This window comes from Lagenorhynchus albirostris, chromosome 1 (genome assembly GCF_949774975.1).
Source record: "Lagenorhynchus albirostris chromosome 1, mLagAlb1.1, whole genome shotgun sequence".
Taxonomy (NCBI): Eukaryota; Metazoa; Chordata; class Mammalia; order Artiodactyla; family Delphinidae; genus Lagenorhynchus; species Lagenorhynchus albirostris.
Window position 1 is genome coordinate 37,306,456 of NC_083095.1, and position 539,668 is coordinate 37,846,123.

At 39.5% G+C, this 539,668-nt stretch overlaps 4 protein-coding genes across 6 annotated transcripts; 2 read left to right on the forward strand and 2 right to left on the reverse strand.

The window, feature by feature from the left end:
* Positions 1-43,571: 43,571 nt before the first annotated feature.
* ESR2 (estrogen receptor 2) lies at positions 43,572-239,640 on the forward strand. Of its 2 annotated transcripts, XM_060141624.1 has the most exons (12): positions 43,572-43,592; positions 43,919-44,062; positions 56,439-56,882; positions 58,733-58,905; positions 67,892-68,008; positions 75,242-75,541; positions 78,231-78,369; positions 80,877-80,951; positions 84,215-84,348; positions 101,365-101,545; positions 103,289-104,139; positions 106,577-106,596. In XM_060141624.1, exons 3-11 carry the CDS (start codon positions 56,512-56,514, stop codon positions 103,473-103,475), a joined length of 1,677 nt encoding a protein of 558 aa, XP_059997607.1. In that variant the 5' UTR covers positions 43,572-43,592; positions 43,919-44,062; positions 56,439-56,511; the 3' UTR covers positions 103,476-104,139; positions 106,577-106,596. The 2 variants fall into 2 exon arrangements, 1 of the variants encoding a protein (XP_059997607.1); XR_009539117.1 differs by lacking the exons at positions 43,572-43,592; positions 43,919-44,062; positions 56,439-56,882; ... (7 more) ...; positions 103,289-104,139; positions 106,577-106,596 and adding exons at positions 211,647-212,058; positions 237,628-237,859; positions 239,299-239,640.
* SYNE2 (spectrin repeat containing nuclear envelope protein 2) lies at positions 112,595-442,142 on the reverse strand. Of its 2 annotated transcripts, XM_060141612.1 has the most exons (117): positions 442,037-442,142; positions 400,508-400,731; positions 383,459-383,588; positions 358,656-358,717; positions 357,596-357,691; positions 357,429-357,506; positions 357,247-357,339; positions 352,674-352,855; positions 347,776-347,972; positions 341,803-341,903; positions 339,978-340,079; positions 337,759-337,896; positions 326,793-326,957; positions 326,071-326,183; positions 325,057-325,219; positions 323,492-323,570; positions 323,034-323,221; positions 321,178-321,342; positions 320,173-320,322; positions 318,483-318,656; positions 315,899-316,057; positions 315,425-315,598; positions 312,460-312,594; positions 310,615-310,773; positions 308,585-308,796; positions 308,348-308,438; positions 307,399-307,517; positions 306,768-306,894; positions 305,134-305,291; positions 304,161-304,308; positions 302,876-303,486; positions 299,698-299,877; positions 297,664-297,814; positions 289,675-289,833; positions 288,422-288,583; positions 286,824-286,925; positions 285,669-285,869; positions 285,151-285,322; positions 284,505-284,617; positions 283,083-283,285; positions 282,506-282,625; positions 282,116-282,407; positions 280,878-281,029; positions 279,639-279,948; positions 278,310-278,474; positions 275,286-275,627; positions 265,882-266,037; positions 264,789-265,054; positions 261,453-263,550; positions 259,240-259,562; positions 257,148-257,292; positions 256,067-256,285; positions 250,912-251,177; positions 249,277-249,445; positions 246,463-246,618; positions 243,939-244,079; positions 241,704-241,886; positions 240,813-240,950; positions 234,190-234,375; positions 232,411-232,533; positions 230,994-231,176; positions 228,551-228,682; positions 224,297-224,494; positions 223,612-223,686; positions 222,252-222,362; positions 215,768-215,884; positions 211,535-211,765; positions 207,946-208,128; positions 206,783-206,911; positions 206,092-206,213; positions 205,798-205,939; positions 203,862-203,993; positions 202,781-202,933; positions 202,447-202,656; positions 200,593-200,694; positions 199,113-199,232; positions 198,721-198,921; positions 197,191-197,364; positions 195,197-195,328; positions 192,339-192,535; positions 190,643-190,775; positions 189,033-189,215; positions 188,470-188,616; positions 186,617-186,793; positions 184,790-184,945; positions 183,167-183,319; positions 180,823-180,993; positions 180,213-180,343; positions 177,226-177,430; positions 175,846-176,025; positions 175,043-175,171; positions 172,773-172,927; positions 172,516-172,660; positions 171,486-171,580; positions 169,761-169,995; positions 165,946-166,140; positions 163,412-163,537; positions 157,772-157,927; positions 155,478-155,636; positions 154,604-154,770; positions 134,096-134,258; positions 128,322-128,509; positions 127,663-127,813; positions 127,133-127,315; positions 125,571-125,708; positions 124,370-124,564; positions 123,564-123,846; positions 122,991-123,059; positions 121,953-122,092; positions 120,007-120,121; positions 118,860-119,062; positions 117,682-117,882; positions 116,595-116,723; positions 115,229-115,420; positions 114,380-114,463; positions 113,829-113,875; positions 112,595-113,545 (listed from the first exon to the last, which is right to left on the reverse strand). In XM_060141612.1, the coding sequence occupies exons 3-117, from the start codon at positions 383,535-383,537 to the stop codon at positions 113,323-113,325; spliced, it is 20,757 nt and encodes a 6,918-aa protein (XP_059997595.1). In that variant the 5' UTR covers positions 383,538-383,588; positions 400,508-400,731; positions 442,037-442,142; the 3' UTR covers positions 112,595-113,322. The 2 variants fall into 2 exon arrangements, with proteins under 2 accessions (XP_059997595.1, XP_059997586.1); XM_060141603.1 differs by lacking the exons at positions 154,604-154,770; positions 155,478-155,636; positions 157,772-157,927; ... (95 more) ...; positions 400,508-400,731; positions 442,037-442,142 and having other exon boundaries at positions 113,829-113,878; positions 134,096-134,266.
* On the forward strand, positions 140,213-141,213 carry LOC132515298 (small ribosomal subunit protein uS2-like). Its single transcript, XM_060141641.1, is given in 2 exon segments — positions 140,213-140,466; positions 140,469-141,213. Coding segments are annotated over 2 exon segments (885 nt in total). The 5' UTR covers positions 140,213-140,261; the 3' UTR covers positions 141,149-141,213.
* On the reverse strand, positions 406,927-413,758 carry LOC132527790 (ADP-ribosylation factor-like protein 2-binding protein). Its single transcript, XM_060163834.1, has 3 exons — positions 413,657-413,758; positions 407,418-407,643; positions 406,927-407,251 (listed from the first exon to the last, which is right to left on the reverse strand). The coding sequence occupies exons 1-3, from the start codon at positions 413,756-413,758 to the stop codon at positions 406,959-406,961; spliced, it is 621 nt and encodes a 206-aa protein (XP_060019817.1). The 3' UTR covers positions 406,927-406,958.
* Positions 442,143-539,668: the final 97,526 nt, after the last annotated feature.

The following is a 539,668-nucleotide window of genomic DNA, read 5'->3' on the forward strand; positions in this document are numbered from 1 at the left end:
TCCTTAGAAAACCACATGTCTTACCCAAACCTATGTTATACTGTTTTGACAATTGCTATGCAGTGTCATTTCACATTCACTCACTAATTTGCTGTCTATATTATCTATTAGTACATAACAGATGACCCTAAAACTCAGCAGCTTAGAATAAGAAACCTTTATGATTTCATGCAGTTTCTAAGGTTGGGAATTCAGGAGTAGCTTAGTTGGGCTGGATGGTTCTGGCTGAGGATTTCTTGTGAGGTTGCAGTTAATAAGTTGGCTGGGGAGGCAATCATCTCGATGCCTGACTGGGCTTCCCCTAGACCTCTCCATAGGGCTGTTCACACCATGGCAGCTAGCTTTCTTTAGATCAAGCAACCATACTCGTTTGTTTTGCTCCTCACTGGCCGATTTATTCATTCATTTGATATTTATTGAGTCACCAGTTTTTAAACATTTACAGCACTTTCCTTGTGAAAGACAAGGATGTCCACTTTTGCCACTTCTATTCAACATAGTACTGGAAGTTCTAGCCAGAGCAGTTAGGCAAGGAAAAGAAATTTTAAGAAGAAATAAAAAGCATCCAAATCTGAAAGGAAGAAGTAAAATCATCTTTGTTTACATATGGCATGATCTTTTTTGTAGAAAGCCCTTAAGATTTCTCCCCCAAACCTGTTAGAACCAATGAATGAATTCACTTAAGTAGTAGGCTACAAAGTTAGCGTGAAAAAATTAGTTGCCTTCCTGTACACTAACTGTACAGTCTGAAAGGAAACAATTACATGAAATTATGAAAACAATTACATTTACAATAGCATTAAAAAAATAAAGTACTGGGACTTCCCTGCTGGTATAGTGGTTAAGAATCCGCCTGCTAATGTAGGGGACACAGGTTCGAGCCCTGGGCCAGGAAGATCTCACATGCCGCGCAGGAACTAAGCCCGTGCGCCACAACTACTGAGCCTGCGCTCTAGAGCTCACGAGCGACAGCTACTGAGCTTGCGAGCCACAACTACTGAAGCCCGCATGCCTAGGCCTGTGCTCCGCAACAAGAGAAGGCACCGCAATGAGAATCCCCCACACTGCAATGAAGAGTAGCTCCCGCTCGCCTCAACTAGGGAAAGCCCGCATGCAGCAACAAAGACCCAACACAGCCAAAAATAAATAAATTTATTAAAAAAATAAAAATTAAAAAATACTTAGGAGTTAACCAAAGATTAACTTATACAATTATAAGTTATATAATTAATTTATACAATGAAAACCACAAAACATTGCTGAAAGAAATTAGAGAAGACACAAATAAATGGAAATACAAACCAAGTTCATGGATTGGAAGACTTAATATTGTTAAGATATCAATACGTCCCAAAGTGACCCACAGATTAAATATAATCCCTATGAAAATCCAAATGCCATTTTTTGGCAGAAAGAGAAAAACAGTTCCTAAAATTCATATGGAATCTCAAGGGCCTCTGAATAGCTAAAGCAATCTTGAAAAATAACAGAGCTGAAGGACTCACACTTGTTGATTTCAAAACTTAGCAAAGCTACAGTAATCAGAACAGTGTGGTACTGACATAAAGGCAGACATAGACCCATTAAGCCAAATAGAGAACCCAGAAGTAAACCCTCACATGTATGGTCAAATGATTTTTGACAAGAGTGACAAGACCATTCCATGGGGAAAGAACCATCTTCTCAAGAAATGGTGCTGGGAAAACTGGATATCTGCATGTAAAAGAATGAAGTTGGACCCTTACCTAACACTGTGTACAAAAATTAACTGAAAATGGATCAAAGACGTAAATATATGACCTAAAACTATAAAATTCTTGGTGCAGAAGTTTGAATTAAACTCCTTAGTTCGTGTCTCATCATTTGAGCCTCAAAAGGTATATCTCTTGTTTCATTTGTTTACTCTTTTTTGCTTTATTCCCTGCACCCATAATCAGTTGAAAGTATTTAATGACTAACCTTTTATTTATGTGTTCTTTTAAAACAGCTCCATTCAGTTTTAATTTACATGTCATAATATTCACTCATTTGAAAATATATAATTCAATGATTTTTAGCAAATTTATGGAGCTGTGCAAACACCACCACAATCTAGTTTTAGAACATTTCCATCACCCCCAAAGGATCCCTTTTGCCCATATGCAGTCAGTGCCCCTCCTATTACTAGTGCCAGGCAATCACTAATCTGCTTTCTGTCTATAGATTTGCCTTTTCTGGACATTTTATAGAAATAAATGACTGCAATACGTAGACCTTTGCATTTGGTTTCTTTTATTCAGGGTTATGTTTCTGAAGTTCACCCATGTTGTAGCATGTATCAATATTTTGGGCTTTTTGGGGCTTCCCTGGTGGTGCAGTGGTTGAGAGTCCACCTGCCGATGCAGGGGACATGGGTTTGTGCCCCAGTCCGGGAAGATCCCACATGGCGTGGAGCGGCTGGGCCCGTGAGCCATGGCCCCTGGGCCTGCACTTTCGGAGCCTGTGCTCCACAACGGGAGAGGCCACAACAGTGAGAGGCCCGCATACCGCAAAAAAAAAAAAAAAAAAAAAAATATTTTGGGCTTTAAAAAATTACTTTATAGTAGCCCATTGTATGGATATACCACACTTTAAAAAATTAATAGACTATTTTTTTGAGCAGTTTTAGGTTTACAGAGAAAATTAGAGTTCCTATATACTCCCACCATACACACACCAGTTCATTCTATTATTAACGTCTTGTTTTAGTGTGGTATATTTGTTACAATTGATGAGTCAATTTTGATACATTGTTACTAACTAAAGTTCTTTTTGTTGTTGTTGTTGTTGTTGTTGTTTTTGTGGTACGCCAGACCTCTCACTGTTGTGGCCTCTCCCATTGCGGAGCACAGGCTCCGGATGCACAGGCTTAGCGGCCATGGCTCACGGGCCTAGCCGCTCCGTGGCATGTGGGATCTTCCCGGGCCGGGGCACGAACCCGTGTCCCCTGCATTGGCAGGCGGACTCTCAACCACTGCGCCACCAGGGAAGACCCTTTGTATTGTTCTGTCAGATATATAATGATATGTAGCCACCATTCCAGTATCATGCAGAATAGTCTTGCTGCCCTAAAAAAGTTCTGTGTTCCATCTATTAATTCCTCCCTTGCCCCCAAACCTCTGGCAACCAGTGATCTTTTTACCATCTCCATGATATTGCCTTTTCCAGAATGTCGTATATTTGTTTTTGTTTTTGTGTTTTGCCACACTGTGCAGCATGTGAGATCTTAGTTCCCCCACCAGGGATTGAACTCGCACCCCCTGCAGTGGGAGTACAGAGTCTTAACTGCTGGACCGCCAAGGAAGTCCCAGAATGTCATATATTTGTTATCATATAGCATGCATCCTTTTCAGACTGTCTTCCTTCACTTAACAATATGCATTTAAGGTTACTCCATGTCTTTTTGTGGCTTGATGGCTCATTGCTTTTTTATCACTGAATAATATTCTATTGAATGGATATACCAATTTGGTTATTCATTCACCCATTGGTGAATCTTGGTTGCTTCCAATTTTTGGCAATTATGAATAAGCTACTATAAACATTTGTGTGCAGGTTTTTGTGTGAACATAAATTTTCAAAGTATTTGGGTAAATGCCAAGGAGTGCTATTGCTCAATTATATAGTAAGAGTATTTTCAGTTTTCTAATAAACTGTCAAAATGTTTTCCAAATGCGAATGTACCATTTTGCATTCCCACTGGCAATGAATGAGAGCTCCTATTTCTCCACGTCCTCACCAGCATTTGGTGTTCTCAGTGTTTCAGATTTCAGTCATTCTAATACTTGTGTAGTGGTATTTCATTATTTTAATTGCAATCCCCTAAGGCTATATGATGTTTAGCATATTTGCATATGATGCTTTGCCATCTGTATATCTTCTTTGGTGAGGTTCTGTTCAGAACCTTTGCCCATTTTTAAATTGGGTTGTTTGTTTTCTTATTGTTGAGTTTTAAGATTTCTTTGTATATTTTGGATACCAATCTTTTACGAGATATGTATTTTGCAAAGATTATCTCCCAATTTGTGGCTTATCTTTTCATTTTCTCCCCAGTGTCTCTCACAGAGCAGAAGTTTGTTTAATTAATACTTTACTTTTTTAGAAGAGTTTAAGGTTCACAGCAAAACTCAGGGGAAGATAAAGAGATTTCCTACATATCACCTGCCCCACACATGCATAGCTTCTTCCATTATCAACATTCCCTATCAGATTGGTACATTTATTACAATTGATGGATCTACATTGACACATCATAATCATCCACAGTCCATAGTTTACATTATGGTTCACTCTTGTGTTTTACACAGAGCAGAAGTTTCTAATTTTAATGAAATACAACTTATCAAGAAAAATTTTTTTTAATCTTTTGGCTGCACTGCATGGCATGTGGGATCCTACTTCCCTGACCAGGGATTGAACCCACGCCCGCCCACATTAGAAGCACGGAATCTCAACCACTGGACCACCTGGGAAGTCCCCAACTTATCAATTTTTTCTTTCATGAATTATACTTTTGGTGTTGTATCTAAAAAATCTCCAAGCCTAAGATAACCTGGATTTTCTCCCATATTATCTTCTAGGAGTTTTAGAGTTAGTGTTTTATGTTTAGGTCTGTGACCCATTTTGATTTAATTTTTGTGAAAAGTGTAAGGTCTGTGTCTAGATTTATCTACTTATTTTTGCATGTGGATATCCAGTTGCTCCAGCACTGTTTGTTGAAAAGACTATCCTTTCTCCATTGAATTGCCTTTGTTCTTTTGTCAAAAATCAGTTGACTATATTTGCATGGGTCTGTTTTAGGCTCTCTAGTGTGTCCATTTTTTTTCACCCCTACCACACTGTCTTGATTACTGTAGCTTTATAGTAAATCTTGAGATTGGTTAGTATCAGTCCTTCAACTTTTTTCTTCTCCAGTATTGTGCTGGGTCTTTTGCCTTTCAATATAAACTTCAGAATCAGTTTGCTGATCCCACAAAAGTAACTTGCTGGGATTTTGATTGGGATTGTGTTGAATCTACAGATTAAGTTGGAAAAAACTGACATTTAATAATATTGAATGAGTCTTCCTATGCACGAACACTGAATATCTCTCCATTTATTTAGATCTTTGATTTCTTTTCATACAAAGATTTTAGTTTTGCTCAGAATGATCTTGTACATATTTTGATAGATTTATACCTAAGTATTTTACTTTGATTAGTGCTAATTTAAATGGTATTGAGCTTTTAATTTTGATTTCTGGTTGTTTATTACTGCCATATAGGAAAGCAATTGATTTTTGTAATGTTAACCTTGTATCCTGTGACCTTGCTATAACTGCTTATTAATTCCAGGAGGTTTTTTGTTGTTGCTGTTGATTCATTGAGATGCTCATATAGACAATTATATCACCTATCAACAAAAACAGTTTTATTACTTTCTTTCCAATCTGTATTCATTTTATTTCATTTTCTTGCCTTATGGCACTGGCTACATCTTCCAGCACTGGCTAGATCTTAACAACTAGATGTGTTGAATAAGAATGATGAGCACAGACATCCTATTCCCAATCTTAGAGGGAAATAATTCAGTTTTTCACCATTAAATATAATATTAGATTTATATTTTGGTAGATAATTTTTTATCAAGTTGAGGAAGTTCCCTTGTATTTCTATTTTTCAAGTTTTTATCATGAGTGAGTGTTGAATTTTGTCAAATATGTTTTCTGTGTGTGTCTATTGATATGATCACATGATTTTTCTTCCCTAGCCTGTTAATATAGTAGGTTACACTGATATTTGAATGTTGAACCAGTCTCTCTTCCTTGGAATTAACCCCACTTGGTCATGGTATATAATTCTTTATATATTGCTAAATTTGATTTACTGATATTTTGCTAAGAATTCTTGTGTTTATTCATACTGCATATTGGTCTGTAGTTTTCTTTTTTTGTATTATCTGTGTCTTGTTTTGGTATCAGGGTAATACTAGCTTCATAAAATGAATTAGGTCAAAAAAATCATTGTTTTTTTTTCTTTTTTTTTTTTACATCTTTATTGCAGTATAATTGCTTTACAATGCTGTGTTAGTTTCTGCTTTATAAAAAAGTGAATCACTTATACATATATTCCCATATCTCTTCCCTCTTGCATCTCCCTCCCTCCTACCCTCCCTATCCCACCCCTCCAGGCGGTCACAAAGCACCGAGCTGATCTCCCTGTGCTGTGCGGCTGCTTCCCACTATCTATCTATTTTACGTTTGGTAGTGTATATATGTCCATGCCACTCTCTCGCTTTGTCACAGCTTACCCTTCCCCCTCCCCATATCCTCAAGTCCATTCTGTAGTAGGTCTGTGTCTTTATTCCTGTCTTACCCCTAAGTTCTTCATGACATTTTTTCCCCTTAAATTCCATATATATGTGTTAGCATACGGTATTTGACTTCCTCTTTCTGACTTACTTCAGTCTGTGTGACAGACTCGAGGTCCATCCACCTCATTACAAATAGCTCGATTTCATTTCTTTTTATGGCTGAGTAATATTCCATTTATATATGTGCCACATCTTCTTTATCCATTCATCCGATGATGGACACTTAGGTTGTTTCCATCTCTGGGCTATTGTAAATAGAGCTGCAATGAACATTTTGGTACATGACTCTTTTTGAATTATGGTTTTTCTCAGGGTGTATGCCCAGTAGTAGGATTGCTGGGTCATATGGTAGTTCTATTTGTAGTTTTTTAAGGAATCTCCATACTGTTCTCCATAGTGGCTGTACCAATTCACATTCCCACCAGCAGTGCAAGAGTGTTCCCTTTTCTCCACACCCTCTCCAGCATTTATCATTTCTAGATTTTTGGATGATGGCCATTCTGACTGGTGTGAGATGATATCTCATTGTAGTTTTGATTTGCATTTCTCTAATGATTAATGATTTGAGCATTCTTTCATGTGTTTGTTGGCAGTCTGTATATCTTTTTTGGAGAAATGTCTATTTAGGTCTTCTGCCCATATTTAGATTGGGTTGTTTGTTTTTTTGTTATTGAGCTGCCTGAGCTGCTTGTAAATTTTGGAGATTAATCCTTTGTCAGTTGCTTCATTTGCAAATATTTTCTCCCATTCTGAGGGTTGTCTTTTGGTTTTGTTTATGGTTTCCTTTGCTGTGCAAAAGCTTTGAAGTTTCATTAGGTCCCATTTGTTTATTTTTGTTTTTATTTCCATTTCTCTGGGAGGTGGGTCAAAAAGGATCTTGCTGTGATTTATGTCATAGAGTATTCTGCTTATGTTTTCCTCTAAGAGTTTGATAGTTTCTGGCCTTACATTTAGGTCTTTAATCCATTTTGCGCTTATTTTTGTGTATGGTGTTAGGGAGTGTTCTAATTTCATACTTTTACATGTAGCTGTCCAGTTTTCCCAGCACCATTTATTGAAGAGGCTGTCCTTTCTCCACTGTACATTCCTGCCTCCTTTATCAAAGATAAGGTGACCATATGTGCGTGGCTTTATCTCTGGGCTTTCTATCCTGTTCCATTGATCTATCTTTCTGTTTTTGTGCCAGTACCATACTGTCTTGATTACTGTAGCTTTGTAGTATAGTCTGAAGTCAGGGAGCCTGATTCCTCCAGCTCTGTTTTTCATTCTCAAGATTGCTTTGGCTATTCGGGGTCTTTTGTGTTTCCATACAGATTGTGAAATTTTTTGTTCTAGTTCTGTGAAAAATGCCAGTGGTAGTTTGATAGGGATTGCATTGAATCTGTAGATTGCTTTGGGTAGTAGAGTCATTTTCACAATGTTGATTCTTCCAATCCAAGAACATGGTATATCTCTCCATCTATTTGTATCATCTTTAATTTTTTCATCAGTGTCTTATAATTTTCTGCATACAGGTCTTTTGTCTCCTTAGGTAGGTTTATTCCTAGATATTTTATTCTTTTTGTTGCAGTGGTAAGTGGGAGTGTTTTCTTGATTTCACTTTCAGATTTTTCATCATTAGTGTATAAGAATGCCAGAGATTTCTGTGCATTAATTTTGCATCCTGCTACTTTACCAAATTCATTGATTAGCTCTAGTAGTTTTCTGGTAGCATCTTTAGGATTCTCTATGTATAGTATTGTGTGATCTACAAACAGTGACAGCTTTACTTCTTCTTTTCTGTTTTGGATTCCTTTTATTTCCTTTTCTTCTCTGATTGCTGTGGCAAAAACTTCCAAAACTATGCTGAATAAGATTGGTGAGAGTGGGCAACCTTGTCTTGTTCCTGATCTTAGTGGAAATGCTTTCAGTTTTTCACCATTGAGGACGATGTTGGCTGTGGGTTTGTCATATATGGCCTTTATTTTGTTGAGGAAAGTTCCCTCTATGTCTGCTTTCTGCAGGGTTTTTATCTTAAATGGGTGTTGAATTTAGTTGAAAGCTTTCTCTGCATGTATTGAGATGATCATATGGTTTTTCTCTTTCAATTTGTTAATATGGTGTATCACGTTGATTGATATGCGTATATTGAAGAGTCCTTGCATTCCTGGAATAAACCCCACTTGATCATGGTGTATGATCCTTTTAATGTGCTGTTGGATTCTGTTTGCTAGTATTTTGTTGAGTATTTTTGCATCTGTGTTCATCAGTGATATTGGCCTGTAGTTTTCTTTCTTTGTGACATCCTTGTCTGTTTTTGGTATCAGGGTGATGGTGGCCTTGTAGAATGAGTTTGGGAGTGTTCCTCCCTCTGCTATATTTTGGAAGAGTTTGAGAAGGATAGGTGTTAGCTCTTCTCTAAATGTTTGATAGAATTCGCCTGTGAAGCCATCTGGTCCTGGGCTTTTGTTTGTTGGAAGATTTTTAATCACAGTTTCAATTTCAGTGCTTGTTATTGGTCTGTTCATATTTTCTATTTCTTCCTGATTCAGTCTTGGCAGGTTGTGCTTTTCTAAGAATTTGTCCATTTCTTCCAGGTTGTCCATTTTATTGGCATAGAGTTGCTTGTAGCAATCTCTCATGATCTTTTGTATTTCTGAAGTGTCAGTTGTTACTTCTCCTTTTTCATTTCTAATTCTATTGATTTGAGTCTTCTCCCTTTTTTTCTTGATGAGTCTGGCTAATGGTTTGTCAATTTTGTTTATCTTCTCAAAGAACCAGCTTTTAGTTTTATTGATCTTTGCTATCGTTTCCTTCATTTCTTTTTTATTTATTTCTGATCTGATTTTTATGATTTCTTTCCTTCTGCTAACTTTGGGGTTTTTTGGTTCTTCTTTCTCTAATTGCTTTAGGTGCAAGGTTAGGTTGTTTATTTGAGATGTTTCCTGTTTCTTAAGGTAGGATTATATTGCTATAAACTTCCCTCTTAGAACTGCTTTTGCTGCAGTTCTAAGGTTTTGGGTCCCATGGGTTTTGGGTCGTCGTGTCTTCATTGTCATTTGTTTCTAGGTATTTTTTTATTTCCTCTTTGATTTCTTCAGTGATAACTTGGTTATTAAGTAGTGTATTGTTTAGCCTCCATGTGTTTGTATTTTTTACAGATCTTTTCCTGTAATTGATATCTAGTCTCATAGCGTTGTGGTTGAAAAGATACTTGATACAGTTTCAATTTTCTTACATTTACCAAGGCTTGATTTGTAACCCAAGATATGATCTATCCTGGAGGATGTTCCATGAGCACTTGAGAAAAAATGTGTATTCTGTTGTTTTGGATGGAATGTCCTATAAATATCAAGTAAGTCCATCTTGTTTAATGTATCATTTAAAGCTTGTATTTCCTTATTTATTTTCATTTTTGATGATCTGTCCATTGGTGAATGTGGGGTGTTAAAGTCTCCTATTATGAATGTGTTACTGTCAATTCCCTGTTTTATGGCTGTTAGTATTTTCTGTATGTATTGAGGTGCTCCTATGTTGGGTGCGTAAATATTTACAATTGTTATATCTTCTTCTTGGATTGATCCCTTGATCATTATGTAGTGTCCTTCTTTGTTTCTTATAATAGTCTTTATTTTAAAGTCTATTTTGTCTGATATGAGAATTGCTACTCCAGCTTTCTTTTGGTTTCTATTTGCATGGAATATCTTTTTCCATCCCCTCACTTTCAGTCTGTATGTGTCTCTAGGTCTGAAGTGGGTCTCTTGTAGACAGCATATATATATGGGTCTTGTTTTTGTGTCCATTTAGCCAGTCTGTGTCTTTTGGTGGGAGCATTTAATCCATTCACATTTAAGGTAATTATCGATATGTATGTTCCTTTCCCCATTTTAACTGTTTTGGGTTTGTTATTGTAGGTCTTTTCCTTCTCTTGTGTTTCTTGACTAGAGAAGGTCCTTTAGCATGTGTTGTAAAGCTGGTTTGGTGATGCTGAACTCTCTCAGCTTTTGCTTGTCTGTAAAGGTTTTAATTTCTCCATCAAATCTGAATGAGATCCTTGCTGGGTAGAGTAATCTTGGTTGTAGGTTTTTCTCCTTCATCACTTTAAATATGTCCTGCCAGTCCCTTCTGGCTTGCAGAGTTTCTGATGAAAGATCAGCTCTTAACCTTATGGGGATTCCCTTGTGGTTATTTGTTGTTTTTCCCTTGCTGCTTTTAATATGTTTTCTTTGTATTTAACTTTTGACAGTTTGATTAATATGTGCCTTGGCATATTTCTTCTTGGATTTGTCCTGTATGGGACTCTCTGTGCTTCCTGGACTTGATTAACTATTTCCTTTCCCATATTAGGGAAGTTTTCAACTATAATCTCTTCAAATATTTTCTCAGTCCTTTTCTTTTTCTCTTCTTCTTCTCGGACCCCTGTGATTCGAATGTTGGTGCATTTAATGTTGTCCCAGAGGTCTCTGAGACTGTCTTCAGTTCTTTTCATTCTTTTTTCTTTATTCTGCTCTGCAGTAGTTATTGCAACTATTTTATCGTCCAGGTCAGTTATCCGTTCTTCTGCCTCAGTTATTCTGCTATTGATCCCATCTAGAGTATTTTTAATTTCATTTATTGTGTTGTTTGTCGTTGCTTGTTTCCTCTTTAGTTCTTCTAGGTCCTTGTTAAATGTTTCTTGCATTTTCTGTATTCTATATCCAAGATTTTGGATCATCTTTACTATCATTATTCTGAATTCTTTTTCAGGTAGATTGCCTTTTTCCTCTTTGTTAGATCTGGCGGGTTTTTATCTTGCTCCTTCATCTGCTCTGTGATTTTCTGTCTTCTCATTTTGCTTAACTTACTGTGTTTGGGGTCTCTTTTTCACAGGCTGCAGGTTCGTAGTTCCCGTTGTTTTTGGTGTCTGTCCCCAATGGCTAAAGTTGTTTCAGTGGGTTGTGTAGGCTTCCTGGTGGAGGGGACTAGTGTCTGTGTTCTGGTGGATGGGGCTGGATCTTGTCTTTCTGGTGGGCAGGTCCACATCTGGTGGTGTGTTTTGGGGTGTCTGTGGCCTTATTATGATTTTAGGCAGCCTCTCTGCTAATGGGTGGGGTTGTGTTCCTGTCTTGCTAGTTGTTTGGCATGGGGTGTCCAGCACTAGCTTGCTGGTCGTTGAGTGAAGCTGGGCATTGGTGTTGAGATGGAGATCTCGGGGAGATTTTCGCCATTTGATATTATGTGGAGCTGGGAGGTCTCTTGTGGACCAGTGTCCTGAAGTTGGCTCTCCCACCTCAGAGGCACAGCACTGACTCCTGGCTGCAGCACCAAGAGCCTTTCATCCACATGGCTCAGAATAAAATGGAGAAAAAGTAGAAGGAATGAAGGAAGGAAGGAAGGAAGGAAGAAAGAAAGGAAAGAAATGAAAGAAGGAGAGTGGAAAGAGGATAAAATAAACAGTAAGATAAAATAAAGTTATTAAAATAAAAAATAATTATTTAGAAAAAAATTTTTTTAAAAAGAAAAGAAAAACAGACGGATAGAACCCTAAGACAAATGGTGACAGCAAAGCTATACAGACAAAACCTCACACAGAAGCATACACATACACACTCACAAAAAGAGGAAAACGGGAAAAAATAATAAATCTTGTTCTCAAAGTCCACCTCGTCATTTTGGGGTGATTCGTTGTCTATTCAGGTATTCCACAGATGCAGGGTACATCAAGTTCATTGTGGAGCTTTAATCCGCTGCTTCTGAGGCTGCTGGGAGAGATTTCCCTTTCTCTTCTTTGTTCGCACAGCTCCCGGGGCTCTCAGCTTTGGATTTGGCCCCGCCTCTGCATGTAGGTCGCCGGAGGGCGTCTGTTCTTCGCTCAGACAAGACGGGGTTAAAGGAGCAGCTGCTTCGGGGATTCTGGCTCACTCAGGCCGCGGGGAGGGAGGGGTGCGGATGCGGGGCAAGCCTGCGGCGGCAGAGGCCAGCAAGACGTTGCACCAACCTGAGGCACGCCCTGCGTTCTCCCTGGGAAGTTGTCCCTGGACCTGGGGACCCTGGCAGTGGCGGGCTGCACAGGCTCCCCGGAAGGGAGGTGTGGAGAGTGACCTGTGCTCGCACAGACTTCTTGGTGGCGGCAGCAGCAGCCTTAGCGTCTCATGCGCGTCTCTGGGGTCCGCGCTGTTAGCCGCGGCTCGCGCCCATCTCTGGAGCTCCTTTAAGCAGCGCTCTTAATCCCCTCTCCTGGCGCACCAGGAAACAAAGAGGGAAGAAAAAGTCTCTTGCCTCTTCGGCAGGTCCAGACTTTTCCCCGGACTCCCTCCCGGCTAGCCGTGGCGCACTAACCCCCTGCAGGCTGTACTCACGCCGCCAAACCTAGTCCTCTCCCTGTGATCCAACCGAAGCCCGAGCCTCAGCTCCCAGCCCCGCCCGCCCCGGCGGGTGAGGAGACAAGCCTCTCGGGCTGGTGAGTGTCGATCCGCACCGATCCTCTGTGCGGGAATCTCTCCGCTTTGCCCTCTGCACCCCGGTGGCTGCGCTCTCCTCCGCAGCTCCAAAGCATCCTCCCTCCACCACCCGCAGTCTCTGCCGGCGAAGGGGCTTCCTAGTGTGTGGAAACTTTTCCTCCTTCACAGCTCCCTCCCACTGGTGCAGGTCCGTCCCTATGGTTTTGTCTCTGTTTTTTCTTCTGCCCTACCCAGGTACGTGGGGAGTTTCTTGCCTTTTGGGAGGTCTGAGGTCTTCTGCCAGCGTCCAGTAGGTGTTCTGTAGGAGTTGTTCCGCGTGTAGATGTATTTCTGTTGTATCTGTGGGGAGGAAGGTGATCTCCGCGTCTTACTCTTTCGCCATCTTCCCGATTTGCCCCAATCATTGTTTTATACCTAAAACAATGGCATGTGAAAATGTCATCTGAAAATTTTTTAAAAAGATTGAAATATACTTTAAAAATGAATTGGGAAGTATTCTTTTTTATTTTTTGGAAGGTATTTTGTAGAATTGATGTTAACTCTCTTTAAATGTTTGGCAGAATTCTCCAGTTAAGTCATCTGGACCTGGAGGTTTTTTGGGGAAGGAGGGTTTAAATTATAAATTCAATTTCCTTAATATTTATAGGGCAGTTAATATTTTATATTTAATATTAGATGAGTTGTGGTGGTTTCTGTGTTCAAAGAATTGGTTCATTTAACCTAAGTTTTCAAGTTTATATGTGTGGAGTTGTTTATAATTGTTTATGATATGAATGTTTGCATCCCCCACAAAGTCATATGTTGAAGCCCTAATGCCCAATGTGACGGGGCCTTTGGAAGGTGATTGGCTTATGAGGGAAGAGCCCTCATGAGTTGGATCAGTGCCCTTATAAAAGAGACTCCAGCAAGATAACTCATCTCCTTCCACTGTGTAAGGACACAGCTTGGACTTCCTAGTCTCCAGAACTGTGGGAAATAAAATTATGTTGCTACCCAGACTGTGGTATTTTCTTATAGCAACCCAAGTGAACTAAGAGAATAATATTCCTTTGTTATTTTTTAGATGTGGGCATTTCTGGGCAACTGAGTTCTTCTCTTCCAATTCTGGGGTATATGAAATATAAAAGAAAACCCAGGCAACTAACCATGTTGTTCCTAGGTCCCTAGCTGGTCTGTTTTCTTCTTTCCACCTTTCCGAGTCTTCTTATGTTTATGTTATGTTCTTATGTACAATGTCCAGAGTTTCAGTTGTACTTAAGTAGCAGGAAGAATAGGGAAAAGTATATCTACCCTATGTTCCCAGAGTGCAAGTCTCCATCTTAAGTTTTTGATATTACTCTGTGGTTTATGTATTGCTAAGGTATTGTAGCCAAATCATTTTTGACAAGATAAAGTGTCACTATTACTGTGAAACCATTGTTGTCCATTTGGCAAATCTTAATTACATTCAGTGGCCTGAGGTGCTTGGTGAATATGACTTTTGAACATGTGGAAATGTTTTAAGTATTGACTTAGAGCAGACTATTTCTATAATAGCAAAAGATTTGCCCTAATTTCATTTGTGAGTAGATATTTGTACATAAAAGTTTATTTCACAAATAAAATATGGTCATTTAATTATTCAAAGGCAGTTTACAGACAGATCTGCTTTTGGATAATTACAGATGTCTCAACCACTTATTTGATTTCACAGGCAAATGAATAAGTAGAAGAGAAACATTGCAAGCAATTGAGTGTAAATGTGCATTCAAATAACAACTTTAATAATTAAATTTATGTCTTCAGTGTTTCCTGACAAGAATGTCATACCTATTTCTCATAGTTACATTTATTGGTCCAGTAACCTGAAATAAATGGTCTGAGATTGTTAGTTTGTATTTTAAAATCCTTTCAATTTAGTCAGAGGGAGTAACCATATCAAACACACTTCTTCTATGGAATAAATGTGGCTATTCTGCATATGAAAAAGTCCATGTTCTATTTTTTCCTAATAATTTCCCCCTCTGTGTTCACATAGCTTTTATGTCAGTGTTTTCATAAAAAATGCATTGTCATACACCTAGAATTGGTATATATGTTTCACGGCACAGGTGTGAGACTTCTTGAAGCCTCCAACGTTAATCATTACTAATTGTATCATTGTGCAATGGTTAGTAGAGAATATAGAGGCTAGGAAAAAATGCAGGCTTTAAAAATATAAGCAAAAGTGTTCTACTAGTTGGGAATGTCAAGAGGCCCAAATATGAATTTAAGTTAGAATTGTATGAAGTAATATAAGTTCTCCTCTTAATGCCTTTTAATATAATTTTCTTTAATATCCCTTAACACCCTCTTAGCCAGTAATGCTCCATAATTATTTTAAAGTCAATGTCCTTTCTCTGTAATTTTAGCAGCCTCCAGTCTCCTAAGCATAGCTGCAAGTTGAAATGATTTTGGAGAACTGTGAGCAAAACTCTAATACCAAAAGAAAAAAAAAAAGCTTCATTTTGCAGAGAAGGGTGTACTAGGTAATTGACAGAGAATGACCAGGAACATGGACGTAGGAGTAGGTCAGACAGATTGAATTAAGTATTTTGAATGCACTGTAAATGAGATTTTGAAATCAATATGCCATTTTTGTTGTATCTGATACAGACTTCTAAAGGACAGAGGCAGGATGGAAAGATGTAATACTGCTTTGTTTAGCCCTGCTAACACAAAGGGAAGTGCTGTGTGTAAAAGTTCCCCAGAATCTCTTGAAAAAGGCAAGCTGTACTCATATGATTTTGCCTTTAGAACCAGATGTTTATAATTGTATATGAAATAATTATATGTTATATACTATTGCAATATACATGATGCCAATTTTCATCTTGTAACATCTACTGTCATTTTATTATTATTGTTTTGGGGTTTTCCTTAACAGCTCTTGGCTGGACACAAACTTACTGAGGTTACTCCATCCTTTATTATGCTGCATTCAAATGCAGGGATTCTAAGCAGCCCTGACTAGATCTCAAGGAATTGGTATTCCAACTGTAGCAGATACTTTTGGTTCCACACCCAATAGCCATTTCCTTTTTGTTTGCTTCTAGAGCCCCATATATGTTAGGGTTCCACCCTTTTTTTGCAGTCCTGTGCTCAGAGAAGGGATGAATCCTAGCAGGTATAAGCTAGTCAAAATGGCCCTTTCCCTTAGCCAGTGATTGGTTTAGAGTTGTGAGTATGAACCAGTTTGGTCAAGGAATCATGAGAGATATGCTAGAGAAACTCAACTTTTCCTTGCTCTCAAAAAAAGACAGAGGGAGGAGATAATCCTTTTTTCTACTGAATGTCATGCCTTAATGTGACCCTTGAGCTGCTGCTGCTGTCTAGAATTGTGGATGGGTTGACCTGAGGACAAAGTGGGGCGCACCAAGGATGGCAGAGCAGAAATTGGAAAGAACAGACCCAATGACGATGTTGAGTCTCTGATTTAGAATGAAACTTAGAGCTGCCCTACACCTAGGCTTGTTAAGTGATGTTACATGTCCCTCTGTTGAGTCATTCAGTCAAGATTCTCTATTACTTGAAACTGAAAAGGGCCTGTGAAGATAATGTTATGCCACCCTTGGCTTATGTAACATCTTCCACTTAGAAAACATACTTTTTAAAGCAGTAATGGATATCAGTCATGGGGTCTATCCTTGTGTTCTTTAGGGAGTCTAGACATGCTAAATAATTCCACTTTTACACCACTGTGGGGAAAGAAAGAACTTGGCAATAATAGTTACTTATTTACTGAATCCTGTACATTGAGCACTGTGCCAGATACTTTAAATTCTCACAAAATGCTTAGGTATTATTTCCACCATTTTTTCCCCCCACAAATAAGGAAATTGAAGCTCAGAAAGTTTAAACCACTTGCCCAATGTAAAAAGCTAGTAAGAGGTAGTAAAGAGCTGAGCAGAAGTCCCTTTTTAATAAAACTTGTACTCCTAATTTTGCTGATTCCATTTTATTGAGCATGATATACTGGTTATTAAGGATAAAAAGAGATAAAGTCAAAGTTGTTTTATAGCTTTAAAAAATCCTCAGGACTTTCACCCAAAAGAAAAAAGTTCATGCCAAAGGACTATAGAAAGCAGGCCTTTAAGGATGTGGTTGCAATTGTTTCCGGATTACATGTGATGGTGCAGAGGAGAGGTAACTGTGATGGGAGAAGTCACACAGGTTGATGGTTAAAGAGCCCGAGCTCTGGGCCAGCCTGCTTGAGTGAGCATCATTAAGCACTGTTACAGTGTATGGGCCATCAGGTTGGAGAACAAGGATAAATGGCTATTGTAACTAGTGCTGCTAAGAACATTGTGGTACATGTATCTTTCTGAATTAGAGTTTTCTCCGGATATATGCCCAGAAGTGGGGATGCAGGATCATATGGTAACTCTATTTTTAGTTTTTTAAGGAACTTTCATATTGTTCTTCATAGTGGCTGCACCAATTTACATTCCCATCAACAGTGTAAGAAGGTTCCTTTTTGTCCACACCTTTTCCAGCATTTATTATTTGTAGACTTTTTGATGATGGCCATTCTGATCAGAGTGAGGTAATACTTCATTGTAGTTTTGATTTGCATTTCTCTAATAATTAGCAATGTTGAGCATCCTTTTTTTTTTGTGTGGTATGCGGGCCTCTCACTGTTGTGGCCTCTCCCGTTGTGGAGCACAGGCTCCGGACGCACAGGCTCAGTGGCCATGGCTCACGGACCTAGCCGCTCCGTGGCATGTGGGATCTTCCTGGAACGGGGCACGAACCCGTGTCCCCTGCATCGGCAGGCGGACTCTCAACCACTGCGCCACCAGGGAAGCCCTGAGCATCTTTTGTTAAAAAATAAATTTATTTATTTATTTACTTAGGGTTGTGTTGGGTGTTCTTTGCTGCACGTGGGCTGCTTTCTCTAGTTGCAGCGAGCGGGGGCTACTCTTCGTGGTGGTGTGTGGGCTTCTCATTGCAGTGGCTTCTCTTGTTGCGGAGCACGGGCTCTAGGCGCACAGGCTTCAGTAGTTGTGGCAGGCGGGCTCAGTAGTTGTGGCTCATGGGCTTAGTTGCTCCGTGGCATGTGGAATCTTCCTGGACCAGGGCTTGAACCCGTGTCCCCTTCATTGGCAGGCAGATTCATAACCACTGCACCACCAGGGAAGTCCCTGTTGAGCATCTTTTCATGTGCCTGTTGGCCATCTGTATGTCTACTTGGGAAAAATGTCTATTTAGATCTTCTGCCCATTTTTTGATTGGGGTACTTATTTATTTTGATATTGAGCTATATTAGCTGTTTGTATATTTTGGAAATTAATCCCTTGTAGGTCACATCATTTGCAAACATTTTCTCCCATTCTGTAGGTCTTTTCGTTTTGTTTATGGTTTCCTTTGCTGTGCAGAAGCTTTGAAGTTTAATTAGGTTTCATTTGTTTATTTTTGCTTTTATTTCCTTTGTTTTAGGAGACAGATCCAAAAAACTATTTCTGCAATTTATGTCAAGGAGTGTTCTGCCTGTGCTTTCCTCTAGGGGTTTTATAGTATCCAGTCTTACATTTAGGTCTTTAATCCATTTTGAGTTTATTTTTGTGTATGGTGTTAGAGGATGTTCTAATTTCATTCTTTTACATGTAGCTGTCCAATTTTCCCTGCACTGCTTATTGAAGAGACTGTCTTTTCTCCATTGTATATTCTTGCCTCCTTTGTCTTAGATTAATTGACCATAAATGTGTGGATTTATTTCTGGGCTTTCTACCCTGTTCCATTGGTCTGTATGTCTGTTCTTGTGTCAGTGCCATACTGTCTTGATTACTACTGTAGCTTTGTGGTATAGTCTGAAGTCAGGGAGCCTGATACTGTTACCGAGTTCAAGCTCATATGCTCACCATATGACAGGCAAATAAATGGAGAGATGAGTAGTTGGGGCAAGGAATAGCGACTTTATTCGGAAAGCCCGCAAACTGAGAAGATGGTGAACTAGTGTCCCAAAGAACCATCTTTCTTGAGTTAGGATTCAGGCTTCTTTTATACTAAAAGGGAAAGGGGTAAAGTCAAACATTTCCTGGTTCCAGTCAGACTTCAGAGGGGATGTGTTCGTTTCTTCCTTCCTGTAGCCATTCACAGGTGGACCTGATCAGGATGTTTTCTGTGAGCTAAACAAAGGTATTTTAGCTTAACACTCACTACATGGGAGTCAGGGTTCCCAGAGATGGACCATTTTGTATAATTTAAGCTTATAGGCAGCATACCTTTAGTGATTAACTTGTAGCAAAAGCAATAGAATACAAATGTTAAAGTAAAAGAAACAGATCCAATATGGAGTCAGATTTGTTCTTCCCTATTACAATACCTCCAGCTTTGTTATTTTTTCTTAACACATTATTGACCAGAGATGTATTAATATGTCTTTTGTTACCCAAACGTTATTGACCGGAGACATTTCAGTATTCATTTACATAACAAATCGCCAGCCACAGGTGTTAGTTTCTGCAAAAATCCCCTGGTCAATAATCAGTTAAGGTTACTTTGGCTGTTTGGAGTGTTCTATGGTTCTAAATAGGAATTTTAGGATCATTTGTTTAGTTCTATGACAAATGACATGGGTATTTTGATAGGGATTACATTAAATCTGTAGATTGCTTTGGGTAGTACAGACTTTTTTTTTTTTCTCTTGCGGTACATGGGCCTCTCACTGTTGTGGCCTCTCCCGTTGCGGAGCACAGGCTCCAGACGTGCAGTCCCAGCAGCCATGGCTCACAGGCCGAGCCGCTCCACGGCATGTGGGATCTTCCCAGACCGCGGAACGAACCCGCGTCCCCTGCATCGGCAGGCGGACTCAACCACTGCACCACCAGGGAAGCCCGGTAGTACAGACATTTTAACAATACTAATTTTTCCAATCCATGAACATGGGGTATCTTTCCATTTCTTTGTATCATCTTCAACTTCCTTCATCAGTGTTTTATAGTTTTCAGAGTATAGGTCTTTCACCTCCTTGGTTAAGTTTATTTCTAGGTATTTTATTTTTTTATGTGATTTTAAATGGGATTGTTTTCTTGCTTTCTCTTTATCTCAGTTCATTATTAGTGTATAGAAAAGCAACAGAATTCTTTACATTAATCTCATACCTGCAACTTTACTGAATTAATTTATCAGTTATAATAGCTTTCTGATAGAAATTTTAGGGTTTTCCATATATAGTATCACATCATCTGCAAATAGTGACAGTTTTACTTCTTTTCTTCGAATTTGGATGCCTTTTATATCTTTTTCTTGTCTGATTGCTGTGGCTAAGACTTCCAATACTATGTTGAATAAAAGTGGTGAGAGTGGGCATCCTTGTCACGTTCCTGATTTTAGAAGAAAAGTGTTCAGCTTTTCATCATTGAGTATGATGTTAGCTGTGCGTTTGTCATCTGTGGTCTTTATTATGTTGAGATATGTTCCCTCTATACCAATTTGGGTTTTTTTTTTTTGCATTTTTTAAAACATCTTTATTGGAGTATAATTGCTTTACAATGGTGTGTTAGTTTCTGCTGTATAGCTAAGTGAATCAGCTATACATATACATATATCCCCATATCTCCTCCCTCTTGTGTCTCCCTCCCACCCTCCCTATTCCACCCCTCTAGGTGGACACACAGCACCGAGCTGATCTCCCTGTGCTATGTGGCTGCTTCCCACTAGCTCTCTATTTTACATTTGGTAGTGTATATATGTCCATGCCACTCTCTCACTTCATCCCAGCTTACCCTCCCCCCTCCCCGTGTCCTCAAGTCCATTCTCTACGTCTGCGTCTTTATTCCTGTCCTGCCCCTAGGTTCTTCATAACCATTTTTTTTTGATCACATATATATGTATTAGCATACGGTATTTGTTTTTCTCTTTCTGGCTTACTTCACTCTGTATGACAGTCTCTAGGTCCATCCACCTAACTACAAATAACTCAATTTCGTTTCTTTTTATGGCTGAGTAATATTCCATTGTATATATGTGCCAATCTTTATCTATTCATCTGTTGATGGACACTTAGGTTGCTTCCATGTTCTGGCTATTGTAAATAGAGCTGCAATGAACATTGTGGTACATGACTGTTTTTGAATTATGGTTTTCTCAGGGTATATGCCCAGTAGTGGGATTGCTGGGTCATACAGTAATTCTATTTTTAGTTTTTTAAGGAACCTCCATACTGTTCTCCATAGTGGCTGTATCAATTTACATTCCCACCAACAGTGCAAGAGGGTTCCCTTTTCTCCACACCCTCTCCAGCATTTATTGTTTGTGGATTTGTTGATGATGGCCATTCTGACTGGTGTGAGGTGATACCTCATTGTAGTTTTGATTTGCATTTCTCTAATGATTAGTGATGTTGAGCATTCTTTCATGTGTTTGTTGGCATTCTGTATATCTTCTTTGGATAAATGTCTATTTAGATATTCTGCCCATTTTTGGACTGGGCTGTTTGTTTTTTTGATATTGAGCTGCATGAGCTGCCTGTATATTTTGGAGATTAATCCTTTGTCAATTATCAATTAATCCTTTGATAATTGCCTTTGTTTGCAAATATTTTCTCCCATTCTAAGGGCTGTCTTTTCGTCTTGTTTATGGTTTCCTTTGCTTTGCAAAAGTTTTTAAGTTTCATTAGGTCCCATTTGTTTATTTTTGTTTTTATTTCCATTTCTCTAGGAGATGGGTCAAAAAGGATCTTGCTGTGATGTATGTCCTAGAATGTTCTGCCTGTGTTTTCCTCTAAGAGTTTTATAGTGTCTGGCCTTACATTTAGGTGTTTAATCCATTTTTGAGTTTACTTTTGTATATGGTGTTAGGGAGTGTTCTACTTTCATTCTTTTATATGTAGCTGTCCAGTTTTCTTAGCACCACTTATTGAAGAGGCTGTCTTTTTTCCATTGTATATACTTGCCTCCTTTATCAAAAATAAGGTGACCATATGTGTGTGGGTTTATCTCTGGGCTTTCTATCCTGTTCCATTGATCTATATTTCTGTTTTTGCCAGTACCATACTGTCTTGATTACTGTAGCTTTGTAGTACAGTCTGAAGTCCGGGAGCCTGATTTCTTCAGCCCCATTTTTCTTTCTCAAGATTACTTTGGGTATTCGGAGTGTTTTGTGTTTCCATAAAAATTATGCAATTTTTTGTTCTAGTTCTGTGAAAAATGCCATTGGTAGTTTGATAAGGATTGCACTGAATCTGTAGATTGCTTTGGGTAGTACAGTCATTTTCACAATGTTGATTCTTCCAATCTGAGAACATGGTATATCTCTCCATCTGTTTGTATCTTTAATTTCTTTTATCAGTGTCTTATAGTTTTCTGCATAGAGGTTTTTTGTCTCCTTAGGTAGGTTTATTCCTAGGTATGTTATTCTTTTTGTTTCAGTGGTAAATGGGAGTGTTTCCTTAATTTCTCTTTCAGATTTTTCATCATTAGTGTATAGGAATGCAAGAGCTTTCTGTGCATTAATTTTATATCCTGCTACTTTACCAAATTCATTGATTCACTCTAGTAGTTTTCTGGTAGCATCTTTGGGATTCTCTATGCTCTATACCAGTTTGGATAAGAGTTTTTTTTTATCATGAATGGATGTTGAATTTTGTCAAATAATTTTTCTGTGTCTATTGAGATGATCATTGATTTGATAATGTGGTCTATCACATTGATTAATTTGCAGGTATTGAACTATCCTTGCATCCCTGGAATAAATCCCACTTGATCATGGTGTATGATTCTTTCTATATGTTGTTGAATTCAGTTTGCTAACATTTTCTTGAGGATTTTTACATCTATATTCATCAGAGATATTGGACTGTAATTTTCTTTTTTAGTCATATCTTTGGTTTTGGTATCAGGGTACTGGTGGCCTCATTGAATGAATTTGAGAGTGTTTCCTTCTCTTCAATTTTTTGGAATAGTTTGAGAAGGATAGGTATTAGCTCTTCTTTATATGTTTGGTAGAATTCCTCTGTGAAGCCATCCAGTCACGAACTTTTGTTTACTGGCAGTTTTTTGATTACTAATTCATTTTTTTAAAAATTGAGTTCTATAACTAATTTAATTCTATTATTAATTGAATTACTAATTCAAGTAATCCCTTGAATTATTGATTGGTCTATTCAGATTGTCTATCTGTTTCTGATTCAGTTTGGAAGATTGTATATTTCCTGGAAATTATCCATTTCTTCTAGGTTTTCCAAGTTTTTCATAGTATTCTATTATTTTTTGTGTCTCTGTGATATCAGTTATAACTTCTCTTCTTTCATTTCTTATTTTGTTTGTGTTCTCTCTCTTTTTTTCTTAATGAGCCTGGCTAAAGGCTTATCAATTTTGTATATCTTTTCAAAAAACAGCTCTTAATTTCCTTTATCTTTTCTATCATTTTTTTGTCCATTTTATTTCCTCTTTGATTTATATTATTTTCTTCCCTCTGCTGACTTTGGACCTTGTTTGTTCTCCTTCTTCTCATTCCTTTAGATGATAGGTTAGGTTATTTATTTGAGATTTTTCTTCTTTCTTGAGGTAGGCCTGTATCGCTGTGAGCTTTTCTCTTAAAACTGTTTTTATTGCACCCCGTAGATTTTGAAAAGCTGCGTTTTAATTTTCATTTGGCTTGAGGTGTTTTCTGATTTCCTCTTTTATTTCTCTGGACAGCTCCCAATCCACTACCTCTGTGAGTGCCAGTAATGGCCACCCTCACCCCCTTCACATGCAGTACCAGGTCCAAGCCTGCTCTGGCTGCCACAAATGAGCACTCTCCTTGGCACTGGCAGCCTTCAGCCTTCACCCTAATGGGGAGCTGCACTGGAACAAGAGGTGTCAGGGTGGGCGCTCAACATGAGCTGGGACATGCACTGGGGCAGTCATGGGAAACTGGCCAGAGCCCTGGGCAGTTTCAACCTGCCTCCTCTGCCTTGTCACTGGGAGTAAGCAGGCATATGTCCATTCGTCACAAGCTGAATCTAGGTTTCTTACAGCCCTCCTGTTAGTCCCACTGTTTTTCAAACCAGCTAAGGGGACTCCTCTTCCTGGTGCCTGATCCCAGGGCTACAGTGCCCAATATGTGGTCAAATTGCTCATGCCCCAGGGAGAATCTTTAAGCCCGTCTAATCCCCCTCCTCTTCTGTGTCCCCTCCTAGGGGCACAGGTCCCTCCCCGATCTCTTTTCCCTTCCTACCTGCCTCTGTGTGGATGTTTCTATACAGCCTTGGTTGTATAATAGTCTTTCTTCCAGTCTCCAGTTTGTTTTCAGTGAGGATTGCTCCACATGTAGATGTACTCTTGATGTGTTTGTGGAGGGAGGTGAGCTCAGCATCCTCCTGCTCTGCCATCTGGAGCTTCTCCCCAAATTAACTTTTAAATTTGTATATAGGTAGGTCTAGACATAACATGCATGCTTCTTTACTGCATCAGCCAGATAGACATTGAGTTATGATGTTTTATTTTTATAAAATATGTCATATGATGTAATTAATTTTAAATTAAGTTTAAATAATTTTAATTTAAAATCTTGATATTTTTAAATTGCCTTGTATTTTGCCTGTTAATTTTCATAAGCAGTTTTTAAAAGTAATTTAGAAGAAAATAGCTCTTTTGAAAGCATTTAAAAACAATTTTAACTTTTCTATTTTAATTTACTTTTTTGGGTAAATATATATCCATATTTTGTTCCATTTGAAGTTACAATTTAAAAAATAATTATACTATATTTTTTATTTTTTAGATAAATAAAAAAATTAAAATAGATAAATAAAAATAATAAATAAATAATTATTTTTAGATAAATTATTTTTTAGATAAATAAATAAAAATAGATAAATAAAAACACAAAAAAATAAAACACAAATTATATAAAAATTCAATTATAGAAAAATAGTTGGTGGATTTCTGAAACAAAGGCAAGAAATATAACTGCTATGGTCTCAATGTTTGTGTCCCCCCCCACACCAAATTCATGTTGAAACCTAATGCCCAAGGTGATGGTATTAGGAAGTGGGGCCCTTGGGAGGTAATTGATCTTGAGAGTAGAGCCCTCATGAGTGTGATTAGCACCCTTATAAAAAAAGACCCCAGAGAGCTCTCTCCCCTCTTCCACCTTGTGAGGACACAGTGAGAAGTCAGCAGTCTGCAGGCCAGAGGAGGGCTGTCACCAAAACCTGACCATGCTGCACCGTGATCTTGGATTTCCAGCCTCCAGGATGTGAGAATAAATTTCCGTTGTTTATAAGCTACCCAGTCTGTGGTATTTTGTTATAGTAGCCCAAAAGGACTAAAATCACAACTTTTAGGAAATAATTGTGAATTATGTATGTTTTCACGTTATTACTAATTCAAGAGTTTTCATTCATCCAATCATTGTTACCCTGTCAACAGAACCTAAACATGCATGATAATAATTAAATTTAGTCATGTTTGATATTTTGCCAACCTTCAGTCCTAGCAAACCTTACCTTTACACATAATTTTCAGTTTTGTTATTTCAAAGGTATATTTGCAAAATATATTTATTCAATAAAATACATTTTATTTAACAATTTATTAGCTTATTTATGTTTAAAAATTTAAACTGTGGCATGTGAGCTTTCATTTGTATGCTTGTCTGAGGTCCTGAAGATGTTAGGGACAGCCTGAAGAAGGGACTTTTTCAGGTCTTGAAGCTGCTTCTGTGGTCGCTGTGGAAACACCTGATCTGAGCCAACCTTGGCTAGTCTCCTTCCTTTTCTCCCTCTTGTTTTTGTTGTTGAAAACTGGGCAAGGAGGAGAAAGAATCTCCTGGAGATCAGTCTGTATGCTTTCTCTCTCCAAGAAAGACTCACAGGGGGTGAGGAGCCTCTGGAGTGGCAAAAGAGGCACTCGGGAAGACCTTCCTGTATGCATCGAACTGCAAGGGAACTGGCTGACTTCCTAGTCCCCATCTAGTTCTCCTCAGTGCTTCAGGATGCGTAAAATTCTGCTCCTAGAACTTTATCTTCAGTTTCAATTATTCTCTATCTTTTAGCATTTTGGTTCTTCCTACGAACAAGTTTGATTTTGGAAAAGAAGCAGAGAGGATCTGTGTTTCCAGGGCAAAAGGGAAGAAGAACCACACAGTATAGTGGAGCTGAGATAGAGAATGAGGGGAGATGTGATGGAGATAGTGGAATTGGAAGGAGGTGAGAGGAGGTGGATGGAGATGAGGGGAGCGGGGGTAGAGTTGGGAAAGGAGATGAGAAGGAGAAAGTCCAACTGCCCTTTCAGCTATTTCACCTAGGACTGAAAGGAAGGGGAGTATTTTGGAAGTCAGGTTTTGGCAGTGAGAGGGAGCTAGGCATTCTGTTGAACAGCTAAGAGGGGACCTTGTGTATGCTGATACTTGAAAACATGGACTTCTGAGTCAGACAGATGGGCTCAAATCCATCTGACAGTTTTTAGCTATCTGACCTTGGGCAAGTTGATTAACCTACTTGTGTCCCAGTCTTCTCATCTGTAAAATTTAGCAGAATAATTAGGACCTATTTCATAGGATTATTGTGAGGACTAATGAGGTGTCATTTGAGAAGTATTTGCTAGTGTGCCTAGCACAATCTAAGTAAATTACAGTTATTGGATAATTTACTCTCTTCTCCAGACCAAGTCATCTGACTAAAGATTCCACAAATCATCTTTAACCTGGGCTCAACCAAGCCTATTTCTGTTGTTACCCCGAGGCATTCTGACCCTAGAAAACAGGTCTTTGAAGCAGGAAAATTACCAAAAGGGGTCAGACTCTACCTTGCTCTAGTACAGACTTCCTTGAATCTTCCCCTCAACATTGCCACTAGAATGATCCTTTAAAATGTGAATCTACTTGTTACTTTACTGCTAAAGTCTTTGAATGGCTTGTTGCCTCCAGAACAGAGTGAAAACTCTTTAGCTTGGCATAGAAGGTCCTCCTTGACCTGGCCTCTGATGACCTTTCCTCTGTTGTATGTGTATGTGAATTTCCTCCCAAGTAACTGAACACAGGACTTGCCTCATTCATTTCTGTCTTACTAATTTTCAGTGTTTGTTTGATTAGGACATATCTTTACATGGTTCACAATTTTAAATATATGAAAGGAATACAGTGAAAACTCTTTCTTGCCTTTATTTTCTAGATACAGTGTTACCTTTCTAGGAGGGAAACAAGTAATGTTAATAGTTTTAAATATATATTTTGGGAGATATTTCACGTGAGAGAGTGTGTGTGTGCATGGATTCTTTCTTCTCCCTTTATAAACAAATGGTAGCATATTATTCATACCATCCTGTACTCTGAATTTTTCCCCTTAATATATCTTGGCAATCTTTCTATCTCAGTATACAGTGAGTATTCTCAACCTTTTTTGCCACTGCATGGTGTTATTCATATCTTTATACCTTAACATCTGGCACATAATTAAATAAATGATAAGTATTGAGTGAATGAAAACAAAAGGACACTTTTGTGCTGCTTTTAGACATTAGCTGAATAAGCTACTATATGTTGTTCCAACACGTTACACATATCACACATGACATAGACAACTCATACAAAGTCTGATCTAACAACAAATAGAAATCTGACTTGTCTTATTCTTTCCTATCCATTAGAGGGAGACATGAACCTGTTGTGTAAAGCCAACAATTAGATCCTCTAACTAGAAAATCTGAACCAACTCTACAGCACATGGTCCTTTGTAGAATTTGAGCCCTTAATAAAGCTATCCAGAGCTGCAGGATCTGGGATGATAAAGGAAATTAATTGCAGGAGGAGAAGGTGGAAGACTAGGAGTGAGGACACAGTTGAACTCTGCTCAGTTCCTAATAGCAAGACAAATTCATCACCTTTGCTTGGTGCTGTGCTAGTAAACCAGCTCTCAAAAAAAAATCCTGCTTGCTTGTCACTGTGCTGCAAATCTTTATAGCCTTTACAATACGGACTTCTGGGTATGTTATACTGATTCTACTCTCTGCTTTTATCCTTTGGAGACTAGGAGACTCCCCAAAAAGGTAAATGCTATCAAGAGTAGAACTTTGTAGCTGTAGATTAGTTATGTTTAAAACACCTACTTGCAAGTCTTGCTTCTTTGGGATATCAAAATGTATTTTGTGATGTACTAAGGATACTGGTCCTGAAGTCTACCAAATATTATAGTGCATTTTAGCCTAATTCATTATCTGTATGAAGTTATAATAGTAGCTGTAGATGACTAGGAATTATGTCATTTGTATTAAACCCAGATCTGTTTCTGAGTATGTGGTTCATGCTGTTGTGAAAAATGTTTTACCTTTTACCTTTGTCAGTTTGTAATGAGAGGATTTCCTTTACCCTTTGTAGCTCAGAGAGCACCTGATGTATCATCTCAAACACAATAAACATGCTCCTGTAAAAACCAAAAAAATCCTGCTTGTTTGTAGTGTTTACAGATTACCTAGAGAAAAAGATAATACTCAAAGTGAGCCATAAGCCAAAAACCAGAGAACAGTCAAGAAGTGTTCATCAGTCAAGTACTGTGTTGTTCTGAAGGAAACAGACCTAAGCACCCCTAAGCTCCTCTCTGACCAAGGGACATAGTGTAACTACTCACCGGGCTGATTTCAAGCTGTGTTTGGCTTAACAACTGAATTGCAAATTCCTTGGGTAATTAACAATCAGTTCCCCTGAGTGTGAACAGGCTCCAGCATACTGCTGTGCCTTCTTGGGCTGTAGTTACCTTACCTGTAAAATAGGGACAATAAATCACCCATTATGCAGATTCCATTATACAGTGGACACTTTAGCACTTTGAACACTTTAAAACAATATTCCCCAAACATCCGAATTATAAAATTACCCAGTGGCTTGTGGAAAATGCGCATTTCCAGGATCTGTCCCAGAGCTCCTGGTTCAGAGCCTGCTGGGGAGGAGGGACCTGTGAATCTGTATTTTATTTTTAATTTATTTTAATTTTTAATTGAGTTATAATTAACATACAATATTGTATTAGTTTCAGGTATATAACATAGTGATTCGATATTTATATACATTATGAAATTATCACCACAATAAGTCTAGTTACCATTTGTCACCATACAGAGTTGCCACAATGTTATTGACTATTCACTATGTGTACATTACATCTGCATGACATTTATTTTATACTGGGAACTTTGTACCTTTTAATCCCGTTCACCGATTTCATCTGTCCCCCAAAACCCCATCCCTATGGCAACCACCAGTTTGTTCTCTGTATCTATGAGTCTATTTCTGTTTTGTTTGTTCATTTATTTTATTTTTTAGATTCCACGTATAAGTGAGGTCATACAATATTTGTTTTTCTCTAACTTACTTCACTTAGTATGATATCCTCCAGGACAATCCATGTTGCTGTACATGGCAAGATTTCATTCTTTTTTATGGCTAATATTCTATTGTTTATCCACATCTTCTTTATCCACTCATCTATCAATGGACATTTCAGTTGCTTCCATATCTTGGCTATTGTAAATAGTGCTGCAGTGAACATAGGGGTACATGTAACTTTTTGAATCAGTGTTTTCATTTTCTTTGGATAAATACTCAAAAGTGGAATTGCTGAATCATTTGGTACTTCTATTTTCAGTTTTCTGAGGAACCTCTATACTGTTTTTCATAGTGGCTGCACCAGTTTGCCTTCCCACCAGCAGTACATGAGGGTTCCCTTTTCTCTACATCCTTGTCAACACTTGTTGCTTTTTGTCTTATTGATAATAGTCATTTTGACAGGTGTGAGGTGGTTTTTCATTGTGTTTTCTTTTTTCTTAGGCTGTGCCACATGGCCTGCGGGATCTTAGTTCCCCAACCAGGGACTGAACCCATGCCGTCTGTGGTGGAAGTGCAGAGTCTTAACCATTGGACTGCCAGGGAAGTCCCTCTTATTGTGGTTTTAATTTGTATTTCCCTGATGATTAGTGATGTTGAGCACCTTTTCATGTGGCTGTTGGCCATCTGTATGTCTTCTTTGGAAAAAAAGTCTATTCAGGTGCTCTGCCCATTTTTTAAATGAGTTGTTTGTTTTTCTGATATTGAGTTGTATGAGATCTTTATATATTTTGGATATTGACTCCTTATTGGATATATCATTTGCAAATATCTTCTCCCATTCAGTAGGCTGCCTTGTTGTTTTGTTGGAAGTTTCCTTCACTGTGCAAAATCTTTTTAGTTTGATGCAGTCCCATATGTTTACTTTTGTTGCCCTTGCCTGAGAAGACATATCCAAAGAAAATATTGCTAAGATGGCTGTCAAAGAGGTTACTGCCTACTTTTTCTTCTAGGAGTTTTATGGTTTCAGGTCTTCAATCCATTTTTAGTTTATTTTTGTATTTTGGTATAAGAAAGTGGTCCAGTTTCATTCTTTTGCATGTAGCTGTCTAGTTTTCCTGACACCATTTATTGAAGAGATTGTCTTTTCCCCATTGTATTTTCTTGCCTTTTTTGTCATAGATTAATTGACCATATGAGTATTGGTTTATTTCTGGGCTCTCAATTCTGTTCCAGTACCACACAGTCTTGATTACTATAGCTTTGTAGTATAGTTTCAAGCCTGGGAGGGTGATATATCCACTTTATTCTTCTTTCTCAATATTGCTTTGGCAATCAGGGTCTTCCGTGGTTCCATACAAATTTTAGGATTATTTGTTCTAGTTTTTAAAAAAATGCCATGGATATTTTGATAGGGGTTGCACTGAATCAATAGATTGCTTTGGGTAGTATGGACATTTAAATGGTATTGATTCTTCTAATCCATGAGCACAGTATATCTTTCCATTTATTTGTATTGTCTTCAATTTCTTTCCTCAATATCTTATAGTTTTCAGAGTACAGGGCTTTCACCTTCTTGGTTAAATTTATTCTTAGGTATTTTATTGTTTTTGATGCAGTTGTAAATGGGATTGTTTTCTTTACTTCTCTTTCTGATAGTTTGTTATTAGTGTATAGAAATGCAAGAGATTCCTGTGTATTAATTTTGTATCCTGCAATTTTACTGAATTCACTTATTAGTTTGAATTGGTTTTTTTTTGGTGGAATCTGGCGTTTTCTCTATATATTGCGGTATCATATCATCTACAAATATAAATAGTAACAGTTTTACTTCGTCTTTTCCAATTTGGATAAATTTTATTTGCTTCTATTGCCTAAGTGCTGTGGCTAGGACTTCCAATACTATGTTGAATAAAAGTGGTGAGAATAGGCATCCTTGTCTTGTTTCTGATTTTAGAGGAAATGATTACAATTTTTCACCATTGAGCATAATGTTAGCTGTGGGTTTGTCATACATGGCCTTTATTATGTTGAGGTATGTTCCCTCTATACCCACTTTGTTGAGAATTTTTATCATAAGTGGATGTTGAATTTTGTCCCGTGCTTTTTCTGCATGTATTGAGGTAATCATAAGATTTTTACCCTGCATTTTCTTAATGTGATGTATCACGTTGATTGATTATGGATTTTAAACTATCCTTACGTCCCTGGAATGAATCCCACTTGATCATGTGTATGATTCTTTTAATGTATTATTGAATTCAGTTTGTTAATCTTTTGTTGATTATTTTTTCATCTATGTTTATCAGTGATATTGGCCTGTAATTTTCATTTTTGTGTATGGTGTCTTTGTCTGGTTTTGGTATCAGGGTAATGTCAGCCTTGTAAAATGTGTTTGGAAGTGTTCTTTCTTGTTCAATTTTTTGGACTAATTTGAGAAAAATAGATATTAACTCTTCTTTAAATGTTTGGTAGAATTCACCTGTGAAGCCATCTGGACCCAGACTTCTGGGGGAATTTTTTAAATTACTGATTCCATTTCATTACTATTAATTGGTCTATTCAGATTTTCTATTTCTTCATCATTCAGTCTTGGAAGATTATATGTGCTGATGCATTTAGCCATTTCTTATAGGTTTTCTAATTTGTTGGCATATAATTGTTCATAATATTTGCTTATGATCGTTTGTATTTCTGTGGTATTGGTTGTAATTTTTCCCCTTTCATTTCCAATTTTATTTATTTGGGCCCTCTCTTTTTCTTGATGAGTCTGGCTAAAGGTTTGTCAATTTTGTGTATTTTTCAATTTTCAAAGAACCAACTCGTAGTTTCACTGATCTTCTATTGTTTTATTTTAGTCTCTATTTCATTTATTCCTATGCTGCTCTTTATGATTTCCTTCCTTCTACCAACTTTGGGCTTTGTTTGTTCTTTTTCTAGTTTCTTTAAATGTGAATTTAGACTGTTTATTTGAGATTTTTTCTGTTTATTGAGGTAGGCCCCTATCAGTGTGAACTTCCTTCTCAGAACTGTTTTTTTTTGCTGTGTCCCATAGATTTTGGAAAGTTGTGTTTCCACTTTCATTTGTCTCCAGGTATTTTTTCATTTCCTCTTTGATTTCTTCAGTGGCCCACTGATTGTTTAATAGCATGTTGTTTAGTCTCCACATGTTTGTGTTTTTTCCAGTCTTCTTCTTATAATTGATTTATAATTTCATACTGTTATGGTCATAAAAGATGCTGGATATGATTTCAATCTTCTTAAAATTATTGAAATTTGTTTTGTGACCTAATATGTGATCTATCCATGCACATTTAAAAAGATTGTGTATTCTGCTGCTTTTGGGTGGAATGTTCTGTGTATATCTATTAAGTTCATCTGATTTAATGTGTCATTTAAGGCCAGTGTTTTCTTTTCTTAACCATTTTTAAGAATTGAAGTCTAATTAATTTACCATGTTAGATTAGTTTTAGGTGTACAGCAGATTCGGTTATACATATACATATATATTCTTTTTCAGATTCTTTTCCATGATAGGTTATTATAAGATATTGAATATAGTTCCCTATGCTATATAGTAGGACCTTGTTGTTTATCTATTTTATATATAGTGTGTATATGTTAATCCCAAACTCCTAACTTATCTCCCCCCAACCCACTATCACCTTTGGTAACCATAAGTTTGTTTTGGAATTCTGTGAGTCTCTTTCTGTTCTGTAAATAAGTTCATTTGTATCATTTTTTTAGATTCCACATATAAGTGATATCATATGATATTTGTCTTTTTCTGACTTACTTCACTTAGTATGGTAATCTCTAGGTCCAACCATCTTGCTGCAAATGGCATTATTTCATTCTTTTTATGGTTGAGTAATATTCCATTGTGTATATATACCACATCTTCTTTATCCATTCCTCTGTCAATGGATATTTAGGTTGCTTCCAGTCTTAGCTATTGTAAATAGTGCTGCAATAAACATTAGGGTGCATGTATCTTTTCAAATTAGAGTTTTCTCCAGATACATGCCTACAAATGGGGTTTCAGGATCATATGATAACTCTACTTTTCGTTTTTTAAAGAAGCTCTATACTGTTTTCCATAATGGCTGTACCAGCTTACATTCTCACCAACGGTGGAAGAGGGTTCCTTTTTTCTCCACACCATCTCCAGCATTTATTATTTTTCAACTTTTTATGATAGCCATTCTGACTGATGCGAGGTGATACCTCATTGCAGTTTTGATTTGCATTTCTCTAATAATTAGGAATGATGAGCATCTTTTCCTGTGCCTATTGCAATCTGTATTTCTTCTTTGGAGAAATGTCTATTTAGGTATTCTGCACATTTTTTGTTTGGAGTGTTTATTTGTTTGATATTAAGCTGTATGATCTGTTTGTATGTTTTGGAAATGAATTCCTTGTCGGTAGCATTGTTTGCAAATACTTTCTCCCAGTTTGTAGATTGTCTTTTCATTTTGTTTATGGTTTCCTTTGCTATGCAAAAGTTTTAAAGTTTAATTAGGTCCCACTTGTTTATTTTTGTTTTTATTTCCACTCCTCTAGGAGATAGATCCAATAAAAGATTGCTGTGATTTATGTCAAAGAGTGTTCTGCCTATGTTTTCCTCTAGGAGTTTTATGGTTTCCAGTCTTATATTTAGGTCTTTAATCCACTTTGAGTTTATTTTTGTATATGGTGTTAGAGAATGTTCTAATTTCATTCTTTTACATGTAGCTGTCCAGTTTTCCCAGCACCACTTACTGAGGAGACTGTCTTTCCTCCATTGTACATTCTTTTTTTTTTTTTTTTTACGGTACGCGGGCCTCTCACTGCTGTGGCCTCCCCCGTTGTGGAGCACAGGCTCCAGACGCGCAGGGTCAGTGGCCATGGCTCATGGGCCTAGCCGCTCCGCGGCATGTGGGATCTTCCTGGACTGGGGCATGAACCTGTGTCCCCTGCATCGGCAGGCAGACTCTCAACCACTGTGCCACCAGGGAAGCCCCTGTATATTCTTAAGGCCAGTGTTTTCTTATTGATTTTCTGTCTGAATGATCTGTCCATTGATAAATGGGGTATTATAGTCCCCTACTATTATTGTATTGCTGTCTATTTCTTCATTTATTTCTGTTAATATTTGCTTTATATATTGATGTGCTTCTATGTTGGGTGCATAAATGTTTACAAATGTTATATTCTCTTGTTGGATTGATCTCTTTATCATTATGTAATGCCCTTCTTTGTCTTATTTTACAATCTTTGTTTTAAAGTCCATTTTGTCCGATATGAGTATTGCTACCCACTCCCCATCTTACTTTTTAATTCCATTTGCATGGAATATATTTTTCTATCACTTCACTTTTGGTTTATGTGTGTCTTGAGCTCTGAGGTGAGTCTCTTGTAGGCAGCATATACATAGGTCTTTAAAAAAAATCCATTTAGGGCTTCCCTGGTGGCGCAGTGGTTGGGAGTCTGCCTGCTGATGCAGGGGACATGGGTTCGTGCCCTGGTCTGGGAAGATCCCACGTGCTGTGAAGCGGCTGGGCCCGTGAGCCATGGCCGCTGGGCCTGCGCATCCGGAGCCTGTGCTCTGCAACAGGAGAGGCCACAGCAGTGAGAGGCCCGCTACCGCAAAAAAAAAAAAAAAAAAAAAAAAAATCCATTCAGCTACCCTATGTCTTTTGATTGGAACATTTAGTCTGTTTACATTTAAAGTAAGTATTGATAGGTTTATCCTTATTGCCCTTTTGTTAATTGTTTTCTAGTTGTTTTGTAGTTCTTCTGTGTTCCTGTCTTCTATTGATTTCTTCTTTTGATGAATTCCTTTAGTGTTAGGTTGGATTCCTTACTCTTTATTTTTTGTGTATTCATTGTAGGTTTTTGTTTTGTGGTTACCATGAGGTTCATATATATTGACTAGTATGTATAGCTGTCTATTTTAGGCTGATAGTAGCTTAAGTTTGAAGGCATTCTAAAAGCACTACATTTTTTATGCCCCTCATCACGTTTTATGTTTTTGATGCCATATTTTATATCTTTTCATCTTATCTATCCCTTATTGTAGTTATAGTTGATTGTACTACTTTTGTCTTTTAACCTTCAAACTAGCTTTTAATTGGATGATCCACTCCCTTTACTATATGTTTGCCTTTACCAGTGAAATTTTTTCTTTCATTTATTTTCTTATTTCTAGTTGTGACCTTTTCTTTTACATTTAAAGTAGACCCTTTAACATTTCTCATAAGGACAGTTTAGTGGTGATGAACTCCTTTAGTTTTTGCTTGTCAAGGAAATTCTTTTTCTCTCCTTTATTTATGAATGATAACCTTGCCAGATACAGTATTCTAGGTTGTAAGTTTTTTTCCTTTCAGCACTTTAAATATATCCTGCCACTCCTTTCTGGACTGTAAAGTTTATGTTGAAAAAGCAGCTAATAGTCTTATGGGTTTCCCTTGTATGTGATTGGTTGTTTTTCTCTTGCTTCCTTTAAGATTCTCTCTTTATCTTTAACTTTTGCCATTTTAATTATAATATGTCTTGGTGTGGATCTCTTTGGGGGATCCACACCATTTTGTTAGGGACTCCTGCTTGGGACTTTCTGTGCTTCCTAGACCTGAATATCTGTTTCCTTCCCCAGGTTACGGAACTTTTCAGGCATTATTTCTTCAAATAAAATTTCTGTCCCTTTCTCTTTCTCTTCTTCTGGGACCCCTATAATGTGAATTTAGTATGCTTGATGTTGTTCCAGAGGTCCTTTAAATTCTTGTCATTTAATTTTTTTTCTTTTTGCTGTTCTGATTGAGTGATTTCTACTATTCTGTCTTCCATTTTGCCTGTCTGTTCTTCTGAATTATCTAATCTGCTGTTGATTCCCTCCAGTGTATTTTTAATTTCGGTTATTGTATTCTTCAGCTCTGATTGGTTCTTTCCTATTTTCTATGTCGAAGTTTTTACTGGGTTTCTCCATTCTTCTCCCAAGTTTGGTGAGCATCTTTATGACTATTTCTTCTAACTCTTAACAGGTAAGCTACTTATCTCCATTTCATTAGGGCTTCCTGCCCCGCCCCCTGCCCCCGGCTGGGGTTTTATTTTGTACTTCCATTTGGAACATATTCCTCTATCTCTTCCTTTTGTTTGACTTTTTTTGTTTCTATGAGTTAAGTGAAACAGCCACCTCTCCCGGTCTTGAAGGAGTGGCCTTGTGTAGGAGCTTCCCCTGTATAGACTGCTTGTATCTGGTGGCTTTAGCAGACCAGCTGGAGCTACAGTGGATGCAGCCCAGGGAATTCCCTGGGGAGCACTGCACTGAGGCCAGCTTAGGGAGACATCTGGAGCTGGAGTGAGTGCAGACCTGGGGCTGTCCTGGGGTGCACTGCACCCAAGGCTGCCTTAGTAGGACATCTGGAGCTGGAACAGGCATGAGGGGGTCCTGGGGGAACTTAAACAGTGGCACTTGCCAGCACCTCTGACCCCAGAGAGGGCTCCAGCAGTTCCCTGCCTGTTTAGCAGAAGCTCTAGGGTTAGTAAATGAATTTCCTTCCAATATCATCTAGGTACCCTTTAAATTGCTGTGTCACAGGGTTGGCAAGCTTGCACTTAGGCCCCTCAGCAGTATCCCTCCTTACTGCAGGTTTCCATGTGAGAGGGGTGTTCCCATGGAGAAGGTGTCTCCATCTTTTCTACAGGTTACTGTGAGGTTCTATGTGCAACAGATGTTCAACCAGCCCTCAGGTCTTCTTCAGGAGGAATTACTCTGTATGTAGGTGTAGATTTTGCATGTCCCCGGGAGGAGATGAGCTCAGGGTCTTCCTAGCTGATATCTCAGACCTCTGCTGGGGATCTGTATTTTCAACAAGTGACCCAGGTAACTCTTATGATCTAGGAATGTGGGGAAACACTGCTCTAAATTAGTCTTACAATTTGGTCATCTGTCAGTAGGTCTTTCTCTGACTTACTTTACAACTGGGTTTGCCTGAAGAGATGTATTCAGAGTTCTAGGACTAACTCCAGGCAGGGCATATAATTTCTCTACTACCCCTCCACCCTCCAATCCCAAACATCTCATATTAGAAAACTGGCTTCTTGCCCTTTCCTAGGCCAAGTCTTCCTTATATCTGTGAAGCCCTTTGTTCCAAGGACTGCTGTGTTGTTTTATTTTTTTTTCTTAAATTTTTTTCAAAAAAATTTATTTAGGTGTTAGTTGGGTCTCAGTTGTGGCACACGGGATCTTTGTTGCAGCATGTGGGCTCTTTTAGTTGTGGCACACGGGCTTCTTAGTTGCGGCATGCGAATTCTTAGTTGCTGCATGTATGTGGGATCTAGTTCCCCGACCAAGGATCGAACCCAGGCCCTCTGCATTGGGAGCTCGGAGTCTTACTCACTGGACCACCAGGGAAGTCTCTGTGTTTCTTAAAGTTATCATTTATTGAGAATGTACCAGGTGTCAGGCATGTTACAATTCATCCTTTCTTTTCATCCTTACAACAAACCTCTGAAGTAGATTCTTATATTCTTCCCATTTTACAGAGGAAGATCAAAGAGGCCAGAAAAGTGTTCAAAGGCAAACAACTGGTAAGTGGTCGGGCTGAAAACCCAACCCAGGACTCACTGACCCCCAAGCCTGGGCTCCATCCTGCTGTGGGCTCTTGTGGCCTGCCTGTACTGGTGCCTTTGTGCTTACTGTCCTATCTGTGGAAGCCCTGTGCTCTGAATGCAGATTCCAGAGGCAAGAGTGGAATAATGAGGGATTCTGAGGGAACAGTGCAAAGCTGGGCCTGGGCACCTGTAGAATTCGGAGGAGCCCCCAGGGGAGATCAGCGCTCTCTCTGTGTCTGAAATTCAGCCAGCTCAGGTAGTGAGCTCTGGGGTGGGGTTGGGGGGTTAATGTAAATCTCTCTCTAAGAGGAACTCAGACACACAGGACAGTGACTTCTTGTCCTCCGAATGCCCGCAAAACTCCCGGTCTCCACCATTTATTTGTCCCTTATCATTTTTAACAGGTCTTGTAGGTCATTTCTTAGGCATTTGTCTTCTCTTTTTACCTAAAGTGTAAAGCCTCAGGGAGATCAACAGTTCAGAGAGAATGGGCATTAGACTGAAACAGATCTGGTTTGACCCCTCTGCCCATACTTTACTAGCTATGCGATATTGGGCAAGTTACTTAAACTTTCTGAGCCTTAGTCTTCTCATTTGTTAAATGGAAACTTAAATTGTACGTACCTTGTGAGACTGTTTTGAGGTTTAAATGAATTAGTGCAGATAGAGGGTTTACAAGCAATTGCTGAATGAATGGCAGTCATAGACTCTTCCATCTCCTCCATCCTCCTCTTCATCATCTGTGAGTAGACATCTTCATATGCTTTTGTGTTTCAGGTGGGCACTTAAAGCATTATTGTTTTTGAGCGTTACTGGGGCATTTTCACAAAGATGTAAATGCATAACATCAAGAAGCATTCTCAGAAAAAGAGTGTTTTATGAAAGAATAAATGTAATGTCGAGTGTCAGAATAATTTTAAGGTGAAAAAACACTAAAGAAGCTGTCAATAATGTTCTCCCTTGAATGGTATTTTAGACTGACATAGGGTGGGAAGGGTAGAGGGAAGGGATGGGGTCAGGCTGACATAAGCCTAGGGATACCAGCAGTAGCATTATGAAGGACATTCAGAGACCCCAGTGCTTGGAATGCAGGAAACGAATCTGTCGAGGGGAGGCATGTATGGATCTACATGACGTGTCAGATGACCTGGGTTCCTGTAATTGTAAGCCTGGAGAATTCACTTAAGTTTCTTTATCTGCAAAATGGGGATAAAATCATTGTCACAGAGTTGGTGTGAAAATGAAGCATTACATGGCCACGTAAGTGATCTGTTAACTGTAAAAGTCAATGTTCACCTAGGGTGGCAGTTCTTAGTAAGCTGTGGCTGGTGGGTGGGAGCAAGCTGAGGAAGCCTGTGGCCTGGACATGGGCAGGACCATGAAGGAGAGATTAGTGAGCAAAACTGCCTGGATGGATAGGAAAAAAATGTAGATCTGTAAAAAGAAGGGGAAAATGCAGGAGTACTAGTACGTTAGAAAACATTGGCAATACCTCAGAGGCTATATGAACTATCTGGAGAAGTTTATTTCCTGGCTGTAATTCCCAGCAAAGGAGGGGATTGAATACTGCAGAAGACCATTTATTTCTCCAGCTAGGCTCATCAGCTCAAGCAGTAACATATGTGAAAGAAGCGCCTTCTCTCTGTACACAAAAGACAGGGTCTATATTTTTTATAAAAGCCACTAATGCACTTTGTTATACAGCAGAAACTAACACATCACTGTAAAGCAATTATATTCCAATAACGATGTTAATAAAAAAGCCACTAATGCAATGTGCGTCCCTGGAATGTTAGTTGATGTGGGTCTAAAGGACAATGTGAGACATTTCTAGTAACTTTCCACGATATGAACAAGGAACTTGAAAATGTCAAATACATTTACAAGTAAAAAAAAAATTAGTTTTTTTTGGATTCTAAACTCTTTGGAATCAGACAGTCTTATTAGAATCTGTGGTCCCTTAAGCCATGTATGTCTATCCCCTATCTCCTTTTTGACCTTATTTCTGGGAATATTACACTGTCTGACCTGTTATTAATATTATATTATTCTGTGCCAGAAGAGGTAAGGAAGCTGCATTTCTAGAATAGCATTTGAGTCATCTGTGAAATTGCATATTACAATTTCCCACCATTTCTAACAGTTCTTTAACATTTTCTTTCTCAACTGGGTATTCAAATTCACGTCAGTGACCTCTAGGGGCTAGTTGCTTTTCTAGCTCAAGAGAGAATTTCTTAAATCAGAGTTGGGGCTGAGGACAGGAACGTATATTCTTCACACCGTTCAGTTTCAGTGGGTAGAAAATTAGAAACTCGAGGTATGTGAGAGATCTGTGTGGAATTTAAGTACCTTCAAGGAGCAGTAGAAGGACAAAAAGTTATTTTACCTGTATGTTTGCAAATGTCAAAGACCAAGACTGAAAAAAATAAGGATGACTTATAAGGAGTTGGCTGCACTTGCTGGCTGCCCAGGTGGTTCATTTCAACTGAGGGTCAGAATAACCTTGTCCTGTGGTCTGTGTGCCCCGGTATCAGGTTAGGTCTACCTTGCTGCTTATGTCCTTGGTCACCTTACTAGAGGCTCCAGTCAAACACATGTCAGTAAAGAATAAAGTTATGTAAATATGCACACAGGTGGTCAGACCTAGACAAGAACTTGGCAAAAATTCATTCAGCAATAACCAGGCTCTACAGGACAAATATGCCTCAGTTTACATAACAAATAAGAAAAACATCACAGGATAACAGCAGAGAAAGCAAAGGATTAGCAGGTAGACAGATAACACTGGGTTGGAACTTTCACTCTGCCACATGCACATGGGTGATATCACCGAAAAAGGCATCTCTCTGTGCCTCATTTTCCCAATCTATAAAGCAGAGATGGCCACAGGGTTGTTATGAGGATTAAATGAATAAAATGAACCCATCTGTGCAGGCCTGCCTATTGTGGTACTGGGGCCAGAAAGATTGCATAAATATTAGGTTCATTTTTATTTCTATAAAAGACATGATCCTGAAGAGCTCTACCCAAATTCAACTTTCAAATATCAAATTCTATTTTACGAACCCTGATTCATGAGCAGCTGAGATAACCTCTAATACATTGCATTAGTAATACCACCTTCCCAATTCATCAACATCAAATAAATGTGCTATTGCAGGTGCAATGAATCTTTCCCTTCTCTTTTATTATTCCATAACCTTAGGGTTTTATCTCCCAGATCTCTTAAAACAGCAATTTATACCCACATAATATGAAGAAGGATCCTGATCTTGTTATTCTTTGGAGCAGGTAGGAGCATCCCAGGACCTAAATCCTCCCACTTGGCCTCAGCCTGAGAAGAGGAAGAGTGATAGTCCCAAGCCATCCTATACCATGACACTCTTCTAGTCATTGTAAGACTCCTTCACCTATACACTTTTGCACATCAGCTTTTGCTTTCTTGTCTTCAACAGGATTTTATTTATTTAGCCTCTTGCTAGTTTCTTTGCTACAGAAAATCCTTCCCCTTTCCCTCTGATCTTTCCAAGTTGAAGCCTTCAGCAGGTACTTGTTGAATGCCTGAGTTGTATTAGGTGGGTGCTATGGGCACCATGCTACCATGGGGGTACTAGAGACACAAGACGTGCACGGTGCAATCACAGTGCAGGCGGTGTTGACAGGCAGGCTGACCACTGTGGGGGGAGGCAGTGTACACGTTCTGCTGGGCTGTCATGGTCTTGACTTTACTTAGGCTCTTGGCTTCTCAAGACAGAAAAGGGGTGGGATGAAAAGATGAGGAAGGTACACCCCAATGGAGATGCTTTCCTTTCTCCTACAGCAAAACGTGCCTTCCTTACTCTGACTTCCTTTGATTTCCCAGGTGACATTTAGCTCATCTTGCAAGCTCATCTCATGAGTGTAATTATAAATGCTAGTAAATTAATATTACCCATCATATATAACATAACTGAATTTTAACAATCCAATGCTGTAACTCCAAAGGACGACTGAATGGTGAGGACTTCAGTCCTTGTTGTAGGATATTTGGGGGAGAGGAAAGCCTTTCAATGTCATACCATGTGGGTGCTTCCTTAGGCAGGTCGTGAGTGAGGTGGAAGTGAGGCTGGGACCCTGCTGAACAGAGGCACATCCTCAACACTAGATTTCAGGTGCTTTTTGGCCTAGCTAATGGTACTTAACTGTTTCAAGAATCCCTTCTTAGTTTTCGTCTTGGTTTGGGGGAGTTGGAGTAGTCACCCTCTCCACTCTCTGCGTTCAACCTGGCAAAGGTTCCATCCCTAAGGTGCCATTATCTTTCTCCATCCACAGGGTGAGTCAGAAGGAAATGTACTCACTCCCATTCATTCTCTTTGCTTAATATTTCCTGCAATGGGGTTTCCTTGTGTAACAAACAGCTTCTGTGGGTGTTTGAGGGTCTTTAAAAAGAGAACATGCTGTTCCTGTGAGTGGAATGACTTCTGAAGGAAGCACTACAGCAAACAGGGAGCTCTAGTTCCAGGGTTGAGCAGAAGCTTTTCTCACAGGTGGCAGGAGGCTTTAAGGTGGGGCTTGTCTGCAGGAGATATAATGTCCTGACATTCAAGCCATCTTCATTTCCAATTGATTGCAGCTGTGGTATGGAAGAAAACAGTCTTGGGCTCTGGCCTAGGTTCAAGTTCTTCTCAGTCACTGACTGGCCATTTTCTCAATCATAAAATGGGGTTAATTAGTAGCAGAATTGACTCAGAGGCTTGTTGTGTATAAACTGAGATAATATGTAGAAAGTGGAGCATGGCTAAATGCCCAATAAGTGGTAGCTGTTTATGAAAGCATTGTTGCTACTGGGTTCTTTCCTCACTATGCATGGCTTCAGGTAACTGATATAAGCTCTGTGAGCCTCAGTTTCCTCATCTGAGAAGTGGGGTCAATGAGGATTAAATGAGATGCTGTGCAAGCACTTAGCACACTCTCTGGCATGATGCAGATACTTAATAGATGTCAGTTTTCTTAACCCTCACATCATCTTTGTCTGCTTGTTGGCTCATGACTGAAATTCCTTCATAATAATTTCCATTGCAGAGGTATCTTGTTGACAAGTACTACCAAATGGAACTGATTTTTAAAAACCATCCTTTAAAATTTTCTCCTTAAGGTGGAAAGAAGGAAAAAGAATACGGGTATTTGGGCACCTGGAGAAAAACCCAGGAAAGGGAACAGGGGAGCAGAGATTGGCAAAGATAAGCATCTTGTCTTCTACCATCCTCCACAGGGATCTTGTCAGCTCTACACCCTCCCGTCCAAAGTTCTCAGCCTCAAGAATCAGGAAACTGTGCCCCACAACTTGTAAGAATCCAGGAGTCCAAGCTTTAATGAACCTTGGAGGTGGGGAGGGTACAAATTTTTGATAACCATTGTTTATAAGGTAGGTGGCTCTCCACATTTGGAGACTGTCTCCGCTACCTGTGGACCTGTGGACTTCACTCTTACAAACCCAGAGCACACTAGCGTCCCTCTAGGCTATTTTGGTTAAACCCCAACACTTAACGCTGTAAAAGTTTCCCTCCGTATGCCCCTTTGGTCTTCCTGCATCAGAGATCTGGAGTCACAACCGCATCAAGAACCGTAGTTTGATGATTAATTAGGCACAAATGTGGCACTAGGGTCTCACAATGCCCTGTGGGACATCTGCTACGTTCTTTTCGATTTTTGCCATCAAGATGCAAGTTGCTTCTTAGTGACTATCAAATAGTCTTATTAGTCCTCACTCTGGGCACCACTGCCGGGTGGTGGTGGGTGAGGAGAGCTTAGGTACCGTGCAGACCTGGGGAACAGAAGCTGCCACCAGGGGGCGCTCGCCTGCGGAGAGAGTTTGACGGAGGCGGAGCCAGGGAAGAGGGGCGTCTCCGCAGAGAAGCACTGAACCACCTCCCCTCCCTCGTCCTTCACCCACGCGCTTCCTTGCAGTAGGTGAGTTTGAGGAGGTTCCTGGGATCTTTGCTCTAGGGCGAAAGGCCTTCCCCGGCAGCCCTTGAAAGATGAGAACCCACACCTTCCACCTCCCGACCATGCCGCGTGGCTTTGCCTCTCCCGGGGCTCGAGGCTGCCCTTGCCGCTGGGAATCGATTGGGCAAATAGTTTCACCTCTAGATGCTTAGTCAGACTTCTGTATTTAATGACGCCAAAGCATCCAGCTCCTCTCAGACTCACGTGGCTCAGGGTCTGGGGAGCCGACCCTCAAAGCGTGGCCCCCAACCCGGCAGCATCATTTTCAGCATCACCCCGGACCTGGTTAGGAATGCACATTCTCAGGCCCCGCCCCAGACCTCCCAAATCCAAGACCGGGGGAGGGGCGCCGTCTGTGCTTTGCTGCTCCTGCGGGTGACTGGGAGGCGCTCGACGGTGACAGCCCCTACCCTGGGGCTTCCTACGTCGCTCAGGTGAGTATGGATCGCGAGGCGGGTAGTCCGGCTCCTCCAGAGATCTCCCGGCCACTGGCTAGGTGGTCACGTGGGCTCTGGGCTTCTTTCCCCCCTCCCCCTCCCGCCCCTCGCGTCTTTAAAAGGAAGGAGAGGCTCCTCGTTAGTGATCTTTGCAGTGTCTCCGGCTACTGGACCTTCTGACACCCACTCCCTCGCCCCTGCTGCTAGGCCGCCGGGAGAGCGGAGGCTGCGACAGACGCCTCTGGAAACTTGCAGGGCAGAGAAGAGGCGGCGGGAGCCGGACCAGAGCGGGACCGTCCAGGGCTGCGACTGGCATCCGGTGCTGCGTTTGGGATCTGGGCTGCGCGAGGTGCGCTCACTCTCCGCAGCGGGTGCCGCAGCCGGGTGCGGGGAACAGAACTAGTCCGGGAAAAGCACGTGCCGCGTTTCAGTGATTGCTAGGCGGGTGTGTACAAGTAGGGTAAGTGCCCCTTAGGTCAAGGTGCGATTTGTCTGATTTAATGTTTGAAATCCAGCGATGGGAAAATAGTAATATTGAGAACAATAAAAGACACCCCCCAACCCCCCCGCCAAATCCACCAGTCTGGAAAACTACTGGAAACAGAAATTTCATGTTTTGACTAAATATTTTCACTCAAGACGCTGGCAAGTTAACTAATTGGTTTGTGCCTGTAAGCTCCGGGTTGACTGTGCTAATATACATGTTTTTTAAAAGGCAAAATTCCTGTATTTTCTACGGATTTCCCAACCGTGGATGAAACGGTGACGGTAGGAAAGTTGACCAGGGCACTTCATGCTTGAGTTTTGTGGGCCTGGGAAGATGTACATGTATCAGGCAGGTGACTAGTATTTTTAAATGTATTAACTGGCAAACCTTAATCATATCAGAAAGCGGAGTTACTTCTTTCCTGGGCGGATTGAGTAAGATTGAGATCATCTGGGCTTGTTTTATTTGCTGACGAGGAACCCCAGCCGCTGTTCTCTTAACCTGTTGTTTTCCCGTTCCTGCCTAATTAATACTGGATATAGAATTAAGTCGAGGGAATCTGTATATATATATATATATATTGTGTGTGTGTGTGTGTGTGTGTGTGTGTGTGTGAAACGCAAAACTTTGGATTCGGGTGAATTTCTATTTAGGAAAATAAGATTGACTCAATTTTACTAGCTTTTTAAAAAGCAACTTTGTGCTTTGGTGTGGTACACAACACTTTTGAGGAAGGATTTTGTTTAGTTAGATTTCTAGTATTTACATGGGCATTCCATTAGGAATTTTTATTTTTGTTCTAAGTTTCTAAACTCACAGTGGCTGTTTTTCTTTGTGTGTGGAGAAGGATGTTTGTTATTTAAAAAGTGAACATGTGGAAAGAAAGATTTGTGCTGTGAGTATTGTAAAAAGTAAATGTACTGTGACTATGAAAAGAACGTTGCACACTTATTCTTTGGCTCTTTTTTTTCCTGCAGAAAATCTGTTTTTGCATACATTCTAGAAGAGGGGGAAATGTTAGGATCTGTTTATCAGCAGGTGTTAAAGCATAAACCTTAGGATTCCATTTTATGTTCAAGCATTTTTTTTCAGTTGAATTACTGAAACATTATTTCAGAAGTCACCAGTCTCCTGTAACATTTAAGTCCTATAAGTCTCTGAAGTCAATTAAAAACACATTTAGGACATCTTTCGTAGTGGTTCTGAGGGATGTGAATGAATCTAATCATCATTTACATTTCTCAGTTTATTTATTATATGGAATAGGTAAGATTTAGTAGTAAATTCAACCCTTAAAAATATAATTAGCAAAAAAAAATATAATTAGCATTTAATAGATATTGATATGTCCATTTAAAAAAATATTACATGTAGTTTTCTATATATGTGATCCAACAGGTAATGATTCAAAATACATCTTGTAATAATGTTAATTCATGTTTTGAATCATTTTATAATATCTATAAATAATAAAATAATATAGAATGCTGAAGGCTGAACTTGAACCATTTACTGGTAAGTTTTTTGATAATTATGTCTAGAGCCCTTGAGAAATGTATACTTGAATTTAGGCTTCATCATTCAGTGCCTAGCACACTGTTTTAGACATAATAACATTTTTGAAAAGTCAAGCTTATTGCAGTGTAATTTACATAGGGTAAAATCTAGCCTCTTTAGGTGTATCGCTCTGTGAATTCTGACAGTTGCACACAGCGGTATACTCAGTCACCTCCATGATCAAGACATGGAACAGTTCCATCACCCCCAGAAGTCCCCTTTGTAGTCAGCCCTCTCCACTCAACCCCAACCCCTGGAAATCACTGTCTGTTTGTTGATTATATAGTTTTGCTCTTCAGTATATTCTTACTTAGAAATAATTGTCTTCCTTCCCTTTTCTCAAAAGAAAACCTCAGTTCCCTTCCTTTTTTGGGATGAGCCAGGTTCTGGTATTTTTGTTTTAATCCTATACACTTTGGGGTAAATTGAAGAAAAGACAAAACTATTTTGTATATGGGAAACCAGAGGCCTGGAATACGTGTTAGATTCATATTGGGCTAATAGGTTTAATTTTTAGCAAATTTGGGTCCCATTGTGGTATAAGCCTTTGGTTACAGTTTGCATCATTAGTTATCCCAAACTGAAATACAAGGGCATTAAAAAAATATTTGTTATTTATGTAATATTAGTAGAATATGTGGTTCCTTTATAATCTTTGCATTTAAGAGATACTTTTATTATATGTGAGATTAAGAAAGCTACCTGAGGGCTTCCCAGATGGCGCAGTGGTTGGGAGTCCACCTGCCGATGCAGGGGACGCGGGCTCATGCCCCAGTCCGGGAGGATCCCACGTGCTGCGGGGCGGCTGGGCTCGTGAGCCATGGCCGCTGAGCCTGCGCATCCGGAGCCTGTACTCCGCAACGGGAGGGGCCCACAGCAGTGAGAGGCCCGCGTACCGGGGAAAAAAAAAAAAGAAAAAAAAGAAAGCTACTTGAAATTACATATTATCAAATAGTGAGAAGCCTAGGAACGATTAAAAATGACAACTTGTAGACATTTAAAATGAAATACAGAGTGATTGTGGCTACTTAAGTTAAAATACTCTCTTTAATAGGAGCTAAAGTCTGTGCCCAATTTATTTGTAGATGTCAGTTTTTTCATTCCTGTGCCCATGTTTTGAAATCTAGGTTTTCCTGTAGGACATAGATGTAAACTCTTTTATAAACCAGTATTTTTTTTTACTGTTTAATACATTATTCAATTCAGTAAACACTTAGGTGCCTGTTATTGCTAGGCACTCCTAATGTGTCAGACTGATGTCGTTTGCCGTTTTCCTTTGTGCTATGAAAAACAAGAGCCTGTCTTTTAAATACATACACAACGTACTTTTCAGAGAACTGCAGTGGCAGTAACTAGGATATGCAGAGTGGCAAGTTTATGAGGCACCAGCAAACTGGATAGTTGGCATTTCCAACAGGAACGGTTACAGCTCTTGATAATAATTAAGGGCTTTACGAAGGGAATCTTTGTGCAGGTGTACTTGAGAGAGGAGAGAAGAATGAAGGTCACCTGGAAAGACAAATTACTGGACTCCTATATATTTCCTCAAAGCAGGACTGCAAAGTTTTGTTAGTGAATGTTTTGTGTTCACTGTCAAACCCCAGACTGGCAGGCAAGTTGAATGTATTCCGGTTAACTTCTGCATCGGTCATGTCCTTTTGAATCTCTTCACCCACAACTCTCCCTCACCCTCTCCCTCACCCTGCCCCAAATGAATATTTGAATATGCTTCTGTTTCCTAAAAGTGGAGTATTGTCACTGACTTGGTATTAGGAAGGAGCAGAGACCTGCTGATGAAAGAGAAGATTGATGGGCTTTCCCTCCACACTGCTGCCTTAGAGTGTGATAACCCTGGGGCTGAGGCTTTATCCTCTTCCCATATTCAAGCCCTCAAAATTCAATTTCCTAACCAGCTCAGTAGGCTATTAGGGGAGTTAGTTTTCTCATTTTGGAAACTACGTGTACATGTTCTTAAGAGTTGTATGTGAGTCAGTTATTACCGATCAGTTCCATGATGATTTTGGAGTGTTTTTTCTTTATTTCTAATTAATATTAAACTGATTGAGACTCTTAATATTTTTCTTAATATTTAAGGCTAGTGATTGGCAAATAGCCACTTATACACATCAAGGACGCTTGACACCTAAGACATATTTTTTATCTTTTCCATGAAATTCCTTCTATTGTCTGCTTTGTGAATGTGAATTTATGGCTTCTGAGGGGCACACAGGTGTGGGGTGTTCAAACTGAATGCTTGGGGAAGTGTGATGGGCAGGCTTGAGAATACAGCATAGGAGAATGTGGCATTTTGTGTTCCACACAGGCTACTAGCAGCTCAGCTTTTTGGACAGTGGTGGTGGATTGTCAAGAAGAAGTTAAGAGAGTAAAATTAGGAGGCAGAAATCTTCAGGGTGGCCATAAAGGTGTCTTAACCTAAATTGTCTGGAAATCCTGCCTAACACTCTAAGCATATTCAGTGGCGTGCCTATAGACTGACTTCACCCTCTTGCATATGTAATGATACCTTTGCAGAATGCTTTCATGTACATCATTTCACTTCATCCTTAAACACTGTGAGAAAGGGGAACCCATATTAGGTCCCCGTTTCTCCTGAAGGAGATATAGGAACTCAGGGAGTTTACCTGAGTAAACTAAGATCACCTGGCCTTCAGGCAGAGTTGGGCCTGGGACCTGGAGTCCTACTCTGTCCACTGGGCAAGAATATACATAAAAACAGGCCTGGTGGTGACTGCCTTCTGATTTTTTTAAACTAGATTTGATTGGCACTTTGATAAAATCAGTCTACTCTTTCTAGAATGTCTTTCTGCCATTTCTAGGGCATGCCTTTTTCTTCTTCAAGGAAACACTGTCAATATTTGGAATTTTAAAAACTTTTTTTTTTTTTTTTTTTTTTTAGTTTAAGAGCCGTAACGTATTTCCCAGCCAGTACATTAAAACACTACATATAATCCCATGTGTACAAAAAGCTTTCCCACTGGACATAGATGTGACCCAAGAGGGCCCCACACAGGTGTGTGTGCTGGGGGAGTGTGAGAGAGACATCTTTGGGCAGAAGACAAGGGCTGTTCATCATGAAGGATACAGGCCAACTATTTTAGGCTGTGATGAGTAATTAAAGAAAATTGGCACACAAAGAAATGATTAATTCTTAGAATCAGGATGTCCGGGTACATGTTCTTTTGTTGGCCAGGTGAAATTCCATGCCTTCCAGGCCCAACAATTAAATTGTTTAGAGACTCTTTTTCCCTGTTATACCAGAGATTGTGGTCATAGAGGCAATGCTTGGGTGTTCAAACGAATGTGTGGGAAAATCTGTAGTACAGTGCTGGAGAAATATATTCTTCTTGGAATTCTTTCCTTCGATCAGTTTATATCACTGTTTTAGAGCAGAACTACTTAAATGACCACAGGTTGTTTATTCACTTTTCTAGACCTCCAGTGGAGCAGACTTTCCTTTTGTTACTTATTCTCTTGTCTCCCAGGTCTACTGCAGTGATTTAAGTTCATTACTCCTTGTTGTGTCTTTGCTTAAGAAGGAAAAACCCTTTGCATTGGCTACCAAGTTATTAGTTACCCAAGACTGCACTGACAAATAGTTGTCATGTGAATCTGGATAATTTAAAAGATACCCAACCAAAAAACAGTATATCCTCTTAATCACTGTCCAGCAACCAGTTCTCTCACATTAATTATCATGGTACTGGGGATGTGTGGAAATTCTAGAGAAGTTGGTATATATGTGTGAAATGCATATTTTCTAAGCAAAGTCACTGTGGTACCTGATTTATTGCCTGGATGAATCCTGGCATTTGCCATTTGGCGGTATATGTCTGACAGGTCATTTCAGCATTTCTAGGCCGAGAATGAACATTTCAGTTGTAGGTGAAAATGAGTGATGGGATTGATTCTCTGCTCCTGAGAGAGAGATGATCTTCATTTTAAATGGTGTTTTCCCTGTCCAGCTAGATAATGGGGAGTGCTATTTCAAGTTCATGAATTTCCATGCTACTATTCATTACTTTGTGTCCGTAGAAGCTTTACGTTTTTAAGAGGCCTAATGAAAGGAAAAGATAGTGGTGGTTTTCTGATAGTTTGGTGTATTGGCTTTTCTACTGATACTTAAGCCGAAATGCCAAATACATTTCTTTTGGGCAATGTAAAGTTGAGACAACATGAAATTCAGTAAAACCTTGATTGGTCAAAATGTTCAGAGAATGATTTTTTGTTTAAATAATTCAATTGATTTTTAAAAATTGATTATTAAGTTGAAGTCTCTTGTTCAAATTCTAAAATCCACTGCTTTCCTGCTTCTTAATTTCTTGAATATAATTTAATCTTCATTTGATGATTGAGAATGTAGAGTTTATCCTTATGTAAGTTTACCTTGAGCAGTGCTCTGTATAAGAACGTTGGGATACTCACCATGGTGATTACACTAACATTTGGATATGCTTTTTATTTATTAAATTGGGTAAGACATCTTGTTTTCTTTTTTATAAGTTCAAAAAAAATTTAATACTATAAATCAACTATACTTCAATTAAAAAAAGAAATATAAAATTTATTACCTCCAGGTTACATTATGCATAAATACAATTTGTTATGCATGTTACCTTAAATATTTTGTTCTCAGTTGTTACATACTGTTTAAGTTGTGCTGTTAAAGTACTTTAAATGTCTTTTGATTAAATATTTGGCTGCATAAGATATGCTCAGATCATTTAGCAAAAATAATGCACTAAAATCCAATCACCAAGGTACAAGATTGAAAACATAAGCACAGTGAACAGGTGTATGTGTAGGTGGATTGAAATAGGAGAGGTGTTTTCAAGACAGATTGAGGGACAAAAGCCTCCTAATAATTCTGCCAGTTCTCGAGCTGACATCTAAAGGTTACTCATGACCTAATTGCCAACTCCTGTATTCAACCACTTGCTCTAACTTCGATCATTTCCATGGTTCTGTAAATGTTTTCAAGCGTCTGTATTTAAAACCCTTCCTTGATAGACAAAATGTGGTGTATACATACAATGGAATATTATTTAGCCTTGAAAAGGAAAGAAATTCTGATACATGCAACAACATGGATAAGCCTTGAGGACATTATGCTAGATGAAATAAGCCAGTCACAAAAGAACAAATACTGTATGATTCTACTTATATGAGGTACTCAATAGTCAAGTCTGTAGAGACAGAAGTAGAATGGTGGTTGCCAGGAGCTGGGGGAGGGAGGAATGGGGGAGCTGTTTTTAACAGGTGTAGAATCTTAGTTTTGCAAGATGAAAAGAGTTCTGGAGATTGGTTGCACTACAGTGAAAATGTATTTAACACTACTGAACTGTACATGGTTAATATGGTAAACTTTATTATGTGTATTTTACTACAACTTTTTAAAAAAGTTTGGAAATTGCTAGTTAGCATTATGTGCTTTATCCTGCATATTTTCTATTAGGAATCAGGGATTGTATATATTGATTGGGAATAAGTAGTTGAAATATGGAATCCTGTCCTCATGATTAATAAATGCATATATTTTTTAAACTTCCTTGATCTTATATTCGTTTCCAGCTACCATTCTCTCTCCTGTCCCTTGTGGACAACCAATGTTGATTGGAAGTGGTAGCACCTTTGTATTCATTCCTTGTTATTTTACCTGGTCTGCCTGCCTCTTTTACTGGGCATAGTGGCTCCCTGAAGGCAGAGTGCCTGTCTTGAAACTCCTTTAGATCCCCTGTCTCAGCTCAGTACCATGGCTACTGCAAGTGCTCCATCTTTGATTCATACTCTATACTGGATGAAATCATATATTTTCAACACATTTCTTCATATTCTTTTCTTACAACAAATATTTATTGCGTTGTAGTGGAAGGTGAATAAAATACAGTGTGTGCCTTCAGGAGCTTAAAATCTAACTGTACTTACTTCTTACTCTCCCACCCCACCTTTACCATTTCCAAAAAGGATTTGGTGTAGTTCTCTTCTAATAAGGAGGGTTAAATTTCTATGTAAGTTACTATAGGGGTGCTAGAGTGAAAAAAGTGATAAGGCATGAAACGCCAACCGCTTCACAATGCACTTTGCATATTTCTTATGAACATGGCAGGTTTTCTGTAGGAAAATATCAGGAGATTAGAGTGGAATGATGAGTTGGGACAACATAGTGGAATGCCTTGAATGTTAAAAGAGCATGACTTATTAAGAGGCTGGTGGGAAGCAGGGGGCTGCTCAGAGCTAGGTTTTTAAGAATGTTAATCTGGCTGCTCTGTGGCCCTGGAGAAAGAGCTAACTGAAGGCAAGGAGCAGTAAGGAGACTATTTAAGGTGCACAGATAAGAAGTAACAAGAGCTTGCTCCAAGGTTGGCGAAAGACATGACCATGGGGAAAGGCACCATGGAGAGAAAAACCCAATGTGCCTTGGTGATGAAAGGTAGCTGGATGAAGGGGAGAAGTCAGAGATAACTGTAATAGCCTTCGTCATTAACACAAATAGAAAATGAGTGGTTTGGGGGAGGAAAATGATGAATTTTGCCTTGGATATTATATTAATTATCTAGTGCTCTGTAACAAATTGTCATAGAATTTAGCAGCTTAAGACAACAAACATTATCTCACACAGTTTCTGAGAGGAATCCAGAAGCAGCTTAGCTTAGATGTTGGCCAGGGCTACAGTCATATGAAAACTCAACTGGGCCTGGAGGATCTGCTTCCAAAATCTCTCTTTCACTGTAGTTCCTTGCTGGCTGCTGGCAGGAGGCCACCGTAGGGCTACTTGAGTGTCCTCACAATATGGCAGCTGGCTTTCCCCAGAGTGAGTGATCTAAGAGAGCAAGCCAGGAAGAGGCTGCAATGCCTTTTATAACCTAGTCATAGAAGTACATGCCATCCTTCTGCCATAATTTATTCATTAGAAGGGAGTCACTATATCTAGCCCATATTCAAGGGGGAGGTTAGGCACCACCTTTTGAAGGGAAGAGTATTGAAGAATTTATGGACATTTTTAAAAAACATCATAGATATATTGTGTTTTGAGGACAAATGGAATGAGCATTCCAAGGAAAATGTCAGGAGAAAGGAATTGGGAGCTTTAGAGAGCCAAGTTGCTTACGTATGGAAGTATGTGACAGCTGGAGCAGAAAATATTGAAGATGGAGAACTTCTCCAGGTTAGATTCTTAATGATCTCTCTCAAACAGTCTCATTATTAATGGTCATTGTTCCCTTCCCCAAATTATATTATTCCATATATTTTAACTTTTTTAAAACAGATTTCCATTTTTAATTTCTTATTTTGTTTGTTTTCCTTCAAAGCTTCTTATCAGGAAAAATTTCAAAGTTATAGAAAAGTTGAAAGACTAATGTCCGTATGTTTACCATCTAGATTCAGTAATTGCTGACAATTTGACTTATTTGCTCTACCTATGTATCTATGTATGTATCTACCTATCTGTCTATCCATCTGAATATTCTTCTGGACTATTTATTAAGTGTCATTCTTTGGTAAAGAAGGGTTTTCCCTCTACGTTGGGATAAACTACAGGTTCTCTTCAAAAGGCAGAGTACAGGTTTAATTCTTTCCCCCTAATTGCTAATTTTCAGAGTGAGGAACTGATACAGTGGTAGCAGATGATTCTCTTTTTCTTTTCCTCTTTTTTTGAACATCACTATGGACTCATAGTCCAAAGGGTAAAAAGCATATGTAATTTTGCTATTTATTGCCAAATACCCATGGAAGTTGTGCCATTTTGCACTCTCACCAGCAATGTAGGAGCAAGTCCATGTTTTTTCCATAACCTTTCCAAGAGAGTCTGTTATCAAACATTTGAATTTTTTGGGCTTCCCTGGTGGCACAGTGGTTGAGAGTCCACCTGCAGATGCAGGGGACATGGGTTCGTGCCCTGGTTCGGGAAGATCCCACATGCTGCAGAGCGGCTGGGCCCGTGAGCCATGGCCGCTGAGCTTGCGCGTCCGGAGCTTCTCCACAACGGGAGAGGCCACAACAGTGAGAGGCCGCATACCGCAAAAAAAAAAAAAAAAAAAAAAAAAAAAAAATTGAATTTTTGGCAAACATAAGTGAGAAATGGTATCTTGGTGCAGTTTAATTTGTATCTCTTTATTGAACAAGGTTGAACATATTTTTATGTGTTTTAAGAGCCATTTGCCTTCCTTTTCCTGTGTTCTGTTTGTGCTTTTTGCCTATTTTTCTAATGAATATTTGGGGTTTTTTTTCCATCTTAATTTAAGAGTTCTCGCTATATACCAGAGAAATTAGCCCTTTGTTTCTAATATAAGTTGGGAGTATTTTTTTTCAAATTTGTCATTACTCTTTTGACTTATGGTGTTTTTATGATATGCAGATGTTTACTTTCATGTACATTTTAAAATTGCATCTGGATTTTGAGTCATAGTTAAGAAGATTGTCCCCACACCCATGTTATAATGGGATTTATCTACATTTGCTTCTAGTACCTGTGCAGCCCCTGTTCCTCCCCCATTCCTGTCTTACCCCTTCTCCTCTCCTCCTCCCTCTCCTTCCTCTTTCCAGTTCTCTCAACATTCGGGTCTTTAACATTTGGAGTTTACTCTGGCATACATTCTTTTTCCAATGATAATTCTGTTGTCCAATGTTTTCCTAGAGATTTGAGATACCACCTTTATCCTATGACAAATTTCCAAAAACTTTTGACTTTTTTTTATATTTATTATTATTTTTGCTCTGTCAGGTCTTAGTTGCGGCACAAGGGATCTTTCATTGTGGTGCATGGGCTTCTGTCTAGTTGTGGCGAGTGGGCTCCAGAGCGCACGGTCTCAGTAGTTGTGGCGCATGGGCTTTGTTGCCCCGCAGCATGTGGGATCTTACTTCCCCGACTAGCGATTGAACCTGTGTTCCCTTCATTGGAAGGCAGATTCTTAACCACTGGACCACCAGAGAAATCCCTTGAGTTTTGAATTTGCTGTTTTAGGATTTTCTGTTCTATTGCATAGCAATCTGGGTCCAATCAGGAGATAGAAACTACACAGTAGGTTCAACAGGGGAAGTCTAATGTAAGAATTACCAACTATGATGAGAGATTAAGTATAAGATATAAGAAACTTTACATGGAGCTGAGGTAGACTACCCAAAGATGGACAAACTTGGGGGATTCAGACCTCCTTGGAAAAAAATGGTTTGGCCACTAATTAGCAGAAATGTTAACTGTGTAGCTGGACGAAAGTGGTCTGGAGTTGCAGGTGGGGAGCGGGTGATCAGCAGCTGGTGGTGTGGGCCCTGGGAGTCCAGGTGCCCGTGGGGGCAGAAGACCTTCAGAGTGTGCATGTGCTGGTGATGAAACTTGTACAAGGAACAACTTCTGTGTAACTCCTCAGGCCATAGTCTGAACAGGTGATTGCAGAAAGGTTCTCGCCGTGCCAGGGCTACAAGTTTGCAGTGGGACCTCATTCTGGACTTATGGCTGGCATAGGCTCCACTGGATGTTCTCACACCCACACTGCCAGCCTCTGCCCCTGCCAGAAATCACTGTGGCCTCTTCCTTCTGCAGTGTCCCTGCAGTGCCTCAACTGCGAAAGCTTAGCACTGGGCTCAGTTTAAATGCTTAAGGAATTCCATTGCTATAGAACATATACTGAAGGGTGTATTAGGTGAAAGGCAATAAATTGATCATTGATACAGGTACATTGGCCTGTCTATTCCTTTTTTATTATTGGCTATTCATAGTGTGTTTGAAGATCTGTTATTGCTAGTCCTGCTCATTGATCTGCTCTTTCAGGGTTTTCCTGCTTATTTTTCTGTAAGAATTTAAAAAGGAACTTATCTAGTTCAAAAAAAAAAGAAAAAAAGAAAACTGGTTGGCATGGCATTTTGATTTAATCCTGTGTTTTTTATTTTTAATTTTTATTTATTTATTTTTTGCCATGCCATGTGGCTTGTGGGATCTCAGTTCCTAGGGATTGAACCCAGGCCACAGCAGTGAATGTCCAGAATTCTAACCACTGGGCAACCATGGAACTCCCTGTGTTTTTTAAGTTTTAAAAGCACTTTATATTAAATTCTCATGGTAAAAAAATTATCATGGTTAACAACAAAAGCATTATGGAAGTGAATGAAGTAGAAAATGAGTTCCATGCCTTACCTTCCTACCCCTCTGAGGTTAATATTTTTGTGTATATTTTTCAGGATGTATTTCTAGGCCCATACAAGTGTGTGTGTGTGTGTGTGTGTGTGTGTGTGTGTGTGTTTAATAATAATATGTCAACCTTTTTAATAGTATGCTTGTATCTGTAACTTAGAAATGTCTTTTTTTTTTCTTCACAGCCATACCTGTCTATGATTCTTTGAGAACATTATAATGTCCCTTTGTGCCTCTTCTCACAAGGAGTTTTCCTAGATGTTACCTATTCAAGACATGGATATCAAAAACTCACCATCTAGCCTTAACTCTCCTGTCTCCTACAACTGCAGTCAATCCATCCTACCCCTGGAGCCAGGCCCTATATATATACCTTCCTCCTATGTAGAGAGCCACCATGAATATTCAGCCATGACATTCTATAGCCCTGCCGTGATGAATTACAGTATTCCCAATAACTCGGAAGGTGGGCCTGGTCGACAGACCACAAGCCCAAATGTATTGTGGCCAACTCCTGGGCACCTCTCTCCTTTAGCCATCCACTGCCAGTCGTCACTTCTGTATGCAGAACCTCAAAAGAGTCCTTGGTGTGAAACGAGATCATTAGAACACACCTTACCTGGGAACAGGTAAATCCAGTCTTCATTCTGAATTGTAGTTCATGGCCATTATTCAGATTGCTTTATGATTTAGTGAAAAGAAAGATATGTGTTATACAAGGTCTTCATTATTACATAGATCAAATAGAGCACCTAAAACATCTGATATTCTGAATTCTAGAATATCTAATCTGATATTCTAGTTCTTACTAAAAAGTTGAGCTTACAGATCTGTGTTTTGGGGGGAGAATTCACTATCATGACTACTGTCTTTAGAAACTAAAGAATTTAACTTAAATCACTTTCTTCTTGATGAAGTGATTTGGGTTTGAAAAAGAAATTTTTACTTTCAAGTTAGATCCTTCTTATCTTGCAGTGAAATCACAATTTAGTGTTCATGACAAATTGTGTCCAAGATAAAAGTAACTGTCGGTATTACAACTTAATGAAATACTAGACAGGTGAAGCCTGAAAAGACAAACATAGGTACAAGCTTTTAAACAATGAACTAAAATAATTTTTTTTTTTTTTTTTTTTTTTTTTTTGCGGTACGTGGGCCTCTCACTGTTGTGGCCTCTCCCGTTGCGGAGCACAAGCTCCGGACGCGCAGGCTTAGCGGCCAAGGCTCACGGGCCCAGCTGCTCTGCAGCATGTGGGATCTTCCTGGACCGGGGCACGAACCCGTGTCCCCTGCATCGGCAGGCGGACTCTCAACCACTGCGCCACCAGGGAAGCCCAATAATAACATTTTATAAAGATTGATGGGAAACTATTTAAATGTGGAACTTTTTAGTTGAACTTTCTTAAACTCTAAGGGCAAGGTAATATAATGGTTTATTTCCATTCAATTTGTAATGTTTTTTTTTTTGGCTTCTCTGCGCGGCTTGTGGGATCTTAGTTCCCTGACCAGGGATCAAACCCAGATCTTTTTAATGATAATTATGGCTACAGAGAGCAGAGGTAGTATGGGGAGAAGCATGAAGGGGAGATAAATTTCCAAAACAACCAAAGTACTAAGTTACAGCATATTTGATATTGAAATGTATTACTTTCAAATATCATAAAACTTTGAGAAAGCCGTATTACACAGTAATTTTATTTTTCTTCTTTAAAAAAATACTTCTTGTTTGTTGGTAAAAGAGAATATGAAAATTATAGATAACTTTTTAAAAATAATGTTTTCTCATTCAGTGTTTAAGGGAAGAAATATTTTGTTTCTGAACACAAGTTCTAATCAGAGTTCTGCTAATATTTGGGTAAATTAAACCATAGTATAATTACCTTAATTTATAAATAATCGTACTTCTACTATTTCCTTTCCAAAAGAAACATGCCATAGCAAAATTAGGAACTAACCAGGTGTTTTTGGTGCCTGTTGGTGCTCCCTTGTGGGCTTTCCCTTCCTCTGTGGAAGCCCTGGCCCTCACTCTACCCGGCATTGAACACCTTCCTCCAAAGCCTTCTCAAAGGACAGGTACATGTTCACGCTCTCCCCTTCTCTTCTCTCTTCTTCCTCTCTTCCCTTTTCTTCTCCCCACCATTTCCACCCAGACTGGATCTGGTCACTTATTACACTCAAAGTTGTACACCCTGATGGCTACAGCTGGCCATCCATGGTTACTGGTGCTCATCAGCACTGCATGGATGGGCATAAACTTGCTTAACCACTTTCGGGCATCAGTTATCCCAACAGGGTGACTCTTCATAGATCTGATATCAGTAACAAAGGTTTTGCTTGATCAGATTTCTTGGAATATATTTATCACGAACCCTTGAGGGCAAAGAGATAAATTAGGCAATGTTCATGCTGTTCGTTTTTCTAGAAAGGCCCTGTTTTATCTTTAATGCTCTTTTACAATGAATGTTTTCTTTGCCCCTAGAGAGACATTGAAAAGGAAGGCTAGTGGAAGCAGTTGTGCCAGCCCTGTTACTAGTCCAAGTTCAAAGAGGGATGCCCACTTCTGTGCGGTCTGCAGCGATTATGCATCGGGATATCACTATGGAGTCTGGTCGTGTGAAGGATGTAAGGCCTTTTTTAAAAGAAGCATTCAAGGTACAAGAGTATTGTTAGCTGCTTCTTTAGTTTTCCACTTTTGCTTTTAAACAAGTTTTCAGATGACCTGGCAGAAATTTCACCTTTGGCCTGCTTTGTACACAGAGTACTTGATGAGCAGTTCAGAGGATCATGTGTGTTTGCGGGTGGGGTGGATTGTTTCAAGTGTAGAGTACTTTATCTTTCATCGCAGATCTCTACCCCAGAACCCAAATAGGTCTCACCCCATCATCACCCATCGCCATCTTCTTGGGAGAAGACGTCTACCTACAACCCTTGTGAAGATAAAGCTTGCCAAAAAAATGTGTGCTCATTAGGAACTGCAAAGATTGTTTCTTCCTTTGTCTTATGTTTAATATCTGGCATAAGTAACAGTCACAATGGTGGGCTGACTCCCGAGGAAGAGAGAATAAACATGTTTTACGGAAATGATCAGAAGTCAGTAGTTCAACTCCAGTGGTCTCTGAGAATTTATCTAGAGGCATGTCTTGCCCTGAACTAGTGGAACCTCCTTCCCAATCCCGTTTCCTGGTCTGAGTTTAGACTATTTCCCTACCCTTCTCCAAATTTCTGCTGGGCTGGGTTTTTGTTTGTTTGTTTGTTTTAGTGGCCTTTTTAATCAGTCTCAAGCTGTGCACACCTGGTTTCAAGGCCAGTCAGCCCCTTACCACACATGTCCTTGCTGGCCCTAATTTGCTGAAGGCACTTTCCTGCGTACTCGTGCTCTTGGCTGTCTCTCTGCCCCTTAACCCCTCCCTTGCCAGCTACTCCCAGACAATGTCCTATGTTCCCATCTCAGAGCTCCCTTCCCTTTTCTGCCAAGGCCTCAGTGCCTTTTTCTTATCCGGTTAAGGAAAGCAACCTTAAAGCAATTCATAGTGTGCAAGTGGCAAACGGTAATTTACTGAGTTAATTCACCCAATGATAACTCTACATTAAGAGAGCATTTTACCTCGAGCAGAGAAGCTGATGTAATCCAGAGGGAGGTGAGGGGTAGAATGTTGGTAGATAAGGAATCACCTTCCTCTGAGTCCCCTGAAATTCACCCTTCATAGATGACCACCTGTTTATTCTGGACTCTCCACTTAGTAGCTCTGTGGCTTTACTTCCCAGCCTGTTTGCTCGTCTGTGTAATGGAGATGCAGAGTTGTTCTAAAAAGGAAATGAGGTTGCTTATGTGAAAATATTTGGTCAGTTGTAAACAACCTGCAAATTCAAGTCATTCTAGTTTCTCTTTTAACTCTTCTGTTTTCAGTTTAGATATCAACGTCTTTTCTTTCTTCCTTGTATTTCTCTTCTAATCCTAATCTCATTTAAACCCTCCTCCTCCAAAATCTTCATAGTTAGGTGGATGAGGGCCCTCTGCCATTTCCAAACTTTTCTTACCGAAAGGAAAAACAGCACAGACAAAGGAAGCTGATGTCTTCAAATATTATCAAAACATAAATCACGGTTGCTTATTTTTGCTTTTGCATACACAGAGCTTTTCGTTCTATGTTTAACATATTCAGTGCTTAAAATTTTTTGTTTATGATCATTGTACTAGTAGATTATAAGGCCAGGTCCAGTTTCCTGCGATATATGATAAGAACGATTCAGATTTTCTGAAATTCAGAACCAAACTCTTGATATGATGACAATTCTCTATCTTGTTGAGGTTCTAGAATTTTATCTCCTAAGGAAATTTTGACCCAAAACAGCTAACTACATCCTTAAAAAAGAGAATTCTTATTTGCTGTTTGGGAAAAATCTCTGCATGGAATATCTTTCATGATACTTCATGAACCCTGAGACTGTAGCTGAAAACAATAAAACGTAAGTTTCCTGTGCTTTCCCCATGTCATTCTTTCCTACTGCATCCGCAGAGGAACTACTGGGAAAGGGAAAAGGAGTGTCATATCCTAAAAATGCAAATGGGAAAGAGTTAGTGCTCTTACAATTGCTTCATGCCTAAATGATTATTTCTTTGGACTCTTCATATTTTTGGTGCCCTCTGGTATAAATGCATTGCAATAACTGAAAGTGGCTACTCAATTTTTTTGGTATGTTGAATGAAATAAGAATCAAATATATTTTCATAAATTGTCAATTTTATCCACATTGTTTTATTGAATAAATCCATTTTCATTGTTTTTTTTAATATAGGAGCTTAATTTTTTGTTTGAGATATAATTTACATACAGTAAAATTCCCCTATTCTATTTTTATAGTTTTATGAATTTTGAAAATACATGTAGTCATGTAACCACCACCATAATTAAGATATGGAGCATTACTATAACTGCAAAATATTCCTTCATGCCCATTGTAGCCAATTTCACCCCAACCTTCCAGGCTCTGGTGACTCTTGATCTATTTTCTGTCCCTATAGTTTTGCCTTTTCTAGAATGTCATATAATTGAATCTTAAAGTATGTAACCATTTATGTATGGTTTCTTGCACTTATCATGTTGCTTTTAAGATATATCTGTGTTGTTGGATGCATTAGTAGTTCATTCCTTTTTGTTACTAATATTCCAGTAGGTGTGCCCCATTTTGTTTATTTGTTCATTTGAGTTGTTTCTAGTTTTGTGCTATTTTAAGTAAAAGTGCTATGAACATTTATGCATATCTCTCAGTGTAGACATCTTTTTGTTTCTTTTGGGTAAATATCTATGAGTAAAATGGCTGGTTGTATGATAAGCCAATGTATGTTTAGCTTTATAAGAAACTAACAAACTGTTTTCCAAAGTGGTTGAACCATTTTGTATTCTCAACAGCAATGTATGAGAGTTCTGGTTGATCCATGTCCTTATCAAAACTTGATATTGTCAGTCTTTTAAAGTTTAGCCATTCCATTTATATTGGTATGTAGTTCTATCTCACTGTGGTTTTATTTTGCATTTTCTGATTACTGACGATTTTGAGCACCTTTTCTTGTGTTCATTAATTTTTTTCTATGTATATGGTATATATTAAGTTCTATATATACTAGTGTTTAGTCTGACTGTTCTGTTGATCTATCTCTTCATTCTTGTATAAGTATCACATTATTTTAAGTATTATAGTTTTATAATGAATTTTAATACATGCCAGTATAAATTCCTCCTATATTAAAAATGTCTTGGCTATTTTCTCATGTTTATTTGTCCACAGGAACATTAAAATAATTTTATTAAGTGACCTCCCATCCTTAATGTTAAGAAAAGTGGGTATTTTATTAAACCTAAGAATTATTTTGAAAGGAAGCTCTGTAATAGTCTTCACATCAGGAAACACGTTGACTCCATTTATTTAGGTCTTTTACATCTCTTATAAAATTTGGGGGTTTTTTGATATGTATTTGGCCCATTTCTTCATGTTATTTCCATAAAGTTCATCCTTCTGGCTATTTATTTTATATCCACATATAATAGTAATGATACTACTATACTATCCACTTTCATTTTGGTATTTATAATAACCTTTTATCATTGTCATTTGAAAGTTAAAATCCATTTGACTGCTGCTCATGAATCTTCAACTCTTTATTTCTTAAGGCATCATAGGCTAAGCTTTAAATGGGAAGCTGTAGCAGCCCATAGGTTGTGTAAAAGATTCTTACCTTCAAGGCATATATTCCATTACTTGGGACTTATTTGGTCTTGAACTCAAGAAGGGTATCCTGAGGGAAGAAACAACAAGGTAGATGCTTGCTATTGAAGTATAAGAATGCCAGGGAGGGTATGGGTAATAATTGCTCTGCTTTTTTCTTTTTTTTTTAAGAGCTACATTATTTTATTTTATTTTAAAAAAAATGTATTTATTTATTGGCTGCATTGGGTCTTTGTTGCTGTGTGCGGGCTTTCTCTAGTTGTGACAAGTGGGGGCTGCTCTTTGTTGTGGTGCGTGGGCTTCTCATTGCTGTGGCTTCTCTCTGTTGCGGATCACGGGGCTCTAGGCACACGGGCTTCAGCAGTTGCGGCACGCGGGCTCAGTAGTTGTGGTGCACGGGCTTAGTAGCTCCGCGGCATGTGAGATCTTCCTGGATCGGGCCTCGAACCTGTGTTCCCTGCATTGGCAGGCAGATTCTAAACTGCTGCGCCACTAGGGAAGTCCCTAATTGCTCTGTTTTTAAAATAAGAAAACCGGGAGGCTGAGCTGATATTAAAGTCAGGTCTTCTGATTTCAGGTCCAGTGCTGTCTCTTCCCTCCATGCAGTTGGGTATGAATGATAATACATATTCAGACAGTCTCAATAATTTTGCAGAGAACAAAGATAACCTTTTATGTTTTGTATTATAAAAAGCATATTTTCCTGTAAAGTTTTATATGTTAACTAAAAGAATTAGCTTCGTATTTTGCCTTTAATTTTGCTTTGAACTTTTCTCTGAGTTCTGTTAGTGTGGAGTAGCAGACTGTTGCATGGAACAAGAAAGCTATTTTAATACATGGGGTGTTTGGTGCAGTTCAAAGAGGACTTTTTTCTTTTTGCCAGAAATGAAGTGAATTACCATGACCTTCTTGCATAAGACATTTTCTAGGCTATTTTATTGAGCATGTTCATATTATTGTGCTTTCGGATCCTTTTTTAAAAGTAAAATGATCTTTTACAGTAAACTCTGAGAGAAAAATAAAAGCCGACCTCTACTTGTCCCTTAAATGCTTATTGTTATGAACCTCCTTTTAAAACCAATAAGGATGACATCATATATAGTTCTTAGAGGTTTTAGAAGATACTTAAAAGATTGCTTCTGCTATGGAAAGTGCTGTGGGATTACATTTATCTTCTAAGTATAAAGCATTATATTCTAAAGTACAATAGAAAGTTTCTGATTAGAAATATATTTTGGCTTTTAAAATTTATTTTTGTATATTATAAGTGAGGATAAAAGCAATAACAAGATAATTATCTGTTCCTTTAAATCTTTTTTATAGCACGCCTTATATTACCACCTATTCTTGAGTGTGTATGGAACCTGTAAATATGAAGACAGAGTCGCTCCCTTGGTTAGGTTACATTTTATGGCAAATGGTGTTGGGATAGTCTCTTGTGATTAGTTTTTTGAGATTATGCTGTGATTATATAAGACTCCATCATAGCAGACTGTGGAGAGACTGGAAGTCAGAAAGATGTGCTTCTCCTGGCCTGGAAGGAAGCAAACATGTTGTGAGCTGCTTCTGGGCAAGGAACTGCAGGTGCCTCTAGGAGCTGAGAGCAGTGTCCAGCCTATAACTAGCAAGAAAATGGGAATCTCGGTCCTACAACTGCAAGGAATTGATTCTGTCAACAACTTAAATGAGCTTGAAAGAGGACCCTGAGCTTCAGATGAGACCACAGCCCAGTCAATACGTTGGTTGCAGCCTTGTTGGGACCCTGAGTAGAGTAAGCTGCGTCTGCACTCTTTATTTGCAGAAACTATGAGATAATAAATTTGTTTGATTTTAAGCTTTTAAGTTTGTAGAAATTTACTATGTGGCATGGAAAACTAAAACAATAACTTTAAGGAGGTTATTGAACAGAGCTTAAGTGTTTTCATTTGTAAAATGGGGATTATAACTCTTTATAAGGGAAGTTATAGGACTAAATGAAATGCTGATGAAAACTACCCGGAAATCAGTAGGACATCAGGAATGTTGGTGTGTCAGGCTAGGAAGACGCTGCTTCCTGTACATGGCCAGGATGGAGGGTCACTTGAGAGAGTGGTTTTTGCATCTCTAGGGCACCTTTGCTGGTACCCAGGCCGATGCAGAGTGTGATGGTAGAGTCACAAACAACTGAATTTCAATTTGTGTTTTGTTGAACAGATGTTACTGGAATCTATCTAAAAGGGGAGAGGATTATAAAATTTAATTATGGTTCAATCATGGAACCATAGCTTTTTGAAGTGTTCTTTAAAATCTGGTGAGTTGGAAAAAGGAAAGTTAATTTCACAGCTTAAAACATTAACATTTGAAATATAGATAAATTTCAATTTATCTGTATTTGCATATTTATTTGTATGTGTCTGTGTGAATTCGTTTATTGTTTGAGTAGCTAACAGAGCATTTTTAAAATGAGTCTCCAACTTACAGAAAATGTGCATATGCAATATAAAGAACGTTTTTTCCTGAAATCATGAGTTGCCAACATTTTTCCTGAAATCATGAGTTGCCAACATTATGCTCCGTCACCTCCGAACACTTAACATGTATTCCGGTAGAGCCACAAGGGTCAAATTGGGAAATTAGCATTGATACGTTATTACCATCTAATGTTTAGACTTGTTCCAGTTTTCCCAGTTGTCCTAACAGTGCCCTCTACAGCAAAAGGATCCAGTTTAGAATCACACTTTGCATTTAGTTGTTAGGTCTTTAGCCTTTCTCTCTCTGTCCAGAACAGTTCCTCAGTTGTTCCTTGGTTTTCATGATCTTGACAATTTGGAATCTTATAGGCCAGTTATTTTGCAGAATGCTCCTCACTGTGGGTTTGTGTGATGGTTCCTCATCATTAGATTCAGCGTACACATTATTGGCCTATTGGAATGTCACAGAAATGATGCTATATTCTTCTGACTGGCTCCTTTCATGTAGTGCCTGATTTCAATTTGTCCCAATACTAGTGATGTACACTTTGAATATTTGGTTAAGGTGATGTCTGTGAGGCTAGTGATGTCCCTGCTTCCATGCTCTCTCGGGGGATAGAGTTAGGGAATATATTTATTCCAGTATATATAATTATTTATTTGGGTGTCCAAATTATCCCAGATTTGGCCAGTAGTGTTCCCTTAAACTGGCTTCTGTATCTTTTTTGACATGTGCCCCTAACTCTTTAGACACTTCTTTACTTCCTGGCACAACAAGATGTTTCAGGCTTATCTTGTACTTTCCGTGCCCCAGTGGGATAAGCTGGAATAAACTGTTTCTCCAAGGTTCCCAGTTTCCTATGAGTGGAGAATGATATTCATAAACCAAGATCTGGGTGTTAGTTTACTCATTGCTGTTGGGATGTCTCTGCTTCCAGTCTGTCTTAGAGGATAGAGTATTTGTTCTAGTATATATAAATATTATATATATATATATATATATATATACACACACAGACACACACACATAAAAGATATATAATGTATAAAATATATAAAATTTCATATTTATATTCAGTTTAGAAAAGAAGTAAAGAGCAACCTCCTGTGTGACTAGTGCCCAGGCCATGAAATAGGATATCTCCAGAAACAAACCCTCTGGGTGGTCTTTTTAGTTACAGCACCTTCTCCCCCTACAGAGGTGAGACAGTTCTAACTTCTGCCTTCCTTGCCATGTTTTTATCGCCTATGCATGTAACCCTAAACAATATAGTTTTTTCTATTTTTGAACTTTATATAAATGGAATCCTCTCCTTTATGTTCTTTTGTGACTTCTTTTATGACTTGCTCGTTTAGTTTATCATTGAGATTCATCCATTTTCCACATTGAAATTATGGGCCATTATAGGTTTTATCGTAAGAAGTTCAGGCCCTATTGAAAGACTCAATTAAGAAATAAAGGCACCATAATACCCTGTTCACTTCTACTTTTTATATATTTTATTATAATTTCTGTTCCTTAAATCTCTCAGGTCTCTGTATTTATCTTCATCCTCCCTACTATTACCAATCCAGGCAGGCAGCCTCCTTTGTGGTTTGCACAGCAACAGTGGGTTCTTGCTTGGTCTCCTGGCCTTCATCAATCTTGCTGCCTCTAATCTATTTTCCATACAGCATCTGAAGTAATACTTTTGGTGTTTTTATTTTTTGTTTTTCTTTGGCTGCGTTGGGTCTTCATTGCTGAACATGGGCTTTCTTTAGTTGTGGCCAGCAGGGGCTGCACTTCGTTGCAGTGCGCGGGCTTCCCATTGCGGCTGCTTCTCTTGTTGCGGAGCACGGGCTCTAGGCACATGGGCTTCAGTAGTTGCGGCGCATGGGCTCAGTAGTGTGGCGTGTGGGCTTAGTTGCCCTGCAGCATGTGGGATCTTCCCAGACTAGGGATCAAACCTGTGTCCCCTGCATTGGCAGGCAGATTCTTAACCACTGCTCCACCAGGGAAGTCCCAGTGCTGCTTTTTGAAATGGAAATTTTCTTGTTTCTTCTTTACATAAAAGAAGCACCATTGTCTTAATCAGATATTGCTATACAACTCTATTTAGGCTGTAGATTACTACAGTGAGCATTATTTTTTTATTTATGGGTCTGTGAGTTGTTTAGGGTGGCTCTACTTCATAAGGCTTGGCTCTGGGCTTTGGGTTGAGTTCTGGTCTGCACCACACGTCTCCACATTCTCCTTGGACCAGTGGCTACCCTAGGCATTTTCTTCTCATGGGCACTCAAGAGGCCAAGCCATACCATTGGCAAGTCCCACGGCCAAGCCCGACGTGAGTTGGTGAGGAGGTGTACTCTGCCTGCTGTAATACACTGTAATGTCACAGGCTGAGGGAGGGAATGAAGAATTAAAAACGATAATTTAACCCACCACAACCATTATCAAGTGGCAGTTCTTTCTGTCCTTGTTTTGTTTGATGATTTCTATATTCTCTTATTGACCAGTGTAGTCCTCTTATTTAGCTATGAATTCCTATTAAAATATCATGTTAAATACCACGGAGGAATGTATGTAAAAGAGTACAAGCAGTTGAATTTGGTGACCTGATACAAGTGTTACTCTCAAGGAGTCCTGTGACTTGGAGCAAATCAATTTCAGGTGACTGTCTCACTTTCCATGTCTAGAGGAGACTATTTCTAAATGTATCTCTTGAGAATTCTAAGAACATGCAGAGAATAACCTATTCAAAAGGGTAGGATATTGAAATATTCTTAGGTTTCCTTTACTCACGAACAAGGCACTGATGAGGCTGAACTTGGTTTTTATACCTGTACCTGTGGTTAAGAAGATGTCTCCTATCTCTCAGCTGGGTAGCGTTAGTTGTGTTGTTGACCAGGAGGAGATTTAGCCAAAATATTATAACAATAAACTTCCTTTTTTTTTGTTTTTGTTTGTTTTTGCTCTGCTGTAGGACATAATGATTATATTTGTCCAGCTACAAATCAGTGTACAATAGACAAGAACCGGCGTAAAAGCTGCCAGGCCTGCCGACTTCGGAAGTGCTATGAAGTCGGAATGGTGAAGTGTGGTGAGTGTTCCCTTCCCCTTCTGTGATATGTGGGACATGCTGAGAGCCATGTCAAACTGGGGACAGTTTGAGGACCTGGAGACATGTAGCCTGGATGAAAGGAGATTTAGAACATGGTAATTATCTTCAGGTGTGTGTATGCTGTCCCATTGCAGGGGTGTTGACTTATTCTCTAAAGCTGCAGAGGACAGAGCTGGGGTGAACAGGAGCAAGCTGTTAGAGGCAGATTTTGGCCCAATGTAGGGAAGAACTTTCTACAGTTCAAGTGGTCTGACCACAGAATAGGCTGCTGCATGAATTAGAGAACTCTAGCCACTGAGGTGCTCAAATGGGCTGGATGACCATCTGCCTGAGGCCTTGAAAAATCTAAGGATGAGGTTCAGGTAAATGTTCATGGTTAAAGCTCTGACAAGAAAGTTGACTATCTTGTGGGCTACTTGGGATGACTCGTGCCTATCCCTCCATTTAACTTTCTAGAAGTGGAAAAAATATGCATAGGAGTCAGAAACATGATAGACCTATGGAAAGCACATAGAGTATGGATTTTGTTCTAAGACAGTATGTGTGCATATATATGTGAACACACACATATATATACATGAAAAAACAAAGAGAAATGAGAACATTAGTATAACAACTGACGACGATGCTTACACTGCACTCTCTCCACCTGGCTAACTTGATTCACTTGTTGTACATACTTGCTTGTTTATATACAGTCATATCAGCTCTGCCTGTAATTTTCTTATTCTTCTGCCAGCCAGTATTTTAGCAGTGGTTTGTTGTTATTTCTCTCTTTGTAACTATTTGAAAAATTAAAAAAAAAAATCCTCTCTCTTTTCTCCCTGACAGTCTCTTAGTAGCTCTGCCCCTTGAACATTCTCTGTTCCCTCCCCTAGTTCAGAATTAGAGCAGAAGTTCTCTTAATTTAATCACAGTTCTCTGGCTTCCTAAAATCACTTGTGTTCTCCATTTCCTCTGTAAAATATCCTGCCAATGCCCATGACCTCCCAGTGGGTATTGGTTACTTTCATAAACGCCACTTCAGTTATATCCTTATCAGTAACTAATGGGCTTCTTCCCAACCTGTTTCTACTCATTGTAACTGTTAAATCATATAATTTAATTAAACTTTATGCAAACATATGAAATATGAATAGGAAAAGATAGTTGTTCCTGTGAAAGCTTTGAATAAAACTGTAAAGGACTAATAGCTATTGGGTTAGGTATGGGTGAGATTGGGGCAAAACCATTTATACACCTATAAAGAGTCTGCATTCAGATTGCTTTAGGAGTGCCTAAGTTCTTGCTCTGTTTTAAAGAAGCTGAAACTGAAAATCCAGAGACAAGGTAACTTGTGATTAAATTGGCAGAGGTGCTTAAAGAGAAATCCTTGGCCCTCTGACCAAAGACTGCAAACAAATATATCATGTTTTAAGTAAAACGATATTTTAAATTGTATACTTAAAAAAAAAAGATTTCCAATTTAGCCTTAGGTTAGAAACGCTTTTAATGTACTAGAGTCTGTTAGTGGCTGTGGTTCTCCTGGTTTGGGACCAGGGCAGTAGCACATACACTCCAGCTGTAGGGGACAGTGTATGCGGTGAGAAGAACAGCAGGACTGGACCGCCCCCACACACAGATGGAATCTCATTTTTTTTGTCTCATTACTTCTTGCTAGCGGTGACTATGCTTAAACGACCTAACCTTCCTGACCCTCGATTTCCTTATCTCTGAAACAGAGGTATCTGCTTCATTGAGTTTTGTGAGGAATAAAGACCTAACACAGTGCCTGGCGTTAAATTTTGCTTTTCCTTCCTTTCTCCCTTGTTGAAAGGCTCATATAAATTAGGAGTTTTGATACAATACAGTTTCAGAAAGCAGAGTTCAGAGATGTTCCTGAATTTTTCCTGGAAAAGGTCATTGAATTTGACCAAAAAGTCGCTGTATAGGGCTAAGAAAAAATGTTTCATTATCTTAGATTACAGAAGGAATGAGATGGATTGATGTGCAAACAGATGGATATTTTAACCCTTTACTGACCACGGGAAAAGAGGATTAGGAGTGAATTTTCTTAACTGTGCCTCCCTCCTTTCCCAGCCCTCTTCTCGTCTGCCCTCCTGAGAAAACCCTTGATCTAGATCCTTCCTTCTATCCAGTCTTAGAGGATTAGGGATTCTCCCTGCATTCTGGATCCTCCTGCATAATTCCACTTCCCCGTTTTATTCAGAAATCCTGTCCCGTTTGTCATCACCTTTTTCTTCTGCATTTCCAATCCTTTCTGCTGAGGTATTAATATCGTTGTTTCATTGGTAGGAGGGTACCCACCCAGACTAGCTTCAGGGACAAGGCTTCATTATAAGAATACACTGAAATGCAAATAGGCAGGAAACCAACCTGAATAACTGTATACCTGATCTAGAGCCCTGTGTTGGGACAATAGCTCGGCATCTTTCAGATGCCATCTCTTTATTCACCCGCTGTATAGACACTTGAAAGTAATTTGATAGGGAGGTGATATAAAATTGGTGTTACAAGCACCAGCTCTGCATTCAGAACACTGATTGGTTTTAGATCCTGCTTCTGCTATTTTCTAGCTTTTCTACCTTGGGCAAGTTACTTGAGCTCTCTTGTGCCTGGATCCTCCCCTGTATGTTGGAGATAGTAATAGCACCTTTTCTCTAGGGTGGTTGTCAGGATGGGATAATCTATATACAATAATACACAATGTCTGGCATACAGAAGGCATTCCAGTAGATATTAGCTGTCATGATCATCATTTACCATGGTTGTTGTTGTCATCATCTTTTCGCTGGGGCACTTTCTAATATGGAGCACTCCTATTTGGTACTTTCTCATTAAGCTCACTCAGAGGCACACTGAGTGACTGCTTGGATTACGGTGTCAAAGCCATAACATTAGGAATGTCCTTGGTAGAAAAATGTGAGTTCTTTGTCAGTGACTTTATTTTTTGACCTTCTCAATTTCATTTTATTCCAGTGTATACAATACAACTTGATTTACCAGTTAAAACTAGGAACTCTATCAATAGATTCTAGGGGCTTTATTTTATTGATCCCAACTTAGAATAGGGTCTAGTACATAGAACTTTGTTGGGGAAATTTGGTCAAATAAATTTGAATGTGTGGAATCAAAACCTTTTACTTTGTATGGAAATCTGTTTTGTAAACTCCTTATCCTCATATACTCCACAAAAGAGAAAAGTGTGATCAGAAAGATACTTTCTTAACCATACATTTTGTCCCATTTTACCCTGGAGGTATAATCGACCTTTAATAATATAATTATAATATTATATATAATGTAAATAATAATAGCACTTTATCTGATTACTAATAAAATGAATTATATTTTAGGCTTTTAATTCTTTTCATGAAAATTTTGATTCCGTTATCCCTAGATGAATAGAGCCCTTTCTTCTACTGCAGTTAGCCAAGGATAAGAGAAATTCAGATAAATTTTCTTGGAAGTAAATAATTTAAATTTGCTCATACCTCCTAACTAATATTTCTTTGTATAAATGTGGACAATTGAATTTCGTGAACAAACACAATGGTGGGAGTATAGAAACTAGGCATTCTGATTTTAACTTTTAGATTTTTTTTAGGGAAGATTCATATAAATGTTGTGCCCATGCTAACAACATCTTGACTTATGTCTTTTTTTTTTTTGTGGTACGCGGGCCTCTCACTGTTGTGGCCTCTCCTGTGTTGCAGAGCACAGGCGCCGGACGCGCAGGCTCAGCAGTCATGGCTCATGGGCCTAGCCGCTCCGCGGCATGTGGGATCTTCCCGGACCGGGGCACGAACCCGTGTCCCCTGCATCGGCAGGCGGACTCTCAACCACTGCGCCACCTGGGAAGCCCGACTTATGTCTTTTTTAATTCCATCTTACATTTTTGTCTTTAACCAATGAATATTTAGAAATATTTTGTGCTCATAGGACTTTGGAAGTTATATTTTTGTTACTGATTTCTATTTTTATTGTGGTCAGAGAATATGATCTATATGATATCAGTTTTAGTTAAAGTTTTATTAATGACTTGTTATGTGATCATTTTTGCAAATTCCATGAGCTTTTATAGCTCAAGCTTCTTAATTGTGCAGTTCAAATGTTCTATATTCTTTTTCCCCATCTATTTTGTTAGTTTCTGAGAGAGATACAGTAAAACATCCCATTATATTGATATTAGTGTATTTGTCAATTTCTCTTTTTCTTTCAGTCACTTTTTGGCATTTTGTTTGTAGGCTGTGTTTTCTTGTTGTTTTGATGTATATGAGCTTAGAATTATTTACCTTCCTTTTATAATCTACTTATGAGACCTTAATAATGATTTTTGCCTTTAAGTTTATTTTGTCTGATATTGATAGTGACTCCAATTTATTTGGTTAATTTTTGCCGTTGTATCTTCTTCTACCCCTTTACTCTCAGTTTTTCTGCATGTTAGATGTATTCCTTATAACCAGTCTATGGCTAGATTGAAAAATATGTCTGATCTCAGAGTTGCTCTTAATTGATTAATTTAGTCTGTTTATGTTTATTGTGATCGTTAGTATTTGGGTTCATTTCTATCATCTTATTTTGTGCTTTTTAAAAAAATCACATATTTTCTACTTTTTTTCCTTTTTGGAGTTGATCATATTTTCCTGGTTTCTTTTTTCTCTTCTGCCAGTTTGGAAATCATACATTCTGTTTTAATTCTTTTAGTGACACTATTTCTATTTTTAGCATGCATTCCTGATTAATTTTAGAATCAAGCCACTCTAATAGATATCTCTCTTCCTAAATAAAAATTTTTCGAATGTTCTAGTCAAAATTATTCCTCTCTCATCTTACATGTTATTGTCTGGTATTTTGGTTCTACCTTGTTTCTGTACCTTGAAAAATTATTATTATTTTATTCAGTGTTTTTCAGATTTACTCACATATTTACCAGTTTAGTTTCTTACCACTGCTTCTTGACTTTCTTCGCTTCCTTCAGGTTCATTTTTCTCCATCCCAAAGAACATAGTATTTATTTCAAAGGGGCTGTGAGTGATATATGTTCCCAATCTTTTTAAACTGAAAATACCTTTAATTTATCCTCACTCTTGAATGATAGGTTAGCTGGGAATATAATTCTGAATTGAGAGCTTCTTTCTTTTTTTTTTTAAATTTATTTATTTTAAGTAATTTATTTTTGGCTAGTTGGGTCTTTGTTGCTGTGTGCGGGCTTTCTCTAGTTGTGGCGAGTGGGGGCTACTCTTCGTTGTGGTGCCCAGGCTTCTCATTGTGGTGGCTTCTCTTGTTGTGGAGCATGGGCTCTAGGCACATGGGCTTCAGTAGTTGTGGCTAACGGGGTCAGTAGTTGTGGCTCACAGGCATCGGTAGTTGTGGCTCATGGGCTCTAGAGCGCAGGCCCAGTAGTTGTGGCACACGGGCTTAGTTGCTCTGCGGCACGTGGGATCTTCCTGGACTAGGGCTTGAACCCATGTCCCCTGCATTGGCAGGTGGATTCTTAACCACTGAGCCACCAGGGAAGCCTGAAAGCTTCTTTCTTAAAGACATTATCCCATTGTGTTCTGCTATATAAACTTACAGTAACTGAAACGTTTTGGTACCAGCACAGGAATAGAAAAATAGATCTATGAAAGTGTAGAAAATCTGGAAGAAGATACTTTTATACACAATTATTTATTAAATGACAAGGCATTTTATAAAAATCAATGGGAAAAGCTTATTTAATAAATGGTATGTGGAAAGTTGTACATCCATTTGGAAAAACATAACATGAAATATCAATATGACATAATAGAAGCATACATAAAATTTCAAATAGGTTTGAACCACAAAAGTGTTTAAAAAAGATATAGGAGAATATTTGTGTAATCTTTATGTGAAACAAAAAGGCAGATGTGACTATGTACTAAATCTTCTTATGACAGAAGACACCATGAGCAGAGTTAAAATATATATTAACAGCTAAGACAGATATTGAATACAACAAAAGTTATCATTCCTATATAAAGAGCCTTTGTAGGTGATTAAGGAGATAAAGAGCAAAAGAAGCAAATACGAAATATACAAGTAAGAGAAAATGAAGGGCAAACATTTTAGTCAACCTTGCTAGTAATTGAAAAAATACAAAGTAAAATGAGACTGTTTAGTCACTTGCCAGATTAGCAAAGATTAAAAATGATTTTTAATGTCCAATGGTGTTATAAGAAAATAGGTAGCCCTTAAAGTATTATTTAGATTATAAATTTTAAAATAGTTTTGAAGGGCAATCTATCAATATGTATCAAAATTTTAAATTTTAATTTAAACGAGCAACTTGGTTCAGCAACTTGACTTCTTTCTGTTTATTATAAGGGAGTAATTGGATACAGGTACAAAGATGCATTTTCATTGTAATGTGTAATATAGTAGCAAAGAAATTGGAACCAACCTAGAGTTCCATCAACAGGGGACACTTTAAATAAGTGGTGCTATACTCATAGAGCAGAATGCTATACAGATTTTTTAATTGTTATAAAACGATACATTTTTAATAAAGAAAAGGGAGTTTATACAATTATATATATACACACATATATACATACACTATGTATGTCCTAAAGTTGTATACAAAATATGGAAAAGTATAAAAGCATTAAAAGAAAACTGACTTTAAGCCAAAATTTGTGATCGTCTATATTTTCCAGATTTTTTCAATTACTTTATTGTTTGAAATAAACTTATTTGTGTTAAGTATGTAAAAAGAATACACAGACACACACACACGCAAAAGAATTTAAGGATGTATTATTAAAAGTGCATTATTTATAATCAGTTCCTAACTTTTCCTTATCTTCTTCCTGAAGAAGATTTCTAATTTCATGGTTTGGAAACTGAGATATACCAGCACTCTTTAAAAGAGAAATGGATTTAGATTTAGAAATGGAATAGATGACCTTGAAGTGGAAACCTAAAGATCATTTGGGCTATTGTCCCTAAAAAGTCATTACTGATTTTGCCAGTACAGTCAGTTACAAATATAATAATCTTTAGTACGTGCCCCACAGGCTCCAGAAATAAAAGTCAGGCTCCTGTTCTAAGGCACATTCTGTGAATAGACTCAGGTCTTCCAGTGATATCACTGCTTCATTTTTACTCTGGCGACTGGGGGAACTTGACTGCTGGGTTGGAGAAGAGACGGGAAAGCAGTGTGTTATCATCTGCTCTCTGCTTTAGGCTCCCGGAGAGAAAGGTGTGGGTACCGCGTAGTTCGAAGGCAGAGAAATTCTGATGAGCAGCTGCACTGCCTGAGCAAAGCCAAGAAAAATGGTGGGCACGTGACCCGCGTGAAGGAGCTGCTGCTGAGTGCCCTGAGCCCAGAGCAGCTGGTGCTCACACTCCTCGAGGCCGAGCCGCCCCACGTGCTCGTGAGCCGCCCCAGCACGCCCTTCACCGAGGCCTCCATGATGATGTCCCTGACCAAGCTGGCTGACAAGGAACTGGTACACATGATCGGCTGGGCCAAGAAAATTCCGGGTAGGGCTTTCTGGGTCTTAGCTTTAAATTTATTTGTGGAAAGGGCCGCCTCTAACATTTATGGGGCAAGAATACAAAATGGGGGTCCACATTGTGTCTTGGGTATTTAGCAGTTTGAGAGCTTGATTTATAACCTTTAAAAGAAATATGTTCTTTCTTCCTATTTTGACATGTATGCCTTTAACACGTCCTGGAAGACCAGGTTCCAGTTCAGAATTCTTGAATTCCTCTGAGTTCTGTACCAGACATGGCAGTGCAGAAAGAGTTGTATATGGTGGACCCCTTCTCTTCCTGACTCCTTGCCTTCTTCTCCCACTCCTGGATCCATCCCACACCACCTTGCACACACTCCATTCTACCTGTCCACATCTCCTACAGACACTAGCCTGTTGGCCACGTCTCATGCCTAGATCTGGTCTGGGACGAAGGACCCAGGGAAGAGACCCACCCAGGCTCTGGAACTGGATATGAGGCCATTTAGGCAGGAAATTCTAGGGTCCTGGGACCTGGAACATGGTCTAAAAGGAAGGGATCTGGGCTCCACCTTAACCCATCTCTTGGCTGTGGAATTCTCACCTTGGGAGGAGGGGTGGAGCTCAGTATGACCAGTATGAAAGTGAAACGTTTCTCAGATGCTAAATAGGAACTGTAAAATTTTGTTCCAATAGAGAAAGAATCAGTATATATGTGGATAAATAGAGTAAATCAGCTGTAGAAGTAACATGAATCATCAATAAACCTGGAATGCTTTTTAACTTGATAGACTTAAAAATGGGTTTGGTTATTCGTAAATTGTCATTTAGAACATTCATTTTCCATCCTATAATGTGTCTACTTTCCAAGACCAGTTTGTAACATATACTGCACTGTCACCATCTAATTATTATTTGAATTGGTGTTTCTGTGAAAGAATGAATCAAGGATTCTAACATAGAATGACGGCAACCCACCATTCCCCTGGAAGGGCTTCTCCATGTACGTCTATACATTTGTCTAAGAAATGAGGTCTCTCTCCAAGTTCTAAGCCACTAGGGACAATTTCCATGGCCTGGAGGTCAGCAACTGCATTAAGCACATTTTAAAGATTGAGAAGGGGGCATGAAGCTGGGTGACAGAGCAGCTGGGTGTAAGAGCCTCAGGTAATAGTATCCATAGGGGTCATTTGTTTGCTTCTGAGCTTTCTGAGAATTTCCGGGTTTTCCACTTTGGTTTTGATAGTCTAGCATCTTCACCTTTGCCAGAATGCCGTTTTATTCTCAGCTCTTTCCCATAGGAGACAATACTGACGCAATTTCCTCTAGCTTTTGCTCTACGTGTACTCCAAGCCTAGTTTTCAAGATCCCACGTGGAGAGTAGTGGTGAAATTAATTACTCCTGAGAGCTGTGCAGCTTCTTTAAAACCAAACTCTTAAGCTGCATTAGTCCCTCTTCAAGCCTGGTATTTTGGAAAATTTTCAGAAAGCTTAGGCATAGTCTGAAGCTGTGGGATTTTTTTTCCCCCTTTCTCAGCTAATATAGTCATTGTCTAAACCAAAAAAAATTGGAATATCACCTAGCCTTGGTTTTGCTGAATATCTACAAGTATGAAAAGCTTGATCTCCTTTGGGTAGGCTTATTGTCTATAACTGTGGGTGAGATTGAAACGTGTACACATATCAGGAACTGGAACTGAGTGTAGAATGTGGCTTTGGAAAGAATTTATCCATCTTTCCATTCATTACTCTATTAAATTCTCCTTTGTGCAGATTTGTGTTATAATCGTTCAAAGATTTGAACCATGTGTGTTCTCTGTGCCATAGTTTCCTCATCTGTGAAATGAGGATGATGAGAGATCCTAGCTGTCGGAAATTCTCAGAGATAGGCCTTGTTGCCCCCATTTTTCCTGTAAGGAAACAAAGACTTCATAGGAGATTAAGTAACTAGCTGGGATGAGGCCGAGCAGGGTTCTAAGCAGAATGCATTGCACTCCAAGGCCATTTGTTTATATTTACTATACTTATATTATACTGCCTCCTCCTCTTACGGTGGCTTACGGAGGAAGCACCGGTGATCTCTGCTTCTGAAGTGCTTACCTCCCTTAGGGACCTGTTTCAGTTGTTACCTATCCTCTTCAGCGTACAGTAGCTTAGAGACAGCACACCTACTCAGAAGAATGATTCTAACGCTAGATGGGAAATGTTAAGCAATTGAAGAAACTCTTTCAGCTGGAGCTCTGACTTTCTGCAGGGGTTGGCCCTGCTCTCTCTGCAAGCCTTCCATCTGCACCCCCACTCTCCCATCCCCCCACTCCTTCTGGCCCCAGTCATGGGCTGGGCCATATTGGCAGCCCCTCTGACTGGCAGCTGAGCTCTGTCTTTCTCAGTAGTGCAGAGGGATTATTAGGATATAACCAACAAAGGTCAGGGCCAGCTTTCTGTTCTTCCCTAGCATCTGGGGAGCTGTATAAGCCCAGGTGACAGTCCTTTAGAAATTCTGAATGAAGTACATTTCTCTCTAGAAGGGGTTTGAGACTAGAAAATAGTGAGTACTCACTTTGAGTTCAAGATTTTCTCACTTGTCAGCATTTAGCAATGTCTTTAAAATATTGACTTCCCCCCCCCCCGCCCTGTATGATTGCTCTTCTGTTTTTATGGAACGGGGGAGCTGAGGAGGAGGGTGGGGTGTGCTCATGGCCTCTTGCTTTCCCCAGGCTTCGTGGAGCTCAGCCTGTACGACCAAGTGCGGCTCTTGGAGAGCTGCTGGTTGGAGGTGCTCATGGTGGGGCTGATGTGGCGCTCCATCGACCACCCCGGCAAGCTCATCTTTGCTCCAGACCTCGTTCTGGACAGGTGAGAAAAAATACTTTGTGTTTCTTCTCTTGACTGGTTTGAGTGAGGCGCTGAGTGAAGTGGAAACAAAGTCCTGGGTTCTGCAATTAAAACCTTACTCCTGAGAGGGCAGGTAAGAGGAGGATAATGTCATGAGTTCCTTCACTGGGTCAAGAACCCAAGAAGGAGAGCATGGGCACAATGATTAAGTGTCCTATGACTCATTCTTACCTTTTCTTAGAATGAAAAGAGCATGGGCACAATGATTAAGTGTCTCGTGACTCATTCTTACCTATTCTTTCAGTGTGGCAGCATTCACTGGCCAGACCACAACAGGGGCCTGTGTCCTGCAGGGTATATGGCCACTAAGTGTACACGTCAACTTAGATTTTTCTGCCCAAAAAACTCCATTTTCAGGTTATAATTTTAAGCTGTCCTGCTGTTTTTTCCACTGGTAGGGACCCTGTACATCTCCAGCTATTTGGACAGGTGATGAAATTCTTACAAATCTACCAAGTTTATTTTAACATGCTTTAACTCACTCTAACTACGTGTACTATATAGCATTTTTGGCAATAGCCGTGGAACGAATGGTTATTAAAACCAGATGAAAGTTAACGGAAACTGGGGAACGATAGTGTTAATGTGATAACTTGGTTGCATTTAGTTTTCTTTTAAAGATGGTGCAGAAAAGGAACCAATTTTTAATTGACTTAGGTGAACTGTTCGTGGAGGGAAAGCTGGAATGTACAACACTCAGGCTTTTTAGGAGAAAAGTAGAATGCTTTCTTGGGGTAAATTTGAACAGTTTGAAAATCTCCATGGAAATTGATTTCCACATTCCTTATATTGAAAAAAGTGCTAGTGTTGAATATTCAGTCACATTTGACTCTGTGCACAAAGAAGGATGCCTAGTGTTATGAATGGAAAGGATCTGCCCCTTGGCATTGCCTCTTTAAATCATCAGAAGATCCCCATGCACATCTTACTCAGATGAAAAGTAATAGCCCAGGGAATTAGCACCCATTCTGTCTGTTGTCATGGATGACAGCATTGACAACACTGTTCTAAGTAACAGAGGTGTGTTGGTGGAGAACAGGGCCGTTGGGAAGAGCTGGAGCGTGGACTGTGGCTCCACTAGGAGCAAGCCCAGAGGGAGGTTCTGGAAGCCCAGACCCTTCAGTAGCAATCAAAATAGCTAACTTATTGGCTTCCAGGCACCATCTTAAGCACTGATATGTGTTAAGTCATTTCATCTTCACAACAGCCCTTTATGGGTAAGCACCATTATTATCCCTGTCCTTCAGATATAGAAACAGGAGGTAGGTAACTTACCTGCAGTTAGCAAGTGATGCAGCTGGGCACAGGGGCTGGCTGTGAAGTTCACACTCTTACCTACAACAGTACATGCCTCCCAGCGGGATAGAGAACTGGAAGAGGAAAGAGGAGGAGGCCAAAAGGCAAAGTAACTTTCTACTTTATTCTTTTATCTCAGAACAACTCTGTTTCACTCTCTGTGCACCTCAGAAGCCTGCTCCTCCTCATCTCAGGGTACCATGTTGCGAGGCAGGCTGCAAGGCCAAGCACCCAGCCAAGCCATCAGTCTCATTCATTCATTCATTCACTCATTATATTCCACTTGGCATTTAAAGGCACGCACACACACAAATATACACACAAAATTCCCTAGAAGTTAGTGCTAGGAAGAAGTTCTATCCTTTGGTGAACCAATAAATTTGCAGACTTTGGGACTGTGTTATTTTATTTTTTGCCTTGATTTCTAAAATTGATGCCACATTTAGTGTTTATTTTCAGTGACTATTTCATTCCTGGTTTTTAGTACAACTAACTTACCTCTTTGTGCGGGTTCTTTAACTCCCATGTGTATATAAATTACTGTAAATTGACACCAATCCCAGATAAATTTTAGGCTTACCTGTTGGTTAAGTAACAGAAGAAAAAAAAAAGTAATTTTTCTTATATGTTATTTTAATAGACTCACATTACTTTATAAATATTTGGATGTGTTATTTTTTACAACATAGAAATTGAGTATATTTGAGGATGAAAGAGGAGTTCTTAGGAATTGTAAATGCATTCACATTGAACAGGCATTTTTTTGGAGTGCCTACTAGTGGTTATTTTTTGTTGCAGTCCCTACTTGATTTGAGCACTCTGTAAAGTATAGAATTTCAATTCCGAGACTCTTAGTGCATCTGTTATACAGATAAATACATTTTAATGTAATGGTTATGTTTCTGGAGGAGCTGCTTATTCAAAAATGTTCAAAATGTGACTTATTCCAAAAGTCAGGGATCATGCACCATAAAAGTGTTCTATTGTGAATCTTTTTTGCAACGTGAATAAATAATTTTCACACTACATGAAAATAATTGTCTTTTGGTAGATTGTCCTGTCAGAGTTCCTTTAAGTGGTGGTATGACCATGTAAGCAGTGAATACAATTAAATTAGCCTATTTATTTGTGGAGACTGAGACTATAATTTGTTTCCCTTTATTCTTGTTGAGGCTTCTGCAGCGAGAAAACTTGAACCTACTGAGGATGAGAGGAAAATCCGGGTATCTCAGCTTATTTCTAACAAGGTAGTTCTTTTAGTAATCACTAGAATCCCAATTCATGTGAAGATCTACCACAGAATCTGAACTTCTACTTGCTCAGAACATCATATATGCTAAGACATTATGTGTCCTTAGCATCAATAGGAAACTGCCAAATGTTATTAAAAAGTCAGAGGAAGTGGATGTTTATGGAGTTCTGTGGACTCACAAGTGTAAATGTACTGAGTTTGCATTCACCTCAGGTATTTGTATATTGAACTTTCTTCAAGAGACTGACAGAATTTTCACTTCTGAATTTGTATTTCCCTTTTGTACTCAGATCATTTCACCTGAGTTCAATATTTAAGTCCTTCCCATGTGCTAAGCTCTCCCAACCCTATTGCCACCCACACAAAGACAGACAAACTGTGGTCTATTAGCCACATGTGTGCTGCCAGCGGATATATATATGCCAGTACAAAACAGTGAACCCCAAAGGGAAGCCCACTCTTTCAACACGTTGTCCTTGGTATCAAACAGAATATTTTTCTTTTATAAAGGGAGTGGTTATCAAATATAAGATAGTCCACATGGAACTACTACTTTTATTTTTATTTAGCACTGGTTTTTGGGGAAATGGAGTGTAAAAGTAAATTTCCATGAGTAGTTTGGTTTGATTGATATATTGTTTCAGTATTTTAACATCCAAATCATATACCCACTAGGTTGAATTCAGATCTTTTAAACCTGTCTTAATTTCTTACTCGTAATTCAGTGTCAATCATAGTTACTTACAGAATAAATGAAATAGGTCTCATTGATTGTAAAGTCCTTCCTCACTCTGTTCTGTATAACTCATTTTAAAGTAGAACTCTATTAGGGTGTCCTTTATAAGATATTGTACCTTATTGCCCCTATATTTCTCATTTATTTTCTAGAAATGTATTTGTTTTCTACATCCTGTGAAGTGAATAAAAATATTGTAACCTTGCCACCCCTTGAATGAGATGGTTGGCTCTCACACCTGCTGGAGAAAGCAATCAGACCTTGCTCTTTACAACTGGTTGAGAAATTCACTTTTTCCATGCGGTACATATGTTCTGATTACTTTGAGCTGCAGCATTTATCAAGGCCTAAGATACCCTGAAATATAAACTCTACCTCCATTAAAAAAAAAAAATTTAGTTATTTATTTTGGCTGCACCGGGTCTTAGTTGCGGCATGCAGACTCTTAGTTGTGGCACGTGAGATCTAGTTCCCCTGACCAGGGATGGAATCCGGGCCCCCTGTCTTACCCACTGGACCACCAGGGAAGTCCCTCTACCTCCATTTTTGAAATATGAATTTACATTTTAAATGGTATGTATTTCGATGAGGAAATGGTGCTAACTTCAGTATTTAGAGATGTGTTTTTAGGCACTTCTGGCAGCTTCTGCAAAATAGGATTGATTTCAAATGAGTCCCCTTATCGTACTACTTGGGGAGGTGTGTGTGTGTGTGCATGCACACATGTGCCCGTGACCCCACCTCTGAGTCTCACAAAAGAGTAAAGAGCCAAACTATTAAATTGTCAATGCAGGACTTGTTGGATTTTTTGTTTTTGCCCCCAGAGATATTTTAAAACTAGCTTTTCTCAGTATCAGATGTCCTTAAACCCACCAATTACAGTTTCCAATAATTAATTGTCCTAGGCTGAGTGATTTGATGATTGGCTTGAGGGACATTCAAGTGAATAAGTGAATAAGTATTTCTTGTGCCTCTGCTATGTGCAGGGCATGCATGTCCTTACTGGACATTAGCAGCAGGCTGCCTGGGAAAGCCCAGAGCAGGGGAGGTGGGCGGATGGCATATGGAGGGCTGGGCCTTTCCTATAGATTTTGGCACCCTTTGCCCAGGGCTCTGATTCTCCAAAGTGGCCTTTCCCTTAGGAGTGACTTCTAGGGGGCACTGACATTTTATCACTTAACCTGTGCGCTTTCAGGAAGTCTAAACTGGTTTCCAAAGTTACCGCGCTTGTTTGCCAGTGTGCGCAGTTTGCATACTTGTAACTTTGTGTAGTGAGCTTGCGGGGGTGTGAACGCTGTGGACTTCAGGATCCTGGTAAGCGGGCATCCAAGCATAGCACCAAATAGGAAAGGCTTTAGCAGGATTGGTAGTACCCACCAGTGCCAGTTCATTTGAACTCTACAGAGGCCCTTTCTCCAGCTACTACCATCACTGGAAATGTCCTGGCTTGGGGTTGGGAGAAGGAGGAGGGACCAGCCAGTGTTCTTTGAAGATCTCAGGTCCCCTTCAGGGGCTGCTACAGAGACTGAAAATGAAACTTGCAGAAACTCATGGCCACCATAGCTGCCCTTTGCTGTGTACTGCAGGCTTTTAGAAGCAAATGAATGTTTCGTGGCGAAATCATTTAACTGCTTGCTTGTCAAGGACTTCCAGTAGCTCTATGACTGATGATAATGGAAGTTGTTTTGGGAGCAGTGAGGTGGAATAATGTGTGTCTGGCTGGAGTGAATTGAAGCTGATATTTTCTAGGTACAGTTAAAGTAATTTACTTCAAAAGTATGCTTAAACATTCATTTCCGTAAGGAGTGCTCAAAAGAATCTCGATTACATAGTCCAAAGTTTGTCTAAAACTTTTGCTTAAAAATAATCTTTGGCACATCAAAATTACCATGTCTCCATTTCTACCTTCCTTTCCTGATTCTAGTCCATCTTCTGTAATTGTGATTTCTTTGTATGTCATATTAGCTTTTCTTCAAACTGCATTTAAATGTCTCTTAGTTTCCCCACCAGTTTCTAGTTGACCACCAGGATGTGAGAGTTAAGCCCTAGATATAAAGTAATATTTCTTCTTGGGATATTTGCTTCTGTAATGTTCAGTCTTTCCTCATTAATACTTCAGAGTTTTTTGATGAGAACATGGACTGTATCATTTTAGTAATATGTGTCATATTGAGGGCTGGTTGGCTGACATAGTTTAGATAAAAAATAATGAACAGAAATGGTATTCCTTTAAGAAAACATTTGGTGAATAGGTAGGAGGAAAATGTACTTCCAGTGCACACTGTTGCCTAAAGAGTATATATTCAAATGTTTGCTTTATGGACTTCTAGGAAATGCCCTGTCTTCCTTATATAAAAATAATTCTAGTAATTTCACATTTCTGGGTGTGGTCTCATTACTATCTTGTTATAGTTAAAGGGTGTACAAGATGAAACTTGAGATTAAAAAGAAAATACTCCTTATTGCTTTCGATGGTTACCGGAAGCTGTATGTTCCTTACATTTCTAAATGGACTTTTGTAGGGATGAAGGGAAATGTGTAGAAGGAATTCTGGAAATCTTTGACATGCTCCTGGCAACGACTTCAAGGTTTCGCGAGTTAAAACTCCAACACAAAGAATATCTCTGTGTCAAGGCCATGATCCTCCTCAACTCCAGTAAGTAACCACACAGCTGGTCCATGTTTTATGGGGGAGAGATGCTGTTTCTAGAGCTGGCATGGTGTTGAGGAGTACTGAATTTCTTTCTTTTTTTTTTTTTTTTCTGAATTTCGTATTTTATTTAAAAAGGGGAAAATGGCTTTCTTTCGGACTTTTCTGTTTCATTTTATAGGCATTTAAACTGTAGTTAACTTTTGGTAATTTGAATATAAATTATTCGTTGGGTGAATTACTGGTAGTAATTTAAAAAGTAGCTAAAACCACTCTACTGGAAAAGGAAAAAACGAACTTCAAAATGTTTACCTCTCATCCTTTTTTCTTTTTTTGACATTTTAATTTATTTCATTGTGATGTAATTGACATATAACACTGTATTAGTTTCAGGTATACAACATAAATGATTTGAATTTTTTTATAAATTTATTTTTCTTTCTTTCTTTCTTTATTTTTGGTTGCATTGGGTCTTCGTTGCTGCATGAGAGCTTTCTCTAGTTGCAGCGAGCGAGGGCTACTCTTTGTTTTGGTGCGCGGCTTCTCATTGTGGTGGCTTCCCTTGCTGCGGAGCACGGGCTCTAGGCGCGCAGGCTTCAGTAGTTGTGGCACACGGGCTCCAGTAGTTGTGGCTCACGGGTTCTATAGCGCAGGCTCAGTCGTTGTGGCTCACGGGCCTAGTTGCTCTGTGGCATGTGGGATCTTTGCAGACCAGGGCTCGAACCCGTGTCCCCTGCGTTGGCAGGTGGACTCTTAACCACTGCTCCACCAGGGAAGTCCCAGATGATTTGAATTTTGTGTATATTGAGAAATGATCACAATAAGTCAACACCCATCACCATACATAGTTAACAAAACTTTTTTCTTGTGATGAGAACTTTTAAGATCTGCTTTCTTAGCAACTTTCAAATATGCAATACAGCATTATTAACTATTGTCACCATGCTGTACATTATATCCCCATGACTGATGTATTTTATAACTGGACTTTCAGCCCCTTTTCAGTGTTTATACGGACCTTTTACATGGTTAACATGCATTTATATTTACTATTTTGGGTTCTGCTTTTACAAGTTCATTTATTCATTCATTTCATTCATTCATTCACTAAAGATGTTGAGGATATATGTATTCCTGCCCTCCCATGGCTCATAGAGAGAGAGAGAAAACAAATTCGCTAAAAAGAATGATCTCAGTGCTATCACAAAGTGTGTACAGAGCACTGAGTACTCTGGGAAGACAGGAGGAGAAGTGCTGAAGTGGTTGCAGAAGGGAACGATGTTTGGGTGTTGAATGAGTTGATGGGCAGGTGGGAGGGGGAGGCAGGGAAGAATGAAAGGACGGGGGTAAGCCAGGAGCTGCAAGTCATGCTGTGGAAGAGCAGGGGGAGGTGGACAAGGTTGTAAAATGCAGTGTTGAAGATTACTGAGTGTAACTCCTGTTGAGAATTGTTGCCTGGGGCATTGAGCAGCCCTAGAAGAGGGTCAGGCAGGGAAGTATCATGGACAGATAGGCATTCTTTTTTTTTTTTTGGTGGTACGCGGGCCTCTCACTGTTGTGGCCTCTCCTGTTGCGGAGCACAGGCTCTGGACGCGCAGGCTCAGCGGCCATGGCTCACGGGCCCAGCCGCTCCGCGGCATGTGGGATCTTCCCGGACTGGGGCACGAACCCGTGTCCCCTGCATTGGCAGGCAGACTCTCAACCACTGCACCACCAGGGAAGTCCCAGATAGGCATTCTTGAAAGGTCACTCTGGCTTCCATGCGGAGGACTGACGGGAGAGGGGAGAGACTGAGGCAAGGGGCCTAACAGGGGTTATTAGGAACAATGAGAGCCAGAACTAAGTTGGTGTGGAGGGGCCTGGGAGGAAGGGACCTGACTTGAGGGAAATATATGGGTTAGAGGTGGGAAATGAGGAAAGCATCTAAGATGTATGTATGTTGTAGCTTTGCTGTTTTTTTCTTATTATGTAAATAATACCTGGTTATTGTAAACATTCAAACAAAAGAAAAACATACAAAGAAGAAAATAAAAATCACTAGGAATCCCCCCTCTCCGCCCTAGATAACCACCATATCTTCGGTGACTGTTCTTTAACAGCTCTTGATAGAGAGATAGAGACAGATATGTACACATGTGCTCATATATAAAATTTTACATAAACAGCATAGCATCTTGTATTAAAAGTTATGGAAACTTTGAAGGAGGCTTGCTTTGATCCCATTTTTTCTTGATCCTTCCACCCAGACACCAAGTAGCTAATCTTAACAACCAGAGGGTAGCCTTGATACCTTCTTCCATCCTCTAATAATCATTTAAAATAATACCTCACCTCCAGTATATACACAGACCTTTTTTCCCCCATTTAAAAAACTTGGGACACTACATACAAATACTTCTTTGCATCTTGCTTTTTTCCTTTTCAGAATGCTGTGAAATCCCTTCAGGACAGTGAGGAGAGATCTAACTCAGTCTTTGAAGCAAGGGCATTGTCTACATCGTTCAGCCTTTTCTCTATTGATGGGCCTTTGTTTAATATACGTTTTCTATTTTTTTTTACCATTATAAACATTGCTACAATTAATAGAGACATATTATTTTGCACACATTTCTAAGTTTCTGTGTAGTTTTCATCCTGTTCAGTTTGCTGTCTACCTGATGGTATTCAATCCAGCTGCTGTACCAGGTATTGATTGCTTTGCTTAGCTGTTTACTCTTGTTGGGCCTTTAGGTTATTGTTTTTTGTTTTTTCTTTCTTTCTTTCTCAAATAATATGTATGTCCAGGTTTTAATTCTCAAGTGATGACTTACAGACTTCATTTGGGCAATGTATGGGGCTTTATTGCCTAGATTTTATCCAATTTTAGAGCATAGTGTTTGAAACAGCAGAAATCTGTGAGGTGGTATTATGCTACTTTAGTTTAAATCAGACTAAGCAGCAGTTCCTGAAGCCAAAACGCAATGCAGAACCTGTGGCCACATGGGTCGCAGGCTGTCTCCTGATGTGGGAGCAGCTGACCTCTCCCCCTCCAGCCTATATTCATTTCCTCTCTAATAGGTGCTCTTGGGCATTGGCACTGGTTTTGATGAAAGGGAAACACATAGAGCAGTGCTTCTCAAACTCTCTATGGTGAAGCACCAGGTTTCTTTTTCTTTTATAATTTCCAAATTGTTATAGTTAGTTTATTTTTATTTTTATTAGAGTATAGTTGATTTACAGTGTTGTGTTAGTTTCTGCTGTACAGCAAAGTGAATCAGTTATACATATATCCACTCTTTTTTATCTTTTTAACATTTAAATATTTATTTATTTATTTGTCTGCACTGGGTCTTAGTTGCGGCATGGGGGATCTTCGTTGCTGCTTGTGGGATCTTTGTTGCGGCATGCGGGATCTAGTTCCCTGACCAGGGATCGAACCTGGGCCCCCTGCATTGGGAGCACGGAGTCTTAACCCCTGGATCACCAGGGAAGTCCCTATTCACTCTTTTTTAAGATTCTTTTCCCATATAGGTCATTACAGAGTATTGAGTAGAGTTCCCTGTGCTATACAGTAGGTCCTTATTATTTATCTGTTTTATATATAGTAGTGTGTATATGTCAATCCCAATCTCCTAATTTATCCCTCCTCCCCTCCTCCCTGGTAACCATAAGTTTGTTTCTACATCTGTGACTCTATTTCTGTTTTGTAAATAAGTTCATTTGTATCATTTTTTTAGATTCCTCATGTAAGCGATATCATATGATATTTGTCTTTCTCCATCTGACTTACTTCACTTAGCATGATAATCTCTGGGTCCATCCATGTTGCTGCAAATGGCATTTTTCACTCTTTTATGGCTGAGTAATATTCCATTGTATATATATACCACATCTTTATCCATTCATCTGTAGATGGACATTTAGGTTGCTTCCATGTCTTGGCTTTTGTAAATAGAGCTGCTATGAACATTGGGGTGCATGTATCTTTTCAAATTATGGTTTTCTCCAGATATATGCCCAAGAGTGGTGGATCATATGGTAGTTCTATTTTTAGTTTTTTAAGGAACCTCCATACTGTTCTCCATAATGTTGTACCAATTTACATTCACACCAACAGTGTAGGAGGGTTTCCTTTTCTCCACACCCTCTCCAATATTTATTGTTTGTAGACTTTTCGATGATGGCCATTCTGACCGGTGTGAGATGATACCTCATTGTAATTTTGATTTGCATTTTTCTAATAATTAGTGATGTTGAGCATCTTTTCATGTGCTTTTTGGCCATCTGTATGTCTTCTTTGGAGAAATATCTATTTAGATCTTCTGCCCATTTTTGGATTGGGTTGTTGGTTTTTTTGACATAGAGCTGCATGAGCTGTTTGTATATTTTGGAGATTAATCCCTAGTCAGTTGCTTGCACATATTTTCTCCCATTCTGAGGGTTGTCTTTTTGTTTGTTTATGGTTTCCTTTGCTGTGTGGAAGCTTTTAAGTTTAATTAGGTCCATATGTTTATTTTTGTTTCTATTTTCATTACTCTAGGAGGTGGATCAAAAAAGATATTGCTGTGATTTATGTCATAGAGTGTTCTGCTTATGTTTTCCTCTAAGAGTTTCATAGTGTTGGCCTTACATTTAGGTCTTTGATCCATTTCGAGTTTACTTTTGTGTATGGTGTTAGGGAGTGTTCTAATTTCATTTTTTTACATGTAGCTGTCCAGTTTTCCCAGCACCACTTATTGAAGAGGCTGTCTTTTCTCCATTGTATATTCTTGCCTCCTTTGTCATAGATTAGTTGACCACAGGTGTGTGAATTTATTTCTGGGCTTTCTGTCCTGTTCCATAGATCTATATTTCTATTTTTGTACCAGTACCATACTGTTTCGATTACTGTAGCTTTGTAGTATAGTCTGAAGTCAGGGAGTCTGATTTCCTCCAGCTCCAATTTTCTTTCTCAGGATTGCTTTGTCTATTTGGGGTCTTTTGTGTTTCCGTTTAAACTTTAGAATTTTTTTTCTAGTTCTGTGAAAAATGCCATTGGTAATTTGATAGGGATTGCATTGAATCTATAGATTGCCTTGGGTAGTATAGTCATTTGGGCAATATTGATTCTTCTAATACAAGAACATGGTATATCCTTTCATGTAGATAGTTACTTTTGTAAAATAAAAATAAAATACTAGAAAAAGAAAAGTGCAAAATACAAGCCCTAGTATTTTGTTGTTACATTCAACTGATTTAAAATTACCCTATCAATTACTGTAAAAGTTTCCAAATGCTTACCCTCAATATCTTCTTCTCTCTTTGTGAACTGGTAACAGATGATACTTTGAGTAACCCTGGTATAGAGCATGGAGAGCTGTCCGGGAGATAGCTGGATCAGGAGGTGGGCGTGGGGGGAGGAAGTTAGGTCTTAAAGGAGAGGAGAGAGGGAATGAAGAAGGAATTTGAAGGTCATGTGAGACTCAGAGACCCTGAAGACAACCTTTGGGTACTTCCTGGTTGGATCTCAATCTGGCCTTACTTGCCTGACAGGACATTTCCCCCACACCCAGTACACTCCCTACCGCAGTTCTAGAAAGCAGACATTTGTGAGTAGAAATGGTAAGTTGTTGGACAAATGAAAATTGTAGGGAAAGCCAAGAAGACTCTTAAATGCTTTGGAGCTTCTGGCACCTTCTTGACATTTATTGTTACCATTCCCCTTCTATAAAATAATATGAGGGCCCAGCTTACATCAGTGATTAAGTTGATGTGCATATTGGAAATGTCCAGGTGGGACATATGAAACTGTGGAAGAAAATCAACTTTTTCTGACCTTCTCTTTGAATTTACCTACAGACGTTACCTCAGATTTTTGTTGTCATTTGTCTTTGTTAAAGGAAGGATTTCCCTGGAAAGTTCATTCCCACCGTGGTACAGGAGGATCATCAAATGCCAGATTATGGGGCTTCTCTTACTTGCAGAAATAATTTACAACTCTTTTCTGTGCAGCAACGTGCTCCTTGGAAAGCAGCTTGCTTCTTGTTACACCACTTTGCAGTGTAAAGCCTTATGTTTGGCAAGGCTCCTCACAGTCATTTTAGCCTCTGGACATCATATTGTGTTGTTGGGAAACTAGAAACATCTGTGCAAATGGGAAAGCCTAAGGCTACGGCATTCCTCCTGCAGCATCTGACAGAACTGCCACGTAGAGAGAATTACAGAGGGTGAGGTAGGCATGTGACGTAATTACCACTTGGGACAGTAAGTGAGTAGGATTTGTTTACAGTAAATCCCAATTTAAGAAATCTTTTCTTAAGAAATTTTTTTGGCTTGGTAGTCATAACGGCATTCAGAATGAAGTTATTCTGTTCTGCGTTGCTGTTAGGAAAATGGGGTTCTGTTTCTGTTGGAAAATTTCCACTGTCAGGAGAGGTGAGTCTTTTCCATGCTAGATTTTAAGCATCTCAAGTTACAGGCTTTTTTCTTTTTGATTATTTATAGCATTAACTTGAAAACAAACACAGGGACAGAATCCACTTAGCCACCTGGAATTTAAACAACCCTACAGAATATGTAAAACAGACATTGGACATTGGACAGTGACTCCCAAGAGAATAGACACAAGGTGATCCATTTGACCAGTTTACTGCCTGGAACCAGTTTCCAGGTTGCAATACAGGGAGAAGTAACCCAGGTAGACACCAGGGGTCTCCCTGAAATGAGGGAGCAGAGTTGTGAATTTGGGAAGGCTAGGATTTTCAGGGGAGAGAACTGGAGAGGAACGAGCCGGACAGAGAGGCTTTAGAGACCTGCAGAGGATCCCCTTCAGGTCTTCAGCTGAGCATTAATTTCATGCTTATGATTCTAACCGAGGGCAGGGAAAGAACCACCAGAAAGGAGCAGGCAGAACAACACTTGGAAGTTCACACAGGGCCAGGAATAGTTCACGTTCTCACCAGCCACAGGGAAAAAACCTTCTACTCTACTGGATGTTGGTTGTAGTACTCAGAAAGGTATTGCCTCAGTAGTGAGGTAACATAAGCCCTAGACTAAAGGCTGCCCTGCTCCTACCAAATGAAACTTAAAAAACAAGTCTGAAGGATCAAACTATTGCCAAGTAACTTAACTGCATCTTAACTGCATAAAGCTCAAGACTATTTAAAGGAATGGAAGAATATCCAGCACTTAACAGGGTAAACCAATCACATGTTAGCAAGCATGGAAAGAAGCAGAAAATATGACCTGTTATGAGGAAAATGACAATAATTGGAAAAGACACCAGGTGATGCAGATGATAGACTTAGTAGACAAGGGCATTAAAACAGTTACTGTAACTATATTCCATATGTCCAAGGAGTAGAGGAAAGCATGAACAGGTTAAGGAGAGACATGGAAAATATGAAACTCACACAAATTAAATTTCTAAATGTGAAAACTATGTTTTGATGGATTTACGTCTGATTAGGCATAGCAGAAGAAACAATAGTGCCTGTTAAGCAAGAGCAATAGAAACTATCAGAAAAGAATAGAAAGAAAAAAGGTTTAAAAAATGAACAGAGCATTAAGCTGGAGTGGCTACATTAATATCAGAAAAAGTAAATTTTAGAGCAAAGAATATATCTAGGAATAAAGAAGGTAATTTCATAATGATAAATGAGTCAATTTGTCAAGAAGACATAACAATCCTAAACATTTATGCACCAAATAAGAGAACCTCAAACCTTATGAAGTAAAATCTGATAAAACTGCAGGGAGAAATGGACAAATCCCTTATTATAGTGGGATATTTTAATACCCCTCTCTCAATAATTGATAGAATAAGTAGACAGAAAATCAGTAAATATAGAGAAGACTTGAATAACACTGCCAGCCAACTTTACCTAATTGGCATATTAAAAACCCTCAACCCCAAAAAAGCAGAAGACACATTCTTTTCAAGTATTCATTGAATATTTACCAGGATAGACTATATCCTGGACCATGAAACAAGTCTGAATACATTTAAAAGAATTTAATTCGTACAAAGTATTTTCTTTGACACAATGGAACTAAATTAGAAACCAATATTAGAAAGATCTTGGAGAATTTCCAAACGTTTGGAAACCAAATAACATATATCTAAATAATCCATGGATCCCAGAAAAATAATCAAAATTAAAATTAGAAAACATTTTGAACTAACTGAAAATGAAAGTAGAACACAGCAAAATGTTGGGGTTGCAGCTAAAGCAGTAGCTTGAGGGAGGGCTTGCCTGGTGGTGCAGTGGTTGGGAATCCACCTGCCAGTGCAGGGGACTTGGGTTCAAGCCCTGGGCCGGGAGGATCCCACATGCCGCGGAGCAGCTAAGCCTGTGCGCCACAACTACTGAGCCTGCACTCTAGAGCCGGCAAGCCACAACTACTGTAGCCTGTGTGCCTAGAGCCCGTGCTCCGCAACAAGAGAGGCCACTGCAATGAGAAGCCCGCGCACCGCAACAAAGAGTGGCCCCAGCTCGCCGCAACTAGAGAAAGCCCATGCACAGCAACGAAGACCCAACACAGCCAAAGATAAATAAATAAATTAATTAAAAAAATAGTTTGAGGGAAATTTATAGCATTCAAGGCCCATATTCCAATAAAAGGAATATCTCAAGATTTTTCTTGAGGTAGGCTTGTATTGCTACAAACTTCCCTCTTAGAACTGCTTTTGCTGCATCCCATAGATTTCAGATCATGTGTTTCCATTTTCATTTGTCTCCAGGTATATGTTTATTTCCTCTTTGATTTCTTCAGTGACCCACTGATTTTTTTTTGTAGTATGCTTTGTGTTTGTGTTTTTCGCAGTTTTTTTCTTCTAGTTGATTTCTAGTCTCACACTGTTGTAGTCAGAAAAGATGCTTGATGTGATTTTAACCTTCTTAAATTTATTAAGACTTGTTTTGTAGCTTAGCATGTGATCTATCCTGGAGAATGTTCCATGTGCACTTGAAAAGAATGTGTATTCTGGTTTACATGTACACCAATGTTCACTGCAGCATTATTTACAATAGCCAAGATATGGAAGCAACCTAAGTGTCAATAGATGAGTGAATAAAGAAGATGTGGGATGTGTGTGTGTGTGTATGTATGTATGCACACATACAATGGAATATTACTCAGCTATTAAAAAAAGTGAAATCCTGCCATTTACAACAACATGGAAGGATCTAAAGAGTATTATGTGAAGTGAGTCAGAGAAAGGCAAATACTGTATGATCTTTCTTATTTGTGGAATTTAAAAAACAAAACAGACAAAACAAAAATAGACTAATGAATACAGAGAACAAACTACAGAGAACAAACAGATGGTTGCTGGAGGGGAGAGAGAGCGCATGAAGTAACTGAAGGGAATTAAGAGATACAAACTCCAGGGCTTCCCTGGTGGCGCAGTGGTTAAGAGTCTGCCTGCCAATGCAGGGGACACGGGTTCAAGCCCTGGTCTGGGAAGATCCCACATGCCACGGAGTAACTAAGCCTGTGCACCACAACTACTGAGCCTGCGCTCTAGAGCCCGTGAGCCACAACTACTGAGCCCACATGCCACAACTACTGAAGCCCACGCTCCTAGAGCCCGTGCTCCGCAACAAGAGAAGCCACTGCAATGAGAAGCCCGTGCGTCACAACTACTGAGCCTGTGCTCTGGAGCCCATGAGCCACAACTACTGAGCCTGCATGCCACAACTACTGAAACCCATGCTCCTAGAGCCTGTGCTCCGCAACAAGAGAAGCCACCGCAATGAGAAGCCCGCGCACCACAACTAGAGAAAAGCCCTCACGCAATGATGAAGACCCAATGCAGCCAAAAATAAATAAATAAAAATTAAAAAAAAAAAAGAGATACACACTCCAGTTATAAAATAAGCCATGGAGATGTAATATATAACGTTAGGAATATGGTCAAAAATATTGTAATACCTTTGTGTGGAGACAGATGGTTACTCGACTTATTGTGGTGATCATTTCATAATGTATGCAAATGTCAAATCACTATGTAGTACACCCGAAACTGACTTAGAATTGTATGCCAAGTATATTTCAATTAAAAAAGCCAGGTCTGAAATTAAGGACCTCAGCTTTCAACCTTAAGGAAACTTAGGAAAAGAAGAGAAAATGAAACCCCAAATAAGCAGAGGAAAAGAAAGAATAAAGGATAGAGTGGAAAACAATGGAACAGAAAAAAAGAAAATAGTAGATGAAAAGCAAGAAAGTCAAAAGCTGATTATTTGAGATCAATGAAATTGATGAGCCTCTGGCCAGACTGATCAGAAAAAAGGAAAGAAGATACAGGTTACCAGTATCAGTAGTGGGATAGGTGACTTTATTTTTCTGCAGATATTAAAAAGAATAATAAGGTAATATTATAAATAACTTTATGCCAATTCACTTGAATATTAGATGAAATGGACAGATTCTTTGAAAGATACAAATTACTGAAACTCAATCAAAAAGAAACTTAAAAATTCTGAACAGCTATATATCTATCAAAGACATTGAATTTGTAGTTACAAACTTTCCCACAAAGAAAACTTCAGGCCCAGATGGCTTTTCTGCAAGAATTCTACCAAACATTTAAGGAATAAGTAATACCAAGCTTATACATATTATTGCAGAAAACTGAGGAGTTGGCAATACTTTCCAACTCATTACTCTGATAGGAAACCCAGACCAACATATTGGAAGAAAAGAAGACAGCAGACCAGTATCTCTCATGTATACAGATGCAAAAATTCTCAAATTTGTTTTTTAGAAATAGAATCCAATAATATATTGTGAACAAGTGTGATTTTCCCAGGAATACAAGGTTCTTTAACTTTTGAAAATCAATCAACAGGGACTTCCCTGGTGGGCCAGTGGTAAAGAATCTGCCTTCCAGTGCAGCGGACGCGGGTTCGATCCCTGGTCGGTGAACTAAGATCCCACATGCCACAGGGCAACTAAGCCCAAGCGCTACAACTACTGGGCTTGCACACCTCAACTAGCCGGTGCGCCACAAACTACAGAGCCCCTGTGCTCTGGAGCCTGTGCGCCACAACTAGAGAGAAGCCTGCGTGCCGCAATGAAAGATTCCACGTGCTGCAACTAAGACCCGATGCAATATTTATTCAATATATTTTTTTAATTCAATAAATAAATGAGAAAAATAAAACCATGTCATATTCATTAAAAAAAGAAAATCAACATAATTTACCATATTAACAGAATAATAATGAAAAACCATATGATTATTCCAATATGTGCAGAAAAAGCATTTGACAAAATCGAATGCCCATTCCTTCTAGAATCTCTCAACAAACTAGTAACGGAAGGAAACTTCCTTAACCTAGTCAGGGGCATTAATGAATAATCTACAGCTAATGGTATACTTGCTTGTTATCAGGAATAAGACAAGTATGTCCACTCATGAATTTTATTCAATGTTTTACTGGAAGTTTTAGTGTCATAAGTCAAGAAAAGAGAATAAAAGACATCCATCCAGATTATAAAGGTAGAAGTAAAACTTTTTATTTGAAAAATGTGATAATCTGTGTAGAAAACTCAGAGTCTACAAAAAAGTGAGTTTACCCAGATTGTGGGATATAAGGGAAATATATAAAAAATAATTTTATTTCTATGTGGTAGGAATGAATAATTGGTAATTGAAATAAAAAATCAATACTATTTACAATAGCATCAAAAATTGTGAAACCTTGGGCTTCCCTGGTGGCGCAGTGGTTGAGAGTCTGCCTGCCGATGCAGGGGACGCGGGTTGGTGCCCCGGTCCGGGAAGATCCCACATGCCGCGGAGCGGCTGGGCCCATGAGGCATGGCCGCTGAGCCTGCGCGTCCGGAGCCTGTGCTCCGCAATGGGAGAGGCCACAGCAGTGAGAGGCCCGCATACAGCAAAAAAAAAAAAAAAATTGTGAAACCTTAGGTTAAATTTGACAAAACATGTGAGACCACACACTGAAAACTGCAAAACATTGCTGACAGAAATAAGAAATCTTAAATAAATGGAGAGAGATGTTAATGGGTTAAAAGATTCAGTATGTTAAGATGTCAATCTTCCCCACAGATAGTCTGTAAATTCAACTTGATCCTAATAAAAATCTTAGCAGTAATGAACTAGATACAATGCTTTTGGTCCAGAATAGGGATATACACTCTTATAGTTAATGAGGGCTCTGATCCTTACCAGGCCTAGAAGAGCATGTTCCTCTCTGTTGGGGAGAGATGGGGTGAGGGCAGCACCATCCGAACTCCCCTCTCAGCAAATCCTCTTCCGCGGTGCATAGGTAAGATGTGAGGGTGCCTGGTATTACTCTATTATATATACCCAGTCTTTGATATGGCTCCTGAAACTCAGAGACAACAGAAAATGTTGCATTTAACACAACCTATTACAATATTTGTTAAAGTGTTTTAGAAACTCTAGGGTGTTATGTGAGTGTTATACTTAATGTAACAGCGTATCCAAATTAAGAGTCCTGAGACCAGCCATCTTGTCACCCAGAAACCTGGAGACTAGGGAAGTCCTCCCTTGGATAGAATTAGAGGCTACTGAATCTAGGCAACAGAGTGGAATCAATCTGCAAATAATTAGTCTTTTAAAATATTTAAAATTAGGAATAAGATCTATGCATCCAAATAATTTTAGGGCTTTGCAAACTTTTGTGACTTTTCATTACAAAGTTTTCATATGGATGAAACTTTTCATTAAATGAAAGAAATAGTTAGAACCAGGTAAGCCTATTTTACATGAAGAAAATTATTAAGAGATATCAACTCAAGCCCTGGTTCACTCTGAGTTTATGGGGAGGGTTCCCATGACGTGGGTGGGTGGAGAAGGCCAAGATACAAAAGGACACACAGAAGGATGCTGAAGAGGCCAGATGGGTGCTTTCCTGTTGATGGAGAACATGGGGGCAAAGCATTGCAGGCATCAGCCTCCTGGGTCCATGTCACCAACACCTTTCCAACATCAGTCTGTTCTTATGGTGCTGGGTTAGGAGGTGGTGATAAAGGGGATGGTCATAGCTAGAGGTTCTTTCCTCAAAGCAAACAGGCAAACGAAACCCCACATACACCTCCCAAAAGCCAGAACATTTTCCCTTTGGTTAGTATTCTGGAATTTTTATTAAACACTTTATCTCTTCTGATTTATTTGCTTTCAGTTGAGACGAGCTTATATCTTCATCCTTTGAACCCTTAGGACGTGGCAGATGTTGGGGGGTTGCCCATCTCTCCCCATGTGCTGCTCAGAATGTCATCAGGTGGGCTGGTGAAAGGAGGACACAGCTGTTCCCAGGCGATAAAGAGGAAAGGAAATTGTGTCCTTGATTTTATTTTACTTTCTTTGGTATGTGTGTGATGGTGTGCCAAGATCTTGACATTTTTACTGTATTTCTTTAGTTTTGGGAAAAGTCATTTAATTTGGTTCTAAAAGAAAATCTGATGTTCTTAACTCTTGGGGGCTGGAAGGAGTTAATCCTTACCGTTTCCTGTGTGTCTGGGCAGTGAGCATCCTGGGGGCTTTGTGTCTTGTATCTTGCCCCTCCTGGGGCCTGCCACTTAGCGATTACCCTGTACCTACGTGTCTGATGAGCAAGAGGGTATGTGAATGCCCAAAGTGCAGGCACAGCACTGCTGACTTAAAAGAGAGGCAGGCAGCCAAATGGGCATTCTACAGCCCAGTTCCTTCCCCGGATGATTCTATATAGGTTAATCTTTTTGTACGTAAAATCTTTCCCCATATGTAAAATTGATACAGCACGTGCCTTTACAGAATCACAGTGACCCCTATCCCCAAACCCCTCATCAGTGGTGGACCCTGAGCCCTGTATGGAGCTGTGCTGACCCCACAGCCTGTAGAAGATCCAGGGCTCACCCTTGGCAGTGACCGCTCGTTTATGAAGAAGGTGACCCAATAGCCAACACAGGTTATCTGAGGGGAGCCTTGGTCAGACGTAAGGAGGTACTGAGGAGCTTTTGTGTTACTGCAATTTTGGTTCTGAAGATTCACTTTATTACTTTTTAAAATTACAGCTTTATTGTGATATTCATATGCCATTCAGTTCACCCATTTAAAGTGTACAATTCAGTGGTTTTTAGTATATCCATACACTTGTGCAGCCATCATCAAAACCAATTTTAGGACATTTTTCATCACCCTAAAAGAAATCCTGTACTCCCCAGTCTAGCTGTCACTCTCCAATCTCTGTCCCACCTATAGTCCTGGGCAACCACTAATCTGCTTTCTGTCTGTATCGATTTGCCCATTTTGGACAGCTCATAAATGGAATCATAAAAATGTAGACCTTTGTGGCTGGCTTCTTTCACTTAGCATGATGTTTCATCCAAGTTGTAGCATGTATCAGTACTTCATTCCTTTTTTTTTTGGCATTCTGCGCTTTTTTTAAAATTTTTATTGGGGTATATTTGTTTTACAATGTTGTGTTAGTTTCTACTGTACAGCGAAGTGGAGTTCCCTGTGCTATGTAGCAGGTTCTCATTAGTTATCTATTTTATACATATTAGTGTATATATGTCAATCCCAATCTCCCAGTTCATCCCCCCCACCTTTCCCTCCTTGGTGTCCATACGTTTGTTCTCTACATCTGTGTCTCTATTTCTGCCTTGCTTCATTCCTTTTTATGGCTCAGTAATCTTCCATTGTATGGATATACATTTTGTTTATCCATTCATCAGTTGGTGGACATTTAGGTTGTTTCCACTTTTGGGCTATTATGAGTAATATTGCTGTGAACATTTGTATACTAGCCAAATATTTTTATATTTTCACTTTTTGTCACTTTAGACTGACATATGTACAGGTACGTAATTTTGACTCCTTTTAGAATCCAAAAATGTAAGATTTCTTTATGGCAGTAGAAATACATGGAGCACATTTCATGTAGCAGAATAGACTAAAGGGTAGTTAAAGAAAGTACTTGTTAATGCAGCCAGGGTCAATTTTAAGGGAAAATAAGCTTCAAATAATTTTCTCTAAGCTTTCATTTGATTTATAATTTTCTATGTATGTACCTAAAATATGCATCAACATGCATATTTATCATTTCAATTTATAATGGTGTGCTTGGCTAAAAATTTGAACCTATGTAAATTCAGTCTAATTCTTCCATTTATGCGTGCTTACCCCATGCCAGTCATTGTAATAGGTGACGGGTGTATAAAGGCAAACAAATAGGGTCTGTGCCTGCACAGTACTTAGGTCCAGTCTCACTGAGGGTCAGAGCGTGTGTATGAGGACATCCAGCGTGTAGGACAACGTGCTGCCCTCTGCTGGGGAAGCACAGGGCACCTTTGGAGCTTCAGAGGAGAGCCCAAACCAGAGGGAAGTCAGGGAAGCTTCCACAAGGAAGTTCATAACCAGGCTGGAATCTAAAGGAGGAATGGATGTAGATAAGCAAGAGGAGGGGATGTGGAGAAGAGGAGGAGATGGGGTGGAGGAGGGGAGGGAAGGAAGAGCATTCCTAAGCAGAAAGCTCAGTATGCTCAGGGCATCACCTGTTAAAGGAATTGAAAGCAGTGTTCAGGGTGAGGTGTGCGGGGAACTGAGGATGCAGAGAGCAGAGAGAGCCCTGGTACACTGTTAACTGCACCAAGTGGTTTGGACTCTACCCCAGGAGCTGGGAATTCATTTAAGGGCAGCACATGATCTGCATTTTTCATTTTGGACACTCAAGGGCATGTTGAGTGGAAGGTGGGGGCAGTGAGAGGGCAGGTCATTTGCCATGGGGGTCAATGGGAGGCTTGACCCCAGCACGCCAGGGAGCCTGGAAGAGTCCCTGTGAGGAACAGGTGAGCAGATGGGTTAGAGCAGCAGCTTCTGGGCCAAAGACGAATATTTTAAATCTGCATCATCAGACATCATGGAGGGCCATGCCCCTAGGGATGTGGCGAAGCGCTGCACTGGCTTGGTTGTGGTTCAGTATGTCCCTTGCCTTAACTGAGTTGAACTGAGTTGCATTAATTGAACTGGAAATGCCAATAAAAGTAGAGAACAGAAACTGCCAAAACCAATTCTGTGGATGATAGAGTGCCAGCCATCCTTTGTTCTCATTACAGTCAAAAGTTGGCAGCTCCCCCGTTGACTTCACGTATTTGCTATTTATTCTTTGAAATCGAAAGCCTGGAAGGGAAGCTAATTAATTCCCTGCTGCCAGGAATCAAGGAGTCGGGGTTGGTAGGCGAGGGGGTAGTAGGGCAAGATTTACCTGAGCGGTTGTTCTGCAACCTTTGGGAGGCCAAGTATCTCAGTCCTGAGAGTCAGAGGGGAATTAGACACTGGGCCAGGCAGGAAGGGGGAAGCGACCTACCTCGTGGGGAGGTAGACATGTGCCTGTAAGCTTTGCTCAGTGAGGAGCTGAGGCTGGAGGAGCTGCGTGACTGGCCAGGGGTCAGAGAGCGAGAGATGGAGGATATAGAGTAGGTCTGTCTGATTCCAAATTGGTGGTCTTCCTGCTCCAGCAAGGCATCACCTGAAGTGAGATGCTGAGGGCCTGGACAGAGGTGGCAGTGGCCCTGCCGTGGCCGTCTGCGCGTGGCACACGGGTGGGGGGAGGCGGCATAGCGGTGGTGATTAGTTTATGTTTATTAAACTCCCCGTAGATGAGGGGCCCTCTTAGGGACTAGGAGTTGCGTTAATCTCACTTTCTGATCATCTCCATGTGGGTATTTGTTGCTGCAGCTGAGACACACCATGTCATGGTTTGAGGCAACTAGATACATTTCCTGCTTGGCAAGGCCACACTTTGGGGCCAGGGGGCCCTCTGAGAGGCCGTTGAGTCTGCCTGCATTCATCCGGCATTCAGCTGGAAGGCTTTCCCTTCCAGCTCAGTGACAGGGCTGGCTCTTGGGGGACAAGGACACCATGCACAGGTGAAGCCATGCTTTTAAGGTTTCACCAGACATGCAGATGTCAGAGCAACCCAGATCACTTTGGCCTCCTTTCTGGAGAACATATGCATGCCTAATGGCTGAGCACACGACTTCCGTTTTCTCCTCTCAGGGCAGTGACTCGCGGCTTTTTTATGCTTTGTCCAGGTGTGTACCCTTCAGCTGAGGCACCCCAGGAGGCTGACAGCAGCCGGAAACTGGCTCATCTACTGAACGCTGTGACCGATGCTCTGGTCTGGGTGATCGCCAAGAGCGGCATCCCCTCCCAGCAGCAGTCCGTCCGCCTGGCTAACCTGCTGATGCTCCTTTCTCACGTCAGGCACGCCAGGTACAATCCCTGCGGGGGCCGCTCCACGGGGTGCGTGGTGGGAGGGGGCTGTGCACATGCCCAGAGGAGGGTGAGGAGCTTTGGAAAAAGGGTTTTGCAACTTTGAGATGGATAAGGCAGAATTGCCACCTTTAAGGGAAAATGAACCCCTGAAAGGGAAGGGGGTGCATCATCAGTGCACACACCTGTAACCAAAGACCGGCCACAGCGAGCACTGACTGTGGCATGGTCCTCATAGGAGCTTTTTATGGTGTCCTGTGTGGCTCATCTGTTTTTCAGTTGGTGGGGCTCTTAGCTTGTTTATGGAGCTCTGAGAGGGACAGTTAGTTCCTCTCCTAGAGTGAACTGCCACCTCTTTCTGCACTGCCCAGGGCTGGGGTCCTGAGGTCTTTTCCTGAAGAGGTTAAACCCAGCTCCTCTAGATCAGCTCTGAGGCTGGTGATTTGGGGAGGTACACAAAGGCTTCCCTAAGAGCTGTTCTTTTCTTACGATAGCATCAGGTTGTTAAGAGTGAGACCTAAGAGAACTAGTGAGCCCAGTAGGTTTGGGACAGCAGGGCGTGGGTAGAGTGTATTCAGGATATGGAAATTGTGTGCACTCGTGGAGGGGGATGGTGTGTGATGATGGTTTCATGCTGGTACCATGCGGCTCAGTGCTTGCTGTCACCCAGGAGGAGGGTAGCCCTGCCATGGGGCTGGAAGAGGGGACATGAGGATGGAAGGTAGGTGCTCCCTCGACGAGGAGGGAAGTCTAGGGGTGGTGAGAAAGGACAACACACACCTCAAGAATTTTACCGAGGGGGAGGAAATGGAAATGACCTTCGCCTCTGTTTCCTCTTTAATGATTACTCAGTACATGACCATTTGCAGAGCAGAAACAGTCCATCCTCATTAATCACAGATTTCCTATTTGTGAATTTGCCTGCTTGCTAAAATTTATTTGTAACCCCCAAATCAATACTCATGGCACTTTTGAGGTCATTCGAGGACACGTGCAGCATGGCAAAAAGTTTGTTACCCATACTTACGTTACCAGCAGGGGTCACACGAAGTGCTGCTCTGCCTTCTCGTTTCTGCTCTCATACTGTAAACAAGGGTCCATTACGTGGTCTATGTAGTGCCTCATTTTGCCATTCTTGTACTTTGTTGGGGATTCACTGTCTAAAAATGACCCCAAGCATAGTGCTGAAGTGCTCTCTAGTGTTCCTAAGTGCAAGAAACCTGTGATGTCCCTACAGAAAAAATATACGTGTTAGATACACTTTGTTCAGGCATGAATTTTAGTGCTGTAGGCCGTGAGTTAAATGTTAGTGAATGGACTGTATGTGTTAAATAAAGTGTCTTTATAACAATAACTCAGAAGAAACAAGGTTATGTATTAATGGCTGGTGAAAATGTTGGGACCAGGACCTCTCAGAACCTAACCCTGTATTTCTCCCAGTAGCAATGGTTCAGTGTTTGCGAAGACTGTGTAGACATAACTATGGTGAACAGCGAGACCGCATTGCACTATGTGCCGGTGCTATCAGGCCATTGTGGGTGGGTGGTGGGACACCAAGGCCCATAGGACATTGTACTTGTCCTTACGTGTAGATCATTGGAGGAGACAGATGCAAGAACCATAGCTAGCAAAGGGCTGGAAGAAGCGCAGGGGTTGGGGTGGAGGACCGGCTCTGTCGGGGAAGATGTCAGACTTCCCTTGGCTGCTTCAGGAAGGAATCTCAGCACCTTTTTGTCCCCCTAGTAACAAGGGCATGGAACACCTGCTCAACATGAAGTGCAAAAATGTGGTCCCCGTCTACGACCTGCTGCTGGAGATGCTGAATGCCCACACACTTCGCGGCAGCCAGTCCTCGGTCACAGGGTCCGAGTGCAGCCTGGTGGAGGAAAGTGAGAGCAAAGAGGGCTCCCAGAACCCCCAGGCTCAGTGATGCCAAGCCCTGAGGTGTGGTCAGGCTGCAGAGGTCAGAGGCCGAAGCGTGAACTCCAGCACAAATCGTGAGCCCCATCAGGAGGGGGCGGGCTTCATCGGCTTTCTGCTGTGTGATCCCTCATATGGCCCCTCAGTACTATCCTTCCCCGACCTCCCTACTTCCCGGGAGTCAGGGTGAGAAAGCCAGTGCTCCTTGTCACCAGGGGGCACGTTTGAGTGCAGCGTTTATGTCTTGCTTGGCCTCATGGGATCTCATTGTGGTCCCTCTCACTTCCCACCTCCCTCCCACCCTTTGGAAAACATCTTCTTACAGCTTTTGGAATGACTGGTGGAAATCTGACTTGGAAGCGTTGTCAAGTAGAAAGGGGAGAGAACGTGGCACATGCACAGGAAGGGGACTAACCCTTATTGTGCCACTTAACCTGCCCACAGAATTAGTCCTTTGTATGCTGCCTCTGGACCACTTGATTGTAGGATTGAAAACCACGACGGCAGTCAACTAACTGGTTCCACACACCTATCTCACAGGCCTGTGAGGACAGGTGTCACGTATTGCTGTGACTCTATCCAAGGCCAGAGGGAATGTGACCTAGGGAACCAGTGGTCAAGCTGAGATGCAAGCCACGTTCATCCCCCAAGACCTTGCTGCCGCCTTCATGCAGGTTCACCCCCTCTTGGTTTGCATTCAGAAAGCCTACAAATTACTTGGGGTGTGTGTGTGTGTGTGTGTGTGTGTGTGTGTGTGTGTGTGTGTGTGTGTGTGTGTGTGTGTGTGTGTGTGTGTGTGTGTGTGTGTGTGTGTGTGTGTGTGTGTGTGTGTGTGTGTGTGTGTGTGTGTGTGATCACCTTCATGGAGGAGTGTGGAGATTTAAATACCCCTACCCCTGGAATTGCCCTTTGTTAAAACTCTCTTGTCCCAAGGGGCCCAGTGTGTGTGCTAGAGAAAGGACCAGTGTTTGCAGGAATGGGGTTTCTCCTGTGGGTGTGGGTCACAGCCACAGTGCTCCCCGGGGGCAGCCACAACTGCCACCTCAGCCACCCAGGGGAGACAGGGACACTTCAGGCTGTGTGTGTGAGGCATGCTGTTGCACGGAAGGATGAACAGCTACACACACGTCAGCGTGTCATGTTCAGGGCCAAACCGTATAGACGGGGTGAGCGTACCACTTGAACAAGATTGTGAACTCTTTAAAAAAGAGAAATATTTAGGGTAAGTATTTATAGCAAGAAAATTCTTTTATACCCTAGGGCTCTTCTAGAATATTTTCTTATCAGAACATTTATATGGTGGGCTGGGTGAAATAAAAAGTTAGTAAAATATTAGTTCTTATTCCAAGTGGAACATAAATAGGACATGGTGACAAAGCACCTCTGAAATTACAATTTTAACTCACTTTTTAAAAACTGAAATTTTCATACAAATTTTCAGGAACATAGTGAATGCATAAAACGAGTTACATCTATACTTTGGAAGAGAGTAGTTAAATAATCATGTGCGATTTTTGCAATGTTTTTAAAAATTACCTTGTGATAGGAGATTAAACACACTTTCTTTTTGAAAATAGTAAATACAGAAATGTGCTAGCCACAGTAAACCAAAGTCATTAGGAAGATTACATTCAATAACACAAGGTTGGTTTCTGCCAGTGTGATCTTGAATAATTCTTAATTTTGATATCAGTGCAGTTTTACTAAAAACGTTGAGCAAAGCTGTATCAGAAACTCTTGGCCATGTACCTAGAGAACACACCGTTGTCTGTATTCTGAGGTGATTTGAAATTATTCTTAGTGACTTGTTGCAGCCTCAGCAAGATTGAGTACAGCAAATATATTTGATTTTGTAGGAACGAGGGAACCAGTATTTTTCAGCAGGTCAATTTTCTTTCTTTCCAGCCAGTTTAGGAGCCCCCATGACAAACAAGGGGGTGGAGGCTAGAGAGTGGGAAGCGGGAGGCAAAGGAAGGCAGCCGTGAACAGTTATTTGCCAATGAAATTCTCTTAATTGTATTTATGAAAGAGACTACCAGGTTGAAAAAGCAAAAATAAAAAAACAAAAACAAAACAGAATGAGGTCTAAGCTGCAACCCCATTACTAGGTAGTGAAGTTTTGCAGGTTGGATTTTGACGCCAAGGTAGGCAACCGATTTGTCTCAGGTGTCCTAGCACCTGTCTGTGCTGCACCCTGTGTGTCACCCGCACGGTGCACGCTCTTATGAAAACTCCTCCAGTGCCCACTGCCCATTTTCCACAGACACTCCTGCATGCTTCTTGGGGCTGCTTGTTTCACTGCATTTGGATTTAGCCCATGAGGAGCATGTAACACTTTTGGTCATTTCTTCTTGGCTGTGGTCTCACCTAGGTGTGCTGAGGAAACCGGTCAGTCAGTCCAACCTGAGAGGCCGCCCTGGTGCAAGGCTGTCTCTTAGATTGGGGTCTGGGCCAAGTAGGCAGCTGAGATAATAAGGTCTATAGTTTAAAGGTGTTCTTTGTTTTGAGTATTCTAGGGCCCTTTCCCCCTTTCAGATGAAGTGTGTGATCTCTGTTCCCAGCTGCTCCAAACGTGTCCTCTAAGGATGACAAAGTGCAAAGTCAGGCTGCTATTTTTCTGGGTTTTGAGTAAACCCTCCGTGTCCATTTTAAAGATTAGCCATTTCTCTTTAATAGTGCTTTCTTAAAAAAAAAACAACAAAACACAGTGCTTTCTTTTAAACGTCTTCTTTTGGACCCAAATGGTCCATGGGCAACTTAAATTTCTCCCATAGCTAAGCACAGTGTTTTCAAATTCAGTTTTTAAAAGGAATTAATTAGAGAGGATAGGACCTGACAACTGTAAACAAGAATTAAATTGAGTATTGGGAAAAAAATAACCCACCCAACTACATTTTATGTATCATGGAAAAGGAATGCTCAGCTTTGCCTTAGACTCGTATGGTGAGATTCCTTTCCTACATTTTGGTTTGTAAGTGATCATTTAATACGACAAACTTAGTTGTGGGGGATGAGTGAGATTTGAGCTAAATCCCAAAAACATGAGTGTCTAATATGGGAATCATACAGACAAATTTTAATGATAATTAACATGGAATATTCTTAATACAGAAACCACTAGCGCAGTGTTCACGCAGGTTCCTGGGAAAGCTGGCAGCTGCTGAAAAGGACCCACATGGGCCACCCCAGGAGAGCCGCACAGTGAGTTGTCCACGTTCCAACTGTATCTCCCTCCGTCCCCACCACATCCTCTCCTTGTGGCCTCAGGCCTGTCACATGCTCAGGGTCCACCAGGACTAACTACAAAGGATTCAACCCTAAAATAATTTTTGAAGAGATTTATCTTCAAAAATTGTGGTGGGAGCAGCAGATTAAGTTGTCAGCTCAAGATCATTTCTGGAGGGTCTTAACTATTAAAAACAAAATAATACAAAATCAACAAAAGCTCTTCAGTGAGACAGTCTTTATCTGGATTACTTCCTCTGCTAACTCAGCTGGAAGACCAATTATTTTCAGTTTCATTAAAAAAATATCAGTTCCCAATTCTTGGCAGAGCTACGTTATATATTCATATCTATAGGCTATGTTGAAGCAATTCTAGAATGTTCTAGCATGTGAAAACCGAGTTTGGTTGTTACTTAAATCTGCTAAGAAACTTGCATATATTGATACCTTTTCAAATTCCAAGGTGAACCTTCAGTTTCTAGTCTATTTTGAAATGAAACATTTTTATTTAAGATTTGACACATTTCTTTAAACTGCTAAAAAATCTTAAAAAGACATAATAAAGGTTATATGAAGGAAATGATAAAAATACATTGTTTAGTACCCAAAAATAGTATTTGCAGAACATTGACTGTGTGCCAGGCACAGTGCTCAGTGCAATACATTCATATTTAATCCTCATACTAACTGCTGTTATCCCAGTTTTCCGGGTCTGGAACCTACAGCCTAAGCAAACTTGCTCAAGGTCACACAAGGGAGTAAGTGACAGAGCTGAAAGTAATCATGCGGTTTAAAAAAACTAAAGGAAGAATACTCTTAGACTGCAGAATCCATTCGTCAAATGCAGTCTGACATGCGCGGCTACTCTGGTTTAAATGGCTCCATTTCCAGAACACCCAGTAGAAGAGAGTTCAGTCCCATCTTTTGTACACGTGTAAATTAAAGCCTGGAGGGGTAAATGGACCTGCTGAAGGTCATAAAACTACTTAACGGCAAAACTGGGACCAGAATTCAGGTCTTCTGCCTGCCTGGCCAGCACTGCTCCTGCTACAGACTTGCTTCCGTAGGAGTCTGCTGCTTGAGCTGAGTCTCGGTGCATAGAGGAGAGACGGTTACGTTATGGTTGCCTTCTACTGTACCCTCTGCCTTCTCAGCTTAGATGGGGTCTGCGTGAACCTTTACAGAATAGCAGCCATGACAGGTGGGAAAAAATAAGATGAATTATATCATTCCTACCCTCCCATCCTGGGCTCATAAGCTCGTGGGTGGCACTGCCGTCACCTCCTCCTGTCATCATTTTCCCCAGATGTGTTGCCGTGAAGTAGATTCGCTGGAAACTTACCCGTGTAAAATTCTCACACCTTTTAGGCACTGATGCTTCCCCGTGGAGTCTAGTCTACTGCAGTGCAAAACACATGCATTTATTCTTTACAGCTCTCCAAGTTGCTGGAACTTTGGCTCAAAGTGGTAGCTCAAAGATGTGCATTCTCTGCAGTGTTATTCTTATAACCCTTTTTGTTGCGTTGGAGTCAAGGATCCTTTTTCTTTTCTTTTTTTTTTGAATGCCGAGGGTCCTATTCACTTGTGGGGCCAGTCAGTGTTATGTGATGGTGGGCTTCCTTTAAGGGAAGGACAAAGCTCTGACGATATGCTAACCCAGACCAGTTCCTGTAACTCTACAATCTGTGCTGCTGTGTTTCTCTTTCTGTGCTGGGTGTCTAAGTGCCATGACTGTAGGTCCTGTAACGTTGTTATTCAGTGGTCCTGTGTACCTCAGAGCCCACTGGCTGGCTATAACTTGTCATTTTTTTCAGATGAATGCTCTGTACCATTAAGCAGGCTTTTAAATTTGGGCCTTTTGACAAATGAATGTCTGCTGTTGTGTGAAAGCAGATTTTGAAACCTGCTTTCCATTCCTCCAGGTACTACTTTTTCTTTGCTGTGTGCCTTTAATGTCTATGGAACTGTTGCAGAAAGAAGTTTAATGTGACATAAGCTAAATAAAGTGTTTTTTCATAATTTTGGTTTTAAAAATGTATTTGTTGGGAGTATAAGAACTTTCAGTAATTAGGCTAAGTAGTCAGTGTTCCCATTCTATTCTGAATTTTATTCTGTTTTAGGTTTGCAGAGCCCTTTAAGAATTTGATGAAAAGCACAGACACTCTTCCTGGACAAAGGTACATAAACAAAATGCTTACATACAATTTCAAGAGTTAAGAATCTCTGACTTAAACTGCTGAAGACTTTTTAAACAGCAGCAATTTAATCTTTAGTCAGCTAATCTCACACCTGTAATTTATGACCAAAGGCATTGTATGCTCAAGTAAAATGCAACTCACAAATATGAAAATTCTGATATGCAATGCATCAGTTCGGGGAGTAATTTTCTGTAATTACCTCATTTGAGTCAATTAGTATTATACCCCACGAGGGATGGAGAGAAAAGTAATTCCTTCATACTGACGCTAACTTAATGTCAAGGGTCATTTGAAAATTTCTCTCGCACGTGGGGAATGGAAGATGTAAAATCTCTTGAAGGTGTAAAACACAGATTATTTCATAACAAGAGCTGGGGAACACACTGAGCTGTGGGTGAAGGAAGGCTTCCCTGGGGTAGAAGCCTGGAGTACAGACTCAAGACTCAAAGGCCTCTATCCTGAGAGTTGGTGTGCATCATTAGACTTGAAAATGCAAATGACACTCTCCTTTCTCCGCAGCTTGGACTTGCCCCAGAGTCCCTCCTTACAGGCAGAAAAGGTCTCTAGAGTAGTCACCTCCTTTGGGCTGGAAGAAGGGAAGGAGGTAGAGATATTCTGCCTTTTGCCTCTGGAGAACCTGGAGCAAGGACCTTCTAACCAACTCAATGGCTTAAAGAAAAAGTTTGGGTAATATTTTCATTTAAATTTCCCTCTACGGTTATTGTAATCCATGAAAAGAGATGGATTATTTTAGAGTTAAAAGAGACTTTGAGGTTGCATGGTAAAGCAGTACCTTTGTGTCCATATCACTTCCAACAATTTGGTAAAGACAGTTCTCTTCAGCTGGTCCCTTTACATAAAGCTACTGGTGAATTGCACACGTTCTGGGGTGTCTGACCCACAGAAGGGCCACCAGTGCTGAAATCTGGCCTTCATCTACTGACGAGCTTCCTTGGCTTCCCCAAGGTTTGCACTTTGCAGAGAAGGAGAGAGGGACCGAGATTGCTTCGAGTCCATGGTGTCTCCCGAGTGTCAAGAGATGCAGGTTAAGAGCAGGTAACTGAGGAACTTGGTCAGTAACAACTTTCTTTTTTCATATTCTTTTCCATTATGTTTTTTTTCTGGCTTTATTTTTAATTTTATTTTAAATTTATTTTATTTATTTATTTTTGGCTGTGTTGGGTCTTCATTGCTGCGCGTGGGCTTTCTCTAGTTGCAGCGAGTAGGGGCTACTCTTCGTTGCAGTGCGTGGGCTTCTTATTTTGGTGGCTTGTCTTATTGCAGAGCACAGGCTCCAGGCGCACGGGCTTCAGTAGTTGTGGCACGTGGGCTCAGTAGTTGTGGCTCTTGGGCTCTAGAGTGCAGGCTCAGTAGGTGTGGCACACGGGCTTAGTTGCTCCACGGCATGTGGGATCTTCCCAGACCAGGGCTCGAACCCGTGTCCCCTGCATTGGCAGGCGGATTCTTAACCACTGCGCCACCAGGGAAGCCCCTCCATTATGGTTTATCACAGGATATTGAATATAGTTCCCTGTGCTATACAGTAGGACGTTGTTGTTTATCCATTCTCTGTATAAAAACTTACACGTGTGAACTCGTCTCCCACTCCATCCCTCCTCCACTCCCTCCCCCTTGGCAACCACATCTGTTCTCTACATCCGTGATTCTGTTTCTGTTTCATAGATAGGTTCATTTGTGTCATATTTTATTTTTCAAAAAATATTTATTTGGCTGCGCTGGGTCTTAGTTGTGGCACACAAGATCTTTAGTTGAGGCATGCAGGATTTTTAGTTGTGGCATGTGGGATCTTTTAGTGGTGGCATGTGGGATCTTTAGTTACGGCATGCGGGCTCTTAGTTGCGGCATGTGGGAGCTAGTTCCCTGATCAGGGATTGAACCCGGGCCCCCTGCATTAGGAGCACATAGTCTTAACCACTGGACCACTAGGGAAGTCCCTGTGTCATATTTTAGATTCTACATATAAGCGATATATGGTATTCGTCTTTCTCTTTCTGACTTACTACTTCATTTATTGTGATAATCTCTAGTTGCACCCATGTTGCTGCAAATGGCATATTTCATTCTTTTTTATGGCTGAGTAGTATTCCATTGTATATATGTACCACATCTTCTTTATCCATTCATCTGTCAATGGACATTTAGGTTGTTTCCATGTCTTGGTTGTTGTGAAGAGTGCTGCTATGAACATAGGGGTGCATGTATCTTTTTGAATTATAGTCTTCTCTGGATATATGCCCAGGAGTGGGATTGCGGGGTCATATGGCAACGCTATTTTTAGTTTTCTGAGGAACCTCCATACTGTTTTACACAGTGGCTGCACCAACTTATATTCCCACCAACAGTGTAGGAGGGTCTGCTTTTCTCCACACCCTCTCCAACATTTGTTATTTGTAGACTTTTTAATGATGGCCATTCCGACTAGGGTGAGGTGGTAGCTCACTGTCGTTCTGATTTGCATTTCTCTAATAATTAGCGACGTTGAGCATCTTTTTATGTTGGCCATCTGTATTTCTTGGCCATCTGTATTTCTTCTTTGGAGAAATGTCTATTTAGGTCTTCTGCCCATTTTTTGATTGGGTTGTTTGTTTTTTGCTGTTGAGCTGTATGAGCTGTTGTATATTTGGAAATTAAGCCCTTGTCGGTCTCATCGTTTGCAAATATTTTCTCCCATTCTGTAGGTTGTCTTCTCGTTTTGTTTATGGTTCCCTTTGCTGTGCAAAAGCCTGTAAGTTTGACTAGGTCCCATTTGTTTTTACCTCTATTGCCTTGGGAGACTGACGTAAGAAAACACTGGTAAGATTTATGTCAGAGACTGTTTTGCCTATGATCGCTTCTAGGAGTTTTATGGTGTCCTGTCTTATGTTTAAGTCTTTAAGCCATTTTGAGTTTATTTTTGTGCATGGTGAGAAGGTGTGTTCTAACTTCATTGATTTACATGTGGCTGTCTAGCTTTCCCAGCACCACTCGCTGAAGAGGAGACTGTCTTTTTCCCATTACATATTCTTGCCTCCTTTGTTGAAGATTAATTGACCGTAGGTGTGTGGGTTTATTTCTGGGCTCTCAATTCTGTTCCATTTGGATCAGTAACTTCTAATCACACTCTTTGGGTGGGAAATAGACAGTGGTGCTGGAAATGGAAAGCAGATGGCTTTGTCTGTAATGTTTGTTAAACACTATGTGTTAATTCACCCTGGAGGGAGCTGGGAATACAAAAATCTGGGTGAAACGATCCTTTCACGTCCACCTTCCACACTGTGCTGCCCTCATCGCCCCCTACAGCATTGGAGGCTCACTGCATGGGGTAATCACCTCCTATACAGGTGTGGGTTTCTAGATCTCATAAGTTATTCTGTACAAAGATAAATAAGTAGAATATAAAGCTTAGCTCAAAATCTGTAAAACCCGTAAATCCCCTCAGATATTTAAAAAATAATTTTTGGTCCATGGAAGATTACACATAACGTTTAACTGCTTTGTAATATAATCTAGTAAGACAAAAGTATGGCTTTTTTGTTTTCTTTTAATGAGAAACATCTGAGTTGTACATACCACAGACAGCTTCAAGTCTCTGGACCAACCCCCCCACCCACCTGTGGCCAAACAGTTAAACAAAACCTGAAGCACCACTTTAAATGTGAAAAGTCTTATAAAATTAACTTACAAAAATGTCCCTATCAAGTCTGTAGTTTGTTTGGCATTTACTGTACATTAGTCAAAAAGCTCAAGCTAAAATCTGATTTTTTTTTAAAAAAATCAAAGTTTACATTATCCATACAGATTCTGCATTGTTAAAAAATATGCACAAATAACCACATCCATGCAATATAATTTCTTTAAAAATTTAAAGCAATATAAAAGAGCAGACCTAAGTACTGAGCAGAACATTTTGGTTTTATAACCTGTAGCTCCAAGGTTGCTGCTGATTGAAGTAAAATTAATGCTAAATATTTTAAATATGATTGTTTCAATCAATCAGCCAAGGGTGCGTGTGAGTTTCTGAACCATTTCTGAGGCGGAATCTGCTTGCTTGTTTCTGTAATATGTATTATGTGATGAACACTACTGTTCACTGACCATATTGACTACATTTTAATAATGTGGTTTGACAAATCAGAATTCACAAAGTGCTTGGCTCTTCAGGAAACTGCGGTTTCCAGAGATCCCGAAACCAGTCAACTAAGTTTTGCCAAACTGCCCGGGGTGATGGCCGCCCAGGTTCCCTGCCCTGGGGGAAGATCATTTGAAAGCTGCCCTGGGTCCTGAGAGAGCTCTCTCCGGTCACGCCCAGAGGGAGGTGTCCGCAGCAGGTGGTCCCTGGACCAATGCTCAGAGTCCCCCACGGATTGGTCTGGGGCTGTGAGTCCGGCACTGCGCAAAGAGGCTGGTGGGTGTGGTGCCGCAGCCCGCCGGCCTCTAGGTGGGGGGTGGCCCATTGGTGTACCTCAGCATGGGGTAAAAGGACCTGGCAAAGTTGTTGGCCTGAGTGCAGCTGTAGTCCTCTTCGGAGGAGGGCAGCAGGCAGGCCAGGAGCAGCAGCAGCAGCAGCAGCAGCTGGAGGGGCAGCGCCGCCCTGATCACCCGCCAGAGGAAGGAGCGCTGAGGCCGCGAGCTTTCAGGGCCAGCCGGGCTGGGCACCCTGGCAACAGAGGAGGTCGAGAGCTGATCGGGAGGTTCCGGAGGCACCCCCCACTCCCGTGACCTGACCCCCCCTACTTGCGTAAAGACAATCATCAGGACCTGAGATTAAAATGGGGCCCACGGCTGGGATTCAGCTTTGGAAGGGAAGCCCAGCCCCTTCCAAATGGAAGAAAACAAGAAAACCAATTTTTCCAAAGACCTTAAGAGTGGCATTGGCAAGCCTGCTGAGGGGAGAGGAGTGTGGGACAGGGAACCCATTGCTGGTGTTGTAATGCTGTTACCTGCTGGCTGTCTTGTTCTTGTCTTTTGTAGTTATCTCTGCTCTGAACTGCTAGATAAAAATAATCCAATTAGTAAACTGAAGATAGTTTAGTCCTGTCAACGATAAAACGTTCCTCCTTCTTAAATTATACATCTTTCTTAGGTTGTCTTCCTGCCAAGCTTTTGAGCCTAGAGTAATACATTTGAGATTACACTCTCTGAAGTAAGAGATAATTCAGTTAAACTAGGGAGAGTTTCACGTTCCAGCCTTGGAGAGATCAGGAAGCCCCTTCAGCAATGCCAGGAGGGCTCCCAGCTTCCACAGCCAGCACAATCCCACCAGGGAAGAGTACTGAGCACAAGACAGCCTTTCCATTAGGTCTTTAAAAGTTTTTTTTTTTTTTTTTTTTTTAAAATCTTGGGAGTAAGCCACTCTACTGACCAGCAGGTTGAAGCAGAAATCTGTGCTATCATGAAATACTGGATGGGGCCTTGGAGGCCCAAGTCCCTGTCATCTCAATAACTTTCAAGAATAACCAGTGTCGTTCGCCTGGCAGAAGGGGGCTCTCACCTTGGCTTGGGGAGCTGGCACAGGTGCTGCTAGAGGCTCTCCGGGGTCTGCTTCATCCAAGCTGGGCAGAGGTGAGTCTGGGTTCTGAAATCCACACCCCAAGAGTTCAGTTCGGGGAAACAGAAGGCTCTGAATAGTCTCAAGAGCACAAAAACATGGTTCCTGCAGGTTCTTCGTTGCACCGCTCATCCCTTCCCCACTGTGAACCTGCTAAAAGGAGGGGCTCTTCTGGTGCGCTCACTCCCCCCTCTAACAGGGCCTTACTCAGATGACAGGGGATGGAAACAAGGTGAGGCCAGCCACTTGCATTAAAAACCCAGAGCACACATGAGGAGGGGGACAGAAACAGCTGGACAGTGAGCTCGCGGCGGGTGATGTAATCACATGGCCACATAGTCTGGGCTGCACGGAAGGGAAGATACATACTCTGGGATGGAGGGGAGGGGCTGCCCTACGTCTGGCGAGTCCATTTGTTCTGAGCTGGATCACATTTTAAGAGAAGAAGGTACACAAATGAGAGAGTGGTCAGAGGAGAGTGACCAGGACAGGGAGAGGACCAGAAACCATCACGTGAGAACAGTGAAGGCATGAAGGCAGAAACGACGGAGGGACCCGGCTTGTTTTCCGTACCCCCAGCCACAGTGATGGGTTCTGTTGCTGCCTCCCTCTTACAAATGACAAAGCGGCTTTGAAGAGCTTTGGTAACTTGTTAGGACCACACAGCACAAAGGGGCACGACTCCTCTGTGACCGCTGCCACGTGCTTGTGACCTCCCTCCCCAAGCAGGGCTGCCACACTGCTTTCCCATTTGCATACATTTTTATATTTAGAAGCTACAAGGGGACTCACCTGGCTTTGCTGCAAGGACACTAAGTCTTGGGACACTTGCTCAAGCAACTGTTTGAGTTTCTTCTCAATAACATGGACTTTCTCTTCAGCCTCAATGTAGTCTTCTCTGTGCCCCTTGATAAGCAGGCTGCTGGAAATCTCTTGTAAGGAGTTCACTTGAGGTTGACGCTCCACTAGCTCCTTTTCCAGTTGCTAAAAATAAAAACGTGTGTCAAACAGTTGCTTACCGAAAGGGAAACTAGTGTGGCCGGAAGAAGCTTTCTCCGTGCCAGGGAAGTTCCAGGATGAGTGGTGGCTGGTACCCAACTCAGAACCACCTTCTTCTACCTGCCTGCCTGTCCTCAAGCCTGGCATCACTTAGATAGCAAGTTGGTTACACTCTACCCCTATTTTAAATTTTATTTTATTCCTTCTCATTCTAAAGACAATAGCGATGCCGGAGAAGTTAGAGGAAAGGAGTGAGGGGGGTGGTGTGGGAAGACTAGGCCCTCATCCGCGACGGCAGGAAGTTGAGGGAAAGTCTAAAGTGGACAAGTTGAGAAAGCGCAGCTTACGCGAACCACTGAGAAGTGTAAGGAATCAAGTGAACCTGCTTGTGCGTCTTGCTGGATGGCTAACGTGGTAGCGCTGGACAACGTGTGGCTACTGAACGTGGTTAAAAGCTCAGTTTTAGTCACAGCAGCCGCATGTCCAGTGCTTGGGTGCTGCCATGGCTGGGAGCTGTCACACTGGACGGTGCAGCTGTGGAACATTTCCATCATGCAGAAAGCTCTATTAGAGCTGCTCTGGACACGGGGGCTTTACGAAGATTTTAGACCCAAAACATTTTTTAAGCAATGACCAGTGTTCTGATTAAATTTAAAATGTTTAAAACTAAACCACATACAAATATATGGATAAAAATGTCACCTTGAGTGCAAGTGAGAATATATGGGTCTCACCTTGGCTTGCTGGTGAAATAAATATATGAAAACACAGCTACCCTCCCAGAAGAAAGACTGTGTATGTGGCTATGGAAAACTCATACAGCTCATCATGACGGCCAGGTGACTGAACACCGTGTTTCCTCCCAAATGAGCTGTGTTCACAAGGGCAAAATACTTCAAAGGGCCTTCAGTTTCTCAGGATCCTGCCAACCGCCTCCATCACCAGTTCCTGAGAGTCTTGACGACTTCCTGCTCTGGGCCACGACTTTTCGTCCCTGCACTCACCCCGCTTCGGAACAGCGCAGGGGTGCTCAGTAGACACCAACCAGAACACGAGGGCAGAACACCATGTGGGCGTTGTTTCCAGAAACGCCAGGCGAGGCCACCTAAGCACTGACCTCCTGAAGAGGCCAGTGGTAGTGCAGGGCCCCTAGACTTACCAGGAGCTCCTCCCGACATGCCAGGAGGGGCCGGGGGTCTGCCTCTGGGTCAGTGACACGAGCCTCCTGCCTCCGGCTCTCGGCGCTCGCTAACCACAGCAGCAGGCTTTGACTCAGCTGGTGAAAGTCCTAAAAAACAGCAGATGTCAGAGCATGTCCCTTTCGTAGACTGTGAAGGCAGGTAATCCATCATCATGCTAATCCACCATCGTCATTTGCTCTGCTGGTCCTTCTCCAGTGAATACAAGGGCCAGATTTAAACTAAACGCCAGGGCCCCCAAATGAGGGGAAGCAGGGCAGGAGAGCACTCGGCCCTGTCCCAGGAGGCACACTGAATTCTGCCACGCTAAAAGTGCTGGCAGAAAGGTGGGGCTTCGGAACACCCCACCTGATATTACTAGGAAGAGCACACAAATTATTCAACACATCTGCTGGATTCACTGGTCAAGGGAGACACCCCAGCAGGACAGACTATGGCCCAAAGACAGTGCTGCATGTGGTTGCTGGTGGGCTCCTGTTTCCTAGGATGGGGTCAGAGCTCACCTGTTGGGCATTTATTGTGTGGGCGGTGCTGGGTCAAGGTTATATGCATCTAGTCCTAAAGAGAACCCTGTGAGGTAGGCCCTGGAATTGTTCCCATTTTCCAGATGAGAAAACTGAGGTCTAGAAGGTGCAGTGTTTTCCCCACAGTCACACGGCTACTAAAACTACAGAGCTGGGTTAAACTGCGCCTTGTTCTAGGGCCAGGTCTCTTAACACTCTGCTATCCAGTGTTCCTGGCAAAAGGACAGACACAGGGCAATGTTGGTGTGACACTTCCAACCTACTGGAACGCTTGCTGGAACCCTTACAGTACGGGTGGGTCTGGGCAACACAGTGGGAAATGCGGGGCAAGCGTCGGGTCTCTGAGGCAGCAGGTGGGCCGCTTTGGAAACAAATGGTAAAGCGCATGCTTCTTAACACAAACCATATTTGGCTGTGCGAAAGCAGCCTGAAGATGATAAACATATCTCTTCTCCCACCCACGTGGGCCTGGCTGTGCTCGGGACTGGACCTCGGGCGCCGGCTGGGCGCTGAGTCGCCGTACCTGGCACTGCATGAGTGACAGCCGTAAGCCCTCTCTCCAGCTCTCCACCGCACCCTGGGCCGCGTCCCAGCGCAGCCGCAGCTGGCCGACTCTATCTTGGAGCTCTTCGGAGTCGGTGCTCTCAGTCTGCAGAAATTCCTTGCTGCTCACGTTGACAGAAACCACTAAGGCCTTGTAGGTGTCAAAGGCTTTTAGTATGTCCTACCGCAGAGGGAAAAGACTGGGTCAGGCACTCTAAACAGTGATGTGGGGTTCATTTTGAACTTCAGTGGGGAACGGATCTTCCAAACACTTCTCTAAGCCGTGGCCCGGCATACAAGAGCAACGTCGCCTGTCACTGGCTGGGAAGCCTCAGGTAAGGGAGCTGCCTTACGAGGTCACGACTTGGCTGGCCAGATGACTGGGCTGAGAGACGAGGCCCGTCTCCCAGTGGACCAACTACACCGCAGGCATGAATAGACCCTGCTGGCCTCTGTCTGGCTTAATAACATTTCTGGGTCAGATTAAAAGTCTTCTACATAAAGCACACATAGTTATCCTGCATTCGCCCCGGAGTATCGCACAAGTGTTATTCCTTAGGATGAGTGGTAACCCCTGATATATCGGTGCACAAAGTAAAACAATAGTGCAAGTGTGAAGACTGCCTGGATACCCCAAAGCTCCTATCCTGGGTCTTCCTGGGAGCCCAGGCTCATGTTCAGAGCACCCCCAAAGTGCAGGGCTCAAACTGCCCCTCCCCTGCTCCCTGGCTGTGTGGGTGACAGCTCCCAACCACGTAGCAGAGTAACCGCTCAGGCCACAGAGTCGGTCGGTAGGTGCACTGTCCTCCTCCTCACCCTCAGCACGCCACCCCCCCGTCGTGCCTGCGTACAGTTTGGAAGGGTGTTTTTAGGCTGCCTGTCCATGGCCACGGGGGTGGTCCCACAAGAGTCCAGGGATCCCTCCGCAGTCAGATGGGAGCCACAACTCCCCAGCACTGCTCTGGGCTTTGGGATCATCTGGAGACGCTCCTCTGAATGAAAATACAAATCTTCACCCGTGTGCTTGCTAGTTACAGAAATGAAGTGCGAGAGGCTACTAACCACACAGCGTGTGCGAGCCGCCCCTGACGCGGCAGGCAGAGGATCTGATGTGCACACGCGTTCTGAGGTCCTCTTCCCCTCCACGCCCTCACTCACCTTCAGCCTCTTCACTCGGAGTTCCATTTCCTGCATACCAGAGGGAGGCTTTGCCAGCTTTAATGTTTCCAGCTCTGCTTCAGTTTTTTCCAGCCACGTGGTGATGTCGCTGATATCAGAGTTCAGCTGCTGCAAGTTTTGTTTTATTCTGAGTTTACTGTGAAGTTCTTGCGCTTGGATCAACTCCCATCTATCAAAGGCACCTGGAATAAAAAGCCGCCAATAAAAAGAAGCAATAATGCAAACAGATTTCTCTGCTTCCAACTAATTCAGCGTCACAGTGATAAAACCTGCAGGGGATGCTCCTTGCAGGAGCCTTGGGGTTTGGGGGTTATCACTTCCCCCAAGTGTGGAACAGCACATTTCCCTCGCTCTGGTTCAAGGCCTGTGCTGCTGCACTCCCACACAGGCCAGGATGAAGTAGGGAGCTGCTAGGAGGCCCAACATGTTGCCAAGATCACTGTGGTCCCAGGTTCAGCACTCCAGTTCATGCTGTATTTAAGGCACTCTCGGTCTTCCCTGGTGGCGCAGTGGTTGGGAGTCCACCTGCCGATGCAGGGGACACGGGTTCGTGCCCCGGTCCGGGAAGATCCCACATGCCGCGGAGCGGCTGGGCCCGTGAGCCATGGCCGCTGAGCCTGCGCATCCAGAGCCTGTGCTCTGCAACGGGAGAGGCCACAACAGCGAGAGGCCCGCGTACCGCAAAAAAAAAAAAAAAAAGCACTCTCCCCACTCTCCCCTCTGTCCATGAATGATCAGGTCGATGCTATGAACTTGACTTTAGGCTCAGTTGAGTCACGACTTTTCTGGTCTCTCGAGGAGACACCTGACACAACTCTTTGATCATCATCTTCATGTCTGATCGTCACATACAAGCGAAGTCATGCAGGTAAAAACAGACCCTTTATCATGAGGCTCATTTTGTCAATATTTAGAGAATAAATAACAAACAGGAACTTGTTCATAAATACAAGTCAGCTGATTCTAAAATAACATTGGCTGCTATAGGCCAAGTTCAGCAGTTTTGGTGAATTATGTAGTTGGTCAATTCCTAATCAATGTTCTGTTGAGCAGTGCCTTAAAGTAAATGTCCAACTAACTCAAAACACAGTCTCTGCCTCATAACAACGGCCCAATTTAACTGTACCTGACTGCTGCCCGGTGAGAGCAGCCAGGCCCTCGTCTTCCTGCTGTGGGCCGCCAGTCAGGACTCTGGGATCTTCTTTGCCACCTTCAGTCCCTGGAGACAACAGCAGCTTTACCTAGAATGAGACAATTTTTATGTTACCATCTATACATTTTAAAGGCGTCTGAAGAATGTCTTGGTTCATATTAACAGGTAAGAAATGAAGATATAGGAACCCTTTCCTTTGAAGGGTAACTTGCTTGTAATACAGAGGCACTTTAGTGTATGGGTAGCATTTATAAGCAGCAGAGCTGATGGCAGAAATAAAGCTTCAGCAAAGGCGCAGGGGGAGGGGTAAGCAGGTAAGATGTCAATCTTGGGAATAAAATGGCCTGATTTAATTTGAGGCTTCCTAACACTCCTCAATCCAACCATGCAAAAAGGCTTAAAAACAATCGCTGAGCTTACCAGACTGTCATTGTGTTAGCACTTTTACATTTGCACAGTATTTTACAAAATTTTAGTTATCCCTCCCAGTCACTCTGTAGAGCTGGTTGGCATTATTATCACCGGGAATCGGAAACAGCACAAACCTGCCTCCTAGGGTCATTCATTACCAAGCATTTATCTCTCACTGTACATATTGACTCTTATGTTATCACAGAGCTGCCTGGGCTGTTATCTGAGGACTTTCCAAAAATAAATGTATCTTTTTTTTAGAAAACTCGTGTTTTTTGAATTGTGTCCATATGGCCTATTTGTGTGGAATGAAAAGAAAAAACCAAAAATCCTTCAGATTGGAGGTTGCAGACACACAGACACAAAGGGTGAGCTTTTGAAGGTGGCCAGGCAAGGAACACAAGCATAGTTACCGGAAGAGGCCAAACCACATGGTCCTGGATGCAAAGCAAAGGTGAGGTGCTGGGGGCTCTCTCTCCGGGGCTGTCAGGTCTTACTCGGCACCACAGAGGGACAGATTAAAAATGATAGCTGCTTGCTAAGAGGAAGAGTTTCCGAGTTGGGCACGGGCAACACATTATCAAATGATTGGGGTCTGACCGTGTTTAGGCAGAACCTTCTCCAACTATCTAGCAACATCCACTCCTCCACACAGAGGGCACTCTGACAACTGATCTAGTGACGTTCACATCACTTCTGGTTTCTCTAAGAGGTGACACTAAAAATGTGCGAGATGTCTTAATTTCAACTTGCTCGTCACGAATTCTCTGTACTGAGAATGATTTGGGGCCAACGTTAAATCCTCCGCAGGCTGGCCCGCAACAGCCGCGTAGCCAGAGCGTGGCAAGGGCTCATGTTGCTTGAGGAAAGTGCAACTAAGAGGGAACAGTCACTGGTTTAACAACAACGACAAACCATATACAGTAGTGACGACAACAATAACAATAATGGTGACCACTTCGAAGGCCTTCTTTATACCTTCATACATATTAATCCTAACAACAATTATGCAAGGTAGGTTTATCCTCAGGTGAGGAAGGCTTACAGAGGCAAGGTAAAGTGTTCATGGTCCTAGAGCCATTTACTGGTAGGGCAGGGAATCAAACCCAGGTCTACCACTGCACACTGTCAAACCTTTCTGAACAGGAATTCACAATTTTCTGAATAGGATGTGTAGGCAAGGTAAACATATCAAAGGTCTGGGAGCGCAGGAGCAGCGCAGGAAGGCCAGCACTTTGTTTCTCTGCTGTTTGCACAATGACTGACTCAACAGTGATAATCCCTGTCATAGCGCATCAACACTCCAAGATGGTGTCTGGCCGGACAGCTATCTCTAAGTCTAGTCAGTTATGCCAGAGTTCTCATGAAGTATGTCACCACGGGAAAACCAACCCAAAATATGCCTGGGGAGTGAGCACACACAGCATACACCCAAAGCTCTCTCCCTTTAAATATTTTAACTATTACTCATGCACTTGGGTTGTGCTCTCAGTGGGGTCAAGACTTACGTAGGCTGGTTTATAAGGGGTGCTGGAATCGGAGGGGATGGGCTGGACACTCCTGTCACCTCCCACTTGCTTGTAGCGACGCTTGCGGCAGGGAGGGCTGTCGGGAACGTGCCACGAGTGGCCTTCAGAAATGGATTTACCTGAAACAGAAAAAGAGCAAGTCCATTCCCTCCAACCGAAGCATTCACATTTAGTTACACAGAAAACATGGCATCAGGTTACAGTATAACATGAGTTCTGCAGCTTTCCTTGCAAAGCATGCATGTTTGCAAAATGTCAGTATGTCCCAGAAGGGAATGAAATGAGACTCATGCAACTGGGCGGCACTGGGCCTGCACTAGATGGGTTCACGATGGAGCACAACAAACACGTGATCTGCTGCAGGATGAGTGGCCTTTTGGAGCCGGGGGCTCTAGCGGTGGGGGGCACTGGTGGCAAGGCTGGGTTTGGGGGCCAAGAGGACTGAAGGCCTCTTAGGAGTGAGGGAAGAGTGAACATCAGGATGGACTAGGGGACCGAAGGGCCGCTCGTGGCTCTCCCCAACCACCGCAGGTGGGGATGGGGCAGGGAATGAAGATCAGAGCTGCAAGTCAAGGAGAGGGAGGTGTCTTCTCCTGCGGCAAAGGCAACAGTACCCTCACCCCCTCCACCTTCCCACCCTCTCCCCAGGAAATCACCGTAAGCAGGGTAGTAGTTCTAAACCAAGCCACCATGAAGAAAGCTTGGCCCATGCCAAAGGGCTTGAGTGAGATGGAGAGAAAAATAAAAATTTTAAAAGGCACCTGAAAAATTCCCTTCTGCACAGGCCTGAAGGGGAGGAGAGGGATGGCGTGGAGACTGCTCTGGCCTGGGAGGGTTTTGTATGGAGCACGAAGCTATGTGTGAGTACGGCAGTGCAAATACACCATGACACAAGGACCAAGGCGCATGGTGTCCACAGAAGGCAGAGGTCAGACATGACACGGGAGCGAGGTTTAGGATGCAGTGTGCACCACAGGACGCTGCCATGTTGGGACGCATGCACGGGCAGGGGCCTACCAGAAGACGCTTTCAAAGTTTTTGTGGTCATTTTAAGATATGCCTCAGGATTTTCAGGGATTTCTACATCTGAAAAAGAACAATGTCATTTTCCTCACTGCAGGCGTCTGTAGATGAATGCCCAAGTATTAAGTTAAAACAGTAGAAACATTGTCACCTGGGAGGAGAAAAGTGACTACCCTTTATCTGTTTTATTAAAAAGCTTTAAAGAACCAGAAGGAACTTTTCAGTTAACTCCTGACTGTCCGAAACAGCGGCGCGGGAGGGGAACTGCGTAGAGAGGACAGAGACGCTCAATCTACTGATATTCTGAAAAACTCAATTGAAAGGCCACTGATGAGCCTCCCGTCTAAGAGCCATCAGCAAACAGCCTTCCTGTCCCAATGTGGACTTTGTTTATCCTTCCCTTTCATTCCACCAGGAATAGGAAGGAGCCAGCCCTCAGGGAGGTCAAAGGCGGGCAGGACAGACACGGGAAGCCACAGGAAGTCTGGGTCAGCCGCAGCCTGGACTCTGACCACTGAGAGCTGGCCGTGTTGCTCAGGTGCTAAGACTAGCCGTGCGGGGCCATACCTGACAGCGCGCTGTAGTACGGGCCCTCCTCGTCTTCTTCGTGAGAGGACGAGCCCCCCACGTCCCCTGTGTGATCCCACTCCAGCGGGATGGAATCCACGCTGACAGGGGTCTCACAGCCGGAGCGCTCGGGCCCTGGCGCCGGGGGCACCAGGTGACAAAGGGACTGAGGGGACGAGGGCTCCTCGCTCTCTCTTCTTTTACGCCAAGAGTCGTCCTGGATCTCTCTGGGGTCTTCCACGTCCGTTTCATTCTCAGAGGCTTCCTTTTCATCTTCCAAGCCCTAGAACGGGGGTATCCAGTTTTCAGAATTAACCACTGGGAACTGGCGGCTTCTGAGTAAGTACTGGCTCTATATTAGTAAGTGTGGAAAGAGCACTTTTCAACTCAGCTTTTTAAAGCAGACTCACAGGTACAGAGAACAAACCAGAGGTTACTAGTGGGGAGAGGGAACTGGGGAGGGGGCAATATAGAGGTGGGGGACTAAGAGGTACAAACTATTCGGGATAGAACAAGCTACAAGGATATATGGTACAACACAGGGAATACAGCCAGTATTTTATAATAACTATAAATGGAGTATAATCTTCAAATATTGTGGATCACTATACTGTACACCTGTGACTTATATAATATTGTACAGCATCTATCTATACTTCAGCAAAACAAAAACATAGTTTTTTTTTTTTTTTTAAACCATAGAATAAATCATTGTTAACCACGCACAGTTTCCCAATTCTTTAAAAGTGGAGTCAAACAGCCACTTGGGGTGGCCCAGCAGCCCCGCGTGAGGCGCAGCCCCTTACCGACGTGTGGGAGGTGAGCCTCCGGTGGAATCGGGAGACCCTGCCAAACACTTCCTGGCAATAGCGGTGCAGCTCCTCCAACTCATCCTCAATCAGCACGGCGTCCAGGGGCTCACTCTTCTGAATGAGCTGCTCCCCAAAAACGATGAGCTGATCGATCTTGTTGGTATTTAATGTAATTTCCTGCTGGAAACCCTATTTAGAATATGAGAAAGAAAGGATTTCAAACTCAAGCTTCATCAGTTTTCAACTAAGTGACTCCAAAGATTTAAGAATTTAAAATGATCACACGTATGTATTTTTTCCTTCCCCCTTCTGGGCACTGACTTTTCCAGTTACAATGATTCTAAAGGTCTGACGTGGATGAACCTTTACTGTTACTGGGTGTGAGGGACAGACCTTGTCTTATTGACACTTGGTAGAATCAGAAAATTTCCCATAGTAAGTCTCCACTGGGCATTTCTGCTGACACAGTAATAGTGCTCATTGGTGCCGTTATACCATGGAAGGCAAATCAAATTTCCATTTCTCAACCTCTTATAAAATTTAGCCAAGGAGGGAATTGTAGTGCGATTAAAGTGTAGTACAGACATTTGTGACAGTGGGAGAGAAGATACCTGTTCCTGGTCCCACTCTTTTCTTTTCTCTTGTTTTTAAATGAGAGGTCTTTTATTTTTTTAATTTATTTCTAAAATATTTATTTATTCATTTGGCGGCACCGGGTGTTAGTTGGCGGCATGTGAACTCTTACTTGCGGCATATGGGATCTAGTTCCCTGACCAGGGATCGAACCCGGGCCCCCTGCATTGGGAGCGTGGAGTCTTACCCACTGGACCACGAGGGAAGTGCCCTGACCCCACTCTTGAGAGAGAGTTTCCTGCTGCTACAGCCCACAGGTTGCACTCAGACTCAAGTGCTGGAGAAACAGCACCTTATGAAGTTCTGTCTGGAACCGCAAGAGCGTTCTCCCCTTGGATGATTACATACGACAAAGAGAATGAAGGGCCTCGTTCCAATACCCCTCGACCGTAAGGAACAGTATCCTTGCTTGTGATAACCTGGCAGTACACAGGTGGGTGCAGTCTGGCTGCTCTGACACTTCTGGAACCTGCTCTCAGGGTATCAGGTGAAGTCTGTACTTGGCCAGCTCTCCCCTGCCTAGGTGCACCCTTTGGGGAGGAGCTAAGGAAGCAGGCCTTACGTTCAGCTGGCGCATCTTGTCGTCGGCATCGCTCTCCGAGAAGTGCTCCACGTTGGTCAGCTGCAGGTCCATCTCCGTGAGCCACACCAGAATGCTCTCCCTGGTCCCCTCGAATTCTTCCCTTTGGTTGGTGAAATGCTGCGAAAGGGTGAAAAAATCACGTTTGTGTTGATGGCATAACAGGAGTTCAGGCAGACAGCAAAGTCACTCTCAGAAGAGGGGAAAGGGAGCCCAGGGTACCCCCGGAGGCCCACACGGCCAGGAGCCTGGGGTCTGGTCCTGGCTGTGGGATACCAACGAGCCCCCTAAACTTCCCTGAGTCTCAGTATCTGCTGGTAAACGAGGTGTGGGAACGTTGACCGTGATCTCTAAGGTTCTTGCAGCATTTGAAATGCTATAATTCTCTGGTCTAAGTCAGTGATTTTCCCAGTCTGTCCTCTGAGGAACACGCCCCTCTCAAAGTCCAGGCGAGGCACTTGCCTATTTTCAACTGTCAGCCTCCTGTGGGAGCTTCTGCTTGACAGAAGGATTTAGTAGCTTCGGGATGGAAAAGTATTGATCTCGGGGTTGAGCCTGGACTAGTGCCCCATTTGCCTTCACTGATATAATTCCGAATGTATTTCTTCAAAAACAGAAAACCCAGATTTATCACTTCCAGTTAACGAGGCCTCTTGGGTTACCACCTCATAGATGGGCAGCTGATTCTCAAACAAACATAGGGCCCAGTGAAGGCTTAGGCTGGTCACAGTCAAATCCAGTCAGCAGGAGATAAAGAAATTCATGCAAGGGGGTTGCAGAAAAGCTAGCCCATTTCTTCCTGAGAGGGTTAAACAAAAAACCCAGATTTTCCTCTTCTTAGAATGGTTTCAAGAGTGCTCTGCCTTAAGAACGGAAGCAAGGATTAAAATTACTTCCTGTAGCCACAACCCACACCGGTCCTGTCACTTTACACCTGGACTCACAAAGGTTGACCTATGATGTCTTCTGAATCACAGAAATCTAAGGTGACGGTTCACACCCCAGAATCAAACCCATCATTTGAGGTCAGACAGCTGCTGTGAGGTTGGGAGAACTGTCACTGTCCCCAGCCCCTAATACAGAGCAGGGGGCTCTGTCTGTTCCCTCACAGTGCAAGAACCAACGGGACACACAAAAGCGGGCAGATGGGCAAAGGGGGCCTCGTCCCAGACTAAGAGGTATCTTCGCCCGACCTGGTGACGGCAGCGCCCCAGACTCTGGGCAGTGTGTGGGCTGACGTGACACCCTCAGGGGTGACAGGAGTCGAAAAAAAGCGATGTGTTGGTAACACAATCCCTTGAATAAGCTCTGCCTGAGAAGCCTATTCCAAGGCAAATAACTTCACTTTAAAAAAAAAAAAAAAGGAACGCTTTTTGGCAGCTTTGGGCTTAAACAAAAGGGAAGGCTGTACTGGAAGAATGTCAAGACAGCTTAGGCCTCAAATGAAATCTACCCGCTGCTTTGTTACAAGCCTGACATCACGTATCCGACCCCCTCCACCTCCCCAATATCTACAAATGACCCGGGGACGTAGAGGAGGTTACTCGGAGTCGCCGCAGGATGGCTGTGACCCGCTTCTGGAGGTTGTCCCAGCGCTGGTTGCCCTCGTGCACCATCTGCTTCAGTTTGCTGGCCGTGTCGGTGCGGTTCTCGCGGGCCAGCCGCCGGTACTGCTTGTTGATGAGCTCCAGCTGCGTGAGCCTCTCGTGAATCTGCCGCTGGAAGGCCTGTGGCACGGGGGGGCCCTGTCAGTGCCATAGCTGCAGGGCCCCGGGACACCCCTTCCAGGCCCCAGACCACCTGCCTCAAATGTCCATCCAACGGAATGGCCACAGAGGGCTGGCTTCACCCGTTCTTCTGACACTACTGCAGAACACTTTCAAGTTCACGGTCTGCGGTTGGCATAAATCGGTAATGCCCCACAAAGCCGCTGGAGCAGCTGATGGTGGGCTGGGGACCGGGCGGCCGCAGCCAGAGGTGGGGAAGCCTGCCACTTATGTGAAGTCATTTAAGCCAGCCCCGAGCCCGCCGCATCCTTGGTTATCAGGACCACTGGGCTGGGGAGGGCCTTTACCTCAAACCTCTTCAGCTCTTCCTTGGCAACGGTGTACAGCACCTCGGAGGAATTCGGGCAGGCCGCTGTCCTCTCGGCGGACTTGAGCCAGTCCTCGAAGCGGGAGTAATCATCTAAAAACTTCTGCCAAAGCCGCCACGTCTCCTCAATTCTAACAGGAGGAAAGCAGCTCAGTACAAGCCATCCACGTCAAGCCGAGCTTTTACGTGGCTTTTTCTCCCGACTGGTCCCAGTCCCAGCCCGCCTTGCACTGGCACTAAATATTTAGGGGGAGAGACCCTGCTACCCCTTCCAGGAAATAACCAGAGACATCACTTTGTGGTCAGGACACTCCCCTTCTGGGAGCGCCAGGCCCCTCAGAGCTTCTGCTTCACAGAGGTCACCCAACAGGAGACAGGCGTCCTCCACTACTTAGAGCTGGGACACATCAGCACAGTGGCCACCTGCCGTTACACCCCAAGACACAGGAGGGCTGGGGAGAGACATGACCCTGCCTGTATTCTCCTTGAATGATCCCCTTAATAAGGACTGGCCACACCTACTGAGCCTTCCCCGCCAATACTTGGCACGCCCCTCGGTGAAGCTAACAGAACACAGTCACTGTTACGTAGGTCAGTCGGGAACACGCAGTCGGCATCCAGGGGCAGCTTGGTCCTTACTTCATCCGCCGCTCCATGGACATGGCGCAAATGTTCCTCCAGCGCCTGTCCAGGCTCCTGGTGGTCTGCTGGACGGAGTCGCACTCAGTCTCGTTGGCACAGGCATCGGAGTCGTGCAGGAGGACGTCGCAGATGTTAAACACAGACTCCACCCCTGCACTGTGCTGTTCTATGTCTCGCTGCAGGTCCTGCAACGATGGGAGAGTAGGAAGCACGTTGAGGTGCTGGTGGCGGTAGTGGGAAGGTTCCCCCCGACCCTTCTTCCAGCCCGGGGGGCACGGTCCTGCGTGCATTTCTACCTGGAACTTGGCAACACGGGCTGAGTCTCTCTCACCTTTGGGCAACCCCTGTGCGACAGTATCTGACACAAGGCCTAACCGCGGGCAACAATGGGATCGATCTGTTGAACTGACTATGGGAGGGGGCAGGAGAAGTGGGGATTCCCTCCCCTGAGAGCCCAGCCCCCCCAGACTCTGGGGAGGCATGTGATCTACTCCATACCACCTGATCCCAAGGGCCTCCAATATAGACTTGGCTTTGGGGAGGTCTTCCTTGGAAAACTGACTTATCTTCAACAGGACCTAAAACTTCAGCAACAGAAACTCTTAACCTTTTATGGGTCACAGAATTCTTAAATCTCCTAAGACCTCTGTACTATCTTCATACACCTCCACCCCCCAAACTGTACTCGCAGCTGCACGGTCTCCACAGCCTCCCCAGGAGCCTATCCTGGCTCCACGGGCCCAAGGGGTAGAGACGCTGCCCTCCAGCTGATGGAGTCCGGTCACGGCTGTAGCTCGGGGAGGGGGCGGGGTCTCTGGAGTCTTGTCCCATGATGGGGAGAGTGCTACTGATTCAGGAAAACGAAGGGTCACCAAGAAAAACATGCACGGTCATAGGAAAAAGTGGAAAACTTGTTTAAGTATAAACATGGCATTTTCAGTTATCACCCAGGGAGTGTTCCTTCTACCCACAAGGGCAGGGCTGGGGGAAGGGCGAGGTAAGGTGCCTGTTTGTTTTGTCATTCTGGATGAGCCAGGCCTCTCCTGATATCCAAATTCTGTGATGAGTGACATGAGACCACACCACTCGTCTTAGTACCCAAATTACATTGTGAAATAGACAAAGTTAAATAAGCCGCTATTAACTATACAAGTTCCCTGGATTCAGCATAGTCCATTTTACAGGAGGGATTATTTTATAAACAGTGGCTGCCACTGTCTACAGAAAAGCAGCATGAAGTTCATTCCAGGTCACCTCAATATTTAACAATTTTGGAGATTACGACTGGATTACTAGATAGGACTAATGTTTTCTTACTTTTCTTCTGATAAATGCACATTTGGATAATTCTGTGTCCAGGTGGAAATGAAAGAATAAAATGCTAACACTCAAATCAAGTTTTAAATCAAGCAGTTCTCAACACAGATCCTAACTGATGAAAAATGAGCACCTCAAAGTTATAGTCAGAAGAAAATGTGCTTTTCAGTTTGTCACCCTGTGTGTCCTATGAAGAGAGATGTGCAGGTGATTTTTTTTTTTAAGCTTTACAGTCAGTCTAAGACAAATGTCTGAAATGCTGCAATGGGGGCAGTCATCTTGGGGTCAGTGGACTAGCTTTATAATTAATAGGTTTGAATAGAATTCCAGGTTTAAGAATTCTTACCCATTCACAGAATTGCCACAGGCTTTCCTAAAATTTACAGATATTGATAAACAACCTTTTAAACTTTTTTTTTGCCAAAATAATAAATAAGGAATCCTAACGCTGGTGCTAAATAAGTAATAGTGACAATTATCATTGAAAAATGGTACCTGCCCCTGACCTCACCTGGTAGGGTTGGGTAGGATCTGGTTGAAAAGCACTGAGAAAGTCTAGTCTATGGATACACACGAATGCCATGTATTTTAATAGCCTCTTTGCAGTTACTCTGCATTTTTTACTCAGCTTTTATTGAATGAAACAGCTAAAGAAAACTGATTAATATAAAGGGTAAACAATGGCAAGAAATGAGCTCTCTGATAATTTACAAAAGACCATGAACACCTTGGCTAAAAAAGGAGTCCAGAGTTTTTCAAAATTTCCAAAACAAACTTCTAATACACCACAAAATGTCCTGCTGATACTGTAGTATGAACTAGTTAGTTGTCTTGTAAAATATAAAATAAAGTAGTGGACCATATTTTAAAACACAAACCACTGAAGTACTGGACAAGTGACATTTTGCAAACTGAAATGATCCCACCACTAGTACCCATTGAGGCCCGAGTTTGCACAATGACTGGATTTCAAAAGTGTTCAGACGCAGAGACGAATCCGACTTAAGAAACAACGTAAAACAATGTGAAAGATTTTTGCCAACGGTTCTGGAAACATGAGTGCCTGTTTACTTTGTTTTTCTGCTCCTGAGTACGTGACACAGAGCACTGAAGCTGGGAAAGGGCTGAGGGAAGTTGAGGATCAGTGAGAGGACATGGGGAGAAACAGGAAACCAGAGCAGAGAATGCAGCCAGGAAGAATAACACAAAAGGAACTAGAAAAAATGAGATACAGGGGGGAAAAAGGAAAACCAGGCTGAGAAGGCAGAAAACCATGGCGTGTGTTGTGGGAACCCAGGTGGTGGCGCGAGTGTCTCTGCAGGAGGGGCTGGGGGTGTCAAGCAAGTCCAGCAGGGTGGTCCTGGGCGGTGGATGGGCTTTGGCATGAAGCTGACTTGGCCACTGGGGAGGGGACTACTGGTAACTATAGGGTGTGGGGGTAACGAACCCCCCAAGCCACCATCAGGCACCCCTGGGATGCCTGGGAACCAGGCAACCAAAGAAAACTGGGGAGAGATACTGAAGACTCAATGAAAGTGGTCCATGGTTTAAACGTGTCACAAGGTGGCCACCACTTCCTTTGCATTTTGAAGATGATCTATTCTACAGGAATAACAATACAACACTTATTACCTAAGGAGTTTCACATAAAGAAGAGAAGCAAAAAAGACTTTTATAAGGTCTGACCCCTTCTGCACCAGGCCCCCAAGGACGTTATAATGAGGGTCCAGGGACATCATGGCGCTTTATCACTTCTGGGCCTGAGGGCTTTTGCAGAAGGCGCTACTAGATGATCCCAAGAGTTTGGGTCTTATTTCTGGAAGCAGTCAAGCAATTTATTATATTTAAATCAGTGACAGAAACACAGGAAAGGTTTTTAAAAAATGGCCCATAAATAATTATTTTGTGTGACACATTTTCTGTTTTTGGTGGAGCATTTAAGGTCTAGGTTTAGTTATAATTTTGTTTTTTTTAATAAAAATACTACAGGTTTCCTCAGGACATCTGTGGTAGGCAGAATATTGGCATCCCCAGAACCATGTCCTTATCCCCAGAACCTGTGACTAGACTAGGTTACGTGGCAAAGGAGAATTAAGCATGCCAATCAGCTGACCTTAAGATAGGGAGGTTATCCTGGATTATGTGGGTGGGCCTAATGGAACCCCAAGGGTCCTTAAAAGTACAAGAAGAGTCAAGCAGAGGGAGAAAGGCTCAGAGAGATGCACCGTTGCTGGCTTTGAAGATGGCGGAAGGGGGCCATGGGCCAGGAAAGGCAGGCAGCCTCTAGGACTTCAAGGCAAAGAAATGGATTCTCCCCTAGAGCCTCCAGAAAGGAAAGCAGCCCTGCTGACACCAGATTTCTGACCTCCAGAACTATAAGATGATAAATTTGTGTTCAGCTGCTAAATCTGTGGTCATCTGCGACAGTGGCAATAGAAAATTAATACATCCAACTTCTTCACAGCAAAGTGGTCCTGAATACTAACTCCGTAATTTTTTTTAATAAGAATTCCATGATGGTGATTCTACGTTCTATAAATTGGAAACCTTCAAATCAACCAGACTGAAACTATATACCATTTCAGTACAGGAACACACATGGCCAAGAGAATGGCAGCTGCTCCAAATTGTACACTCTTGGGAATAAATTCCCTGCAATTTAATGATGTTTTGTCATACATCAGATTTATAAAATGTTAACACATGTTATTAGCCCCTGCCAAATTCAGCCACGGGCTAAAGGGAAAAATGTTGTCAGCTTTCGTTCTATTTACCTGAAAAGACTCACCAGTCAGGGTAAATGGTTATTTGCAAGGCCTGTCTATGAAGAGACTATTCAAGAAATTCAACCTAATGGATCAATCTTGTAAATACAGCTGATAATGTTCAGTAGCCCTTTACTGATAAGGGCATTAAAATCTCTGCAGTGTCCATTAACATGGTAGTTATATCAATATTCATTTCTCCACAAAGCAAAGACAGAATATAGATGACCTCAGTGAAAAAGACATACTTAAATTTCTGAGGCTAAGTGGAAAAACCAGTATTTTTACATTGTAGCATTGCTAAATCATACTAGTTTGAAAATCAGAGAATAGGCATTATTCAAACAGTAATTGTAATAGGATTAAATAAAGATCTAAGTCTAGAGTATTATCAAATACTTAGCTCTATTTCGTGGTAGCATGAGATGTTGCTTATTATCATGAGAAGGACTGACCTGACCTCAAGAGAATTTATAATCAAGGGGTGGCCTTCTGGCTTTGATAATCTGATGAAAAAGTTTCAGCCCCCCAATTCTGTCTCCAAGCAGCTGGGATATGTGAGTGAATCGGTGTATTGACAGACAACAAACACCAAGCCTTTGAAGGAAACATGAAGAAAACAGATACAAGGCTGTGAACTTGGTAGCGACCATATTGCTCATATGGTTAAAACAGAATCTGCTCACAGGGCTGCGAAAAACAAGTGAAGGAAAGCTACTAAAAGAATAATATAAGCTTAGCTATTTTAAAAATAAAGAGGGGGCTTCCCTGGTGGCGCAGTGGTTGAGAGTCTGCCTGCCGATGCAGGGGACACGGGTTCGTGCCCCGGTCCGGGAGGATCCCATATGCCGCGGAGTGGCTGGGCCCGTGAGCCATGGCCGCTGAGCCTGCGCATCCGGAGCCTGTGCTCCGCAACGGGAGAGGCCACAACAGTGGGAGGCCCACGTACCGCAAAAAAAAAAAAAAAAAAAAAAAAAAAAAATATATATATATATATATATATATATATATATATATATAAAGAGAAGCTCAGGCACTGCATATGAGAATGAGCATGTAAACGTGAGCCTATGGAGGGTAGGAGAGTGGATTTGACAAGTCAGTGAGACCAAAAAGCACCTGCCAGGTTAGGGGCAGGATTCGGTGGTGTTTAAATTGTGGAATTTCCAGGGTTGGCTAAGAGGGGATATAACTGATGACAGAAATGCACAGAACATTGCAGGAGAGGCTTCCTAAGCTATTGGTCCAAACATGCTCCTTCTTCTACACCCCCCCTCCCCGAGCACTCCCCTTTTCTTGAAGCTCTATCAGACCCATCATGTGTTGTCCCATGAAAACCTTCTTTGGATGGAAAAATTATTTTTCTTTCAATTCATTGCCAAAACTATAGTAACAAAAACAGAGATTAAAAAAACCTTATTTACCACTAAGATTAAGGTCTGCATCTTCAACATTATTCAAAGTATTTCACAAAGACCTACATGAATGGTGGTGGTGGGGTGGGCACTCAAGAGATGGATGCCTCACACCGCCAAGAGCATGGACAGGCGGTCAGCTTTCTCTGGAGAAAACATACCAGTATTACGAAATATGAACCCACTAAAATGCACAGCCAGTGCGGGGATGGTTTGCATTAGCAGACGCTGTGAACACCTAGGCTCTGACAAAAGCCCATTCTCACTTCCCCACCTGCTGTTCAGCGAGCCTCTTCTGGATCTCTTGATCATCACAGACATCATAAACCACAGGCTTAGAGAGCTCAGACTCGATCCGAGCCAACCAGGTGCGAAGGTTGCTCATGTTTTTGTCTAACTGCTGAATAAAAGCGAAGGTCTCCTTCAGCTTCTTCACCCTAAACATATTTGCAGCAAATAAGAGGTGGAAAACAAAAGCACAATGTTTAGTGGTGAGAAGAATGCACCCATAAGCCTGCTGGAGGTTAAAAAGTAATCATCACTGGTTACTGATTTTATAGCAGGGACTAATGCTCACGTCGCCAGAGTTTTTACACAATATGGGACAATTTACAGAATTGCTGTTCCGGCTGATTTTCAAATGGACTAAGAGATAATCTACCCATGCAAGTATGAAGTCCTATCATTCTCAGGGTGGGATCCCCTGAGACCCAGAACATCTTTCTGGGGCTCCAGAGGAGATAGGAGATGCCATTTCTTTCTTTCCAGGTTAAGATCACCACATGTGACTTGTCCAGTTTCTGTTTTGGGTATCACCGAGATCACAGCAGCCAGGGACCTTTCCTGATGGGTAAAGACGTTACACACCTGGCTCATTGGTGGTACCTGGCCTGCGATGCTTCTCATGGGACCCTCTTCTTGAGCAAGTACAGAGCATGTGCCAAACCCCACCACGTCCAGCCTGAGGGGCTGGGGGTGACGTACACATGGAACCAGTCCATCCTAGGGCAGCTGTCTCAGCCAAAAAGGGAGGGATGGACACATCATCTACAAGCACAGTTGCAGCTCCATCTACATGACCAATCTGCCTGGCTCAGCGTGGAGTGGATCTGAACTAAGACACATGGCGTCAGTATACACGGAGAGCTCCCGGGCATGCCAAAGTGCTGCCACGGGGAAATGATGCAGGGGCTGAGGAAAAATGATCTCCATATAGATCCTGAAAGAAAATGTTAAAATCCTCAAGCAGAGGGAGTGAAGGCTTGTTCTGGTGATCTGTGGGCTTTTTAGTTAATCCCAGAGACTTGAAGTAATGGCTACAATGGAAAATTCCCGCTTACTGATACTCATGTTGCAAAGTGCTATCAGAACTGCATCCCAGGGACTGGAAAGAGAAACTGGGGCACTGACTCCTAACTCACAGGAAGTGCCCCACCTTCCCTGACAGCAGCATCTCTTCCTTGGCTGCCTGTGAACAGCTTCCTGCTGCCCCCTCACCCTTCTCCCAGCTTCTGGTTCTGCAGCCGAAGTGTACAGCAAGTCTGATTCTCGCTCCAACTCTTCCACGGTCCTCGCCTACCCCAACATAGCAGTTTAACGCCCTGACCTTTCTAGTTCCTCAAGCGGTCAGTGGCCTCTCTGTCTCCAGCCCTGCACTCTGCGAAGTGGCTCCCCTCCCTTCTCCTGCAGCTTCTACCACTGTTCTCTCCGAGATCAGCTGAGGGCCCCTCGACCACGTGCTCCTGCAGCCCTGTGTCTGCACCCCTCGTTGACCGTGCCCATCTGGACAGAGCCCACACCAGCCAGGCTGCAAGGGGCTACCTCTGTGTGCACAGTACCTCCAAGACCGCCTGGTGGCCGGGAGGCATTGACAAGCATTTGCTGAATGAATAAATGTGTGTAATAATCCACTCCATGTGATTATTTAATAAAACCACAGGGTTGTGAGTGTTTATTATTTAAGTAAACCAGAGAGATTTGAGAAGATGGCGGAAGAGTAAGACGTGGAGATCACCTTCCTCCCCACAGATACATCAGAAATACATCTACACGTGGAACTGCTTCTATAGAACACCCACTGAATGCTGGCAGAAGGCCTCAGACCTTCCAAAAGCCATGTGGAGGACAGGCTCTTGGTGCTCCAGCCAGGCATCAGGGCTATGCCACTGAGGTGGGAGAGCCAACTTAAGGACACTGGTCCACAAGAGACCTCCCAGCTCCACATAATATCAAAGGGCAAAAATCTCCCAAGATCTGCATCTCAACACCAACACTCAGCTTCACTCAACGACCAGCAAGCTACAGTGCTGGACATCCTATGCCAAACAACTAGCAAGACAGGAACACAGCCCCATCCATTAGCAGAGAGGCTGCCTAAAATCATAATAAGGCTACAGACACCCCAAAACACACCACCAGACGTGGACCTGCCCAGCAGAAAGACAAGATCCAGCCTCATCCACCAGAACACAGGCACTAGTCCCCTCCACCAGCAAGCCTACACAACCCACCGAACCAACCTAAGCCACTGGGGACAGACACCAAAAACAACGAGAACTATGAACCTGCAGCCTGCAAAAAGGAGACCCCAAACACAGTAAGATAAGCAAAATGAGAAGACAGAAAAACACACCACGGATGAAGGAGCAAGATAAAAACCCACCAGACCTGACAAATGAAGAGGAAATAGGCAGTCTACCCGAAAAAGAATTCAGAATAATGATAGTAAACATGATCCAAAATCTTGGAAACTGAATATAGAAAATGCAAGAAACATTTAACAAGGACCTAGAAGAACTAAAGAGGAAACAAGCAATGATGAACAACACAATAAATGAAATTAAAAATACTCTAGAAGGGATCAATAGCAGAATAACTGAGGCAGAAGAACAGATAAGTGACCTGGAAGACAAAATAGTGGAAATAACTACTGCAGAGCAGAATAAAGAAAAAAGAATGAAAAGAACTGAGGACAGTCTCAGAGACCTCTAGGACAACATTAAATGCACCAACATTCAAATCATAGGGGTCTGAGAAGAAGAGAAAAAGAAAGGGACTGAGAAAATATTTGAAGAGATTATAGTTGAAAACTTCCCTAATATGGGAAAGGAAATAGTTAATCAAGTCCAGGAAGCACAAAGAGTCCCATACACGATAAATCCAAGGAGATACATGCCAAGACGCATATTAATCAAACTGTCAAAAATTAAATACAAAGAAAACATATTAAAAGCAGCGGGGAAAAACAACAAATAACATACAAGGGAATCCCCATAAGGTTAACAGCTGATCTTTCAGCAGAAACACTGCAAGCCAGAAGGGAGTGGCAGGACATATTTAAAGGAGAAAAACCTACAACCAAGACTACTCTACCCAGCAAGGTTCTCATTCAGATTTGATGGAGAAATTAAAACCTTTACAGACAAGCAAAAGCTGAGAGGGTTCAGCACCACCAAACCAGCTTTACAACAAATACTAACAGAACTTCTCTAGGCAAGAAACACAAGAGAAGGAAAAGACCTACAATAACAAACCCAAAACAATTAAGAAAATGGGAATAGGAACATACATATCGATAATTACCTTAAATGTAAATGGATTAAATGCTCCCACCAAAAGACACAGACTGGCTGAATGGATACAAAAAAACAAGACCCATATATATGCTGTCTACAAGAGACCCACTTTAGACCTAGGGACACATACAGACTGAAAGTGAGGGGATGGAAAAAGATATTCCATGCAAATGAAAATCAGAAGAAAGCTGGAGTAGCAATTCTCATATCAGACAAAATAGACTTTAAAATAAAGACTATTACAAGAGACAAAGAAGGACACTACATAATGATCAAGGGATTGATCCAAGAAGAAGATATAACAATTGTAAATATTTATGCACCCAACACAGGAGCACCTCAATACATAAGGCAAATACTAACAGCCATAAAAGAGGAAATCGACAGAAACACAATCATAGTAGGGGACTTTAACACCCCACTTTCACCAATGGACAGATCATCCAAAATGAAAATAAATAAGGAAACACAAGCTTTATAATACATTAAACAAGACGGACTTACTTGATATTTATAGGACATTCCATCCAAAACCAACAGAATACACATTTTTCTCAAGTGCTCATAGAACATTCTCCAGGATAGATCATATCTTGGGTCACAAATCTAGCCTTGGTAAATTTAAGAAAATTGAAATCGTATCAAGTATCTTTTCCGACCACAATGCTATGAGACTAGATATCAATTACAGGAAAAGATTTATAAAAAATACAAACACGGGCTTCCCTGGTGGCGCAGTGGTTAAGAGTCCGCCTGCCGACTCAGGGCACACGGGTTTGTGCCCCGGTCCAGGAAGATCCCACATGCCGCGGAGCAGCTGGGCCCGTGAGCCATGGCCGCTGGGCCTGCGCGTCCGGAGCCTGTGCTCCACAACGGGAGAGGCCACAACAGTGAGAGGGTTGTGTACCGCAAAAAACAAAACAAAACAACAAACACATGGAGGCTAAATAATACACTACTTAATAACAAAGTGATCACTGAAGAAAACAAAGAGGAAATCAAAAAATACCTAGAAACAAATGACAATGGAGACACGATGACCCAAAACCTATGGGATGCAGCAAAAGCAGTTCTAAGTGGGAAGTTTATAGCAATACAATCCTACCTTAAGAAACAGGAAACATCTCAAATAAACAACCTAACCTTGCACCTAAGGCAATTAGAGAAAGAACAAAAAACCCCCAAAGTTAGCAGAAGGAAAGAAATCATAAAGATCAGATCAGAAATAAATGAAAAAGAAATGAAGGAAACAATAACAAAGATCAATAAAACTAAAAGCTGGTTCTTTGAGAAGATAAACAAAATTGATAAGCCATTAGCCAGACCCATCAAGAAAAAAAGGGAGAAGACTCAAATCAATAGAATTAGAAATGAAAAAGGAGAAGTAACAACTGATACTGCAGAAATACAAAGGATCATGAGAGATTACTACAAGCAACTCTATGCTAATAAAATGGACAACCTGGAAGAAATGGACAAATTCTTAGAAATGCACAACCTGCCGAGACTGAACCAGGAAGAAATAGAAAATATGAACAGACCAGTCACAAGCACTGAAATTGAAACTGTGATTAAAAATCTTCCAACAGGGCTTCCCTGGTGGCGCCGTGGTTGAGAATCTGCCTGCCAGTGCAGGGGACACAGGTTCGAGCCCTGGTCTGGGAAGATCCCACATGCCGCGGAGCAACTAGGCCCATGAGCCACAATTACTGAGCCTGCGCATCTGGAGGCTGTGCTCCGCAACAAGAGAGGCCGCGATAGTGAGAGGCCCGTGCACTGCGATGAGGAGTGGCCCCCACTTGCCGCAACTAGAGAAAGCCCTTGCACAGAAACGAAGAGCCAACACAGCCATAAATAAATAAATAAATAAATTTTTAAAAGGGCAAAATTCCCAAAAAAAAAAAAAAAAATCTTCCAACAAACAAAAGCCCAGGACCAGATGGCTTCACAGGCAAATTCTATCAAACATTTAGAGAAGAGCTAACACCTATCCTTCTCAAACTCTTCCAAAATATAGCAGAGGGAAGAACACTCCCAAACTCATTCTACAAGGCCACCATCACCCTGATACCAAACCAGACAAAGATGTCACAAAGAAAGAAAACTACAGGCCAATATCACTGATGAACACAGAGGCAAAAATCCTCAACAAAATACTAGCAAACAGAATCCAACAGCACATTAAAAGGATCATACACCATGATCAAGTGGGGTTTATTCCAGAAATGCAAGGATTCTTCAATATATGCAAATCAATCAACGTGATACACCATATTAACAAACTGAAGGAAAAAAACCACATGATCATCTCAATAGATGCAGAGAAAGCTTTCAACTGAATTCAACACCGATTCGTGATAAAAACCCTGCAGAAAGTAGACATAGAGGAAACTTTCCTCAACATAATAAAGGCCATATATGACAAACCCACAGCAAACATTGTCCTCAATGGTGAAAAACTGAAACCATTTCCACTAAGATCAGGAACAAGACAAGGTTGCCCACTCTCACCACTCTTATTCAACATAGTTTTGGAAGTTTTAGCCACAGCAATCAGAGAAGAAAAAGAAATAAAAGGAATCTAAACCGGAAAAGAAGAAGTAAAGCTGTCACTGTTTGCAGATGACATGGTACTATACATAGAGAATCCTAAAGATGCTACCAGAAAACTACTAGAGCTTATCAATGAATTTGATAAAGTAGCAGGATACAAAATTAATGCACAGAAATCTCTGGCATTCTTATACACTAATGATGAAAAATCTGAAAGTGAAATTAAGAAAACCCTCCCACTTTTCATGCCAGATAAGGGTCCATACGGCTTTGTTCTGGATTCCTGTCGTAACTTAAAGGGAAACATTAACAATGTCCGGAGCCCTTGATGTCCTGCAAATGAAGGAGGAGGATGTCCTCAAATTCCTTGCAGCAGGAACCCACTTAGGTGGCACCAACCTTGACTTCCAAATGGAACAGTACATCTACAAAAGGAAAAGTGATGGCATCTACATCATAAATCTGAAGAGAACCTGGGAGAAGCTTCTGTTGGCAGCTTGTGTCATTGTTGCCATTGAAAACCAGCTGATGTCAGTGTCACATCTTCCAGGAATACTGGCCAGCGAGCTGGGCTGAAGTTTGCTGCTGCCACTGGAGCCACTCCTATTGCTGGCCGCTTCACTCCTGGAATCTTCACTAACCAGATCCAGGCAGCCTTCTGGGAGCCAAGACTTCTGGTGGTTACTGATCCCAGGGCTGACCACCAGCCTCTCACAGAGGCCTCTTACGTTAACCTGCCTACCATTGCTCTGTGTAACACAGACTCTCCTCTGTGGTATGTGGACATTGCCATCCCATGCAACAAAAAGGGAGCTCACTCAGTGGGTCTGATGTGGTGGATGCTTGCCCGGGAATTTCTGCGCATGCGTGGCACCATCTCCCGTGAACAACCATGGGAGGTCATGCCTGATCTCTACTTCTACAGAGATCCTGAAGAGATTGAAAAGGAAGAGCAGGCAGCAGCTGAGAAGGCTGTGACCAAGGAGGAATTTCAGGGTGAATGGACCGCTCCAGCTCCTGAGTTCACTGCTGCTCAGCCTGAGGTGGCGGACTCGTCCAAAGGTGTGCAGGTGCCCTCTGTGTCTATTCAGCAGTTCCCCACTGAAGACTGGAGTGCTCAACCTGCCACTGAAGACTGGTCTGCAGCTTCCACTGCTCAGGCCACCGAGTGGGTAGGAACAACCACTGAGTGGTCTTAAACTGTTCTTCCACAAACTCTTAAAATGGAAATAGGTTGATAGAAAATAAACAGTTTCTTAAAAAAAGAAAAGAAAAAAAAACACTCCCATTTACCATTGAAACAAAAAGAATAAAATATCTAGGAATAAACCTACCTAAGGAGACAAAAGACCTGTATGCAGAAAATTATAAGACACTGATGAAAGAAATTAAAGATGATACAAATAGATGGAGAGGTATACCATGTTCTTGGATTGGAAGAATCAACATTGTGAAAATGACTCTACTATCCAAAGCAATCTACAGATTCAATGCAATCCCTATCAAACTACCACTGGCATTTTTCACAGAACTAGAACAAAAAATTTCACAATCTGTATGGAAACACAAAAGACCCCGTATAGTCAAAGCAATCTTGAGAATGAAAAACGGAGCTGGAGGAATCAGGCTCCCTGACTTCAGACTATACTACAAAGCTACAGTAATCAAGAGAGTATGGTACTGGCACAAAAACAGAAAGATAGATCAATGGAACAGGACAGAAAGCCCAGAGATAAACCCACGCACATATGGTCACCTTATCTTTGATAAAGGAGGCAAGAATATACAGTGGAGAAAAGACAGCCTCTTCAATAAGTGATGCTGGGAAAACTGGACAGGTACAAGTAAAAAGTATGAAATTAGAACACTCCCTAACACCATACATAAAAATAAACTCAAAATGGATTAAAGAACTAAACGTAAGGCCAGACACTATCAAACTCTTAGAGGAAAACATAGGCAGAACACTCCATGACATAAATCACAGCAAGATCCTTTTTGACCCACCTCCTACCGAAATGGAAATAAAAACAAAAATAAACAAATGGGACCTAATGAAACTTCAAAGCTTTTGCACAGCAAAGGAAACCATAAACAAGACGAAAAGATAGCCCTCAGAATGGGAGAAAATATTTGCAAATGAAGCAACTGACAAAGAATTAATCTCCAAAATTTACAAGCAGCTCATGCAGCTCAATAACAAAAAAACAAACAACCCAATCCAAAAACGGGCAGAAGACCTAAACAGACATTTCTCCAAAGAAGATATACAGATTGCCAACAAACACATGAAAGAATGCTCAACATCATTAATCATTAGAGAAATGCAAATCAAAACTATAATGAGGTATCATTTCACACCAGTCAGAATGGCCATCATCAAAAAATCTAGAAACAATAAATGCTGGAGAGGGTGTAGAGAAAAGGGAACACTCTTGCACTGTTGGTGGGAATGTAAATTGATACAGCCACTGTGGAGAACAGTATGGAGGTTCCTTAAAAAATACAAACAGAACTACCATATGACTCAGCAATCCCACTACTGGGCATACACCCTGAGAAAACCATAATTCAAAAAGAGTCAGGTACAAAAATGTTCATTGCGGCTCTATTTACAATAGCCAGGACATGGAAGCAACCTAAGTGTCCATCAACAGATGAATGGATAAAGAAGATGTGGCACATATATACAATGGAATATTACTCAGCCATAAAAAGAAACAAAATTGAGTTATTTGTAGTGAGGTGGATGGACCTAGAGTCTGTCATACAGAGTGAAGTAAGTAGGAAAGAGAAAAACAAATACTGAACACTAACACATATATATGGAATCTAAGAAAAAAAAAAAGGTCATGAAGAACCTAGGGGTAAGACAGGAATAAGGACACAGACCTACTAGAGCATGGACTTGAGGATATGGGGAGGGGGAAGGGTAAGCTGTGACAAAGTGAGAGAGTGGCATGGACATATATACAATACCAAACGTAAAATAGATAGCTAGTGGGAAGCAGCCACATAGCATAGGGAGATCATAGGTGGTTTGTGACCACCTAGAGGGGTGGGATAGGGAGGGTGGGAGGGAGGGAGATGCAAGAGGGAAGAGATATGGGGACATATGTATATGTATAACTGATTCACTTTGTTATAAAGCAGAAACTAACACACCATTGTAAAGCAATTATACTCCAATAAAGATGTTAAAAAAAAAAGTAAGCCAGAGAGTTGTGTGTATTTTTAATTTTTACTACTATCCTTTTGCACCCTACTATCAACCAGATCAACCTTGGGGAATGACTTCTAGCTCCAGCTCTATTTCCAATTAGCTTTATAATTTAGAGAAAATCCTTCTACCTCAGCCCCTCATGTCTAGCAGGCCTCTCAGGTCCCTCCAGCTTCAGGGAGGTGATAGCATCTGGGCGACATTCAGGCCAGAGCTCTGGAGGTGAGCAGACCCAGATCTAAGCCCCATTGTACCATCTATAAGCTGTGTACCCGGCAAGGTACCTAATGTTCCTGATTCCCAGTTTCCTTGTTAATCTTCAAATTATCCACCTTGTAGGGGGTTCTGAGACAGAAACCAGAGGATGCATGTAAAGCCTTTGGCATAAAGTGAGCACTCACTGTAATACGAGTTCTTATTACTGCTGGCTGGGATCACACGCTGCTACAATAATGCCTGATTTACACGGTATTGGCCCTCACATAGTCCTTTTATAAATATTTTATCCTCAACAGTGCCATGAGGTAGGCAAGCTTGGAACGAGGCCATGGAGCCTGGTGATGAAGAGCACACTCTTTGTGGTCAGGGTCTGGGTATGAATCCTGGCTCTATTTAATCTCATCTGTCAAACGGCATCAACAGTGGTACCTTCCTTCGCTGGGTGGCTGAGAGCAGGATGAGATATACATGCATGAAAGGAATTTGGCACAGGGTCTGACAGAGATAAGTGTCCAGAAATTGTGGCTGTAATGATTTTAAGATGGTATATTTTCCAAATTACATTCTTACTGCAAATATCAGAAGAAGTTTCCTTCAAAGCCACAAGATGATTTATTAAAAAGGAAGTAACAGAATCCAGGGCCAGGCCTGGATGCAGCTGTAACCTAGATACTTCCTTTGTTCCCCTGGCTTTCAAGTTATACCCTCCTCACCCCAATGTCTTGTCACCCTGACTGCCCAGGGAACAGAAGGAACACTCCACACAATGCCAGAGCAGCTGGGAACCCCAGGCCCCATGGGACCAAGTCTTGCATGCAGTTTGCAAGGGGCTACCCTCCTGGGAGGCTCTGGCTGGAGAAGCTCCGCCCTGAGAGCTCCCTGTAGGTGGGGAGAGGCACTCAGGCCAGCAGCCTCTGCACAGCCCTCCTGCTTCCTGCTTCCCCATCCTTCCTCCTCTCTCCTCCCAGAATGGCAGCCCCCACTGCTTCATCCAGTGCCCGACCCTAGTCCATCATAAGGCTCTCAGCCTCTTTATTTTGAAAGAAGAGGGCTAGAACACAACTTTTTAAATGAAGTGAGCTAACAAGTAATAAAATAACCTGGGTGCAAAAATACTGAGATGCAGTGATCCTGAATCCTGTTAATCCCGAGGGGTGAGGTGTGCAATAAGCAGAGGGGGGAGTATGGAGAAGGTGGATGAATAATTAGCTTGGCTTCCCCAGAACTATGGTACTCCAGGCCAGTGGCGTCCCAAATGTGGGGCTCAAGCCCATTGGTGTCCAAACCAATGGGGTGTGGGAAGAAAATATTAGACTTTCTATTGTTATCCCATTCTTTTAAAATTTCTACACTGGGTATGCTTTAAAATTCACAAACTTTAATTCTAAAATGGAACGTCTACAGAACATGCCGACATCTTTATGTGCCAGGCCTACTGTGCTTTATATATAAGTTAGCAACTCATCTAATCCTTACAACGATGCTGTGAGATCAGTCTAATAACATCCCCATTTGACAGATGAGGTAACTGAGGCAATGAGATTAAATAATTTACCATAGTAACATGACCAGTCAATGGCAGAGGAAGGATTCCAACCCGGGCAGTCTGGCCGGAGCTACTGTTCTTAAACACTTTTCTTGTGGTATCCTATATAAACCTGCACATGATAATGGGCACATATGGTGGGGTGGGTACAGGATGGTTTCCAGCGCTGTCCGGGAATATGATCAGGAGTCTAGACTCACAGCTCTAGGACACACTGGCGGGTAGAAGCCGATTCAACAAGTGTGGCATTTTGGGTGCCCACTTTGCCCCTCCATGATTTCCTTTCAATAAACATTTAACCACTCACTTTGCCTTGGGTCCTGTGCAGATCCTGAGGATTTGAAGATAACTTATTCCCAGAGGTCATGATCTAATTTCGATCTAATTTAGACATTATAATATTATAGGAGGTGCTCAATAAACACGTTCTGAATTAACAAGTGACATTCACAGATGCCCTCAAATTTGTCTTTTTCATAAAAGAGGTGGTCATGTTACATTTTAAAACAAGCATATGCATCGCACGCACACTTAGGGCAAAAAAAGAGGAAGGGTGGGAGGGAAAGAAAAGAAGCTACAAAACATTCATCCAGTCAGGACTTAACGTGCTTCTATGTCCCAACCTCCGACTGAAGGTGAAATATCCCCAAATGCACAGTGGCATAAATAAATGTTGTTCCTCAGATAATCATGTTACGACTTACTCTGGGAACCATCAGAGGTACTGCTGAGTCTATATCGACTGTGCAGACACTAATCTAATTACCTAATCAACACCTTTCCCAGGTCAGGAAGTACACGTCATTTGCCAACCCAGGCAACCGACCTCCTAGTTAGGCCTTGTTATTAATATTGCTCTTGGAAAATTTTAAATCTCGAGTTAATATTGGGAACAAGGAAATCCATTCAGAAACCAGACTGTTGTTACAGGGAAGCAAGCACAATTCTGCATTACATCAACCACCCAGGCAGCTTAAGTAGCTCACCATCTCTGTACTGGCCCATGCTTCATCCAGGTGTGCTTGACTAATACTAATCACACATATATTTCAACAAATCCATATTTCTCCAGAAAAAATAAGCATGATTCCCTGAGCTGAATTCCAGTTCTGAGGCCTGGAAAACCAAGATATTTAGGCGCAAAGAGGAAGTTTTTCACCTGTATGGACTATTGAAAGACCCGAATAAAACGAAAACATTTTTATATGATACCAAACAAAATAAGGAGTTTGACAAAGAGCATACAAATAAGAAGTTCTTTTGTGGGGCTTGCGGGTAGAAATACAGAAAATAATCAAGGTGAATAAAGTTTTTCCTTTATCTTCATCTAGCGATGGATGGGAATTTAATACTTATGAACCCTCTTCCCTCTCCAAAACAAAAATCAGGCCAGGTTAATATCACTTCATGATTCAGGCCTAAGTCTTACAGTGTGTGAGGGAGGCTTTAAATATCAAATTCATGTATATGGAAGAGTTTACATTTCATTCCTATTCTCTCCATGCTAAAGGGCCTACAGTTAAATTATTAAGGCCCTGGACCAGCGTAAGTTAAAAAAATTCCCAGGCCCATGTGGACAGCATAACTTAAAAAGGAAAACTGAGATGGTTGAGTATCTGCATTTGTATTGAAACAAACAGATACTCAGACCTGTGGGCAGCTGTCAGTTGCTAAAAACACTGTGCAAATTCTGCACAATTGCATCTTTGTAAATGACTAAACATCTTTGTAGTAAGATAATCAATTACTCCACGATCTTGAAGCCCTGATTTGAGGGCACGGACATTACAATACATTTGAGCTAATCGCCTCTTTGAAGCATTTATGTCGCCAGAGGACTTCCATTTTCCACACAGCATAATCACTTCTCTCCCCTGCTTGTCAAAGGCTGGCTGCAGACACCACACGCATGCTGACACTGGGAAAGAACCCATCCCCCGATGGCCGAGCACACACACTCCGCAGCCACCATCTCATCGGTAATTTCTATTGTAACCAACATGAGAGCGCGAGAAAACGAGACACACAGGGACAGCAGCCGCTGCTCCCAGATGTAGGACTGATCACCAAAATAGCACTTACTGTTGATGAGAAACAAATCATTCCTTAGGTTGAGCGAAACCTCCAAGTTCCCGGCTGCACCTCCACCTCCCAGGGACGAGGCGGCCCCTCCCCCGCCCGGCGGCCTCTCCATTCACTGGTTCAGCATCTTGCACAGGCCGCCCTCCCGCAGGCTCCCGCGGGCACGGCTCGCTCGCCGCTACGGAGCAGTGAGGGTAGGCAGGGAAGAGACCTGCTTCTCCGCTAACTGCAATTTTTAATCTCAGTTTTCTTCCTTCCAATAAACAAATATCTCTAGCCCTTGCCTCTCTTACACACACACAGTCTTTGTTCTGACGCTGCAGGATTGCAAGGCTGGGGGAAGAAAGTCCCAGTGTTATCTTAGCTATGGGTTATTTATGAAGTGCTATAAACGCAGGGAAGAAACACTTAAGATTTGGGGCACAGAAACGAGGATTTCTGTTCTCATCAAATTAAATGTCTCTGTTTCAGGTTTAAAAGCAATGGTGAAATCTGAAGCCCCGAGTCCAACAGGAATGGCTTCCTCCTAAAGAAGAAATTTCCCCAGGAGGTTTTCTGCCCTGCCTTTTCAGTCCTGTGCATCCTGGCTTGGGAGGGGCAGAGAGTTTATTTAGTCCATTTCTTTGCTTTTTTGCAATAGTAATAATAATAATAAGAATTCTATCTTGTAGTACAAATGGAGTTCAACACTTTGCAGAGGAAGAAATTTTGCAGTTTTCCTTGCTAGTCCCTCCTAGGTTTTACCATAATTTGAGCACCTGAAAATTCCTCTACCTCCCTTCCCGTCCTTCTCTACACGACCCTGAGGGGCTCTGCTTAGGGAAGCACCCTTGGTTTGTGTCCAAGCCCCTTTCAGGCTCAGTCTCAGCCTTATTTGGAGACTCAATGATATCAATAATTTCTCATGGGCCCCCAAAGCCCAACATTTAGCCATTATTACATCCCCACCTTGAAACACACTAAGCACATTCTAGACCAGTGAAATTAGGTATAAAGATTTGGAAACAGTTCTCCCCAAAGGCAGCATCTAACTTGTGTCCACACGCTTGGCTGTCCCTGGTGCTCCTCCAAGGCTCAGTACGCTGGACCTGCCTGATGCTGGACACCAGGCTCCTGACTGCTCACTGACCCTGTGATGGCTGCTGTCTCCTTGGAGAAGCTCCCCGACCCTCAGGAAGGCATTTCTGCAGGGCCCGGGAGCAAGAGCCACCTGCTCCAGAGGTGGAACGATGGGACTTGTGATGGGAAGGAAAAAGGAAAGTGGGGAGGCCCACCTCACATCTGGCTCTCCCTGTGCGACAAATCTCTAAGTGCTTCTAGTCCCACTGGATCAGGCAACCTGCTAAGACCAGAGCAAGTCAACTTTATGACTAGCGGCATTGTTTGGTCTTCCAAAGTAACCTTGAGAAAATACAGATAAAAGGAAAGCAATGAAAAACGTATCAGCTTAAAAAGGCACACATCTCTCTGCCCATTCTTCAAGGGATGGAAAAACAATCTTAACACACAGTTGCCATGGTAATAACTGCTGAGCTTAAATGACAACATTTTAATTGCTACTATTATAAAGCAGGTGGGCTTTTCACATTGGTAGATAAAATGTGAAAATTATGCTTAGTTAAAAAGTTTTTTCACGGACTTGATCTTTCTGATAGCAAGAGAGCTATCTAGTCTAAATAGGAAGGGACCATAAGGTAGTACATCTGAGTGTGTCCCTCCTTCATAACACTGGCTTAAGGATGCCAAGTCTATTAAATGATGGTTCTGGGAAACAAGAGGAGATGAATCTTTAAGGAATTCAACTCCTGGGATTTTGAAATCAAAAGTACGTATAAGTGAGGTTATGTGTCGAGCTGAGGCTTTCTTTGGCATCAGTCCTGTTGATGGCCGGGGACCCTCTTTTCAGAGCTTTAGTCTGTGCTGGCTGAAGCAGGTCAACTTTGCATCCTTTGGTCCATCACCCGACATCCTGTGCCTAAACTGTTCTTATTAATAGGTAACCTAGCTGCCTCCAAAACACGGATCACACATATCGGTCGTTCTGAAAAATGACTTCTGTACTTTAGTCATTTCTCCTGCATTCAGGTTTTGCTGCGTCACTTTTCAAATATATTATCTAAGAAAACATGGGCAAGAGGAGGAGGCAACAGTTACAATTAAAAAAAAAGTTAACTCTCCCAAAAAAGAGGGGATATATGTATATGTACGGCTGATTCATTTTGCTGTACAGGAGAAACGAATACAACATTGTAAAGCAACTATACTCCCAATAAAAATTAATTAAGAAATAAAGTTAATATAGGAAACGGCCTTTAAAAAAAGTTAACTCTTCATTTAATCTGTCAATAAACATAGGATATAATTAATATTTGTCATCAAACCAGATTGGGTTCTATAATAATCACACCATTCACCAAAAAATATGTAGTGCTTCAAATGGCCTTTCTGTGGAAGAAATTAATAGCATGTTTTATAAGAGTTCAGATGTCACAAATGCAAGAAGCTGCCCAAGGGCCCATGAGGAATGCTAAAAGCTCCTGGGGCAATTCTGATGGAGAGCCAGTTCTGTGCATTTTAGTGCCCACATCAGGGCCTCATGTGACCTTATGTGAGGAAATTAGCATTAAGACTGACTTAGGCACCCCAGTCCCCTTGATCGTCTGGTTATTTCAGGAGATGTGTCCTTTAGATTCTTTAAGGATTTTTACAGAAGCTGAAAAATACTTTATAAGCAGAGGAAAAACAGTGGTTTGGGTCTAAGCACCCTCCCTCTCCTCCCCTATCACACAGCCATACTGCACTGCACCAGAGGCTGGCATGCGTGTGTATGGACAGACCCATCGTTGGCCTGGTACTTTTTCATCCAGAATCTTGTCCATAGTTTATCAACAAGGAGACAGGCTTACAGAGGTTGCAAGACTTGGGTTACCGTACGTGGCAAGTCCACCATGTCACCTCATACTGCTGCTTGCCCTAGCACTATTGGCAACACCTGGGCACTTGTTAGAAATGCACATTCTTGGCCCAACCCAGTCCTACAGAATCAGAAGCTCTGGATATGGGGTCCAGCCATCCATGTTCTCAGGAGCCCTCCAGGGATTCTGATGAATGTTTAAGTTTGAGAACCACTGCTCTAGAGTAGACAGTAAAGTCTATATTGAGTACTAGATTTTAGAAAAATTCTGCTAAACCACATTTTCCCAAAAAATTAATTAATTTTTGGCTGCGTTGGGTCTTTCTTGCTGTGCGCGGGCTTTCTCTAGTTGCGGCGAGCAGGGGCTACTCTTCGTTGTGGTGCACGGGCTTCTCATTGCAGTGGTTTCTCTTGTTGTGGAGCACGGGCTCTAGGTGCGCGGGCTTCACTGGTTGCAGCACATGGGCTCAGTAGTTGTGGCTCGCATGCTCTAGAGCGCAGGCTCAGCAGTTGTGGCTCGCAGGCGTCTGTAGTTGTGGCTCGTGGGCTCTAGAGCGCAGGCTCAGTAGTTGTGGTGCACGGGCTTAGTTGCTCCGCGGCATGTGGGATCTTCCCGGACCAGGGCTCGAACCTGTGTCCCCTGCATTAGCAGGCGGATTCTTAACCACTGCGCCACCAGGGAAGACCTAAACCACCTTTAGAAGTCTCAAAGGAGCCAAGTGCTCTTCTGATGCATGGAGCAGGGGGACAGAATTACCTTGGCTCCGTGCCACCATGTGCAGAATTGCTTCTGCCCTTGGCTCAGTTATTTACCCTCTCTGAGCTGCGGCGTCCTTCTCTGTAAAATGGAGAAGACTGACCTTGCAGGGTTGCTGCAAGGATGAAATGAAATAATATATATGAGCCTGGCCCTTAAAAAAATAAACACTGGGTTCTTCCCCTATCCACCAAATAACGGAGCCTACTACCTGAAATGATCAGTAAATTTAATGTGCATTTAAGTAACCTTGTCCTCCATGTCTTATCAATTCTTTTGAAATTTACCTCTATTTTGCTGAGAATGAACCCAAAACAACAGGTCTTTTTTCATTTTTTTTTCCAGTGAATTAAATCTGATTTATTGAGGTCTTGAACTTCTGAACACCATCCCCAACTTTTTGTTTGTTTGTTTGTTTTTGCGGTATGCGGGCCTCTCACTGTTGTGGCCTCTCCCGTTGCGGAGCACAGGCTCGGGATGCGCAGGCTCAGCGGCCATGGCTCACGGGCCCAGCTGCTGCACGGCATGTGGGATCTTCCCGGACTGGGGCACGAACCCGTGTCCCCTGCATCGGCAGGCGGACTCTCAACCACTGCACCACCAGGGAAGCCCCTTCCCCAACTTTTAAGTTAAAGGCTTGTAGTTAAAATCTTGAAGTCATGAAGCTGGATACCTGCTTCATAACTTCAAGATTGGTCTCCCTCCCGACCTTCCCTCTTGTTAATGACAGGTGCTGTTCCTGCCACAGGAATGAAGCAGCAGAACACTGTGAGCAGGACAGGAACGGTTAAATGGTGACCAGAATTGTTTGGGCAAATGAGGCCATTAGTATACCCTGCAGGGCTGCAGGTTCTGATTAGCATGGTTAATTCTACTGCCTGTGCTCTCCTGCTTTTCTGATGGCCATGCAATGAGTATCAGCAATCAGACAGGGAGTTGATTCTATGTGAGGCCAATTTACGGCAGGTTCAAGCTTGCTGCCTCAACCCACAGATTCACCTAAAGCGTAAAGTCAACTAAGAGTTTCCTAGACTATCAGTCATCTGTCTCACCCCGGCCTTTGCTTTAAAGTAAAACAAGTTATTCCTTCCCTAGTCCTTCAGTTTCAAAGGGATTAGGTTTTCAAAATGTTCTACTCATTTCAATGTAACAAGACACAAGGGTCTGGGTTAGCAGGGAGGTAACACAACTGTTTGAGTAGAAATCCTGGTTGCCTCATGTGCTGACTGTGTAACCATGGGCAAGTTGCTTAATTTCAGTGCCTCAGTTTCCTCATCTGTAAAATGGGATAATGGTATCTACCTTTCAGAATTATAGTGAAGATTAAGTGAAATCATACATAAAAAGCACATTGTTAAGAATACAGCCGGCAGCCAATATATTTGCTATTATTTCAACTCCTTATTTTGCCAATTGCTCTTTCCAAATAGACGACTGAAATTTCACCTGCTGTTTTTGTCTTTCCCACCAAGGAACTGGCTGAAGACAGGCAGTTAGAGAGGAGGGAGGAAAGCAAGCAGCCTATTAAACTCTGAAGTGATAGAAGCAAAGCACGAATGAGTAAGAATGAATCATCCCTCTAGTCCTCAGGAAGCAGGATCTAGATCCTACTCCTGAATGATCTAAGAACAGGTATCATGTCCTCATACTCTTTTTTTTTTTTTTTTTTTTTTTGTGGTACGTGGGCCTCTCGCTGTTGTGGCCTCTCCCGTTGTGGAGCACAGGCTCCGGACGTGCAGGCTCAGCGGCCATGGCTCACGGGCCCAGCCGCTCCGCGGCATGTGGGATCTTCCCGGACCGGGGCACGAACCCATGTCCCCTGCAGGCGGACTCTCAACCACTGTACCACCAGGGAAGCCCATGTCCTCATACTCTTGATTAGTGCCAGGTGCCCAAGAAGACTTTGGAGATAAAGACAATGACGACAAAGACATACCAGACACAATTTACCCAACAGAAATGATGACAATCTTATGTCCTGGAACATTCATTCATTTCAACAAATATCTGAAGCACTGGTCTAAGCACTGGAAATAAGATAGTCAAAGACATTGTTCTCATGGAAGAAAGACCTCTCATGATTAGATCTAAGCGAGGGAATCCTCTTCCACTCAAAAAACATGTTACTTAGTCTTAAAGTCTTCTTAGGGAGAGACAATGATAATAACCACTCAATAAATACTGGCTCCCACATGCTGGTCCCAGGCCAAATGCGAGACATGTGTCATTCATCCCCACAGCGGCCTCTGATGTAATCAGTGCTGTGAGACACATTTTGCAGATTTAGAAACTGAGGCTTAGAGAGGTTAAATCACTACAAGTTTCCATGGTAAGTGGAAGTCAGGTAAAGTCAGGACTGGCTCAAAATCTGTGCTCTTAATCCTTGCTTGGGTTACCGTCATGGATTTCCATAGATTTCTTTTCCCCCCAACTGGCAGTAGACAGAAGTTGAACTCAGCCCAGCTTGTGCTGCCAGCCAAATCACCCTAATATTTATCTTCGACAGACCCTCCCTTCTAAAAAAACCGCGAAAGACTCAAACTTTATTTAGGAGGACAAGTCTTCAGTTGAGATTTAAGCTCTTCTAAGACTTAGCCTCAACCTACCTTTCTAAAAGCTTCATCTCCTGCACTTGAGCCAGTGGAGCTTCTTATCATTTCCTGCACAGTTTCTACTCTGCACTACCCTGTACCTCTTTACTCACAGAATATGTTTCTCCCCCTTCTGCCACCAGTAGCGCTGGAATCCCAACCCCTCATTCAGGACCATCTGGGGACACTGCTCTTCTATCAGGCCCCTCCCAATCCCCACCCCCACTCCAGGAAGATGAGGTTTGAGCTCTCAGACCACTTGGCTTTACACCTGCCCACATGTCTGCTTCCATTAATGTAACTGACTCATCTTACTTCCTGGTCTGTAATTCTCATAGCACTTAGCCTGGTGCAATCTGCTGATGGAACTAGGTTCATTTATGGTTTACAGTAAACAATGAGGCAAAGGAAATGCCAAATGATTAAGAGTATTTTATTTTCAGTACTCCCTGATTCTTCGTTTACCTTGCAGGATTCGCCTGTATAGTCCACGTTATACATGTGTTCAAAATTGCCAAGCACTCTGTTATGTAAAAGACTCGCTCGGCCAGTGGAAACAAAGCCGCATGAACGGCCCCAAAGCCAAGTGACTGCTCTCTGTGTGCCAGGTTACAACTGAAAAATACTTTGGTCAGGGCCCGTCTTTGGACAGAGAATTTGAAGCTGGAAGACATTTAAAAGTTTGAGTGGCACCGTCATCGTTATTTTGTGAGGGGAGATAAAATGATCAGCCTTGTTTCTGACAAGCACTGGATAGCCTTGATTTATAGTCACAGCTGTGCCTCCTTAGTCCACACCTTAGCACCAGATGCCCACTGGGGACCTGGCATACCCGGCAAACCTGCAGAGAAGCCCTGCCTTGCCTGAGTGTGCCCAGCCCCCGTGGTGGTGGTGATGGGGGCGTGGGGGGCAGTCGGGGACCTCCAGAAGCAGCACCTAGAAATCAGGCCTATGCCCTGACCTACCTGCACCTGTCACACACAAGCAGGAGCAGGCAGGCATGATTTCATCTGGGGGACACGCAAGTCCTAAGGCAGTGTGAGAATTGCTAAATAATACCTCCTCAAGGAACAACTCTCATTTAAACCTAGTCTAAGTCATGTGAACTTTTAAGCTAAAGACAAAAAAATTAAAGCGAGGTATACTAAAATATAATCTTCCTATAATGTTGAAATAAGAATTTCCATTTTTACCAAGCTTTGCCTTTATCTGTAAGTTTATAAAATTTCTGGGTTACCTTAGAGTAAGATGGGGCTCAGTTTCTAGATCTGTGAAGTAACCGCTGTACCTAGGGAGTAGGAATCCATTTTTAGGCCACTTCTTACCTTGATCCAATGACATCAAAAAGATGTTGCCAACGGTCATTAATTTTGTTGAGCTTGTCATCGATCTCAGCTGCTCTTGTCTTGTTGCTGGCCTTGATCAACCGGTCGCCCATTTGTTTTAACTGTAACTTGTTTTCACTAAACAAATTTATTTCTTCCATGCAGTCCTGGCATAGGGCACCAAAACACAAAGCCGGAATCACTATCGAAAATTCACTTCTTTGCCAGCTAGAAACACACAGTTGTGCCTCTTGAAATTTCTTAAAAAATAAAAACACTTCTCACACCTGTTAATGCAACTCTTTGGAGAGCAGCTAAAAAGTCAAACAATGCCCGTTCAGCGCATGTGTGATATATAAGGCGGTAGTTACTTTCTTAATTCAAAAGCCCTGGTTTCCCTCACAGAGTTCTTCTAACCTAAGCTACTTCGGAGCGGAGGACTACTGAGCCTAACTAAATTAGCCTAGTATATCAGCAAGAGTTTTCCTGAGGGCTAACTGAGCGGCATTTGGGGTGACCGTGGCCAGAAGGCTCTTTCTCCCTTTCCCTGTGGGAATCAGTGACCTTTTCACAATTACGAGCCCCACTGCTGTTGGTCTTTCTCCTTTGGCCAGGGGAGCTCCTTAACAACGCAACTAGAGAAACCGTAACTCACCTGGGATAGGAACTGAAGCTTAAGGGGACACGAGCCCCTTGTCTGGCCAGACTTCCTAACCAAGAGAAAGCAACCCCCCTCGGTACACAGCACCATGCCCCCCTTTCCCATCTCATTGGAAACGGGCCTACGACATCATACAGCTCTGAGCCTAGGAGTGAGGAAGGCAGAGGATACCGTGGTGGTCATAACCGTCCCCATCTGGGGACTCCTGCTTACCTTCTGAAGCTTTTCAATCATTTCTTCAATACTAATATCTGCTGTCTGGAGAACTTTGTTTTCCATCTGCACCAGCCATGCACACAACTCTTTATTCTTTTCATTGAACACAATCCATGAATTGAGCCTGTCTTCTATCTCCTGTTTGCGTACAGCCACCTGGAAATGAGAATGCATTTGGCAGCTGGGTGCAGGAAGGAAGGAAGGAGTTTCTCTTCCCTTCTCCCCATCAAAAGGACTATGAATTTCATTCATTTTAATCAGAGGTCCTATAGACTTAAATTATTATGTTTTTGCCTTTTAAAGACCTAGGGTTTAATTTCAACAGAAGTTCCTTACACCTTTGATAAATGCCATAAAAAGCAACAACAATGACAGTAACAACAGAAGACTGTACCTGAAGTGTAAATGACCAAAAGGTTTCAGTATTACCCAATATGTATCTATTATTACCGAGGTATATTAAAAGTTAGAAACATGAAGGTTAGATGAGTGCGTTTTAAGCATCACCCAAATTTCTTCTGTTCCTTATTCTTTCAGTGTACATTTATTTACTGCTTGCTCCATGCTAACTTATAACTTTATGACTCTAATCCTTTCTTTTTAAAAAATGATCAAGTCCTTATTCTTACTTAAGGCCAACGTCCTGCCTATTTAATTTAAAAACTACCATCTTGATCACAAATCTAACATTTGTAATGCAAATGGATCATGAAAATTAAAGTCATTTAAATGTCTTACTGGTAATTTCAAAAACAAAATAAAATTAAAAAACAATACGCATCACTCATTTAATCCACCTTCCCAATATGCACTATGGCTTTGGAGGGAAACCATGGAAATGGAATCAAATACTGGTCTGCAGTGAGCAGGCTGATCCCCAAACACCCAACGCTCTGTTACGCATAAGCTAACGTCAGCAAAGGCGCTTCCTCCTTACAGGGTTCAACTTTATTACTTAAATAAATATAAATTCAAAGAATGCAAATCAGCCTCTCCAAATGTACAAAGGTATTCCCAGGTCTTAGAAATCTTTAGAATTTTAGAGATAAAAGGGGTAGCTAAGAGTTGTTTCGGTTAACTTTTAACATCCCACTTTATAGATGGGGAAACCAAGGTTGAACTCCTGGAGATTTTTTTGCTATGTACAACAAACAAAACAAAAACAATCCTCTGCTCTTTCCAGAGTGAGGCAAAAACATATCTAATGCTTGTACATCCACCCACCAAATGTGTTAAGAAGGCTCAAAAAACTATTCCTAAAACACCAAGTTTTGTGTTTCTGTTTTTCAGAGCATCTATTTATCTCAGCTTTTTAAAAGCCTGGCATTTTGCACAGATCATTCTGAGTGGCTTCATAATGGTAACAATTGGGAACATCTGGGCTCCAGTCTGCTTTTTCCTTAACTTTCCTTAACCTTTCACATATTCTAAATATTTTCTTTTATATAAAATTTGAATAAAAATTCTAAAAGGACGTTTAAAATTATGGGTATATGGTGAATATTAAATACTAAAACAAAGAAGGAAAACATTTTTATTTTATTAAAATGCATTCAAAACTGTGAATTTCAACTTTTAAGTACATCTCTTCTTAATTCACAAAAATGAGATCGAGGACTTTACTTTTCTTAGAATTAAATTGTTCTTAAAACAAAGATCTATTTGAACCCTTTAATTCCATCTTGATCCTGTCACCTTAACCACAATCCAGTTCTTAGTAAGTAGAAGTGATCTGCTGAGATACTAAGTGTAGCAGCTGATCATTTCTTCCGGAGAGTTTTCAAAGCCAGCTACTTGAAATAAACACTGGATTGCATGCGAATGCAGAGTTCTCAGATACAATGACCCCAAGCCTGGCACTAAGTACATCTCCCACTGTTTGTTGGGCCCAGAACAGATACTGCAGAGATACTGCTTTTAAGGCCAGCCGAGACCTCTTTGCTGAAGTCCTGATTCTAAGACAATGACCGGTACTTGTCATCCATACAAGACAGAGGGCAGAGTGCACGCAGCTGCTCAGGACGGCATTCCTCCCCTCCCCCACCACTTAAGGTGATTTTTAAAAAAGCTCATTAAAAGTGTGCAAAGTTCCAGCATTGAGCGCTGGAGAAACAAAGGGTCAAATCTGTTAAACAATGTTGCCGCCTTCTAAAGGAGCAGCGGCCAGCCTGGGCTCCCAATGAAAAGGGCCTCCCGGTTCAATGAAATTAAGCTTCTTTCTACTTTGTCTGGCCTTCGGAGACATTTCAATAAACTTAAGAACAGCCGTGCCCTGCAGTTAACTAACTTACTCTTAAGCAGAGGTCCTCCCATTGTCTGTGCAAATGCTCTATTTGCTCTTTCAAAACCACCACGTCCTCCACAAGAATGTGCTGGGTTAGGTCGGTCTTCATAGTGTGAAGTTCTTTCACGTTCTGAGTCCAGTTAGCCAAAGACTTCTCTAGTTCCTGCATTTAAACACAAGAAAGAAAGGGAAAGAAAGAAAGAAAGAAAAAAAACTCTTCAACTCAAGCTGCTGTTGTTTCCAAACCTGTAGGCTAATACTTTGATTGGACTCTGGGGGAGGGGAGGCCAGGAAAGGGGGCGGGACCTTCTGAATGAGAAACAGCCCAGGGCCAGCGTCTGCAGTTGTGGTTGGCCAATTCCTCACCACCTATTTTCTCAAAAGAAAGCTCTTTTCTACCTTTATTTTCACTTCCTCGGGTATTTCAGACTTTTATATACTTAGTTCTATGTTAAACTCAAGTAAGTCTTTACCTTTATTTTGAGGAAAGTATTTTTGGAGTCTAGCAACAATCTCTCACATACACACTCACTTTTAATCCTGAAACTGTGTTACAGAACGTTGTATAAAATGTGATTTCCCATTTTTAAAACACCTTAAGAAATGCATTGTTGCTATGTGGCAATCATATAACAGCTTCTGTTCAAAGGGAATTCTTTTGGTTAACTCTCAAAAAGAATGAATGTAAGTGAAGAAAAAAAATGTTCCCTAATAATTACCAGAGATGGGTTAGCAGAAAATTTCCTCTGGCCCTGTAAACACTTATTTTTTAAAAAATTAAGTATTGGTCAAATTAAAACGTTTTTGAATCCCAGGACTTAATGAAGATAATCACTTTCACAAGAGAGAAGGTAAAATGAGACAGCCCAAACACTCAAGAGATCTCCAGATTTTTATTGTGCTTCCAATTCTTTCTATTTTGGCACATTTTAAGGGTCTCTATTCATACCTGTCTATTGAAATCTGAAAGACGAGAGTATTTCATTTACATCTGAAATCAGTCTGATTTCTGATGAATCAGTTAACTCCGATTGCTTTTCAGAGTTCTAAACGCTACATGGGCATGATTTCCTAACTTGCCAACAAGGATTTACATTTAATAAGATGTAAATTCGGAAGATTCTTTTTAAAGGTTGCATGGCGATTCAGAAATAGCACCTTTATCTGAGGAGAAACCATCACTTTAAATTTTTGTTTCCTACTTTTAGCTCCATGATTGTAGTAAAGAGGACGAGAGCAGATTCTGCAGTGGAACACTTTTACCAGCTTCGTAACGTAAAGGGGGGCAAGTCACACGCAGAGGCTGACCACTCACTGACTCTACAGACTAGAAGGCCGCTGAACGTCATACAGCGTTTCCTGCTCAGAAGTGTGGGCTCAGATGCCTGCACGGAGGGAGGCGTCTGTAAGTTATCCACCACTGGGTTTAAATCCATTTTGGTTTGGATACTCGGTTTCCTCCCACAGTTGAAAGGATAATTGACAGATGTAGAACTTTTGAATATGGACGTTTTATGATTCTTAATAAATAATGCCAAATTGTGTCCTCAAAGGAATGACCATATTCTTCCACATCCAGTTTGGTGTCGAGTTTTATGTATTTGGGGGGCAAGTTTAATATGTGTAATGACTCTTAGTTATTGTTTAAATTTGTTGTTCTTTAGTTACTAGCCTGAAATGCTACCCAGTCCTTCACGCTGATGCTTCCCCAAATATATTTAGTTAATTACTACCGACACTTTCAGATCTCAGACCAGGTAATTCCTCAGAGGGGTCTTCTCTGAGTCATCGGATGAGATTGGGACCCTTGTTTTGTGCTCTCACAGCCCCCTGTCCTTTTCCCCTCTAACACTCACCATGCTTACAGTTATTCACACACACATATATATGTACGCATACAGTGGGACTCTGGTTAACGTCTGTCTCTCCAGTAGCCTAGACTATCGGCTCCATACTGGCTGGGGCCATGACAACATTGCTCACCAATGCACTGCCCACCAATGCATTGCCCACCAAGCACCTACCAAGAGGCCTGGTGTATAGTAAGTCCTCAAATATTAAAATGTATGATTGAAAGGAAAGAATTTGGCAGTATGTATCAAGTGCTTTAATATGTTCATAAATATTAAGTGAAAAAGCAAGGAATGAAACAATATATAGACTGAGGTCTACTGTGGAAGTCTATTAAGGCTGACGTTCACTTATTTCTATAAACATTTCAAAAACTGTGCTTCTGTTTTTAAATTAAAATACTCCAGATTTGCTACCAAACTAATTGCAAAAGAGAACATGTCAGTCAGATAAGTTTCCCTTTCTTAATTTAACTAGATAAATTTTCTACATTGCAAAAGTACCTGTAAAATTCCAATTGTCCATATGACACGTGACTTAAAACTTGACTGCATAAAGTGGTGTGTTGCACAGGCTTTGGCTGGACTCCAACACAGCACAACAGCATTTAAGTCTTTGCCTGTGGACTCAATTACTATTGGGATTGTCAAGTCCCATTTCCCTACACTACCATTTGGGTAAAAAGAGGATCAAAAAATGAATGTGTATATATATAAATATTGGTCTGCATATGCATAGAATATCTTTGGAAGAATACACAACAAACTGGTAACACGGCTTCTGTGGAGAGGAACTGATGGGAGAAAAATTTTTCGTGTGTACCTTTTGAATTTTGAACCATGTGACCATATTACTTATTCAAAAATTATTTTATGAAGCGGTATAAACCTCCTGTTATAAAATAAATAAGCCATGGGGATGTAACATACAGCAAAAGGAATATGGTCAGTAATATTGTAATAACTTTCTATGGGGACAGACGGTTACCAGACTTATTGTGGTGATCATTTCATAATGTATGCAAATGTCAAATCACTATGTAGTACACCTGAAACTAGCATAATAGTGTATATCAACTATATTTCAGTAAACAATTATTTAAGAAAATAAAACTGTTCTAAGGACTCAATCATTTGACAAGTTTTATGAAATAGATGCCCACTAGAGCGATAGCAATTTTCATAATACTGAAAGTTAGTATATAAAACATATAAAGAAATCATACACACATTTCTTTATAAACATATAAAGAAATCATATATGTGCAGACACATATAAACATGTAAAGCAGTTTTTCCATACATCAACTTGGCTGTGATGGGAATGTAATTTCCTAAGGAAGAAAGTAAATGTCAGACTGGTCGAATGGTTAGGTATCTCCCCAAGTGACTCAGGGATGATAAACACTGTTCTAGACCGGCTTCAGGTTACTTGGGATCTTTCTGGAATATGGTCACAGGTTGAATGAACTCAATGCTCTTGGTCTCTCTCCCCAGTTCTTTCCACTGAGAAATAGAATGCTGAGGCTATGGAAGTTGAAAAGATCCCAGTGGAAACCGAGATGTGTCCTACTTGGGAAAAATTATGCCTCCTCATGGGTTTATGGTTCACATTCTGCACAGGTTTCTGGACTTGATGAAAGGAAACTCTATGTGTCAACTCAAAGAGGGACTCCAAATCCTCTTATCTGTTACTGAAGTCTAGATCTAAAGTAGAGATGATAAAAACTTTGAAAATCAGGGACAGACAGGAACCTTCTTAACCTAATACAGGCATCTACTAACACAACACCACCAAAAATCACACTTCATGGTGAAATGATAGAATCATTCTCTTTAAAATCAGGACTGACACATAGAGGCCAGTTATCAACACTTCTAACAACACTGCTCTGGAGGTACTGACCAGTGTAGACAGAACAGAACAAAAGTATAAGAATTAAAAGGAAGAGACAAAAAAAAGTCATTATTCATCAATGGTGATTGTGTTCACAGACCCCCAAAAGAATAGATAGACAATTTATCGAAATTAACAAGAGTTTAGCAAGACGGCTGAATATAATATCAATGCACAAAAATTAGTTACATTTCTAGACATCAGTAATAAACAAAGTATAATTAGAAAAAGGCAGTATTTTCAATAGCTTCAAAAGTAGCACCAAGAAGTAAATCTAACAAAAGATGTACAATACCACATAAAATTATAAAGCACTAAACATGAATATAAGGAGAAATATGCCATATTCGGAAACAGGAGTACTCAATGTCAAAAAGATGTTAATTTCCTCCAAATTATTCTATAAATTCAACACAATTCCATTAAAACTCTTATCAGGATTTCTTATAGTTTGACAAACTGCTTCTAAAGCTGTGGGAGATCAAAGAACCAAGGATATCCATACTCGAGTGGGAGAATGAGGGATGGGTACCTCACACCTGAAATGAAGATCTGTTCTAATAAAACACAGTATGCAGGATAATTTGGTATAAAAGCTGAGATAAGCAGACCAATGGAATAGAGCAGAGAACCAAGAATCAAACCATGCATCATCGGAAACCTGATATTGGACACTGGACTAATCAGTAAACAGGCACCTGGATAATGGTCATCCGTATGAATGAAACAAAAATTGGCTCTTTACTTCAAAACATATGCAAAAATCAGTTCTTCACTGAATAAAGGTGTAAACGTAAGATGCAAAATTTGAAAATTTTCAGAAGGAAACGTAGGAGTATATCTTTATGACTTACGTATAGAGTAATGGTGCTGCTTATATAAAGTTTAAAAACAAAAGGAGTACTTCTACATTCCACTGAGATCTACATACACATGTAGTAAAACGATAAAGCAATGCATAAGAATGAGAGGACACCAGATTCAGGGATGTGGATACCTCTGGGGAGGGGAAGTACATTAGAGATCATACAGGGCATTTGAAGTGTATTTGTAATGTTTTATTTTTCTGCTCGCTGATGGTTTCATGGTAGTTGTCATATTATTTGTTGTTAGAATTTTTTTGCACAGTAGAAATTTTTACAATGAAGAAAAAAGGTTCAGGAGGGAGGACACTAATTTCCAGCACAGCTTTAAGTATGAGATGCCTCAATTCTTCCTAATTTCTTTCAATTTGACCCCTGAAGTCACTGAAGGAAGAAAAAAAAATTTTTTTAAACCTTATTCCATTAGGCTATTGATGTCTTTCCAACATCAAACCTGCAGAAAGGGAAGAGATGTAGGGCGTTCCTGACCTCGGGATTTAACAGGTCCACATTCCTATCAGTAAGTTTGCCTTGTCTTCTGCAAAGTCCTAACATACCCAGGAATCTTTGCTAGTGTGGTATCCATTAGGCAGAATATAGTTTGGAAGGTATTACAAAAACTGTTGTATTTGAGCAAAACCCCCAACCTATTGTCTTCTAAAAACTGAATTCTTCATTCATACTTTACTCTCATTTCAAAGACAAGGCCATTTGGTAAGGGAACAACTTTCAATGTAATCTCAGAGGCCACATCTTAAATTACCGAGGAGAAACAGAAAGAGGACCTGAAGGAGAAAACCCCCAAAATTCTAAGAAGTTCTGCAAAATCTTCCTCATCTTCACACATGGATCTCAAAAAGCATTGATTCTAATTGCTTTAGTGACCAGGAAGGTGTATTAGAGAGAAGACAGGCAAAATATTTTCTAACTGGACACGAAGACTTAGTTTCACACAGACATCGAAAGGCAAACACACACTTCAATGTCGCAGAAAACAGCTGAGTGATTATCTTGAACACTACTTCAGATTTCAATACCTTAATCAGCTCTTTTTCTCGATGGAGCTCCTCATGAAGTTCTGGAAGAGGATCTTTACTCTGTGCCTTTAAAACTTGCAGCCTGTTTCTCAACTCCTTGATTTTCTTTTCACACTGGTCCCAGGTCTATTTGAAAACAGTATTAAAATTGGTAAGTACTTGGTTGTTTAAGAATGAAGTGTAGGAATAGGATAATTAATTTAATCCATGTAATCATTCTATTAAATGTGTTTTTGTAAATCACGCAGAAACCCGGTTCCTTGTCTTGAGCAGACTGTGGTCTAAAAGAGCATATGGGACAGCAGGATGGTTCGACGCCTCTCTGCAGCTTTACGTGTGGCTCATCTCAACCACTGCGTTGCCTTTGGCTTCGAAATATTTCTTCCTCCCCACATCTCTGACCTAGCTAACTTATTTCTATTTTAGTTTTGGAAAAGTTCACATTTAAAAGGCTACTAGAAGGATTAAGTTTTAGCATTTCCAGCCTTGGGTATATGCTCTAATAGCACTGAAAAGCAAAAGCACTGAACCACTTTTCTTGTCTTCTTTTTTTTTTTGCGGTACACAGGCCTCTCACTGTTGTGGCCTCTCCCTTTGCGGAACATAGGCTCCGGACGTGCAGGCTCAGCAGCCATGGCTCACGGGCCCAGCCGCTCCGCGGCATGTGGGATCCTCCCGGACCGGGGCACGAACCCGCGTCCCCTGAATCGGCAGGTGGACTCTCAACCACTGCGCCACCAGGGAAGCCCTTGTCTTCTTTTTTAATGTCATCCCTCTGCTCTCTCCCTTTCCCCTTCTAGAAATAGCTTGGCTTTAGAGACCCTTTCACAGCCAAGTTTCACTCTCCATTTCTTACCACTGCTCTGACTGCCACCTCCTGCTTGAAGTAATTTATAGTTTACAAAGCTTATCAACTTCATTATCTCACTGTAATCATAATAAGCTTAGGAGACAGACGCCAAGTGTTACTATCACATTTAAAAGAGGAAAACTGAGGCTCAGAGAAAACCGACTGGTCCAAGGACATGCAGTTAGAAGTAGCTTAATCAAGAGTCGACCTAAGGCTACAGTTTCCCTGTGGATGCCTTTCTTTCATATCAGTTCTTTTCCTTAAACCTTATATTACTGAGCAAATAGTTGCCTGTTATTTTCAAGTACAGAGGGTTTAATCCATTAGGATAAATTTCTATTCCTGATATTACTAAAATTCCTCCTCCTGAAGTTACTAAAATAGACAAACCCAGACTCAAACACTACTCTATTCCTCAGTACTACTGACACAAATATTCTTGGGTTGGTCCAATTGTACGCTAACACCTCACTTAAGGAGAGGCCACTTATCTCACAACATAAACTCTCTGGAACATAACCAAGGAGAAAGTGAAGGGAGAAACAAAACAAAACTATGAGTCCTTATCTCTTCCACCAAACCTTTATTTGCATTTACCACCTTGCTTTGCAAACACGGCAGGTGCTCAACAAATGTTTGCAAGTTAATGAATTTCACAGTGTATATGCCAAATAAAATTCAGATACTTTATACACTGGAGAGATGTTCAGGCCCTAACTCAGCACATATTTATTCTGTATTCAGAAAAACATCTCTGACAAGCTTGGTTATCTTGTTTTGGTACCCACACAACAGATTAAAGAGTGGGCTACAAGGAGTAAGTATACTCAGAGAAATAAAAAGTAAAAATAGGGCTTCCCTGGTGGCGCAGTGGTTGGGAGTCCGCCTGCCAATGCAGGGAACACGGATTCGTGCCCCGGTCCGGGAAGATCCCACATGCCGCGGAGCAGCTGGGCCTGTGAGCCATGGCCACTGAGCCTGCGCGTCTGGAGCCTGTGCTCCACAAGGAGAGAGGCCGCAACAGTGAGAGGCCCGTGTAGCGCAAAAAAAAAAAAAAAAAAAAAAAAAAAGTAAAAATAGCTTAAATTAAATAGAAAGAAAGACAAACAATAAAAACCACATAAGAACTCAAAAAGCATAGCAGTGCAGGGGCTAGGTTCAAAGCAGCTCAGAGTCCTTGAGAACAACTTGGGATATTTTAGCATAATAAAATATTAATGATTTTCCTAATAATCACTCAATAGAAAGCATTTTGGTTCTTAAAGGTATAATCATAAATTATTGGGAAATTCAGTTATATGGAAAAGTGTATTCTTTGAAGACAGCAGAAAGATGAAGTATCACTGTGTTTATTTTCATGTACCATACCCAAAGGCAGACCATATGTGGAATGTTAGCTTTGGGTACTGAACTTCCATTGAACATGAATTAGTTTCCTGTTTCATAAAGGTAAATATAAAATAGTACCTCAAGTATTTAGATATTAACATTGAGCTTTTCCAGTGTTATATTATTATTTTACATTAAGTAACTACCATGATTTGTGGATTAGTAGGACTCAATGTCCCTTGGAAAACCCATAATATTGTGATTTCCTAAAATTATTCCCATCTTCATACAGCAAACAAAAATTCTATGTACTGCATTTGAATATCATGAACAGAAAAGTAAGTGGTGAGTTTACCTCTGCAGTGCTCTGGAACTGTTTAATCATCTCTCCTAGTTGGAGTTTTGTGTCCTTCCAGTTGTCCTGAAGTTGACTGATTCTCTTCTCAATTGACTGTTTAGTTTCTAGGTGAGTTGTGTTCAGTAACTTGCCCCCAGCTTCCAAGGTTAGTGAATAGGTTGTCTGCCACCTCTGGAAATGAATTTCTTTATTCTTAAAAAAAAAAAAAAAAGTAATTTGCTTAAGCCTCTGATGCGATCAAAATGTGACTCTCTGCCTGCATTTGTGTGTATTTCCTTCAGAGCTTCTCTTAAATGTTAAACTAGATATAAATTAGACAAATCTGGTTAGAACACACACACACATACATACACACTCATTCACATCAAAGGCTAATATTTTTATTGAGTAGACAGCATACTACCAAATGATGTGTTCTTTTTTTTTTTTTTTTTTTTTTTTTTTCGGTACACGGGCCTCTCACTGTTGTGGCCTCTCCCGTTGAGGAGCACAGGCTCCGGACGCGCAGGCTCAGCGGCCATGGCTCATGGGCCCAGCTGCTCCATGGCATGTGGGATCTTCCCGGACCGGGGCACAAACCTGTGTCCCCTGCATCAGCAGGCAGACTCTCAACCACTGCGCCACCAGGGAAGCCCCAAATGATGTGTTCTTAAAATAATTTCCAAGGGTTGGTAAGAGATAAGATTTTAGTATAATGATTAGAAGTATAGAGAAATTAAAAATACACTTCGGGCTTCCCTGGTGGCGCAGTGGTTGAAAGTCTGCCTGCCGATGCAGGGGACACGGGTTCATGCCCCGGTCCGGGAAGATCCCACATACCGCAGAGCAACTGGGCCCGTAAGCCATGGCCACTGAGCCTGCGCGTCTGGAGCCTGTTCTCCGCAACGGGAGAGGCCACAACAGTGAGAGGCCACATACTGCAAAAAAAAAAAAAAAAAAAAAAAAAAAATACACTTCACAGAATAAAAGCCTACAAGATAAATGAATCCAAGAGTATTAAGAAAATGACTGGAGTATTAGATCCGATATTAAGAGCAAATACCCATTACCATTATGGTATAAAGAGTCAGGCTGCTCCTAACCCACAAGGCTGGAATGTGCACACTATGCTAAACAAATTTAAAAGGAGAGAACAAATAAAAAAGATAAAAATACAAAAATAGACACTTAAGCACATAAATATACACATCAGTGTTTATACTAAAGCAATAGCTTTAAAAAATGCCATTTGGAGATCACATAGGCTTTTCTTTAAAAGGGACTGAAACTAGGTATTTATAATACAAAAATGAAGTAAAAACTTTATATTTCCAAAAGTATTTGGTTTCAGGAGAAAAAATTAAATAGCTTTTATTTCTGTTGTATATATGATTTCCTTTATTTTCAAATTTCTCAAGGGAGACATAATATGGGCATTTTCCAAAATGGAAGCTGATGTTAAAAAAAAAAATCAACAGAGCATTGATTTATAAAGATATTTCTGAGAATACTCAGGATAACCCAAATGCAAAGGAGAAACACACACAAGAAAAACTGCAATTCAAGGAACACACTGCCCCTCCACACTTGTCCTTCTGATATGCAGTACTGCTCAACACAGCCACTGTGATAGATGTCTGTTAGCCATTTCAAACTGAAGTCGTCAGAAGACCTGGTTCTCGTCCAGTCTCCCCTGACTTGGTCAACAGCACATTATTCACCAAGATGCTCAACCCCAAACCTAGAGTCATCTGGATTTAGATTTTTATTTACCTGCCACATCCAAACCATAAGCAAGTCTTGTAAACCCCACCTACAAACATAGTCTTTTTATCTTCACTGTGATCACCCTTGTCTTATCCATCCTAAAAACTACCCAAGACCATTGAAATAGCCTAATGAGGGCTTCCCTGGTGGCGCAGTGGTTGGGAGTCCGCCTGCCGATGCAGGGGACATGGGTTCGTGCCCCGGTCCGGGAAGATCCCACATGCCGCGGAGCGGCTGGGCCCGTGAGCCATGGCCGCTGAGCCTGCGCGTCCGGAGCCTGTGCTCCGCAACGGGAGAGGTCACAGCGGTGAGAGGCCCGCGTACCAAAAAAAAAAAAAAAAAAAAAAAAAAAAGAAATAGCCTAACGAGCTATGGCAGGCTGTATTTTTCACAAAATGGCCACAGTATTACCAGCCCCACATGCTCTTCTAGAACCTTCCCTCTCCCCCCTTCTCTTGAACCCATGTGGGCATGCGTGATGGCCTTGATTAATAGAGGATGGTGGAAGTGGCTGACGTCTGAGGCCAGGTCTAAAAAGGCAATACAGCTTCTCTCTGGATCTATCTTTCTTGGGACATGCACCTTTGAAGCCATGAGCTGCCATGTAAGGAGTCTGGCTACCGAAAGCCTCCAAGTGGAGAGCCCACAGGGAACAAAGCCCAAGGAGCCCCAGCTGCTCCAGTTCCTGGCTGTCTGAGCCTTTCCAGCTCAAGTACTAGACATGAAAGTGAGGAAGCCTTCAGAGGAGTCCAGCCTCAGCCGTCATCTGACCGGAACTGCCTGAGAGCCCCCTGCAAGAGCCACCTAACAGCCCTGACAACCTCCAGAACTGTGAGAGAGAATAAGAAATGTTTGAGAAGTAGTACACTGGCATTCCTGCTTCTTCTCAGACCCCCACTGACCCCCAAACCACCTTCCTCAGAGCAGCCAGAGGACATTTAAAAAATACAAATCGTATCGAGCTGCTTCCTCTTCCAACTTCAATGGCTTCCAATTATCCAGACGGTCATCCCGCTACCTCACCTCCGTCCAGAATGCTCCTCCCTGACTGCCTATCGAGTCCATTTTCCATCCCTGCTGTCTCACTGGCTACACTCGTCACACGAGCCTTCTTTCTTCCTCTGCTTTGCTAAACTTGTTCCCATCTTGGGGACTCGGGAAAACTCTTCCCTCTGTCTGAAGGCTCTCCCCCCAGATCTTTGCACAGCTGGCTTCTTCTTGTTATTCAGGTTCCAGTTTAAATGTTGCCTCCCCAGAGATGACCCAGTCTAAAGCAGTCACCCAGCCTCTCCATCACCGGCCCTGTTTTAATGACCTACATATGCCATGTTGCAATCTGATATTTCCTTTAGTTTTTGATTTGTCTGATCTCCCCTACCAATCAGACAAATTAGTATTTTCTTGTTGGTTTACTGATTTGTCTGATTGCCCCCACGGGAGCAGAGGTCTTCTCTTGGTCCACACCGTATACCCAGCACTTAGAACACTGACCAGCAAAGACCAGATGCTCAGTTAATATGTGAAGCCTAGATAAATGAATGAGGCGAGCAAAGGATTTCAGAAGGGTGCTGTTTTGTTTAGCTGTCCCTCTACAGTGAAGTGTGGTTCGATAGCTCAGTGCAACATGCCCTGGGAACTGCCAACTAATTATTCTAGTCCTGTGCTCATCAAGCAACTTTCTGATTGGAAACGTTGTTGCCTAAATGAATTCACCCTCCAAGAGGAAGCAGGAATCCCACTGTAAATTACTACTTTGTGGTAGTCATTTATACATTAGTCAGTGCTTTAAATGTCTGTCACCCCAAACTTCCCCACTCTACCTACCCATCTCCAGTCCGTCTCTACTCCCACAGCCCAAGAGAGCTTCACTATTTCTGGATGAATGGATAAGACTGGGTTTCTGAGCCCACAAGGCTAAGGCTGAGTAGGGTCCCCATGACCAGCTGGCGTCCCCATCGCAGAAAGCACACTTGAACGTCACAGAAAACGCAAAACCTGAGGCGAACGACCATCTTCCAAATCAAGAGCACCCTGCAGTTCCCACACTGCTGCTGCGCATGTCCTACCTTCAGCTCATGGATCAGACTTCTTGTTTGGTGGAGGCTGTGGCAGTCCTGGCTCTTCACTGCAGACAGAAGGTGGCTGGTGTAGGCGAGCAGGCGGAGCAAGTCCCCCTCGGAGGTGGTGAAGTACTGCCACTGCCTCACCAGCTCGTCGATGTCACTCTTCCTCTGCCGAACGCCCTGGGCAGCACTCTGCCACCTCTCCTTCAGCCTCATGAACTTCCAAACAAATTCCGGTCTTGGGAAAAATAGATGGTTAGAGAATTCTGACCTCAACATGTAGAACAAATAACTATCAACATGTAATAGGAACTTAGATTTGCTATTTATGTGCACAATTTACACGGAAAAAAACTTCTTTAAATCTGAGCACCATTCAATGTAAACATGATGGGGAACTTGGGGCTGGGGCAGGGGCAGTGTGTGGGTTGGTGAAAGGTGTTTATCACAAGATAACTGCACATGGCCTAGTATTTTCCTGGCATGTGTGACAACCACTGCCTTAAACAAACTTAAGCTGTTTTTTTTTTTTTTTTTTTTTTTTTTTTTTTTTTTTTTTGCGGTTCGCGGGCCTCTCACTGTTGTGGCCTCTCCCATTGCGGAGCACAGGCTCCGGACGCGCAGGCTCAGTGGCCATGGCTCACGGGCCCAGCCGCTCCGCGGCATGTGGGATCTTCCCGGACCGGGGCACGAACCCATGTCCCCTGCATCAGCAGGCGGACTCTCAACCACTGCACCACCAGAGTAGCCCCTTAAGCTGTTTTAACACAGATTATGCCAAGTGCTTTATGGAAAACTAAACATGGGATCAATGAGAAACAGATGAACAGGTAGGTCCCTTGTAATGTTATCGATTACTTGAGGGTTGTATGCTACATAATTTCAGCAATAAAGAACATGCTTTCTGCAACTACTCAACTATTTATTTCCCAGATAGACAATGTCCTTCACATGATAAATAAGGCCTTTTATTTATTATGGGAAAAGTCATGCTTTGCTGTACTGATCAGATCAAAACTAGTTCATCATCCTGAAATTGGCTTGGATTTTATTACTTCAGAGCTAGGAAAAATGGGTTTTATATTTCTTAGTTATGTTGAAAGAGGATTCAGAGGTATATGGGTGATGATGGGGAGGAAAATAATGCCTATGGAGACATTTGGAGAGGTCATTTAAGGCCAGGCCCCCTCGGGCTCTGTCGGCAATTTCAGCAGCTATGCAAGCAGGTACAGTTACTGTCACGAGGCTGCCTAAGGGGCTCTGCTCAGCCTGACTGGAACTCCCTGGAGACCCCAACCTCATGTACACAGCATAGAAAGAAGTCTCTTCTTTCACAACTGTGACATAGCTATCTACTGGGAACAGCAGCACTTTGAAATTTATTTCTTAAATAGCAAAACATCATGAGGCTGAAGGCAGACAGGAAAACACAGTTTAGAAAAATCCTTTGGGGTAAAAACTTAGATAATGGTACTAGGTGGATGAGTGCTTGCAAAGCATCTGGTCTGCTAAGCCCACCCATCTACCATAGGGAAAAGGGCCCCTGATGTTTTTATGGCCATGAAGCAAGACTCCATCCTAATATAAAGTCAGAAGACCGGCCCCATGGTGGTCTACCGATGACATGGTCGCAGGCACTGATGTAGTCAAGATTCACATGGTGGAAGGCCCACCAGGCTGCATTGCCTTCCACGTGCCCACAACCATTACGAGTCCCAAAGAGCTCACCTCTTCTCTATTTCTGCTGTGTCCAGGAGTTGTAAGCACTGGGTGACGTAAGAGTCAGCAATTGTCTGGTTTATAGAAACTTCAGCTTCTAACATCTGTATATGAATTAAAATATGGGAATTGTTTTTGTGAATTTCCTAATAAAATCTAAGCTCACAGAGGATATGTGAGGTGATTAATTTTCAAAAGATTTGAGGCTAACTGCAAAAAATGCTTAATCATCACAACAGTACCTATGAATATAATTAGAAGCAAATAGGTCTAATAATAACTACACCTAAGGCCCATTATTGGGCTTTTTCTACTTGTTAGGCACTGAGTAAAACATGCATTGTCTCACTTATTCCTCAACCTTACGACTTAAGTAAATACTATCAGACTCATTTGAAGAGGAGGAAACTAAGATGTTCAGTAACTTATCAAAGTCACCCAGCTTTGCCTGGACAGATTTCATTTTCAGTGGATGATCTTAATGTAACAATGCAGACTTAAATCAGTTACACTAAAAAGTTACAACGCACTAATCATGCACGTTTTGGAAATGCAGGGTCTGCCTATAACCACCAGGAGCACTCTCAAATACACGTCAGCATCAGCATGGGGAAACTCCTCTGTGAAATTATTAATGCTACAATTATAGTTATACCGGGCGCTTCCATACTTTACAAAACTATTCAGTGAAAATGCAAAGATGACTTGAAGTATTTTAACATGCTCTTGGTAAAGTGGTACCGTGTTCGCATTATGCAAAAGCAACGTTGTGCTAGAAGCTTCCACCTACTGTAGAAAATCTAGGAGTTCTGTCATTAATAAAATAGAGCAGCAAAACAAAATTTTGAAATTTACGAAATGTGTGAGAACTTTACAAATGATCAACCAACAACTGAATTTGCTCAAAGACATATATTCTGTGTTTAGGGGTTGAGGATTGATAGGTACTCTCTGTATTTTATTTTATTTAATCTCTCTTCCCCTGAGTCCTGCCCCAGGCTGAGGGGTCCAAGGTGGCAGAGAGCACAGGTTTATTTACCTCATACGTTTTCTGCTGTTCCAGGAGAGCAGGGAGGCTGTCAGCAATGTTCACCTTGAGCATCTCTTCTATCTTCTCCAAAAGCTGGACCCACTTTTCACAGCAATAAAGAAACTTTTGATTCAATCCAATCCCCTGAAGTTCACTACGAAGGTTTAAAAACAAACAAAACAGAGCCATATAACAATGACATTACTGGGCTCAACTGTTAATTTTGCCTTAATTGAAACAGAATGGGAGAGCTGGGCTGTTCTGACCTGCAGCGTTCCAGTGCTGTCGCCGTGGCCCGAATCCATTGCCGGTTCACATTTTGTAATGTCTTGACAGCTACGTCACTAAGTGGGAGCTTGAGGCTTACTTCATTCAAATGCTCAATAGCAGGTGACTGGGCTGTCAGTGCCAGCACATGATTCTGTGAAAAAGAAATTAAATTCCAGATTTTTGGATGCCAATAAGATATCTGGATTATGAAAAGGCTTCAGAAATCCTACAGACCTTCCTTATCTCAAAGAAGAGGGAAAACTGGGGCCTAAATAGGTAAACGACTTGCCCACAGTCAAATAGCTAGTTAGTGTCAGAATCGGACCTGAACCCAGATCTCTCAATCCTGCTTTTTTCTAGAACAAGCTGCACACATGGCCAGAACTGAAAGAGCCCAGGAAATAGAAAGTGATCTCAGATTTTTGTCTTTGAAGAAGATGGAAATGAGCTTTCTTTTTTAAAGGACCCATTCTGGACCTTCAAGTCCCATTTAGTCTACCAACAACTTGACCTTCAACAGAACATGCAGTTTATTTACAAAGTAAATGAAAATTCAATCCTTAAAATAACCCTAGCAAAGCGTGGTAGTTACACATCAATATTATGGTGAAATCATAGGAAAGCAAACTCACCGAAATTTTATCTTTAAGACAATATTCCAGGGACAGCCTCTAGGACAACAATATATTAAGCAAACATCCTTCACCATATCCATGTTCTCACTACAGAACTCTGCCACAATAGTCTAGGTCAGGGTCAACAAACTTTTACTGTCAAGGGCGAGATCATAAATATTTTAGCCTTTTATGACCCATATGATCTCTGTTGCAAATATTCAACTCTGCCCTTGTAGCATGAAAACTCCCATAGACAGTACGTAAATGGTGGAAGGGCATGCCTGTGCCAGTAACGCTTTATTTACAAACCAGGTGAGGGGCTGCATGTAGACCATGTGCCATAGTTTGCTGACTCTTAATCTGGGTTATGAATATTGGTCCTTAGGAGTGTGCAAGATCCAGAATTCTTTCATTCTTCCATTCATCTATGTTAACTATACTAAACTTACTAAGGTAATAAAGAAGGAAAAAATTATACCATTAATTTAATAGGGCATTTTACTTTTTGATCTTCAACTAACCAGAAAAATTCAATTCATCCCAATAGCCAGCTGCTAGATTATTTTAGTTCACTGAAGCTAACTAGTAAAGACTTCAAGATTTAAAAGTCTATTAAAATTACTGAGGCATATTACTAAAATAGATCTCATGACCCAGCAATTCCACTCCTGGGTATATATTCAAAAACAACCAAAAACACTAATTTGGAAAGATATATGCAACCCAATGTTCGTAGCAGCATTATTTACAACTGTCAAGATATGGAAGCAACATAAGTGTCCATCGACAGATGAATGGATAAAGAAGATGTGGTACATGTATACAACGGAATATTACTCAGCCATAAAAAAGAACAAAGTTTTGTCACTTGCAGCAATATGGATAGATTTGGAGGGCATCATGCTAAGTGAAATAAGTCAGATAGAGAAAGACAAATACTATATGATATCACTTATACGTGGAATCTAAAAAATACAACAAACTAGTGAATATAACGAAAAAGAAGTAGACTCACAGATGAAGAGAAAAAACTAGTTGTTACCAGTCGGGGGGGCAATACAGGAGTGGGGGAGTAGGAGGTACAAACTATTGGTATAAGATAGGCTCAAGGATGTATTGTACAACATGGGGAATATAGCCAATATTCTGTAATAACTGTAAATGGAAAGTAACCTTTAAAATGTATAAAAATTAAAAAATTGAAAAAGAGAAATAATCGACAAATAAATTGTATATATTTAAAGTGTATGGGACTTCCCTGGTGGTCCAGTGGTTAAGACTCCGTGCTCCCAATGCAGGGGCCCTGGGTTCGATCACTGGTCAGGGAACTAAACCCCTCATGCCACAACTAAGAGCCCGCATGCTGCAACTAAAAATCCTGCGTGCCACAACTAAGGCCTGCCACAGCCAAATGAATAAAATAAATAAATAAATAAATATTAAAAAAATAAAAAAGCAAAAAAAAAAAGTGTAATAAAAAGATCCCTATGTTGTCATACTTTTCTAGATCTTAGGGAAAACAGGTCAAGAATGAATGGCATATCAATGACTGTGCTCAAGAGTTAAGATGCACATAGATGACAGTAATTCACTTATTTTTTATTCTATGGTGAACCTGACCCCTTAGGAATGACAAATATTGGCAATACCAGGAATAAGTCAGGATTTCCTTCTTTTTCTTGCTGGTAGAGTTTATCCAAATTCTCTTCTTCATGCGTAATGAGACCTTTTAAAGAGTTCAACTGGTCCCCAAAATCCTTGAACTGTGATAGAACAAACTAGAACAAGAGAAGTTTTCATTAGAAACAATTTTCATGTGCATCTATAACAGAATCAAGTGCAGCCTTGTGATAAAAGTCCAAGCTGTTTTCAGCCCTAAGCAGTTCATTATCTTGAATCCAGAACACTCCGGATACGCACTTTGTGCCTTTGGCAAAGTATGAAGCCTTCACAGGGATGGAAAGATCAGTTGCTTGACAGGGGCACCTAGAGGAATCCTGCTAGCTAAATATTTTTTCCCCGCTGTGTGATATTGGAGCCCCATGGCCTTCTATTCAGCTTTTTGATAATTCATGCACTAAAGGCTTTTCAAAAAGTGAATAAAATACATTAACAAATGGTCGCGCTTTAAGCAGCTACTCTATGACTCAATTACCCAACTTGGAAATTCAAATAACTATGAGATCTGAACAGTGCATGAAATATATCACTTTAACATGTTCAATAAAGAAGAAATGTATGCTTAAGATCTGCCCATTGCCCATGTGATTGAAGAATCACATGACTGAAGAATCATGTCAAATGGTAGATATGTTTAGGGCATCTTTATTCTGTGGTTTCCCTAAGGTGCAGCCCACAAAGCACTAATAACTATCACTTCAGAAGATATACGGAATTGAAGGGAGTGTGCAAATGTCCAAGACTTCAAGTTGAATAGAAAACTAAGATGAACCTTAAATTCATTTGTTTTCATAAGCAGCATCTTTTCCAAGTAGGAAGCCCTCTGGAGGGAGTGCATTTGACCAGAGAGGAGCACGTGGGTGTTGGGCTCTGCAGGCTGTGGGAGTCGATCCAGGAGAGTGGAATCTTGGAGAAAGGCTTCTTTTGTCTTCTGCACATCATGCTGCAGCTCCTGGAGAAGAAAAAAGTGATCGCAAAACATTTCCTCCTCCTTTCCCAACAAAAATCCCCAATTCATGCCACTCCATCAACATCTAGGAGAATTTCTAGATTCTGAAATAGTGGGTGTGGCTTTTTGTTACTGTTTATTTTAAAGAGATAAAAAAGCTAAGCCTTCTTTATATGATATCACTGGTGCTGTTCTGAAATTTGTCAGTTCAGAGCTAAAAGTAACCATGGATAAATAGAGTTGGGGCTTCTAGTTTACAGAAACTGGAGATGACTTGGGTACAGTCTTATGTTTTATATTTCTAGTCAGTGAACACTTTAAGGATCTGCTTCAATGCATTTTAAGAATCAATCCAACCCCGTCCTCTGCCTGACACTTTGTGACATAAATAGATTCATTTGCAGAGAGCACAGAATTTCATTGACCAAGACGATTTTAGGGCTGCTCCAGAAATATTGCAACTGTGTGAAATTTCTGTTTTTGTTGTTTTTTAAATGCCAACAGATTAGATAGAAGTTGATCAGAAATATGGTTCATATCTGTTGGATTCTTATCTCTAATTTAATTGGTTAATACTTCTTTATTTAACCTATAGTATTAAAAGATACAAAATGTACCTGGTCACCTAGTTTAAAACTAGAAAGTATTTGCTTTCTAGGCATTCATTAACATAATAGAATAAAACCACAGAGGAAAGTACACAACTCTTAAATAATAGTCTAAAAATCATGATATCCACAGAAAAGCCTTATTAACATGGTGGTGAATCTAAATGATTACTCATTTAGATTAGATAATTATTTAGATTATTTAGATAATTATTCATGATTATTTCTAAATCAAGAGATTCAACATCTACTATTCTTAGATGACCACATTCAGCTGATATATTTCTGCTTTTATTGGAGACTTTGTATGAAGCTTTGGCTTTAGAGATGTTCCTGCTAGAGTGAAAGGGGAGATTTGGAAGGAGGTGGTGTCAGGTGCCCCTGACCCAGCTACCTGCTGCGTGGCCCTCACCTCTGAGCCACCACCTGGCTCTCCCAACCCCACACGTCCCTGTCTTGCCTGTGTCCTACATGGTCTGCTCACACACCTGTCCTGACCCACTCCTCCCTCCCTGTGGTCTGTCTAGTCCCTGGGTCATGGCCCTGTTTGTCAGGCTGTCTTGGCCTTGGTTTTCCCAATGGGCTTAACGCCTACCTTTACGTCCCGCAGGGCTGGGGGCAGGATCTCTGCCAGGTTGTTTCCAGATGTGTTGATGTTTGCGAGCTGTTGGTACTTTGCTTCCTGCTGCTCCAGTCTTGCTGCAGCTTCAGCGTGAGCACTGCTATATGCCTTCCAGAGCTGTAGCGGGCTCTGGGCCCTCTGCAACTGGTCTGCAATGTCTTGGTTTACCTGTGTCCACCTGTCAGGGCAACATGAACAACAGGAACCCCATCCATCCTTTCCTTTGCAGCAAAAGCACAGCGCCCACACTCTACTCATAAGTTAAGAGCAGATAAATTAAGAAGACGTGTTAATGTCTTTTCAAAATTAATGCCATCATTAATATATAAACAGAATTCCAAATTAGGATACTTCATTGACTTTATAATTCTCAACAAAACCCGCAAAATTTGTGACTGGCAGGAAACACCTATTGTATGATGAATGTCTCTTAGGCAAAGGTGAAGAAAGTACTGAACTGTTTGCCTGATGAAACTTCCTCCACATGGGAGGGCCTCTTATTTTATAGAGGGGGTCTTTAAGTAGGCCTTATTTAAATTGTGTTTATGTCAAATTTATTTTCTAATTACAAAAGCAACATGTTCCTTATATAAAAGTAGAAATAAAAAACAATATATTTTCCTACTTCTCAGCAAAGGGTATTTATTTCCTATGATGTTCTAAATTTGCTAATGTTTTAATGTTTTGTAGAAATACGGGATGGTGTAGGACTAATTTCTTTGTGGATTGAGAGGAAAAAATGGCAGATCTTACCTGGTACTTGATAATATTTCATTTGTTCTTTAGAGAAAAGTTAATTCCTGTGTATTCTCTTTCTACTTAGGTCAATTTGCATCAGAAAGTTGGTAAAACTTGGTAAAACTGATCTTAGTCACATGAGAAGAGAAAATTGCGTAGCCCTCAAAGGATGCTAGCACACAATCTATGAGGGAAGGCAGCAGCAGAGTACCCAGGCCCCAGATTTACATAGCTGGTCTCCACGGTGGGGGGAGGGCCAGGCTAAAAATCAACTCTGGAGTCCAGGCGAACTTAACTAGAGCTGTTGATGAAACCCAGTTAGAGACCTCGCTTTTAGAGTAGATACCACCAAGTTATGAACAATTGCAAATATTCAAAGTCTTTTTGCATCCATGAAAGTCAGCTAATTTGGTGGTGCTGGCCCATTCATTGGTTGTGTGACTTGTTTTTCGGATTCTCATTTATATGCACTGTTAAACTGCTACAAAAACTAAAAATCGTAATAATAAGAAAAATAAGAAGTTATTTTCTGTAATACATTTTTCATTCTATTAAAATTGAAAAAAGTAGAAATTAAAAATTTTTGGTTTTATTCCATACTATGGACTGTAATACCTTGCCTTTCTTTCCCATTTAACTTAAAAAATTTTTCCCATGGGAAAAAAAAAATTTTCCCATTAATAAAAAATAAGTAAGCCTAAGTTTAAATGGCTGTACATAATGGTCTATAAATGGTCTTTTTTGTTTAATTACCAAATTCCAGCTTAGTATGGATATTGGGATAATTTTCAATTTTTGCTTGCAAAAATAATGCTCAGATAAACTTTGTCCAAAGGATTTTTTCTGTATTTCAAGATATTGGTCTTAAATTAGACTTCTTAGAGAATTATTGGGTCAAAGAATATAAATATGTAAATATTTTTAAGGTTATGGGTATATGTTCAAACTGCTTTCTGAAAGCATTATAATATTTACATTCTCACCCAAAACACATGAGAATGCTTGTTTCACAATATCCTCAACCCCGCTGAGTGGGCGAAAAAGGTGACAAATGGCATAATTGCTTTACTTCTTTGTATTTCACAAATCTTCTCAGAACCACCTGTTTTTAAACAAGATTTTCCCCAATTATAAATACAACATATGCTCACAACCCCCCACAAAACGTGTGTTTAAATCTATCCATACCTATATTGAGATTGTCTACCCATCTACCTACCTACCTACCTACCTACCTGTCTATAAAGAGAAAGTAAAAAAAAACACCTGACATCTCATTAATCTAGAGATATCTACTGTTGGCATTTTGGTGCTATTTTCTTCAGTCGTTTTCAATATGCCTTCTGATATATTCTTGTGCCAACAACTGAATGTGTATGTGCACTGGTGACAACTGAATCCCTTTAATAGCAACCTGAACCACCATATGTTTTGAGGGAGGCCCCCATTACTGTATATGAAATTAGATACGTGTCTGTGTTTATCTTTACCCTCCCTCCTCCCCCTCTTCCACTAAGGACTGGATCTAGGGCTGAGGACACCACTGCAGGGTACATAAATGTGGTGTCCCTTGTTCAACATATATTCAAAGTTGGTTTATAGGAGAGGTTGAATCTGCAGGAAGGAAGGGTGGAGAAGGCCACTGAGGGTAGCTTAATCTCTTCACCACTGTCTGGAACAAATCAGCTTTGGGCCAACTTTCATATCCCATCCAGCTATATAAAAGCCTCACAATCAACCAGGGCCACACTCCTTAGAAGGAGTTTTCTATCATAAGTAGTTCATCAAAGAATTCCTCCTAACCTTACAAATATCTCCTGAGATGTATTCTAACATCCCCTTACTTCCACCTTATAATGTTTCCAGTGAGACAGACTGCCCATCTGGCCACCCCTTAGCCTGTTTCTGCCTGTTGGTTTTGGTGCCCTTGAGGATCGCATTGGGCATTTAGTCTATGCCCACTGAACGTGGCTACACTGGGGCTGTACTTAGGACATTTCTAGATGCATTATACCAAACACTTGTACAAGGCAAGTAATAGCCTTCACAACGTCAAATCTTACGTGAACAAGATCCTTCCAAGCAGGAGAGACCAGAATAGTATGAAACCAGTTATCTCAGATGATTAAGAAGGCTTTACCCAGCCTACGTCCCTTCATTTGTCACACGTCATTAAGATAAAAATATCTGCTCTACCATTCAAATTGCATCTTAAAGTGTACCTTGTGTGAGTATTTTGGCATTTCTCTTGAATTATTTCAGCAACTGAGGGGCAGTAATCTTTGAGTTTTCCAATAACCTCCTGGAGTTTCTTCCAACTCCCTTCACTGCTCTCAGCTTCATCCTGAAGAGTCTAGGAGGACAGAGCAGGAATGTCAGTTGCAGAACAGCCTGGCCTCGTCCAAAGAAGGCAGCAGCTGGTCAACACTTGCCGCTGTACCACAATAATGTTAACACTCAAACTTTAATAGGACAGGGATAAATTACCAGAAATGTGAAGCAGAAAACTGAGAAGGCATTCTTTCATGGGGCTAGCACTTGAAATAGCATACTTAAAAAAAAAAAAACACCCCAAACCCAAACCTTTAAATTGTGAAATAACATGGACATGAAAGATGAAGAAAAAGTCACAGTATACTTGTACCAAGTTTCACTCATTTGGTTCATGTCATTCATTTTGAAATTTCAAGTTATACTTTTGATGCTGCTGTTTAAAATACTGTTTCGTGTTTCTCTGTGGAGAACATAATAGTAATTGTGTTCATTTCTGTGCTTCCTTCCATTGGAGATTTTCTGCCAATAATGCATTGTGCCAAGATCTGGTTAATATACCTGAAGGTTCTGCACCTGGCACCTTAAGGCCTCTAATGATAAAACCACAGGTTTGCTGTGTTCCATGCAGTACCAGAATCGGATCGTCATCATATTCACTTCATCATAGAGTTTATCATAAGTCTTCCACTCCTGTAAAACAGACTGCATGGAGGTCTTGAGCTCATTGACCTATACAAAAAGTAGAAACATATTTAGGAAATCATCGACAAGAGGCTCTCTCATCTTTTTTGTTTCCCCTCCTAAGGACTCTACCACCGTATCCAATTTAGGCATTTTAATTTGAGAGTGGAGCTTCAGTGATTCACTGAAGGTGAGAAGGGTGGGTCAATGAACAAGAAATATCAAAGAAGGCTAAGTTTTAGAGTAGCTGAATGGAAAAGAGCCCTCAGACCAGAGTCCCCAGCACAGAGAGAGTTCAGCCTACAGAGGGACAGCCCAGGGAAAAAAACACTGATTGAGGAATCAGAATCTCAGAATATACATTTCAGTGGCACCCTATTAGCTTTCTGACCTTGGGCAAGTTATTTAATCCTTGAGTCTATTTCTTCATCCACAAAACAGATATAATAAATGAAAACATAAAGAAAATAGTGTCTGTGAAAATGCTCTGAAAACTGTAAAGCATTATAAATGTAAAGTGTCAACCTGTGTTACCCGGCACTTAAGTCTGGTTACTACTGGAGAGCAAGCAAAACTTGGAGAGCATCATGCTTGGCCAAAGTGATGGGCAAGTGCAAAGTAGGAGGAAATGCAATGGTGGCCATATTTTATTCTTTAATGTGTTTTGATAACTATGAAAGGTTGAAAATTGAAGCATTTAAATGATCTCTGACACAATCGAGAATATACAAGTATATAAATCTTTATATATTATGTAAAGAACACTTATATCTCAACAATAAAAAGACAACCAAACTCAAAAATGGACAAAGGATTGAATAACCATCTCTCTAAAGAATATATACAAATGGCCAATAAGCGTATGAAAAGACACTCAACATCCACAGTCATTAGAGAAATAGAAATCAAAACCATGAGATACCCCTTCACATCCACTAGGATGGCTATAATCAAAGTTGGATAATAACCAGTACTGGCGAGACTATGGAAAAATTGGAACGCTCATACACTGCTGATGGAAGTGCAAAGTGGTGCAGCTTCTGTAGAAAAGTTTGGCAGTCCCTCAAGAAGCTAAATACTGTATAGAGTTACCATATGACCCACTAATTCTACTCTTAGGTATATGCCCAAGAGAACTGAAAGCATATGTTCACAAAAAAACCTATACACACACATTCTCAGCAGTGTAGGAGGGTTTTAATGTCTCCATATCCTTGTCAACACTTGTTACTGTCTGTCTTTTTACTGCAGCTATCCTCCTGCAGCCTGTGAGCATCTTGAGGGTAAGAACAATTTATTTTCTTATCATTGCACCCTTGGCAGTGAGCACAGTGCCTCACAAAAGATATGTTAACAAAGGACTCACACAGATATGTTAAGCTCACCCCTACTTTTCTGCCTGAGTCCTGGGGGAAGAATGAGGCTGAGGGTCACCTATGGATTTCATTTACATGGGTTATTCCCAATTCTCCCTTGGAACAAATGGTTGAATGTAGATTTTAGTAGATGACAAATAATCCACAATAAAGACTCTCTGGGAAACATGGACACACCTATAATAGGTTAGTATTTACAATTTCTCCCTCCATTTGTGGGGAAATGTCAAAGTTGCAGTGTCTGAGGATGCCTGCCCTTTGTCTTTTGGTGTTCTTCCTCCCAGAAGGGGTAAATGCAGACTTTGACATGCCTTTCATACAATTACCAGACTTCTTCCACAGTCTTCTATGCTTTCTCCTCACCACATGCTGTTTCTCCCCACCTCTGGAGTTTTCCCTAGGCTGACCATGCTTCTAGCTTAATAGAGGCTACATGCGATAGGATCACGCCCTCCCTGAGGCATCTCCCTGGGTGTGGGGAATCTGAGCTGCTTCTTCATAACTGCTCCTGTATATCTGGCCAAGAAACAACGCCAGATGTTCTGCTGGGTTTGGGGTTGGGGGTGGAGACATTTTTGTGTGTGTGAGTACATTAGACAAAACAAAGATAACCAGGTGGACTTCTAGCTTGCCAAGGATGTGGGAATTTGGTGACTTTGCCTCTGAGTATCCAGTGAAGGAAAAAAATAAGAGAGATCTGAAATGTTTTTCTCTACTTCACTTCAGTAGTTTTCACAGCAACTTTTCAGTTTTTGGTATGGAGCGAGTGTCCATTATCAAACAAGAAATAAGGTAAAAGAAGGATACGTGGAGAGAAATAATACGCTGTAAATGAATTCTAGTACCTGGTTGATAACACTGTTTTTCTTTTGAAATAACTCATCAATTCTAGATGCTGTATCTTCCAGCAATGGCATTGTCCCACTCTCTGAAGTCAGGTAACTTTGTCTCAATTCATCCAATGCTTTGGATTTAACTGCAAGTTGATTTTCTATATCCTGGAAGGGCAAGAGGAAAAGGTTTTCATATGCACAATATTACAAAACAATTAATAAGGGGGTAAGAGGTAGGAGTCTGCACTTTTCAAGTAATAATGCCAATAGAGTATATAATTTAATAACATTACACAGAAGACATTTTAATTATATCACACTCTCAATTCAATTTTTACAGTGAAATTTTGTAATATGAATTTACAATATTACAATATGAGGTTTTACAATACTTTCCATTATTACATGGCTCTAGATTTTAGAAGAGTCTAGGTAGCAAGTCCTTATCATCATGGTATAGTAGAAAGAGTCTAGGAGATATAGTTTCCATTCCACGTCTGCCCTGTACTGGCTGTTGGACCAAGCGTTAAGTCATCAAACTGCCAAGTCTGCATTTTCCCATCTGGAAAACAGTGACGACATCCCAGGCCTGAGTAACTTAGCACTCAGGTGAAAGCAGGGCGGCCGGCTGGGGGTGCTAGAGCACTGAGCTTCCAGTCAGGAGGTGGCTGTAAACACTCTAAAATGGAAATGGCTAGTGGGTAGTTAGAAACAGGATACGACCATCTGAAAAGATCTCTTATGGAGGTGTTGCTGCCCATATACTATATCCAGTATCATTCTGTAACCTTCTAAGTAGAACAGGGGTCTGAGCCGACTTTCCAGCCCCAACAGTGAGAAGCTCCATGCCTTTCTGTAGGCGGTGCAGAACCCACGTAACCTGTGCCGTCTACAGCTCTGGGACAGTGGAACTGCTCTCAACAGGAGTGACACAATCGGGGCGGTGGGGAGGGAGGAGTAAACGCACGTTTGGGTGAGGGCACCTCAAAGACCAAGTGACCTGGCAAATGATGACTGAACGAAAAAAGGGCACAGCCAACCTGCTCTAGCCCAAATGGGATTTAGACAGTGGTTCTGAGGGAAAAGTAGTCCTTTGAGAACACATTACACAGTAGGTAAAATAAAACCATTTTCCTCTGAAGAAACAGAAAGAAATACTAAAACTCATGGAGGCTTCAGAGTAATTTTGTAAATACTGGAGAAATTAATAAAAACACAAAAACTGGAAAACATCAACATCAAAATTCCCGTGGAACTTTTTTTTTGTCTGCACCGTGCGGCTTGTGAGATCCTAGTTCCCCAACCAGGGACTGAACCCAGGCCATAGCAGTGAAAGCACTGAATCCTAACCACTGGACTGCCAGGGAACTCCCAACATTTTTTTCTTAGGAGTAGCATTCAAATCTCTTAAGAACTACCATAACCATGAAAATACTTCTGTTTATCATTTAAAAACAGCATTTTGCAGTTCTGTAAAACACATGGACACATCTATTTTATAGAAGAAAGTTAAGTAGCTGGGGGCTTTGAGGAGAACCCTCAGAAACTACAGCAGCTTGCCCTGCTCCCTGGGGCAGGTTTGGTAACTAACAGCCTGACCAAGCCACACTGGACAGGTGCTGTGTGTCTTCTCACCTGACAATCCAGGAGTGTCTTCTGCACCGAGACCACACTTTCAGGTTTTTGTAAAGTGTTCAGTCTCTCCTCTTGTGCCTCCATCCAGTTGTTCAGAATCTGTATTTTGTTTTCATTCTCAGTGATACTTTCCAAAAGTTGTTCTAATTGTTGTATCTACCAGTTATGAATAAGAAAATAAAACTTTCTTATTTTAAACCACATGTTTAAAATGTAAATGTCGTGATATGTTATTTTTAATAGGATAATTTTGTTTCTTCTCAGATTTCTAACGTTTTGCACAAGATTTCCCAACAACTTTTGGAATAAAGATTCATAAGTCAGGAAATATGAATTATTTTCTCCTTTTTAAAAAAAATCTAACATTTGAAATGAAAGCTAACCTGATAAGAAAGCTGGCTGTTCTGGAGTTCCACAGTATCTGTACAAAACAAAATCATGTTGCTAACACTCAATATTTTTTCATTGCATCATCTATTGATATACGTAAAGCTTAAGAAAATTTTTTTCCCCAGACTCTCTTCATTAGACTCACTTAAAAACTGTCAATATAAAGAATATCACAAATAATGCATCAATTTAATAAAGTAATATTTTTTAAATGTCTGTGATTCTTCTCATTTTTAATGCTTACAATGTTTATTAGGTTACAATCATAGTATATATGTTTTGTACTTCTTTTCATATGCCATAGGCGCTTTCTATGTCATGACTTGCTGTCCAGTATTTCATCAAATGGACATCATATAATTTTTTTAATTATTTCTCTCAAGTTGGAAATTCAGGCAGTCTATATTTTTCACCCGAATAAATAATGTTGAATTGAACACTTGGTGCACATATCTTTTCCTTTTTGAAGGACTGTCTACTTAAAATAAATGTAAAAGGAGTGGACTGCTGGGTTAAGAGATAAGATGATGATTATGGTTCTTGAAATTTTCTGAATGCTTTCCAAAAGGGTATGTAAGCCATTATCTGCAATGTTGAATGTGAAAGCCTTGGGCTTTTATCTTTATCTTAAGTTTTTCTAATTTAGTAAGTGTATAATGTTATTAATGTTTATTTCAAATGTCTGACAAAGTGGTAACCTTTCCGTATTTATTTGCCAATTATAATTTTCTCTTTTGTGAATTATCTGCTCATGTTCTTTGTCCATCAAATCTTAATTGTATGAATCTATTTGTATGCATTCTCCACACAATAAAGAAATCAACCGATTTTCACTATTGTATATAAATATTAAATATTTTCCCAAGAATAAGTGTGCTTAATCTTTTCGGTCATGGAATGAAAATCTACCAAGAAGCCATATACATTTTTCTTCCTTTTTATAATCTTTCTAAAGCTGAAATAGCTTTGCTGCTTTTTAACATCTACTTTCACAGAAAATGTCGAAACTTCTGACCATTTAGTAGCCTCATGTAATACTTGACATCTTCTTAAATAACATTTCTCCTCTTCACTTGCCTAAGTCAATTTCCTACTAAGAAATCGCAAAGAAATATAAAAACTATTTCCAACTCTTATATGCACCAATGGAGGACAGGATTTAAAAGGGGCTAGAATTGAGATGATTACTAGGTTTAACTGTAAGTAAACCAGACAAATGTCTTTTTGTTTTTTTTAATTAATTATTTTTGGCCACTCCATGCAGCATGCAGGATATTAGTTCCCCGACCAGGGATTGAACCCATGCCCCCTGCAGTGGAGTGTGGAGTCTTAACCACTGGACCAACAGGGAGGTCCCACAAATGTCTTTTAAAATTTTTCAGAAAGTGGTATTTTGCAAAGGCTAAATCATACATCAAGCTGTGACCATGAGCTCACCTTTCCATTCAGTGTTCCATGGACCCGGTGCCACTGGCGGTTCATCTCTCCGAGATGCTCTGCAAACTCTGTTCTCTCATAGCGCTTACTTTCCACATCACAGGTGCTTAACTGAAGTAATGACTGGTTAACAAAGTCAACTATCCATTGTTTATAGTCCATTTCCATTCTAAACTCCTAAAATGAACAAAGAAAACAAAATTAAACCACCAAAGCCTGAATTGAAGCAGATGAACTGGACCTCTCCTTTGGTGCACTGTAGGGGGCGCCAGGCTCCCACCCAGTAATCAAGAGGCACCTGTCTGGAGCTATGTTCTACCCTCCCCCAACCCCACCACGCATCTGCTTTATTTGAGTGGAGAGTCTTTTGGGGAATTACACATTCCTGGGAACAGAGAGTCACCGCTTTCAAACAGACTGAAAAGTCAAAGATGGCACCATGTATGGTAGTTGCATCACAGGAACCAAAATCAAGACCCAGAGCCTGACAAAGGATTCCTTTGAGAGGCTTCCCGAGAGCTCCACTGGAATTCAGAGCCATCCTGTGGGCTCACGGAAATGACAGGATGGGAAGTCTGACGTTAAGACTCTCCCAGAAAACCCAGGACACCTTTAAGGAACTCTGCCAGTTTAGGCAGCTTCTCTTCCTCTGCGGACCGTCTAGGTCTCCCCGTTTGGATGACTTTAAGTTCTAGAGCAATCCTAAACCCTCCCAGGGCCAAGCATGTTTCTGTTAAGGCTGATACTTGTTGGGTTTATTCTGGCAAGTTCCAGCACCTCCATAGCAGACATCCAAGGGTAAAAAAACTATGTGCTAGGTTACTAGGGCCTGTGAGAAAAATACACATAGGCCCTCTACAGATTGTACTACTCACTGAAGTTAGGATGGGATAGGATATAAAAAGGAAATCCTTGCTAATACCATGCTTTGTGATTAAGCCATTCATCTTCTGCCTACCAGAGGCTACATGCATTAGCCTATGAGGTCTTGGAAAGCAATGACCGGAGTCTTCATTCATCTTTGTGTTCCTAGTGGCGAACACCTTGCCTGGCACACAATAAGTGTTTGCGTGTGGCTTGTTAAATGTTAGTTAAATCTACTTGAAATCAAATATCGTGGAGAAGGCCACATCCCTATCTATTTGTAGAAGGATATCAACTTTTCCTTACGTGTTCTCTTATCCAAAGAACATTTACTTAACACCTATTGGATGCCAGGTGTTGGGCTAGGTGTGCTGTTTCAGGGAGGTAAAGGAGGAGCCCCTGCTCCCAAGAAGCTAAGTCAAGGTGGGGAGATAGGCAAGTAAGAAAATAATTATAATACCGGGTGACAGGAACTATTGATAGCACCATGGAGACACCTAATCCTGGAAAGTAAACCAATCTGGCTGGGAGAGTCAGGGTAGATTTCCAAATGAGAAGATACTTGAACTGACTCTTGAAGGATGACTAAGAAGATTCCTACAGCTAAAAGCGGGACACTGGAATTCCAGGCCAAAGGTACAGCACGTACAAAAGCAAAAGCACGAGCAAGAGAGCGCCAGGGGCGGTGGAGGGACTGCAAAGGATTTGGTTCAGGCAGAGTCCAGGGTTTATGTGGGGAAATGAAGAGCCAGAGCCAGTTAAAAGCTTGGATTCTGTCCTGTGGTGATGGGCGCTACCAAAGGAAACTGGGCAGAATAAGAGCAAGTATACTAACTCCTCTCTCTAGAATCATCCACCATCCCATTCCCCACGCTTAGAATTAGTTTTTCTAAATAATATCCTCCATGCCTCTTTGTTCAGTATTTCCCTTCCAACTGACTTGCCTTCTTTATTTAATGGAAAGGCTTCTGGCTTTTTTGTATAATTACCTTGTACTTGTGAAGAAGATTTTTAACTTGAGATGCAGAACTCAGTGAATGCTCAGAGTCTTCATCTGCAGTTTGATGTTCCACATTGTTCATCCACTTAATCATTTCTGTTATTGCTTTACGAGATGGCAATTTCTCCATCTGAAGCTGCAAAATCAAAATGATTTCCATTTAATTACCTGCAGTTAACAAAATGAATCAGGGCATCACTTAAGATAATATCTGGTTTGATAAAAGGTCTTGCCACATAATTATGCAGGTTACTCACAAAAACAAACCCAGCATTCAAGCTCAGAATAAGTGACCCCAAAACAATGACAATGACCTTCACATAAACTAACACAGTGGTGCAGATAAACTGGGAAATAAAGTAATTAAGCCTGATTTCTCTCTTAAGAAAGATCCCACTGGAGGAGAGTCCAGTAATTAAGACCTATATTCAGTGGTGCCAGAGAAAAGATAGGTGGTGTCAATGAAAATTACTGAGTCAGAGAAATGATTTTAAAAGAGTTGTGAGCTAACAAGTGAATGCTAATTCAAATGCTGGGTCTTTAACTACTTACCTGGTGAAGTTTTTCTTGGATGTCAGGAAGTTGAGTTATGAGCATTGTCCACTTTTGTTCAAACTGTGCTAAAGAAGCTCTCAGTGTTGCCGTATCAGCTTCTTTCAGGTGAAGAAGTTGGTTCCCAGTACTTAGAACTGCAGTTTTCAAGGAGGACTTTTCATCAAGTTCCTTTGAAAACTCCTAAAAGGAAACAGTTTCAAAGTTTAGAAACTTTTAAAATTTAAATGTGTCATGGAAGGACTTGCCTGGTGGCGCAGTGGTTAAGAATCCGCCTGCCAATGCAGGGGACATGGGTTTGAACCCTGGCCTGGGAAGATCCCACATGCCGCAGAGCAACTAAGCCCGTGCACCGCAACTACTGAGCCTGCGCTCTAGAGCCCATGAGCCACAACTACTGAGCCCGCGTGCCACAACTACTGAAGCCCGTGCGCCTAGAGCCTGTGTTCCGCAACAAGAGAAACCACCGCAATGAGGAGCCCGCGTACCGCAATGAAGAGTAGCCCCCGCTCACTGCAACTAGAGAAAGCCCACGCCCAGCAACGAAGACCCAACACAGCCAAAAAAATAAAGAAACAAATAAATATAAATAAATAAATAATAAATAAATAAATAAGGCATGGAGTAACTAAGAGTCAGAATAACTGGCTAGAGTCCAAAACTAAATAAATGAATTCAATTCAAATAGTAAATATTTATATGTGTAGGTATGTATGTGTGCATGTGTATATGTGCTCACATGTGAGCACGCGCGCGCACACACACACACACACACATTTTTCCTGCTAAGTGTCAGGCACTGTTCCAGGCATTTGATATATGGTGGGGAACAAAAGAGATGGAGTTCCTGCCCCTTGAGTGGCTTATAATCTAATGGATTAATATTTTTAAAAATAGATAAATCATCATTTCAACTATAAAAAGAAAATACAGAACACAGCACTACGTTCTTTTTTTTAAAAGTTCATATTAAATGAACTAAACACAACAAATTTTTAACTAAAATATCTGAAATCTTTCCTGGTACTTACAGTTTTTTTCCAAGTATATTTAAAAAATATTTATATTTTAATATCAAAGTGAGTAATCATAGCTACAAAATATGAAAAATGGAGAAAAGACTAAGGGAAAAGACGAAAAGGTCTCAAAGTATAATTTATATCACAAAATTAATACTTTCGTTTCTTCAAAAGAAACCCCTTAAAACAACAGAACAATAACATTTTAGTAGAAACATCAATTCTGTATATAACAATTTAAAACCATGTATTTATTAGCTAACATTTATGAATTAATAATCCTGTGAGGTTTTAGGGGGCAGGTAGGGGAGTTATTTTCTGCACTTGTAAAACATGCCCCATGTCAGGGCAAGTTTTAAATATATATATATTTTATAGTGTCAATTTAAAATATACTTTATCATTATTATAAGCATATAAATCAATAGTATAAACAAATAGTTCTAAGTTTGAAGAATGCAGCTGCTATTAGCCCAAGTTTTACCCCTTATCTACAAACGATTATGGAAACTATCACACCAACTCTCCTAATTTTCCCCCGATATTTTTTTCTAACCAACAATTACCTGAGCATATTGTATTACAACTTACAAAAAAATTGTTTATGTTGCTTCTGATTGTGTCCAAGTCCTGAGACACATTGAGGGACTGCTCTTTCCAGTAGTTCAGAGTTTGCTGAGAAGATTCCAACCACTTGGTTAACTGATCTGAATCTCTGTTATAACTAATAGGAGCAAAGTGGGAGAGAAAGGAAATTAGAAACGATTGCATCCCCCGTATATTTTCTTCTGTTTCACCATTTATTTTCTTGTGTTGACCAATCCTATTATTCAGAAAAATCATGATTTTTTAAAGAATTATACCCTGTTTAATCCCAGGTCCCAAATCTGATGCTCCTGTCATTTTCTACGACTCTATAATGACTAATCAAGAACAAAGAGGCATTTTAAAGTCTAAAATAGTCTTTTAAAAGTTTATTACAGCTATATAAAAGTAAACCCACAGGTAAGGACAGAAATTATTTTTATTCATCAAACGTCCTCTATAGATTTGTGTACAGTAAAAATATAATCAGCATTGGTATAAGTTGTATAATAGCGAATTGCTATTGGCTGGATGCCAATATATTTATCTGATGGAATGAAAATATCCAAGCAAAGTGCGGTCCCTCTTGTAACTTCTAAACTTCTCTAGGTTAAGACAGCCTCCCTAAGAGGTGGGAAAGAAAATGAGGTTAAGTGTTCTATGTTTTCTACCTTCTTCAAGGGTTTCAAGAATGAAGTAAGCGAAAGACAAATACCATATGATATCACTTATATGTGGAATCTAAAATATGATAAAAATGAACTTATTTACAATACAGAAACAGACTCACAGACATAGAAAACAAACTTATGGCCACCAAAGGGGAAAGGGATGGGGAGGGATAAATTAGGAGTTTGAGATTAACAAATACATACTACTATATATAAAATAGATAAACAACAAGGTCCTGCTATAAAGCACACAGAACTATATTCAGTATCCTATTAAACCACAATGGAAAAGAATATGAAAAAGAATATATGTATTATATATATGACTGAATATATATTACTGAACATGTATTATGAATCACTTTGCTATATACACCAGAAACTAACACAACATTGTAAATCAAGTATACTTCAACACAAAATAAAAAAAAATTTTTTTTAAAGATTTGATCAGTCAAAGCAAAAAAATTCTTTGAAGAACTCCAAAGACTTTTTCAAACTATTCCATTAGCTAAAATTATTTTTAAGATTTAAAAAAATTTGGGGGGCTTCCCTGGTGGCACAGTGGTTGAGAGTCCGCCTGCCGATGCAGGGGACACGGGTTCGTGCCCCGGTCCGGGAAGATCCCACATGCCGCGGAGCGGCTGGGCCCGTGAGCCGTGGCCGCTGGGCCTGCGCGTCCGGAGCCTGTGCTCCGCAACGGGAGAGGCCACAGCAGTGAGAGGCCCGCGTACCGAAAAAAAAAAAAAAAAAATTTTGGAAAAGTGTAGGAAAGAGCAACATCATGGCATAAAGGTAACATGTATAATTTTATAACATAATTCCTAGTTTCTACAGGAGTGATTACACATTATCCTGAGTCTTGCAAACTAGCATCAGAGACTCTAGTTCCCATTTAGCCTGGAAGAGGGACTCAACTGCTTTAGACTGTCAAAAACCGTACAACAGGGGGACGGCATGTAAAATCTGGGTGACTGCAGAATCCCTCTGAGGTCTTTTTCTGATGCCAATCAATCCCTAAGAAACCACACCTGAGCAGATGCTTGAGAAGCGTTTGCAGTCTGTGTAGTTCATGATCAATTTTTTTGTTTAGGGACAACCACTGCTCTTCCAGTTTTGCAATCTGGCCCTCTAGTTCAGGACAGCTCACGGAGACCACCAGCTGTTTGCCTTCATTCACAGTCTGGTAAAGCCGGGCATGCTTCTCATCGATGTTTCTTTTTATTTGCTAATAAAAATAAAGTCATAGAATGAATGATTTAAAAATTAAATCAGCCAGTCAATTCACAAATACTTCATGAAAAACCTACAGTAGAGGCTACTGAAGAAACAGTAACACTTTCCAAACCCTCAAGACTCTTGCAGTCTGGCTGAACAAACATGATAAATGGATTATTAATTATCTTCCACAATGAGAGTGTCCAATGCATTTCTACTGCACAGATTATACATGCAATATAAAATGAAAATTCACAGATTTAGATCTGATCGTTACTTCTTTCACCTAGAAACTAGGTGATGGTCTACAGGGCACACTGAGCTTGCAGAGAGGTTTTGTGTGACCTAAAGCTTATTCTGAAAATCAAGAAATTTTACATAGAAATCAAGATTTCCTGTGACTCGGGGAAAACAGGAAGCTCTAGCAAGCTCCTTTGGAAGAGGTTGTTCTCCTGGGTTCTCCTCCACCACTGTCCCCACCAGCCCTCCCACTGTCCACCCAGTCAGTGACCCTTATTTCCGTTCTCCTGCCTGGGCACCTGGAAGCATTTTACATTGCGGCCTAGGTATGAAGGGGATCAATAAGAAAACATTTCTTTATCATCTTTTAGACCCAAACAGTAGGGGGGAAAGCTCATTTTGAGAGTCTTCTGGATATCAGGATTCAGGAGGGAGAAAAGAAGAGGATTTTAGAAGAATAAATGGAAACAACACATTGCTAATTCAACCTCATGAAAAAAAAAAAAATTCTTCAGAACTGTGAATGCAATGACCCCCTGAAGAGAACTCTGTCTAAAGGCAATTATCTTCTGTAGTTGGGTTCAGCTAATGACACATACCCTGACTGTTACTTAAATTTAATCTTAAAAAATAAATTATGATCAAAACAGAACATTTGCTATTTTCCAATTGACTTAAGCTTTTTAAAAAATTAATTAAAAAGTCTACCTCCAATGCCCTTTCCACCACTCCTAGCTGCAACTCCTTCTGCCTGCCCAAGTCCACAGGCTAGAATAAAATGTCCAACATAAGTTTAAAAAAAAGGTTCTAATTTTCTAAGCCTTCAGTGTGAGACACTTCATCTTAAGAGCATCTCTGAAAAGTTTTTTTTTTTTTTCAAAGTATCTTTTGTTACAGTTACATGGAAATGCTGTTGTTTCATGGGTTGCCCTCATATATGAGAAGTTTTAATTTTCCCATTTTATACACGGGAGTCAGACTGCACTGGTCACTCGGTCAATGAGGTGTCAACCGGCAGTGGAACACGGCTTGTTCAACACCAGAGGCCATGCAACGGACTGACCCTACATTCCCGGCCCACAGACGTCCCCTGATCAAGATACACACAAACCTCTCCATGACGCAGAAGACGATAATGACCTAAGGAAAGCTATCAGTGAGATGGGCTTTACTAGATATCTGTCTTCTTTTAGTCTGGCAAATGTATTTAAAAGTCTTAGAACAATTATTTTGATTTTTAAAATATTTCTAACTTAACAGAATCACAGGTTATAGTTTAAGGTATACAGCTACTCTTGGGGAAATAATCAGGCTTCTATCAGGTTGGCTAATATGAACTGTTTCTTAATATAATAAGGTTTAAAACCGATCTGTTTTCAGCTGCATTCTTTCAGCTGTTCAGGTGGTACCTTCTGCACCCCTAGGCTAACAAAGAATTGAAGAGCAGCTTCCCGCCCCCATAAGACTCAGCTTTATCTGAGTTCAACTCAATATGACAAGATGGCAAAGATATCCATGGCAGCTTTCAAGACACCTAGAGAGCATAACTACAGCATTCCAGCCTCTGAAAAATGTTCTTTACAGGAGCTTAAGTGCCTCCAAGGAATGGTGGGACCCTGCCAAGTATTCCATGCTTTCTTCTTCCATTCGGTCTGGTCTGGCAACAAACCTGCCTTTGAAGTTTTAAAGTTGATATATGATAGCAACCTCTAGCTGCACAACTCAGATTCTGACCACATACATTCTAAAGTTAAAACTAAGTATTTTCAGTTTCTGCAGAAAATATTTAAAACTTGTTTTTATCTGTTGGTCATGTTCTTAATACCATTTGAAAACCATTTTAAGGTTTTATCTTTTCTATGGCATTGAAATTTGAGACATAGAGACTTTGATAATAACAATATCAAACATTACACAAGAAAAAATTTCAAGTTTGAAGTCTCTTTATAACGCTGGTGGCAGGTAACAGATTATTGTTTGTCTCATAGGCTATGTCCAGTCAGGGCTTCCCTGTTGTCATAAAACTAAAAATATGTTCAGAGGCCCGTGGTTTACAAAGTTCTTCCCATACTTTAGCTCATGTCCACACCCACTGACATCCACCTCCAGAGACTGGTAGCACCAGCTTGATTACCTACATGCTACAGATAAAGACACTGAGGCTTAGGGACAGAAAGTTGACGAAGTGATAAGTGAGAGCCAGGACTCAAACCAAGGTCCCGACCCCACGTCAGACATGTGGTTATGTCAAGAACGCCGCAAGTAAATCTGCAGTTTCCCCAAATATGTCTCACTGTGAGTTGTGTGAGGAATGATATTTCATTTCAATTCAAATCATTCACCTTCAAAGTCAAGTAATTTAGTCAAAACACAATAAAAATACAAAGTGCTACAGACAATGACTTTGACGGCTTAAGTGGAAGCAAAATACCTGATAAAGTGAAATCCTTTCCATTAATCTTTCCTCTGTCTCTTCCACCAAACTCACAGAGGGCAACGTAGATACAAGAATTTCCAGGTCCTTTTCAAGAGACGCATAGTTTTCATCAAATTCTTCCCACTTCTAAAGAATTAAGAACACATGATCAGCAGGGGGCTTTTTCTAGATTAGTTCCAGATAATGACAAAATTAATCCTAAAAACAAAAATGAACTCTGAGACCGTACAAAATTAAAGCACAGATTCCAGGGGGTTCTGAGATATAACCCACCCTAGTAAGAGCTCAGTGTCTGGTGGGAAACAACTCCACTTCCACTGCTTTGTGGAGCAGGTTTTAAAACATCCAGTTGGTATTAGGGTTTTATGCTTGTCTCGTCAAATCGAGTAGGGAATGATAGGATTAAGTTAAAGTGATACTCTCAGCATGCACCTCTGTGGAGACCTCAGAGCCTTTCTCTTACTTGGAAAGGAAGGGGTTAACTTGTAAAGTCTTTTTCAACAGAAGCTTCTGTTAGGCTGCTCCCAACGCTCCCTGCTCCAATCCCCAGTCCTACGAACATTACCCAACAGACACGACCCAAACCATTACCCTACCGTGCTGCTTGAAGAAGCTGTTTGAGAAGTTATGGGCTTACGCTTCATCAGGGGAGTAACTACTGCCTTAGCCTGAGTCTGCCTTGTCCTAGCTCTCTCCAGTTCCAGAGAAGCCCACCCCTAGGGTCTCAGCACTCTACGGAGCTGACTTAGGGACGTGAAATCTTACCCGCTGGAAAATTAACCACCTTAGTAATTCTCATAGCTAGTGAAACAGCGGGTGACATGGCTGTTAGGGGCACTCACTGGGTTCATGGAGTCTTTTTTTATTTAACTTATTTATTAACTATTTGGCTGTGCCACAGGGCATGTGGGATCTTAGTTCCCTGACCAGGGAGTAAACCTGTTACCCCTGCAGTAGAAGCATGGAGTCTTAACCAGTGGACTGCCAGGGAAGTCCCTCATGGAGTCTTTTTTTTAAATACGATGAACTATTACTATAAATATCAACTTGACACACTAACTAGAAAATTAATTTTATTAGCATAAAATAATACCATAGCTTATTATCACATTAAAAAGTTGAATACTGGAACTTTCCTGGTGGTGCAGTGGTTAGGAATCTGCCTGCCAGTGCAGGGGACATGGGTTTGATCCCTTGTCTGGGAAGATCCCACATGCTGTGGAGCAACTAAGCCCGTGCGCCACAACTACTGAGCCTGCGCTCTAGAGCCCGTGAGCCACAACTACTGAGCCCATGTGCCACAACTACTGAAGCCTGTGAGCCTAGAGCCCGTGCTCCCCAACAAGAGAAGCCACTGCGACGAGAAGCCCATGCACCGCAACGAAGAGTAGCCCCCGCTCGCCGCCAACTAGAGAAAGCCCGTGTGCAGCAACGAAGACTCAATGCAGTCAAAAAGAAAATAAATTTTAAAAAAAAGTTGACTATTTCTTTGTTTTTTGTTTATTTCCTTTATGTGCTAACATCCACCGTGTTTAAGAAGTTAAAGGGAAAATAAACCTTAAAATTGAGAAAGAGCTTTACGTAAGCTTAATTTTTTTCTTTGAATCGGGACAGGACTGTCATGAATCTACTTCAGCAACAGAACATCTGGGCTTGCCCTCTTCGGGATGCACCATTTCTGAACCGCTGACTATTTCATCAAATGATCTCATTCAAGATCTCAAAGTGCTTTCCATTCTGTTTATTTGTACACAAACCTGGAAGGTGGAAAGATGCTGTGCCATCCCTAACCAACATATAAGAAATCTCAGCTAATATTTCTTTCCGGGAGTAGCAGTCAGAGCTGGAACAGGATTCCACATTCCTCACTGCTGGTTCCCACTTAACTATTGCTTAATAATAACCAGATACTTGTTTTCAAAACTAGAGGTGATGGCTGAAAATCCAGAATTCCCGGCTTAAGCACAAAATTTATGAAAGCCACATACCTGCAATAAACTTTGCAGCTTTATTCCACACTGGTGTGACTTTTCTTCTAGTAATTTAACTTCCTTTACTTGTTCTGCCCACACTGTCTCTTTCTTTTGCAATAAAGAAGGAAGCATTTTGTTGGAGTATGTTTGGATCAACAGCATGTCAGCAACAAGCTTCCGGAAAAAAAGCTGTGAAGTGAGGAAGATTTTAATATTTATTTATTTTTACATTGTGAAAAATCTTAAAATTCATTACTTCAACATGTTCTAGTGTCATTTACTTTTTAATCCAAAATCCCAGGACAGCCATGTAGAGTCAAACACACGAGAAAACGAAATAAAAATTGCCTATGTGTCCACAGTCTTTGAGTACGAATGGAATTTTAACAAATCACAAAGAAAAATTACCCTAGGTAATATTTTCCACAAAATAGTCCAAATTAAAGGGCAAACATTATTAATTAGTCAGTTTAAATTTCCAGTGAGATCTTCCTATGTCAGTTATTCCAAGTTTTAAGAAACTTTACAAAAAGTGGTAAAGTCACTGATGTGGCTAATTAGTTTCAAGATGATAAATTGGATGGATGGTTGTGTGAGCCCAAGAAACTCACATATTCAAGAGCCAGGGGTTCCTAAACTCTGGTTCTAACTTCTACACAATAAAATAGTTAACTAAAGGGAATTCACTGATGCGGTCTGTTGGGATTCTGGTTGGTACAAGCTCCCAGAATAGCACTTTAAGGCCTTTAAAGAGGAAGGCTTTCCTTCACACGCCTCTCTATTTACAGTCGCCTGCCCCCTCTAGTTGTTTGGGGGGGATTTCTTATTGGGTGAATCCCTTCTCTTGTTCCTTGAAAAGGATACATACAAGGGTTTATAAAAGCATCTATCATAAGGTCTGACACACTGTATATATCAGTTAATAGATTTTCTCCTCTTCCCCGCCATCCTTTATACAATATTTACCTCTGAATTTTTCTTAGACTAAGGTCTACTTAATCAAAAGCCTAGACTTCAGCTTACTGAAGGCAGGAACTCTGTCTTATACATTTTTATTATCAGCACTTAATTACTGCATATCTCTTGTTGATGATCATGAGGTTTTGTTTAATGAAATGAATGGAAAACAAAAGGATTTACTGTAGCATTACGCTAGACATACATTTACGTAATTTAAATATTTCTTTTGATTTCGGTTCTCAGTAAAACCTCTCCTAACCCCCCAATTCGATTCCCTCTATTAAATGTTCTTAAAATGTGTATGCCAAGTTTAATTTTAAATTTGTTTGAATGGCTCCTTGACAAATATGTCTTCTCAATCAACTGAAAGCTCCATAAGTATTAGGAACTATGTCTGTTTTCACTCACAATCATATTCTTACGAGTTTAGGAGGGTTCCTGGTACACAGGGAGCACTGTAATAGATGTTTGTTAAAAGAATGAAGGAATGATGTAAATTTCACCAGGGAAGAAAACAGATGCTCTTAGTTCACATTCAGAAAAACTTAAAGTCTATGAAAAGGTGATCTGACCCACGTGTCTTACCTTGTGATTTTGTATTTGAGCCTGTAAGGCAACTTTACTTTTGGTTTGTTGTAAGGGGTCATGAGCAAGATTTTCCTTTCCGATATTCACCAGTTCTACCATGCCTTGCAACAAAGCATCTTGCTGGCTCTCAGTGATGAAAGGGCTGCTGAGTTTTGTGTACCTGGCTCTCAGGATTCCCCACATTCTGTCAAGTACATCCTGAAAAGAAAGAGCAGGTGTGCACAGACTTTTCCATCCAACCATGAAAATAACCCAAATGAAGAACATATCTAAATTCCCTTGGTAGAAGAAAAGAGTCTTACTCTTTACAATCATAGTAATTCACGGAGAGTAAATTATAAGAGTAATACTCTTTATAATTCATAGTTCTGTTCTCTGCTCAGACATACCTCTAATTTGTAAACCTCCTGGAGTAGAACAGAAGGTAAATGAAGCCTTTCCCCTTCGTCTCTTAGCTTTGCCACTCGGCTCTCAGAGTTCTGCAGCTCCACTGTGTATGCATCTGCTTTCTAAAGCGAGAGACAATACAAAAAAGGAAAACCGTTTAATAAGGCGTCTACATATTCATTTTAAAAGAATTGAACATTTTGTCTTTCTCCAGAGCTGGAATCTGGATGGTCCCTGTGGGAACAACATCCTTATAGCCGTGGAAGAGGGCCAAAGTCGAGTTATTCCCTGGAAGCCTCCCCAGTCTCCCTGTGATGAAACATCCAGGTCAGGCTCAAGGAGCAGACTCTTCCACGGGTCAGAAAGAAGGGAGCATGTACATTTGTTCCAAGACTGGCCAGTTCCTTCATGGCATCACACTCTTCTTTGTGTCTGTGGTTAAAGAGCAACCTGTTTAATGGGTTTGATTTAATATTTGGTGCTTAACCCATAGCAGACTGTGTGTGCGGTGGGGGGTGCAGACTTAGAAAGCTAATCATTTAGGGGCAACAGGAGAGGAGGAGATGGTCTCTTCAGACCTCAGAGAAAGGGGTCTGAAAGACGTGTTCGTGTGTCTGTCTCCCTCTGCCCCTGCCGAGGCTGGAGGGAAAGGGCTCCCCACGATCTAAGACTGTTACTGTGGCAGAAACCTCTGGCTTAAGCAAATAAATGGGGCTAAGGCCCTTGTGTTCTACCGAAAAAAAAAAAAAAAAAGAATTAAACAGTATAGAAAAGAATTAAGGGAAAAGTGGAAGTCCCACTTCTCTATCCTCTCCATTCTCCCCAAAGATCCACAGTTGACAGTTTGTTCCTAATGTGTTCAAAGCATGTACTGAGTAGAGGTATAGTGCACATCCTGAAACACAATAGACTGCACACCTCATTGTGTTCTGCAATTTGCATTCCGCCCTTACAAGCTCCTCAGCATCTCTTCCCATCAGTACAAACGTATCTGGAGCCTTTTAAACAGACATATAATATGCCATTGTAAGGCTGCTCACTGCTTCAGCAACAGTCTGCTCTTAACGGACTTTTGGGCTATTTAGAGTCTTTAATGCAAGCAGTGCAGCTAGGTTCGTCCTTGAATATTCATAAATATATTTATCTTTATGCACTTGCCTTTTTCTTTAGGATAAGTGCAAGTCCAGTACCTAGAGAAGTGCCTGAACATAGTAGGTCCTCAATTAATACTTGATGGATAAATGGAGTGAAAGGGCTGCTGTATGCAAGAGCATTTAGGCTTAAAGTTTTGATATGTAGCCAAATGATCCCTAGATGCTGGACTAACTGGCACTCCTACAAAGAGGGTGAGGGTTTCATTTCTCAATACCCTTCCCAACACTAAACAAACTTACATTTCGGGAAGTCATTCAGAAACACAGCTTATACACAAGACTCTCTGGTTCAAGGTTAAGTCAGTTTGAATTATTTTGACTTGATTACCTGAAGCTGTTCATCAATACTCTGGCCACTAATTTCATTCAGAGATTGTTGTAAAGATGTTTTATTCTTAATAAGTTGATCATATAATCGCTTTATTTCATTCTGTATAAAAAGATAAATGCAGGAAACAGTGAGAATCTCACTTAGGCCTTCAGTACCTTTTTAAAGATCAGTTGTCCTTCAGTTTCTGTGCTATAAGAAATTTCAAACATATGCCAAAATAGGAGGAATCCCTGCATTACCAATATCCATCCAGCTTTAACAATTACTGACTTGGGCCTGGTCGTCTCTCTTCTGCACCCTCCCCTGAGCTTTCTTTTTTTTGTTTTTTTTAAAAAATTAATTTATTAATTTTTAATTTATGGCTGTGTTGGGTCTTCGTTTCTGTGCGAGGGCTTTCTCTAGTTGTGGCAAGTGGGGGCCACTCTTCATCGCGGTGCGTGGGCCTCTCACTATCGCGGCCTCTCGTTGCCGAGCACAGGCTCCAGACGCGCAGACTCAGTAGTTGTGGCTCACGGGCCTAGTTGCTCCGCAGCATGTGGGATCCTCCCAGACCAGGGCTCAAACCCGTGTCCCCTGCATTAACAGGCAGATTCTCAACCACTGCGCCACCAGGGAAGCCCGTCCCCTGAGCTTTCTTGACTGTACCTAACCTTCCTTCCCTCAGATTATTCGGAAGCAAATCCCAGATACCATATTATTTCACTAGTATATGTTTCAGTATGTATTTCCTAAAAGATAAAGATTCCTCCCTTTAAAAATACTACAAATCGGGCTTCCCTGGTGGCGCAGTGGTTGCGAATCCGCCTGCCGATGCAGGGGATACGGGTTCGTGCCCCGATCCGGGAAGATCCCACATGCCGCGGAGCGGCTGGGCCCGTGAGCCATGGCCGCTGAACCTGTGCGTCCGGAGCCTGTGCTCCGCAACGGGAGAGGCCACAACAGTGAGAGGCCCGCGTACCACACACACACTCACACAAATACTACAAATCAATAATAATTCCTTAGTATTATTAACTATCGAGGCAGGGTTCACATTTCTCTAATTGCCTATACTTTTTCCTTTTGGCTTGTTGGAACCGGGATCTAAATGAGGTCCAATAGGCTGTAATGGATTAACAAGTGTCTTAAGTCCCTTGTCATCTGCAGCCCCCCTGCCCATCTCTCTCTTTTTTTGGTTTTTTGGATTTTTTGGTGTTGGGGTGGCGGGCTGGTTGTGGAGAAAAGCGCATACACACCCATTCTATACAGCTTGCCACTGCCTGGGCCTGGCTGACTGCGTTCCCTTGGTGCCGCTCAACATGTTCCTCCCTTGTGTCTATTTGACTTGGATCCTAGAGGCTTGATCAGATTCAGGTTTGATTTTATGGGCAAGACTCTTTCCTAAGTGATGTTCTGTTTCTTCTCTCTCTCATTAGATAGTTTTTAGTAGCTTCCTAACTAGTCCACCTGCCTCAAGTCTCTGCTCTAATCCCCATTAGACAACTGCCAGATGGATCTGCCGGAAATGTACGTGGACTGTCATTCCTTTGCTCAAAAACTGTAATGGCTCCCCTTACCTAGAAATCCTGCCAGGTGACGCTCTTTAAGTGGCTGAATGTAACGCAGGAAAGAAACATTACTTTAGCTCAACCTAACAAATTCATACCCGAGAGTTTGGAAAGGACCTCACTTTCAAATGGTCTCCCACCATGAGCAGCTGAACTAACTTAAAGACCTTCATAGAAAGAGTGTCATCGCTTTCCTTAGCAATTCCCACTCATGAATGCTGCCAGGAATAGGAATGAATGGAAATTAGAGGTCCATGCTACGACCTAAAACAGTGTCAAAGCAGCCAAGTGCACAGACCCATACCTGATAACTGCGGTTATAGTCGAGGCCAGCTTTCAGGGACTTGCTCCTAGAGGCAGTTGTAGCCTGGATGTGCTCCAGGTAGATTTGGAGGTTATCAAAACAGTCAAGGAACAGGCTGGCGTTCTTGCCAGGCCAAGTCATGGCTTTTGAAATATCATTCTTCTTGTCACTCATAGCTAAGCAAAGTTTTTTCAACTCAAGAGCCAGAGTCTGCAAAGTGGAGAGGAAGAAAGACACTGTGAACAAGGTCTAACCTTGAGAGCTTTCAGCTCTAGTTAACTAGTGGGCCGCCTGTGGTAATGGCCAACACATGGGCTTGATGGTCGCTCCCTACCTCGTAGTGCACCTGCTGGGCACTGACATCCCCTCTCAGGAGCCAAGGGGTCTGCAGCATCTCCTCCACACTGCCCAGGCACTGACTGAGGGTCAGAAAGAGTTCAAGTAATTTCTTATCCAAATTTGCATATGTTTCTTCTGACACGTTTTCCTAAATCAAGAGGAGAAAAGGAAAAATAAAAATCACTAAGATTCCTCGCCTTCCTAAGCCTACATTTTCCCTGGTTTCCATTATAGTTCACAATTTATGTTATGCTTTTTTTTTATAATTAGTCATTTCAAATGCATTGTGAACTAGGTAGCAGAATAAATAAATAAAGTTAAGATGTTAACTCTGAGACAAACAAGTTTAAGAAACTCAGTGTTAGGTAGTGAGTTGACTACTGAATGGAATTAAAAGGTAGATCAAAAGATGAAGGACTTCTTTAGTGGGGCCATCCAGGTGGAAGCGTGGTCCCAGATAAATCACGCTATCCCTCTTCCCACAGTTCTCCGCCTCCCATATTTTAACATAGGAGAAATCAAGTATGGCCTGGAGAAGAAAAAGAAGTCAAGAAACTTGAAGGATTCATTAGAAAAAGGTACAACATCTTAAAGGTAGGATTGGTACGGCACGGTACAGCCTGGTGACTATAAGTAATTAGGAGCCTGCCGAAGTTACTGATTACCCCAATTTGGGCTGTTTCCTGCCCTGTTCTTTGATGGGTACCTAAGCTATCCCGCACACCGCCTCAGTGTTAAGCCTACTCAAGGTTGGAAACCTTGCAGCTACTCCCTCCCTCCCTTCTCACCCTTGCAATCCCAGAGCCCCACTGCAGACAGTACTAATCAATCAAGATCCTTGTTCCTGCCAATCCTGGACTCAGGTTTAGAAGCCTACGCACATGGTATTCTACACAACCACTACCAAATTTACCAGAGTCAGTAAGAGAGATAAATCCTATTTGCAATTCTAGGACTCATTCCATTATGTGTCCTATTATTTGTTCAGTAAAGAAAATTACGGCCAATTTACAATATCACATTTCCCCTCATTTTTGTTATTACAATGAGGAAAATACATAACATGCAGCTGCTACCTGTGTCTGAAGATTATTTGCTTCTTGACGGAGGTCTTCAAGTTGGGTGGTATAAGTTTTCAGTTCTTCAGTTGTTGGGTATCTAAAGTTATATATACTCACACTGGGTAGAACACTCATATTTGTGGCAACCTATTTGAAAAAGGGAAACCCTATTACAAACAGTTTGAGATCCTGTGAATGTTAACATAAAACATCAAAAATGCCTGAACATGCTATCTTCCGAGTTTACCTTCTTGGAAAGTGTTTTTTGTCTATCTTGTCATTTATAAGAAAAAAATAATTAAATTAAAATTTAAATATTTTGGACAGCTTTGAAAAGTCATGACAGGCTTTACACAGACACTTGAGGGTCCATTTAGATAACAAAACGAGGGGAAACAAAGTATAATTTGAAAAATAGAATAAAACCACTAATCTTTCAATTTGTAGGGATGCTATCTATCTGTGTTCCAAGGTTAGTTGTTTCTTTTCCCATTTATTGGTAGACTCCTGGCATACAGCCAACTCTTACAATAGAATACAGTCACCTCCAGGGACAGATTTGCATCTTGATTTGTTATTGAAAAGCTAAATAAGTACTGAAAATGAGCTGTGACTTCAGAAGGGAGAATGATTCAGAGTTCACTTCTTTCCCAAACTGGAAAACTAACATATATAAAGGAACAGAATGGGATGGTAGATGACTCTGCTGGGGTGGAAGGGTGGAGAACAAGGGATGTTATTCTATTGCTGGAAAAAGAATGATATATTACATGTTATAGTGTATATGACAAGGAGAAACCAAGACTAAAATCCTACCAATGAATTTGATTCAACTTTAATTGGTCAAATAAGGTTCTTGGTAGAGTAGAAGAGAACAGAAAAGTTCCCACCAGATTGGGGAATTGGGAAACCATTGAAAACCTGTGCCCCGGCAGTTTGAGTGCAAAGTTAAAGGCAGAAGCTTGATTGCTGGGAGCCACGGTGCTATTCTGCTCATGGGCTCCCTGTTTAGAGAGACATCCATCAGTAGCTGGCACAGTATGAATAAACCCTTGTAATCGCAATAATCAGGTGTGATAAGGTGTGCTGGTGAGAATACCTATAGACAGGTACCATTGGCCTAGGGGCCAGCACACTGCAGATGCCAAATAATATATATATATATATATATTTTTTTTTTTTAATGCTTAGCTTTTATTTATTTATTTATGGCTGTGTTGGGTCTTCATTTCTGCGCAAGGGCTTTCTCTAGTTGTGGCAAGGGGGGGCCACTCTTCATCGCGGTGTGTGGGCCTCTCCCTGTCGCGGCCTCTCTTGTTGCGGAGCACAGGCTCCAGACGCGCAGGCTCAGTAGTTGTGGCTCACGGGCCTAGTTGCTCCGCGGCATGTGGGATCTTCCCAGACCAGGGCTCGAACCCGTGTCCCCTGCATTAGCAGGCAGATTCTCAACCACTGCGCCACCAGGGAAGCCCCCAAATAATATTTTGATGAATGAATGACACTCATATAGCAACGTATCATTTTCAAAGTATTTTTTTTACATATATTATTCATTCCTTTATTCATTCAACATATAGTAACCAAGATTTTTTGATGTTCCAGTTACTACTGTGCCAGGCACTCAAATGTGAATCAGGCAGACATGGTCTTTCTTCTCATACCATCTAATGGGGAATACAGACAAATACGCAGGTGTATAGTATAGTAAGAGCTATGACCAGGGAAGCCCAGCATGCTACAGAAGCACAAAAGGGAAGCACTTAATGCAGATTTCCAGGAAGATGAAAAGAGGACAGCTAAGTAAGAAAATCCACCTGGCATCTTTGCCTTCTGAAAATAAATAAACTGCTTTTTGAAAATAATGCAGAACATACACGTGTGTTTAATGAATGCTCGTTGGATTTTCAAAGGTAAACACACTTATTTACACTGTGTGCACATACACACTGACCTGGGGCTGCACGAGCTGAGGTAGAGGGAGCCGAATTTTTGATGAAAGTTCATGATGTAAATATTGCCATTTATCTCCACTTTGGCCCTGGGTTGACAAGATCAAGTCTGGAGCATCATTTTCAGGGCTAGATGCCTTACTGCTTTTAAGGGAAAACAAAAGGTGAAAAGAATAATCAACATACAAAAATTTTATTACATTCAGACAATGTTTTATAAGTGATATTAAAAGAAACACCGTTAACTCTCCCAACCACAATACTACCGAATGTCTGATTCTTTAAAAATATTTTACCTCACAGATGATGTCTGAGTTGTATCTTTATCATGTTGGCGATACTGAGGCCATATTTTGTTAGCGTTAAATTCTATGAATTTGATTAAATCTTTCTGTTCCATTGGTTTTAACTCCAGAACCTATAATTGAATAAGATTCAAATAGTCCAATCAATCAAGGTTTTCAGTTAGTACCCAAGGGTTTCTTCTGTTGAGATCAGCTGATTTGGAATCACTTCCTAAATCATTATTTACTATTACTCTTTCTTGCTTGCTTGTTCTTGTTAACTTTTATTTTTCAAAAACTTATTTAACATATTCACACAATGACCAAGTATTGTTAAATATATGCTACACACATGGAAAACCACCAAAAATATACTAACACATTTTGAAACAATAGGGAAAGAAGTGTTGCAGTTACAGAGGTAAGTCCACCCTGAAGATATTTGCTTAGTTTGATATAAGACGCAAGTTAATAAGGCAGCCAAGTTCCAGTATCCCCAACGGCAGCAGATGAAAGCAAAGCAGCTACTGCAGTAAACGCTCAAAACTCAGAGCTGCTGCACACACAGGAACACTCACACATCACACTTTCTATTCAGTCACGTAAGAAAACACTCCAATGGCCTTTCAGTATTTAGTTCAATGGGAAATTCCACACAGAAAGCTTTATTCTTATCTTTATAACTGTTCGGGGCTGAAATTACCTGTTGCTGCTGGAAATCTTTTTGTCTGCTAAACTGTGGCCTTTCAGTTACAACAGATTCAAATTCAGAAAGGTTATCTGGTTGGAGAACTTTCTGATGCTCGGAAGATTTCTTTAGCATGGTAGAATGCTGCAAAACATTTTATGATGGCAGACTATTTATTTAAAATGGTGACCTATTTCAATTCTAATAATGCGACTACACAATGGAAAAGTTTTATGTGAAGTAAATGACTGTATTTTGTTAATTACAATAATTATACACTACGATTTAATGTACTTATTTCATAACGACTTCAAAAACCACTATGTTTGATGAAGTGGTCGTTTTATCATTCCTCAACTTAACTCATCCAATGAGTTACTAAAAGCTAGGAAATCTATTGCACTTTTTTACTGAGGACAAAGTGAAATGGATATAAAAAACAGACATGGTATTATGCTTATGAACTCAAATTTCCCCTATGTCTAAAACGTAAGTAGTTGCTTTAAAAGAGAGAGAACATATTAGGATAAAAGGGGATCCATACAGCCTGTGTATTTGGAGCCAATCTTACTTCTGTGAATGTAAGTCCTCTTAAGTAGAAACCACCAACTCATAAGTATGGATGCAAATCTTACATAGTAAGATCCTACTCACAAGATGAACATTTGCATTTATATACACAGAATGCTTTTAAAAGTCACAGCACACTTTAGCTGTATGATACTTTCATCAGTATATGTGAATATTTATAAATGAACAACAAAAAGTACCCTGGAAACAGGTTTTTGTGTTTCTGGTTGTCAAATTTTAATCTTATCTATAAAGGCTTCATTTTTCCAGTCAATCAGAGTCACACAATTCCTTTAAAATATATCCTTCTTTTATGAAGAAGGCTTACAGAGAGCTCATTATCAGCAAGAACAATCAACCCAGTCAAACCAACTCTAACCAAACCAACACCATCACTAAAGACAACCTAGATGGGAAAACTACACAGCGAAATGAAACCAATGACAAAAGCCAGTGTAACCAAGCCTTACAGTTTTAAGAGGCATAATTCTTCCTCACTTACTGTAATTCCTCTGTAGTTGTTTCCTTACTTCCACCCACAGCTCTTTGCTGATGGATCGACCATATGCATGTATCTACATATATGTTTATACACAGTCATATTTTACCTGGTTCTCGCTGTATTTCTCCTGCAGCATCATCTGGACTTTTTCCAAATTGCACTTCACAGTTTTTAGTTTCAAGGAAAGTGCTTCAGCCTCCTGTTGAGTGGCTCCACTGTCTCCCAGGCCCTGATCTTTGCAATTCTCTAACAGAGAGGCAACCTTGTGCTCAATCTCTGTTAGCATAGCCTAGGAAATAAAATCATTTAATTAATCATAGGTTTGGTCCTAAGCAAATGTTACAGTCTAAAATAAGTTAGATTCACTCTCTCTACCTAAGTGTATATATAAAGTCCTAGAAACACAAATTGGAAGGGACACTGGGGAAAGAAAAACAACTTCCACATAATTCCTGTGCTTATCCATAAGGGTACAACCAAACCAACTCCAAATCGGTTGTAAATAAATAAATTGGTTGTAAAATAATCTAAAACAAGTGATTCTATATTCACCTTAGAAAACAGAGCTTAATATATCTATTATAGCATAGTGGTTAAGACCACAGACACAGGAACTAGACTGCCTGGGTTCAGATCTCAGCCCTGCCACTTCGTAGCTGGGAAAATTTGGGCACCTTATACTGTATGGTTGTGCCTCTAGTCATCTGCAAAATGGGGATAATAACAGAACTTACCTCCTGAGGTCACTTTGAGAAGCTAGAGTTAAATCCACATACTTTGGCCAGGGCTTGATACGTAGTCTGTGCCAACTATTATTTTTTTCCCCACCTTCCTAACCTTTTTCTATTGCAATCCAAGTGCTGAGTAGTAATAAAAAAAAGAATTCTTTGAAAATTCTTTCCTTTGCTCTTTTCCTTCGCTTTCTCAAGCCAAATAAGCTTCCCAAATATCAGAAGACGACTACAGAAGACATAATTTAGAACCTAAAACACTTAGTCATTGATACAACTGGCCAACTTACACCCGGATCTAAAAATAAATCAGGAGGATGAAGTAAGTTTCCCAGTAAGTCACCATCATTGTTTTCCTCCTAACAGATCAAGTTTGCCCTCTCCTGGGGCTCAGGAGCCCCAAAAGTCATGTCAACTGGCTGGGCACACGAGTGTAGCAGCAGCATTCAGCCTTACATGCCGGCACTGTGAATGCTTGGGCTAAAATGGTGTGTGACTATGAACAAGTTCAGTTCTTTGAGAGAAACTTAAGGAAGAACTCTATTCTTAAAACAAATTTTCACATAACAAACTTATAACGTCTCCATTCAAGCAAATTACTTGTATCCTCTATAATATAGACTCTTCTGAGCTTAAACAATATGTACTTATAGATTTTAAAGTGGCTATAAACAAAGTATACTATAATCCTGCACTTTTTCTCCATTTAGCTATTTTATGTATACATTTTCATGTGTCTACATACATATACTTCATGATTCCTATTTTAATAGCCACAAGTCAATACTCTATAATTCTCTTAATCTCCCGATTGTTAAGCCTTTCAACTGCTTCCAGGGCTTCACTTCTGTAACCAATGCAGCCATAAATATTCTTCTCCTTTTGGGTTATTTTCAGAGGGTAAATTTAAAGTAATGGGATTATGAGGTCAAAGAAGATGGACATCTTATCTGCTGACAGCTGACTCTCCAAAACATTGAACCAATCAGACAGACATTAGTGGATCTATTTCTCCAGAGTTTTCCAGGATGGTATAATTTTGGTCAAGGTAACGTAGGAACAAAACAACAGCTGTTTTGATTCACAAGTCTTTAATAATCAAGGCTAAACATTCTTCTCAAATATTAAATTACCGAATATAATTTTTTCTTGACCGATCTGTTTGCTGCTGTCCTTTGGACATTTTCCCTCTGGCAACTCAGTGTTTTTACAGACCACTGTAAGGCTTTTTATATGTTTCAAAGTTAAACTGTATGTGTCGTGGTGTTATATAAATGAGCCAAAGTTGGCCCCTGTATATTGACCCATATGTTGTTCATTTCTTCACAGCAGAAATATCAGCTCACGTTTCACTAGTGTCAGACTCAAAACTGGACCCCCACATCTGTTAGCCATGGTTAAGACAAACTTTGGTGCTCTAAAGACCCCAGCCTCTGCTATCCTTCAGAGCTCTCTGGCATCACCTAGACACGAGCCCCTCTGGACGCCCATCTTCTGGGAGTTCCATCGCCTCTTCCCTTCCGGGTGGTGGTCCCACCCTCACTCCTTGCCAAAGCCTCTGGAAGGTCCCCTGCCATGAGAGACTTTCCAGTCCCTCCAGGTCCCACCAAAACGCTTTATTTGGTCCCACCAAATAAAGCTCATTGCGAGCTACTGCCACCTTGCGGTCCTGTTTTTTCCTTGAGCAGCTCTCACATCCTTGAACTCACTACAAGTGGCCCAAGGACCAGATTTTGGTAATGATCAAGGAATTGGTTCTGGCGGTCTACCCAGTCAGCAGGACAATCAATTGGCAGATGGCTTCTGAATGGCCTTAAGTGGCTAGGTCTCAACATCTGGAATACTGCAGGTTCAGATTAGAGTAGCACTGCTCTGTGCTGAATTACTCTGTCTTCTCCAGACTCTCAAGCACCTCATCAGCTAGATCATGTAGTAGTGCCAGTATCTGAGTGAATCCGCCCTCGGAGCTGACTTTTGGGGTGAGAAGTGCTGAGCTGCCCAAGGAAGGAAGTCCAGCTTGCTTACCTGGGTCCCACTGGACAGGATGTTGTAAGACTGTGAGTCTGAATGGAAAAAGAGGAGGAGTGCTGGCCTCGGGCCAAGGTGGGTCTTCCCCAACCCCATAAGGGATATAGTGGGTAGAGCTCCCTGGGGTCTGGCCAGTGACTTGGGTTACTCTGAGAGGAAGTCCTTGTCCCTGGGACCACTGCAAGTGAGCCAATCTGGCCAAGGCAGGTCTTAACTGCCTTTAGGGGAGGCGCCTCAGCTGGACTGGGCTGGGCTGGGCTGGGCTGGGCTGTCGTGCTGTGAAGCTCAATTATGCTCCTGCAGTGTCGTCAGTCTCGCCCCTCCCTGAAGGGGTACAGAGATCCCAACCTGTGGGCTATGCCAGCAAATGTTACTCAAAATGACTCCCAGGCAAGGAAGTTTACATTCCTGCCCCTCCCCAGCAAGAGCAGGAGCATTTGTAATAACACGGCAGCAAAGCCCTTTTATATTGTATCTGCAATCCTGCAAATCAGGATATTCATTTTCATTTCTGATGAATGAAAATTCAAAGAATTTAATATTATGCATAAAATTAGTATTTATTGAGCACTTTATATATACTTCATACACCAGACACTGATTTAGATAATTTATCTCATTTAATCCTGACAAAGTCTTAGGAGATAACCTACTCTATGAGGAAAATGAGGTGAGAAGTTAACTCCTACCCGTTCACAGTTAATGACTGGATCTGAACTCTAGATTCTGAGATCTTACCCACTACTATCTCCCCAAATACTCTGCTTACGTAAATCATTTCAAAGAACTATCCTGAGAACAAAAAGTTGAGGCCAAGATAAACATAGGGGTCAGAGTAACAGGAAGAATCACACTGTCGCTTTAAAAGAAACTCACCCAGTCTTAGAAGGTGATTGGCGAAGAGGCAGACCACGAGCTCAGACCCATTAGGCTTACCTGGCACCCTACCAGCTGCTGTTCCACCACCTGCTGCATGTCTGCATCTAACGTTTCTGGCTCGAATGCCACGTTGGCTTGCTGCAGCCACAGCTCCAGCTCAGCCACCTGGTTCTTGCAGACGTGGAGGACTTCCGCAGGCTTGGGCCTTGCTTTCTCCACTGCGGCCTCAAAAGCTCCTTGCTCATCAGAAAAGCCCGGAGCTGCCACCTTGATAGGAGGTGTGGTACCCTATGATAAATCCAAAGGCAATCCAGCGGTGAAAAGTTAGGAGTCCAAAACGTTCATATTTGGACTTGCAAAGACCTGTGAACTTATAGCATTTCCCCAGTTAAAAGAAAAATAAGGGCAGAAGAAGTAAGAAAGAAAAGAAAAAGCCACCTCCACAGGCATAGCAATGATCACGTGACCTGGCGCCCCAGGTTTCCAAGCAGCTGATCTGCATGTACACAGGTACAGAGTTCCTAGGCACAGAGGACGCAAACAGGCTTGCAGTTCATTAAACGGTGGGTCCCAGGAGACAGGTGAGTGTGAGTGAGAGGGTGTGCGTGTGGGTGTGTCTGTCTGAAACATTTCAGCGAATTGGCCGGTGTTTAAAGTTGCATGATGCATGATTAAGCAATGCTTACATTGCTGTGCACTCTGTTCAAACACGAAAAAAGATCTTTACACACTGGCAGGGATACAAGGAAACATACCTCACACTTTTAACTTAACATCTTCTCAAGTAGTTTAGATTATAAAATATTTTAGCTTCCCCCCCACCCCCACTAGTACTTATCTAAACTTCTCCCTATTAAAAATAACTTGAAAAAAAAAATAACTTGAGTCAAGTGATAAGCTTCACTGGGGTAATTTGGAAACTTTGCTCCTATTCTTCAGAGAGTGTCTCTAAAACTACTTTTCACCTTCTAAATACTCAAATATTACTGAGTTAAGGACTAGATGCTTATAGTATAGTATAGAGAAAGTATGATGTGTGATGTGTTCTTTTTAATATTGAAACACCTAGGTTGCTTATCGATCCGATAGAAAAATTTCTCCCAGGTACCAAGGGAAAGTATTCTAGTAATTATATAATAGATACTTTCAATTTGGAGGCAAAAGATGAATTGATACAGAGATATATTTGCTTCCCACATCTTTTTCCAGAATAGTGAAAGAGTACTGTTGACGCCTCTAGAGGAATTTCTTTAGGAATAAGGATCTGTGTTTTGCTCTACAAAATTAGTGATCTCCGTAAATATTTTATTCATTCTGAGTATGATGAAATGACAATGTTTTCTACATAAGGCTTTGCTAACTCCATCTCAGCATCTAATAAGGCACTATTTTGGCTAACTGAGAAATGGGAGTGGCTCACAAATGTGAGCAATATGCAACTCAAATGCATATTTCCTAATATTTGTGGAATTTCGTTTAAACATAGAACTTTCAGTACAACAGAAGCAGACGAAATTGGTATGTGGTAACAAAAATATGCAGGGTATGAAAATACCACTCATTTTCACACACAATGATGAGGCTTATGAAAGCTGGTTTGGCAGAAGGGTCCTCTGAGTTGTACTCGTTCCCCCTGACCATCTATTAACTTCACATGTTTGCCTTTTCTGCCAAAATGCTATTTCTCCCCTGCCTTCATCAGTGTTTTCTTCAAGAATCACCTTCCTAAGGAAGTCTTCCCATTGCCTTGCTTTCTCTGAAGTTCACATACAGATCTATATTTAGATTCACCTGCTTCAATTTTCTTTTTTAATTCTGATCTTTAGAAAAGCAACAGGGCTTCCCTGGTGGCGCAGTGGTTGAGAGTCCGCCTGCCGATGCAGGGGACACGGGTTCGTGCCCCGGTCCGGGAAGATCCCACATGCCGCGGAGCGGCTGCACCCGTGAGCCATGGCCGCTGAGCCTGCACGTCCGGAGCCTGTTGCTCCGCAACGGGAGAGACCACAACAGTGAGAGGCCCGCATACCGCAAAATAAATAAATAAATAAAAAAGCAACAGATATGTGATTTTACTGCCAGACACCAATTTCTAGTTATCTGATTGTTTTCTAGCTTTCAGATATTTCTATCTTAGTGGCAAAGATTTTGGGATCCTCTTGTCACCTGAGATAACAACCTGTTGATACTGATTGATTAATTAATTAATCTTCAATAACAGATTTACCATCTGCCTTGCTTATTTCCTCAAAAACATTCGAGCACCTATATCTGCCACACAGATGTAGAAAAATGACAATATTTAATTTCTTAGCTTTCTCACTAACTCACTGAATTAATGAGGAAATAAGGAAGCTGGATAACTAATCTCGGCTTTATTTGCTAGTTATTTGAACCTGAAAAGAATCCAAAGGTGACAGAAGAAAAAAAGATTATTTGTAACTGTAGAACTTCAATACCTGAAGGTGGCCTGGGGAATGTGCCAGGAATCGGTTCACTCACCTCTTTTTATAGTTACAGAAATCCAAGTACATTTAATGTTTAATCAGTTCACACCCCTCCCATCGCACCACATTGCTTCTGAGAAGCTCAAGCCCAGATATAAATTACTTGCCCAAGGTCACACAGCTCTGAGATCTTTTGATTCTGAGTCCACAGTTTTTTTCCATAATAGCACCCCTGCTGAATATCTTCTCCAAACGATAACCCCAAATTCTAAAAGTATTTAAATGAAAGTTTTATGACTGTACATTTTGGAGGGCTAAAAGAGTATGACCACAGGTATTTCTTGTTAGAGAATTATGTCATCTCTAAAGCATTAATGTAAACTGATAATACCCAAACTTTTATTGGGCTCTAGAGCTAGGCCACTGTGCTAAGACCATCTCATATTTCACACCCCAAACCCATTATTCCCAGTGCACAGATGAGGAAACTGAGGCTTAGAGAAGCTAGTCAAACTGACTATGGTCACACAACAAGTAGAACCAGAATCCAATCCCTGATTTCATTATGCCTTGGGGTCTACAAGTCCACATTTTTTTTTTTAAATTTATTTATTATTTATTTATTTATTTATATTTATTTTTGGCTGCGTCGGGTCTTAGTTGCGGCACGCAGGATATTCGTTGAGGCATGAGGGATCTTTCGTCGAGGCACAGGCTTTTCTCTAGTTGTGGTATACGGCTTTTCTTTCTCTAGTTGCGGCTCACAGGCCCCAGGGCGCATGGGCTCTGTAGTTTGCCGCATGTGGGCTCTCTAGTTGAGGCGCGCGAGCTCAGTAGTTGTGGAGCGCAGGCATAGTTGCCCCGCGGCATATGGGATCCCAGTTCCCTGACCAGGGATCGAACCCCCACCCCCTGCATTGTAAGGCGGATTCTTTACCACTGGACCACCAGGGAAGTCCCAAGTCTTGACATAATTCTGTCAACCCTCTGGCATCCAAGTTAGCCTCTCAGTTAGTGAATGTTATACTGCTTGATTTCTATATAACGCATCGCTGATGTAAGTAAGATCCATTTAAAAGGCAAATGAATTTTCTGGCTGTAGCTATATTTCATGACAAAATACCAACCATCAAAAATATTTTACTGTCAATTCTACGAACAGGTGCACACACCCCACCCCACCCCCCCGTTTTATAAAATGCAAATCTGCCTGGCTAAAGTGCCTTACCTAAATGCGTCTGCACAAATACTACATATGCCACTGAGATGGTGTGGTGGCGGTTTATTTTGTGAGGCCGAATCTGCCTTGGTTTCACATCTTTCAATACTAAATATTCAAATTAGGAAGGCAGAGTGGAATATTTTGAGTCTGACTCTTACTCCTCCATTTACCAACTGTACTTTTATTCCCTGAATTTTGATTTCCTCATTTGTAAACATATGGCAGGTATTAACCTACCTTATTTAATCTGAGGATTAGACAGCAAATACAAATGCCTTTTATGTAATAGGCAGTTAATCAATATTAGCTCTCCTCCACTTTCATCGCCCCCATAAGTTATATCTACAGAAGAAAGAAGGAGGTGTTAATGGAAAGGCTAGTTCACCCTCACAAGCGGTGAGTGAGTAAAAAATCTTTAATTGCTCTGTACCACGCTTACTCTCTACGTAAACACCTGATGTCAAATCTTCCTGTGCTCCGGCTTGGCTGCGCACATGAAGATGTTAAAGTTCACAAAGACCTCTTGGTTTGCAATACAAAATATTGCAAAACACAGAGAGCTTGTCATCTCTGGGGGCTAGTCCAGGTATCTGGGCAGTTGGCTTGTCACCAACAGGGACTTACCTCTTGTGTTTGGTTGGGGCTCAGGGAAAATTCTGGGCCTTGCTCAGTGTTTAGTGAGTCTTGTGCAAAAATCCGTGCCGTGGAACTATCACACATGCTTATTTTCCAAGCTGCCTCCTGTAAAGAAAAGAATGAGAGGTCCAGAAAAGTTCCTGCCCTGCTGCCACGCAAGCCCCTCTTCCTGGACCTGCTCATGTTACAAATCACCTGCTTAAAAAATGTCTAGAGAAGTCAGGTGCATTGAGAAAAAAAAGTTTGTTTATTAGGCAAAAAAAATCAACTTCCTCAGGTTTGTCTTTATTTTGAAGACTCAAATTCTCTAAAGCTCTGTAGTTAATGAGGGACACATAAGGAATCTAGAGAATTATGTATTTAAATGGATAATTAAGAGAATTAAAATTAAATAAGATTATATGATAAAGCCCACATTTCTAATAATGGGGGAAAGATGAATTTTTAAAATTGGGAACAACTATCCTATCCATGAAAAACATGGCTAAATCCTTGCCTCACTACTAACAATGAATTCTAATTGTATGTAATATTTAAATGTAAAAGTTATACCATAAAAATTCTTGAAGAAAATATGAGTGAATCTATTTCTAATCTAGGAGTGGGGAGGGACTTCTAAAGCATGACAATAAAGGAAAAAAATATTAGTATTAACAACATAAATAAAATAACATGCACCACAAAAGACACCATAATCTAAGTTAAAAGAGAAACAACAGACTGGGATAACATCTTGCAAACTGTTAATATCCTTAATATGTTAATTACTGTTATAAATCAATAGGGAAAACATCCCAGTCTGTTTGAAGAAAAAGTCAAATGGTGTGAACAAGTGATTCATAAAAGAAGAATATGAAAGCCAATGAACACCTAAAGAGATACTCAAAATTCTTAGAATATATGCAATTTAAGCCACTGGCTATGTTTGGCTAAGACCGAAAATGTCCAATATCAGCTTAGGGTCAGGAAAGAGGCATTTCCATGCATTCCTGGTAGAAATAAAATTGATGTACTCTTTCTAGAGGGCAGTTTGACAATGTGTGTCACATTTTAAATGGATGTACACTTTGACCCTAGTAAGCGTAACCCACTTACTAGGTCAGTCAAAGTTAAACAATGGGAAAATGAAATGTACACAAATATTTAACATAATGCAGTGGGAAAAGTGGATGACATAACTGACCAATCTTGATTGCTCTACTTGCAAGCTGTGTGATCTTGGACAAGTTAACCTGGACTTTCTGAGCCTCATTTACTCCACCTTTAAAGTGAGACTATAACCCAGCTCACTCATTCTTCTGATTATTAAGCAAGATGACATATACAAAGCATCTCATAGTTCCTAAGAAAATGTTATTTTCCTGCTCTGCGTACTGAAAACAGTAACTGCTATTAGAAAGTTATGAACCAAAAACCAAAGGTAAAGCTTAGATAAAATTGTAAAGGTAGGTTGGGATCATGATAAGTCTGGAAGTCAGGCTAAGAAGATTGCATTTTATTCAGCAGATAGAATCCAGGAAAGACTTTTAGGAAAAGACATGCTTTTCCTAAAGCATGAACTGCTTTAGGAAAAGCCATCAGTTAATATTGTATAAGACATATAAATGACTAGAGGCTATAAATCCACTTAGAAGGCTACTCTAAAAATCTAGGGAAGAAGTTCACAATTGCCTGGAATAGGAAGATGACAAAAATAATGGGAGGTGAAGAAGGATGTAAAGACTGAATGAACATCACTTGATCAGTGGATATGAAAGGTAAGACAAATGAGGTACCTGAGACAACTCTGAAGTTTGTCTCAGACTCTGAGAAAACAGTGGTGCCACTAACAGACACTGAGGAATTAGGAGGAAGAGGAAGCATTGAAGGAAAGTTGGTAAATGGATTTGAGATGAAGAAAATACATTCAAAAAGAGAAATCTATCTGGAGAGTAGAAATGAGGAACAGATTTATGGGAAAAGTCAAGACTAGAGATTTGATGTGGGAATCCCTGTCATACAGGTGACTACCAAACCTATGAGAGGAGAAGAAATTGCCATGAGAGAAAACAGAGAAGAAAGAAGAGGACAAAACACTGGGGGAAATGCCTACCATCACAGAGATGGGGCAAGAGAAGGAGATGGAAGAGGGGCTGCAGGTAGATGAGACAAGAAAGTACAGAATTAAGAAAGCCAAAGAAACACTGCATTTCAAGAAGGAAGAGGTGGTTAAGGCTGACGAGATCAATAAGGATTAGGACTAATAAAAGGGCACTTAATTGATATGCAGAAGTCAACAGCAATTTAAGTATAGCAAGGGACAAAATCACGATTACAAAAGGGGCCAAGAAAGAGGAGCACCAAAGTAAAGGCATTTAGCCATAAATGAAAGAGGAAGCACCATGTAATTGATCTGGAAAGCAGGATCAAGAAATTCAATGGAATTCTATCAAACATTTAGAGAAGAGCTATCACCTGTCCTTCTCAAACTCTTCCAAAATACAGCAGAGGGAGGAAAACTCCCAAACTCATTCTACAAGGCCACCATCACCCCAATACCAAAAGCAGACAAAGATGTCACAAAGAAAGAAAACTACAGGCCAATATCACTGATGAACATAGATGCAAAAATCCTCAACAAAATACTAGCAAACAGAATCCAACAGCACATTAAAAGGATCATACACCATGATCAAGTGGGGTTTATCCCAGGAATGCAAGGATTCTTCAATATACGCAAATCAATCAATGTGATACACCGTATTAACAAATTGAAGAATAAAAACCATATGATCATCTCAATAGATGTAGAAAAAGCTTTCGACAAAATTCAACACCCAATTATGATAAAAACTCTCCAGAAAGTAGGCATAGAGGGAACTTACCTCAACATAATAAAGGCCATATAAGACAAACCCACAGCCAACATCATCCTCAATGGTGAAAAACTGAAACCATTTCCACTAAGAACAGGAATAAGACAAGGTTGCCCACTCTCAGCACTATTATTCAACACTGTTTTGGAAGTTTTAGCCACAGCAGTCAGAGAAGAAAAAGAAATAAAAGGAATCCAAACTGGAAAAGAAGAAGTAAAGCTGTCATTCTTTTTAGATGACATGATACTATACATTGAGAATCCTAAACATGCTACCAGGAAACTACTAGAGCTAATCAATGAATTTGGTAAAGTAGCAGGATACAAAATTAATGCACAGAAATCTCTTACATGCCTATACACTAATGATGAAAAATCTGAAAGAGAAATTAAGGAAACACTCCCATCTACCACTGTAACAGAAAGAATAAAATACCTACGAATAAACCTACCTAAGGAGACAAAAGACTTGTATGCAGAAAACTATAAGACACTGATGAAAGAAATTAAAGATGATACAAATAGATGGAGAGATATACCATGTTCTTGGATTGGAAGAATCAACATTGTGAAAATGACTCTACTACCCAAAGCAATCTACAGATTCAATGCAATCCCTATCAAACTACCACTGGCATTTTTCACAGAACTAGAACAAAAAATTTCACAATTTGTATGGAAACACAGGAGACCCCGAATAGCCAAAGCAATCTTGAGAAAGAAAAACGGAGCTGGAGGAATCAGGCTCCCTGACTTCAGACTATACTACACAGCTACAGTAATCAAGACAGTATGGTACTGGTACAAAAACAGCAATCTAGGTCAATGGAACAGGATGGAAAGCCCAGAGATAAACCCACGCACCTATGGTCGCCTTATCTTTGATAAAGGAGGCAAGAATATACAATGGAGAAAAGACAGCCTCTTCAATAAGTGGTGCTGGGAAAACTGGACAGGTACATGTGAAAGAATGAAATTAGAACACTCCCTAACACCATACACAAAAATAAACTCAAAATGGGCTAAAGAGGGCTGCCCTGGTGGTGCAGTGGTTGAGAGTCCACCTGCCGATGCACGGGACACAGGTTCGTGCCCCAGTCCGGGAAGATTCCCACATGCCGCAGAGCGGCTAGGCCCGTGAGCCACGGCCGCTGAGCCTGTGCGTCCGGAGTCTGTGCTCCGCAACGGGAGAGGCCATAACAGTGAGAGGCCCACGTACCGCAAAAAAAAAAAAAAAGGACTAAAGACCTAAATGTAAGGCTAGACACTATAAAGCTCTTAGAGGAAAACAGAGAACACTCTGTGACATAAATCACAGCAAGATCCTTTTTGACCCACCTCCTAGAGAAATGGAAATAAAAACAAAAATAAACAAATGGGACCTAATGAAACTTCAAAGCTTTCGCACAGCAAAGGAAACCATCAATAAGACGAAAAGACAATCCTCAGAATGGGAGAAAATATTTGCAAATGAAGCAACTGACAAAGGATTAATCTCCAAGATTTACAAGCAGCTCATACAGCTCAATAACAAAAAAACAAACAACCCAATCCAAAAATGGGCAGAAGCCCTAAATAGACATTTCTCCAAAGAAGATATACAGACTGCCAACAAACACATGAAAGAATGCTCAACATCATTAATCATTAGAGAAATGCAAATCAAAACTACAATGAGATATCATCTCACACCAGTCAGAATGGCCATCATCCAAAAATCTAGAAACAATAAATGCTGGAGAGGGTGTGGAGAAAAGGGAACACTCTTGCACTGCTGGTGGGAATGTGAACTGGTACAGCCACTATGGAGAACAGTATGGAGGTTTTTTAAAAAACTAAAAATAGAACTACCATATGACCCAGCAATCCCAGTACTGGGCATATACCCTGAGAAAACCATAATTCAAAAAGAGTCATGTACCACAATGTTCATTGCAGCTCTATTTACAATAGCCAGGACACGGAAGCAATCTAAGTGTCCATCGACAGACGAATGGATAAAGAAGATGTGGCACATATATACAATGGAATATTACTCAGCCATAAAAAGAAACAAAATTGAGTTATTTGTAGTGAGGTGGATGGACCTAGAGTCTGTCATACAGAGTGAAGTTAAGTCAGGAAGAGAAAAACAAATACCGTATGCTAACACATATATATGGAATCTAAAAAAAAAAAAAAAGTTCATGAAGAACCTAAGGGCAGGACGGGAATAAAGACGCAGACCTACTAGAGAATGGACTTGAGGACACGGGGAGGGGGAAGGGTAAGCTGGGACAAAGTGAGCAAGTGGCATGTACATATATACACTACCAAATGTAAAACCGATAGCTAGTGGGAAGCAGCTGCATAGCACAGGGAAATCAGCTCGGTGCTTTGTGACCACCTCGAGGGGTGGGATAGGGAGGGTGGGAGGGAGGGGGATGCTAGAAGGAAGAGATATGGGGATATATGTATATGTATAGCTGATGCCCTTTGTTATAAAGCAGAAACTAACACCCCATTGTAAAGCAATTATACTCCAATGAAGATGTAAAAAAAAAAAAAAGAAATTCAATGCATTAAAGTAGCATATTGAGCTCAGTACAGGACCTCAAAATGTAGAAGGTAAAGTTCTTGCTTTTCATGAAACTGTGTCAGGTCTATGCATAAAACTGTGATAGGTCATAACGGAGGTTCAAAATGCTATGGGAAAACAAAGGGAAAGAGGCAGGCAGTTTCTTGGAGGAGGCGGAAGTTGAGATGGGCCTTTGTGGATGGGTAGGAAGGAAGTCCACAGGCAGATATAGAGAGAACGGCACCCCAGGGAGGCAAAGCACTTTCTGAAGAGATGGTCTGGGCTCTGGGTCCCTCAGCTTGTTCGGAGGGGTAGGGCCATGGGGGAGAGAATTTGTTAGGGAAGGGGAAACTGAATACTTCTGAGGTAGAGAGGAAAGGAAGCTACCAAGAGAAAGAGACTGGAGATGCAGGTACAAGTGTAGTCCCGTGCCAAAGACGAATGAAAGGACTGGCCTGGGAGCTGGGGGAGGGGTCAGCCCTGGTCAGGAGGCAGGCGCGGGAGGTGTGTGGATCATAATGATGAAGAGATCTTTCAGGAGCAAGGGAAAAACATCATCTTCACATCAGCATGTAATAATGATTTTCTAAAGTGAGGGCATTTGCCCTCTATTTTGAGAGACTGGAAAAGGTTTAGAAGGTCATAAGGAGCAAAAAGACTTATTAATTTACCTTCCATGCTACTTTGTCCAAAAAGAGAATGATGGGGAGACCTCTCACCCCAACTGCTCCCCAAAGAGTGGCATGTTAAATGCTTTAACCACTACGGTAAACCTTTTAGGTGTTCCTTTCAGTTATGTTTTGTCAGTTTGGATTTTCACACATGGAGTGTTTCTCAGCAAAATACTCTCCTATTATCACTAAGTGCACAAAAGAAATGCAAGTAATAGGTAAGTACTCAGCTGTCTTTGCTTTGCGCAGAGGTAACACTGAGAAGATTAAAAAAATTTCAACCCACGTAGGTTCCCTCCTGAAGCATTCTTTCAATAAGAAATTCTTTGCTTTGGCTTACTATCCCTGCCCATCCCCTAGCCCCAACAAATATGATATGTCCAGTATTACCTGAACCATCGTTCCAGAGGACGAGGATGCCCTGTCTTCCTCCACATCCTTGTCATGTTTCCAGAGTAAAGATGGGGACCCGGAAGGTGGCTCTGCTTTCTTATCTCCACTCTGACACAGCAATCAATTGATTAGCAAAGGGAGGTGATTTCCTACCATCATAACAGCATCTTCCTCATCTCTTTTATATGACTCAGCTTACCAGGTAGTATAACTGCAGCCCTTAATTCCACCCATCCCCCATTTGTCATCGATTTCTTTGGCTAACTACATCACAGGAGTCCAAATGTGGTTGCTCTTCCTAAAGCCTAAAAAATATTCTTATAAGTTGGGATTCAGCTCATGTCACACAAAGGGGATCTTTAACACAGTGCTTTAGGAATTTGATCTGCTTTGGTACATGTAACCTCAAACGCTATCTTTAAAATAACAGCCTGATGAACATGTATCTTTTGATCGTTGTCAAAGACAAACAATGAATACTATAAACATATCAGTTCAGAGGCAAATACAGGTCTCAAATTAGAACTGCACTGAAGTGCACTCCTTTTTTTGGTCTTGGTACCTCCTCCACTCTCACAATTCTCTGTTGTGAAGAGGCATAATCAGATCATAAAGTTGTCTGATGATCAGAGTGTATAATAAGCCTCACTTCTCCTTGTCTGACGACTCAGCCCCACGTATCCTAGTGATACACTGAAGGACAACAGGCTGTTCTGTGTGACTGTGGAGCTACTGAACAATCTATAAAACGAGCAGGGAGAATGTCTGGTGGTTACGTGTGAGACATTAAAAACTGTAAATTGCTGCAATTTTCTTCCCTTTCGCACAAGACCCACTATCACTTTAATTCTTAAAGTATGAAATGGAAATTGATATCAGGAAAGACAACTGGTAAAGGTCTCATCCAACCAGTTCTGATGGAGTAATAAGGATTCATAGTAGGGTTAGTTGCTAATACCATTCTTTGTGTCCTTGGCAATGCTGTTTCAGACTAAAAAAAGTAATTCAAATATGGAAAGATAAAGTTCTATAAAGCACACCAGGAGTGCCAACCAAACAGCAGAGAAAGTACTCAAAACTCCAGAGAAAGTACTCAGAAGTCAGGATACAACAAAGAATTTCATCTTCTCCCTTCTGCCAACAAGTGTGTCTGAATTACATTTATTCCACTCTGGACTGAAGTAGGTTTAGATGCACTTAAACATTAATAACATAAGACAACTACTTCAATCACCCTTACAAACTACCAGCATTGAATTCAAAAATCCTTACGTTTCCATTCATTTTAAGATCTTCTCATTGACCTTTTAGAGATTACTGTTCTAACAAACTTGAACGAGAAAATCATTTTCCTTACTTCGCTCTTCAGGGAGCTTTCTTCCGCCTCTTCCTCGACGGCTGGCAGGAAGAACATGGAGCCCGTTCTGTTCAACTGAAAGGCACAGCACAAAGACTTGCAGCCGGGTTGCCGTTCAACGTCACCAGGATCCTGGCCTGGCCGCATTTTTATGTAGCTAATTTTTTACTTACTTTATCCAAGATGCCCACCCACACAAGAAGCCTCGGGGTCTAGCGACTCTCAGCTCATCCAGCTGAATATCATGACTCACTCAAATCTTAGATCTCTTTCATTTGCACTGCCTTCTGTGGCCCCTCATCAAACAATTCAAGAATGTGATTCATTGATGTGGATTCAGAGTGGGCTTAGAGAGGTGCTGGGCCCGTTTTTGAGTTTGCAATGGGCTGTTTAGTAGGAAGATACTTCAAAGGGTAAATGCCTACCTACCCATGGAATTTCATGGAAATTCATAAGCACCTCCTTAAGTACCTTGTGCATAAGAATTCTGGGTTGAGTCCAGAACAGACACACCCTAAGGATTAATATTCACTAGTGAATAGTCTCAGGCAGAGTATTTCCACTTTTAAAAATTCCTTTACTATAGGCCATATACATAGATGCCACGGGCCTTCCAGGTGAAAAATACTACCAATTTAAAGCTCTTGTGGAATGTGGGACCAGCATTAACTAATGTCATACCCACCTTCCATTCAGAAGCATCCCTCTCAGCCCCTCCATCCTCGTCTGATGCTCTGGCTGACAGCATTTCCTCATCTAATTCTTGCTGTTTTTGCTGAAAATGCTGGTGAAGTTTTAGTACAGCAGCCTTCAAGTCCACCAACAGCTCTTCTTTTTTCTGGTTCAAGCTCAGAATCTGCTTTTCCGTACCTTCGATTTCTCCCTGCGCAGAAAGAGTGTTTGCATTCCTTTGGGACGTCTGATACCTTTGCCACAGGAGCCTACTTCAATCGGTACAAGGGATGAAGATTTTTCTATGCTGTGCAGTTGGCAGAGCCAGGAGCCAGTCCCTGGTACAGTGTAGCTTCTCTCCATCCAGACTGTGTTTCTAAATGACCTGGGGCGGGTTTATAAGCTCCCTTATAGGATGCCTTAGCCTCACCTGACACCTTGTCAATCAATCTCTAGGGGTCAAGCGGTGGCTCAGAAATTTGTAACAATCTCCACAGGTGACTGTGGTGTGCAGCCAGGGTTGCCACAGGACTGACTGACCAGAATCCGCAGGGTCAGGGGCCATGAACCTGCACTTTAACAAGTTTCCAAAAGATTTGTACGCAGACTAATGTTTGGGAACCACTGAGAGAAAACGAGGCTAGAAATCTCACACTTTTATTATCACTTTTGAAGTCTTCTTTAGTATTACTAAATACATTTACTTTTTTCTCACAGCCAAAGCATCCTAACAAATGGGAATAAATAAGCCAACAAGGGCACTGTGAAGTGTAACTTGTTATGGGAATGATGAACAGATGATTCCAAGCTTTAAAAGATTACTTTAGGGCTTCCCTGGTGGTGCAGTGGTTGAGAGTCCGCCTGCCGATGCAGGGGACACGGGTTCGTGCCCCGGTCCGGGAGGATCCCACATGCCGCGGAGCGGCTGGGCCCGTGAGCCATGGCCGCTGAGCCTGCGTGTCCGGAGCCTGTGCTCCGCAACGGGAGAGGCCACAACAGTGAGAGGTCCGTGTAACGCAAAAAAAAAAGATTACTTTAAAATTTTGTATGATTGACAACGTGGGAATAAAATTTCTTATACATGGTAGAAGTACAGATGCCCACTGTCTATCTAAAAGGATTATAGAATTATAGAATCCTAGATTTGGAGGAAATATCAGGTGTCGTCTTGTCTGACATCTTCCTCTTTAGCACCTGAAAGGCATCATTCAAAGCCTGAGCTTTACAGCAAGTGCTGTATCAGAAGACAACCTGCTCCTTTTTAGCAAACCTTTCACATATTGGAATTTTGTCCTTAATGTATTCCTTAAGCCCCCAGTCCATTCATTCATTCTTTTCTTCCTTATTTCTTTTTTTTTAAAAAAATTTATTTATTATTTATTTGGTTGCACAGGGTCCTTAGTTTAAGTGGCAGGCTGGCTTCTTAGTTGCGGCTCACTGGCTCCTTAGTTGTGGCTCGCCAGCTCCTTAATTGTGGCATGAGAACTCTTAGTTGCAGCACACATGTGGGATCCAGTTCCCCAGCCAGAGCTCGAACTGGGGCCCCCTGCACTGGGAGCTCAGAGTCTCAACTGCTGTGCCACCAGGGAAGTCCCATTTCTTCCTTATTTCTTTTTTTCCATCCATCCATCCTACAGATATTCATAGAATCATTAATTTTTTTTAGAGACAAAGAAACTCAACATGTCTCCACCTATAAGTGAGAGTTCTGAAGTCCAGAGAAAGAAGGTGATTTTTCCAGGGCTGCAGCTAGTGACAGAGCCTAGACCTGGACTTCTGACACCCAGCCCCCATGGCTCTTGTGCTACTGCACACATTCCGACACCAATACCCCTATTCTATCTGAAGTTAAATTTCTTGTGATTGCTTTGGGAAATGATAACTTAATTAAATCTGAGTTGGCTGTGGTGTGTGTCCCTTTTCAATAAACACTAAACTTCAGAGGAACAGTGCCTCCCAACAGACGTTAATACTACAGCCATTAGAATAACACTTACAGAAACAGACTAGTCTGCAGAGCCACTAGCATTATGGAGACAGAGAAGGGCACAGAGCGGCCATTCTCAAAGTGGTATCTGCAGACCCTAGGGGGTCTACACTCCATAAGGTCAAGATCATTTTCATAATAATTCTAAAATGTTACTGGCCTTTCTCACTGTGTTGACATTTTTCTCTGTGTGATGTCGCAAAAGCAATGGTGGGTAAAGCTACTGACACAGTATGAATCAAGGCAGTGATATCAACTATATTAGTAGTTACTAGATGCTTCACCATCATGAATTTAATTGGGGAAAAAAGCCAGCTTCACTTAAGAATATCCTTGATAAAGAACATGTAGTTTTAATATTCTGTATGACAAAGTGGGAAGCCTGCATAAAGCACTTCTGCTATATACCAAAGTTTAATGGTTGAGGAATAACACTCATGTGATTAAGTTTCAAGCTAACCTATCCATATTTTTCTCATAGAATACTATTTTTACTTGAAAAACAAAGATGGTTGTTAAACTATACATACATAAATACATACATATACATGTAATATATATAGATTTTTCTGAAGAGGTAGATGTTAATATTAATAAATGTGAATTTTTTAATATCGGCTACTGAAATGTGTCATCATCTGGAGGATTTACATGACTAGTCAAATAGTATTTTCCAAATGATCAAACATGATGTTATAAAATCATGCATGGTTGGAGATCCATTCCAAGTACAAGACAGACCAATGGATTTTAGTGTAAGAGTATGAAAAGTTCACTGACATGGCTTCAAATTCCATTTAACAATGAACCTCTGAGTAATTCTACTTGTTGGAGTTTAGTGTAGTTTCAAAGAATGTCCACAATTATTCAAAAGGGTTATTAAAATAGTTCTCTCTTTTCCATGTACATGTCTTTGAGAGGTTAGATTGTCTTTATATACTTCAAAGAAAATGACATACCTCAATAGATTGAATGCAGAAGAAGATGAGAATCTAGCTGTCTCCTAGTAAGCCAGACTAATGAGATTTGCAAAAATGTAAAACATTGTCACTCTTCTCACTACATTTTACATTTCTGAGTTTTAATATAAACACAAGCTCTTTGGGGTCCTTTAATTTTTTTTTTAATTTTATTTTGTGGACCTCAGAAACACAGAATTAGATTAATCATACTCCCTGCTTCACAACTTGTTTTCATCATTGTCCATGCATGGTATGCTCTTTTTTTTAATAATTTCTTTTTTAAAAATATTTATTTATTTATTTATTTATTTATTTTTGGTAGTGTTGGGTCTTTGTTGCTGCATGTGGGCTTTCTCTAGTTGTGGTTAGTGGGGACTACTCTTCAATGTGTGTGCAGGCTTCTCAGTGCAGTGGCTTCTCTTGTTGCAGAGCATGGGCTCTAGGCGCACGGGCTTCAGTAGTGTGGCAGTGGGCTCGGTAGTTGTGGCTTGCTGGTTCTAGAGCGCAGGCTCAATAGTTGTGGTGCACAGGCTTAGTTGCTCCGCGGCACGTGGGATCTTCCCGGACCAGGGATCGAACCTGTGTCCCCTGCATTGGCAGGCGGATTCTTAACCACTGCACCACCAGGGAAGTCCTTGGGGTTCTTAAATTTTTTAACGTAAAGGGAAATTTGACACTTTTACAATACTGAATCTTTAATACCCTGAGTCTGCCTTATTGAGTCCACCACTTAATAGCTGTCTGTCATCTTGAACCCCTCTGTACTTCACTTCAGACATTAAGAAATTTGCCCTACATCTCACAGCTAGAAAGTGGTGTAACGAGGCTTTGAACACCATAGCAATTGCGTGCCTACATCAACTTGATGGCAATAGAGAGTTAACATGCAAACCATTGTAACTGGGTCCACAGGACATTGTTAATTAGGGCATATGGAGAGACTGCTTAGCATACAGAACTCTTTATTACAACAGCATTCAGTCTTTACTTCTAAAGCCCAGCCTGCCTGACCCCTATGCCAGAAAGCTAGCTGGAAAGCCAGGTTGTCCAAATACCATGTGTTATATCAGCCTCTTTGCTACCAGCCAGAATGCACCAAGTTGAGGCTAAAGACACTTGAAGAGACTTCCATTATGATAATTATATAATAACCTATTTTATGTAATAGGAATGAAAAGTAAATACACACATAAAATACCTTCAGTTGAAAGACAGAAGTAGGAAATACACTGTATCATCAAAAAGGGCTTGTAGACACCAACAGCTTAGAAAGTGATTGTTGAATAAACTGCTGGAAAAATGAATGAAAGAAATATACCTGTACTTGTGGCAGGTTGGCAGCTCCGTCTGGTGACATATGTTCATGGGAGAATTCAGCTGAATAATTATTTAAGATGTGTTTCAATTTTTCTATTTCTTCATCGCATTCATTTGTCTGTTTTATGACTATCTATAAAATAACCCCCCCAAAAGAAGATCAATGGGCTACTTCCAATGTCTATCTCCATCACAAACTCCAATCAATTATATCAATACACAACCATACAGATTCCAATAGGAAATGGTAGCCTCAATACAGAGAACAACATTTGCAAAGCTGGTACCTGACCTTCTTGCTCCACTTAGATGCTAGAGCACCTTGGGTTCAAGTTTAATTAGACATACGTTTGTTCTTAAGTATTCCCAGTCTAACGGGCTTATCCTGGGAAGCATTTTATAGCATGTTAACATAAAGTTGCTAAGTTTATGACATTACTGATATGTCACATACGCCATTTTAATACATATTCCTTGCGGGGTTTTCAATACACAGAAAGGTGACAATCCTGATTCAGAATGGAAAGGGCATGTGATTTGAGAAATGATGGGTTTTCCTGGTCCAGACACATCCTCACCTGGTACCCCTTGGGATCTGTGATATACATTTTATGGTAAGAGGTTGAGGTTTGAGAGCAGTCTGAGTTTGCAGAATAAGGCAAAACCAGAACAATACCTGGAATCTAGTGTTAAGGGAATAGTAGAGCTTGAACCTACTACCTGTGTGCTAAATGATATGATCAAAGTGTGATGAAAGATAATGGACTTCAAAAGAAAATCTAGATATTTCCTTGTGTGCTTCACAATGAAACAAAATGCCTTTTGAAACTACAAAGTTTCTGGCCAACACAGAATTCTTCCTTGTATTTTCTTTAATATTTAACTATAATTTTAGCTGCAGTCTGGAAATCAATAACTATGTTTGCTGCACACACCTGTTCCCCAGCACTCAGTAATGAGCTAAATCCCATTACTCCCCCCAAAAGTAATTTGTCTTATTTTCCACAATGAGAGCACTTACAATTATCTAACACAGAAATGAAATGTACCATATTCTAATGATTTTCATTACCACTGGCTTACTTAGCTTTGAAATACCTGAGATGACATCTGATTTCCACTAACACAATAAGATGGAAAATTTTAGCAGCACAGTTTGATATCTAACTTGGCACAAAACCTAATTTCCTCTTCTACTGCTCCCCCTTCCATCTTGTGAAGGAGTCACTTTAAAGCATAGTTAGGACTGTTATTTTCTTTTTCTGACCAGGAGACCAATAAAGCACAAAAAGATTAAAAGTAACAGATCAAATTTTCTTTGTTTTCTTCTCTTTATATTATTAAAAAAATAGTACATTGAGTGCCAGATATTTTTTCTCCCTGTGGTTGTTAGGAAATGATGTCAGCTGATCAGTAGCCAGGCCAGAGAGACTACATGAGCTAACACTCAAACCAGAGATTACAATATCCTCAAATCTTAGGAGAACAGAGTGACCACCAAATGTGAATGAAATTTAAGAGGGAGAAAGAGATAGCAATTCTCTTCTTATAACCAGGGGATGGATGGGAAGGAGGAAAAATAACCTTTCCTCTTACCCTGACACACCTAATCAAGAAAAGTAGGCAGGAGGGGGTGTCTACCAAGAGGGCTGAAAAGTCTGTGGCTCTTTCAGCAACTTTCTTTTCCTGTAGGAGTGGTTGTTGATATAGCAATACTAACCAAAGTAAAATGTAATTTCTATCTAATGATAATTCCTGCCTGGAGACAGGAGATCAATCAGAAGAATTTTAAAAAGCCCTCAGGGAGAGGCTAGAAGATGTCATCAGTTAGAAGGAAGAGACCTCGATATGAAGAATAATACTAGGGTCTAGAAACTCAAATTCTTTTCTTATCTGTACACAAATTAACCTCAACATACGTTCACTCTGGTCTTTCAGAAAGTCATCTGACCTTTGGACACTAGTCTCCTAATGTGTAAAAATAAAAATGGCAAAGTGTCTACCCTACCTGTATTGTGTTGGTAATAAATTGAAATGATTAATAGGAAAGCAACTGAGAGGTGTAAAGACATTATTGTGGGTCTGTCAGTCTCATGAGACTGCAAATGCACGGTTCAGGTTGAATCTCTTCCCACAGCATTTTACCCATGTAGATCTTCAATAATTAAAGAATGGAATGAAATAGAACAAAACTAGACTTTAATGTCTTCAACCAGAACAAGAATAAGAGCTGAGAAAAATCACTTTAACCTCATTTGAGCAATAAGATACTCTCATATCAAATGCCACCTCCTGGATAATAATACTGGAAGAGACCAAAAAGAATCAACACAGGCAGCATCTTATTGTCATGGGAATTTGACCCGCCCAACCATTAAAACAACACCAGCTTTTGCTGAATATTTTCATCCAATGAGTTGGCTGTCATCACAAAAACCACTCACCTTTAATAACTCATTTTGTTCCTGAGTCACATTTTCCAACAGTTTTATATCTTGTAAAAGCTGATCTGTCCGCTGAAACACAGGCAGAGGCTTCATTCCTGTCTGGGGTAACCTCAGTTCCACTCGGTAAGACACGATTTCAGCAATGGTTTTCTTCATGGGATGTATATTTTCCAGTATGACCTTAGACAAACATGGTACACAAGTGAAAAAAAAAAGGCCACTCCTAAATCTATTCAAAATCAAACTTTAGTCTTTATAGTTTTGAGATTTAAAACAGTGTCTTAGCTCAGGTAGAAAAGAACTAATATATTACTTGTGATCTGGCAGTTAGATAAGGTCTCAGGAAAGAATGCCTGGGGCAAGAGTACCCTCCCAGCATTACGTGATGCCTTTGGACAACGCTTTCCTTCTTTCTCTCCCTCCCACCTCTCTCTGTAGAGCTGTTATGTGCTTCGTGTGTTGTGACCAGGCAGTAAGCTGTGGAAGGGCAGGTACTGCCTCTTATTAACTTTCACAGCAACTGCACGCAGCACAGGGCTTCCCACATAATAGACCCTCAAAAAATGCTTATTGAATCGAACGGAACTGTCCTGCCAAATTTCCTAAGTCCCAAAACTGCACTTCTATTTTGTTTTAATGACATCTGATCCATAGATATCTGGATTTACATAATGAATAAATTAGGAGAGAGTATTCACTTTACTGAGTACTTCATATGTATTATTTCATTTAATCTTCACAACCACCCTAGGAGGTAGATATCATAACCTCCCTTTCACAGGTAAGGAAATTGGGTTCACAGAAGTTAGAAGACCCAGGTGAGGGCACACTGTAAGAGGCAGGGTCAGGATTAGAACCCAGGGCTGCCTGATCCCAAAGCCCATGCTCTTAACTGGTAGGCTGAGGGGGAAGCAACACCTGTATGCTGTTTAGTATGTCCCAGCTCCTGTGCTAGGGGCTCCATATACATTATAATTGTCCAACATAATCACCACAATACCAATGTACAGATATGAAAGCAAATCCAAGAAATGTTAACCAATCTCTCAAAGGCACACAGCCAGTAAGCAGGGCAGTTGGGGCTGGAACCCAGTTCTTCTGACTTGGAGGCTTAAGTGCTTAGACTATTAAACAAACACCTGGGTTTGACTTGAAGGAAAAACTACCAAACCTTGAAGTTTTAGGAAGAAATTAAATGAAAAAATAACCTATAGGAAAATGACAGATACATAGATAGCACTAGAAATATGATTTAAAATATGATATTTATAGTCATTCATATCTATTTCCCAACTTTACTTTGCTCTTACTTTAGCAAAATTAAACACTTTTTATCACATCATATTATTACACATTTTAAAATAGACAGAGTAAGTATTAAGAGAAAATATTTTTAATAATGATCCATGCTTACCTCCCCATGCTTAAGATGCTCTTCAGGTGAAAAATCAAATATTTCTTTTGATAGCAGGATAGCTTTGATTTTTGAAACTCTTTTCTCCATTGATTTTACTTCCGTTTCAATGGCAACCACATCCTAGAATTTCAGAAACAAAAAAACACACTCATGCAATATATGTTATATGTTAATAATCTTTCTAAAACACAATTTACTGCCATTTACTCTATTCTCATATTTAACAAAAATATGTTTGCCACTTATATCACTTCAAAACTAACCAAGTGCTACACAGATAACGTGGACTGTTTTCAATAAAAATGTTGTTCTGTTAGTAATAGCATACCACAATACAAAGCATTGCTTATACTTACTGAGTTAAAAGATCCTCATGGGGCCAATTTTCAATTATTTACGCTATGAGAACAAAAGTAGTATGCATCTGAACAAATTTTAAGTAAATTCTCAAATATCTACAAACTGTTTAGATTTACCTTTGGAATGTCTTTAAACACTTGAATACAAGTGGGTCAACGCTGAAAAAATTCTCACTACTTTAAGTAAAACGGTAAAGTCACCCTTGGGAAACAAACACACAAGGAGCTGGAAAATTGACAGATTTTGGTGCCAATTCCCTAACAAACTTTTGCCGTGTGGAGAGTCACTAAATTACCTTATAACCTACTCAGATTAATATGAACAACAGATCATTTATCCAGTGGCTATTCTCCCATCAGTGTCAACTTCTAGAAAGTGGCCAAGAAACTTAAAGTGAAAATGCTGCAATTTGTGCTTTCAAACCTACATATTTATGAATATGTGCTATAAAACCTACATACTGAAGTCCACTCACACTGTAAGAGGGCCTTCAGACTTTTAGAGCTTTATGGAGATAAACTGAAGCAAAAATAATGCAGGGAATAGGAGAAACTACATAGAAATCATCAAAGGATTTCAAATTATCACAACTTGGAACCATTCAACATAGGACAAACATAACTTCATATAAGCAAATGAAGCAGTAATTATAGTAATTTACCTTCATATTATGAAACATTCAGTTATATTGAAATTATTTTCTATACCATACGTTTAAGAAAATACATAAATATATACAATGTATTTTATGGTAATTTCCATGAAAAGTTGTAGAAGCATTTAACAATTTTGGAATAAGCTTCAATAACCAAGAATATTTAATAAGTATGATTCTCTGAAGTTACATAAGTGTGGTGCAGGGAATGTAAGTGAGAAATAAAAGGTAAATTATTAAGACTAACTGCATCTGCCTTTGCTGTGTGACTCCATCCTTAAATAAATGCCTCACAGGTTTCGAGCCAAAATAAATAAAATTATTTAAAAATCCAGTGGTTGGGGCTTCCCTGGTGGCGCAGTGGTTGAGAGTCCGCCTGCTGATGCAGGGCACACGGGTTTGTGCCCCGGTCCGGGAAGATCCCACATGCCGCGGAGCGGCTGGGCCCGTGAGCCATGGCCGCTGAGCCTGCGCGTCCGGAGCCTGTGCTCCGCAACGGGAGAGGCCACAACAGTGAGAGGCCCACGTACCGCAAAAAAAAAAAAAAAAAATAGACCACTTCTGGACTGAGAATGGGGATATGATTTTTTGTTGTAGTTGCACTATAGGGTACAAAGTAAAATGTAATTCAAGAAATAACATAAATGAAAAATGTACCAGATCAATGTGTCTTCATAGAACTGATTAGCAGTATAACTCTAATTTACTAAATGAAATATAAATTTAAAATAAGAAGTCACATCATTATAGTGCTAACTTACATCAGCCATTTGTTGAATCTGTGGAAGGCTTTCTATGATTTTTTGTCGTAAAGCTACTATTTGATGACTTAACTCTTGTATAGGCTGTGCTAAAGTATCTGTCTCAAAAATTATTGACAAGCCTTCTAGATCCATGAAAATTGAATGCAAAAGATTGTGCTTCTGTTCTGAATCTTCCAAAGCCATCTAGATAATGGGAAACATGAAAAAAGAGAAACATCAAGATACTGGAAAAAGTTGATTGAAATTATATCAGAGAGAATTCTATAACTATGTATGGTGACGGACGGTAACTAGACTTAATGTGGGTGATCATTTTCCAATACATCCAAATATTGAATCATTCTGTTGTACACCTGAAACTAATAAATGTTGTATGTGAATTATACCTTAATTTAAAAAATTAAATCAGAGAAAATTTGAATTTGTCTCAACATTTCATACTCCTGTTCATTCCCAATTTCATAATAAAACATTGAACATTCTCTCTTGTCAATGGCAGTATATGACTATAGAATGTCTACCCCATTTTGGTGGGCTTGCAGCAGCTATGTTATACCAAGTAGCCCTGCTCCTCCAGCCATTGTTAACAGAATCAGAAACACTTGACCTATAAGTTCATCCCTCTATAATTTGGAATTAGGGTCAAGAAAGCCATTCATATATGTATCGCTGATTCACTTTGTTATAAAGCAGAAACTAGCACACTATTGTAAAACAATTATACTCCAATAAAGATGTTAAAAAAAAAAAGCCATCCAATTGGCTGGACTTGTAATTTTGGGAAATGGGTTTGACAGAAATAGATAAGTGAAGTGGGGATGGGAAATGAAGAGGCAGTCCTGGTGCCAGTGTCCTCCTTGGCCTTACCATCTGGAGCCACTGACTTCCATGAAACACCCCTATAGCTTGAGTTGACTTGAATAACTTGATACCAAAAGAGCTCTATCTGATAAAACCAAATATAAGTGGAAAACATCCATTTTTAGAATTCCTTAGACATTCTTCCTTAGAATTTTTCTTTTGTTCCTTTAATGATTTAATTATTAACTTTCAAACTTAAGATTTCAAAATATCTCAGCCACCTATTGGAAATATTCAACCTGCTAATGTAGTCTTCAGGTAATCCCATAAAAAATAACTGTTATGAAAAAGAACATTTACTTATGCAACCAGACTTCTAGTCACGAGTCCCCAAAATTAATCAGGTTATTCAGAATTTCATATTGACCTTATTCCAAATCCTAGCAGGAGAAAACTTGAAAGGAAAACAAAACTTAAAACCAATGCTTTTTCCAATAATACTATTTACAATAGCATCAAAAAACCATAAAACGCTCAGGAATAAATTTAACAATTTACATTAAAGAGAAATTAAAGAGGACCAAAATAAATAGAGAGATACATCCTGTTCCTGGATGGGAACAGCCAATATGGTTAAGAGGTAAATTCTTGCCAAACTGATCTGGATTTAATGCCCTCCCAAAATTCAAACAGACCTCTGCATAGATATTGACAAGATAATTCTAAAACTTATATGGAAATGCAAAAGATCCAGATTAGCCAAAACAAATTTGAAAAAGAACAAAGGACTAAGTTGTAGAATTTATACTACCTGATTTCAAGATTTACTATAAAGCTGTAGCAATTAAGACTGTGTCATATTGGTAAAAGAATAGACACATAGATCAATAGAACAGAAGAGACAGTCCAGAAACAGACCCACATATATGAGAGGTCAATTGATTTTAACAAAGCACCAAAGTAATTCAATAGTGAGTCTTTTCAAAACATGGATAATCCCATAGAAAAAACATGAACCTTGATTCTTGCTTCATACTATATATAAAAATTAACTTTATTTTTTTAACATCTTTATTGGAGTATAATAGCTTTACAATGGTGTGTTAGTTTCTGCTTTATAACAAAGTGAATCAGCTATACATATACATATATCCCCATATCTCCTCCCTCTTGCGTCTCCCTACCCCATCCCTCTAGGTGGTCACAAAGCACTGAGCTGATCTCCCTGTGCTATGTGGCTGTTTCCCACTAGCTTCTATTTTACATTTGGTAGTATATATAAGTCCATGGATTACAGACCTACAAGTAAGAGTTAAAACTATAAAATTTCTAGAAGATAAGAGGAAATCCTTGTGACCCTGGGTTAGATAAAGATTTCTTAGATACAACACAAAAGAATAATCTATAAAAGAAAAATATTGATAAATTAGACCTCCTCAAATTAATAACATTTGCTCTTTGAAAGACAATATTAAGAGAATGAAAAGACAAGCCACAAACTAGGAGAAAATATTTGTAAATCACATATGTGACAAAGGATTTTAGAATATTATATAAATAATGTTTACAATTCAATAATAAAAAGACAAATAACCCAATTAAAAAATAGGCGGGCTTCCCTGGTGGCGCAGTGGTTGAGAGTCCGCCTGCCGATGCAGGGGACGCGGGTTCGTGCCCCGGTCCGGGAGGATCCCACATGCCGCGGAGCGGCTGGGCCCGTGAGCCATGGCCGCTGAGCCTGCGCGTTCGGAGCCTGTGCTCCGCAACGAGAGAGGCCACAGCGGTGAGAGACCCGCGTACCAAAAAAAAAAAAAAAAAAAAAAGGCAAAAAACCCCCAAATAACTGAACCGACATTTCACAAATGAAGCGTACAAGTGATAAATAAACATATGAATAAATGCTCAAATAAAAAAATCATTAGTCATTAGAGAAATGCCATTTAAACCACAGTGAGATACCACTACTTGTCACTAGAGTAGCTAAAATTTAAAAGACAGATACTATCGAGTGCTGACAAGAATATGGAGTCATTAGAACTCCAGTGGGAATGAAAAATGGTAAAGCCACTTAGGAAAATAATTTAGCAGTTTCTTAAATACCATAAGAGCCAGCAATCTATTCCTAAGGTATCCATCAAATGAAATGACCTGAAAACCTATGTCCACACAAAGATTTGTATATGAATGCTCACAGCGGCTTTGCTCATAATAGCTGTTGCAGCTCCTAAAATGGCCCCCAATAATCCCCACCTCCTGGTACTCATGTCCTTATAATCAGTTCTCTTGAATGCAGGCTGAGCTTATTGATTTACTTCTAATAAGATATGGCAGAAATGATGAGATGTCACTTCCAAGATTAGATTATAAAGGACCGTTTCTGGGGCTTCCCTCGTGGCGCAGTGGTTGAGAATCTGCCTGCCGATGCAGGGGACACGGGTTCGTGCCCCGGTCCGGGAAGATCCCGCGTGCCGAGGAGCGGCTGGGCCCGTGAGCCATGGCCGCTAAGCCTGCGCGTCCGGAGCCTGTGCTCCGCAACGGGAGAGACCACAACCGTGAGAGGCCCGCGTACCGCAAAAAAAAAAAAAAAAAAAAAAAGACCGTTTCTGTCTTGGGAGCTCTCTCACTCTTTTTTAGATTGTTCATGGTGAAGGGAGCCAGCTGCCATGCCATAAGGCAGTCTTGTGGAGAGGTCCTCACATCTGTGAATGGAAGTGGATCTTCTGAAGCCTGCCAACAGCCACGTGAATGAGCCTGGAAGTGCATCCTGTCTCTTCCTTCACCCAAACTAAGCCTTCAGATGAGATCACAGCCTTGGCTGACACCTTGACTGCATTCTCATGAGAGACCTTGAGCCAGAACCACTCAGGTAAGCCATGCCTGGATTCCATAATTCTTGTTTTAAGCTGTTAACTTCAGGAGTGATGTGTTACAACGTAATAGATATAGAATACATAGCCCCAAACTTGAAATAACCCAAATGTCTATTAACTGGTGAAGGAATAAACATATTGCATATTTCCATAAATGGAATACTATTTAGCAGTCAAAAGAATAAACTACCTATAAATGGAACAACCTGAATGAATCTCGAAAACATTAAGCTAAGTAAAAGAAGTCAGGTCCAAAAGACTATGATTCTATTCATTGGATAATGTAGAGAAGACAAAACTATAGGAATAGAAACCAATGAGTGATTACATAGGGCTGAACATAGGTGAAAGGATACTGACTGCAAAGGAGCAAAAAGAAACTTTTTGGGGTGATGGAAATGGCCTTTATGTATTGATGGTGGTAGTGGTTACACAACTGGATACCCTTATCAAAACTTACCTAGCTGTACACTTAGGTGTTTTTTACTATCTGTAAATTATACCTTAATGAAGTTGATTTAAAGAACAAGTTGTTTTCCTATTTTCTACAATGACAATTTCTGTTTCAGTGAGTCTTCATTACAACAGTAGACTTCATGGAATCATCTTTAGGTTACGAAAACCTAATTTAACAAATGCAATCGAGGTGGAAGGTTATAGTGCAATTAAAACAGACTTTTAAACCTTAGCTGAGAGTTTTGACACTTCTTTAAGTCATTTTAAAAATCAATACCAGGTAATGTTAGAAAAATGGTAAAGGGTGCCCTAAAGTAGGACAACTATTTTCAAAATAGGAACAAAGTGGGGTATTCACATGGGACTAGTTATTTATGACTTATTTCCCATTGGAAGATTTATTAGAATACATTCTGTGGACATCAGCCTGCATATCCCCTTGTCCCTACTTCCTCCAGCTAATAACCTAAGTTCTACTCAGTTCCATGTAAACAAAGGTCGGCAAAGGAGGGTGTCCTGAACAGTTTGAGAGATACTTCTACACTTTTACATTTGTGTCAGAAGAAGGCAGTAAAACTTCAGCTGTTTCTGCATATGTTCATTCTTGTACAGTTTTTAAAAAACTCCTAATAAGCATTTGAGGAAAAAAAAGCATCATCCCTCTCTTCTGTCTGCAAACTTCTTGAAAATGATGAAAGACACAGGTGATTTAAAATAAAAAGATGACATGCTTTGGGGATGTGGAAAGTCAACCCAAGAAGTGGGGGCAGAAATCACAGGCAAGGGGAAGAAAAGAAACAGGTAGGTGAAAATGCAGTATCTTTACAACTGTTACCACAGGAAAAAACTGTGCCAAGATGTCTCACAGGGGAGGTATGAAGTCACTTGTTACTTAGGGACACAGTGTGCTACTTTAAAGATATAAAAAAAAAAGAGTTGGATCGGTTTTGAGGTCTGATTACTCTAAAAATTGTTATAGGGGATTTCCCTGGTGGTGCAGTGGTTAAGAATCTGCCTGCCAATGCAGGGGACGCGGGTTCGATCCCTGGTCGGGGAAGATCTCATATGCCGCAGAGCAACTAAGCCCATGTGCCACAACTACTGAGCCCACGAGCCACAATTACTGAAGCCTGTGCACTCTAGGGCCCGCGTGCTGCAACTACTGAAGCCTGAGCGCCTAGAGCCCATGCTCCGCAACAAGAGAAGCCACCGCAATAAGAAGCCCGCGCACCACAACCAAGAGTAGCTCCAGCTTGCTGCAACTGGAGAAAGCCCGCAGGTAGCAACGAAGACCCAACGCAGCCCCCAAAATAAATAAATAAGCAAATGAATAAATAAATAAAATTGTTATACAATAAACCTTTTCCTAAGAGATTCTTTCTCATGGCTGAATAGTACGAGAGAAGGGAAATATGCCTTCACAATAAAATTTAAGCCAACATTCGGCATCTGGAAGATCTCTTGTAGTCACGGCCCTGAGTAGGAAAAGGCTTTCATTTGTTTTGCCTTTATAGGTTAGCATGGTGACACAGGGCACCTGTGGAGCAACAGGAAGGACAGGAAATTTGGAATCATGGCATGCTAGAACCGGAAGGAATGACATTAGTTTTCTAATGCTGTGTAACTAATTACCACAAACTTAGCAGCTTAAGATAAAACAAACTTATTATCTCATAGTTTCCATGGCTCAGGAGTCCAGGCATGGCTTAGGTGGGTCCTCAGCTCAGGATGTCACAAGGCTGCAATCAAGGTGCCATCTGGAGCATGGATTTGTCTTCCGAGTTCATTCTGGTTGTTGGTAGAATTTAGTTGTAGGACTGAGATCCCAGTTTTCTTGCTGGCTGTTGACTGTGGGTCTCTCGGCTTTTGGAGGCCACCCTAGGGTCTTGGCTCCATGGCCCTCTCATAGTACGGCAGCTTACTTATTCAATCCAGCAGGAGAATCTCACTCTAGTCTGCTACCAGGGAGTCTTATAATTATACATCCATGATCAGTCATGTATTCATGGGAGTGACTATCCCATATCCTTTGCTATACGATGTAACCTAATCAAGGGAGTGACCATCTCATCACTTACTCATATTCCTGCCCACACTCAAGGAAAGGGGATTATATAGGTCGTGTACACCTGGGAACAGGACTATTGGGAACCATCTTGGAATTCTACAACCAAAACCATCACCACCATTCAGTGCAACATTCTTACTTCAGAGATCGGGGAAACTGTGGCCCATGGAGGACACAGTAAATTATCCTGAAAGATATTAGTTTCAAGAATCAGTTATCAGGACAGAAAGAACTAGATCCTGGTCTCCAAAATCCCTATCTAGAGACTGCCACTCTTCCAAGCTTCCTTCTGCCATTTGGCATGCTTGAAGATAAGGCTGTTTTTTCAGGAAAGAAGGGGGGAAAAAAGCATTGTGACAATCAGCTAAGCCACTAATCATTACGTAGATTCTATGACACCCAGGAAACGCTGAAAGAACACTCACCTGAAGGGTGCTAGCGTGGTGACTCAGCGTCTTTGAAGAGTCATAGTCTGCAGGATCGGCCAGCAAACGACTGGTATTTTCTATCCAAGCCTCAGTACTCTTCAAAAGATCATGATACTCCTCCAGCTTAATTGTGGCCTGTGAAAGATAGGCAGTACCAAACTCAGTCTGATGGTTCCTCTTTCAGTGGAATGATTCTTAAGAACTGGTTGCTGTTAGTCAGTGGTGTCAGGCCTCACAGGGCTCCACACCCCACAGCTGGGCCACCTGCCCACCCCCTCCAGGTTTTGATCCTTCAACCTGTAAAACGAATCCTGACCACAGGTGGGAAGGATTTAAGGAGTTCTACCCCAACGCTATGGGCCTCAGCAAGGGTTCCAAGTTAGCTTTGCAACTCGTCTGGTTTCCGTTTTATGTTCCACTTTGAAAACTGGACTTACATTTGGTCCTCCTGTACCGGGCCTTGTCCTATATATACCAGTCCCTCTGAGAGTAGGTTCCTGCCTTGCTGCTGCTAGATCACATGCACAGCTCACCCACCGTGACCCCTACTTGGAAGGGAGGGCAGGGGTGTTTTGTTCCCAAATGAGGTCCTTTCTCTGGCTCCCTCCTGGGACTCTTGAGGTTGCCTGCCTGAAATTCCCTTACCTGTTGAGAAGCCCAATTCTCACCCGGACTCCTACTGTGGTCTGACTTTGGGATTCTTGCTTCTGCCTGTGCCAGCAGTCCCCTCAATGCCCGCTCGAACCTATGGTGTAGCTCTAGCTTCAGGTCCTAAAACTGGCAATTCAAGGGAAACTGGCTGCCTCGGAATATGTATTTTTGTTTCGTTTTAAACCCATCTCACTATTACCACATACTCCGTGTAGCTATCGCGTGTTACAGCCATACCTTGTTAAACTGTGAGGTTCTATATTCTGCCCTCTGTGATACTTGCTGATACTGCTGGAAAGGAATCATCAAGTTATCCATCCATTCTTGAGCTTGTCCTGGGTCCTGTTCAACAATGTCCTGAACTTCAGAATCCAGCTCATTTAGCTTGGAGTGCCAGAGATCTAGCTCATCCCACATTTTCTGGGGAAGAAAAGGGTAAGTCCATTTGGATTGAAGATGTGTTGAGTTCTAAGTTTTCACACAGTATCTGTACTTGTAAATGCTACCAAAACAACATGACAGAGACAACATCCCAGGCAAAGTTTTTCAATTATGCCCAGAAACCACCTGAACTGAAAAACACTTTTTCTGAGGTCACTTAACTCTTACTGTATTCATTTCAGTACAAATTAGCTGTAAGGGGGCAGAAAGTCCTGGACACTTCCAGAGATGAATGACACCAAACAAGGTCAACGTAATCCTAATCTTTCAAGAGTGATGAGGTAACATTACATTTAAAAGGGCTTGGGTAAATACCTAACCTATTTAGACCAGTATATATATCTACTTAATCTAGAAGACAATTCTTATTAAATGCAAAAATAAAACTGATAAAAAGAAAATATCTGCTCTGACTAAGACTGACGCACTGGCAGAAAATTCTAGCCACATGTATCAGTAGCAACTGCTTTTAGTGCAAGAAACCAATAGGCTGGATTCAAACCTGCACTTGTCTGGGCAGAGGAAATCTCAAAGGCAACATTCAATTATTACTTAATATCTGTGTAAGAACATAATTTCTAGAAATGGGAAAATCTGACTAGTTAGAGTGCTTATTGAGAGCCCAAGATTTTGTCCAATGAGGAGCCATAGTCTGACCTATTTTTATTTTTCAATTTAATTTAATCTTTTTAATCCTTTGACATCACATTTGTTTGGTTTAGAGGGGGCTGCAAAGTCAAAGGCAGGTATGATTGTTTGTGAGCAAATCTTGTTCACCTTATTTTAAGAGAGTATACAGTCTAATGTCTTCTCAATGAAAGAAGGACATATACAATAGGTACAATTATTTCTTTTAATATTTAGAATTATTTGTTTATTTTTACCAAAAGAAACACAGTCAAGTTAAATTAGAAACCAAAGGAGAGACTTAACTGCAGGGAGGAAGGGAACAGAGGGAAAGGGGGTGATAAGTGAGACTTCTCTGAGGATAACTTCTTTAAAAATTGCAGTATAACTGACATATAACATTTTTAGTTTCAGGTGTACAACACAATTGTTCTTTTTTTAAAAAATAAATTTATTTATTTATTTTTGGCTGTGTTGGGTCTTCGTTGCTGCGCACAGGCTCTCTCTAGTTGCAGTGAGTGGGGGCCACTATTCCTTGCGGTGCGTGGGCTTCTCATTGCGGTGGCTTCCCCTGTTGTGGAGCATGGGCTCCAGGCACGCGGGCTTCAGTAGTTGTGGCGTGTGTGCTCAGTAGTTGTGGCTCGCAGGTTCTAGAGCGCAAGCTCAGTAGTTGTGGCTCATGGGTTTAGTTGCTCCGCGGCATGTGGGATCTTTCCAGACCAGGGCTCGAACCCATGGCCCCTGCATTGGCAGGCGGATTCTTAGCCACTGCACCACCAGGGAAGTCCCACAATTGTTCAATATTTGTTTCTACCATAAAGTGATCACCACAATAAGTCTAGTTAAAAATCCTTCACCATACATAGTTACAAAATTTTTTTTCCCTGTGATGAGAACTTTTAAGATCTATTCTCTTAGCCCTATTTTTAAAAGTCTCCATTCATATTAGAATATTTCCTTAAAATATAAAGTAGAATGTTTTCTACATGCAGGAGTTTGCTTGGAAGTTAAGAGGTAGAATATTATGTTTATGTACAGTTCTACCTAAGACATTTTACAAGTGAAATAAATTTGGAATTTCTACTTTCCTCTGTTTCCCCCTGGCAGTCTAAAGAAAAGCTGTTAATACCATTTATATCTTACTGAAATGTTTTTATATATCTGTCTTCCCAAGACAAGATCCTTCCCTAGTGAAAAGGCTGGTTCCCAATCATAGGCTCTCAGGAGTTTGGGCATATTCCCACCATGGAAAAACTGAGAACAATTCTTAGCAACCTTCTCCACCAAGCCTCTGCAGGTGACACGCTCAGTGAGGAGGGCCCCGTAAATCAGGGTTAGGATCCCTGTGATGACTGATGACAGGGAACATACCAAATGCTGAAGGAAGTTAAGGGAGGATGTTACCTTTTGAATTTCTTGAGCTTTCTCAATATTTTTGCTCTTCTGCTGCAACATCTTTTCGACATTCCGAAGCCCGTTGTTAATTTCGTCTATTTTTCTACTCATTGAATATGATGGTGAGCTTTTCAAGACTTCATTGCTGATCTGTTTCAAAGGAAGAATGACACAATGGAGATGTTTTCCGCACTCTATTCAGAGGTTCAAATGATAAAAGGGGTAGTCACAGTGTTTTGAGATTTTACTCCTACAAATCTTTTAAGGGCTAGGGGGGAAATTCCAAACCATACTGACTAATGCGTTAATGAGAGGGTAGATTAGTAGACTAGGAAAAGGCAGCTCTGCTGACCTGACCGTTCAAATCCAACCGGAAAAAAAAAAAAGAAAAGAAAACTGACCAACAGAAATCTGTTCAATGTAATCCACAGTATGTACTACAGATATGTGCTGTGTTGGGCAAAACTACTGAGGGGACTGTCTGAAACATACCCCAAGGGAGCAAATGATATTAAAAAATTCCTGGGTGAAAAATTATTTATTATACAGTTTCTATGTTTTATGAGAGAATCCTCTGCACAGATACGTTTTCAATAAAAACAAACATTCTCAATTTGACGTAAAAGATGTAATTCCCATCTTAATATTCATTTGGGTGAAATAACCTTCTAAAACTGGCTATTTCTTGGGGCAGAAAATCTTAGTTTTTCTCTGTGTGAATGTTTCTAGTGTATGTTTTCCCAGCAATTAGAAATCTAGCTGCTGAACAGTGTAATTTTTTTATCAGAACGATTTTCCGAAGAAATTAACTTGTACTAGGAAAGATAATAAATGAATGTTGAATGTATCATTTTTCAAATGCCTGATTAGTTCATGTTCTTATTTTCTTAAGCTATGTTGATAAGGTTTTCTCCAAACAGCCACTGAATAACCAAAAAATACTTAATGCTTTTGTATTCTCCTTTTAATTCACCTTTTTAAAACCACTATATCTGTACAACCATTGAGACTAAACCTTCCAATGCAGATACTTTACAGATACAGAAATTGAAACACAGGCTAAAGTCATCATGTATGACTTGCTTAAAGTCATACATCAAGGTAGTGGGTGAATTCACCCCAAGAAGCCCAAGCCACCAGACGCCAAGGCCCCCAGGCTCTTTTCACAGCATCAGGCTGTTGATACTTTTATATAATGTTTTTATTCCACAGACCATACCACAGTCAAGATTTTTTAGAAAAAAAACTAATCCTGTATTATTATTATTATTTTTAATCACTGTATTAGCTTTTTATTGCTACATAACAAATTACCACAAAATGAAGCTTTCTGATATTTTGGGCAGTTACTCTTCTGGCAGAAATGCCTATCATTTTTGTATATTAGGAGAGATCATGATTTAGGTAAAGTATGCAGCCAACTGAACTGCACAGAATGGTATTGTGTCTGCTGCCTGGATCCTACAGTCACATCACGCAATAAAAGTAAGTTTTTATTGGTTACAAATATACACAGATATCAAAGTTACTGTTGAAATTTTCAACCCTAAATTTAAAAGGTAGATTTTGATTATTAACTCACTTTGTTAGGGATTTTCACATGAAGTAGTCAGGAGAACCAATTGAGTTTCTCTCAAAACATTTAGTATTCTCTTAAAATAAAATCAATAGTGCATGATTCTTGATGAAGTTCCTCATAATAGATTATCTTGTATGTCAAATCAACAAGATTTGTTATAATATATATTAGGAGTTTACATGTTTTTTACATGGGTTAGATTTTCCAAAGAAATTTGTCACAAGTTTGAACCTGATTTTTTGTGTGCAATTAATATGTTTCATTTACTAAATTATAGGTATTTTAGGCTTCAAAAAGCAATACAAAAATCCTTCTGTATTCTTCTGGACCAAACAGAATTTTGTTCTGTTGGATCTGGGCAGCCTTTAAATAACGCAATAAAATTGTCTTGCTAAACTCCTATGTCTCCAAGTACTATGAACCATTTCCCGTTCTTTCTTCCAACCTGGACTTTCAGGTATAAAGATTTGCCTGGGTATGCTTTGTGAGAATTATGTTACCATCATTATTAGAAAGACACCGTGTGTTAAGTGCTACTCCTAGTAAGTTATGAAACGTGTGTTCTTATTGTTCTTGGTTGCAATTTCAAAGTGTTAAAAGCAAAGTATTATTCATGACCAAAATTTTAAAGTGATCTTCCGGAGAAAAAAAAAGTCAAGTAAAAGCCAATATATAACTCTATTTTTAAATGCAAGAGAAGAAAAACTAAGCATCTTCACAACCAAAAATTAATAGACTAATTCTGTTACCTGTGTCACTTACTTAGAGCAACTCCGTCTCAGTATCAATACACAAAAATTATCACTCAACTAAACTCTATAAAAACAGACATTAAAAAAAAAAACAGACATAGCTGAAATCAGGGCAAATGAAAATGTGATCTTAAATGATATGTTGTTCTTTATATTCATTCACCTCCATAAATAATAATACGAATACAAACATTATTATTACCTTCTCATCTACGTCTTCTAAAGCTTTTCTGCATTCTTCCACCTGGGATTCAATCTCTGCAGGGACTATGGTGTACATTTCAGAATACTTGATTCGCAGTTTTTCCATAATATTCTCAAAAGTTAGCTTCCCTTTCTTAAGAATGCTTTGAAGCTCCTAAAAAATCAAGAGAGTTTCAAATGCTCACAGGACAGAGAAAAAGTTTAACTCTAAAAATGCAAGCAGCTTTCCAGCACATCTTTATGATTTAAATGAGCAAGCTTTGCATGACAAAACCTCACTATTGATACAAGCTGATTAAGCATGAGAGATACTCAGTTTGGTCAGATGATGCTTTCTAATTTGTAAGAATTAAACTTGATATCTCTCATAGTGTCAAACCATTGTCCTGAAAAGACATTACAACATCTCCTGCTTCTAAAGTACCTCTTGGATTTAGTTATATCTCAGTAGCAGTCTCCATCTAAAAAGCTGCAAGCAGCAAAAAGTTTCAAAGAAGTTTTATTTTATTATTAACTTGTTGCCATTTCTGCTTCTTCCTACATTATCATCACAATGATTCAAGGCCACTAAAAGCCCTGTGCTTGAAGCAGAAGTGTCTGCTTTCATGTAATTAGACAGCCCAGCACAGCTCAACTTCTTTCAAAAGGGAGGGTTCCAGTTCCTTGCAAAGAATGTGGGGTTTTAGGAGATAAAAGAAACCTGAACAAATAGTCTATTGGTCGTGGCCTAGAAACAGAATCTGATCTACGTACTCCTGCACTAATTATAAAGGAGAAACTCATTTGTTTGGGAAAGTTTCCCAAAGATCAAGTGGAAAAATACTTCTTGACTTTACTGTGGCTTTTTGGGTTTTCTTTTGTTTTTACAGTAGCTGTTGAGTAGCATTATCTGTGTTAATGGATTGAGTCACCACACTGAAGAATGATTACAATTTTGAATGACTCCCCGATGTGTCACTGCTTTCCTTTTCTTAGCCCTCAGCAGAGAACAAGTCTAGAGGAAAAGTTAAAGAATAGTGCCATTCAGAGAAAGGTAGGGTTTGAGGTACAGAGTGCTCCTCGTTTATCTAGACTTAGCCCTGACTACAGGTCTTCATTCAGAGCTACACTTGGATGGCTTCCCCATGAAGACTGCCTCTGTGAGGGAGAGTAAGTTTCCTTTTGCAACATTGATACCAAAAGCTCTGGTGAATAACAGCATGCAACTTTTGGACAAACTGCCAAACGTCAGTTTTACCTGTTACCACCTAGTGGAATGAGAAGAGATTGTTCGGAAAATGACCCCTAGCCTATGCACAGATAGTGGGATATAATAAATACATTTAGCCTTCATCCCGGTTCCCCGCACAGCTTCTAAAACCCTTGGAATTTCCTGCATAGGGGTGAAAGGAGTGTCTTTTGTTATTTATAACAAGTCTTTTCCAACCATACCTGAGTTTATGGTAATGAGAAGATTCTTGGTGGTGGGGCTGGGGGGTGACAGCTTCAGGATGGGGCTGGTGCCAGAGGAACCAACTGCGTGATTAGAGGGCTAGAACTTTCAACCGCACTTCCAGACCTCCAGAGGGGAGAAGGGCTGGAGGCTGAGTTAATCACCAACTGTCAATGACTCAATCAATCACGCCTATTAATGGAACCTCCATAAAAACCCTTAAACAAGGTTTGGAGAGCTCTGGATTGATGGACACATCAAGGTCCATCAAGGGAGAGTGGCGTACCCAGAGAGAGCATGGAAGCTCCACATCCTTCCCCCATACATGTCTTCCACTTGGCTGTTTCTGAGTTGTATCCTTTATAATAAACCAGCAATAGTCAGTAAAGTGCCTTCCTAGTTTTCTGAGCCATCCTAGCAAATTTATAAACCTGAGGATGGGGTCGTGGGAACTGCTGCTTTATAGCCTGTCGGTCAGAAGTATGGGTGGTGTTTCTATTTAAAGAGAAAAAAGTGAAGTTCTTTACTTGGAATCCAAATACTTAAAAAACTAGATTTCATGTCTTAAGGAAAGTATGATGGAAAAGCAATTTGACTATTTTTAACCAAAGAATTTTCTTCTATGGAGGCATATGATTTTGTCTCTCTGTAATCAAGATTATTCTAGTTTATATTTACATATCAAAGTAAAATCTGTTATTTGTATTGTGTCATTTTCTATGCAATAGCTTTTTAAAGTTAACTCTTTTCTGTTTGAACATCTTTTTAAAGTTATGAAGGACAACATTTACATGAGTTTTTTGAATAAAGCATTTCTCAAAATGTTAAAAAAAAAAAAAAAAGAAGCACGGGTGGCATCTGAAGCGGGGGCAGACTTGTGGGACTGAGCCCTTAACCTGGGGGTCGATACTAACTCTTTACAGTTAGTGTCAGAATTGAACTCGTGTCCCAGTTGGTGTCTGGAGAGTTGGGGAATAGGTTGGTGTGGGGAAAAAAAGCCTCACACATTTGGTGGCAAGTGCTGTGAGTAAAAACACTTCTATCCCTCTCAGAGACTAGATATTCTATCCTATAAAGTGAGCAGTCCTACATACTACTCAGGTGTGGTCTGAGACCCCTGTACACCAAACACACTTGACATGTGGTTGGAAAAGGGCTGCTGGCCTACCTCCTGACCTAGTCCCAACTCTGCTCTCTGTACTCCAGCCATATTGATCTCCTGTGGCTCTGCCCACACCATGCCACAGGGCCTTTGCGCACATTTTCTTCTTCTTCTAGATTCCCTCTACACTAGCCACAGGGTTACCTCTGCTCCAGGAACTTTGGACTCAAGATTTCAGATCTGTATCGGCCACATTCACTAGTTCATTCCTCACTTACCTCAAGCTGTTCTGCCTTTTCTGGGTGGTCTTGTAATTCCATATTTTGGAAAAAGGTTGTAGTCTGCTGAAATGAATTCTTCAAAGTAATTATTTCTTTTGTAAAGGCATGTCTTTCTTGGATTTCATTCTGTATCAATTCCTTATTTTTTTGAGCCTTCTGGAAAAGCCTAAAATATAGCATCAGCATAAAATTGTTCCTCTATCCTGCTTTTCTGTGTAATAGTTTTATTTCAACAATTAATATAATGTCTGCACAGCTCACAAAAGGTTTTTTTTCCTGAGAGAAAAGTACCAGTTTTCAATGGTTTATATACTATATATACAAACATACATCAAATTCTATCACTCCATCAAAAAAGGGGGGATATATGTATACGTATAACTGATTCACTGTGCTGTACAGCAGAAACTAACACAACATTGTAAAGCAACTATACCCCAATAAAAATTAATTTAAAAAAAGAGAGGAAAAAAAAATCTCTAAAACTTTCATCCCAAAATATCTTCTTTTCACACTTTACATTCCAATTGCCATGTTTTTTTCCTTGTAATCCTTGAGTTCAATTGAACGTGACTCAGAGGTGTGAATGAAGTCATGCGTGGACCCCTGGAGTCACAGATGATGGAATTAGCCTTTCTATCCAAGCTGACCCCATTTACTGTGGATGCAGCCATCATATTATTGGAGGAGTTTAAGTAGGGAAAATCTTTCCTGAGAGCTATCTGGTAAGTATTTCTAGCTATAAAGGTATTAGTGATATATCCTTTGACCTGATGATCATACTTCTTGGCATCTTTCTCAATGAAGTAATCACAGATGCACAAAGAGATTCTAGCGTAAGAATATTCATTACAGTGTTTTTATAAAAGTAAAATAAATTACATATAATTTAAAGGTTCTATATTAGGGACTTGGTTAAATACATTATAGCATTTCCACATGGTGAAATATTATAGTTATATTTTAAAGAACATTTAATAGCATAGGAAAATAAATATAATATGCTTATAAATGGTTCAGCAGAATATAAAACAGTATAGTACTATGATCACAATGTTTTTAAAAGTACAGCCATAGTAAGAAAGATGAGTGATTGGTAGTGATTGTTGATGAGTGGTAAAATTAAAGGTGGTTTTTATATTAATCTTTACAATTATCCACATTCTCTAAACTTCCTATAATGAACATGTATTACTAAGTTAGAAAAACAGCAAACATTAAAAAAAATTTGAAACACCAGGAAAATGTGTGCTTGTTTTAATTATCGTTAATATTAATATTTTCCAAAATAGATGACTAATGAGAACCTACTGTATAGCCCAGGGAACTCTACTTAATGCTCTGCGGTGACCTAAATGGGAAGGAAATCTAAAAAGAGAGGATATGTGTATAAGTAAAGTTGATTCACTTTGCTGTACAGTAGAAACTGACACAACACTGTAAAGCAACTATACTCCAATAAAAAAAATTAATTTCCATCATTTTTATACCTATCAGTGTTGAAGCAACTTGATTCTGTCATATCATTTGTCATTGTTCTATAATATTTTTATATTCTAGAAATTCAATATTTTCTCAATTTTTCCTGAGTTTGTCAAGCACATTTCCTTAATAGTTTTTCATAAATCTTACTTGTGGCATCGTTCTTGCATAGACATAATCTCTTGAGATGCAGAAACAGTTCCCATAGGTCTTAAGCCTTCAGGAGTATTCTGGATATTTTTTATGCGCTGCAGAAGTAGGGCCAGTAACAGCTGCTGCCTCTCCACATTCTCTTCATATTGGCATAAACAATCCAGCAGCTCCGAGAATTCCTCTGTGGTGGCTGCCTCTTTTGTTTTGGAAATTTCAGGGAGTTCTTCTTGAAGATTATCTAAAATAATTGCTTCTCGTTCAATCTAATTCAATAAGCAAAAAAAAAAAAAAAAAAAACAGGGAGCTAAAATAAGTAAAATATACTCTTACCACTTCAGGACTCAGCAATCATAATTTTTACATACTGGCTCTTCAAAGGATTCCCAAAGCCACATCCCAGTTCAAGGTAATATTTGTCTTCCTACAGCTGGGAGTATTATCTCTCCACTATCCCAATCCCATAGTTCCCAGCTACTGATCATGTATATGTGTGATTAAAAACAAGTATTGCTGGGCTTTCCTGGTGGCACAGTGGTTGAGAGTCCGCCTGCCGATGCAGGGGACACGGGTTCGTGCCCCGGTCCGGGAAGATCCCACATGCCGCGGAGCGGCTGGGCCCGTGAGCCATGGCCGCTGAGCCTGCGCGCCCGGAGCCTGTGCTCCGCAATGGGAGAGGCCACAGCAGGGAGAGAGGCCCGCGTACCGCAAAAAAAAAAAAAAAAAAAAAATGTATTGCTGTTATGAGCTGAAGGAAATGCTACTGAATATTTTCATAATTTCTTTCTCCTTCCAATTTCAGTTGCTTTATTAAAGCAATTATTTCTCCTGACTGAGATACCCATAAGTTAGTTAGAATGAGCTCCACCAAACTGCATCCATGAAGTAGAAGAGGTTGGGTATTTTTTTCTACAGGTCTCTTTTCTTTCACATCCAATGCTCAAAAAAGTAAGCCCTCAATACCCTGTCACTCACTCACACCAATGGGAAAGCAGCCCAAATTACTGGACTGCTCATGTCTTTCTCAACCACAGCTAAATGCAGAACTCAGAAATACATAACCTATCAATAATAAATAAAATATCTAGAAAGTGGAGTTCTACTGGCCCTGAAACTCAGAACCAAAGACAGAAAATCAGATCCCTCTCATTCCCTCTTCAAATCCTCTGGCGCTCTCCTCGGCAGCACTGTACATTTACCACATTCTGTCCCAGCATTGCCAACATTCCTGCTCTACGTTCAGACAGAGTCAGCCATCCTGCAATCTTGACATTACTGAATGTCACAGAGGTCAACTACATTTATGATATCATGCTAACTGAAATGATAAATGAGGACCTGGATGCCCAGTAAGACATGCCAGAGAGTGAGATATAAAGCCTATGAGAATTCAGGAACCCCAGCATCAATTAAGCTCCCAGGGGGGCCAGTAGTCTGGGGCATGCCAGGGGACTTCTATAAGGTAAAGATCAAGTTGTTCAGTCTTGCACCTCTGTTGCCAAGAAGGAGGTGCGGCACTGGATAGGCCTTCTGGGATTTTGGCGGCCGTGTATGCTACACTGGTGACTGTTGCTCAGATCCATTCATCATCAGAACGCCGCCAGTGCTGAGGAGGCAGCGCTGCAGGACCAGGCTATGGCATAAGCTGCCCTGTCACTTGGGCCATAGGTTGCAGCTGGGTCCCCAATCACTAGAATCCATGGGTACATGTGTACCCAATCTACATGTGTAGATTGGCCCCTCTCCAAGAGACCCAGTTATGGAATTTGTGCTTTCCATCCCCTCAAACCTAAATTCAGTTGAACTGAAGTCCTAGTTCTCAAGCAGGCAGCTACACTTCCACCAGGGAATGGGATACAGGTTCTACTGGGTCATTTTGCAGTCCCCTCACTCCCCCACCAAAGAACCAGCATGCAAAGAAAGGAGTTCCTATGTTGACAGAGGTAACAGTCCACCTAGGGTTTCCAATATACACTGGGGTTGAAAGAACTATGTCCGTAATCCAGGACTTAATGGAGCATCTCTTGGTGCTTCCATGGCCAGCAATAACCATAAATGGGCAACTGCAGCAACCAGGATCCAATAAGAGTAAAGTGACTAAAGGCTCTAGCCTTTCCTGTGTCAGTTCTCCTATCGCCCATTCCTGTTCCCTTGGATCACTTTCCAAAATAAACCACCTGCTTACAAGCCCCTGTCTCAGGTTCTGCTCTCTGCTGTAAAGCTGTTAAGTCATTAGGAGGAGAACACAAAGGGAAAGAATAATTTTTTTTAGGACAATAATTTTATCCAAAAGCCAGGCAATTCTTCAAATTGTGAATGGATAAACTAACTGCTGTGCATGAGTCTGACAGACTATTACTCAGGAATAAAAAGAAATGAACTATTGATACAAGCAGCAGCATGAATGAATCTCACATGCATTATGCTTAGCGAGAAAAGGCCAAACTCAAAAGGCCACAAACTATCCGGGTCTGTTTATACGACATTCTGAAGATGGCAAAACAGATTAATAATTGCCACAGGCTGGAGGTAATGGAAGGGGCTGACTACGAAGGGGCATATGGAACTTTCTTGGGTGGTGGAAATGTTCTAAGTCTTGATTTCATTGGTGGTCATGTGACTGTATGCACTTGTCAAAACGCAGCAAACTTTATACCAAAAAGAATGATGGCAGCCCCCAAATAAGTAAATAGTTGCCACAAAGATTATGCATTCACTCTTCAGCCCCTGGATGATTTTCCTTGGACAGGTTATAAAACTTTTAGCTTCACAGTCAGTTATAAAGTTGAGTCTAGAAAGGGAGAAGGAGCCACAGTTGTTCCAAGAGTAAACACAGAGACGGAAACAGAAAAACCTGTAAGCAGCCAAAGTAGAAACTAAAACAGGAAAGACTTCTGGATCTTGGGTACAAGGGGAAGAAGACAGCCTTACCCCTCCCATACCTTTGAAGACATGCATTTATTCTAGCACACTGTGATCAGTGAAGCATAAAATGATGATCCTGAATAACCAGAAATGAATAATTAAATCAAGCAGATTCTCCTTAAGAGGGAGGTAAGATTTTAGGGGGAAAAAAAACAGTACATCAAAATTTAAATTAATTTTTGAATTTGTAAATTTAAACAAGCATTTAAGTTTTCAAAAATCTACTTACACAAAACCTTTCTTCATAAAGAGACTGGATTGTTGTATTAGTACAGACGTTTTTAAAAACAGAAATTCATTTTGTCACATGTAAAATCGCCAACCATGCCAACAGAATCTTGCATGTACAGGTATTTAGATGATATAATTTTTATTGAATGGATAAAAGCTATTTTAAAATCTTACATCAATTTGGCATGTGTAAAAATCATTTAAGTTGACAGTTTAGTGGTTAAAAACAGTACATTTGAATCTTCTATCACTTATGAAGTTGAGCAAGTTAATCTCACTGTGTCTCATTTTCTTCATCTATAAAATGAGAATGATAATCTCATCTTCATAGGATTCTTGCGAGGATAAATGTAAACACATGTAAAGTGCTTAGAACTGTGCCTGACACGTGCTCAATTAAGTGCCCATTAAGTGTTAGCAGTTGTTGTTGTTATTGTTATTACGTGAGAACATATTTTGTTGGTGTTATTCTTTGAAAAACACATTTTGTTAGCAGATATTGTCAAATGCTTGTATGGATAAGTACAAAAATAACTACTATTAAATAACTACTAAAATATGATTGCCAGTGGGTAGAGGGCAAGAGAAAGATAATGTAATAAAATAAAAAGAACAATAATCTTAGGATTAGCCTAAACCTGGATGTGAATAAGAGCTGTCCCTCAACAAATACTAAGTGCCCACTACGTGCAAAGCCCTGTTCAGCTTCTAAAGTTACAGTGTGAGCAAAACAGATGTGGCCCCAGCCCACAGCCCCAGTTTAATCACTAGCTTGGAGGCTTGTACCAACTCAAATCTCTCAGTGCCTCAGCTTCTTCATTTAGAAAATGGTGATAATAGGTAACTCTTGAGGGCCATGCCGAGATTCAGCAGCATCATGCGTGAACTGCCTTCTTCTTTTTTTTTTTGGCCGCGCCTCGCGGCTTAGTTCCCTGACCAGGGATGGAACCCGTGCCCCCTGCAGTGGGAGTGTGAAGTCTTAACCACTGGACCACCAGGGTGTGGCTTCTTAGCACAGCACACAGGAACACACTGCACAGAAGGACCTCAGTAAACCGTGACATTGTGGATGGGAAAGAGCTGGAGGCTAGCGGCCCTGCTGAAAGGACAATTTACAAAGTTCCTTGGAGTTTTAACATTCAAGAGACTATTTACTAACCAAACCCCAACAGCACCATCAAAATGATATTCATTTTCAAGAATAACAAGTTTTAAGCAGGAAAATATGATAGTGCTAAACGTTTAAATCCTAAGGCAATGTGACCTACTGCTAATCTAGTATTGATTATATTTTTCTTAAGTAAATTCAGCAGAAATTTTAACAGGAAAAGGAGAGAAGGGTTTTCATTTAATGTTCTGATTTGTACCTCATTTATACCTGGTCCTTTGGAAAGATTAAAGAATACCCTAAGATATTTTTATGCTATTTTAAATTTTCTTTCTAAATGTATGGGATGCCTAAGGCCTCAACCATGGTTAAATTAACATCTGTGATCGATATATATTATGGAGGTTTTCTTTGAGACAGTCTTCAGAAAGAACATCACACACATTTTTAGGTCATACTTATTAACAATAGTAGTTAATTTCCACAGTTAACCACTGTAATTAATTTCAAAATTAATTGGTTATTATGAATATTACCTTATTCTAACCTCTAGTGTGATGGAGAGACATTTTTAAGAGGGCTTAGCTTATCTGCACGATAAAGATTTTAAAGCTCATATAAGCAAGTAGCCACTTATTTCTAAGAATTATTTGACACCAAAAAAATGCCACTGTCATGAAAGAATTTGAGTCATTCTTGAATAATTCCTTGGAGATTATTTTGCTAGGACCTGACCTCTATAAACATTTACATGTTCCATGCACGTGATGTAAACCAATGGTGCAGGTTGAGGACTTGTTTTATATTTTAAAAAAATGAAAATAATAAAACAATTTAAACGACATGTGTTAGTAAACTGTATGGTTTGACTGTTGCAAATGAAGCACTTACTTCTTCATGGATAAATTTCCATTCCTGCTTCAGTTCTTCACACCACAACTCCCATTCTTTAACAGCTTCCATCAAACTCAGCCATCTCTCCCATAGAGCAGATGTGCTTCTGAGTAAACAGAGGCTGTCACTATCTGTGCACATGGGTCTCAAGTGTCTGAGGACCTGTCGTACTTTCATGAGCTCTTCTTTGGCTGACGTAAGATGTGACACCAAGGTCTTAAGAAAAAAAAGAAAAGGAATAGGAGGGATAGAAGTTTTCTGAATTCAGAACTATCCTGAAACTTATAAACTATTTTAATCTTGAACAATTAATGTTTTAAAATCATCCATAAGTATTACATAATCCATTTTTTAGTCCTTTTGGAAGTCAATTTGAGACAGATGAGAAGCATCTATGTATTATTATATTGCACGTGAATTTGGAAGTATGGGGACAAATAATGACCTATCAACCAATTTTTCTAAGTAAAAATGTGTTTTCCAAGGTACATATCCTAGAAGTTCATTTTCTTATTTTAATGTAAGTCTCGTATTTTACTAGATAGCTAATTTGTACAATGCTTACTGTAATCAACCACAAACACATTATTTATATTTTTTGGTTTTGTGTTTGTTTTGTGGTAGATGATAAGCACAGATGATTTAGAATGTCCTCATCCAAATGCTAATAACATAATACCATACACTGTGACAGATGAATATATGCAAAAACTAAAATTGCTCAGTAATAGAGTATAAGGAGTAACCAGAATTTAGCATTTCTGAAAGTTGCATTAAATGCTCTGTCATTGATCCAGCGATGTCCAACAAAACAACATGCAAGGTAACGCTTTAGAAAGAATGATTAATAAGGACAGGAGCTACTGGGGAGAAGACTGTCCTGTGAACCCAAATGATTACATTTCTCAGAACCAATGCCTCATTTTCCCCATGGCTTTTGGTTTAGGAATTTTGTTGAGTGTACAACTCAGGATGAAGATTTCTGTGGGTCATAACAGAGCCACATCCCGTGATGCCTCCACCTGCTTTCTGCCAATTTTTTGTACATAGTCTTACTGAGATTTGCAAGTTCTATTACCTTGCTCTGTTCCAAGCGCTCTAAAGCTTCTTTGTATGACATTGGCAATGGCGACATGGACTGCCCAAGAACTGTCTCCATCTGGCTGAGGTTAGTGCAAATTTTCTCTTTTATTTTTCTATAGCCTTTGTAATTTTCAAGACACCTAGTGAGACACAGTTAGAAAAAAAAAGCGATGTTAAATTTTATTTAGTACAATAAATTCTGAACTTCCCAGAATGCATTCTGAACACTTAGTAAAAAACAGAATGTAATTCTCTTTTTGCTACTCAGTGTATTTCAACAAATATTTATTGACTACCTCCTCCTCAAAGGACCTGCATGAGACTTTTAATGCAAACTTTAACAGGCAGATAAGACTGTTTCTAAAACACCTAAACTGGAAAACTGCATTCTTGAGCACTGCTAATAAGGTGTAAATTTGTACAATTCTTGTAGAAAACCACTTAGTCTTAAAAATGCTCATATCTTTTGATCCAACTTCTGCAATTAATCTTAAGGAATCAATCCTAACGTAAGAAATTTATCCTATACCTTATAAAACCTTTTACACAGTAAAATCTTTTTACTTATTAGACTGTTAATTAAAATGGCAAAAATCAGAACACACTTTATGCTAACAAAAGATATGGTTAAGTAAGTTACAACAATCCGTTTTATAAAATATTATATAATAATTACAATTGCTTTTATATGAAGTTTTGTTACAATAAGGAAGAGTTCATTTTATAAAGTAAAGTAAAAGTAGCCTATTTTTATATAGTACAATGTTGTGCTACATTAAAAAAAAACACTATGAATAAAATTATGTATACAAAATAGATACAACCTAAATCCCCCACTGAAAACAATAAAAAATTAGGTATCAAAGATATATTTTTAAAAATTCTTAAAACACAATAATAAACTGGCAAAGAATTAAGGAATATTCAGAGGCCCCAAACTATGTAAAAGTGGAAATACAGAGAAATAAGCTAAGCGCCAAGGCCAGTTTTTCACTTTGAGGACATTTGTCAAGTTTCAGTTTTGTTGACCTTCACCTGGAATGCTGGGGACAGAAGATAAAGCCCGGAGCACACCCAGGATGGATGTTTATTAGGACATCCCCTCTGTAAAGATAATTTGTAACACATATAACACAAAGACCAGCCTCCAAAATGTAGAATAAATCCCTATAAATCAATAAGAAAAAGCTAGACAACCCAATAAAAATTGTCTTGAACAGGCATTTTTCAGAAGATGAAATATGAAAGATGAAGAAATATTCACAAAAGAGGCTCAAATTCATTAACAGTAATAAAGATGCAAATTAAAACCACAATGAAGTATCACTTAACCATCAGACTGGCAAAAATTAAATCTCACAACATTAAGTGTTGGTGAGGATATGGGACAACTGGAACATTAACATGTTGCTGGTTTGAGTAGAAATGGGTAAAATCATTTGGAACTAAAAATTTAAGATGTGCATACCTTTTGACCCAGCAATCACAATCCTAGTTATACACCCAAAGGAAGCTCTTGCATTTGCAAATGTTCCTAGAAGCACTGTTTGTGAACGCAAAAACTAGAAACAACCCAAATGTTTACCAACAGCTGGGTGAGTGAATATTTTACTACAGACAAAAACATGAATAAACTTCAGGATCATAATGGTAAGTTTGAAAAAATGAAGTCACAGAAGAATACATATACATGAAAACAGGACATAAACATGTAGTAAAAATATTTTTAAAAGCAAGGGCATGGTAAATAAAAAACAGGATAATGGTTACTTCTGAGAGGAGAAGGAAGAAGTACCCAAGAGAATTCAAAAATCATGATGTTTATCTTTGAACCTTTGGGTACAAAGGTGTTTGTTTTATCATCATTCTTTATACCATACTCAGACTTCTATAAACATTCTGTTTTAAGTACTCAATATTAATTAAGAAAAAATGAAATAAATGCAATAGAATATTTGCCATGGTTTTCCTTAGTGATTTTTTCTTACTTTTCCATATCTTCCAAATTATTTCTAATGTGTACATGTTAATTATAAACAAATCTATATTTTGTTCTTAAAGCATTACCTTTAGCAAGAAGTACCTACCTTTCTACTTCAGCTTCCTTTACTTTGGCTGCCTCCCTCATGGCTGAGCTCTTAGAAACTAATTCCTGTAAAGTACACTCAAGTTGTCGTTGAGCTTCTGGGCTGCATATAGTCGCCAAATTCTCGGTGAGGTCCTGGATGTCTGCTATTGTGGACTTCAGTTCCTCTTGTTTGCGGCGAGGCATCTCTATTGATTCTTCTGGATTATCAAGGTCTACTCTATGGGATGCAATGATGGCTTCAAGGGCAGTGATGATCCCCATGGCCCTGGCGACTGCTTCATTATAGCGTGCCATATTTCCATAAGCATCATTCAAGACATTCTGGTGAATGGAAGATTAAATGCCATGATGAAAACTGTCAAACTTTTGTCATTCTTGAATTTTTGTGATACATTCATAATATGTCTCTGTGTCATAAAGAAGGAGCATCTCACACTTATAGTTTAATAATATTACACTAATAGTTAAAAATGAATAAGTTTAAACTAAAAAAAACAAACAAAAATGAATAAGTTTTTCTTTGCATAAAGAAAATTGTTTCCAGATTTGCTAAATCTAATCTAAATTTAAAGATACATCTCATGAATCATGTCTAATGATAGATGTTCCTGCTCTAGAACTCTTGTATTAGACTATGAATTATATAAAATAATTGTATATATTTAATGTATATAACCTTAAGCAATATCTGTGGGAAAAAAACTGAAAAGACCCCCCCCACACCAAACCTCTTGTATTTTTAAATTAATGGCCCTGCCACTAACTTTAGTTTTGAGCACATCACTTAATGTCTCCAGACCTCAAGTCTTCTCACTGAAATAACAAATAGTTGAAATCAATAACTTTAGAGGTCCCTTCCAGTCCAGTTCTAAATATATCATTTTGGGGATTTATGTACATTGTTTCTGGAAACTGTATTAAAATCAAGCAGAGAATTTGTTAAGTACCAATTTAAAGAATGTATTAGGGTTCATATGACTTTATATTTCTATAGCATTTATACCTTAGCAAAATAGTTCAAATACATTATCTAACAACTTTTTGAATTAAAGAAGGGAGTTGGGCTTCCTTGGTGGCACAGTGGTTGAGACTCCGCCTGCCGATGCAGGGAACACGGGTTCGTGCCCCAGTCCGGGAAGATCCCACATGCCGCGGAGCGGCTGGGCCCGTGAGCCATGGTCGCTGAGCCTGCGCGTCCGGAGCCTGTGCTCCGCAACGGGAGAGGCCACAACAGTGAGAGGCCCGCGTACCACAAAAAAGAAAAAAGGAAAAAAAAAAAAAGAAGGGAGTTAACGTCCCCATTCTAGAAATTCAGTGTGACAACTCTGAAAACACAGTGAAGGGCATTATATTAAGAACACTGTGTTTAGATGATGCCTAAGACATCTACCCTATTATTGCAAGAAAGGAGGGAGTTTGTTGTCGTCGCTCTGCAACAGAGATCAGCAAACTTTTCCTGTAAAGGGTCAGACCGAATATTTTAGGTTTTGCAGGCCATACGGACTGTCACAACTACTCAGCCCTGCTGTTGTAGCAGGAAAGCAGCCATACACAAGCCAGTAAGGAATGGGCATAGCTGTGCTCCAATATAACTTTATTTACAAAATCAGGTGCCTGGGCAAATTCGGCCCATGGGCCTTAATTTGATGACCCCTGCCCTAAAATCACACAGATCTCAACATGAATCCTGGTTCTGTTACTATTTCAAGACCTTGAGAAAACTGTTGATGTTTCTGAACTTCAATTTCCTTATTTTAAAACGGGGCTAGTAATAGCACCCATTTCACAGAGTTGCTATGAGGATTCAAGGTAAAGTGTTCAGCACAGTTCCTAGACACTGTAAATTCTAAATAAATGTGGAGTTATTATCTTGTGTTCTTTATACCATATTTCTTCCACTACTCTCTATTATTTCTGAAAAGCAAACAAAAATCACGAACTTTTTGGTTCTGAGCTCAACAGAAGATACGAGGGGTATAGAAATAAAGGTGTCAAACTCAACTTTTTCCAAACTGTAAGGAACTGTATTTAGATACAGAATGAGCTGGGATTATAAACTGGACCTTTGAAGTTCTTTAAAATGGCTATTCTCCTGTGCAGAATATTTCTATAGAATGTGTAACTTCTTGAGAAATGTGGATATTAACTAGAGTAAAACATAAAATCACGAAATTACAACAAATACATTAACAAACTAATTAAAAAACTTACTGTGCGCAAATCAATGCTTGCATTAAGCTGCATGTAAAGATCTTCAATGTCATGTAATTTTGTCTCCACATCACTAGCTTCAGAAGAGTTTTCTTCTCTTTGCTTCTCAAGAACAGTCACAGCTTTAATGCTATCCATTTCTGCCTGAACTTGTTCTTGAAACATTTCACAATTAACTTTTTCATTTTGAATATGTTCGATTTGCAAATTTATAAGTAAAGGCTGTTGTAACTGAGATTTTATCTGATTTAAAACATGGAAGGAATTTTCTAGTTTGTCCTGAAAATTCTTTTCATCCATTTCTTTCGGTTGGGATTCCAGGACTATATTTTGGAGAACCTTGTGTAACTTATCACTTTCTTCTGCATACAGCTTTATTTGTAGCATTTCTTTCTCTTTGAATGAGTCATCAAAGTCCTTATTTTCACTTAATTTCTTGATTATTTCATGATACAAGCACATGACTTTCCTGATTCTCTGATTCAAAATTTGAGCATTGAGCAGACTGCTTTCTGGTGGGGTGTTAGGCGTTGTTAGTAGTGCTTCAGTCCTTTTCTTAACTTGCAGATCCATAGCCCTCAATTTACCTAGTGATGCCTGATATTTGCCATATTCTGCCACAAATGTATCTAACTGCTTAATTTTTTCTTCAAGTTCCTTTTCTTTTTCAAGTATTTGGGTTTGTAATTGGTCAAGTTGGGACCAATCCCAATTTAGTCCTATACAGTCAAACACTTCTTTGAGTTTCAATACTTGTAGAATACTAGATCGAATACCAGTGATTTGGTCTTTAAGACGATACAACTCCTCTTTAACATCTGGATTTATTTCTGGATTTAGTAGCAGTTCATTGTGCTGTATATGGTCAACCTCCTTCTGAAGCACAGATGTTTTTTCATAAAATTCTCTATAAAAATTTATCTTGTGTTCTACTTCATTACATTTATTTTGAATGAATCTTTGTGTTCTGTTGGCTCTAGTCTTAAGATTTTTCAATTGATCATCTAGAAATAATCTTTCAAATACACTTAGATCTTTACAGATGTTTGTTTGTTCCTGAAGATGTGTTGCAATTACACTCTCAATTTCCTGCAATTCCTTCTGAGAAATGGTCAAAGTGACATACTGATGTTCTAGTTCAGCTTCTGTGGAGGTTGTTTGCATCTTGGGGATCATCAGTGTTTCATTTCCTTGAAGTGAAAGTTGAACCTTCCCTATTACCCCAACAAATTTGCTTCTTTCTTCCAAGTTAAATTCTAATTGCTGTGATCTTTGAGTTGATTTTAAAACTAGCATTTGGTATTGATTCTGTAAGTCCTGTAGGAGGTTATTTAAATCACTGCTCTCATATGCTGTAAGGTTAGGAATATTATCTTTGACCTCTTCAACCAACGACTCCACAACCTGCTGCTTATCTAGAATGCCATCGTGCACCACCTTGCATTTTCTGATCTGTGAAAGAATATTGTCTGGGAGAAGGGAAATGGTAGGGATGAGTTCACCTAACAGATTTTTGACCCATAAGATAGCCTCTTTCATCTTGTACCTGGTCTCACACTTCTTGATCTGATTTTCCACCTCTATGTTTAATGGTTCCAATGCTTCCAATTGCTTCTGCAAATTATTTATTGCATCTTCTAAAACCTTCTTTTCTTTTTCTCCCCAAATCCTCTTCATCTGAAGTTCAGCTCGCGCTCTGAACACAGAAAATCTATGCTTGATAGTCTGGAGTTCAGTGGCCAAGGCAACCATGCTTTGATTCCCTTCTTCTTCTGGAGAGTCCAGCCTTAACTGCAGACACTGCTGCTGCTGCTGCAGAGAAATTTCAAGGTCTTGGATCTTACTCATGAGAAACGTAAACTCATCATGTCCCACCACTTGCTGAGAATACTTCTTCTGGACCAGTTGTTCCATTTGCTCCCAACCACGTTCAAGTTGCTTCATCTGGCTTTCCAACAGCTTCTTATCCATGTCAGTCAGACAGTTTGATAAATTTTCCCATTCGATTTTCAACTTGCTTAAAGAATCTTTCTCTTTTTCTATTGATGCCAGTAATTTTTTAATTTTGTCCATATGGGTTGAACTGTCCAGTGGTCCCCTAGCAAAAGAAGAAAAATGGAGCTGATTAATATTTATTATACATCAACATGAGGTTAGCTGTCATTAAAAGAAATTAATTCTGCTTTGAATTCACAGAAGAGAAGATTAGGTTGTCTGTAAGAACACTCTGTCCTTAAAATAAAAATCAGAATCTTGTTTACTGTAGCTCTCAATTAATGTGTGACAATGTAGAAACCTTGTCTATAAAATGAGTATCATAAAAATGCAGAAGCACAGGAAGGGAGTGGAAAGTGAAGGGAAGAATGTATGTAAAAGTACTCTGTCACCTGTAAAGTACTTGTACACAGTTAGGCTAGGACTAAGCTAAATTACAACATCCAACCCCTTTGTTATCATCTTACCAACAATAATGATAAAGATATTGACTAAGAAGGTACAATCATCAGACTAATCTTTTAAATATAAAATTGTTTCCTCAAAGGATGTCACTGAAAGTGAACCCCATTTAGGCAAAAGTATAAAATAAAACTTTTTAATAATGAGAAAATGTTTACAAGTTATGACTACATCTACAATCTTCAGCCATCATTTTCAAAGCCAAAAGGAGTACATACATGTAAAAAGAAACCATTACAATACATATATATTCCTTATGTTCCAAACTATTTAAACCAAGTATGTTAATATTAAACAATTGTATTGGGCTTCCCTGGTGGCGCAGTGGTTGAGAGTCCGCCTGCCGATGCAGGGGACACGGGTTCGTGCCCCGGTCCGGGAAGATCCCACATGCCGCGGAGCGGCTGCGCCTGTGAGCCATGGCTGCTGAGCCTGCGCATCCGGAGCCTGTTGCTCCGCAGCGGGAGAGGCCACAACAGTGAGAGGCCCGCGTATGGCAAAAAAAAAAAAAAAAAAAAAAAATTGTATTGATAATGTGTCTGCCCCCCTCCCATAGTTTAGAATCATCTCTTGGCAAAAAAAATGCTGAATTCCATAGAACTTAAACTTATTTTGCAGATATTTATAGAGTGAGTTAATAGTTTAATAAATTAATTTGTACAATTAATATAATTTAATTGTAAAATTAATATGAATATTTTTTGCATGAAACCAACAGAATTTTCTTCAATGGTTTCCATACGAAATTAATTTCCACACTGTAGTATTAAAATCATAATATTATTTAATAGTATAAACTCTTAACACCCTGGGCCTGTCCAAGGCAGTGGAGCCTATGGTTGAACACAAAGAATGCACATCCTAAATTCTTATACTTACACTTTTAGACTTTCCTTTTCTGTCAACAAGGCTTTCATCGAGGATTCAACTGCCACGAGGTGTTCCTGAAAATCTTTAAGGAGACAGTATTGGCTTTCTTTCTTTTTCTTCAAAGTAATAAGTGCCTGAAGCAGATTGTCCAAGTGCTGCACTGAATATCTTTCACTGTGGGGAAACAAGGCACTTGTTTCTGCTTTCTTAAGATATTCAATTTGTTCTAGTGGTTCAATGGCTGCTTTCTTTGCTTCCAACTGGGTACATAATTCCTAAAAACAAGTCAAGGAAATCAATAAATATACACTCACTCATTCACTCATTAATTAACTCATTTATTTTTTTCCCTTTGCTCTTTCCTTTCAGTAACACATTCTATCCCAAGAAGATGTTTTAAATATTTCATTTGCACACAGAGAAACTAAGGTCCTGACATTTAAAAGATTTTTTTTTTACTAGAGTCATGTTAAAATGTAGACTAACACTCACCATTGGTCTAATGTTTAATAGCAAATTGGTCACCCTATTGTGTTAAAAGATTCTACAATGTCTAAAGAAGATTTATCTTTTTATTAGTTACATGCATCCCCTCTCTTTCCTGTTTTAGATACATGTTTACTGTTATGTAAACTTAGCTAAAATTGTAAGGGTCATTTTAAAAAACATGGTAATGTATTGGACTTTTAGATGCCTTTCCATAGCTATGTAAACACAGCTGTAAAAACAAAGAAGGAGTATCCCATAATGCTGATAATCAGAAAAAATAAAAGGAATTTGTCAGAATCAGAAAAATACAGAGGACTAAGAAAAGGAATGATGGCAAGTCAGAATCTCCAAACTTTCTTACTGAGTAAGTAAGATTTTAGGAACTTTGTGAAAGAGAAGACTAATGTTCATTAAACCTTTACACTTCTTAAATGGAAAGATTTATACAACTTACTGATTAGTACATAATTATATAGTTACCAAACTGATCATCAGGCAAAGGTTAAATAAGACTTTTCATTCTGTGGAAGCAATTTTTTGGTAATTAAAATATATTGTATTGTACTGGATAAATGATGCAATCATGTTGTCAGTATTTTTCTTGTTTCCATACCTCTATCTCTTTTAATTGTTCATTTCTTAACATAACATCTAATTCTAAAGGTTGATTTTGCAGCTCATTGACTTTCTGCTCATCTTCAGTGGTTTTCATGCTTTCTTGAACATCAAGAGAAAGTTGTTTTGACAAAACCATTTCCACAGCTGAATTCTGAAAACATAAAAAGATTAATTGCTGAATAGTCTACCTTTCAAATAAATAATTTTTTATTTTTCTTGATGAAATAATTCCAGTTTCTTCTATTTACTCAGATTAAAGACTTTTCACAAGTATATCTGGCCACTACCAAAGAGGATTTTTCCATGCAATATTTAATGCTAATATTGGTATACCAAGAAAAATGAAACTTTTTTGACAAGACAGTATAGGATCTGGCATTGCTCAGTTATATACTGAGGAATATCTACAGTCTTAAAGAAAGAAAACGGATATGGAAAAAGCAAAAGTTCCGAAGTTTATACTTAGTATTCACCATAATGCAGAGGGCTGGGCAAATGGTAGGCACTCAATGGTACCCACTGGTAGTTTAAAATAGTAAGTGGAGAGATGAAGGAAACACCAAAGTACCAAAATTTCATCATATTAAAAATGTTATGCCTAGGGACTTCCTGGCAGTGGTTAAGATTTTGCCTTCCAATGCAGGAGGTACGGGTTCGATCCCTGGTCGGGGAACTAAGATCCCACATGCCTCGCCAAAAAAAACAAAACATAAAAAAAAAAAAAAACAGAAGCAATATTGTAACAAATTCAATAAAGACTTTAAAAAAAAACGGTCCACATCAAAAAAATCTTTATAAAAAAAAAAGGAATTTCCTTCTTAAAAAAAATGTTATGCCTTAAATTACGTAAAGGCAAGAATTCCAATTCTGGGTATGGCAGAACAGGTTATATGTGGGTAATCTGATCTTTTCTGAAAGCTCTAAGAAATTGAGGTTCTCAATAGATATATAGAGATGCCATTTCAACTCATTTATTCATTCTTTCAGCAAATATTTGTTGAGCACTTTCATACAACAGGCACTTTATCAGTAATTTTAAAAGATTTCCCATTATTTTGCTAAGGTATTAGTTTTTATTTTCAGGTTACTTTATAAGTGAAATACCATTTAATTTTGCCATATACTTTCATGTCAGTAAAAATCTTTGAGGTATCAAGTCTGTGAATAAAATGTGTCCACATATCCAAACAAGGTAGAAATTGCTGTTTTAGTAGTAGATAGTAGATACATTACTAGATAGTAATATAAGATGTTAACAATAGGGGAAACTGGGTAAGGGATATATGAGAACTATCTGTACTATCTTTGCAAGCTTTCTGTCAATGTGAAACTATTCCAAAATTAGAGTTTATTTAAATAAAATAGATACTGTCTGGAGCTCCATCAATACTAACTGGTAAGAAAATTCAGCTGACCAGTGTTACTGGTTTTGAAGTATTTACTTGGCACTTAGCACAAGTCACTTCTTCTACAAGGCTGCAAATAATTGAAATGATTTTTCAAATTTCCTCCATTTCCAATTTGTTCGTGCAAACTATGGTTAAAATCTCCATGGAAGGCAGCATCTTGGGTGGGGGTGGGGGGTGGGAGACCCAGGAAGGCTGTGAGAGGAAAGGACAGAGGTGCTACACCACAGATTTCATTGGCCCATGGGTACTCTATGCCATGAACTGCAATTCTATGAGGTGGACGCCTGCCTCCTTTTAATCTGATGGCTACTGTTGCTTACAGCACCCAACAAATCCACCTGTAGGGCAAGCGCTCCTGCGCTAAAGGCATAGATACTAAACCCAGGAAAACTTTACTTCTTATCAATAATTTATTAGGAATTCAGAGCCCTGGTCTCTCTTACCTGATGGACTGGTCACTTATGGACTAGCCACATTCATAACCTGCCATTTGTAATCTGCCTTCCATGGTCAGGGAGAGCATCCTAAAAAACTTGAAATCACCCCATAACACCATTTGTTTACCAACTCCAAAAGCCATGTTTCCACTTTGGTAGAAAATCCAACAGAATCCCTCAAACGAACATTTTAAATTTAAAAGGTAACATTCCTCTGCTCATGCCCGAGAGGTTAGAACACAGGCTTGTGTCCTGATTGGCTCCTGGAAAGATTCTTTTATATTTCATAGCCAGTGACCATTTGCTCATCACCCTTAGCGGTATGTTATTTTTATTTTGCAGGCTCATTTGAAACATCTTATTTTAAATTATAAGAGAATTCAAATATCTTTAAAACAACAGAATATAACAGATAATCATTACCCATGACACAGATATAACTGATATAATTTTCTATATTAAAAATATCATTTAAAGCCCAGTCCTCAACCCTTTCTCATCTCTTCCTCCCTAGAACTAACCACTATTCTAAAATCCACACATACTTGTCTTTATACTTTGACTACATGTGTTAATATACATACAGTATTGTTTTATATATTTTTAATTCTTATAAAATTGGAATCACACATGTATCATTTTACAACTTAGTTTCCTCACTCAGCGGTATGTTTTGAGGTTTATCATGGTGTCAGATATAAATCCCATTCAGTCATTTTACGTTTGTATACTGTTCTGCTATCTGAATGAACACGACTTACTTGTCTGTCAGGCTACTATGGACATCATCATTGCTTCCAACTTTTCCTATTATAGATATTACTGTGATAAACACCCTTGTTTTAGGCCTTCTTGCACTTATGTGTGAGTTTCTTTGGGACGTTTTCCTAAAACTGAAATTATTCCTTTTGATTCTCGATAGACAGTTATTGATTTGTTCCTACCAGCATGGTAAAAGAATTTGTATTTTCCCTATTCATCTCTGGTATTTGGTACTAACAGACAATAATGTCTGCCAATACATTGGGTGTGAAGTTGACATCATTATTGTTTTATGCTCCCTGGTCATATGAGTCTTACCTCCTGTGGATTACTTCTGCATAATCATTGACTATTTTTTATTGGGTTGGTTATAATTTCTAGTGTTCTTTTATATACTGGATACTAGTCTTCTAACCATTTTATGTACTGCAATTATTATCTCTCAGTAGATTGTCTTTAAACTTTATATATGGTATCTTTTGTTGACTATGACTTTAATGTTTTAATGCAGTCAAATTTATCAATCTTTTCCTGTTTGGGCTTCTGCTTTTAGGGCCTTTTTTTGTGTGTGTGTGTGGTACGCGGGCCTCTCCCTGTTGTGGCCTCTCCCGTTGCAGAGCACAGGCTCTGGATGCGCAGGCTCAGCGGCCATGGCTCACGGGCCTAGCCGCTCTGCAGCATGTGGGATCTTCCCGGACTGGGGCACGAACCCGTGTCCCCTGCATTGGCAGGCGGACTCTCAACCACTACGCCACCAGGGAAGCCCTGAGATCTCAAAAATATAATGTATACATAATAATTTATTTTTATTTAGCCTGTTCAAGGTTCTCTGTACTTCTTGAAATTGAGAATTCATATTATTCTTCAATTCTGGAAAATTCCCAGCCTTTCTTTTCCTCCATTCTCTCTATTCTCTCCTTCTACAAGTCCTACCAGAATTGTGTTTGACCATCTCATTATAGCCACTGGGTCCTTAAAATCTCTTTCCTCTTTTCCATCTCTTTATAGCTCTGTGTTGGATTGTGGGTAATTTTCTAACATATTTTAGCGAACTAATTCTCTCTTCAAGCTGTATCAAGTGTGCTACTTGACCAGAGCAATCTTAATCTCAATGACTTAAAAAACATTATTGAAGTTCCTTATGGTTCTTTTTCAAATCTAACCTTTTTTCTCAAAGTATTTTATTCTCTCATTATGATTTCAAATCCATCTATCACTAACCGTTTAAAACGTATTATTGTATGTTTGAAACTGCTGCACTGTCTCACTATCCCAGTATATTAATTCCTCCCAATTTTAGTGATGAGGACTCTTTTGGTGGAATGTTGCTTTGTGTTATTGATTGATTGACTGATTCATACTAACTCAGGGTTATCAGACTTTTTTTTTTTAAACTACATTGTGGGAATGCCTATGACCTGATCAGTAGAACTGACCGCACCCCCTTATGCAGATTTGTGTTTGCTTCTCCCAGGTACCTCAAGGAGATAAAGACAGAGGCTGATTTACATGTTAATTTCTTAACTTGAATTGCCCCACAATGCAAGTAGTATAGATTTGGACTCTAAACCTCTTTGAGATATAGGGTGGTTCTGATTTCTCATGGGAGACCTTCTTTTCCCACCCGCAGTCAGAATAAGTAGGTCCTAGGCCTTTCTCTGGGTTAGAGATTTTCTCGTTGGCCTTTCTCCCTTTCTCTTCAAGGGCCCTGTCCATTCTGGAGTAACCACTCCAATGCATGGACTCTCATGAGCCCTTATGAACTCTAAGCCCCGGGACATCTGATTCTTTCCCTTCTCCACTTCTCCTGGAATTTCTCTTAAAAAAAAAAAAAAAAAAAAAACCTACGATCAGTATAAACTTAAGACAAAGTATAACTTAATAAGCATACATATTGAACCTCTGAGCATAAATGGAATTTTCAAAGTTAATAATAAATTTAAAGTAGAAAATGACGATTCTATCAAAAGCCTGGTTCTGTTATATTGCTAACTATATTTACTTTTTTAAAAACTGTTGCTTTTTTTCAACCATGTATCTTTTCTTTGAGTTTGGCCTGTTTGGAAAAGAACAGGAGGTGAGAAAGAATGTCATCAATTCTCCTAAAGGGTAGGACTGTGTTACTGTCATTTTTATGTCCCTTAATTCACAAAGTAAACATTTTACTTTAACATTCAAAACACTGAGCTTTAAGTAACTAAGCATTGTCTCTGGCTTGCGCAAACCTAGCAGCACAGTCAAGAGGTAAAGACCATGACAGCTTCACTATCCTTTTTCCCATTCAGGGGCAATGGCCCCGTGGCTATAATAATTCTGTGACAGTGAGAAACTACATCTATCACTTATAACCTGCCAACATTGGGACAGTGTCATACATACTCTAGAGGATATATTTCTTTCTCCTCTAAAGCATTCCAACATGAAGTAGTAAAACAACAATTCTAAGCGTAAGCAAACATCCATCACTTTTAGAGACAAAACCGAATGGCAGATCAGGTTAATCTCAGAGGCTGCCTCTTTCTCTTAGCATATTGTCTAAAATGTTAACATGACCCGTAATGCACTTGGGACTCAGCCAGCCCTGCCTACCTCCCAGGCCTCACCTCTGTCCTCCTCTCCTCCTCCCCCTATGCAGTGGCCTTATTCCAGTTTCTGACTCCTCATGTTTTCTCCCCCCACAAGAGGAAATTCTACTTTCTCTGCCAAGAGTGCTCCTGACACCCAGCTCTGAGCTCTGTTATCTCCAATCCACACTGCTGGTCTCAGGTCAAGTGCTGTTTCTTTAGAGAAGCTCTCTGAACTTCAGAGAACTACAGTTCAAGCCAGCCTCCTTTATTATAGATAATCATGGAAACGTGTTCCTTCCTTTAGTTGCTGTAATTAGCCTCTCATCAGTTAATTAGTTGATTATGTATGTCTCCTCCTCTAGACCAGAAGCTCTATGAGAATAGAGACTACGTCTATTTTCACTCACCGATGAACCCTAACTGCCCGTTCAAGAAATTTTTACCGAATGGATGTATAGATGAATTCACATTAGAAAAAATAAATAAATAAGAGAATTTCATTTAGTCTTCGATTGCCAAGATTAACAATTTGTGGTTTATAAAGTAGAGTTGGAAAGAAATTGAGGACCCATCAATCTAGCAGCTGTGGACCAGAGATCTGTTAGGAATGACAGGAACAGGGCTTGGTTGGGCTTAACGAGAGTAGAGAAGGTTTGAAACACGCATGAAAACTGGAGTCAAACAGCATACTGGCATATTAAACCTCAATGAACAACCCACATAACACATTCAATAAAACTGTGAGGTAGACCACCAAGCATCAGGCTGCGTAGAGGCGCCTGGCTCTAGTCCCAGCTCTGCTAGCATGAGAACTCGGCTGATTAACATCTTCTGACATTAATTCCCTAATCTGAAACACAGGGTTAGGAGAGACATTTTCTAAGGTTTCTCAGCCTAAGATTTCAGGACTTTGGAGCGCGTTCTCAAATGCATGCTGCTTGCAGATGTTAATACCATGTATACCATGTAAGTCCCTTGTCCTGTAAAGACATAAATCTTGGATTGAGAAAAATACCTCTAGAGTAAGAAACAAGATTGGCATCCTGGCCAGAAGAGCAAAGTAATACACTTGGAAGGCAGAGTTGACACATGGCCCAATTACATGTTCCATTACAAAATTTTTTTTACTGACTTACTAGGATAACCAACACCAGAAATAAACATCATTTACTCCAGGCCTGAAAACTCTTTCCTCCTTTTCATTCTAGTACTGACTCCCCTGAGTTTCTGGTCGCTCACTCACAGCCGGACGCCTTGCATGTTTTGTATCTGTGATCATCCGCCTTCCAGGATTTCTCTATGGGTGGCTTCTTAAATATTGAAATTATAAATGCTCAGAAAATGTTGAAAAGAACAAAAAATGATTCAGACATACTAAATTATACCTAATGACAAGGAAATTAAAGAGGTAATTATAGACAAACTTTTTTTTTTTTTTTAAGAGCAATTATGTCATGTAGGTTGACACTTGGGAAGGAGTGGGCAAAAAAAGATCATTCAATACAGGTTAAGCCGTAATGCTGCTTTATGAATTTTTAGAAAAATAATAAATGAAGAATGTATCAGTTTCCTTGTGTTTCCTTTTTATCATTTCCTTTTATGGACACCTGGAATCTTAAGAGATTAGTCAGTCCTCATTTTTTATCATATCCTAATTTGTTACTTCACTTAACCTATATAGGAAGGGGGAAATGGAAGGCAGTTTTGCCTTTTCATATTTAAAAAATTTTAGAAATTCACCTCTGTAAAATTATCCAGTATGATCTGGGATCATAAGAACCCACAACCTTCAGACTGCATTTTGTAACTTCTTTTGTCTCTAAGTCTGCGTTAATATTCTTGATATTAAAGAAAAATTCAGCCAAAGGTCCGGATCTAAAATATCTCCTAAATTTCATCTAAAATGAAAGTCTTGGCAATGGATTCAAACATATACATGCAATTTTGAAAAGTGCAATCACACTTTCAGCAACTCTAAGACCAAATGCAATTTATTAAAGAAATAATAAAATTAAATAAAACTTCCTAAAATTTTTTCTGGAGACAATTTTACATAATCTGATAAAAGCCCTTCTAGGCTCCAAAAAGGCACATGAAATGAGCATTAATTAGATATTTAATTAGTATTAGATTTTAAACTGTGACAATTGTATTCTCACTTCTAGCTGAATGACTAGCACAAAAGAGGTCTCAATAAATGTTTTTAATAGATTAAATGGTTATTTTCACTGTCACAATAGTTTTTGATTAATCAGATTTATAATTCTGTAAATTGTGCTTTTCCGTGCTCTATGTATTCATTATATAGAGACTCTTGCTTAATTTACACCTGCGTCTTATATTTGTCACTTTGTATTATATTTGTCTATGCTGATTTTGATCTCTTATACCAGTTGTAGTTCAACTTTCAAACTGCTCTTGTATAGAGAACAAACTTGTAGTTACCAGTGGGGAGAAGTTAGGGGGAAGGAATAGGGGATTAACAACCTATTAGGTACAAAATAAGCTACAAGGATATATTGTACAACATGGGGAATATAGCCAATATTTTATAATATCTATAAATGGAGTATAACCTTTAAAAATTGTGAATCGCTATATTGTACATCTGCAATTTATATGATATGGTACAGCAACTATACTTCAATTTTAAAAAACTTAAAAAACAAGAAAATTTTAATAAAATGAAAATTTAAAAAAATTTTTTTAACTGCTCTTGATCTTGGTCTAACATTACATAGAATAAAGTAAATACAGTCAGTACTTAGCATAGAGAAGATAAGAAGCACAGATTCAAGAAAAAAGATTCATGTTACAAAAGAGGGGGAAAAAAAGGTAAAATGTCGCTAGAAATTAAAACTAGATTCCTCTAGGCCAGACCTGCAAAAATTATTTGAAGACTTAAGTCCCTCCATCTGCTCTAAAAAAAATCATTCTAATGAAGTGCCATAAATTATCAATAACTCATCATTCAAGATTAAGTGAAATCTTAATAAATAAAAAAATCTTATTGGGTTATGATCTTTATATAGTTTTCAATATACTCTACTGAATTTGGAGGGTTCACAGCCAAAATTGGTCTGAGAAGCTAATCTTAAAGTTATTAAGCAAATCTCTTTAGCAATGTCATGAATTAGGATAGAAAGCACTAAGGTATTTTTCCTTTTTTACTTATTTACTCTCTTTAAATACCGTTAAGAAAGTTTCTTTTACATGTACAGCTTCAAGAGTTTCACCACAGGGCCCTAATCCTTTAAGACATATTTCCTTAGCTCTATCTAACACTGTTTGTGGGATTTAGAAGTCTTCTTCTATGGCCAGAGAGATGCTCCACTGGCGTTTAACCTTGTTTTACACATTTCTAGAAAACCTTATCTGGTTCCTCTAATCCTCCATGATTTCTGCTCTAGGAAGACAACAGAAGTGCAGGCTCTCTTCATTCCTGTGTATCATGTATTCCATAAAAAGCCGACGAGGACCCACACCTGAATGGTCTAACCTTTGCTGCTGTCCCACTGGACCCTGGATTGTGAGAGGCTGACTAACAGGTAGGCTCTTTCAAATGTAGCTTACTGGATGGCTCTTTGTGCCTTTTCCATTTCAATCGCTAACCTAGGAGAAAGCACTTTAAGAGCTACAGGAAAATGTACCCATTTGGATGTTTAGAATGAAAACAAAACAATATTCTTTCTTCTCCACAGGGACCATCAGGAGGCTGAATGTTGATATTCTCACACCAAATGATCTGACAACATTTAAAAATACATTTGCAGTACAGGGTTAACGTAAGAAGAAAGGCCTCTATCCTTTCAAATGGTCTCTGGTTTCATTATGAAATCAACCGAAAAAAAAAAAAAGACCCTAAAAAATAGGGCTGTTGGATTTTTTTCCTAAAAAATGTGGGTACAGCACATTTTCTTTTGCCTTTTCCAATTTGCCTTTGAGCTCCTGATCCAGGAAACTGTATCTGATTACATATCAGAGAGAATAATAAACCTAAATTGATGACTGACATTTCTAACAGATGAACAGTAATATTTCACTGCTGAAATCCTGGACAGTTTTCTAAGGGCTCTTTTGACAAGTGGGCATCATAAATAGCCAGCAGACTGAGGGTTTAATTATGAAATCAGAAGGCTTGATTCACGACCCTCTTTTCAGAGTCCAAAAACACCTCTTCATTCGCAGACACGATGTCTTAGAGATGCAATCACAAGCACTTACCTTATTTATTTCCCAGTCTTCCTCCAACTTTTCCACTGCAGCTGAGTCCTCAGTGGACTCCTGTACATCAGAAGTGACCTGCTCCTCTCTGCCTGGCAGAGGAAACTTTTCTCTCTTTTCTGTTGAGCATTTTGATTTGAGAATGCTGTTGAGACAATTTTCCATCTCCTGCTTAGCAGATTCAAGTCTGTTTTCCAAATCTTTTTGTTTACACTTAAGTGATTTTATATCATCTTTAATAATCTTCTGTCCCACTGAAGATGTATTTTGCTTGATGGATTTCGCTAAAGCTAAAATCTTCTCTAATGTGCCATCTTGTAAACGGAGACTATTCTCTAGTTCCTGTGAGTGGAGAAAAGATTGTCACAAAAGTATCACTGTTCAATTGTCACAAGAGTTAATTGACTTTTGTAAATCACAGCGTGTTCTGCTTCACTAGTGGAAAGTATAAAAAACTTATCAACCCGTATCACAAAGAAGGAACTGTGGGCAAAATTTAAACCAATGTAGCAGCCCAGATCAAATTCTCTAACAGATTTTATAAGATGCTAGAAATGTATAAGAAGTAACAAAGAAAATATTCACAACCAGTTCCTGGAACATAGGAAATGGTCAACACATATTTGTTGAGTACATATTTTGTTCAGGATACTACATAATATACAAGTAATACTAAAATCAAACACAATCAAAACACTAAATAATAAGTGCCTACTTTGTGCAAGGCCCTAAAAAGAATAAAAGAATCATTTAGAGTGTGTCTGCATGAATCTAGTGCTAATATTTAAAATTCAGAGCAAAGTTTAACTCAATCTATCGAATGTCATATCTTAAATATATTAGAAACTCAATCAATATTTACTAAATGCATGAATGGATGAGGCTAATTTGAGACCTCTATACGCAAAAGGAATTTGATAAACTATAGCAGCTACTGATGTTACTACTGAAAGAGAATAAGCCTTAAAGTTACCAGGTGAACTATATAGTATTTATTAGTCACTGTTCTAATGGACTATACAATAAATATTCATTCATTCATCTAACAAACAGCAAGTATTATGATAGGTTTTGAAATTACACAGATGAGTAAAACACAGTCCCTTCACAATCCTATAGTCTAGTGAGAAAGACAAAGAAATAAACAGATAATTGTAACAGAATATGGAAAGATGTATGCTAACAAATATGTACAGGTCATCGAAACATTTTAGCTGGAAGAAGGGAGTTCCAGATTGCATTTTGATAGACCCGAGGTGGCCATGGGATAGGTGCACCGGAAAGGGTGATACTGCAGGCAGGGAGCCCATTCAGACGTCTAATGCAGGGATCTGTGAGATGAGGGTCTGCTCTAATGCAGCAGTAATGGGGGTAACAGTGGAGGGACAAATTGTTGAGATAATCCAGAGATGAAAGAGACAGCACTTGATGTCTGTCTAGATTGGGGAGTCTGGGAAAGGATATCCAGGTTTCTGACCCGGCAGCCTAGAGAGATGGTATAGACACCCACAGAGTCAGAGAAGAAGAAGCAGGCTCTTTGGTAGGGAACTGGGGTATGGAGAAAGGGAAGGAGATGATGAGTTATTTTCTGGACATGCTGAACCACAAATAACTATGAGACACCCAAGGAGAGATGTCTAGTGGGGTCAGAAGACCCAAGTTGTAGACCCACTCTGTCATTTAACCTGGGTGACCTTGTAAGTTCCTCGCCTCTCTGGAACTCAGCTCATCATGTATAAAATGAGGAGTCTTGGGACTTCCCTGGTGGTGCAGTGGTTAAGATTTCACGCTCCCAATGCAGGGGGCTGGAGTTCGATCCCTAGTCAGGGAACTAGATCCCACATGCATGCCACAACTAAGAGTTTGCATGCCACAACTAAGGAGCCTGTGAGCCGCAACTAAGGAGCCCGTGAGCCACAACTAAGGAGCCCACCTGCCGCAACTAAGACCCAGTGCAACCAAATAAATAAATATTTTTAAAAAGATGTGTTTTAAAAAAAAATGAGGAGTCTGAACTTGACAGCTTCTGAGATTCCTTCTAGCTATAGCAGAAGGCTTTATTTTAATTTTTCAACAGGAGCCTGAGCTCCTCAGACTGAGGCTCGTGTCTTGCACTTTTCTCAGTATCCAAGGCACCCAAACAGTGCCTTGGACATGATGAGCCCTCAACATTTGTCAAATTATCACTGTTAAAAGGGAGGTAGCCTTGTCACAATGTCAAGCTGTTCTGGAGGGGAAATCTTGCTTGATTCCCAGGTTCCTAAAAAGAAGAGATAAGAAATTCCTAAGCTCATGCCAGCACTGCTGCCCTGAGACTTACCCCATGCAATCTCCAGTCAAATAACTGTGAAAGAAGCAGCTAAGAAAATGCTTTACTCTGTTTTCTTCTAGAGGACACCAGTTGGGCCTGTTTATGTTGGCTGTGCAAACAGTGAGCATCCAAGGAATGTGTTTTGAGAATGTGGGTAAAGAGCTGCAATCCTTACTGTATAAGAAGAGGGGTTGTTGAAGTGAGGCTGAGAATTTTAAAAGCCCTACATCTGCAGAGACCTCTAAGGTAGTCCATGAGTATGAAAATTAATAAGGTGAAAATTATACAACTCCCATCCACCCATGATGAAGAATGCAAAATTGAATCATTTCTCCCTAGGTCTTATTGCATTCGTTGTATCCTTTGAATACCCAGTATCTCCTGGAATCACTGTGCTGTCTCTTAAACAAAGATCTCCAGGAGCTATAGACTGCTCATGGGTGGAATTGTCTCTAAGGGTCCAGAGCACAGAGTACTGTTCAACTCAAATTATAAATGGATTTGCTCACTAAAGAAGAACATTTCCACTTTTTATGACTGGTCAGGACTTTATCCAATAGTCATCTGAATAGCATTTTCAGCATTTGAATTTTTTCTTTTTTTATTTCTTTTCTTTCACCATTTGAAGTTTTGATCAAAGACCCTGATTTGTCAAGTTGTAATTAATATTGATTTTTTTTAAATGTCTATCATGTCTGGACATTGTTTAATACCTGCAGTTTCTGCATTTTTTCCTCAACTGCTATTTGATCCACAGGCTTATCAGAAAAACCGACAAATTCCTTGGAGATATAGTCCAATGCAGTATTTAGGTCTGTGATGCAAACCTGGTATGAGTCGTGTTCTTGAACATGACCTTCCAATTTTTCCACAGAATCCTAAAAATAAAACATTGATAATGCATGCATTAGTTCCCTGAATTATCCCACTCAGAAAATAATTAAATGGTTCATAAACATTTGTTTTATGAGGTTTCATCTTGAAAAAGGAATATGACCATAAATCATCCAGAGTTCTTAAGTAAAGTTTTTAGCGTTGAGATATTTGTTTCCCCCATGTTTCTTTGCCTTCATTTCACTCCCGAAAACAATCTGTCAAGAGGTTTACAAAATGAAATGACTACAAATTATATCATCAAATCACAAACACCCATAACAAAGCAGTTCCCTTAATTATCCTTCTTACTACAAGCAAGTACCCACTCTTGGAAATGAGACTATGTGAAATCAACCTAACCTCAGATTCCTTTCATAAGACTCAAACTCCAAAACTGTGTGTTAGGAAAAAGTAATCCTAACTCAAGAGCAAGACCACCTTCAGGTCCTCTCCCTGGAATAAGAAAATAAGGTGACCACACCTGATCAGAAAAGAACAGCAATTATTAAACTAAATAACTCACAGCCAAGTGGGTATAAGCAAGATTATACCCACACAACTCCTGCTATCTGTATAAGCAAGATTTCTTATCCAGGAAAGATATATTGAATCTGGCTTTCAGTATGCAAAGAATTATAAACAATTCTCTTAAGAGAATAATATGCCTCATGACAAGATGACATTTTACCTCTTAATTCTTTTATTGCAGATCATGTGGAAAGACTCAAGGGAGAAACCTGATAAGGTTTATACAGAATAATGGATATAACTATTATAATAGATGATAGATTGATGGATATGTGAATGGATGGACGGATGAATGCAAGCATGGATGAATGGATGGATAGATGGACGCTGCATGGACAACTTTGACACTGTTACCTACATAAAGATGCCTAAACATATCTTAATCCTTCCAACCCCTTATGAGGGGAACTTTGATGAGAGGAAACAACACTATTATCAAATAATACACACTGGATTTCTCTAGCAAAACTGACCAAATTGATTGCTCCATCTTGAGTAGTTAGTATTTGTATCTAAAACTGATAAATTTTAAAAACTTTTGATTTACCAAAAGAACGAAACAACGGTCCTATATACAAATATTACATAATTATGCATAATTAAGACAAGCATTTAAAATTTTACTTTGACCATTTCACCTGTAGCTGTTGAAGAAGACTTTCATGTAGATGCTTTATTTCCAGCCACGGCTCTTCACTAAAGTTGGGATTTTTAGTGCACTCTAAGAGGTAATTTCCTTGAGATTTTAACTCCTCTAGTAAGGATGTCAAATCTTGTGCTTTCTGGAGGAATTTCTTATAAATTTTTAATTGAGCTTTCTTCTCCTGCAAACCATGTTGCAGAGCAAAGCCCACTTCTTGTTTCTTTTTTAGTTCTGTGAGCATTAATCTCAGATCCTCCTTACTTTGCAAATACTTCTCGCCTTCTAGTAGAAGCTTTTCTTGATGGCTACATTTAACAAAGTATTTTACAAATGAAATGATACGTCAAAATCTTATAACACAACATGCATTATTATAAAAAGCATTAAAATAACACTACCGTACATTACTTCCAGGGACTTCTTTGGCATTATAACATTCTAAATAGCACTAAGTTTAGCTCAGAAATCAAGATTAAAATTAGTTGTAGTATTACTTTAAAAAAGTATTGTTTTTTTGTCACATAATTTGATCTGAGAACAAATATTTAATAATTTACATTTCAAACTATTTCAGTTTTTATTGTTTAAATATAATTATAATATTCCATGTTTTTCTTTTTCATATAAGTAAAATAAATTAGCATTCAGTATATTGGCCAACTAACTAGTTTATGTTTTCTACAGCTTAAATTTGTTTTGATCTGTTTTTCTTAGAAAAAATATAAAATTTACATTTCCACCATATATTAAATGTATCATTTAAGACATGATATGAATTAAGAATTTTCACCAGAATTATGCCCATTACATTCAGACAACGTTTATCCATGTTTACACATTTAAGAATCTCTTAGCATATATATTTAAAGCATGAATTATCCTGCAGTAATACCAGGAAGATACTGAGGTTGTCTGGGGAAAGGGGGTTTTGGTACAGAAGGGGAGTGTTGAAGGTGGAATGAGGTAGACAATGTTAATTTGTTACCAAGGGCCCCACGGGTTGATGCACCAGCCAAAGTAAACGCTGCCGCCGAGTTATGACAGCATGTTTCATATCTCGTGCGGAGGACTATTCTTCTTCGCTTCTGCCTCAACATTGTGATTGCCCCTGATATTACTTACTTTCTCTCCAACAGATATATTATATCCACATCCAGAAGGCAGACAAAACATACTTGTTATGGCTTCATTGTGCAACGAAAAACCATGAAAGTGGTGAAGGCATGCCCTTTACCTTAGATATGTGTTGGCTAAGTGGAGTGTGTTGTCCCACTGGTTTCTGATATCAGTAAGGGTCTTTGGAACCATCGGAGCCTTGCTGCTCTCAGCCTGACTCATGACGGTCTGTATTTTAGCGTCCCCTTCAGGCTTTAGTAAAATGATTTCCTAAATCAAATAAAAAAGATCTTAAAATCTCATTCATACCACACAGGGATATTTCATATGATATGTTTTTATTTATAAACATTATTCAGAGATTCTAGCTGCAGAGTAGATTTCAAAATTACCCTTTCATTTTTATATATTCCCCGAATACAAAGACATCCTTCACATTGTATAGAACTGGTTCTCAGTAAGCATTTGTCATATTGATCTGATGGCATTCCTACTCTTCTCTTGATTCTCAATTGCCCTCAAAGAAATTATATGCCAAAAAATCCGTGGCAAATCCTCCTTCCAATCTGTACCATTATTTATAAATAAAGAGTTAGGGTAACAACCTGAACAAGACACTTCTATACACCCAAGATTGCGTTTATGGCTTCCCACAGGAAAATGCAGAGTGCCTCAAACCAACTGCTGTTTCTCCACCACAACGTAATTAATTCTCATTCCCTGCAATTTTATTTTCCTCTTTTGCTCCAAACAATCAAGTTCCTCCCTCCTTGGAAACACTACTCCAGATTCACCTTCCCTGGAAAACCTTTCAGATATAATCCCAAATGATCCTGATTACTTCACTATGCCAAACTAACCCTTACGGCTTGACCGCATCATCCTCTGCACTCGGTATCTGATAAACTAAGAACCACACAACCCACTCAGTATCTAATAACCTTTAGGAACCACACACATCCACTCTGAAGATGAGCTCCTCTCCAGCCCTCACCTTGACATTGCCGATGCCTCTGATGTACTGACATACATTCTTTTAACATCCTAGCAAATTTCCACCTGCTGCAGCTCTAATTTATAGTTTTAATTTCATTTCTCCTGCACTCAGTGAAGACGGACAATAACTGGACATTGCTCCCACAAAGAGAGGATATACTTTCTCCCTTCTATATGCATTAAAATAATTTTAGGTCCATCATAGCCCTTCTCTTTTGCAAGCTTGGTCATCTGAATTCCTTCAACCAATCTGCAGTGATCCTATTTTCCATTAAAAAACAAATCTTTGCAGTTTTCCTCTAAATCTTTTCAAAATTAGAGTTCACTCTGACCTCTGAAATTTAGTTTCCACAGTTATACCTTTATTTTTTGGATTCTTTCCTCAAGTGGCATTTTGCCTTCAGATGAATTCAAAACCATCAGGGACTCTTTAATCCCTGTTATCCAACGAATTACATCATGTGCAAGATCATTAAAGCTCTGGTCCTTGGCAGGAGGTAACTTATCCTCTTCGTCAATTTCACATAATTGTCCCAATAATGTCTGGTATCTATTGATCAAATGTGTTGATTCTGTTACTATTTCTTCTTCCTCAGTAATCCCATATTCCTTCACAGAGTTGTTCAACTGGGCCATAGATTCAAATTGTTCCCTGTAAATTCCAAATATCATTGAAAGTTTACAGGAGCCACGACACCATTTGAGAAACCATATTCCCCAGAAGTACATTTCATGCAAGATCAGCTGTACCTCTTTCTAGCTAGAGCTTGGCCAAATAGCTCAGTTTTCTCTCTTGTTCCTTCCATTTCTTTCCATTTCTCTTCTTGATTAGTCAACCACTTACTCAGGTTTCTGTGGTCATTCTGGAGTCTAAAACAATATCACACACATTGGAATATAAAATCAGCAAAAAGTGTTTATCTGAAGAGAAGGTTGGCACAAATCTTGTGAGCCGACCAGGTTTTTTACTACATCTTTTTGGTTTCTTTTTTGGCTTCTTTTGAGAAAATTTAATTTGTAACATTAAAATCTGAATAATAATAACACGTATTATAGTGGAATTCTAATGAGCCATACATATACATCATAAAGAACAGGAAACAAACAAACAAACAGAAAATATTTTTGGACTCTCCCCTGAACCTTGGCCATAATTTGAGGAACTCTCCAAAATTCTATATCCCAGAGTCAAACTTGGGTTTGAAACTACATATTTTATTTTTGAAATTTGTGTGTACGTGTATCCCACTGCTAGCTGTACTGAGGCAGAATACGTATGAAGATATCATTAGCAAACATGCTATTAGACATCACCTTTATTTCCTACCTCAGTAGCTGCTGCAAGCACTCATCAAGCTCCTTTGCTCGTGCCTGGCATATGGACTCCATTTTTTCTAATTCAATTTCTTGACTTACGATCCAACTGTTAAGCTTCTTAACAGGTGCTTTGGGCAGATGCTTTTTCACATGATTCAGTACAGTTCCCACCTGCTGTATTTCACTGCCTCTTCCTTCAAGAGTCAAGAAATCCTTAAGAAAGACAAAAAGTCAATTATATCCTATGGGCAAGTCTAAGTATGGTCCCTGCCACCCCAGTGACACTTTCCCAAGATGGTACATAGACATGCCATCTTCATAACATCCTATATAAAAGAAGTTGCTATGGAGATGTGGCTAAGTGCAATAGCAAATGATCAAAAGACAATTTATATTGGTTCTAGAATGTGTGTGTACATTTGCATTTGCATCTGACTTTCTGGGAATCACATCAAGCAAAATGATGCCACCATGTGGGTCAGTGGGAGTTAGACCGGGAAAGCCACATTTTCCTATCCTGGCTCTGCTCAGCTTCTCCCAAATACTTGCTCCTTTCTGGCAATCAATATGTAAAACTAAATAGCCTATTCTCTATTTAACTTTGTCCAAATCAGAATTTTATTTCAATGTTTGTGTTTCAAGGTTTGAGCATCAATTGTTGAGACCCATGCAATGCGCAAAGTTTAAAAAAAAAGTTGGAACTATAATTTAAAAGCAGAGAAGAAAGGTGATTTTGTCAATAAAGAATAGTATCATCAAAGCAAGGAATTAAACTGGGAACATTTAATGCCACTGATTAAGTCTGAGAGCATAAGTTATCACCAAAGCCTAAAGTACTTGATAATCTACTATAAAGTGATCAAGAATTAAAGGCGCCATACGCATTTGAAATGCCCACATTATTGCCTCTTATTTCAGGCTATCTTCCCCCACCCACTCCCATCAGCAGTGTATTAAAGTTCAACTACAATTTTTAAAAGAAATATGGCTGGGAAAAAAACTTTTTAAAAAGTCAAGCAATCTCTTATAGAAAGTAAAGGGGTTTCAAAGTCCAAATTAGGTAAAGCCTTTTTTTTTAATCAAATATGATTTTAACACAACTGAATTCACCAGCAAACATTAAGTTAAACAGCATCTTAGAACAGTTGTGAAAACAGAACCTTTTTAAGTCACTTACACCCTAACCCAGTAAACACAGAGTGTTAAAAATACTGGGCTGGCCAAAAAGTTAGTTTGGGTTTTCCGGAAAATCCCGAACGAACTTTTTGGCCAACCAGTATTTGGGGAAAGGCCAGGTTTTTTGGAAATACTATCTCTATGTAGGGAAATTACTAAGTCAAAATAATTATTGTCCTGTCTACTTATATATAGTTCTATCTCCAGCATTTTAATTTTGATAAATTTTGATTGAAATTTAAACGCGTCTTCTTACAGAAAGCTTTTGTAGTTTTTGTTCCACGCTCTTTTTTGTTTCTGATGGTTCAAAACACTCCTTAAGGTTCACTTTAACGTTACCAAACCAGTCATTAAAGTTCTTGCACTGATCTGCAGGAAAAAACCAAAAGAAGCTATATTCATTCAAGGAATATGTCACAAACCTTGTTAAAGTAAAATATTTTGAAACTTGCTTCCCATGCCATGGGTACGAGTCACTGTAAAGTGATAATAAACTAAAATCTAATTTTGAGGGTTAATGGAGCCGATGTGGTAACTGGGGCATATTTTCTACACCAAACCTCCTTTCCAAGCATACAGGACACCCAGAGACACCTGCAGGGGCAGCCTGCTCACAGGCATGACCCCAGACTCTGACAACAAGGAGCAGGTCAAACACGAGGACCCTCGTGACTCTCCTTCACGAGAAAAAGATCTGGTGCTTGAACAAAAGAGATGTTATTTACGATAGGTGTAGATCAGTGAGTGTTTGCTCCTAAAAGATTTATCTGAATATTATTTCCTTAAATAGAGTGTGTGCAACCATCTCTAAGTGAAGCTTAGATTAATTAGCCTTTGTGCTCACAGTACTTATTCATACCTCAAGATTCCCAGAGGCACAGTAAGAGAAACATTGCACTCACCATTCAGTAACTTAGAGAAGTGATCTTGCAAAACACTTTTTTTGGTATTAAATAAATCACTGACACTTTCATATTGCTTTTTTAATTCAGAGAGTTCAGGAGTCAGACAACCTATTTGATTCTCAAGTAATATCATACTGTGTTTCTGCTGTAGAATTTGCTGTTGAATCTCCTAAATATATAAACAAACAGACAACACTGAGGTCTTAAAAATGGGCTCAATCTACACAAAACATATTAGGTATCCATTGTTTCTATAAAAATCTAGATGATTTTTTATTGGGTAGACCTGCTTTCTCTTAGCTAGTAAATGTATAATCCAATGCAATTTAATATCAAATAATGACCACAAAGCAATTCAAAGGTGAAACAGTTAAATACACACAAATTGTTTTTCTGAGTTTTTCCCCCAGACTTATACTATTTTTATAATAATTATTAACCTCAAGAGGACAAGACCATCAGAAACAAGTGGGAAAATAAATCTGAACCACAGAAGAGAAGTAGCTGGGAAGTACCTCTAGTTTAGTAAAGATCTCCAAGCTGTCAGAAGGAGACAGGGCATTTAAGAGGGACTCAGTCATTCCAATCTGGGTCTTAGCCTGGTCGAGATCCTCCCTTAACTCAGCTGTGCTGCCACCGAGTGCACTGCAGTAGGATTCTCCTGTTAAACGCATTTTCACATGTTCTATCTTGTTCAAAATAGAGGACTCCATGACCTGAAATCATGAAACATATGACGTACTGTAATGGACGTGATTTAACTAGATTATAAGACACCTGCACTGCTGAAGAATGAGTTGAAACTTCGTTCCATTTCAACGTGAAATAACTTCTCTCTTTCTGATTCTTCCTTGTTCAACATCACTGACACAATTCAAACATTGCCTTTAAAGAAAAACAGTAACTTGAAAAAACTGAAATTGACATTCTTATTTTTTTCTAAGAGACTAGGTGAATCTTCCCCTTAAAACAAGTTTTATTTAGCATACCAGTTGAGGTGCTATCTCATGGTGCTTATTGGAAAACCTATTAAAACATATAGAAAAAAATTAAATAGCCAGCATTTATTAAGTGTTTATTATGTACACAACATCATGGTAAGCACTTTATATACAAAATACAGGCTTAAGAAGGATAAGTAACTTGCCCAAGATCACAAGGTTGGCTGGCAGCAGACCCAGGCCCTCCCCCATAAGGTCTGACTCCAGAGCTTATATTCAGGCACTTTGCACTTTGATTTAAATAAAAGTCTAACAAATCTCTTCACACAATAGAAAATCACACTTGGGGCAATCTCCCTGTTACTCCATCTAGCAACTAATAAACTTGGAATCTCTTGAGCCATGTCCTCCTTCCTATGCCCAAGACACTTATGAGGAAACCCTTGTTACTTTACACGGAAGCAAGGTAACATCTCCCCCTCTGCACAAGAGGCCTGTGAAATAAATGAAATGAGAATAAGAGAATGCAAAAAATTATTCATTCTAAAATGGGAGAAATATAATAAACTATGCTGGTTATTAAAATTTTGGTTGGACATGACTAAAGATGAATCAAGTAATGATCCTAATTTTATTTTAGGTTTAAGTTTTAGAATTCTGGCTTATAAGCATTACTTTAGAGGATATAGAGCATCTTTAATTGCAACTTTAAAATAAAAATTTTCTTACCTGTAATTCAAGAGGTATTTCACTGCTTTGAAGCAGGAACTGTATCTTAGCCACTCGTTTAGAAAATTCTGAAGGTTTTTGTTCATGAACTTGTAACTCTTCCTAAAACACACAATGTTAATGGAAAATATCTTTTTATTTTATACCTTATTTTCTGGTACCCCTGATTGCTATTGAAAATATATAGAAACTGAAAGAGCCTTTAAATTTCCCCTAATCACTTGATTTTTGATACAGCCCTGGGAGTTGCAAAACTAAGTGTCTTCATGGGTCAGGCATATGTTATAACTGAGTGAAACACTCTAGCAATAAAATGAGAGGGGCCAGGCTTGCACCACAGCAGAATGCAGTGCCTACCTAAAGGCATGACATCGCAATAGCTCTGTACATATAAACATACACATAAACATATAAAGCCAACACACACACACACACACACACACACACACACACACACACACACACCATGTTGGCAGAATTTGGCCCACACGGTAGCCGTTATAATCCTTAACTTCAAATTTTTAAATAACCTGTATCTCAAGACAAATTTAAGGGATACTTAGTGACAATTCATTTCACTTAGAAAATCAAAATCTTACTTCACAACTGTCATAATATACCCAGGAAACTCATAGATCTCCACACATTTTGAAAGTCTTTTTCCAAAAGTATAATACACGCATAATACATTTTTATATTACACTGAACCACATATAACTGCCAGACTTAACTGTCTTTTGACATACGAAGATTATAATTTTATATGGTCCAAACTAATAATATGCAAACAACCAGCAATAGAAAGAATTCTTTTTAGAGTTAAAAGAGATAACTTTAAAAATATTTTAACTTTAAAAATATTTTTTTATTATTTTTTTCTTTTCCATTATGGTTTATTACAGGATACAGAATATAGCTCCCTGTGCTATACAATACGACCTTGTTGTTTATCCATTCTATATATAACAATTTATATCTGCTAGTCCCAAACTCCCAATCTATCCCTCCCCCGCCCCCTCTCCCTCTTGGCAACCACAAGTCTGTTCTCTATGTTTGTGAGTCTGTTTCTGGTTTGTAGATAAGTTCATTTGTGTCATATTTTAGATTCCACATATCAGTGATATCACATGGTATTTGTTTTTCTCTTTCTGACTTACTTCACTTAGTATGATTATCTCTAGGTCCATCCATGTAGCTGCAAATGGTATTATTTCATTACAAGAGATAAGTTTAATTCTTTCTAAATGGCAAAACCTGAGATCACTGTTTTAAAAAAACAGCCTCTTTTGAAGCTCTATAAAGATTTTGATATTCAGCCTTGTGTTTTTACTTTACTTGAATCTTTTTACTTTACTTGAAGTATAGTTGATTTACAGTGCTATGTTAGTTTCAGGTATACAGCACAGATTAATAATACCTGCTAACATCTTCCTGGATACCACAAAGAAAACGATGGAATTCAGCTCTCACTCAAGCAATAATGAAAGAAATAAAAGATTTCTTTGTGATTTCTCTACCCCTCTTCAAGAAAGCAGACTTGATATTAAAATGTCAACTGTCTACAAAAAGAACAAATATTTTATTTCTGCTTAATTAACCTTCAGCTCTTGTCTTTCCTCTTCAGTCAGTTGATGTAATTCCATTTTTTGAAGGATCTTTTCAGTCCACTCATCAATCCCATTTTTTAAGTTAAAAAGCTTGTCCCATAAAGCTAGAGCTCGACCAAGATTTTCATAGTAGTCTTCTGTCTTCTCATTTATCTACCATAATTAAAAAATAAAAATAACATATTTAGTGGTGAAAAGCATAAGAACCATTGTTTCAGTCAAACACAACTTTAAAATAAAATTTTAGATTACCTCTACTTGCTAAATAATTTGCTTTATTCATCAACAAAAAATTCGCTTTAACATACCGTGTAGTTCTTTCTTCTACAAAAAAAAAAACTTAGCTGGTTTGCTGCAGTTTATATGCAATTGAAAGCAATAGTTTTCCTATTTTCTAAACCACAATAATAAAAAATGCTTTTAAAAACCCAGAGCAGGGACTTCCCTGGTGGTGCAGTGGTTAAGAATCCGCCTGCCAATGCAGGGGACACAGGTTCGATCCCTGGTCCAGGAAGATCCCACATGCAGAGGAGTAACTAAGCCCGTGCACCACAACTACTGAGCCTGTGCTCTAGAGCCTGAGAGCCACGACTACTGAGCCCGTGTGCCACAACTACTGAAGGCTGAATGCCCTAGAACCCGCATACTGCAACTACTGAGCCCATGCGCTACAACTACTGAAGCCTGCATGCCTAGAGCCCATGCTCCGCAACAAGAGAAGCCACTGCAATGAGAAGCCCACACACTGCAATGAAGAGTAGCCTATGCTCGCCGCAACTAGAGAAAGCCCATGCACAGCAACGAAGACCCAACGCAGACAAAAAAAAAATTTAAAAAAATTTTAAATATCAAAAACCCAGATCAAAATATAGCACAAATTCTTAATTTATAATTCATAAAAATATCATTATTACTCAACCAAAAATTATTTTTAAAATATTAAATAAATATAATGTTGAACATCAACTGGCTGCATGGATGGATAATACAATAATTAGTTTATTTCAAGTAAGTTGAGTATGCACTTGTATATCTAAAAGAGTACAGACTCATTTGTTAGTAAAATAGTACCTAACTCTGGGCGTAAAGCTAAATCCCAAGTCACAAACTTTATATTATTTGAACATTTTTTATAATGAGCACTTTTGAATTTTGTAATTAGATAAAAACATTAAAGATACAAAAGAAAAGATCAATTTAATTGTTATTAAATAGAATTTCTAGTCAATTAAATTATCACTTACATCAAGCCACCTATCCACAATAATATTAGCCTCTTTCTCAAAAGGAGGCTCTTCAAAGTTTCTCATTTTATTTAGATGAAATTGTAGATTTTTGCAGATCTGGTTAATCTTGTCTACAACTTCTAAATGTTCATTAAATTCTTCTTTAACAACTTCAATCTGTAAAAATGATATGAAACATGTTTTGATATATTGATACAAATATAAGACTTACTGTCCCACTTTCTCAATGAAAAGTTTTTAGAATCCTAAACATCTGGTTTATTAATAATCCTACACCCAAATTCCTTGTCCCATTCTGCATGATGAAATATTTATAATGATCTAAAACCATCTTTCTAGTGCATGTGAAATAATATTCTACCCAAAAAAAGCACCTCTATTCAATCGTATAAAAAAGTGACAGTTCCTAGACTCCTCAAATAGGAATCATCTTTGTCATTTTGAAGAACCTAAGTGCTCATCTGAATAAAATAGACAAAACTCTAAAACATCTTTAATGTGACTTCTAGTTTAATCTTTCATGATTCTAACTTCCATGTCACTTCTAACATGGAAGGTGAAACACTATTTAACCAAAAGGCCAATGATCTTAAACTACAAAATAAAATGTGTGTCGAGTAATGCAATCTTAATGTTTCCACTCAATTAACTAATCTTATACAAGCATTTTTAATGATTGTATAAAATTTGAAAATAGTGATTTCTCATAAATAAAAAACTAAAAATTATACACCCACAGGGGACTTCCATTTCTGGGAATATGCAGTAGGCATAATTTTCCCATTAAGCACAACTAAAAACCCTGGACCATATACAAAACAGACTTAAGAAGACTGAAAAGTGAGGAGTTCAAGGAAGGAGAATGGCTGGGAGCATCAGCTCCTGAAGACAGCCTGGTGGTGAGCTCCCTGAATTTTTTTTTTCCCTTGGATATCCCAGACTGTGTGCTGGAGAAGTCAGAAGCTGGTAAGATCCACAGACACAGATCAGGAAAAGCCTTTTCTCTTCAGCCCAAGAACCAGGAATAGGACAACCTACCAAGACAGAAAACTTTTAGGAAATAATCACTCACTGGAGCAAAATACCATAGGAAACACTGTAGCCCAACGCCCACCTGTGCCAGCAAAGGTCAAGTGTAGAGCCTAGACAGCCACCATCTCCAGGCTGTAACAGGAGCCCCACTCTCCCCCGACCAGGGAAAAGAAGGCTGAGTAGTGCTGGGACTTTCATTCCTGCTGGGCAGTAACAAGTGCGCGCGCGCGCGCGCGCGCACACACACACACACACACACACACACACACACACACACACACACACACACACACACACACACACACACACACATCCATGATGTCAGGGGAGGCTACCTAGGGAGCTGTAATGAGGAGCCAGGGAGGTGTCAGTAGAGATCTTGTGGGGAAGCAGAATGCCCACCCCCAACCAGCAGTAACAAGGAGCCCTCTGTCTCAGGTGTCCTTATTTTCAGACAACATGATTATCTATGTCAGAGAGCCCAAGGAATCTACAAAAACACCCCTAGAACTGATATGTGGGTTCAGAAAGGTCACAGGATACAAGATAAACATAAAAATCGATTTCACTTCTCCATATTAACAATGAATACGTGGACACAAATTTTTAATATTATACCATTCACAATTACTCAAAGAATTGAATACTTAAGTGTAAATCTAACAAAACATGCACAGGAACTATACGCTGACAACTATAAAATACTGATTAAAGAAATCAAAGAAGATCTAAATAAATGCAGAGACATACTAAGTTCATGGATCAGAAGACAACATAGTAAAAATGTCAGTTCTCCCAAAATTGATGTACAGGTTTAATGCAATTATTATCAAATCCAGCAATACTTTTGTAGATATAGACAGGATTATTCTAAAATTTATATGGAATAATAAAGGAACTATAATAGCTAAAGTATTTGAAAAAAGAAGAATAAAGTGGGAAGAATCAGTCTACTTGATTTTAAAACATCATATAGGTACAGTAATAAAGATTACATCAACTGGCAGAGGGACAGACACACAGATCAATAGATGAAAGTGAACCCAGACAAGTACACCCAACTGAGTTCTGACAAAGATGAAAAAGCAGTTCAAAGGAGGAATGGGAGCCTTTTCAACTTATGGTGCGGGAGCAACTGGACATCTATAGATAAAAACGTAAACCTTGATCCAAGTCTCACACCTTATACAAAAACTAATTCTAAATGGATGATGGACTTAAATGTAAACCATAACACTATAAAACTTTGAGAAAAAAATAGGAGAAAATCTACAGGATCTTGTGCTAGGCAAAGAGTTCTTAGACTTTGACACCAAAAGCACAATCCATGAAAGGAAAAATTGATAAACTGGATTTTACCAAAATTTAAATCTTTTGCTCTGCAAAAGACCCATTAAGGAGATGAAAAACAAGCTACAGTTTGGGAGAAAATATTTGCAAACCACATATCTGACAAATGACTACTGTGTAGAATATATTAAAAACTCTCAAAACTCGACAGTAAAAAAAAAACCAAACAATCTACTTAGAAAATGAGCACAAAATATGAAGAGATATTTCAGCAAAGATGACATACAGATGGCAAATAAGCACAAGAAAAGATGATCAATACCATTAGCAATTAGGAAAATGCCAATGAAAACCACAAAGCGATACCACTATATATCTATCAGAATGACTAAAATAAAAAGTAGAGGCAATATCTAATGCTGGCAAGGATGTACAGAAACTGGATCACTCACACATTACTGGTGAGAATGTAAAATGGTACAGCAACTCTGGAAAACAGTTTGAAAGTTTCTTTAAAAATGAAATACAGGGCTTCCCTGGTGGCGCAGTGGTTGAGAGTCTGCCTGCCGATGCAGGGGACACGGGTTCGTGCCCCGATCTGGGAAGATCCCACATGCCGCGGAGCGGCTGGGCCCGTGAGCCATGGCCGCTGCGCCTGCGCGTCCGGAGCCTGTGCTCCACAACGGGAGAGGCCACAAGAGTGAGAGGCCCACATACCGCAAAAAAAAAAAAAAAAAAAAAAAATGAAATACATAATTAACATACAACCCACCAGCTGTGCTCCAGAGCAATTAACCCTGAGAAATAAAAACTTATGTTCACAAAGAAGCCTATACAAATGTTTATAGCAACTTTATGCATAAGAGCCAAAAACTAGAAACTACCCAGATGTTCTTCGGAGGTAACAGTTAAACAAGCTGTGGTACATCCATACCATGGAATCCTACTCAGCAAGAAAAGGGAACAAACTATTGATGCATGCAAGAATCTGAACGAATCTCCAGAGAAGTATGCTGAGTAAAAATAATCAATCCCAAAAGGTTAGATACTGTATGATTCCATTTATATAAGATTTTTGAAATGACAAAATTATAGAAATGGAGAGCATATGAGTGGTTGTGAGGGGGTGGAAGCAAGAGGGAAGTGGTAGGGCTATCCGATGACGGAACCAGGGATAGTCTGGGGATGGAAACGTTCCTCCTCTTGACTGTATGATTGTCTATAACCTGACTGCAATATTGCACTACAGTTTTACAAGATATTTCCATAGGGGAAACTTAGTAAAGGGTGCATAGGATCTCTCTGTATTATATCTTATAACTGCATATGCATCTACAATTATCTCAAATTTAAAAGTTTAATTTAAAAAATTAAAATTACTTAAATGTTTTAAATGGAAAAAAAAAAGTAACTGGGGCAGTTTCTGTCTCCTGACTGGAAGCTGACTGATACATTGGCAGAGCTGAGATGCAGATTCAGGTGTTTTTTTTCTCCCAGTTCAGGACATCTTGCATAGGGCATAATAAATGCTTGTTCAATTAAATGAAAAATACATATATGTATGTGTGTGTAACCTAATTTTTATTACATTCAAAGAACTTTGTTGTTACATTGACACAAGCCACCAGTGGGTGAAGAGAAAAGAAAGAGCAGGAGAGGATACTTTTAGCATTGACAGGAACTGCAGGCTTTGTCCTACAATGAATGGAAGGGGTAAAATAAAGGAAACTAGATCCCCCCTGACATTTCCCAAACTTTAATAGTCCCCTGACATTCTAGCCTTCTAGTCTTACTTTTGCACTTCTGCCTTTGATTAAAGAGGGTGGAAATTTGGCACCATATCCTAGATAAACATCCAGGTTTCTATGGTTTTGAAGGACAAAAGTTCTCAGTGGTATCATACTTCAGCCACTGGTGCAAAGCATCATGACAATACATACACCAGAAACTGATTGTTTCTGAAGACAGTACCTAAGTCATCACAAAATTAACTGAGAGTTATGTTAACAACTGGTACTAAAATTTGCTTTTTTGAGACAGTTAAAAAAAGCATATGAGAAAATAACTAAACACAAGTGTACTTCTGTATCTTCCATACAAAATGATATATTATTTCAGCAAATATACAAAGATACCACACTAGATACAAGATTCTCAATATAATAATAAAAGCCTGGCATTTATATGTTTCTTAAAGGTAATTACAGTTGTTTTGTTAATTTTTAAAATATTTTTCTGAGTAAACCTTTACATTTCAGAAAGGGGTACAGACAAAGCAAAGTTAGCCATTTTTTACTTCTATAATATACATGTTTCAAATATGTCTTCAGGGAAGGCAATATGATGATGATTGGAACATGACTTTGTAGTCAGATAGACCTCAGTTTAAATAATGATTCTGTCAATTATTAGCCATATAATCTTGGGAAAGTTATTTAACCTCTACCCTTACTTTGTTTCTTTGTTTACAGAGAAAGTTGCTAATCTGTCCAGCCAAGCCAGGGGTGATGATGCCATCCCAGTGGACCTGGAAGGCAGAACATCAAGCCAGAGAGGATTATTCTCAAGCCTTACGGTTTAATGTTGTTTGCCTTGTTAGGTTTCGGACTTCCTTGGGACCAAATACTTCTTTCTTCTTTCCTATTTCTCTCTTTTGGAGTGGATATGTCTATCCTATACCTGTCCCACCACTGTATTTTGAAAGCATATAATTTGTTTGGTTTCATGGGTTCACAGCTGTAGAGTGTAAAAAAATGAATAAACAGGGCTTCCCTGGTGTCGCAGTGGTTGGGAGTCCTCCTGCCGATGCAGGGGACGCGGGTTCGCGCCCCGGTCCGGGAGGATCCCACATGCCGCGAAGCGGCTGCGCCCGTGAGCCATGGCCGCTGAGCCTGCGCATCCGGAGCCTGTGCTCCGCAACGGGAGAGGCCACAAAGTGAGAGGCCCGCATACAGAAAAAAAAAAGAATAAACAGAAACCTAAATTAAACAGAGTTGGGAGACCAGATGGGGTGGCAGAGCCCAATAGGAAGAAGAAAGGTTCCTTTATTGGCAAGGCCTCAGCCAATGAAAAGCCATGGACTCTGTCTACTACAGCCCATCCAACGTCCTTTTCCCCTTTATAAAAGCATTCTTCTCTCCTTGCTGTGCAGGGACTTGCACGTAGCTCCCATGGGTGCAGACCCTGAAATGCAATTCTCTGTTGATCCCAAATAAATCCCTCTTTGCTGGTGAAATATCTGTCAGTCCATTTGTTTTGGATAAACAAGAGGAATTCCCTCAGGATGAAGTGCACCTTGAGTTTCACTCATATCTAACTTAGATGATATTTAGGTGAGACTTTGGACTAAGCTGGAGCGAGTTAAGGCTTTTAGGGCTGATGGGAAGGAATGAATATACTTTGCATGTGAGAAGGATGTGTTTTGAGGGGTCAAAGGCAGAATGTTATAAACTGTGAGAACTGTCTTCAGAACTGTATGAAATAAATTTATGTTGTTTTTAAGCCCCCCAGTCTACGGTATTCTTTTATAGCAGCCCAAATGGAAAAAGACAACAGCCATAGAGGAACTAATCATAGCAGAGGGGTCAGGACCTGGATCTAGATTCCCATCAGGGAGACTCCCCCAGGAGAGGGGCCAAGTGCCTGAAGGTGACAGAAGTTTTATTAGTCAAATAAATAACTTGTCCAGAAAGTGCAGTTTACCATTAATGGGTTGATGAAGCCCTAGGCACTCTGCAGGCACTTTACAGATGTTGCCTCACCTAATCAGGAAAGGAACAGCTCTGCTGGTAACAGGATCCCACCTAGTGGGACACAGGCAGGACTCCAGGAGTGAGGAGGATTGGCACAAACCAAGAACAGCTGCCAGTCAGGAGGGATTCACTATCTGGTCAGATTGAAAGGCAGCGACCCAGGATCTGTGAGTATCTAAGGCAGAGACCTGGATCCTGAAACCAGAGCACAAGCTGGGAAACTGGTATCAGGGGCACAGTAGAAAAGTAGCTATGTGAACTGGGCCACAAGGCTGAGGGGATTTTGTAAAGCTGATCGTGTTGGATACTCTGAGAACCGAAGCTCCTTAATCCATCTGGATGAGGACACGATCCTCCTAGATCCCAAGACTGCCAAACCCAGAAGCTGCCTCTGCTGGATGGAACCAGACAGGTTGCATCTAAGAGATTCCGACTGCCAGCCTGCTCCTAGCACGGTGGTCTCCCTCGATTAAATCTGATGGGAAACCAGTTAAAGAGTCACATAGTGTACAACTGGTGTCCAAGCAGAGCTCTTTCTGATTGGTCAGTTCCAAGAAACTGCGTCTGAGAAAGGAGGCCGCAGGCAGGGGCTACTCCTCATCTGTGGCACTGATGTGACTCTGAGTGTCACTTCAGCCTCAGGGATAAGAGTTCTAGACAAAGACTAAATTGTCTGTAAGAATCTGGTCTACAGGCATACCTCAGGGACATTGCAGGTTTGGGTCCAGACCATGCCAGTAACGGGAGTATCGCAATAAAGCAAGTCACGTGAATTTTTTGGTTTCCCAGATATATATAAAAGTTATGTTTACGTTATACTGTAGTCCATTAAGTGTGCAGTAGCATTATGTCTTAAAAAATGTACATACCTTAATTTAAAAATACTTATTTGCTAAAAACACTAATCATCATCTGAGCCTTTAAGCAAGTCATAATCTTTTTGGTGGTAGAGGGTTTGAAATACTGCAAGAATTCCCCAAATGTGACACAGAGACGCAAAGTGAGAAAATGCTGTTGGAAAAATGGTACCGATAGACTTGCTCTACAAAGGGTTGCCACAAAACCTTTCAATTTGTAAAAGACACAATAAAGCAAAGTGTGATAAAGTGAGGTATGTCTGTATATAAGCCTCACTGCTGTTGCTCTCAGCCACTGGGAACTTTAATAAAATTGCTTTCTAACAACCAGGTGTATCAAGTAGATGATATTTCACAAATGCCTCTGACATTTTGACAGCACTTTAGCATAGAGTACTCATAAAACCAAGAGAAAAAGCAACTTTCTGGTGTATAGTAATACAGTGTAGTGTATCCTTTTCTAACTATTCCATTCTTCTGCCACTCTGGTTGATAACTACATAAAATCATAGAAAATAATGACATCTAGTGTCCAAAAGTGTTATTCTTCTTAAACTATGAAGTCGTGATTGGCGAGGCTATGAACATAGACAGAGCAACTTGGAGATAAGCTCACACATCTTTACGAAGAAATAAAAGGGAAGAAATAAAAACATAATTTTTCCTTTATCCACTAACAACAGACGGGATTTTCCTAGTACCTTCTTTCTCTCAAGGTTGCAATGAAGTCTCAGGGATTTTTTTTTATGTGGGAAGTCAGTGCACAAACTGTTCCAACCTTTCAGAGGTAGCAGCAGGGGCAACCCCAGACTCCAAAAGAACCACACCATCAGTATCAAAACCCAAACAGATGCAACCCAGCATTAACCTGGGGACCAATCTTTTTCAAGCCCTGGGGATAAATCCAATAAATTCTTAGATACCTGGTAAAACAAAGTCACTAGTAACTTCTTCTAAACTAAGTTTCGAAAGTGACTTCATTGATAATATCCTCTCTATTGTTGGGCTTGCAAGCGAGGCCGCTATGTAAAGTTTCCTTTGGAATTTGGACTCACCTCTGCTATCCTTTTCTTCAAGTTCTCCTTTCCCATGTAGGAAGCCTGGAGGGAGATGATATTCTCTTCTTTTTGAATCAAAGTTGTCAGGACACTTTTAAAATTCTGATATTGTTTTAAGAGCTCCAAAACTCTTTCACATTGGTCAAGGCTATGAAAAAAAGTAAAACAGCTAAATTTCTGAAAATAACAAAACCATTCTTTCTCTTTGTAAGTATCCTACAATAATGACTAGTAAGTTATAGAAGGATTTTTCCTCTAGACATGGTTTATAATATTGTTTTACAATTTAACCTAAGAATGATGGCATATATATTTATTTGACAAATGGATGGTATAAATAATCACTGGATTACTATTTTCACCAGGTCAATATTAAAAAGTTACCAGATATAAGCTCTGGAACGAAACAGGATTTGTAACCATAAGGAATCAGCACCTCAATTTCATCATTAACTAAAAGATAATTTGGAAAACAATGCCTCCCCAGCATTATTCTTAGAGATTGCTTCAGTGTTGATTCAATATGATTCAGTTATGTCTATTTCAACTCATTCTAGATTTAGCCCTTTAAAAAAAAGTTTAGTACAGATGATGTGGCAGCTAAGACACCTGGTTTCTAGCTATGGTTGGGCACTAATTAGTCATGCGACCTTAGATAAGTTACTTGAGGCTCTTTGAACCTCAGTTGTTTCCTCTGTAAAATCGAAGGGTAGACTAGATCAAATCCACAGACAGACTTCATCTTGACTACTGTATACTCAGGTTCCAGTAGGAAGCAGGAACTCCACAGATGGAGTTCTGTGGTGAAAGGATCACTGATAGTAAAGTTAAGGGAAACCACCAAGGAGCTGAGACACCCAGAGACTAACCCTTCCAAAAATAGGTACAGCACCTGGGCTCAAGGGGAAAGAGGGAAAGTGCCCTAAAGCCAAAGAGGTGTCAGTAGGAGCTGCTGGAACTACTTGCTGAAAAGGGAGGGGGTTAAGACCACCCCGACTTCTCTCTCTTCTTGGTTACTAAGCTCATACTAGTACCTCCCACTTCCTAACCCAACTGGAACCCTTGGCTTGTACAGCCTGTAGGGGTCAGCCCTCTCAACTACTCCTACCCCCAGGCAGAGAGTAAAGGGGGAAGGCAGGGATGGAGACTCTTCAGCCGAATCGCCAGCCAGGACTGACAGGTAAGGGCTGCCACAGAATTAAGAAAACTCTTGAGCCTTGTCCAGGCTCCGCAGGAAAGACAGCAGTAACTGACTGGCAACATCTGGCGTTTAAGTGGAGTGTGGTAGGATAATGCCCCCAGCTCCCAAAGATGCCCACGTCCTAATCCCTGGATCCTGTGAATATGTTACCTTACACAGCAAAAGGGACTTTACAGATGTGACTAAATTAAGGATCTTAAAATAGAGACGTTATCCTGGATTATCTGAATGGGTGCAAGATAATCACAAGGGCCCTTCTAAGAGGGAGGCACGAGGGTCAGAGTCTGAAGGAGATGTGATAACAAAAGCAGAGATGAGACAGAAAGACAGAGAGATGGAGATTTGAAGATGCTGCAATGCTGGCCTTAAAGATGGAAGAAGGGGACACAAGCCCAGGAATGGAGTAGGTGGCCTCTAGAAGATGGAAAAGGCAAGGAAACGGATTCTCTCCCAGAGAGTCCGGAAAGGAATGCAGTTTCATTTTAGGATTTCCAACCTCCAGACTGTAAGATAAGTTTGTGCCGATTTTAAGCCACAACATTTGTGGTCATTTATTACGGGAGCAATAGAAAACTAATATAGGTGGGGCAATAATAATTATAAATACACCATGTATTTGTCCTCCCTCTTAGACAGCCTCTTAAAGTCATTTGTCTGTAATCTAGGATTCCAGGTCTTGCCCCAGATGTTGGCCCAGTGAGCTTCGAGCGTGAAACTCTTAAGTTGGCCTCTCCTTGAGGCCCACTGGAATGTGTTTTCAACATACAAATTTCAAAAAGTTAATTGTGCCACAGACAATTTTTCAGATTTGGGAGGAATTTTTTCCTTACCATTCAGTGACCGAAGCTTTTGTATTCTCCCACAAGAGTGATGTGCCTTGGCACTGTTGACTCAGAGCTTTCTCTCTGCCGTCTTTGAATTGTGGAAGAGAATTCACCATTTCTTGCAAGCGTTTCTTCTCTTCTTCACATTCATCTAGATCCTTATCCAGTCTGAGTAACGATTTTTTCCTTGATTATGAGAGAAAAATTTAATGGCCAATTAGGCGATTTGATTCAACACAAATATGCGTAATTTGTGGGAGCACACTAACTTTAATTTGTCCTCATGAGGTTTATGGCTAAATCACACATTCCTATGACAGAGGTCAGGAGGCTCTGCATGTCCAGAATACTAGCTGGTGTTTTAAATAGAACAGACATACAAAACCACAAGCGGTAACATTTCTCAGTGATGAACACAATTGTAAACGGTGTGTATATGCATATGAGAGAAAAGAGAGGAAGAGTATGTGTGTACATGTGTGGGGAAGACAGTATGATATGGAGAGAAGACGAGATGGCTGGTAGAACACTGCAAGCTCCTCAGGCAGGGCGGAAGGGGCAAGAAGAAAGGGAAATACAAGGAAATCTTGCATTTCTACCCTGTGTACAAAAATCTCCTCCATACCGAAGAAGAGTCATTTGAACTAAGGGTTTTAACCTGCAAACTAATCCTGGTGGGATTAACTCTATTCACCCAGGTCTAAATTGCTTTCATCAGATACTCACTTTCTCTACTTCCTCTCTTCCAATTCTCTTTTTTTTTTTTTTTTTGCGGTACGCGGGCCTCTCACTGTTGTGGCCTCTCCCGTTGCGGAGCAACAGGTTCCCGACGCGCAGGGTCAGCGGCCATGGCTTGCGGGCCCAGCTGCTCCGCGGGATGTGGGATCTTCCCGGACCGGGGCACGAACCCGTGTCCCCTGCATCAGCAGGCGGACTCTCAACCACTGCACCACCAGGGAAGCCCCTCCAATTCTATCTTGAGTCCACTCCCATAAGGCTCTCACTCCCTCCACTCCTGCAAGACTGCTCGTCAAGATCTCCAGTAACCTCCACATTGCTAATCCATGTCCCAGTCTTCATCTTCACCTTCCTTCAATAGTCGGCAGCACGTGACAAAGGTGATCACTTCTCCTCATTGAAAGGCCTTCTCACTTGACCCCCAGGACGCTCCTGATTTTCCTCCGATGATACTGGCCACTCTATCTTTGACTTGTTCCCTGTCATCTCCCTGACCTCTTAACATGGCGTGCCCCAGAGTACACAGCATGGCAATCTTATCCATCTCATGGCTTTAAACAGCATTCTAAAATGTTGATGACTCTCAGATGTATACCTCGCCCAGACCTCTCTCCTGACGTCTGATGCTACCTGTTTTCAACAGTCTTATTGAGAGTGCTACTAGAACATCCAATAAATATTTTGAACCTATTGTGTCTAAAACTGAGCACACACACCTGATCTTTCATTTAATGCCTGATAAACTTGTCTTCATCATCCCAGTTAACGGTAATTCCAGTCTTTCTTTTACACCCCGTGTCCAATGTGTCAACAAACCTTGTGGACTCTTACTTTCAAAATACATACAGAATCTTAATATTTTTTGCCACCTCACCACTGTTCCGTGCCACCATCATTCCTCACCTGGATTATTGCTATAGGTCAAACTAGACTTCCTGAGTCTTCCCTTGACTCTTACAGTCTATTCTCAATACACCAGCCTGTTACAATGAAAACCAAATCATTTCCCTCTGCTCAGAAGCCTCCAATGACTTCCCATGTCACTCAACAAAGAAACCAAAGTCAACACATGGCCCACAGGTCCCTACAGGAGCTAAGCTCCATGCTGCCCGTGACCCCTGTGACCCCCTCCCTGTTAACCTGCTCACCTCCTTGCCTCTCCTCAAACATGCCAGGCCCAGTCCCACACCTGCCCTTTGTACCTATAGCCCCTCAGCCTGGGAGGCTCTTCCTCCAGGTTGTCACTTGGCTTGTCGCTCATCCCATCTGGCTCACACGTCACCTTCTCTGTAAAACTGTGCCTGCTGACCCTGTGTGAATTGTAACCACCTCCTTCTCTACTTACTCTTTCTCCATGGTCTTTATCACCATCAAACCTACTGCATATCTTACTCGTCCCACTAGATAATAAGCTCTACCAAGGGCAAGAATTTTTGTCTGTTTTGTTAACTGCTGTATCCCCAGGACCTAAAACAGTGCCTGGCTTATTCTATTAGCAACTCAATTAAATATTAAAGCAATTTACTATCTATCAAAGTATAGTTTTCATTTATAAATTAGTAAGTTAATTTATTACTAATTATTTATAAATCTATAATAAATGCATTAACAATCAAATTAATAACTAAACCAGTTCCACACCTCATGAAGAACTGGAGCGCTGTTGAAATAGAAGTCTCATTGAGATGGAGGGCTCAGGGGAAGCTTAATCAGCTGAACAGCCCCAGGAGAGCATTGAGCCTGAGGGATTAGAAGTGGGCAGAAGAAGAGATGGAAAGTGGGCGAGATTTAGAACGGGGAGGGGGACTCACAAAAGTGACTCTTTTGCTAACTCTTGCTAACATTTTCATTTTCAGGACCTGGAGGCGGACGCTGAATTCCAGAATGACAATAGTAGCACTCCTAGGGATGGCTGCGAACCTCAGGTAAGCCCAGTTCTGCAGAGTCTCCAGAACCAACACTAACCTAAATCTACCTCTTAAACTCAGTCCTCATCCAATCCTGCCGGGAGGAGGGGAGAGGACAAATAATGAAGGAAGAAGTAGGGGCGAGGCGTGGTAGTGCATCTTCCACCACTTGTTCTCTATTATCAAATGTGTGGAGCTTCCCAGGTTTTCCCCCGTCAGGAGAACTCCATAATAAATAAACAGCAGCAAAGAGACTTTGAAGCAACTCATGGACTTCACACATATCTTACTGTATTCTTCCTCTGTCCATGAAAACTTCAAAGGAAAAAATTATATAACACTTTGTAAAGGCACAATCTCAACAAAAAGAAAGCTTGTTTGAAAAAGCCTACAAAAAAGAATGCTGAACCCTGAATAGAGGGGGATGGAACAGAAGTAGAAAGACACAGGAAGCATTTGTTTCACCTAATAGATATTCGGGAAAAGGAAAAAACAGAAAATCATCATCTTGCGTGGAAACGGACGAAAACGATACCTACCGTTGTTTTACAGCTGGAACGGTCGGATCTTTCAGGCCTATTTTGCTGATTTGATTGTGTACATCTTGAATATTTTTCAGGAGTTCATTATTTTTCAAAATACAAGTCTCTAATAATTCATCTTCTTCCATGAGTTCCTCCTGTCTGCCAGAGCCACGAGTCTCAGATAAGCTTCTGGACAAAGCATTCAGAAGTTTTTCACAGGAGGTGTTTTCACCCCATTCAGCATCTTTAATGCTTATACCGAGCACCTTCAAACGTTCGTCCAAATGTCTGGCCTTGTCTTTCATCTGATGAATTCTTTCCTCTTTATTTTCCACCGTCAAAGTACTTCCTGGTACCACCTGTGAACCTGAGGCTGAAAGGTCTATAAGAAGCTCACCAGAGAGTTCAGCTGCTCTCAGAGAAGCCAAAAAATCTTCCAGAGCTTTGAGGGCATCTTTACTCCTCTGGACTCTGTGGTTCATTTCTTCGAGTTGAGTTCTGTGTTTCAGGATAATATTCTGTGCTGCATGCAGGTCAAGCGGGTGTAATTCCTTCAATGCCAAGTTGCCTGACTGTTCCAAATGATTACATATTTCAATCTGTCTTACTATGGAATCTTGGATATTCTACAATAAAGGTAAGAAAAGCTGTAAGACTGAGGCAGAAAAAAGAAAAATTGCACAGCAGAAACTAACCTCAAATTATGTCCCTAGATTTGATCTAGAAAACTGCTTCTCAGTCTAACCAAGGCTGACAGTTTTGACAGAAGGAACACTTTAATTACAAATGATCAGATGGCCCAGGTGTTTCATTATCTGATACCCTTCCTGATATTTAAATCCCAAGAAGAAAAGAGGTATATAAATCTATTGATTCAATGAAAATAATTACAGGTTGAACTACTGAGACATCTGTTTATAATTTGAAAAATAAAAAAATATTTTTAAGTTGAGATTTCAAATAAGTACACTGTAGAAAATGACAATTTAAGCATCTTCGTCTAGTACAGAGAGAAAATTAGGATTTCGGTCATTGGAGAAGGCATTCATAAGCAAGCCTTCATTTTTAATTCAAAGAAAATACGTCATTATTTACTCCATGGTACCTACTGATACTTTCCAATTGGCAAGGAATTAAAGAGTTGAGAAATAAATAACAAGTCTAAATTATTGAAGATTTTTCTGCCGTGGCTTATATTTGAAATAAATACTATGGATGTATAATAAAAAAATGCATAAACATGTATAAATCTCTGAAGAACTGTTTATTCTATAAATACACTGTGAGAATTTATATTTACCCTCAGGTTTTGATAAATGTCATCAGCATCAGTGAGATTAAATTCTTGAACGGCCATTTCAGAGAGGAGCAGGTCTGAGTCACAGAGAAGGAGCAACTCCTTCTCCACAGGTAACACAATATGCAGCGCAGTCTCCAAAGACTCCATTCTGGGTGAAAAATAAATCAGATGTGAGGGGAAAGCACAGCAGAAAGATAGCTTATAAAACATTTAATATTAATGCCATTATTTAACCAAGAACAGAAAATAATTATTCAATAAAAATACATACAATGATATGTAGAGATCATCACACTAAAACCCAAACCCAGTGATCCACAATGGCAAAGCATGAGTTGTTTGCTACATCCAAGTACTCGCGATAATTTAACTGATACTGTGCTGAATGGAAAACTGTTGTAAAGCATACTAAGGCTTTCTCTCTCTTTTGAAATACAAAATACTAAATGTAATTGAACCTTGCCTTGATGACAAAGAAATTCATTATGCATACTAATTATTTTACTAGTGGAAATATACTAGGATTCAAAGTCTAGGCCAATAATAAGTTGAAATGTGTGACCCTGGATAAATAACATATAGACTCTGAGCCTCAGTTTCCTCCTATGTAAAATGGGGAGATGCGCTGGGGGTACACATCCTATGTAAGGGGATAACAATAGCACTCTCATTCTAAAAATGAGGAAATCAAGGCCCAGAGAAGTTACGTGACGTGGCTAAATTCAGGCTCAAGGGGAGACAGTGGGAAGAGCACGGCCTTTGGAACTCAACAGACTTTAAGTTCCACTTAAGTCTCTGGCCAGTAGTGTGGCTTGGTTATGTGATTTAACCTCCCCCAGTAGCAGTTTCCTCATCAGCTTCTCTTATGGTTGTTGTCACAACTAAATAAAATAACATACTTAGTATAATATTAGCCTCTCTTAAAATTTAGTACATTTAGTAAACTCATGGTTAATAGATCCCAGAATTATACCTGGTATTAAGAGTCATCTGAAGCTCTCTTTCTTTCTCCTTTAGTTTATCTCTTGCCTGAACTAGAAAAGGCTTCCTAATGTCACTTTCCAGCTCTTCTAACTTCAGTGAAGTGACTTCAAACTCCTTCCAGCAAGCCTCAGTTTCATTTTTTAAGACCTGGATGAAATATGTAAATTAATTTTTCAATGAATGGGTTAATAGGCACAATTATTCTGTTCCTACAAAATGAGACATTTACAATTGTGGGCACAAACACAAAGTTTCACATGAAAACACATTTGAAAAGATATTTTACAAGTAAACTATCCTTCAGAGAGCAATGCTATTAACTGTGCTCTCGGAGAATCCACTGAATGAAATCAAGGGAATCAGCAACATGGCTTTCAAAGGAATCCAAATGCCCTTCCCTGAAGTTAGATACACAGACTACAATTCAGAAAGATACACAGAGATATAAGAACATATTCTATTAGATATTGTATTTTCTCTAGTCTTTTTTTTCTCCTTAAACTAAAATTGCAATGAACCAAAATCATTTCTATCAAATGAGAAGTGAGTAAAATTAACTTATGATCTATAGTTAAACATCTAAAATTCTATACTATTCCAACTCCTTATCTTGGTTCTTTTTTTAAAAAAAGGCACTGCTATAGAATCTGAGTGCTCATCAGTAAAATTTGTTCTTCACTTTCCCCAAGGATTCATATAGTTTTTCTAACTAACTTATTATTCAGTCACAGGAGTAAGGTCTCAAGACAGCTTCTTAATTGTGATGAAAACGTGCTACATCCACTACTTGAACAACAGAGATTCTAACACATGAATTTTGCTTATTCAGATGGAAAACAGAGAAGAGCCATTTGGTAGAGTGTGACTCAGGAACTGGCATCATGAAAGGAAGATAACTAGAAAATATGAGAGGGCATTGTAGGAAGCACGCTTGACCTTTTCTCCACCTGATGGGCTTTCTGTAAGGGTTCACTCTAATGCACATCCAAGCATATGAGGGTGTTGCACTGCAATGCACAGCTTATCTTCAAAATAAAGAAGATGCTTATTTGTAGAACTTAACGATTGGTGTGCCCATCACTAGATTGTTTTTTCTGCAGCTCCTGAGTCAAATGCAGTACTCCCTCTGACGGCTCTCCACAAGATCATCCATCATGTACAGAGAAAACTCCCTCCACGACCTCCCCCTTTCTTATTATCCAACATCAGACAGATAATGTGACAATTTGGTTAAGATGATAGATGACTGAAACAAAAATTCAGAGTCGCTGGTTTTTCACATATTGTTAATTTTGGAGCAAACCAGAAGCTGTGTTGGCTGAAATCGCCTTCAAACACATTGTTTCAACCAATTCATCTGAAGCCTTCCTCCCCATCCCAAACACAATCTAAACTTCTGCAAGCCACAATATATAGAATATCAAATTAGAGCATGAGCAATAAATTAGCACCCCGAACAAACTCCTTCCTGGGTTTGGGTGTCTTCCTGAAATCCGGTGACCGAGAGTTCTTCAGAAACATCTAGCATATGAGACCGCAACAAAAATGGTGAAGTCTATACTTACGGCGGTATTATTTTCTAATAAAAGATAAAACTCCTCTAGTAATATTTTCAGTACTTACCTGTAGATCTGTCAGTTTATCCTGTAGACAAACACTACTCCTTTCCTTGTCACTAGAGAAATCAGAGATTATCCTGACAATGTTGTTTTGCAGGTGTAGTTCAAGATTGTCTCTGTATGTATCATACCTGGAAAAAAATTAAATGCAATGTTACTTAATTTTAAAAATAAGACTAAAATAATTTTTTTTTAATTACTGTCAATTGTCCATGAGGAAATCCCAGAGAATTTCTGCTTAAGTTACTGGATCACATGCAAAAATTATGACTAAAGGAAAATAAAAACTTACTGATTAAAGTATAACATTTGCACTGATGAAAGATTTTTGCTGGATTTTCTAGTTGTTTAAACGAGTTTACCTCTCCTTAACATATACACAATACTATACATAAAACAGATAACCAGCAAGGACCTACTGTATAGCACAGAGAACTATACTCAATATTTTGTAATAATCTATAAGGGAATAGAATCTGAAAAGGGATATATACATACAAACATACATCATATATATACATATATATGTGTGTGTGTACGTATAACTGAATCACTTTGTTGTACACCTGAAGCTAACACAACATTGTAAATCAACTGTATGTCAATAAAAATAATTTTTTTAAAAAAGAGTTTACCTCTCTAGTAAACTATTTATAGATGCACTGTGATCCTTTTCATATTTCTCCATAACGCTTTCCTCCTGTTGAGGCTTTAACTTGGATTCCAGGCTAAAATCCTTAATCGATTCCATTGCCTAAGCAAATATGCAAAATAGTAAACATATTATATTCAATATACTTAATTGTCTGGAAAAGATAAACATTTTGTGATACAAAGGGATATCACTGATTCTTTATACCCCAAACCAGGAGATAATACAATTTATTTAAAGTTTCTCAGCTCAGAGAAAGGTCTTTCCATAGGACAGAGGAGACTTATTAGACTGAGTCTCACCTTCTAATTGGTCTGTCAGCAGGATAAAGGAGTTCTCCCAGCCCCTAAGTGCTGTTTCTGCCTGTGACCACATAGCCATGGTCCAAGGCAGACAGAATCCTAGCATGCAGGAACAGACCTCTGAAAAAAAATACACCTTGTTCCTTCCCTACCCCTTCTGACAGGCAGTTTGAGCTGTGATATATAGCAAATCCCCACTTTCCTAGAATTTAAGGATTTAGAAAATCCAATTCCCAAGGAAATTAAAAGACATTATAATGAGAAAAAGACAAATGACAAATGAACTAGTTCATCTCAATGACACTGAAGCATCTGTGCAGTTTAAGCTCAGCCTCTTGTGCTCTCAATAGTAACACGCAGACAGCGTGTATTCATAATGGTTCAAAATGGTCTCTTTTGGAAAGAACTGTTGGTATCCTCAGAGGAAGATTAAGTTATGCTTGCCATAGCTTTGGTTTGTTGTATTCTAATTCTTTGAAAAGCAATCTTCCTTACATTATTTAAGTGGGAATTCTCAGCTGATGGAAACAATCAGATAATTAAATGCAACACTCAATGAGAAGTGGATTCTTGTACAACTGGATTTTTTCATTGGGTTTACTTCTAAAATACATTATCCAAATTTAACACCTTTTCAGCTGATGGCTGACTGTCTGATTTTGCAGATGGAACCTCGCTGAGGGCATTCCTTCCTCCATTCTCAGATGTGTCTGCAGTACCCCTAGGAAGGAATCAAAATTGCGTATTAAAATACAGGGAGAAAAACAAAGCCTAAAAGAGAATGAATAATACTCAGTGTCATTTGATTTCGAGAGAGGGTTTATCTCATTTCTCCCTGACATGCAGCTATTCTTATGAGGCACTAACTTGTTTTTCGACGTGCCTCCCACAGTGGGTTGCAGTGTCATATGAATCTCGGAAGCACATTTCCGAAGCCTTTCTATCTTCTGTTCGTAATCTTTGAGCGCTCTCCTCACTTCTTGTTGACTCTTCTGTGAAGTCAGCTCTTCACACAGCTCCCGCAGGACATCCATGTGGTGATCAAGCTGGTACAGGCTGCCTTCCTCCGAAAAGCAGGCCTGATTGAGGAAATAAAGCAGGGAATGTGTTTCAAATGAGTTTACATGATTAGTCCTTGAGGATTAGAAACTAACAGATGTGTGTGACTTTAAAAACACCTTCAATTGATACAGCCACTATGGAGAACAGTATGGCGGTTCCTTAAAAAACTAAAAGTAGAGGGCTTCCTTGGTGGCGCAGTGGTTGAGAGTCCGCCTGCCGATGCAGGGGACACGGGTTCATGCCCTGGTCCAGGAAGATCCCACATGCCATGGAGCAGCTGGGCCCATGAGCCATGGCCCATGAGCCATGGCCGCTGAGCCTGTACATAGGCCGGAGCCTATGCTCCGCAACGGGAGAGGCCACAACAGTGAGAGGCCCGCGTACCGCAAAAAAAAAAAAAAAAAAGGGGGGTAGAGGAAAATTTGTTCCTCCCCAACAGTAGTCACATAAATAATGAGCATATCACATGACAAGTGCTATGACAGGGCCACTATCTGCCTTAAGGAGCCAGAGAAAGCCTCCTTCACATGGAGGAGCCATCTGAGCTAGAGGTGGAAAGAACACGTACGAGTCCTTCCCAGTAAAAGGGGAGAAAGGTCATGCCTAGCAAAAGGAGCAGCGGAGAGAAGAAAAGCTCCAGAAGTTCTGAAAGGACATGGCTGGAGGGGTGATGAAGGCGTGTCCTGGGGCCACACATGAGGGGCCTTGTGTGGCCTTCTGAGGAGTATGGAGATGTCCCGGGAGTAATGGTGAACCAGTGACATAAGATTTGTGGTTCAAAGGGATCACTCTGGTGATAGGGCTGGAAGACAGTGCAACCACCATCATACCGAGAAAATGACCCCAGGTTAAGGGAAGTGGCAACACTGGTGGAAAGGAAGGAAAAGAAGCAGCTCTTCTGAAGATGGGAGCTGGCAACCGACTACACTAAGGCTGAGTGAGAAGGAAAGGGGAATGGGGGAGGGAGTTCTGAGATGGCAATGCCTTTCATAACCAGGATACATAAGAGGAAGAAAAGTTCAAGAGGAGATACTATTGGTTGGTTTTGGACATGCTGAAGTGGAGGTCTCTGGGGAACACTGGTGATATCTACTTCTTGGTTAGAAACACAACCTGGAGGTCAGGGGGAAGGACGAGGCTGGAGATAATGATAGGTGCTATCATTGTAGAGAGGGCAGTTAAAACGCCCAAGTGCATACAAGTACCTGGAGCAAGCATGAAATTAGCCAAAAACTGAGACCCCAAAACTAAGACATCAGGGTAACACAATAGAAAAGGAAAATTAGTGAAGGGCACTAAAATGAAGGCCTCCCTCCAAAATAACAAAATAAGAAAAAGCAAGAGAGATTTGTATTGAGAGAGCCACAGCAGTAGCAAGTTTAAAAGAAATGAAAAGAGGGGTCAGGACTATCAAATATGCAGAAGAAATCAAACAGGATGAGGACCAAAAAGAGACCATTAGATCTGCCCCGGCTGGTTTATATCCTGATTTGGTATCTTTCACAAGAGCCGTGTTTCTGAGGACACCATGTCCTTACAAAAGTAACTACGGGAACTTCAATAGCAGGTGACACATCTTGTAACCAGAGTCTCAGGACAGGGGCCACTGAGATATATAAAGAAGAAATATTAACTCAATTCTGAATTTTTCTCACTTCCAAAAAACAAGAAGCACGGGCTCTAGTTAGAGCTTGGACTGCAGAAGGGAAGATCCCCAGGGGACAAAAGGGCTGAAGTAATTTTCAGAGCAGATTTAACCCTAGCCAAGGGCATATAAAACCATTTAAGATAAACCCCACGATGATAACAAAATGTGAACGGAAACAGGTTTTTACCTCATGTTGCTTGATGAGACCCTTGGTCCTTCCTCTGCGAATTAGTTTCTTTTCTTTATTTATTTGTTTTTCGAGTTTTGCAATATTGTCACTAAGTTTTTCTTTTTCGATGTCTATTGTTAGTTGTTGAATATACAAAGACACTTCATGATGAAGCGACTGCCAAGAAAAGAAAAACAAAAAAAACCAAAGGCACATATTAACCATAATAGGATATACTGAAAAGATTTCCATTAGAAACACAAAAATATTTGTTGTAACAAAGGATAGAAATACAGCTTATGTGAAATTCTGATTCACCCATGTATCTTTGGGGAGGATGTTTTAAAATATATCAGAAACATATTTTTTTCTTTCTAATAACTAAAAATGTGTTTTGTCTGTGAAAGACACTGTTAGAATTAAAAGACAAGCTGCAGACTGGGAGAAAATATTACAAAACACGTATCTGAGCCTATGGAGAAATATCAAGTAACTACAATGTGTATCCTGAATGGGATTCCAGAACAGATGTAAAAGGACATTAGGGGAAAACTGTGGAAATATGAATAAAGTATAAACTTCAGTTAATAATCTATCAATATTAGTCCTTTAATTGTGACAAAGGTACCATATTAATGTAAGATGTTAATAACAGGGGAAACTGGTCATGGGTATATTGGAACTCTCTGTATTACCTTTGTAATAATTTTGTAAATCTAAAATTGTTCTAAAAGTTTATTTTAAAATGTGTATTAGGGCTTCCCTGGTGGTGCAGTGGTTGGGAATCCGCCTGCCAATGCAGGGGACAAGGGTTCGAGCCCTGGTCCGGGAGGATCCCACGTGCCACAGAGCAACTAAGCCTGTGGCCACAACTACTGAGCCCGTGTGCCACAACTACTGAAGCCCACGCGCCTGGAGCCCGTGCTCTGCAACAAGAGAAGCCACGACAATGAGAAGCCCGTGCACCACAATGAAGACCCAACATGGCCAAAAATAAAACAAACAAACAAATAAATAAATTTTTTTAAAATGTGTTTTAAGAAGGCCTTTAACAGTAGATATTCAATTATATTACCTTATTCTCTCTCTCTCTCCATATATTCACACACACACATGCACACACTTAATACTAAGTACCATTTACTAAACACAATCTCTGTGGTAGGTGCTTTATATAAATCTTTGCAACAATCCTGCCAAGTAGGTGGAATTATTCCCATCTTGTCACTGAAGCTCCCAGTAGTTAAGCAACTTGCCCAAGGTCATAGCTGCTGGATCCAGGTCTGTCAGCCACCAAAGCCTATACCTATTTTCTATGAAACTCTATATGTTTATATGTGTCAATAAGTTGTCTTAGTCAGGATCCAACCAGGAAACCAGAAAACATTAAATATTTAACGCAGAGGGAATTAAATGCAGGGAATCGATTATAAGAGATGAAAGCCAAAGAGGGGACAGTAAGGTAATCCAGAGATTAGCATCGGCAGAAGGCTGCTACCACCCTAGGCTGGAGGCTTCAGCGGAGCCCAGGGAGAATGGTCACCCATCAGAAGCTGGATCCATGGAACCTGCAGCCAGGGGGAGACACAGCTGCCAGAGGCACTGTGCAAGAGAGAAAGGGAAAGAAAGCCATTGGACTCTCCCTTTTCCACCTTCCAATCACCCTTTAATCTCCAAACACTATTGTCATTGGATGAACACAGACAGAAGCCACCTGATGCCAGGCCTGAGAACCACAGCCTACAGTGATCAGCCCTCCGTGATACGGGGCAGACAAGGGACCACCAAAGATGACTCTGATGACAAACAAGTCCAGGGCCAGATCTATAAGCATAAGCTCCAGACACATATGTATGTTCTTACCTCCCACTTGGCACAGATATCTCTACTCTTTTCTTCCAAAGACAGCTTTACATCCTCAGTTACATTATTTTTCAATTCTTCAACAGCTTTCAAATACTTGGCCAGACTTTTAGTATTAAAAATTAGTAGTGCTTCCTAAAAATAAAGCCACAGACAAGAACATGAAAGTCTTATTCTACTGCCACGTCCTCAAAGCTAATTTAACAGGTAGAATTTTAGAGTCTTTAACATGTAGAACCAGGAAAGGACTCCATGAAGACTATTGGAAGATTTAGGGGAGACTTCTCTTGGTAGATTGAGGTTGATCTCCCTTTTGTATCCCTTGAGTTCTTTTGAAAAGAATTGCAAAATATTCATTATTCAAATGTAGTTACACATTTGAGGCCAGGATAAAGACTTCCTTAAGATATGCAGCATGGTTTTTGGTACCCCTTTGATAAATATTTAAAAGGCTTACTGAAAGGCTTATTATGAGCCACTGGCAAAGTATCCTCTAAAATTCTTAAGTATTGAGCAGACGACCACACTTCATAAGTAATACAATATTAAGAGTACACCAGCTTGTATTAGAGATCAGTGTTGCAATAAGACACAATTTATAGTAGGGTTAAGATAGCAAATATTTAATATTGTACATAAGCATTTTATACTGCAAGGAGGCAACATCCCCTTATCATGGACTTCAAAGTTTTGCCCAGGGCCAACCATAATCGCAGTCCCATCCCAGGGAAGGAGCAGCAGGAGATGGGGATGGGATCTGCCTTCCCAGGAATGTGTTCGTCCCTTACTTCACACTTACCTACTCTTATAGAATATTACCTGGCAATACTCCATAAGGACAGAAACCTGGCTTAGGTAACTATCAAATGACAGAACAAAAGTAGTCTGGGGTCTGTGAAAGGGCAGAAAAATCTATAAGAGACAAGAAGATGAAAGTAATTCTGGGCGAGAAGGCAATTAAGCAGGGTAGGAAGTCATTCATATACTTATTACATATTTATTATGGGTCTCCTGCAGAAAAGGTACAACCTGAGCCCCCAGGAACCTCCTCCAAAGCCTCTGTGAGGATTGCTAGATTTACGGCCAGGGAAGACATGCTAGCCCTGTGTGCAGGAAGGGGGCTCCTACCACCCATGTGTCCCAGGAGTCCCAGGGGGTCTCAGGGCAATATCTGGCAGGGCAGGGATTCTGCTTCTGCTGTGAAAATGGATCTACTTCACTAAATGCCAGAGACAAAACGGTGGAAATCCCTGGCCTCAGATTCCAAAAGGAAGATGGTCAGGGAGAGGAAAATGGTGCAAAAACTGACACTGTAACTCCTCTCTCTGGTAGAGGAGGGGCCTGTGGCCTCTGCTTTTTCTTTTTCTTCCCTCTTTCCTCAGCTGACCATATCTGTCCTTTTGAAATTCAGCCTAGTGATTACTTAAAAGAACAACTGACTCTTAAGTTTAGTTCAGCACTCTCAGCATATGGGTGTAAACGAGAGGAAAAAAGACAGTGGGAATTGGTCAAAGCTGGTGGCTGGCAAGGTGCAAGCAGCATAAGATTACTGTGGGAAAAGCAATGCTGAAATACCTGATATTAGGGTCCAATACGGTTAACAGTCCAGAAAGTCAGAAGAGGGTTGAGCCCAGACAAGAGAAGGAGACCACAAGGAGAATGGAGAGGCTCCTGTAGGAGCTCCTTTTCCTGAAAAAACTGTGCACAGTAGCGCTGGCAGTATTGATTTACTTCATCATTTTTTTTTAATTGAAGTAAATTTACAATGCTGTGTTAGTTTCAAGTGTACAGCAAAGTAATATACATACATATATATTCTTTTTCAGATTCTTTTCCATTATAGGTTATTACAAGATATTGAGTAGAATTCCCTGTGCTATACAATAGGACCTTGTTGATTATCTATTTTTATATATACTTAATGTGTATATGTTAATCCCAAATTCCCAATTTATCTCCCCCCCATACCCCACCACTATCCCCTTTGGTAACCATAGTTTGTTTTCTATGTCTGTTAGTCTATTACTGTTCTGGATTTTACTTCATCTCTATCTCCCCCAAAATGCCTAGCTCATTTTAAATGTTCAATAAACTTGTTAAATGCTGAATAAATGAATGAAGGAAAGAACACATATTTCTCTACCTGTCCAACCTCCAAGGGTAGAGACCTTGTTTTACTCTTATTTCATATCCCCAAGTACCTCCAGTGTTAGTTAATAGTGAGTCGGCTTTGGACACATCTTTTTTTTTTAAGTATAATTGATTTACAATATTATATTAATTTCAGGTGTACAACATGATGATTTGATGCTTTTATGGATTACGCTCCATTTAAAGTTATAAAATAATAGCCATATTTTCTGTGCTGTACAATATATCCTTGGAGCTTATTTATTTTATACACAGTAGTTTGTACCTCTTGATTTTGATACATCTTAAGCTGCCTATCAGACCATGAAAAGTCAACCTAAAACTGTCTCCATACAAAACACCATTGGATCTTTAACTGCTGATAAGCATTATGTTCATAAGTCGCTTTTACCAACGCATTTTAATAATAAAGGCTTTATTTTACATTTGAGGAATTTTAACCACTCAAAGTTTCTTCACATACCTTATTTTCATTTATTGGCAGCTGGATAGGACTAGAATTATTATGTCCATTTTATTTGATTAAAAAAGCCAGAGAAATTAAGATTCTTGCTCAATGTCATAGAAGTCAGCCGTGCTTTTTACACTATACCACTGAGTTCATTCACACAGTAAAATGTGAATTAAAAAAAATCTTCATTTCAATTTTTATTTTTAAGAGTTTCTGGGGAACAATGTATAAAACTTGGAAATTTTTTAAAGTTATAATAACTTTGTTATAATTACAGTGATGGAAACATCTTGATTTCAAATGAGGTAGATTTATATCTACTAATGATAAATGTCCTACATTTGATGGCTGAAAGAGCCGCACCTTGTATTTTGAAATTAGTCCTCTCTGGCTCTCTCTTTGGCCAAGTAATTGTTCAGCCCTTGTAATGTATGATTCAAGTTCCTTCTGTGAGTCTTCCACCTTCAGCCTGACATCCAGGTCTGGGGAAACATCAGTTGAGTTCTTCAACACTGCTATTAATTTTACCGTATTGATCTGTGATGACAAAAAATTCTCAACTTAACACTTAGCCCAACTTCTTAGAAAACTCATAAGTTAATAAATATTTTCTTTGAGTAGCAACTCATATTTTCCCACTAGACATAAGAACATCCTATTTATTATATTGATTTTTCCAACATGCTCTAAATAATAAAGAAATAAAATATAAGGCAAAATTCATATTTTACAAAACATTTCCAAACTACAAGGCAATCCTCCCCTCTTCCCTGCCCTCTCACTGACCACTCAGTTTTAAAGACTAAATTCACTAAATAGGGAATATTAAAGAGAGACCTGGACTTTCTCTTTAGCTTCTTGAATCTTTGCCTGAAGCCCAGCTGTGATCACATGCTCAAGAGACTCCTGGCTTGAAACATTTTGCACATCCATTTGTAAAGTGTCTTCAGTTCTAGACAAAAGCTCTTCATACATAGAGCCTTTGGCAATAAGATGCTATTAAAACAAATTAAAGTGAGATCACTTAAATATCACTTAAATATTCTGATTATAAATATTCTTATATTTATATATTAAATAATTATAAATATTATAAATATAAATATTCAAATAAATATTCTGATTATGTTAAACATTAACCCTAACAATCTCACCAGGAAATCATAAAAAGTTAACTATTAATCCAAAATGAGGCAAATTTATAGTCTAAAAAATGTTATTTTAAACATTCATTTTGAAATTTTATATTAATATTATCAGATTCTGAGCAACAGTCTTTTATAGATTTTTTTTTATATACTAAGCACTTCAATAAAATAAAGACTAGAAGAAATACAATGCCAATAGAGAGAAAATAAGTTGAGAGAGTAGTAATAAACCTTAAAAAGAAATTGTTGTAAGTCTAATCAGCCAGAAGGAGTTCAATAAATGTTACTGGAGAAAATGGCTATTGGAAAACACCTTTTTAGAACCATGCTTTATACAACATACCAAAAATGAATTTCAGATGAATTAGAAAATTATATATAAAATATGAAGCTAGAAAAGAAGAAATTATCCATGAAAATGGATCTGCTCCCTGGGTGCGGAGGGCCTTTTTAGGCATAAGAGACAGAAATGACTAAATAAGTACAAAAATTTTCTATGTGAAATAAAATAAACAACTTAAAAGTCAACAACTTGGTAAAAATATTTGCCACACAAATGAAAATGGGTCCTGATTCAGAGAGCTTATAAATTCAGTAAGAAAAATACTAAGATCCCAAAGATAATTCAGAAAATACAAAAACAGATATAATTCCAGAAACAAATGACTAATGAATATATGAAAGACAGTTCAATCTTACATGTAATCAAATAAGTACAAATTAAAATAATGAGTTACCACTTTTCAGTTATCAAATTAACAAAAAAATTTTAATTACAACTCAGAGGTGGCATGGGTATGATAAAATAGAAATTATATTGTGTGATATCAACTATGTAAATGTTGATCTTATTTATCTTAGAGCAGTGGAACTATGGTGATTTTTATTCTCCTCTTTATACTTTTACACATTATTTAAATGTTCTAAAGTTAGCACGTTCATTTGTAACTTCAAATTTTTCTATTTTGAATCATAAAAGTAACAAAAGCTCCTGTAAAAAACTCAAAGAGTAGAGAGGTATACAGCACATAAAGAAAAAGTTCCTCTTCTTCCCCATCCTTCCCTTAACTGTCATTTAATCAATCATTCACACATTCATTTTAAAAATATTTACTTTATATCTACTAGGTACCAGGAAGTGTACTAAGAGCTGGGCATAATGCAGGATCAAGATACACAGAGTTAGCTATTTGTATATGCTTACAGATATTTTTCTACAGATATAAATGCATAAAGTTTAAAAAAGCAACTGTTTTTAAAAATACTAAAAGGATCACATCACCAATACTGCTCAGCAACTTCCATTTCTTACTTTACAATATATCTTGATCCAACAAAGATCTACTTAATTTCTTTTTAATGGAAGTATATTCCAGCTTGTTTGTGTTTTCACTGTTTATAACAGGGATCATTGTTATAGCTTTGAAATATTTTTTAAATATTGAATTTCTCATTTCTTACTCATTTATTTCACTACAATAAATTCCAGATACAGTAAATAAATAAATACAAAAATAAAATTAGAAAAGCACTGGCAGATGGCACAGGTAAGTTTATATAATAATTTCAAAGCAATAAAAAGTATTACTCTTATAAACACAAAATTCTACATATACACCTTTCAGAAACGTAGATTTAAAAGAATTATACAAATGTTCCTTTATCCCAAGAACTTTCCATCTGGTTGTAACTTATGTCATGCTCTATAAATTTTATAGCTGAGCTGGAACTCAGTAAAACCTCAACTGTAACTCCTTTCCAGGGAGAACTGAGCGATATTAAAATACACTGTTGCCTCATTGCTTTTCAATGAGTCCACTGCCTGAGAATAAAGACAGAACAGAGTTTTAACAACATTCATCCCCACCCTGCATCAGTTAAGGAAGGGAAAGCTTAATATGGGGTTGATCTTTCAAAGCACAGGTTGTATAATCTCTTACATTCGCACTGCACTGAGCTATAGGAGACTGAACTCACTTACTCATCTCATTGCCCTCTGATACAAGAGAATATTTTAATCTCCATCCTGTAGCTGGGAAAATTAGTTCAAGAATTTAAAATCCTAAGGTATTATTAGTCTTCAAATCTATCCTCTGTCTTCAAGCAAAATCACAGCAAATGAGCCAGGGTTGAGATTCCACGCCATTTTTTTAAAACCCCAACAAAGAAAATTCTAACAGTAGTCTTATTACTGTTTCCTTTAAAACTTTTTATCTTAATACATAAGCCTACAACCATAAAAGCTGTCTTTTAAATACTTTTTCCACTCATACCTGCAAAGATTCTTCCACTGAGGTATCTACATCACCTTGTTGTCTCAGAAGATCCAAAACAGATGTGGTTTCCGCCTCCCAGATTTTCACTTGTCCAATCAGTTTTTCAACCTCTTCAGCCACTTTCAGTGTCCCTGTAAATTCTTCGTTTTCTTTTTCATGTTCTTCCCCAGCCTACAACATTCAAAATTATCACTATGAAAATGGTACCATTTACATTATAATTTTCAATTTAAAAAAGTTATATCCCTATAGTGAATTAATTGAACAATGAAAATCTCAAAAACAATGGCTGTTTTTTAAACTCAATGTTTTAATATTATCTTTATAAAGTTTAGTTAAAATGCATACTAAACTATCATGTCAAAACAAATAAAAAAATAAAAACAAGTGCTAAGTCAACATATTTTAATGATTTAAGATCTACTGTTTGGACAATGAAAACAGTACTTTATGATAGCATATATAGCTTTATTATTTTTTTATTAATTTTTATCGGAGTATAGTTGCTTTACAATGTTGTGTTAGTTTCTGCTGTACAGCAAAATGAATCAGTTATATATATACATATATCCCCTCTTTTTTGGATTTCCTTCCCATTTAGGTTACCACAGTGCATTAAGTGTAGAGTTCCTTGTGCTACACAGTATGTTCTCATTAGTTATCTAAGCATATACCACTTTAAAACTTAAAAGATTTGTTCACAAAAATTTTCTTAAGGATAATATCATCCCTATCAGTTACTATTATCTCCATTTTACAGATAAGAAGATTAGAGCTTAGAAAATTAGGGTATTGACTCTATAAACACATTTCTAAAACTTGTATACAATTTAATTAAATACAGCTATTAGCAATAGTAGTTGTGAAACATCAGAATCAAATTTCCACAAAATTAAGCCTTTTCCCATTAATAATCTCTCAATATGCTACAGGTTGATATGCTACAGCTTTACATGACAGACACATTCTTAAAGTTGTTTTTAATCAGATCATATTTTAAATGTATGAGAAAAATATTCTATATTCTTCTATTCTAAAAGCATATTGCACAAATTCAGATTTTTCAAGATCTTCTATGATTATGTCTTTTCACGGTGGGAAAACATGGGCACTCCATCATGGCAACTGGCCAAAGCCAGTTAAAAATTACTTTCTTTAAAACTATATAAGTTACCATTCTGAAGGAGGCACACTTCCAAAATCATAGGTGTTACACCTTACACGTGTATGATTTTTTTTGTTGTCGTTTCTTTTCCATATTCTTATCTATAATCTAAAGTCATCCTCTGAATTACCCAACAAAGCAAGAAATAAAGATTTTATTTCCCTCCATTTTACAGAAAGGAAGCAAGACACAGGGCAGGGGCTAGCCTAAAGCTGGACAATTTCTGAATACTAGTCAGAAGCAATCTGAAGAAGATATCAACTCCATCTCCACAGCTCAGAAGTCATGACTGCTTCTGCGTGTCTGCAAACTCCCCAGTGAGTGAGACACCCAGGGCTTTAACACTGAAGACCACTGCGTGAGGGACCCACTTGGGCATTTTATTGGAAAATGACCATACTTTAAATGTTATCTAATGATCCCATTTACCACTGTTTCAACAATATGGTTTTTTCAAAAGAAAAACAGCAAAGTTAAATTATTTCTATGTACAAATGAAATACATAAAGTATGACTATTTACCATAATATTCTGACTGTGATTTTCAGGAAGTTCTACTGACATATCTGCTGAAAAATCAGCAGTTACGTTCTCTTCTTTAGATAGTTGAGTATTTCCAGAATTGTCAAGAAAGGGCTCATCTTGCTTTTTTATAAGGGGCAGGTTCACTTCCTATAAAAAATTAATGTCATGAAATATAATGTTTATATTTTTATGCTAAGATATATGATTAAAAACAATAAATGAACATAATATATTCAATATATTTTTTGGATATATCAGTTAGTAACAACGTTATAAAATTTCCCATACAACACCTCAGTCTCAAATTGTTATGAATAAGAAATAGAATAATTTAATAATTCAAGTTCAAAAAATTATTTATTAAAGGTATGCTTCTATGAAGCACTACACTAAATATAAAGATAAATAAAGCTTAGTGTATGTTCTCAAGGACCTTGAAATCTAGTAGGCAAAAATGCTTAACGTTATTCTTTAATGGTAAATGAATTTCAACTAGAAATCTGTATGCTGTATATCCACGCAAAAACCTGTACATGAATGGTTATATCAGCATTATTCATAATAGTCAAAAAAGTGGAAAGAAGCCAAATGTTCATCAACTGATCAATAAATAAAATGTGGCATATCCATACAATGGATTATTATTTGCCGATAAAAAGGAATGAAGTACTGATACGTTACAAAATGAATGAACTTTGAAAACATTACACTAAGTGAAAAAAGCCAGAAACAAAAGACTACATATTATATGACTCCATTTATGTGAAATATCCAGAATAGGGAAATCTTTAGAGCTGGGGACACTGGGAGAAAATGAAGAGTGACTGGTAACGGGTACAAGTTTCTTTATGATGTGATGAAAATGTTCCAAAATTGATCATGGTGATGGCTGCACAACTCTAAATATTTCAACTGAAAACCACTGAGTTATGCAGATTAAATGAGTGAATTGTATGTATGGAAATTATACCTCAATGAAGCTGTTACCAAAAAAAAACTTACAAGCTGAGTTTTTGTAATAAACTTTCTCCATCTTTTATTCAGCCTCCTCAGTTCTTTAGAAATAGATGATCCAACTTCATCATTGCTGACTTGAATTAAGAAATTTCCCACTTCATTTAAAGTAGTATGTTCTAGATTCCACTGGGACAGTGTCTCAAAGGAAACCTACAAAACATATAATCAATGTAATATTTTAATGACATACTATTTGTCTTTTCATTATTTATAATAGATCTTCACCAAGGTTGACTGTAAAGCAAAAGTGAGTGTGGGGGGCTTCCCTGGTGGCGCAGTGGTTAAGAATCTGCCTTCCAGATGGGTCCCTGTCAGGGGACATGGGTTCGAGTCCTGGTCCGGGAAGATCCCACATGCCGCGAAGCAACTAAGCCCGCGCTCCACAACTACTGAGCCCACGCATCACAACTACTGAAGCCTGCACACCTAGAGCTCGTGCTCCGCAATGAGAAGCCACCACAGTGAGAAGCCGGTACACCACGACGAAGAGTAGCCCCTGCTTGCTGCAACTAGAGAAAGCCCACGTGCAGCAACGAAGACCCGATGCAGCTAAAAATAAAATAAATAAGTTTTTTTTTTAAAAAGTGAGCGTGAGGTTTTTGCAGAGACTTTGACTCTCCCTATTGGTTGAGCGCTTCATCCCTGATCACTAACTGGCAGGCGCTGGCTGCCTGTTATCACTCTTGGTCCCGGACTTTCAGGAAGCATCTGATCTTCTCTTTCTAAGTGGCTAATGAGCTTACAGCAAAGGTTCTCAGACTTTAGTTCATGGCCCCCTTAATGTCTCAGTAATTTTTTCATGGATTTCCTAGGCTAGAAGAATTATCTAACATTTCTCATTGTTAAGTAGTCAGGTCCAAACAACTTAGTAGTAATTTGTGTGGTGTCCAGCAGACAGATGTTGCTTTGTCTCCCTCAAATTTTAAATTACTTTGAGAGTTCTTTTTGGCAACTCAGGTCACCTCAGCACAGAGTTTGGAAATTCTAAGGCTTAAAGTGCTATTTCCTCAGAGAAATGTGAATTTTAATAAAAGGACTTTAAAGACAGAAGAGCTATTGAAAGCCAAAGATGTGAAATTCTGGTATCAACAGAGGTGACAGGAAGAAATAATGATTCACTCAAATATTCTTTTTGTACTCATATACTTATCAGAAACTTTACTTTCATATGAACAGCCTGTTTTCTGTTAAGTAACATTAGCTTCTATTTGGAAAATGTTTAATCTGAGAGGCTGCCTACATTTATTTACAACAGAGGGAAACAAAATGAAAGAAAGAAAAACTACCTCAGAGAATAATCATAAAACAGGTTATTACATAAATAGCAAATAAAACAACAGTGAATTACTCCAAAATTTCTTCTATAGTTCTCCACATAAGTAAGCTTTTTTGTTTTTCCTCCTCCAGAAAGTCAGAAAGGTTTTAGAACTGAAAGGTATGCACCCAAATGGAAAAAAAAAACTTTCTAAAACATTCATTTATTTTAAATGTATCTATAAGCTATCTACTACTCCACATCTTTTATTTCCCTTCCAAGGAACTTAGCAATATATCTTCCAAAAGCTATACTGTGTATGTAAATTATACCCCAATAAAGCTGTGTGTGTGTGTGTGTGTGTGTGTGCGCGCGCGCGCACATATGTGTAAAACCTATAACAAAGAGAAAAATTCCTTTTAGCAATTATATGAGAAAGAAACTAAACCCTTTCCAAAACTTTGGAGGATTTTTCTGACAGTCATGCTTACTTGTTCCTGGCCTCTCATTTTTGTATTGAAAACGAGAGTCTCCAAATAAAATGAAAAAAAGTAAAATTGAGCAGGTGCCATTAGACTGAAAATACCTCTTTCATCTGTTCCTTCTTTGTTTCCTCAAAACAAGCCTTTAGTAAACGAAGCTTTTCCACATAAATTGTCCAACATGCCAGAACTTTTTGTAGAGTGGACTTCACATTATATATTTTTTTTCTATACACGCAAAAATGATATTCCACCATTGTATATTGTTTACTAATATTTGGATATTCTCCAGCTATAAGGTTAACAAAACAAGAAAGTAATTTAGAAAACAGTTTTTCATTAAGAGAATAATACTGCTAAGAAAAATACTTGCATACTAATTGACAGTGGTGAAATAAATATGTATACTAACAATATTAAAAGTGGATGCAAGAATTTTCTAAAGAAAACACATATGTAAAACCAATTTCTAAAACATTAAGGTACATAAAGAAAGCAAAACAAATGAAATGCTATTTTTAAGTGATGGTCATTCCATCAAAAAGTAATTGTATAGCTTTACCCAAATTCTTATGAATTTCTTCACATTTTTGAAAAGAGGTTTCAAGTTGAGCTAAGAACTCTTTTTCTTCAATAAATTTCTGGGGAAAAAATGAAAATAAAACATATTGACAGTTTTTATTTTTTAAAATGTGTCAAGAAATCCAGATAGACATATACACATTGATGAAGCACTTAGGCACCAAAATTTCTTTACAGTTTTAATACTACATATTTGGGTAGGAAAAGAAGAAGAGTAGCTCATGAAGAGAGATAGTTAAGTTCTAAGAGACATAAGCAATATCTAGGTATGAGACCTGACAGCTTATCTTAATGCAGTGACATAGTTCTAAAATGGTTTTCCTCTCATGAGAAAAGGCAAGTATTTATAGCAATTTCAACAACTCCTACCATACATATTTATTAATATTGCATAATTTATATCAGCTTCTCTTATCTCATATGCCTTTATTAATACTGAATAATTTTTATTAGGTATGTTGAGTATGTTATAAATAGATACAATCCATCACACAAAAACTCTTGAGAAATACTATTACCGAAGTTATTATGTGCATTAAGCTAGTAAAATCTATGGAAAAATACAGTTAATTAAAAACTCATTGTACACTTATGTGCCAATGGTATGATTATTCAAATGGAAAAATGAAAAATCAAGGTAGGAAAAATAGATTAAAATATTCAAAATCTAATCTAATATAGAATGATGATTCCTGTTTAGGAATGTACAGTATTTAAATCATAAATTGTAAATAAATCTTTCTTCATCATGTTTTTCCAATTTTTACACTGAAGTTTACAATCTTGGGTTTTTCTTTTTGGCCCTCATTCCAAAAACAGAGAAACAGGGAATTCCCTGGCAGTCCAGTGGTTAGGACTCAGTGCTTTCACTGCTGTGGCTCCAGGTTCAATCCCTGGTCGAGTAACTAAGATCCTGCAAGCCACGCAGTAAGGCCAAAAAAAAAAAAAAAAGAAAGACAGAGTAACAGAAAGAAGGATAATAAGGCCTAACTGTAGAAATGAAACGGCCAGTCTGCTTTAGTGTTAATTTACCAAATAAACACACACATTTAAATCATTTGCAACATTTTTTCCCTATAAATTGCAAGAGCTAAACCCCCTCCCCCAGAAAGCCTCAAGACAAAACACACTCTTTTTCCCACCCTTAAAACTTGAAAGGCTATGATTAAAATGTTCGAAGAAAAATTTAATTTTTGACTAAAACCATAAATCTGAGTGGGGAAAAATATTAAACAAGATGTCCAGTAAGTGAAAGTAGGAATTTTTTTAAAGGAAATAACGTTGAAACTTTCTCTATTATGTAACTTAGTCCGGTTAACTCAATCTCCTCTGTTGTGCTAAATAATGTTTTCTCTTTCTTACTCTTCCCAGTGTCTGTTATTTGCCTACCGGTAATTCTTTTCTCTAGGCAATGTTTAAGCTAATGAAAGCTACCAAGAAAACTCATCTCAAAACCTGAAAAGGTAAGGGAAATTGTGCTAAGGAAAAATGCAAATCCAGCACCATGGAGAACAGTTGTCTGAGACATGAAATAAAGCAGCTTACATGCCAGTCTTCCAGCAATAATTCCACAGATTCTTTGCTCCCGTATTTGATGTTCCAAACAACCAATTTTGATTTCACTTCATCTAGCAAACCAAGAACTGAGCACTTATAGTAATGAAATTCTAGAAGTGGAATGAATTTTTCCCCCGAAATGTTGTTGATTCTGGAAGATAGTGCAGGTTTTAGAATTTAATTTAATATTGTTGGCCAAATGTGAGAAATCCGTTTGGCATTTTCAAAAATATTGGGGCTTTAACTTTTTCTTTTAAACACATGGAACTCAAATGAATCCTCATATTTTTTTTTAAACAAAGTAAAACAAACATTGTGACTAGATATAAAACAGCTATTTCTAAGATAAAAATATCTAACAGAACATTTTCTGAAGAAACTATTCCCCTATTGAGAAATTCTATAATAAAATGTTAATCTCTAAAATACTTTACTAAACTTGAAAACTTCCATATAACTTAATGCAACTGTAATTTCAACATTTCACTTCAACAGCTTTCATTATTAAGGCTAATACCCTCTTAATATCATTCTAATAAGCTGCTTATGAATAATGAGAAAAGAGAAGATGATGTGGACAATCACAAATTAAACAATCTTCATATCTGTAGTTTTTTTGAGTTTATAAAGTGCTTTCATATACCTCCTCTCATGTCACCTAGTATCCTTGTGAGACATGAACAGAGTGATTACCATTACTCTGTATTTACAAATGAGGAAACGTACAGAAAGACATAGTAACTTGGCCACAACCAAGATAAAGAGCTGTTTCTGACTATACGTCCAGAACTTTTTCCACCACCATATACTACCAGGCAATAAAAGAGGAAGTATGTTAGCATGATATAATGTTACTATTACATAAAACATGAAGGAACTGTTATCAAGACTTAAAGACCTATTACCAGAAATTATTGAAAAATCTGTATTTTCTGGTCCCTATAGCATGTTAGTGCTCAAACACAAAGGTCTCAGCAGTTGTGAAAGGGTAGTGATACAAACCGTCTTTTCATTTCCTCCAATATGTTAGGTGGTACCAATGGCAAATGTTTTTCATCTCTATTTTCAAATGTCAGGAGAGTATTCAAATGACAGTCAAATTTATCCATCAGACTCTGAAAAGAAATTTAGCATGATATAACCAGATTTATTGCCAAACGCTGTAATTGAAGACTTGTTAATCTCATTTGCTCTGAGCATGCATTGCATCTTTTTTCAAAACAAAAATCATAAAGCCCTTTCATTTTTAACTAAAATGTTGTAAATAAATATTTTCATCATAAATGTTTTAAACTGGACCATTTTACAGAGAGGCAGACTGCAGTTTCTCTGGTAACAGCTTTATCAAAATCTTTTGTTTTCAGATGTATTTTCCATTCCTTTGTGGGCTCAAATGCTATAAATCTCACCTATCAAATTCTTTCATATCATTTTAGTGAGAACCCAATCTTCTATGTTTTAAAACAATCTCCCCTCTCCTTTTCTGCCAGACTTTACAGAGTCCAGACTTTACTGGACTCTTCTTATTGTTTCCACCTTAAACTAGCAGAATACTCGTCAAATAACTGAAGCTATCTTTTGGGACCCAAAAATCTCCAGGGGAATCACCTAAACCATCCTCAAATACCCACTATACTTCCTTCCCTCCTTTCTAGGATCGTCTTCCTCAAGAACAGTTCCTAACAAAGCACATATTTTTCCATGTTTCTTTTTTCTTTTCCAACCTGGAATAAAGTCATTTTCTCTTGCATTAGAGCCATGGCTTCACAATAATCCTGGGAGGCTGGCAAATCTTCATCTATAAGCTCCTCCACCCCCTGGAGCCAAGTTTCTATTTGATAGAGGGGTGAGGGCAAGACATGATTCAACTCTGTCTTCCACACATTAATCTGAAAAAAAAAGGAAAGATGTTCTTCAGTAGACACTTCTATAGTTTATTTCTTCACATACGGCATGCTTAATTCTTTAAAGAATTCTTTTAAAACCACTCTTTAAAAATAGTATATTAATTCTCTGATCTGTTAGACAAGGAAATCTTGATCAATGGGTAAATTTCTTAGTTCTAAGTATCAGCTGGCTAGCTGCTGATCGAGAACATAATTTGTTCAAAAGTAGAAGAGGGCACAAGAATAAAAACAAATATTTTGATAAATCCATAATGAGTCATGAGAGGGAAATTAGAAATAGTTAAACCACCCCTCGAAGCAGGGGTAGACTACTGTACTAAATGACCATCATTTGAAATGTTGTATGCCCTTGTGTTACAACTATACTTCACAAGCAGATTTACAGATTACTTTCCTAACGAGCCCTAACCATATATTTACATTAGATATCTCTACCATATCTCCTGAATATCTGTGCTTCACCAAATCCCCCGCCCCCCAATCCAGCCAACCTCCTCCTTCCTCAGCCTTCCCACCACTCCTTAAATACATGAGTCACATAAATGCCAGCTACTTATGCCCCAAACCCTGATTACTCTCCCAGGTCTTTGCCCTTGCTGCCCCTTCTACCTGGATTTTCCCCTGCTAAACACCATCAAAACTCACTCACAGAGTCCCATACAGGATAAACCCAAGGAGAAACACACCGAGAAACATAGTAATCAAAATGGCAAAAATTAAAGACGAAGAAAAATTATTGAAAGCAGCAAGGGAAAAACAACAAATAACATACAAGAGAACTCCCATAAGGTTAACAGCTGATTTCTCAGGAGAAACTCTACAAGCCAGAAGTGAGTGGCATGATATACTTAAAGTGATGAAAGGGAAAAACCTACAACCAAGATTACTCTACCCGGCAAGGATTCAGATTCCATGGAGAAATCAAAAGCTTCACAGACAAGTAACAGCTAAGAGAATTCAGCACCACCAAACCAGCTCTACAGCAAACGCTAAAGGAACTTCTCTAAGTGGGAAACACAAGAGAAGAAAAGGACCTACAAAAACCAAGCCAAAACAATTAAAAAAATCGTAATAGGAACATATATATCGATAACTACCTTAAACGTGAATGGATTAAATGCTACAACCAAAAGACAGAGGCTTGCTGAATGGATACAAAAAAAAGACCCATATATATGCTGTCTACAAGAGACCCACTTCAGACCTAGGGACAGATACAGACTGAAAGTGAGGGGATGGAAAAAGATATTCCATGCAAATGGAAATGAAAAGAAAGCTGGAATACCAATACTCATATCAGATAGAATAGACTTTAAAATAAAGAATGTCACAAAAGACAAGGAAGAACACTATATAATGATCAAGGGATCAATCCAAGAAGAAGATATAACAATTATAAATATATACGCACCCAACATAGGAGCACCTCAATACATAAGGCAACTGCTAACAGCTATAAAAGAGGAAATCAACAGTAACACAATAATAGTGGGGGACTTTAACACCTCACTTACACCAATGGACAGATCACCCAAAATGAAAATAAATAAGGAAACAGAAGCTTTAAATGACACAACAGACCAGATAGATTTAATTGATATTTACAGGACATTCCATCCAGAAACAGCAGATTACACTTTCTTCGCAAGTGCGCACGGCACATTCTCCAGGATAGATCACATCTTGCATCACATATCAAGCCTCAGTAAATTTAAGAAAATTGAAATCATATCAAGCACATTTTCTGACCACAATGCTATGAGATTAGAAATCAATTACAGGGGAAAAAATGTAAAAAACACAAACACATGGAGGCTAAACAATACGTTACTAAATAACCAAGAGATCACTGAAGAAATCAAAGAGGAAATAAAAAAATACCTAGAGACAAATGACAACAAAAACAGGATGATCCAGGGCTTCTCTGGTGGTGCAGTGGTTGAGAGTCCACCTGCTGACGCAGGGGACACGGGTTCGTGCCCCAGTCCGGGAAGATCCCACATGTCACAGAGTGGCTGGGCCACTGAGCTATGGCCGCTGAGCCTGCGCGTCTGGAGCCTGTGCTCCGCAACGGGAGAGGCCACAACAGTGAGAGGCCCGCATACCGCAAAAAAAAAAACAGGACAATCCAAAACCTATGGGATGCAGCAAAAGCAGTTCTAAGAGGGAAGTTTATAGCTATACAAGCCTACTTCAAGAAACAAGAAAAATCTCAAAAACACAATCTAACCTTACACCTAAAGGAACTACAGAAGGAAGAACAAACAAAACCCAAAGTTAGCAGAAGGAAAGAAATCATAAAATCAGAGCAAAAATAAATGAAATAGAAATAAAGAAAACAATAGCAAAGATCAATAAAACTAAAAGCTGGTTCTTTGAGTTGATAAACCATTAGCCAGACTCATCAAGAAAAAGAGGGAGAGGACTCAAATCAGTAAAATTAGAAATGAAAAAGAAGTTACAACAGACACCACAGAAATACAAAGCATCCTAAGAGACTACCACAAGCAACTCTATGCTAATAAAATGAACCACCTGGAAGAAATGGAAAATTCCTAGAAAGGTATAACCTTTCAAGACCAAACCAGGAAGAAATAGAAAATATGAACACACCAATCACAAGTAGTGAAATTGAAACTGTGATTAAAAATCTTCCAACAAACAAAAGTCCAGGACCAGATGGCTTCACAGGTGAATTGTATCAAACATTTAAAGAGCTAACACCCATCCTTCTCAAACTCTTCCAAAAAATTGCAAAGGAAGAAACACTCCCAAACTCATTCTATGAGGCCACCAGCACCCTGATACCAAAACCAGACAAAGACACTACAAAAAAAGAAAATTACAGACCAATATCACTGATGACTATAGATGCAAAAATCCTCAACAAAATACTAGCAAACAGAATCCAGCAACACTTTAAAAGGATCATACACCATGATCCAGTGGGATTTATCCCGGGGATGCAAGGATTCTTCAATATATGCAAATCAATCAATGTGACAAACCATATTAACAAATTGAAGAATAAAAACCATATGATCATCTCAATAGATGCAGAGAAAGCTTTTTTTTTTTTTTTTTTTTTTTTTGCAGTACGCGGGCCTCTCACTGTTGTGGCCTCTCCCATTGCGGAGCACAGGCTCCAGACGCGCAGGCTCAGCGGCCATGGCTCACGGACCTAGCCACTCCGTGGCATGTGGGACCTTCCCGGACCGGGGCACAAACCCATGTCCCCTGAATCGGCAGGCGGACTCTCAACCACTGCGCGACCAGGGAAGCCCCAGAAAAAGCTTTTGACAAAATTCAACACCCATTTATGATAAAAACCCTCCAGAAAGTGGGCATAGAGGGAACCTACCTCAACATAATAAAGGCCATATACGACAAACCCACAGCAAACATCATTCTCAATGGTGAAAAACTGAAAGCATTTCCTCTAAGATCAGGAGCAAGACAAGGATGTCCACTCTCACCACTCTTATTCAACATAGTTTTGGAAGTTTTAGCCACAGCAATCAGAGAAGAAAAAGAAATAAAAGGAATACAAATTGGAAAAGAAGTAAAACTGTCAGTGTTTCAGATGACATGATACTATACATAGAGAATCCTAAAGATGCCACCAGAAAACTACTAGAGCTAATCAATGAATTTGGTAAAGTAGCAGGATACAAAATTAATGCACAGAAATCTCCTGCATTCCTATATACTAATGATGAAAAATCTGAAAGAGAAATTAAGGAAACACTCCCATTTACCACTGCAACGAAAATAAAATACCTGCAACAGAATAAAATACCTAACAATAAACCTACCTAGGGAGACAAAAGACCTGTATGTAGAAAACTATAAGACACTGATGAAAGAAATTAAAGATGATACAAACAGATGGAGAGATATACCATGTTCTTGGAAGAATCAATAATGTGAAAATGACTATACTACCCAAAGCAATCTGCAGATTCAATGAAATCCCTATCAAATTACCAATGGCATTTTTTACAGAACTAGAACAAAAAATCTTAAAATATGTATGGAGACACAAAAGACCCCAAATAGCCAAAGCAGTCTTGAGGGAAAAAAGCAGAGCTGGAGGAATCAGACTCCCTGACTTCAGACTGTACTACAAAGCTACATTAATCAAGACAGTATGGTACTGGCACAAAAACAGAATTATAGATCAACGGAACAAGATAGAAAGCCCAGAGATAAACCCACGCACCTACGGTCAACTAATAATCTATGACAAAGTAGGCAAGGATATATAATGGAGAAAAGACAGTCTCTTCAATAAGTGGTACTGGGAAAACTAGACAGCTACACATAAAAGAATGAAATTAGAACACTCCCTAACACCATACACAAAAATAAACTCAAAATGGATTAGAGACCTAAATGTAAGACTGGACACTATAAAATTCTTAGAGGAAAACATAGGAAGAACACTCTTTGACATAAATCACAGCAAGATCTTCTTTGATCCACCTCCTAGAGTAATGGAAATAAAAACCAAAATAAACAAATGGGACCTAATGAAACTTCAAAGCTTTTGCACAGCAAAGGAAACCATAAACAAGACCAAAAGACAACCCTCAGAATGGGAGAAAATATTTGCAAACGAATCAATAACAAAGGATTAATATCCAAAATATATAAACAGCTCATGCAGCTCAATATTAAAAAAACAAACAACCCAATCCAAAAATGGGCAGAAGACCTAAATAGACATTTCTCCAAAGAAGACATACAGATGGCCAAGAAGCACATGCAAAGCTGCTCAACATCACTAATTATTAGAGAGATGCAAATCAAAAGTACAATGAGGTATCACCTCACACCAGTTAGAATGGGCATCATCAGAAAATCTACAAACAACACATGCTGGAGAGGATGTGGAGAAAAGGGAACCCTCTTGCATTGTTGATGGGAATGTAAATTGATACAGCCACTATGGAGAACAGTATGGAGGTTCCTTAAAAATCTAAAAATAGAATCACCATATGACCCAGCAATCCCATTACTGGGCATATACCCGGAGAAAACCATAATTTAAAAAGACACATGCACCCCAATGTTCACTGCAGCACTATTTACAATAGCCAGGTCATGGAAGCAACCTAAATGCCCATCGACAGATGAATGGATAAAGAAAATGTGGCACATATATACAAAGGAATATTACTCAACCATAAAAAGGAATGAAATTGGGTCATTTGTAGAGACGTGGATGGACCTAGAGACTGTCACACAGAGTGAAGTAAGTCAGAAAGAGAAAAACAAATATCATGTATTAGCACATATATGTGGAACCTAGAAAAATGGTACAGACGAACCAGTGTGCAGGGCAGAAATTGAGACACAGATGTAGAGAACAAACATATGGACACCAAGGGGGGAACGCAGCAAGGGGTGGGGGGGTTGGCGTGATGAATTAGCAGATTGGGATTGACATGTATACACTGATGTGTATACAATGGATGACTAATAAGAATCTGCTGTATAAAAAAATAAATTCAAAATAAAAAAACACACACTCATTCATTCACTCATTGAGCAAATGTTTATGAATTGTGCTAAGAGCTGGGTATAAAGACACAGAAGCTTCTGGAGTAGGAAGGACATGTGGTGGGGGGGGTGGTCACACACCACAGAGGGCTGTGCAGCGGTTAGATGCCAATTAGATGTACACGGGAGGCAACATGGAGGCACCTTATTTAAATATATGTGTTCAAAACTGAAAGTAAGGAGCAGAATAAAATACAATATCAATTCACACAACCTAAAAATACACGGACACATAAATACAATACTGCATTTTGCAAGGACACATAAAACAAAAAGATACACATTAAGCACAGCACAATGGCAGCCTAAGGAGAAAGAGGGATGGAAGGAGGGTATGGGGATAAAAGGAAGTAAACATAAAATTTAATAAAGGAATAAAAATAGGAGTATGGCCTTGCCCAGATCCATGTGTCATGAAGGCAAGAGTAAGTTTAACACAACCCTCCACATCTAAGGGCCAACCAGATAAATAATAGTCACAGCTCCTGCCTGAAACCACCTAGTGGGGAAAGCAGACAAGGACATGGTTACAGTAAAGTGTGGCCAGCAATATAAGAGAGCCAGGGCTTCCCTGGTGGCGCAGTGGTTGGGAGTCTGCCTGCGGATGCAGGGGACACGGGTTCGTGCCCCGGTCCGGGAAGATCCCACATGCCGCGGAGCGGCTGGGCCCGTAAGCCATGGCCGCTGAGCCTGCGCGTCCGGAGCCTGTGCTCCGCAACGGGAGAGGCCACAACAGTGGGAGGCCCGCGTGCCGCAAAAAAAAAAAAAAATAAGAGAGCCAGTGGGGATGACTCCACACTGATGATGAAAGTACGAGTTTTAAGTCTGTATTCTCTCTTACCATTATAGTTCTACTAGAGGAGTTGTCACTATTCTTAGAGTTAAATCACTTTTAGAGGAAAGAATAGGCAAAATTAGGTTATTTTTTAAGAATAGGTTTCTTTGATTCATTATTAATTCCTTGAAAAACATTCATTGGGTGCCCACTATATGCAGAGCAGAGTATCAGAAAAAAACCCATTAAACCAACAACCCAAGTACAAAGATGTTAAATGAGGACAAAGCTAGCCTCCTTTAAGGCAGTCAAATGGAACTATTTATAAACCAGAAACATTAAGTATTACAGTTTTTGCATTTTGTTTTGCTTTTTTTAGCATTATTGAGGTATAACTGACAAATAAAATTGTAAGATATTTAAAGTGTACATCATGGTGATTTGATATACATTTACATCATAAAAGGAGTCTCACTGTCTAGTTAATTAACACTTCCATCATTTCATATATTTATCTTTTTTGGGGGGGGCAAGTACATTTAAGTTTTACTCTCTAGAAAATTTCAATGATATAATACAGTGTTATCACAATAGTCACCATGTTTTACATTATATCCTCAGATCTTATTCATCTTACAGCTGAAAGTTTGTTCCCGTTAACCAACTTCCCCCTATTTTCCACACCCTCAGTCCCGGACAACCACTTTTCTACTCTGTTTCTACGAGTTTAACTTTGTTTTAAGATTCCACAAATAAGTGACACCATGTAGTATTTTGTTTTGCTTTAATTGCCTTGCAAGTTTATTTTCTCAAAAGGTGTAAGACAAAAGACAGCTCTACAATCCTAAATCATTAACTACATACCAGTAAGCCTCCAGTTGGAAAAGAATGAAAAAATGTTTTCATTATTATGAATTTTAATATGAACAAGTTAGCATGTGCTTTTATTATATATATCTGAATTATCTGTGTTTCCCAAAAAATAAACAAACAAAAAACCCAGAAAACCGGCAAACGACTGAGCAAAAGAGAAGCTAAGAACGATAACTCTAACTCAGCTGTTATTCTTTTCACAACTGAAAGCTGTATATGTTCTGCATGAAACCAAATGTGGGCTTTCTGACTGCGGGCTGTACTCTATGCAGCAGTAGGAAGAGGAAAGATAGAAGGCGGTGCTTACCTTTCATTCCTCTCTTTCCACTCTTAACATAGAAAACTAGTTCTACACTTTCTTTCTCAGTGTTGGAAATTACCTTTGAATTTGGATGAAAATTTATATAAGATCTTGTCAGGTCAAAATAACGTAATGCGGCTATTTCCTATTGCAGGCTTAAAATGAAATCATTTATTAAGATGCTTTGAGATATCTGAGTCCTCAACCAATTGAACCAGAATCTGTCTGGATGGTATTGACTGTTATACACCTGATGACTTTAAAATTAATAAGTCTCATTTTGCAACACCAAGAAAACGAGCAGCACTCTACCTACGGAACGGATTTTCAAACTACTATCAATTTGTAGCACTTAATCTTGCAAAATAGTTCTTTTAATGGTTTTTCTCATTATTTTGGGTGATTTTTCCAAACCACAGGCAGCAAAATTAGACCGCGTCTTTTTGGCCTGGAACAGCCTGAACTATACAGACAATATTTTCTTCCTCTCCTTCTGTTTTGTTGAGGATTCATAACAGAGAGTTCCTGCCCTTCACAGGGATCAGTTTTGTCAAACTGTGGTCAGAACAGGAGCTGAAATTGCAATGAGCACTGCCACTTGATGGGAAAATTTCTGAAGCTGCACTAGTTCTTCAAAAGTAGGGACTGAAAGGGTGGCTCTTTTAAGCCACTGTGCTAGTGTTTACCACACTATACAAATAGTATGATAAATATATTCTGAAAACAGGGTGTCGCTCTTGATGGCCAAGAAGCTTGAGCAAGAATTGGCAAACTTTTCCAGGACCAAAGAGTATTTTTTTTTTTTTTTTTTTTTTGTGGTACACGGGCCTCTCACTGTTGTGGCCTCTTCCGTTGTGGAGCACAGGCTCGGGACGCGCAGGCTCAGCGGCCATGGCTCACGGGCCCAGCCGCTCCGCGGCATGTGGGATCTTCCCGGACCAGGGTATGAACCCATGTCCCCTGCATCGGCAGGCGGACTCTCAACCACTTCACCACCAGGGAAGCCCCAAAGAGTATTTTTGACTTACAAACTATACAATCTCTGTTGTAACTCTGTAAATTCACTAAAAGTCATTTAATTAGCCATTTAAAATGAGCAAATTCTATGATATGTAAATTATACTTCAACAAAGATATTTAAAAAGAATGAAAGCAAAATAAAGACATTTAGGCATCAAAGAAAACTAAGAGAATTTGCCTTCCACAGATCTGCATTATAAGATAAGTTAAAGGACGTTTTTCAAGCTGAATGGAAATGAGTTCAGATGGAAACTCAAATCTCTAGGGAGGAACGAAGAACAATGGTAATGATAAATAGCTATATAGATATGAAAGACTAATTTTTCTCCTTAATTTCTTTAAAATACATGACTGTTTTGAACAAAAATGTATAACATGGTCTTGGGGACTTTAAAACATATGTTTGTGTCATATATATATTTATATATAAAGCAACTAAGCATAAAAAATGAGAGATTTGATTGCAAGACTTCCACATATTATAAGAAGTTGTACAATAACTTAGAAGTTGTAGAACTTTAAGTAGACTATAAAAATTTTATAATGTGGGCTTCCCTGGTGGCGCAGTGGTTGAGAGTCCACCTGCCGATGCAGGGAACGCGGGTTCGTGCCCCGGTCCGGGAAGATCCCACATGCCACGGAGCGTCTGGGCCCATGAGCCATGGCCGCTGAGCCTGTGCTTCCGGAGCCTGTGCTCTGCAACGGGAGAGGCCGCAACAGTGAGAGGCCCGTGTAACACAAACAAATAAACAAAACAAAACAAAAAAAATTTATAATGTACATTGTAATCACAGTAAAAATTTGAAAGAGGTAGAGCCAAAAAGCCAATAGATAAATTAAAATGGAATTCTAAAAATATTAACATAATCTAAAACAAGGCAGGAAAAGAAAGAATAGAGATACAAAAAACAGAGGGAATAAACAGAAAAAAAGCATAAGATGGTAAATCCACATCGAACCATAACAATAATTACATTTAATATTAACTGTCTAAACCCTCGAGTGAAAAGGCAAAGCTCGTCAGAGTGGATAATAAAGCAAGATCCAACCATATGCTATCTACAAGAGATGCACTTTAGGGGCTTCCCTGGTGGCGCAATGGTTGAGAGTCCGCCTGCCGATGCAGGGGACACAGGTTCATGCCCCGGTCCAGGAGGATCCCACATGCCGCAGAGCGGCTAGGCCCGTGAGCTATGGCCGCTGAGCCTGCGTGTCCGGAGCCTGTGCTCCGCAACGGGAGAGGCCACAACAGTGAGAGGCCTGCATAACGCAAAAAAAAAAAAAAAAGAGATGCACTTTAAATATAAAGACTCAAATAGGTTGAAAGTAAATGAAGGAAAAAGATGTGCCACACAGCCAGCACAGGAAGAATGCAATTATCATACTGATATAAGATCAAGTAGACATGAAGAAAAACAGTCTTCCCAGAGATAAATAGGAATATTTCATAATGGTAAAAGTGTTGATTCACGAAGACATAACAATCATAAATGTACACACCTAATAACAAAGTCTTAAAATACATGATACAAAATTTGACTAAATTAAAGGAAGGATTCCACAGATTTTAATAGGTCTCTCTCAGAAATTGATAGAATACCTAGACAAAATGTCAGTCAAGACAGAGATAATCTGAATGCTACCAACCACCTTGTCTTAATTGATATTTATAGAATACTATATCCAATAACTACAGAATACACGTTCCTTTCAAGTGCAAATAGTATATATATACATATATATACACACACACACACACACACACACACACACACACACACACACACACATTATCCTGGGCCATAACAAGACTCAATAAATTTAAAACGACTGAAATCATACAGATATATTCAGACACACATACACACATTCATCATTACACATTCTCTCTGGGTTTGTCCCTACCCACTTCAAGCATCTATTGATAGTGATATATGACACTGGTCCAAAGCAGAGAGGAGGTTGCATGTCAATCAGAATATGGATAATCTACTATGGCAAACCAAGAATTGATGGCAAATATAAAAACTTTGGATAAGCCTGCAATTTCTCTAAACAGAATGTTATAAATTCCTATTTCAATATCAACCACTACCCAAATGAGATCATGGAGAAAACATAACGCTCTCCCAACTTTCTGATGAAGCATCTGCTCTGTCTTTTACAGAATTCCTCATGAAAGTCTAAAGTTCTCATCCAACAAACAAAGCTGCCCCGTGAAAATGTTCTAATCAACACAACGCAGTAACCTGGTAGTTGAGACCATCCCAGGCTTCTCTCAACTGTAACTGATCTTCATTCAGCTCATCTAGATTCCTTGTTATCGACAGGACATCCAGAAAGGGTTTTTTTTCTTCATTGAATGACTCCAAAAAGGACAGCAGGCTCTACAATTAGAAGGGTATTTTAAAGACTGAAATGTTTAAACCAGTTTATAAAATGTAATTTGCTATTTGCAGGTCAATAGTTGCAGGTTATATTTAAACTTAGATAAAGGTAAAATTCCCTGAATTCAGGACCCTCTCACCAATCCAGTTCCTTTCTTCAGTGCACCCTCGTGATCTGGGTGCCCTCATAGTGACATAGGTCACAGCTTGCGTCTCATGTCACTATGGCTGGATTTCTACTGGAATAGGGCAGCAAGGCCACCCAGCTCTAGAGGACAAATCATAATGCCCAATGGAAAATGTAAGTTTGTCCTCCCCAAATATGTGTTCACAACAAAATAAGAATGAATAGAAGTGAGAATTATATAACAGCAGTCATCATGTATAAATGGTTTTTGAAGTTTCCATGATTAACTAAGCTTGAGCCATTCTTCCCAAGTCATTTTATACAAACTTTAGATATACTTTGTTTTTGCCCTCAAAAATTTAATAAATAAAGCTTTTCTTGGTTTGTATTTGGGTGAAATATTGGTGTTTGAGTCATCAATTCCACAACTGTTATTTAAGATTACCAATAATTATTGGCCACATTTCTAATTAAATTTTGTGAACAAACTAAGGGATAAGTAATTTGATTCTTTCTGAGAGTTAAAATAACTTCATAAAGCCTTTCATTTAAGAAACCTGAATCTGTGGTACATTAGTGAATGAAAGACAAGTGAGAGCAAGGCACTTCCTGTGGACGCTGAGTACCTTGTCAATGAAAAAAATTTCAGGCCAGTGCTAAGAGGCAAAAAGCATAAGAAGCCTATGCAGTTCAGAAGAAAGGAAGATGAGCGTGTCTTCCTTCCCTGATGGCTCCAAACCTAAAAGAATGGTGTGGCGAGCAAGTCACACAATCCGCCGAATGTTAGTGTAGGAAACACTGGATTCATCCGACGCCCTCTCTTAACCGATGTGGGGGATGAAGGTCTAGAAGTGCTAAGTGCTGTGTAGGCCCAGGAGTGTATCTCCTCCTTATTCAGGGTGGAGACCAGGTGAGGAGCACAGTGTTGCACAGACTGGGTTCTACGAAAGAAGACTGTGGAGCCCTCACTTTGGCTCCTGATAGTATCTTTCAAAATGGTGTGGGGAATAACAGCTTACCCTGGAGAAGCATCAGGACTAAAGAGAGCTAGGGCTTTGAATCTAGATTTCATTCCAATCCCACCTCTACCTTTCAGTAGCTATATAACTTTAGATAAATCACTTAGTCCCTCTAAGTCTTGTTTGTCTTCATCTGTAAAACTAGAATAACCATGCCATACTCAGCAAGATGTTGTAACCTGGAAAACGCTTGTCAGCAGGTGCCTGATATATAGCAAATGTTCAATACATGGTGACAGTAAGTTGTCATTACTCCCAAAGGACATTTTGGTTGACGCCCTGAACTGTAATTCTGGGATGGCTCCATTTCTGATTTCCTAATCTTTTTCCCTTCCATATTCATTCTGAAAAGCATGTTCTGCTCTAGACCTGGGATTGGAAAATGTGTACTATAAGATATGTAAGATAGCAAACATCTTGGGCTTTGTGGGCCATATGGTCTCTGCTGTAACTATTCAACAATGTGGTGGGAATGCAGCCACAAACAATACTTTAATGGGTATGGCTCACATATAATATATATTATAATATATAATATAATATATAATACATAAGATAATGTATCCAATAACAATGTATTTACAAAAAGAGGTGCTGGGGCCCAGAGACCAGTTTGCCAGTCCCCACTCTAAAACCTTACTACTCAAAATTCTCTAAGGACCACCAGCAATCAGCACCATCTGGGAGCTTGTGGGAAATGCAGAATCTCAGGCCCCATCCCAGAACTACTGAGTTAGAATCCGCATTTTAACAAGATTCCCCAGGTGATTCCTATGCACATTAAAATTTGAGAAGCTCGGTCCTTCTAACTCAACACTAAAACTTGGATTTAATTTAGTACTTAAACAATTAACTCTGAAAGTGTTTTTCTAAAAACATCCTACTCTTCCCCAAGAGTAAACTACAAATAAATTACTGTTTAAAGTCATACTTACTTCATACTTCTTACAGTAGGTCTCATTTTCTGAATCCGTTAGCATTTTCTGTAGCTTTTTCTCTTGCAGAGTTAACCAGACCTTAGCATCTTTCACCTTTCCCTGTAATTCACACACACACATTTAAAACTCTAGCCTAAATATACTTTGTGATTTTTTTAAACAATAAAATTAACAACTTCAAACACCAGTGAAATAGTGTAATCACTACACACCAATGCCTCATTGTGCCAAAGAGGAATTTTGCCTGTTCATGTAACACCTTAAATTTTAAAATGGGTAGAAACTACCATCTGAATATAACGTGCTAAAGAAACAGGGCAAGCAAGCCCCTATTTTTCTGGCTTACCCACTTTCATTATTCTTCAATTTTAGAGAACATTATTCTAAATTATTTATTTATAGTAGGCATTTCAGAATACTGCTTTCCAATAAATCTAAACATGGGTTAACAGACGTTTTCATCTACTAAATATACTGACATCAAAAATACCTTGAACAATTTAAAGATCCTAAAAATAACACTACTAAAAGCTTTGGTTAAGCTATCCTATGGAATTGGGCAACAATTATTTCTTCTTTAGATTCCTGTTTAGGCGGTAAGCTTGCACACATTTGGAGGCAAATTTTACTGGTGGAGGATAAAGCAAAAGAAATGGCATCTTATTTCCATTCTCCTTTAACCTTCCTTTACTTTTTTCTTTCTATTAAGCAACAGTGCTTTCTATATATTTTTGCAACCTATTTCATGGACAGTTGAACTTTTAGTTTTATTTTTTGATAGGAAAATTAATAAGAAAAGAGGAGCTCCTCAGCAGGTCAGAAACAAGTGAAGTGCATTATAAGCCCGTGTCTCAGCTTGAGTCTCTCTTCCAGAGTCAGCAACAATCTGGCTTGGTGCCTCAAACATAACAGTTGGAAAAACATAGGCCTAAATTTTATGTCAAAGCAAATGTGATAATATGACTACATGTTTACATGTCTGAGGAAGTAGTTTAAATTTTAAAATAATATTCAAAAACATTTTACTAAACTCACAGCGCTCATTTATCTTTATAGATGCAGAAAAAATGTTTATTTTCAGCTCAGTGATTTTTAAGAAATTTCCACCCACAATATTTTGTGTAACTGACTGCAAGTCAAAGGAAAAAACTGAATAAACAAATGGCAGTCTGATGGTAATTCAACAGTATCTCAACAAACAAGGATTAAGAGTGGAACACAATGCTTCTGTTTATATGGATTATATGATTCCATTTATACTAAACTAAAGAACAGGTAAAATGGAAATACGCTAAAATTAGACTGTGATGATGGTTGCACAACTACGTAAACATACTAAAAACCATTGATCGTAAATTTTAAATGATTTAATTTACAGTATATGAATTGTATCTCAATAAAGCTGATAAAAATTACAATAGACAAAAATCCGATATCTCTAGACTTCTTTAAAAGCCTGCTAAACTTCATTTGTCCTATATAGTACGTATCTAAATGCTGTTTTAGATAATTCAACAAAGTTTAATGAACTACCACTTTTAACTTTAAAAAAACAAGCAAAACTAATCTATAGTGAAAGAAATTGGAATATGGGTTGCTTCAGGTGGAGGAGTACAGACAGAAGAGAGGCACAATGGAACAATCTGGGTAACAGAAATGTTTTGCATCATGATTAAAGTATGGTTATATGAGGTATGCATTTGCCAAAACTCATTGAACTGTATATTTAAGTTCTGTGTGCAAATTATGCCTCGATGCTAAAAATTAAACTATTAGTACGGTACAAAAAGAATGAGCTTGATTTGTACTTATAAAGACATACCTGGGCTTTATCTCCAGTCCCAGGTGCAGCCTTTGAATACTGCAGAAACTGTGCCACATAGGTCATGATTGACTTTTCATCAGGATTAACAACATCCACATCTGCAAGATATGCCACACTATCAATCAGCTATAGGTGTGATTTACTATAATTAATACTCAAGAACAGTATTGAAATGAACTTGAAATGAACCAAAGTAGTCGACCAGCCAAGCAATCCCTGCTCACTCACCCTTGCACCAAGGTTATGCAGTGGTTAAGAGTTTAGATCTAGAGTGAAATGGAGCTGGGTTGAATCCTGGCAGGAGTATTGCACAGCCTCAGTTTCCTAATAATAAAATGTCACTGTACATGTTGTATGTATGAGGGCATAAGTAGTCAGGGAGGGTGGATAAGAGAAAGGTAAGCCTTCCTCTTTCTGGTGACACAGTGCAGAAAGTCCTCCAGGAATGCAGAAACATAGAGCAACTGGAATTCACTCCTGACACATTGGTCTCAGCATTTGTACAGTAAAGCATTTCCAAAAGTATATGTTGTATAGATTTGTTCAAGACATCCACAAGATTTTATTCATTCATTTGTGGATCAAATACATTTACTGAGAGCCTTCTATGGACCAATCTTTGTTTTGCATTCAAAGAGCCCATGGTGAAATAAATTTGGAAAATGCTGATTTAAACAAAGTTAAAAATATTATAAATTCCTTAAGTACAGGACTTCTCCAGGCATATAATAAATTAAGTAGATCACAAAGAAGAGATTACAGACAAAATGAACACATAATTTGGGGATGTCTTTTGCTACGACACCAAAACAACCAATGACGATATTGACAAGGAAATCTGTGTTTATTTATTAATTCTGTTAAATTCAATTCAACACATATTTATAGAGAGCCAACAAATGCAGGTCACAAGCAGGATATGCAAGACTCAGTCCTTGCCCTTACGGGCTTATGTTTCATCCCTTCATTCAGCAAGTAGATGCTAGACCCTTGAGTAGATGCTAGATGCCTTAAGACATTATCTGCCCCTTGAGCTTGCAGTTAGGAGAAAAACAAATAAACAAATACAACACACTATGCGTGCTTTAGCAAGCATGTTTGCTGGGCCCAGTGAGTGCTCTAAGTCAGTTGAGGGAGGAATTGAATCTAATCTATAACCAAATGATAAAATCCAAGGCAGTAAGCACATTAAACACATCAATAAAGAGATGGGAGTAGGGATTTAATAAAGAAAGGATCCCTAAGAGTTAAGTTATTCTATCTTTTATTGAAAAAAGTATAAATATCAAGAGATACATAAAATGATACTGGCTGGATACCTCTTTTAAATTTTCTCATTGTATATGAGGCTATGCATAATGATTAAATGTGTTAACAAAATTGTGTCAAAAGATAATTCCCTTATTCAAGTAGGACTGCGGTATTTGGTTTGCATAAATAATCATGATGGGGATTTCCCTGGTGGTCCAGTGGTTAAGAATACGCCTTCCAACGCAGGGGATGCAGGTTCAATCCCCAATCGGTGAACTAAGATCCCACATGCCTCAGGGCAACTGAGCCCGTGCGCCCCACAACTACTGAGCCTGCATGCTCTAGAGCCTGCTCACCGCAAAAGCCCGCACACTGCAATAAAAGATCCTGCATGCCACAATGAAGATCTCGTGTGCTGCAACTAAGACCTGACGCTGCCAAATTAATTAATTAAACTAAAATTAATTAATTAATTAAACTAAATTAATTAATTAATAAAACTAAAAAATAAACTAATTAATTAATTAATAAAACTAAAAAAAGGTCCCCCCTCTCTTTAAAAGAAAAAATCATCATGTATTTCATGTTTTTGAGCTATTATTTAAGTTATGTAAAATGAATTATGGGCAATCATTTATAAAGTGGAAATTTGTTTTCATTAAATTGTCTGTTCCACTAGTTGCCTAGTTATTTTCACATACTAAAATAGAGAAAATAGTTTACAATAATAATAAAGACTTGGTGAATCACAATGAAAGAAGTATTAAAAGAAATCACAGAAATAGGGAATAGAGCACAGCATGGGGGGAAATGAAGAAATTTTGAAAAGATAATGAAAAGACAAAAAGGTTCTTTCCTTTTTGGACAAAAAAAGGCAGGGGGGAAGGAGGGAGAAAAACAAAGAGATGGGGGAAAGTTAAACAAGCAGAATTATTAACAAGCAACATGAAGCCAAACTAATGACAAACCTGATATACGAAACATGGAATCATTAGGCTAACTGTGCACTTGGGAATATCACATAATTAACTCTTATAAAAACAACTGAGGTCCAAAAAGGCTAGAAACCAGTAGCAACAAGCACACCTAGCACCCAGATCTTGGTTTCTAATACCATTCTCCAGTAAAAGGAACCAGGGCTCTTGGAGGAATGGTTGATCCAAGACTACAGTAGGAAGTATACAAGATGAGCCTGGAGCATCTTGTAGTGCCAAAACAAACAAGCCAACCCCACACTGAGGATATGTCAAAGGAGCACAGGAGCCGACTAAAACAGCTCTCAATAGCCAAAACTCGGAGGTATAAAAAAGATTTTTTTTAATTTGAGCAATAAAATAAACGAAGTAGCATTGGATTATAACCCAAAGTATAAAAAAAAATCCATGAATCTACACTGATACAAATAAACAGTTGGATAAGTAAATAAATGGAGGAGAATAGACAAATCTCCTGTGCAGAATTCCAAACAATTTATCCCTCAAGGAGAGTGAGCGTAACTCTCCTAAGTGTGGGCTGTGCATAGTGACTTCCCTCCAAAGAGTACAGTATGGAAAGGGGGGAAACAAAGAGTAACTTCACAGTGGGGAAACCTGACAAACACTGTCTCAGCCAGGCGATCAACGTCAACATCAACAGTGATGCCAAGTTGGCATTAAGAGAAAAAGCATAACACAAATTCCAGCATCTACAAAATACCTGACCAGTAATCCTCAAAACTGTCAAGCCATCAAAAACAAAAAAAAATGGTCTGAGAAATTGTCACAGTCAAGAGGAGCCCAAGGAGACATGATGACTAGATGTAATGTATCCTGGATGGGATCCTGAAGAGAAAAGGGGCATAGGGGAAAACAAAGAAAATGTGAATAGAGTATTGCCTTTATTATATCAATACTGGTTCATTAATATAAGATGCATTAATGTAAGATGCTAACAATAAGGAAAATTGGGTGTAGGGTATATGGGAACCTACTGTACTGTCTTCCCAATTTTCCTATAAATCTAAAACTGTCCTAAAAAATAAAGTATATCTAAAAATTTTGTTATTATTTTTAACAATAAATGCTGCAACATGGATGAACTTTGAACATTCTGCTAATTTAAAGAAGCCAGGGACTTCGCTGGTGGCGCAGTGGTTAAGAATCCACCTGCCATTGCAGGGGACATGGGATCGAACCCTGGTCTGGGAAGATCCCACATGCTGTGGAACAACTAAGCCCATGCGCCACAACTACTGAGCCCGTGTGCCACAACTACTGAAGCCCGCATGCCTAGATCCCGTGCTCTGCAACAAAGAGAAGTAACCGCAGTGGGAAGCCCGCACACTGCAACGAAGAGCAGCTCCCGCTCACGCAACTAGGGAAAGCCCGCGTGCAGCAACAAAGACCCAACTCAGCCAAAAGTAAATAAATAAATTTATTTTTTAAAAAAAAACCCACTCACAAAAGAACACATATTGTATGATTCCGTTCATGTTAAATTTCCAGAATTGGCAAATCTATAGAGACAGAAAGTAGATTAGTGGTTGCCTAGGGCTGTGAATGGGGATGGGGGATGGGGGAAATGGGGAGGGACTGATAATGGGCTCGGGGTTTATTCTGGGGGGTCATGAAAATGTTCTAAATTTGATCATGATGATGGTGGCAAAATTCTGTGAATATACTAAAAACCATTCAATTGTACAGTTAAATAGGTAAACTGTATGGTATGTGAATTATATCTCAATACAGCTATTTAAAACCAGAAAGGTTAAGTGACAAAGTGACAGTCAATCAGTCAGTGGTGTGCTCACACCAGCTTGAGAGAGCTGATTGTTTAACAACTGACTTATGAAATTGATGAAAATTTAACATAGTCAGCATTAAAAGTTAAATTCTGGGGCTTCCCTGGTGGCACAGTGGTTGAGAGTCCGCCTGCCGATGCAGGGGACACGGGTTCATACCCCAGTCCGGGAAGATTCCACATGCCGTGGAGCGGCTGGGCCCGTGAGCCATGCTGCTGAGCCTGCGCGTCCGGAGCCTGTGCTCCGCAATGGGAGAGGCCGCAACAGTGAGAGGCCCACGTACCGCAAAAAAAAAAAAAAAAAAAAATTTAAATTCTATACACGCACAATTACATAAATTATATTAAAACAAAGGTAATAAATACTTAAAACTCATCACTTCCCAAGTATTTCACTGCATTTTACTACTATCCACACCTCTAAGGTTATGTCTATTGTATCTGTATGATAGAAATAATATATAATGGTGTGCTACTGTGCATATTTTCCCAATGTATTCAGTGACTTGACACTGGTGGCAAGATTTATACCACAGAAAATCAGCAGATGAGGGCTTGATTTGCTGTTTTGTTGAGTGCCAAGAAAAGGATGGAGATATTGTTAACAATGCAGGTTAATCTTAAAAGTGTGTCCTGTCTATAGCTGTCAAATTGTGAGTGGAACAAAAATCAAATTCTTCCAGTATTCTCCCAGCAAAGAAGTCATTCACATCACAGAAGAACCAGCGCAGCTCTGACATACCTCTTTGCTGTTACACTTACTCATTAATGCAAAGGAAGTTATCCACCAACACGCATGTCAGAACTGCACTGGTTCAGCAACTGCAACCTTAAGTTGGCTACAGATTGATACAAGAGTTTGGCAAAAATCAACGAAAGCATTTGGGGGCTATATGGAAGTTATAATAAAGTGTATCATATATTTTATTATTATTTGTAAACTGTGTGCTACACATCATTTATGTTTGTAAAATTTATAATAGACATGTATATGTACACACACACACTGTTTCAGAGAGCCTAACATTAAACATTGACCTACACACCCCTGTTGTAGAGCTGAGACTAGAATTTGTATCTCTTGACCTGTTAGTTCATTATAACTTTCACTAATCCTACATGCCTTTTTTATGACCTTACTGGGTTTTTGGGTTTTTTTTTTAACAAGCTTTGGGTAAATTATGAAACAACACAATCCAAAGTAAAGTTCTTTTCCAGAAGAATTGAATTATTTAAATCTTAATTTTATGAAGTTAAAGTATAACCTGATAATTATCTCTTTGAATATAGCCAGTATTTAGGATTTCGCTAATGTTGTTAACAATCCAACAAAATTATTATTATTTTGGCCACTTCGTGCGGCATGCGGTGTGCAGCATGTGGGATCTTAGTTCCCCAACAAGGGATCAAACCTGCACCCACTGGAAGCGCACAATCTTAACCACTGGACCACCAGGGAAGTCCCTAACAATCCAACAAAACTGATTTAGCACAATCAATGGTAAAGCTGAGCCAGTCATAGAGAGAGAAACAGAAAAAGCAGTTTCTGTCCTCACAGAGGCTCAGCTTTAACTAGGGGGAGGGAATAGGAAAGGGGACATAGATAAACCACTCAAAGAAATATCTTACTTGAGATATTTTAGAAAAGAATAATAGAATCAAGGAGGATGAAATATAGAACACAATAAAAGAAAATTAAGACAAAGACTCAAAATTATTCCCCAAAACAGCATCGTTTGGTTGCAGCTGTGACATCCTCCCTGTAATTACTGAGGTTAACTCACTGGCAGGAATTCTTAATTTCATGAAACTTAATAAAGGGTTTAAAGTTAAACCCTTCAGGACTAAAATATAATGCTGTTATGTTTGCTCATATGTGGGTACTGTTTTCAAATCCACTTCACACTGGACATTGCTTTACAAAGAAAGAAGCTTCTTTACCTTCTGGTTCCAGCATTTTGGGGATTTTTAATTCTCTTTCTGCAATTCTGAAGGCCTCTTTCAGATTGTCTCTGTTGGATCTATGCTTCACACTCTTCATGTCGATCAGGTCTGGTCGCAAGCCATGAATGACAGCCAAAAAAGCCATCCCATTTCTCCAGCTTGCCTTAAAATCTGTCACACTGACAGACTCAAACCTATGACAAAAGAATAAAAACACGATAAACACTATCTAAAAGACTATATCAGAGCACCTCCACTCTATTCATCAGGAATTAAAACGAATTTCTGCCAATCACATAAATCGAATCAATCCTTCTAGGAAAATATTTTATTTGAACCATGGGGTCAAATTAAAGTAAAATGCCAAGTGTGATGAGGCTCACGACGCTCCGGGGCACTGCTCCGTGGCCCCGGCAGCAGCAGCGTCACGTGGCTGTAGGTGCTCGAAATGCAAATTCTCAGGCCCAACCCCAGGTCCACTGAATCACGCTCTGGAAATGCACCTGAAATCTGTCTTACGAGCCCTTCACATGACAATTCTCACTCGAGTTTAATGCTCTTCATTCAGCAATCCGTTGGCTCAAGACTAAGCTGGGCCTCTACAAATTGTTAAATTCCTTTCACTAGAGGGACTAATTTTATTTCTCACTGGAAACAATTAAATGATACATTGTGCCAAGTCAGTGGCCAATAGCTCATTGGATAGATAGACCTTGTCACTCCTCTGCTTAGAACCGGCCATCAGGAATGAATGCATAAACAAAATGTGGTGTGTTCATACAATAAAATATCATTCAGCCCTAAAAAGTAAGGAAATTCTGAGATATGCTACAACAAGGATGAAACTTAAAGATATTATGCTGAATGAAATGAGCCAGTCACAAATGGACAAATGTTAAATGATTACACTTTCTTAAGGTACCAAACAGAGTGAAATTCACTGATAAAGAAAGTAGACCTCTGGTGGCCAGGGGAAGGCTGAGGGGAAGGAGGAATAGGGAGGGGAGGTGTTAAACAGATACAGAGTTTCAGTTTTGCAAGATGAAAAAAGTTCTGCAGACAGATAGCAGTGATGGTTACACAACTGTGAATGTACTTAATGTCACTGAACTGTACTCTTAAAAACTGTTAAAGTGGTAAATTTTGTTATGTATATTTTATCACAATAAAAAAGTTATTTAAAGAAAACCCATCATTTCTTGTCATTATATTTAGAATAACATCTCACACTCTGGGCCACAAGGCCCGACAAGCTTTGCTTCCTGCTTACCTCTCCCACCTTTGCATCTCCCCTCTCTTACAATGCTGCAGTATGTGGCTAGACCACACTGACTCCATTTTGTCAGCTCCATCTTAGGCCCACAGTCCTACCCGCCTGGTCTCTCTGCATGACCAAGCTTTAGCCTGCTCACAAGGAATGTGCCCAAGCCAGATAAGTTCCCCATCAGCTTTTACCCTTGCCTTCATCTGATATGAAAACTGCAAGAATGCCTTTTGCTGACACAGATGGTTAATGGTCATGAGACCCCAGGGAGAGGAAAAACCCCTGGTTCCTGTTGGTGCAGACATACTTCTCCCTTCACAGTCAGATTCTGTTTTAGCTTTGGCCCCTTGAAATCTCCCTGTACCCCTTTTGAGGGCAGGGAGTACAGCTCTGAAAGCCTCTGGATCCTTGTCTGCCTGATCCTGCCCGTAAGTTGCCCACAATAAATTTCATAACTGCACTTTATGGAGTTGCCTGTTTCATTCTTCAGCCTTAAAGTTCCTTCTCAGTTCAGAGGATATTATTCAATATCTCCACCTTCCAACATGCAGTAACATTGGCTTCATTTCTGCTTCTCCACAGCCTTTTTAATCCTTCTGCCTGGACACTCTTTCTCCCAGAGATTCATACACCTAAAGCCTTCTCCTTCAGGTCTCAGCTCAAAGGTCTCTTCCTCAGAAAGGCGTACACACTACTATATGTAAAATAGATAACCAACAAGGACCTACTGTATAGCACAGGGAACCATATACTCAATATCTTGTAATAACCTATAATGGAAGAGAATGTAAAAAAAGAATATACATATTTATATATATATATATGTATAACTGAATTACTTTGTTGTACATCTGAAACTAGCACAACATTGTAAATCAACTATATTTCAATAAAAATTTTTTAAAAAAAGAAAGGCACTCCATGACCACCTACTATAAGGGCACCCTCTTCCTATCCTTGACATTCTCAACCATATCATAAGTCCTTCCTAACTTTACGGCCAACTATAATTATCATATTTATTCATGTGCCTCTCCCACTAGGGTGCAAGCCCCTTGAGAACAGGGGCCCTTTCTTTCTTGCCCATCATGTTAGACTCACCCACCCTGCAAACAGTGCCCGACATAAAAAGGTGCTTAACACATATATCTCAAACCACTCAATTTGTGTTCAACAAGAGATCACTGAATATTTTGTAAAAGCATATAGTAGCCTACAAAGTGTGGGAAATATTCGAGAACAACTATAGTTTCCTTTAATATCCCATAAAAACACAAGGAAATTCAATGGACTAATTTAAGTATATATCAAAAGTATACATGATAAAAGCTACTCAAGAAATAATCTGCTTCAGATGACCTGGGCTTTCCTGGATCCCTTAGGAAAAAAGCCTAAACTATGATTATGACAAACTACACAGTAGGCAGTGACTTTCGTGTCGTTTAACAAACACTTATATGGTGCCCGTTGTGTCCAGAAACTGTTGCAAATGTTTTTTTTAAAAAAACACAATTCTTGTAAAGCACATAATAACCCTATGAAGTAAGGGTTAAGTATTGTCCACGTTTTATGATTAAGGAAACTTGAACACAACGAGATTAAGTGTCTAAGCCTACCAGTTAGAAAGTGCTGGGAGCCAGAACTCAAAACCTGGTATTCCAGCTTCAGCGTGCGCGTGTAAGTACTCAACTAAATTGATGGCTACGGGGGTGGCGGTGGGGCTGAAAGCGGGGCCGGACCCGCCAGAGCGCTAAGGGGGCCAGAGCCGGCTCAGGGCCGACCAGCAGGCACCGCGCTCCATACAGCACCAGGCTGGGAACTCAGCTCTGCCCTGAGGGGCCAAAACAAGTGCCACACAAAATGTGCTGCTGCCGGGCCTCGGAGAGGGCGGGACTGGCTCCAGAGTGACTGGTAGGGTCTAGGCTCATGCAGACATCACAAATGGGGGCCCAATTCATCTCCTTCAGGAATACAAAAAATACCACATATTTCTTACAACATAGCCTTACATCTGAGCCCTAGAGAATCACAGAATATTCCAACAAAAGTCACCCAATAATACCACCAATGACAGCCAAAACTACAATAAACTCCTGACAAAATACTTAAGAATTACCTACTGCATCTTAATACGTTTAGCATAAGCTCTATAGTTGAAAAATAAGGACGGACATGGGGAAAAGGTAAACCTTGGTAAAATATATGGACTTTGAAAGGACTTGAAGCAAATCTGAATATGGTGTAATAATGATTTTCACACATGCTATATTTTGGATTTTAAAAATTTAGGAAACTGAAGTAAAATCATCTCCAAGAAATTCAAGAAAAAGTTCATTTAATATACTTAAAACCTGGAAGATATGCATGTATATTTGTGTCCCCTCACAGAATACAGAGGATGAATGACAACTACAGAAAGGTAAGACAGAAATTAACATCTTAGCCTTTCATTAAGAAGCAGTTACTCAGAAGCCCAACATTTGAGAGGGCTTAGCAACATGTTTATGCCCCTGTTTATCTGGACAATGCTATGATGTGACAAAGAACGCCTTCTGAACTCTATAGGTCTTTTTGTGGTGGATCTCCTGCATCCTAATTCCTTATTTTCCTAAACTCCATCCAAGTAGTTGGCTAAATTGAAAAAGTAAATGTATCCCAAGAGCAGAAAACATTTTCCTATGTAAAAAAGAAATTATAGTGGGAGGAATTGGGAGACTGGGATTGACACATATACGTTATTGACACTATGTATAAAACAGACAACTGATGGGAACATACTGTATAGCACAGGGAACTCTACCGAGTGCACTGTGGTAACCTAAATGGGAGGGAAGTCCAAAAGTGAGGGCATAACTACATGTGCATGGCTGATTCATTTTGCTATGCATTGGAGGCTAACACCACATTGTAAAGCAACCATACTCCAATAACAATTAATAATAAAAAATAAATTAAAAAAAGAAATTATAAGCATTAACTTCCCTTTATCATCTCTTTTTTTTAAAACACCTACTCTCTTCTTTCTTTGTTTCCTAATTGAGCTATGAGTTTCTAAACAATGGGGACCACGGTCCTTCATGCAACCCTATAGAGTTCCAAGGGATAATTTTATGAGTTGGCTACTCATTCACTCATTTTTCATTCATCCACTCAACACGTTTATGGAGCACCTACCAAGAACACATATTAGGCTAAAATTAAGGGAACACACAGTCAACTAAGATAGAGTCCCGACTTTTAAAGAGCTTCTAGTATGGCAAAACTTTTTGAATCTAAATCCACCTTCCAGATGCATAGGGGAATTGTGCCTAAAGAAAAAGGTATTTGAAGACTACTTTATTTGCACACAGTAACAGACCATCTATACATGGCAGTGGGAGTGAGGGAAGTTACCCAGATGACACCACCTTCCGGTCTTCAAAACCAAGTGTGGCTGAGCTCACAGAGGTCCACATGTGGAAGATTCAGTGTGAGAGGAAGGGGGAGAGTGAGCCTTTTCTTTTTATGACAGGGAAGTGTTCAGGTGGGTGTTACTCCTATTTGGCCTGACTTTCAGACCTGGAGGTCGGTAAGGTTGCGCTGGTGGGTACAGCTGCCCTGTGTGTCTCCTCTGGTGGAGCAAACTACTTACATGGCACATTGCTCCTGAGCCCACTGGAGAAGAGCCTTCTTTGCAGACATCTGCCATCTTGCCTGGACTTTGGAGCATTTCTTAGCTGGAGGACTTGAGGTAGGAGATGAGTCGACCACACTCACACTGTCCAGGGAAGGCTGATTGTAATTGCAAGAAAGAGTCTGGGCAAGCTCCTCAATCTAAGGAAGACATGATAATCGTTAACGTGTGTGGAATCATAGGTTAGCAGCATTGAGGCAAAACCTTCAGCCAGAACAAGACCTAAAAATTATCGTGTAACAGTGACCGTTTACTCATGGTGAAATGAGCACTGGGCAAACCTTTGAATAATGGCATTGGCCATCTGGGGCTACACATTGGATTTTGGGACTTGCTCTCACCCAAGCATATGGCGCTCCACATCAAGGGCAGGCATCTATTCGCCCCCCGCAGCATGCTTATAGAGCACTTCACTGGTGCTCCACCTCTGTCCATCAAAACTGAACTGAGGGGCTTCCCTGGTGGCGCAGTGATTGGGTGTCTGCCTGCCAATGCAGGGGACACGGGTTCATGCCCCGGTCTGGGAAGATCCCGCATGCCGCGGAGCGGCTGGGCTCGTGAGCCATGGCCGCTGAGCTTGTGCGTCCGGAGCCTGTGCTCTGCGGCGGGAGGGGCCACAACAGTGAGAGGCCCGCGTACCGCAAACAAAACAAAACAAAACAAAACAACAAAATAAAAAGATAAATCCAGAAATATAATAGAAGTATTATTGAAAGATGTACACTTCTTTCAATGATTGACAGACTCACCAGATAACCAATAATAGTAGGTGTGACCAATACAATGAACAAATTTGATCTGGTTGACATACCCCATTGCACCTAAAATGGCAGAATCAACATTCTTTCCCAGTGCATATAGAATATTTACCAAAATTGACCATGCTGAGCCATAAAGCAAGCCACAGCAATTTTGAAGGACTGAAATAATTCAGATTATATTTTCCAACCACACTGAAATTGAGCTAGAAATCAGTACTAGTGAAGACATAACAAACTTCCAAATATTTGGAAATTAAGCCATAGATTGTGATAGAGCCCATGGGTCAAATGAGAAATCATAATGAAAATTTGAAAATATTTTGAACAGAACAAAAATGAAAATGTTATATTCATGGGTTAAAAGATGCATTATTTAGGGGCTTCCCTGGTGGTGCAGTGGTTGAGAGTCCGCCTGCCGATGCAGGGGACACAGGTTCGTGCCCCGGTCCGGGAAGATCCCACATGCCGCGGAGCGGCTGGGCCCGTGAGCCATGGCTGCTGAGCCTGCGCGTCCGGAGCCTGTGCTCCGCAACGGGAGAGGCCACAACAGTGAGAGGCCCGCATACCGCAAAAAAAAAAACAAAAAAACAAAAAAAAAACTGCATTATTTAAAAGATGTCAGCTTTTTCCAAATGATTCTATACATTCAATCAATCCTCATTAAAATTCCAGCAGGTTACGTGTGTGTAAATTAACAAGTTTCTTATAAAATTTGTATGACTATCAAATCAACATGTTATCTACCTTAAGCTTACACAATGGTATATGTCAATTACATCTCAAAAAAATATATACACGGAAATACAAAGAGCAAAGAAGCCAAGATAATCTTGAAGAACGAGTTGGAAAACCACAATATCAGATATCAAGACTGACTGTACAGCTACAGAAATTAATGTAGTATAGTATTGGTACAAGGATAAATAATGGGACAGAACAGACAATCTGAAAATGGAGCCATACCTATATGACTACTCGATTTATGAAGGTGATACTACAGTGCAGTAGGAAAATGATGGTCTCTTCAACAATTAGTGTTGGATCAACTGGATAGCCATATGGAAAAAAAAATCTTAATTGCCTTAACATAACATACTCAAACAAATCAATTCATTCTTGAAAGATTGTAGAGCTAAAAGTAAACCGTGAAATGATTAAGCTTTTAGAAATGTGCTGTCCAATATGATAGCCGCTAGCCACATGTGGCTATTTAAATTTAAATTAAATAAACTTTAAAATTTAGTTCCTCAGTCATACTAGTCACATGCCAAGTGTTCAATAGCCACAAGTGGCTAGTGGCTACTGTTCTGTCCAGTGCAGGTACAGAACATTTCCATCACTGCAGAAAGTCCTATTGGACAGAACTATTCTAGAAAATAACATAAGAGAATATCTCCATGGTACTGGCAAAGGGAAAGAATTCTTTAAAGGACATAAAAAGTACTAGCCACCAAAAAAAAAAAGAAGCTGATAAATGTGAACTACATTAAAATTATGAATGTCTGTTCATTAAAGATTTGAGAAAGCAAGCCCACAGAGTCAGAGAAGATATTTGCAATTTATATATACCCAACAAAGGACTTGTATCCAGAATACATTTTAAAACTTCTAAAAATCATTATACACAACAGCATAGCTAAAATAAAAGTTTTTAATGCCAAGTATTAGCAAGGATTGGAGCAAGCAACTCTTAAACTCTGGTAACAGTGTAAATCACAACAAGTTTGAAAAACTGTTTGGCAGTATCTACTAAAGCTGGAGATCACATGCCCTGCAGCCCAGCAGTTCCAGTCCTAGATAAATATGCAACAGAAGTAAGGGCTTGTACCACCAAAGGGCATATACAAGAATGTTTTTAGCAGCTTTATTCATAATAGCTTAAAATTGGCAGCAAAAGAAATGTCCGTCAACAGTAGAATGGTAAATAAGTTCTGGTATATTCATGCAATGGTATATTCATATACAGCAATGGAAAAGAAAGACCCACTGATACCTGCCTCAAGAGGATGAATCTCACAGACATGATGTTAAGTGAAATAAGTCAGGTAGAAAAGACTATTATATAGTGTATGCAAAATAATTCAGTTATAATTCTGTTTATATGGAGTTTAAAATGCTAAACTAACCAATGATAAAGATCAAAGTAGCGGTTATCTTTAGGGAAGGAGGGCAGTGACTGGGAGAAAGACCTGGGGGCTCTGGGATGCTGGCAATATTCTATCATCTTATCTTCAGTTAAATGGTGGTTACGTGGATGTGTTTAATTTCCAAAAATTCATCAAGCTCTACATTTAAGATTTGTGCAGTTTTCTCTGTGTGTTGTATACTTTTGACGAAAGTTTATTTACAATATTAAAACAAAACTTTAAATTGATTCTTTTTTTTTTAATTTATTTATTTTTGGCTGTGTTGGGTCTTCGTTGCTGCCTGCGGGCTTTCTCTAGCTGCGGCGAGTGGGGGCTACTCTTCATTTAGGTGCACAGGCTTCTCATTGCAGTGGCTTCTCTTGTTGTGGAGCACGGGCTCTAGGCACGTGGGCTTCAGTAGTTGTCACATGCGGGTTCAGTAGTTGTGGCTCGCGGGCTCTAGAGCGCAGGCTCAGTAGTTGTCGCGAATGGGCTTAGTTGCTCCACGGCACGTGGGATCTTCCCAGACCGGGACACAAACCCGTGTCCCCTGCATTGGCAGGCGGACTCTCAACCACTGTGCCACCAGGGAAGCCCCTGAACATATAAGTTTTTAAGTAGCTACAGAAAATACGCACTAATTCAAAATCCCAGGCCTGAAAGAATGTATTTATCAGCCATAAGTGTCATAAAGTCAGGACTATAACCTACTTATTCCCTGTTATTTTCTTTCTTTCTTTTTGTTTTTTTTGGCTGCGTTGGGTCTTCATTGCTGTGTGCGGGCTTTCTCTAGTTGCAGTGAGCGAGGGCTACTCTTCGTTGCAGTGCACGGGCTTCTCGTTTCAGTGGCTTCTCTTGTTGCACAGCATGGGCTCTAGGTGTGTGGGCTTCAGTAGTTTCAGCACATGGGCTCAGTAGTTGCGGCACACGGGGCCCAGAGTGCGAAGGCTTCATTAGCTGCAGCGTGTGGGGCTCAGCAGTTACAGCGCACGGGCTCTAGAGCACAGGCTCAGTAGTTGTGGCACACGGGCTTAGTTGCTCCACGGCATGTGGGATCTTCCAGACCAGGGATTGAACCCGTGTCCCCTACATTGGCAGGTGGATACTTAACCACTGTGCCACCAGGGAAGTGCGCCCTGTTATTTTCTTACTGTCCCAGCACAACAGTTAGCACAAAGTAGGTGCTCAAAAATATTTGTGGAATGAAATGAAAGCTATGAGTCAGTCTTGGGACAGAGCTAGATGTTGCAGGATTATTAGATTAGACAAGGGACCTCAAAAATAGGGAGATTTAACCAAGTTTAATGGGTTAATTTTCAAGAATTTACTCCAGAAGCTTCCTATTCTCTCTTCTGACAGAGTAAATAAACAATAATAAGCAAAAATTTACCATGGCAAGTTCTATTCAGACTGGTGCTGATACCATGGATATTTCAGGATATCATGATAATTCAGCATTCAATTTTCAATTGAAGAATAACATAAGTGGCAAAGGGTCTGCTATATATTTTCCACCTGACAAGACTTCCAGAGGGTCCTATTTCTGGAAGAAGCTCTAGCATCAAGTCACACTTATTGCATTACACTTATTTCATACTGTGGTAATTAGAACAGGAATACTTTTCATATCATCAAACTACTTACATGAAAGTGCAGTATAATTGTCCAAATTAGGCCAAGAATAATGGATGGGTTTCCATCTATAATATCGGTAACGTGAATATTTATTAGTTTGATCTGGAAAAAAAAGAAACGCATGTTAAAAGGAGAAAATATTTCACAGCATTTATCTCCCCAATGAATTTTCATGTGAATTTCATACTCACTGATCGGTTTTTTAGGAATCTCAGGGCATGTTCTATATTGCTTCTACACTGGAATGTATTAGATCCTTTATCTCGAGGCTATGAAATTCAAGCAAAATATATTACTCACAAATGTCATTTTTTTTTTTTAATCCACAAAATTTCTTAATGTTGTTTTAAAAGCTTACCAACTGTTGTCCTGAGAGTACTTCCAGCAGGTCCAGGAGGACATGACCCTTTTTAATGTCTGCGAATAGGTCCGATACAACTGAGGGAGGGGTGTGCTACAAAAGGTCACAAGAAAAGTAATCACTGAAACTTTGGTCCAAAAACACGATAACTTTTAAGAATCTCATACATGTGCTTTTGCATCTTTGCAAAAGCTAAGATTCAGTCGTGATTTTCTTCTTAATTAACAGAATGTAGAAAACACACAAAGTTCCATATCAAAACATGATAAGGAAAGTAGTGAATTTATCTCACAGCAAATTTCCAGTGACAAAACACTCTTTCAGCTTTCACTGAGAGCTTAAAACTTGTGCAGGGAAGTGGCATTCACGATGCTCAGAATCAGCCAATAGTGACCCCTTTGGGGAGATTACATGTCCAGAGTAACCTGTTTATGAATTTCCTCTTTTTAGAATGACAAGCACTGTGCTGGGATGGGTAGCCTGGGTGAAGAGGCTCACTCATTTTGTATCTAGGTTATTCCGGGCACCTGGATCACTGAAGGCCAGGATAGCACAGAGATTAAGATCAAGGCCTCTGGGTCCAGACTGCCTGGGTTTGCATCCCAGCACGATCACTTGTAAGCTGTGGGACCTTGGAGAAGTCACACAATGTCTCTGTACCTTAGTTTCCTTGTTCTCTAAACACAAACAATACTATCTGTCTCAGGATGTTGTGAAGTCACTGAAACATAACGAGTGGTCAGTACATTTAAAGTACTTACAACAGTGTCTAACATAACACTCAACATATATGACTTCTTCTTACAATTTCATTTGATAAAAGAGATGTTACTGCTTTAAATATTTTCTAGCACTGTCTCCCATATCCTTAACAAAAATGCCCCCTTTTCGTGTTGGAAAAGAATAACACATACATCAAAACAAGATCAAGGTGACATTCAGCACATTTTTTCAACCTTTTACATGTCACCAGTGCCATTTGGGGACCAAAACTGAAGGAACAGGAGGAATCACTTAAATATATATTTATAGCTTGATTTGCTCTCTTTTTCCTCACCTTTGCCAACTGTGAGTTTACCCAGCATGTGAAGGTTTTCTTCTGAGTGTCTTCCTGTTCAGCTATTTAAAAAGGACAATAGCAGTTAGAAAACGAGAAGCCTCAGAAACCATTTGAACAAATCAACGTTTCAAAGGTCTGTCACTCTGGGTACGTGTGTGTATCTCACAATCTTATATACATTCTAGGACTTAGTTTAAATTTCAGGTGTTTGTCCAAGAAGTGTTTTGGAAATATAGCACGTTGAAATAAGATATTTCTCAAAGCCACCGTTTAACTGCAAGAGACAACGGTTTTTAATATTTTACCAACAAAAGAATTAGCCCCTACATGACCTTGACAGTGCTGTACAAGAACCTGTGAAGAAAAAAAAGAACTTTTTTTTTCTTTTGTGAAGAAAAAAAAAAGGGTTTCTAATCCAAATGGACTTGCAGTCTAAGCCAACACCACACGGTACTTCAGATAAACCCAGAACATCTGAATACATTTTAAAGGGCTCATAAATTTGCGGCAGTTTAGTCTTGACATTTATCATGAAGAATATATTGTCACTGAATTAACTGTCAATCAGCTGCAATTAGAATCAGAGAGACCTGAGTTCAAATCCTGCCTGTGTTACTGAGTAGCTGTGTGACGTGGGGCAGGTTCCTCGTGGAATAAGGTGATAAGCACTCACCGCTAGAGACTGTTAGTGGTTCACTCAAAGTGAACAGACCCTTGCACCAAGGAAACACAGAAGTGCTAGCTCTCACTATTACTAACCAGGCAGGAGTCCAGGGAAAGATCGGAACACTCGGTGTGGATCCTTCCTTCCTTCCCAGGGCAGGAGAGAGCTCCATCCCAACACCATTCTTCCCCTCACCTCTAGCCCCTCGGCTCCAGCAGACACCCTCAGCCCTGAGGCCAGGGGTTCCCCTGCACACAGGACTGTCTTTCCATTTCCCCAGATCTCCTCATCCTACTGGACAGGGGTGAGAGCAATCCAGACACCCACTCCTCCCTGTGCCTAATGCTTACAGCCTTGTTCCCACCACCTACCGCGGGCTCACCAGATCTCATCTCACTGTGCCTTTGCCCCTCACACACACACACAGTTCACACACTCAGGTCCCCCTCCATTCTCCCTCTAATTTCCAAAAGACTGCACGTCCCCCAATTTTTCTCATCTCCCACCTCTCCTTAACTCCTGAAACCCTTCACTGATGCTGAAATCCATAACAGACAATCAGCGAAATCCCCTACGTGCCCACTACCCTCTTCACCTTTCTGCTCTAATTGAACCTCCACCCTAACCCAGAACTCTGCTTTCCCCACAGCCCTCCCAAGTGACAGCATTGCTTTCTCTTACAGACCTTGGACCACTAGTTCCTTGCTCTTCGCTGCTACTTCCAGATCATTTTCCACTCTCTTTGTCCCTGAAATGCTCCAGCTTTAACTCTCACGGCATCAGAGAGTCCCCACTATTACAGTCATCTACTTACCTCTGTCATTCCTCATCATTTCTCAAAGGTTTTAGTTCCTTCCCCACTGTTGCTCTTTCCAATGTGACCCCTAATTCTTCGTAATTTCAATACACATACTGGTGAAACTTCCAAACTTCTGGCCTCTCTGTTTCTTAAATTCTTCTCCAATAAATGTGTCTTCTGCTCTGCCTCAACCACTCACTGTCATGGTTATACCCTGACCTTGTCATTACTAATAACTACAACTCATGATCTTGAGTTCATGCATCCCCATCTCTGAACATCATTCCCTATCTTTTCAGTTGATTCTCACTAGTGTCTCAACTCCAACAATCCTTGGAGTCCATCAGCAACTCCAAGCCATCAATTCTGCCAGTTTTACACTGTCCCTCGCCCCCTTGGTCTCCTTCCTTTCATCCTTATCCATTGTAAATTCCACGATCAATTATTACAAACATTCCCTTGCACCTATCATTCTGCTGTGTGCTCTTCATCACCACTCTCTGCTCACTCATACCTGCACGCACGCTGCTGAATGTGGCTGGAAGGAAATCCGTAACTGCTGACCAGTCTCATCGTGACCGTCAAGTAGGCCCTCAATGCTGCCTGGAAGTCATAATACACTGCCCTCTCCCACTCCTCTAGACAGCAATTTCACACCCTCTCCTTTTTTCTCAAACTCCCAACGCCTCCCCTCCCATCCTTACTCTCAGCTGAGACCTTGCTTCCCCAGGACACTTAGGGATCATCTACTCCCTTGTCTAGTAACCTATCAAAAGGCTCTGCCTCCTGCCTGTTAGCATGGGTGAGCCAGCCTTGCTCAGACCTAAAGCCAATCCCTTCCTTCCCTCATTCACCAGGTCTCATCCCTTTGGAGCTACTCCAGGACCTTTTACTCCTTTCTCTCCTGTATTATCCTCTCCCCGACCCAAGACCATTCCCATTAGTACTGATCCATGCTATTAATTCGCCCATCTAAAACTAAAAACAAAAAACAACCCTCTTTTGACCCCATCAGGTACAGGTCCATTGTGGCAAAACTCCTCAAATAGATTTGTCTATGTTCCTGGTCTCCAGGTCCCCTCCTCCTTCTCTCTTAACTGAACCCACACCAATCATGCCCTTACCATTCCGCTGAAACTACTCTTTCATCAAGGTCACCATGAATCGAGTTCATCAACAACACCCCCAGCCCCCACTAAAACCAATGATCGATTCTCAGTCTTCATCTTTCTGGAGCAATCAGCAGCATTCAGTACAGATAATCACTCTCTCCTTCTGCTTGCAGGCCCCTATACTCTCTGTCTTCCTCCTCCATCACAGGTTGGCTTCTCTCTTTCTCTCACACTTCATGTCCAATGCCTCGGGAAATCCTCTTACATCCACCTTCAAAATATATTCAGGGGACTTCCCTGGTGGCGCAGTGGTTGAGAGTCTGCCTGCCGATGCAGGGGACACGGGTTCGTGCCCCGGTCCGGGAAGATTCCACATGCCGCGGAGCAACTAAGCCCATGTGCCACAATTACTGAGCCTGCGCTCTAGAGCCCATGAGCCACAACTATTGTGCCCACGTGCCACAACTACTGAAGCCCGCATGCCTAGAGCCCATGCTCCGCAACAAGAGAAGCCACCGCAATGAGAAGCTCGTGCACCACAATGAAGAGTAGCCCCCGCTCGCCACAGCTAGAGAAAGCTCTTGCGCCCCAGTGAAGATCCAAGGCAGCCAAAAATAAATAAATAAATAAAATTTTTAAAAAAAAGAATTATAAAGAACCATAATTTTGTCCTATAATTCAAAACGTTACTCATGTTTTCATTGTTTCCCTAGAATCAGCAGATGATAAGACAATAAATTTTAAACATGTACTGACGCTTACCAAAAAATGTGTTGAGAGCTAACTTTGTTCCTCCATAGAGAAAACTACAGAACAAGTTTTTATGTTTCCAGGATCAAGTTACATGCGCACAAAGTACATTAATCAAGGCCACGTGTATAAGCAGGAAGGGACTATTTCATTATTACAAAAAAGCAGAAATTCAAAACAAAACAAACAACAAGGAAAACAAACAAAGAGGGCTTTTTTTTTTTTTTTTTTTTGCGGTACGTGGGCCTCTCACTGCTGTGGCCGCTCCCGTTGCGGAGCACAGGCTCCGGACGCGCAGGCTCAGTGGACATGGCTCACGGGCCCAGCCGCTCCACGGCATGTGGGATCCTCCCGGACCGGGGCACGAACCCGCGTCCCCTGCATCGGCAGGCGGACTCTCAACCACTGCGCCACCTGGGAAGCCCGAGGGCTCTCTTCTTTATCCTGAAGGAGCCAAGAGGGATTTTTTTTTCTTTCTAGGTGTAAAGTATGGAGAAGAAACTAACCAGGAATACCACCAGGTCCAGGACAGAGAGTCTACACTAACGTTAGGGGAATTATTGTGGGAGAAAGGAATGACCATAGAGGGGGTGAAATGCTGGCACAAAAAGGAATGTAAAGGAGCACTGTGTGCCCAAGGAGTTTGAGTATTGCACATCCACCTGGAAACCTCAGTCATTCTGAACTATTTCCAAGAAAGATGAGGGATCACATGATCACTTCCATGTGATGCTGGACAAAAGGGGTCTTGGTACTGAGCAAACTGAGGACTGTGAACTTTCCTAGGCTGAGAAAACAGGCAGCATATGAGGGCTCTATATGGACTGCTCAACTTGGAGCACCTAGTCTCACATAGGTTGGACTGACCTCTGATAGGGACATAAATTTAAAATAACCAAAAATTTCCAATGAAAACCTTAAGTTATCCCTGTCCTAAACTGATTAAAATCTAAGAGAAACAAGGGGAAAAACAATAAGAGGAGCAGGCAGAACAAATCCCGACCCGAACTCTCCAGTTAGCAAATGAAACCCTCAGGAAAAGGTTTTTAAACTTCATGGCTTTTAACTAACACATTGTTCACCTCTTCATCCTGGAAATCAACCCTTCAAATGCAACAAGGACCCTTGCTAACAGCAGACAAAGATGTCCCAGGTGCAATTAAACACCTTTATGACTACTCAATTAAATGGTTTCATCTGTGCCATGTCACTTATCCCTTGACACACTTTTCTCACATTTTCATACTGCCTTATCCCTGAAAAGTGGTATTAATTCAACAGGAACCAGAGCCAAATAGCTCCCCCTATAGCAGGATAAGTAACCTTTTGTTCTTTTCAAAAGCTGACCCATTGGGGAAAAAAATAATTGAGAGCCACATGCTTTAAAGCAACTTAATTTGAGTGGGTGAGATTTTTTTTTAATGTTGGGTTTTATTTTTTAATTTCCAGAGTAACTTTCTAATGAAATAATAAAACTCTTCTCAAAATGACATAAAGAGAACAGGACCTTTTATTTATTTATTTTTTATTTTTTATTTTTTTAAGACGTTGGGGGTACGAGTTTATTAATTAATTATTTTTGCTGTGTTGGGTCCTCGTTTCTGTGCGAGGGCTTTCTCTAGTTGTGGCAAGTGGGGGCCACTCTCCATCGCCGTGCGCAGGCCTCTCACAATCGCGGCCTCTCTTGTTGCGGAGCACAGGCTCCAGACGCGCAGGCTCAGTAGTTGTGGCTCACGGGCCCAGTTGCTCCCCAGCATGTGGGATCCTCCCAGACCAGGGCTCGAACCTGTGTCCCCTGCATTAGCAGGCAGATTCTCAACCACTGCGCCACCAGGGAAGCCCCTATTTTTTTAATTTAATTTTTATTTTATATTGGAATATAGCTGATTTACAATGTTGTGTTAGTTTCAGGTGTGCAGCAAAGTGATTCAGTTATACATACACAAATATCTGTTGTTTTTCAGATTCTTTTCCCATATAGGCAATTACAGAGTATTGTGTAGAGTTCCCCTGTGCTATACAGTATGTCCCTGTTGATTATCTATTTTATATATAGTAGTATGTATCTGTTAATGCCAACCTCCTAATTTATCCCTCTCTCCCCACCTTTCCCCTTTGGTAATCATAAGTTTGTTTTCTAAGTCTGTGAGTCTGTTTCTGTTTTGTAAATAAGTTCATTTGTACCATTTCTTAGATTCCACATTTAAGTGATATTATATGAAATTTGTCTTTCTCTGTCTGACTTACTTCACTTTGTATGATAATCTCCAGGTCCAACCATGTTGCTGCAAATAGCATTATTTCACTCTTTTTTTATGGCTGAGTAATGAGAAAAAGACCATTTAATCAGCAGACATCAGGGACAGAAAAAGACAAAAACAGACAGAAAATAATAAAATCTATCATAAGGATGAGTTTCTTAAAATGCCAAGGAATAGAGAATGAGAAATTCTCTATTCTGATTTTTAAGGCAAATAAGAAATATATAAAATGCAGGAAAATGTAGTCAGTGAATTTCATTCAGGCCCATATGGCTATCCTAGATTATCATTCTTGGAAAATATCTGGCTGAGTTTCAGAAAGGCATAGAAGGAAAAGGTTTTCTCTAGGTGTCATTACCATAAAAATACATTTAATCTCTGACTTTGTTCTTATTCAATCTGCCTTTTGTGAGCTGGCAACTCATATCCTTAGCTGGAAGGGAACTTAAATGAAAACAAATTGAGTTAAGCTCAATTAAAGAGTGTAGATTTTAAGTTCATTATAAATCTCATTATTAAACTACCAAGGCCACTGTGTCTCAGCAAGGTCCAGTCTCCACAAAAGTTCATCTAAAATGTTGACTCCAGCAGTCCTCCCTGGTAGTAAGAGTTCAAAGGCAGTTACCCAGTCATGAGAATCTCTAATTGACATTTTCACTTAAACACAGAGCAACAAATTCTTACAATGTGGCTTCTCCAAGAATGTTCTCTACTGCATGAGGTCACCAAGGAGGCTTTGCAACCTTCTCTATCCAGGAATTTCCCTTCTTCCCTTTCTATTGCTGGGTTATTGATAACAGGCTTATTGCACATGGCACCAGATTTATTACTTGGATCTTTCACTCTCCTCATTAAAATCTTTTGATCACTCCCTAATTCCTTAATGAATAAATTATAGATTCTTAGCCTAACATTCTAGGTCACTCAGAATTTGACTCCAATCAACTTTTTCCTGACTCATCCCCCATGACTTCCCCACTTACATCCTACTTCTCTAGCCAAACTAGAATATATGCAGCTCCCCAGTTAAGTTGCTCTCTTTTCTGAATCAACATGCTATGTACCCTCTGGACTGGCTAATCCTCCCGCATCCCTCTGCATTCACAGAAACCCCAGCACCCAGCACAATGCACATGGGGGGCATTCGATCAACATTTGTTAAAATGAGACATATCCTGTTCAAATATCCCCTTTGTGAAACAGAAATAATCTCTTCTGGCTCTGGCCTACCACAATACTTTGTTGGGTCTTTTTTTTTTAATCATTATTAGTATTAGGAAGTAATATATAATCCTCATAAAACATGTTTTATAAACAGTAACAGAATTCAAAGTTAATCTTAACTTTCCCCACACACCCATTTTCCTTCCCCAGAGACAACGTTAATTAACAATTTCCTGTGCATCCTTCTAGATTAGACAGGCAAAGAACATAAATTCTAAAGAGCAAGGATTTGTTTTGGTCGGTCACTGGGTTCCTCGCTCCTAGAATAATACCACACAAGTAGAAGGCACTTAGTCAATACTTGTCAAATGAAAGAATGAATGTATGTGTATGTAAATTAAATTACTACACTTGTCGAATGAAAGAATGTATGTATATGTAAATTAAATTACTACACATGATATGGTTTCATTTTTTAAGTTGATAATTCAAAAAGCAGCAATTTAGGTACACTATTTAAAGTTAAAAAGCATCTGTTAAGCCATAAGAAAGTTTTAAAAAGGAGATCATAAACCTTCCACATTACCAGAAAGGAAGAAAATTATCATTTACCCAGTAAAAAGAACAAAGTAGATACATATGTGCCGATGCAGGTATATTCTTAAGTGAAAAAGAGCAAATTATAAAATAGCATGTTTATCATCATTCTACCTGTATTTTTATGAAAGGATAGCTACATGAATAACCAACAGTTTTGTTTCTATCTTATGGTAATTACCACTTGCTGCTCATGTACTGCAGTCATGTACCTCTATGTGGTTTCTCTCCTACTCATTGTATCAACCTTAATATTAAACCCTTATGCTTTTGTGTTTTTGCTTCCCCTTAGACCAGTGCCATGTAGAGAAGAGGTACTCAATACATTTTGCTGATTGAAAGACTTAGTAAATATTAAAAGATTGAGGTTCAAACTGACTTATTGCAAGGAGAAGAATTTATTGGCAACAGTTACTAGGCCTATGTCTTATCCTAATCCTTGTTTTAAAAACCCCTGGGCACAGATGTAGAGAACAAATGTATGGACACCAAGGGGGGAAAGCTGTGGGGGGAAGCTGTGGGTGGGATGAACTGGGAGATTGGGATTGACATATATACACTAATATGTATAAAATAGATACGTAATAAGAAGCTGCTGTGTAAGAAAAATAAATAAAATTCAAAATCAAAAACCCCTGGGTAATTTCTTTCTTCTACTAAGAAAATGTCTTGAACAAAAGGGCATGCACTAATGAGACCCTGCTGCTCTCCCCTGAAACAATGCTGCCAACTCTCTGTTAGACAAGGTAAGAATAACTAAATTCAGACAATAACGCAACACATTTTAGCCATGTGTTCCAACAGCCATCCCAAAGAATCTTACCCAAGCTGTTATCCAATAGAAAGGGAACTAAAAATAATAAGGCCACCTCTTCTATTGTTTCTCATGGAGATGGTAACAAACAAATAAATGAATGAAAACACACAGGCATGCACAATGAAAACAAGAAAAGCCTAAAATATCTGAAGAATAAACAGGAAAAGGCCTGTTACTGAACTACAAAAGGGGAGACTATTAACCAACAGAGAAAGCAGGGGGACAATTTACAACACATTTTCTTAAGCCAAACAAATAAGTAAGTAAGAAAGAAAAATAAATAGTACCAGGACTGAGATCTCACTTATTGAACCAGAAAAGTGAGTTTAGAAGCTAAGTCCTAGCTAACACATCTCGTAAACTCAATGTGCAACCACGTCTCTACTTCAATTCTTTTCATTCACGTATTTCCTCCCAGGAGAATCTGTGTTGTCACTATGGAAAAAACAGCACTTGCCTGTCAAACTCAGCATTCCAGGACTGAAATGACACTCCACCTCCCTACTTCTCCCCAAACCCGCCCTCATCTGTGTTGTCATCTCATGGACTTGACACCACCATCCTTTATCAGCCCCAAGTACAGCCTACCGCCAAATCCTGCAAATTTTCCTCCACATGGCTCTGGTATGCGCCTCCTTCTCTACATCTGACGGCCCTCTTGCCTGATCTACCGTCAGGTCTGGCCTGGACCATGTCCATGGCCAACCAGGTCTGCTCTGCTCCCTTCAATCTGTTCTCCACTTCAGCCAGTACATCTGACCACAGTACCCTTTCCACCCTTTGATGGTTTCTCTCTGCTCTGAGGATCAAAAGCAAAACAGCCTGTGAGGCTTGCACGGTCCACCCCAGAGCATCTCTCCAGCCCGGCACTTACAGCTCTCCTCCATGCCCAGGGCTCCAGCCACCCCATCTTCCTTCAGGGCCTTTACAAGCTATGTCCCCTCCTGCCACAGCTGTTTGCACCACCCTGCCCTCCTCACCTACTTGACTTCTAATTACCCTTAGGGCTCAGCTCAATTGTTGCATCCCGAAGGAAACCTAAGTCAATCTGTCTTCCTCCACTACTTAGCATCGGCCTCAACTGATAATCATTGACAAGATTAAGAGCATGGGCTCTAGAGCCAGACTACCTGAGTTTGATCCCGTATCTGCCACCTACTTGCTACGTGCCTCAGTCTTCTCATTTGTAAGATGGGGATTAACAGTACCTACCTCACAGAGTTGCTAAAAGGATTAAGTACTTGTACTGATGTAGAATCAGAGATCAACAACAGATAATCCCAAAGGCTAAATGTAGCCCACCACCTATTTTTGTAAATACAGTCTTCTTGGAACACAGACACACTCATTTGTTCACATATTGTCTGTAGCTACGTTCATGCTAAAATGGCAAATTGAGTAGTTGTGACAGAGACCATATGGACCTCAAAGCTAAAATATTCACTACCTGGTCCTCTACAAAAAAAGTTTATCAATCCCTGGCAAGATTACGCTTGATCTACACAAATGAATATTAGCTACAACAGGGATGAATGTTGAAATCATTATGCTAACTGAAAGAAGGCATCACAAAATACCACATATTATATGATTCCACATGTACAAAATGTCCACAATAGGACAGTCTATAGACACAGAAAGTAGATCAGTGGTGGCCTCGGCCTGATGCAGGGAGGAGTACAAGGTTTTGGAATAAAATGGGAATAAAGGGTATGGGGTTTCTTGGGGGGTGAGGGGGGCGGGCGGTGATAAAAATGTTCTAAAATTAAATGCAATGGTTGCACAATTCTGTGAGTATACTAAAAATGATTGAATTGTACACTTTAAATGGGCGAGTTGCATGGTATGTGAATCACATCTTGAATTATATCTCTATAAAGCCGTTCCTAAAAAAATATTAGCTAACATCTGTGAGCTAACTTGATGACTATCTGCCTCCTCACTAGCCTACGGGCTCTAGGAGAGCAGAGGCCAGGTCCGATTTAGCGCCTCACTTTGCCTGCAGCTTGTACACAGTGTGTTTCACGTTGTTCGAATTCAGAAAGCATTTGTTGAATGAATGGTTATTTGGCTGGGGCAGGAGCGAGAGGGGCTTGTTGCTATTTTTCCCCAGTGAACCCACAGATTTAAGTACTTAGTTTGTTGGGGAAATCTATGACACACAGCAAAGAATTTCTGCTTAGGGCCTTAGCATGTAGGATCCAGCAAGGTCCTGTAGCCACATGAGGCAACCACACCCTTATGCAAACACCTGAGATTTTCACACTGAGGCTTTTGTTTCCAGCCCCATGGAACATAGCTCCTGGCTCTCTGCGTAAAAGCAAATCTTGTATTTCTAGCACATGAAAATGAGCCCACAATACAGATAAAATGCCTAGGATCTGGGGTGCTATTTTTTTCTCTTCTTTCTTACCCTCTTCTGACTCACCTGAGTTGCTCAATAAACATCTGTGGAATGAATAAATTAAAGAAATGACTACATTTCTTTTAGCACGTATCTCTTACTCCTTACTGCCTTTCACCAACCACATTAACACTGTGAGCATTTTTCTTGTGAAAATCAAGGTGTGAGCCTAAACACCTTCCACCGGGGCAGCAGTCCAAGCACCTCTGACTTCTGAGTGCAAAAGAGCCAGACTGCACTAAGGAGATACGTGCCGTGATTACAAATCTAGGATTCCTACACTTTTGAATGCCAGCGAGTCATGGTTTAAGTGCAGGGTTCTGTGCCCCAATTCCCAGAGATCCTGACTGAGGGGGTTCACATAGCTCACGCTCAGAAACTCCTAGCTAAAGTAATTAGACTGGTTTACATGTGTGACTTATTCTTGAGACAACAAGGGAACAGGAAGGGCCTGGCAAAAATAGTAATGAAATAATAAACTGAGATATTAACATAATGTAATGCAATGTAAATCTATTCTAATTTATGGGTATCCTAAGACACGCGTGGAGGGGCTCAGAAGGCTTGCTGAAACAAGCCATGTCCAGGAATAAGTAGGACTCGAGGGTAAGGAACAATGACACTATTTCATTAAAGCTTCTAGTCAGGTGGTCAGGCAGGCATTTTGTAAGTGAGAAAACTATAGCTCCCAGAAGATGAAGGGTTTTTAGTCACTCATTCAATAAGCATTTATTGAAAGTCTACTGTGCCCTGGATACTGTGCTCTAGTTGTCACATCTGGTGAGAGAGAAATTCAAATCCAGACATGTCTGATACCAAAATCCATGTTCTTTTCATTATAATTAAAAATCAGCTTAAATGCCAGATCCGTGGCCCCTCCAGCTACCACCCTATCTCTGTCCTCCCCTTCAAACCCAAACTTCTTGAAAGAATTGTCTACCCTGGCTGTCTTCACTTCCTCACCTACCACTCACTTCTCAACCCACGAAAAGCTGGCTTCCACCCCAGCCTCTCCACTTAATTCTGAGCAGGGCCACTTATAATATACTCATTGCTAAACCTCATGGATACTTCTCAGTACTTTTTGGATAACTTGAAACTTCTGATACTGTTTACTACCCTCTCCTTCTTGAAATATTCTCTTTCTTAGGATTCCACAGTACCACACTCACCTTGTTTTCTTTCTACTTCTTTGGACACCCCTTCCCAGGCCCTATTATGGTCTGGTTTTGCTTTTTCTATCTCTGGAATGTTCTGCCTAGGCCCTTCTTCTCTTTCTCTAGATACCTTCATCTACTCCCAGGGAACCAATCACCATTTATATACTAATCACTTCCAAATCTTTACCTTCAGCCCAGGTGTCTGTTTCTCCTGAGCTGTGCATATGTTTATTCCACTATCTTCTGGGTATCTCCACCTACTTATTCCAGGGACAGTTCAAACTCAGCATTTCCAGAACTGAGTTACCATCTCAATCAAAGTTGTTACCATCTCCCACCAAAGTTGTTCTCCTGCATTTTTTTTCAGTTCCATCATCCACTCATTTGCCCAAGAATAAACCTGAGTCATCTTTGATACTTCTCCCTCCCTTTCCCATATCCAGTCAATCAAAACGTCCTGATAATTACCTCAATAAAGCTGAAAATAAAAATTATTTCATATGATATAGCTTATATGTGGAATCTAAAAAAAAGGGGTACAAATGAACTTATTTACAAAACAGAGGTAGAGTCACGGATGTAGAAAACAAACATCTGGTTAGCAGGGGATGGGGAGGGGAATAAATTGGGAGATTGGGATTGACATATACACACTACTATATATAAAATAATCGACAAGGACCTCCTATATAGCACAGGGAACTCTACTCAATACTCTGTAATGGCCTACCTGGGAAAAGAATCTAAAAAACAAAAAGAGTGGATATATGTATATGTATAACTGATTCACTTTGCTGTACACCTGAAACTAACACAACATTGTAAATCAACTATACTCCAATAAACATTTTAAAAATAAAATAAAAATTAAAAAATTTTAAAGCCCTGAAAATTGTATCTATTAGATATCTCTGGATACCCATTTCTCTCCATCCATACCGGCACCTCCTAGATGAGGACACCATTATCTCTCAGCTGGTCTTCCTGTCTCCACACTCAGTCCCATAAGACCACACCCCACAGTGCCCCCTGGGTGATTTCTAAATCACTAGTTCTGAATATGCTTCTACTCAGAATCCTTCAGTAGCTTCCCCTTGGTCTTAAGAAAAACTTCAAACCCCTATACATTTACATGACCTCATCTTTTCACACTCTCCTTCAAACTGTAATCCTCAGTCTCGTTAAACATCCGTTTCCTGGAATGTGCCACATTCAGCCTCATCTTCTGGCTTTTATATGCCGTCACCGCAGCCTGGAGCACTCTTTCCACCTTCAATGCCTGCTCATCTATTAACACATTTTAGGTCTAAGCTTAGAAATCACTTCCTCTGAAACCTTTCCCTGACTCCCAAGTCTGGGTGAGGTATTCCTACTCTGTACCTCTATAGCACCATGTCAGCTCTCTTTGCAGCACACATCATACTCTACTGTTGATATAATTGTCTGTATCCCTATAATCAGAACATACGTTTCAGGACAGCACATGCCATGTGCCATCCCCTGTGTTCAGCACAGTGTCATACACCATAGGTATTTAAAAACACTTGTTGAATAATGAATGAACAAATAAATGAATGGGGCTCTAGCAATAAATGAACCTAACTTAGGAAAAGCATAACAGTTAATGGAGTAGTATCTCTTACTTTAAAAAATCCTACATTTCCCTTCAACAAGTACCTGATATCAACAAAATTTCTTGAAATGTTAAGTCACTGTCTCTACTCCCTCACCTCCCATTCTCTCCTCAACCCCCTCCAGTCAGGCCTCCATCTCTACTATCTGAGCGTGGCGAATGTATTAGAGCCACCAGCTGACTCTATGAACCCAATCCAATGGCCATTTCTCTACTTAACACAGTTGACCATACACCCTTCTTGAAATATCTTCATCTAGGGGTTTCCAGGCCATCACACTTGCCTGGTTTTCCTTCTTTGGCCTTGGCCACTCCTTCTCAGTGTCCTTTGCTTGCTCCTCCTCTTCTGTTTGATCTCTGAACACTGCAAGACCTAAAAGGTATGCTCTAGCTACATATTCCATAGGTGATCTCATCCAGTCCGTGGCTTTAAATGTAAGTATACCAGCCATATGCTGATGGCTGCCAAATCTATACCTTTCTCTAGAACTCTGAATCCTGACATCCAACTGTCTACTTGACATCTCCATCTGGATATCAAATAAGCATCTCATACCTATCATGGCAAAAATACAAGCCTGATTTCCCCCAAAACTAGTTTATCTGCCAATCTTTTTTTTTTTTTTTTGCGATATGCGGGCCTCTCACTGCTGTGGCCTCTCCCGTTGCAGAGCACAGGCTCCGGATGCGCAGGCTCAGCGGCCATGGCTCATGGGCCTAGCCGCTCCATGGCATGTGGGATCTTCCCGGACCGGAGCACGAACCCATGTCCCCTGCATCGGCAGGCGGACTCTCAACCACTGCGCCACCAGGGAAGCCCTATCTGCCAATCTTTATCACAATAAATTCCATAACCAATTGCTCAAGCCAAAAATTTAGAAATTATCCTTAATTTCTCTTATTAATCACCCAATCACCCCAATGTTCACAAACATCCTTTGAAAAGAAATCCGTGGTTCTTCATCCCATTGCTACTACCCTGGGTCCAAAATACTATGATATCTCACCAGGGCTACAACAAAAGCATCCTAATTGGCTTCCCTGCTTCCCCTCCTGCTCCCAGATAATCCCCTCTCCACCCAGCAGCCAGAGTGGAAAATGTAAATCAGATCATGTTACTCCCTTGATTAAAACTTTCCAAAGGTTTCCCATCCACACATCTTAGCTTAGAGCTGATGAATCCCTGCCTAACCCAGCTCTGCCTTGCTCTCCAATCACCCTGCCCCTCATCCACCACAATCCAGCCACACCAGGCTCCCTTTGCTCCATGAATTCACCATCTTGTTGAGTTCTTCCTTGAGCCATTGTCTCATACTGGAATGCTCCTCCCTAGTTCTTTGCACAGCAGCTCCTTTGTGTTATTCAATTGCTCCTTAAGTGTCTCCTCTTCCTTCTCTGACACCTGATCTAAAGAAGATGCCCAAGCATAAATCCATTTTTGCATAAATCTGTTTTTGATATTTGCTATTTTTCTTAATGATTTATTGTTTGTCTCTGTAACTGAAATGCAAGCCTCGTGGGGCACATGAAGCTTACTGGAGTTGTTCACCTCAATAACCTCTCAACCCAAAATAGTGCTTGATAAAAAAAAAAAAAAATAGTGCTTGATACAAGGTGGGGTTTCAGGGAACACATGCTGCATGAATATATCAATGAACAGATTTACCTGTATTCATAAAAACCGTAATTACGTGATAAAGTGGTTAAGTGTGAATTCAACTGTACTTTTGAAACATTTTGTTTTGAAGACATCAAACCACCCTGGAAGTTCTGCTGAGTAAACACTCAGACTGAGGCAGACAGACACATACAGCAGAACTAGTTTGTACTCTGAATATCCTTCTTAACTGAAGACAAGGCCAACAACGCCCACGTTTTGGAAAGATCCTACATGTTACTCAAATTTGAGAAGGGCTGTTGGTGTTCTGTATTTGAGCCAGGTGCCCTTGATCTTGTAACATTTCGCTACCCGTGTAATTGGTAGTACCCTTTGTAGTAAAGGCTGAAAAGACAAAGGCGTGACCCGTGCATGCTGCTCCACCCCAGAGGCAGAGAGCAAGTGTGTGTGGCTGCTCTTCTCCCATTTTCTTCCAGTGCTCATTCAACACATGTTGCCTCATAGACCATCAATGACCAGGAGAGATTATTCACCCAGAATCTCATATCTCTCCTGCAAAGATACACACATTATCTTTCTAAGATATACATATATCTAAGATATACACACATGATAATGTCAAACATTCCATTTCTCTAATAAATCATTCATAGCTTTTTAGCTATCATTTTTAAATGACTCTAAAAATAGCCGGTGGTTATTAGTAAACTTCAGCTCTCATACATATTGAGAACAACAAATACAGTTACCTTTTACCAAATTTCCCTGCTGAACGTTTTAGAAAAATGGAACCATTTGGAGAAATTATAATCACCAATGCTGAAACCAGATGAGGGAAGTAATCTCTTGAAGAGGCACATTTAGAATGACCTCTGATTTTTAGAGTATAAAATCACACACTAAACCCACCAGATGGTTATAAATTAATCTCTTATATTTACTTCAAATTTTCCCATTTCTAAAGGGAAATTATTTTGAGTTTTATTTTTCCTAATATACTACTTCAAGCTCTGAATAATTACACCCCCTCCCAACACACACGCATACACAACAAATGCTCAGAAAATCTTGTATCGCCCATGGGGCTAATTAAAAAGGATTCTGATTTCTATAAGGAATGAATGAGATCTTTGTTAACCTACTTTAACAGGACTCTAAATGACCCTGGATTTATCTTGCCCTACTTTTCAAAATGTAACTGACCCAGAATAAAGTAAGCTTATCCCCAAACTCCTGGCAAAAACAGAACCAAAGTTCCCAGAAGACAAAACCGTATATACAACCTAAAAAGAAAAAAAAAAAAAAAGAAAAAGAAAAAACCTTTCCCTGAAAAACATCATTCACTGCAAACAACACTGCTTCCAGAGCTATTTTGTTTTTCATTTAATTGGAATATTTTTAAGATTATGAAGCTTTACAATATGAAGGCAAATAATCCTCCAAAAAAACACAGCAGAAGACAGTATCAGCTATTATGATATCAGGAACTTTCTGGAAGCTTTTTTGTTGGGACAGTACAGCACTGATAGCTGGTGAAGGACTATAACTTGATTATTTTCTCCGGGTGTAATAATCACCTAATTGGCAAAAAAACAAAGAAACCCAGAGATGATTTGCTTTTATTCATAATAACAAAGCAGTCTGCCTTGGTTAAAGAAGCAAAAATACTGTCTGCGTATTTCTTACTCTTCATTCATCATTTCCATCAAAATCCCACATTGGGGACCTAGGTGCAAAAGGGCAGAAATCCTACCCAGAAGCATTTTATTAAATCCACTCCTCTTTCTCAGTCTTCACAGTTTCATTCACTCACTGTCATAAGGTAGAACAGAATTTCTCTCAGAAACATGATACTAAAACACTACTGAGCCCCTAAACACCATATACATACCTCACTGCCTCGTGTCTAAAGAAATCTTTGTTTCCATCCTGTGTGATTTTCCTGAACACTGAACCATTTTTCTAATTCAGGATACTTTATATTTTTTTTTCTTTTTTTTAATTTAAATTTAATTTTTACTTTATATTGCAATATAGTTAATTGACAATATTGTGTTAGTTTCAGGTGTACAGCAAAGTGATTCAGTTATACATACACACATATCCATCTTTTTCAGCTTCTTTTCTCATATAGGTTATTACAGAAGATTGAGCTCCCTGTGCTTCACGGTAGGTTCCTGTTGATTATCTACTTTATATATACTAGTGTGTCTATGTTAACCCCAAACTCCTAATATATATCTTTATAGTGGAATGGCCACTCAGTTTTTCATTACACGGTTTTTTATTGAAAGCTTAAAACACGTCAGAAATTTCACTGGCAATAAAGATACAAGATTTCCTATGCAGGGCACCTAACATGCTTAGAGGAACTCAGATGGCTTATTAGAGCCTTAGAGATGTCCAAAGATGAAAGGAAACTCCAGGATAAGGAATAATTACAGAGTGTTCAGCAGGAAAACAAACTCCTGGGAAGTTCTTATTTGTCTTACTTGTTGATGTCACTTTCACATGATGTCAACAGGCAAAAGCACAGCTGGACTACACGCCTCTTGCAGGTGCTCAATCTATTCATCTTTGCATCCTTAACACCCTACCTATGTTTGCCATCCAGTATTTACTGAACAAGTGAATAAAATTCAACATTACATCACATAATTGTTCTTGTAATCTAACCCAACGAACACAAATATTTTCTAATGTTATTAAAAGGAATACATAAATTGAAAGCCTCCCTTCAGATGGATACTCAGTAAATCATGAATAAATTTAAATGGAGTAATAACCTAACTACAGAGACTCACATTTCACCGCTCAGCCCTACCAAGCAATGTCTACCCAGAAGGCATAAAAGGCTTTTTAACCTTTTAAAATATGTCATCTAGAAGATAACAGCACTAAATAAAACATATGAGCATTGTTTGAAACAACACAGTAACTTGGCTGGACATCGTTTTATACAGGTTCGTGCAGATGGTTAACCATTCACCAGCATTTTGGCAGGACTGCATGAAAGTTAACTCCACGTGTGGTGGCAAAGGTAACAGAATACACACTCCTTCCTAGTCCTTTGTCTAATTGATGATAACATTCTCTATTCGGATGCTGTTGCTCTAATGAGCTACCATTGGCCTACCTCATTTTTGAAAACAAAATAATGTGCTCCTGGTACATAAAATTATGAAACAACTTAAATCGGGACTTCCCTGCCAGTCCAGTGGTTAAGACTTCACCTTCCAAGGCAGGGTGTACAGGTTCAATCCCTGGTCGGGGAGCTAAGATCCCACATGCCTCACAGCCAAAAAACCAAAACATAAAACAGAAGCAATATTCTAACAAATTCAATACAGACTTTAAAAATGGTGCACATCAAAAAAAAAAAAGAAAGAAAAAACTTAAATCTGAAATGTATAAAGTGTCCAAAATTGCCATAGCTACCACTTAAAATATCACAAGATGAGTCAGCCTAGTCAGTCAATTTCACTCATTGTTTTCTGGGTTTTTTTTTTCAGTATGCGGGCCTCTACTGTTGTGGCCTCTCCCATTGCAGAGCACAGGCTTCGGACGCGCAGGCTCAGCAGCCATGGCTCACGGGCCCAGCCGCTCCACGGCATGTGGGATCTTCCCAGACCAGGACACGAACCCATGTCCCCTGCATCGGCAGGCGGACTCTCAACCACTGCGCAACCAGGGAAGCCCCACTCATTGTTTTTAATTGAACTATAGTTGATTTAAAATATCATGTCAATTCCAGGTATCTATTTCACTCATTATTAATTTGACTTTCAAATGGGCCCTCTACCCGTGTCGTGCTATTAAGCTTTCCATGACATAGGAAGTTCTCAAGAGTTTCTTTGAACACAGGATGTTTTATCTACAACAATTTATTTTAAGCATATTGATATAAAATAGTATTTAATGGTCTTATTATTTGATGCTATTAAAATACTTGGTGAAAAGACACTAAATAAAAAGGAAGTTAAGGGGGTTCCCTGGTGGCGCAGTGGTTGGGAGTCTGCCTGCCAATGCGGGGGACGCGGGTTCGGGCCCTGGTCCGGGAAGATCCCACATGCCGCGGAGCAGCTGAGCCCATGTGCCACAACTACTGAGCCTGCACTCTAGAGCCCGCGAGCCACAACTACTGAGCCTGCACGCCACAACAATTGAAGCCCACGTGCCTAGAGCCCATGCTCCACAGCAAGAGAAGCCACCACAATGAGAAGTCCACGCACTGCAACCAAGAGTAACCCCTGCTCCCCGCAACTAGAGAAAGCCGGTGCACAGCAACGGACCCAACACAGCCAAAAATAAAAAAAAAATAAAAGAAATAAATTTATTTTTTTTAAAAAGGAAGTTAATACTTTGGACATTATAGCTGCTACCACTATTATCTCAAGCAGCTCAGCTTCTAACTTTGGAGCTTCTCCACCTTATTTTGCATAGTCAATAACTGCAGAGTCCTACTGAGTCTTCCACCTTAATGGTTTCTTATCAGTCCCATACTTTCCTACTCACTGCTATAACTCGAATCCACGCCAACATTACCCAATACGCAGATATATGCAAAGCTTTCTAATCAGTTTCTCCAATTTCACTTTCTCACCCCTTTCAAGTCTTCCTATACCTCAAACCCAGACTAATCTCCTAAGGCACAACTCTGACCATGGACCCTGTCCTCTCATTCCCAAGACCCAATAGCTACCTGCTGCCTAAAAGCAAAATCCCCAAACTTCTTGGGCTTGAATTCAACTCCCTCAAGGATCTTCATCTCAGAAATCCTACTGAAGGGATTCCTCCTTTGGTCTCAAATTAAATGGAATGGCAAAGAAAGTCCCTTCCAACTTGAAAACTCTGTGGTATTATCCAGCTTTACCCTTTACTGCTTCCATAATCGTATCTGCCCGATACATCAAAGAAATGTTCTCTGAACATACCTTTCCCACCTGAAGAGCTTAGCAGAGATGTTATTTCAGACAAAATATGTACTTACTATTCTCTTAGGATAAAAGGGAAGGAAACATCTATTATTTTGCCAGGTAAGAAATCCAATGGAAAGATGTAAAGAAATTCTATAATGGAAACCTCAGTAAAGCAAATAATTTTTAAAAGCAACCATTTATTTATCATTTTAATAGCTTAAACTTTCATATCTATAATCTATTTAAAATGTGGACCATCCATGGTAGTACAAAATGCACTAAACTAAAATAAATTCCAGTTTTTACATTAATCTGCTCAAATTGTTCAAATTCACAAATGTCATTTCTTTTTCCTCCCTAAAATCCAACCATTTCAATATTACTATCCTCACTAGACTAAGAGATCACAAATATCTCTCTACAAAAAGTGCCTTTAAAAATCCCTTCATATGGGCTTCCCTGGTGGCTCAGTGGTTGAGAGTCCGCCTGCCGATGCAGGGGACACGGGTTCGTGCCCCGGTCCGGGAAGATCCCACATGCCGCGGAGCGGCTAGGCCCATGAGCCATGGCCACTGAGCCTGCGCGTCCGGAGCCAAATCCCTTCATAAAGACATTTTCTCAAAGATCACACAAATGATGAACAATAAATGATGTTTATTGTCCTGCTCTATGAATTTCAGCAAAGCACTGCCTGATTCCTTAGGTCTGATGCCTTGTTGGCCTTGCACACATAATATACCTGTTTTCATAGCATATCAACAATGATTCACCGCATTTCAATGCAGACATTTTAATCTTTTCTTAAGCGTATTATTCTCAGTCAAGGTATGGCCATAATTGCCTCACCTTATATAAGTTTTTGGCTAAAATAAAGTAGGCATTATTAGTTAAATAGGCCTCTTTCTTCCTTTTAAAAAAAGGTTCTGAAATGAGGAGAAAAAACCTTTCTTATGAGTGGTCATCCTGAGCCTTTCATATGACATAAAATCTCTTTACTCATATTACTCCAAGGATCACTAAGCACATGCGAATTCTGTGAAATACAAGTCTGCTTACATGGTGTACAAAGCCAAATGATTTTAAGACTATTGCCAACAGCCTGCAGTTCAGTAGTTGCTAATGTTCATAATATTGTCTATCAATGTTTTTGTCTACATAGCTAATAGCCGTGCAATGAAACCAAAGTTACCTTCAGAAATACATACAAGTTCCTTCTTGCTTTCCTTCCTTCCTCCCTCCCTCCTTTCTTTCTTTCTTTCTTTCAGCAACTCAGGCCGAAAGAATCATTACAAATCTGCTGATAACAATACAGAACTTAACTTTGGGAAATCCATTCATTTCATGGTTAAGTCTTCATTCTACAGTCATGGGAACTCCTCAGTTGAGAGTATTTGGCTAATGTGAGCAGCCCTTGCCCAGTGTAAAGCTGACTATAGTATAGTATTGGTTTTCCACCTCTCCCCCTATAGAGCAATGCATCCAGCAGCATATTCCTCTAAAGAGACCATGAAGGAAAAATCATTCACACCGGCAGCACATGTATATCACATTTCCATTGCCAAGCAGCCCATACTCATCTCCTACTGTAGAGCAGATTGTATAACCTAGTATAATTCAAAACATGCTACAAGAAAACACTCATTTATCAGTAATTTGCTAATTATTTTGAGCTACTTGTGAACCTGAGATTAATGTTACTTGAAAATGCCCATCCATATTCAGGATGTGAAAGATTGCTATAAAAATTAAAAATATAAAAGTTTGCTATGGATTAACTAGGGTAAGGCTAAGATTTATTTGCACTTTCCAGAGAAAGTTGTTCAGGAAATTCCCTCTTTCAAATTGTTCTTTGAACTATGTCGGAGTGGCTGTGGTGCAGTGGAAAGAAAACTATCCTCCAGGTCAAAACTGAGCTCTGCTGCTCACTAACTGTGTGACTCTGGGGGAGTAATTCCATCTTTGTGAGCCACAGCTTCCTTCTCTGTATCTTGGAGATAAAAATATCTACCTTACAGTGTGGTTGTAAGGATCAAATGAGGTAATGAACGTAAGGGTGCTGTGTAAGCTAGAGCATGCTACATAAAACTCTACAGTGGGGAAGAAAACATCTTTAAATATAACACCTATAATATTATTATAAGTGCTAAAATAGGTACTATGGGAGAACAGAGGAGACAGTGTGAATCTCAGGCAAAGAAAGAGTGCGGCTCATGGAGAGGGCCGAGTCTGGCTAAGTTTGGGATGAACAGGGATAGAGGAGGCCTAGATGAGCTGGACTCTTCCAGTGGAAAGAGGAGACAGGAGAGCTGCAGGGGGAACCACCTGAACAAAAGCACACAAGCAGGGGAGCATGGCCCCTCAAGGAGCCATGGGGCTGGAGCACAGGGTGCTTGTGGGAGATGAGGGCAGAGAGAAAGGTGAGCAGCAGACAGGAAGTGCCTGTGAGCCACACCAAGAAGTCTAGACTTTATCCCACGTGTGATGGGAAGCCATTGAACAGAAATGTCAAAACTGAAAACCAGACATCTGGTTTACCATTTTTTCCCATCCACCATGCAATTTCTACTCTAGCTGTGTGCTCCTGGACAAGAAATCCTTTGGGACAAAGACTTTAACTGTAATATCTACAAAGAAATTACGATGCATTTACTGAGCTCCTACTCTATGTTCCTACTCTATGTCAGGCAAGCATGGTGCTAAGCCCTTTGCATGCATTATGGTTCATCTTCAAAGCACAGGTGCAATATAGGCATCATCACCCACATTCTAAATATGAGGAAACTGAGACAAAAAAGATAAAGTCTCTTATCCAAGTTCAAAGAACTGGTAAGTGGCAGAGCCAGCATGAGAAATTAGATTTACCTGGAAGTTTGCACTTTTTGACTGCTTTCAGCCAACTCCACCACCACCACTGCCTCTGGTAACCACAAATCTGATCTTTTTCTGTGAGTTTCTATGTTGGGTTGGTTGTTTGTTTTTGAAGTATTATTGACCTACAACACTATATTAGTTCCTGTTACATAACACAGTGTTTAAATATCTCTATACATTTCAAAAGGATCGCCATAATAAGTCTAGTTACAGTCTGTTACAAGATAAATAAGTACTAGGGGTGTAATGTACGCATGATAAATATAATTAACACTGTTCTATTTTATATATGAAAGTTGTCAAGAGTAAATCCTAAGGGTTCTCATCATATGGAAAAAAAATTTTTTGTTTCTTTAATTTTGTATCTATTTGAGATGATGGATGTTCACTGCACTTACTGTGATTACCAGTTCATGATGTATATAAGTCAAGTCATTATGCTGTACACCTTAAACTTATACAGTGCTGTATGCTAATAATATCTCAATAAAACTGGAAGAAAAAAATCAAATAAATGCATACATAAATACTTATCAGGATCAATTGATTCAGGAAAAAAGGAAGGGAGGGAGGGAGAGAGATAAAGAGAGAAAGGAAGGGAAGGGAAGGGAAGGAAAGGGAAGGAAAGGAAAGGAGGAAGGAAGGAAGGAAGAAAGAAAAAGGAAGGAAGGAAGGAAGGAAGGAAGGAAGGAAGGAAGGAAGGAAGGAAGGAAGGAAGAAATTAGATTTACCGACCATTTATTGATGCACTATCTCCCTGATACACTTTAGGGCACATGAATTACTACTCATATTCAACCAAAACTTGAGAGAAAAATAAGAACATTGGGTTTTTTCCGATAAATGAAAATTTGATTCAAACTACTTATGACGAGTATATAACACCATAAAAATGCACTTACTGAGAATTTTTTAAATTCTTACCTCAAGTACTATCCCTCAAAATATGTTTCTTGAGTCTATACAAATTACATGATATTTATTTTTAAAAGCCATTGACCCCAAGGTCAAGAAGCTAATCATTCAAAACCATGTTTAATTAAAAAGAGATATCAGAAAGAAAGTCTTTCGGGGATCTTTATCATACATGACACAAATAAATATAATGCACAGCATGGTGACTATAGTTAATAATGTTGTGCTGCATATTTGAAAGTTGCTAAGAGAGTAGATCTTAAAAGTCCTCATCACAAGAAAAAGAAATTCTGTAACTATGTATGGTGACAGATGTTAATTAGACTTATTGTGATGATCACTTCACAACCTACACAAATACTGAATTGTTATATTGTACACCTGAAACTAATATAATGTTATATGTCTATTATACTTCAATTCTTCTATTTAATAATAAATTAAAAATTAAAAAAATTAGTGACTCAAAAGCTATGGCTTCTAAATAACATTCTAAGAATGTTACATAATGCTGTCAATAATCTTTCAACTACTTTAAAATACACAGTGACATAAATATTTTCAAAAACTTGCCATACCCTTATTTATTCTACACTAGCTGACTTTACTCAGCTCCAAGATATGCAACAGAGGTGTAAAGTCTAGTGGCTAAGGAATTTTCAAAGTATATAACAAATATTGCCAAGAAACATTAAAAAAAATACGGACAGTACTTATTTGCATAAAGGCACACATAATTCATGGGACTGAAAGTTCACTCACTTTTAATACTACTACTATTCCTTTTTATTAGGGCAAAATAAGGATGTACATTCAAAAAGATGTAAAATAAGTGCAAACAATGCCAAGCAAACTATGGTTAACTATTTAATTTTCATTGCAAATAAAACACATGCACTCAGATTGAGAAACCGAGATACCAAGTTCCTTCCAGGTATTCCTTACTTTCCTAAGTAGCTGAGATAGCAGTAAAGATACTGAAGTATACTGAAAGATTCTACAATTGGAAAAATACAGATACATGTATATATTTTACCATAAGAGAGACAGAAAGCAATACAATTTGTGAATAGATGAGAGTTAGGTTCTCACAGTTACCACACCCAATCTTAATACCTTGCAATGAAAAATGGAGATCATCGATGCCCAAGGAAACCTGTTCGTCTTCGGTGGGAAGCACAGGACTAGATGCCATCCTTTGACTCAATGGAGATTATACCATGTCCATCTCAGTTAAAGAAGTGAACTAAAAATAGAAGGGATAAATGCTCATTAGTAACTCTGCAGCCCTGCATTTCCAGTAAACATGCATTGCCAGGAAACAACAGCAACCAGAAACTGCCCTCCAAAAGAATCACAGCTTTCTAGAAAGTGTTGCTTAGTTCACATGGAACAAAGTGACTACGCCTTCTTTTTGGAATCATAATCAAAATTTTGCCCTATGACCTATTCAGTCCCTTTAGAGTTTGCAGGCAGAACTCCACAAGAGCTAGCATTGCAGATTCTATACTAGCGGTGAAAAGGAAAGCTACGCAATTATATTTTATAATTTGTCCAGAGGATGTAAAGCTGACACGAACTGATATCTTAGGTTTTGTGTGTATTATATTATTAGCCTCAACATACAAGGATTTTCTTTAAAGCTTTTCATTTAACTTAGTTCCTTTTCTGCTCCATGATTGTTGCCATTTACTGGAAACAATAAGAACTGGGTCTGCATAGTTTGCAAAGTGAAACTAAAAAAACTATATCAAAAAGAATGTTTTCATGGGTTATCTAAGATATTGAATTATTTTCCTAAGCCCTTATTTTTCCACGTACACATTTCTTTCTCTACCCCCACTCTGACTTTTAAGGAATCCTTCCAGTAAGAGTAATTCTTACTGAGCACCTCTTTAAAAGTACTGCTTCGTGTATGTGTATGCCACTATTTGTATTCTGGGGGCTGAGAATAAATCATTGACTTCTCCCATACAGATGATGACTTCCTTAGCAAAATAAACTTAACCAAGTACATAAAAACATAAAATGTATCAGGGGATGGATAGAAGAATGGATAAGTGTACAGACACGTGATCAACAAAGTATAGCAAAACGATAATGGCAGAATCTGTGTGTTGAATATGTGTGTTCACTGTTAAATCCTTTAACTTTGCTGTATATTAGAAATTCTTCATAATAAAATGTTGGCGGGGGGAGAGACAAAAAAATAAATAAACCTGAGGCCAAGAGCTAGATACAATCAGTCATATCCAATAGACCACTTAAAAAAATGCAAAGAACAAAAATCATTAAACATCTAATGCTAGAGCCAGACTTCGAAAATCTTTCAATCCTGTCTTCCCACTCTGTTTATCATCCAAAACTTCTTTATCATCTCTCCCATGGATCACCGTTGTTAAAGATTTTACCTACCAAATAAACTATGTTTATTAATTAATATGTTTATCAATTAATAATTAGTTTTATCCTCTGAAGTAAGATGAAACAGAGCCTGCCTGAGGTAACATTGTTCCTATACAGAGTTGATACAATTCTAATCAAAATAAAAAGCTTCTTGATCGTTCAATGAGCCTGTGCAGCCTGCTGATTGATAAAGGTACAAATGTCCTCCGTTGTTGGTGTACTAAAGACCTCCACTACCCATTCCCATGCTGAGAGTTCCTGAACCCAAAGTGAAGGCAAAGCACTTCTTCACGATGACAGGGAGAAAAACTGAATTCCAGAATTAATTTCCTAATGGCACCCACTATTCCATGCCAGGGCTATTAAATAAAAGGATAATAATGATAGTAGCAAACACTTATATAGCACTTACTATATATAGGTACTGTTCTAAGCATGCGTTAGGTATCGTAATTATCCCATATTTGAAGACTAAACTGAGATGCACAAATGTCATATACCGTTGTCTAAGGACACAAAGCTAATAAATGATGGAACTAAGATTTGAACCCAGGTGGTTTCGGTTTCAAGAGTCCATGCTCTGGGCTTCCCTGGTGGCACAGTGGTTGAGAGTCCGCCTGCCGATGCAGGGGACACGGGTTCGTGCCCCGGTCCGGGAGGATCCCACATGCCGTGGAGTGGCTAGGCCTGTGAGCCATGGCTGCTGAGCCTGCACGTCCAGAGCCTGTGCTCCACAACGGGAGAGGCCACAACAGTGAGAGGCCCGCGTACCGCAAAAAAAAAAAAGAGTCCATGCTCTTAGCCAATACAGGTTGGTACCTCATAGAGCCAGCTAGAGCTAGCTAAAACTTAGCCAGATTTTATTAATTCCTTCTTTCACTCATTTACTCAGCAAGCATTTATATATGCTATATGCTGCTCTCAAGGAATTCAATCTTCTGAGAATGACAGATAAACACATATTGAGTGAAATCTTCTAAGAAACATATGTAGAAGGTGTTATGGAAGCACAGGAGAAGGCATGTCCTATCGCTTGAATCTGAAGATAGATGTGATTAGAGGAGTGTACTTAATATAAAACAGCATCTCCCTCCAAATAGTCCTGTAAGCATTATTTGGGTAATACCTTGAATTTAATAAGAATGTCTCTGAGGGCCACTCACTGCCATTCAATATTAAACAAATATAAGTTATCAAATGTAGGGGAAAGAACTTAAAAACAGAATAGTATGCAACAATTTGATAACCAGAGAATCAAGAAATGTTCCTGGACTAGACTGGCATGTGGAATCCACTATATTCTATATTAAAGTTGTAGAAAAAAAAGTAGTATTTGTAAAAAAAAAAAAAAAAAAAAGTCTAGACCTTAAAATAACTTATGTGTCTCAGAGGTTTCTGTTTTTAACAGTGAAAATTTATTAACAAAGAAGTCAGTAAAATATATTTTTTTATTTACTGAAGAATTTCCTAGAGCTTCTAAAAAATGTAAATCAAAAGTAAAACCAGGGAATTCCCTGGTGGTCTAGCACTTAAGACTCTGGGCTTTCACTGCCAAGGGCCCAGGTTTGATCTGTGGTCTGGGAACTAAGATCCTGCAAGCTGTGTGGTGAAGTCAAAAAACTAAAACAAAAAGTAAAACCAAGCTATGAAGACTGAATCAATTGCAAGTGTTGGATTATTGATCCCAAGACTGTCTTAGTACAGTTATTTATCAAAACACGCTACAGAGGTCATGAGGATCTGACTGAAGACAACGTATGATGACATTTCCAACATAATTGTTTTTGGTGAGAAACAGCTGACATCTCCAGAGAGGAATTTACTTGCTAAACAGGGCCCATGAAAAACTGGAACACAGTAGAAAAGACAAGCTTTGAGAGACTTCTCAGGATCTTAACTGAGAAGCTAGAAAGAATATGAGCAAGGAAGGCAGAAAGAGGAATGAAGCTTGGCCAGGGGCTCAGTGAGTCAGTCACAAGGGTCTATCAACCAAAATCCTGAGGGCCATCCTATCATTTGCCTTCCGACTCCCCTGTGGGGAGCATGAGGGCTGCCTGCCCAGGTGGAATCACAGCACAGACAAGCCCTTCTTCCCAGGCGGTCCTCATCACCTTACTTTTCCTTTTCAAATAAAAGTTACATACAATTATGTAACATCAGGGTTCAGAATGAAAATAATAGATCATCTTCAGACACGTACGAAAGATTAGGTAAAGAATTAATGTAGTGGCATTAAAGATTCGAAGAGCAAGTAGAATCATGTGGAACTGTGTTTTTAAAATCCATGTAAATTAATACACATGCTTTTATAAATGGCATAAGCTATTTTGATACAACTGTGGTTTGCTAATGCAATACATCTTAATATGCGTCTGGTTTCTCTAAAACCTCAAAACACTAGAGTATTTCCCTTTTAAAAGAAATCTTGGCATATACTTTGGATTATTATGATTAGAATTTTTACAACTCAAAAGTGAAATTTGAATAGAGATCATTTCTAATGAGTGGAATTATTAGTGATTTTTATTTTCTTCCTTTTGCTTATATTCATTTTTAAAGTTTCAAATGATGAATTTGAATATGAATAGCAGCCTATTTCTGCTGCAATAAGAAAAACATTTTTGCTTTTATTTTGGTGAAATGACAACAAATGGGGAATAAAGTATTTAGTTCAGGGTCAGCTCTCCAATCCACATGCTATGGAAACTGTATATCTATAGCTGTATAATGAGAAAAATACTCTCTTGACACAAATAAAATATTAGAAAACTTCTCTGGGTTTGTCAGAAATTTCTAGAAAGGACTCCTAAAGCCTTTTCGGTAGCTCAAGAGGTCTCACTTTCTCATTAGTAGATAGTTTGTTAATGAGCCCTGCTGTTCTAACAGCACTGAAAAAAGCACTGTCAATGGGGAGAAAGGGACTTCTATGTCACCTTCAAAATTTGATCGGAAGGTGTATGTACCATAGCAGGACATGCTAAACACATTTAGGTAGTTCTTTAACAGACTAGTTTAAATATTACCATTTTCCCTGGCGTAAATTCCCTGTTCTTTCTTCTGTCCTTCAGCTGTACCAGGTTATTTACGGTCGAGCTAGGAATTCTAAAGGCTCTCCCTTTGCCTGTTAAGTTATAGAGCTTGTCATTGCACTGACAAGTTGTTAACTCTGATCTGCCTCCAAGCTCACAGAAGAAAGCTGGTGACACACTTGCCATAATAAGCTTCTCCATCTGTTTCCCATTAACTTTTCCTAACTCTGTTATTACTTATGTTTCATCATCACTTGACCAGAAGCAATTGGTGTAAATTCCCAGATCCATTGATTTTTAAGATCCACCCTTCTATCTCCTTTTAGGCAATTTATTTTTCTAATAATCACCACAAAATGCCAGAACAATCAATCCTAACTATTCACCACACTTTTGGAACACAAACACGTAGCAATTCTCTGGATATGATATTGCTGCACTTGCTACCTCACAACAAAGCAGTGTCACTCCCCAGCCAATCCCAACTGTACTGCTAAACCACCCACTTTAACCATGATAACAGCATTTTAAGTAAATGTAACCACTTCCCTAAAAGAGCTTTCTGTTGGCCTTGACCAAGTCCCAAACGCTCTGAACTGCAGGGTCCACAGCTATAGAAAGGGATACATATAAGGATTTCAGTGAAGCACATGAAACTAAAAACTACAGTAGCAACTAACATTTATTGCTGTGCTTACTCTAGTAGATGTACTACAGTATATAAATTGTATTTACTATAATCGGTGAAATGAATTCATCAGGATTATCCCATTTCTTAATCAGCAGTAAAAATTAAAAGCTAATCACAATATTAAAACGTACAGTATAAAGACTTAAGGATAAAAACTTCCAAAGCCACAAAACTGGATGTGTTAATAAATCAGCACAAATCTAGAAAACATGCACTCAGGAAGTAATTACTTTTTTTTTTTTTTTTTTTTTTTTTTTGCAGTTCGCGGGCCTCTCACTGTTGTGGCCTCTCCCATTGCGGAGCACAGGCTCTGGACGCGGAGGCTCAGCAGCCATGGCTCACGGGCCCAGCCGCTCCACGGCACGTGGGATCTTCCCGGACCGGGGCACGAACCCGTGTCCCCTGCATCGGCAGGCGGACTCTCAACCACTGCGCCACCAGGGAAGCCTGGAAGTAATTACTTTTAATTTTCATCAGCTCACTTTAGCCTAGAAATTCTGCCCTTGCACCCACACTCCAATTTTTAAAGCTCATAATACCCCCAGCAAAAGTTCCCTGCCTTCATTACTACCATGTCACCAGTCTCCAAAAAAACCTAGAGAGATCTTTAAGTTACAAGTACTGGCAATGGTTTGGGGGCTTTTCCCCATATATATCTCTTCATTCCTTTTGCCATCACTTCTGCCCGTGACCCCATTACTTTGTTCCTAAATTGATACCAAAGATTCCTGGCTTTCTTATTAACTCTAGCTTCTCCACCCCTATCTTTAAAGAATCCCAGAGAGGTCTGGGATTGGTGGCAAGAGATACTACAGAAGTTGAGGATGAGACAGAGGTCTGAGTGTGCTGAAGATCGGGACCAATAGCAAGACTTTAGACAAGTATACACCTCAACAGGGGGACCCCTAGCCCTCACCAACCCCACCTTCTCCACAAGCACTGGAGCCAGACGCATGCCCCAATCCCTTGCTCCATCCACAAGTGGGATTTCAGAGGATGCTTTTCTGGAGAAAGTAAAGCCCCTAGAAAAGACCTCTAGAGATTAATATTTGGGATTCCTCAATAGAAAAGTCAGTTCCATGCCAAATCACCCAGCTGTGAAATTCCACTGATTGGCTTTTTCGTTCCTCACTCTTGAATATGATTGTACAGCCAAAGATTACGAGACATTTAAGGAGAGCCTCCAAGAATGAAAGGAAGAGATCAAAACAAACACAAAAGAGGAACCCTGAGGAACCAGCAAACATAGGAAAGGAAAGAAAAATAAAAATGATCATTGAATTTTTTAGAAACAACACCATAAGGTGAACTCTATTTTAAACCTTATAAAAGGCTTCACCATATCAGTTACAAACAGAATCAACATTTCTTCCATTTTACACCTTCACATGACAATGCACTATATAACAAGAGATATATTTTAAAGTTTTGTTCTGCATGCTGCTAACACATTTCACTAGCTTTTTCTTTAACCATTGGATTTTTAACAATAGCAAAACAAAAAGTCATATTCTATTGGACAGAATTAATTTTGGAAAGCCCTTGTAAGGGCTTAGTCTTGTTTATAAACATTCACACCCACCATATGCTGAAATGGAAAGCAGAATGAAAGACAACTACCTTGGCAGGAATGAATGCTTCAAGACTTTAATCGTAGCCCTCAGAACAAGCAAGTACTACCATTTGTTCTATTTCCTCCAAAAGACAAAAGTCAATTCCATCCTCAGTGATACAATGGTAATACTACACAGAAACTCAGTATGAATTCACAATTCCACAGGAATCTGAAAATTACCAAGGCAATTTTCCTTTTGACGGTTACAAATTCTACAGAGTTAGTAATAGTGAAATGGGCAGCCATAGCAGAGTTTTGAGCAGAGAAGAGATATAATTTGACTTATGTTTCAAAATTATCATTTGGACTGATGTGTGGGAACAACACATGGGACAAGGAATGAAGCAGGGAGACTAGTTAAAAGGTTATCACAGAATGGATGGACAGAGGGATAGACAGATGGGTAATAAATGAGAAAGCAAGCATGGTAAAATGTTAAGGGTGGAATCTAGGTGTTGAGAATACAGCTATTTGTGTAAAATTCTTTCAACTTTGTTGTATATTTTATAATTTTCATAATAAAATGCTGGGAGTAAAAGGTTATTACAGTAACCCAGGTGATGATGGCTGGGACCAGGGATGCAGAAGTAGAAGGAGTAAGTGGTCTGCGATCAGATTCTGAATATATGTTGGAGATGGTACCAACAAGGCTTCCTGACTGATTAGATGTCATATGTCATAAGAGAAAGAAGAATAAAAAATAACTCGTAAATTTTTGATGTAAACAACAGGAAGGATGGAGAAGTCATGAACTGAGCCAGACAAGGCTGCAGGTGGAGCAAGTTTGAGGGCAAAGCAGGAGTACAGGTTTGACATTTCAGATGTACATCAGACATCAGTTCTGAAGCCAGGTAACTTGTGCATACTCCACTTTTTTTCAAAGTAAATGCTTCATGTCCCGTGGGAAACAAAGCCAACAGGATCAAGTCAGATCCAGGAGGAGGGAGTTTGGCAAGGCAATAAGATAGGAACAGCGCACTATGAAAAAATATTGAAGTGCTGTATTTTAAAAGACCAATAAAAGAGAAAATAAAATAAGGACATCTCCCATAAACAAAAGGGAGAAAAACAGAAAAGAAATATAAAACTTAAAGGCCAATCCAGTGGATCTAACATCCAATTGAGAAAACAGAGGGAGAAAATTATCAAAGAATTAATACAGTGGCTGGAGAAGACGGCAGAAGAGTAGGACATGGAGATCACCTTCCTCCCCAGAGATACATCAGAAATACATCTACACGTGGAACAACTCCTACAGAACACCCACTGAACGCTGGCAGAAGACCGCAGACCTCCCAAAAGGCAAGAAACTCCCCACCTACCTGGGTAGGGCAAAAGAAAAAACAGAGAGAAAAGAATAGGGACGGGACGTGCACCACTGGGAGGGAGATGTGAAGGAGGAAAGGTTTCCACACAGTAGAAGCCCCTTCGCAGGCGGAGACAGCGGGTGGCGGAGGGGGGAAGCTTCGGGGTCACGGAGGAGAGCGCAGCAACGACTGCGGAGGGCAAAACGGAGAGATTCCCGCACACAGGATCGGTGCGGACCAGCACTCACCAGCCCGAGAGGCTTGTCTGCTCACCTGCCGGGGCGGCGGGGCTGGGAGCTGAGGCTCGGGCTTCGGTCGGAGCACAGGGAGAGGACTGGGGTTGGCAGCGTAAACACAGCCTGCAGGGGGTTAGTGCACCACGGCTGGCCGGGAGGGAGTCCGAGGAAAAATCTGGAGATGCCAAAGAGGCAAGAGACTTTTCTTGCCGCTTTGTTTCCTGCTGCGCGAGGAGAGGAGATTAAGAGCGCAGCTTAAACGAGCTCCAGAGACGGGCGCGAGCCGCGGCTAACATGGACCCCAGAGATGGGCATGAGAAGCTAAGGCTGCTGCTGCCGCCACCAAGAAGCCTGTGTGCGAGCACAGGTCACTATCCACACCTCCCCTCCCGGGAGCCTGTGCAGCCAGCCACTGCCACGGTTCCGGGATCCAGGGACAACTTCCCCGGGGAAAACACACGGTGCGCCTCAGGCTGGTGCAACGTCATGCCGGCCTCTGCCGCCGCAGGCTCGCCCCGCATCTCTACCCCTCACTCTCCCCGGCCTGAGTGTGCCAGAGCCCCCGCATCAGCTGTTCCTTTAACCCCGTCCTGTCGGAGAGAAGAACAGACGCCCTCAGGCAACATACACACAGAGGCGGGGCCAAATCTAAAGCTGAGCCCCCGGAAGCTGTGCGAACAAAGAAGACAAAGGGAAATCTCTCCCAGCAGCCTCAGAAGCAGCGGATTAAAGCTCCACAATCAACTTGAGGTACCCTGCATCTGTGGAATACCTGAATAGACAACGAATCATCCCAAATTGAGGAGGTGGACTTTGGGAACAAGATATATTATTTTTTCCCCTTTTCCTCTTTTTGTGAGTGTGTATGTGTATGCTTCTGTGTGAGATTTTGGCTGTATAGCTTTGCTTTCACCATTTGTCCTAGGGATCTGACCGTCCAGTTTTTTGCTTTTTTTTTTACTTAAAATACTTTTTTTTCTTAATATTTTTTATTTTAATAACTTTATTTTATCTTACTTTATTTTATTTTATCCTCTTTCTATTTTTCTCCCTTTTATTCTGAGCTGTGTGGAGGACAGGCTCTTGGTGCTCCAGCCAGGCGTCAGGACTGTGCCACTGAGGTGGGAGAGCCAACTTCAGGACACTGGTCCACAAGAGACCTCCCAGCTCCACGTAATACCAAACAGTGAAAATCTCCCAGAGATCTCCATCTCAACACAAAGACCCAGATTCACTCAACGACCAGCAAGCTACAGTGCTGCACACCCTATGCCAAACAACTAGCAAGACAGGAACACAACACAACCCATTAGCAGAGAGGCTGCCTAAAATCATAATAAGGCCACAGACACCCCAAAACACACCACCAGACGTGGACCTGCCCACCAGAAAGACAAGATCCAGCCTCATCCACCAGAACACAGGCACTAGTCCCCTCCACCAGGAAACCTACACAACCCACTGAACCAACCTTAGCCACTGGGGACAGACACCAAAAACAACGGGAACTATGAACCTGCAGCCTGAGAAAAGGAGACCCCAAACACAGTAAGATAAGCAAAATGAAAAGACAGAAAACAACACAGGAGATGAAGGAGCAAGGTAAACACCCACCAGACCTCACAAATGAAGAGGAAATAGGCAGTCTACCTGAAAAAGAATTCAGAATAATGACAGTAAAGATGATCCAAAATCTTGAAAATAGAATGGAGAAAATGCAAGAACCATTTAACAAGGACCTAGAAGAACTAAAGAGGAAACAAGCAACGATGAACAACACAATAAATGAAATTAAAAATACTCTAGAAGACAACAATAGCAGAATAACTGTGGCAGAAGAACGGATAAGTGACCTGCAAGATAAAATAGTGGAAATAACTACTGCAGAGCAGTATAAAGAAAAAAGAATGAAAAGAATTGAGGACAGTCTCAGAGACCTCTGGGACAACATTAAACGCACCAACATTCGAATCATAGGGGTCCCAGAAAAAGAAGAGAAAAAGAAAGGGACTGAGAAAATACTTGAAGAGATTATAGTTGAAAACTTCCCTAATATGGGAAAGGAAATAGTTAATCAAGTCCGGGAAGCACAGAGAGTCCCATACAGGATAAATCCAAGGAGAAACACGTCAAGACACATATTAATCAAACTGTCAAAAATTAAATACAAAGAAAACATATTAAAAGCAGCAAGGGAAAAACCACAAATAACATACAAGGGAATCCACATAAGGTTAACAGCTGATCTTTCAGCAGAAACTCTGCAAGCCAGAAGGGAGTGGCAGGACATATTTAAAGTGATGAAGGAGAAAAACCTACAACCAAGACTACTCTACCCAGCAAGGATCTCATTCAGACTTCATGGAGAAATTACAACTTTTACAGACAAGCAAAAGCTGAGAGAGTTCAGCACCACCAAACCAGCTTTACAACAAATGCTAAAGGAACTTCTCTAGGCAAAAAACACAAGAGAAGGAAAAGACCCACAATAACAAACCCAAAACAATTAAGAAAATGGGAATAGGAACATACATATCGATAATTACCTTAAATGTAAATGAATCAAATGCTCCCACCAAAAGACACAGACTGGCTGAATGGATACAAAATCAAGACCTGTATATATGCTGTCTACAAGAGACCCACTTCAGACCTAGGGACACATACAGACTGAAAGTAAGGGGATGAAAAAAGATATATCACACAAATGGAAATCAGAAGAAAGCTGGAGTAGCAATTCTCATATGAGACAAAATAGACTTTAAAATAAAGACTATTACAAGAGACAAAGAAGGACACTACATAATGATCAAGGGATCGATCCAAGAAGAAGATATAACAATTGTAAATATTTATGCACCCAGCATAGGAGCACCTGAATACATAAGGCAAATACTAACAGCCATAAAAGGGGAAATCGAAAGTAACACAATCACAGTAGGGGATTTTAACACCCCACTTTCACCAATGGACAGATCATTCAAAATGAAAATAAATAAGGAAACACAAACTTTAAATGATACATTAAACAAGATGGACTTAATTGATATTTATGGGACATTCCATCCAAAAACAACAGAATACACATTTTTCTCAACTGCTCATGGAACATTCTCCAGGATAGATCATCTTGGGTCACAAATCTAGCCTTGGTAAATTTAAGAAAACTGAAATCGTATCAAGTATCTTTTCTGACCACAACGCTATGAGGCTAGATATCAATTACAGGAAAAGATCTGTAAAAAATACAGAGAGGCTAAACAATACACTACTTAATAACGAAGTGATCACTGAAGAAATCAAAGAGGAAATCAAAGAATACCTAGAAACAAATGACAATGGAGACACGACGACCCAAAACCTATGGGATGCAGCAAAAGCTGTTCTAAGAGGGAAGTTTATAGGAATAAAATCCTACCTGAAGAAACAGGAAACATCTCAAACAACCTAACCTTGCACCTAAAGCAATGAGAGAAAGAAGAACAAAAATACCCCAAAGTTAGCAGAAGGAAAGAACTCATAAAGATCAGATCAGAAATAAATGAAAAAGAAATGAAGAAAACGATAGCAAAGATCAATAAAACTAAAAGGTGGTTCTTTGAGAAGATAAACAAAATTGATAAACCATTAGCCAGACTCATCAAGAAAAAAAGGGAGAACACTCAAATCACTAGACTTAGAAAAGAAAAAGGAGAAGTAGCAACTGACACTGCAGAAATACAAAGGATCATGAGAGATTACTACAAGCAACTCTATGCCAATAAAATGGACAACCTGGAAGAAATGGACAAATTCTTAGAAATGCACAACCTGCCACGATTGAATCAGGAAGAAATAGAAAATATGAACAGACCAATCACAAGCACTGAAATTGAAATTGTGATTCAAAATCTTCCAACAGGGCTTCCGTGGTGGCGCAGTGGTTGAGAGTCCGCCTGCTGATGCAGGGGACACAGGTTCATGCCCCGGTCCGGGAAGATCCCACATGGTACGGAGCGGCTGGGCCCATGAGCCATGGCCGCTGAGCCCGCACGTCCGGAGCCTGTGCTCTGCGACGAGAGAGGCCACAACAGTGAGAGGCTCGCGTACCGCAAAAAAAAAAAAATTCTTCCAACAAACAAAAGCCCAGGACCAGATGGCTTCACAGGCGAATTCTATCAAACATTTAGAGACGAGCTAACGCCTATTCTTCTCAAAACTCTTCCAAACTATAACAGAGGGAGGAACACTCCCAAACTCCTTCTACGAGGCCACCATCACCCTGATACCAAAACCAGACAAAGATGTCACAAAAAGAAAACTACAGGCCAATATCAATGATGAACATAGATACAAAAATCCTCAACAAAATACTAACAAACAGAATCCAACAGCACATTAAAAGGATCATACACCATGATCAAGTGGGGTTTATTCCACGAATGCAAGGATTCTTCAATATACGCAAATCAATCAACATGATACGCCATATTAACAAATTGAAGGAGAAAAACCATATGATCATCTCAATAGATGCAGAAAAAGCTTTTGACAAAATTCAACACCCATTTATGATAAAATCCCTGCAGGAAACAGGCATAGAGGGAACTTTCCTCAACATAATAAAGGCCATATATGACAATCCCACAGCCAACATCATCCTCAATGGTGAAAAACTGAAACCATTTCCACTAAGATCAGGAACAAGACATGGTTGCCCACTCTCACCACTCTTATTCAACATAGTTTTGGAAGTTCTAGCCACAGCAATCAGAGAAGAAAAAGAAATAAAAGGAATCTAAATCGGAAAAGAAGAAGTAAAGCTGTCACTGTTTGCAGATGACATGATACTATACATAGAGAATCCTAAAGATGCTACCAGAAAACTACTAGAGCTAATCAATGAATTTGGTAAAGTAGCAAGATACAAAATTAATGCACAGAAATCTCTGGCATTCTTATACATTAATGATGAAAAATCTGAAAGTGAAATTAAGAAAACACTCCCATTTACCACTGCAACAAAAAGAATAAAATATCTAGGAATAAACCTACCTAAGGAGACAAAAGACCTGTATGCAGAAAACTATAAGACACTGATGAAAGAAATTAGAGATGATACAAATAGATGGAGAGATATACCATGTTCTTGGATTGCAAGAATCAACATTGTGAAAATGACTCTACTACCCAAAGCAGTCTACAGATTCAATGCAATCCCTATCAAACTATGACTTGTATTTTTCACAGAACTAGAAGAAAAAATTTCACAATTTGTATGGAAACACAGAAGACCCCAAATAGTCAAGGCAATCTTGAGAATGAAAAATGGAGCTGGAGGAATCAGGCTCCCTGACTTCAGACTATACTACACAGCTACAGTAATCAAGACAGTATGGTACTGGCACAAAACCAGAAATAATAGATCAATGGAACAGGATAGAAAGCCCAGAAATAAACCCATGCACATATGGTCACCTTATCTTTGATAAAGGAGGCAAGAATATAGAGTGGAGAAAAGACAACCTCTTCAATAAGTGGTGCTGAGAAAACTGGACAGGTACATGTAAAAGTATGAAATTAGAACACTCCCTAACACCATACACAAAAATAAACTCAAAATGGATTAAAGCCCTAAATGTAAGGCCAGACACTATAAAACTCTTAGAGGAAAACATAGGCAGAACACTCTATGACTAAATCACAGCAAGATCCTTTTTGACCCACCTCCTAGAGAAATGGAAATAAAAACAAAAATAAACAAATGAGACCTAATGAAACTTAAAGCTTTTGCACAGCAAAGGAAACCATAAACAAGACCAAAAGACAACCCTCAGAATGGGAGAATATATTTGCAAATGAAGCAACTGACAAAGGATTAACCTCCAAAATTTACAAGCAGCTCATGCAGCTCAATAATAAAAAATCAAACAACCCAATCCAAAAATGGGCTGAAGACCTAAATAGACATTTCTCCAAAGAAGATATACAGATTGCCAACAAACACATGAAACAGTGCTCAACATCATTAATCATTAGAGAAATGCAAATCAAAACTACAATGAGATATCATCTCACACCAGTCAGAATGGCCATCATCAAAAAATCTAGAAACAATAAATGCTGGAGAGGGTGTGGAGAAAAGGGAACACTGTTGCACTGCTGGTGGGAATGTAAATTGATACAGCCACTATGGAGAACAGTATGGAGGTTCCTTAAAAAACTACAAATAGAACTACCATACGACCCAGCAATCTCACTACCGGGCATATACCGTGAGAAAACCATAATTCAAAAAGAGTCATGTACCAAATGTTCATTGCAGCTCTATTTACAATAGCCAGGATATGGAAGCAACCTAAGTGTCCATCATCGGATGAATGGATAAAGAAGATGTGGCACATATATACAATGGAATATTACTCAGCCATAAAAAGAAACGAAATTGAGTTATTTGTAGTGAGGTGGATGGACATAGAGTCTGTCCTACAGAGTGAAGTAAGTCAGAAAGAGAAAAACAAATACCGTATGCTAACACATATATATGGAATCTAAGAAAAAAAACGGTCATGAAGAACCTAGGAGTAAGATGGGAATAAAGACGCAGACCTACTAGAGAATGGACTTGAGGATATGGGGAGGGGGAAGGGTAAGCTGTGACAAAGTGAGAGTGGCATGGACAGATATACACTACCAAACATAAAATAGCTAGTGGGAAGCAGCCGCATAGCACAGGGAGATCAGCTCGGTGCTTTGTGACCACCTAGAGGGGTGGGATAGGGAGGGTGGGAGGGAGGGAGACGCAAGAAGGAAGAGATATGGGAATATATGTATATGTATAACTGGTTCACTTTCTTTTAAAGCAGAAACTAACACATCATTGTAAAGCAATTATACTCCAATAAAGTTGTTAAAAAAAGAATTAATACAAGAAGATTTTCTAGAGCTGAAGGACGAACATAAGAGCACAATGAGTGCCCAATACCCTCGGCAAAACACATGGTTACAAAATTTCAGAATAGCAAGAATAAAGAATCTCCCAGAGGACAAAAACCAAACCACACACCAAGGAACAAAAATTAGAATAGCATCAGACTTCTGTATTAGCCATACTGGACAACAGAAGACAGTGAGGAACATCTTTAAAGTTCTGGGAAAACAACATAAGCGCTAAAACTATAAAACTCTTAGAAAAAAACATAGGACAAAAGCTTCATGACATTGGATTTGGCAATGATTTCTTGGATATAACTCCAAAAGCACAAGCAACAAAAGAAAAAATAAATATAACTACAATAAAATTTAAAACTTCTGTTCATCAAAGGACATATTCAACAGAGTGAAAGGCAACCCATGGAGTGGGAGAAAATATTTACAAATAATGTATCTGATAAGAAGTTAATATCCATAATACATAAAGAACTCCCACAATTCAACAACAACGAAATAAACAACCCAGTTAAAAATGGGCACAGGACTTGAGCTCAATACCATTAATCATAATGGAAATGCAAATCGAAACTACAGTGAGATACTACCCCAAACCCATTAGGATGGTTACTATCAAAAAAAAAACAGAAAATAATGTAGAGAAATTGGAAAACTTTCACACCATTGGCGGCAATGTAAAAATGGTACAGCTGCTATGGAAAACACTATGGCAGTTCTCTAAAAATTAAAAATAGAATTACCATATCATGATCCAGCAATTCCACTTCTGGGTACATACACAAAAGAATTGAAAGCAAAGTCTCAAAGAGATTATTATATACCCATATTCATAGTAGCATTATTCACAATAGCCAAAAGGTGGAAGCAACCCGAGTGTTCATCCATGGACGAATGGATAAACAAAATGTGGCATGTATATACAACAGAATATTATTCAGTTTTAAGAAAGAAGGAAATTCTGACACATAGTACAACACGGCTGCAACTTGAGGACACCATGCTTAATGAAATAAGCCAGTTACAAAAAGACAAATACTGATGATTCCACTTACATGAGGTACCTACAGTATTCATATTCATAGATGCATAAATAGAATGGTGGTTGCCAGGGGTGAGGGAGGGTGTGTGGGACATTAATTGTTTTAATTAACTTTGAATTAAATTAACCCATTGTTTAATGAGTAGAGTTCAGTTTTGCAAGATGAAAAGAGTTCTGGAGATGGATGGCGGTAATGGTTGTTACACAACAATGTGAATGTACTTAATACCACCAAACTTTACACTTAAAAATAGTTAAATTGGTAAATTTTATGTTATGTGTATTACTACAATTTTTTTAAAATGAGATAGAAAATTATTTTCAACCTATAGTCTACATCCACCTAAAGTATTAATCAAGTGTTCGGGTAGAAAATAGTCATTTCTTGACATGCAAGTCTCCAAAAAATTTATGTCCTATGCTCCCACTCTTAGAAAGCTACTGGAAAAGTTACTCCAAAAAAATAAGACAGTAAAACAAGAAAGAGATTGGGAAGTATTCCAACAAAACTGAAAACTAAACTAAACATGAGAAAAACGGGGACTAGACATTGAACACAGGAAAACAAAAGGAGAAGTTTCCAGGATGGCCGCCATGCAGCAGGTCAGAGCAGGAAAAAGTAGGGCTCTGGGAGAGAGGTCCAGGGTGGGAGCTGCGGGGAGGATGAAATAGAAAGAGGGGATGTGAAGACAGGAAGAGGTGAACACATAGAATGAAGGAGCACACAGACTGGTGTCTGAGGGAAACTGAAGAACCATCACAGTGAGCGTACTTTGGATGTTAAGCTAGAAGAACTGGAGGCTGATGTCAGAGAGTATTTAAATTAGTGATTTTGAAGATGGTGTAGCTCCTGGCAAGACAAAAAGTTCCAATCTGGGGGTCTGAGAAACTTAAAAAAAAAAAAACTCCTACCTCCATTCATTCCACAAAGAATTTGTGATTTGCACATGTTCACCATTCTTCTAAGTGGAAATGCTGAGAAGTTTGGGAGAGGAGGATCGAGGGAGCTCTCATCAGATGACCTCATTTTTCTCAGGAAAATAAGAAGTCAGATCATCTCTTAGGTGTGAGGAAGCTAGGGTAGGGTAGGGTCCTTGAGAAATGAAAGGTTCTTGGAACAGGTCCTAGTCGAGAACCTGAGCAAACCAAGCAGAAAGACATACAAGGAGTTGGAAGGCATTGAAGGTACACAAAGACTGAATCAGCACTGGCTGCAAATGGACCCAAAGAGTATTTTGGGTTCAAGGATCTCCCAGGATGACCCAGGATGTGACTGATGCTCAGGTAGGAGTAGCAACAGCTGGTGACTTAATAAATTTCTACCAACTAAAAAATGTTCTAAAATTGCTCATGGACACAAGGACTTATGTTCAAGAATGTTCATGGAAGAACTATATATAGCAGAAAAAGAGGAAACAGCCGAATCCCATCAGTAGGAAAATGCATAAACTGTAGTTGAGTCATGCGAGGGAAGACTATTCCACGGCTAAAATGAATGACCAGTATCAGAAAGGTTAAATATCAAAACTAAAATGTTCAGGGGTGGAGGGCAGAGCAAGTCCAAAAGGATTGATACACTATGAAGTCATTTATGTACTTTATGTAAATTTTAAACACACACATACATATATGGTAAAAGAACAGAAACATGCGTGGGAGTGATACCCACAACTTCAGGGTAGAGGGCAAAGAGTGGGAGGGCGGGACTTCAGCTCTATAGCTAATGTTTCATTCTTCTAAAAAGTTAATATCTAGGACTTCCCTGGTGGCACAGTGGTTAAGAATCCACCTGCCAATGCAGGGGACACGGGTTCGAGCCCTGGTCCAGGAAGATTCCACATGCTGTGAAGCAACTAAGCCTATGCACCACAACTACTGAGCCTGCACTCTAGAGCCCGTGAGCCACAACTACTGTAGCCTGTGTGCCTAGAGCCCGTGCTCTGCAACAAGAGAAGCCACCGCAATGAGAAGCCCACGCACCGCAACGAAGAGTAGCCCCCGCTCACCGCAACTAGAGAAAGCCTGTGTGCAGCAATGAAGACCCAACGCAACCAAAAATAAATTAATTTTTAAAAAAAGTTAACATCCAAGTAGGATTATACTACAGATGTTAGAAATAGTCATCCTTTTTTTCCAGACCAAACTTTTAATTATTTTATTGAACAGCACATTAAATAATTCTCTAAAACAGGTATCTTAACTGATTTCCCTTTCCCAGATCATTTTACAGTTGCAGATTTTAAACTATTTTACCATCTGTTGACCCATTATGAATCAAACGTTATTAATAAAGTTTATGGTAAGTGGCAAATATGATATTTAACAAAACATCATTAAGAGATTCCATTCTTAACATTTTTAAATTGTAATAGAATTCTACTTAGGTTAGAGAGGAGAGATGAAATGGTTGAAAGAACGCTAGACTTAAGAGTCTGAAGAATCTGGCCTTGATCCCAGCTCTGCCACTGACCTCAAAGCCTTGGATAATCATCAGCCTCTGCAAGGTCCCGTTTCTTCATCTGTGAAATGATTTTGTCTGAGCCAACTCACACTTTCGTGTTCTTGCCAAAGAATCTAACCCGACGTTCTCTGCTGTGCATTTAAAAGCACTGGATTACAAGCAATAATCTTCCTGGAGGAACGCCTGAAAGACTGAACGTCCACCCATTCCTGGATGTGGTCTTTGGATCCGTTCCAGCCATCAGGGAGCTGTGAACCTGAACTGCATTGTTTTATCCCCCTAGAGAACTATTTTTATTAAAACGTATTCTGGCATAATCCCATAAACCTTACCAAGCAGGATATTATAGGAAACAGTCAAGAGAGACCTACCATTGTACTTCTTACACAGGAGTTCAGGAAGACAGTCTGTAAGCCACATAGTGTTCCTTTTATGAGAACAAGCTGTGGAAAATTCTCAGGTCTCAGTACCAAGAAAAATTGTGATCCTGAGCATTTATTCTTTTAATCTAATGACCATGTTATTTTTATAAACAAAGTTTCCCTCTCTTTATTTTGGCTGGTATAGCCTGGATCTAGCAACTACAAATGACTTTATGGAAAACAAGGTGCTATCCCACCGGCTTTATGCATCTACTCTTATTTTTCCTTCGCTGCAATATCCTCATCTATTTTTCTATTCAACTGAATTTTATATTTCTATGCAAACTAACTCAAAATTTCTCTACAATAAAGGAGGGTACAAATAAATGAGTTAAACAAACTCGGACTTTCTGTAGGACAAGATGAGATAACATGTAGCATGCTGAAAATTACAAAATGAGATACAAATGCAAGTTGTTCTCCATTGGTGAGACAGAAAAATTTATTAGTGGAAGATGAAATTTATGTGCTTTCAGTAAGTGAGATCTTTTTAATATTTTTCAATGTCAAGTCGCTTGAAGACATCCAGATTCCAGTTCTAAGCTCTAGGAAGAGATCTAATTTGTAGACAACATGGTGAAGCATCCCTAAAACACTGTGAATGACTTTGTGACTTACTCTATCATTTCTGCCAGGTTCTGTTTGTTCCTGTCCCATCTTCTTGAACTAAGTGCATGTCCCCTGTAGCCTCATTCCCATGGAGACCCTGAATCAATGGGGAGTCTTGTCTGGAAGCAATGGATTAACAATGCCTCTAGTGGGAGGTAGAACAGGCAGAGGGTGGGTGAGGAAGTACTAAAGGGCATAAATTGGCTTGCTATTATTCATAAGAAAAATATATTCCTAAGAATTCTTTGCACTCAAGAATATATTTTTTCAATGATTATACTCTTGGTGAATATATTCTTACTCTGCCTCTCCCTCATGTCCCCACTCCCTGCCCATCAATCTCCTCTCTCTTGAAGATCAGCAGTCCAGGCTCTGCGGGGTGTTTTTCTCTCTCCCTGTCCAAGTCCGCTCCCATTACAACAGGGCAAACAAAAACTGAAGTTTCCATAAAATGCCAGCATATAAAAATGAAAAGAGGACACCTTAAACATCACCTACATCTTCAAAAAGCTGTTAAAACCATTGTATATGAATTGTTTACATTTTCCAAACAGTAAAAAGAAACAAGCAATTAGGTAGGTCCACTTGCCATTCAGGAAACTGGCTTTAGGTGGATTGACTTTCTTCCCCAAGAAGTAGCTGTGTGACTAACAGATCACTTATTCTGGTCCTGACTCCAGGAATAACTTCAGCCCTGCGCCCAGCCAGACCAGCTAGGGCCCTGACTCCCATCGATCACCTAATTCTTGTTAGCCTCTTCCCAGCATTTCACGCTGGAGTAATCTGCAAGCATCCTAGGATCACAGTAGAGGCTGTAGGTCCTGAATGTCAACTTGAGATGCCTGCTAACATGGAGAAACCCAATCCTCACAAGTTCCACCACTGAGCCTACCTGTCCTTTTGGAGCAGATCCTTTGGCCCTGGGTCTTCTTGAGACTCTGGATTGCGAGCTCTGACAAGGGACTATGTTTGGTTCACTGTTGTATCTTTATCATCTAGCACAGGATGTGGCACAGAGTAGGTACGTAATAAATGTTTGAGGAAAGAGTAAAAGAGTGAACAAATGAACAAACTGGAGCAAAGTTATGGAGGACACTGTTTCTACAACTCTCAGCTCTCCTGTGGGAAACCCTCCATTCAACTTTTTTTTTCTTTTTTTTAACCATTTAATGCTAGGAAAATACTTCATTTCCTTGGAGACACAGGTTGGGTTTTCTTGTGGTTGTTTCTATATTATTTCTGCTCTTGCTTTCCCTTCTGAAAATAAGAACCATATAATAAGTGTTCCTTTTTTCACCTTGGATGTCCAGAAACAGAGCTAACTCTGAGGTCAAATCGTAGCAATTATGTCAGTCAAAGTTATGCCTGTTTTTCCCTGGCCTATGTCTCGTCTTTTGTTTTTACTTTTTATTGACATATAATACCTTTCTTATACATATTTGTTGCAGTCATCTTAAATCCTTTGTGAATAAAGTAAGGAATGAACAAATTAAAAAACTAAATAGGGCTTCCCTGGTGGCGCAGTGGTTGAGAGTCTGCCTGCCGATGCAGGGGACACAGGTTCGTGCCCCGGTCCGGGAAGATCCCACATGCCGTGGAGCGGCTGGGCCTGTGAGCCGTGGCCGCTGAACCTGCACGTCCGGAGCCTGTGCTCCGCAACGGGAGAGGCCACAACAGTGAGAGGCCCGCGTACCGCAAAAAAAAAAACAAAAAACAAAAAGCTAAATAACCAAATAAGCAAGCAAACCATAACTCAGAAAGTATATATATATATATATATATATATACACACACACACACACACACTTTTTTTTTTTTTTTTTTTTGGCTGCATTGGGTCTTTGTTGCTGAACATGGGCTTTCTCCAGTTGCAGCAAGAGGGGACTACTCTTCATTGCGGTGCACGGGCTTCTCATTGCAGTGGCTTCTCTTATTGCGGAGCATGGGCTCTAGGCTCTCAGGCTTCAGTAGTTGTGGCACAGGGGCTTAGTAGTTGTGGCTCGTGGGCTCTAGAGCGCAGGCTCAGTAGTTGTGGCACACGGGCTTGCTCCACGACATGTGGGATCTTCCTGGACCAGGGATCGAACCCATGTCCCCTGCATTGGCATTCTTAACCACTGTGCCACCAGGGAAATCCCAGAAAGTATATTTAACAAGGATGCTTTTTTCTTTTTTTTCCGCAAAACAACTGAAATTTTACTCATGGTACAAAAGTATTTAATAAGCACCACACTGGTACAGAAAAACACACAGCCTACAGCTAGCTCATTCTTTAAAACCAGAACAGCCAAGTGAAAAGTCAGTAGAGGTTCTTATTTTTACTTGAAAAATAAAAATAAAAACAACAACAAAAAAACAACTAAGGTACACATTGGGAATTGAACTACTATAGTTTTTCTTTCTAGAGATGTGACATCCATGTTTTCTGGTCAGTAATGTTCTATCAAACATTGTAGTAAACGAGTGTACTAAATCCAAGCAGACAGATGACCAGTAAAGCTGTTTGTTATCTCCTACTGAGCTAGACCAGTGGAACACTATCTTGGTAGGATTATTTTGACAGCAAGAAGGAAGTGCCGAGCCCCTACCCCAACAGAAAACCAAAGGAGCTGTTTTACACAGAAAGCGTTTTAAGCAAACCTGCACAAACACTAACATGCTCTAAGAAAAGGAAACCTTTTAGACTACTTCCAGCACACATTCAGTGGTGCCCAGTAAAATAGGAACACCAACACAGAAAGCATTTTTGCTTTCATAGCATCAACAGCTAAAAAGCACACAGCATATAATACTTTGATCTTGAAGTGAGTAATTATGGAAGTTCCAAGATTATATCCACTAGGTTAGCCTGAGTATTCATCTATAAAAATATGTTTTCAAAAACACGTAAATGAGAGTTATAGAAACAATGGGACTGCATCGGGACCAGTAGAAGACAGTGAAGTGATACAAGGACTGTACATGTTAAGACTAGGAATTGATTTTCACAAGTACCTTTTAGGTAAAGGACAACTCTCTAAATTGATTCCAACAGCCAAGACTAGCTGTGATAGTAGGAGTTTCAGAAATCTCGGAATAGGCAGCTAGCTTGAGTTAAACCCTAGATAAACACTCCCAGTCAAAAAGCCCACTGAGGCTGCAGGACTGAAACTCTGACCCATATAAAAAGCCTGGTGGGACATGCACAAAAAGCCTGGTGGGACATTCAAGGCCTGCTGGCTCAAGAGAGTTGGTGATGGTGGGTTCTTCCAACGTGGACACACCAACATGTATGCTGGGGCAGTGCCCCCCGGGTGGAATACTGGATTTGGGCTTGACACAGGAGCCAGACTCAGAAGCTCCTGAGAGAGATGTCTACTCAGGGAGGAGTACTAGGGTTACTGAAGACAAGAACGTGTCCCAGGAAGGTCAGGTAATTTTCTTCTGACCCATCAATACTTAACATTACCGAAGAGCTGCAGAACAGAATCTGTCATTCCAAAATGTATTCTTCTGACATCATTAGCCAAGCCTCTCCCAGTCTACTGGGCTGGTGATGTCTAGAAAGATCCCATTACCCGGAGGTGGGACCTAGGCCCGCAGATGTTCTGTCATAATACTTTGATCTTGAAGTGAGTAATCATGGAAGTTCCAAGATTATATCCATTAGGTTAGCCTGAGTATTCATCTATAAAAATATGTTTTCAAAAACACGTAAACAAGAGTTATAGAAACAATGGGACTACATCGGGACCAGTAGAAGACAGTGAAGTGATACAAGGATTGTACATGTAAGACTAGGAATTGATTTTCACAAGTACCTTTTAGGTAAAGGACAACTCTCTAAATTGATTCCAACAGCCAAGACTAGCTGTGATGGTAGGAGTCATAGTCATAGTCTAGCTGTCACAGAAGATGATCTGCACAATGAAGTCATCCCTAAACCGCTGCTTAAGTCCAGCCCCCAGCCTTCTTTTTCTGCTCGACAGTCCAGAAACATTTCTTTGAAAGCCAGAAAATCTGTAAACGTGAGCAGCACGTCGAAAATGTCACCGACCACTTCATCTTTATGGTGCTGTAGAGTTGTAGTGAAAGGCGCCATGTTAAATCCAGGAATCCGCTCCAACAACTGTTCTATATACTTTTCAACCAAAGAAATATATTCGTTAAAAATAGGTGTGTACGGGTTCGTGCCCCGGTCCGGGAAGATCCCACATGCCGCGAAGCGGCTGCGCCCGTGAGCCATGGCCGCTGAGCCTGCGCGTCCGGAAGCTGTGCTCCGCAACGGGAGAGGCCGCAGCGGTGGAAGGCCCGCGTACCGCAAAAAAAAAAAAAAAAATAGGTGTGTAGGTGAGCTTATTCTCTTCTGTGTCTTCAAACTCCTGGTAGTACTTGTCCATGAAATTCTTCTGTAATAACTGGAACATATCATCCATGATAATGTCCTCTAAATATCCAACCACAGCATCAAATTCTGCATCAGAGGCGGAAGAGATGGACTGCGCGAAGCTCTCTTCCTCTAGGGCGTCCGCCGCCGCCGCTTCCACAGCGCACGGGGGAGTGGGCCCGCCGGCCTTCTACCCGGCCCGAGGGCCGGGCGCAGCCTCCGCTCTGCTCCGCAGAGCCCCAACTTTCATCGGGAAGGCCTCGCAGCCGAGGCCTCAGGCGCCTCACAGCCCAGCTGGGTAGCGCCTGCGCACGACGCCCCGGCCTCAGGCTCCGGGGCTGCTGCCACGCGCGGCCGGGCCTCCAAGCCCTGCCACGCCTCCGACAAGGATGCTTTTTAATACACACACAAATAAAAATAAAAATAATTTTGAAATTCAGGTGTTCCCGAGTCACGGGGTATTTTTTAAAAGTTACAATTTCCTCTTTGATATCTCCATTTGAACTGTTCCCCTTCCTTCCGCTTTTTTTTCAAATAAATTCATTTATTTTATTTTTTTATTTTTGGCTGTGTTGGGTCTTCGCTGCTGTGCACGGGCTTTCTCTAGTTGCGGCGAGTGGGGGCTACTCTTCGTTGCAGTCCGCGCACTTCTCATTGCAGTGGCTTCTCATTGCGGAGCATGGGCTCTAGGCGCCCGGGCTTCAGTAGTTGCGGCACGCAGGCTCAGTAGTTGTGGCTCATGGGCTTAGTTGCTCCGCGGCCTGTGGGATCTTCCCAGACCAGGGATCAAACCCATGTCCCCTGCATTGGCAGGCGGATTCTCAACCACTGCGCCACCAGGGAAGCCCCTCCCTTCCACTTTTGACAAGATTTTTTTTCTCCCCAAATGGCCAGAATCCTTGGCCACAAAAAAATTGAATTGCCCTCAAATGTCTTCCTAGACGTATTTTAAGGTAAAATGCCTATTTCTATTTATAATGATTTTTTCTCTTGGATTTTTAAGGCTTCAGAGAAGTTGTGGTCCCAAACTATTCTGGAGGAAAGAAGGGATGGAGAAGTTGGGGGAATTCTATTAAATTTACAAAGCTGAACTAGTCCTACTGAGCTGTGGCCGAAATGGTTGCATAGTCACTGGCAAAATTCTGAAATGACTGAAACGTTTGGGAAAATATGTACAGGATCTCACTGTGGTTATAATTTTTGTCAAGTGTTTCAAGTAACATAACTGTACATGCGTTTTTACACATTTCTGTTGGGTAGCATTTCCCCACTGATGAAAGATTTGTTGTCTTCAAAATTCCAAACACTGGTATCTCCAAGATATTTAAAATAAATATTTCCAAATTTGAAATGTCTGTGAGCAAATACAACAGCCAGAAATATGTTGCCTGTTAAAATTTGTTTCTGAAATGTATTATTTATTTAGAAAAATATTTGCCAATTTTAGTGGCAGCTGCAGAAATGTTTTCACACTCAGAAATTAATTTGCTATTAAAAATGGGAAAAGGAAGAGTGATTTGCTTTTCCCATTTGGCCTGCGCTACTACAACCAACCCAAATTACACACGTCTTCATCAACAGATGCACCAGCTGCTGCTTGGCCAGGTACCCATTCTTTCTCTTTAATTGTGTTCTTACACAGGAAATTAACAAAATTAACCTTTTTCAGATAAGGGTCCATTTTGTCATATAATGACCAAGTCCCACTACAGCCCTCAATCACACATATATGATTGCTAAGTTTCTTGCTTAACTTAGAAGTTTTCTGACCAAATTTTATTCTACTACTCAAGCTTAAGTTAAATATTATACAAACATGAACTAAATTCATGTAGAGTTGAGCGTTCTACATGAGACCATATTAATTCATCCATTTAACAAATATCCACTGAGTGCTTACTACTTGCCAGGCACTGTATCAGTTACTAAGGATGTAAAGATGAGTAAGTGGGAAAGGTTTTCCAGAGACAGGAACAGTGTGCTCAGGATGCATAACTGACAGCAGTCACTAATTGCCTAGGAGAATCTAAAAAAGCAAGGCTTGTCCTAACAGGCTTAATGGAAAAGGAGCAGTTTTTACCTTCCCACCCTCAAGATTTTCCTGGTAAAGCAGGTAGGACCTGGCAAATGTAGACTGGTGGATGAGGAAGCTGACCAGGACAAGTGAATCTAGTCAAATTACATATCATTAATAAGTGCAAAAATAAGTTTGTTCCTCCAATCCACCACCACAACAGAGCCAAGGGTTAAGAAATGGATTAAATGGAAGAAAATATTTGCAAAATAATGCAATCAACAAGGGATTAATCTCCAAAATATACAAACAACTCATACAACTCAACAACAACAAAAAAAAAAAACCAATAGAAAAATGGGCAGAAGACCTAAACAGACATTTCTCCAAAGAAGACACACAGACGGCCAAAAAACACATGAAAAGATGCTCAACATCGCTAATTATTAGAGAAATGCAAATCAAAATCACAATGAGGTATCATCTCACACTGGTCAGAATGGTCATCATCAAAAAGTCTACAAACGATAAATGCTGGAGAGGGTGTGGAGAAAAGGGAACCCTCTTGCACTGTTGGTGGGAATGTAAATGGGCACAGCCACTATGGAGAACAGTACGGCGGTTCCTTAAGAAACTAAAAATAGAGCTACCATATGACCCAGCAATCCCACTACTGAGCATATATCTGGAGAAAACCATAATTCGAAAAGATACACGCACCCCAATGTTCACTGCAGCACTATTTACAATAGCCAAGACATGGAAGCAACCTAAATGTCCATCGACAGAAGAATGGATAAAGAGTATGTGATACAATGTAATATTACTCAGCCATAAAGAAAGAATGAAATAATGCCATTTGCAGCAATACAGATGGACCTAGTGATTATCATACTAAATGAAGTAAATCAGACAAACATCAAGTGATATCACTGATATGTGGAATCAAAAAAAAATGATACAAATGAATTTATTTCCAAAACAGAAACAGACTCACAGATTTAGAAAACAAATTTATGGTTACCAAAGGGGAAAGTTGGCGGGGAGTAACAGATTAGGAGGTTGGGATTAACATATACACACTACTATATATAAAACAGATAACAACAAGCACTTACGTACAGCACAGGGAAATCTCAGTATTCTGTAATAACCTATATGGGAAAATAATCTGAAAAAGAATAGATATACGTACATGTATAACTGAATCACTTTGCTGTACACCTGGAACTAACACAACATTGTAAATCAACTATACTCCAATATAAAGTAAAGTTAAGAAAGTAAAAAATAAAAAGAATGTGGTTATAATTACAAAAAAAGAAGAAATGGATTCAAGTATTTTTAGGGGGTGAAAGAAATCTTTGAAATCTAAATTATGTATACTGGATAAAAAGTCAAACTATAGTTCAAATTTATTTTCTACAAAATGGAATATAGAATTCATTTACTTTTACGAGGGTTTTTTGGTACTATAAATGTGTGTATTAAGGTAACTTTTTAATGTTACAGAAAACTAAAAAATGATAAAAATCTATCCACAGCTCCACCATCCAAATACCACCACTCCTAATAGTTTGGTGAATTTTTAGACTACTTTTATCTCTAACATAGGTTTTTTAATTTTGTTTTTATAGTGTTGTAATTATACCACAAAATTTTTCTTGATTCTGCTAAATACTAAGCATCAGTATTTCCATGTTATTAGTCTCCATAAACATCATTTTAATGCCTACATTGTATTTTTTAAATAAACTTATTTATTTTTGGCTGTGTTGGGTCTTTGTTGCTGCGCGCGGCTTTCTCTACTTGCAGTGAGCGGGGGCTACTCTTCTCTGCAGCGCGCAGGCTCCTCATTGCGGTGGCTTCTCATTGCAGAGCACGGGCTCTAGGAACAAGCATTTCAGTAGTTGTGGCACGCAGGCTCAGTAGTTGTGGCACACAGGCTTAGTTGTTCCACGATATGTGGGTTCTTCCCAGACCAGGGCTCGAACCCATGTCCCCTGCACTGGCAGGTGGATTCTTAACCACTGCACCATCAGGGAAGTCCCACCTACATTGTTTTTTTTTTTGCGCTGTGAGCAGGATATGATACATTGTATTTTGATGGTACATAAAAATTTGAATTAGAAAAGAACAGCAAGGATTAATCTCCTAAAACTTCTCAAGACCAGGGGAAAAAAAATGTTCTCTTATTGTTTAGCCTTCATTCATTTATTATTAGCCAGTAGTTTACCCAGAACATATTAATATATAGCTTGTATGCTTCTGGCACTAAGCTGGGTGATGAGCAAGATAATCAATCCTCGGAAAAATGATCTCCAAGACAAGAGGGATACATAATCCCTCACCTTATTGGATTCCTGGCCATTGTTACCACTGTGCTTCAGCTCTGTTCTGTGCAGATTAAATCAAATAATTAAGTGAGTTATGCTATGAGACTAATTTCCAGGACAGGAATGGTGAATGGGTCGCAATAACAAGGACCCAGGCTCACCTGAGCTAGAACAGAGGCAAGTCTGACCTCAAGATCCCTGCCCATGGTGAGAGAAGGACCAACACACATGAGCGCTGGATGGCTATCAAGTAAAGGACAATGCTTCCCATGCAGGCTTGGAATACCCTAGCTGCACTAAATCTAACCTGGGAAGCTGAACGGTCTTTGAGGAGGCAATGCCACATTGCAGAATTATTCCTAGACTAGTGGTTTACAGACCTGAGTTCTGGTTCTCATTCTGGCCCAAGCACAGGGAATGCATTTAACATATCTGAACCATAATTTTCCCCATCCATAACATAAGGGTGGATCTAGACATTCTCTAAGAGCCCTTCCAGCTAAATAAATCTGTGATTTTATGAGGCTATAAAAAGCAGGACTCACAGTCCACAGAAGTACCAAACCCAGCCATCTTACCACTTTTAAAGCATTATTTCAAACAACAAGAATGAAGAAAACACAGTTCCTTGCTGCTCTAGAAGTTACATACCTTCCAGTTCAATTACTGAGCTACTTTGAGTTGTGATCAATCCTCAGCCTCGCTGGCAACGCCGACAAGGCCAGGGCTGGGGTTTGAGCCTCTGGATCGTCCGGGAGGACAATCTGCTGGGTTCTCGAATGTGGCCACAAGATCAACACCTTCCCCATGGACCCACAGAGTGGGTGTGATGGATACAAATCTGCTTTTCTAATGCAAATGTTCAAGTATCACCTTGATGACTGAAGGTCACACTCTCATTACATGACATTCTCTGACAGTATGGAAACTAGAGAATAAATTCTCTTTATTATTGAAAAATTATTTTCAATTTTTCTCAAAATGGTTATTATTTCTATGTTATTAGGGTTAACTTTATAAATTCTTTAACAATTAGAGACTAATCCACGCCATTTAAAAAAACACAAAATCAATAAGACTACTACCCTGATAAGTATAAGATAGTCTGTCAAACAATTTAGATACATATTTACACAATATAAAATTGACACAAATACATCCAGTAAGTAAACAAACTTTGCACTTAATAATTGCCTTTGCGCCTAAAAATCACACAATGTACTCTTAAACTCACTCCTATTCTACCTACCTCTTGAAATCAAGGTCTATCACTTGAAAAGAAAAAAAGGAACAAAATGTCATATAATAAACAAGTGGACAACAGAGCATGCATTCCACCCTGTCTTACAGGAATTACAGTCTGTTAGTCTTATCAAAAAAATCATTACTCATCTGAAGATGATAAAGCCAAAAAGAAAAAAAAAAGTACCACATGGACACAGGGCGGGAATGGAAGGGTGGGACGAATTGGGAGATTAGAATTGACATATATACACTACCACGTGTAAAATAGATAGCTAGTGGGAACATGCTTATAAAGCACTGGAAGCTCAGCTCGGTGCTCTGTGATAACCTAGATGGGTGGGATGGGGCGGGGGGGAGGTCAAAGAGGGAGGGGATATAGGTATACATATAGCTGATTCACTTCACTGTACAGCAGAAACTAATACAACATTGTAAAGCAATTTTACTGCAATTAAAAAAATAAAAGAAAATAAAATTTTAAAAAAGTACCATCAGCTCTCAATGACCCAAGCACACATATTTCTTATGTTGCATTAGTCAGAGTCCCCTTGCTCAACCAAGGACATTAAACAGAGGTGATAAGTTTGTGTGTCTGCCTGTATGTACACCTTTGCAGGTAATGAGTCCACCCAACAGTACATTCGGAATCTTTTTCGAGACAGAGCCAGTGCGGGTGTTAAAGCTACTTTCACCCTGTGAAATGGCGTCATCATCTGTCCGTGCTAGTACACATGGGGTTGTAGGGCTCAGTCACTAGAAAGTAGTAAGATCCCATGTTGATGGCGGGGAGGGTAGGCGGGTGGCCAAGTACAATTAAGAAAATAGCATCCATTCAACTTGCTTATTCTCAGAACATCTTCCCTCAGTTTCAATTAAGTGTTCAGTAAATGCAAGCTGAATATCTTGAATGAACACGCAGCCAACTGCATACTGAACACATATCTAACGGCGCTACCTCCACGACTCACAGCTCAACATAGTCAAAGTAGAACAGGTGACTTCACTTCTGGCCATGAAGGAATTACAGTATCCACAGTCAACCTTCTTCTAGGAAAAAAAATTATTTTTAACAGGAAGCATTTTAAGAGTACAACAGGCAGTGTGGGAGGGTCATCCTTCTGAGAGGGAAACAAGCGAGGTGAGCCCCAAGATTGTCCGTGCTTTCTACCTGGAGACAACGCGCAGACCTCAGCGCTTCGAGGGGAACGCCAGATAGAACAGGGCAACCTCGCAGAGATCAGAATTCACAAAGGCTGAGATGGCCAAAGCAGAGAAGGAAGCAGGGCTGGGAAGAGGATGAGATGAGATGAGCTGCAAAGCGGGCTCCTGAACAGCCTCTCCCAACCCCACAGTGGGCTCAGGAGGCGAAATGGCCCTTCAGAGCTGTCCTGACTTGGTGTAGACGGTCCTCACACTTCTACTTCATCAGTCACTAGAGGTGGGGCCCCTGCATCCCCACCCGCCCCTGTGAAGGGGCGTAACACCGGGAGAGGTGGCTTGCTGCCGCCGGGGCGATCCCGGAAAGGCTGGCAGCCCTCCCAGAGGCTGGGAGACCTGGGCTGAGTTCTTAAGGTCATCAGTCTAGTGATCTTACTTCCCTGCTTAAAACACTTCAGAGGCTCCTCATCAACTGCACAGCATTCCAGGCTCTTCAAGATCTGGCACCTTCCTCCTTCTCTATCCCCGTCTCCTGACCCAGGCTACGAACATGGCAAATGAATCCAAGCTCTCTTTAATGTCCCATGTTGTCTCTCACTTTTCTGTCTTTGCACATGGTGCTTCTCCTACCCAAGCTCCGGGGGAATGAGAAGGTCTGCCTTGTGCTCCCTATACACCCCATACCTCAAACTCAGCACAAATATTCCAACTGTCAGGTCCCTGTGTCTGAGACCCCATCTGATCCGTGAGCTTCTGGAGAGTACCACCTCCTTCTTTGTAGCCACAGCACCAAACACCAAGTCTGATGCAAAGTAGGACACTAAACAAATGTGCAAGGAGTCAATGGAGGGATGAATGGATAGAACCATTAAGCATCCTCACCAGGTACCTCCTACTGAAACTGTGCTGAAAGTCACTTCTCCCTTCTCCCCACAAGGCTGCTGTACCCCCATGTTCTCTAATCTTAGAAATTTTACCTGCATTGTGGTCTATGACAGGGCCTATTTTCTCCTTTTTAATTTATCCTCAATATTCCGTCCTGTCTGATATGGTCTAGGAGCGGGAAGATGCTCACACACTTCTCTTCTGGCCCCAACAACCCGGCCATGGCCCTTCTCTAAACTTTGAGCTTCATGGCTGTTGTTTTGTTTTGTTTTTTTTAATACCTTTATTGGAGTATAATTGCTTTACAATGGTGTGTTAGTTTCTGCTGTATAACAAAGTGAATCAGTTATACATATACATATATCCCCATATCTCCTCACTCTTGCGTCTCCCTCCCACCCTCCCTATCCCACTGCTCTAGGTGGTCACAAAGCACTGACTGATCTCCCTATGCTATGTGGCTGCTTCCCACTAGCTACCTATTTTACGTTTGGTAGTGTATATATGTCCGTGCCACTCTCTCACTTCGCCCCAGCTTACCCTTCCCCCTCCCCGTATCCTCAAGTCCATTCTCTAGTAGGTCTGCATCTTTATTCCCGTCTGCCCCTAGGTTCTTCTGACCATTTTTTTTTCTTTTTTTTCTTAGATTCCATATATATGTGTTAGCATGCGGTATTTGTTTTTCTCCTTCTGACTTACTTCACTCTGTATGACAGGCTCTAGGTTTCACGGCTGTTTTTCATCTCCTGGACCAGGGGACCCACCCCTCATCCACTAGGTCATCCACCACCACCCAATGCCCCTTCACAAAATTCTCTTCCTGATGCCACAATACACTTTTTCGCTTCAAAACAATTCACTAGCTTCTGCATTTTAAGCAACAAAAACAGTGCTACATTTATATGTCATCACAGAAAACATCAGGCTCTGGTCTAGGACAACTTTTCCCAAATTCAAAATATTCAATACCTCTGTAGGGAAGGGATATTTATCATCTAATATAAATTCCTTTTTTCTTTTTTTGTTGCATGTTCAACCTTTATTAACTGTCACTTCTTTATATCTAGAGTACAATGAAGCTTGCACTTATAATAATATAAAAGGACTCTGAGGCTTTGCAATGTCCTAAAAGATTATGAAACTCAAAGAAAATTTCAGTTGTAGTCAAGATGTTTATAATGTTAATAGTCTAAGTCTCTGAAAATGAGCAATCTAAGTATATTGGGTCCAGTTATGGCAGAAAACAGATAAAGTAGAAGATACAGATCTATATCCAAGAAGACCTACTCTAGACAAATTATATTAGCGCAAGTTTCAACTATGTTGATAAGTGCTATATATATATCCTAGAACGGCAGCAAACTATAGCTAATGCCTGACACACCTAAAGCTAAAAGGTTCCAACAATGAAAACATGCCTTTCCCATCTCAGTCCCCAGAAGGTACAAGTGAAAAATAAAACAGACAAACACAATCGATTTAAGGAACAAATAAGAATATAAATACATACAAAAGCTAAGTAACCAGCCCTTGAATAATTTAAAGCTGATTATAATCTCTCCTGTATCATATCTGCTCAAATATATTCTGCCCTTTTCTGTGTTTACTGAAACTGAATTTGGTTATACATAGATTATTATTATAAAATATAATAAAATCTCCACAAAAAGCAAGCCTCATTCCAAATATCAAAGGCCAAAAACTGCTCACAAAGATTCACGTACAAATGAAACTCATGGAATGCAGATAATTCCTGAGGCTTGACTCATAAGACTAAACATGGTTGAAAGGACAAGATCACAAGGAATATCTGCCCATAGTCAGTACAAAGTGTGCCTGTCCAAAACCACATTTACTCACTGCATTCGATTCAGTTTAAAAAAAAAATAGAAGGCTATATAAAAGAAATTATAATGAATGGGGATTGTGTTAAAAAATAACAACTGTTTCTTCTTTCTAACCTTTCTGCTGTAATAATAGAGTGAAGAAGCACATGCTTGATCTTAAATTTTAAAATATAAAAGAATAAAAGAGAACTGAAGCATATTTAACCAATAAATGACACCTAGTTCATGATAAAATAGAGTGCTTACTATGCACTAAGCATTTTACATAATACACTAAGTATTTATACATATTTCATTTAAGCACCGTAAAACATCTCTGACAGGGACACTAGAAATATTACCAATATTGGGGGAGTGAAGTGCCTTATCCAAGTGGCTCAGCCAATGAACTGAGTCTCAGAGCCACACCTGTCTCACTCTTGAGTCCACATTCGCAACCCCTGTTTCATATAATCCCAAATTATGACAGTCAGGAGAAGAAAACTTTTCAAGTAATTATATACTTCACTCTTTTAATAACATCAACATTTGTTTTTAATCAACAGTGATGGAAATTCCTTGACCCACTAAATATAATATCTGGAGTACGATTTAAGTTTTCTTTGGTGACTTAGAATCATCATTATTAATTACTGTACTTGGCTCTAACTACAACCATGTATGGCACTTTACCTAGCTCCTCACGAAATTCATCCTAAGGAGTACATCATTCAAGATGACATTTTTCAGGATGCAAAAAGAACTACCTCTTCTCACGCTGGCTCTGCCGCGTACCCTTGCCATGACCACAGTCACCTGATGCTCTCTGAGCTTCCAATTCCTCTGCTGTAACATAGGGGCCCAGGGCCCTGCCTACCTCACAGAGTTTGTTAGAAGGCTCTAATGAAATAATTAATATAAACATGATCAAGAAACTATAAACTGCAGCAGGACTGTAGGCTTTATTATCTCCCTTCAGTGAAATGCTTGGATTTTAAACGCTTCCTCTCAGATACTACTTTAAAAAGCAATGAAATTCATATATGGCTAACAGTTTCCACAGTTCGACAGTAGTTTGTCTGGCTAGCCACTCAGAAGTACATTACAGCTTCCAATGATGAACATCAGCAATTGTGCTTTTGTTCTAATGGCTTCTGCAAGCCCACAGCACTAAGGCTTGAGAAGCTTGTGTTTCCTCGAGTGGTGTGAATACGTAGTATCTTAACCACTGGACATGTGCACAAAATGCAACAACAGGCTCCCTGATGTGGCAGATTAATTCAGACTTTGAGAGAGTAATTAATTCCGACTTTTTGCATTTCTTTAAGGAAATTAATCTGTGTTATATCTCCGACGCAAAGAATCAAATTACTCATCTATAGCAACATCCCACAAAGTAACTGAAGACCAGAAACAACCATGTGAACAGCTTCATAGGTAATTAGAAGATGTAAAAGGTTTCCTCTAAAAAAAAACCAAGTTCTGACACATATGAACAGATAATTCACCTAAGAGGAAAATACTAAACAAACATATGTAAAAATGTTCACCTTCCCTGGTAGACAAAGAAGATATATGCTACACTATATACACAGTAACCATTTGGGAAATTAATATGGTGGTATGTAGCTTGAAACATAAAAATGCTCAATAGTCCCACTCCTGGGAATTTATCCCAAGAAGCAATTAATTAGACATATACAGATAAGTAGACATATACATTCTCAATTAACATTGGAATGCTTTGCAAAATCTGATACATAAACCTGGAAAAAAAAAAGTTTTTAATCAAAACAAAACCAATCATTTAAAAGTCTATGGAAAATACTAAACAAGAATATACTAAGTAAGATAAACAGAATATAATGTTTATGTTCGATAGGAATGTCAATATATAAATACATATTCATGTGGGCAAAGACTGAAAAGGTAAAGTGCAAAAATGAAAATTGTTGTTAGTGATGTAACTTATGGAATTCTCATTCAAAACATTTAAGCATTATTGCTACCTCATCTTCTAAATGAAAAATATGTAACTCATGCCATTTCTTGAAAAACCACGTAAAATCAACTTCTGCCAAAACACTTCCACCAACTGAAATAAAATACCTAAAATTTAGGTTATTATCTATAAAATAGGAAATAAGCAGAAAAGAAAATATTCCCTTAAGAATGTGACTTGTGGTTAATAAGAATAATAATAGTAAACCTACGTCTTCCCAGTGCCCCTACGATGTTTATCACTGGTTGGTACTACAAACCTAAGAATCCCCACGATAACCTTTACCAGTTTGTTGAATTCCGCTGCAGTGCTTTTCCAGACTAACTGAAGAACTTAATCTTGTGGTATTTGTAAAATATGTTATCTGTGGTGTACTGAAGGGAAAACACAAGTATTTTTGTCTACTCTTGCCTATTTATCTGAACACATTTAAATCTCCTTTGTCTCAGTCCTTGTTAGATGAACTTTGGAAGCCCCTTGATTTCTCTGGGGAGTTACATATTATCACTCTCTCTTTTCTCTCTGCGCACAATTAACAGCCTATGTCAAATTGGCTTCTCCACCATCCCAGCTTCCTTTCTAGGATACACTAACCCCCTGGGGAGGCTTTCTTGGAAGAAATGAAAGACAACAGACTATTTATGGCAACTGTCAGAATTCAGGGGATGAAGACCCTTTGTGGGCTCTGTCAGATCTCCCCACAGATTTGTGGGCTGCATCTCTGGGGTCTGCCTGTCTCCTTCCTCTGCCCACAGTCAGCATTCCCTGGGGCTGACTCCAGCAGGTGGCCTCTCAACTAGAGGAGTTCATTTTTAGACATGTTGGGTCTCCTTTCTCTGCCTGGTGGGGAAGACATATTTGCAACAAGAAAACGATTTTAAAATTAACCTTCTGATAAAACTTGCATGAAGGGAGGCTTCTCAGTATCTTTTATTATTGAGACAAATTAACCTTACCGCAGTTTTTCCCATTATCGTCTTCTTAGTTCATGAGGCAATATGACTCTTTAAATTCCTCAGCATCTTTCAGGTACAGAACAGACTTCTCCTATGTACATTCCTTCCCTTGATAGACGGTAAGATCATTCTTTTCCCAATTTTATTATTCCTATATAAGCAAAGACCCAAAGGTTGTCTTGGAAGGCTCTCAAACACTCCAGCCTGAAGGGACTTCCTTTCTTCCTGGATGTAACAGAATCCTCCATGCCCTGTGACCCTTAGCTATAGAGAAAAGGCGCGCTTTTTTTTCCCCCTTAGGTTTATTATCCCAAAATGCAAGGGTTCAGTTACAATCTGCATATTATCATCTTCACATCCATGAATTCCTTCTGTCCCTAATGTAAAAGAAGAAGATTCCTCAAGGATCTGGGTTCTTTCATATGGTTAAAAGAACCAACAACATGTACTGAGAGCATGAAGCAAACCGCATTATTTAATGGATTGGGTCAGATATTTAGGGTTATGCCTAAAATTTGATTGCTGCTTTTAAAAAAAAAGCTTCAGCAGCAGAAAATGAAATGCCTGAAATCTAGGAAGAATGGATGTCAGCAAATCATTATCTTGATTCCTGTGTGGCCCCAAATATAAGCTATATATTAACCAACTTGTCTAGACAACCAACCAATCCCCACAACCTCACCGCCCTCCACCCCAAGGTAAGGGTGTATACTGTCCCCACAGCAGGCCTGTTCCTGGGGTTTTAGGCCCAATCCGGTGATGTGGATGTATCAGGCTCAGACCAACGAGATCTAGACATGCCGGCCGGGCGGGGCACAGAGTCACATTCAAGCTCCCACATGTGCCATTTCACGTTCACCCACCCACTCACCACCTATGTGGTACCAATTCAAATGGTCCAGCCTGTAAAATACAGAAAGCCACACCTTGAGACAGACAGCCACAAGTGGCATGGTCAAGGAAACACAGGAAAAAAGAGGGAAACTCATAATAATAAAGCAAATGAATACATACACAGAAAAACATAGACACATTCATTCTGAAATATAAAACGTGCCTCTTTGATCCCAAACACTTAGTGGCTTTTAAAAACACCATGATCAGCTAGAAAATGAGAGCCGTGACACTTTACACCAGTGTAGGTCTTTCAAAGCATTCTGCAATTCTATTTCAATCGCAATATTAAAACATGGAGATGGTTCTTCTTTCTATTTCCATGGTTTCCTTAACCTCCATTAAGGCAAAATACGAATGTAGGTAACCAAGTCAACTGCCATGCAGCAGGAAAAATGGAAACTCTCAGAAACCTCCTGTTTGTACAAATCGTTCCCCAAAACCTTCCTGCCAAACTTTTGACCTATTGTTTCTAAACTTACCAGTCCTTGGCAATGAGTGGTAATAAACTTAAAAAGTGAAGTTTTGGTCATGAATCATAGTTCCTATTTTGACTAACATTCTAAGTTATATACTTCCCACTTTTTTCTTCAAGTTGCACGGGCCTGCTATTTTTATATATGAAAACAGCCATAAAGTGCCTTTTTTCTCTCCCTGAGGGCTTCCCATAATGTATTTATAGGACTGGAAGTTTTCCAAACCCAAACATAATTTACTGTGCCATTTTCAATGACTGACAATTTTGGTTTTGTTTTTCTCTTATCCTAAGGGAGAATCAATTGTCCAACAAACTGATGTATCCTTCATCCTTTTTTCCTTAGAGACCAATGGTCAAAATTGACTTTGGTCTCAATTGGTCTATTTCTGGCTCTGAGTGGATGTTAATCCTCAAAAACAGGTTTGTTGGACTAAGTAACAAACTGGGCATCCAAGGGCAGTGGTTCTGACTCCTTCTGTCTTTTCACTTACTCACTGGGAGTCCTTGAACAAGTCTCTGTATTATCTTAGTTTCTCTGAACATAAGATGATTACCAAAGCAGTCAAAAGGAACAACTAGAGAGAAGCCCACACACTGCAACAAAAGATCCCGCATGCCGCAACTATGACCCAATGCAGCCAAAAATAAATAAATAAATAAATAAAATTGTTTTAAAGCGGGGGTGGGGGTGGGGTGGCTGCTGGAACTACCCCAGAGATTTGAATGCGGTCAGGCCTTGATCTATTTCAAGTCCTTAGGAGCTCAGGGTCTACCCAAGAGGTATCCACACTGGGAGAATTTGGAGGTAGAGGCCCCTATGTGTGAATCACCTTATGAAGTCCCACCGGAGAGAAGGAAGAAAGAGTACTCAAAAACTGAGACACTTTAGCTTTCTAAGGTCAATCTATAGCAAATTCCTGTGATCAGCTCAGGAAAAAGGTAGGGCCCTCAGGTCCATCACAGTTTAAACCAGAATCACTGGGACGACCCCAGTCCACAGACCTCCCTAGAGCACAACAAAGTTAAACAGAGGGATCTTCTAAGATACACCCCTTGCAACAGGCACTTTGGCCAGAGATCCTCTTCCATCCTGAAGTTTCTGGCATGGTCTGGGGGCTTCGGGACCCTGGAGAGGGCATCGGCCAGCTCTTCCACCTCAGCAGCCAAGCATCACCATGGTGACACACTGTTAGCCCTAGTCCCTCAAATACACCGGCCTAAAGATTCATGCCAAAAAACAGAAAAAAAAAATGTACTGTAAATATTTACATTTTGAAAGTTTTATTTGTTATTTTTTAAGATGTGAAGTTCAGACACAGAAAACAAACTTATGGTTACCAAAGGGGAAGGGGGGAGGGATAAATTAGGAGGTTGGGATTAACATCTACACACTACTATACATAAAATAGATAACCAACAAGGACTTACAGGGAACTATAGCACAGGGAACTATATTCAACATTTTATAATAACCTATAAGGGAAAAGAATATATATCTGAATCACTGTGCTGTACACCTGAAACTAATACGACACTGTAAATCAACTATACTTCAATTTAAAAAAAAAAAAAAAGTGAGCTTTTTTTTCCCTCCACATTCTGGGCACCATTAATGAGTATTTCTTAACTCACCCAATGCTTTTTTCTATTCTGTTAGTCTAAATCAATCAAAGGACTTTCACTTCACCAGTCCCATTGTGCAACGTCCCATCAAGGTCTGTGATTCCAAAAAAGCCGGCGACAGCTTGAGTGAACCGGTCCAGTAACACCAGTGCACCTCCTCCACCCCAAGCTCGACTTCCCCTTAGAAGAAGGAAGTGATAGGGTTGGAAGACAGCCCTAAAATGCTGTCATTGTTATTGTGAACCTTTAAATAGACCTTTGAATCTGTAAAGGATTTGGGGTTCTGCTCACAAAGATCCTGTGGGAAAGTCAGTGCTGCTAGCCCCATCTTCCACTTTTATCTACATCACATGCTACATTATTACTAGAAACTAGGACTCATAAAGTAAAAACTACCCCCCAAAAATGAAATCAGGATTATTTAAAAATCAAAGACTGGAAGGGTTCTCTTTACTCATGTGATGATGAAGTTAAAATCAATTTGGATGACACCATCTCTGAGAACTCTGCTTGTCTGCTAGTTTTAACTGCATGTCCTCTGCACAACAAAATTTCTTTAAACACTTTTCCCCTTTGATGTTTTTTAATCTTCTACATCATTAAATGAATTTTATATGGCAAAACATGCAAAGAAAAGGAGAATTTCAGAACACCTGTGGTAATATTAATTTCGACTAAAAATACAGAAAGCTGAAAGAAAAATGCAACTTGTTTTCAAAATGTTTAATATATTGCTAATTTTTCAGCAAGATTTTTGGTTTTGCTTTGGGATTGCACGCTTAAAGTCCATAGTTTTGTCTCTTTATGCCTCTAAAAATAAAAATGTTTCTTTTGAACAACACTCTTAAAGTTCTGGCTGTTCCCAGGACAGAAGAGACTAGTTAATCAGCAATTTTTAAGAGAAGGGAGCTCAGGCAGGTTACAGAAATTCTTCCCGGGAGCCCTTGGCCTATCCTCCATCCACAATATCCAGCAAATTACAGTACTTTGTTAGCTCCCAACAACAAAAGAGACCTACAGAGCCAGGAGGGTGGGAGTGAGGCAGTGGAGAGGGGGAGGGCAGAGGCGGGGTTGCTGGGGGATTGGTGGGGGGAGGGGAGGCGGAAGCGATGCTCCAGGAAAAGGCAACCTCCAGTACTAAAAGTATTTTTAAATGTTTTTTGTCCTTTTGTACGACAAAAAGAAGGTTAAAAAAATTTAAATGAACAAAACATTGGATGCTCTGAAGGATGGCTATCTAACAAATGCAGTAATTTGTAAGTAGAAAGAAACAAGGAAGAGAGGGAAGGAAGTAAAGAAGCCAGGAAAACAAAACCAATAGGAAGATTACACTTCAAGCCTGTGAAAGGTTTAACTGTCCTAATCCTGGTGTTTAAGATCCTTGAAAACAATAACCTTCTAGAAAGCAGATACAAGAAGCCAACAAAAGAACAAACAGCCTCGCATGTACCTCTGTCAAGTTCCTGCGCACTGGGGATAAAAAAGGGGAGGGAACCAAAATCATGAACCACCCAGATAGTTTTTTATTATTATTATTTTTATTTTATATTGGAGTGGAGTTGAGTAACAATGTTGTGTTAGTTTCAGGTGTACAGCAAAGTGATTCAGTTATACATATACATGTATCTATTCTTTTTCAAATTCTTTTCCCATTTAAGTTACTACAGAGTATTAAGCAGAGTTCCCTGTGCTATACAGTAGGTCCTTGTTGGTTATCTAACAACCCAGAGAGTTTAAATAGTGAAAGTTCCTGGAAGAACTTCCTGAGCAATGGCCTCAGTCCTTCCATTCACTTTATAGTTTCCTTTATATGCTGTGGCCCATTTGGGGTTCACTAAGGAGGCAAGGGCACCACCCATTTTCCTGCTTTTGATTTAATAAAGAAAAAAAGAACTTTATAATTTCCCATAAAGGCTTTCCTCCCACACTTTAGAGTTACAATGAGGTCAACCCTTTCACCTACAGGACCATGTAAATATAGGGAAATTAAGTCCATCTTCACAATCAAGAATGTTAAGACTATGTCAAACCCATTTTAAATAATGGAACATGTCCATGTCTACAGTCACAGGCGATGTCACTGGTGTACTTGACGTGAACCTGATTCGGGGATACTGAAAGACCCTTTCCAAATGTGAACACCTATGGAAAGACAAAGCGATGATAGGTTTTATGTGGCTTATATAAGTACAGATGTTAATGAGTATTAAATACTAGTTTCCAAAAAACATACAAAAATAATATACTCACAAATCAATATGGAAAAGACAAACAACCTAACAAGAAAATAAGCAAAACACCAGAACAGGTGAGAGGGCATTAAAAAAAAAAAAAAACCTAATTATCCAAAAATAAGTGAATAAATAAGCTGTGACATATTCATACATTAGAATATTAAACACTGAAAATGAATAATGAGAGTTATACATGTCAGTATGAATGCATGTCACAAATATAAAGTTGAAGGAAAAAAGCAATTTGTAGAAGAATGCATACAGGATGGTACTAACTATGTACACTCTTAAAAATATTGCTTAGGGGGGGTCCACGATGGGTCTGATATTTAGCTAATATACTTTGGCATGGCTGGATCTGTTGCCAGCATCCATTATGAGTGGCAGTGCCTACACACTACCAGGTTGCCAAATACTTTGAAAATTAACATTCGTATGCAACAAAACTGTAAAGAAATGCATTTGAATGATAAACACCAAATTCAGGACAGCTGCTACCTCTGTGGAAGAAGGGGTCACGACCATGTTAGGAACAATTTGTTTCTTAAGTATCATGCCAAAGCATGTAAGGACTTAAGGGCATGCTGATTTATGCCTCTTCATAGGTTTTAAATAATGCATAATACTTTAAACACACACACACACACACACACACACACACACACGCATCTATGACAGCAGGAGCTTTGAGCCAGGAATCTGGAGGTAGCATTTTTACTCCTTGTTCTGCCAATTACCAACTGTACCTTGCCACCCCTGAATCTTGGCTTGTCATCTGTGAAATAAGAGGATTCAGGTATCATTCAGGTCTAAAATTCTGAATTAAATTCAATATGGTGGGTGTTGAACTCTCTGGACTCTAATAACGACCCATCACTTCTCACTGTACAAGTGTACAAATAATACATGAAACAAGACTTATTGACTCACTATGGACAGCACATGCACATTTTAAAGTCATCCCAGGAATGGCCTTTAATTCCACCACACTCTCTCCTTCGTCATCCTTTGTGATGATGGCAGACCTTTGAGAGCTGGCTGGCTGTGTTTAGGAGAGCAGACCAAAGAATATCAGTAAAGGGGCGGGGACAGTTTAAATGACCCAAGACAAAACATACTTTGTATTTAGTTGTGCTTATAGGCTGTTTTATATAATCATGATACTCCTGAGGTGGAGAAACTGAGATCGTTATCATTAGTGATTTATTCAAGGACATAAAACTGTCTGGGACAAACCCAGGATTTGAATTCATCATTGGTATCTTAGATAAGTTGAGTAAGATACTGCTCTTACTCAACTTACGATCTCTCCATTATTTCTCTCACACCCTCAAGACTCATTTCAGAGAAGAGTTCCCCTCTATTCCCTACAATCCAACTTTGACTAGTTTACCAAGATTTGTACGGCACACAAAGCAAACTAGCAAATCCTTAGGTCACTCAGTAAATCACTGTAGATTTTAATATGTAGCTCACAGACGGTGGTACATAGAAGTTGGTTTAGAAAGTGCTATGACTTAAAAAGTAAATGACATTTCTTCTCATTACTTTAGATTAGGGTTTTCATACCATAATTTTAAGGAAATTGTTCTAGAGAAATTTTTTCTAATTCAAATCTTCCCCAAATTAGAGCTCCTTTCAGTCCTTTTTGAGTTTCTGTTTCTTTTTAACTCTTTACTTCCAAGGAACCATCCATTACTGCATTGGTAAGTGGGGAGTTCTAACTAAATACTAGACACCCAGTCTTACCTCACCTTGAAATCTTAGCATTCTGACTGGTTAGTGGGAAAGTAGATGAGAAAAAATAGCTGAAAAATTAACTGTTGTGTGATTTGGAAGCTGTTTTTTCTAGGGTGCCAGCCAGCAGTGCCACTCTTCAACAGGTATTCATTTGTTTTAAAGATGTTGAATCAAGCAACTATGGAAATACAGGGTATCTGAAAAAGGGATTTGAGCTCTGAAGTAGTAGAACCTCAAACTGTGAAATCATCCCTTCTCCCAGGCTTCCCTTGTGACTTGCTACAGAGTTTGCAAGCTAGTTTCCATTTCATTTCTAAACATGGCAGAAGTTTCTCACCTGAAGAGAAACAACCAGAATTATTTGTTTCTTAGTTTATCCTAAAGATACAGTTCCCAGTTCTGTGGGCACAATTTACGATCTGATAAGAGGTCACATCATCTCAGGGAAAGAACAGAATGTACTTCTGTGTACACAAAATTATCTTTGTTGTTACTTGTAACATGCACAGCGACTCCATTAGAAACTTGTCTGGCTTTAAAAAAAAAAAGCCTGTATCTGCCTACTTCTAAAGTTACTTTTTCTTCAGTATATATACTAGGTCATTGAAATATTTAGAAGTTATATACCTCCCTGTGAAGAAAAACTTCCTAAAACATAAATAATCCTTCTGACCCCTTAACTCCAGTAACTCAGATTACAAAACTCTTAAGTTTTCTTTCCATGGAATTTCAGATTACAGTTTTGAGATTTCTAAGAAATATTTTTTCCTTCTCTCAAAGCCTTCCCCATGGAAAGATCTCTGACCCATCCCCAGCCCCCAAAACTCATATAATATAAAACATCCTCAAAAAGGAATACACCTAAGTAGTTCTCTCCCCATTGGTGAACAATTTGAACACTCTCAAGAAAATGTCTTATGCATTTTACAATATTTTCCTGAGTAGAACCAAAACTAGAACCCATGAAGAATCTTGAGAAGTAGGACCACAAAGACAAAAGAAAATCTCTGTGTGGTCCTTTGGTTGAAGCTCCTCCAACTTATTTAGTTAAGAAGCTGACTAAGAGGGGTACTGAGATCTGTATCTGCTTAAAAAGCATACCTCAATATTTGCACATTCCTTCTGACATCTACAGTGCAATAAAAGTGAAATTTAGTGATGTCTCCTTTGTTGTAGCTTGAGGGTAAGAAGCAGGTAAATTCTGCTTACCTGGATGAACAAAATTGTAGGTCCTCTGTTTGATAATAATGATAAAACAGTAATAAGTATAGTTAATATTTATTTAGTTTGTAATTTGTGCCGAATATTTTACATGCACCATCCCTTTAATCCTCACAAGACAGACACTATCTACCCCATTTAGGGAAACAGGGAAGTTGAGTAACTTCCCTGAGACCACACAGCAAGTTACTGGCAACTCCTGCTTGAACACAATGTGCAGGCTCTGAACTCCATGTCCTTAAAGTTCCTAACAGGCAAGATATATTGAATTGACTAACTTGTTGCATGATTCTATAGAGAAATTTACCAGAACACATATAGTCTGAACACTTCAACATATGAAGTAATTAACAGATTAATATAGTTACTAAAATGGGCCTATGTTAGTTTAAATCCACATTCTGCCCTTTCTTCTCTTTAAAATAAATAAATAATAAGATGAAACCTGTTTTTTGTCCACTGTTGCAGTTAACTGGCAAGTTTGTGTAATAAATTAACTAACAGAACTGGTTTAGCAACAAATGAGAAGCTCAAGGTCTCTAAATTCTAATCCTAGGTATGTCACTGATTTGAAAGGTGATCCAACAGCATTTAACATTAAGTTACATTTGATGTTTACAGGGCTCTCAGAACACAGTCTAAAAAGAAGAACCTGTATTTATGAAACTTCAATAATAAACCCTAAAACCAAATATCTGGGTGAAAAGGAAAAAGCTTAAAATCTAGCTATTTTGCCCAATTACTGCCAAGGCTCCAAATGTTCGTAAACATTCAAATGGGATAAACATAGAATTGTCCACAGTGATTATCTCTAGGGACAGAGACAACAGAAGTGGAAAGCGGAAATAATATGAGGACAGGCTTTTGCTTTTTAATATCTGTGTGTTGTATGTGTGTAGTTGGATTTTTGAAATTAAAAAAAAAAGATTTTAAGACATGCTCAAAGTCTTCCCAGACTTAATTTTCATCTGCATTCATGAGCTTGACCTCAGGACTACACATTTCGAAGGGGATAACATTAAGGAAAAGAGCACCATTCTCTCTGCCCTGCTCGTCCTCTCCAATCCAACTACAACAAGGCTCATTTTATAAAGTTAAAACCCACTCGTAGCCAAACTTTTCCATTTCATAAGAAGAGAAAAAAAAAAAATCTTGGAGTACTTCAACCTTCAAGTAGTTCTAAAAGGAAAGGAATATCAGAACTTGAGAAATAAGGTTCATTATGAAACTCCCTCAACATTCTTCAGGTAACAAATACTAACCGCCCAATTACAAGGAGATTCTCTCCTTGTGGTAAAGAAGATGTAATGACAGCCTGAATGAAGAAATGATGAAAAGTGCCACAGAGGGCAGCCCACTGCCTTCCGTACCCACTCACTCATTCTTCCTAGCCCCAGCTCTCCACTTGCTCCCACGAGCTTGAAGAGAACAATAAAAGTGAGAAATGCTTTGAAATTAGGGTAGATATTTAAATAATATCAGGCCTCTTCTCAGGTTCTATTTCTTCATCAATAAAAATACTATTTGTTTCCAATAATGATTTGTGAAGATGCTTAGCATAAAACCTGAGACATAGTAGCTGCATAATAAATGTTAGCTTCCTTCTTTCAGAACTAAATTTCCAACTGCCAGCTAGATGTCCACTAATCTTTGAGCTCAAAAGACCCATTAGCAGACTTTAAAATAAAGACTGTTAGAAGGACAGAGTGGATAAAGAAGATGTGGTATATATACATATAGTATATAATATATATATTATATATAATGGAATATTACTCATAAAAAGAATGAAATAATGCCATTTGCAGCAACATGGATGGACCTAGAGATTATCATACTAAGTGAAGTAAGCCAGACAGAGAAAGACAAATATCATATGATATCACTTATATGTGGAATCTAAAAAATAAATAAATAAATACAAATGAACTTATTTACAAAACAGAAAGAGACTCACAGACATAGAAAACAAACTTATGGTTACCAAAGGGGAAGGCGGGGGGGGGGGGGACGTATATACTAGGATGTTGGGATTAACATATACACACTACTATATATAAAATAGATAACCAACAAGGACCTACCGTATAGCACAGGAAACTATACTCAATATTTTGTAATAACTTATAAGGGAAAAGAATCTGGAAAGGAATATATACATGTATGTGTGTATATGTATGTTATGTGCATGTGTGTGTGTGTGTGTGTGTGTGTGTGTATTTGAAAAACTGAATCACTGTGCTGTACCCCTGAAACTAACATGACACTGTAAATCAACTATAGTTCGATTAAAAAAAAAAGACCCATTAGCCCACCCCATCACCAGACCATCGGTTTTCTCCCACACTTTCTCCCTGTGGTATCTCTCTTGCAAGTAATGGCACCAATATTCTTTTCAGCACCTAATTTAGAATTCTCTCTCTTCCATCTCATTTTAATTCCCTCTGACTCTGTTCTCTGAATTTCTTCATCACTCACCTGGATTTCTGAAAACATCCTTGTAATTGGACTCCCTGCCTCTCCACTACATCTTTCAGAAAGTTATTATGAAATAGAGCTCACACCAAGCACACGCTGCGTGTTCCCACTGACAAGAAGAATATGGTCCAAACACTTCCATGAAAAAAACATCCCAAGATCTAACCACAAAGCATCTATCCAGACCTCTCCCACTACAACCTGCCATGAGCCCTGTGCTTCAGTGTTATTCTTCAGCCCTCAGTCTACGCTCCTCCATTCTCCACCCATGAAAGCCCTATTCTACACTCTAGACTCAGCTATACGCCCAGCTAAAACGTCAACTGTTCTCTACAAAACTAGCCCTAACTTCCCCAAAGGTGGCATTAATTACCACAGCACTCTGCTAGCACCTCAGGTGGCACTTCTTTCATTCTGGATCATAGTAGAGTGATTTGTTTACAAGGTTATCTTCCCCCAGTTCCTGCAGAAGGGGAGCCATGTCTGATTCATTGCTGATTGCCCTCTAACACCTGTCACTTGGCCCCTTGTTCACTGCACCCTTGAATGTAATAACTAGCACTTATTACTATGTGTTCTACAATGTTCGATTACAGGTACTGTACTACCCGTTACATGTATTGTCTCAGTAATATTCATAACACTCCTATAAGTCATATTTTGGCATTTGTTTTACAGTTGAAGAAGCTCTACCCAGAGAGGTTTGTAATTTGCCCAAAGTGACACAGCTAGTATATGGCAAAGCCAGGATTTGAATCAGGGTCCATCTGACTTCAGAAGTTACAACCCTAACCATTACTCTATACCACAGACATTTCTAAAATCCACTTGTCCTTTAGTACTTATGCACCTGAGAGTATAACTCAAGATCAAGACTCCAGTAAATTATATTTTATCCTATTAGCACATGGAGGCCATTTTTGGTTCTGCTCTAGTCCAGAGTCATAAATGAGCATTTCCACAGTCTTCCAGGTTCCTTTATTTTTCTCTTTTCTTACACCCACCCTCAACCCCCTTAAAAAGAAAAAAAAAAAGAGAAGAAAAATGATTTGGAAGGCAGGGACAGGAAGAGAATAAAATCATTCCTTCATGGTGGAACATACAACATTAACAGTAAGCTTATAAGGTTTAACAGGCATATATAACCTGAAAGAATATGTTGGATCATTTCAAAACATACTTCCCTAGCTCAAACCTGAAATCAGCAGCTGTTGCTAAGAAAACACATAGCCAACTGCGAGACAACATGATGACTCATGAAAGAAGCCAGCTTACCTTCCGAGTCTCAGAAACCATCACCAACACAGTCTTGGAACCAAATCATCAACCTGTGATTATAAACATTTGGGAGTTCCTTTTCATCTGGCTCAGAAGGAAATATAATCAGTTCTGGACTAAACACTGTTTATAAAATTAATTATTACACAACTGAGTTGGAGCTTCCTAAAATGAAAAAAGTGCCGAGACTACAAAGGTAACATACTTTCTTTTAAACAAAGTCCCATTAACAGAGGAAAAATTTTTACCCAATGTCATCAAATGAGTAACTACAAAAGACAGTCAAACAAGAGACTGCTAGTCACCTATTTTCTTTGTAAACATACTAGCACGATAGTAAGACACACCTTTAACTGCTTTATAAACAGAACTTATAGTTAATTCTTTATTTTTTTCTTTCTGAATCACTAGCTCAAAATTTTGAACTAAAAGCTCTAGCATGCATTATTCTATCAAACAATCCCATCAAACATTGACTATGTTTGTACCTTAGTACTAAGGTAGGTTAGGTACTAACCTACCTTAGTACTAATAGCTCAGGTGCATTTGAGTTGTAGGGTTTTTTTTAATTTATTTGGGGGGCATGGGGAACAATCTTGAACAGCTTTATTTATTTTGTTGCAACTTACACTTCAGCTAAAAATTACTTCTGAGTAATTAGCATTTTTTAAATGAAGATTAGCTAACTCCTACGGTACGACCCATTAATTAAGGTATCATTCAAAAGCAGCCAAACACGAAGAGCTCAGTCGTATTACTATCAGCTTTTCCTCAGGATATCACAACTTGTACTCCAAAGCCACAGTAGGAGAAAACAGGTAGTTTTCTACCTGTTTGTGAAAAGTCTGTGAAAGTTAATTCTGTCCCCTTTCTCCAAACATGAACTGTCTTATAGCCTGAGCTCTAACCTTGATAAGACTGTGTGTAGCATATAGATTAAGATAAGTGGATTTATTTTTTAAGATGTATTGTTCATCCCTAAATGTTGACTACCTTTATCTTTCCAAATGAGGCAACATAACTGCCGAAATGAGTAATGAGAATTTTTAATTTAAATATATTAAAAATTTGCCTAGAAATCTGCAAAACCTTTTTATAATACCATCCTTCCTAAAAATTTGTCTTTCAAATTAAAGTTTCCCCTTCAAGCACAGTATTTCAATTTTGGCAGCACATGGATATATTTTTTATTACTATTCTGGAATACTATTTAAAAATATAATGTATATATTGCTATAATGATGATGAGGGTACATAAAATATTTTCACTGTTGTAACCAGTATATTTATTTTTAATGGATTTTATACTAATAGGAATATATATACACCTGCCCACACTACTGTTTTGTTTTACTCATGTTTTGTGTAAATGAACTCCAGACAAACTTTATCTATAATTTAACATGGAAACATGAAATGGTTATATGTGAATCGGTTTCAAATTCATTTCTAGCAACTTAATAGCTCAAATAATTAAAAATCTAATTATTTATGGATGAAATGATATGATGTGTGGAATTTACTTTAAAATAACCCAGCACAGGGGGGATAGGTGAGGGTATAGGTAAAACCAAATTGGCAGGACTTGATAGCTATTGATACTGGGTAATGTTTACATAGGAGTTCATTTCACTATTATCTCTGCTTTTGAATATGTACTTAAAATTTTTCATAATAAAGTTTTTTTAAATCTAATTTACTTTTGTCCCAGTGTCAGGCGTATCTTTACCATTTTGAATTCCTGTTTTACCCCCATAGCATTAACGTTTTACATACCAATTCATTCGTGCTAAAACAGTTCTTAAAGTACAATACAACGGGGTAAATATCACATTTCTAAACCATATTTGTAGAAATTAGGACCTGGGGAAAAAATCTCAGAGATCATCTAATCCTCTATGCCACTGGTTCACAATCTTGAGCGTGCATCAGAATCACTTGGAAGACTTGTTAAACACAGATTGCTGGGCCCCACCCTCTAGGTTTCTGAACCAGTAGGTTTGATGCTACTGGTTCCTGGACCACACTTTGAGAACCACTGCTCGAGGCTTACTCCCATTGCCCAGTTCATATATCCATTCCACCAATTACCACATTGGAACACATGCTTCTCTCCTTGTGGGCCTTCTCTTATGTGACAGTTAGCTTTCGAAGGGCAAGGGACATAAATTTTCATCAATGTGCCAGAGCCCAGATTGAATAAATATTTACAAAGTAAATTAATTTGTTGGATGAGTTAAGTTTTCTCACTCATTTATAGCTGAGTGTTTGTCAATGTATTGACATTCAGAATAGGAGCACATTTACATAACCCAGATGGAAAGGAGCTACTCACTGATAAAGGAAAACTAAAAGTCAGCTGGAACCAAAGCAACAAGTAGATAGCAAATTTTGACCAGTTCTAGAACTGCATCTCAGATTGGAGTTTTCAGTCAAATATGGACACTGACAAGCAGAAGCTTGAGGCTCACTTTGTCAAATGTGTTACTCTGACCTCAGGAGCTATAACCAAGTGCTCTTCATCTCATACACCACTGAAAGAAAGAAGTGCTTTCACACTCATCTATCAAAGTTTCTCAGGGTCTGGAAAATGTCAGCATGGGAGGACAGACTCTTTCTGCCTATCCATTTCCCTTTTCCTAATGCTGTCCAAAGGAAAGAAAAGAAGTACAGCACACTCATCAGTGCCTGTCTGGAGAGTTCTCCAAGTCCAGGTGTTCTGAATCTTGTCATACACCACAGTATCCTGAAGTATCCTTCTATTACAGCAATGATCAGCTCAATGACAATTCAGCGGGTTTAGTTTAAAAAAATGAACTATGCTCTGATTTCCAAATTTCACTGCCTCTAATGTTTATTCTAAAATTACAAGTTAGGGCTTCCCTGATGGCGCAGTGGTTTAGAATCCACCTGCCAATGCAGAGGACATGGGTTCGAGCCCTTGTCCAGGGAGATCCCACATGTCGCGGAGCAACTAAGCCCGTGTGTCACAACTACTGAGCCCGCGAGCCTCAACTACTGAAGCCCGCGCGCGCCTAGAGCCCGTGCTTCACAACAAGCCACCACAATGAGAAGCCCACGCACCACAACAAAGAGTAGCCCCAGCTCGCCACAGCTATAGAAAGCCCGCGTGCAGCAACGAAGACCCAACGCAGTCAAAAATAAAATAAATAAATTTTAAAAATAAATAAATAAAATTACAAGTTAGAATATATTCATAAATATGAATCCAATAACCTCAATATGTATGATTTCTTTATTTTCATTTAATAGTAGTAAAACAAAGAATATAACCTGTGTAACCATGGGTCAATATATGATTTTTTTCTTGTTATTTAGATCCCTTAAAAAAATAATTGACTGCTCAAACAAAAAATAATAATGTAGTGTAGGGTCTATAACAGACAAAAAGTAAAATGTATGACAATAGCACAAAGCAGAGAGACATGGGAAATATATTATTACAAGGCTTTCATTGAAGTGGTATAATATAACACTTGAAGTTAAACTGTGATAAGTTAAAGATGTATACTATAAACCCTAAAGCAAACACTGAAATAACAAAATAAAGAATGACAGGTAGGGAATTCCCTGGCAGTCCAGTGGTTTCACTGCCGAGGGCATGGATTCAAACCCTGGTCAGGGAACTAAGATCCCAGAAGCCAAGGGGTACGGCCAAATTTAAAAAAAAAAAAAGAGAGAGAGAGAGAGAGAGTGGCATGGACTTATATATACTACCAAATGTAAAATAGCTAGTGGGAAGCAGCTGCATAGCACTGGGAGATCAGCTCTGTGCTTTCTGACTACCTAGAGGGGTGGGATAGGGAGAGTGGGAGGGAGGGAGACACAAGAGGGAGGAGATATGGGGATATATGTATACGTATAGCTGATTCACTTTGTTATACAGCAGAAACTAACACACCATTGTTAAGCAATTATACTCCAATAAAGATGTTAAAAAAATAAAAATTAAAAAAAGAATGAGTGCTAATAAGCAAAAGAAAGGATATAAACTATAACGACCAAAATTCAATTAATCCAATCAAAGAGAGAAAAAGAGAAAAAAGGAAACAAAGAACAGATGAGAAAAACAGAAAACAAATAGCAAGATTATACATTTAAAGTGAACCATAGATATTGGCTCGGTGCTTTGTGACAGCCTGGAGGGGTGGGATAGGGAGGGTGGGAGGAAGGGAGACGCACGACATATGGGAACATATGTATATGTATAACTGATTCACTTTGTTATAAAGCAGAAACTAACACACCATTGTAAAGCAATTATACCCCAATAAAGATGTTAAAAAAATAAATAAATAAAAAAATAAAGTGAACCATAATCAATAATCATTTTAAATATAAATGGCCGAAATACCAGAATTAAAAGTCAGAAATTGTCACGTGGGGTAAAAAAAGCAATACTCTTCAAGAAGAAGGATAACTCTCCACTCCTTAAATGTGGGCTACGCATAGTGACTTCCATCTCAAAAAGCAAAGGACAGAACAGGGAGAAAAGAGTAACTTTACAGGAGGGAAACCTGACAAACACTACCTCAGCCAGGTAATCAAGGTTAACATGAACAGTGATGTCATGTTGATGGTATGTTCCCTTGACATTTTATAATTAGAACACACAGTCTTTTCAAGCACACACAAAACACTTACCAAAATTAATGATATTCTGGGCTCTAAACTAACTCTCAGTAAATATAAAAGAATTTGAGCCATATAAGTTATGCTCTTTGACAATAAGAAAACTAAATTTAGAAATTAATAACAGAAAGATGCCTGGAAAAATCCACAAATGTCTGGAAACTAAGTAATAAACTCCTAAGTAGGGCTTCCCTGGTGGCACAGTGGTTGAGAGTCCCCCTGCCAATGCAGGGGACACAGGTTCGTGCCCGGGTCCAGGAAGATCCCACATGCCGCGGAGCGGTGGGCCCGTGAGCCATGGTCGCTGAGCCTGCGCGTCCAGAGCCTCTGCCCCGCAGTGGGAGAGGCCAACAACGGTGAGAGGCCCACGTACCGCAAAAAAAAAAACAACTCCTAAGTAACTCAAGGTCAAACAATAAATCCAAAGAAAAATTTTTAAGCATTTTGAACTGAATAAAAATGAAATCACACCCTATTTAAATTTGTGAGAATTCCCTAAAGCAGTACAGCACTTAGGAAGTTTACAGAACTAAACACCTATATCAGAAAAGAAAAAAGGTCGCAGTGACTTGAATAAGAAGGGTAAAATTAAACTCAAAGTAAGTAGAAGAAAGGAAATAATAATAAGGATCAGAGTAAAAATCAATTAAACAGAAGACAGAAAATATAAATGAAACCAAGAGCTGATTCATCGAGGTCAATAAAATTGATAAACCTCTAGCCTAGGGTTTCTCAACCTTGACACTACGGACATTTCGGCTGAATGATTCTTTGTTGAGAGGATCTCTCCTGTTCATTGTAGGATCTTTAGCAGCATCCCTGGCCTAGACCCACTAGATGCCAATAGCAAATGCCCACCCACCCCACCTCACCACATTGTCTCCAGACATTATCTCATCTCCAAAACATGTTAAGTGTTCCTGGTGGCAGTAAAGTTCAACCCATATTCCGGCTCCATAAACAAAAATTAACTCAAAGTAGATGGACCTAAATGTAACACGAAAGACTTCATGGTTTTACATTCTTTTATAGAGTTTTCCTATGAGTTTTATAACTCTAAGGAAAAAAATTTTTGTGACCTTGAGTTAGGCAAAGATTTATTAGGTATAACACCAAAAGTATAATCCATAAAAAAATAAATTGATATATTGGACTTTAGTAAGATTTAAAACTTCTTCAAAGATCTGTTAAGAGAATGTAAGACGAGCAATAGACTGAACGTAAATATTCGCAAATCATGTATCTGATAAAGGACTTGTATCCAGAATATATAAAAAAAACTCTCAAAACAGTTACTGAATAAGGAAGTAACTAACCCAATTAAAAATGAGCAAAAAATGCAAAGAAACTTCAACAACAAAAAAAGATATTATATGGATGGTAAATAAGCACATCATTGGTCATCAGGGAAATGCAAATTAAAACCACAATGAGATACCGCTACACATCTAACAGAATGGCTATGAAAGCTTAACCATACCAAGTGTTGACAAGGATGCAGAGCAACTGGAACCCTCACGCACTAATTTGGGAATGTAAAATGATACAACCACTTTGGGAAAGTATGGGAGTTTCTTTTTTTTTTTTTTTTTTTGCGGTACACGGGCCTCTCACTGTTATGGCCTCTCCCGTTGCAGAGCACAGGCTCCAGACGAGCAGGCTCAGCGGCCATGGCTCACAGGCCCAGCCGCTCCGCGGCATGTGGGATCCTCCCGGACCGGGGCACGAACCCGTGCCCCCTGCATCGGCAGGAGGACTCCCAACCACTGCGCCACCAGGGAAGCCCGGGAATTTCTTTAAAAGTTAAACATACGGGATTTACCTGGTGGTCCAGTGGCTAAGACTTCGCGCCCCCAATGCAGGGGACACAGGTTCGATCCCTGGTCAGGGAACTAGATCCCACATGCCGCAACTAAGAGTTCACAAGCCGCAACTAAAAGATCCCACACGTGGCGACGAAGATCCTGCATGCCGCAACTAAGACCCAGTGCAACCAAATAAATAAATAAATATTAAAAAAAAAAAAGTTAAACATACACCTACCATATGATCTAGCCATTCCGCTCCTAGAAAGTAGGTGTCCATACAAAGACTGAACATAATGTTCACAGCAGCTTTATTTTTAATAGCCAAAAACTGGAAAAAACCAAACATCTATCAATGGGTGAATGGATAAATGAACTTGGGTATACCCATACAATAGAACACCACTTAGCAATAAAAAGGAATCAACTACTGATACACACAACAACATAGATGAATCTCAAAATAATTATGTTGAGTGAAAGCCAGACAAAAAAGAGAACATACTATGTGATACCAGTCATATAAAATTCTGAAAATACGAAATAATCCATAGGGTCAGAGCTACCACTGGTTGCTTGGGAAAGAAGGATGCAGGGTGTAGGGAGGGACCAGAGGGAAAGATGGATTCACAGGTCTATACATAAGTCAAAAACTCATCAAATTTAACACTCTAAAATATGCGGCTTACTGTATGTCAATTACATTCAATGAAGCTGTTTATAAAATTATCACACAAAATGAGAAAGGCTAGACAGTTTAAGATAAAAACAATCAAAAAAGAACTTAACCTGCAATTTCACAAAGAATTACAGGCTTTAAATATAAGTGATTTTACAGTATTCCAGACACAATCCTTTATTTTGTAAAAGTAGGAAAGGGGACACATGACTCAGGTAATTGGTAAATATGAAAGTAAGAAAAAAAAAGAGAGAGAGATCTCAAGAACACACAGTGAAGCCCTGAAGAATGGGCTATTGCATTTAACATTAAGATTATTTCTGAATTATAGCTAATCTGAAACATTTCATAATTCTGAAAAAAAGGAAAAATGTTTTCATTTTTCCCAATTTGGCCTGCCCCATTCCTAGGCAGAATTAGGTGCTTTCCTCCTCCCACAGCCCCTAGAACACATCTTTTCTAGCACCACCATGTGTGTATTGCAATGGCTTGTCTTCACTAGACAAACAGGTCCATCAGGATATGGACTGTCTTTTGATGCTGGCATAGTGGTTAAATATAACTGGAGACTGAAAGCCTGGCTTCCTATCCTAGGCTATGCCATTCACCTACTGTGCAGACTCAGAAAGTTACTTCAGTTTTATAAACTATAAAATAGGGCCAATAGGGTATATATGAGGAGTCAATGTGAATATATCCAAACTTTGGCCTACGAGGCCCTGCATGATCTGTCACCTGATTACCACTCTCTCATCATTTAGTTCTCTCCCTCCAGCTGACAGTGCTCAGCCACAAGACCTACTCTCAGATCCAATCAATCCACACACTATCAAGCTCTTTCCTGACTCAATGCTATCTCCCCTGCTGATCTTCCACGCCTCCCTCCTCTCCTCACCTCCTACCCTACAACACACTGCACTGCAGGACGAGTGGTGGGATCTGATTTACATTTTAAAAACTATGATTAGTTTAGTAATGTCTTTTATGTTCTGCCTATCTTCCTGACTTGCTAAGACAGCTAACAGCTGTCCTGTGCCTTATTATAACTCCAGCACCTAGCACAATACATTGTAAGCATTCAACAAATTTTTATTAGATGAATGAGGTAACCTATGTGAAGCATTTACTGGTACAAAATAAGTATTCCATAAATAGTTATTATTATTATTTGTAACTCCAGAGTCCAGCACAGTGGCTGGCATATGGTAAGAGCTCATCTGAGTAAATGAAAAAATAATTTTGTGAAATTATTGAAAATCTATATTTAAAACATACGAGTAATGACAAATGAATCAATTGCCTTTCACACTTTCCCTTACTTATCAAGACGTGACGGATTCCAGTTTTGAGCTTTACATTAAACTCTCAGTTATGCTATTGAGGGCACAACCTAGAAAAATCCCATTGTGACTCAGTTCTCTAAACATACTGCAATATCCTGCAAACACAATTAGCACTAATGCACTGAAATGCTTGTAAATTTCTAACTGGGTAAATTTATAAGATTTTTTTAAGAAACAACCTTAATGTACAAGGTTGAGCTGACCCAACTGATTTGACTTTGATTTTTGTTGGCTTCAAATAAAGCTCATTAACGCAAACATATGGACAAAGAACTAAGAATTTTCACTTTTTACTCACTTTGACATCTCCAGAGTTTTCACCGCGAAAAAACTTAATGAGGATTGCACCTGTTCTCTTCTCCCTCGGGTGCTTGCGGGGGTGGGGGGCGTGATGGCGCAGCTAAGGCCACTCAGTAATTATCTCAGGAAGAGCCCGAGAGAGTCTCAAGAGTTTTGCAGAAAGGGAAGGTAACTAAAGAAGGAGTGGTGCATTAAAGTATAAAAACACACCAAATGTTCCATCTCCTAAAAGGTGAACACTCAACCCGATGATGTTTACAATGGCTTAAGGGCGGGCACCCGAGTGGTGATGGGGCCAGGTATGGTTCGGGGGCTTAACTGTAACCCCAACCCTAAAAGTGGTCGGACTTATCCTAGCACAACCACGTAATATCTGCAAGGAGTTCTTCGGAGCTCTGGAAACTTTTAGGAAAGCAGATGAAAGTTGTTTGAAATCAAACAAACTTTAAAAAAAAAAAAACGATGCAAAAGTGTTGAGCGGCGAGAAGGAACCTCCTGTGTTTGACTCTGACTTGCTGGTGCACGTACACAATCGTGCTTGCTAGCATCTGGCTCAGACTCTCCCTTCCACTAGGGGAGGATAAAATAATAACTTTCGGAAATAACAGGCGTCCACAAAGGCAAAGGTTACACAGGACCGCTCAACCTCCATCAAATAAGGTGGCTAATGTTGTTTGGAGCAGCAGATTCCACATAAGTCTCCCCTCGCTCTTTTTTAACAGAAGAAAAACAACCCAAAAAGGAGAAGGTGCTACCGTCAGACCCTCAAGGCAATTTCAGACAACAAAGACCCCAAGCAATCGAAATGGAATTATAATCCTAGCCGTCCAAGCGGCCCCCGCCGAGGAGGCGCTCGGCCGCCGCGGTTCCTACCGTGCCGGGACCCCCGGGGCCGCTCGCGCTCTCCAGCCCGGTGAGCCCCGCCCGCCGGTCCTCTGAGACCCTGGGCTAGCCTCGCGCCGCCCACGGTCTGGCAATCTCCGCGCCGCGGCTCTCCGCGTTCTAGCTCACGCGGCGTTCAAAATCTTTCCCGCCCAGGCGTGACGCGAGGAGCGAAAACAATCAGCGGACCGCGAGCGCCGGGGCCTGGGCCCGACGCTGGCGACGGGTGGATGGGGGCCGCGCCACCGGCGTAGCCCCTTTCCCAGGCGGGCGGACCGGCGGGCTAGGGAGGTGACACAAAGAAACCGGAGAGACAAACGCCACTCGCTGGCGCTCGCTCCAATCTCCGAAACGCCCCGCCCGCTGACAAGTTTGCGGCGCCCTCCACGCACCCCGCTCTTGCCACCCGGGCAAAGTTTCCCGTGGCCGGGCTCGGACCCCCGCAGTGGGCCGGGTCCAGTCTCCCGCCGCCCTCGCCCCCGGCTCGGGGACCTTGCCCTCCTTCGCCCCCGCCCCTTCCCCTCCCTCCCGCTCTCCTTCCCTTGCCACAGACCGCTCTCTCCGGGGCGCACCGGGGTGCAAGGGCCCCGCCGCCGCGCTCCCCTGCTGCCGGCCCGGCGAGGGGCGAGGGCGCGGGCTAGAGCCTGCCCGGGTCGGCGCCCCACTCGCCTTGCTCCTTCGATCGCGCCTCTTGCTCGGTCTCCCACTCGCCTTTTAGGTCCAGCGGAAGGCTCGGGGCGCAGCAGAGCGCGCTCCGCTCCTTGGCGCTCGGAAAGCTGCAAACCACGCCCCGCGCCTTCCCCGCCCGCCGCCAGCCGCCGAGTCCCGCGCTCGCCGCTCGGCGGCCTGTGTCGAGCCCGCCCGCGAGTGCTGGAGGCGGAGCAGCTGCCTCCCCCCGCAGGCCCTGCCGCAGCCCAGGGCTGGCAACTTTCTTTCCTGTTCTGTAACATCAGAGATGGTCTGAGGGAGATGCTAACTCAGAATGCAGGTTAACCACCGGGAGTGGGGGGGCATGTCACAAACTCCCTCAAATAAGCTTTTCGGGTCGATTTCAGCGAGAAACTCCTCTAACATTCTTGGACTCCGAGGTCTTGGAAGTGGGGGTAAGAGAGGAGATCTGCGAATTAGCTACCAGACCTTGATCAAGTCAGTAAACGTTTGTGAACCCTTTGTAAAATGAGAAATTGGAATTAGATGGCCTTTAAGATCTGGATCAGTATTTCCTATCGCATGGTCCAGACCTCAGTGTCACCTGGAGGGAAGGGGAGGCGCTTGTTAATAATGAAGAATGCAGGGTCTCTCCTGCCCCCTGGACTCTGGGAAGTGGGGAACAGCCTCAATCTTACAACACAATATACAACTTCTTGGTCTGAAACTCAGTGGAAACTAGATCCTCGGGAATCCAAACTGCAAGTGCCAGTTTGATTTTCCAGCAAATTACTCAGTGCCTTTGGGCTCAGAATGCTGTCAACTGACTCCCGCTTACCTCCTGTGCTGCTATTACAGTATTACGGAGGCACTCGAGGTCCTAAATGAAAGGTATTGTGTCAACTCACTATAATCACATGAAGAAGCAGTGACTTTAAAGTATTTCTCTATTGAGTTTGTATCACAATCAAATTTAATTTTTTATAAGTCCAAGTTCATATGTGTTGTATGGCTCAAGAATCTTGCCTGGATTACTTAAATTTGGTGCTTATGATCCAAACTAAATGGTAAGGAGCAGAGATTAAGAGGTTTGATAATGCATTCAGTTAACATACATTCATGGAAAAAAACTAGCTAAAAATTGTAGCCACAATTTGAGACAATTATTTCAAAAAGCTATACCTCTGTAGCGGGATGATTCCAGTAAGTTGTTTAAAAAGCACATTAGGGACTTCCCTGGTGGCGCAGTGGTTAAGAATCCGCCTGCTAATGCAGGGGACAAGGTTCAATCCCAGGAAGATCCCACATGCTGCAGAGCAGCAACTACTGAGCCTGCGCTCTAGAGCCCGTGAGCCACAACTACTGAGCCCTCGTGCCGCAACTACTGAAGCCTGCGTGCCTAGAGCCTGTGCTCTGCAACAAGAGAAGCCATCTCAATGAGAAGCCTGCGCACCGCAACGAAGAGTAGCCCCTGCTCACCACAACTGGAGAAAGCCCACGTGCAGCAATGAAGACCCAACGCAGCCAAAAAAATAAGTAAAATAAATAAACTTTTTTTTAAAAAGCACATTATCTTGATGGTCAATAGCTTCCTAATCTACTGTTCTTCCTTGTATTCCAAGATAATCCTTCTGATAGTATCACTTCTCTTCTTGGACTACCTAGGTTTACATTATAATTAATGGCTTGGGTCACAACAAAGGTCTATAAAGCAAGGAGATCCTTCTGGTCAACTTTGGGGAGGAGTTGGTCTCCAGGATTCGTGAAGCTGTCTACAAAGCATTGTGTGCTATTTTCCTTCTCTGTTCTATTCATTCTATTTGTTTCTATTTTATGTGGGTTGCTTCTTTTATAGTAAATGCCCAAATCATCATGGCAACAGTCTCTGGAGAAGATGTTATGGATAATTTCTTAATTATTGTTCCATTCCAGGCATCTATGCTACAAGTCCTCAAAGTGAAAGGACTGTTGTTCCATATCGTATCTAGTGCACTTAAAAGAGTCCAGAATAAAGTGTCTCAAATGTTTTCAGATGTCCCCAATTAGAGCCTCTTAATTACCTGTGGTGTCTCCTAGCCATGCCAATTTGGATATTAAATTAATACCTACTTTTAAATTCACAAATTAGACTAAAGGCAGGAGCACTGAAACAGATCCTCATTTTGAAATGAAAATAATATGTAATGCTAAGCCAAACAGAGACACACCTGGTTCTTTGGAAATACTACACTAGGCATGTGAAGGGACGGCTCATACACTTACATCTCTGACTGGCAGAGTAAGGGCTGCCATGAACCCAGCTGTGCCCACATTCTCCCATGCACCAAAACACAGACATAGTACAGTAACATAGTATGATGTCATGTTATGTCTCTTAGTTATTATTTACGTCAGGCCTCTGTATTTATAGCAAAAGATCCATCCAGCTCAACAGCCCACCTGAGAGACTTTATCAGCTCCAATTGTGCGAAGCATACGTTTTGCAAATTGATCACACTGAAAGCACATCTGTGACTGGGTACACAAGCATGCTGTGGCACATGGTGAGAACTACTGAAGCAGACGTTCAATATATGCTGGCACATTGTACTGAGCAAGGCGGAAAACATGGCCTGAGGCATTCAAGTGAGTTGGACATCCTCATGCCACTAAAGGAATTAGAGTCAACACTCTTTAAGTTAGGCAGCAACTCCTCTCTGAACTACATTGCTGTTTACATCCCTGCATCCCACATTGGACTGTGAGTTCCTTGTCTTTTGCATCCAGAGTGCCTGAATAAGAAAGGCAATGGATTTTATACTGGGAGCAAATTCTAGTCTGGTATTTGGGTGCCATGTTGAGAAGGATTATGGGGCTGCATCTAGGTTTTGCAAGAAAGAATACAAGTTGATTAGAAACTGAGTCTCTGCCATGGGGCACAGAAGGAGAGAGTATTGACAATAGTATCATGTATTTATCAACATAATGGTAATAGAAGAAAATGTTAAATGATTGACCCAATGGGTAAGTGAATTTAAGAACAACACAGAGTATCTTTAGCTGAAGAGGCAGGTATAATATTAATTAATTTGAGGCAGTGTAAGACCATGTTACTACTTGTTTCTGTTTTATTAACAATGTTACCACTAAAGATATAAGGAGATTGGTTTACAACTAAATACTCCTTGTTAGGCTGTTAACAACATTTTGCTACAATATTTTTTACCACACTGGGAGCACATGTGTAAGCCTGGGATGAAAATAGCTGGCCAGGAAAACAGCTCTGTTCCTCTTTGTCCAAGAGTCCAGTCACACCCTGTAAGGACCTGAGCTCCTTATCTCATTCTGGTCTTGTTTCCTGCCAAACCAAGAAACTAACAAATAAATGTTGGCTAATTGCTCCCTGGACCAATGTGATCTTTCTGACCATTGTCCTGATTCAAGGAGAAAGGTGTGTCCAACAACATGCAAGTGTGCCCTGCCAGTTTGTGCAGTAGACGGTCTCCTAAAATACTGAGCCAATCAATTGAGTTTCTGCCTATTGAATCAGAGTCCAACATTACAGAGTTTGAAGAAAAATTAAAACAAATATGCTATGATTCAGTGAAATCGTATATGTAAAATGCTAAGCATGGAGCCTGGCATGCAGTAGGCATTTAACAAATGATAGCTATTATTAAAATAATTTTAGTTAGTAACAGTGGGGCTTAGAAAGGTATTATTTCAAAAGTACTTTTATTGAATTGGTAAATCAAATTATTGGGTTAAAAAAATATTCCATAGCTCACCTCATTTTACACGAAAGAAGACTGAGGCCCCTAATGGCATAAAACTAGTAGTGGCAGTCCCTAGATTAGAACCTAGAGAAGTTTTTAGCAGAAATAAATGTATCATTTAGAGGAATTCAGTTGTACATCTTGTTATTTGTTTTACTCCCAAATGCTAAGCACTGAATTAATCACACTGCTCAGCTCACAGTAAAAAAAAATAGTAAAAATAAGAGACATCAATATATCTCTCTCAAGGAAAGACATGTTTAATGGATCAAATTAAAAATTGATGACAAAATCTCAAAAACAAATAGTCCTTTCCTCCTGAAAATTTTAAAGTGTACTATTAAAGAAGTATTGGATGAAATGGAAAATACAATATAAATTAAACTCAAATCATTTCCAAAAAAAAATAATGCTAATGGAAAAAATACATATCAGAATCTATAAAAAACAAATCAGTGATTACAGAAAAATTTACAGCTTTCAAATATTTATACAATGAGAATAAAAGAATGACTATAAATGAATTCTTTTGCTAACATGAAAAGCTAAAGCAAAGAAAAGCAGAGGAAGAAAATAACGACAAAAGCAATGAGGTTGAATATAGAGACCCAGGAGGACTGATAATCAATATGCTGATTATTTGAAAATAAAAAAAAATTTAATGACAGACGACTAATGAAGCTATTCCAGAAAAAAAGGAAGAATGCAAAAACATTCAAAATAAGAAATGCCAAGGGGTTATAAAAACAGAAACTTACATAGTATAATTATTTTCATAGTATTACAAAAATACATTGGAAAACCTAGATTTAATGGAAATCACAATATGCCAGAATTAATCCCAGTAAAGATTGAAAGCCGAGACAAACCAATTTTACTAGAAGAAATAAAGAAACATATCAAAGAACTACCTACACAAAAAAGTGCCAGGCCCAGATGGTTTCACAAGGTAATTCTAAATCCCCAAAGATCTGATACTTAGATGCTACATACATTGATTCAGAGCATTTTAAAAGAAGAAAATGTTCCAAAAAAAAAAAGAGAAAATATTCCAAATTGTTTTTACAAAGCCAGAATGACATCAATTCCAAAATATGACAAATATTGCACCATTCTCAGTTATGCATTAAATGTAAAAATTTTTAAGTCTTGCAAAAAAAAAATTTTTTTTAAGTCAACATCAGCAGCAGAATACAAAAGCACATTAAAAATAAAAATACTTGAGCCTACCTGGGGTCTTTTGTGCAGCTAATGGCGGACTCTGGGAGGCTCATGCCAAGGAGTACTTCCCAGAACTTCTACTGCCAGTGTCCTTGTCCCCACGGTAAGCCACATCCACCCCCCGCCTCTACAGGAGACCTTCCAACACGAGCAGGTTTGAAGTATTTTTAAAAATAAATTTGGACATTCACAGAGAGATAGACAAGATGAAAAGGCAGAGGACTCTGTACCAGATGAAGGAACAAGATAAAACCACAGATAAACAAAAGAAAATTCTGAATTCTTTTTCTGGAAGGTTGCCTGGAGATAGGCAACCTTCCAGAAAAAGAATTCAGAATAATGATAGTGAAGATGATCCAGGACCTCAGAAAAAAAATGGAGGGAAAGATGGAGAAGATGCAAGAAATATTTAACAAAGACCTAGAAGAATTAAAGAACAAACAGAGATGAACAATACAATAACTGAAATGAAAACTACACTAGAAGGAATCAATAGCAGAATAACTGAGGCAGAAGAACGGATAAGTGACCTGGAAGACAGAAGGGTGGAATTCACTCCTGTAGAACAGAATAAAGAAAGAAGAATGAAAAGAAATGAAGACAGCCTAAGAGACCTCTGGAACAACATTAAACGCAACAACATTTGCATTATAGGGGTCCCAGAAGGAGAAGAGAGAGAGAAAGGACCCGAGAAATTATTTGAAGAGATTATAGTCGAAAACTTCCCTAACATGGGAAAGGAAATAACCACCCAAGTCCAGGAAGCACAGAGTCCCACACAGGATAAACCCAAGGAGAAACAAGCCGAGACACATAGTAATCAAACTGGCAAAAATTAAAGACAAAGAAAAATTATTGAATGCAGCGAGGGAAAAATGACAAATAACATACAAGGGAACTCCCATAAGGTTAACAGCTGATTTCTCAGCAGAAACTCTACAAGCCAGAAGGCAGTGTCATGATATACTTAAAGTGATGAAAGGAAAGAACTTACAACCAAGATTACTCTACCCGGCAAGGACCTCATTCAGATTCAATGGAGAAATCAAAAGCTTTACAGGGCTTCCCTGGTGGTGCAGTGGTTGAGAGTCTGCCTGCCGATGCAGGGGACACAGGTTCGTGCCTCGGTCTGGGAAGATCCCACATGCCACGGAGTGGCTGGGCGCGTGAGCCATGGCCGCTAAGCCTGCACGTCTGGAGCCTGTGCTCCGCAACGGGAGAGGCCACAAGAGTGAGAGGCCCGCGTACCGCAAAAAAAAAAAAAAAAAAAGCTTTACAGACAAGCAAAAGCTAAGAGAATTCAGCACCACCAAACCAGCTCTACAACAAATTCTAAAGGAACTTCTCTAAGTGGGAAACACGAGAGAAGAAAAGAACCTGCAAACGCAAACCCAAAACAATTAAGAAAATGGTCATAGGAACATACATACCGATAATGACCTTAAACATGAATGGATTAAATGCCCCAACCAAAAAACACAGGCTTGCTGAATGGATACAAAAACAAGACCCATATATATGCTGTCTACAAGAGACCTACTTCAGACCTAGAGACACATATACACTGAAACTGAGGGGATGGAAAAAGATATTCCATGCCAATGGAAATCAAAAGAAAGCTGAAGTAGCAATACTCATATCAGATAAAATAGACTTTAAAATAAAGAATGTTACAAGGACAAGGAAGGACACTACATAATGATCAAGGGATCAATCCAAGAAGAAGATATAACAATTATAAATATATATGCACCCAACATAGGAGCACCTCAATACATAAGGCAACTGCTAACAGCTATAAAAGAGGAAATCAACAGTAACACAGTAATAGTGGGGGACGTTAACACCTCCCTTACACTAATGGAGAGATCATCCAAAATGAAAATAAATAAGGAAACAGAAGCTTTAAATGACACAATAGATCAGATAGAGTTAACTGATATTTATAGGACATTCCATCCAAAAACAGCAGATTAGACTTTCTTCTCAACTGCGCACGGAACATTCTCCAGGATAGATCACATCTTGGGTCACAAATCAAGCCACAGTATATTTAAGAAAATTGAAATCATATCAAGCGTCTTTTCTGACCACAACGCTATGAGATTAGAAATGAACTACAGGGAAAAAAAACGTAAAAAACGCAAACACATTGAGGCTAAACAATACGTTACTAAATAACCATGAGATCACTGAAGAAATCCAAGAGGAAATCAAAAAATACCTAGAGACAAATGACAATGAAAACACGATGATCCAAAATCTATGGGATGCAGCAAAAGCAGTTCTGTAGCTATACAAGCCTACTTCAAGAAACAAGAAAAATCTCAAATAAACAATCTAACCTTACACCTAAAGGAACTAGAGAAATAAGAACAAACAAAACCCAAAGTTAGCAGAAGGAAAGAAATCATAAAGATCAGAGCAGAAATAAATGAAATAGAAACAAAGAAAACAATAGCAAGGATCAATAAAACTAAAAGCTGGTTCTTTGAAAAGATAAGCAAAATTGATAAACCATTAGCCAGACCTATCAAGAAAAAGAGGGACAGGGCCCAAATCAATAAAATTAGAAATGAAAAAGGAGAAGTTACAACAGACACCACAGAAATACAAAGCATCCTAAGAGACAACTGCAAGCAACTCTATGCCAATAAAATGGACAACCTGGAAGAAATGGACAAATTCTCAGAAACATATAACCTTCCAAGACTGAAGAAATAGAAAATATGAACAGACAAATCACAAGTAATGAAATTGAAACTGTGATTAAACATCTTCCCACAAACAAAAGTCCAGGACCAGATGGCTTCACAGGTGAATTCTATCAAACATTTAGAGAAGAGCTAATACCCATTCTTCTCAAACTCTTCCAAAAAATTGCGGACGAAGGAACATTCCCAAACTCATTCTATGAGGCCACCATCACCCCGATACCAAAACCAGACAAAGATACTACAAAAAAAGAAAATTACAGACCAATATCACTGATGACTATAGATGCAAAAATCCTCAACAAAATACTAGCAAACAGAATCCAACAACACATTAAAAGGTTCATTCACCATGAACAAGTGGGATTTATCCCAGGGATGCAAGGATTCTTCAATATACGTAAGTCAATCAATGTGATAAACCATATTAACAAATTGAAGAATAAAAACCATATGATCATCTCAATAGATGCAGAAAAAGCTTTTGACAAAATTCAACACCCATTTATGATAAAAACTCTCCAGAAAGTGGGCATAGAGGGAACCTACCTCAACATAATAAAGGCCATATACGACAAACCCACAGCAAACATCATTCTCAATGGTGAAACACTGAAAGTATTTCCTCTAAGATCAGGAACAAGACAAGGATGTTCACTCTCACCACTATTATTCAACATAGTTTTGGAAGTCCTAGCCATGAGAATCAGAGAAGAAAAAGAAATAAAAGGAATACAAATTGGAAAAGAAGAAGTAAAACTGTCAGTGTTTGCAGATGACATGATACTATACAGAGAGAATCCTAAAGATGCCACCAGAAAACTACTAGAGCTAATCAATGAATTTGGTAAAGTTGCAGGATACAAAATTAATGCACAGAAAATCTCTTGCATTCCTACACACTACCAATGAAAAATCAGAAAGAGAAATTAAGGAAACAATCCCATTTACCATCACATCAAAAAGAATAAAATACCTAGGAATAAACCTACCTAGGGAGACAAAAAACCTGTATGTAGAAAACTATAAGACACTGATGAAAGAAATTAAAGATGATACCAACAGTTGGAGAGATATACCATGTTCTTGGATTGGGAGAATCAATATTGTGAAAACGACCATACTACCCAAAGCAAGCTACAGATTCAATGCAATCCCTATCAAATTACCAATGGCATTTTTCATGGAACTAGAATAAAAAATCTTCAAATTTGTTTGGAGACACAAAAGACCCTGAATAGCCAAAGCAGTCTGGAGGGAAAACAACAGAGCTGGAGGAATCAGACTCCCTGACTTCAGACTATACCACAAAGCTACAGTAATCAAGACAATATGGTACTGGCACAAAAACAGAAACATAGATCAATGGAGCAAGATAGAAAGCCCAGAGATAAACCAACACACCTATGGTCAACTAATCTATAACAAAGGAGGCAAGAATATGCAATGGAGAAAAGACAGTCTCTTCAATAAGTGGTGCTGGGACAACTGGACAGCTACATGTAAAAGAATGAAATTAGAACACTCCCTAACACCATACACAAAAATAAACTCAAAATGGATTAGAGACCTAAATGTAAGACCGGACACTATAAAACACTTAGAAGAAAACATAGGAAGAACATTCTTTGACATAAATCACAGCAAGATCTTTTTTGATCCACCTCCTAGACTAATGGAAATAAAAACAAAAATAAACAAATGGCACCTAATGAAACTTAAAAGCCTTTGCACAGCAAAGGAAACCATAAACAAGATGAAAAGACAACCCTCAGAATGGGAGAAAATATTTGCAAACGAATAAACAGACAAAGGATTAATCTCCAAAATATATAAACAGCTCATGCAGCTCAATATTAAAGAAACAAACAACCCAATCCAAAAATGGGCAGAAGACCTAAATAGACATTTCTCCAAAGAAGACATACAGATGACCAAGAAGCACATGCAAAGCTGCTCAATATCACTAATTATTCAAGAAATGCAAGTCAAAATGACAGTGAGGTATCACCTCACACCAGTCAGAATGGGCATCATCAGAAAATCTACATGCTGGAGAGGGTGTGGAGAAAAGGGAACCCTCTTGCACTGTTGGTGGGAATGTAAATTGACACGGCCACTATGGAGAACAGTATGGAGGTTCCTTATATAACTAAAAATAGAATTTCCATATGATCCAGCAATCCCATTACTGGACATATACCCAGAGAAAACCATAATTCAAAGAGACACATGCACCCCAATGTTCACTGCAGCACTATTTACAATAGCCAGGTCATGGAAGCAACCTAAATGCCCATCGACAGATGAATGGATAAAGAAGATGTGGTACATGTATACAATGGACTATTACTCAGCCATAAAAAGGAGCGAAATTGGGTCATTTGCAGAGACGTAGATGGATCTAGAGACTGTCATACAGAGTGAAGTAAGTCAGAAAGAGAAAAACAAATATCGTATGTTAGCGCATATATGTGGAACCTAGAAAAATGGTACAGATGAACCGGTTTGCAGGGCAGAAATTGTGACACAGATGTAGAGGACAAACATATGGACACCAAGGGGGGAAAGCAGGGGGTGTGGGGGTGGTGGTATGATGAATTGGGCGATTGGGATTGACATGTATACACTGATGTGTATAAAATTGATGACTAATAAGAACCTGCTGTATAAAAAAAATAAATAAAATAAAATTCAAAAATTAAAATAAATAAATAAATTTGAAGGAAAGAATATAAATAAAAATACCTTATGCAACCCCCTCCTTGGTATTCACCCAAATGAGCTGAAAACTTATACCATGCAAAAACCTTCACATGGTTGTTTACAGCAGCTTTATTCATAATTGTCAAAACTTGGAAGCAATAAAGATGTCCTTCAGTAGGTGAATGGATAAATAAACTGTGATACATCCAAACAATGGAATATTATTCAGTTCTAAAAATGAAAGGGACTATCAAGTCATGAAAAGACACAGACGAATCTTAAATGTTTATTATTAAGTGAAAGAAGTTAATCTGAAAAGGTTACATACTGTATGACTCCAATTATATGACCTTTTGGGAAAGGCAAAACAATGGAGACAGTAAAAAGATCAGTGGTTTCCAAGGATTGGAGGAGAGAGGGGTAAATAGGTGAAGCACAAAATTTTAGGGCAGTGAAACTATTCTATATGATACTATTGTATAATGTTGGGTATATATCATTATACATTTGCCCAAACCCATAGAATGTACAATGCCCAGAGTGAACCCACATGTAAACTATGGACTTTGGGTGATAATGATGCATCAATGTAGGTTCATTGATTGTAACAAATGTTCCACTCAGCTGGAGGCTGTTGATAGTGGAGGAGTGTTTGTGTGTAGCAGGCAGGGAGTATATAGGAAACGTCCATACCTTCCTTTCAATTTTGGTGTGAACCTAAAACTGCTCTAAAAAATAAAGTCTGTTAAAAACATTTTTTTAAACCCGAATTTTATGACCAAGATAGATTTATTCTAAGAACATAAGGATGGTTCAATATTAAGAAGACCATTAATATAATTTAACATATTAATGGACATAAGGAGGATAATGCTAACATTATTTCCACAAGTGCTGAAAAGGCTTTTAATACAATTTAATATCTTTTTCTGCTAAAAAAAAAAACTCAATAAAATAGAAATTGACGGATACTTCCTCACATAATAAAATTATAAAATATATTTCAGCATCTTACTGGGGAAATATTAGAGGCATTCCTACTAAGGTCAAGGACAAAGCAAGGATGCTTACTATCTCCACTATAACTTACTATTTTAATGGAGATTAGCCAGTGTAATAAGACAAACCAATTCAATTAAAGGCATAAAATCTGGAAATGAAGAAGTGAAATTACATTTGCCGATGTTCTTAGAAGACACATAGAAGATCCAAGGAATCAATGCTAAAACTAACACGAACATTAAAGAATTCAGTAATGGTTGGTAGCTTTAAAGTTAACATACAAAAACAATTACCCTTCATACATATCCAACAGTAAGAAGACTTAATGTAAAAGTAAACCTTGTTTACAAAAGCAACGAAAATGTAAAATACTAAAGAGTAAACTTAACCAAAACTATACAAACTTATATGTGAAAAATCTTAAAACACAATAGCAGGGCTTCCCTGGTGGCGCAGCGGTTGAGAGTCCGCCTGCCGATGCAGGGGACACGGGTTCGTGCCCCGGTCCGGGAAGATCCCACATGCCGCGGAGCGGCTGGGCCCGTGCTGAGCCTGCGCATCCGGAGCCTGTGCTCCGCAACGGGAGAAGCCACAACAGTGAGAGGCCGGCGTACCGCAGAAAAAAAAAACAAAAAACAATAGCAATCTTGAACAAATGGAAAGGATCCTGTGTTCTTGAATAAGGCAAATAAAATTAAGATGTCAATTTTCCTCAAAATTAATACATAAATATGCCAGTTTCATAATGGTACTAACATGATTTTATTTCTGGAGTTAAGTAAGTTTATAAGCAAAGTCAAATGACAAACTGGGAGGAAATATTACTACTCACATAAAGAGTAAAGGGCTATTGCCCTAATGTATGTGAGTAAAATCATCGAAATCCAATATAAATATTGGCAAAAGACATGAACAGATAATTCACAAAAAGGATATATAAATGGATCTCAAGCATATGAGAAAATGTTCAACTTCATAAAAGAAATCCGAATTAAAACTCCACTGAAATATCATATTTAGAATCTATTACTTTGGCAGAAATTCAGAAGTCTGATGTTGTACTCTGTTCCTGTGGCTCTGTGCAAGAATGCTCTCATATGTTGTTACTGACAGTACAAAATGGGTCAACCCCATATGAAGAAAAATCTGGCAATATCTAGTAAAGCTACATATAATCCCTCTAAGAATTTACCCTGAGGAGATATCTCCACAAAGAGAAAACAACATATGTACAAGGTCTTCCACAAAGAGCAGCACTATTTGTTCCACCGCCAGATGATTTCTTTTAGGTTTCGCCAGTGAGCAACAGAGATAGGAAGGCAGGAGAAGGGAAGAGGGGCTTGCCTCCCATTTCCAGTCCCAGTCAGATCCCCCCAGCAGCACGAGGACAGCTGTACCTCCAGTCTTCTGCTTCTTTTGGCGCTCACAGCTTCAAAAGCATGCCACCTTCCTCCCAGAAGTTCCAACACTAGTCTCAGAACCGCCCCCACCCCCAGCTGTCTGAGCACCAGCTGTGGAGCACTTGAGGACCAGCCCCATGGTGCCCCCAAGAGGTCGCAGCTGTGGACTATCTCCTCTGGAGGACTGGGCACAGCCTGTGGGAGCCCCTCCTCCAAGTCCCCAGGTTCTATTCATGCTACCTCTTCCATTTTGTTCCCTAGCCCTAGGAGCAATGTCTCCTTTCTATAGCTATTAATTAAAGGAGACCTAAATAAGTGAAGCGATATATCTTGTCATGTAATGGCAATGAGCAAAACACCATTGGCAGAGACACCGTCAAAATTGGAGTCCCCAAATGGCCCCACAAAACGAAACCAGTCTCCAGACTAAAATGCCCACTTTGGAGCTATTACTTGAAGGAGAAAAAAGTCTACATTCTTTAAGCCCTCTATTTTGAGCTCTCTTTTCTGTAGTAAGCTTAGCTTAACCCATACTAAGACATTGGATTAGGACTTCCCTGGTGGCGCAGTGGTTAAGAATCCACCTGTCAATGCAGGGGACTTGGGTTCGATCCCTGGTCCGGGAAGATCCCACATGCCACGGAGCAACTAAGTCCGTGTGCCACAACTACTGAAGCCCACGCGCTCTAGGGACCACGTGCCGCAACTACTGAGCCCACGTGCTGCAACTGCTGAAGCCTGTGCACCTAGAGCCCGTGCTCCACAACAAAAGAAGCCACCGCAATGAGAAACCCGTACACCGCAACAAAGAGTAGCCCCCGCTCACCACAACTAGAGAAAGCCCGCGCACAGTAACGAAGACCCAACACAGCCAAAAAAAAAAAATTGGATTAAAGATTTAGATGTGAAAAACAAAAATAATAAAACTTTCAGAAGAAAATAGAAATTATCTTTATAACTTCACAGTATGGAGTGATTTCTTAAAGAAGAAAAAACGCTTTTCATAAAAAGCACTAACCATAAAGGAAAAAAACCCACATTAAAACTAAGAACTGTTCATCAAAAGACAACGTTAAAGGAGTGAAAAGACAAGTCACAGAAACAAGGTATTTTCAGCACAGAAGTTCTACAAAATCAATGAGAAAAAGGGAACAAATTAATAGACTAATTGAACTGCAGCTTTAGAGAGGAGAAAATACAGATGATCAATATGGAAAAAAATGTTCGACCTTATTACTAATGAGAAAAAAATTTAATAAGACTATGGTGAGGTAATATTTTTACTCATTGAGAAAATTTTTAAATCAGAAAATACCAAATGCTAAGGAGGATGTAAATCAACAGGAACACTTACCAGTGCAAGTGTAAGCTGGTAAAAGCATTTTGAAGACCAATCTCACATTATCTTGTAAAACAGGAAATTTGCAAACTTTAAGAGGATTTCCACTTCTAGGCATACACCACGTATACCTAGGACATGTAAAAAATGTACATGTATGTGACAGGTGCAAAAATGACTCATACACACATTTCTAGTAGCATAATTTTTAAATAAACTTTAGTGGAATAATATTAATATTATTAATATTTAATAATAATATTTAATGATATTAAACTTAGATTAAAATACAGACTTTAAGTGCAGTTCAATGTGTTTTAATGAATGTATATGTTTGAGCTACCACTTCCACAGTCAAAATATAGAACATTTACATAACCCTGGAAAATTCTATTCCCAATCCCTTTCTCCAGGCAACTATTGATCTGACTTCTATCAGCATAGATTACTTTCATCTGTTCTAGAATTCATATAAGTGAAATCATACAGCGTGCATTCTTTTGTGTTGGCTTCTTTCCCATAATATAATGTTTTTGAGATTCATCTGTCTTTGCATGTATTAGTAGTTCATTCATTTTTATTGCTATGTCATTTTCCAATGTATGAATACATCATACAGTGATGGTCATCAGTTGTTTCATTTGGGGTTATTTTAGACCAGTCTACTGTAAGTATTCTGCAAAAGTCCTTTTGTGGACATATGTTTTCATACCTAGGAATGCAATTGCTAGGAAATGGAATAGATATGTGCTTATTATTATTAAAAAATTGTGAAACTGATTTTCAAAGTGATTGTACCATTCTACATTTCCATGAGCAATATACAAGATTTCCAATTACCTCAGTTGGTGTCATCAGGTTTTTTTTTTTTTTTTTTTTTTTTGCGTACACGGGCCTCTCACTGTTGTGGCCTCTCCCATTGCGGAGCACAGGCTCCGGACGCGCAGGCTCAGCAGCCATGGCTCACGGGCCCAGCCGCTCCGCGGCATATGGGATCTTCCCGGACCAGGGCACAAACCCGTATCCCCTAATCGGCAGGCGAACTCTCAACCACTGCGCCACCAGGGAAGCCCCATCAGGTTTTTTTTAATGTTAATCATTCTAATTGGTGTGAAGAGTTATGTCAATATTATTTTAATATGCATTTCCTTGATGATTAGTAATGTTGAGCATCTTTTCATTTGCTGATTGGACTTTAACATACGTATGTGTATGCACCTACACGTGTGTGTATCTTCTTTTGTGAAGTGTCTGTTCAAATCTTTTGTCTGTTTTATTTATTTATTTATTTGCGGTACGCGGGCCTCTCACTGTTGTGGCCTCTCCCGTTGCGGAGCACAGGCTCCGTACGCGCAGGCTCAGCGGCCATGGTTCACGGGCCTAGCTTCTCCGCAGCATGTGGGATCTTCCCGGACCAGGGCACGAACCCGTGTTCCCTGCATCGGCAGGCGGACTCCCAACCACTGCGCCACCAGGGAAGCCCTTGTCTGTTTGAAATTGGATTGTTTGTCTTTGTATTGTTGTCAGAGTTCTTTATAAAGCCCATTTACTAGATTTATGGGCTATTTGCAAAATTTCTCCCAGTCTGTGACTTGATTTTTCATTTTCTTACAGGTATCTTTGGAAAGCCAAATATTTGCTTTTTGTTGTTATTGTTTGAATTTGAAGAAATAAATTATCAACAAACAGGTACCATGCTTACTTTATTTTTTATTTTAAAAAATATTTATTTATTGGCTGCATTGGATCTTAGTTGTAGCACACGGGATCTTTTGTTGTGGTGTGCGGGCTCTCTTGTTGTGGCGCGTGGGCTTAGTTGCCCAGCGGGATGTGGGATCTTAGCTCCCGGACCAGGGATCGAACCAGTGTCCCCTGCATTCCAAGATGGATTCTCAACCACTGGACCACCAGGGAAGTCCCCATACTTATTTTATAAATGAGGAAAATAATGTTCATAATAGGTCATTTGCCAAGGCCTCTCATTAGAGTAAGTCTTGAAATGTGGGTTACACAGTAACTCTATGTTTAAAAAGTTGTGAGGAACTGCCAAATTGTTTTCCAAAGTGACTGCACCATTTTATCAATACAATCCCTCCAGCAATGTATGAGGGTTCCAATTTCTCCATAGTCTCACCAACACTTATTATTGTCTGTCTTTTTCATTTTAGCTATTGTAGTGTGTGAAGTGATTTTTCACTGTGGTTTTGATTTGCATGTTGAGCATCTTTTATGTGCTTTTTGGTCATTTGCATGTCTTTTTTGGAGAAATATCTGTTCGGATACTTTGCTCATTTTAAAACTTGGGTTGTGGGACTTCCCTGGTGGCACAGTGGTTTAAAATCTGTCTGCCAATGCAGGGGACATGGGTTCGATCCCTGGTCTGGGAAGATCTCACATGCCGCAGAGCAACAAAACCCGTCCACCACAATTACTGAGCCTGCACTCTAGAGCCCGTGAGCCACAACTACTGAAACCCATGTGCCTAGAGCCCATGCTCTGCAGCAGAAAAGCCATGGCAATGAGAAGCCCATGCACCACAACAAAGTGTAGCCCCTGCTCGCCTCAACTAGAGAAAAGCCCGCGTGCAGCAGCAAAGACCCAATGCAGCCAAAAATTAAAAAAAAAAAAAAAATTGGGTTGTTTGTGCTTTTATTGTTGAGTTGTAAGAATATTTTAATCATTCTGAATCCAAGTCCCTTGTCTGACATATGATTTGCAAATATTTTCTCTCTTATTTTGTGTGTTATCTCTTCATTTTCTTGATGATTTCCTTTAAAACACAAAAGATTTAAATTTTGATAAAGTCTGATATATCTATTTTTTATTTTGTTGCTGTGTTTTTGGGGTCATATTAAGAAACCAGTGCCTAACTTGAAGCCAGGAAGATATACACCTAGGTTTTCTTCTGTGAGTGATGTTATAGTTTAGCACATACATTTAGGTTAATGACACATTTTGAGCTAATTTTTGTATATTGTGTGATGTAGGGGTCCAGCTTCATTCTTTAGTATGTGAATATCTGAATGTCCCAACATCATTCATTGAAAAAAACATGTTTTCCCCATCATATTTTCTTGGCATCCATGTCACAAGTCAGTGGACTGTAAATGTAATTTATTCACTCCTTCCTGTACTCCTGAATTTACATCTAATATCATTTCCTACATCCTTAAGAATTTCTCTTAGGGGCTTCCCTGGTGGCACAGTGGTTGGGAGTCTGCCTGCCGATGCAGGGGACACGGGTTCGTGCCCCGGTCCGGGAAGATCCTACATGCCGCGGAGCGGCTGGGCCCATGAGCCATGGCCGCTGAGCCTGCGCGTCCGGAGCCTGTGCTCCGCAACGGGAGAGGCCACAACAGTGAGAGGCCCGCGTACCGCAAAAAAAAAAAAAAAAAAAAAAAAAGAAGAAGAATTTCCCTTGGCATTTCTTGTTCTGGCAGCATTATTTATAGTTGCAAAACAATTGAAAGGTCCCCAAATGTCCATAGATGGAAGAATGGATTAATGAAATGAGCTATTTTCTTACAATAGAACATCATCTAACAGTGAAGATGAATCTACTATAACTACATACAGAAATATGGACAACTCAAAATATTAAGAACCCTGCAAGCAACCTGATTTAAAAATGGGCAGAAGAATTGTATGGACATTTTTCCAAAGAGGACATGCAAATAGCCAATAGGCACACGAAAAGATGCTCAACATCGCTAATTGTCAGGTAAATGCAAGTCAAAACCATAGTGAGATATCACCTCACACCTGTCAGAATGGCTATCATCAAAAAGACCACAAATAACAAGTGTTGGCAAGGATGTGGAGAAAAGGTAACCCTCATACACTGTTGGTGGAAATGTAAATTGGTGCAGCCACTGTGGAAAACAGTATGGAGGTTTCTCAAAAAACTAAAAATAGAACTATCATATGCCCCAGTAATTCCACTCCTGGGTATATATATGAAAAAAAAAACAAAAACACTAATTTGAAAAGATATGCGCACCGCAATGTTCATAGCAGCACTATTTATAATAGCCAAGACATGGAAAACAACCTAAGTGTCCATTAACAGATGAATGGATAAAGAAGATGCGATATATATGTATGTATGTGTGTGTATCTATATATATATATATATGTATATATAAATAATGGAATACTATTCAGCCATAAAAAGGAATGAAATTTTGCCATTTGCAGCAACATAGATGGAGGGTATTGTGCTAAGTGAAATAAGTCAGAGAAAGACAAATACTGTATGATACCACTTATATGTGGAATCTAAAAAAATACAACAAACCAGTGAGTATAAAAAAAAAAAGAAACAGGCTTACAGATATGGAGAACAAACTAGTGATTTCCATTGGTGAGAGGGAAGGGGGATGGCAATATAGGGGTAGGGGAGTAAGAGGTACAAACTATTATGTATAAATAAGCTACAAGGATATATTGTACAACACAGGGAATATAGTCAATATTTTATAATAATTATAAATGGAGTATAACCTTTAAAATTGTAAATCACCATATTGTACAGCTGTAACTTATATAATATTGTACATCAACTATGTTTCAGTTAAAAAAAAGAAAAAAAGAACTCCCTTTTCTCCACACCCTCTCCAGCATTTATTGTTTCTAGATTTTTTGATGATGGCCATTCTGACTGGTGTGAGATGATATCTCATTGTAGTTTTGATTTGCATTTCTCTAATGATTAATGATGTTGAGCATTCTTTCATGTGTTTGTTGGCAGTCTGCATATCTTCTTTGGAGAAATGTCTATTTAGGTCTTCTGCCCATTTTTGGATTGGGTTGTTTGTTTTTTTGTTATTGAGCTGCATGAGCTGCTTATAAATCTTGAAGATTAATCCTTTGTCAGTTGCTTCATTTGCAAATATTTTCTCCCATTCTGAGGGTTGTCTTTTGGTCTTGTTTATGGTTTCCTTTGCTGTGCAAAAGCTTTGAAGTTTCATTAGGTCCCATTTGTTTATTTTTGTTTTTATTTCCATTTCTCTAGGAGGTGGGTCAAAAAGGATCTTACTGTGATTTATGTCATAGAGTGTTCTGCCTATGTTTTTCTCTAAGAGTTTGATAGTTTCTGGCCTTACATTTAGGTCTTTAATCCATTTTGAGCTTATTTTTGTGTAAGGTGTTAGGGAGTGATCTAATCTCATACTTTTACATGTACCTGTCCAGTTTTCCCAGCACCACTTATTGAAGAGGCTATCCTTTCTCCACTGTACATTCCTGCCTCCTTTATCAAAGGTGACCATATGTGCGTGGGTTTATCTCTGGGCTTTCTATCCTGTTCCATTGATCTATCTTTCTGTTTTTGTGCCAGTACCATACTGTCTTGATTACTGTAGCTTTGTAGTATAGTATATGACTCACATTTTAACAGGATTCTCCTGGGTGCTGTGTTGAGGTAGACTGCAGAGGGTGGGGTGGGAAGGGACAAGGGCAGAAGCTGGCAGATCCACTGTGAGTCTATTGCAATTATTTAGGCAACAGATGATGATATCTTGCACTAAAACTGCGGTAGTGGGAATGATGAGAAGTGGTAGAACTCTGGATATATTTTGAAGGTACAAGGGACAAAATTTGAGGGGTATCGGTGAAGGAGAGGAATCAAGTAGGAAAATGAGTTAACTTAAAAATATTTTTTAAAATAAAAGCACGGTTTGTATGATGATATTGCAAAAATTGTGAGGCACAGCAAGTTAAAGGAATCAGTGACCCCAATGTTTTTAGTCTGAACAAATGGAAGAATAAAATCTTATGTTATTGTCTGAACTTTTCTATATGTTTCAAATATTTTATAATATGTAAATGCTGAGAATAAATAACTTAAGAAAAATTATAAAGATGAATTAAAATATTAATTAGAATATTTGGAGATTTTCAAAAGTAGAATTTAAGGAATAAGCTACTAGAAAACACTGGTAGGAGTATCTCACAGGTAAATATGTACTTTAAAACTTTTTTATAAAATTTTGTATTACAATAATTATCATGTATGCATGATAACAGTAGTTTTATCTATTAAAAATTTTTTTAATTTTTTTATTTATTTATTTTTGGCTGTGTTGGGTCTTCGTTGCTTTCTCTAGTTGCGGCGAGTGGGGGCTTCTCATTGCGGTGGTTTCTCTTGCTGCGGAGCACGGGCTCTAGGTGTGTGGGCTTCAGTGGTTGCAGCATGCAGGCTCAGTAGTTGTGGCGCATGGGCTTTTTTGCTCCACGGCATATGGGATCTTCCGGAACTAGGGCTCGAACACTTGTCCCCTGCATTGGCAGGCAGATTCCTACCCACTGCACCACCAGGGAAGCACTATTAAATTTTTTTTATCAATGCATCTTCAGCACCTAGAAAAAGGGCAGGCACATAGTATGCACTCAAAGAGTCATTTGTTGAATTAAGGAACAAAGAGCCTTATTTTTTCTCAAGGTCCAGTTCTTTCCTTTACCTATTATTTAAACTCTACAAATGCTGTTTGACTTACACCATTCTGTATGACAAGAATTAAGAGACAATGACTTATGTGTCATTATTACCAGAGTAAACTTCAGTTTAAAGAACTTTAAACAGATGATTTTTTTTAGAGATATTTTAATCTGTGAAACAACTTAGCAAGGTAAACTAAAATTCAGAAGAGTTCCTTAAATATTCTTTGTTATGCACTTCTTGGAATGTGTCTACTTATGAGAAATAACAAAAAAATAAGACTACCTTTTGAGATAGAAGATAAAGCAGCTTATGTTCTGCAGGGCAGGATTCTATGTTGGTACATTTATCTTTCTTATTAGGTGATAGCAAAGCTGACTCGAGGAACGCTATGTTTATTCAAGTGTGATTAGCATGCCACTGAGGGTTCACATGATTATTTTAGTTGATGATACACAAACACACCATATTTAAAAATCGGCAATTCCATGGATATTAATGCTTCGGGCTAGGTTAAAGTAGGTATTACAGTGAAAGGAATATGAGTCAACTTAAAATTATTTTTAAAATAATAGCACAGTTGATATGATGATATTGCAAAAATTGTGACGATCATAAGTGAGACTGAAATTTTAGAAACACTGGGGTAAAGGAATAAGGAAGAGTACAAAGCACATTATATACCATTATTAAGGAGTTATTAATTTGATGAGGTTAGGAAAGGGAATTGGAAATCTGGACTGATACTGTTTCTAAATGATCCATGGACAATGATTCAAGGACAAAGGATAAACAGATGCCATTAAAGAAAGTGTTGGCACTTAGCTGTGACTTTATCATAAACAAAGATAGGTGGTACTGGTGTCAATCAGTATTGAGTGTCTGTCTGTTATATGTCTGTCTTCGCATATGTTATCTATCTGAGAAAGAAAACTACAAGAAGACTGGGATGATATCTGTGTAGTCTACCTCCTTTCGTATTGGTAGAGCAAAACATATATGTGGATGTTTAATAAATATTTTAATACTAATGAAAGAGTAGTTTATGATATATGATTTGATTCAGGCAACTTTTTCTTAAAGAATAATATGCGTACAGAAAAAAGCATACCATAACTACATAGTTCAGTGAATTTTCACACACTGAACAAACCCATAAAACATCATTTACCCTTTGTTTTTAAACTAGCTGCATTGCCTAAACTTATTTGTTCACTTTTACCTAAGTGAAATAAAACCCTTGACTACTCATTAGGATTTTGTACCATGCCAGGTCTTAGATCATCATAATCGTTAGTGCTTTTAGTTTTTAGTCTACATGTGAAATAGCTAAGCTTATTTTTCATATTATTTTTTCTTCTGCCTCAATATGTGTTGGGGGGGGATGGAGGGGAGGATTGCCATTAGAGCATTATCTCTGTACTGCCATATAGAATTATTTTATTTTATTTCGTTTCATTTCACTTCACCTCACCTCACTTTCATTTTATTTTATTTTTTGGCAGCGCTGCGTGGCTTGCGGAATCTTAGTTCCCCAACCAGGGATTGAACCCAGCCCCAGCAGTGAAAGCTCTGAGTCCTAACCACTGGACCACCAGGGAATTCAAATTCTATTTATTTGAAACACCTTAAATTCCAACAGCAGTAGGCCTATTACCTTTATTTTCTCTCCTTTTGTTCAATTAAAATTTCAAATAGAAATAACATATGCATTATTATTAACCAATGAAATTATCTTGCTTGGGTATATTTTAAGTAAGTTGCTAAATTCTAACTTATTAACAATTATGGCTTTCTTCTGGCCACTTCTCTTCTGTGATCATAGTTAAACACTGTAAAACAGAGATGGAGAATCCACCAAATCTAACCCTCTTCCTGTGATAATTGTGTTCTGGGCTTCTTAGCTGCAACCTAAAATAATTTTTCCTTGGTGGATTATTATGATTTTCAAATTCACAAGAGAAATTCTCAAACTTCAAGGATTAGAGGAATTTAAAAGTTAGAAATATTGGGTAGCATTTTAATTAAAATTTCAAGTTGATTTGATAATGAGCAATCACCTATTTTGAATTTCACTGCACAGTACAGTGAAAACAGAATACATTTTTGCACGAATCCTTTAAAAATTACTATTAATCTTTCTCTGAACTTTTTTTTTCTTGTTTCCTTACCTTTTGTTGTTGTTGTTCTTCCTCCTTGTAAATCTACCTCCATTGCATTTTTCTCCTACATTGAGTCCTTTATAACTCAAAATCTTTCTCCTCTTCCTTGGTGTGTGTGTGTGTCTCCTTTGCTCTGAATCTTTGGTCTGTTTTGTTCATCTGGTAATTTTTATGTTCTCTCTGTCTCTGTCTATCTCTCTTTCTCTCTGGCTTCTTCCTTTCCATCTTCCCTCCCTCCATGCTATTTCTGCTCCTCTTTCTTTTGGGTGAAAACTGAGAGAATATATATTGAGAGCTCAGGGCAAAGAATACCTGATTAATTTGAAAATCATAATTTTGTAGATTTGTTTTCTTTTTAATCCATTATGTTTATTTTGAACATTTAACCACATTCTTTGCCATTGACAGGCTATTATAAATAAAAATAACAGTAATCTTTGTGAAGTACAAGAATAAAATAATAATAAATATGAACATGGTTCCCATAAAAATGTGGTTTCTTAAATATTAAAATTTTCCAAAAAATCTATTTTCTAGTTAGTTTTAAAAATAATGAATGTTGGGACTTCCTTGGTGGTGCAGTGGTTAAGAATCCACCAATGCAGGGGACATGGGTTTGAGCCCTGGTCTGGGACGATCCCACATGCCGCAGAGCAACTAAGCCCATGCGCCACAACTACTGAGCCTGCGCTCTAGAGCCCGCGAGCCACAACTACTGAGCCTGCGTGCCTAGAGCCCATGCTCTGCAACGAGAAGCCACCGCAATAAGAAGCCCACACACTGCAACGAGGAGTTGCCCCCGCTCACCACCACTAGAGAAAGCCCACGTGCAGCAACGAAGACCCAACGCAGCCAAAAATATAAATAAATAAATAAAATAAAATAATATATATTATTTCAATGACTTCAATAGTCACTAAGATTCTTAGGAAAATGAGTATTATATTCTAACATCCTCTACTTGCATAAGTCAAAGGGCAGTATGTGTTTTAAGAAAAAAGCTAATGAAAATAGACCAATATTTAGACATATGCTAGAGAAAATCTTGAACTTCAATAGAAAAAAATAATCATATAAGCATAAAAGTTAAATCAAAAACCAAGAGCAAATGCCAGCAACAAAAAGAATCAAACTATGCTCAGGTTTTTCTTCTATGATACTACATACTAGAAAGCAATGAAATAATGTCTTTGTACTTAAAAGAGATGGAGTCCCAAGACTTTTATACTTAGTCAAGATGTCACTTCATACGTGAAGGTGAAAGACAGATATGCAAGGGATCTGAAAATACATACTACCCATAACCCTTCCTGAAAAAAATACTCAGATTCTAGTCAAGCAAGAGAGTAGTCAAAATATAGATCAAAGGGTGGAGAGATCACTGTATTGAAGGATGGAAGGTTAGAATTAAAAACCCATTTAATCGTAAAATTGTACTGTAATAATTATTATGAACAATTACAAAACAAAATATTATTAGCAAGTATTAAAAGATACATAACGTAAAGGTAAAAATAACTTGAATATAAGAAATGAGTTAAATTCCCCAGACAGATGGGGAAAAATAATGAGATATGGGAAAAGTTAAAATGTTCTGATAACTTTTTTTATGTGTGCAATTCAAAGACTTTAGTATATTCACAGAGTTATGCATCCATCACCACAATCCATCTTAGAATATTTTCATTACCTCAGAAAGAAACTTTACACCCCTTAGCCATCAGCCTACAACCTCACAAGTACCACCAAACTCAGGCCTAGGCAACCACTAATCTACTTTCTGTCTCTATAGATTTCCCTAATCTGGACATTTCATATAAATGAAATCATACAACATGTGATCCTTTGTGACTGGCTTCCTTCTCTTAGCATGTTTTTAAGATTCTTCTGTTTTGTACCGTGTATCAGGACTTCATTCCTTTTTATAGCCAAATAGTCTATAGATATACTGTATTCGTTTGTTGATTGTCATTTGGGTTTTTTCCTACCTTTTGGTTATTACAAATAATGCTGCTATGAAATTTTGTGTGTAAGTGTTTGTGTGAACATATATTTCATTTCTCTTGGGTGTATGCCTAGGACTATTGAATCATGTGGTAACTCTGTGTTTAACCATTTGAGGAACTGCCAGACTGTTTTTCAAAGTGGCTGCACCATTTAACATCCCCACCAGCAATGTATGAGTGTTCTAATTTGTACATATCCTAGCCAATGCTTATTATCTACCTTATTGATTGTAGCTGTCCTTGTGTGAAGTGGTATCTCATTGTGGTTTTGATTTGCATTTCTCTAAGGATTAATGATACTGAGCATCTTTCCATGTGCTTATTAGTTATTTGTATATTTTTTTGGTGTCACGAATATTCAGATCTTTTGCCAGTTTCTTAATTGGGTTGTCTCTTTTGTTGTTGTTAAGTTGTAATTGTTCTTCATATATTCTGCATACTAGATGCATATCAAACATATAACTTGCAAATATTTTCTCCCATTCAATGGATTGTCTTTTCACTTTCTTGAAGAAGCTCAAAAGTTTTAAATTTTGATGAGGTTCAGTTATCTATTTTTTTCTTGTATAGTTTGTGCTTTTGGGTATCATAGCTAAGAAAACATTGCCTAACTCAAAGTCACAAAGATATTCATCTAGGTTTTCTTCTAAGAGTTTCTTTATAGTTTTAACTCCTACATTTAAGTCGATGATCCTTTTTTTTTAACATCTTTATTGGGGTATAATTGCTTTACAATGGTGTGTTAGTTTCTGCTTTATAACAAAGTGCATCAGCTATACATATACATATATCCCCATATCTCCTCCCTCTCGTGTCTCCTTCCCACCCTCCCTATCCCACCCCTCTAGGTGGTCACAATGCACCAAGCTGATCTCCCTGTACTATGCAGCTGCTTCCCACAGCTATCTATTTTACATTTTGTAGTGTATATATGTGATGATCCTTTTTTGATTAATTTTTATAAATGGTGTGATATTCAACTTTATTTTTGTGGATGGTAGAAGTTCAACTTCTTTCTTTTATATGTGGATATTCCATTATCCCAGCACCATTCATTGAAAAGACTATTTTCCTACTGAATTTTCTTGGCATCCTTGTCAAAAATCAATTGAACATAAATGTGAGAATTTATTTCTGGATTCTCAATGCTATTCCATTGGTCTATATGTCTATCCTTATGCCAGCACCACACTATTTTGATTACTATAGCTGTTAGTAAGTTTTGAGATTGGGGAGTATGAGTCCTCCAACTTTGTTATTCTTTGTCAAGATTGTTTTGGCTATTCTGGGCTTCTTGCACTTCCATTTGAATTTTAGAATCAGCTTGTCCAATTCTGCAAAAAAATGGCAGCTGAAGTTTTGATTGAGATTGCTTTGAATCTATAGATCAATTTGAGGAGTATTGCTATCTTAACAATATGAAGAACTCCGTGAATCCAAGATGTCTTTCCATTTATTTAGGTCTTTAACTTCTCTCAATGACTTTTTGTAGTTTCCATTGTATGTCTTGTCCTTTTTTCGTTATATTTATTCCCAAGTATTTTATTCTTTTTGATGCCATTGAGAATGGTATTTTCAACTTGTAATGTCTGATTTTTATTGGTAGTATATAGAAATGAATTTGATTTTTGTATATTAATTTTGTATGCTTCAACCTTGCTAAACACATTTATTAGTTCTAGTACTTTTTGTGAGTATAATGGAATTTTCTACATAAAAAATCATGTCATCTACATTCAAAATAGTTTAATTTCTTCCTTTCCAATCTTGAAGCTTTTTTTTTTTTTTTTTAACCTTACTGCACTGGATAGAAACTCTAAGGCAACGTTGGATAGAAGATGTAATGAGAGTAGGTATCCATGTCTTGTCCCTGATCTTAGAGGGAAATCATTTAGTTTTTCACCATTAAGTATGTTGTTAGCAGTAGTTTTCTTCATCAGTGTCCTTTATCAGGTTGCAAAAGTTTCCTCTTTTTCCTAATTTGCTGAGAGCTTTTATCAGGAATGGATGTTGGATTTTGTCAAATTATCTTGTGTCTATTGAGATGATTATGTGGTTTTTATCCTTTATTCTGTTTTATTACATTGATGATTTTTGTATGTTAGACCTTGCCTTCCTGGGATAAATTCCATGTGGTTGTGGTGCATAACCCTTTTTATATGTAGCTGAATTTGATATGTTAGTGTCTTCTTGAGAATTTTTGCATCTGTTTTCCTAAAGATGCAAAAATACTTATAAAATATTTTTAAATATTCATGAAATATTGGTTTGTAGTTTTCTTTCCTTGTGGTGTCTTTGGTCTTGATGTCAGAGTCATACTGGCTTCATAGAATGAGTTAGAAAGTATTCCCTCCTCTGTTATCTTTTTGGAAGAGTTTGTGAAGGATAGGTGTTAATTTTTCTTTAGAAGTTTGGTAGAATTCAGCAGTGAAGACGTCAGGGCATGTACCTTCATTTCTGGGAAGATTTTTGGTTACTAATTCAATCTCTCCAATTGTTGTAAGTCTATTCAAATTTTCTATTTATTCTAGAGTCCATTTTGTCCTTCTAGGAATTTGCCTATTTCATGTAGGTTATCTAATTTGTTAGCATACTACTCTTCATAGAATCCCCATAGCCCTTTTATTTGTAAGGTCAGTAGTGATGTCCCCTTTTCATTTCTGATTTTAGTAATTTGAGTCTTCTCTCTTTTTATTGCTTCGTCAAGCTACTTAAAAGTTTGTCAATTTTGTTCATCTTTTCAAGAAACCAGCTCTTGGTTTTGCTGGGTTTTTTATATATATTTTTATTCTCTATTTCATTTATTTCCACTCTGATCTTTTTGTTTCCTTCCTTTTGTTTGCTTTAGTTTTAGCTTGCTCTTCTTTTGTGGTTTCCTATAGTGGAAGGTTAACTTATTGATTTAAACTCTTCCTTCTACTTTAATATAGATGTTTAAAGTTATAAATTTCAGTCTAAACATTGCTCTGTGCATATGTTGGGGTATCTTTTCCATGCTGTAAGGAGGTGGTTTACACTGTGCCTTTGCCTTCATTTTCTACTTGTGCAGAGCCTCAAGGTCAGTAAGAGGTGAGAAATTATGGCCTTCTCAGGTCTTTCTTGAGCATGAGCAGAGCACTGCACCTGCACATGGCTTTCTAGGTTCCCAGGAATATGTTGGAGCTTTGCAACATGGACATCTCATTCTATATTTTTTTCCTTTTAATTTTTTTGGTCAGGCTCTTAGTATCTCCAACTCGTATAATTGCCTCATGCACCTGCAATGTTAAACAATTGACACTACTTGTTTTTGGCAAATGTCCTATAAGGATAAGGCTATTCACACAGAGTGAGCTCTGATTCAGGTAAAATAAGGACTAACCTTGATAAAGGAGTTTTTCAAGGAGTTAAAAGTTCAAATAGTGACAATGCTCTATTTGATGGAATAGAAAGGTTGGGATGGGATGGAAAGGTTGGGAGTTTCTAGTCCATTCTGCCCCTCCCCACCAGTGGCTGCCCAAGCTTCTGGTTTTCACAACTATCATAGTTGTGAGGCCATTGGTTTTTAAGTCTACCTTGAACTGAGGGGAGTGGCATGGGAATAGGGCACATTAAAAGCCACCAAGCTCACTGTTCTTATTGATATTCAGCTGTTTTTCTTGAGTAAATGATCCTAGAATATTGCAAGCCTTTGGTTAATTTCCAGAGTTCTGAATAAGTTGATTTTGACAATTTTTGTCATTGTTCTCTTGCTTTTATGGATGAGCAGATTGTCATAGGTCCTTACTACACCATTCTGGAAATGTTTCTACACAAGTGCATTTTTAGATTTCCACATTTATACAGAGTGTTTGGGGGTGATATATTTTATTGTTTATTTTCAATTAATTGCATTTTGATCATGTGCCAAACATTAAATTATAGAAGCCAGATTAAAAAGTTAAAGGGAAACAGATAAAATTCATTTTAATAATATGTCTTATTTAGCACACTAGATCCAGAATGTTATAATTTCAACCTGTAATCAATATAAAAATTATTAATGAGATTTTTTTACCATACTAAGTCTTTGAAATGCTGTATGTGTTCATGTTTTTATGTTTTATTTAGTATAGTTGGCAAACAATAAACTGTATATGTGTAAAGAATACAGTGTAGTGGGTTTTGTATTGTATATACCCATGAAAGCATCAATACAGTCAAACTAATAAAAATATCCTTCATTTCAAAAGTTTTCTCATGACTCCTTGCAATTACTTCCCTGGCTCACCTATCTCAAAGCAAGCACTGATACGCTCTCTGACACTAGAGATTAGTTTGCTTTTTCTAGAATTTTATATAAATGAAATCATATAGTATGTACTGTTTTATCTGGTTTTTTTCTCTCAGCACAATTATTTTAGCATTCATCCATGTTGTTGAGTATATCTATAGTTTACCCATTTTTGTTACTATTCTATTGTATGGATATGCCCCAAATTGTTTATCCATTGGCTTATTGGTGAATGCTATGGTCTGAATATGTGTCTCCCACCCAAATTCATGTGTTGAAATTCTAATCCCTAATGTGACAGTATTAGGAGGAAGAGCCTTTAGGGAGTGATTAGGTCAGGAGAGCGGAGCCCTCATGAATGAGAGTAATGATCTTATAAAAGAGATCTAGAGAGCTCCCTTACTTCTACTGCCATGTGGAGATACAAAGAAAAGTCTGTAGCCCAGAGAGGGTCCTCACCCAACCATGCTGGCACTCTGATCTTGGACTTCCGGGTTCCAGAACCAAGAGAACCCAATATCTGTTGTTTATAAGCCACCCGGTTTATGGCATTTTGTTATAACAGCCCAAACAGACTAAAACAGTAGATACTTTGGTTGTTTTTAGTTTGGGCTATTACAAGTGAAACTATTAGAAACATTCATGTAGATAATTTTGTGTGGATATACGTTTTCATTCCTCTTGGGTAAATACATAGTAGTGAAATAGCTGAATCATATAGTATATGTTTGTTTAAGAAATAGCCAAACTGTGGTTGTATTATTTTACAATCCCACCAGAAGTATATGAGAGTTCCAGTTGCTACATATTCTCACCAATATATGGTCACTCTTTAATTAGAGACATTCTAATAGGTGTGCAGTGCTATATCATTTGGGTTTGATTTGTATTTCCTGAATGACAAATGATTTTGAGCATTTTTTTTCATGTGTTTATTTGCCATTCAAATATATGCTTTGGTAAAATGTTTGTCCAAATCTTCACCCATTTTTTATCGGGTTGTTTATTTTCTTATTATTGAGTTTTGAGAATTCTTTGTATAGTCTAGATGAAAGTCCTTTATCAGATAGGTGATTGGCAAATATGTTCTCCCAGTCTGTGACTAGTCTTTTCATTTCTTAACAGTGTTTGTTTTGTTTTATTTTGTTTTGTTTAATTTATTTTTGGCTGTGTTGGGTCTTCGTTGATGTGTGGGGGCTCTCTCTAGTTGTGGAGAGCAGAGGCTACTCTTAGTTGCGGTGCGCAGGCTTCTCACTGCGGTGGCCTCTCTTGTGGTGGAGCACAAGCTCCAGGCACGTGGGCCTCAGCAGTTGCAGCAGGTGGGCTGAGTAGTTGTGGCTCGGGGGCTCTAGAGCACAGACTCAGTAGCTGTGGCACACAGGCCGAGCCCCTCTGCAGCATGTGGGATCCTCCCGGACCAGGGCTCGAACCCATGTCCCCTACACTGGCAGGCGAATTCTTAACCACTGTGCCACCAGGGAAGTCCCTCTTAACAGTGTTTTTTGAAGATAAGAAGTTTTTTAAAATTTGATGAAATCTAATTTACCTTTTTAAAAAGTGTATTGTGTACTTGTTATGTCATAGAGGAACCCTTTGCCTAACAACATAAGGTTAGAAGATTTTCTCCTATGTTTTCTTCTAGATGTTTTTTAGGTTTAAATTTAGGTCTATGATCCATTTTAAGTTAATTTTTATATATGGCACAAAGTACAGATTGAAGCTATCTTTTTTTTTTTGCATATGTATAGTCAATTCTTTTAGTGCTGTTTTGTTGAAAAACTATCCGTTCTCTGCTGAATTTTATTTTTCCCTTTGTTGACAATCAAATGACGGTATATATGTGGGTTTATTTCTTCATTTCATTGATCTATTTGCCTTATTGACACTATCTCGGTTTCTATAGCTTTATAATAAGTCTGAGATCTATATCTGAGATCTATATCTGAGATCTATATCACAGATCTATATCACTGAGATCTATATCACACTATCTTGGTTTCTATAGCTTTATAATAAGTCTTCAAGTCAGGTAGTGTAAGTTATCTAACTTTGCTCTTTTTAAAAGTCGTTTTGGCTGATCTAAGTCATTTCCATTTCCATATGAGTTTTAGAATCACTTTGTCAATTACAACAAAAAGGCCTACTTGGATTTTGATTGTGATTACACTGTAACTATAGGTCAATTAGAGGAAAATTGACATTCTAACAATATTGTGTCTTCTGACCCATGGATATGGTATATCTCTCTATTTAGACATTCTCTAATTTCTCTTAGCTGTGTTTCACAGCTTTTCCAGTAGACAAGTTTTGCATATCTTTTTTCAACTATCCTTAAGTATTTTATATTTATGACGCTATTATATTTGGGTTTTTAATTTCACTTTTTTTTCTTTTATAAAGAAATGCCATTGATTTTTGTATAGTAAGTGTATCCTGGTAACTTGCTAAACTTACTTTTTAATTTTGGTAGTTTTTTTTTTTTTTTAATACCAAAGGATTTTCTATTTGGACAATCATGTTTGTATATAAATTAGTTTTACCACTTCTTTTGCAATTTGAATGTTTTTAGTTTCTTTTTCTTGCCTTATTGCACTAGCTAAATCCCCCAGTATAATGTTGAAAAAATTGATGAGAGTGAATGTCCTTGCCTCATTCCTACTTGGGGGAAAAACGTTCAATATTTTACCAGTAAGTATGATACTAGCTGTATGTTTTATGTAGATTCTCTCTAGCAGAGAAAGTTCTCTTTCAATCCTAATTTGCTAAGAGTTTATTTTTACTCTGAAGTGGATGTTGGATTTTATTAAGTAGGTTTGTTTCCAGGTATTGTGAGATTATCAGAGATTATAATGCAGTTTTTTAAATAATTCTATTAATATGGTAAATTACATTGGTTTATTTCCTCAATTGCCATTTAAAGGATATCTCAATTTGTACTTCAGTTGTATCAATTATAGCTTCATTTTAAGTGTTCAATATCCCCATGTGAGTATTGGCTACTGTATTAGGCAGTGCTGCTCTCTATGTTCTTAGCCACTCTGCTTACTACTTTCTACAATTACCCAGAAAGCAACTCAGCCAGACTCCTTCCACCCAAAGAGCAGAAAACACACAATTTGAAACTTAACAGCTGTGTGAATTAGCTATTATTCTTTCTAAGTGACAGATTATAAAACTGAGATCCAAAAAGCTTGATGTCACACACATGCTTGTGAAAGAAAAAGAGAGAAAGAGAACCTAAGGGACAAGAGTTCTTTTCATTACACAATCTGCTTTCAATAGCTTTAGGAGGAAAACAAAAACAAAAAAAAATAAGTTCATTATAGACCAACACCTGAGAAAACAATAAATAACCTAGCAAGATGAAGAAAATCTTAAAAAGGCAGAGCCAAGCAGAATCAAAATGCTCAAAATCCCTTCTTGGTCAAAAAATAGGCCTGGCACCTGGGTTAGAGTCTTGTGAGGTGAGGTTGAAAAGAGAAGTGGGGTTGGGAGTGATGGCCTCTCTCTTATGGGCAGGGAAACAATCAGGAACCAAAGTCTAAGTTTTGGCCAAAGAAACAAGAGTAGTCTGGAAATGTCAAATTCAGGGCAGAAAGAAAGAACAGGATATGAAATAAATGATTATCAAAAGTAGTTAAACCGGGCTTCCCTGGTGGCACAGTGGTTGAGAGTCCGCCTGCCGATGCAGGGGACGCAGGTTCGTGCCCCGGTCTGGGAAGATCCCACATGCCGCGGAGCGGCTGGGCCCATGACCCATGGCCGCTGAGCCTGCGCCTCTGGAGCCTGTGCTCCGCAACAGGAGAGGCCACAACAGTGAGAGGCCCGCGTACTGCAAAAAAAAAAAAAAAGTAGTTAAACCACTTAAGCAAAATGGCTTATGATGTGGAAACAAGATTGCTGCCCCAAAGCAAGAGTAAACAAGAGGTAAAAGAGACTTCACAAGGATCCTGCTGATGTGAGGGAGACATACAAGGGTACATTCACTGAGATGCATAAAGCTTCTAGACTTCATTGCATGTCTGCTGGAATTATTAATGCAGCTATAACAATTCCATAATAATTACATATAACAACTCCAAGTATAATATATAATAATATATACCATGGCATATAATTCCTAATAATTAATATTAATTATTAATAATTATTACAAACAGAAAAAGTTCTTTGTAGATCTGGAAACTCCCTAAACACACAATAAAGATAAGTGTGGATTCTTCCCACTTGATTTTTAAAAAGAATATTTACTTATTTGGCTGCACCAGGTCTGAGTTGCAGCACGTGGGATCTTCATTGATGCATGCAGAATCTTTAGTTGCGGCATGCGGGATCTAGTTCCCTGACCAGGGATCAAACCCAGGCCCCTTGCATTGGGAGAGCAGAGCCTTAACCACTGGACCACCGGGGAAGTCCCAGACTTCATCTTAACTTCATCAGGTGGCTAGAGGTATTTCACTCCCACTGGAAAACCTAGTCCCACACCAGGACCAGGAACCAACCTTGTCCTTTATTATGAGGAATTTAAGGAACTCTAATGCAATAGCTCAGGTGACACCTTAGCTGCTAGCCCAGCTTTGCTCTTCTTCCAGGACTTGGGTTATTCTGCTTTATTCTTACTATTAATGATAACCCCAGAGTTCAAAAGATCTAAATCTCATGCCCTGTGGTCAGACCTCTCTTTGACAGCCTCCCTGTCTAAAAAGCTGTCTCAGCAGTGCCTTCACTCATAGTTCTTGTCTCTACATATGACAGGAAGGCATTAAAATTTGAATTTTGGCTTTTGTTGTATAGTTAAGATTATTCATCTTTCAAATTTCTTATTGTGTACATTTTAGTAAGTTTTTAAAAAACAAATAATTTGTCCTCTTGATCCAAATGGTCACATTTTATTGACATGCAGTTATTTATAATATTTTATTAGCCTTTTAATGTCTATGGTAGCTATAGCAATGTCTACTTTTTATTTCAGTTATTGATAATTTTTCCTTTTCTCATTTTTGTTATTGGTCTTACTAGGTGTTTATCAATTTTATTAATCTTTCCAAAGAACCAACTTTTGGTTTTGTTAATTTTCTCAGTTGCATGTTCATTTTCCAATTCACTGATTTCTGCTCTTAACTTTCTTTTCTTCTACCTTTTTGGATTTAATTTGTTATCTTTAAAATAGGTTATTGGCATGGAGACTTAAATAATTGACTTTCAATCTTTTTTATTTTAATATTGAGCTTAAAGCTAAATTTTTGAAGCACTGTTTTAGTTGTATCCCACAAATTTTGTTATATTTTTGTTCTACTCAATTCAAAATATTTTACAATTTCCACTATGTTTTCTTCTTTCATCTGATTTTTGGGACTATTTTACTCAATTTCCCAAACTTTTGGGATTTAAAAATCATCTTTCTGTTATTGAGTTTTAGTTTAATTTCATTGTGGTCAGAAAAAAATTTTGGATTACAAATTTGGTCCTTCATAATTTGTGAAGAATTGCTTTATAGCCCTGCATATACTCTAATTTGGTAAATGTTCTATGTGTACTTGAGAAGAATATGTATTCTGCAGTAGTTGGGGGATGGAGTTCTGTATATGTTGAATAGGTCATACTGATCAACTATGTTGTACAGATCTTCTACATGCTAATTTTTTGTCAGTTTTATCTGTTACTCAGAGATGTGAATTGAAATCTCCAACTATCTTTATCTGTATCTCTTTATAGTTCTCTCAGTTTTTGCTTTGTATATTTTTGTTTGTTTGTTTTTGTTTTTGTTTTGCGGTACTTAGGCCTCTCACTGTTGTGGCCTCTCCCGTTGCGGAGCACAGGCTCCGGACGCGCAGGCTCAGCAGCCATGGCTCACGGGCACAGCCGCTCCGCGGCATGTGAAATCTTCCCGTACCAGGGCACGAACCCGTGTCCCCTGCATCGGCAGGCGGACTCTCAACCACTGCGCCACCAGGGAAGTCCCTTTGTATATTTTTTGAAGCTACGTTTTAAAATGTGCCTAAGGGACTTCCCTGGCGGTCCAGTGGTTAGGGTTCTGGGATTCCACTTCTGGGGGCTCGGTTCGATCCCTGGTCCGGGAACTAAGACCCCACAAGCCGCACAACCAAAATAAATAAATAAATAAATGAAAATAAATAAAAATGTCCTAAGATAACACAGCTAGTACGTGAAAAAGCTGAGACAAACTCAGGTCTGACTGGAAAGTATTCAATACAGTACTTTATAGTACTCATCTCAGAATACTGACTGTAAATCATATCATTTAATTAAAATGATGTAAAAATTATAGAATTTTTGAAACAAAAAATGATTTCAAAAAATCAAAAAATGTTAATCTAACTCATTAATTTGAATCATTCTTGGGCTAGGAAGAAATTGGCAAAGGAAAGACCAGTCACAGAGAATGTCTTTCTAAAATTCTACCTCTTCAATCTTCTGCTACTGGAAAATAATTTTGATTGAAGTTCTCAAGTTGCTTTCCCATTTCTCTTCATTTACACTGAAATCTCACAATAGGAAGTAGAGGAGTTCTTAAACTAAAAGACTGTGAAACTGACATTCATATAGAAGAATGGTTCCTTTCCAGGAGCTTAACTTTCTTCTCAAAACATTTTAATGAGCCACATGGTATAAGACAGCACATATCAAGAATCATCACTATTCTCTCTTACTTTCCTCTCAAAACATTTTAATGAGCCACATGGTATAAGACAGCACATATCAAGAATCGTAACTATTCTCTCTTACTTTCCTTAGTTCTTCCTTTCTTTCTTTTCGAAAGCATTAATAGCCTTTGACTCTCTTCTCCCTGTGTAGTATATGTCATATCCTACTGTGCATCCATCTGTTCTATTTCAATATAACTTCAGGGATAAAGAAATATTCAAGGGCCCAAAAACCATATGCTAGTGGGATTTTTGTTTCTATTTTGTTAATAAATACAATGAGGAAAGAAAAATGAAGAAAAATTCTAACTCATCTTTGTAAATACTTAACTAGAGAAATGTTTAGTGTTATAATTTTAAATTTGAAATATGACTGTACATTAGGTTTTGAGGACTTAGATCACAAAAAGGGCTGGGATGTGAAAGAAGGAAATAATATTGGAGAGATGTTCTGACTACCTTCCATCCTCAGAAGAAAGCTAGTCCTGGGTTGGAAACAGGACACAGGTGATGAAAAATTAAAGGATTAGCCAAAAGAAACTCTTGCCCCCAAATGAACAGGCTAACAGGAAAATTAAAAGCTCTTTACTAGACGAGGCTTTAAAAATTGTCATTCAAAAGCAGGCTTTGGGGGGCTTCCCTGGTGGCACGGTGGTTGAGAGTCCGCCTGCCCATGCAGGGGACACGGGTTCGTGCCCCGGTCCGGGAAGATCCCACATGCCGCGGAGCGGCTGGGCCCGTGAGCCATGGCCGCTGAGCCTGCGCGTCCGGAGCCTGTGCTCCGCAACGGGAGAGGCCACAACAGTGAGAGGCCCGCGTACCGCAAAAAAAAAAAAAAAAAAGCAGGCTTTGGATGCTCCAGATCTTCTGGCCAAATCCTAAATTCTGTACAAGAAATTCCTTCCTGATTTCCCTTTGAAAGAAATTATCCTGAGATAAGATTAGTCTAGGTCATCTGGAGGTATCTTCTTCTGTTTAGAAAAAAGAAAGAAATATGCCATTCCAAGACCAAAAAATTTAATTTTTGTATTATAAAAAAGACCATGTTTATTTTTCAAGTGAAACAGTGACCCCTAGTGGAAAAAACACTTCGGTAAATATTCTATTTCTGTCATTAAGAAAAAAATGATTTAAAAAATTTGTATCTTAAAAAAAAAAATTTGTATCTTAATAAATGTTTTTTCCCCCTAGATGCAGGTCAGTGGCAACTGATGGAAAAAATTTCTCACATTTATACTAAAAAGGCTCTCAGTGATTTGTGTGACCAGGGCCTTGGGCCCCATAGAGAGCTGTTCAGCAGGATATTAGGTAATCTCCAGCACCCGCAGAACTCATCTGGGCAAGGGAACAAGACCTGTTCCTAGCCACCTTTCTTCCCTCCATTAGAACTCTGATGGTGTGTTCTGATAATAGCCATACTTTGGAGGAGGCTCTGATCATCCCCCTTCAGGGTATTTGGAGATCACAATGAAGTAATATTTCTTAGAGGCTAGGGATGGAGTCTAGTTAGAGTCCAGAATGGGAGAAGAGGATTAAAGTTAGAGTTCTAAGTAAGATGTGTGCACGAGGAAGAGGTGTTTCTTAATTCTATAGTTTAATAGACTAACGTAGAGCAAGTATAAGGCAAGCAAGCAAGCCATTGATAAGTTCTAAATTGCTCTTTGTTCTCTTTCAAGTTTAATCTTGTTAAGAAGTCCTAGAGAATTGCCCTGACCTCTAGAACAGGACTGGTTCTAATGTATAAATAGACACCTGGTCCTGATGACTAAAGAAAGCTCCCACTTGTTCAGTATCTACTCCAAGCAAGGCATTGTGCTAAGATTTTATGCACATTAAATCAGACCGTATTTAATACACACAATCCTGATGTGTTGGCATTTAAATCTCTTTTTACGTATAAGAAAAATGAGGCTCAAAACAAGTTCCATAACTTAAGTAGCAGAATCAGAGATCAAATCTCAGTTATTTCCATTTTAAGTCCCGTTACCTTTTCAGTGTATATTGCCTCCTGCCACACGGATAGAAGAAAAAGAAAATGGACACTGTTCTTCATTTCTTCTCTAGAAAACTGATGGAGCACTTTTACTGTTATCCTGAATTGAAAAATAACATATTTCCTCACCTGCCTTGCACTACCAAATTTGGTATATTGTATATTTTTCAGCTTCAGGGGAGATTCACAATGATGCTGCTTCATTAGAACTTTAAAAACATCATCAGACTTTGATTTACCTTAGCAGAGAGATGAGAGTATGGCTACTGGAATCACTTGCTTAGATTTGAATCCTGGCTCACCTATTTATTTGCTGCATGACCTTGGCAAGTTACTTAACTTATCCGGGCCTCAGTTTCCTCATTTATAAATGGGATAATAATATCTAATTCATAGGTTGTTGTGAGGATTGAGTAAAGTGCTTAGAACAGTGCCTGGCACAGAGCAAGAGCTCAATATCATCATTATTGTCAACATTATTTCTAATAATATATTAAAAAGTAACAAGTTATTGCATTTAATTATTTAATAACTTTATTGAGGTATAATGTACATAATATAAATTCACCCATTTTTAACAGTACAATTCAATGATTTTTAGTAAGTGCACTAAATATTGCAACAATCACCACAATTCCATTTTAGAACATTTCCATCACCCCCAAAATGTCACTTGGCCCTTTTTATAGTTAATACCCACTCCCATCCTCAGCGCCAAACCACCATGGATCTGCTCTGTCTCTATAAATTTGCCTTTCCTGAACAGTTCGTATAAATGGAATCATACAATCTGTAGTCTTTGTGTTTGGCTTCTTTCACACAGCATGACGTTTCTGAGGCTCATCCATGCTGTAGCATGTATTAGTAGTCTATTAATTGCTGAGTAATATTCCATCGTATGAATATATACATCGTATTTACCCATTCACCAGCTGATGAACGTTCAGGTTGTTTCCACTCTTGGGCTCTTCTGAATACTGCTGCTGTGAACATTCACATGCTAGTCTTTGTGTGGACAGATGCTTTCAGTTCTCTTGGGTAATATCTACGAGTGGAATTATTGGATTATATGGGAAATTTTTTAACATTTTTTTTTTTGACTGTACCCTGGGGCTTGCAGGATCTTAGTTCCCTGACCAAGGATTGAACCTGGGCCCTTGGCAGTGAGAGTGCGGAGTCCTAACCAGTGGACCACCAGGGAATTCCCTTAACTTTTTAAAAAAATAAATTTATTTATTTTTATTTTTGACTGAGTTGGGTCTTCGTTGCTGTACACAGGCTTTCTCCAGTTGTGATGAGAGGGGGCTACTGTTTGTTGTGGTGCGTGGACTTCTCATTGTGGTGGCTCCTCTTGTTGCCGAGCATGGGCTCTAGGCACGTGGGCTTCAGTAGTTGTAGAACGCAGGCTCTAGAGCACAGGCTCAGTAGTTGTGGCTCATGGGCTTAGTTTCTCCATGGCATGTGGGATCTTCCCGGATGAGGGATCGAACCCGTGTCCCCTGCATTGGCAGGCAGATTCTTGACCACTGTGCCACAAGGGAAGTCCCCTCTTAACTCTTTATGTAACTGCCAAATATACCTGTTCTTCCACTCAGTTTTAAATTGGGCTGCTTGGCCTCTTTTTACCGAGTTGCACAAAATGTCTCAATAAATTTTTAAGGATTATTTTACTCCAGTTTGATGGAAATCCATAGACTTCCCTTAGGTCAAGTTGGTTGATAATGTTTAAGATGATTATAACCTTGCCGATTTTCTGTCTAATTATTATTTTAGTTTTTGAGAGTAGGATATTAAAGTCCCTAGTTATTATTGTTGAATTGTATTCCTTCCTTCAATTCTCTCAGTTTTTGCTTCATATATTTGGAGATCTATTGTTAAATACATAAACGTTTATAATTATCTTCCTGATGAATTGATCATTTTATCATTACAGTATATCCCTTTTCTCCTATAGAAACTTTTTTTTCGGTTTTAAAATCTGTTTTGTCTGATATTATAGCCACTCCAACTTTCTTATGGATATTTTTTGCATCATTTTACTTTCAACCTATTAAATCTATGAATGCAAACTGTATCTCTTACAGACAGCATGTAGTTGGATCCCATTTATTTATCTTATATCTCTGCCTTCTAACTGAAGTGCTTAATCCATTCACATTTAATGTAATTACTTGCTTGGTTAGATTTATGCCCACTATTTTTCTATTTGTTTCTTTATGTCTCATGTCATTATTGTTCCTCTGTTCGAACTTTATTGCCTTCTTTTGCATTAAACCAATATTCCTCAGCGTGCAATTTTAATTCCTTTGTTCACTTTTAAGCTTTTTGAGTTCTTTTCTTAATGGTTGCTCTAGGGAATATGGTACGTATCTTTATCACAATCTGCTTCAGGGTTATACTGACCAATTCCAGTAAAATATGCAAACTTGCTCTGATATACCTTCATTTGTCCCCTCCTCCTACACTGAGGGATGGATTGAGATAGACAGTCTCAAAGGTCCCAGATAGTTTAAAGAGATAGAAAGTAAAAAGGAAAAATATATGCTGTCTTTCAGGAAAAGAATACACAGAGAAAAGGCATGAATCAAGAAACAGCCTGTTTATTGGCATATAATGCAATAGAGACATGAGAAAAGAGATGACACAGGCCAGATCAATGAAGGACCTTGCTAAATCAACGGAGGAAGGGTTGGTAGGGCACAAATTATTTTATTTTATTTTATTATTAATTAATTAATTAATTAATTTATGTCTGCGTTGGGTCTTCATTGCTGCATGCAGGCTTTCTCTAGTTGCGGCAAGCAGGAGCTACTCTTCATTGCGGTGCATGGGCTTCTCATTGCGGTGGCTTGTCTGTGTTGCAGAGCATAGGCTCTAGGCGTGCGGGCTTCAGTAGTTGTGGCACGTGGGCTCAGTAGTTGTGGCTCGCAGGCTCCAGAACTCAGGCTCGGTAGTTGTGGGACACAGGCTCAGTTGTTCCGCGGCATGTGGAATATTCCCGGACCAGGGATCAAACCCGTGTCCCCTGCATTGGCAGGCAGATGCCTAACCAATGCGCCACCAGGGAAGTCCCACAAATTATTTTAAAATACAGTAAGTCCACTACATACAAACCTTCAAGTTGAGAACTTTCAAAGACATGAACGTGCTTTCCCATGTCCCATCATGTAAGTTAGTTCACATTTCTGGCGTACATTGTCACATGCGTGCATCCTCTCCAAGTGGTTGTGCTTCTGTGTACTTTACAGTACAGCACTGTATAGAGTACAGTAGCACAGTATCTTTATTTCAAGTCCAGGATGTCCGGAAGCAAGTGTAAGAGCAGGGGTGATGTAGCAATCCAGTGCTACCGTGTCATCTATAATGAAAAAAAAGAGCTACTACCCAGACACCACTGGATTGTATTTTCAAGAGGGTAGATAGAACTGAATCCAGCAAGGAACCAGAACCTGTGCCATCAACGTCAGGCGTGAGGGAAATTGCAGCTTGTCCTCCATCTCCTGTTGCTGACGATCCTTCAGCTCTACCATCTCCCACCTCCTCTCCCTCCTCCAGTCAGTAACTCTTCTTACCTGTTCACTTGATGCCAGCCCCTGTATGCCAGCTGTTGTACCGTACTACTGTACTTTTCAAGGTACTGTACCGTAAGACTAAAAATGTTTTCTTATTTTTTGTGTTTGTTTGTTTTTTATGCATTATCTGTGTGAAAAGTATTATAAACCTATTATAGATGGTACTATATAGCCGACTGTGTTAGCTGGGCACCTAGGCTAACTTTGTCGGACTTATGAACAAATTGGACTTATGGATGCACTCTCGGAAGGGAACTCGTTCGTATGTAGGGGACTTACTGTATTGAGAGACATGGTCACATTTGCACCCAGTCAGAGCACGCTAACAGCAATGTAGAGGATCAGTTTCAGGAAGGCACGATTGGACCAGAGTTCTCTCAGTAATCCTCCTGAGTTTTTCTTGATTTCCCAACAGAGTTTCTGTGAATCCTCAGGTGGGGTCGAGCCCTTACACATTTTGTCTTTAGCTTGTAACCCTCTGAGGTGATTAACCCCAACTATTAGGACTCATTGTGTGCAAAGTCATGCAAGTCAATGCTCGCTTATTCAGAGGTCACCTACTGAGTTTGCATAGAATCACACCTATGGTATCTCTGTTTCATCCCTTCTCCCTGCTGTACTCTCATTTACTGGCTGATTAGTTCCTTCATATTATGGATGAAAAAAAAAAGAGAGAGAAAAAACTAGGGTGAGTATGCTTTTTCCCCCCCATAGTTTGAGTAAATAATGGAGGAGTAAGAGTTTTTAAAGTCAGAGTTCAAGTGACGTTCGCGGCTATCAGTGTATTTTTACTAACCCTCACCCTAGTTTCTAGATTAGATTATAAATATCTCCTCTTTTCAATGTTCATTAACTTTCTTGTCACGAGAACAGTCAGTTTAAAAAATGTTAATAATTTTAATTAATAAGACACTTTTGTTTTAATAGGTTTATTTCAGATGAGACTATTTGGGCTCCTCAATTTCCCTCCAGAGGGGTAATTTTGAATAAAAATCACAGAGGCAGGAAATAGTAAATAATTGATAGCATCACTGTAAGCAGATAAGGTAGGGGCTCCCCAGAGAAAGAGAACCAGGCATGGCTCTCTTGACATAAGGGAAGCCATGTTTGGCCTAAGCCTGGGATCTAAGCCTGGCCACAATCCTTGTACTTGAACAGGTCTCAGTAATAATGCAAAGAGAAGTAATAATAAGAAAGATAATAAATCAGTTGTAAAGACTCCCAGTTCTGTTTCAATGGTAAAGTTTAGCCTGAAGCACTTTCTTGAGCTGTCTTGCAGAATTTAAACTCCCCTGGAGCCCTCAACCACCAGATTGACTGGAACCTAAGGGATGATGATGTTGACCTTTTCTGACCCTCATGACTTCAGTCAACTAAAGCTTGGACTCTGTCAACCTTTGCCCTGATTCTATAATGAATTCTCCTCGGCTCAAGCCCCTCATGAATATGCATACCCCACCAAAGCCCCATCATGAATATGCATGCACCCTTAGCTTAAAACTTCCCCAATTTTGCTGTTAGGGGAGACGTTACTTTGGGAAAGACCCCTGGTGTTCTCCTTACTTGCTGCAAGTAATAAATCCTCCCTTCTCCCCATCTTTGGCTCCGTTGTGTCTTTTGGCTCAACACCCACCAAGAGGCAAACCCAGTTTCCGGGAAACATCACTACCCAAAAGTGCCAACTGAACTGATATATCTTAAAGGTAGATATCCAAGATAGTCTCTTGGTGATGAGTGACCTTTGTTGCAGGATGGGGGACCCCTCCCAAGGCCTGAGACTGGGCTCTTGTCTGACACTCAGAATTAATAGTCTGAGGAGACACGTGCTGACAAAGCAAAAGACTTTATTGGGAAGCGGCAACTGAGAGCAGTTGCCTGAGCTGAGAGCAGCAGGGTAAGGGACTCAGGAAGACTGCTCTGTCACATGGCTCCCAGCCTCAGGTTTTACAGTAATGGGGTTAGTTTCCGAGTTGTCTCTGGCCAGTCATCTTGCTTGCGCCCATATTTGGTGTGACTCAGGGTCCTTCCTGATAGCGTGCATCTCTCAGCCAATTTGGATTCCAAAGCAAAGGTTTCTGGGAGGTTGGCAGGACATATTATGGGCTGGTGTTTCCTCCCTCCTTTTGGCCCCTCCTGAATTCTTCCACCTGGTGGTAGCTTGTTAGTTCCGTGTTCCTTATCGGGACCTCCTGTTGTGAGACAACTCATGCAAGTGGCCAGGGCGCTATCCTGCCTGGCCAGGGTGGGCAGTTTCAGTCAATGGTTCCCTAACATTTTGAAGCCTGTCGATCAAACTTGAAAATGTCATGAACCTAGAAGGGAAGCTAAGATACTGGGTGGCAGTCTAGGGATCCAAACAGACTAAGAAGTCCAAACGAGTGAGGAAAATAAGCAGCATGAACATTGTGCCAGTTAGGAATGAGTTTGGCTACATATAATAGAAAGCCTAAATTTATAATAGTTTAACCAAATATGAGTATTCATAAGAAGGAAGTGTGACAGTACTTCAAGCTCATCAGACAATGCCTGGAGGATGGTGTTGCTACTGTAGGACTCACAAACTGAGTCATGCTGTTCAAATGCCGCGAGGAGGCTGAGGGGACTCCAAACCATGTCTATGAAAAATACTTGAAGAAAGTGGGGTGCTTATTCTGGAAAAAAGAAAAGATGCTTAAAGTACCATCTTGGGAAAGGAGAATCAGATTTTCTCTGTGCTACTCCAGAGGGCAAAAAAAAGACCAACTGGTAGATTGGCAAATTTCAGCTCAAATCTAGAAATTTTTAATGTTAGAACACTCCAGAAATAAAATAAGTTCGAGGTGATAACAAATTTCCCATAATAATAAAAATAATGGTGATGACTTAGGATTAACAATGTACTAGGCACTATTCTAAGGGCTTTTCATGAATTAACTCATTTTATCCTCAAAATTACCCTAGAAGAAACTGCTATTATCCTCGTTTCACAGGTAAAGAACTGAATATATTTGCCCAAGGCCAGACAGAGAATTTTGACTGCTCTGTGTTCAAGCAGAGTCTTGTCGACTAATGGTAGGGGTGGAGTGGGGTGGAGGGTGTCACAGGCAGATCAAAGCCTGTCTAGGATGAGGTAACTTACGTGAGACTAATAGCTACATTTATTGAACATTTGCCATGTGTCAGGCAGTGGACTAAAAAGTTCACATACATTAAAAGAGATAATCCAGCAAAGCACCTGGCAGAGCACTGATTACATCATAAAGACTCAATTACTATTAATTGTTAGGATCACTTTTAATCCTCTCAGCAGTTATAGTAGATGAGTATTACTGTATTCACTTTGCTAATGGAGAAACTGAAGGCTTGAGAGACAAGTAAATTGTCCAAGGTCAGGTAGCAGTAAGTGCTAAAGCCAGCAAGTGAACTCAGATCTGCCTGAATGCTACAGCCCTATCCTTTCTACCACATCATGCTTTCACTAGGGCACCTACCCTTCCACCGGAAATTTTATGGTTCTGTGAAACAAGAAAGCAGGTAAGTTCAACTTAAAAAAAAATAGTCTAGGGAATTCCCTGGCAGTCCAGTGGTTAGGGCTTCACACTTCCACTGCAGGGGGCACGGGTTTGATCCCTAGTCGGGGAACTAAGATCTCGCATGCCACACAGCCAAAAAAAAAAAAGTCTATGCAAACTTAAATATCAATAAATCTTACAAATCAGTAGACTATTAGCTATTTGAAGTTAAATCTGATATAATAAGTACATATCAGAAGTGCGACGTAATGAGATTGGTTTTATTTTTAAAGTTTCACACCCACTTATCTCCCAGCTAAAGACAATTTTCCTGGCTCTTCTCTTTACAAGTTCCACCTAGAAATTTCTAGGTGCCAATAAATGAAGAGAAACTCCAAGCTGGAATAGTGATGATCATGAATTAAAGCCAAACGGCCCTCAAGGATCAGAACTGGATATTGGCTTAAGGGGCCAGGGTCTAAAAGCCCATGAGGAAAGAGGGCTTGAGACCACCACCACGGACACAGACTCCTGTTCAGGGCAGAACAGGAGATGAGCTCTCTGCAGAAAGCTAGCACCAGGAAAAGCCGTTCTGTCTGTGAAACAAGGAGAAGAGAAACTCCACCCACTGGTGTGTGTGTAGAGACACGCATAGAAACAGGCTAACAGGCTGGGTCATGGGTGGAAAAGGAGTCACCAAGAGAAATCTGAAACCAAAGCCTCTGCAGGCAGTGGCTGTGGGTACATATTTCTACTGTCTTCAAGGGGACAACATCCAAAGCCCCCCAAACAAAAACATCATAAAGAACCAGTGACATCTGTGGGGTCCTAGCAGAACCAAATAAAAAATAATTCAGTAAGGACCTCTTAATAATCCAGAGCACATAGAATTCACACAATAAATAACTCTGAGGATGAACTCACTGTCAAAAATTAGAAAGAAAACATCTATGCGAGAAAATCAGCAGATCCAACAAATAATACATATAACAAACAGCCAGACACTGAGGTGACCGAGCTGTATGAAAGTCTAGTTATGTTCTTCTCAGAAAACAAGTGAAACTCTAAGGAGGGAAAAAAAAAGAAAAAAAGACATGTCAATGAAAATTCAACTAACTATCAAGAAGAGATAAAGGGAATTTTATTCAAGCCAAATGGAGGATTATAACCCGGGAAGCAGATTCTCAGAAAGCTCTGAGAACTGTTCCACCTGTTTGAAGTCGAAAGTATAGTCATGTACATTTTTGAAACAAAAGATTGTACATCAAAATGACATAGTGATATTTTACATAAAGTTCACTAAGGGTACATAGTCCAGGGAAGCACATAAAGCGAGCAGCAAGTTACCATGACACCCCACGGAGCTGGGAAAGGACACTATTCTTCTAGGAAGTTACATCGTTAGCACTCCCATCTTTGAGGAGCTCTGGTTAATGTGTAATGCAGATACACACTGCACATTAGGGAGGGAGGAGGCCCAAACAAACACACACAGAGAATTTTATGTTTAAGTTTTTCTTGTCCTGCCATAAAATATCAATTTTATTTCACCAGACATCAGGAAAAAAGAGAGGAAACAAGAGATGTGAAAAAAAATCATCCAGAAGGTGGCGCAGAGAAAAAAAAAACAGTATACAAAAGAGAATCTAAGAAATATGAAAAACAGAATGAGAAGCTCCAACATGAACCTAGTAAAAACTTCAGGAGGAGGGGCTTCCCTGGTGGCGCAGTGGTTGAGAGTCCGCCTGCCAATGCAGGGGACACGGGTTCGAGCCCTGGTCCAGGAAGATCCCACAAGCCGCGGAGCAACTAGGCCCGTGCGCCACAACTACTGAGCCTGCGCTCTAGAGCCCATGAACCACAACTGCTGACCCCGTGTGCCACAACTACTGAAGCCCGAGCGCCTAGAGCCCGTGCTCCACAAGAGAAGCCACTGCAATGAGAAGCCTGCGCACCACAATGAAGAGTGGTCCCTGCTCGCCACAGCTAAAGAGCCCATGTGCATCAACGAAGACACAACACAGCAAAAAAAAAAAAAGATGATGGCAGAGAACTCTCCTAAACATGAATCCTAAGATTGAAAAACACCAAAGAATCTTAATCAGAATAAATAGGAGCAAATCAACAGCAAGGCACACTGAAGTTAAACTGTAGAAATCAAAGGTAATGAGGGAAATCCCTGGTGGCCCAGTGGTTAGGACTCCTCGCTCTCACTGCCAAGGGCCCGGGTTTAATTCCTGGTCAGGGAACAGATTACTAAAAAAAGAAGAAGAATCAGATTGACATGGACTTATCATCAGTAGGCTTTTTATTGACAATTATAAGATCCAGAAACAAATGGAATGTTAAGAGAAACAAAGCTCACTGAAGTTAGATATCAACAGCTACAACCCTCAGACACCAGAATGGGGGATAGCTATTAAATAGCTCCTGCTCTTTATCGTGTCTCTCTGGACAGCAGAGTTTGAAGAGGGCCAGTGAGAATAAAGTTTCCGTTAAGAAGAAAACAAGTAGCAAAATAAAGTTATTATATCCTTGTGTTGCTCTTTGAAAAATTGTGGCAAATCTTTCTGCACAGGGCCAGACACCTCTGCAAACTATCAAACCATGTTCTATAGAACTGTATGATACCCTTAGGGACCTTTCATTTATCAGACAGCTTCTCCCTTATTTAACACCCTTCTTTCTCTCTCATCACCTGTCGATTAGGAACTTTCTTATACACCTTAGAAATGCTCCTCTACAATATTGCCTTTTGTTTTCCAAAAAAACTTTGCCTCAAAATGGAAACACCTGTATTTGTTTTTCTGATTATAAAAGCAAAAGACACTCATTGTGGAGGGGGAAAAAAAAGGAAAAGAAATGAGAAATGTACATGGAGTGGTCAACTTTGAACACATCACAAAATCAGATATACAAAAATACAGCATTCCTTATTTTCTGCGACTGACTCACTGTTCCTTTACAGTTCTCATTCCACAGATGGAGGGTGAACGTGGAGTAGGAATGTAAACCTGCTAATTAAAGGTATCTCAGTTTCTTCCTCGAAGGCCTTACATTTCAGGTAAGTGTTTTGGGGCAATCCTCTGAATCTACCCCTAAACTCTCAGAATTTAACTCTCCTACAGGATTTTAACTTTTGTATCTATTTATTCCATTCCCAGTCTTAGTGTCAGTGGTGAGGGTCCTAATCCTAGGTCAAGGACATTGGGGGAATAAGGATATTTTCAGAAATACAAAGACTCAGAAAACAAACAAAGCTATAGAACAAAACTCCTTTGCATCTTTCTTATGAAGGAACTGGAGAATGTGCTCCCCTAAAACAAAGTATAACCAAAAACGAAAATGAAACAGGAGATCTATGGTAATTGAGAGGTGAAGGATGACAGTGAAGGGAAATTCCAGGATGCCAGTTGTCACCAGGCACATGGGCAAACCAAATCAGACAGGCGTAGATCACAGGCACCATTTCTTGGAAGAGGAAACCAATAGAATATTTGATGCATCAGAACCTCTTGAAAGGAGGTTCACACAGCTGTCAAAGAACTTGGGGCTGAATTAGTGATAAGTACATGGAAAACTAAGCCAATTAAAAAGCAGGGCAATTATTAACTCCAGGGAAAAGAAATGCGTGTTCAAGATAAGAAGATAATCATAGTATACTACTTGTCTCAGTTGTAAATTCTATTTACATGATCATAATTATGCAAACCCTTAATATTGATCTAAGCAAAATTTTGATAGAACAAAATTTGGAGGTGGTGGGACAGACGAGGATGGAAGGAAGGGAAGGGTGAGGACCGGTGTGGTGGGTAAAGGTAGAGCAAGGAGAGTTGGGTCCCCATCTTCCACAGTAAGTTTACAAATAAATAGTAGTTTATAAAACTGAAAAATCAAAGAAATAACAATTAAGCATGTTATTTAGAGACATGGCAGTAAACGTAAAAATAATCAGGTACGAAAGATGAAAGTGGTTGCCTCTGAAGAGTGGGTAATGGGGAGAAGCAGGGCAGGGTATTGATGTTCCTCTTAACAAAACTTGCTGAATTACTTGACTCTTTAAACAAAGTGCATACATAATGCTGACAATGATTTTTTAAAAAAGCTTCATTAAAGCTTCATATTTATCTGGTTTTATAAAACATCTCCATCTACTGAATCTTGTAGATTTTTGTGGACACGTTTTTCACACTAGACACACATTGTCCTGTTTTGGATTACACTAATGCTTTCAAGTAATCCATACCTAGAAGTAAAGTAAACAGAGACGTAATTTCTTCATGAACAGATTTGAAGTCATGATTGTAAATATTCACATTGCCAGGCAGAGTAAATCCTGAGTAGATCTTGGATAAGAGGTGTTCTAGTTTTGATTAGGGGTGGAAATAAAGTAGGATATCTTTTCTTGATTTCTCAGTACAGTGTATTTCCAAAACAACGAAACAAAAAAGCATTTGAGGTATAGAGAATGGTGGGACTTATCAGTATAGAGGTTTGTTCTCCTTAAGAATAAGAATCACCATTTCAAACTGAACACTAAGAGTTCATATTTTTCCTATACTTACAAATATAATAGCAAGCCATTGTATTTACCTGATACACACACACACACACACACACACACACACACACACACACAGGTTCACTTAAACATACATATGCTGGTAGTGTGAATAACTTTTTAAACTTTTAATTTTGATATAATTACACATTTACTAAAAAGTTGCAAGAACAGTATAAGGAACTCCATATACCCACCAGACTCACAAATTGTTTATATTTTGCACCATTTATCATTCTTTCTCTCTCTTTCTCTATCTCTCTTTCTCTCTCTCTCTCTGATACATATTTATTTGTTTGTTTGTGTGTATGCTTGCCCGCATATATATATGTATATATATATACATATAAATGGTTCTTTCTGAACCATTTAAAATTAAGTTGGGGAATTCCATGGCAGTCCAGTGGTTAGGACTCTAGGCTCTCACTGCTGAGGGCCCAGGTTCAATCCCTGTTCAGGGAAGTAAACTCCCATAAGCTGTGTGGTGTGGAAATGAAATGAAATAAAATAAAATAACTTCTTAAAAAATTAAGTTGTTACCAGGTAGAGAGGGCAACTGTGCCTTTACCCCTAAACACTTTTGTATTTTCTAAGAAGAAGAACATTCTCTTATATAACCAGTACCATGACCTAAATCAGAAAGTTTAATATTGGTACTATACTATTTTTTAATCTGAATTTCATCTTTAAATTTCATCAATTGTCCAAATAATATGCTTCATAACGATTTCTTTTTCCTTGTCCAGGATTCAACCCAGGATTCCATATTGTTTTTAGATGTGATGACTTGTTGGTTTCTTTTAATCTGGAACACTTCCTCAATGTTGAGAGTATAAGCCAGATATTTTGTAGAAAGTCATTCAAGTTGAATTTGTCTGATGTTTCATCATAATTAGATTCAGGTTATGCATTTTTGGCAAGAATAACACAGAAGCGATGCTATATTTTTCTTAGAGCATCATATCAGGAGACACGTGACGTCAGATTGTCCCAACACTGCTAATTAGCTATAATCACTAGGTAGTGGCCATGAGATGTTTCCACTGTAAAGTTAATATTTTCCCCTATGTAAATAGTAATTTCTGTGGAAGTACTGATACTATGTAAATATTCTGTGTCATATTTTTACTGATTAGTTTTAACATCCACTAATGATATCTAACTCTATAATTTCTTCTATATTTTTTAGTTAGCATTCTATTGTAAGTAAAATCTTTCCCTTCTTTCTTACTCATTTATTCATATCAATAAGGATTCATGGAATCTTATTTTATTCAAAGGATTATACTCCATTTCTATCAAATGCTCAAATTGTCCTAAATTTAGGTAGTGAGAGAACCTTCAAGCTAGATCCTTTATGCCTTTAGACACATTCTAATCATTCTTTAAGCACTTGTCTAATTTCTGGCACAAAGATATGCTATGCTCATCATGTACATTCCCTACTTCAAGAGGAAAATACAGGAATAAAATCTGGGTGCTAGGTGTGCTCACTGCTATTGGTGTGTCATCGTTTCTCAGGCCCTCTCAGCAGACAAAGCTAAAAAAAAATGTATATACCCATACATTAATAGGCATATTTGACAACTGCATATACCCATTTAACACACTCCTAAAAACATTTCCATTATCCGAGAAATTTCTCTCATGTTCCTTCCCAGTCAATCCCAATCAATTCCCATCCCAATACCATACAGGGGCAACCTCTGTCCTGATTTTTTCCATTATATATTAGTTTTGCCTGTTCTAGAACCACATGTAAATGAATCATATTTTATGTACTATTTTTGGTCTAGCTTCTTTCATTCAGTGTAATATTTTTGAGATTCGGGCAAGTTGATTCATGTATCAGTAGTTTGTTTCATTTTATTACTGAATAATATTCCATTGTCTAAATATACCAGTATTTGTTTTGTAGTGTTTGGGTTAGAGGTCATGCACAGCTTTTGTTAAATTTATTCTTAAGTATTTTATGCTATTGTAAATAGAATTGTTTTCACTTCATTTTCAAGTTGTATTTCCAATACCATTGATTTGTAAATTTTGACTCTGTATTCTACGATCTTGGGAGTATCAGATCTGGGAGTTGTATTGCAGATTCTCAGATTTCCAACTTTTTCATTAACTGTGAAGAGTAACAATTTTACTTCTTTCTTTCCTGTCTGTATTCCTTTTCTTTTTCTTGCATTGGTTAAGATCTCCAACACAATGGTGAATTAAAATATTGAGAAAGGACATCCTTGCCTTGTTGCTGAACTTAGAAAAAAATAATTTAATAGTTTACTGTTCATATAAGGTTAGCTCTAAGTTTTTTGTAGCTGATCCTATTTTTCCAGCTTGTTAAAGTAGAAATTTAGATCACTGATTTTATTTAAGATTTTATTTTAAAACTTTCCAGAAGTACAGAAAAGTTGAAAGAATAATACAATGATTATCCAAATGCCCACCATCTGGAATCTACATGAACATTTTACTCTACTTACTTTATCACATGTCTATCCAAATATTCATCCCTTTAGCCATTAATCCATTTTATTTTGATGATACATTTCAAAGTAAGTCACAGACATCATTTCATTTGCCCAAAATACTTCTGCATGAATATCATTAACTAGATTCAATATTTGTTTATGGTTCCTTTTTAAATTTTTAAGATAAAGTTTACACACAATGAAATATACATATCTTAATTGTGCCATTTGTTGAGTATGAACAAGCACAAACCTCTTCTAAGATAGGAAACCCTAGTACCTCCCCAGGAGGTTCCCTTGTGTTACTTCTTAGTAAATCCCTGCTCCTACCTGTAAAGAAATATTAAAAAAATTTTATTCCACATTTGATTAGTTTTTTCTAATCTATAACTTTATATAAATAGAATCACGCTACATTCTGTTTTGTGTATGGTTTCTTACAGTCAGCACAATGGTTTTGATTTTCATGAATTTAAAACTTTTTTTCTTGCCTTATGGCAATAGCTAGTTTTCCTTAATAGAAGTAGTGAGAGTGGGCATCAGTACCTTGTTCCCACTCTTAGGGAGAAATTATTCAATAATTCACCAATAAGTGTGATGATAGCTGTAAAATTTTCACAGATGCTTAGATTGCTGAAAAATTTTAATCATGAATGGATGCTGCATCTGTGTAATGCTTTCTGTTTCTCTTGGAATGATGAGGTGGTTTTTATCTTTTATTCTGTTCATGTGGTGAATTACATTGAGTAACTTTTGAATGTCAACCCAACCTTACATTCGGGAGACACAGACTATTTGATCATGTTGTATTGACATTTTATATACTGCTGAATTTGATTTGCTAACATTTTGTTAAGGATTTTTTTTTGCCTATGTTTATGAACAGTATTGGTCTATATTTTTTCCTCCCTTCCTCTCTTCCTTGCTACTTGTTCTATAAATTACCAAAAAAGACATGCTGAACTTCCAACTGTAATTGTAGGTTTGCCTGTTTCTTCTTTCTGTTGTTAGTTTTTCCTTCAGGTATTTTGAAGTTTTGCTATTACCTGTGTACACATTTAGTACTTGTTATGCCTTCTTGATGAATTGACTCATCTATCATTATGAGATATCCTCTTTATCTCTGCTAATATTCCTCATCTTGAAGTCTTCTTTAGCTTATATTAATTGATAATCCAGCTTTTTGACAATTCACAAGTTCATGGTATAATTTTTTCCATTAAAAATTTTAACCTATGTCTTTTATTTTTAAATTAATTTTTATAGGAGTATAGTTGCTTTACAATATTGTGTTAGTTTCTGCTGTACAGCAAAGTGAGTCAGTTATACATATATAACTGATATATGTATATCGGCTCTTTTTTAGATTCCCTTCCCAATTAGGTCACCACAGAGCATTGAGTAGAGTTCCCTGTGCTATACAGTAGGTTCTCATTAGTTACCGATTTTATATAAGGTAATGTATATATGTCAATCTCAATCTCCCAATTCATCCCACCCCCCATCCCCCCTTGGTAAACAAGTTTGTTTTCTACATCTGTGACTCTATTTCTGCTTTGCAAATAAGTTCTGTACGATTTTTCTAGATTCCACATATAAGCAATATTATACAATATTTCTCTTTGTCTTTCTGACTTACTTCACTCTGTATGACAATCTCTAGGTCCATCCATGTCACTGCAAATGGCGTTATTTCATTCCTTTTCATGGCTGGGTAATATTCCATTGTATGTATGTACCACATATTCTTTATCCATTCATCTGTTGATGGACATTTAGGTTGCTTCTATGTCCTGGCTATTGAAAATAGTGCTGCAATGAACATCAGGGTGCATGCATCCTCTCAAATTATGGTTTTCTCTGGATATATGCCCAGTAGTCGGATTGCTGGGTCATATAGTAGTTCTATTTGTAGTTTTTTAAGGAACCTCCATACTGTTCTCCACAGTGGCTGTATCAATTTACATTCCCACAAACAGTGTAGGAGGGTTCCCTATTCTCCACACCCTCTCCAGCATTTACTGTTTGTAGACTTTTTGATCATGGCCATTCTGACTGGTGTGAGATGAAACCTCATTGTAGTTTTGATTTGCATTTCTCTAATAATTCGTGATGCTGAACATCTTTCCAGGTGTTTTTTGGCTATCTGTATGTCTTCTTTGGAGAAATGTCTATTTAGATCTTCTGCCCATTTTTAGATTGGGTTGTTTTTCTGTTTTGTTTGGCAGCACCACACAGCATGCAGGATCTTAGTTCCCTGAGCAGGGATCAAACCTGTGCCCTCTGCAGTGGAAGTGCAGATTCTTAACCACTGGACTGCCAGGGAAGTCCCAGGGTTGTTTGTTTTTTTTGACATAGAGCTGCATGAGCTGTTTGTATATTTTGGAAATAAATCCCTTGTCAGTTGCTTTGTTTGCAAATATTTTCTCCCATTTTGAGGGTTGTCTTTTCGTTTTGTTTATGGTTTTCTTTGCTGTGCAAAAGCTTTTAAGTTAATTAGGTCTCATTTGTTTATTTTTTGCTTTTATTTTCATTACTCTAGGCAGTGGATCAGAAAAGATCTTGCAGGGCTTCCCTGGTGGCGCAGTGGGTGAGAGTCCGCCTGCCGATGCAGGGGACGCGGGTTCGTGCCCGGGTCTGGGAAGATCCCACGTGCCGTGGAGCAGCTGGGCCCGTGAGCCATGGCCGCTGAGCCTGCGCATCCGGAGCCTGTGCTCTGCAACGGGAGAGGCCACAACAGTGAGAGGCCTGCATACTGCAAAAAAAAAAAAAAAAGAAAAGAAAAGATCTTGCTGTGATTTATGTCAAAGAGTGTTCTGCCTATGTTTTCCTTTAAGAGTTTTATAGTATCCAGCCTTACATCTAGGTCTTTTACCCATTTTGGGTTTATTTTTGTGTATGATGTTAGAGAATGTTCTAATTTCATTCTTTTACCTGTAGCTGTCCAGTTTTCCCAGCACCTCTTATTGAAGAGACTGTCATTTCTCCATTGTATATTCTTGCCTCCTTTGTCATAGATTAATTGACCATAGGTGCGTCACTTTACCTCTGGACTTTCTATCCTGTTCCATTGCTCTATATTTCTGTTTTTGTGCCAGTACCATACTGTCTTGATTACTGTAGCTTTGTAATATAATCTGAAGTTAGGGAGCCTGATTCCTCCAGCTCTGTTCTTCTTTCTCAAGATTGCTTTGGCTATTTGGGGTCTTTTTTGTTTCCATACAAATTGTAAAATTTTTTGTTCTAGTTCCGTGAAAAATGCCATTGATAATTTTTTTTTTTTTGCGGTACGCAGGCCTTTCACTGTTGTGGCCTCTCCCGTTGTGGAGCACAGGCTCTGGAAGCACAGGCTCAGCGGCCATGGCTCACGGGTCCAGCCGCTCCGCAACATGTGGGATCTTCCCGGACCGGGGCACGAACCCGTGTCCCCTGCATTGGCAGGCGGACTCTCAACCACTGTGCCACCAGGGAAGCCCGCCATTGATAATTTGATAGGGATTGCATTGAATCTGCAGCTTGCTTTGGGTAGTATAGTCATTTTCACAATATTGATTCTTCCAATCCAAAAGCAGGGTGTATCTCTCCATCTGTTTGTGTCATCTTTGATTTCTTTCATCAGTGTCTTATAGTTTTTTGAGTACAGGTCTTTTGCCTCCTTAGGTAGGTTTATTCCTAGGTATTTTATTCTTTTTGATGTGATGGTAAATGGGATTGTTTCCTTAATTTCTCTTTCTGATCTTTCATAGGAATGCAAGAGATTTCTCTGTCTTAATTTTGTATCCTGTAACTTTACCAAATTCATTGATGAGCTCTAGTAGTTTTCTGGTAGCATCTTTAGGATTTTCTATGTATAGTATCATGTCATCTGCAAATGGTGACAAGTTTACTTCTTCTTTTCTAATTTGGATTCATTTTATTTCTTTTTCTTCTCTGATAGCCATGGCTAGGACTTCCAAAACTATGTTGAATAAAAGTGGCGAGAGTGGACATCCTTGTTTTGTTCCTGATCTTTGAGGAAATGCTTTCAGCTTTTCACCATTGAGTATGATGTTAGCTGTAGGTTTTTCATATATGGCCTTTATTATGTTGAGGTAGGTTCCTTCTAAGTCCACTTCCTGGACAGTTTGTATCATAAATGGGTGTTGACTTTTGTCAAAAGCTTTTTCTGCATCTTTTGAGATGATCATATGGTTTTTATTCTTCAGTTTGATAATGTGGTATATCACATTGATTGATTTGTGTATATTGAAGAATCCTTGCATCCCTGGGATAGATCCCACTTGAACAGGGTGTATGCTCCTTTTAATGTGTTGTTGGATTCTGTTTGCTAGTATTTCATTGAGGATTTTTGCATCTATGTCATCAGTGATATTATGTCTTTTATTTTATATTTTTTAAGTTTTTTTTTGATATGGACAATTTTTAAAGTCTTTATTGAATTTGTTACAATATTACTTCTGTTTTATGTTTTGGTTTATTGGCCCCAAGGTATGTGGAATCTTAGCTCCCTGACCAGCGATTGAATCTGCACCCTCTGCATTGGAAGGTTAAGTCTTGACCACTGGACTGCCAGGGAAGTCCCTATGTCTATTTTTTTTTTTTTTTGCAGTACGTGGGCCTCTCACTGTTGTGGCCTCTCCCATCGCAGAGCACAGGCTCCGGACGCGCAGGCCATGGCTCATAGGCCTAGCCGCTCTGTGGCATGTGGGATCTTCCCGGACCGGGGCACGAACCTGTGTCCCCTGCATCGGCAGGCGGGCTCTCAACCACTGCGCCACTAGGGAAGCCCTGTTTTTTTTTTAACTTCTTTATTGGAGTATAATTGCTTTACAATGGTGTGTTAGTTTCTGTTTATAACAAAGTGAATCAGTTATACATATACATATATCCCCATATCTATTCCCTCTTGCGTCTCCCTCCCTCCTCTATGTCTTTTATTTTAAATGAGTTTCTAATAGATGCATACATTTTGGTCTAAGCAATCTTTGCCCTTTAATTGGAGTGTTTAGTCCATTTACATTTAATAGAATAATTGATATGATTGGGTTTAAGTCTATTATTTTGATATTTCTTTTCTATTTGTCTCATCTGTTCTTTGGCCTTTTGTTTCCTCTTTTCTTATCTTCTTTTGTTTTGAATATTTTTAATATTCTATTTTATCCTTTATATTGGATTATTAACTATACTTCTGTTCTGAGTTTGGTATTTTTAACTTACTCCAGTCTACCTTCAAATAATATTATACCACTTCACATATAATGTAATAACCTTACAAAGGCATGCTTCCACTCTCCCTTTCCTGTCTTTGTGCATCATCATACTTTTTACTTCCACATATATTATAGGCCTACAATACTTTATTATTTTTGTCTTATATTTAAATAATCAATACTTTTAAAAAATTAAATAAAAGAAGAAAAAATCTCTCATATATAGCTACATATTTACCTTTTATGGCACTCTTCATGCTTTTGTGAAATCCAAATTTCTACACTATATTTCTTTAAGTCTGCTCATGATGTATTTTCTTGGCCTTTGTTTGTCTTAAAATGTCTTTATTATGCCTTTGAAGTTTGAATAATATTTTTGCCAAATATGGATGCTACATGGTAGAGACTCTGGAGGGTGTTGAATGTTGTTCCATCAGGCAGCTACCACAGCTAGACTCAAATTCCAAACTCTGTCCCCGCTGTGGTTGACAGCAACAGTAATCATTGCTTAGATCTTTTAGCCTGTTCTTTTTTTTTTTTTTTAAGCTTGCTTTTACCTCTGCCACTTGGAGTCTCCCTCATGAATGTACAGAATGGAAGTGAAAGATTTTGGCAGAATTTATATGCAGAATTCACTACTCTCCCTTTGTGGTTTTCTGTTTTCCAGGATTTTCCCTTTTACTTTTTTTTGGCTGCATTGGGACTTCATTGCTGTGCATGGGCTTTCTCCAGTTGCGGCAAGCGGGGCTACTCTTCATTGTGGCGCACGGGCTTCTCATTGTGGTGGCTTCTCTTGTTGCAGAGCATGGGCTCTAGGCGTGCGGGCTTCAGTAGTTGCAGCATGTGGGCTCGGTAGGTGTGGCACACGGGCCCTAGGGAGTGCGGGCTTCAGTAATTGCAGCGCATGGGCGCAGTAGTTGTGGTGCACGGGCTTAGTTGCTCCACAGCATGTGGGATCTTCCCAGACCAGGGATCAAACCTGTGTCCCCTGCATTGCCAGGCAGATTCTTAACCACCATGCCACCAGGGAAGTCCCTCCCCTTTACTTTTCAGCCATTCTGAGAGTGCCAAACATGAGCTTTTTTGCTTGAGTTCTAGTTACTCCATTCAGCCTGGACTAGAGAGGCCCACAGAAGAAAAGCCATTAAAATTGCAGATATATTTCAGTGACTTTCCCTTCTTTTCAGGATTGACTTCTCTCTAGTTTCTAGAAGCTTTTGGTCACTCTCCAGGGCTTCCAAATAAGTATTAATTATATTTTATCTAGGGTTGAAAATTGTTATCCATGGGAGGGTTGGCCTAACTTGAACTACTCTACCATTACCAGAACAGTAATATGGATAACCAAAAATTATAATTAGTTTCTTTGAATCTTTCAAATTTGAGGTCCTGAGACTAAATATACCAATTTGTATGACTATTATGAGTAGAAGATATTAACCATACTTTGACATGCTTCCATTACTAATGATTTACCTTCTGGGAATTCATAGGAAGTACAGTTTCTCATGATTTTTGTTCTGAATTTTAAGACTGTCCTCTGTTCTGACAAAGTGCTCTGTTAAAGCAGTCAAGCACAAATTCCTTCAGCTGTGAATCATCCTTCTCATCATAAGTGTCATGATGTAGTTTACCTATTTTCTCCCTTTGTTAGATAAAGGAGAATTTCTTACTCCCTTCCAGAACAACTCTATTTTTGTTAGTTTTATATGATGGGCCACTGTACACAATTTTGTTTAAAGGAAGTGTGCTGGGAACTAGAACAAAAAATTTCACAATTTGTATGGAAACACAAAAGACCCCGAAGAGCCAAAGCAATCTTGAGGACGAAAAACGGAGCTCGAGGAATCAGGCTCCCTGACTTCAGACTATACTACAAAGCTACAGTAATCAAGACAATATGGTACTGGAACAAAAACAGAAAGATAGATCAATGGAACAGGATAGAAAGCCCAGAGATAAACCCACACGCATATGGTCACTTTATCTTTGATAAAGGAGGCAGGAATGTACAGAGGAGAAAGGACAGACTCTTCAATAAGTGGTGCTGGGAAAACTGGACAGGTACATGTAAAAGTATGAGATTAGATCACTCCCTAACACCATACACAAAAATAAGCTCAAAATGGATTAAAGACCTAAATGTAAGGCCAAAAACTATCAAACTCTTAGAGGAAAACATAGGCAGTAGACTCTATGACATAAATTACAGCAAGATCCTTTTTGACCCACCTCCTAGAGAAATGGAAATAAAAACAAAAATAAAAAAATGGGACCTAATGAAACTTCAGAGCTTTTGCACAGCAAAGGAAACCACAAACAAGACCAAAAGACAACTCTCAGAATGGGAGAAAATATTTGCAAATGAAGCAACTGACAAAGGATTAATCTCCAAAATTTATAAGCAGCTCATGCAGCTCAATAACAAAAAAACAAATAACCCAATCCAAAAATGGGCAGAAGACCTAAATAGACATTTCTCCAAAGAAGACATACAGACTGCCAACAAACACATGAAAGAATGCTCAACATCATTAATCATTAGAGAAATGCAAATCAAAGCTACAAGATATCATCTTGTAGTAAAATATCATCTCACACCAGTCAGAATGGCCATCATCAAAAAATCTAGAAACAATAAATGCTGGAGAGGGTGTGGAGAAAAGGGAACCCTCTTGCACTGCTGGTGGGAATATAAATTGATACAGCCACTATGGAGAACAGTATGGAGGTTCCTTCAAAAACTACAAATAGAACTACCATATGACCCAGCAATCCCACTACTGGGCATATACCCTGAGAAAACCATAATTCAAAAAGAGTCATGTACCAAAATGTTCATTGCAGCTCTATTTACAATAGCCCGGAGATGGAAACAACCTAAGTTTCCATCATCAGATGAATGGATAAAGAAGATGTGGCACATATATACAATGGAATATTACTCAGCCATAAGAAGAAATGAAATTGAGTTATTTGTAGTGAGGTGGATGGACCTAGAGTCTGTCATACAGAGTGAAGTAAGTCAGAAAGAGAAAAACAAATACCATATGCTGACACATATATATGGAATCTTAAAAAAAAATTGGGAATAAAGACACAGACCTACTAGAGAATGGACTTGAGGACATGGGGAGGGGGAAGGGGAAACTGGGACAAAGCGAGAGAGAGGCACGGACATATATACACTACCAAACGTAAGGTAGATAGCTAGTGGGAAGCAGCCGCATAGCACAGGGAGATCAGCTCGGTGCTTTGTAACCGCCTGGAGGGGTGGGATAGGGAGTGTGTGAGGGAGGGAGACGCAACAGGGAGGAGATATGGGAACATATGTATATGTATAACTGATTCACTTTGTTATAAAGCAGAAACTAACACACCATTGTTAAATTAATTAATTAATTAATAAAGGAAGTGTGCCGGGCTTCCCTGGTGGTGCAGTGGTTGAGAGTCTGCCTGCCGATGCAGGGAACACGGGTTCGTGCCCCGGTCCAGGAAGATCCCACATGCCGCGGAGCGGCTGGGCCCGTGAGCCATGGCCGCTGAGCCTGCACGTCCAGAGCCTGTGCTCCGCAACGGGAGAGGCCACAACAGCGAGAGGCCCACGTACCAAAAAAAAAAAAGGAAGTGTGCCACTGATAGTCTCTAAAATTCAATAACAATATATTTTAGTTTGCTTGACTATGGACAAGGGGTATATGTATATGAAAATAATCCTTGACATAAGAAATTCCTACTCCTATGTGATCTCCTTCAAAGTGCTGCCTACTTGATAGCAAGTAGAATCACTTATCAACAAAATAGTCCTTTGATTTCTCTCTATTTGAACTCATCCAAAGATCCATAATGCAAAATTCTCTTTATTACTAATTATTTTGCCATCAATATTACTAGTCTGTATTATTTGGCATTTTCATAATAGTAATCAAACTAAAAGACAAAGAGAAGACTTGTGCTGAGAAATGTTTATTGTTCATAGCAAAAGTTACTTAAGTTCAAAGGAATGTCTACAGCTGTACTAATTGAACTATGACCTTCATAATAGTTCAGAGCTATAACTGTGCTAACCTTCTAGCATCAGACACATTTACAAAAGATTGTCATCACCTTAGGGTTATGTAGTAATTTCTCTGATTTAAGTTTCAGAGTTGTTATCATCTGGATATTCCTGTTTATCAGGAAGGTGGAAATTTTCATTTTAATTGTGATACGGAACCCATTAATCGTCTGCTATCATCTTAATCAAGAGGAATAAATATTGTAATAAACATTCACGTAAAGCCTCCAGTGAACTAAGACGCTGTTTAAATGAAAAACAATACACTGATAGAGGTCAGAGGGCTCCCTCCTCCTTGGTGTGCTTACTAATTTACTGAATGTACTCTGAAGGCTTTTAACGTTAAAGGAAAAGTACTAGGTTCTCTTTTTAGTGTGTTACCTGAGAACACAATGTCTAGTCTGTGGCACACATACAAAAGCTATTATATTACCTGATCTAAAATACTGGTAGGTTCCTCCTCCTACCTGAAGCTTCTTGGAGATACTATGTCATATCATTAATCTTTGTAATTCTATCAGTGCGTAACACGTTGCCTTGCATTTTGGCAGGTGGTCAGCAAATGTTTGTTGAATAAACTCATCTTTATTTAGTAAATTTTGCTGTAAGTAGAGTTGTTCAGGTAACAGGAAAAACTCAGGATCTGATGGACTTTCATATTCAGGATATTATTATTGTTGCCATTTTTATTTCTACTACTAATGCAATCATTTAAACCTACCAGATTTCATTGATTAAAATGTTCTCTCTTGTCTTCAGTTTCCTAAACTGTAAGATGAGGGAGAAATCTGATGTTACTTGATAATCAACTGAATGACTGTGTTACTCACAGCCTGTCATACAAATACAAAGCATTAAAAATTTTATTATAGTTGTAAGAGTCTATGAGTGGTCAGAATTGCTAATTCTATAATCATGTTGCAAAAACAAGATGTGCTCAGCTCAAACAAAAATTTCTTCTGTCAGAAAGATAGTCACAAACAAGCACAGGCAAACGCATTGGTATCTGCACTTTCCATTTAAAACTGAAGTCTGTTGCTTTAAACCCCACAATCCTGCTCTTTACAACATTTTGAAACTAGATAGCTTATTTTGAAAATGCAAAATAGTAACTGCTGGTAGGTAGCTTGATGGTGATAAAGAGGACAGTTTTTAGAATTAAAACTAGTAAGTAGTAAAAATGGCAGAAACAAAGACCAAGAAGTGAAAACACTCACCGTGTGTTTCAGTATTAGTGAGTGGATCCATGTGTTGCTACAGCACATGCTATGGTGGAAAACAAGACAAGAAAGGTCAACTGGGGTCAAACTAGGGAGGGCCTTGAATCCTCTATTACCCAGAGTGATTGTACTTCACACTATGGTGAATAGGAAGCCTTGATGCGGTCTGAGTAGGGATCTGGTTGATGTAAAACATATTTGGAAGGCTAGTCTCATAATGATGTCAAGCAGAGATCAGGAGCAAGTGGGTAATACTTACTCTCACAGAATACAGAATTAAATGAATACTTTCTATTTTACTTTATTACTGTGAAATATATCATAAATGTAGGAGTAAAATACAATAAGTATGTACAGTTTAAAGAATAATAAACACCAACTTTTAAAATACTTTTTGCTTTCTAATTATGTATTTTTGAATTGTATGTTTTTAGTTTTGCCTGTCCTTGACCTTTATATAATAGAATCATACTCTAAGTAGTTTTCTGTGCTAACTTTATTTCCTCACTCAGCATTTTTGAGATTCTTGTCCGTATTCATCCCTATAGCTGTAGTCCATCCTTTTTTCTGCTGTATAGTATTCCATTGTTTAACTACACCACAGTTTTATCCTTTGATGGTGTTTCCAGCTTTTTGCTCTTATGAATAGTACAGCTAAGAAACTCCTGCACATTCCTACTGCTGAGTGTAAAAATTGTTCTTTAGGGTAAATATCTAGGATCGTTAGAAATGGTATTTTCAACTTATAAGGCAATACAAAATTGTTACCCAAAGTCATGATCAAATGTACAGTCCCATAAAGAGTATATGAGGCTTTCTGTGGCTTCATTTCCTCACCAACATCAAAAATTGACCAATTTTCAAGGTTTTTTTTGCGAGTCTGGTAGGTATGAAATGGTATCTCACTGGTTTTAGCTTGTATTTCTCTGATCACTAATGGGGTTAAGAATCTTTCCACATGTTTTTTGGCCATAAATGCTCCCCCTTCTAAGATATGATATGATTATTTCATATAGCTAAGATTAGATGTGAGATATCTAGTTATATCATTTGCCATTTTCCAGTTGGTTTATACTTCTTTGTTGATCTGTCAGGCCACCTCTGTCTTATATCAAATTTCCAGTTATCCATGGGTCTGTTTCTTGCATCTGTTTTCTGGTGAATTCATTTTTCACTTATCTGAATATTTAAGACTGGTCAACTAAAAAATGACTTTTAATGAAAGCCTTGATGAAGGAATTTACAAGAGATTTTTCTTTGAAATTCACAAGACATTCTTGAAAATACTGAGTAATCACTGAGGATTAGTGTGCCACCAGAGAGAATCCAAAGGGGTCCGTGAATGTATAGCACAGCATCCAAGCATGCACAGGGTAGTGGAGTCTAGCTTTACTGAGCACTGAGCGTTTTTCACTGTTATTTACATCAAGACCTTGGGGTTTTAAAGCATTTTTGCAGTATATCTCATTTTTCCTTCTGGTATTTTACTATTTTTATTTCATTTTCCCATGTCACTATGGCACAACAAGACACGTTATGAGATGAAACAACTAGATGGGTATTAACCCTAGGATTTTGAATGGCCTGCCTGATTCTCTGTTCTTGGTATTCCCAGCCATTGATGTTATAACCACTCCCTAGACTCTGGGACCAATCCTGAAAGTGGGAAGTTTAGTGCATTAGCTCCAGTCACTTCCTACTAATTAAGCTTGTCCTGCTCTAATCCTGTTGGACAGGACTAATAATGGGATTCTTCAACCTCCTAAACCCTCATTGCAAGTAACCAGGTTTGCATTGTGTTCTTTATCAACTAGGTTCCCATCTGAAAGCCAGTTCCTCTATGACTGACTGTGTCCTTTCAAGAGACCAAAATCCTGCCCTGAAACCTAGGCCAGTGATATGGACCCTGTACTCTGCTCCTCAAGGCACTAACAAGTAGGAATCCACAGTGACTTTCTTAGCTAGAGTATTTGTTTTTTCCACACTGCTTTCTGAGACAGAGGCTAATCCCTGGCTTGTTAGGCCACAAGCTAAGGCCCTTGGCGCCTTCTCTCTTTGTTCTGGTTGCTAGGAATCTGAAAAATAATGCCGTTTAGTTGCTATAGCTTTGCTTGAGCAACAAATGGGCAAAAAGTTTCTTGATATATTTTCATCTATTTATTGAACCAGTGAACTTCTTTGATATGTACTTTAGAATATGGCAGTATAAAAGATTAACAGAATTCTTGCCATTAGGAGCTTATGGTCTAGCAGGAGTGCAAAGCAACAAACAAGCTGTAATGGGGTAAGCGTTAAAAAAGGGAAAGCTTCAAAGGAAGCTTACATGAAGCCTTAACCTCAGGTAGTTGACATTTATCACTGGACATTTGCCTTTGATTCCAGTTTTGCTTTTTTTTGTTCGTTTGTTTGTTTTTTTGAAGTTTTTGGCCACGCCACAGCTTGCGGGATCTTAGTTCCCCGACCAGGGATTGAACCCAGAGCCCTGGCAGTGAAAGCGCCAAGTCCTAACCACTGGACCGCCAGGGGCTTCCCTATTCTAGATTTTTTAAAACTGTTTTGGTTTTGTAATCTATTTATTTCAAGTCAAAGCAAATTCTTTTAGTTATAGGCAAAGACGTGTTTGTGCACGTAATCACACAATCACTTTCAGATATTCGTCCTTTTACAAGGGATTTGAAACGGGAGTATTTACTAGAATTTCTGGGCTGGGGTTTCACTGATTCAACAACTACTGACTTACCAAGTACTAGACCCTAAGCATTATAGAAACTGATTCAATATGAGAGGACAGAATATGAGGGTGATAGCTAGTACAAATCCTTAGCCAGTCTAGAATGAAGAGAAGAAAAGAGGATTATTTGCTGACAGAGGCCAGGCACCCATGCCTGAACCAGGTAAAGCTGGGATGTGCAGTACTGGAAAGGGCCTGCTCCAGCAAATGTTTACCATGCCGGATGAGGGCCCAGTGCGGCCAGAGCATCCCAATCATAAGAGAAGCTAGAATTTACATTTTTAATGAAATTATCAATTTGTAATGTTAAATACATTAAAATTCTAAAAAAAATTGTGCAAGCTGAATAAAACATCTCTGCCTTTTTGTCATCTTTCATTTAGACTCTGCATTTTGTGTTCACTTTCTAAGCATGACCTCATCCACAAGGGCCAACAGATCTTGTCCTCTCCCCCATTTTACTCATCGCTCCCTCCATTCTACCACCAAATCTTCAATCCCATCCCCATGTGCTTGCTTTTAGTATGATAAAGTGATCTAGCTGAGACAGAAGTAGGTCACAGGACATTTTTGTCCTCTCTCCCACAGAAGTTTTCTTTACAGAAGGAAGTGGAAGCAGGTAGGATAGGTGAAATGCAAGGTTTTTATTTCCCCTTTCTTCCCCTGATGTGGTCTACAGACTGAAAAGATGTTGAATGTTGTCCCAGAATTTCTTCCCTATCTAGAGTATGGTCTACCTAGAAGAGAATAATTAATGGAGCTTTTCATCACTGATAAATCTGTGCTTCTGTGCCGTTGTACAACTCCCTGCCAGTGGGTAACTGAATATATTATATACTTAACCACATAGAAACTGCTCCCTTATTTGCGCCAGCTGTCCCAACAGTTGTTCAACATCCCAGGGATGATGCTTTAACTTCAGGCAACCAGGTATTCAACACTGAGGATTGTACATTCTCCTGGAAAACTAATTTCACTCTCCAGAGATTTTTGTTCACATATTAGTTAGGTAATACCAATGGCAGATATAATTATACAAATATTTGACTATTAACTGAAGGTGCAAAATGAATTCAATATCTTGTAACAATCCTGTAGAAGTCCAGATATACTTTGAACACATTGCTGTTCAAATCCTATTTTCTCATTAGTCTTTTTTTTTTTTTTTTGTGGTACACGGGCCTCTCACTGTTGTGGCCTCTCCCGTTGCGGAGCACAGGCTCCGGACACACAGGCTCAGCGGCCACGGCTCACGGACCCAACCGCTCCGCGGCATGTGGGATCTTCCCGGTCCGGGGCACGAACCTGTGTGCCCTGCATCGGCAGGCGGACTCTCAACCACTGCACCACCAGGGAAGCCCTCTCATTAGTCTTAAATCAACTCATCAACCATTATTACCAGAATTTCGTATCTCCTATTGTTCCTGAAAAGCCTATCATGGTTGTGAATTTGAGAAATTTTAGCAAAACAGCAAAAAAGTATAATAGTATGTGTGCCTCTTCTCTAGCTACTGGCTCTCAGATCCAACCCTTGCCCTCTCCCTACTCTGTTCTTGTTTTTTTTTAATTAGTTTATTTTTTATTTTAATTTATTTTTGGCTGCGTTGGGTCTTTGTTGCTGCGCCCAGGCTTTCTCTAGTTGCGGCGAGCGGGTGCTACTCTTCATTGCAGCGTGCGGGCTTCTCATTGTGGTGGCTTCTCTTGTTGCAGAGCATGGGCTCTAGAAGCACAGGCTTCAGCAGTTGTGGCATGCGGGCTCAGTAGTTGTGGCTCGCGGGCTCTAGAGCGCAGGCTCAGTAGTTGTGGCGCACGGGCTTAGTTGCTCCGCGGCATGTGGGATCTTCCTGGACCGGGACTTGAACCTGTGTCCCCTGCATTGGCAGGCGGATTCTTAACCACTGCGCCACCAGGGAAGTCCTCCCTACTCTGTTCTTTATTACAAGAAATTACTTTTCACAAACTCCCTTGCCCAGTGGCTTCCCCAAAGGTTCAGCTATGGAGAAGCACTAGTGAAAGGTTAGAGTGGGGAGGAAGGGGTAAGACAGGGATTTCTCCCCGTCTCTCTGGCAGTGACTGTCTCCTTGGTAGCTCCAGATCCCATGGAAAAGCCCCTCCCTTCGGGGGTCCTGCTCCTACTTGGCAGCCACCCCACCACCCCACAGTGCCCTGGCTCTAGCTCCCAAGACAGCCCCAGTTTCCAGGCTCTGATGACACCATCTCCTCCCACCGTCCCCTCAGCTCTAGAGGTGGTAGAGTCTCCTTGCTCTGCTAACTCTTGCTTCACTGTCCCCTTTGGCTTCTCAGCCTCAGCGCTTCAGTCAATTGTGTAACCAACTCCCTGCATTAAACTCTCTCTTTCAAAAAGTGGTTTCTATTTTTCTGAGCCTCACTGATACAAACACTGTGGAGCTCCTTGCAGTACATTATGCTAAGCTTTCAGGTATGTATCATTAGTCCAATCTGTAGACTAACATGTCAGTTTTATCTATGACCAGACATAGTCATATTTTCTACCTAAAGCAGCTATCCCCCCAATGTTTATTATCCTGATCTGATGCCAAAGAATCCCATCTTGCAAACTTGTTGTGAGTTACCTATACTGCCTTCCTTTTAAAATTTCTTGCGAAGACAAAAGTTTAGTATTTGGTCATAAACCAGTATTTCAGCTAAATTAGAATACGATTCAGGAATTAAAATAGGTTTTTTGGCCTCACCCTGTGGTTTTCAGGATCTTAGTTCCCCGATCCCTTGGCAGTGAAAGAAAGCGCAGAGTCCTAACCACTGGACTGCCAGGGAATTCCCTAAAATAGGTTTTATTTAGCCTGTAAAAGCCATGGGGGAACTTCCCTGGCGGTCCAGTGGGTAAGAATCCACACTCCCAATGCAGGGGGCCCAGGTTCAATTCCTGTTCAGGGAACTAGATCCCATATGCATGCCGCAACTACGAGACCACATGCTGCAACTAAGAGCCTGCATGCTGCAACTAAACATGTTGCAACGAAGATCCCGTGCTGCAACTAAGACTTGGCGCAGCCTAAATAAATTAAAAAAAAAAAAAATTAAAAAAAAAAGCCATGGGTATTGCTTCTTTACAAAAGGCTTCAAAGGGAAAAACCCTTTTATAGGCCTCAAAAACTTTTTTGTTTACAACATTTTCCTCCAATTTTTTATTTCAAATCTGTAGAAAAAAAGGAAACAATAGTATAATAAATCTACATATATTCTTTGCCTGGATTCACCACTTGTTAGCATTTTACCAATTTGGTTTTTTCTCTCTCTCACTTTCTGAACCATTTGAAATAAGTTGCAGGCACCGTGACATTTCACTACTAAATAGTTCAGCATGTATTCTCCTACATGACCACAATGCCATATTTATGCCCAAGAAATTTAACAATATAGTCCATTCTAGTTTCCTGAATTGTCCAAAACATGTTGTTGATAGCATTTTTCCCCCAATAAATCTTTTAAAAAGGAAGTATTATGCTAATATAGCCAACCAACTGGATGACATAAAAAATGATGAACAAATGTGGGTGTTAGTCAGTTCTTGCTTATTTCATTACTTATTTGTATATCCAATGAGCAGACAGATAAAAATTAAATCTGCTCATTTTGCTTCTCTTAAGTAATTCTGACAAGTCTAAAAGTGAAGATGTAGTTGATTATTAATTTAACATAGATTTGGAGATAATCTACTCATATGTACATACTACAAATCTGATCTAAACACTTTCAGAATAAAAACAAAAAAATGATTATGTTTTTCTTTCAGTTTATTACCTCCCTGATCCCTTCTATTTAGAATATTGAGCTAACATTGATTGGTTTATTAAATATAAATTTATTAATAATTTTTTTTGCATCAGTGAACAAAGTTTCTTTTCTTCAGGGACATTAGATTTTTTTCTCCCTTGTACATGACTCAGTATTAATTTCCCATCCCCTTATCTGTATGCCTGCTAAAAAATGGAGACTACAGAGACTGGAAATATTTTTTGAGCTCCTGCTTGAATTCCTTTAACTATTTGCTTATTCCTGAGGAACAGTGTCCTAGAAGGCTAAAAGAAGCAGCCAAACACTCGTCTAATTCAAACCAGTGGTGCTTGTCTTTGCCCAAGGACAGCTCTCTAGATTATGTGTTAGAGTGTATCTTAGACACAGCCTAACCTTGCTCTGCCCACATTTTCTAGTTCATGGGCTGTGCCTGACAGTTTCATTTATATTTCCAGCCTTTCCTATAAAATTCTATGAAACATAATTTTAAGCAGTGAATGCCAAATTTTGAACTTAAATAGTAAACACAATCTTCAAAAAAATGAATGCAAAATCTAGCAACAAAGACGTGCAAATTTTAGTTCTCATTTTCTTTCTACTATTTACTCTCACATCTTTTTTTTTTTTAATAATGGAAGGGAACACAGCATGTAAATAAATGTAAAACCCTAAGTTATTTGACTTTTTAGTTTTCTAAGGCAATGGTCTCCAAAGTCTTGTGTGTGTCCTTCAGGGCTACACAAGACAATCCACTAGGTATGAGAAGAAACAATTAAATAAATGTCGATTTATATTTTAATTTCACCCTTAAAAATGTCTATATATTGCATAATGTACATATATATTAGTACAGTAATACACATATTTAATGTAGAAATAAATAATATGCAAAAAAGTTTGGAGACCACTTTTTTAAAGTTATTACACTTCGATTTAATACATTTTGTTCATATTTTGAGAAAGCTCTGGAATAAACTTTCAAAAGAAATAAACTGAAATGCACAGCTACGTATAGAATGTTAAATTATTGCATTTGGACTGCTAACCTTTACAACAGTCATTACATACTAGAAATCACCATACAGTTATATGAATAAGTTAAAACAATGTCTTATTTAATTTCTGCAAATTGTAAAGATAATTATTGAGAATTTGAAAATGACATGAAAATAAAATGAAGGAAAAATACAAGGGACAATCGTTATCATTTTATGTATTTTCTTCTAATCTTTTTTGTATACGTTACATAGATGAAATCATATGTATAGATAAATCTCCTGCATTTTTCATTTGTTGTAAAATACATAAATTCATAAGTATGCAAAAATATCTGAATATACAAGATGCATAAATTTGTAAGTATAAATTTAATGATTGTGTAAGAACCCAGGTTGACATATATGGCCTCATAAACATTGAAATGAAACTGATGTGCAGAAAGAATTGTGGTGCTGATGACATTTCTAATAAATCCACCCCAGATGGTTTTATGAGACAAGACTTTCTTTAACATGCTACTTAGATAGACATGATATTCTGTTGTGGGCTGGCACTAATTTGATTTGTGTGCTTTGTTGTGTGAAGATCTTATTTCACATCTATATTTCTGTTTTTATGATATACATATATATATTTGTATGTGGTATATACATGTAGACATATGTAGAGAGGTAATACACACACACACACACACACACACACACACACACACACACGTCAAAGAGAGCTTCTTTAGTTCTTTAGGTTCTATTAGACCAGAGGCATTTACCAAAGGAACCTCTTTCCAGGAGGTCTGAAGGCACAATTATTGTAACCATGGAGTCATTGCAACTATATTTCTTCCACCAGTGCCCTCAAGCTGTTAGCTAGACTTTCTATTAAAAAAAAAAAGTTAGCTTTCCTGTGTGAGCAACAGAAAAAAGGATACATCAAAAGCCAGGTGGAGGTTAAAGGTAAGGAAAAGTTGGAATTATAAAAGAAATTAAGCCAACAAAGTCTGAAAGAAAATAAAAGCAGACATCCAAAACAAAGAGGCGCTATCAACAGCAGTCGCTGAAAACACATGTCAAACAAAATAAGCAGCTTAAGTTGTAAAGAATAAAAGGGATTGAAAACACTCTTTGAAACATGAAACAACCATTTCTACCACCCTAATCCTTCTTTAAGCCATGTATTCCTTTCTTTGGTCATCTGCCCTACATTACTGAAAACAAATACTTGACAAGAGGTAGCTGAAGTGAATTAATCTTTTAGCTTTTGTCTAAACTGAGAGGAGGCTAGCAAGTTTATCAGCATTTAATTGATAAATCTTTGAATGGGTATGAGATTCAGCCCAACTATTTTTAATATGCATAGTGACAGTCTTCCTCCAATAAACATTAGGTTCATTGAACAAGCATAACTTTAATAAATGATTCTTTTCAATCCACTAGAAGCAATATTCACTGGTCAGAGACACAACTAATATTTTCATCCTTTATAATTTCCAACATTTTCAATATCTGGATATTCCAATAATAACCAAAATTTTACAATTTATAATGTTCAACAAATGTGAAATACTAATGGAAAACCTTTAAAGTTATGACTAAGTTTCAACTAGAATGTGACTGTATGTAACTAAAGGGGTAAAAGTAAAACGAACACTTCACTTGTCAAGGTTCTTTTGTTAATGGCATCAGGAATGTTTCTAAAACTTATTTTATAGTAGATTCAGAATCATAAGAATATTGCAGTAAAATCTGGCACCTTTAGCAGCATATCTGTTTAAATTTACAGACAAAAAAGCATAAACATGGTATAATATAGACTTGGGGCAGTATTTCTCAACTTAAAAGCACTTATCAATTCAATACAGAAAGTTTATCACACAGGTACCATATTCATGCACAACTCCAATTAAAAATATTCTTTAGTGTGGCAATAAAATATTTACAATTTTTATGTTTCCTTTCTTTTCATAATATCCCTTTCTTCACCTTTTTTCTTTTTCATAAAAATGTCGTGAAACACACTGCAACAATGATAAGGAAATCCAACCTAGGGTTCCTGTAAGTTTCTAAAATTTCACAGTTATGGTGGTCTATGTATTTTATAGTCAGATTGTCTCTTCCTGTATCGTATACTTAATAACTGCCAATTTTAAATACCAGCTCTAAACAAAACTGACTCGACAAATTCATTTTACTCTCTAAATCAGTTTTTCTTCAAGTGAGGTACTGCGTTATTTCAGGATCTTTCATTGTAGAAAGAAATTTTGTTTCACTGACCAAAAGGTAGGAAACTAGAATAAAGGATGGGAGGAAATAGAAAACTTCAAATACAATGAATACTTCAAAGGAAAAAAAAAATAGCAATTTTAGCTCCTTATAAAGAGAAGAGGATCAACAATAAGAACTACAATTTATTAAATGTTTCCTATATGCCGGGGAATGTGTTAAACTTTTTTCATTAATAACCTCATTTATTCTTTGCAAAATTCCTACGAGGTAAGCATTGTGATCTATTCCAAGACTACACAGCCAGCAAATAACAGAGTTAGGAATTGAGCTTACTTTTACTTGTCTCTTAAGTTGATCTCCTAAGCACCACACATACTGCCTTCAACACAACACACGTTGGACATCAAATTCTACAAACATCATGAAATGGCTCTGATGACGTGGGAGGTAGAGAATAAGAGTTTAATAGCTAATGAAGCAAAATGGAAAGCGGGAAGAAAACTGGGGAGGCAATGGACAAAACTGTCTCTAAATGAGTTCCAAAATCTAGTCAGAAATTCTTAGCACCTGTCTGGTATCTTGGGCAACAATACCTGCTTTAGACAAAGTAAAATAATTAGTCCACGAGCAAACAATTAAGCCAAGAGAAAAGCTATTGGCATTGACGGTGTGGGGCCATTGGTTAAGATAATTTGTGAATCATTTTGCATAAATCATAAAATGTCACATTACGTATTGCTGTAATACATGACTTTCTTGAGAAATTCTAGAACTATAGAATTTTAGTTTTAGAATAGAGCTAATCCTTGAACTATAATGTTGTTGGATACTTGCCAGATCCATGTACTGAAATGGTTCATATACCATAAGAAGGATGATAATTTCTTGGAGTTGATTCCAAAGTTTAAGAATTTGAACCAGGAGTGCCTATTGAGGATCTGAAATTATTCTTGTGAACAATAAACACATGATGCTGGACATGACAGGCCACTTTAGGATTGCCAGAGAATTATGATAGTTAGTCTTTTCTACCCAGTAGACATTTCCTCCCTGCTTTCTTGTGGGGACTCCATTTCTTGTGGGGCTGATTTCCTACCGCTCTCCATCAGGGGTACACTTCTGCATCTACCACCACCACCATCACCTTAGGAAATAAACAGATGGTGCAAGACTAGCTAGATACTGGACATCTGTAGCAGCAGAGATTGATCTTGGGGAGGGACCAAGCAGGGGTAATCACAGCCCTCTTTGGGACATTTGTGCTGAAGAAAAGGCACTCTTCTGCTGCTGTGAGGAAAATAAGTCTATAGTGGCAGATGGCCATCATTGCCACCATTTGGAGAAAGCTTGTAAGAGCATAAAGCCAAAAGCAGAGAGAAGAAAATGCTGAGAATTGTGGGTTTGTGACATTATTCCAATGACATCATCTGAGACTCTGAATCTAGCTGTAGTTGAAGCTGGAAGCAATCTTGCATTTCCCGGTTACACAGCTGACAGATACCCTTTTGTGTTTAAATTAATTTGAGTTTAGTTTCTGCCACTTGCAAATAAAAGTGAACCTTGACCAAAGGTACACTATAAATGTATGCTATAAGTACAGTAATACCCAGATATTGCTATAATCTCAGGTGCCTGTGGATCAGGAGTCCATAAACTCTGGCAAATGTGCCACAGGCTTTGCTGTGGTATGATGAAACACAAACTCTACCACGATGGCCGTAATTTAAAAATTTTTGTTTTCATTCCTTTTTTTGAAAGGTACCTGTGCAGTTTAGAGAATCCTAATAAAAGCATCATCCACCCCAATTCAGAAATAGAAAGTCACTGGTACCTTAGAAGCTACTTCATGCCCTTTCCCCATTGCCCAAGAGGTAACCACTATATATTATCTGGGTCTGTGTTTCTTTGGTCTCTGTATAAATGAAATCATACTGTGTTTTCCCTCTGTGACTTGAATTTTTCTTTCAACAATTTGTTCTCGAGAATCATCTATATTGATATATAGTGATGAAATAAAATTTATATTTTAAGGCAGGACAAGAAAAAATTAAACACAAAATTCTCTGTGTGTGTTTGTTTGGGCCTCCTCCCTCCCTAATGTGCACTGTGCATCTGCATTACACATTAACCAGAGCTCCTCAAAGATGCGAGTGCCTGCCTAACCGTAAAAATCAATTTTTTTCTCTTTCTTCTATCTCTAGCATGTAACTTCTTAAAAGAATATGTTCCTTTCAACATTCATTTATGATAAAAATTCTCCAGAAAGTGGACATAGAGGGAACTTACCTCAACATAATAAATAAAGGCCATATATGACAAACCCACAGGTAACATCTTTCTCAATGGTGAAAAGCTGAAAATATTCCCTCAAAGACCAGGAACAAGACAAGGATGTGCACTGTCACCACTTTTATTCAAAATTGTTTTGGAAGTCCTAGCCACGGCAATGAGAGAAGATAAAGAAATAAAAGGAATCCAAATTGAAAAAGAAGAAGTAAAACTGTCACTGTTTGCAGATGACATGATACTATACATAGAGAATCCTAAAGATGCCACCAGAAAACTACTAGAGCTCATCAATGAATTCAGTAAAGTTGCAGGATACAAAATTAATACACAGAAATCTCTTGCATTCCTATACACTACCAATGAAAGATCTGAAAGAGAAATTAAGGAAATGATCCCATTTACCATTGCATCAAAAAGAGTAAAATACCTAGGAATAAACCTACCTCAGGAGGCAAAAGACCTGTATTCTGAAAACTATAAGACACTGATGAAAGAAATTGAGGATGACACAAACAGATGGAAAGATATACCATGTACTTGGACTGGTAGAATCAATATTGTCAAAATGACTATACTACCTAAGGCAATCTACAGATTCAATGTAATCCTTCTCAAATTAACCATGGCATTTTTACAGAACTAGAACAAAAATTTTTTAAATTTGTATGAAAACACTAAAGACCCCAGATCCAAAGCAATCCTGAGAAAGAAAAACAGAGCTGGAGGAATCAGGTTCCCTGAGTTTAGACTACACTACAAAGCTACAGTAGTCAGAACAGTATGGTACTGGCACAAAAACAGAAATATAGATCAATGGAACAGAATAGAAAGCCCAGAAATAAACCCATGCACCTATGGTCAATTAATCTATGATAAAGGAGGCAAGAATACACAATGGAGAAAAGACAGTCTCTTCAATAACTGGTGTTGGGAAAACTGGACAGCTACATGTAAAACAATGAAATTAGAACATTCCCTGATATCATACACAAAAATAAACTCAAAATGGATTAAAGACCTAAATGTAGGGACTTCACTGGTGGCGCAGTGGTAAGAATCTGCCTGCCAATGCAGGGACACGGGTTCGATCCCTGGACCAGGAAGATCCCACATGCCACAGAGCCACTAAGCCTGTGCGCCACAACTACTGAGCCTGCACTCTAGACCCCATGAGCCACAATTACTGAGCCTAACTTCCACAACTACTGAAGCCTGCGTACCTAAAGCTTGAGCTCCGCAACAAGAAAAGCCACCGCAGTGAGAAGCCGACGCACCGCAATGAAGAGTAGCCCCCTCTCGATGCAACTAGAGAAAGCCCACATGCAGCAATGAAGACCTAATGCAACCAAAAATAAATAAATAAAAATAAAATAAAATTTAAAAAGACCAAAATGTAAGGCTGGACACTATAAACTCTTAGAGAAGAACATAGGCAGAACACTCTCTGACATAAATTGTAGCAATATCTTTTTGGATCCACCTCCTAGAGTAATGAAAATAAAAACAAAAATAAACAAATGGGACTTAATGAACCTTAAACACTTTTGCACAGCAAAGGAAACCATAAATAATATGAAAAGACAACCCTCAGAATGGGAGAAAGTATTTTCAAATGCAGCAACTGACAATGGATTAATCTCCAAGATATACAAACAGCTCATGCAGCTCTATGTCAGAAAAACAAAAAACCCAATCAAAAAATGGGCAGAAGAGCTAAATAGACATTTCTCCAAAGAAGACATACAGATGGGCATAAAGCACATGAAAAGATGCTCAATATCACTAATTATTAGAGAAATGCTAATCAAAACTATAATGAGGTATCACCTCACACCAGTCAGAATGGCCATCATCAAAAAATCTACAAATAATAAATGCTGGAGAGGGTGTGGAGAAAAGGGAACCCTCCTACACTATTGGTGGGAATATAAATTGGTATAGCCACTATAGAGAACAGTATGGAGGTTCCTTAAAAACCTAAAAATAGAGCTACCATATGATCTAGCAATCCCACTCCTGGGCATATATCTGAAGAAAACCATAATTTGAAAAGATACATGCACCCCAATGTTCATTGCAGCATTATTTACAATAGCCAGGACATGGAAGCAACCTAAATGTCCATCAACAGATGAATGGATAAAGAATATGTGGGGGCTTCCCTGGTGGCGCAGTGGTTGAGAGTCCGCCTGCCGATGCAGGGGACATGGGTTCGTGCCCTGGTCCGGGAGGATCCCGCATGCCGCGGAGCGGCTAGGCCCGTGAGCCATGGCCGCTGGGCCTGCGCGTCCAGAGCCTGTGCTCCGCAAAGGGAGAGGCCACAACAGTGAGAGGCCCGCGTACCACAAAAAAAAAAAAAAAAAAGAATATGTGGTACATACATACAGTGGAATATTACTCAGCCATAAAAAAGAACTAAATATGCCATTTGCAGCAACATGGATGGACTGAGAGATTGTCATACTGACTGAAGTAAGTCAGACAGAGAAAGACAAATGTCATATGATATTGCTTATATGTGGAACCTAAAAAAAGGTACAAATAGACTTATCTGCAAAACAGAAATAGGGTTACAGATGTAGAAAACAAACTTATGGTTACCAGGGTGTAAGGGTGGAGGAAGAGATATTGGGAGATTGGGATTGACATATCCACACTACTATACATAAAATAGGTAACTAATTAGGACCTACTGTATAGCACAGGGAACTCTACTCAATACTCTGTAATGACCTATATGGGGAAAGAATATAAAAAAAGAGTTGATACATGTATATGTATAACTGATTCACTTTGCTGTACATCAGAAACTAACACAACATTGTAAATCAACTATACTCCAAAAAATAGAAATAAAAAAATTTTTTTTGGAGGAGACCTTCAAGATGGCAGAGGAGTAAGACATGGAGATCACCTTCCTCCCCACAAATACATCAAAAATACATCTACATGTGGAATAACTCCTACAGAACACCTTCTGAACACTGGCAGAAGACCTCAGACTTCCCAAAAGGCAAGAAAATCCCCACGTACCTGGGTAGGGCAAAAGAAAAAAGAAAAAACAGAGACAAAAGAGTAGGGATGGGACCTGCACTTCTGGGAGGGAGCTGTGAAGGAGGAAAACTTTCCACACACTAGGAAGCCCCTTCACTGGTGGGAACAGGTGGTGGGCAGGGGGGAAGCTTCAGAGCCATGGAGGAGAGCACAGCAACAGGGGTGCAGAGGGCAAAGCGGAGAGATCCCTGAACAGAGGATCGGTGCCGACCAGCACTCATCAGCCTGAGACGCTTGTCTGCTCACCCGCTAGGGCGGGTGGGGGCTGGGAGCTGAGGCTCAGGCTTCAGAGGTCAGATCCCAGGGAGAGGACTGGGGTTGGCTATGTGAAGACATCCTGCAGGGGTCTAGTGCACAACAGCTAGCCAGTAGGGAGTCTGGGAAAAAGTCTGGACCTGTCGGAGAGACAGGAGACCACTGTTTCGGGGTGTGTGAAGAGAGGGGATTCCTGCTCCATGTGCCCACAGAAGGCAGAGCACTGCCTAAGCGAGCTCCAGAGATGGGCGCAAGCTGTGGCTATCAGCTCAGACCCCAGAGATGGGCATGACCCGCTAACACTGCTGCCACTGCCACCAAGAATCCTGTGTGCAAGAGCAGGTCACTACCCTCACCCCCGCCCCGGGGCCTATGCAGCCCACCACTGCCACGGTCCCATGATCCAGGGACAACTTCCCCAGGAGAACACACAGCACGCCTCAGGCTGTAGTAATGTCATGCTAGACTCTGACCCTGTAGGGTTGCCCTGCATTCCAATTATGACTGCCATACCCCTTTCCCTCCCTGGCCTGAGTGAGCAAGAGAGCCCTAATCAGCTGCTGCTTTAACCCCCTACTGTCTGGGTGGGGAACAGAAGCCTGAGGGTGGTCTACATGCAAAGGTGGGGCTAAAACAAAAGCTGAACCCCAGGAGCTGTGTGAACAAAGAAGAGAAAGGGAAATCTCTCCCAGCAGCCTCAGGAGCAGTGGATTAAATCCCCACAATCAACTTGATAAACCCTGCATCTGTAGAATACCAGAATAGACAACAAATGTTCCCAAATTTGAGGAGGTGGACTTTGGGAGAAACTATAGATTTGGGGTTTGCTTTCAGTGCCTGATTTGTTTTTGGTTTTATGTTTATCTTACTTTAGTTTTCAGTGCTTGTTATCATTGGTGGATTTGTTTATTGATTTGGTTGCTCTCTGCCTTCTTATTTTTTAAAATTTTATATTTAACATTTTTTTTCCTTTTTTCTCTTTTTGTGAGTGAGTGTGTATGTGTATGTTTCTTTGTGTGATTTTACCTGTTTAGTTTTGCTTTTACCATTTGGATTGGGGTTCTATCAGTTTTTTGGGTTTTTTCTTCCTTTTCTTCCGAGCTGTGTGGCTAGCAGGGTCTTGGTGCACAGCGGGTGTCGGGCCGGAGGCTCTGAGGTGGGAGAGCGGAGTACAGGCCATTGGACTACCAGAGACTTCCCGGAGCCATATAATATCAGCCGGCGAGAGCTCTCCCAGAGTTCTCCATCTCAACACTAAGACCCAGATCCACCCAACGGCCAGCAAGCTCCAGTGCTGGACGCCCATGCCAAACAACTAGCAAGACAGGAACACAACCCCACGCATTAGCAGAGAGGCTGCCTAAAGTCATACTAAGTTCAAAGATACCCCAAAACACACCACCGGATGCGGCCCTGCCCACCAGAAGGACAAGATCCAGCCCCACCCACCAGAGCACAGGCATCAGTCCCCTCCACCAGGAAGCCTACACAAGCCACTGAACCAACCTTAGCCACTAGGGACAGACACCAAAAATAACAGGAATTACAAACCTGCAGGCTGCGAAAAGGAGACCCCAAACACAGTAAGTTAAACAAATGAGAAGACAGAGAAATATACAGCAGATGAAGAAGCAAGGTAAAAACCCACCAGACAAAACAAATGAAGAGGAAATAGGCAGCCTACCTGAGAAAGAATTCAGAGTAATGGTAGTAAAGATGATCCAAAATCTCGGAAATAGAATGGAGAAAATACAAGAAATGTTTAACAAGGACCTAGAAGAAAGAGCAAACAAACAATGATGAACAACACAATAAATGAAATTTAAAATACTCTAGAAGGAATCAGTAGCAGAATAACTGAGGCAGAAGAATGGATAAGTTACCGGGAAGATAAAATAGTAGAAATAAATGCCACAGAGCAGAATAAAGAAAAAAGAATGAAAAGAATTGAGGACAGTCTCAGAGACCTCTGGGACAAGGTTAAACATACCAACATTCAAATTATAGGGGTCCCAGAGGGAGAAGAGAAAAAGAAAGGGTCTGAGAAAATATTTGAAGAGATTATAGTCAAAAACTTCCCTAACACGGGAAAGGAAATAGTCAGCCAAGTCCAGGAAGTGCAGAGAGTTCTATACAGGATAAATCCAAGGAGAAACATGACAAGACACATATTAATCAAACTATCAAAAATTAAATGCAAAGAAAAAATATTAAAAGCAGCAAGGGAAAAGCAACAAATAACATACAAGGGAATCCCCATAAGTTTAACAGCTGATCTTTCAGCAGAAACTCTGCAAGCCAGAAGGGAGTGGCAGGACATATTTAAAGTGATGAAAGGGATAAACCTACAACCAAGATTACTCTACCCAGCAAGGATCTCATTCAGATCTCATGGAGAAATTAAAACCTTTACAGACATGCAAAAGTTAACAGAATTCAGCATCACCAAACTGCCTTTACAACAAATGCTAAAGGAACTTCTCTAGGCAGGAAACACAAGAGAAGGAAAAGACCTACAAAAACAAAGCCAAGACAATAAAGAAAATGGGAATAGGAACATACATATCAATAATTACCTTAAATGTGAATGGATTAAATGCTCCCACCAAAAGACACAGACTGGCTGAATGGATACAAATACAAGACCCGTATATGTGCTGTCTATAAGAGACCCACTTCAGACCTAAGGACACATACAGACTGAAAGGATGGGATGGAAACAGATATTCCATGCAAATGGAAATCAAAAGAAAGCTGGAGTACCAATACTCATATCAGACAAAATAGACTTTAAAATAAAAACAAGAGACAAAGAAGGACACTACATAATGATCAAGGGATCAATTCAAGAAGATATAACAATTGTAAATATTTATGCACCCAACAAAGGAGCACCTTAATACATAAGGCAAATGCTAACAGCCATAAAAGGGGAAATCAACAGTAACAATTATAGTAGGGGACTTTAACACCCCAGTTTCACCAATGGACAGATCATCCAAAATGAAAATAAATAAGGAAACAAAAGCTTTAAATGACACATTAGACCAGATGGACTTAACTGATATTTATAGGACATTCCATTAAAAAACAACAGAATACACTTTCTTTTCAAGTGCTCTTGGAACATTCTCCAGGATAGATCATATCTTGGGTCACAAATCAAGACTCGGTAAATCTAAGGAAATTGAAATCTAAGGAAATTGAAATTGTGTCAAGTATCTTTTCTGACCACAACACTATGAGACTAGATACCAATTACAGGAAAAAAACTGTAAAAAATACAAACAAATGAGGTTAAACAATATGCTACTAAATAACAAAGAGATCACTGAAGAAATCAAAGAGGAAATCAAAAAATTCCTAGAAACAAGTGACAATGAAAACACAATGCCCCAAAACCTATGGGATGCAGAAAAAGCAGTTCTAAGAGGGAAGTTTATAGCAATACAATCCTACCTCAAGAAACAAGAAACATCTCAAATAAACAACCTAATCTTATACCTAAAGTAATTAGAGAAAGAAGAAGAAAAAAAAACCCAAAGTTAGCAGAAGGAAAGAAATCATAAAGATCAGATCAGAAATAAATGAAATGAAGAAAACAATAGCAAAGATCAATAAAACTAAAAGATGGTTCTTTGAGAAGATAAACAAAATTGATAAACCACTAGCCAGACTCAACAAGAAAAAAAGGGAGAAGACTCAAATCAACAGAATTAGAAAAGAAAAAGGAGAAGTAACAACTGACACTGTAGAAATACAAAGGATCATGAGAGACTACTACAAGCAACTATAGGCCAATAAAATGGACAACCTGGAAGAAATGGACAAATTCTTAGAAAAGTACAATCTTCCAAGACTGAACCAGGAAGAAATAGAAAATATGAACAGACCAGTCACAAGCATTGAAATTGAAACTGTGATTAAAAAACCTTCCAGCAGGGACTTCCCTGGTGGTACAGTGGTTAAGATTCTGCCTGCCAATGCAGGGGACAAGGATTTGAGCCCTGGTCTGGGAAGATCCCACATGCCACAGAGCAACTAAGCCTGTGTGTCACAGCTACTGAGCCTGCACTCTAGAGCCCATGAGCCACAACTACTGACCCAAGTCACAACTACTGAGCCCGCGTGCCACTACTGAAGCCTGCGCAACTAGAGCCTGCGCTGTGCAACAGGAGAAGCCACTGCAATGAAGAGTAGCCCCCACTCGCCACGACTAGAGAAAGCCTATGCACAGCAATGAAGACCCAATGCAGTCAAACATTAAAAAAAAAATAAATAAATACATGTATTTATTTTTTGAAAAAGGGGGGCTTCCCTCATGGCACAGTGGTTAAGAATCTGCCTGCCAATGCAGGGGACATGGGTTTGAGCCCTCGTCCAGGAAAATCCCACATGCTGTGGAACAACTAAGCCCGTGTGCCACAACTACTGATCCTGCACTCTAGAGCCCGCGAGCCACAACTACTGAGCCCATTTGCTGCAACTAGTGAAGCCCACACACCACAGTCCATGCTCCGCAACAAGAGAAGTCACTGCAATGAGAAGCCCGCACACTGCATCGAAGAGTAGCTCCTGCTTGCCGCAACTAGAGAAAGCCAACACGCAGCAATGAAGACCCAATGCAGCCAAAAATAAATAAATAAAATAAATTAAAAAAAAAAACTCTCGGTTAAAAAAAAAAAATCTTCTAACAAACAAAAGCCCAGGACCAGATGGCTTCACAGGTGAATTCTATCAAACATTTAGAGATGAGCTAACACCTATCCTTCTCAAACTATTCCAAAATATAGCAGAGGGAGGAACACTTCCAAACTCATTCTACGAGGTCACCATCACATTGATACCAAAACCACACAAAGATGTCACAAAGAAAGAAAACTACAGGCCAATATCACTGATGAACACAGATGCAAAAATCCTCAACAAGATACTAGCAAACAGAATCCAACAACACATTAAAAGGATCGTACACCATGATCAAGTGGGGTTTATCCCAGGAATGCAAGGATTCTTCAATATACACAAATAAATCAATGTGATACACCATAGTAACAAACTGAAGGATAAAAACTATATGATAAATTCAATAGATGCAGAAAAATCTTTTGACAAAATTCAACACCGATTTATATAAAAACTGTCCAGAAAGTGGGCATAGAGGGAACCGACCTCAACATAATAAAGGCCATATATGACAATCCCACAGCCAACATCATCCTCAATGGTGAAAAACTGAAACCATTTCTTCTAAGATCAGGAACATGACAAGGTTGCCCACTCTCACCACTATTATACAATCAAGGTTTGGAAGTTTTAGCCATGGCAATCAGAGAAGAAAAAGAAATAAAAGGAATCCAAATCGGAAAAGAAGTAAAACTGTCACTGTTTGTAGATGACATGATACTATACATAGAGGATCCTAAAGATGCTACCAGAAAACTACTAGAGTTCATCAGTGAATTTGGTAAGTAGCAGGATACAAAATTAATGCACAGAAATCTCTGGCATTCCTATACACTAATGATGAAAAATCTGAAAGTGAAATTAAGGAAACATTCCCATTTACCAATGCAAGAAAAAGAATAAAATACCTAGGAATAGAACTACCTAAGGAGAGAAAAGACCTGTATGCAGAAAATTATAAGACACTGATGAAAGAAATTAAAGATGATACCAACAGATGGAGAGATATACCATGTTCTTGGATTGGAAGAATCAACATTGTGAAAATGACTATACTATCCAAAGCAAGCTACAGTTTCAATGAAATCCCTATCAAACTACCAATGGCATTTTTCACAGAACTAGAACATAAAATTTCACAATTTGTACGGAAACACAAAAGACCCCAAATAGCCAAAGCAATTTTGAGAAATAAAAATGGAGCTGGAGGAATCAGGCTCCCTGGCTTCCTACTATACTACAAAGCTACAGTAATCAAGACAGTATGGTACTGGCACAAAACCAGAAATATAGACCGATGGAACAGGATAGAAAGCCCAGAGATAAACACACACACATATGGTCACCTTATCTTTGATAAGGGAGCCAAGAATACACAATGGAGAAAAGACAGCCTCTTCAATAAGTGGTGCTGGGAAAACTGGACAGCTACATGTAAAAGAATGAAATTAGAACACTTCCTAACACCATACACAAAAATAAATTCAAAATGGATTAAAGCCCTAAATGTAAGGCCAGACACTATCAAACTCTTAGAGGAAAATATAGGCAGAACACTCTATGACATAAATCACAGCAAGATCCTTTTGACTCACCTCCTAGAGAAATGGAAATAAAAACAAAAATAAACAATTGGACCTAATGAAACTTAAAAGCTTTTGCACAAAAAAAAAAAAAAAGCTTTTGCACAGCAAAGGAAACCATAATCAAGATGAAAAGACAACCCTCAGAATGGGAGAAAATATTTGCAAACGAAGCAACTGACAAAGGATTAATCTCCAAAATATACAAGCAGCTCATGCAGCTCAATATCAAAAAAAACAAACAACCCAATCCAAAAATGGGCTGAAGACCTAAATAGACATTTCTCCAAAGAAGATATACAGATTTTCAAGAAACACATGAAAGGATGCTCAACATCACTAATCATTAGAGAAATACAAATGAAAACCACCATGAGGTATCACCTCACACCAGTCAGAATGGCTATCATCAAAAAATCTACAAACAATTAATGCTGGAGAGGGTCTGGAGCAAAGGGAACCTTCTTGCACTATTGGTGGGAATGTAATTGATACAGCCACTATGGAGAACAGTATGTAGGTTCCTTAAAAAGCTAAAAATAGAACTACCATATGACCCAACAATCCCACTCCTGGGCACATATCCAGAGAAAACTGTGGTTCGAAAGGATACATGCACCTCAATGTTCATTGCTGTGCTGTTTACAGTAACCAAGGTATGGAAGCAACCTAAGTGTCCATCAATAGATGAATGGATACAGAAGATGTGGCACATTTATACAATGGAATATTACTCAGCCATAAAAAGAAACGAATTTGAGTTATTTGCAGTGAGGTGGATGGACATCAAGTCTGTCATACAGAGTGAAGTAAGTTAGAAAGAGAAAAACAAATATTGTATGCTAACACATATATATATGGAATAAAAAAAATGGTTCTGATGAACCTAGGGGCAGGACAGGAATAATGACACAGACATAGAGAATGGACTTGAGGACAAGGGGTGGGGAAGGGTAAGCTGGGAGGAAGTGAGAGAGTAGCATTGACATATATACTCTGCCAAATGTAAAATAGCTAGTGGGAAGCAGCTGCAAAGCACAGGGAGATCAGCTCGGTGCTTTGTGACCACCTAGAGGAGTGGGATAGGGAGGGTGGGAGGGAGACGCAAGAGGGAGGGGATATGGGGATATATGTATACGTATAGCTGATTCACTTTGTCTTACAGCAAAAAGTAACACAACATTGTAAAGCAATTATCGTCCAATAAAGATGTTTAAAAAATATTTTTTAAATGCCTGAAAAGATTTGCAAAAAAAAGAAATGTGGTACATATATACAATGGAATATTATTCAGCGATAAAAATGAATGAAATAATGCCATTTGCAGCAAGATGGATGGACCTAGAGATTATCATATGAAGTGAAGTAAGTCAGAGAAAGACAAATATCATATGCTATCACTCATATTTGGAATCTAATTTTGAAAAAATGATACAAATGAATTTATTTACAAAACAGAGACTCACAGATTTTAAAAACAAACTTATGGTTACCAAAGGGGAAACTTGTGGTGGGAGGGACAGATTAGGAGTTTGGGATTAACATACACACAGTACTATATATAAAATAGATAACCAACAAGACTTACTATACAGCACAGGGAACTCTATTCAGTATTCTGTAATAACCTATATGGGAAAAGAATCTGAAAGAGAATGAATATGTATATGTAAAACTGAATAACTTTGCTGTACACCTGAAACCAATACAGCATTGCAAATCAACTATATTCCAATAAAATTAAAAAATAAAATAAAATAAAACTCTTCAACTATTAAAAAAAAATAGTGTTCTTAGGACTTCCCTGCTGGTTCAGTGGTTTAGAATCCTCCTTCCAATGCAGGGGACGCAGGTTTCATCCCCAGTCTGGGAACTAAGACCCCCTGTGCTGCAACTACTGAGCACGCATGCTCTGGAGCCCACGAGCCACAACTAGAGAGAAGCCCACATGCTGCAATGAAAGATCCCGCATGCCTCAACGAAGATCCCATGTGCTGTAACTAAGACCCCATGCAGCCAAATAATGAATTAATCAATTAAAAAATAAATAAGTAAAAAAAATAAAATTAGTGCAATCCAAATAAGATCTGTACCTGAGTTTATTAAAAAAAAATTAGTGTTCTTTCCCATCTCTGTAGGGGGTCATGGTCACTGTACGTATCGCTGGACTATGTATCCTTGGCGAACTTTGTATATCATTTTGATGTGTAATCCTTTGTTTCAAAAATGTATATGACTATTCCTTCAACTTATAACAGGTGGAACAGATCTCAGAGCTTTCTGAGAATCTACTTCCAGGGTTATAATCCTCCGTTTGGCTCAAATAAAATTCCCTTTTTTCTTCTTAACTTGATAGTTAATTGAATTTTCATTGACAGTAGAAAAAAAGTTAATTTATTTTTACTGCTGTGTAGAGTATTCCATTGTGGGAACCTACAACAACTTATTTGTCTATTCTTCTGTTGGAGGACATTTGGGTTTCCCATTTTTTGCTACCACAAATATTGCTTCTATGAACATTCTTATATGCTCCTAAGGCACATGTGCAAGAGATGCCTTAAAGTGTACCTAGGAGTGGAAACAGTGGGATGTTGGGTATGCTTGTGTTCTTTCTTTCCAGGAAATGCCAAATTATTTTCCAAAGCAGTTGTAGCAATTTCAGCTTCTACCAGCAATGTATCAGAGTTCTGATTATTCCACATATTCTTACCAATATCTGGTATTAATGCTCTGTTTGGTTTAAATTTTCATTTTCCTGATTACTAAAGAGGTTGAGCATATTTTTATATGGTTATGAACCATTTGATTTCTTCTTTGGTGAAATGCCTGTGTCTTGCATCTATTTTTTTGTATTAGTTTGTCTTATTCTTATTAACCAACAGTCTTACAATGATTCTGGATGCTAATCTTTTGTTAGTTTTATGTGTCACAGTATCTTCTCAGTTTATTACTCTTTTTGGTGTCTTGATAAATAGAAGTTCTTAATTTAAATGTATTGAATTCATCCATATTTTCTTTCATGGTTTATGGTTTTTGTGCTCAATTTAAGAAACCCTTTCTACTCCTAATATAATAAAGATACCTTCCTACATATCATTTAAGAGGTTTGAAGTTTTGCCTTCCACATTTACATCTCAATCCACCTGGAATTTTCTTTTGTATATTGTATGAGGAATGATCTGTTGCTTTCCCATAGGGATTCATAATGGCCGCAGCATTGTTTATTGAATGCCCAGTCTTTCCTCCATGATCTGCAATGGCCATTATGCTGGTAGGTTGTTCTGCTTGTTTGTTTAGTCTTTGTTATGCTCTGTTGGTCTTTGTATACAAGTCCATGCCAATTACACTTTGCTTTCCTTACTATAGTTCTTTAATGTCTTGTTATCTGGTAGATCATGTCCCCTCACCCTGTTCTCCTTCTTTAGGAGTTCTTCTTGGTTAACCTTAGTCCTTTTCTCGGATATGAATTTTAGAATTAGCTATCAGGTTCCACTAAAAATTTAAAAATCTGTCTAGTTTTAAATTTTAACTTAATTGAATCTGCAGTTAAATTTAGGGAGAACTAAAACTATCAAATAGAGTCTTATCTAATAACCTGACATATTTATTTACTTGGGATTTTAACGTACTGTATTGTATTTTCATAACATTTTATCATTTCCATCAAAAAGGGATTATATCTATTTTATTAAATTTATTCCCGAGTACTTTTGGTTTTTCTGATGCCATTGAAAATAGCATCTTTGGGGGTTTCCCTGGTGGTGCAGTGGTTGAGAGTCTGCCTGCCGATGCAGGGGACACGGGTTCGTGCCCTGGTCTGGGAAGATCCCACATGCCGTGGAGCGGCTAGGCCCGTGAGCCGTGGCCGCTGGGCCTGTGGGTCCAGAGTCTGTGCTCCACAATGGGAGAGACCACAACAGTGAAAGGCCCACGTACCACACACACACACACACAAAAAGAAAATAGCATCTTTGGGGCTTCCCTGGTGGCACAGTGGTTAAGAATCCGCCTGCCAATGCAGGGGACATGGGTTTGAGCCCTGGGCCGGGAAGATCCCACACACCGCGGAGCAACTAAGCCCGTGCACCACAACTACTGAGCCTGCGCTCTAGAACGTGCGAGCCACAACTACTGAAGCCTGTGTGCCACAACTACTGAAGCCCACGTGCCTAGAGCCCGTGCTCCGCAACAAGAGGAGCCACCACAATGAGAAGCCCACACACTGCAATGAAGAGTAGCACCCACTCGCCACAACTAGAGAGAGCCCATGTGCAGCAACGAAGACCCAATGCAGCCAAAATAATAAATAAATTTATAAAAAAAGAAAAGAAAAGAAAATAGCATCTTTTTTAAAAAATTACGTCTTCTGGACTTCCCTGGTGGCACAGTGGTTAAGAATCCGCCTATCAATGCAGGGAACATGGGTTCAAGCCCTGGTCCGGGAAGATCCCACATGCCTTGGAACAACTAAGCCCATGCACCACAACTACTGAGCTTGTGCTCTAGAGCCTGTGAGCCACAACTACTGAGCCCACGCACTGCAACTACTGTAGCCGACATGCCTAGAGCCCATGCTCCACAACAAGAGAAGCCACCGCAAGGAGAAGCCTGGGCACTGCAACGAAGAGTAGCTTCCAATCGTTGCAACAGAGAAAGCCTGCATGCAGCAACAAAGACTGAACACAGCCAAAAATAAATTGATTAATTAGGGCTTCCCTGGTGGTGCAGTGGTTGAGAGTCCGCCTGCCGATGCAGGGGACACGGGTTCGTGCCCCGGTCTGGGAAGATCCCACATGCCGCGGAGCGTGAGCCATGGCCACTGAGCCATGGCCACTGAGCCTGCGCATCCAGAGCCTGTGCTCCGCAACGGGAGAGGCCACAACAGTGAGAGGCCCGCGTACTGCAAAAATAAATAAATATAATTAATTAACTTTTAAAAATCATAAAAAAATAAAAATTACATCTTCGAATTGGCATTTGTTGTTGATGTTTTACTGTTGAATTGCAGTTGAGTTTTGCATATTGATTTTTAAAAAATATTTATTTATTTATTTGGCTGGGCCGGGTCTTAGTTGCGGCACATGGGATCTTTGTTGCAGTATGTAGGATCTTTAGTTGTGGCATGTGGGATCTAGTTCCCTGACCAGGGATTGAACCCGGGCCCCCTGCATTGGGAGCACCAAGTCTTAGCCACTGGACCACCAAGGAAGTCCCTGTATATTGGTTTTTATACATTCTTGCCAATTTCTCTTATCGATTTTAATAATTAATTTCTAGATTTTTAAATTTTATCATCTACAAATAATGATAGTTTTGTTTCTTCCATCCCTATCTTTGTCTTATTGAAGCATCTAAGATTTCCAATACAAGAAGTGGTAATAATGGATATCTTTTACTTGCTCCTGATCTTAAAGACATGTTTAGTATTTTACTATTAAATAAAATATTTGGTATAGGTTTTTTGCAGATAACTTTTATCAAGTTAAGTAAGTTCCATTATAGTCCTAATTTAAAAAAACGGTTTTGTTGTGAATGGATGTTGAATTTTATTTAATATTTTTCCTTCATCTACTGAGAAGATCATATGTTTTTCTTCTTAGATCTGTTAATGTGGTAAATTACATTAATTAGTTGTCTACTATTAAACCAACCTTGTGTTCCCAGGATAAATCCGATATGCTAGCATTTTTAATGCATTGTTTGATTTGATTTGCTAATGTTTTGTTTAGAATATCCATATCTTATTTCATGAGTGCAAGTAGCCAGCAATTTTCCTTTCTTGTTTTGTCCTTTTCTGATTTTGGTTATCAAGGCCATGTTAGTCTGATTAAATATTACCCTATGCAATGGTACACCTAGAAACTATATCAGCTCTGGAATCCCCCAAATAATATATATATTTAATAAATTAAGTTATAGCATATAACCCCAAACATTCATTCTATCATTTCCATTAATATACTTAAAAACTGTTCAGGAGTACCATTTATCCATAGAAGAGAAAGATATACATCTACAGATACAAATATTATTCCTCTGTAAATGGCGATTTCTGAATTATGTTGAAGATGAACCAGTTAAAGAATGCAGGTAAGACAGATATATTCAAACTAAATGCTTTCATCTGCACTATCATTCCTTTTAATTTAATCTTCTTTCACTCCTACATAGAATATTTCTCTGACTATGTATTGTATAGGGCAGTGTAGTAAAAAGAAGACAGTACTCCACCAATACCCAGCAGACTTAATTCTCATTCCAGCTCTGCCACATTCTAAGATGTCTCAACTATAGACTGGTGATAATAATTTATTATAGTATCACTGTTAGGATCAAATGAAATAGTGAATCATTATTCTTTTGATATTCTGGTATTCTTGATAACTCAATGTGTAAGAGTATTCCATTTAAATTCTTTTTCAGTTGAGTATATTTTTGGATGAAAATACCTATTTTTGAAAATCTAAAGCAGCTAAATTTAGTTGCAGAATTAATATAAAAAGATTTTAAAAACAGAAATTATGAAGTTGAAAGATTGCTTTGTTCTTCTCAGACAGTAAGTGGGAGTGATACGGATTTATATACTCATAATTTATACATGAAACTAAATAATTTTGTGCACCAGACAATCAAAACAATATGAAAAAGAAGAATAAAGTAATAGGGACCTGCTTCTGAAGTGATAGCCTACTTCTGGATGTATATGCGAACTTGGCGTTGTTAAAAAAATAATGTTCATGACATTTTTAAAGAGAGTAAGGAAGACTTCATTCAAGACAAACTCCTGCAACGAGGATTTTGCAGTAGGGCAGGTTGTGTGGGCTCAACTCTGAATACCGTAAGGACAAGTGGGGATTTACAGCCAAGGAGCAGGGTAGAGGTCAGTGAATAGAACATTACTAAGAGGAAACATCAGGGGTAAGGGAGATTCTTGCTGAAGGCTGGCCCACGGTAATAAGATATCAAGAGTGCAGTATGAGGAATTTGATCTGATATGGAAGGTGATCAGATACCAAAGGTGGGGGATTTTCACTAAACCCACTCAGCAGAATTCTTGCTAAAACTAGACTAAGGGGACAAGGACTGAGCCCAAGGTTGATCTAGGCTTGGTCAAGGAGAGTCTTTGTCAGTGGCTGTGGTGTCTGCCTCTTGACTGGATGGTTGAAATGTCAGCTTTTTCTAGCCTCACACTGAGATAATCTAAGGTTGCTTCATGTCAACTCGCCTTGTTATCCTGAACTAGCAACAATTAAAACTACAGTGTTCAAATTACAGGTTTGAAGCCTAGGATCCAACGTTTGGACTTTACCTTTCAGCAATAATTTTAGTATCTGGCAACCATTTCTGTTCTTAGTGACTAGCACTAAACTGTAATAAGAACAACTTTGAAAACAGTGGAATGATTAAGCTCCAGATAAATTTTATAATACTGGAGTCTTTGTCCTTTTACTAGATGTGGGTGTATTAGAATGAATGAGTATGCCTAGGTGTTGAAATGAAACTCAAACAGGTTTGCACTTGACATCCAAATACTAACACTTTTGCTCCTCAACAGGAATCTGAGTATAAAGTAATGTCTTCTTATTTTATTTGACAACGTTGACCTTTATCTGAAGGTTAGGCAGTCCCCTCACCCTTCTTCCCCATAGGACTTAGATAAGATGCTTGCCTTGTTTGTCTGTGACAGTGCCACACACAGACCCTCTAAATCTCCATTCTTTGACTCATAAATGACTAGCTGAACTGTTTTGTCCCCACTGATCAACAGGAACAAAATGATATTAACCAAACTTTGGTTAAGCTTCTTAACCAAAGTTAAGATGCTTAACTTCCCCCAGGACCCTGAACTCGGACCCACCCTGAGCCTGAGGCAGCATACAGCCCCTCCTTAAGGGCCGCTCTCTGAGAAGAGGCTAGCCTCGGGGTAAAACATGCCTGATTTACTCTCCCATCACACCACCCTTGCGTCATACATCCCCTCACCTGGTCCTTTCTAGCCTTGTTCACTCCTCTCTATAAACGAGAACCCCTTTTTGCACAACTGCTGAGATACTTGCAGGTCTTCTGGTCACAGGTTCCCCCTTATTGCAACAGTCCCCCCACTTCCCCTGAACAATGCTTTCAGATTTGACATAGTCTGTCCTTGAATATGACATTTATCGAACTGATTTCACACTATTTCATCCTAAGTAGACATATTTTCAGGATATCTTACATCTGCCATCTTCTTGCCACAGCTACTGCTCTCATTCAGGCCCTTATTAACTTCATCCTTGCCCATTATTAACTGGTATCCTTAGCCTCCAATTTAATTTGATTTCTCACATGGCTAGCAAATTAATCTCCCTCAAGATCACTACTCCAGCCTCAGCATTCTTTGCACTCTTTTTGTTCTTTTTTGGCTCTCTGTTGCCTAAGAATAAAGTCCAAATTCCTTAGTGAAGCTTTTACGTCTTTCCAAGAGGTCTAACCTCATCTCTTCTTCCTCCCGTTGAAAGCTTTCAGCTGTTTCTAAAACCTTCCTTGATATTTCCAGTCTTGTTGTGTTTGCCCATTTTATTTTCTGCGCCTTGAATCTTTTCCCTCCAAAATTCCCCCCTCTGAATTTCTATCCAACACACATGCTATTCTTTCCCTGTTTGGGAATTAATCTCTTCCACTATTATTCCTCTGACACTGTGTCTGTACCTCCATTAAAATATTTAACACAGTCATCTTTTATTACAGTAACTTTACATTTTTTCTCTCTCCTTCCAGATTATAAACTTCTTGAGGGCATGACTGTGCCCATTCCTCTGTGTATCTTCTCTGGCCCTTAGTCTAATGCCTTGCATTTGGTAAACACTCAATATTTGCTCTTGTAATTAAAATGAATGGAGATAAAATATGAGAGTTCAGGACTCAGAAGTCAATTGAATGTTGTTTACAGTAAGGCAGGAGATGGAATTTCCTGACTAATAATGGTAATAAGAGAAGAGCAAAGATTGAACTGGTTGTTTTACGACCTCCTGGGAGGCAATATAGATAATGTGTCAAGACTGTGGGCTCTGGTTTCAGGTGTCCAAAGCAGGCTCTACTACTTACCAACTCTGTGACCTCAGGCATATTCTTTAATGTTTCTATGCCTCAATTTTTCATGTGTAGAATGAAGATAGAAAGATTTACCTTACAGGGTTGTTGTGAAGATTAAATTAGTTACTATTTGTAAAGCATATCAAATAGTACACATCACATAACAAGATCCAATAAATATTAACTTTAATATCAAAATTGGGTATCCAAAAAGGAAAAGCTTCACTTTATTGTTCCCTCTAGTGATCATTTAAGTCAAATAATTCCAAGGAATTTGTTACCAAATAGTTACTGGACACACTGGTTTGAATTGATCTGTGTCATCTCTAAGGATCATCAGGTCTCTCAAAGATTTGTATAGGAACAGACAAGGGAATGACCTCTTACAACCTACAGCTGTGCTGGGAATGAGCCAAAGCCAAATAATCAAGTTCATATACGTTTTAACAATCTCTTTAGGCTTCAGGGTCTTTCTAGGAGAGTTCTGTAGGAATGGATTTCTAAAGTTCACTCACTCATATGTATTCATTCAGTTATTCAGTAAACACTGTGGGAGGAAAGTCAAAATAGAGTTGGTATTGCTAGGAGAGCTCTCTAAAATGGAGCCAGGAGACCACTGAGGAAATGTGACTTATGCATGTCTCTGCCTGGATGGAATCTGACCTTTTGACTACTTATTGTCCTGACAAAGGCATCTAGAAAATCTGCCCAGGAGCTCAAAGTAATTGTTGGACCCTAAAAAAAGTTGGGAGAGCCTACCCCTTGAGGACAAATATTTCCTTTCTTATGTCAGAGTACAGCCTTGTGGCTTTTGCCTTTATAAGCTCCTGACTCCTTCTCTTCCCCGAAACACTCTTTTGGTTTTACCTGAATCTGTATCTTCTGAATTGCAATTCTTAAGACCCCCAATACACCTTTTTCTTATTTGCAGCCTTCTATATTTTATTACACACACACACACACACACACACACACACACACATATTTTGGTTGACAACATTTAGGTGCTAGGTATATAGAAATCAAGGATATTATTCCTGTCTTCAACTAATTCATGTTCTCGTATAGGAAACAGTATTTTTTTTTTTTTTTTTTTCCGGTACGTGGGCCTCTCACCGCTGTGGCCCCTCCCGCTGCGGAGCACAGGCTCCGGACGTGCGGGCTTAGGGGCCACGGCTCACGGGCCCAGCCGCTCCGCGGCATGTGGGATCTTCCCGGACCGGGGCACAAACCCGCGTCCCCTGCATCACCAGGCAGATACTCAACCACTGAGCCACCAGGGAAGCCCAGGAAACAGTCTTGAAGGACTCAGCCAGATGAGAGATGGAAGGAAGTGAGTTCAAGACAGAAATAACATAAACTGACACAGAGAACGGACACAGAGCACTGACACAGAGGCACAAGGGAGAATGAAATATTCAGAGCAATTCATTTCAGAATAACTAAATATAGAGTGAGGGTATCAGGGCAGTGGTAGGAGCGAGAGGCAGGAGCAGGATGATGACGACCTTGTATATGAGGCCTGAATAGCACCTGGCTTCCCTCACTCTGCCTGTCAACAGTCTCCTTAGCTTGCATACCTCATGGGGGGAGGGGAGAAGACAACAAAAAGTCTGGTAGTAGCCAAACAGCCTCTGTAAAACCAAAGCTCTGGATAGACTAGACCTCAATCACCTGTTTTTCCTCTTGCATCCTGAGAGATCTAACATTAGCCCTTCAGGAATGCCAAAGTAAAATTTGAATTTTATCCTGAAGGCCACAGGGAAAAAAGGAAGGATTTTAAGCAGGATAGAACTGTGATCCAGTTTGCCTTTCAAAAGCAGTTTTTAAAGCAGGGAAGAGATTTGAGGGGGTGGTGAATGGAGCCAGAGGTATGAAGAAGACAATGATTCTAACTGAATATGCTGAGTTTGAGATAATGATGGATATTTGTACGGTGATGTTAAAATGATAATACACCAGATTCAGTTCTTTAAATAAAATTTCCAAGGTATATTCTGTGATTAACTCACTTAAGAGTTAAAAAATTTCTTACCTATATAATGTCATTTTAGCTTTTCCATAATCCTATAAGGCTCTTGTTCTCTCCACTTTGCAGTGAGGACTTGTACCTCTGAAGTTGTAAGTGATTTATTTGCTTAGGATCTTAGAATCTTAGAGGAAGTCAGTGGCAGATCCAAGCCCCAAAGCTAGCTCTTCTGAATCGAGATAGTGTTCTTTCCATAACTGCATACATTTATAGTAACTCATTAACTCTTTATTCAGTGTCAATTTTGCTCCCAGCATTTTGTTACTGGAAATAAAAAGGAATTAGAAGCTCAGCACAGGGCCTTGCCTCTGGGGGACAGCAAGAGGTTTTGCAGCAACAAAAAATTGTCAGCAAAGCTGTAGATCAGCAATCAGATCTGACTTCTAGTTCTAACTCTGCCTCTAACTACCTGCCTGATTATATTTGATTTGAAAATTGGAAAACCTACCTCAAACAAATTTAAATAGAAAGGGGAATTTATTGGCTCATGAAATCCAAGGAAGAACTGAACAGTCAAGCATGAAGAAAGACAGGGCAGCAAAGGTGGCCTGAGGAACAACTGGCAGGAGGGGCTCAAACCTTGGCAGGAGTCTTTGAGACCTTCTGTTTCTGCTGCTATCTGTGGCAGTTTCACTTTCTCTCACATGAACCTTGAATATGGGGCATGATATTGGTAGGTAGAAGGAAAGAAAGCCAGTGTTCCAGGTAGGCAAAGGAGGCTCTGAGTTAGTGATGTAAGTGGTCTATGAATGAAAGACAAGCCTGACTGGAATGGAGGCTTCATCCTTGTTCCTTGGAAATAACATTGGATTGCTAAGGTAGAAACTGATTATGTTGAACCTAAAAGATAAACACAGAATTTGTTATGGTTGAAGCAACCATTATAGATTTCCTGTATAGAGTCAACTGTGACTCTGAAACCCCACTTTACAATGTAAATCTTCAGCCACTTCCTAGAATGCTCCTTCCTTCCTTGTCAACTGAACTTGATTTAAGAATAAAGAATGGGGGGCTTCCCTGGTGGTGCAGTGGTTGAGAGTCCGCCTGCCGATGCAAGGCACACGGGTTCGTGCCCCGGTCTGGGAAGATCCCACATGCCACGGATCGGCTGGGCCCGTGAGCCATGGCTGAGCCTGCGTGTCCGGAGCCTGTGCTCCGCAACAGTGAGAGGCCCGCGTACTGCAAAAAACAACAACAACAAAAAAGTACAGCTGCAAAGAGAGATGTTAACAAACAAAGAAGTAAAATATTAGGGAGAAAAAAATGATTTAAAAAAAGTACTACAGAATTGGGGTAAAATAAACCTGTGTGCAAATGATCTGCACGGTAAGGAAAAAAATTCCATGGTGATCTCAGCCTGTGTGCACCAGAAACAAAGTGGGTAAGAGGCCATTTAATTTGTTGACTGAGATACACTCAGACCATTTTTCTATAAGGTATTTTTCCCATAGAATCTTTCTTTGGGAGAAAGTGATTGAAAGGCCGGGGCATAGAAAATGTAGAGGATAAAAAATTTAACTGTTACTTATAAAATTTTATCTATATTTGTCATACATTTTCTTTACCTGTGTGGTATGATAGGTACCTTTTTGAGAATTCAAAAGAAATCCTATTTTTGAGAAATATAAAACTAATCAAAGATGCAGGATAAAACCATTAGGTTATATGAAGTTAATAAACATGGGTTTAATCTGTCAAAAATATTCATAATGACCACTTATTGATGCCATAAGTGCTATGTAATGACATCTACATGTCAAAAATATTCCAGTAATAGCAATAATTTATGGTAAATAGTTTGCAACATATAAATTTTGTAGTTTAACAAATACAAAATTAAGTTGAAACAGAAATAGGCTCACAAACATAGAAAACAAACTTATGGTTACCAAAGGGGTAAGGGCAGGGGGAGGGATAAATTAGGAGTTTGGGATTAACATATACACACTACTATATATGAAATAAACAACAAGGACCTACTGTATAGCACAGGGAACTAGACTATCTTGTAATAACCTATAATGGAAAAGAATCTGAAAAAGAACATATATATAGACACACACACACATATATGTGTAAATTATATATATATATGAATTCAGTTTTATATATATATATATATATATATATAAACTGAATCACTTAGCTGTACACCTGAAACTAACACAACATTGTAAATCAACTATACTTCAATAAAAATTTTTTTTAAAATTCTAAACAAAAAAAAAAAGAATGAAATTAACTTGGGTTCCTGGTAGACAAAAGAAAATAAATTAATTATAATGAATATTCAGTTTAAAATGAATATCATCATTTTCTTATTAAGTAACACAGTTTCCCCCACCCTAGGGGGTTTTATGGAGATATAATTCACATTGCACATTGTATTAGTTTAAGGTGTACAACATAATGATTTGATATACGTATATATTGCAAAATCATTACCACAATTTTAGTTAACATCCATCACTTCACATAGTTACAATTTTTTTTCTTGTGATGAGAACTTTTAAGATCTACTCTTTTAGCAACTTTCAAGTATACATTACAGTATAACATAGTTTTGAACATAAATTACTTAGAAGGTGCATTTCTAATGATAAA

Excerpts from the sequence above, each read along its gene's own strand:
- ESR2 (XM_060141624.1), top strand. The coding sequence starts at position 56,512 with ATGTTACCTATTCAAGACATGGATATCAAAAACTCACCATCTAGCCTT. Across the intron at positions 58,906-67,891 it reads TTTTAAAAGAAGCATTCAAG|GACATAATGATTATATTTGT; the intron begins GTACAAGAGTAT and ends GCTCTGCTGTAG. Across the intron at positions 75,542-78,230 it reads CTGGGCCAAGAAAATTCCGG|GCTTCGTGGAGCTCAGCCTG; the intron begins GTAGGGCTTTCT and ends TGCTTTCCCCAG.
- SYNE2 (XM_060141612.1), bottom strand. The coding sequence starts at position 383,537 with ATGGCATCTAGTCCTGTGCTTCCCACCGAAGACGAACAGGTTTCCTTG. Across the intron at positions 304,309-305,133 it reads CAGATGACTCTTAATACCAG|AATGGAGTCTTTGGAGACTG; the intron begins GTATAATTCTGG and ends TTTTTCACCCAG. Across the intron at positions 184,946-186,616 it reads ATGGAACACTGAATGGAAAG|ATACAACAATTAGAACAACT; the intron begins GTGAGCTCATGG and ends CATAACTGGTAG.
- LOC132527790 (XM_060163834.1), bottom strand. The coding sequence starts at position 413,758 with ATGACGCCATTTCACAGGGTGAAAGTAGCTTTAACACCCGCACTGGCT. Across the intron at positions 407,644-413,656 it reads TGGACTCATTACCTGCAAAG|AAGGCCGGCGGGCCCACTCC; the intron begins GTGTACATACAG and ends CGGGCCGGGTAG. Across the intron at positions 407,252-407,417 it reads CACAGAAGAGAATAAGCTCA|CGTACACACCTATTTTTAAC; the intron begins CCTACACACCTA and ends GGGGCACGAACC.